The sequence below is a fragment of the Cheilinus undulatus genome, linkage group 12 (genome assembly GCF_018320785.1).
Source record: "Cheilinus undulatus linkage group 12, ASM1832078v1, whole genome shotgun sequence".
In the NCBI taxonomy this organism is placed as follows: Eukaryota; Metazoa; Chordata; class Actinopteri; order Labriformes; family Labridae; genus Cheilinus; species Cheilinus undulatus.
In genome coordinates, this window is record NC_054876.1 from 9,595,062 (window position 1) to 10,171,777 (window position 576,716).

General features: G+C 39.0%; 13 protein-coding genes across 16 annotated transcripts; 9 read left to right on the forward strand and 4 right to left on the reverse strand.

The window, feature by feature from the left end:
- Positions 1–6,447: 6,447 nt before the first annotated feature.
- Positions 6,448–31,182, reverse strand: dgat2 (diacylglycerol O-acyltransferase 2). Its single transcript, XM_041800554.1, has 8 exons — positions 30,933–31,182; positions 27,201–27,329; positions 26,856–26,963; positions 24,464–24,534; positions 16,451–16,655; positions 12,906–13,080; positions 9,075–9,277; positions 6,448–7,958 (listed from the first exon to the last, which is right to left on the reverse strand). The coding sequence occupies exons 1-8, from the start codon at positions 30,970–30,972 to the stop codon at positions 7,804–7,806; spliced, it is 1,086 nt and encodes a 361-aa protein (XP_041656488.1). The 5' UTR covers positions 30,973–31,182; the 3' UTR covers positions 6,448–7,803.
- A 19,464-nt stretch (positions 31,183–50,646) lies between these two features.
- On the reverse strand, positions 50,647–111,868 carry mogat2 (monoacylglycerol O-acyltransferase 2). Its single transcript, XM_041801879.1, has 6 exons — positions 111,739–111,868; positions 100,888–101,066; positions 83,480–83,684; positions 81,241–81,415; positions 80,792–80,991; positions 50,647–50,959 (listed from the first exon to the last, which is right to left on the reverse strand). The coding sequence occupies exons 1-6, from the start codon at positions 111,830–111,832 to the stop codon at positions 50,805–50,807; spliced, it is 1,008 nt and encodes a 335-aa protein (XP_041657813.1). The 5' UTR covers positions 111,833–111,868; the 3' UTR covers positions 50,647–50,804.
- Positions 111,869–119,691: 7,823 nt separating this feature from the next.
- Positions 119,692–166,930, forward strand: map6a (microtubule-associated protein 6a). The gene is made up of 5 exons (XM_041802157.1): positions 119,692–120,380; positions 155,948–156,161; positions 156,953–157,167; positions 162,876–162,986; positions 166,661–166,930. Exons 1-5 carry the CDS (start codon positions 119,692–119,694, stop codon positions 166,806–166,808), a joined length of 1,377 nt encoding a protein of 458 aa, XP_041658091.1. The 3' UTR covers positions 166,809–166,930.
- A 16,296-nt stretch (positions 166,931–183,226) lies between these two features.
- Positions 183,227–216,079, reverse strand: umodl1 (uromodulin-like 1). 3 transcript variants are annotated; one of them, XM_041800737.1, is made up of 17 exons: positions 216,040–216,079; positions 211,582–211,824; positions 211,151–211,309; positions 207,608–207,735; positions 201,453–201,636; positions 200,618–200,758; positions 197,992–198,243; positions 195,689–195,946; positions 194,181–194,293; positions 193,795–194,020; positions 193,027–193,164; positions 191,602–192,941; positions 191,321–191,481; positions 189,627–189,863; positions 188,923–189,079; positions 188,724–188,808; positions 183,227–184,943 (listed from the first exon to the last, which is right to left on the reverse strand). In XM_041800737.1, exons 2-17 carry the CDS (start codon positions 211,820–211,822, stop codon positions 184,756–184,758), a joined length of 4,008 nt encoding a protein of 1,335 aa, XP_041656671.1. In that variant the 5' UTR covers positions 211,823–211,824; positions 216,040–216,079; the 3' UTR covers positions 183,227–184,755. The 3 variants fall into 3 exon arrangements, with proteins under 3 accessions (XP_041656671.1, XP_041656670.1, XP_041656669.1); XM_041800736.1 differs by lacking the exon at positions 216,040–216,079 and adding an exon at positions 213,780–213,890; XM_041800735.1 differs by lacking the exon at positions 216,040–216,079 and adding an exon at positions 212,065–212,195.
- A 1,890-nt stretch (positions 216,080–217,969) lies between these two features.
- On the forward strand, positions 217,970–230,265 carry zbtb21 (zinc finger and BTB domain containing 21). Its single transcript, XM_041801649.1, has 2 exons — positions 217,970–218,068; positions 223,285–230,265. The coding sequence occupies exon 2, from the start codon at positions 223,287–223,289 to the stop codon at positions 226,347–226,349; it is 3,063 nt and encodes a 1,020-aa protein (XP_041657583.1). The 5' UTR covers positions 217,970–218,068; positions 223,285–223,286; the 3' UTR covers positions 226,350–230,265.
- A 1,810-nt stretch (positions 230,266–232,075) lies between these two features.
- Positions 232,076–236,731, reverse strand: atg101 (autophagy related 101). Its single transcript, XM_041800570.1, has 2 exons — positions 236,188–236,731; positions 232,076–234,352 (listed from the first exon to the last, which is right to left on the reverse strand). Exons 1-2 carry the CDS (start codon positions 236,437–236,439, stop codon positions 233,948–233,950), a joined length of 657 nt encoding a protein of 218 aa, XP_041656504.1. The 5' UTR covers positions 236,440–236,731; the 3' UTR covers positions 232,076–233,947.
- A 2,966-nt stretch (positions 236,732–239,697) lies between these two features.
- On the forward strand, positions 239,698–284,646 carry LOC121519060 (C2 domain-containing protein 2). The gene is made up of 13 exons (XM_041801838.1): positions 239,698–240,517; positions 247,161–247,256; positions 251,908–252,027; positions 261,300–261,401; positions 261,909–262,025; positions 264,443–264,551; positions 270,695–270,803; positions 270,889–270,953; positions 271,068–271,183; positions 274,876–275,044; positions 275,578–275,819; positions 278,761–279,028; positions 282,261–284,646. Exons 1-13 carry the CDS (start codon positions 240,236–240,238, stop codon positions 282,479–282,481), a joined length of 2,016 nt encoding a protein of 671 aa, XP_041657772.1. The 5' UTR covers positions 239,698–240,235; the 3' UTR covers positions 282,482–284,646.
- A 2,477-nt stretch (positions 284,647–287,123) lies between these two features.
- prdm15 (PR domain containing 15) lies at positions 287,124–321,348 on the forward strand. Its single transcript, XM_041802269.1, has 24 exons — positions 287,124–287,198; positions 288,184–288,223; positions 288,304–288,397; positions 292,668–292,821; positions 292,922–293,074; positions 295,020–295,128; positions 297,249–297,332; positions 297,524–297,718; positions 300,975–301,208; positions 301,682–301,776; positions 302,760–302,847; positions 302,944–303,111; positions 304,763–304,857; positions 305,199–305,330; positions 307,678–307,818; positions 308,018–308,181; positions 310,077–310,156; positions 311,026–311,145; positions 311,262–311,393; positions 311,537–311,620; positions 314,081–314,256; positions 314,366–314,446; positions 316,573–316,794; positions 320,352–321,348. The coding sequence occupies exons 2-24, from the start codon at positions 288,193–288,195 to the stop codon at positions 320,886–320,888; spliced, it is 3,369 nt and encodes a 1,122-aa protein (XP_041658203.1). The 5' UTR covers positions 287,124–287,198; positions 288,184–288,192; the 3' UTR covers positions 320,889–321,348.
- Positions 321,349–333,738: 12,390 nt separating this feature from the next.
- ripk4 (receptor-interacting serine-threonine kinase 4) lies at positions 333,739–355,282 on the forward strand. The gene is made up of 8 exons (XM_041800585.1): positions 333,739–334,025; positions 343,463–343,754; positions 346,355–346,503; positions 347,237–347,286; positions 351,255–351,413; positions 351,641–351,756; positions 353,258–353,498; positions 353,582–355,282. The coding sequence occupies exons 1-8, from the start codon at positions 333,844–333,846 to the stop codon at positions 354,823–354,825; spliced, it is 2,433 nt and encodes an 810-aa protein (XP_041656519.1). The 5' UTR covers positions 333,739–333,843; the 3' UTR covers positions 354,826–355,282.
- Positions 355,283–376,303: 21,021 nt separating this feature from the next.
- On the forward strand, positions 376,304–412,555 carry c12h21orf91 (chromosome 12 C21orf91 homolog). Of its 2 annotated transcripts, none has more exons than XM_041801259.1 (5): positions 376,304–376,389; positions 380,900–381,033; positions 400,975–401,478; positions 404,185–404,247; positions 408,072–412,555. In XM_041801259.1, the coding sequence occupies exons 2-5, from the start codon at positions 380,907–380,909 to the stop codon at positions 408,248–408,250; spliced, it is 873 nt and encodes a 290-aa protein (XP_041657193.1). In that variant the 5' UTR covers positions 376,304–376,389; positions 380,900–380,906; the 3' UTR covers positions 408,251–412,555. The 2 variants fall into 2 exon arrangements, with proteins under 2 accessions (XP_041657193.1, XP_041657194.1); XM_041801260.1 differs by having other exon boundaries at positions 376,306–376,395.
- A 5,934-nt stretch (positions 412,556–418,489) lies between these two features.
- Positions 418,490–425,372, forward strand: LOC121519003 (caspase recruitment domain-containing protein 8-like). Its single transcript, XM_041801742.1, has 7 exons — positions 418,490–418,798; positions 421,775–421,818; positions 422,112–422,326; positions 423,485–423,750; positions 423,889–424,005; positions 424,154–424,295; positions 424,533–425,372. Exons 1-7 carry the CDS (start codon positions 418,715–418,717, stop codon positions 424,892–424,894), a joined length of 1,230 nt encoding a protein of 409 aa, XP_041657676.1. The 5' UTR covers positions 418,490–418,714; the 3' UTR covers positions 424,895–425,372.
- Positions 425,373–435,753: 10,381 nt separating this feature from the next.
- Positions 435,754–440,794, forward strand: btg3 (B-cell translocation gene 3). Its single transcript, XM_041801433.1, has 5 exons — positions 435,754–435,840; positions 437,861–438,067; positions 438,156–438,293; positions 438,585–438,777; positions 439,914–440,794. The coding sequence occupies exons 2-5, from the start codon at positions 437,895–437,897 to the stop codon at positions 440,109–440,111; spliced, it is 702 nt and encodes a 233-aa protein (XP_041657367.1). The 5' UTR covers positions 435,754–435,840; positions 437,861–437,894; the 3' UTR covers positions 440,112–440,794.
- A 4,327-nt stretch (positions 440,795–445,121) lies between these two features.
- Positions 445,122–541,818, forward strand: cxadr (CXADR Ig-like cell adhesion molecule). The gene is made up of 7 exons (XM_041801150.1): positions 445,122–445,274; positions 499,128–499,297; positions 514,214–514,418; positions 527,244–527,399; positions 527,493–527,615; positions 531,242–531,380; positions 536,358–541,818. The coding sequence occupies exons 1-7, from the start codon at positions 445,223–445,225 to the stop codon at positions 536,638–536,640; spliced, it is 1,128 nt and encodes a 375-aa protein (XP_041657084.1). The 5' UTR covers positions 445,122–445,222; the 3' UTR covers positions 536,641–541,818.
- The last annotated feature ends 34,898 nt before the right edge of the window (positions 541,819–576,716 follow it).

The following is a 576,716-nucleotide window of genomic DNA, read 5'->3' on the forward strand; positions in this document are numbered from 1 at the left end:
CATAGCTATGTTAGGTTCAGCTAAAGCTAACAAAGCTAAAGAGAGCCACAGTTTGTGTAACTCCCTCTAAAAGGGGTCTAAACTAAATTTAATCCTGCATTAAAACTATGATTTTTTTCCGTTTTATTTATTAGATTTTAATTAGTCTGTAATGTTTGCAGTGTGGCCATTTCATAATGTAACAGCCAGACTTTGTATATGACTTTGCCTTGTAATTTTTTTTGTTGTTTTCCATGGATTCCCCCCAAAACATTTACATTATACTGAAAAGGTCTCTGCTTTGTTAACTCAAGTCGAGGAGGTAAATAGGTCTGAATCCAGAACAAACAACCAACCTTGTTTAAATGGCAATAAATTCACTTTAATCTCATTTATCAAAAAAATAAATAAAAACACACAAGATCCTGATATATCTGAACCAATTGTTGTTTGTCTTTTTATCCATTTTTAAAAAAAAAGACCAGAAAAGTCTCATTGAGATTATCAATGTTATCTACTGTGCCGGTAAAAAGTGTTTACCCCCATTGGATGTTTTACCCTTTTATTGATTTTATAAATCACTGTTTTGAAAACCTATTATGACAAGAATGACCTCTTTAATGTCAAAATGAAAAAAAAGTCTACAAAGTAATGTCAATTAAATAAAACAGCATACATTTTCAAGCTCTTCAAATCAGTATTTAGATGCATCTCCAGCTGCAATCTCAGCACTGAGTCTTTGTGGATAGGTATAACAATGACAACAAATCTCTTTACACCATTACACCATGAAGACAAAAGAACACTCCAAGCAACTCAGAAAAAAGGTTATTTAAAATATAAGTCAGCAGAAGGAAAAATTTAAAAAAAAATCCAAGGCACTGAACAACCCCCAGAGTTCAGCTGAATCCATCATCAAGCCATGGAAGACACATGTCAGATGTGCAGATCTGACTAGATCAGGTCGTCGTCACAAACTGAGTGAGCGTGCAAGAAGGAGACTAGTGAGAGAGGCCACCAAGACACCTATGACTACTCTGAAAGAAATACAAGCTTCAGCAACAGAGATGGGAGAGACTCTGCATACAACTGTTGACTGGGGTCTTCTCCAGTCAAAGCTTTATGGCAGAGACACTCTGACACTCTGAAGAAAACTCAGATTCAATCTGGACTAGAGTTCACCAGAAGGCATGTGGGAGACTCCATGGTCAAGTTGAAAGTTATTTGGTCTGATGAGGCCAAAATGGTGCTTTCTGGCCATCAGACAAGACATTGGCTAACACCAAACACTGCACATCACCCCAAACACACCATCCTCACTGAGAAGCACGGTGGTGGCAGCATCATGATGTGGGGATGCTTCTTGGCAGACGGTACTAGAAGACATGTAAAGGTAGAGGGTAAAATAAATGCAGCAAGATATAGGAAAATCCTGAATGACAATCTGCAAGAGGATGGGAGATTTATTTTCCAGCAATACAATGACCTGAAGTCAAAGCCAAAGCCCAGATGTGATGGCCAATAGAGAATTTGTGGCTGAACTTGAGAAGAGCTGTTCACACCTGATCCCCATGCAACCTGACAGAGCTTAAGCAGTTTTGCAAAGGAGAATGGAGTAAAACTGCAACTACTAAATACTTACTTGAAGCCGTTGAATATTTATGCAATCACTTCTCTCTGTTTAATTAAAATGTATTTCATATAAAATCTGTTTTCAGTTTGACATTGGTTTTTTTGTCATTTTTGTTTGTCAAAAAAGCCTACTTATATTGACCACGTTTGATTTATATAGTCAATAAAAGGGTAAAATGTGCAAGGGGTGATTATCTTTAATAGGTACTGTGCAAGACTCCCCTAGCCGAGGTAGACAGAAGCACCAGAAAGCCATCAGTCTAATGGATCATGATGGATTTCTTCCAATACCTGCAATCTACTTGTCAAAAGATTTAGAGAAACATGCTCCCCAAGACACAAATTTTGTCCTGCAGCAGATTCTAAGCTGCAGCAGAAGCTTCTCATATCCATTTCCAGACACACTCGGGAACAGTGTGTCTGGAAAATCATGACATTTATTGTATTGTGCGTTGAGAGTTTTATTTTATCCTCACAGCAGAGCACTAAAACTCCTGAGTAAATCTTAAAAACCACAGTGCACTCATCTTTTGGAAAACCTAAGGTCCAGATATCAAACTGTGCACCAATATTGCTGTTTTGAAATATAATATTTCAGTCACAATGTATGCATATTCACAAAGATTTAAATACACTATATTGCCAAAAGTATTCACTCGCCCATCCTAATAATTGAAATCAGGTGTTCCAATCACTTCCATGGCCACAGGTGTATAAAATCAAACACCTAGGCATGAAGACTGTTTCTACAAACATTTGTGAAAGAATGGGTCGCTCTCAGGAGCTCAGTGAATTCCAACCTGGTACTGTGATAGGACGCCATGTGTGCGACAAGTCCAGTTGTGAAATTTCCTCAGCCACGAAGTGGTAGGCCACGTAAAATGACGGGGTGTGAGCGGGGTCAGTGGATGCTGAGGTCATAATGCACAGAGGTTGCCAACGTTCTTTACTTTCAGAGTCAATCGCTACAGACCTCCAAACTTCATGTGGCCTTCAGATTAGCTCAAGAACAGTGCGGAGAGAGCTTCATGGAATGGGTTTCCATGGCCAAGGAGCTGCATCCAAGCCATACATCACCAAGTGCAACGCAAATTATCATATATATACAGTGGTGTAAAGCATGGCACCACTGGACTCTAGAGCAGTGGAGATGCCTTCTCTGGAGTGATGAATTGTGCTTCTCCATCTGGCAATCTGATGGACGAGTCTGGGTTTGGCAGTTGCCAGGAGAACAGTACTTGTCTGACTGCATTGTGCCAAGTGAAAAGTTTGGTGGAGGGGGGATTATGGTGTGGGTTTGTTTTTCAGGAGCTGTGCTTGGCCCCTTAGTTCCAGTGAAAGGAACTCTGAATACTTCAGCATACCAAGAGATTTTGGACAATTCCATGCTCCTAACTTTGTGGGAACAGTTTGGGGATGGCCCCTTCCTGTTCCAACATGACTGTGCACCAGTGCACAAAGCAAGGTCCATAAAGACATGGATGAGAGAGTTTGGTGTGGATGAACTTGACTGGCCTGCACAGAGTCCTGACCTCAACCCGATAGAACACCTTTGAGATGAATTAGAGCAGAGACTGAGAGCCAGGCCTTCTCATCCAACATCAGTGTGTGACCTCAAAAATGTGCTTCTGGAAGAATGGTCAAATATTCCTGTAAACACACTCTTAAACCTTGTGGAAAGCCTTCTCAGAAGAGTTGAAGCTGTTATAGCTGCAAAGGGTGGACCGATGTCATATTAAACCCTATGGATTAAGAATGGGATGTCACTTAAGTTCATATGCGAATCAAGGCAGGTGAGCGAATACTTTTGGCAATATAGTGTATTAGTATATTATGTGAGTAATGATTCTAGCGTTTGTAAACATTTGCATGAAACGGTTGCACTCAGTGCAGGAGTGCAGAGCTGTACTTAACTGTGCAATGACTTCTTGCTGCTGGCAGTTCAGTCTTAAACCAGTTGTTCTCAACTGGTGGGTCAGGACCCAAAAGTGGGTCGAGAAGCCATTTTTAGTGGGTCGCGGATGTGTGCCTGAAAATAAATATCTGGAAAAAAATCTATGACGGGCTCTTATTTTGAAGGATATGTCTCCATCCCCTTTTTCAATTATATCTTTTGGTTAAAAACATTTGGTTATGATTGCAAAATGAGGTCACGATTTGTTGTTAAGGAGATATTGGTGGGTCCTGGCATTAAACCACTGGTCTTAAACCATGTCTTATATTTTACACTTATTGTATGTTTTATAAATTTGATATGAATCTGGCAACAAAACTTGAATTCAAACAACTAAACACATGCTAAATAAATGCAGCTCAAGTTCAGCTGCAGACAGATCATGCTTCTCTTGGAAATGCATTCACTGTGAAAGAAAAAAAAACATGAATAAACCAACTTTTAATTTTAGTGACCAAACTTTCACTTAAATGCACTTGCTATAACAACTGGATATCATCTTTCCTCTACAAGCAGCAGCAGCCTCACTGAACCGTTGTATTTTAATTCCCCAGCATGCAGTATAAGAAGGAACCACCAGATGGCAGCACCATCCACACGCTGCAGTCCTCTCTCCTCAGGGTCATTGTACTTAACTAAACTATTGATCTCTCTCAGTACGTTGGAGTCGTCTGTCTTGTGTGTGAAACAGACCAAACTGTCCTAACATGTTTCATAGTGAACACCGTCTGTCCTTTATTGATCTGCTTCATGTACTTTTAGATTTTCAGAGCTCCTCCTCTCTGGCCACATTTCATCGAGCACTGTAGATTAATACAAACCTGAAGAGTATTGATCTGTAGGATATCATTACCATCATAGTATTTGCCGTAGTCCTATTTCAAGGTTTTTAGAAAAATGAAAAACCACATATTTTGGCAAACAGATAGGATTTTTTATTTATACTGTATTAAGTTCTACTAGATGTGTGAAAGTTTTTAAAAAGAAAAGCCACAAGAAGGACCTAATAACAACATGCAACATGCAAAGTGCATCAAATATGATTTAATTTATTATTATACTACAATTTTTCAGGCCACAGGTGGTGCAGGGGTTAGTGCTGTTGCCTCACAGTGACAAGGTCCCTGGTTCACTTCCTGGTCAGAGCGCTTCTGTGTGAAGTTGGCATGTTCTCCTCAGGCATGCATGGGTTCCCTGGCTTCCTCCCACCACTAAAAACATGCTCGTTAGGTTAATTGGTGATTATAAATTGGCTGTGAGAGTGTCTGGTTGTCTGTCTATATGTCAGCCTTGTAATTGACTGGCCATCAGTCCAGAGTGTACCCAAAAATGGATGAATAGACTTAATTTTTTCCTTTATCCATTCTTTTCAATGGCATCTGCAACAGTTAGGGCAGCACTCTGATTTCAGTATAGTGTGCTGGTGCTCTAACCTAACATGCCAGATAGATTTGTTTCACACATCCATCTGGGAAAGCTTCAATAGGAAACGTTTGAGAAAAGGCAGAGACTTTGAAAAAAACTTGGTGTGATTGGATGAATGTTCTGTCTGTCACATCTCTACGGGCCAATCAGAGCCGCAAAACACGTGACGTAGTCGCAATCGAGCTGCGCATGCACAGCTTCCAAGGAATAACGCAAAATGGCTGCTGTAGACATGTCAGTACTCGACTTTTGTCGTTTTTGAAAAGACAACTCACTGCTGTTCTTTTTTCTTCTTTTAACGAAGAAATATCGTCAAGTTCTGATAAAACTGGCACTATTGCAGCATCCACGCTAATCTCCTCCTCCATAACTGTGCTGGCCTCTTGTTCCTGCTTGTTTACGTCACAACTCTGCCGCGCCCGAAAGTACTGCCCCTCGACGCTGATTGGTCCTGTCACTTTCTAACCAGGCCCAAATGTTTCAGATGGGAGCTTAACAAGATGGATTCTCCAGTGAAAAACAAGGAAAGGCTTTGCAAGGTTATTGTGCTCTGCAATAACAATAAAAGCCTGAGCATCACACTAATGGGGACTGTATTGATCTTGTATTCAAATACATGTGCTTTAATATGGAGTTGCCCCCCTTTTAATGCTATAACAGCCTCCACTTGTCTTAGAAGGATTTCCATGGGATTTTGGAGTGTTTCTGTGGGAATTTGGGCCCGTTTATTCTGAAGAGCACTTATGAGGTCAGGCACTGATGTTGCAATCTCCTATCTAGTTTACCCCAAAGATGCTCTGTGGGGTTAAGGTCATGGCTCTGTGAAGGCCAGGCAAGTTCTTCCACACTGAACTCATCAAACCATGTCTATATAGTCCTTCCTTTGTGCAGAGGGGCACAGTCATGTTGGAACAGAAAACGGCTTTCGCCAAACTGTTGCCATACGGATAGAGCGGCAAGTCTTCTCATAGCTGAGTTGCTGTTACTCCTAAATGCTTCAACTTTCTAATAATATCACTTACAGTTGACTGAGGAATATCCAACATGGATGAGATTTCACAGGACCAAAAATGTTTGCAAAATGGAGACTCATTTTCTTGATTTTCACCAGAATTCAATAATTAACAGATGTGGCCAAATACCTTTTTTCCAAATAGTGCATTCTTAATTCAACACACTACATGCCAAATTTCAGTTAGTGTGATGTGATAATTGATAGCTAATAGATAATTGATAACTGATAGTTATTTTAAAAGGGATTACATGTGTGTATAATTCAACGCTGACAAAAAAGTAGCCCATGTAAATTCTGAGATGGTCCGGCAGAGCTCTAACAGCCATCAGACTGAAATACTGGATGCCTTGTGGAGTAAATTTTAGATGAAATGCAGCTTTAAAAACATGCCAGAGTGCAGGTTGAAATGTGTCGACAAACAAATCAGAGAAACACACACATGTCCTTCTGAAAAATACAAAAGTTTAATTTAAATATTGGCAGACAGATGATGCTACTCATCCCATAGACGGGTCTCGCTGTTTATTCCTTGCAAATTCATTATTGCACATGAATTACACTGCTCTTTATAAGAAGTCACAACAGTGAAATCAGAGGAAATCTCTCTTCAAATGACAGTCTTATAACTCACCATCCATCTACATGACCCAAACCTACTTACTTTGATGATTTCCAGGATATTTTCTGCACTCATATACTCTTATTTTACAAAAAGTACCAGTGACACCCTCCATTATCACATCATACCAGTTATACCACCAGTATAATTCCAATCTTTATCATTTACAGCCCATGGCATTCTTACACAGGGATTCACTGCACACTGGAATCATCAAACGTCAAGATTTTCACCCATAAATCTTCAGCTCAAAACCTCAAAAATGCTTGAACATTCAAGTCATTTTTGCAATTTTTCTTGCATAGACTAAACACACCCATCCAGACCTGCACACCTGTAGGACATAGGGAGAAAGTCAACCCAGGCAGCTCTATGGCCGTCTCTGCTAACTGTCTATCAAAGGCATTATTGTTCAGCAATACAAAAAGTGCATCAGAAATATTCATTGGAGGAAACGAGCTCTCAAATTGGCTTTTTCCTCTCTGCAGAATACAATTAATACTTTATGGCATTATACAATCACAGGCACACATGTATTGTGCATTCACAATATAAATCCACCCTGGAAATTCCTCCACTTTTGGCTTTAATACTGTGGAAATACATGCTATCTGTGGGGATACTGCAGGTCTTTGGCTCAATTAATCTTTGGGCTTCTGATCCCAACACTATAGTGGTAGCTTCAGTTTGCATTGGTTGTGCATTCAGCATACAATGGGATCCTAAAAGGAGAATTATATGGATGCATGAGAAAAGATTGTTGGCACTTCTTTTAGTCCTGTTTGTTACCCTCCAGCTCCATCTAGTGGACCTCACCCCGCTCTGCACTGATAAGACAGTTCAAAAGAAACTGGAAAGGCACATTTTCAGACTGGGATTTGGTGTAACTCTATCCAACCCGGACCGATGAACCCGATGACAGCGGCAGGAAGAGGTGAGTAGAGTTCAAACCCGCCGCTACCTGAGGAGGATCTATGACTACACATGTGGGCGGTATGATGCAGAGAGCAAAGGTTTCTTTAGCAAAATGTGCTCATGTATGAAGTCTGCAGTCTAGAGATGATCCAAACCGGGCATCAAGATTGGACGGGGGGGGGCAGGGCAGGGAAAGGGGGAGGCGGAGGGGGTCTGGAGGTGCTGACACAGTTCAGAGTCTTAACAGGAACCCCCCTTGTCCTCTCACTGGATGTGCAGGACGTCGCTCTCCTTCAGGCCGAACCGTGTCTTGTACTTGTCAAAAAGACACTGAAGGGACTTGATGTACATCGAGTGGTACAGATCCACCATCTCCTCAGAGGGGTCTTCGATTTTAGGCACTGTGATTGGCTCCCCAACTGTAAAGGAACAAGAGAGGGTTAAAACACATTAACTACTTGATTTTATCTAACAAATTTCACTCTAAAAATGCAGCTTTATTCAAAAGAAAGTATAGAGAACAAGTGCTCAACATTAACATAGACTAAATGAACGGAAAAATGGGACTAAATGCCACCACAAAAGCCAATGGGAAAAAGTTGAAGGAAAGCTTTCATTTATGAGTGATATCATTTTGGTTTGTTTTACAATCTCATTTTCGTGTGGGATAAGAATAGTTAGAACATAGAAAGCAAAACTGCAGAAATTAGAATCATTAAACAATAATAATTAATCCTAAAAGGACCCGTTGAAGTGGCCCAAAAAAAAAAGAATATAATTTTTTTCTAATTTTTCAAAAACGGTATGTTTCCTGTTTGACTTGGGTAATGGCTCCAAGTAGAGCTCATCAAGCCAAATATTCATACAAAACATAATATCAACCCCCATGTCTACATGTACCCCCCCGCCCGCCACACACACACACACACACACACCCCTACACACACACACACACAGCCGCCAAAAATCAACATAGATTGAAACTGTTTCACTGCTAAAACCCTAAAAAAAGCCTATGCATTTTTTTCTTACCAAAAGATCTTTGTATAAACTACTTAATGACTGCTTTATCATGGTGTAAGTCAATATTTGCAAATCTAATTTTAGCAGCCTCAGAGCAGACAAAGCTGCCCCCCCCCCCACTAGAACCTCCCATGCAACCAGTTTCCTCTGGTTTGCAACATTACTTTAATAGGCCAACCCCAGCAGCCTCCAAGTCCACACAAACTGAGCGAGTTTCACCAAGCGCACTTTTAATAAGATGTGTTTTCTGTAAAGTTTTATATGAATGATGCTTATCTGAATTTATTTTAATTTTAACAGAAGATGGTTAAGAGCAAGAAAGACTGGATTGTCTTGGTTCTGGTTAACAGCTAAGTTTAACTGAGCTGACGTATAAAGAAAAGCTTTAAAAATCTGCATCCCTCTGCTCATCCATTCACAGTTTATTAGTCACTGCCCTCTAATAAACTGTGCTGGAACAGCAGAGTACAGATAAGAGTTATTTTCACTGAACATGAGTAGAAAAAACCTACCTATCGTGGTGATGGGTTTCCCGTAAGGCACGATGCCCCAGGAGTTGCCGAAGAAGAGGCCACATCCGTGGAAAAGGCACGGGGCGAAGCCTAGGAACTTCTGGAACCTCTTCTGGAGAGTTCTCCAGTACGTCCCCTCCTCAAAGATGATCTGTTTGTAGGCGTCATTCTCACCAAAGGAATACACCGGAACCAGGTCGGATCTAAGAGCACACAAGGACATAAAAATATGTATGTTTCTATAAAAAAGCAGCACCTTTAAACAGATTCAAACATCCAAATCGGTAGGAAAACAGATGACTGAAACCTTGACATATATAATTTACAGAAAAACAAGTGTTCAGTGGCTGGAACTAAATCAATACCAAACAAGAAAAAACAACACTGTTCCCATGTTTGAGAATTAAACTTTGTCCTGTTGTTATGTAATTGTTTGTATAACCTGAATTAATAGTCTGGAAATTTTTATTGTTTTAGTGCCGTCGTATCTGAGGAGGAATGGCACATTTGTGATAAACGTACAGAGCTGAGAGATATGCCTCTACATGGATGCAGGGAAAGATCAGGTGGCAGAAACAACAGAAACTCAAAAAAGGCAGCATATATGTTCCATTATTGTCAATTATCATACATGTTTTAAAGTAACTGTTGAGCGAGCACACTGCTGTGGTTTCTCTGCACAAAACCAAATGAATTATTCATTTTACATAAACTTTCAGCTTCACTGCTGAGCAGCTGAGTTTTTTTAGTCTACAGTTATGAAAGAGTTTATGTAATCAGGAAACCGACTTTCCTTAAATCATCCAAAAGAGCCGAAAATTCATTACAGCTCAGTACGCTCCTTATTTTGGACTTTTATTTCTAAAAAGACATTAGCCTTTTATTTCCAAGAATTGCACAGACCTTATGATTGACTTATGCAAGGGTTTATAACTGTTCATTGTAAAAATAATATCAGTGTGCCAACAGATTCTGTGTTACAGCTTTATGGTCTAAGGCAGGGGTGTCAAACTCAATCACAGCAGGGGCCAGATTCTGAACTTGGGTCTACCCTGAGGGCCTAACAAGGTCAATATTTAACCATAAAATGTCAACCTTATTTTCACCAGAAATGAATTCTGGGGGTAAAAACCTTGGCACTGATGATAAATAATTTTGCGATTAAAAGGTGAACATGATAAGTTAAAAACTCAAAATCTGAGAAAATAAGTCTAACTTTTCAGTTTAAAAGGTAAAAACATGACATTTAAAGTCAAAACAATGTTTTTAAAAGGCAAAATATGAGATAGAATGTTGAAAGAATTTATTTTAAAGTCAAAAACTGAGATAAAATTCAAAACTATGATTTTTATCAGTCAAAATATGAGGTAAACATTGAAATCATGAGTTTCAAATATCAAAATTTGAATTGAAATTAAAAATACTGTGTTTTTAGGGTAAAAAAATGAGATTTAAAATTTAAAGTTAGGAGTTGAAAAAGGTAAAAAAAAACTGAGAAGACATTAAAAATCCTGCATTTTTTAAGGTAAAAATGAGATAAAGTTAAAGTTAGGAGTTAAAAAAGGTCAAAACACAAGATAAAAGTCAAAAACATGACTTTAAAAGGTCAAAATAGAATTTAAAATTATTAATCTAAAAAGGTAAAAACATGAGATAAAAAGTCAAAGTTATGAGATGTAAAGGTTAAGATATGAAATAAAAAGTCAAAACCATAACCTTTAGTCAAAACTGGGAAATGCAAAATTTAAAATATAGAGAAAACACTACTTTCTTCCCCACATTCTTGACCTTTTATCAAATTATTTTTATTGTTTACCTTTTCTAATTTTTGTGACTCAACAAGGATATTATAAATCATTAAGGTTAAGTTAGCATTTTTTTTTTTTTAAGCTTTATTTTTGGCCTTTTTGCCTTTATTAGATAGGACAGTGGATAAAGTGGGAAACAGGGAGGAGAGCTGGGGAGAGACATGCAGGAAATAAAGCCACGGGCCGGATTCAAACCCGGGTCGCTTGTGTATATGGTGCGCTCCTTGACCACGCGCCCCAAGTTTGCATTTTTATACTGGAGGAAATCTGCAGACCTCATACTGGTGGGCCAGTTATAATAAAAATATGATAGGGCCGGGTATAACTGCACCACGGGCCGGATTTGGCCCCCGGGCCTTGAGTTTGACACCCATGGTCTAAGTCCTTGGTTGTCAACCTGGGATCTGGGACCATGGGGGGACAAGAGGGCCTGTCTACTCTGAGGATGTTAAAATTAGGTTAAAATTATGATAAAATCCATAGAAATGGTACACACAAAGGTCTTTTGGTAATAAAGCTTGTGTTTTGGGCAAATTTGTTTGGCTATAAACAATGAAAACCGTTCAAATAGATGTTTATTTTTGACACAAGACACTTTTTTGTGTGGGTCCTAGGGGACCACAGATCTTCCTATATATGTAAAGGTAGGGCTCAGTGGATAAAAGAATGGGAGCCACTGCTCTAAGCCCTTTCAAGAGTTTTCCATCTGCATCAACTCCTTTATTCTTTATTTGGTCTGGATTTTTTCTCTAACATAGTTCTCTGATTTAATCCAAGTTTACTTCTCAAGCTGGAGTTAAATCTGTTTTATTTCAATCACATTTGGTTTGTTATCCACAAACTAGGGATGCGTAAAGCTGGATTTTTGACCCCATGGAAGAATATCCACAAACAGAAATGCCTGCCTCTAGTACTGCACATCCCTTCTATAAACCACATAGATGCAGCTATGGCATGAGAGACACTGGAAAACTTGAGACTATAACTGTTTAAGTTGCAATAACTACACATCCAGGGATGAGCACACCAAGGTCACTGCCTTCACCTGCTACCTGTTGTGCACTGAACAAAGCCCTCATGCCCATCCCTGCAGGATGGGTTCACACGGTGGCAGCTCCTTGCTACTTTTTCTGCTTGTTATGTTTTCGATGCTCTTGATTTTTAGGCAATGCAAAGCACTTTGAATTGCAGTTTATGAATGGTGTATCATATAAAAAAGGTCAGCTTGCCTTACACATACCTACGGTGTATGCTATAACATAAATTTCATGCAAATCAAACTTTAGTTGGGGCCTTCTCCTGGGACCAGTTAAGACCCTACTATTGTGGGCACTCGGTCTGAGGCTTTGTGCCCATAGCCAGATCACAGCAGCGCTAATATTCATTACAACATCACTCCCTCTCATGCAATATTGCATTAACATATTTTCTTTGGAACAGATGCATGCAGCCAAAGCCTCTCTTTCTATCTTTTCAAAAAAATGTTTATGAATGTTTCCCCTTGAATTTGCTTTATTTGAAAAAAGTCAGTTTTAGTGGACTCAAATCAAAAATGTAAACTTTAAGTGAGAGTAAACTAGTGACCTTAATACACAGCCTGAGCTGGAATGCTAACCTAGTTGTTGTGACTCCTTCTCTGCATAACTGCGTCTATGTTTCTAATCTTTAAGCTCCTTGACACGAGGCGAACACTGATCCAAAACAATCTCCAGGTAATCTACCTCCATTGGGTGAGAAAGAAAAACAGGTCTACTTTTCTTTATATCACATTTTGAGGTGTGGGAGCAGTTCAATGCCAGCTCAGACAGTCTGACCTGTATCAAAGGATGCCTGATCTCTGAACTATGATGCTGCAAAATTCTGAAAGGTTTCTGCTCTTGGAGAGGTGGTTTTAACCCTGTCTCCGAGTTATAACTCAAGGTTTATTCATTCAGCGATGGCCCCGACTGTGGTGTTAGTGTGTCAGAGCAGATTTCTGTGAAGGCCATGTTTAGTCGCACATGTCCTTGCTTTGTCTGCTCACCCTTTCTGCAGAGCGAGCTTCACGAAGCCTTTTCGGTTCTTCAGGGTGACAGAATTCATGCCGGGGGCGCACTGCAGAGACTCTGCAGCTCCTCCTACGACGATGACGACGGCATTTCCTGTCCCGTTACATGACAGCAGGTAGTCGATGGAGTTCTTGTTCACCGGACAGATACCTGAAGAACACAGACGAGGAGAAGGATTAAAAATGAAGAAATAAAATCAGTGCAAAGAGTTGAATGCATAGATCTGTCATGGCCAGATTCATCAAAAACGACTTAATATCTCACAGTTAGACCCAGTTTACTTGTAGATACTGTATTGCCCTAATTCAAGCTCCACTTTACTGTACTCGCAGCTCAATGAGGCAATGTTTAGCACCTCAGCAGGATTAACAAAACCATGCTAAGCATGTGTTAAACCTGATCTACTGACGCCACAGGCAGGAAGTAATCAAGTATGAATACTCTGCCCGATACAGCATTGAATTTACAGTGCTGTAGCCCTGATTTGCTCTTATTGCAATGCAAAACTATTCAAAATATTTAATCAAATTTATGTTTCTTTTAAAAATGATTTTTATTTCTTTTAGTATGATTTTAAAGACTCTATATTTTATCTATATTTTCATATTTTAATCAGCTATTTTGTTAGGCATGGTGTGTACCATTCCTCAATGTTTTTTGTTTGAGTGAAGTGCACTGATTTATATGTTTTGCATGAAATAAGCTTTATAAATAAAGTTACTTGCTGTTCTTAATACTTAAAGATACACATACTTTATTACTTCTGATGGTTTTTTTTGTCTGTAGCCGATAATCTAACACCAGGGTACATGCAATACGCCTTGATATAAAGATTAATGTATGGGCTTAAGTCTTCATTTAGAGGACAGTAGATGAAGTTAGCAATCAAACAGAGAGAGACTAAGGAAGGACTAGTGCTGCCCACTTGGAGGGCTAGTCCCCGTGTAAGGGGTGCAACCCAGCCACCAGGCCATCAGAACTGTTGTCTCAATTTTCAGGAGGTGAACATCGAATTCAACCTAACATCAGGGCTAACTGTTCCTAATGACATGAATTCCATGAATGTTTATAAAACCATTATTCCCAAAAAGTTGGGACTTTGTGTGTTCTATGCACTCTGCCAACCTGAAGTCCCTGCTTTCTATTGCTCAGAGGCAAAAAAGATACAGATGAAGTGTGTTTTTTGTGACAGATTTACCCACCATAGAGAAATATCATGGATTTTTAATGTCAGAAGAAAATTAAATTACATTTTAGTTTAGTTTCAATAACCTTGTTGAAAACTAAACTTACTTTTTTCAGTTTGAGTGGTCTTGGTCTAGTTTTCATCATGGAAAAAAAAGGTGTCAAACATTTTTAGTCATAGTTTTGGTCAACGAAATTAACGCTGTTCTACTGTGACGCCATGCTGTTATGATGGATGTGGTATGGGATTTAGCACAATCTTGCTGAAAGGCTTTCCCTGAAAGAGACGTTGTCTGGATAGGAGCTCTAAAACCTCTATCTACTTTTCAGCACTGATAGTTCCTTTCCAGATGTGTAAGCTGCCCATGCCATAAACATAAAGCAACCCCATACCATCAGAGATGCAGGCTTCTGAACTGTGTGCTGATAACAACCTGGATGGTCCTTCCTTTTTAGGCTGCAGGACATGGCATCTGTGGTTCCATAAAGAACCATGGATGCCAAGATTAATTTGACCACAGAACAGTTTTCCATGTTGCCTCAGTCTATTCTGAGTAAGCTTTGGCAGCCACTCTGGAGCATGTTCACCTATGGCATCTTCTTTGCATGACTCAGCTTTAACTTGCATTTGTGGACGGCATGGTGAACTGTGTTGACAGATAAATATATCTGGAAGTGTTCCTGAGCCCCTGCAGTGATTTCCAGCACATATATTTTACATAGCACCTTAACTTTTTAGGAATTGGGGTTGTAAAACCAAATATCCCCAAGGGGCCGTGTCTATCTGTAGAGCATCTGCACCCCAGTACAGAGAGTTGGTCATTCCTTCAACTGGAAGGTACTGAAGTTACATGGGCAAGACATTCAAGCCCACATTGTTCCCTCTGTTGGATCAGCGGTATGTTCATGTATATGGACAGGTTTGAAGAGGATTAGTTGATACTAGTCTGCTTTAAATGTGCCTGGACAGTAGAAGATTGGACAACCATAGCCCGGTCTGTCATGATTCATGTTTTTCTGCTGCAACATTTGAATGATTTGTAGGAATTTTGTGTAAACAACATGAACGCCTGCCACAAACAACAGTGGCACATTCATTCATTCACTTCAATTCCAATTTCTTGCCCAGTCGGATGTTTGGGGGACCCTTCCTTGTTGGAGGGGAAGTTAAAAACTCAGAGAGAAGAAAGAGTGGCCTGTCTCGGCTCAGTCGTCTGTCTTTGTGCCCTGGTAAGCTAACATCATTGATATGTTTGTATTACATTTCCTCAGAAAACTTGATCAAGTTCTTTCAGATGTTTCTTCTTCGTTGTGTTTGCTACTCTGGGTTGAACTGTTGGCTGCATTGCTCCACACTGCCCCCACGATTGATGGCGGTTTTGCAACATTTGATCCATTTCTGTAAGCTTAAAGAAAACGGTCAAAATTAACGGAGAGTACGGACTGAGAGATCTGTCTATCAATATGCGGTTCAAATGTAGACTGTAAATGAGCCTTATGTCTACATGCCAAAATGGTTGCCTCCATGTGATTGGATAATTAGATATTTGGGGCAATGAGCAGTTAAACAGACGTCCCTAATGAATTGGTCAGTAAGCAATATTGTAACGGCATTAAATAAAGTCTCAAAATGCAAAAAGCAAACAAAAAATGTGTCTGGCGTGAATGTTTTAATGTAAAGACTATCTTGAAATACCATGCTGAACCTCAAACTACTAATAAATTAATTATTAACTCATGTATACGATCTGCCTTCTCTGTGCTAGTGGCCGCATTGATTTTGTCTGTTTTCTGTTTTAAAACATCTTTACTTTGCTTTGTTTTACGCTGACCTGCTAGCAGAGATTTCTGGTATTAAGCATAGAGATATAGATCTTCAGTACTGTTTGTTTTTGCGGGTCGTACAAACACCTCAGTCTAAAATCAGCCCACAAGCGCACACTCTAAGAACTGTGTGCACTTTCATCACTCCTGACTTTTATTTTTAAATACAACTTTGTGTAAAAGCAGAGAAATTATTTTATTTTACAACCATGGTGTCACACAGATGTACTATGTGGTTGGAAATATCAATGAAAACGATTGAAACATGTTCAGTAAACTATAGTAACCTCAGAGAGTAAGTACAGTATCTATGGGCAAAGATGAAGCCTGAACAACAAACAGGCGTTCAGGACAGAACAGTTAGCACTCTATCAGCCCGTCAAATCAGCAGATCCAAGTAAACAGAAGCTTTTTCAGCTGTGCAATCTGTCCAAAGGTCCTCCCTCCTACAGACGCAGTCATCAGTGCTATCAGACATTCAAGAACTCAAACAAGACTGCCATCCCCTCACCTCCAGACATCAGGTAGTCTCTCAGCACCGGCAGGCGGAAGTTCCCGGCCAGCGTTGCCAGGGACGGTTTGATGCCTGGGAACTTTTTGGAGAAGCCGGTGGCCTCCGTGCCAAAGTTGCAGAAAGCGCCGAAGCAGAAGATGCCGTGTGGGTGGTAGCCGAAGATGTAGTTCCGGCTGGGCAGCAGGTTGTGGGTTTTAATGAGCTGGAGGACAAGAGGCACAAAGAGGAGCAGTGTGAGCTTCATTAATATACGAGGGGCCCGATGTTTGGAGCCACACAAACAGCTGAGGGGAAACACGCAGGGTTAGATAGTATGAGGGGTAAATGTTTGACAACAGAAGCAGAGATACAATCCTGTATCTAACACTGGTTATATTCTTTTAAAACTACTACACCAAGACACAAGTTTCACTAGATACTGCCTGGTTGATTTTATTTCTGGATCTGTTTGGATTTTGGTCAAAAAATTCATTTATAACCTTGAGTTTGAGATGTACAAAACAAACATTTATAGATTTAGGTTATACAAACCCCTTACATTTTAGACAAAACATTGATTCTTTTTGCCTGTATCTGGTGCAAATCTCACTTATGAGTTCTCTGCACCCTGCAAAACCTGGTATCCCCGTTTTCTAGAGCAGTGTTAATTTTGTCGACTAAAACTATGACTAAAAATGATTGGCGACAGCCTTTTTTCATGACAAAAACTAGACTAAGACTAACAAAAAAAGATCTGTGATGACTAAAACTGAAAAAAAAAAAAACAATGCATCTGTCGCTATTCTGCCTCTCAGCTGTAGAAAGCAGGGACCCCGGGACTGGCAGGGTGCAGAGAACACAGTAACATGATTTGGTATCAGATTTAGGTAAGAGAATGAATGCTTGGACTAAAAGTAAAGACTAAATGTGAGGACTTTTTATGGACTAAAACTAGACTAAAACGTTTGAGTTTTCATCAACTAAAACTATACTAAAACTAAAATGTGACTAAAACTAAGACATTTCATCGAAAGACGAAAACTAAAATTAAAAATAGCTGCCGAAATGAACACTGTTCTCCAGCTGCAGCGAAGAACAGCTACAGATTCAATCTACCTAACAGCTCATGCTCTTTCATATCATGAATTTTGAATGTCTGACAGAAATGAATGACGGTTAAGTCTCATTTAGTCTCCTTGATGAATATAAAACTTTTTTTCGCCAGCGTTTCTAACAGCAAAGATTAATTCTTAGTTAACCTTAGTCTAGTCTTCTTCATGGAAAAAAAGTTAGCCAACATTTTTAAACCATTATTTGAGTCGATAATCATTTACATAACTTCAAAATCACACAGAACTACAACCCCATTTTCTTAAAAGTTGGGACACTGTAACATATGAACAAAACCAGAATGCAAAAAACAGTAAATCATTGAAATCTTAACTTTTGTCGCACAAACTGTTATTGTCCTTTAAGCATTGCACTACTTTTCCAGCCTTTTGTTGCCTCTGTCCCAACTTTTTGGAAATGTGTTGTTGGCAAAAAAACTAAATGAGAGCATATTTTTTTCTAGTAAATATTTGTTTATCAGTTTTTGAGTTATTTTCTATCAAATATGAGGTTTCAATGTTTTGAAACTGATCAAATTCTGGTTAAATTACAATAAACAAAACATTATTATTATTATAATTAGAATATTATTAATAATATTCTAATTATAATTTTTAATATAATTAGAATATTATTAATAATGACATAATCATAATAATAACTATGATTATGATCATTATTATGGTTATGATCATTATTATTATGATGGTATAAAAATTCAGCATTATCATCATGTAATTTCTTTCATAATTATACAACCCTTGTTTAAAAGAGTGCACAGCATTATCAGTTAATATTCCTGGGCTTACATCCACATATTAATCTGCTCCTTATGTAGATATTATATGTTTTATAAAATTTATGACACAGATTATGTTTCAGTAGTGTAAGAACATCCTTATCAGCTTCAACTTGACATGACTGTCTAGTACAGTCATAAAACAATGACCCAATAAACACGTTTTCTTGCTCAGACCGGCAGCAAAACAGCACAGCTGGAAACTTTAAGCACCATCTTTAACTTTTTAAATGTAAACTTTTCAAATCTGATCTTTAATCTGACTCTGCAGAATCGTAGCCTATATGAAGCCATCACAGCGCTCTACTCTGTAGACTCAGATCCACCACTCCATGTACACAGAGCCGCCTTCATAGAAAGGCAAACACCAGCATTGCATAACTGCATTAGTCAGAAGAGATCACACTCAAGATTCTCACGGCACCGCAGGAGTCCACCTGGCCTGGATGGCAGCTGTACCGGGGTTACAACAGGCCAAAGGAGGACAAATAGAGTCTAAATAGTGACTGGAAACAGATGAAGGGAAGTAGACCACATCAAAGTCACTGGTTTACGGCAAAAGCATGAATATCACAGAAGGGTCTTTGTCTGAGGTGCTGATGCAGATATTGATATGACAGTCACACAGCACACTTCTTAAAGCACCGTCAGACTTTGTCCGGGGTGCCTCCAACTCATAAATAATTATCATGCGTTTGTCAGAGATAACCAGCACCTGCCCTACATTAGCTCTAGGATAGGGGTGTAAATACTGATCAGCACGGACTCACAGATTACGGCAATTATCAGCAATTTAGTACGAAAAGATATAAAACATATACACTTTTGAAGAAAGAAGCTGATGCAGCTTCTACAGTTGGTTTGAAGAGGACTGTTTCAAAGCCTCCAGTTTGGCATCATGGTTGTCACTATGCTTTTATCCTCACTTAGCCGTTCCTGAGAGCCCCTCCTACTCAATCAGCTTTAGTTTTCTCTACATTAATTTAGAGCAAAACCTTTAAAGGAAAATGCCTGTTGCGGTAAAATAATAATTATAATAATAATCTATGAAATATTATTGACCCTTTGCCCCCTTTTTTTTTTAATATGATTAACGGGGATATGTCTAAGAAGATGCCCAGGGTGGCCTGATAGCCCTGTCCCCCAACACATATGCTATCAAACTATTAACCAAAAATATGCCTACATTAAAATATTCAAGTGTCTAGACTGGTGTTGATTAGGGTTTTTTTTTACATCTTAAAAAGTCACAGAGCTAGTTAATTCTCTTGCTACTTATTTCTCTCACTGAAGAAAGATTTTGCATAATCCTACCATAAATGTCTTCCAGAGGATTTAGGCCCACAGTATGCTCCATCTGTGTTGGGCACAACCCTAAGCTGTCCTGGAAGCCCCCCATAGACGTGTTGTGTTGGTGAAATCCACTCACAGTCTTGATTAAAATGCCCAGAAGGTATTACAATAATTCACTGAAACTTAAAATTATTTATACTAAAATAAACGGTTTGTTTAAAAAACCCGTTCATGGCTTTCATTACATTTTAAAAGTTGGTTACTTTCAAATTTGATTTGGAAGATCTTTTTTTATGATTTATAATTTTTGAGTCCTTAAAGGAATAATACGTAATATTTAGTTCTCAACCTTTTTCCTGTCAAGGCACCTTTTAAAGTGTTGAAAAATCCATTTACATTTAACATTTTACATGTGAGTTATTTATGTAGTAATAACATTAACAATTAATGCCATGTATGAAATGCGCTGTGGTCTTATAGACCCTAAAAACACACTTTTATGCATTTCTCACTCGATGAACACCTGCTAAACTGAAATAAAACTGCATGACCCCTACACTGACATGTTTTCAGGAGCAAATGAGACCGTTTAGATGATTTATGCTGGGATAGCTGATTATCTGCACAGTCATGGAAATTCCTGGTTACATATCGTGCTGGCTGAATGGCTGATTTAGAGGAACAAACTTGGTAAAAATGGATCACCACATTATCAAGAAAAGCCCAAAACACACCAGCACTATTCAACGTTCATCCAAATCCCTGCCTCCTTTATTTTCCATGCATCAACCCCCACCAGCCACAGTGGCCGGGACGTTTCATGCCACTCCACTGCTGAGCTTCACTTATGTTTCTCAGTTACTTTTGGTCCCCAGCAGTTAGTTTTATTTAAGCTCCAACATTCCTTCTTTCTTGAAAAAAATCTGCTGCCAACCGAAATTTTGGAACAAGATATTGAAAGATAAAACTGATGGAGATGAAGAAAGTAGTCTTGGTAACACTCCTGACCATTAGAACCCCTAATGGGATCGCATATTTGATGAGCTGGAGTGACAGTGGTTTAATCTCTGGTGCTCACCAGAAACCAACTCCTGCTTACAGGATCATTTCTGGTGAGCAAAACTTTCTTGTGCACACCAGAAACCATCTCCTTTGCTTGCAAAACTACTTCATGAGCATGCAAAAGTTTTGCATACACACCAGAAATTATTCTTTTATGCCAGTGTTCCTTTAGACTAAAGTACTAAAGCCAACACATTTATCTGGTTCTAGTTTTTCTTTGTATTTAATGTATGATTCTTGAAACCGACTATGTCATGGTCTTTAAAAGTACTTCATATCTATTTGTTCAGTTAAATCTAATCAAACTGTATGTCTATACAAACGTATCCTGATAAAACTTGCACCAGCTTCCTTTGTATGGAGCTGTAAAGCATCTCTTCATGTGGGCTACTTGTAGTATTTTTTAAACTTTAGTTGCAGGAGATGACCATTTAATGTTATCTGTGTTTAATAAAAACTTACATTTCAACACTGACAGACTCAAACTTTGCTGAACAGTAAAATCTACTCCATCTGACTAAAGTCTAGCTGTAACTCTGTCTTAGACTGAGCTGGCATCAAGCGTCTGTTTAATGATCTCATCAACCTGCAGAGACCTCACAGTACACACAGTCCAGATCAATGTGATGGACAAAGTCCAGCTGCAGAGAGCTCCACTTCAATCCCGTCTGCTCTCTTTCTCTTTTCTCTGTACTGTAGATTAACTCAGAGGATTTCTGATCACACAGAGGGGATTTAATACGTTTAAACACCATCGTTGTTAAATGTTTTTTCTAATAATCACTGGAAACACTCAGGAGAGGACTGATCAAATCAAACTGGCTGTGTGGGAGCGAATGTGTCATTAGCAGTCTGAGGAGGGAGAAGCTTACAAAAAGACAAAGCTAACTCAGCAGGAAAGACACTTTTGATTTAACAAGGATTCAGTTAGTTTTTGTCCCCTAGAGAAATGTACTTTTGTGACAGCGAGAATAATTGTTAGAAACGTCATAAGAACATCATTATACACAGCAGCTGCAACACAGTCTAACAGCACTGACGCATAAATCAATAAAGCATTCAGTATCCTATCTCTTCAGTGTTATCATTAAAACATATATAATTATGATGATTAAGGCGGCATGCCTTAAGAATGGTTGGAATATGATGGCATTGTTGGCATTTTAGAAAGCTGTAAGATAAAATCTAATGTTGGCCAAGCTAAAAACCTCTCGTGGCTTCTTCACGTTTTTAAAACTGTATTAATAGTTCAACTTAAAATTTTAATCAGATCAGATCTGCCATTAAATGTGTGATTGGAAGCTAAGCTGGCATTTTGCCAACTCTGGTTGTACATTATTGTACCAACGATCCCTTACTGCTGCTCTAAGGAGTGTTTGCTGGTGCAGATGTATTACCTATACTCACCGGCAACTTTATTAGGTACACCTTGCTATTAAGGGATGTAGATATACATTCTGGAGGAGACCAGAAATCCATTTTTGCACGCCTTACAAAATCACTTTTTTCCCAAGATAACCTGGAACCTGGGTCAGTGTATTTATTATGAAACTGGGAATCTGAAATCCAGAAAAACCTGTTACACAATGACTGTTTAAACATAAGGAACAAAAATAGGGGAAAAAAGATTTTTTTTATTGTTCAGTTTTTATGTTTCTTGTTCTTTTTCCAACATAAGAAATGGTTAAAACATTTTTATGGTTGTATTAGGGCTGTCAAGATCAATTGAGTTAATTGCAATTAATTAAGATCCACAATTAGTGCAGTAATATTTTTAATTGTGATTAATCGTATGCTTTATAGTCCCTTTCAACACACTTTGTTGAAGGTGTGTCATCGTCTTCCTGCACCATTGCTCCTTAATGTCTTATTTCACTTAAAAACTCAGAGTGGACCAGTCAGAAGTCTTCTAAACCTTTTTAATGTTCTTTTATTTCACTTTCATTTGATAGCACGCTCCTTTTTCCATGGTTAAGTCTATCTTTACATCTTCGATCTACCTCTAAAAGTAGGTCTGTACTCAAACAGGAAGTCATTTACCCTTAGAGACAGTAAAAAAAATTAAATGACGAAACAGTTTAAAACGTAAAATATTAGAATTTTACAACTCAACAAAAGGGTGCGATTAATCTTGATTAATTACAGAAATACTGAGATTAATCATGATAAAAAAATTGTAGTCTTTGACTGCCCTAAGCTGTATAAAATAAGGAAAACTGAAAAATAGATCAATGAGACATTGAAACATTTTTTCCCTGTCTGACTTGTTAAAAGTGTTGTGACATAAGAATTATGTTACAGCTCCAATAATCAATATTTCAAAACAATATAAAAATGATAAAATGAATTTTTGAATGAATCTTTCCTTTTTTATTGAGTTATTATGAAAGATTTTTAAATTTTGGATTTGGGCTTCAGAACTATTTTGGATTTCTCATTTTAAAATAAAAAAAAAAACTATCAGCTTTAAAATAAACTGACCAACATGTATTTCTGGCTTAAAGCAGTGCCCCTTTGTATAGGACTAAGTGTTGGATAATTGCTAATGTTGGCACAATATCATGCTCACGCTGTTGAATTTCCATCAATCCTAAAAATGTATTTGTCAGGTTAAGAAAGATAAAACCACTTGGAGTTTGCAATAAACACCACATGAAAAGCCAAGCAGGCTTTCATTTATTTTGCACAGAAACTTCCATCTAGCAACTCTGCCATAAGCCCAGATCAGAGAAGGGCTGCAGTGATGGCTGTCCTTCTGAAACTTTGTCCCACCTCCACACAGGATCACAGTCAGAGCGACCGTCAGGTTCCTGATCACTTCTCTTACTAAGGCCCTTCTCAGTTTGTCAAGACACTCAGCTCTTGGAAGAGTCCTGGTTGTGACAGACTTCTTCCATTTGAGAATTATGGAGGCCAGTGTGCTCTTGGGAACTTTCAGTGCAACAAAATTTTTTGTAGTCAGCAAAGACCGAGAGAAATGGAAGTCTGCTGAGCTAAATGTCAAGTGTGTTTGCCAAGGGCCCGAATGCTTTTGTCAGTTTTTTAAAAAGAATAGTCTTGTTTTTTAAGGATATAAACCAGTGAAGGTGTTCCATATTTGCTTGGATAAATGAGTATGGGGTTGCCAGTTGTTCTGTAATGATTTATTGACTGATGTTTGCAGCTTTAGTCTGTAAAGTGATGATTTGGAGGGTTTTACTCTGACTGACTCATGCAGGGAGGGTGTCCACCCTCCCTTTAAACAGTCAGACTTTGACATTTAGCTACCTCCCTCATCGTTTTAGTCACCACCACTACTGTAACATCAGCAGCACCCCTCCACCCTCTTCCCCCGCTGCACGTACTGTGACCGTGCCAGTCTGTGATAAGACTCTCCTCCTCTCTGACCCAGGTCTGTCCTCTCATCTAAAGAAGCGCTGATCAAAACAAGCCTAGCACAGCTCCTTCATCTATCAGAGAGGACAAAGTCTGACACAGACGTCAGGCCCTCATCATTATGGTCCCGGGACAAGGAGCAGCCTGGAGCTGACAGCTGATACTCCACACAGCTCTGATAAGATCATCTATAAACCTGTGTACGCATGGAAATCAATTAACATGATAAATCAGACTGAACTAGGAGAGTTAAAGAGAGAAGCAGCTTAATGCATGTGTTTACAAAGTTTCTTGTCATGCTGGTAGAAATCCTGATATCTCCCTCTAAATCCTGCTCTCTTATGTTTTTAGTCTTAGGATTCAAAATGGCACAGTTCTGAATCTGTACTCACCCTGATGGGGAAGTAGTCTCTGAAATACGTCCACACCGTCCAGTTTCTCACCCACGAGGATCTCCTGCCACCTGGAGAGAACATGACGGATCAGAAATCACGTTATTACAACAAAACCATCCTAATGACTACCATATTTATGAGGAAAATAACCTCTTCTTGATTTTTTATAAAACGGGGAAAAATATACATTAATGGTATTATGAAATGAAGAAAAAAGCTATCCAGACCCCTTACAAAGTGTATTATTACTTGTATCACTTTAGTAAAAAGTACAAATTCTACACCTGAATACATTTAAAGCATTAAAAAATACTAGAGTGCTGCACAATTTGAAAAAAAGTGGAACAGAAATATTGTATTGTATATAATCACTTTGAATGAATGTAAAAAACACGTAAATGCCTTGTGTTGAGTTGTGCAAGCAGTGCATATAAACTGTTGGTGCAACCAAATAATGCACTAATCTTCACATTTGAGAGGCTGGATAGAAATTTGGTCTTTATTTCATGGTGTATATATCCTTATTTATTGAGTTGAATGTCACTCTAGTAAATGATGCAAAAACAAGCTATTGGTAGGCATCAGGATCTAGGTCGTTAATGTCAGGTCAGGAGGTCAAACGCGATGCGAGACAAATTCTGACATGCTAGTCTTTTTGAATCATGGTCGTGGGGCGTCTCATAGTCGGGCCTGGCATTTGACGATGAGCTGCGACATTGCAGTCAGGCTTCAGCAAAATCTGGCTGAAATCCTGTGGTCTGATCCGGCCTGAGTGATAATCAGACTGAGCTAGAAAAGAATTTTTGTGTTTATATATGTGCTGTGATTCTACTGCCGTACTTCATGGTGATGTCAAAGGAGTTGGTAAAGAGCAGGATCAAAAAGTCTTCTGTTACAAAATATTAATGTGATAAAGATGCAGAACAGTTTTGTGCAATACTTTTGAACATTTTTGGTCAGAGTTTTAGTCGATGAAACCAACACTCTTGTTGAGGCTGATTTATTTCGCAGTAAATTTAGAAATAAATCACTCTAAACTGAGTGACTATAAGAGCCATTGCTTCATCTCGTGTTTAGAACTTTGCAGAGCGGCCCTTTGCATGCACTTGCAAGTTTAAATGTGACTTGTGATCTTTGGTCTAAACTGGGCTTAATACTGACAATGCACATGTACTTTCAGTCCATCTTTGCTTGCTCACTTACTTACATACATGACGCCATTTACAAACAAACATACAGTGCTTTCAGAAAGTTTCCAGATCCCCTTCACTTTTTTAGTTTTATGTTTCAGCCTAATGCTACAGTTGAAATATAATAAATTTTATTCCCATTAATCTACACTCAGTATTCCCTCATGGCAAAGTGAAAACAGAATTTTAGATTTTTTTTTGCAAATTTATAACAAATAAAAAACTGAAATATCAGATTGACATAAATTATCAGGCCCTTTGCAAAATCTCTTGACTTTAAGCTCAGGTTCCTCTCATTTCTCTGGGTTGCTGCTGAGAAGGGCACCTCTCTATAGAAGGTCTCACAGCTGACAATGCATATCAGAGCAAAAACCAAGCCATGAGGTCAAAGGAAGTGCCTGCAGAGCTCAGAGACAGGATTATTGCAAGGCACAGATGTGGGTAAGGCCACAAAAAGGTTCTGCTGCACTGAAGGTTCCCAGGAGCACAGCTGCCTCCATAATTCTCTAACGGAAGATGTTTGGGACAACCAGGAGTCTTGCAAGACCTGGTCACCTGGCAAATTGAGCAATCTGGGGCGAAGGAAGGAGAAGGAGAACCATCACTGCAGCCCTCCATGGGCTTTATGGCAGAGTGGCTTGATGGAAGCCTCTTCTCAGTGGAAAAGACAGCGTATTGACTTTTTATGTGGAGTTTTGCAATGTCCAAGAAGAAAGGTCTTAATTCTGTTTTCAATTTTTCAAAGAGAATTGATAAAAGTGAAGGGGGTCTGAATACTTTCTGAATGCAACTAGCTGGATGTAAGGAAACCTTTCTATACTTATGAGATTTTTCTGTCTGTACCAAAATAAAACTCAACAACCCGACCGACTAATTCAGACATTTAGAATGTCACGTAGCTTTAATGACCGCTAAAAGCCTCCATCTTACTTCAAATCAGAAGATGTGATCTTTATGAAAGGAGGAATTTAAGATTTATAAAACATCCTGTTAACATAATCAGGTCTTTGTTGGCTCACTTTATTAAAACCAATAAACCAACACTTAGGTAACACAGAGGTCTCACAGCTTTCATTCATGTGATGTCAAACCTCTTTAAACCATTGATTTCTGATTAGCATGACATTTTAACCCTAAAAAGGCATCACCCGGCCTGTTTAGAGAAAAGAGATGTTCCATGGAGGTGTGAAACACCTTGCCTTGTTTGGGGGTGTTCCAGTCGACGATGAGCCAGGCGGTGTACATGGCAGCGATGATCCAGCAGTCTGTGCAGAACATGTAGATGAGCAGCACGGTGCAGGCGGCGCCTGGAGGCAGAGAGGACAATCAAGCATTTGAGAAGGCGTGTTACTGAAATACTGAAACCAATCCATTACTGTGAGCTACAGAACAGAGAAAATATTCACCTCACGGCTTGGAAAGAAATCAGGAGTGAGACATAAGTATGAGTGCAGCGCAGAGGTCTGACCTCCTTGTTATGAGACCATAATGAGACTACAGGTTCTCCGCTTTTCTTACAGCTTAAGTGACACAAAGAAACTCACCCAGGGCCAGGAAGGTGATGACCCACTGCAGCACGGAGATCACCTGCAGATGCCTCTCCATCTTGGACGTGCAGGGCCACAGCGAGATGGGCAGGTCCTGCAGGGCGGAGAGGATGCTGGAGCCGGTGCCTAGAAAGAAAAAGTGCAGAAGTGAGAAAAACAGGGTTAAAGAAGATAGCCACAAATGCCTTAAAAGATAGAAGACAGGTCTCTTCTCAACAAAGAAACTAAACACTTCCTGCAACGTGAGGTCAAACAAGTCAAGCACATCATTTCTAACTAAGCACAGCCTTAGTGGCTCTGTTTTGGCTACTCACCAGCTCTCCTCACTCAGCAGGCCATACGAGAAGCAGTGCGGCTACATGTGAGGAGGCTGTGTGCGAACGGAGAGCAGAAAGTAACGCGCAGCTAAGAGGCACTAAAGCTAGTCAAGCTCCTACGGCCGAGAGCCAATAAGAGAGAAGATCCCCCTCCTCCTCCAGGACAACTCTGTCCTCTAATCCCATCTGAACACACTGAAAATAACCCAGCACACTGCTCCTCCTTCTGCTGCTGCTGCTGCTGCTTTTACCTGTGCTACTCTTTTACCTATGACTCCTTAAAGGCTATCGATGCTTGAATCACAGCCAGACAGTGATGCAGGGAGACAGAGCTGGCAAGGATACAATGATGGCTTTATCTGTCCACTTAACAGTCCCTCTGTGAACCAGGAGACGGAAACACCAATACTCCTACATGACGCAACCATGTAGATCTAAAAGCAGCATGTTTCGGAGTTTTCTGCAGAGATGCATGACTTAAATGTCCAATTTCAAGTCCTTAAAGCACCCTTTTCTGTCAGCTAAAGACTCATCTAAAGCTGCAGGGAGCATTTAAAAGGCAATTTCACATATTTTTAAGTCCATCTAAAAACCCTGACATGCATATACAACTATTGAATAATGCACTGTCCAAACCAGGCTGTGAGACTTTCATTCATAAATAGATTACAGCCTAAGTGGTGCGGATAAATCCACACTCTTTGTTTAGGCTGAAATCAGCTCCTAAAGTTCAGCAGACGTTAATGAGGATTAAACTATCCAGAATTAGAGCGGAGTCAATGGCAGAGTTACCTTACAGAGGTGAAAAGGGATGAAATTTCAGAACAAAAGTCTATTTCTGCATCCAAACGGGGAAAAGACAGCAATGAGAGTGTGTTCTTTAAGATTAGCATAGCATGCAAAATTAACAGGATTAGGAGCAATTTCTGTCATGCACTTAATCACTTACAGTCAAAATATATGAGGCAGCACAGCAACAATGCACGGTCAGAAAGCTGAGTGAATACTCTATGGTTGTCATCCAGTAAAAACAAGTCGATACAGAGGCATAAAAAGTCAGAGAAGCAAATTCAAACACTTCAACAGGTGAAATCACAACTCCTACTCTTGTTTTCGTGAAAAAACTGATGTTAAACCTATAAAATCAAAGTATTTTGATACCAAAATCATGCTAGAAACACCAAGGGAAAGCTGCATGTTGTCAGTGTTGACAGATGAATTCCAGCATGATAACTAACAGCTACAGCAGTTCATTTATTTGATTATACATTTCAATTTGTGTATCCAAACTTCTGCAACAAAATGCAAGCGAAGATGCTGGGGAACCTTGCAACAAAGAAAGCAAACCTCTTCACAAGAAAAGCACTTCCAGTAAAAACTTTATATTCAAGTTTCCAGGAAGAAGACAAAGTAGGCGCAGAGGCATAACGAGGCATAAATGCCAAATCAAACACGGCATAAACTTTATCAGTGCTTACTTTATGAATTTAAAAGAGAACAAGATGAAAATGTTAAGACATAAATGTGTTTTGGTCACAGTGTCCCACTGCCAAAGTTAGAGGTTGCGACAATGACGCAGAAGCGTAAATGTCAAATCTGACACTCCAAAATGAAACTCTATTCACTTCCTGGGATTCAAAAAAGAAATGAAGGTAAAAATTATGAAATATTTGTGTTTTCATGCAAAATTCAGGCTGCCAAAGTTAGGGCCGAAGGTTGCAAAGTGGACGTAGAAGCAAATGAAGTGGCAAATGTCAAATCAAATACTACAAAAATAAAACCTACTCTCACTCCATGTAATTTGGAAAGGAAACTGAGGTGAAACTTATAAAATAAACGTGCCTTGGTGCCAAAATCCTCCTGCCAAGGTTGCAGAGTTGAAGGCTACAACATAGACGGACAGGCATGTGGAGTCACCACTGCAAATCAAATCATAATCCAACGATGCTTACTGTATTAAACTGGGAAATTAAACTAAGGTAAGAGTTGAAGATTGCAAACTGAATTCAGAGGCTTGTTAAAGTCTGGAGTGTCAAATCAGACATTGCCAAAAATCAACCCATGCTTACTTCACTGAATCTAAAACAAAAACTGAGGTAAAATTATAAAATAATAGTGCTTTGTGCCAAAATCCTTCTGTGTAAGTGGCAGAGTTGAATGCTTTAAAGTGGACGCAGAGGTAAATAGAGTCACATATGCCAAATTAAAATGACACCTTACTTCATAAAAATCAGAAGGGAGGGAAAACGTATCAAGTAAATGTGTTTTCATGCAAATATTACACTGCCAAAGTTGCAGAATTGAGGGCTGCAAAGTAGACCAGTGGCATCTGGAGGCACAAATTTTAAAAAATTAAACCTGTAAAGTTATTTAATAGAATTTAAAAAAAAAGAAACCGGGATAAACCTTTAAAAAAATGTGATTTGGTGCCAAAATTTTCCTGCCAAAGCTGGAGAGTTGAAGGTCACAACGTGGATGCAGTGGCATTTGGAGCCGTGAAAGCCAAATCAAACAACAAAAACAATCCAGCTACGCTGACTTTATTAACTTGAGACAGGAAACTAGGGAAAAACTAATACAATTATTGGGTTTTCATGCAAAATCATGCTGCAAAAGTTAGAGCTGAAGGCTGCAAAGTAGGTGCAGAAGCATGTGGAGTCACAAATGTCATATCAAGCACTTCAGAGAGTGATTTTACACCTACATTAGCTAAATTAAATATTATACCTAGCAAACCTTGTATGTCAAATGTGTTTTAGTGTCATAATAATAGTGGCAAAGTTTCAAAGTAAAAGGTTGCTTTTGCTTAATGCAAAAGAGGAGACATCCAGCAATGACAAATCATTCTGCAAAATAATCAAACTGTATAGAATCTGCTTTTTAAGGCTGTCTGCATAAATCAACATGTCATAAGTTGTGCAAATTTTGTTGCAACATAGTTTGGATCTCTAATCAAACATTACAATGAGTAAATCAATGCCTGAGTTTAAAAGCATTTTGGTGCACAAGCAGAGCCAAAAACGCAGCTTTAATAACTGCATCCACTCATTCCACAATAGGACACATTTAGCAATTACATGCCATTAGATAAATTATATTTTGCCTTTTTTTCTTATCATCATCAATTTCTGTGCAGCAGCTTGCAGGTTGGATTTCTTTGCAGCATTCTAGCACAAAGTTTTCAGAACAATTAACAGGAATTTGTGACATTTTTAAAGTTTGCATGCCACTTTTTCAACCAGATGTCCTAAAGTGCCTCTTATTGAGCAAAAACGATCATGACAGTTCAAAGTGGCGTGGACTGACTTTCTGACCCATTGAACAGATTTGTTTGACCACCCCTGCCCTGTTTGTTGGTTTGCCTGCTGCAGCCTTGATACACTTTCTGAACCCCACTAACAGTTGTTTTTACCTTTGAGGACACCGGAGTAAGCAGCAAGGATGGTCTTCATGGCTGGTTCTTCTTCTTTGGGGTGGATGTCAGAGAAGAAACTGTCGCTTGCTGACAGGATGATAAAAGTCCCACTCCACAGCTCCTCTCACACGGCCTGCCGTCAACTGCAGCTGAGCGCGGGGAGCAGCGGGCATTTAATCAGAGCGGGAGGAGGAGCTACAGACCGGAGAGAGAGAGAGAGAGAGGAGTCTGGTCAGTGCAGGTGGAGGAGTCAGGATCTGGATTGTCTCTGCTCAGCCTCTCTCTGCGTATTTATGGGCTCAGTCACATGGTCAGAGAAGGACAAACATCCAGCTTGTTTTGACCAGTAGCCCTGCCTTCACCTCTTCATACAGTGAGCATGAAGCTTTAGGTTAGAAGACACAAGAGCTCTATTTAGTAAGAAAGCTAAATATCAGTCTTTCTCTGTGATGGAGAGATGATCAAAAGTCTGTTTACCCTGATTTTATACAGATTTCATTTGTTTACAAAACTCTTGGATTTTTTTTACCCTTTTACTGATTTTATAAATCAATCATGGTCTATTTAATTTGGCTCTTTTGGGAAAAAAAGACAAAAGAAAATCCTCTTTAATGTGAAAGTGAATACAGATTTTTACAGAGTAATGCAATTAAATACAAATTAATTTAAAATATGTGACTCCATAAATATTCACCCCCTTTAAAGAGACAGGTCAAATTTAGCCAGTTGGTGCTAGTAGTCTCAGAATTAATGAAATGTGGATCACCTGAGTGCAGGGAATTTGTCTGAAGTGATTGTAGGTTAATCAGTATTCCTGGCTACCATTACACCATGAAGACAAAAGAACACTCCAAGCAATTCAGAGAAAAAGGTATTGCAAAGTATAAGTCAGGGGGTGCATACATAAACCATTCCATAAACCATGTGCGAATCTGCCTAGATCAGGTCGTCCTCACAATCTGAGTGACCATGCAAGAAGGAGACTAGTGAGAGAGGCCGCCAAGACACCTATGAAGGAGTTACAAGCTTCAGCAGCTGAGATGGGAGAGACTCTGCAGAGAACAACTGTTGCCCAGGTTCTTCAGCAGTCAAAGCTTTATGAGAGAGTGGCAAAGAGAAAGACACCGTTGAAGAAAACAGATTAAATCTTGACTAGAGTTCCCTAAAAGGCATGTGGGAGACTCCATGGTCAAGTGGAAGAAAGTTCTTTGGTCTGATGAGACCAGAATGATGCTTTTTGGTCATCAGACAAGACGCTTTTTGGGGGACACCAAACACACCATCCCCACTGTGAAGTATGGTGGTGGCAGCATCATGCTGTGGGGGTGCTTCTCAGCAGCCACCCCTGGAAGGCTTGAAAATGTAGAGGGTAAAATGAATGCAGCAAAACACAGGAAAATCCTGGGAAAAAAATCATATTAATCTGCAAGAGATTGATGGTTTGGGAGAAGATTTAATTTTCATACAGACGCAGCTACACAGACATGGGTTAAAGATAAGGAGAACGTGTGGCAGAGTCAAAGCCCAGACCTCAGTCCAATAGAGAATTTGTGTCTGGAGTTTAAAAGGGGCTGTTCATGCCGACCCCTGTGTAACCTGACAGATCTTGAACAGTTTTGCAAAGAAGAATGGAGCAAAATTACAGCATCCAGATGTAAAAGCCTGACTGAGACATATCCACACAGACTCAACGCTGTGATTGCAGCCAAAGATGCATCTACTAAATACTGACTTGAAGCAGTTGAATATTTATGTGGTCATTTTTTCATATTACATATTTTTATTTAATTTAATAACTTTGTAGAAATCTGTTTTTATGTTAACATTAAAGGGTGTTGGTAATTGTTTTGGGGTGGGGGGGTTAACAAAAAACACAAATTGTTGACCATTTATGATTTATAACATCAGTAAAGGATAAAACATCCAGGGGGTGAATTATTTTAGTAGGGACTATATTTCCACAAACAGCAAGCTACAAATGTACAGGACAAAACCAGTGAGGAGATAAGATGCACCATTTCATCCACAAGAGGAGCCACATACACAGAAACAGTTCCTTAAAGTGGCTTTAGACTTTAGTAAACTTTGCAGGCAAGATCATTCACATTCCCATACAGACAGTTCAGCTCTGTGAATCATCTCTCTGTTTTTCAGGTCTTCTTTAAAACAAACCGTTGATGGAGAAAATATAATACTCCTTTACATTCTTACTGTTTATTTTATTTCATTTTATTTGATTTCACGCTTGACTGTAGAAGTTAAGCTGATTTCATTGCAATCTTTTTATTATCTATTTTTGCAACAAAATATCAGGACAGATTTATGTGATCAAACCTACTAAGCAGCACAGCTGATCTTAAGTCTGATTCTTTGACATCTTTTTTCTTTAATTCTATGCAGGGATGGAAAAAGTACTAGACTATTGTACTCAAGTAAAAGTATAGTTACTTTGGATAACATATTCTTAAGTAGAAGTAAAAGTAATAATCTATAAATCTACTCAAGTAAAAAGTACAACATCTAAAATTTACTTAAAGCACTAAGTAGCTACTTTTTATTCTTGAGGAGGTTATACAATAAAATATTATCCTTCTTTAATATGAATTAACTAGAAGAGAATATTAGTATAAAATCAGGTTGTTTATTTCTAAGGGTAGACTTGACATAAAGTCAAATGCAACAGTTGTTTAGGATGAAATGAAGACTCATTCTCTTGCTTCTAGTGATGGGAATTCCAGCATTTTTATGATACAGATCATTTGGTTCAGTTCAGCAAGAAGAGCCGGCTCCTTCAGCTCCCAATCAGCTCTTCATTCAGTACCCATTTGGCTTTTAATAAGACAAATTAGGCATTTGTAACCCATGGGTCAAAAAAAAGATATATAGTAAAGTTCTATAACTTTATAATGTTTTTTTTATTTATTCATGTTATTTAAATTTATTTAACCAGGAAAAAACATCATTGAGATTAAGAATCTCATTTACAAGAATGTCCTGGCCAAGACTGGCAACAGCACAGTCAATAACATAGACAAAAAAAACAAGCAATTACAATCACATTAAAAACCAAATCCAGATTTATAGAGCAGCAAGTCATCATGTTATGTTATTACATTAAACAATAACACAGTGCAAGTAGTCTTCTGTGATTTCCATTAAACTATAACTAATAATAATAAAACATATTAAACTGCTTTGTCATAATATTATAAATAAATAAAACTCTAAATGGAGTATGAGGACAAAAAATAATCCATAAAAATCAAAGAATGACTACTTTTTACATAATACTTTGTGAAAAAAAAAGAAAAAGAAAAAAAAATCTATGTTACACCACCTGGCACATGTCCTCATTTAAAAGGAATTTATTGTTACTGGTTGCTGAAATTTACATAGCTACAGACTGAATGGAGCACTGAGCAACATCATCCTCCTCCAGTGTTTCTTTTATCCCATCTGATTGGTTGAAAGTCGTCTGACCACAGAACAGTTTTCCATTTTGCCTCAGTTATTTTTAAATTTGAGCTTTGGCCCAGAGAAGAAAGTTGGGTTTGGGTCTTGTTCACATATGGCTGCTTCGGTGCATGATACACCTTTAACTTGCATTTGTGGATGGCACTGAAATCTGTCAGTTATTTCATTAGTACCCCTTACTTTTCCAGCCTTTTGTTACCCTGTGTTGCAGCCATCATATTCAAAATGAGCTTACATTTTTCATGAAATGCTAAAATGCATCAGGTTCAACATCTGATACATTGTTTATTTTCTATTGTAAATAATTATGGGTTTATGAGATTTGCAAATCATTGCATTCTGTTTTCATTTAGATTTTATACAGTGTCCCGACTTTTTTGGAAATTGGGTTTTGAACGGACATGTATCTCTCAAACACTTTCTATTATACTCATATGAAGCTAAAGAGAAGCTTCATTAGTGTTCTCGGTATTGAACATCGTCTGCAGACCTCTGAGAGTGAGCAGTTGTTTGTTAGTGGTGTTATATAAGTCTGCAGAGGTTTCCATCTGTTCAGGCCTGCAGGTGAGTCCTGCTCTGTGTGTCTGAGGTCAGCTGATGTGTCAGCAAATATGCACCCACCATTATAAGGTGTGTTTATGTTCATAAATGTAGTGGAGAAGCAAAAGGCAGAAAATGTAAATAGTCAGGTAAATGAATAAAAACAATACTTAGGACTTATGTAACTATGTTTCCATCCCTGGGCTACCATCCTTTTAGTTTTGGATAATTGTGCCTCAGGTGAATTTCAGGTCTAAAATAAGTGGATAATTTCATACAGATTCCAAAGAAGTCAAATCCAATTTAACACCCAGACTTGTGAACAGAGGAGGTGTGACCACTGGGCAAAGGCCACAAGCACCTCAAGTTTTAGTAATATAAATCAGAATAGACATACTTAAACACTGAATTCATGGATTTCTATGAGGTGAAATGGCATGTAATGAAAAAGAATCTATGATTTGTGGCAGAATGCACTGAAAATGATATGGTTTATTCTTATAAGCCACACCTGGCCTAGACACATGTTAAAGTTTTAGTTATAATGCTCTTCTAAGTGACGATGAGCAAGTGCTGCTGGGTATTTGAGTATTTCCATTTCCTGTCCTGTTGTTCTCTGGCTTTATTACAAAAAAAGGCATGTATTTTATCCCCTGGCTACAAATGTGTTTAGCAAAACTTCATGCAGGTTCAAACAAAGTAAAAAAATAAAATAAAATAAAGACAAATTTCATCTGTTGAGCTACCTTTTTTGCAGCACTTTATCTCTTCACTTGGATCCTGGTGACTTTGTTTACATCCTCCAGCTATCTACAGGTGTTGGACGCCGTCTATCACACAGCTCTAACATTCATAACAGGCTGTAAATCTCCCCCTCATCTCTGCACTTTGTACTCTCAGGTCAACTGGTCATTACCAGTATAATGACTTCTGCATGGTGTGGCTACATTTACAAATACATTCTTGGACTACCCATGCATCCATTTTCTCTGCTCAGCTGGGGCTGGGTCGCAGTGGTAACAGGCTAAGCAAGTTTACCCAGACATCCCCAGTGAAGTTTCTGCAACTCCTGGGGATCACAAGGTGTTCCAAAGGCAGATGGGTTAGACAATCCCTCCAGAGAGATCTGGATCTTCCATGAGGTCTTCTCCCAGCTTGACATAACAGGAAGACCTCCACAGGGAGGCGTTCTGGTCACTGGTGGACTCAGGATGTTTGTGGGGCAGGGGCAAAAATAACTTAAGAGGAACCTGCTGCATTTGGAGGGGCACCAAAGCACAAAAGTTCTAATACAGTTGTGATAAAATCAACTTAATATTAACATAACACCAGGGAACTAACAGTACATTATTGCATTTTCTCCGGTATGATACAGGTTCCCAGAGGCCAATTTGTCAATTTTGTCCATGCAAAGGGCACTGAAGTGGGCATTTTGTGACATTTTGTCCATTTACAGGGCACCAAAGGAAACATTTGGCCTATTCCGTCCATTCGGGCAGCACCAGAGGGCATTTTGTCACATTTGTCCATTTCAAAGGTACCAAAGAGGGCACTTTGTCATATTTTGTCCATTTGGAGAGAACCAAAGGAGGCCCTTTGTCACATCTTATCCATTTACAGAGCACTAAATAGGGCACTTTGTCACATTTTGTCTAATAAGGGAGAGTACTTAAGAGGGCACTTTACCACATTTTGTCCATTTTAAAGGTGCCAAACAGGGCACATTGTCACATTTTGTCCATTTACAGAGCACCTAAGAGGGCACTTTGTCATATTTTGTCCATTTAGAGAACACTAAAGAGGGTACTTTGTCACATTTTGTTCATTATAGATTTGCCAAAAGGGCATGTTGTCAAATTTTGCTCATACTAAAAGTGCCGAAGACTTTGATGAATTATGTTCACTTTAAGAGTAAAAAGTGGGCACTTTGTCAATTTCTTCCACAAACATGACACTAAGGAGACAATAATCAGTTTTGTTCACATGAAGGTCACCAATGGGGGCACTTCATCATATTATGTCCATTTAGAAAGCCATGATGAGAGCATTCATCAGATTTTGTCCACTCAGAAGGCACTAAAAAGGTCACTATGTCAAATTTGTTCAGTTATGGGGCATTAAAAAGAGCACATTGTTAAATGTTGTCCCTCTTAGGGGCTCTAAAGAGGGCTCTGTCAGAATTAGATCATTTAAATGGTAATAAGGAGGGCACTTTGTCATATTTTGTCCATTTGAAAGGTACTCTGAATCCACCATTGAGATGCCAGAATCACTTCAGGTAGCTCCTTTCGATGCAAAGGAGCAGTTACTCTAGCTCCTTCACCCCCTCACCCCATCTCTAAGGCGGAGCCCAGACAGCCTCCTGGATCTTGAGGAAACTCGTCCACCCGTATCTTTCATTCTTCGATCTCATTATTTTGGCCATAACCCAAACCATCAGTGAAGGCTGGAACATGGACTGAAAGGTAAATCAGAAGGTTTTTTTCTTTTGGCTCAGCTCCATCTTTACCACCGTAGTCCCTACAATGTCTGCAAAAATGCGGACACTGCCCTGATCTGTCCCTTACCCTGGGATATTTGAACTTCTTTACTTGAAGCAGAGACTCCCCATCCAGAAGGGGCAATCTACCATATTCCAGCAGCTGTAAACTGAACCACATTATCTGCAAAAAGCCTATCATAGCTTATGATCCCAGCACTTTCTGAACTTCGCTGAGTTCTGCAAAAACACATTCTCCTATCTGAAGCTGTCCAAAATGATCCCACAAGAGAATTTTAAGTAACACCAGGGGAACTGGAGCAAGCATGTTTGGTTTAGGATTAGGATCCTCCATATAAATAAAGCTTCCTGATTACTAAAACCACCCCTCATAAATTCTGATACTTCACACATTACAGTCAAATGTTATCCAGTAAAAGCCCAAATTTAACCGCTGACTCTTAAACGTTAGGCGTGTAAATGAGTCTACAGAGGTCATCTTTGATTTTAGTCCAACTGCAGGTTTACATCTGAACTTTGCAATGTTTGTTGGATAGAAAAATGTCTCTGAACTTTGAATCTGATGCAATTCATCCTAAAAGCAGAACTGATATCAGATATCTAATGGGACCAGTACCAAGAGTTATAATTACTTTGGATGAAAAAATGATTCAGTCCTTGACATGAGGCTGCAGACAGTTGAGAAATGTCAACATCCAAAAGTCTGTGACACTGGTGATATAATCATGCAGTTCTCTAACCATCAGGATAATAATTTATGTTAGTTTGCTTCACCAGGCTGGCTATTATGTACATTTACAAACTGTATAAACAAATTTTAACATCATTTAACAAGTTTATATACCTTTTATGCAGCTTTTTCCTCATTTCTATGGCATGAAGCTACCTTTAGCCACTCTGCTGCAAACATGAGGAACTCTGAATCCAATTATCTTTATTGCACATAAACTTTAGACACATTTTCCAGTCTAAATCTTCATGATCTTGATCATGATCTTTCCATGGTTTATGCCCATTTTTGGCAATTTTGTCTACATTTCACTGTTTATCAATGCCCATTTTTGCGACTTTAAAATATATTTTTCCCCTTCTAACCCTTTTCACTAATTTTTCTGCATGTTTTTGCCACTTAAAACAATTTTTTGCCTCTTTACACCTATTATGCCACTTCTTCATCCCACTTCAACATACTTGTCGGCCCGTTTTTGCCACTTTTAACTTATTTTGGCACTACAGACCATTTGTGCCTCTATCAGTCCTATTTCTTTCCCACAAATTTTTGCCTCTTGAGAACCATTCATGTCACTTGTAACCCCCTTTCACCTCTTTTTTTGCCACAACCTGCTTATTGTTGCCTCTGTTAATCTACTATTGCCACTATTAACCTCTTTTTACCACATTTCTGCCCATTTTTGGCAATTTCAGCCACATTTTACTACTTTTTACAGCCCGCTTTTGCAACCTTAAAATCATTTTTCCCATTTTGAACTCCTTTTTACCACTTTTTAGTCTTGGTTTTTGCCACTTTAAACCCATTTTACTACTTTCTGCCAACTTTTTGCTTCTGTTGACCCATTTTTTCCCATTTTTAATTGTATTTTATTATGTTTCAGACAATTTTTGCCATTTTTAACCCCTTTAGTTCTGTTTCAAGAAAAGAGATTTACATTTTGTCGAGGGCCACATACTATGATATAAATAAAAAAAAAACAGTTTTTTGCTGCAATAAGAGTGGTTATCATTCATGTAAAACATGAAATAAATAAATTAAAACATGGTTATCAGAGCTTAATTTTACAATGCACCGTGACTCTGATTCATGGGCCCCCAGTTTGGCTGACCCCCCAGCCCCCCAAATGGGCAACCTTGCCCACCACAATGGTGTGATTTTAGCATTTTCATTAAATGCTGTGTTAGTTTTACTCTAGGTGTAACAGGATGCACACCAACCAGGAAGTTCAACTTTGGTCTCACCAGTCCACAGAATATTTTCCCACAATTCTTGGTAATCATCAGGATGATTTAGTTAAACGTGAGATGAGCCTTTGTGTTCTTTTTTGTCAGCAGTGGTTTAGGCCGTGGAACTCTCCCATGGATGCCATGTTTGCCCAGTCTCTTTCTTATTCTTGAGTCATGAACTCTGACCTTAACTGAGTCAAGCAAGGCCTGCAGATCTTTAGATGTTGTTCTGGGTTCTTTTGTAACCTCCTGGATGAGTTGTCAGTGCACTAGTTGAGTGATTTTGGTAGATTGGCCACTCCTGGGAAGGTATACCACTGTTCCAAGTTTTCTCCATTTGTGGGTAATAGCTCTCCCTGTGGTTCAGAGTCCCAAAGCCAGACTGATAGATGTCAGTGACTTTGTTTGTTATCTTTTCTTGAATTTCTTTAGATGGCGCCATGATGTTTTGCTTTTTAAGATCTTGTAGTCTACTTCACTTTGTCAGACAGGTTCCTATTTAAGAGATTTCTAGATTCAACAGGTCTGGCAGTAATCAGGCCTGTGTGAAAATGAATACTTTTTCATATTGGATTAGGTTGGATTGGATGGATTTTTCCCTTAATAAATGAAGCCATAATTTAAAAACCCAGGCTATCCTTGTCTAATATTAACCTTTGTTTGCAGTTCTGAACTATTTAAGTCAGACAAATAGGCAAAAAAAAAAAAAAAGATGTAGAAAGCGGGGAAATACTTTTATCACAGCACTGTATTTCCTATCCAGACTTCTTTGCATTTGATTGGACTGTTTGTGATAAAAATAGCACATTAATTGACTTTTCTATTGCTATTTTTATGCTATTGTCCTCACTAGTCTCTCTAATGCCGTCTTTCCTTATATAAATGACTTTAAACTCAGTCTGTTATAATCATGTGTAAATAAAGCCGTCTGCCTCAGTTTGCCTCGTGTGTAGTTCTTTATCTCATTGAATCTAATCACTTTATGCCTGTTATTACTGTTCCTACATGATCTTATATAAGACAAGATGCATGAGGACGACTGTATCTATGCAGGAGATACCAAATCATCTCAGACAGGACTCTGTTATCATGTAAGATTCATTTCTCTGTTTGTTTCTTTGACTTTAAGTGTCAATAAGCAGTGGTATCTTTCTCTTAAACGCTTTACATTTCTCTTAAAGTCAGGAGAAACATCAAACCACTCTCATTTAGCGTGTTTTTTCCTAGTGTTGTTTTGTTTAAAGGAAAGCAAAGATAAGATATGACCTGAAGGATTCACCCAGCACCTTGATTATTCTGAACTTTGACCACTGTCTTCAAAAATAAGTCAATAACGTTGTTACCCTGACCTCACAGATGCACAATAAATAACAGCAGGTTGTCCTCGCAGCAGAGCAGGGATACACCTCTCTACTCTATATATGTTCTGTATCTATGACAGTCTGTTAAACATTGATTTCTGATCAGTTTGTTGTGTTTTGATGGCTGCTCCACTGGAAAACCTAATAAAAAATACACTTACAGTCCACTTTATTGGGTACACCTGTTCAACTGCTCATAAAGCAAATGCCTAATCAGCCAATCTCTTGGCAGTAACCATCATTTAAGCATTCAGACACTGTCAAGATGATCTGATGTGGCTTTGACTGGCCATGGATGTTGGTGGTCGGGCAAGCTTTTACATTGCTTGTGCCAAACTCTGACCCTTAAGTCCAATGTCACATTCAAAGTCCAGACTCATCAGACCAGGCGATGTTCTCAATCTTCTATTGTCCATTTTTTGGTCATACAGTGTGATTGTAGCCTCAGTTTCCGTTTTGCAGCTGACTGAAGTGACAGCTGATGTGGTCTTCTGCTGCTGTAGCCCATCTGCTTCAATGTTATTGTGTTGTACGTTCAGAGATGCTCCTCTAGTGATGTTTGGGTGTGAAAATTGCCTAATCCAACAACCATAAGAGATTCAAATCCACTCAAATCACCTTTCTTAGAAAGAGTAGGTAAGGCAAAGTTAGGTCATCAGGTAACAACAGGTAAGATGACGCAGGTAAGGTAACTTTATTTATACCTGTAGGTAGACTTACAGTGAGTGAGTCTGCCTCTCACACAATCATTTGCAAAGGATAAAACATGAGATAGTAACCACAGTGCTCAATCCTAAAGACAGTAACCCTTATTCAGACTGCAGTTTTACTCCATTCTTTTTTGCAGGCTCTGTCAGAATGCACTGGGATCAGGCATGAACAGCACTTTTCAAGTCCAGCCACAAATTACCTGTTGGATTGAGGTCTTGGCTTTGACTCAGCCACTCCAGGACATTCAGCTTGTTGCCTTTAAACAATTTCCGTGCAGCTTTCGCTGTATGAATCGGATCAAAATAAATCTTCTCCCAAGCCATAGTTCTCTTGCAGACAGAATAAGACTGTCCTTTAGGGTTTTCCCATATTTTGCCGCATTCATTTCACAATCTAACTTTACAAGCCTTCCATGGTCAGCTGCCAATAAGGATCCCCACAGCATGATGCTGCCACAACCATACTTCACAGTGGGGATGGTGTGTTTGTGGTGATGTGTAGTATTTAGTGTCTGCCAAACATAGTGTCTTGTCTGATGGCCAAAAAGTTTCATTTTAGTCTAATCAGTCAACACGAATTAGTATTTCGTGCGCACGTTATAGCAATATTGTGGCCACAATTTTTTTTGACCATGCCATGTCTGGGGCTCCGTAGAAAGGACACTTGTGTGGCATTTTCTTTTTCTTAAGGTCTCCAGAGGGGATGATTACATCCCAGCCCCTCTCTGAGTCCACCAATGTTTTATACATTCAAAGTGCCCAGCCCTCAACAGGAGTTCAGAAATACACTTTCAGTTATCTAACAATTCAGTACACAAGTCAGAACAAAGATCAATCTAGTTCAAATCCAGAGATTTCTTTTGTACACAAACTGGCATTCAATGAAGAAAGACTGAATCTAATGTACCGTCACATTTAATGTAACTGTGTCATAATATGTAGTGTCAGACTCAGTTTTGCTGTGGCTAAAATTCTGTCACTTAAACTCAATCCTGAGATATTTTTGGTGCGTTTATGAGTTGATTTTCTCTGTTGACATGTTTGAAATAAAATGCAAAACTAACCTAAAACTGGGTAGTTAAAATGTCATTTCTATTTTCAGGTCATTTGTGGTTGGGATTGTCATTTTCATTCTCTGTATTTCATCATTTTAGAGGCTTTTTAAAATAAGCATTCCCCCAGTTAATTTTTCTTTTTGCATCCTAGTATTAATGCAAGTTTTTCCAAAGTCAGCACTTATTCAGCCTGACACCCTCACACACAGAGACACACTCTTCCCCAGAGAGTCCGGTCTGGTCCAGACTGTGATGAAAGAATCAGGGCATTGCCTAACCTGCCTGTTATTTCATTGGTAATATCAGATCTGTGCCATGTGGAATCAAAGTCTAGGCCAAAGTTCACAGACAATCTTATCATCCAAAGTGTGATCCAAACTGGGCATTCAACTTTAAATGTGGAGTTCAAACTAATAAAATCATAAATGTGACTTCAAATCTGATTTACTGGGGTATGATTAACTATGTGTGAGACAGTAGAGGGCCACCAAATAATGTCTGCCTGGCTTACGGGGCCATACAGCGCCTCGAGTCAGCTGCATCTTCTCTGTGTTGCTCTGCAGCAAAAGTGCCCGATGGCACAGTCTTGACAGAGAAGTCAGATATCAAGAAATAATGGTCTGGCTACTTTGAGGAGTTGTATCGGGCAGATCCTCCAAGAAATGAGCTCAGTGTGGTTGGTGAAATCTCCCTCCTGTAGTTGCATGCACTCATCTGCTCCATATGGAGAACAGGCATCTTTCCTACTGACTGGAAGAAGGGCATTGTTGTTCCAGTCTGGAAGGGAAAGTGTAATGTGTAAGAGTGTAACACCTACAGGGGTATTACACTTCTCTGTGTTGGGCAAGGTCCTTGCATTGATACTGCTGAACAAGATCCATGAGCCACTGCTACAACACCTGCATCCTGAACTGTCAGGCTTTACACCTAAGAGGTCTAAGAGACTGCATCCTGGGTCCTAACTGAGCACTTTTGGCAGTTCAGCAGTCTATGTTGACTTCTCGACTCAGTGAGTAGCGATGCCATCCTGAGGATTCTGGGGCTCATCCAGCTGGTGTGTGCCCCATATTCTGGTTCAGAGAGTGCTGTGAAGTGTGGTAGCTCCACTTCTGACAGTTGATTCTGGGGTGAGGCAGGGATGCTTCATAGCTCCTATACGCTCTTCAGTACCTGTATGGACTGGAGAATGGAGCGGGTAACAGCGGTAGTGAACTGTGAAGTCATTTGGTGATGAACAGGACTTTGCTGATGATGATGTGATCCTTGCAGAGACTGTAGATGTCCTTGTAGGGGCTGTTAACTTGCTGAGAGAGGAGGCTGAACTGTTGGAAATGCACGTCTCCTGGGTCACAACAAAGATCCAGGCATTTGGAGATGCAGTCATCGAATCTGTGTCTGTGAATGGTGAGAGTGTGGGTGTTGTAGAGCCGTTCACCTAATGTGGCAGTCTAACCCAGTGGTTCACAACCTTGGGGTCGGGAGACTGAGAGGGGGTCACCAGATACCTTAAAAAAACTAAGAATATTTTTTAGATTACTCTGTTGCCACTTTACACCAAATTTACGAGATTTTAACCCCTTTTAATCACTTTTTAACACCAATTTTGCCAATTTTAGCACATTTTTGCTACTTAAAACCCATTTGTGTGAATTTTATAACCTTTCCACCACTTTTTTCTGCCTGTTTTTGTCACTTCTGAACCAATTCTTGCCACTTTCTGCCTATTGTTGCCTCATTATTGCTACTATTAACCACTGCACCTTTTCCTGCCCATTTTAACCACAGTTATCCCATTTTTATAATAATTAATATAATAAGTTTTGCCGGTTTATATCCATTTTTTTTTATCTCAGTCCACTTGATTTCCTCCAATTTTTTGCACATTTAAGCCACTTTTTAACCCCCTTTAGTGCTTTTTTTTTTTTTGTAAGATTTATTTTTGGGCTTTTTCATGCCTTTATTTGACAGAGGAAGGACAGTGGATAGATTTGAAAACAGGGAAGAGAGTGGGGAGAGACATGTGGTAAAGGGCTACAGGCCGGATTCGATCCTGGGCCACCCGCATACATGGGTAGTGCCTTGAACCACTTGACCATCTGCGCTCCTCTTTTACTGCTTTTTGTTCTCGTTTTTGTAATTTAATCTATTTTTGATTATATTTTTTCACTATGATCTATTTTTTTGCCATTTTTAACCCATTTATGTGCTTTAAAAATACAATTTCAACACCTTTTCCACCATTTTTTGCCATTATTAACTAATTGAACCAGTTTTTCACCGTTTTTAAATACGTTTTTAACAAAAGTTATTTTCATTTTAAGAAGGCTATACTTTACAAATGAATAGATAGTGATATTTGTTGCTTTGATAAGAGCGGTTACTATTAAAGAGAACTCAAAAGATGAACTGGTGACATTTTGAAGGTCATAGTTCAGAGGTAAAGGTAAATGGCCCTCATGACCAGCCTCTTACTTGTGAAAGAAATATCTAAAGAACAGTTTTAGGGATTTTCATTCAATATGTGGTAATTTGGCCACATGTCCACAAATCATTATCATTTACAACCACCTCAGCTCTATATTTTTGACCCACTTCTTTTTCTTTACTGCTGGCTTATTATACACCTCACTGAAGCATATAACCACCAGGAGCTCTAGTTTAATCTCATTCATTCCGTTATTACCTTGGTAAACATATTACAGCAAAAATACACCTTTATTTTGATGACACTGTTGTTGACACACAACACGACCTCCATACTCAAAGCACAACAAAGTCTCCAGTTGACTTTTCATTCCCTACAAACTGCCTTGTGGAGTTTAAAGTGAGTTTTAATTGCTCAAAAACAAAGTCCATGGATTTACCCAAATCTCATTACAACAAGATGTAAAGACCAATAAGAAACATCATTGTATTTCAACAATGAAGCTAATCTATGGAACAGCCGTGGTGGAGAAATGAAAACATTTAAATGTTAAGTAGGTTTAAACAAATTATAAATGAACAACATTTAACAGGTTTAGAATAAAATAACAAAGGGTTTATTGACCAGTGGTATGTATAATATTGGATGAATAGGGGGAACAAGTGCACTATAATATGTTCCTAAACCAAAAGGCTTAGTGTTCCAGTTATTGAATATGATTTCTTACAAAACTTAAACAAATGCAAACAATGTAAATGAAAACAATAGCAAAATGGGCACAAAAGACAGTTCCAGACAATGATAAAGTATCATCTTCTTATGTTGTGTTGTCATTACTGCTGTTGATTAAAAAAATAATCAAGTTAATCACGTCACTATGCTGAGTAATCATGATAAATCACAGCATTTCTTTAGTTTTATTAATTTTTAGATTTTTAAACCTTCTTATCATCATCTATTTTTATTGGTATTATTATCTACAAATTAACATTTAAAATATTACCATTTACTTGTATTTTTGTCTGAGATAAATTAGTACAAGTATGGTGTTTAAATGAAGAAATATTAAACAAACTAGAGTTTTTAAACTTATTTATGGTTTGTAAATCAGAGTGTCTTAAATCACTGAGCTATAATATTATAAACTGTAAACGAGCCCAGAAGACAAACACATTAGGTAGAAAATAACTTCTGCTGTAAAGTAAATGATCAGGTGTGCTGTTACCCTGAGGTGAAGTTGCTGACTGATGTCCAGTGGTCCCTTGTCAGTGTAATAAATGTAGCTCAGGCCAGCCGCTCCACTTTAGTTGCCTTTTTAGCTGTCATACAGTTCACTCTTGTGATAGTAGTTCTTATAGGTGTTCTGTGGTACGTGTGATTCAAGGCGACCCGGATGATGTCTTGAAGCCCCTTGTCATCAACAGTGTTGATGGTCTGCAGTCTCTGGCGACCCATAAGCGATCGCTTTAGTTAGCTTAGATGTTGTCATTTTAGGGACAAATCCAGGTCTACTGGACTGTGCGGTGTAGCTTGACGCCTTGGCTTGATCCTGTGTTGTTGTCAGCGTATTTGCTAACATTTAGCAAAAATCATTTAACAAACTCACTTAGCAATTTTTAAGCCTTTTTAAGGCATTGATTTTCTTTAAACTTTCCATTAAAAACTGCCTCCCTGTGATTAGATTTTCCCTATGTGCTCAAAATGTCTGCTCTCTGTCAAATCTTAAAATTTCCCGCACTCAAGTTCAAACCAGTCTGCTTCTGCTTGTTTGTGAAACTGCCACGCAGATTTTTCTGTGTACGCATTTAAAACTTTCTCTGTGCACTTACAAAAATACACTATATTGCCAAAAGTAATCACTCACCCATCCAAATAATTGAAATCAGGTGTTCCAATCACTTCCATGGCCACAGGTGTATAAAATCAAGCACCTAGGCATGCAGACTGTTTCTACAAACATTTGTAAAAGAATAGGTCACTCTCAGGAGCTCAGTGAATTCCAGTGTGCTACTGTGATAGGATGCCACCTGTCCATCATGAAATTTCCTAACTCCTAAATATTCCACAGTCAACTGTCAGTGGTATTATAACAAGTGGAAGCCATTTGGAATGACAGCAACTCAGCCATGAAGTGGTAGGCCACGTAAAATGACAGGGTGGGATCAGCGGATGATAGTGCACAGAGGTCGCCATCTTTCTGCAGAGTCAATCACTATAGACCTTCCAACTTCATGTGGCCTTTAGATTAACTCAAGAACAGTGTGTAGAGAGCTTCATGGAATGGGTTTCCATGGCTGAGCAGCTGCATCCAAGCCATACATCACCAAGTGCAATGCAAAGCGTTGGATGCAGTGGCGTAAAGCATGCCGCCACTGGACTCTAGAGAAGTGGAGACGCGTTTTCTGGAGTGACGAATCACGTTTCTCCATCTGGCAATCTGATGGATGGGTCTGGGTTTGGCAGTTGCCAGGATAACGGTACTTGACTGACTGCATTGTGCCAAGTGAAAAGTTTGGTGGAGGGGGGATTATGGGGTGGGGTTGTTTTTCAGGAGCTGGGCTTGGCCCCTTAGTTCCAGTGAAAGGAACTCTGAATACTTCAGCATAACAAGAGATTTTGGACAATTCCATGCTCCCAATTTTGTGGGAACAGTTTGGGGATGGCCCCTTCCTGTTCCAACATGACTGTGCACCAGTGCACAAAGCAAGGTCCATGAAGACATGGATGAGAGAGTTTGGTGTGGATGAACTTGACTGGCCTGCACAGAGTCCTGACCTCAACCCAACAGAGCACCTTTGGGATGAATTGGAGGGACACTGAGAGCCAGGCCTTCTGGTCCAACATCAGTGTGTGACCTCACGAATGTGCTTCCGGAAGAATGGTTAAAAATTCCCATAAACACACTCCTAAACCTTGTGGAAAGCCTTCTCAGAAGAGCTGAAGCTATTATAGCTGCAAAGGCTGGACTGACGTCATATTAAACCCTATGGATTAAGAATGGGGTGTCCCTTAAATTCAGATGGGAGTAAAGGCAGGTGAGCAAATACTTTTGGCAATATAGCGTACATCTGATAGTCAACTAGCAATGATTAGACAATGGCATCTGACCCTATCCAAGCTAACATTACACTTTAACTGGGTTAAGGCCTGTGCACATAAAACATTTCTTTGCACTGGTTTCATCCTGAGCAATTTAGCATCCAGTGTGCAAAAACACCCTCAAATTCAGATGTTTGGTGCTGCATTTTTAAAAGGCACCCTGCATGATTATACAAATTCACCTCACTGGGTTATTGAACAAAAAAATCACTAGATATCTGCATTTTGAGTACATTTTGACTCATAAGGCACCAGGAGGCCACCATGTCTAAGTCTGCACTGGCAGTGAGACATCACACCAGAACGCTCCTTATTTTACTATACCTTAACTGGCTGTTCCATAGTGATGGCTGCACCGTCACATGGTAACATGAACTTATAATGCAAGGAGAATTATGAGAATTGAGGCATCGAAAAATTTTCCGTACACTGCGTGATTGGTCAAAATAGACAGGAAAATGATAAATAGAGAGCCATATTTACTTTTCTGTAGCAAATATGTCTATCCACACTGATAGAATATGTTTGTATTCTGTTTCTTGAGGACCCTGATAACATGAGCTAAAATCCGTCTGTTTAATAAATTTGTTCTCCAAACTTCTACTATTTATGAAGCTTTCTGTTTCCACATGGTACAAATGTTGCAGGTAAAGATAGACACAGAACAACAACATTTCCAGTTTGTATTTTTCAAAGTAAAAGCGTGGTTTAACATTTCTTTGGAGAAACTCACTTTGTTTGTGCATAATGCTTTAATTTTGAAAAGCTCCCGGCACACTTCCGCTATACACTGAATCAAGTCACCTGTAGGGAGGGAGAAATTCTGGCGTCATTTAACAAAAAAAAAAAAAAGTACACATTAACAAAAATAGCCAAAACATGGCAACCTCCTGGTGATTTTATAAGCTCAAATTTACTCAAAATGCAGGTATCTAGTGAGTTGACTTGTTCAATATACATATGAGATTGAAAAATCTATCCAATGAGATTAATTTTTCAAATCACTTCAAGTTCCTTTTAAGGCCTTTGCACACTGAGTCAGTTTATTAGCATGTTAGAAAAGGAAATAAATCTCACATAGTTCTAATCATGTTTGCTCTCTTTCTCAATCCAGTGCTAATTTTGACAGCTTTTGAATTTTTGTCCCAGTCTCAGTCTTTAGAATTAATGCTTTTCAGTTTTCGTCACATTTCAGTCATTTCTACCCTTTATGGTTTCAGTCCAGTTTTAGTCGACGAAAACTCAAGAAAACACTTTAGTATAGTTTTAGTCCATAAAAAGTCCTCACATTTTCAGAGGTGTCAAGTATAGAAGTACAAATACTTCGTTACCTTACCTAAGTAGAAATTCTGGGTATCTATACTTTACTGGAGTAATTATTTTTCAGCCTACTTTTTACTTCTACTCCTTACATTTTCACGCAATTATCTGTACTTTCTACTCCTTATATCTTAAAAATAGCCTCGTAACTTCTATTTCATTTCAGCTTGTTTTCATTCTGGCTTGTCATCATTCAAACACACACACACACACACACACACACAAACCTATCCAGATAAATCGCGCCATCCGGATAGAGTGAATTTGATTGTGGTTGGATGAGAAGTATAAACATAATACCACTCCGACACCCTACTGGTTTGTACGTGATCCTTCGCACCTGTGCACATGACAAAAATTATGTCACATACCAGCAAGGAAATAGCAGACGTATGTAGCCTAGTACAAAGATGTCTGTGGCAGAGACTCAAGAGAACTGGAGCGAAATGTCCCAACCAAGCACCAGTGAGGAAGTTAGTAGAACTAGTCATCATATCTTCTGCTCCATGAAACACATTAATGCTCAGTAGTACACATATATGGTTATTAAATGTATTTGCATTGTACTAAAATACGTTCATTTTCAATGGGCATAAATGCGGCTGAAAAAGGTGCGTTCCAAATTTTTCAACATTAACATTTTAATACAACATTATAGTCATTATGGCCTTTAGGAAAATTTTGGGAGGTGGGGTAGTGCACTATAGGCCCCTGTGGCGTGGCCTAAGCATTTGTCCTTAATGGCATTTTTACCCCTTACATTACTTTTACTTTTATACTTTATGTAGTTTTGAAACCAGTACTTTCACACTTTTACTTGAGTAAAAAGTTTGAGTTGATACTTAAACTTCTATAGAAGTATTTTTAAACCCTAGCATCTATACTTCTACCTGATTATGTGAATACTTTTGACACCTCTGGAGTGAGAGAGTCGAAGGCAAAACCATCTGCCACATTATATGAATTTTCAGTCAAGGCAAATAGAAACACATCAGACTCAGTGTGCAAGGTTCTAGTGTATAATAACGGGCCCGGTGTGCGAATTCCTTTAGTTGAAAACAGCTCAACAGCTCAAAATTCCAGAGCTTGTCTGTTGTTTGTTTTTTTACTTAAATCAATGGCCAAAAGGAATAAATATATATTTATTCTTTAGCATTGAATTATTGTTCAGATGTTCTCCCTAAGCAACAGTAGAAGAAAATAGCAGGTGTATGGTGAGATCTGTTATTTTCTCTAACACTGAAATGAATCCTTTAGACATGAACAGAGACAGCAGGATGTTGAGTTTATTCTCTTGAACAAACAGACTGTGTTGAGAGCAGACTGAGGCTTACAGAGCTAATCAGAAGGTAAATTACATGAGCCTGCAGCACCACAGCTTTACAAATAAATATGCATTGAATCCCCCCATCATGAGTCAGTCACGTCAGACAAAGTTCAGGTGCGTGTCTTTGTCCACGCCATAGTTCTCTTTGTGCTCATCAAACAGGTTGCTGAGTTCGTCCATGTAGAGCTGATGGAGGGCATCCAGTTCCTCTGCTGTTGGCTTCGGGTTCTTCTCCACCCTGATCGGCCGCCCAACTGCACAGAGGTGACAAGGTGAAGGAAAACACACTCGGTCAGTTTACCTTATGATTTGCAATAATGTCTGTTTGCTGCAAGTTTAGAGCTGTTTCTTCAAAGCATGATGGCATTAGGGCCGAGTGCCAGTCTGCTGTTTGTGCAACAGTGTACAGCAGACTGGGCTGCATCTCTGCAGGTTGACAAATCCTGCTCTTTGTCTGGCTGACACTGTGCACGTTCACTGAAACTCCCTTTGCCAACTTGGTGACATTGGATGCTCTCTGCCAAAATCAACAGCTGGTTAAGAAACACATGAGCAAAGGAACTGTAGCAAAGGTTTTATTTGCCTAATTTTGACTGTTTGAAATAGACAGTAAAGGATGCATGCTATTATTGGCGTGATATCAGTGCAGTGGATATTAGATCAAAAAGTTGGTTAACAGTATTGATAATTTACGACTGATTTATACAGTATGTATGAATAAGTTTAGAGTTTTTGGCTGGAACATCAGACCTACACTTCAGAAAGTACTGACATCCCCTTCACTTTTTCAACTTTGTTCAAGCCTGATGCTACAGTCAAAAAAAATATTTTTTCCTATTAATCTACTCTCAGTACCCCATCATTACAAAGTCAAAACAGAATTAGATTTTTTTTTTCTTTTGCATATTTATCAAAAAAAATAAAAGCAAAAATACCACATTGCCTCTGGAAATTGCAAATTTGGTCATTTTATTTCTGATATATGGACACTTTTGGAACTTTACAAGTACTTCTGTTTAAAAAATCTATACACTGTTCCAAATAAGGCACAGCAGCTGTTAGATAATGGGAGTAACCATGGCAACCTGAGGCAATCATATTCTGAGACGTGAAGCTGAAGTTCTCTGAGGACACAAAATAGCAAATTTAATACAAGGATGAGCTAATCCTCTTTTCATTTCATTCATTTGGTGAAGAATCACAGGAAAAATGAAGAGAGATGACTTATTTCCAGGCTCACCATAACACTGAGAGGTGAGTGTTGCAAAAAATATCTCCCACTTCCCTCCTCTTCTTGTTTAACTTTAAATAAACACATTTCAATAAAAGAAATATAAGTGTTCACTTGAGGGTGGCTGCAGGAACACCTGATCACCTGTTAAACAGCTGGTTTTTACACTAGAAATAAACTGGTTTACAGCCTGGTTAAAAAAAAAAAACAAACGTGTCTCATTAGCTAATGTCTTCATGTGCTCTCACTGTATGGGGGGTGGATTTTTTTTGTACCACAACAGTTTAGATTATATTTTGTGAACTGATTGGTGCGTCTCATTTGATTGACAGATAGCTCGACAGGCAGAGGCTACATTTCTGTCAACCAGAATGCTACTTATTTTTGTCACTCATCCTTTCAATAACTCTGCGGCAGTGTTGCCAGATTCGGCGTTTTTTTTCCCCCAGTTGAGCAGTTTTATGGCCACTTGTGCGGGTAAAAATGAGCGTGGGTTGGTTGATATAATTTGGGCTGGTGTTCCATAAAGCGATACTTCAACATTTTGGCAAATTCGCACATTGCCATAATCCCTATAGTCTTAGGAGTAGGTTCGTTACCTTTAGTTGTTGGTGCAAGCTGTTTTTAGATCGGTGGGGCTGAGATGTGAGCTGCTCAGCTAATGCTATGGTTTTTCCAGCTTTCCCTCATCAAACTCATCAAATACACAATCCGACAACTCCAAAACGCTCTTGCAGACAAGTTGTGACCTGCACATTCACCACGCTATCAAAGAGTAACGTATGATTATGTAACATTACGACACATGAAGCTGTTATGTTGTTGAGCTGTTGAGTAGTAAGATCTGCCGTTTTTTGAGGAATAGAGATGCAGGTGGTGGTCATGCACCTGAAATCAGTATGTTGTGATGGTTGACTGTTATTGCTTGTTGTTACAGGAGTTACTTTTGGTGTACTTCAGCTGTCAGTGGACTTTTTTGGAGTTTTGTACATTCGCCAAAAGAAAAAGCACTAAATATTGATTACTGGGCATTTTTTGTGCATTCTGGTGGTTTTTGAACAAGTTTTGGGCTGGAAACTATCATCTGTATCTGGCAACACTGCTCTGCAGCTGGACCAGCAGACACCACATGCATAGCTTTTACAGCCCACCCACCAAGTGAGAAACGCAAACTATTAGCGTACCAAACCATACCAAACCGTACCAAATCAAACCGGACCCCCTGATGGAAACACAGTTTAAGTGAGAGGATGTATCAGAGAGGTCTCTGAGCTGCACACTTAAGGGTGATGGTGTAGCTCCATGTTTTGACTTTCAATCAATCTGACTGGCTACATTAGTCAACCAAGTGATTTATCAATATACTTTGACAGATTGTTACACCCCTACTTGTGAGGCAGACTTGCCTCTAGCATTATGGCAGTGGGCTGACACATATGTCAGTGTCTTCAGCAATCATAATATCATCAGCCACAGAAATGTGAAGCTAAAATGTTATATATGATGTGGCTGGCTGCAGGATAGGCAAATGGAATTATCTCACTGTTAAAGGCTAAAAATGATACACACTTTGAAAGAACAAAATTACAAATCAATTGGGAATATGGTTATTAGACAAAAAAATTCACACTTTTCCATGTTTTTATTTTATTCTATTTTCTATTAAGGATTTCTGGAAGAGTATTAGGGCCACTGAAAAAAATTGAGACTATTTTTTTTAATGTGAAGTTAAAGTCAGAACTCTGAGATTAAATAGAATTTTGAGATTAAAGTCAGAACTCTGAGATTAAAGTCAGAACTCTGAGATTAAATAGAATTCTGAGATTAAAGCCAGAATTCTGAGTTTAAAGTTAGTATTCTGACTTTTTTCTCACAAGTGAAAAAAAAAATTTCCCATCAAATTTTTTTTTAGAATTCTGAATTTTGAGGGGAAAAAAGTCAGAATTCTGACTTTCATCTCAGAGTTCTGACTTTTTTCTCAGAATTCTGATTTTTTTCCTCAGTGTCTGACTTTAATCTCAGAATTCTTTTTTTTCCAGTTATGTTTATTCAGTATATCCTTTTATAACAATACAATTGCAGAACAAATAGGGTTTTTTAATAAGTCCAGTGACAATAATAACCAATAAATTAATAAAATAAAGGGAGAAAGGGAAGGGGATGTAAACCAGCAATCCAAAAATGATTTTAAGTGACAAGGAAAGAGATCTAAAGTATACATGGGTATTTAACAAAGAACCATAACAACATAAAGAGCAACATACAAAACTAAATAGACCCACTGAATGATAACGTTGATGTCTGTTGTTGTGTGTTTGAAGCTTCTGAGATGGCCCTAAATACATATAAAGAGTTCTTCTGTTCTAATTGTGATGGGCCACCACTCAATACAAAAGGGAGGCATACAAAGAAAGAAACAGAAAGAACAGCACGAATGTCAGTTTGCCCCCCACCCAACCAACCAAAAAAAAAAACAAAACAAAACAACAACAACAAAAAAAAACCTCCCACAACCAACCAGGCCTGGCTCGCTATAGCAGAAAAAGGAGAAAACACCTAAATGAGAAGGGGGACGGTGAACATTCCATAACTTGAATATTTAATTTTTTCAAATCTGAGAAAGAATATTGTATCTTTCAACCACTGAGAGATAGTGGGGGATTGGGAGATTTCCACTGAAGTAATATACAGTGTCTAGCTAATAAAGAAGTAAAATTTATAATGTCCTTTTGTCGAGAATTTAAAGGACATGATTTATCTGGGGTTACGAAAATGGCTATTAATGGGCAGGGTGTTAAGGGCAGCCCCATTATTGAGGACATCGCATCAAAATACCCACACCAGAAACTGTGTAATTGTGAACAGAGGAAAAACATATGACTCAAATGACAGTGTGAGCTTAAACACCTGTCACATTTGTCCTCTAAAGTGTTGTGCATTTCAGATAACCTTTATTTGGAGAAATGGACCCTATGCACAACCTTAAAATGAATAAGTGCAAGACGAGCACATGATGTTGCTGTATGTAACCCTTTAACAACTTCATCCCACCACCTCTCAGTAAGTTGGATTCCCAACTCCTCCTCCCAAGCAAGTCTTGACTTGGAGTCCGACTTATCACATTGATCAAGAATTTGATTGTAAATTGTTGAAACTATCTTTCCGTGGGATGCGCTGACAGTTAGCAAGGTCTCCCATAGATGTTGTGGAGGCAGAAGTGGAAAAGATGGAAAACACTGAGAAACAAAATGCCTAACCTGGAAATACCTAAAACTGGAATGGCCGTCTGAGGCGGCAGACCCACGCCTAAGCAGCACCACTGAGGAACTTACGCTCCCATTGATTACTATGGTGTTCAAAATTTCAAAGTCAGACAAAAAGTGAACAGGTGCGCGGATCATCACCAAAATCTAATTGATTCTTCCCTGTCACTATCCCAATATTCCCTGAAAGATTGGTGAAGATACGACTTTCTGTTCTCGAGTTATCTTGTACACAAACAAACGAACAAACAAATAAAGATACGGAACCCTTTACATAACCTCCTGCCGATTTCATCGGCGTGGGTAAGAATGCGTCCTGGGTAATTTATATTGTGACACCAGGTTATCAAAGCTGTTGAAGAAGCCATCTGAATACAGATCAAAATAACATTTTATACCTTGTTTTTTCCAGGATACAAAGGCAGAATCCAAGGATGAGGGAGGGAACAGATGGTTATTACATATTTGGCCCAGCACAGATGCAGTTGTAAATTTAAACCATTTCCTGAACTGGTACCAAATTTTGACAGTATTTTGAACAATTGGGTTCTTGGTGTACTCTGAGATCTTAGTTGGCAGGGAAGAATATACTAGTGCAGATAATAAGGATGAAGAACAGGAGCTACTTTCTAGCCTGCACCATGATAATGAGGGAGAATGAAGCCAATAACGTATTTTATGAATATTGGTTGCCCAGTAATATAATTGAAAATTTGGTAGTGCAAGGCCGCCACTAAATTTACATCTTTGGAGTAATGATCTGCGAACTCTAGGGGGCTTTGCATCCCAAATGAAGGAAGTAATTAATTTATTTAAGGACTCAAAAAAATGGCTTGGTAAGAATAACAGAAGTGATTGAAAAGGGAACAGAAACTTTGGAAGGACATTCATCTTGACAGCATTAATCCTGCCAATCAAGGACAAGGGGAGGTTTTTCCATCCTTGGAAGTCTAATTTCAATTTGTTTATAAGTGGTGTAAAGTTAGCTGCTAGAAGATCTGTGAATTTACATGTCACTGTGATTCCAAGATACTTAAACCCAGAAGGGGTTACCTTAAAGGATAAATTAATGCGCTCAAGTTTCAGAGCTAGTGCATTAACAGGATAGCACTCACTCTTTAATAAATTGATTTTGTAACCCGAAAAACAACTAAAGGTACGAAGTATTGACAATATGTCTTGAAGACAGGATCCAAGGTCAGTCACATAGAGCAGCAAATCATCAGCATATAATGACAAAGGATATTCAACACCATGACGGATTATTCCCTTAAAGAGGTAGTGAACACTTTAACATTTTTTTTCAACTGTACACTGAGGTATCTGACTGAACTATAATAAAACACATCAGTGTTGGCTTTATAGTTAAAATTTGCACCAAACTGATAAAAATCTGGATTTTACGGCTTTTAATGAGCTCAAATGGACATCTGCCTTGAAAAACCTTATAACCAAACTCTATATAAACTGTAGAGTGTTACCGCCTCTAACTGACTTTACCATTCAGAGACCACTCCTATCCTCTTCTGCCTGCACCTGCACTGTCTCGGCTCCAAGAGCTCTGGCTATTGTAACGCCACTGCTGGAGCCAATGGACCGAACAGGTCATGCTCAGAACCACCACGGTCCACCACGACACTATAGCCTTGTCAGGGGGACTCTAGAGAGGAAAACTCCTCCACTTTAAAAGATTACTATGAGGCAACAGTGCTGTGGGACTCTGTGTCTGTCTTTGACAAGGGGACATCACTGTCACTCCCACCTCATCTGGAAAGCCCCGTCCTTTTCCCCTCCCTCCTCTCAGAACCAAACTGCCCACTTTCTGTGCATTTTTCAAATTGCGGAGGTGGGCGGAGTTAGCTCTGAGCTGGGGGTTCACTTACACTTTAAAGGCAGGGGAAGACCTCAGTGAAATAGCAAGCGGCTCTATAGCCAGAGCAAAAAGGGACGGTGACAGGGGGCAGCCTTGACGTGTTCCATGCTCTAATGTAAAGAAGTCAGACCGAATACTGGTTGTTTGAATGCTCGCTTGTGGGGATGTATACAGCAACCTTATCCAACAAATAAATTTATCTCCGAAACCAAATTTTTTTAATACTGCAAATAAATAATTCCACTCAACTCTATCAAAGGCCTTTTCTGCATCTAGCGAAATAATTATCTCAGGGAACTTGTCAGAGTGTTTAGAGTGCATAATATCTAACAGAGAATGAGTATTGTGAAATAATTGCCGACCTTTAATAAAACCGTTCTGTTCCTCTGAGATAATAACTGGCAAAACCTTTTCCAAACGAAGAGCAATTATTTTTGCAAGAATTTTGACGTCAGGATTAAGCAGAGAAAGGGGTCTATAAGAGCTGCAGGTAGAAGGGTCTTTGTCTTTTTTTTAAGAGAAGGGCTATTGAAGCCTGTGTGAGTGGGGAAGGTAGACAACCATTCTCCAAAGATTTATTAAACATCTGCAAAAGTAAGGGGGCTATTTTGTCTATGAACTTCTTATAGAACTCGATTGGGAACCCGTCGGGCCGTCAGGGACTTATTAGACTACAGAGCATAACTCTTCGAGGGACAGTGGGGCATCTAATGCCTTTGCCATGTCAAGATGAATAGTGGGAGTTTCAGGTGTTGACAGGAACTGATTCAACTGACGAGCATCTGAAGGGAATTCTGATTTGTATAGAGAACAATAAAACGATTTAAAAATGGCATTTATCTCCACAGGGTCAGTAGCACTAGTATTGGAAATATTAAATTCATTAATAATACTTGAGGAATGCTGCCGTTTTAATTGATGTGCCAGTAGTCTTGTTGCTTTGTCGCCATGCTTGTAGTAGGTGCCTCGGGTATGAAATAGCATCTGTTCAGCACTTCTGGTGGAGATGAGATCATATTCAGCCTGGAGATTTGAACTTTTTTTTTCATTAAATCAGGAGAGGGACTAAATGTGTATTGTTGATCAAGATTACAAATGGAAGATGAAATCTCTGTGAGCTTAGCTTTGTACTTTTTAGAGGAAAAAGAGGCGTAAGATATAATATGGCCCCTGAGACAAGCTTTCAAAGACTCCCAAAGAATTGAGCTAGACCCTTTACATAGCCCCCTGCCGATTTCATCAGTGTGGGTAATAACAATAGTGAACACCAAATAGCTCCGCAAAGGGAGACAGTGTGGTCCCAGAAGGGAAAGTAATTGTTGCCTTAGGATCATGGCAACAATTCGGAGAATCAACTAAGCTAATCCTAAGAAATAAGAAGTTCTTTTCTTTCTTTCTTTCTTTTATATCCAGACTGTTGCTCTCGCTAAATCATTCATTTTTGAAGATATGTTTCCAGTTCTTTTAGTTACCCCCACCTTTTTTTCATGACTTTTAATGTTTTGCCATGGCGACAGATGTGTAAAATAAACAGATATAGATGCATAAAATAAAGAGGTACAGATGCATAGATGTTTGTTCCATTATTTTATTCAGTGCTTTTATATCTTATCTCATTTTGGCAATTTACCTTATATTCATGGATAAATAGACAGAAGTATACTTTGTAATGTGTTGTTTGCTGTTTGGACCCTGTCCTTAAACATGGTGCAATGCTGTGTATCATCAAAGGATGGCAGCAAAGCCTTAATTTCGGTTCCATTAAGAGAGGACAGAGTTTTGAACATTTCAACATGGAAATTGACAAAAATAGACTTGCTTTTGTTTTACAATTTGGGTCCAAGAGATCCTTATTAATATGAACTGCAGGGGCTGATTTTTTGAACTATTGTAGGGGGCGCCACTGACCCAAATAGCCACGCCCACCAACAATCATCCTATCAATCTTCTCATTTCCTAATTTGGTATTTTTCTGCCAAGTTTCATGGCTTCGTAAGTTTTCTAAGCCTAGGATAATTCTACTTCCTTTTAATGGGGAGGAAACATTCTCCATGACCACGCCCCTTTGAGTAATGAAAAATTTCTAATGAAATTTTCATCTTTGACATGTCTCCTTACAATATCCCTAACATGATGGTGTTTGGATGAATTCCTCATGAGGGATTTTGAAAATTGTGAAGGCTCCAATGTGCTGCTTTTTGACCACAAAAATCAAAATTGTGGACTTCCTGTTTGTTTTGCGACATGGGTCCAAGAGGCTTTTTTGTAGAACTTAAAATGATGTATAAGCTCAAGATTTTTCAAAATCCTTGGTTAAATCTGCTGCAGGGGCTGAATTTTCAAAAAATTGTAGGGGGAGCCAAAAAGCCACACCCACCAACATTTATATTATCAATCATCTCGTGTTGCTACTGAGTATTTTCCTGCCAAGTTTCATGGCTTTACAAGTTTTGTAAGCCCTAGATGATTCTACTTCCTGTTACATGGCAAAAGAAAAATTTTCACCGCCACACCATTTTAGGTGAGGACTCTTGATCTTCAAATTTCAATAATACCAACCTTGAGGGATGTCCCTGGGCTAATTTCAGCAGGATTTGGCCAATCTTGTAATAAATGGAAATTTTTTAATGAGCACCAGCCACTTTTATCACATGATGAGGCATTTAAATTTAAGGGGCCACCATGGCCACGCCTTTCGACTAATGAGAAAACCCGGAATAACTTTTGACCTAAGACATCTCTTCTTGCTCTCCACCAAAGATGAAGTAGTTTGGATGAATGCCCTAGGACAAGTTTGTTCAAATACGACCCCTAAATTATGCCTAGTTTTACCAAAAAAATCAAAATGGCCGACTTCCTGTTTGACTTGCAATATGGCTCCAAGAGGATTTTTTGTGCGTCCTGACATGACACATCTGCCCACACATGTTTTGAAATCCTAGGTCAAACCAGCTGAGGGGGCTGAATTTTTAAAATTTTCTAGGGGGTGCCATTAAGCCAATAGGCCACGCCCACCTCCAAACATCACATCAATTATCTCAGCATGCTCATGAGAATGTTTTTGCCAAGTTTTATTGCTCTACACATATCACAAGCCCCTGAGAATTCTACTTCCTGTTTCATCCAATGAGGCTAGTGGACTTCCTGTTGAGATTTCGGCATGGGACCAAATAGCTTTTTTGTAGGTCTGATGATGACCTATATGCACACCAAAATTCATAAGCCTGGGTTAAACCTGCTGGGGGGGCCGAATTTTAGAAAATTTGTAGGGGGCGCCATTGAGCCAATAGGCCACGCCCACCTACAAAATGAACATCAATCATTTTGGAATGCCAATGAGATTGTTTTAGCAAGTTTCTTTGCTCTAGGTGTCTAAGAACCATTTGAAAAATCTACTTCCTCTTTCATGGCGAATAAAAAATCGCCATGGCCACACCCTTTAACGTAGACGTTTGACCATTGTATATGTGTAAGGCCAACTCCTTGGGAACAGCCTGAGTGAATTTTCAGAATGTTCTGCCCAACCATGTAGGTTCTGCGACGTGGAATTCAGGAGTAGTGACTTTCTGTTGCCAGAGGGTGGTGCTGTACAATTTTTCAAAATTTCCAGCATGGATGTGTTCTGGCCTGGACTGTTATCAAGCACATGAAATCTGTCTCAGATATGACCATGTATACTAGAGTTATGACTGTTTAAACATTTTTGGCGTAACAAAATAGCGACTCTTGACTTTGTTGCTCTGCTGAAGCCACAACCTCTGACGAAAAGTCAATTTTATTTTTTACAAAGCTAAATCCACTTCTTTCGCCCATCCTGACACAAATTTTAAGTGGATATCTTGGATAGTTTTTAAACTGTAGCTTTCACCATAAACCTTGATATTTCATGTCACCACTAGGTGGCGCTTTGATCCGTAGAAAATCTGACCATATGAATGGGTGCAGGCTATCACTGCCAATATACCTGAGCAATTTGAGTCCAATCGGACAATGCAAGGCTGAGTAATGAACTACTTCCTGTTTACCATAATCTTATGCAAATTTGAGGGCGGCCCCTTAAATTGAGATGCTTCATCATGTGATAAAAGTGGTTGGTGCAAGATTGGCCAAATCCTGCTGAAATCAGCCCAGGCACATCCCTCAAGGTTGGTATTACTCAGATTTGAAGGTCAAGAGTCCTTACCTAAAATGGTGTGGCCATGAGAATTTTTCATTCGCCATGTAACAGGAAGTAGAATCATCTAGTGCTTATAAAATTAGTAAAGCCATAAATCTTTGCAGAAAAATACTTGATTGAAAAATACTCAATCATACGAGATGATTGATAGGATGAGTGTTGGGTGGGCGTGGCTTTTTGGCTCTGTGGTGCCCTCTTCATCTTTTTGAAAATTCAGCCCCTGCAGCAGGTTTAACCTAGGATTTTGAAAAATCTTGAGCTTATATATCATTTTAAGTTCTACAAAAAAGCCTTTTGGACCTATGCCGTAAAACAATGTTTTGCGTCCTGACATGACACATCTGCCCACTCCTGTTCAAAATCCTAGGTTAAACCTGCTGGGGGGGCTGATTTTTTGAAAGGTTTTAGGGGGCGCCATTGAGCCAATAGGCCACGCCCACCTGCAAAATGAATATCAATCATCTCAGAATGACACTGGGAATTTTTATGCCAATTTTCATTCCTCTAAAAGTGTCCTAAGAACTTGAAAATTCTACTTCCTGTTGCATGGCGAACAAAAAATTGGCATGGCTACGCCTTTTGACATAGATCTTTGACCTTCAATTATGTGTAAGGTCAACTCCTTGGAAACTGCCTGAGCAAATTTCAGCATGATTTGACCAACTATGTTGGTATCATAAAGCAAAATTCAGGAGTAGTGACTTTCTGTTGCCAGAGGGTGGCTCTGCCTAATTTTTCAAAATTTCAAATATGAATGTGTTCTGGGTGCGACTGTTATCAAGCACATGAAATTTGTCTCAGATACAAGAATGTATGCCAGAGTTATGGCTGTTTAAAAATTGATGGCGAGACAAAAAAGCAACTTTTTTGTATATCGCCCTGTAGAGGCTACGCCCTCGGATGAAAAGTCACAGATTTTTGTACAGACATAAATCCACTTCTCTAGGCTGTCCTGACACAAATTTCATGTAAATATCTTCAAAGGACTTTAATCAGCGGCTTCTGCTATTAGCCTTGATACTCCCTATCAGCACTAGGTGGCGCTATGGCAGAAAAAAAAATATAACCACATGAAGGTGTGCAGAAAGGGACGGTCCATAAATTCAAGAAGTTTGAGTCAGATCGGACAATGCATGGCTGAGTTATAAACAACTTCCTGTTTTTCAAAAAATATGCAAATTTGAGGGTTCGCCACGGCCCCAGCTTTCGACTAATGAGAAAACCCCAAATAACTTTTCATCATCCATGTCTCATCTACCTCTGTGCCAAAGTACAAGTCGATCGGATGAAATCCCTAAGCGGAGTTAATCCAGATATGACCCCTGGAAAAGGCCAAAAATACCCCAATTTTCTCTAATTTATTCAAAATGGTGGATTTCCTGTTGGAGATAGAGTGTGGGCCCAAGAGACTTTTTTGTAGATCTCCCAAAGCTGCACCTGCACACAAAATTTGATGAATCTTCGACAAAGTCAAAGGAGGAAGCTTCAACTTTGAAAACTGTTAGGGGGTGCTATTTTTGCAATTCTGAATTTTCATGTTGGAGACCCAAAAACTATCAAAATTTTCATGAGACCGGACATACTTGCAAAATTTCCTGCAAATGCAGATATGTTAAGGGCCTCAAAAGTCCACGCTATGACAGAAAATTACACGTCTCGAGCAAAAACAATTATGTCCTCGCACCACTCGTTGCTAAGGCCCTAATAAATTCATTAGAACTGTGTGGTACTGTACACCGCTTTCCACATTATTATGTAAATGACATTTTTCTCTTATTTTCCTAAATATTAATGCAAATGACAGAATATTTTTCAAGTCATCAGCTGTTAGAGTATAATTCAAATGTTTTTGAACAAACTTCAAAAGGATAACCATTTTTTTTTTTTAAATAAAACCTCAAAATGCACTGTTCCACATTATTAAGCAGGCCACAGGTTTCAGCAATATAGGAAAGAAAAAGGATCTCTCCTGCTGACAAGTGTCAAATAGTGTAATGCCTTTGACAAGGAATGAAAACATTAGATATTTCATGAAAACTTAAGCATGATTATCTTACTATGAAGAAATTTGTAACTGATTCAGAGCACAGACGGGTTTGTGCAGATAAAAGCATAATGAGGAACATTTCTGACAGACAAATTCATCAGATTAAGAGAGCAGCTGCTAAAATGCCATTACAAAGCAGCAAACAGGTATTTGAAGCTGCCGGTGCCTCTGGAGTCCCACCAACCTCAAGGTGTAGGATCCTCCAGAGGCTTGAAGTCGTGTCTAAAACTACTATTAAGCCACCCCTAACCAATGCTCACAAGCAGAAACGGTTGCAGTGTTTTAATTTTTTATAAAATAATTATCATTGTGAAGTTTGTTCAAAAACATCTGAATTATGCTCTAACGGCTGATGACTTGAAAAATACTCTGACTGTCATTTGCATTAATATTTAGGAAAATAAGGAAAAAATGACCAATTTTGCTTCCTTCTCTTTATTTGAATCTGTTAAGTTTTCATTCTCTGATTCAAGTTCAAGCACTCTTTCCATGGCACTGTTGGCCTGTTTTTGGACATTCTGAAGGTTCGTTTCCAATTGTTCTTTTGTTTTTCCTGCTGCAGTGAGTCTTTCTTTGAGTCTTTTAATGCCCCTCACCTGTGGGTTGAGGGTTTTCACCACTCCCTCCAAGTATTCCATCTTCACATTCATCTGCTCCTGTACCATTTCCTTCTTTCTTAACTCCTCTGTTTGAATTTCTATTGTTTCACTGGCTTTCTCTTTAAAGCTTCTCAGTGCTTTCACCTCTGACGTCAATGTTTCCGTATCTAGTGCCAAACTTCCAAGCTCCATCTGTTTTGCAGACACATAAGCCTCACGGTCCCTCATCTCCAGCCGTTCCTTCAGAAGCGTCTGCTCCACTTGCACCCTCAGCGTCTTCTCATGTTGCACTTGATCGTGCAATTTCCTGCATGTCTTTTGGAGATCAACAATTTTCTGTTCTGATGCGTCTTTTTGACATTTTAAGTCAATCTCCAGTTGTCTGACATAGAATTCCTTTTCCTTGAGCTTTTTCTCTGCCTTCTCCAGTGCTTGAGTTTTTTCGTTCAACTTCAACTCAAGTCCTTGAAACCCTCGGAGCTTGCAGAATATTTCCCCATTTTGTTCTATCAATTTGAGCACTTTTAATTTTTCAGTCTCTAGCAACTCTGTGAGTTGGCTCACATGAATGCAGCACCTTTTATTTTCCTCTTTGCTCATCGTGAACAGCAGCTGAAAAACATCACGTAATTGATAGTAAAATGTCTTGTGTGACACTTTAGAATTGTTGGTTCTTTACAACTATTGCCAGGTATATACTGGCTTGGGGTCATCACATTCCATTGGCTTCGATGTCACATCAAAGCCACATGAGCATATATGGTCAGCCAGTCAGTGGAGCTCAGTCAACTGACATCACAGCATGTGACCAATCAACAGTGGCCCAGAGCATCTCAAACTTCCTGTTTTCTCCAGAACTTAAATTTTTTTTTTTTTTTTTTTTTTTGTCACTTTCAGTTTCAATTTACTTTATTGGCATTAACAAATGAGTTACTACGGAGCCCCTTAAAGGACATGGAGAAAGAAAAAAAACATAAGGGAGAAAAACATTTTTTTAAGGGACATGAAAAAAAAGTTGGGAGGAAAAAAAAAACTTTAAACAGTTTTCGAGATCTCGCAATACTTTCGCGAGATCTCGCAAAAGATTCCATCATTCATTTCGTATTGATTCTGGCTAATCTGGAAGTCATGGAGGAGGATTTGAAACAGTTTCTACGTTCAAGAGAGGTCCCAGAGGAGGACATTATTCACATGCAAACAGAAAAGGTGGGCAGGAAAGTAAAACAACTGAGCTTATAAGATATGTAGCAGCATAGACTATGTAAAGTGAACAAAATGAAGTAAGCGATGTTACGCTAGCTGTTGCTACTAAGCACTGAGCCTCTTGGTGCTATAGTATTTACAAAAGTTGTTCCGATTCCGATACCAGTATTGGAAATACGTCAGATACTGCTAAAAATGCAGTTATAGGGGTCAGCGAGTACAGGAGTTTATGCACCAACCCAATACCTTTTGGCTTTACTTTATATGTTTTTGCTTCATTTAGCCATGCTAAATCTTAGCGCTATAAACTCTCCTGAGTAGCACAGGCCACGTCAGCACAGAGCAGCACGCTCCTTTGCGTTTTTAAAAGTTTTTAATGTGTCTTTTAATGTGCTAAAGGCACTTTATTTTTCAAACCGATCTTAACTTCTTTTAAGTGTTTTTACAAGATTTGAAACTGCTTGTGGACTCAGAACCTTTCTGACACAGTGACTGCTCCCTATCGGGAGTTTTAATTGTCAGCTAAAAATATTTTTAAATCATGACCCCGCTTACCTCACCCTCCGACTGCGCAAAATGAGGGCAACAATGCCAGGAGATTAAGGAACTCCACAAGAGGATCTCTGTTTTGCACCAGATCCAAGAAGCGGAGGTTCACATGGGCTCCTTGGTGACAGTTAGCCCAGTGCCAACAACCGCTGACAGCGCTGGAACCCTGGATGCCACCATTCCCTGCCACAGTGTTGCACAAACGCAGACGGACAATCCCTGGTCCCATCTAGCTGCGAGGCCTAAGGTGTCTCTCAGCTCCTCTTTACTGCCGGCAGCGCCTCAGCAGGGAACAAAGAAAAGGCTCCTTTTTGCTCCACTCCATCTGCGAGCCAGCCTTGGATCACTGTAGGCAAGGGCATCCAGCGCCGGTCTCATCCCCTGCCAACCAGCTACCCTTTGCTGGCAAACCGATTCAGCGCTTTGGATGAAGTGGAGTTTCCCCCGCTGGTCAAGAAGCTTCAACATCCACCAGCGGCACCACACACCAGCGCGCCCTGTTCTTCTTCACAGGAGGCTTCCAAGACGGAGGCACGGGCAGTGCGCATTTGGTCGCCGGCTAACTTCACTCCCAGACCAGCGCACAACAGGTGCTTGGAGACTACTCGGAGGTACCCGGAGGCCAAACGGGGAGCTAAGAGGAGCATGGAGTCTCCCCGAACATCCACCTCGTCCTGTCTCATTGTGGGATCATCCATGGTTCAGAATATTAAGGTGCCGAAAGCCACAACCTTTTGTTACCCCGGTTCTCAGGTAAGCGACATTAACTCAACACTACCTGACCTGCTGGAAGAGCACCCCGCTGCCTCTTCAGTTGTGATTCACGTCGGATCAAATGACATAAAATCTCAGTGATCGGAAACACTCAAGCATGACTTTATTGAATTTAATGACACCATGTTGGACAGCAGTAGGCAGTGCGTTGTCTCTGGCCCCATACCGTCACCGTGTTTTGGAGACGTAAACTTTAGCCATCTTCGACAGCTACATGTGTGGCTGAAAGGCTATTGTTTTAACCATGGCGTTCCGTTAGTTGAAATTCCTGATGTAGATAGAGCTTTTAACTATTTATCAAATACATTTCTTTCAATAGTTGATAAACATGCACCACTCAAAAAGCTCAGAATCAAAGATAGATCAAACCCTTGGTTCACTCCTGAGCTCTCTAATCTTTTTAAATTAAGAAATAGAGCTTGGTCTCTGGCTAGACGCTCGGGGGACTCATCTGATTGGCTCACCTTCAGGCAACTTCGCAATAAATGCACTACATATGTGAGGAATGCTAAATCAAATTTTTACTTAGAATTAATACAGCGTTCTCAGTCAGATCCAGCAAAATTCTGGAGAACTGTAAATTCTTTAAAAAATAAAACTACAAATTCTTTACCCCCAAACCTAAAATATAACAATAGTGTTTAATCAGACCAAAGAGATATCTGTGTGGCTTTTAATAATCACTTTGCTGCTGCTGGTCATTTATTTAATTTTAATGATAATGATACAGGTCCAATACCCATGGAAAATACTCAAACATGCACCAGCAGCCTTATTCCTCAGTTCACATTACAGCCCTTTTCTTCATATGAAGTAGCTACTGCATTACAATCCATCAATCCCAAGAAATAAGCAGATAATCTGGATCCATTTTTCTTAAAACTTTCATCCCCACTCATATACGAGCAAATTACTCACATATTCAACTTGTCAGTATGTTCTGGTGTCTTCCCATCTGTTTGGAAATCTGCTCTGATGACCCCCGTTATAAAAAGGTGGAGAAACAAGTGATCCTAATAATTATCACCCACTATCCAAACTACCCTGTCTGTCAAAAATCCTGAGTCTCTGGTCAACAAACAACTCAAAATATTTCTAATAACTCTGTTTTAAGCCCCCATCAGTCTGGTTTTAGAGCAAAGCAAAGCACCATCTCTGCAGCCACTGTGGTTATTGATAGTATCATTTCTAATATGGATAAGAGGAGGTGCTGTGCTGCTGTTTGTATTGATTTATCGAAAGCATTTGACACAGTGGATCATGGTCTTTTAATCCAGACACTTAATATCATTGGGTTTGATTCAATTGCTTCTACCTGGTTTTAAGATTATCTTTTTAACAGATCACAGTGTGTAAAGGCTGGAAACATCCAGAGTTTTTATCTTTAACAAAAAGTGTCCCACAAGGATCAGTTTTGGGCCCTGTTTTATTTACTATTTATATTAATAATGTTGTTTCCTCTTTAACAGACTGTGATTTTCACCTTTATGCAGACGACATTATTTTATATTGTTCTGATGTTTCTTCACAGTTGGCTGTAGTAAAACTTCAACTTGCTTTTAACATTCTTCAACATGCTTTTATTGCTCTTAAAATTGTTCTTAATGAAAGCAAAACCAAATTTATGATATTTTCTAAAGCTAGAGATGTTAATTTTAACAGTCTTAAACTATTAACACTTACTGGAAACAGTATTGAAGCGTATCTGTGTATAAGTATCTTGGTATTTGGATTGATGAATCTTTCACATTTAAACAGCATATTGAACGTCGCATTGGCAAACTTCGTCAGAAACTTGGGTTTCTGTATAGAAATAAAACTAACTTTCCTCCTAATTGTTGGAAAAGTTTAGCTGAGGCGATTTTTATGTCTGTATTAGATTACAGTGATATTGTCTATAGACATGCTGCTGCTTCCACACTCTAACCTTTAGATTCTGTTAATCATTCTGCTTTTCGATTCATAACTGGGGATCCTTACAACTCTCATCATTGTATTCTGTATAACAAAGTTGGTCCTCTCTGGCACAGAGGCGTGATAACCACTTGTACTCTTTCATTTATAAATCCCTGATTGGACGCACACCTTCGTATATAACATCCATGCTGAACTGAACCACTGGACATTACAATACTCGATCTACTGACTGTTTAATGCTGCAGGTCCCAAGAGTTTACTCTGAATTGGGTAAATCTGCTTTTAGCTTTTATGCTCCTAAAATGAGGAACAAATTACAGGAAACTCTCAAGATTGGCATCTTAGTTTCTCTTGGGCAATTTCATGAAATGCTCTCAAATCATTTCGCTTCATTATGCGATTGTTTTAACTGAGTATTATTCTTCTTTTTCTTTGTTTTTTTTTTGTTTTTTTTGTCTGATTGTATCTCGACATCATTGTAAATGAGGAAAACCTCAATGATTTTCGAGACTTAAATAAAGATTAAATGAAATGAAAACGGAAGTCAATTCCTCTCCGCTGCCAGAAAACACTGCATGTTACTCCTTTTAGAGCAGCGAAGAAGAACAAAAGTCCACACTACAGGAGTAAAGAATGGTGGCTGTGTGAGTTTTTCTCTGAATGTAATTGTTAAATTGCCTTCAAGACCACCTGGCGCTGTCGTACAAAACAAGAAGTGATACAGTTTATCAAAAGCTAACTTTTGAACCGTAACTTGTTGCCTCTCACTTGTTTTTCCACTTTAAGCTAGCTGTCGTCCCTTCTAGTTGACACTATTCATCACCTGGAACTTGTGTGACTTTTGGAGACTTGAATGATTAAATCCACACCAGTACCTGATATTGAACGCTTTTTTATACATTCTAGTCCAATTGCAATCATTTATTAAAGCTAGCTTGAATTCTAACAGTTATATGGTTTACTCTTTGTGAGGGTGTCAGCCAGTTGCAGGCTGTTCCGTAATCACGACATGCTGCCTGGATAGAGTGTAATGGAGAAAGAGTGAGAGAGAGCTTGTGATGCAGCCCCCTGTTTTATAGTTATTTAATATTAAGCAGTAAAACTCAATAATCAGCAGGAAAACAAATTTAGGGTCACAGAAATGCTGTATGTTATGATTCTATTTGTTGAGCCATGTTCTGAGTCAGACATAGGTCTAAATAAATGTGCTAGTCAGTCATTTCAGAAAGCTCACACCGGTATTGGATTGGCTTGTACCCAACACTTTGGAATCGGTATCTGTATTGGGAAGGAAAAAATTGTATCAGAAAATCTCTGTTATTATTGTCTCTCTTCAATAAATTATTGGCTTTGTGCTATATGACCTCACACTATACGAGATGGCACGTATTTCTGGGTAAAGATGGTTAAATAGGTGGGCTTGGATCTCACTCATCCAAGAGATGGCTAACAAAATAAACTTGGTACAAAACAAATTTTAACTAAGCTATCGACTGCTCAATGGAGGTGCTAATGAGCAAACACACTTATTACACCATATCTTTTTGATCAATTATTGTATTATGACCCAGGGGGTTGGAGGATCAAACAAAAAATAAGAGAGGCTATAATGGAGAGCATTTAATAAACCAACATATCCCTATGGCTTCTGTGTGTGGCTGCTCCATTAATATTAAAGCCTCAATTTTCATTAAATGAGTTTGCTACTATTTGCAGACTATTAAAATTGAATCAACATTTAACAATGCAGAAAGAAATCATGAGTGGTATTCTCTTGAAAAGCCTTAAAAACCTTATCTTTTTTGGTATGCAAGGTCAGGTTTTGTATTTGGCTACTCATTGCAATATTGATGCAGTGGTATTTTGTTTGGTTACTACATTAGCAGAAAGTTGTTGAACAGTTATGTTGCAGGGCTTTAAGTTGGATGTATTTTAACAGGTCATGGCATTGGCTCTTTAAACATGTTTCATTGACTCTTTCCTTATTTCCTGTTTACAGATTGACAAGGCAGTGCTGTCCATCATGGCAGATGAACAGATGGCCAGGTACATTACTTTATATGGTGAGAGAGTTGCTGTTCAGTCATTCTGTCAACAAGCACAGTGCAGCACTGATAAAGAGACTCTTCTACAGACATTACAAGAGAAAATAGGTGCACGAAAGATGAAATCAAAGTCAAAAGGAATACATTGCACTTCTGGATTGTTCCAAAGGCAAGGTGAAAGTATGGCAAGACAGAGAAATAATGCAGCAGAACAGACATCCAGAAAAAAATGAAATTGGACGGCTTCATTTTAGTGGCAATGAATACATCAGGTGAGGACCAAAAATGGTGGAGGAACAAGACATGCAACAGTCGAAAAAACAACAACTGTTGCTCAGATCTTAGACATTGGAAAGAAGCTTTTTCCCCCCAATGGACACTCACCAAAAGGGCTCGCTAAAGACTTTACCTTTGATGTTTGCGATTTTAAAAGAAACAAGATACCTCTTGCAGACACAGTTGCCAAACTCTATGATCAAACCAAACTGAAGCTGCTTAGAGTTTAAATCTGCACAAAAGAAGAAACATCTTCAGATCTTTCCTCATCTCAAGAGGATGAATGCAGTGAAGACCGCTTATCTGAAGATTCATCTGTCAACATCATGGGTACAGCACAACTGGCTGAATGTGGATCTTACATGGACACAGATTGTTTGACTACAGATATCACAGAGCATAGACATTCATCTGATAGTGACAGTAGCAACCAGGTATGTGGCCATCAGTGAAATGTTTGTAATATTTAGACCATGATTATGTCAGGAATAGATATGAAGAGTGGTCTCACTGTGTGTAAATATTGTGTCTTACAGACTTTTAATCTAAATATACAGTGCTTAACAAATTTATTAGACCACCCTAACCCTAACCAAAGTAAGGTTTATGCCACAGCTGCCCTAACTTAACAGCACTGGTAGTTACCAAAATCATTTTTTTTAAGTTTCTGCAATGGTTAATACACCAATATGTAGAAGCTCTTTAACCAAAATTATATTTTTAATGATTCAATATAATTACTATTGTTATCTATGAATTTTCAAATTTACTGATTTACAAAAAAACTGAAAAAAAAAATAAGGCACATTATTATTTCTTGATTAATATGTCAAATTCTAGTTATTTACCGTCATTCCTGAACAGAAAAATTACTTTTAGTGGTTGAATGTTATGCTTGATTAATTTCTGACTTCTCAGAGAAGCCCAGTGAGCCGGCTCAAATTTGGGTGAATTAAGTTTGAAATCCCTCATTCCTGTTCAAAATGGTAAAACATGGAGAGCTCACTGGAAATGAAAGAGTCTGCATTAAAGCACTTCATGATGCTGGATGGTCTTTGAGATAAATATGACAGGTGGTCTAATAAATTTGTTAAGCACTGTACCATATCTTTTTGAAGATGCAGTTTTCCTGAAAATTGATGTCTGGTCTGAAATGTTTTTGTTGCACTGTCATTACAACCATATTCTGAAGGCCTTCTGGCTTTGAATGTATAAATAAATAAGCTGGATATCGTGAACATTTATTTTTATTATTTATTTTTATCAAATTTCAGAAGCATACCCTGTTACCCGTGTGTGGAATGTAGGTGTTAAAAAAATAAGTGTTAACTTAAAGATACATTTAAGATCTTTACTAACAAAGTATTAAACCATGCAAGAGCCCTCAAACAGGCATGCAATCATCAGAACGTTTGTGCATGCTCCTGACTATTTGGTGGTTGGTGTTTGAGACCTGTTGTGATGCTGGTGATCCTTACATATTCCTCCAATTTCTTTGGCAGTTTACATGTTTGCTGCCCATATGTCATACTAGTGTTTTTCCCCTTTTAAAGTTATGCTTCTGTTATTTATATATATTTTTGGTTAACCATCTAGTTAAATGAGGAACATACTGTAATTTTTAGCTATTATCATTAGAAATAGCTGTCAATACCAACATTGACATGTTTTTTGTTATTTTTGTCAGAGTCTGTCATTCCAGAGGCAAGCAAGACCCACAAAGCTTAGAACGGGGATTGCAGGAAAATTGGATCTATTTCATTCAACCCCAACCAAGATGAAGAACACTTACACTGGCCAGCGGCAGGACACCAGTGAAAGGGATGATGGTGATGGCAATTATGGTGGCACAATTTCAGCTTCAGCCTTCAGATGATGATCCCATTTCCTTCCTCAACATTGTTGATCTGACCAGTGCAACTCCTGATGATGCTTCACAAAGGAACTTTGAGCACACCAGTCAAGAAACTTTTTATGGTGTTCAAGTACAAGAGGAGGCAGATACAGTTGAATGGGATCCAGAAGATGGTGTCAGTGGAGTAAATGAAGATGATACAGTTGTGGTAACCTTGAATTATGCCATCACTGAAGAGCTTACATAGGTAAGCTGTAAGATGTGGAACACTTTTCTGTACTGATGATGTAGTGATCAAAAATTTTGAAATAAACAACGTAAATATGTTTGCTTCTACTTACACATAACTCAACAAAGTAAAAGTGTCATTAGTTTAAAGCCAGTGACTTTAATTTATGGATTACAAAAACAGGCTTGTATTGATACTTAGAAAAAATATTTGTGCATGATTTTTCACACAAATCAAGCAACCAGCTGTACTGGTGTTACAAACTTATTATGTGCTTGCTGGAGTCTTTGCCAGTTGCTTGATTTTTCTTAAATGTTTCTGTTTCTGATATTGCAGTGTTTCTGATTTAAACTGATGTACATATTTAAAGAAAAAAGGAAAAGATTTAATTACACAGTATGCAGTCATATCAAGGACTTGTATAATCATAATGTCTGCTTTGAATTGATATTGTACATTTAATTCATCATTTAGAGCACTCAACTGGATCTAGTACCTATCCAGGGCGTAGAACTCCCATTATCTTCAGCCATTGGCCTTCTTGCATCTGTCCAGTCCATGAGGAAGCATTGCAAGATGCTCAGGTAAATGCAACAGCACAAATAACCACTTATGTGTCTATTGAACTACTGTATGAATTAACATTACTGTACATGTGTTTTAAAGAGGAACTCTTTAGCGTTCTACATAAAGGATGCATTGTAGCTAGTCTTTCTGGATGTTAAAATAATATTTTCAGTTGTCAAAAATCCTCAAGGCCATCATCAAAAAGTTTCATTATTTTTTATTAATAAACTGTTTACAAGCTTTTACTTAACCTTGCAACTTTTGGTTACTGTAATTATTCAAACTTGTGGTGACACAACTTGTTTGTAAGCCAAACATACAGAAGGGCAAACAAAATCTTATTCTGTGAAAAAATATTTAATAAAGTGGCTCGTGAGTAATAAGTCTGTGTGCTGGACGTTTTGAGTGTGTCTTTTTTAACATGAAATATCATTGAGTTCATTGAGGGAATCATAGAATATAATACTGTTTTGAACTTAGCCCCTGTGTCATATACTGACTGCTTGTTCCTTTGTGTGTTTCTACTCTATTTTAGGCCGGTGGACTCATTGTTGTTGATCAGGGTTGCCCTTACATTCCAGCAGCCAAGATTCTGCGCTGACCTCACTGCCCAGTTCAGGAAATCAAGAAAGCCAACGCCGTGTGTCTGTTCGCAGGGTAAAGGTTGTTGACGATCTGATTGCTGTATTCATGGATGATAGCATAATGAATGTGACTCTTAAAATGGACATTGTCAATGAAAAAGCTGTAGATGATGCTGGAGTATCTAGGGATACACAGCATTTTGGGTTATTTCTTGAACAGGCTGAGGGCGAAACAGAGAGAGTTCCACGACTAAGGCCAGATTTCAAAAAGGCTGACTGGCAGGCAGTTGGTCAGATCTGGGTGAAGGGCTTACTTGACCATGGTGTCATGCCAGTAAGACTATCAAAGGCCTTCATTGTAGCCTGCATTCACAGAATCGACTCAGTTGATAACATTCTGATGTCATCTTTTTTAAACTACATCCCCGCCATTGAAAGATCAGCTGTTGAGAGGGCTCTCCAGGGCACAATGGAGGAAGGTAATAAGGAAGACTTGCTTGATCTTTTTGCAAGGATGGGTTCCCATGTCCTCCCAAATGAGGAGAACTTTGAGCCCATCATTGAAACAGTGGCTCATAAAGCCATTCTGCAAGAGCCAAAATATATCATAGATTGCTTGACCTCTCCCATGACACATGTAAAGTTAAATCTGCCGGACAAGAAAGGTGTGTTGTCTTTGTATGAGTCAAAGAAAGCCACAGGCAAAAGAGTGTTGCCACTTCTTGAACCAACAAAGGCGTGCTATCTCAGAAAGAACAGAACACCTTCACCTACCTCCAGCTTTATGTGAAAAGTGCTGACCAAGCCAAAGCAGAAAAAATACTGCTTGTGCACAGGCTCTCTGTCATCTGTGTTGACAAAATTATGGTGTCATCCAATACTGAAACAGGACTCAGCAGAAGGCCTGTTGCACATACTTGTGGAGCTAACTTGGAAGTACCGTGCACCTACATTTTCTTACCCAGATTTTCGCTCAGAGTTTGACTGCATTCTGTCCAGCAACTACTTTGAAATGGACATAGTTTAAACCAGTGGTTCCCAACCTTTTTCCTTAGCCCCCCAACTCGGGTCTGTGTCCCACATACACTCGTTCCTGCCAAAACTAATGTATAAACGATCCATTATAATGACTGTATTGTGGCCACTCTTAAAAACAACAATAAAGAGGATTTGTTTATTTTAAGAAAAATCTGGAAACCCCCAAGTTTAAAAAGTCAGTAATTTGGAAGAAAAAAAGTTGAAATATTTCACTTTTAAATTTGTAAATGTAAGTGAACCAAAACAAAGTGTTTTTGAGATTATCAAGTCAAAAATCCAACCACTATTTTCAGTTTGGTTTCTTGTAAATTTGTGGCCTAACAAAATTGTAAATATGGGATTTTTAAATTTTGACATTTTTGAGTTTCTGTTGTCAAAATTCAAGACTTTATAAACTCAGAAATCACAAGTTTTTCTTGTAAATATCCTACGCTTCAAACTCTGAAATTCTGAGTTTTTTCTTGTAAATAACAACTTCATAATCTTATTTTTTCCCCCTAAAAATGGTGACTTGTTTTTTGCTTAGAAATTAACAGATTCTCTTCATTTAAAAAAAATATGTAAGGTGGGCCTTAATACATTGTGTTGTTTATCATGATTCAATAAAAAATATATTTTTGTACATCTAATTTTGACAACCTCAGAGCAGACAGGGTCCCACGCCCCCCTTGAAATTTTTGGCACCCCCTCTAGGGATGCCCAGACCCCAGGTTGGGATCCAATGGTTTAAACACTACTTCACTATTGATTTGTCACAAATAATGTATATGTTATGTTGTTTAAAATGTTTGGAAGAGGATTAAGACCACCGGAAAAAGAAATATTTTAAAATACATTTTTCCAACGGTGAGATTTAAGTCAGAGTTCTGAGAATAATGTCAGAATTCTGACTTAGATCAGAATTGGAATAAAACAATTCATCCTAATTATTTTCAGTCGCCCTGATTCTATTCCAAAGAAATGAATTAAAGCTCAATTGACTTCTCAAAGATAGCTTTATGGCCGAGTTTACACTGTGTTACATAAAAGAGTTGTTCATACCTGATTTATGTTTTTGTTAAATATATTTCTGTGAGATCCTGCTAACATTTTTAGGGATGAACACTTTTTCAGGGTTTATGCAAAATATTTCTGTGAGATCCTGTTAACATTTTACTTGGGGATTAACTCTGTTCCATTGGAAAATAATTCAGTCAATAAATTTTCACACTGTAAAATGATCAAAGTTGGGTTGTTACCCCCCACCCCCAAGCATTACTGTATGTTTACTTACAGTAAGAATGGTATACTTGTTGTATTGGTTGTATTTTATCACAATACTTAATAAATTCTTATTGTGATTCTCAACTATTTTTATTTAATGAGTACTGAAATTTGATAGTCTCAATCAATGCCATTTCATATTGCCATTTTCATATCCTTTGTAACAGAACTAGATGTTGAGACAATACCAAGGGCAAAATAAAAAAAAAAAAGAGAGAAGTCTTTCAGTTGTCTTTCACAGTTATTTCAGCTGCAGCGTGCTGCACAGAAAAGTGAAAATATAAAGTGTCAATTTCCTGCTTGCAGCTCAGTTTTGTTGTTGGAAATGCTTAGTTGTGGCATCTGCTTTACTTTGACTATAGGCTATTTGGTTTCTGGAAATAATCATTTTTTAAACTGTTACACAAATCCTAGTGCATAGGTAAAAATAGTTTTCAGGTGCCATCAAGTGCTTTCAAAACTGAGGAATGACAGAGAGGAAGTTAGCTTTGAGTGATCTTGAAACTATATATATTTTGGTGACAACAAACAAAAGGAATACAGCAGAACTTAGGAAAAACACAAAATAGTAAAATAATTGTGACAACAGCCTCCCTGGCTTCACAGCTTAAAGCACTGACTTTGATGTGACACAGTCAACTTCCACCCCTAGGCATGGAAACTAACTAATTTACTCAAATGACTGTTATCAATAGATTTTTTTGTTCTTGTCCTTTTCTGAGTACATTTTGAAATCAGTACTTAAACTTGAGTACATTTTGGGTGAAGTATTATACTTAATGACAATTTTTAAAACATCAATTTCAGAGTAGAAAAACAAGTAAAAGTCAAAAGTAGGCAGTAATGGCTTTGTGTCAACAACAATAAACTGCCTAGTTGAACTTGAGAACACAACAGCCAGCAACACTTAGCAACGGTTCTCATACATACATATATATCCCAAAACTGCTGTTGCATTTTACTTTATTATGAAGGTGTGACTTTACCTTAACAACCTGCCTGGAGATTCATACTCTCTTGTTATTGCAAATTAAGAAAATATAATATTTACCATAAAACTTCCTTGAGTATCAAAATAAGCTACTCATTACATACAGTCCCCTCCAAAAGTATTGGAACGGTGGGCCCAATTCCTTTATTTTTGCTGTGGACTAAAAACATTTGGGTTTGACATCAACAGATGAATATGAGTCAAAAGATCAACATTTCAGCTTTTATTTCCGGGTGTTTACATCTGGATCTGATACACAACTTAGAATTCACACAATAGTGCTGAATGTCTACACTCAGTTTCAGATTTGGGTTTTGCCTGTGCAGACTGCTTTTATAGTTATAAGGTGTAAACAACATGACCATCAGAAAGCTGTCTATGGGTTAAAAACATGCGATTGTGAAGCTGAGAGAAGATGGGAAATCGATCAGAGCCACTGCAAAAACATTGGCCATAGCGCATATAATCATTAGGAAAAGTCCTGAAGCAGAAAAAAACACTGGTGTACTCAGTAACAGTTGTGAATGAGTAAACTAGGGAAAACAGCAGCCATTGATGACAGAAACATTGTGAAAACTGTAAAGAAAGAGACCCTAAAACAACTGTTAGTGGCATCAGAAACAACCTCTAGAGGACAGGAGTGAAGGTATCACATCTACTGTTCACAGAAGACTTCATGAGCTAAAATACAGAGGCTACACCAGAAGATGCAAACAACTCAATAGCAAAAAGAACAGGAGGGCCAGGATGGAATTTACCAAGAAGTACACAGACTACTCTCAAACACTGGGACAACGTTTAATGGACTGATGAGACAAAGATGAACCTTTATCGAAGTGATGGAAAGGCTGAAGTTTGGAGCATGAAAGAATCTGCTCATGATCCCAAACATACAAGCTCATCTGTGAAACACAGAGGAGATAATGTCATGGCCGGGGCTTGCATGGCTTCTTCTGGGACAGGTTCGTTAATCTACATTGATTATGTAACACATGATGGCAGCAGATAAATGAACTCAGAAGTCTACAGAAACATTTTGTCTGCCAAATTAAAGAAAGATGCAACCAAACTGATAATAATTACCCAAACACACTGCCAAAACAACACAGGAGTTCACCAGGGGCAAGAAGTGGAAGGTTTTAGACTGGCCACTCTCCAGACTTAAACCCTACAGAGCATTTTAGCTGCTAAAGGGGAGACTGAAGGGACAACAAGAACAGCCAGTGTTAAATTTGGCAGCTATTTTTAATTTTACTTTTAGTCCTTAAATGAAATACATTTTAGTATTTTAGTATCCCATCTCCCTTTTTAGTTTTAGTCTAGTTTTACTTGACGAAAGCTCAAAACATTTTAGTCAAGTTTTAGTCCATAAAAGTCCTCACATTTTAGTATTTACTTTTAGTCCAAGCATTTGTTCTATTGCCCAAATCTGGTACCAAATTATGGTAGTGTGTTCTCTGCACCCTGCTAAACGTGGGGTCCCTGCTTTCTACAGCTGAGAGGCAGAATAGCTACAGATGCGTTGCATTTTGACAGATTTACCCACAGTGAAGAAATAGAACAGATTTTGAATGTCCGGCGAAAACTGCATTACATTTTAGTCTAGTTTTAGTCACCTTGATGAAAATTAAGCTTAGTTTTTGTCCATTTTAGTCATCACAGATCGATTTTGGTTAGTCTTAATCTATTTTTTTTTAATGGAAAAAAGGCTGTTGACAAACAGTTTTAGTCATAGTTTTAGTCGACTAAATTAACACTGACAACAACTGAATGAGACTGTGGTAAATCCTGGAAAAGCATCACAAAAGAAGAATGCAAAAGTTTTGGTGATGTCAGTGGGTCACAGGCTTGATGAAGATACTGCAAAAAAAACAGATTTGTAACTAAATATTAAGTCTTATTCACTTTAATCTATTTTAAATCTATCTGTTATAGATATTTTTGCTCACATGAAAGCTGAAACTTTGATCTCTTGTTTCATATTCATCTGTTGATGTCAAACCCAAATGTCTTTGGTCTACAGCATAAATAAAGGAATTGGGTCCAGTGCTCCAATAGTTTTGGAGGGGACTATAGTATTTTTACGTGAACTCTGGTAGAAAAAGTGCACAACTACTGTAATCAAGTAAAAGTACAGTACGCAATACTTTTGCGAGATCTCGCAAAAGTTTTGCAAGATCTCACAATCTGTTTAAAAAAAATAAAAAATTCTCCCATTTTTTTTTTCCATGTCCCTTAATTTTTTTTTTTCTCTTAAATTTTATTTTTCTCCTATGTCCCTTCAGAGGCTCCATAAGTTAGTGCCGAAGCAGTGTAAAAAACGAAAATGCATTAAATATTCACACATAAATTTGCATCTTAAATAATTCCACAAATGATCAATGTATAATTGAATAAATCTGAATTATCAGATTAAACAATAAGACTAAAAAAAAATTTTTTAAAAAGAATCCATAGATTAATAATAAAAAAAATTAAACTAGAAAAAAAACCCCAGAAAATTCATTGTGTTTGTTGGGAACAGACTGATTTTTTTTTTTTTGTCTCTCTTGGATCTAAATAAATTGCCCTAAAATCATAACTAACCATGACAAGATGATGCAACTTACACATTATCAAGGTGAATAGAAGTCCCAAATCTCATGACAGCTTTTGTTTTTGTATGATTTCTACCAATTAATGAAATTTTGCTGTGAAAAATGGAGGAGTCATATTTGGACTGTGCCCATTTGAAGGTGTTAAAGGTGCAGCGTGTAATATTTAGCCCAGTAGCATTTAGCAAAACAAGCTTGGTTAAAATGAAACATAACATTAACAAGTAGATTGACCTAAATTAGTGTTGACATCTGATAACACATTTTTTAAATTTATTTTTTAAAATAACTCAGAATAAGCCTTTTATTCATACAGAGGGAGGGTCCCTTCCAAGGACGCCGCCATCTTGGATTTTTGCATTGTGCATGTTTCTATGGCACCACAGAAGGAACCAAATAACAGATACACATATTGGTTGCAAAAGTTATTACATTATCACAAGAATTGACCATTAGATGTTGATATCTCCAATTCTACACAATGCAGCTTTTATTAATGTCCATTTTAAGACGTATGGCCAACTCATCTAGAAAGCCATACTGAGAGTATTTTCTCAACAATAACGGTCAGGCATACACCATCGGATTTTCATATGATTCAGCCACTAATTATGAGTCACCTGAGGCGTCATTTTTTGTGCTGTATAACGGGAGGTACAATGGCTGACCGCAGCCTGACTACAGCCCAACGAGCTGCTCCCGACTGGTTGGATGGATTTCTGATGTTTGAAAATTTTGGTTGTACGACTCCAGACACTCCCACAGTCAGAGCAGAAACACGAGCAGAATACACAACTTTGGGGGATATTTTCCTTTGTAAACTGCCAGACAACGTTCTAAATCACCATGACAACAGCTTATAAATAAAAATAACTGCAGTGGATTGTGGGATATGCAGTTCTTAAATCCTCATAAAGAAAAATGAATCCCTGTGCCTTTTTCTATTTAACATAAACTAAAGAGACTGAACTTTTCTGTGATGAACTGTCAATGAGCATAATGTTTACTGACCTACTGTGTGGATAGGTTTCCGGTAGGGCATCAAACCAAATGTGTACTGGAACACACCACGTGCATGGAAGAGAGGTAGCGAAATACCCATGACGCTTTGCAGCCTCTCCTGTGTCCATCTCAGCCAGGTGCCTCGTGGGTTTTCAACCTGATCAAACACTTCATTCTCCCCAAAGGAAAAGACCGGCACCAGATGAGCCCTGAAACAGATTTGAGAAGAAGATTTTAACCTATATTTGCACCAGAATTAAATCTAAGGTTGTTCTCAAGGGTCTTTGAGTTTCACAGGAGCCTCTTGTGTGAGAGATTTGAATGAGCCTCTCTGTGTGTAGAAAGCACACTCAATCCTTAAATGAACAGACCGACACAGTCCTGTCAAACCGCATCAGGCCTCTAAGAACACCCAACACTCAACTGGAACCTTCCCTCCAGGCGATCTTTGTTCTTACCCGTGCTCCATGGCCATTTTGATGAAGCCTTTCTTCTGGGCCAGGAGGACATTGAAGGTACCGGGATGAGCATCCAGAGCCTCAGGGGCTCCTCCAACAGCTATGACGACAGCGTTTCCTCCTTTGCTTTTAGACAGTGGATAAATGGCACTGTCTTTATCTGAAGGAATCAGACCTACAGGGTAGTAAAACATGTGTACAATTGATTAGAAAGACATGAAATGACTGAAACAGGTTAATTATTACCATAAACATATTAGAATAAGCCAGCGTCACAGTTATTTTAGTTTAGTAAAATGATAAAGTGATGAGATCCAATCTTGGATTTCTGACAGGTGAATTAATGACTGTTTTCTCTACAAATCTGGGATGGTTGCTGCATTTTTACCACTTAAAACCTGATGTCAGTATTAAAGACTTATTTGTGCCTTTGCACCAGTAATGAAGGGTTCAGTTGTTTTTATCTTAAAGAGTTCGCTCAAGTGAACTGAACGAAACACGTTTCCAAGGCCTAAATGTGCTCAAAAACTCATGCTGCATTCACATATTATCAGTATGGATGATTCTAATTCCCCCTGACATTAGAATATTTCATTTATACATCTGTGGCATATATAACTCTTTAATGATGTTATCATGATTCCTTAAATTCAGATTACAATATAGTTAATATTCTTTATTGTTGCTTTTTAATTCTAATCAAACACCGCCATATTTACGCTGCACAGCAAGTCCAGAGTTGATATCGTGCTCAGCAGGAGATTTGAGCGACTCGTACATTCATGTCCAGAATGATGAATGCCGATCTGTGCAAAGAAATGACCGTGCAGCAGAGGTTCTGTCCTACGTATGTCTGATAAAAGAGGGCCAGTTCTAGGATCTGCTAACAGAAGAAAAAGGAGAGTAGGCTCTCATGTTTTGTTTAGTTCAAAACACAGGCCAGCATGCATCTATCCTTGTTGTGATTGTGTTTAATCATAATTCTGAGTGTCTATAGGGGAGATGCTTTACCCGTATTTTATGCTTCTATCAGTTTAAAAAGTCAATTTAATTTGGATTTGACAAACAAAATTTTAAAGCCTCTTTAACATTAAAGTGAAAACAGATTTCTACACAAAGTACTGTCAATTAAATAACATCTAATGTAAAATAAGGTGGTGATGTGCAGTGTTTGGTGTCTGATGGCCATAAAGCTCCATACTGATCACATCAGACTGAAGAACTTTTGACGAAAAATACATAATTCCATTTCATTTTGAAAAAGTTTTCCGTAAATACGTGACCTTTTCAGGAAATATCCACGGAAATGCACCAAAAGAGAGAAGATCACAGAAAACTGCCCCAAATTTTCTTCTAGTTGCCCTCCTGGTTGCTCTCAGCGTTGGATTTAAGTAAGTCTGGTGTGTGCTGTTCGCGGTGGCGGTAAAGGAGCATCAGATTTTGCTGTAAAAGTCATAATAAGCTCAGTAGCTTCTGCAGCACGAACACATGCCATTGTTGTTTTGGTTCGATATGCCCATGCGGAGTAAGTGGCCTACGCTATGTGTGTCATAATCGTTTCAAGAAAGATGCAGTTGGCTGTCCGCACGGAGACGAAACCGTATTTATACACTTATTTTACATTGCATATTTTCTATTTTCTTGACATTACTTTGTAGAAAAAGGGGTTAAACAACTAAGGGTTTGAAACTTGTTTTTTGTTGTTGTTGTTGTTGTTTGGCACCTGCAGCATGTTTTGGGTCAGGATTTGCAGGATTTCTGCAATTCTGTCTAAATTTCAGCTGCAAGTTGTCTGCTCTCCTTTGCCACTGCAGAAACAGATGAATAAAAATAATGAATGTGCAAATTCAATGCCTTTGTTTTTTTGTGTGTGTGTGTGTGGGGGGGGGGGGGGTTAGAAGTTTCTGCGTATGTTGATTTGGGTGGACAAAGCAGAACAATTTATGCTGATTTTGCTTGTAACTTATGTAAAGACTTTTCTGAGTCTAATATTCAGCTCACAGTGTATCTATGGTGTTATTTGAAAAGGCTGTTTATCATTTCATCTGACATCTGTCCCCCTGCAGAGGTGAAAGACACATGAAATAGCTTTATACATTAATCACTGTTCTTCTTGATGGTCTTGTTTGTTTTTATAGGGCCTATAGACACATCGGTATCTCTTTATATCTTCTTCCTCACATGAGCTTTAAGAGATAGTTGAGTGGGCTTTTGGTCAAATATGACTCAGACAGCTCACCTGCACACATGATGTAGTCTCTGAAGAAGGGGGCTCTGAACCAGAGGGGCAGCATGAGCAGGTAGGTGGTGAGTCCAGGGAACAGCTGTCTGACACCCGTGGCATACGTGCAGAAGTTGGTGAAAGCACCTGCCACCAAAACACCATGAGGATGGAAACCCAGGACGTAGTTGTGCTTAGGGTCCAGGTCAGCAGTTTTTATCATCTACAGGCAGAAATGAAAGGAGGACTGTGATATAACACCCTATACTTATGATTATTTATCCAGAATCAATATGTTTTTATGTATAGATTGCACCAAATCTGTGATATTTTCCCTGGAAAGCTGAAATTGCAGCATTGTGTTGATCCAACTGGCTGCAACAGTAGCTGGGTTTCCATTATACTTGGAAATGCACAAAATCTAAATAGTCCAATAAACAAATGGTTATGAAAACACTTGAATTTTGAAAAACCTCTCAAATATCACAAAAACTTTTTACGCTCTCCTGATGAGGTTTTTCAGGCTTCTCAAAATATAAATATATATCGTAAAAGTGTAATGGAAACACTTTTTCTGCATTTACAAGTCACAGGACGTGACATACAGGGTCACATGACCAGTCACTCCGAGACAACATTTCGCGGTATGAGTGGACAGAAGAGGAGACAAGACTTTTCTAATCATCATACTTATACCCTTATTCATGGCTTTTGCCATACATACAGACTTTACCTCTGAACTGTCATCTGTTCCCTTCTTCTTATTCAAAATTATCAACCGCCGTAGTTGTAACCACAACCATACCAACACGCAACAGGTTTTGAGCGTCAAGCTTCCCTGCAGCTGATTCACGCAAGATTAGATTTTACGAGAATTGCCCAAAACTCCCTTTAATGGAAACGCATTCAAAGCGCAATTGTACTTACTCGAATTTTAAAAATAATTGCTTTTATTTTGTAGAAAAACTGTAATGGAAACCCAGCTAGAGTTAATTCTGTCGACTAAAACCTATGCCTTAAAATGTTTGTTGACAGCTTTTCTTCCATGAAAAAACTAGACTAAAACTAACAAAAATAGATCTGTGATGACTAAAACTGACAAAACCAAGTTTAGATTTTGTCAAAATGACTAAAACTAGTCTAAAATGTAATTTAGTTTCTGTCGGTCATCCAAAATCTGTGATATTTCTCCACTGTGAGTAAATCTGTCAAAATGCAATGCATCTGTAGCTCTTCTGCCTCTCAGCTGTGGACCACCATGACTTGGTACCAGATTTAGGAAAGAAAATAAATGCTTGGACTAAAAGTTAAGACTAAATGTGAGGATTTTTGACTGAATAAAATAAGACTAAAATGTTTTGAGTTTTCATCAACTAAAACTAGACTAAAACTGAAAAGGGTAGAAATTACAAAAATGGGACTAAAACTAAAATGCATTTCATTTAAAAACTAAAATTAAAAATTGCTGCCAAAATTAAAGCTTGGGCTGCAACCCAAACATGTGCCTTGATATCCTAGTCTAAACTCCATTTTTTTCCTCTGTGCACTCTCTCATCCCTCTATTAGGTCGTGGCTTTTGCAGACTGAAAAGCTCCATAACCAGCCAAGTGTACGAAACATGTCCTCTCAACACTACAAACCAAGCTTAAAGCGTTGATATTTTAAGCTAACTTACAAATGTTATACTTCTAAAGTGACTGCATTTTAAATTTCTTATCCTTCATGGTGGAATCTCTCAGCAATGGATCGATCCTGCACTGGTGACTCTGCTGTTACTGTGAAAAACAAACACATGAAAATAGAAGTCTGTGTATGCAGACTGATAGCTGTGCACCTTTGAGCCGTCATCAGCTCTGCTCCTCGTGAGATTCTTTATTGACACTGCAGTATTCCTCAACTCAAGGTTAACTATTTTTGAACTAATTTATTGAACAAGCACAATTTTCAAAATGTATATAGTTATTTAGTCTAAATAACATTGTTTTTATTTGTTTTTATAAATCATATTTATATCATTTTATAAATTATAAACTTTCATTCCCTGAAAAGTGGTTATTTTGGAAAGCTTTGGCCCAACACCAGCGTTATGAAAGTTCTGCCTGGCCTAAAGATTTTATAAGATATTAGAATGAGCTGAGTTTGAGCTCTGAGATGCTTTTCAAAGAAATAGATTAATTATGGTTGGCTATTTGGGTATTTATATCTCACATTGGGGCATTTACTGGAGTTCTGACTTTATTAAGATAAACGAGATGCTCTCTCATTTTTTTCCACTCATTATTAATCCTTTAGTAAAAAGGGGAGGGGCCTCATATTGGTCTTTGCCCAAGCAGCAATCTCCGGTCCTAAAAAATTAAGCCAATGCGGAAGTGCAAAAAATTGCTATACCCCGAGTGTCCACTTGAGGCTGGCTGCAGGAAAACCGGAAGTTCCGTCTGCACGCATGTTAAACAGCCAGTTTCGACACACAAAATAAACTGGTTTACAGCCTGGTTCAAAACACCAAACATGTCTCATTAGCTAGTGTCTTATTGTGCTCCCACTGTACGGGGGGTGAAATCTTTTGTACCACGATCGTTTGGATTATATTTAGGATAAACCTCACTTCACTGTGATTGGCGCGTCTCATTTGATTGACAGATAGCTCAGCAGGCAGAGGCTCCGTTCTGTCAACCGGAATGCTAGCTAGCAGGCTGACAGGAAGTCGCGCTTAGTGGGCGGGCCGTTAGGTAGCAATTTTTTGCACTTCCGCATTGGCTTCATTTTTTAGGACCGGAGGTTGCTGCTTGGTAGTAACAGAAACGAGAGAGGAAAATAATAAAATTAATAATGAATAGAAAAGCTCAGAGTCGTGCTTGCCCAATTCGGCAAGTCCTTACAAGTTTTGCTTGCCCGTTGCCTTTTGAAGTTGCCCCAGGCAGTCGGGCAATGTCGAACCCTGCATGCTCATGAGTTAACAGGTTTGGCGCATGGGGCAGCGCTTGACAATTCTAATTCAGGTGTTAGTGATGGATCGTAATCCTTGTCATGTTCAATTCTATTGTGAATGGCTGCACTTTCTCCATTCTTGTGCACCCACATATAATTGCCTCAATCTCATCGTGTTTTACATGAACGAGCTTCTGTAGGGCCAGTACTGCCGCGGTCTTGGGCGGTCGAAATGAGGAGCTGTCATTGGACCTTGCTGCAGCTGCAGGCAGTGGGGACAGCCCATCAGGAGGCACATACATTGCATATATCAAGCTTTTTATCTGAAGCACAACTTGTACACACTTATCTATGTTATTCAGCACACTAACCTACTTACTCTGACTGCATGCAATCTGGGATATCCCATTTTGTTCACCTTTGAGGTTTGATACAGCCGCACTAAGGTTACCAAGGGTGCTCTCGACACCAAACAGTTCAGCACTGGTTGTCTTGACTTCCATATGCAGCTCACCTATCCTCTGTAAAATCCTATCAAGCAGATTTGTGGTTTGGTGATCAAACTTAGATCGAACGGATCCACCATCAGCCCACTGCACGGCTGAGTTCTCTCCTGGTTAGTGGTCCGGGGTTTTGGGATTGTACTTTGGATCTGAATGTTCCTCTACGCATGGAACCGGTGTTTCACATTGAGCTGACAGGTTCCATGCATTACTGTGCAGAAGTTCTAGGCATGTAGAGCGCTATCGGTTCTTCACAGGTCCTGATGTTCCACAACCCCAGGGCCGAAGAGAGGAGGGCAGCCAGAGTCAGGGTTGACACATTTGACATGTGCGTGTGTCGTTCAGCAGCCAAGGTCGAGCTTAACAGCATTTCTTTTGTCCGGGCCTTTGCACCCTTGGTAATACGCCCAGCAACCACCAACAGTTTTCAGGTCCTTAGAACATACACACAACAACCAGGGGGTTGTGGCAACCCTCCTACCTGCCCTAACAGTACCCTAGGCCAGGGGTTTTTGAAGTGTCGGAGAGTGAGCCTCCCCCAAGAAGAAATTATTCATTCAGTGGACCCCACCCACATAAAGATAAACACTGAAAAAAAAGAAAAACAACCACAATTTTTAAACATTTATGTCTAATCTTTAAACATTTTTAACATTAATATATTTTTGATATTTTAGTCTGCAAATGTCCTTAAACATCTGCCTTTTCCTCTTATTTAGTAGGAACTATAAATTTTCATTTGTATGGTTAATGCAGGATAGCATAATAGCAGACCATCCTTGCTTTTGATCAGTCCCGGTGCACTGAGCAGTGCCCGAACTTCCTTTCACTTCCTGTTTAAAATTCCCCTGGTTCCGGTCACTAGACTTTTTGCTCAGTTTTAAGATGACTCCAAGGTTTACACAGCCTTATGCTGTCATTTGCTTGTACATCTTTGCAAATTAAATACTGTGACTTGAGCATCATTGGGACCAATGCAGGAAAATCCTAACTTGAATAGTTGACACTATAGCATAGTCCCTATAGCATAGGTTCTCAAAGTGCGGCCCGCGAGCCAATGGCAGCCCGCATAAACATTTCTGGCGGCCCGCAATGGTTAAGACAGGAATCAAGGCACACTGAGACTGACTGGTTGTTCTAAATAATTTTTTACATATATTCTGAAATTGACTGCACACAGGACTGTTACATCCCAAATTTGACTGTAGAGGGCAGAAAACCCCAGGGATTTTGTGTGCATTACAACGTTTCTCAAGGTTTTCTCAAGTTTTGCCGGGTTTAGCCTCATTTATTAATTAAAATGTGTTTATTGCACGTTACTGGATGCAGACCAATAAATGTAAACTGTAGAGATGCAACCTGGTCATTAAAATGATTACAAATGGAATTTTTTTCTGTTTTTTTTTTTTCCTTTGGCGGTCCTCAGTCCAGTGTTGGGTTCCTAAACTGGCACTCAACCATCAAAAAGAACACCTGCCCTATAGTGACTATAAGTCTATCCATTTTGCTCCATGCAGAGCAGAAGTTAGCAAAGCAAATCACCTTTTTCTGGTTTATGGTTCCGCGCCTCCCCTGAAGTTCTGTGGCGCCCCCCAGTGGAGGCCTGCCTCACACTTTGAAAACCACTGCCCTAGGCTATGTTTAAGCGCTACATCTACCCATAACCCCACCCTAAAGCTGTGGTTTTTGTTTTGTTTTCATCACATTATTTTCCCATGCCCTTAGTAATGTACAAAGACATCCAGAGCATGACCTGGGTTTTGTCAGTCCTCCTTCACGCCTGATGGGGCCCTCAGGTGGGCGTACTTGCCATTACAAACCTTACTTCAGCCTCAAATTTCGGCCCAAACATGCCTAAAACTTCTGCACAGTACTGTAAATCTAGACTCAAATCTGTGCACAGTGGGAGGATCTGCCTCTGGCTGTTGGTACCGGGATCTTGGGGCGTAGATCTCAGTGGGTTCACTTCAGGGATCGTCACTATGATGAGTTCGTAAAAAAGAGGGCAGGTGTTTCCTGGTCATGATTTTCAGGTCGGGAACATTGTTTTAATTCCTCTATTTACTCCCTAAGCGCTTCACCTAGCTCATGAGGAGAAGTTTTGGGTGATTCGTCCTTCCTCTCATCTCCAAAATGGCAAACCTGTCAATAGACATTACAGTATGTTTCTGAAATACATGCTGTTGAGTTCGAGGACAGCTGACGTCAAAGGGAAGGATGGAGGAAAGAGACTACTGATTGCACAAAAAAAACTCTCAAATCTTAAAAAGTGTCTTTGTGCAACTCAGCCAAAAATATCTCATCACTGATTTTAATCACAGCCACCTGAAAGTGCAGTCTCATTTCAATATTAGAAAGCAAAAAATTCGGCATAAATTGCATCTGTCAAGGAAAATATTCACATTATCAAGTAAATGTAAAATATCATGTGTGCTAAATGATATGGTAGGATTTGGGATTTCTTGATGAAGCACTGTTTTACTTGTTTTTATACTTTTTATTACTTTTAGATGAAAATATCCTGATGCCAGCTGGATGTAAATCTGCCAGTGTGGTACAGTTTATACTGTACTAAGATAATGTTTCTTTTTTTCTCCTGTTTTCTTTGCGTTTTTCATCACTCCTTAGAAACAGGATGGTTTTTCTCTGCAGAGTCAGAAATAATGAGCAGATAAGATACTGTATCTCACCTGTGCGGCGTTGTTTGTGTGCCCTTGTTGGCTCGGAGCAGAGAGACGAGGAGATAGTGGGAGGCACTAAAGGTCACTGTCAGCTCTGAGGCCTGGGTTGTTTTGCAGCACTCTGCAGCCATTGTGACCTCCTGTATAAAATAACAAATCCTCTCTGCCAGCTCTTTGAATCTGTGACTTAGATCAGAGTTTCATGGCCCCACCGCACTATTGTCAGAGTAAAATTCACACCCACATAATCAAGGAGCCATGCTAACCTCTCACAGACAGAGTTGGTTTTATTCTAACTTCTTTTTCCTGCACTCATCTTTTCTGTTGTCTAAAAAGCAGAATATCCCCCCATTCTCCTGCAGTGTGTGCATTAGTTGAAGGTTTTCTTGCAGAAATCTTTACTTAAAACAATCAGACTGACTTTTATTCAGTTAGAAAGTGGACATTGTTGACCTTCACTGTTTGGTTTTGTTGTTTTTTTGTCCACTTGTTTGTGTAGTCTAGTGGTCCGAGCCTCACAGAGTTAATCATTGTCTTGATTTCCTCTTATGGAGGCCCTGGGGGTTTATAAACATAACAAACTGTCCTCTAGTGACCAATCAGAGTCCTCCTGACAGGTTGGCACCACAACATCATCTGTATTGTTGTTTTTAACCCTGAGGACTTTGGTCAAAGTCAGTGAAATTCCCCACAAAAAGGCTTTAAGAGTACAAATTAAACAAAGATGCAGCACGAATACCCCAGTTTAAGGAACAATCTGTGAAATTTCCATTCTGAAATACCCGCATCAACTAAAAAATATTACTATATATTTAGAAATTTATAGTTGAGTTATTTCATCACCTCAAATAATTTCAACATATTTCAAAGTCAGAGAAATTCTTTATTTTTATAGTTGTGACAGGAAATGTCTTGTCATGTTTACCTGTGCCATTTAACCACCAAATATTATGCAAGGTCCCACATAAGGGGGATTAAGGGAAGAGCTTTCTGGGACCCATGTAAGTCAGAAAAATCATGGTCCATCATCTCAAAGTAAAGCTGTGATAAAAATATTTTATTTTTTTACCTGAATAATAACCACAGTTCTGAAAGCAACAAATACTTACTTATTTATGCCCTAGTATATAACTTTCTTAAAAATATAAAAAAAAATTTTTTTAAACAGAATTAAAATGTGGTTAAAAGTCGCATAAATGGCGAGAAAAGGTTTTTTTGTTTGTTTGTTTGTTTGTATGTTTTTTTTTAATAAGAAGCAGAAATGGGAAACAAATCCCAAAATGTGTTCAGAGTGGCAAAAATGGGTGAAAAAGGAATAGAATTTGCAAAATGGGTTTAAAATGGAAAATAATGGGTATAGCATACAGTGAAATGAGGGTTTAAATGGGCAAAAAAGTGATGAAAAAAGGTTCATAGTAGCAAAAATGGATTAACAGAGGTAACTTTAGGCAGAAAGCGCCAAAAACGTGCAGAAAAAAAATGGTGAAAAGGGTTTAAAAGTGGCAAAAAATGGTTTGAAGTGGTTGAATGGGATGAAAAGGTGGAAAAATGTGATTTTAAATCTGGGTAAAAAATTGTGAAAATGTGTTTAAATTGGCAAATATGGATGGAAAGTAATAATAAGAGGTTAACATGTGACAAAATTGGTTTAAGTTGCAAAATGGGTAAAATATATAAAAAATGGCTAACAGTGGTGAAAGGCCAGAAAGATGGTGAGATAGGATTTCGACTATGGGTAATAAATGGCAAAAATGTGTTTAAAGTGACAAAAATGGGAGAAAAGGGGGTTGCGAAGTGGCAAAATTGGTTCTTCAGAGACAACTAAGGGGGAAATCGACAAAACCATGCAGAAATGCATCAAAAGAGAGAAGAAGATTACAGAAAACTGCCCAAAGCTTTCTCCCGGTTGCCCTTCTGGTTGTTTTCTGCAGTGGATTTAAGAACATCTGGTGTATGCTGTTCTCCATGACCATTTGTTGTTCCTGGTAGTGGTAAAGGAGCGTCAGATTTGGTTGTAAAAGCCATAGTAAGCTCAGTAGTTTCAGCAGCATGAACACAACCCTGTAATCTGCCATGGTTGTTTTGGCTTGACCAGTGCGTGCGGCTTAAGTTTGCTATGCTATGTATGTTGTGATCGTTTCAAGATTGGCGTATTTGGCTGTCCACACGGAGACAAAACAGTAAGCATTTCTGTCTTTATTAGATCCCCATTAGCACTAGCAAAAGCATTGGCTATTCTCCCTGGGTTCCAACACACATAAGGTCATACACATCAACACACGAGAAAACATAAACAAACAAACATGGTCAAAAACAAAAAACAAAAACAAAAACAGCTCCTCTAAAAGTATAAAAACACTGTAAGAGTTTACAGATTTGTTCACTCAGGGACCCAGTTTTAAAAAGTAGCGTTTATGGCCTCCCATGACACTGTTTCCGTGTGGATGAAACACCGATATGGCAAAAAAACATTTGCATATACTCCTGAATTCATCTCCGTGTGGACGGGGCCTAAGTTTAACAACGTCAGAGTTGCCCCCCCCCCCCCCCCCACCCCACCCCACCCCCCCCCCCAGGATCTTTGCTGCCCCCTTGGGATCCTCGAACCCCAGGTTGGGAACTATTGAATTACTGCCTTAGCTTATCCTGTGTGAATGCACCAAAATAAACACTGATGTCAGGCAGTAATTCATACATTTTTAGAGGTCCCTTGGCAATACTAATCTAGTTCTTTGTTTCCCTATGGAAAAAAGGGTAGACAGATTTCAGTCACTGCACACAGCATGTAGGAATATGAAGCCATGGTGAGAGAGCCACATAAATGTGTACTTTTTATCTGCACAAGGTGAACTCCAATACAAGGTGATCTCTACAGACCTACTGTTAATGCATGGTGTGGCTCTTCATACAATGTGCAGATGGACACCTGATAAGATTCGAGTGTTTGCAGTGGTGCAGCACTAAAAAGAAGTCCATGGCTCTGGCTCTCCTTAACGTTTTGTAATTTGTTCTTGTGTGGTAAAGACAAATATTCAGCCTGAGTGTATGAATGTACTTATTTTGGTCTTTTTTAGTTATGTATGAAAGTGCAGCTTCATCTTGTCTAAATCCATCGTGTTCTTCTGTGAACAAACACGCGAGGACACGTCAGCTGGCGACTTTTTAGTCTGAGCTGACGGTGGTGAGATTAGGAACGGTGGGAGCAGATACACCAATGAAACTGAAGATTCTCTGTGAAGGACACTGTTCCTCTTTACTCTCACATTGACTCTTTGTTTCACGGTTAATGAGACACACAGTCAGATGATCCTGGAGATGACTCACTTTGAGAGCAGGAGAAACACTAAAACTTTGAGAGGATTCTTATTCTTAGAAATAAGTCTGTTTTATTGTAGTGTTAACATTATGTTCTGATGTCTTTCTGTCTGACATATATTCACAGAATATCTGCTGATATGAGACTGACACCATTTCTAACTCCTCGAACTCTGACCTAATATCTAGTGCTCCTTATTTACAGTATCATAAACAGTAGAGACTCAGCCTGTTTCTACAGATTTTATTTGCTTTTTTTCTACTGCTATCTGTAAGAAAGTTTTAAACCATAAAGGAAAAGGTTAAAAAATCAGAGTTTGCCTCTGGATGTCTGGTTTCAGTTTTGGAGGGTCAGTTGCATCATTTCTGACTGGGATTTGGAGGGGGTGTATGCACATTTGAAGCAGTTCAAATGAAGCTGAACAGTGTTGATTTTATAGTATTTACCAGTGTTTTTCTCTGTTTTAGTCATAGCTTATATAATTTGTTGACTTTTATCAGTATGGGCAAGAAATACATACTATGGAAAAGTTTTGCCTTAGCTGTTTATAATTAAATTCAGGTGTTTCAATCAGATCTGTTGCCACAGGTGTATAAAATCAAGAAACTACACCTCGAACATTTGTGATACAAAATGGGTCATTCTGAAGATCTCAGTGCTTCAAGCGTGGTACTGTGAGGGATGCCACCTTTACAATAAAACTGACATTTCAACCCTGCTTGATTTCCCACAGTCAACTGTGAGTGATATTATAAGAAAGTGGAAGCATCTAGGAAAAACAGCAACTCAGCCATGAAGCATAAGACCATGTAAAAATCACAGAGCAGGGTCAGCGTGCATCAAAGTCACCAACACTCTGCTGATTCTGTTGCTGAAGAGCTCTGAACTTCCACTGGCATTAATGAAAGCACAAAAACTGAGGCAGGAGCTTCATGAATGAGTCTCGAAGTCTCACATTACCAAGTACAGTGCCATGTGTCGAATGGAGTGGTGTAAAGCACTCCGATACTGGACTGTGGAGCAGAGGAAATGAGGATGGAGTGACGAATCACGCTTCTCTTTTTGGCAATCAGAAAGGGAAGTCTGGGTTTGGCAGATGCAGGGAGAACGTTACCTGCCTACTTGTGAAGGTTGGTGGAGGAGAGATAACGGTTTGGGGCTAGTTTTCAGGGTTTATCTCCAGTAATAGCCAATCTTAAAGGTTACAAATTTTACACCTTTAAGTCAATTTTATGTTGTTCTCAGAGGTCCCCAAAACATGCCTGTGAAGTTTGTTGCTGAAAAAGAACCCCAGTATTGGATTTTGTGCATGTCTAAGGGTGCTTCCATATTAGGCCCAGTTGTTTAGAACCGCGCCGCAGTGCAATTCCTCCCCGTCTCCCTTCCCCCCTGGCTTGCTTTCACATTAGCAACATCGAACCAAGCCTAGGCCCACTTGCTTATTCACTCGGTCTTAAACAGCAGGTGGCGGTATGCACATAGCTGGTTTACAACCCCACCAAGGAGCAGAGAGGAGAAGAAGCTACCATGGTAACCACTGGGGTCATGACCTGAACGAATACTGTTTTTGTTCTGAGCCGGCAAAAAGTCCATCCTACAGCCATGGATGATTAAAATCACTTTTAAAGATGCCAGCAACTTCGCTCTTCACACCTGCACATCTGTGTGCAGCTCAGAGGATTAAATGGGCCTTTGCACCTCCTCTCACTGACTCCAGTTGTGTTCATCTGTAAGGTGAGTCACAACAGACCAATTATTGACTGGATTCTGATGATTTCCACCCTTTATTGAGGAAAAATGTGAACAAACTGCCACACTGTTGAAAGAAGTTTAGCTTTTATGATGACGTCATAAAGCTGACACGGCACTCTGTCCCGTATCCAAGCGTGGTTGCATTCACATCTCATCTGAACCGTGCCAGGGTCCACTTGAATTGCGCCCTAGAACATCTCCCCAAGTGGTTCGTTTGCATTCACACTAACAAAATGAACCAGACTTTGGGCTCAAGTGCACTCAGATCCGGGACCAGGCCCCTAGTGTGAAAGCACCCTAAAAACCCTTTTTCAGCCCTGCTGAGAACAAGCTGTTTCTGTATCTGTAGCTTTAAATGTTAATGGGCTGTCTGACTCTGCCCATCCGAGGAAATAGATGTGGCTCTCCTGATCCTCCTCTCAGCTACCAGGGCAGAACTTTCTTCAAAGCGGAGAGGGCCAACCAAACCTGGGGCGGAGCTTACTCCCCAAATGAAATCATGAGGGGAATTCTGAGAACAGCTTGTTTTAGCACACATTTTCTGAGGGGGAGGGAATGGATTTTTCTGATTCTGGGGGTATTGTGGACATGCCAGGGGCACATAGTTTTGCTAGAAAAGCCTAAAAAAAAAGTGTATTTTGCACAGTATGTGACCTTTAATGCTTCAGCATGACAAGACATGTTGGACAATGCTATGCTTCCAACTTTGTGGCAACAGTTCCCACAGAAACACTCTAAACTCTTGTGGAAAGTACATGCATTTGAATACAATGTCATTGCTGCTGTTCCTAAATGCTTCCACTTTCTAATAATAACTTAGAGTCGATAAGTTAAGGCGTGTTTGATGACCGTTTGTAGAAATGGCAGGGCCTTTTTCTCCTTAGGCTTAAGGAGCTGTAGCAAATGTTAAGAGTGTCATCTTTATCACCTTATCTTGTTCCTCCTTGGCATTTCAACACAAAGAAATGATGTAATGTTAGTGTTTTCACATCTCTCCAATACACAACTTCATTATTTCATGGGTTACATTTTAGAGCAGCATGTGTCACAGTAGGAATTCAGCAGCTCCTGAGAAAAAGTTTGAGAAAGTCTAAAAGTTCCCCATCAGTCAGAGTTTTGACCAAAACAAACTGGAGGTTTGACATTGATTTAAAAATAATAACTAGAAAAGCACTCGGAGAGCACAGACCTCCGCCATTAGCCCTATCTCCCAATAGTAAAGAATCCTTTAAAAATATTCTGGATCCAGACGGTGATCCGTATCACTCCCAAAATCTAATCAGTTCTTCCTTATGCCATTTCTGACATTTCCTGAAAATTTCATCAAAATCCGTCCATAACTTTTTGAGTTATGTTGCTAACAAACAAACTAACTAACAAACCCTGCCGATCACATAACCTCCTTGGTGGAGGTAACAATGATAAGAAAACAATTTAAAAACACATGTGATTTAATCGGATGTCTTTCATCAAGAGTCAATAGTAATAGCAGAATAAGCTGTGTGGCATTGACAGAGAAGATTTGCATAACTGTCATGGGTGCAACCAACATACTCAGCTCTGCTGCTCATCCCACAGATGCATGCTCCCAACAAATGTGGCACCATTTAAAAGAGGAATAAACAGGCTTTCCAAAGGTTAAAGATTTACTGGCAAGAAGCATTGTTACAACAAAGAAATACACAAATTTCCTTACTTGTTGTGCTCAGTTTAATACTGTACTGTTATTAATTTCACTGGAGTAAAAACTATTGTTTAATCCCGTTTTTAATCTCTTCAGTTCCTATGGTCTCCTGACTATAGATTTTTAAAATTAACGATACAGTTTATCATACCTGTTATCTTTTTGTGTCCTTATCTTTATGGCTCCAATGTTTATCCTCTGGTTCCTCTTTACCTACATATATATTTTATAAGGCTGTAAAACAACTTATACAATGTAAACAAATGAAGAATGATAATTATTGCATTTCTGTCTCATAAACAGATGTAATCTGCTGTAAGAGGAGTGCAGTTTACTAGATGAAGTGAAACAGACAGATTTAGGTTACTGTGTTATGTTCTTTGCTATAAATATGAGTAGAATGAATATGTTGTGTCTTGTTTTTTTATACTTAAAGACACAAATAAGTCTGAAAATTTCATGGAGCTTCTTGTTTAGTACATCCTGACCTGATCTACATTTCATGCCCCGTTCCTCATTCATAAAGAAAAAGAGAGGAATTATGTTTAAGACTTGGATCACCATGAATATCAATCTAACACAAGGTACATAAAAGTTCAAATTTATACAGTAAATAAAACATAAGTGGAGCATTTTTTGTACAATATATGTTTAAACAGAGTCGTAATATTGATAATGAAGCAAAGATTGTTTAAATTGAACAGAAGGTAAGGTTTGTTCTCCAATGCACATCCATAGACTAATGCAGTGGTTCCCAACCTGGGGTCCAAGGAAGTCCACTGTCCTCCTGTGCTTTTTACACTTCGTTTTTAACTTTTGTTTGTTTTTAAATAGGGATGCATGGTTTCAGCTGCGTGATATGGACATTTAGAGGTGACTGAGGCAGAGACTGGGCTCACACAACTTGTGTAGGTGATCAGGCACTCACAGGGGAGGTCAGGCGAATGCACATTGGTGTGAACTCCAAGAAGGCTGCTGGTCCCGACGGTATCCCAGGGAGACTACTGAGGGACTGTGCCAACCTGCTATCGGAGGTATTTACCTAAAGGGATATTTCAGTATCTTTTATCAAGTCACATGAGATATGTAGCAGTAGAAACTGCATTAGCTTCCAGGGATTTCATCGAGCATTTCTCCTTTAAGAAGGACTCACTGGTTGTACCGGCCAGGAAGCCAGGCTATACAGTGTAACAGGGTACAGTTTCTCTCCATAGTTTAGTGAGTTTTGGGTAAAAGTGGGCCACAAACAATGTTGGCTCAAACGTACACACTATCAAACATTTTTGAAGCATTTTATTTTTTACCCAGAAAGCCTCTGTGTTTTGTCACTATTTTGTGAAGTAAGAGCACACAGCTGGAAGCCAAAGCCTGTATTTAGCTTAAAAAGTGAATTTTTGTATCAGCAGGCAGTATTAAGAACCGATATTTGGCTTGCACTTATAAGGAATGATGAGAATTGTGTTTTAACCTCCTTAGACCCAAACTTTCATCTGTTATGTTTTTGTTTATTTTCCAGTGAGGAGAGGTTTTCTTCTAGCCCCTCTGCCATAAAGCCCCGGTCAGGGATGAGTGTCCTTCTGGAACTTTGTCCCATTTCCACACAGGATCTCTGGAACTCAGTCAGAGTCACCATCAGGTTCTCGGTCACCTCTCCTACTAAGGTCCTTCTCCCTGGATTTCTGAGTTTGGCTGGACGACCAGCTCTTGGAAGAGTCCTGGTTATGCCAGACTTCTTCCATTTTAGAATTATGGAGGCCGCTGTGCTCTTGGGAACTTTCAGTGCAGCAGAACGTTTTGTGGCCTTTCCCAGACCTGTGCCTGTCAAAAATCCTGTCTCTGAGCTCTGCAGGCAGTTCCTTTGACCTCATGGGTTGGTTTTTCTCTGATATGCATTGTCAGCTGTGAGGCCTTCTATAGAAGTGTGAATACTTGGGTCAATGTGATATTTCAGTTTGTATTTTTGATAAACTCGCGAAAAAATGTTTCCATTTTGTCATTATGGGATACTGAGTGTAGATTATTGACAATAAAAATGATTTTAATCAGTAATGTCAGGCTGCAACATATCATTGAATAAAGTGAGGGGGGTCTGAATACTGTCTGAGGTAAAGGTTTGCTTGATTCTGTCGTGTTGTGGAAGATTGTTTTTTTCTTGCCCCTGCCTTTGCATATTAGTCAGAGTCAACGTCACACTTCAAATACACAAGACACAACTGTCACTGATTATCTAAAAGTAAGGGTTTGCAGTGAAAATGTCCTGAGGTCATCCATGTGCACTAATATGACCACTAGAGGGAGACAGAAAGCTGAGAGTCAGTGCTCAACTGGTATAAACTTCTGATTTCACTGCATCTTAAATATATTTGATAGCATTGTCTCTTTGTTTCAGGAAAAAAATTCACCTGGGTAGTTATGATTATTGTTATTGTTATTGATTTTGTTAATATTGATATGTTTTTAAGAACCTTTTGTGATATTGATTGAATAATAATCAGCTGTATGTATCAGCTCCCTTGTGTCCTGAGATAACATGTGGTTATGTAACTGGTGGTAGCACGCTCTGGCAAAAATTCATGTTTACTAAATTATCTGATTCATCCTCTCTCTGAGGCAGGAACGAGTGGGTTGTGGTGTGGTATTGATACAATACACTTCACTGGCCCCTTAGAGAGATATGTTCTGGATTAAGGATTTAAATTTGTGCTTGGTTCATGGTTCACAGATGTGGCTGTCCAGATGAACAACTCTGCTTTGTATTTGTAACCAAAATCTCCCTGAAAATTTGTTTTTCTCTGGTTTTAAGAGGAATCCTGATGTTGTCAGCAGAAACGTGACAAGATCGCATAATTAAAGGAAGAGTTTGAGGCTATTTTTGCATTTCCAATATTATTCTTTCTATTTGCTTTCATTTATTAAAACATGAAATACACACTAGAATTATTCCAAGAATATAAATCCGGAGAGAAATCGCACATGGATTCAAAGCAGGTCTGACTTAAGGTGACAAAAATTAGTTCCTTTATTTTAGTGGGCTCTAATTAGCTCGGAAATTTATATTAGCGAGTCCCATCCAAATTCAGGGCTCTAAAAACAATGACCTCTTTCTTACTCTTGATGAGCTTTAGAAAATTAAAATCCATCCTGGCCTTAATGTCTCTAAAATAGTCCAGAGGTGGGCCCAAGGGTTTAGAAGCTCTGATTTTGAGTGGTAAATACAGTTGTGTATCATCAGCATAGAAATGAAATATCATATTTTGTCAAAATGGACCCCAGGGGTAGCACATTAAGAGGAAAAAGATTTCGGCCAAGTATGGAGGCCTGGGGGACTCCACATGGAAGAGGGGTTGAGGAGGAGGTGGCATACAAGGCCGGCAGAGAAACTCCTGTCAGCCAGGTAAGACCTGATCCCCTCCAATGCACTAACTTCTACCCCCACCCAGTGCTCCAGTTTGATGGTTAGGGTAAAATATCACCTAATTACCAGAAAATTCCCACAATACAGTATTACGAGGAATTATTCATCATATTTAATATTTCTCCTAAATATTAAAAAGTTATTACTTGGTTAAATGTCAACTTTTACTAGGTAATTACAGCCTTATTCTTGATAAAAGCTGTCAAATTACTTGGTATTTAGAGCACATTAAAATAAAGTGCTACCATTAAATCTACCCGTACTGATCTGAACAGTTTACTGATCAATATGTCGTTTAGAAAGGTTACGCTACTTCTTTCTTTCAGTTAACTGTAATAGTTGCTGGTTTCTTCCCTATCACTATTAAAATCTAAATTATAATTTCAAGAGTTTACATAATGATGCAGAAGTCATAATGTTCATGGCCTAAAGCCTGTTGGGTCTACATTGAGGTAAATGAACAATTAAGCTTTTGTGTAATTGAAACTTTCTAACAGTCTAACACTTATTCTTCGATCTGCTGACACTTTTTCTGTTATTAATCTCATTAAAACACATTTTTACATAAATGTCCTCCTGTCTTAAAACAACCCTGCTTGTTTCCATATTAAAGCTGTTGTGCAATCACCTGATTTTGATCAGTCTCTTGAAACTGTAAAGTAGGTACAAAGAAGTAAGGTACAAAAAAATTTGATGGACTGCTGAGGTAACACTTGGTAAAGTAAGTGCGGCTTAACCAAGAAAAGGCTGAATAGGTAGCTGGTTAACGAGGGGTTAATAGCAGTCTATCTGCTAGTTGTTTTGTGTTTTGACCTTCATGGTGATTATATTTAATATTATTCAATTATGCATTCAAGTTTTCTAAGATGTTAATGAATTTGTTTGACTCTTTTAAAATGTGGTTATATTTTCCATACTGTTCTGTTTTGACCTTCAAGGTCACCGTACTACAGGTTCATCCATCAGTGATCGATTTGCTGCAGAGCAGACAGCTGCTGTTTTGTATTTAGAGATCAGAGATTAAATTAATTGTCTGATTGAGTCGTCCCATTGTCTGACCAGCGGAGGTGAACTCAGTTCTCCCTGACATGGTTCTGACGTCCAGATCAGATCAGATCAGATCCCCATCCTGATCTCTATCACTCACCTTGATGGGGAAGTAATCCCGCATGTAGTCCCAGAGTTTGAGACCACACAGGTAGGGTACCCTGCGGCCTCCTCGTGCTGGAGTGTCATAGTCGATGTACCACCAGACCACGTAGAGCACGCTGATGAGCCAGAAACGAGTGAAGAGCAGGTAGAAGAAGAGCACGATGCAGGTGGGTGCTGAGGAGAGAAAACGGCAAGAAATAAAAGACTTACCCGGTTTATTATGCACACTAATGTTTATATGTACAGTCATGGACAAAAGTGTTTCCGGAAAAAACACAATTTCTCCCAGAAATTGTTGCAGTTGCAAATGTTTTTGGTATACACATGTTTAATTCCTTTATGTGCTGAAACAACACAACAAAAACATAAGAAAAAAGACAAAACTGACATAATTTTACACAAAACTCAAAAATGGGCTGGGCAAAGTTATCGCCATCCTTTCAAAACTGTGGGTAAACCATTTTATTTCAAGCATGTGATGCTCATTTAAACTCAGCTGTGGCAGTAACAGGTGCTGGCAATATAGAAATCACACCTGAAGCCAGTTAGAGTGTATAAAAGTTGACTCAACCTTTGTTTTGTGTGCTTGTGTGTGTCCCACCAAGCATGGAGATTGACTGTAGCTCCACCAAAAGTTTAGGCAGGAAATCTTTAATCAGCCTGCTGGTTTCAGCGTTCATTCTCCCCTACTCTTTTTCACTTGAATAGCAGCTATTCACATCACCTGGTATCACCAATCTGATTACAGTGCTCCACTCCCTCAGTTTTAACCAATTAAATGGCTGTTATGTGGCTTTCTCCCACTCCAGTTCATTCATGCCATCGTAACATTCAGCCCTCCACTTCTCCATCAGTTCCATCACTGTCTTCATCCCTAAAGTCTCGGACAGCATCATTAGTCATCTTCTGGCCTACCCCAGTCTTTGCAGCATGGTCAGCCCATCCCACCTGCCTCAGATGACATCAGCATCTCTCCCAGTTTCCAGACTGTGGTTTAAAGCACAACCCGTGTACATGGGCGGCCATGTACAGAACATGTGAGTTTTTATCATGAATGTACTGATAAATATGTGTTTAACATGAACTATTAATGCTACTAACAGCTGAAAGGGGAATCTCTGAAAAATTGATGAATTATAAAGTCATTCCTGATCAGTCTGTTTCATTTGTTTTTAGAGTTGGCGGGGCTAACAGTTGATGATCACTGCTATAAAGATAGATGTTGAAAATCTGTCAGTTTTGTTCTGGCTGATTTAAAAAAGCAGAGACTCATTTTTGTGCTTTTAAAAGTTACATTTCATAGTTTGGGCTGGAGATGAGTGTTAAAGTGTAAAAACTAGCATTACTCATTTATAAGGTCAAGAAAAGCAGTGACAAGGTTTAAATTTATCTCTCAAGGCCAACTCCTTAATCTTTTTGTTCTGGTTTACTTAAGGAGCATGTTTTACACTGTAGTGTGGGTTTTTAGCATGTAGAAAATTTGGTTTGATTTGGTCTATTTTTTCACAAAAAGAAGTTTTGTTCATTTATAAAATATCTAATGATTTGCTGGAGTCCAGTAAGGAAGAGATTTTCTAAAGATGGCAATGGGTTGTCATTTTATTAATAACCTGAAAGATTTTGTGCTTTAGTGGAAACAATCAGGCCTCCAAAGCCTGAACAAACACTACAGGGCATGAAGAAGTTTTTTTTCAGTCAGCACTAAAGGCTGATCAGATCCCAGCAGAGGAGGTCAATCTTAACCGTGATGCTGGACCCAACCAATCAAACAGGCATGATTCAATATTATTTAACTACATCTGCAAAGGTCCAGTCACTCATCCTCTCAAGGTTTCAGCCATTTCCCAGAACCGTGAAGTTCTTTGAAAGCTTCAGTCAAATAAATCTCATTAATAGTTTCCAGGAAACTATTTTTTGATATCACACCCACAGCCGTGAACATTATCTTAAACACTTTCCATCCTGATCTGGCATAACAGCAGTCGAACTCATGACATGAATGGTTACTACAGCATCATGTGTCTGGATAACTTTAGCTCTTTTATGAATGGAGGGTGTCTGCTCTGTATCAGTAACCATCAGTCCTGCTGTGATGACATCAGAGAGGGTTAATGTGGTTGCTGACAGCAGAGTCATGCTGTGGGAGGATACGCTGCTTTGATGACAGTAAATTCAAATATCTTATGACGCAGATCTTTAGCTGTAGGTCTAATTGATTTGGTTTGAACATAATTATCAGTATGTGGCTGCCAAATGTCATCTAACTCATTTGTTTGTTTCCATCCTTCTCGCTTTTCTGTCCACTTATATCTAAAACAGCCTCAGCAGAGGGTTCAACATGAGTCTAGTTCTACTCCAGGTTTCTGCCTGGTATAAGAAAGGTTTCCCTGCACCTGTAACCAAGGCTGCCCATAAGAGGGGGAAAGTGGAGAGCTTCCAGGGGCTTAGCCAAACTGGGAGCCCATGGAGGTCAGTAAAATCATGGTCCATTATAAAACTAATCTGTGATACTCTGTTTTATTTTCAACCTGAATTATAACCACTCTTATTAAAGAAGCAACAAATCAATTGTATTTACTTATGCTGTAGTACAATATAGCATTTTCAAAATGTAAATCCATTTAGTGAAAACAAAATTACCTTTTTTGGGTAAAGCTAACAATGTAGACAGGCACATTCAACTAAACCATTAGGACACTTACGTCAGACTTCATTGCTAAGCTATGATGTGCTCAAATGTCAGAATACCAGAGGATAAAGTAGGAGGAACTGAAATAACCGTAAGGGGAAAATGATTAAACCAAACCTGGGGGCAGTGCTAACTCCACACATGACATCATGCAGGGACAATCTAGGAACGGCTTGTTTCAGCACACATTTTCTGCAAGGTGGAGAAAGATAGGGTAGGAAGGAATGGATTTTTCTGGTACTTGAGGGGATTGTGGACAGGCCAGGGGCACATATCTTAGTGAGAAAAGCCTGAAAATAGATTTTGTATAATATGTCCCATTTAAAAGTAGCAATAATGGGCTAAGAGTGGCATAAATTGGCTCAAAGTGGCCAAAAAGGGCAGTATAAACAGTGAAAAGCAGTTAAAAAGTGGCAAAAAAAAAATTGTTTGAAGTGGCAAAAATTTGCAGAGATAAGGATTTTTTAGCGTCTTTAGAAACAGAGAGAGCAGATTAAACCTGCCGCCTTTGTAAAGTGTCTTTAGATATCATTGCTTATGAACTGGTGCCATATGAATGTAAGGTATATACTGAAAATACCAAGGTTCATCAAAACGCACATTAAAGGGATACGTCAACATTTTGGCAAATTCGCCCATTGCCATAATTCCTATAGTCTTAGTAATAGGTTCGTTACCTTCAGTTGTCGGTGAAAGCTATTTTTAGATCGGCGCTGCCGAGTTTGGGCCTGCTGTGCCAACTCAATGTAAGCAGACAGTATTCCGGTTTTCCCTCATCAAACTCATCAAATACACAATCCAACAACTCCAAACAACAACTCTTGTGGACAAGTTGTGACCTCTACATTAAAATACTCGGAACTATTTCTTGAGTAAACCACTGGGCGGAGAGACACAGTGCAGCAGCCATGTCTGGAGTGTAGTTCCAGCTTTGCATTTAGCTTTAAAACATCTCTGTCTCGTAATGTTCCATGATTAATTCATAGCGTGGTGAATGTACAGGTCACAACTTGTCCATGAGAGCGTTTTGGAGTTGTTGGATTGTGTATTTGATGAGTTTGATGAGGGAAAGTCGGAATACCATCTGCTTACATTGAGTTGGCACAGCAGGTCGGACCTCTAAAAATAGCTTGCACCAACAACTGAAGGTAACGAACCTATTACTAAGACTATAGGAATTATGGCAATGGGCAAATTTGCCAAAATGTTGAAGTATCCCCTTAATGCTGATACAAATTATTCATCAGCTAATAACTTTAAATCAGATTTAAAATCAGTCTAGAATTACATATTTTTAAACCTATTTGATAGGTTGAAAAGATGATACTCTAATTTTGTCACATTTTTCACTGTTTAGATTAGAGGGGTCCAAACTATGGCCCTAGGGCCAACTGCAGACGGTGGCCTATTTTAAAATCACCAACAGCAAATTCTAAAATCCTCAGAATTGACTTTGTAACCCTTCCCACCTTGAAAAAAATAGTTCTACCAAAAACCTGGACTTTAAGTGATTAAAATACATGTAAATTTTCCATGTATTTTCATTACATTACCTCAAGGTAAAATATGACATTAAAGTAATGCTTAAAACCTTGTTGAGAGAGCTTGAAATAATTGAATAACTTGGGTCATATTTCATTGAATTAGAGTTATGCAAGCTTGAGCAAAAAGTTGAAGTATTAAATAAGTTACTAAATGTAAACTTCAGGTGATCTTTCACATAAACTTTATTTGTTAATTTAAATACACATTAAGAAAGTTTTATCTTCCTAAACAAGATGCAAATCCACAACCTTTGTGTTGAGAGGCATCAGAACTAACCATTACACCACTGTGTGACCTGTATGGTGACAGTCATCTGTGACAATATTATCAGTGTGTGCTGCTGCTTATCTTGGCCAAGACACTCCTGAAAAGAGATTTTTCATCTCAATTAATTTTTCTCCTGGTTAAATAAAGGTTGAAAAAAAAGTAAAATAAATGTATTTGACTTTATGGACCTGCTGCTGACCGGCACCTGACAACCTGGGTTGTGCACAGGGATCTCGGTGTAATGTGTTCTCTCATAATAATCTCAAGCAAAACTTCCAAATGAGTACTAAAACTTTATTGTCCTTTCCAATCAAACGTGAACACTGACTTTAAAACTTGATACAAGAGTGGTTTCACTCCATTGAATTGCATCAGCCCAGTCGTGACGTTACCTTTGCTTTCGCACATGTGCCCCGCCCCCTTTCAGAGAAAGTTACAGCAAATCCATCTGATCATGTAGAGTTTACCCAAACTGCTTTAAGTGTGTTTATGCGAAGTACATTTATGTTGGGTTTAGTTATTATTGTTAAATAACATTTAATTTGATGTAATTTAGTTACACTTTACTCAAAAATCTGTTAAGATTACTCAGTTTTTTAGTTTATCTGAAGCATATTTTCATATTGTTTAGCTATAATGATTAAATAACATGTGATATGATATAATTTCACCCCAAAATAAAGCTTTACTGTTACTAAGCCTAGAATCTTTTCTTTTTTCAGTGCAGACTGTTAGATGCCAATGACTATGTTCCTCATCTCTTCTTGAATTTCTCTAGATGGCGCTGTGATGTGTTGCCTTTAGAGATATTTTAGCCTGAGGCCTTTTAGCCTTCACTTTGTCCGACAGATTCTATTTAAGAGATATCTAGATTCAACAGGTCTGACAGCAATCAGGCCTGGGTGTAGTTATTGAAATTGGGCTCAGCTTTAAACAAAAAAAAAAAAAAAAGAAAGAAAGAGTTTATTACATGATTTAACAAAGGAGGACTATTATTGTTTCATGTAGGACCAGGCAGGTTTGGATGGCTTTCTCCCCTTCATGAATTAAAGGTGCAGATTGAAAAATTTGATATCAGCGACATCTAACAGTCAATTCTAGATTGCAAGGCTCATTTCTCAGGTGGTAACCATGGCAACCAGTGGAATTTAAATAAAATGTTTATCTGTTATTTGGTTCCTTCTATGTTACCACAGAAACATGACACACAAGATGGCGGCAATCGATGAAGGGGCCATCCCTATATATGAATAAAAGGCTTAATCTGAGTTAATTGAAAAAAATATATATATTTTTTTCTTTCATATTTAGGTGATTAAATACTAATCTAGTATTTATGGTTTGTTCTGCTAAATGCTACCAGGCTAAATACTGCACACTGCATCATTTAAAAACTGCATTTTGTAGTTACTCAGGTTATCTTTGTCTATTATCACAATTTGTTTAATGGTTTGAAACAAGGAATAAAAAAGAGAAAAATAAGAACTCAGGAAGAAATCATTTTACATTGATTGGACATTTGCTCTGCATGCCAAAAAACAACAAAGTCTGTTTTTCACTAACATATTCCGTTTTTTAACATGTCTTATCCTACACTGAAGTGTTTTTTTCTAATTTTGACACGCTAAAAGTGAGCTATATCAAAGTGGCTGTATCATTCTGATGTTTTTATGTCTGTGGACCTCAGAGAAAACAGTGCGGGCATCCCTGGTTTAGGTGAACTACTGTCATCCACTACTCACTCTAATACAGCAGAGGGCAGCATGCTCATTCATAAATCATGCACTAGGATGTGTCCACAAGTATCCTCGGCTGAGAAAGGTTTTAAATTTCTGTCTAATTCAGACAACTTTATTCATCCCAAAGGTAAAATTCAGGTTTAGCAGTGTACCCACGCGTGCCTTTACAGACCAACATTAGACAGGAATGTCAGAGACAATAAATAAACAGTACATTAAAAAAGATGCTCCCTGGCACTGCGACTCCCTCATGTGGCCCCTTAAGTAAGTCTAGCAAATGTGAAATCACTGTTTCATTTGATGAATCTACACCTGCCTTTTAGCCATCATGAATCATATATGTGCATACAATATAATGACAACTGTCCCAAAATAGGGTGGACAGAAAAGCAGGATATCTGCCCACAGGTTAAAATTACATTTTTATGCATGCATTTATTTAACATTTCCAGCCATCAGCTGCAGGCTTGAATCCATGACACTGAATTTTCTGCATGTGTATGTGCTGAAAACTTAAAATAATTTCTCTTTTAATGAACTAAATTTAGCTTGACTTGGGAGGCTGATGATACAAGTTAAAGCCTGCAGAATGAGGTTTCTGGTTTGACTTTTTATTATCTAAAACAGGAGAAACTCTCAACAGCTTAAGATGCTATAAAGACTGGTTAAAAAAATCTAAAATGTACCGTGCATTATGCACCTGAGACTTCCTGCAATGACCAAACCAACCAAAACCTCTCCTTTCTACCTATGATCCCTGAAGCAGGTTTACACTCCCATTTCCTGCTTAATTCTGTTAGTTCAAGGCTCCTGATACTACCATCACAACCGGGCCTTAAGTCATTCCTCTCCTCCACCCTGTCGTGTCCCTGTTGGTAGAATGAATAACCCAGCGCCAGTCGATCTGGTGAGCCCCTTTCTAACTTTGATAAGAAAAAGCTGAAGACCCAACTCTTCTGGGAACTCCTATATACACCAACATCGACTCTTCTCTGCTGTTAGTCACCTGGTACAATGAGATAGCCAAATACATTTGATCTGCTGAGTCCTTTTCTTTCTTCTTATGAAGTTTTAGTCCTAGCACTTTGTGAACAACTCTCCACTTTAAAGTTAAATCCTTTAAGACCCTGTTAAGTGAAATCCTAAACTTTGTGCCTTAGCACTCGGTTGGAATGAGGCTGCCGTAAACGTGAAAACACTGAGCTCTATGTGTGACTAAATTCCAGTTTTAGTCCAGTTTTAGCTGATGCCACTACCTTCACTGGAAGTTAACAGGCAGTTACATGTTGTGTTTTTGCTCATTGTGAGGTAAATTTCCTAAATCTATCGGCCACAGTGGACTCATTCATTAAAGTATCATATTGGAGAGATTTTTGCCAGAAAACAGTAAATATAAGTCCCAACTCCTGCCTCTGCTCTGGCACAAAGCCAGACTGCTGACCTCTGATCAGAAGCATTGTTTTTTAAATCTGAGAAGATAGTATTATAAGTGGGCGGGGCTTCAGCTTATTCAACAGACTCACCCACACATCCTTGAGTAGATTTTACTAGCTCATTTTTCATGATTTTAAAGCAAAACTCTATAAACTTAGAGATGATTTTTATGACTGAAATTGACCTTGTGGTTCTTAGTACAGTTGCCTGTCATACAAAAAACCTTAAAGTAAATATTTTTATCACTGTACAGGGACTTTAAAATTAAGTGACTTAGATTATGAATATGATGATCCTGAGATTGTTCGATTGATTGATTTGGTAATGATATAAACAGCAGTTTGTTTCACTTACTGATGTTTTACTTTTCTGTCTAGGTCAGATGATCGTCATTTTAGTTGAAAGCATCTGCTAAATGAAAGTCTAACACTTCACTCACTCTGTTGTTTCATTCCTTGCTGCAGAAAACTCAGTGCTGTTTCTTCTTGTTGAAGAGTTCCTTTTTTGAATGTCGTCTGTTATTGTTTTTAGTCTATCTTTGTAGATTTGTGGCTTTTTGGTTGTTCAAGGTGAATTTCAGGTCACATGTGACTCACAGTTCTGTAATTGAATCTGATTTTTCCACATTTATTATAAAGCAACACTAAGGCACAACAATTTTTACACAAAGTCAAACTTGAATTAAAGGGCATTGTGAGAGAAATAATGTAAAAGAGATTTTTTTCTTTGTATTTTATTACATTATGTGGATCTGTTCCTGCAAAGATAATACTTCACAAACATCAGAATGGGTCATGTCAGGTTAATGTTTACTTCATTTATGGCCGTCACAATAATCTAACAACCCTGACGCACTGACGTCACATGACACACCTCCATCTAACTACACAGCTGTTAGAAATGAACACAACCTGCTGCTGTGCAGCGATGATAAAAACAAGTTTAGCGGTCAGAGGTGTAAAAATGGCTGCTGCTATTAATGTGCTTTTATAACCTTTAAAACCTTTAGATGAATTTTAGCTCAGTCCTTTGTAAATATATTTTAATTTTATATGGTCTATTATATTCTTATAAACTTTTATTCTCAACCTGTTCTTGTTTTGTTTTGTTTTGTTTTGCTTTGTTTTTTTACCTACATGTTCTATTCACTTTTAGTTCTTGTGTTTTATTATATATGCTGGGATTTTGGTCTGTCTTTGTTCTGATTTTCCTACCCACCTTAGTTGTACAGCCCTGTGTTGATATAAATCTGCTTTATACAACCCTTAACCAAACATTTGGGGCATTGTATAAAATGTAAACAAAAACAGAATGCAAAGCTTTGCAATCTCTCAAAATTGATGGCAGCAAAACATCTCAAAAAAGTATGAACGGGGCAACAAAAGGCTGGAAAAACAAAGGGCACTAATGAACAGCTGAAGGAGCATTTTGGAGCTAGTAAGGTTAACTGGCAACAGGTTAGTAACATGACTGGGCATAAAAGGCGTATTTTAGAGAGGCAGAGTCTTTCTGAAGTAAAGATAGGCAGAGGTTCACTGATCTGTGAAAAACTACATCAGAGAAAATTCCCTCAACACAAAACTTCAAAGACTTTAAATACCCCGCCATTCAAAGTGCATAGTCATCAAAAGATTTGGAGAATCTGGAGAAGTCTCTGCGTGCAAGGGACAAGGTCAAAGGTCAATATCGGTTGCTTGTGATCTTTGGGCCTTCATGCTGCACTGCTTTACAAATAGACATGATTCTATACTGGAAATCCCTGCAGCTCAGGAACATTTCCAGAAATCATTGTCTGTCAACACAGTTCACCGTTCCATCCACAAAGGCAAGTTAAAGCTGAAACATGCAGAGAAGAAGTCACATGTGGACACAATATGTCGACTCTGGGCCAAAGCTAATTTAAAATGGACTGAAGCAAAATGGAAAACTGTTCTGTGGTCAGATGAATTAAAATTTGAAATTCTCTTTGGAAACTACATATGCTGTAGTCCAAAGACCTCTTTCTCTGATGGTATGGTGTTGCTTTAGTGCCTATGGAGTGGGCAGCTTGCACATCAGGAGAGGCACTATCAATGCTGAAAAATACATAGAGGCTTTAGAGCAACATATGCTTCTATCCAGACAATGCCTCTTTCAGGGAAGGCCTTCACTATTTAGTCAATGCAAAACTACATACCACATCCTTCACAACAACGTGGCTTCACAGTAGAAGAGTCCAGGTGCTAAACTGACCTTCCTGCAGTCAAGACCTTTCATCAACACAAAACATTTGGTGCATCATATAAAAAAAAATCTGACAAATAAAGCCCAAGTAGATAGAATCCAACATTAGACAAGAATGGGACAACATTCCTTTCCAAAAAGTCCAGAAACTGGTCTCCTCATTTACCAGACATTCTTAAAAGAAGAGGGGGTGCTAGATAAAGGACAGCATAGCCCTGTCCCTACTTTTTTGAGATGTGTTGCTGCCATCAAATTCAAAATGCTTTAAACTTTTAACGAAATGATAAAATGTCTCAGTTTCAACACTTGATCTTTGTTTTGTTTTATTGTGAATAAAATATGGATTTGCAAATCATTGTAATCTGACTGTATTTAGATTTTAACCAGCAGCCCAGTTTTTTGGAAGCGGCGTTTTAAGTAGATCTTACAAAAGTTGACTTGATTAGTAGGTTTTCCATAAAAAGAAATTACATGGAATTACATTTTATCCTCAAGAAAAGTGTAATTTAGTCTCAAACTATCCACCAACCCAATAAACAATGAAAGAAAACAGAGGCCTGATGCTCATGCTGTAAAGTTTGGGAACTTTAAAGTCTGTCCTGTCAAACAAAAAAGATATTTTGGTTAAATATCAGCAGCAGCTTTTTTTGAAGCAGTTACATCTAAAGTACTCAGAGGGCAAACATTATGTAAAGGGTTAGATTGTACTCTGCTCAGGTGAGATCTGTTTGGCGCCCTCTTCTGACCGTTCAACACTTCATGTCAGTTCTTTAAACCATTTTCTGTATTTTTAATGTCACTCTTTAGTGAAAAGCAGCAACAATAACATGTTTGAATGTCTTCAGTAAAAAGCAAAGAATAACTGCAGGTATGGCCTAAGTTACCTTCAGTCTTTCACAGACTCAGAGCTCATTGTGAGATATTTACACCTGTAATCCTGCAGACTCACCCAGGGCCAGGAAGGAGTAGACCCACTGCAGCACCGCGGCTGTCTGCAGCCTCCTGTGGAGCGGGGTATCCAGAGGGGCAAAATCAATCTTCATGTTTCCAGAGAGAAGAGAGACGAACCGAGGTGCTGCAGCCGGAGGAGAAGAAGAAGAAGAAAGAGCGAGAGAGGGAGAGAGAGAGTGAGGTAAAGTGGGTCCAAAGTCTGTGTTTCTCACCTCTCTCACCTCTATCACCTCCTGTTGACTTTGTTATCTCAGAGACCCAATCAAAGGTTTGATTAGTCAATCCATATCTGAGACATCTGACCATTGACCCCACAGGCAAGCAGCTGCAGAAACACAGGAACACATGAGAGCAGAACATAGAGGGCCTAAATATGACAGGGGAGAGAAAGGAAATGTGAGTTTAAAAGATATTTCACAATAAAGTTTTTATATATATCACATTTATAACAACCATAGATGCTAAAAGGGCTTTATGAGCTTGAAACACTGTAGATATATAAGTTAAAAGAGCACTAAAATAGAGTGGAGAAGAATATAGTTTCATAATCATAGCCAGTTTTACTGTTAGGAAAAGATAAACAAATGTCTGAGGCCTTGTGTACTAAGGGGCCTCAAGATGTGAAACAAATGTGGGGTTTATTTCAAAAATTTTGTCAGTTATTAAGATGAGTACTTTTGACATAAAAAAGGGTCCAGAAAGAATGAAATAGCATCAAAATAGAGCTTGAAAGTCCAAAACATTTAATGGGAAGGACTCAAAGCCTCCCAGTGAGTTCAAGCTCCCAAAAAGGCCCAAAATATCTTCATATCATGCAAAGCAACATGGATCCATATAGAAACGTCAAATCAGTAAAATAACGGATCACTGCTTTTTGATAACTGCAATAGTTGACAAAAAACTATGCTGAGGTGGGCTCAACTTAAATACAGTGTATTTGACAAGTATCCCCCATTTGTGTGTTTTACTACGGTGGCCCTGAAGGCCAACAGGATTAATATTTCAAAAGTGCAAAATACATTTCACGAACATAAATACATTTCACAAAACACAACACATTTCACAAAAACAAATACATTTCACGAAACATAAATACATTTCACAAAACACAACAAATTTCACAAAAACAAATACATTTCACGAAACATAAATACAATTCACAAAACACAAATGTGACATTTGTGAAATGTACTTGTGTTTTGTGAAAGTTTTTTGTGTTTAGTGAAATGTATTCATGTTTTTGTGAAATGTATTTTGCACGTTTGAAATATTAATCCTGTTGGCCTTCAGGGCCACCGTATTTTACACTTTCTTTGATTTTCTAAACTAATCATGGTCAATATTATTCAACTTTTTTTACCAAAAAAATACAAAAGAATAACTCTTTAAAATCAAAGTGAAAACAGGTTTCTGCAGTGTAATGTCAATTAATTAAAAATATGTAATGTAAAATAAGTGTAAAATATTCACCCTTTCAAAGTGACTGGCCTAATTCAACAGAGGTCCAGCCACTTGGTGCTAGTAGTCTCACAATTAGTGAAATTAGGGATCACCTGAGTGCAGTGAAGGTGTTTCAAGGGATTATAGTATAAAGACGCATTTGTCTGGAAGGTCCAGTCACATCATGCTGTGGGGGCACTTCTTAGAAGCCGGCCCTTAAACGCTTTTAAAGGTAGGGAGTAAAATAAATTCAGTAATATATATAGGAAAATCAAGGAGGACAATCTTATTCAGTCTGAAGAGAACTACAGCTCGGGAGAAGATTTATTTTTACAGAGACACTGACCCAGCTTCACAAATGTGCACACCTGATTGAGACCTATCCACAGACTCAGTGCTGTGATTGCAGCCAAAGGTGCATCTACTAAAAACTGATTTGAAGGGGGTGAATATAGACAGTAAGTTTTTTATGTTACATGTTTTTTGAAAAAAAAAAAGGCATTACTTTGTAGAAATCTGTTTCCTGTTTGCCACGAAAAAGTGTTGTTGTTTTTTTTTTTAAATTATTATCTATCAAATAGAGCCAAATAATATTGTCCATGAATATAACCACTGTATCTGCTACAAAGTCCCAATACCAGCAGTTGGCAGTAAACTCACCTGGTTCAAGCTGCAACGGCTCAGTTCACAGAGATGTAAACGTACCCTGCAATGTTTTAAAATGGTCGTATCATTGGTCTGAACTTGCTTTAACATGAGATGAGCGACTACTTTTTGCACAAATTTGGAGATGTCCTGCTGTCGTGTACCTCTGCATTTTCCTTCTTCTGTTAAACAATAGAAGAAGGCCTCATCATCAATAAGTCAATTGGCATGTTTTCAGGTGTCAAAAATGGCCTATTTTGTTTTGACTTTGAGTCTTAATGTCAACAAATCCCTCAAGTCCATGAAGTCCCCCTGCTTGGCTTCGACAGTAGTGTAATTCTTCCCATACTATGTCTACCTTTATTTCCTGTCTCTCCTCAGCTGTCCTATCAAAATAAAAGTAAAGAGGCAATCTTTAAAAGACTTGGATGATCTTTTAAAATGCTGATCAGTCACCCGTGGCCCACTCAACACACAACACTGAGACAATAGAGGAACCAAACCCTTTATCTTCTTTATATTTATCTGTAATCTGTTCCCCTCATTAACTTTTATTAGATTGACATTTGCCGTGGCCATGACAGCCACTGCATTCTGTTTTGATTACATCTTCATGAATATTTGATTCATTCAGGGCTTATCTGCCATAATCACCTCATTAACACAATGGATACTCCATCAGACTGTCTGTTTATGTTTACCTGCAGATTCTGACTAAAATACTTTTATGCAGTTTAACAAATTATAGTAGAAATACAACACACACTTTGACACATCCCTTACGGCAGCAGAGTGATAGTGTCTTGTTAAAATGAGCTGTCAGCCTTCATTATAAAAAAAGCTCATTCAGATAATGTGCTTGTCTTTTGATGTCTTAAAATGGGGGTTCAATCTGAAACAGGCCCTAGGGCTGTGCAATGAGTCGGCATTATTCATGGATTCTACTATTTGCTGGCACAGTCTGCCTAACATGGAGAATACTTTGTGACAAAGGCCGTTTTTTCATGAATCAGGGGTTTACACTTCAAAGTGGAGCCTTTGATAACATCAGCAAGCTGTATTTTAGTAGTAATGCTAATCTTATTTAAATTCAATACTATAAGAACATCATTATTCTTTAAATTTATTCACTGATCTTACCATAAAGCTGCTCATCCTCTACAGCAGGGGTTCTCAACCTTTTCAGCCCCTGACCCCCAAAATAAAGGTGCCAGAGACCGTGGACCCCCACTGTACCTGAAGGTGGTTGAACAGCCATGCTCAATCAAGAATAGTTAAGTGCAGACAAGGCCATCCAAAATGGGGGATAAATGGGAGATCTTTCTGGAGCCCAGCCAAACTGGGGGACCATGGAGGTCACAAAACCATGGTCCAAGTTAAGCTGTGATATCCATATTCTATATTTAACCTGAATAATAACCACTCTTATCAAAGAAACAAATATCTTTATTTATTAATGTGTGTAGTAAAAAGCCTTCTTGAAAATGTTAATCAAAAAAAAGAACGAAAATGTTTAAAAATTGCTATAATGGGTTAATAATGGCAATAACGGTGAAAAAGGTGATGAAGTTGGATTTTAAAAGCAGCAAAAATAGGTTAAAGTGGCAAAAGTTAGCATAAATAGTGGTAAAAGGGAGTTAAAATGTAGCTTTTAATTGGCAAAAACTGGGTGGAAATTTGGTAAAATGGGATGGAAAATTGATATAAACTGGCAAAGAAGGGTCAACTGAGAAAGAAAAAAAAGGGGCAATATTGGCAGAAATTGGTTAAACTACCAAAACTGGGCATATTAAATGGTGAAATGTGGTTAAAATGGGACAAACAGGGTGGGAAAAGGGTTTAATAGTGGCAGTAATGGGTCAACACAGGCAACGTTAAGCGTAAGTGGCAAGAATTGGTTTAGAAGTGGCAAAAACAGGAAGAAAAAGGTGGTGGAAAGAGATTAAAACTGACCAAAATAGATGCTAGATGGCAAAAATGTATTAAAATTGGTGAGGAAATGATGGAAAGGGGTATTTCATATCAAAAGCATCTGACTCCAGCCTGTTCCTAGCAGGCAGAGCTTTTTTATGTAGCCGGCCTAAATTTTGTAGCTTTCAGAACAAAACTGTTTGTTTAAATTTCAAAATACTCATATTGTTTTTTATTTTTACCTGATATAATTGATATAATTGGGATTACTGTTGTTCTGTGTTGAATGTGTTGCTGATGTATGTGTTTTTACTTTGGAATTCAAGGCTTCTGATTGGAAGATTCATAAATTTTCGGTAAACAAAGGTAAAAAAGGGACATTTTAGAGCCCTGGACCCAAAGTGGCATCATCAAGAGCAAATGCTTTAGGTGATGTCACTCTTCAGAAAGCTTACATGACAGCATCAAAGCTAGATTTATATCAAACTACTGAACAGTTTAGAGTCAGTCTGAGACAGTCAGTGATCAGAAAATTCTTTATTGGATTTCCAGGATATTTTATAGCAAAAAGAAAGGAGAAAATGTCTGAGAACATAGAGAACACAGACTGTTTCCATGACCTGTGGAGAAATTGTTGACATGAAGAGTGAGGAGATGGTGGACTCAAAGCCAGGGACCAGCAACGCTGAGGAGATCCAGCAGAGATCTCAGCAGTGCCACAGTCTGACGTTCCCCCTGAGAATGTGGAAGGATATCCCAGGCAGGATCAGTATCCCAACTGGGGACCCTATCATCCACCATAGCAGGGACAACCACCATTCCTGTACCGTGATCAGCTATTCCCTGGACAGCCTTGTTCGCCGTACTACGGACCACCACAACCGCTACCTCATATAGTGAACTTTGAGATTTGTCCCTCCAGCTGGAAGAGGAGAGAGCGATGAGAATCGAGGCAGAACACAAGAACAACGTCTAAGGAGACAATTAATGATCTTCAAACTGAAAATAATAGACGCCACAGAGAGATGGACATCAGGAGGAGGCAAGATATGACCTTCAAGAAAGATGCCAACCTCACCAGGGAGATCGTGGCTTTAAGAAAACAGCTGAAGGAGCGGATCACCAAACTGACAGCTCAGGAAGAGGCCATGAAGAATATGGAGAAGAAGATAGAAAATCTCCAAAAACAGCTGGAGGGTTGCAAGAAGAAAACTCCTGAGGTCCAAGAACAACCAAAGCACCCGAGAGCAGAAGGGATAAATATCACAGAAATCCAGGAGCTCTTGGATATAGTTTCATCTCAGAATGATCGACTGCAGGCAGAAATGTCCAAGTCCGACTCCCTGCAGAGACAGGTAGCAGAGGTCCGACAGAAGCTGACGACTGAGGTGGACTCCCTTAAACAGCAGATAAGGGTCCTCCAGAATGAAGCCTCCAGAAAAGATACAGCTCCCACCCTGGAGAAGGAGGACTTGATAAACCAGCTGCAGGCACAGATCAGCTGCAGTCATGAGATCAACAACAACCTGCTGACCCAGATGGACACCATCCAGGCCCTGCAACAGGCGACTGACGATGCAAGAGAGGTCATGGCATGTTAGGAACACCGTCTGCAGGCTGAAACACTGAGGGCTGACACTCTGGAAGAACTACAGCGTGTCAGGCTTCAGTTTTCAGAGGCAGAGGGCAGGGACCTGAATGGGCAGCAGAATGTGAGTGAGGAGGCCTACAGGATAGACGTGTCAGACCCCCAGCAGCTGGAGAGCGATCAAATCCAGCTCCAAGAGACCATGGAGAGCTGCATTACCCTGGAGGAGGAGGAGGATGTGTTCAAAGGACAGGCAGAGGAAAATGTCTCTTGGTGGAGGAAGATTAAAAAGGCTCTGACTTCATCGTGGCACCACCAGTTCAAACAGCAGAAGAGGCAGCAGGACCAGCAGAGAGTCTCCTCACTCAGTCCTCTCCCACCTCTGGACTCAGACAGGCTGTAACAGGTCTGCAGCACAGTGGGTCACATGAAGTCCTGATAGAGAGGAGTAGCTTTTTGTCTGTCAGGATGTCACATGATCCACTTTCTCCGGGAGCTCTGGTTCGCCCCTAAAAAAATACAAAAAAAAAATTGTCCACAGTGTCAAAAAAAACATGGTTATAGAATCAAAACACTCTCGGATCAGACAGGTGAATTAGTGATGTCCATTATTTTTATGTCATTTGCATTTAGAGTGCATTGAAATCTTAACGTTTCAAAGAATAATGCATGAAAATCAAAGTTGTTGCTCATTATTATTATTCAATGAAACCTAACTGTATATAAGACAGAGGTGGGCAACTGGTGGCCCAGGGGCCACATGCGGCCCTCCTTCCCATTAAATGTGGCCCCCCGAGTAAATGTGGAATACAAATATATTGTAAATATGAAAGAAACATGGCAAAAATCTACAACAAAAACATGTGGAAAAGAAATATTCTCCTCACAATCATTGATTCCTGATATGTATTAAGAGCCCTAAAAAACAGTAGTGGACATCGGCTGCAATTGTTTCTGTAAATGCTTTCTATATTTTTCACTGAATACATTTTTGAATGAAATACATATGCAAGAAAAATGTTCTAAAATAACCAGAAAATACCTGTAAAATACCTATGTTCCCTGTGCTAAAAAAGTAGCTTAAATGTTGTTTTTTATAATTCTTTGTTAAGCTCATTAAAATACCCGTATTTGTACCTAAGATCAAAAATAAAAATATCTGCAGAAAAATGATCGAGAAGAGTACCTTATTTTCAGTCTTTGAAAATGTTACGTTTTTTGCCCGTTTGTTTGAAGTTCTATCATCTCTGTTTTTACTCGGAATAAAACTTTCGTGTAATGACAAATACATAACGTTAAAACAAATACATAGTGTTAAATCTGTTTTATCAAATCTTTAAATGATGGATGGACCAGACATCCCTCCTCTCTCAGGCTACCTTTACGCACTGTGCGTAATAACACACCATTGTGACTGACATCAATTTCCCCCAGTTTTAAAGACACAAGCAACGGAACTATGTCCGAATTTCAAAATAAAAGCAGCTGATTTTCTTGTATGGTACTATCCTAATTTATTATCTGTTTACTACTCTCCTTTTACATTGACATTCCAATGATAAAATTATGGTTTCTAGAATGTATTTTTATCTCATCACCATGATGTCTGTCTCATTTTATTTTCTGAACACTAAAATTGGCTTTGTTGAATTTTATGTTTGTCTTTTATTACTGCTTTAATATAGTTTTATTGTTGTTCATGTCCATTTTTCTGTATTAATTGAGAACTTAATAGCTTTGTATTATATTTGTAGTCTGGTATCATGATAATCCAAATATCACTGGGTTCACATTTGTGTACAGCTTATTCAACAATTTTTGTTCCACTCACGCTGTTTAAGCAACTTCAATTGAATATGGGATATATATTAATACATTTTAAGTGAATTATGTTATTTTTCTTTTAAAGTTTATTTTTTTAATGTCTATCTTCCTGTGCGTCACGTGAGTTTTATACTGAAGGTGTAACCGGAAGTGCTCTTACATTGAGTCTGGCTTGTTGTTTTCCTCCTCGGTGGCTCCACTGTGGTGTCTCCGGGATGCTGAGCAGGAGGGCGGGGCTGTGATTCTTGCAGTGCCGTGGAGTGATGTAGCAGGACGGAGCGGACACAGAGGAGGGCATAGTAAACGTCGGTACGGTTGCTCCATCGTAGTAAACTCGGTTAAATCGGTGTGTTTTTGGATGCATTATGGATTTACTCGGTAGTAACTCGATTTAGCAAATCTTAGAGCCTCATTGTTGGAGGTTTTCGTGCAGCCTGACACACGGACATCTTGTTTCTCTCACATCAGGAGTGTAGAGACATATTTGCCTTCACCTTGGACCCCGTGCAGGCTGCGTGGTAGTGGAGCTCGGTTTAGTCCAGCATGGCGTGGCCCTGTATCAGCAGGGCGTGCTGCATGGCCCGCTTCTGGAACCAGCTGGATAAGGCTGACATTGCGGTGCCTTTGGTCTTCTCCAAGTACACGGACGTCTCTGAGATGCAGCACATCCAGCTGCAGCCGCCGCTCCACCCTCCCCAGGCCCGGGTCGCCATAGAAACGCAGCCGTCTCGCGCACATTCCCGCAACCCGGTAGCGGGCCGCGCGCCTCGGAGGTGCGTCTCCGAGGAGCGCGTGTGCAGCTCGGTGATGCGCGAGGACTTTAAGCACTGGAGAGTGCGACCAGAACCGAGCTGTAAACCCAAGAACGAGTACCACGAACCGGAAACACCGTTCAACAGCGAGACCCAGTACCAGAAGGACTTCAAGCCCTGGCCCATCCCGAAGAGGTACGACCACCCCTGGATACCCAAACCTGGTACCGAAGACCGGTCCAGGCACGCGAAGCAGCAGGCGGCGCTGGACGCGGAGAGCGGCGTAGAGAAGAGTGCGATAGCTGATAAAGTCCAGGAGAAAGACCTGCTCCAAGGCCAGGAGAGGAAAAAGAAGTCCAGTAAACAGGAGGGGGTGAAGAAGGTGGTCCTGAAGGTGGAGGGAGAGGGCAGAGGGAGGGCGGCGGCGGACGCTGTGAACCGACAGATCAAAGAGGAGATCACAGCCGGCAGCTCCTACAAGTGAGTTCAAACACAGACCGCCATTAAGGTCAACACTGAACAGGTGCACAGACAGCAGACGGGGTCAGAAGCTGCAGATAGCTCTCTGAGTTTTTTAAATCATTTTATCAAAGGCTATTTGCTTCTCTACACCAGTCTTTCCCAAAGACAAGTATGCCAGGCGCATTTTAAAACTTCAAACACTTATGGGGGACCTCCAAAGCCCTTATACAACCATTACATGAGATGCCATTAACTCCTGTTTTTTTATTTTTCAGCTAGTTTTCAAGCATTATTGTTTTCAGAGGGTCGTGGTCCACACTTTGTGAAGCACAACAATTTCCCATTAACAAGGCCGCTAATGGGGGGGGGGGGTTTCTGGGGCCCAGCCAAATTGGGGGGGCCATTGTTTAAAAAAAAAAAAAAAAGACAACAAGACAAAAAAACAAAAAACTTTTTAACCTGAATTACAACCACTCTTCTCAAAGCAACGGATATGTTTTTTTATTCATTTGCGCATTACTTTATAGCCATCTTAAAAGTTTTACACCTTTTTTGAAAAACAGGATTTAAAATTGGTTAAAAATGGCAAAAATTGGCGAAAAGGTGGTGAACTTGGATTTTAAAGTGGCAGAAATGGGTTTGAAATGGCAAAAAAAATAGGTAAAAGAGGCAAATTTAGGTGAAAAGTGGTAATAATTGGTTAAAATGGGATAAATAGGTTATAAGTGGGTTTAACAGTGGCAATACTTGCTTAATAGTAGCAAAAATTGGCAGAAAAGGTGGTTAAATGGGGTTAAAATATGGAAAAATTGGTCTAAAGTGGCAAAAAATGGTTAACTGATGCAGAAAAATAGGCTAAAAATAGCATAAAAAGGTATAAAGATCGTGAAATGTGGTTAAGAATGACAAAAATTCTGGGTCAACAGAGAAAGTAACAAGAATTGCTTTAGAAGTGGCAAGATGAGGAGAAGAAGTGGTAGAAAGGGTTTTCGATGAAGGAAAATGCTCAAAAGTGGAACATATGGGCAAAAAAGGCAGAGAAACTACATTTAAACGTGGCAGAAATGGGTGTAAAGTAGAAAAATAGGCATACAAAATCGTGAAATGCAGTTAATATTGACAAACATTGGCACATGAAGTGATGAAAAGAGGTAAACAGTGGTAATAATGTGTCAACAGAGCCAAAAATGCAGAAAGAACTGATTTCAAAGTGGCAAAATTGGGCAGAAAACATGGTAGAAAGCATTGAAAAGGTAGCAAAATGGGTAATCAGAGACACAGTTGGGCTCAAACTGTGCAAACTTGGTGAAAATTGTCAAGAAATAATGGCAAATTGGGTGGGGAGAGTCGTTAAAAAGAGGTACAAATAATTTCATCATCAGAACCCAATCGCAGTTTGACACATTTTCATCTCCGAAATTAAGTAACTGTTAGCCAGTATGCTAGCGCCAATGCTAGGGATAAAACACACATACACTGATAGCATCAATTAATCACAACTGGGGAGGGTCCATACTCTGGGTTTGTCAGGGGTCCAGCCCTATCTGTGGCGCCCTGCCCATTAATACAATACACAAAAAATTCTCCTGCTGTCAAGTTAAAATATTTGGTAGCTGTGGGAGAGTTACAGTCCTGAGGATAGAAGGTGAGCGTTGTTTTTACCTCTGTTTTTTTTTCTTAAAGAAAAGGCTCTCTCCTGGATTGTCTTTATTGTTAGTATGGAAGCCCTAAGAGGACACATCCACAGATTTATTTTGGCAATCACATAAGAAAGTAACTCAGTTATTAAAACTATCTAGCCAAAAGTGGTACCCTTTTGTTGCGTTATAGCTCTTTGTTTCTATGGCGACGGTGTGTTTTGATGCCGAAAAGGAACGCTTTAAAAAAAGGTTTCAGAGTGCAACTTGTGAAAACAGCATTTTCGCCATCGTTAAGGAAACTGGCGGTTCCACTGATCACTTTGTAGTTGCCCCAACTTGAGCCTGATCATGTGTCGTTTGTTGTGCAGTATTAAGGGGGACGGGACCCCCAGTTGACCGGTCAAATGGCATGTTTCATGTTTTTGTCAAAGAACCACAAACTAAATCCCAAATTTTGGGGCATTTTTTTCCTTCATAAACGGTTGGATGAAGTCTGAAATCACCAACAGCAGGAATGGCTTTTAGATGTACAAGCAGGACACAGGTCTACCTGCAGACACGGGAATATTTGTTGTTATTCAGCTGCTGGTTGTGTTTGCCTGAGATGCTTTTTATGTTTGGGAGGAGACAAGAGTAGTTTATGTAGCTGTTTAAAGTGTGAAAAACAAAACTAAAGATCTGACTTCAACCTCTGTGGGGGAGACTTTTCAAAGTCATTTGTCACAGTCCGTCCTGACCTCACTTGTACAGTGTGAGCACTCAGGTCATGCACCGCCACCATACACCATACACCATACAAATTGTACAGCATGGTCATGTGTCTAAAAAGACCCAGTCTCATAGTTTGAGCTAACATTACACCACGACTGTTACAGAGTCACCTTGAAATCTCACAGTGCATGCCCGGCTTCACACTTCCTGCCAGTGGCAGTGCATCGCTCAGTGGACTACAACACTGGCAGTCTTCTTAGTTCTGTTTACGCCCCTTACTTCCAGTCAAGATTTCCTTTTTTAAATTCACTTGTTTTGTAGCAACCTCATGTTATGCACGGCCTAGAGCAGTGGTTCCCAACCTGGGGTCCGGGACCCCCTGGGGGGGCACCAAAGATCTCGGGGGGGTGCAAGGCTTTGTCTGCTCTGAGGTTGTCAAAGTTAGATTTGCAAATATTAAGTAAAATCATGATAAAGCAATTAATAAACAGTTTATACAATGTTTTTTTGGTAAGAAAAACATGTGAAGAGCCACTACATTAGTGTTTTATCAAAAAACATTGAAATGGATGTTGATTTTTGGCAACCCCCTTGGGGGGGCTCAGCTTGTTTTTTGAAACAAGTCGGGGGGCTCCAAGGAAAAATGGTCGGGAACCACTGGCCTAGAGGGTACCAGGCGTAACATAAAAGTGACCTCTCCTTCCCATTCCCAAGATGACCAAGCACAAAAGGAACAGCAATCGAGCTTGCAGTCCATAAAACAAAATGTATAGATTTTTTAAAACACTCTTGCAAACTAAATACCTTACCTGTCTAGAAATAAGGAAAATATTATACAACTAAACTGACTCCCTAAAGAAGAACTGGAGAAAACGATTATTGCCAAAGCTACTCTCACCTATTTACCGGTACTGTTACTGTTTTAATTTATCATAAATTTTTATGTTTAACAAAATACCAAATTCACAATACTCAAACACACGATTACATGCTGCTCTGTGGCGACGCTTGTGACAAGGTAGGAGGGTCGACATCTCTGTTTGCACAGTCTCTTTTAAAGGTCACGTATTGTGCAAAATACACTTTTTTCAGGCTTATCTAACAAAAATATGTGCCCTTGGCCTATCCACAATCCCCGAAGGATCAGAAAAATCCATTCACTGCCCCCCTTCTTCTTCCAGCTTTCAGAAAATGTGTGCTAAAACAAGCTGTTCTCAGATTTTCCCGTCATAATGTCATATGGGGAGTTAGCACCACCCCCAGGTTGGGTTGTGCCCTCCGCATTTGGAAGAAAGCTTCACCCTCCTCTCCTTATCCTCCTCCTAGCTGGCAGCTGAGAGGAGGGCCCAATCCCAGTGTCCACATTCACACACTCACTGACTTTGAGGCGCGCTCCCGCTAAGTCCGTGAGGGCTTAGGGCTGTCCCACTGTCAAATCATAAAGTGTGTGAGGGATCTCTCGCTGACTTTTTGAGCCCTTCATGCACCCTCTCTGTGAGTGGGTTTTTTAGACATACAAAAACCCAATAGTGGAGTGTTTTTTTCAGCAACAGACTCCACAGGCATGTTTTGGGGACCTCTGAGAACAATATAAACTTGTCTGTAAGGTGTAAAATATGTGACCTTTAAAAGGTCAGGTATCGGCCCACTCCCAGCCAATCAACAGCTGTCACGCCACAGCTCTCGTCCAGTCAGCGGTTCCCTCCAATCAGAACGCACCACACCTGCAGCACAGCAGAAGGTAGAGGCCACACACAGACAGAGAGGGAGGAGGGAAATAAACAACACCACTCCTCTGCAACAGAGACAATAAAATAAATAATAAAATTAATTATGACTCACAGTCATAACACTCACCTCATCATCCATTCAAATGTTGTTATCCTGAGATAACAAGTGAATAACAAGAAAATAATAAAAATTCAATGCCAGGAGAAAATATTAAAGGTTATGAATGCCAGTCCTCTTCAGGCTTCAGTACTTTAGGACCTATTCTTTATTAAAACTTAAATAATTAATATTGCACTTATTTATTGGAGCTAATTATAATCAGCAGGAAGTAACAGAATACTGTGAAGCATATAACATTCATTCATAAACAACACACAAGGAATGTTAGCTAGTTTTAATGCAATGTGTATAGTTATTATTTTTAGAGCCAACAAAATATAGAATACAAATAATTGGGAGGGATTTTTCCAAACTTCCTGTTAAGAATGTCCTGTTTTCCTGTTTGTAAAAGCTGTGTTATAAATCTTGGGCTGTATTATTCAACTGAAGTTCTTCCTCTGTAAGATACAGAACCAACCGTAAAAAAATCTGCTCTTCTGCCAAAATTAAATAAATCACTCCCTTCTCCCTCCCTGAATACATTTACTCTCAAATATCTTTATAAAGTTTGTTATTAATTGTAGGTCCTTGGACAAACTATTTAATAATACTGTCGGCCTTGGCTTGAAGTTAAACCTGAAATAAATTGAGGCTATTAAAAGAAAATTATGCTTTAAAAGTTGTTTCTCTCACGACCTACAGGATGTGAAATTTTCCACCGTACACATCGTTAATTAAGGGTGACTAATTCACTTAATCTGAGGAAAACAGCTGTTTCACAGCTAATTGCAGGTTTATGTTTTTAAACAGGAGCGGCTCAAAAGTCCACAGAGCAGAGCAGTTTATTTTTATTTTCTCTACAGCAGGTACCATGTCATTTAATGAAAGGTCAAGGTGGATTTGTAGCCAAACACTGTTGATGTTTGGGTCTACGGGGCTAATCTCTGTGGGATTATGCAACGTTCCCGAGGATGATGGGAACTGGTGGATGGATGAGCATCAAGTCACGCACGTCACAGTAACTGTACGCATGAGTCCCCAGGCTGTAGTTTGATATTATCAGTCGCATTCATGCTCTGGGGAAATTGTGAGAAAATGCTATAGTCTGGCTCCATGGTTTAACCCTATAGGGTCACATTTATGCATTTATATTAGAATTATATTTAATTCACTGTGTTTGCATTACAGGATATAAATCATAATTTTTGGGCTCAGTTTGGAGACAGACTCTAGATTTGGGATCTGTGATTGGCTCTCTGTGAGTGGGTCTTACAGCTGTTAGGATCCCTGCGGTCCTGTCTGGGTCGTTGAGCAGTCAGCAGGGTACAGCCGGGGTGCAGCCGTGGGCACTCTCCCCCCACATGGCAGGAAATGGCTGCGTCGTGACAAGCAGCAGCCCTGTGAAGTCTCGTCTTCATCTGCAGGCAGAGACTCAAAGCAGGTCAGCTGTGGGTTAATAGCAGGGATGGTGTGGACACAGCAACACAGCACAGACACATGTACTGTAGACACGTCCATATCCCAATTTTCTCTTCGGGATGCCACATCTGATGCAGAATTCCAATCTCATTCCTATGATATCAATTACAGGAATTTACCGATTACTTGTGATGCACCTATGTTATGGTTGAACATCAGACCATCTGCAGATAACATGGCATGCACAGATGTCAGCAGCAGATGTGTTTCTTCTGGGTCACATCTGTAGAAGTTTGTTAGTATACCTAAATGCTGACTCAGAGAGGTTTTTCTAGAGTTACAGACGCTGTTGGACAAACTCTGATCTGTTTTCATGGTAAAATGCCAAAGAAATGTGGGAAGGATGGCAGTCATAAAGCCCATTTTAACTTCCTTTACATATAAAAATAAGGGATGTTCAATATTGGATTTTTGCTGACATGGCAAATTTCCAAACTCAAGTTAGCTGATAGCAATATCAGTACTTAATGTAAACTAGGGCTTGGTGATACGGCCTAAAATTATAGCACTATATTTTACTTCTTCACTTTTAATTCTTTGTAAATACACATGTAGTGTTAAGTTTCATTACAGTCCTGCTGACGAGTGTCATTTATCTTATATTGGGGCCCATATATCCCATATATTGGAGCCTTTTACTCTAAATGAAGTTATTTACAGGAAAGGGTGATATGGCCTAAAATTTTCATCATAGTGTTGTTTTCTTGCCCGTGGCAGTAATGGTATTATATCACAGTATTACAAAATTAAACCAGCTAACACATTTTAATGCATATTTACGTGTTGCAAGACTTTTTTGTCGTTCATTAAAATGACAGGGAGTCTTCAAGTATTTTGTCCATTTAGATTATTTACTGGGCATTTGCTTTGGTTAGCAATGTGAGACCAATCAGCTGCATTTAACAACCATAAAAACATAAACATTGTGATACAGCTTCAAGTCTGTGTAACAGGACTAGAGACAGTTCATTTCTGAACCTGACCGAGACTGTGGATACCAAGTCGACAGTCAATTAGAGTAAATGCTATAAATGTTATTACAGCCTGTTTATTTATACACATAACTCATGACCAGACCTTGAAAATTAATGTGGGAAGACATTCTTTTTATTTCATTTCTTCACATTAGCACCACTAGCTCTGAGTTAGCCCATTAGCACATTAGCTGCTACCATAACTTAGCAGTTTACAGCAGCCAAATACCATCCTCTGAAATTGTCCCAACATATAACTAACCAGTGCTCCATTAACTATACACCACCCTAAAACTCTGTGTTATAGATGAAACTTTAGTTTTACCGTTAGTTGTCCCATATAAGTCCTCATAAGCTGATGATCTCAATTGTAACCTCCACTGCAAAAACAGTCAAATCCAACCATTGCGGTTTCTTTGGAGTAGTACTGTAGAAAGACAGAAGTTTCTACAGTGGATAGTTCTGTCCAGTCCTCCTCTCATTGATGGCTCTTCTCACACTGCTTCTGATTAGCCAGGATGGCCCAAGCATGAATGCCCACCTATGGGGAAGTAAGATGGTGCCATCGTCCGTTAAGATCCATGCCTTTCTGCATGACATGATTCTGTGTTGAATCCTGTTCCATTTCATCTGAGAACGGGTCATAGGGAGATTTACACACTCAACAAAGTCCACTGCAACTATCTGCTTGGCCCAGGCCCGTCCATGTCCCGACTGTTGCATAGGTGTTTATACCACTCAGCTTTCTGCAGCTCCTTTTGTTGCGACTCCTTTGTTACCTGCAGCGATGACTGACTCAAAGTCCTGCCACTGATTTTCCTGCATAGTTTTTCAGTAGCTCTAAACTTTCCTGGAGTTAGGCTTTGTTTGACATCATGCATGTTGATCATGAATGTTCATGCCCTACATTAGCCATGTGCTGTCTTTAATAAACAACCTCAGCACCACACAGGAAGGAAGTTGTAGTAAAATGACTTCGTAACAAATTATATGATGTGCAGTTTTTCCCCATTCACTTACTAAGCAAATTGCCGCAGTGCTGGGTTCAAGACAAACCAAGTAGATCCATTGCAGCTCACAGCTTGTGTTGACACCCTTGAGAAAATCATACTTTGGAAAAAAAAAACTTTTAATTGTCAGTTGGTGTGATTTTTATGCACACAAGTGTTTTGACAAACAGTTCAAATAGCAGACTGTTGATTTAATAAAAATAACTGATTTATGTTAGCTCTCCTTTCTTGTTTTGCAGGCAGCTGTAAAGCCGTCTAGCATAAATTATAGATATCAGTTGATCTTAGCTGCTTGAATCTTCCTTTGTAGCTGGCAAGGTTATCATATCATTATTTTCAGCATGAAATCTTTAAGAAGGATTTCAGGATTCAGAGCTGTGAAGACGTCTGTCCTGTCAGAGTGAGAAAGTTCACTTATTTCAGACAGCTTCAGAAACTTTGGAGTTTGAGTCTGTTTGATCAAAATACTGTCAGTCACGACTTATCAGCAGGCTGTCATAGCTGCCATGACTGTATATAATGCAGATGTTATTAATGCATTTTTGCTGCCTCTCAGTGTCACAGTGTCTTCAAGTATGAGAAACACACCATGATATAATTTTAATAAATCTAAATAGATTTGTTGTTCACTCTAGATGAGTAGTTACTAGTGGGGAAAATAAACAAAACAACTGTTTTATTTGCTTCTATGTATCAAATCTGTGTTTAATAATGGCCCAGGCAGTTACATAAAACCTTTTTTAGTTTGGTAATCTCACTGAAATCACATCATTTTCAGAAAGTCAGACCTGAGTAGAGGGAAAAGCAGAAACAGACAATAATAACCAGACAAGCAGAAGCATGTCTGACCTCATTTAGACGATGCTTTAACATGGATTAACTTCTATTTTGGGCAGTGAGAGACCAAGTTATAATCCTTCATACTAGGTGTGGATGTACCTCAATAGGTACAGAAGAAACCTTGGTATCTTACAGCTCGGACTACATACAGAAGTGGACTGGGATGCCTTCATCTGGACTGGTTTGGTAGTGTAGATGCTTAGTATGCCGGCAGTCCGCCTTTAAACAAAATGAGTGGCTTTATTTACGTCCATTAGCCTCACTTCTTCTGCTAGGAATTATGGTTCTTTTAGAGATCCTGGTCTTTTGGTTCAGTTCAATAATTAGAGCCAGCCTTTCAGTTCCCAAACATCTCTTCATCTAGTACAACTTTGGCTTTATAGTCTTTAAAAAAACAAAAATGGGGAACAAAAGAAAAGTATCTCTCAAATGAGTTCATGAGTCCTGTAAATACATGAAATGATTAAATAGTATGCTGCCATTTTCTTTCAAAGCATATGTATGACAGAATGAGGGAGAAAAGCGGTTAAAGTGGCACCACTAGCCTCTTAGCTCTCTTCTTATTATAAACCACAATAAGCTCAAGAGTTGCAGAGATGATGATAGTGCCTATAAGAAGTAATCACCCCCTTGGATGTTTTACCTTTTATTTGATTTTTTTAAATCATTCTTGGTCAGTTTAATTTGTTTTGATAAGTCTCAGTCAGGCTTGCACATTTGAACACTTATATTTTACACCATTCTTCTTTGCAAAGCTGCTCAAGCTCTGTCAGGTTGCACTGGGATCAGAACAGCCAATTTCAAGTCCAGCCAAGAATTTTCTGTTGGATTGAGGTCTTGGTTTTGACTCTGCACACTCTAGAACATTCACCTTGTTGTCCGCAAACCATTTCTATGTAGCCTTTGCTGTATGGAAAATAAATCTTCCCCCAAGCCGTAGTTCTCTTGTAGACTGAATAAGGTTGTCCTAAAGGATTTTTTCCGTATTTTGCCGCATTCATTTTACCTTCTACCTTTACGAGCCTTCCAGGGCTGGCTGCTGAGAAGCATCCCCACAGCATGATACTGCCACCACTATGATTCACAGTGGGAGGGGTGTGTTTGTGGTGATGTGCAATGTTTGATGCCCGCCATACATGGTGTCTTGACTGATGTCTTAAAAGCACCGTTTTGGTCATCAGACCATCAGAACTTTCTTCCACTTGACCATGGACTCTCCCACATGTCTTTTAGGGAACTCTAGTCAAGATTTAATGAGTTTTCTTCAACAGTGGCTTTGTCTTTGTCACTCACCCATAAAGCCCTGACTGGTGAAGAACCCGGGAAACAGTTGTTGTAAGCAGAGTCTCTCTCATCTCAGCTGGTAACTCCTTCAGAGTAGTCATTGGTGGCCTCTCTCACTAGTCTTCTTCTTGCACGGTCACTCAGTTTGTGAGGACGGCTTGATCTAGGCAGATTTACATATGTGCCATATTCCTTCCATTTCTTGATGATGGATTTAACTGAACTGTGGAGGATGTTCAGTGCCTTGGAAATATTTTTTATAATCCCCCGGCTTAAACTTTTCAATAACCTTTTGTCTGAGTTGCTTGGAGTGTTATTTTGTCTTTATAGTGTAATGGTAGCCAGGAATACCAGTGACTGGACCTTCCAGATGCAGGTGTTATCACTTGAGACACATTCACTGCACTCAGGTGATCTCCATTTCATTGTGAGACTACTAGCACCAATTGGCTGGACCTCTGTTGAATCAGGTCAGTCACTTTAAAAAGGGGTGAATATTCATGCAATCACTTATTTTACATCACATATTTTTATATTACATTACTTGACATTACTTTGTGTAAATCTATTCTACTTTGACATTAAAGAGTTTTTTTTGTCAAAAAGCCAAAATATATTGACCATGATTCATTTATAAAACCATTAAAGGGTAAAACATTGAAGGGGGTGAATACTTTATGGCACTTCTATTAGAGCAAGAGGTAAGTGAGATCCTGACTGAAGGTCATCACTGAACATGTACTATTAATGCATAGTGAGGATGTATGTAGTAAGTGCAGTCAACTTGGTATCAGAATTCCCAAAATAGATGTTTAATTCAAGGCTTATAAGACCCCTAAGACAAGTGAGGCATCACAGAGTCTGAGAAAGAAAGTTTAAAATCAACCTGATGGATCTTCCATCCAATTTGTAAAATTATTTTCTCAGTCCATATTTGAGATTCAAAGTGGGAGGCAGTCTTCCCACATTCATTTTTTACCTGAGGGGAATCTAAGACCTGCAATCTTCCTCTGTGGTTTTCAATGAGAGGAGATGTGATGATCATGTGAAAAGGAGAGTTTAAAATCTACGTCATCATAATTTCAGCAGGATGAGGATGATACTCTTTACATAAAGAAATGATAAAAGTGGTATTAAATCCCATTTTTCTTGTGTCTATTCATGAAACATTGAAACTAGGCTACACAGTTATGCTGTATAAAAACATAAAAGGCAGACTGGAATCTTGATGATTGATTAAAGAGACAAAAGGCACGTACAAAAGAGTGTCATCTGCATAAAACAAAAGTGGAAACATCAGTATTGGCGTGGTTATGTTGATAAAGTATAATATAAATAGTAAAAGTGAAGGATCCAGTATAGAGCCCTGTGGAACCCCCAGTCATGTGTCACAAGGAAGGTAGTTTAATGTCTGTTGGACAAATAAAAAATAAAAAAAACGAGCTCTGAAAAATGTAAACAGAAAAATAAAATTCAGACTAAGTCAGTGTAGTCTGATTAGTAAAATGCAGTGTTCAAAGAAATGGTGACAGCCAAGTTCAGGGCTTCTTTTTTCAATTCCAGTGAATGTCTCATATTCTAAAGAACAATGTAGATAGAGGCAGTGATTGTACCATAAAACTGGAGATACTGTGCACACAGTGTGTCTCTCCTAGGTGCCAGCTGGTGCATTAAACCATGGTAAACAAGAGAATGTATTTTTAGCTGAGATTAAGATTGTAGGATTTACACTGTTTTATTCATTTGTCAACTCACAGAGGAAAATATAAAGAACAACGCTATTTGCAAGTTGCTTTATTAGGACTGGACAGCATGGACATAACTTAAAATAACTGCATTCTAGCTTGTATTTGGAGCTTCTTATATTTTAATGTCATCTGTCCTCCAGTTAAAGATACAGTGTGAAAGATTCAGTAGCATTTAGCCGAACAAACTTGGTCAAAGTTAACTTAGTGATTATAAGAATCTAAACTACTGTTTAATCACCTATGTGAAGATCTTTTCATTTTTATCAACTTCCTTTGACTCCATCATGTTGCTCCACCATGTTTCTGCAGTACAGAAAGGACCAGATGACAGCAAGCTGCTTTCTCAAATTTCACTGGTTGCAACTTTTACCACCAGAAGTAAGCAACCCAATCGAGAATAGGACTTTATGATGTTGTTAATATTACCAATTTAACACCCTTTACCTCTAAACTGGCATCTTTTCTGGCCACTTGGTGTTTAGATTTTACTTTAACTTAAAAGTAGACCCGTTAAAGCCTGAATCCTACTGCTGGACAACTTGATGTCATATTGGGATGACATAAAGTCATGGATTTCTAAAATATTTCCAAATTAGCTAATTTTTGATGAGGAAATTTAAGTTGTTTTTAAATGTAACATCATATTGATTATTTTAAAAATGCTTAGAGAATCTTCACTGGAATATAAGTAAAAACATTGCAAAAATATATTTCCTGAAGGACTTGATCCCTTGTTGGGTTCTGTGTTGTTGAAAGCATGTGTGTCATGGTATCGAAAAGCCTTTTTACTTCAAATGAAAATCAGTGGGCAGCATGCCAAACTTTAAAACCCCGACTAACAGAGGGGAAAAAAATCAATTCAGCAATGCACAACCAAATCAATACTGAGGCATCACTAAAATGCATGCAACCAGCTGAATGAAAAAAAAATCCATTTTAACATGTTCCTACTAAACTCTAAGCTTCTCTGGAGTGCCGGGGGAAAGCTCTGACAGGAAGCTAGAGCGGCCTCTACTGGCAGGAGGTTCATTACTGTCAAAAAAATTTCAAGAGGATTTCCACACCTTGTTTATTAAAACCTATTGGTAATTAGTTTAACTGACTTGCATCGGCTAATTTGGTGAACAAATTTGATTGTTTAAATGGGACATATTATGCTAAAATCACTTTTTCAGGCTTTTCTAACAAAAATACATGGCCCTGGCTTGTCCACAATCCCCTCAAATTCCAGAACCCCCTCCCTCCACCTTTCAGAAAATGTGTGCTTAAACAAGCCTTTCTCAGATTTCCCCTGATGCTGTCATGTGGGGAGTTAGCCCCGCCCCCAGGTTCATTTGGCCCTCCTCACTTGTAAGAAAGTTCTGCCCCCCTCTCCCAATCCTCCACTCAGCTGGCACCTGAGAGGAGGATCAGGAGAGGCACATCCATTAAGCCGCATCAATTTTCTTAGCAGGGCGGAGTCAGGGGCGGAGTCAGAGAGCTACGTAACATTTGAGGCCACAGGCACAGAAACAGCTCGTTCTGAGCAGGGCTGAAACAGAGGGGTTTTTAGACATGCAAAAATCCAATATTGGAGTGTTTTTTCAGAAAAAAAACTTCACAGGCATGTTTTGGTAACCTCTGGGACCAAAATAAACTTTTCTTAAAGGGGTAAAATACGTCCCCTTTAACCACATGCATCAATTTTGACTGCTTTAGTCTAGTTTTTGTGACTGTCTATGTTTATTTCCTCAACTTCTCAGTTCTTAATCGCCCTGACTGCCTCTGGTGAGACTGTGTTTTTCAACCCATGTAGAAGTAAGTCATAGATAAGGGAATTGTTAGGATTAAATGTAAATGATGCTGATGGATTGAACCAATTGGAACCTGTTCCCAACTTGAACTTGGTCGTGATTCCCATCCCTACGACAACTTCTACAACCTTAAAAGGGTCTGTCTTTTTTCATCTTTTTCCCTGTCTTCTTTCTAATTCTCCCTGAATCGCTCCATATTAACGTGTTTCTGTCAGCAGACTGCTCTCTGCCTACTCCAGAGTATTTCCTGGTTGACGGGCCATCGTAGTCTTACACAGGAATTGATTGGTTGAGTAGCGTCCCATGTGATGAGTGCCGTGCCATTCCAAATGCACCGAAAGCAGCCCGGCTTGGAAGGGAAAGAGGTTATTATATGAGTATTTACAGTAGGTTGAAGTGGCAGGGGGAAAAATACAAGCAGCGTCCATCTGCATCAATTATGAGCTGCATCTGCATTGATGCAGAATGGTCCACATATGCATCCTGATGCATTGTGGAAAAGATTGTTTGCAACTCCACTAGTAAGCACCATGAGAGAAACACTGGTAAAAAGGCTGGAATCCAACACTGAGGTACATTGAACTGGCACAGACAGGAGGGATTGGAAAGACTAAATACTCTAGGAGAGGAGACACATCTGGAATCACACAGGACATACTCAGGGAGGGGTAAAAGGCTCTGAGATGAGAAACAAGGGGGATTACCAAAATAAAACAGGAAGCAGATGACATGAAACATGAGGATAGAAATAAGGGAATCCTGGTAAGGTGACATTTCCATGAGATTTCAACATTTCGTACTACCACAGAAACACTACTGCCAATTTTAGACCTCATGGAGTCATTTAACCGCCTGGTGGTAGCTCTAATTCTTGCAATTCTAGAAACTAAACTGAGTAAAAATAGACTCTTCTGCATGATGCAACTTCAGCCAGGGAGTTGTTCTCACCCTTCATTCAAAGCCATTCGTCTTACACTGAGCTTGCTCATAGGCCCTGCTTCCTCAGCTCCATTTTTCCTCCTTCAATAAACTTTATAAACTTGTATTTTCCCACAGAGAGCTTTTTGAACACAAGGACTGTTTTCTTCAGAGCACCTGGGAAATGCTACAGGCAGCTAGAGCCCTTTCATGTGAACCTCTGCATAAATTTCCAGTCAACATCCTCCCAGTCACAAGTCTCATGCAACCCTCATTTCAGCACCAACTCCCTGCTTTATGTTCAAAATGGCATTTTTTTGCATGACAATAAGTAAGAGACAGTAGCTGCTGGTGTCTTTGTTTGTGGTTTTTTTCTTGCTACCAGCTCTGCTGTAAGACACAAAGGCCATTCTTCATCTTGTCAGCTTTGTTTGTTCGTTAATGTGTACATGTCGGCTAATAAAACGGAGGAGAAACTATCAAGCAGATGACCGAGAAAGACGGATGAGAGCGGAGTTTGAGGCAGGTTCACTGAGTTCAGGAGAGGAAGGAGATTGAGGAGGCGTGAATTTTTAATTTGTGTCACGTATTACAGCTCGACATTATTCACTACAACCTCAGGAGCTTCTCCTGTTAGATTTTCTCCTCTTTCCTGCTTTTCATGTTGGCGTAAAACCCTCCCTTTTCTCCCTAACAAAGATGCCCCTTCGGCTCAAATGCAGCTTGTCTTTTAGGGCACGTTTTTTACTCTTGTGGTAGCAGACAGTAGACTGTAAAGAGGCCAGTGGATTCTGGTGGATTTAGAAATTATCCTCTTAGAGAGCCAGAAAAGCCTCGTGTTCATACTGACGAATGTTGAATACAGGAACACAGACACACAAAAAAAGAAGCGGCGGGTTCTTATCCTTCATGTCTGAGGCTCTCTCATCTGCGTTTGATTTGATTCCTCTGTTCCCTGAAAACAAACCCTCCCTGGTTTGGTGCTGAGATGTATTGTTGAGTGAAATTATGATCCGCAGATCTGTGCTGATATTCAGGACTCATTTGTTGCATCAATTCAGATCTCTGCCAGCTACAGCTCCCTGTCTTATGTAACTGATCTAATCTGCTTTAATCATATCTGGTTACAGTTAATTTAATTCAAGGAAATGTCTCATTAGGATATGAATGAGTTATATAACAAACCCACGGCTGATATTAAACTTTAAATGAATGTAAAGTACCACAAACCTACACTTTGGTACCAAGTGAAAGCATCTTTGTTAAAAAGGACACAACAAACGGCAGCAGTCTTCTGCTAGGAGACGTTAAACGGTTGCTCAGGGTTTCCAAATAGAAATGTTGGCATGTGAGGGGGACATATCTTATAAAGAGGCTCACACATACTGAAGGAGGCCCTCTATTGGGGCCTAAATGAAGCCAGTTAAAGGGCGGGTTGATAAGGCCTAAAGTTTAGTTAAAAGAGCTAACACATGAAAAGTCAAAAGCGCTTCAACAGAATAAACAATGCAGACTTTTATTGTAAAGAATTTGTTGGAAAATGTGTGTTTATCATTGTTTTTTGCTTAGCTTTAGCAGCAGTGCAGGTGAGTGTACAGAGCAATCATGTTTGCAGCTGGTTCTCTGACCTTCTTTAACTCCACGGCCCACTTTAATGACTCAACATGGACTTAAAGCAAGCAAGTCATGACTTCAAACACTCCTTAAAACAATTGTTTAAAGCGTTACAGTACAAATTGCTGCAGCGCTGTGCTCAAGGTGAAGTGAATTGATCCATTGCAGCACACAGCTTGTATTTAAGCCCCATATAGCCAACAGAAACATTTTGCAAAACGAGCACACTCGCTGTGTGTTACTGTTATTACAGACATCAGTCTCTGAGAGGAAAGAACACAGATTATACCTCACTGCTGTGCTTCATGTTAATTACACTGACACAAATGGGTGATGTTTGTCTTGTTAGCTGGCTGCTCTTTAGTATCAGAGCGATACTGATGATGACTGGACTAAGTCTCGCCTTACACCAGAAGACTTTGCTAAAACTTTTAAAAGACTTTGAAAAGACTAAAACCTGAGACCCTCTCACATCTAAAGACAATTTGTCAGCAAGTTACTGAGTTTTTAGTCACAGACTAAGATTTTGCAAAGACTGGGAAAGACTAACTACAAGATTGGAAAATGATTCCTTTTGAGATTATTTCCCATCATGCATCTGGTGGAAATTCACAATAACAATTTTTGGGCAGTGAACAAGATGTAGAAGGCGATGGAGATCGCATTTGAGTTAATCTCTTACAGCTGATGTTTTTAAATCATTTACACCGAGTGGGAACAAAAGGAAAGTTAAACACCAAAGCAACTTTGCATGTTACTGCAACAACCCAAGAACTATCCTGGAAAGACTTTGGAATAAAAGTACCGTATGCAAATGCAAGTAGTCTCACCACAGAAAAAAAGTGATTGAGCTTTTACTTTGAAAATCCCAGTGGAGGTTTATGGTACCCGTCATGTCAGCTGGAATTAATTGATTAATTAATCGCCTTTAGTTGTTGTCAGTAACGTATCATATTTGCTATGCTAACGGTAGCATCAGTTATGCCTCTTGCACTCCAACACAACACAACCTCTCAACTCAAAAGTAAAATTAGGGTTTGTGTGGTTACAGTTTCACCCATGTATGATAAAATAATGGCTGTACAACTGAGTTTCCTATATTAATGTGCACCGCTCTGATGTTTGATCCATTCTGTAAAGTAAGGTACCAGATTTCTGGTTAATAGCGTATTTCATGTTTTGATCAGGTTTTATCCTAAAGTGGCTCATGCTGAGTTCCTACCGGTCTCACAGTGCATTGTTGTTAATGAAAAGTTTATTTTGGGATACACAGTAACGACTGACTGAGGGGGAAAGAGGAGAAGAAAGCAGGAGAGAGAGAGGGGAGGGAGATTAGTGCAGAGATAATACCTGGATTCATTTGGTGTTATTTTGCACCACTTTCAGTGCCTGTTGTTGGCCTTCGTGGATTAAGTACTATTTGTTATTAGGCTAATTGGTATTTGCTGAATTTTCAATGTTCCTTCCCCTTCTCCTCATTTAAATTCATGTAAATGGGACATGTAGCTGTTTGCTCCATTGAGAAGTTTGAGTGCATTTTGTGTGCAGTTAGCATGGATTTTCCCTTTATGTGTGTCCTGTGGATTTGTTGCAATCTTTTTTTTCTGTTTTTGGAGCTAAATAAGGTACAAAAAGATGAGCTAATCTTTGGTGGACCTACCCCATTGAGCACTGTGGAAACCCTGACGTGTGGTTGCGTGCTCCTGGTTAGCTTCACCTCTAACTATGACACACCAAATCCAAACTATTGCAGTATGTACCCAGTCCAGTACAGCTTATGGCGGTTTGCACATGGTTGGTTTGTAAATCCACCAAGAAGAAGAAGGAAGAAGAGAGAACAATTGCAACCACTTGAGTTGACAACTATTTATGTTTTGTGTGGACTTTAGCATCTATCCTGCTAATATGGATGTTTTTATTATTTCTAAGAACAACAGCGACCCTCTTCTTACTTCCACATGGATTGTGCAGGTTAGGGGATTATATCAGACCCTGATGTGCTGTTTTTGAAGAGACAGGAGATGTCTAGAATGAACTGACAGATATCCTGTACTCAGGAATGGAGGTGTTCAAATCGCGCCCGGGACCTCCTATTCAGGCTGTCAGTACATTTGTGTTTGAAGCCTGAGTGTTTTCTTTGCTTTAGACTAGTTGCTTTAATGTAACTTGAGAATATCCCTAATGTAGAACAATGAAAAAATCTTTTAAGTTAAATATATAACAGACCAAATCAAGACAAATTATAGAAATAAAAGAATCACCAATATATAAAGTAAAGTTTAAAGCCATCATCATCTCAGCTGTAAAAACTGCTCTTTGAAATTTTGATTAATGAGCTGCCATTGCCAAAAATCTTTTAAAATACAGATTCTAACAGTGAGGATGCCTGTGACATGTTAACATGCTTGTACAGCTCACTCTGTGGCTGTTTCCACTGAGGGGCTGCAGGAGGCTGTTAGAGATAGAGATGAGGCCAGCAGATCTCAGAGGACGGACGGAGTATTGACCAGCAGCCAGGCCCTGACACACCACCGAGCATTGTGAAAGGAAGTGAAGAGTGTGCAGCAGCGTGCGCGTGGGTCGATTGATTCCCAGGAAAACTGTGAGAGAAGCAGGCCAGCCGTTTATCTCCAAACAGCACGAGTGTAGAAACGAAGCCAGAATGAGCGAGAGCTGCAGAAGTTTCTGCACAGATGTTATTTATGGCTCACAGAGTTTCAAAGTGTCTCTAATGCAGAGGCAAAGATGGATTCCATTTTTATACTGAAGCCAAAAATAAACCGACTGGTTAGGATGTTATAACGAAGGAGGCTCCACTACTAGGCTTGATGGTTGGGTCCTAAGAGTCCTACTTATTCAAACAAAAACAACCCAAAGCTCAGCTGTATTTAGCTTTAAGAATAAAGCTAAAGAAGCCTGTGTTTGGGAAAACAGTATTTACTATATTCGCCCATTTCAAGGTTAATTTATTCATTAATTTAAAACACAGTCTAATAAACCTATTTTTTTAGTTTGAAGGGTGGCTTTTATAAAGCTTATTTACTTGATATGTCCTAGTGAGGATTTTTCTATTGATGGCAACTGTTTGAAAGATTTTTAACTCTGGTTTGAATGTGACCTCACCATTTCTGAGATGTTTGTGCCTCTAGATTTTGCATCCATTCATAAACAGTGATTTTAAAGGATGCATCTTATATTTAGAGGCTCTAAAATGATTGCACGAGTGAGTAGACCACCACAGCCTCCAGTATAAAAGGTAATGGAGAAATCATCCTGCTTTTGATGTCCTGATTGCCTGCTTCCAAGTCTGATGCATTCCACCATCAGCTGCCAACATTTCAGCGATTCTAAGCTGTTGTCAGGTGTCCAATAACCGTGTCAGCACCCAGGGGTCTTTTTGTCATGGTAGTCAGAGCTGTACAGCATGAAGTCAATTCTCCTTCTCCTGTGCAGGATTTTTGTAACTGCTGGCTGCACATTGCTTCTAAACTTTCATTTTGATGAAATAAAATGGAATGGAAATAAAACTTGTAGGGGTGCAGTGTATCGCATTTGGCTGATGTCCCATATGGTGATATTTCTACACACATTTTAGCGAATACCAACATATACACTGTTTTTATTGTTAAAAAAAATCGTCTACAGAAGGTAATACTGTATCTTGGGTAGAATTTCCTCTTGACTTTTTTGTCTCTGGCCAAAATTACCGGCAGTCCTCAAGACTTTCAGCCATTTAGAATAACTACTGAACATTTACTTTAGATAGTCATATGTGACCACAAACTTGCATTTAGCAGCAATAAATGTATAAAAACAGAAACACTGTTTATGCATACTGCAGATGACCGGATTTCTGGAAAGGACTTCATAAAGACATGCTTTTATTTATCTTTAAGTACTTCAAACAAGCATAATGAAAGTTGTGAGCTATTCCCTTCACACATGCAGTCATTTGCACAAAGTACACCTACGTTTAACACATAAACAACAACAGCACTTAGCCTCACATTAGCTCCGATAGCTCCAAGTCAGCCTAGTAGCACATTAGCTGCTACCATCAGTTGTCCCATTTACTGATGATCTCAACTATAACCTCCACTACATCAGGGAAATCCAGCCATCATGGAGTCATCCTTAAAAAAGACAAAAGTGTCCGATGTTGATAGTTCAGTAAAGTCCTCCTCTCATTGATTGGCTCTTCCCAAACTGCTGCTGCTGATTAGCCAGGATGCCCCAAGTAAGCGCACCCAGCTACTGAGAAGTGAGAGGGCGCTCTCACCATCAGCCGTAATGACCCACACCTCCCTGTATGGCATGATTCTATGTTAAATACAGTTCCACTTCCAGGTAGATTAACCCACTCATCTACACCTCTCTCCACAGCCCAGGCCCATCCTCGTTCCCGTGGCTGCATATCTGCAGTTCCGCTTTGGCTCCTTTAATACCTGCAGTGATGACCAACTCAAAAACCTTTCATACTGACGTCATACTGCTTTGCTTGACATCATGAGTTGATCACATGAATGTTTATCTTGCTGACTTGCATTGAGAAACAACCCAAGCACCACACAAGAAGGTCTTGGTAAAACTACTTAGTTTATATGAAGGGATTCTTGCAATATATCTTCTAGGTAACATAATATATAATTATTAAAGCTTGTTAGGTTCTAGTTCCTTTAATAGAAAATTTAATGCTTAAATAAATGCTGGATATATTTAGAAACTGTGTCAAACCATAGTTTGTCATATAGATGAGTGGTTCCCAACCTGGGGTCTGGGCCCCCTTGGGAGAACAAAAGGTCTCGGGGGGGGGGGGGGCTGAGGCCCTGTCTACTCAGAGGTTATTAACATTAAATTTGCACATATGATCTAAACTAATGATAAGACACTTCATGGATGATTTACTGAAAGGGTCTGCAGACACATCTGTATGCCTCTAAAAGCATCAGGCTACCAAGTCAACCACTTTAATTCAGGTTATGAGTAAATAATGAGACAAAAATATGCTTTATTTAACAACATAATGTTGATTTAGTGATCAGAAATCAAGAAAGCCATTTGTACATGGCATTTTATTTTGAAATTGACTTGATTCTCTTTGCATTTCTGTGTTTTTTTCTGTTTAGGTCGATTTGCTCCTTGCAGATGACTTTGGTGGAAGTGACTCCACTAAAAATAGACTCGGCACACATCTGAGTGGAGCACAGCGTTGTTGCTTTTTTATGATGTTTTGTTGAGTAGAATGTGTTTTCCTTTTTGTCCCAAAGCTTTTTAGCATCAAACATTTCAGAGGAGGTCTGCTTGCACTAAAAGGATTTCTCTGTGTTATAGATTTGTGGTTTTAACACCTTTTATTTAATCATTTCAGAGAAAATCATTAACTGTAGCATAACTGATTTGACTTTTTCCCTCTCCTCTGTGGCGGTTTTCCATGACCTGCCAATAACCTGCCATCAGCTTTGATTATGTGTCTGGACACATCGTGCACAGCCTGACCCCAGAGTGCAGAGTCTTGATTACATTTCTGCTATGACTGTGACTCGTCCTGGGTTGAGAGGTCCAGATTGTGCTGTGTGAGAGCAGGGCTGCGTGGAGCTCAGCGGTGCTGTACTCTGGCGTTCATCCACTCTGTCAGTGCCAGTGTTTGGTCGTAACGATGAGGCCTTTCTCCGCACATCCCCTCCACCACAGCGGGGTCAGCCCTCCAAAGCAGATTTAGTCACACAGCGAGAAATCTCTGCAATGCCCAAGACCTCTGTGACTCATGGAAGAAAATGTCGTCCTAAATAATAAAGAAGAGAAATGGTAATAATAAGAGAAGCAGCCCTGGAGGGAATTTAAAATGTATGCAGAATACTTTTCTTTAGTTTTCCTGTACTATTTCCTCCTGATATTTTAGAATAATTTAGCTGAAATAATAGCTTCATTTATTAATCATTTAGCAACACAAGCTCAACTAAATGAGGGAATCCTGTCTCTATTCTCCTCCCAGCCTATTCTACATTCATATCTTTGCTTTAGGGGTGTCTGTTGGACCAAAAATATATAACTTTACATATAGAATTGTGGCTGTTCAATGGTCTCATTTTTACTCTTATTTTTTTTGTTGTTGTTTTAAGCTTAAGGTAATGCATATTTATGGTTTAAAGCCGTATTTATATTTCTGCATTAAATCTATGAATGCATATGCTGTATTTAGGTAGTCCTGAACCTATACAGAAGCTTATGCATGAAAGCTGCCATGCACCTGCAAAAAAAAAAAATAACCCCCAGACTGTAGCATTGTGATTGGTCTCCAGGGTAGAATCAGATTACTGCCAGTCTCTAGGTAATGTCTACAGGCTGTTGTATGTACGTTGGTAGGAGATAAATAGCTGCAGATAATGAAACATTTAGTCAAATTTACTTACCATCCAAAAACATCATATCTGCATTTCCTAATCCATGCCACTCCATGGAATAAGTGCAGAAAATTCCCTGTCTACTGCCTCAGCTAATTCAGTGTGCTTTCCCTCTACTCATTTCTTTTCTTCTTTGTAAAAACTTTAGTTTAATCAACAGGTGCTCAGTATTTTCCAGCTACTGTTCCAACATAATCCACTTGGCTTCAGATGCTATAGGTTTCAGTACACAAACAAGCAGGAAATGTGGAAGTAGGGCCAGGAGTTGGCACAAAAATTGTGCTGTGGACTTGCATTCAAGACTCATTTCTGTTCCCTTTTAGTACTATAATAGATCCATTTGTTCCAAACAACACAACGTCACTGCATACCTACTTGTTCTTGACTATTATATCAGGCTGGCTTCAGCTCTTTCTTGGTTTCAGTCTGTGTCCCTAAGCGTAGGTGAGCTAACACCTTATGGTTGTACTTTCTAACAGTTACAATACTGGCGATATTTCCTCAGAGAGTTTGAGTAAAGTTTAGCCATTTGCTAAATGATTATTCTTTGTTGCATTTTGCTCCTCTGGCTTGAACTGTTGGCTACGTTTCGCTCCATTTGCTTACGGAAGCCTGCAGAAATACAGATGAACTGAACGTAAAGCAATGACATAGATATGGCAAGTATTTAGTGTAGAAGTATAAATCAGGCTTGACTCAGGGAGTACCACAGTCATTTTGTCATATTATTGTGATGCAGGAGTAAAATGACAATAAGCTTTCTATTCCTCATATTTATTCCCATAGGAAAAAATGATTAAGAAAAGATTAACTTTTATTTGCTCATCTCCTTGATGCCTTGTTGATAAAAGCCAACATTTTATGCTGAACTGCAGTATAATGAAATATAGTGCATTGATGCATTAATCATAATACAATTAAAACAGTGATAAAGATCCATAATTAGTGCATTAATCACATGCCTTTCAGCACACTTTGGTTAAAACACTATAGCATCTTCTTCTAGCCACAGAGATGTAAAATAAATCCACCACTGCTACTTAATGTCTCATTTCACTTGCAGACAGCTCAGTGGAGAAGTAAAAGTTATCTGTACCTTTTTTATCAAACTTTTTGATTTTGAAATTTTTAAATTCCCTTATTTTCCTTTTCAGTCCATAACAAGTTCTTTTTTCTGAGGTTAAGTTAGTTTTTCACAGCTAGTAAAACACTCACTCTCATTCTCTTAACCAAATCATTAGTGGCATAAACACTTTATTAATCAACCTCCATTTGGTTAAACCTAAAACAACTTTATCTGGTTCTGCACAGTTTGCAGAACTAGTCTGCTCTTTTGTGCAGAACTCTGCAATCTTGCTCTAAAACTAATTTTGCACTGTGATTTTTTTTTTTGTTATGCATAAGGGTAGCCACTGGTGAGAGAAGTTAAACAAAAATAGTCTTTGCAATTGTGAAAAACACAGGACTGTATTCAAACTAGAATCATTTACCCCTAGATGAAGATGAAACAAAAGTCCTAAACAATTTAAAAAAAAGCAGTTTAAATGCAACATACTGGAATTTTAAAGTGCAACATGGAAGGAGATTCATTACAAAGAATTATTGAAATTAATTGGAATAAACTGTGTGGCAGTTCTAATGAGAACTAAACTTGTAGCCTACAGAAAATCAGCGTGGGAAGAATGTTTAATCTTTTCACCTTAGCTAGGTGTGTTTTTAAAGATCATTTTGGCCAATGGTAAGAGAGGTGTCTGAAGCTGTTGTCTCTCAAGTGAGCAGTTTGGGTTCAAATCAGGCTTCTTTACTGCATGTCATTCACTATCTCTGTCCCCAGTTTCCCATTATATCCCCTGTACTGTCCCTCTGATAAGACATAAAACCCAATCACTACTCTTAAAAGATATTTGGGGTTTAATCAGTGTATTGGGATAGTTTCTTTGTCCTGGTCCACACATTTATCCTACCCTTTCATATCATGTTGTGAGCAACCAGGACTACACAATTGTGGCCAAAATGATCAAGATGACCACTTTAATCCATGTTGAGATCATAATTACTTATGTTTTTTAAATTTTAGAGCATTTGTGAATGTCTGTGAGCAGAAGAGAACTGGGAAGTAAGTGGAACAAATTTAAGTTGTTTAAGAAAACAAAAATGGATAGATGAGAGTAAATAAGAAGTTAACATCATGTAAATAGGCTAATGTATTTCTGGACATATTTTCAATAGAGGATGACTTGGGGCTTAGTATGGATGGAACAAACATAATGAAAATAATTGTTTTTAACCATGATTTTTGACTGTTGGAAGACTAATGTCTTGATTGCAATTAAAAGTCAATTAACTGTGCAGCTCCAGTCTCCACCCCTATTTCTAAAAGACAGAGAAATGCTTAAACTGAATTAGATCCCACATAATATTGCATTAAAGAAAGCAATGCTGTTTTACAAAGTGTGAAAGTAACATTAATTCAGCAGTCAAAACTTCTTCTCTGTGGTGTGATGATTTCATTGGGCTCCAGTGCTATTCTATTACTCTTTTTGATTTAATAGACGCAGTTGAAGCCTTTGTTTTTGAGTTTGTGCTAATTAGTTTGTGTCATGTGTTATTTCTGTTTTACTTTAGATGTGACATTTGTTTTGTAATGTTCGGGTATTGAAATATGAATTTGCTAATCGTGTTTGTCACACTATAAAGCTTGGCCAGCAGGAAGTTTTGACTCTCTCCTGAAGCTAATGAGGATCCAAACAAACAAACAAATGAACCAGAGGATTTATTTTTGCCTCCTGTCACGGTCACACAAAATAAAAAGGTTTAACCTGAATGTTCAGTGTCTTTGAGAGGATCTCCTCAGAGCTGAACAGCCTAACATGAATGTCACTCTTTTGTTGTCTCTCAGCTACAGCAGCTCGATGCATCTCTGTGACATGACGAGCTGTGGACCAGGAGACACTGATTTTTAAAAGAGCTCAGAGACACACAAGCTTTATTGTTACGCAGTCATACGTCCATGAATAGCAGCAATGTTACAGTACAGCCCGGTGTTTCACACTGTGAACCCTGCCTGCACTCACAATCTGTCTCTTTCTCTGCGTATTTACACACATACACAAACCCTGTGGTGTCATACGAGCGCTCTATACCCTCGGCCTTGGACGTTGTTGTGTAACCTGTCTTTGCATTGTGGCTTCTTGGCCCACTTGAGCATTGAAAGTGAACTTCAGACCCGTTATGTAAGAGGTTCTTTGTGTTATTTCACCTCTTTACGCGGCCCTGCTGCAGGGAATACTGTATTCAAAGGCCATGCCACTACTCCAGCTCCTCTGTCGTTTTTGGTACGGTGACATTTAACGCCAAACTTTTGATGCATACCAGAGTAGCTGAAATGTCAGCGTCTGACAGCTTATTTAAGTTTAGATTGATGGGTGCTAATTACATAATTATGAAGACAAGACGTCAACGAGTGAAGCGTGGAAATATGTCACGTTATTTGTAAATGTCAGTTTCATTAACTTTAAAAAAGATTTAAAGAAAAACTTTCAAAGTACTTAATGGATTATGCTCCCATCAGCCTTAGTGGTACTTTTTATTACTAATAATCATGTTAGCATGCCAGCAAGATTGACTAGATGGACAACACAACAAATACTATACTCTTTAGGCATCAAATGAGCATTTCCCTTGTTCCTTGGTCAGTATGCTGTCTTTTGCATTAAGTCTAAAGCACTAAAGGACCATACTTTTGCATTACAGCACACTAAAACATCCCTGTTCTGCAAAATTGAAATGCAAAGTCGGCAAATTAAACGTATATGTTCACCATGTCATTAGTCATTTAATTACAAAACCCATTACAGACAATCTCTGCAGGCAGCGTCTGAATTCAGCCCTGATTTGTCTTTGTCGATCAGTCAGCGTGTTTGGGCTGTTTGTGATCTATGAGTCATAGGACACATTATACAATATGACAGTTTGCTAACAGCTGGTCGTCACAGAGGAAAAGAAAGTCTGTCTTTTCTAAATAGCTGGAGGAACAGAGCTGGTTCAGCTCAATCAGCAGAGCAGGTGCCACAGACAGAGACAACAGTCCTCGAAGCATCACCTGCAGGTCTGACTGCCAGCCTGGACCCTGTGACAAATGTTTACCCCCGCTCTCTTGTCCCAACGTTTCCTGTCTCTTTTGGGCTGTCTGATCAAATAAAGACAAAAGTTGCTCAAGTTAGAAAAGTTTGTGAAGTGCCTGTCCTGATGAAATAAAGTTTTGATACTGTTTCCATTAGCTGAACTATTGTACAGACTTGTAGATTATGTAGATAGTCTTTTAAGACAATACTGTTACACCTCGATGAGGCATAACAGTGTTGAGGGGGGCGTGTTCCACTGCTGAACCATCATCTGATGTTACAAACAGGATTGCACAGATCTGGTCCTAGCACTGGATAATGAACTGATCCTGACTCAGAACAGCTAGGTCAGGCCAGATCCTTGAGGCTGGTCAATCCATTTCCATGCTACTCTGTGCACATACATTTACTGCATCACTATCACCAATTCTCCGGTCAAACTGTGCGTTATGGCTGGGTATTTCCCGCAGCTTCACGATACGATTCATAGGATAATATATGTTGATTTGGGATAATGAGCAAGTCGTAATAATTAAGTCCTACACTGAATTCACTACAGCAGCTGTTCTTTATTGTAGATGACATATACATACATATACATTTTTTTAATCAACGCGCATTAATTTTATTTGTAGAATAATTTGTCACATTAGGTTTCTAATTTTTCTGTCCCAGGATTCCCACCTCATGGTGTTGCAAATTATCCCCATTTATTCAAGTCCTCTTATCCCTGTGCTGCTCTCCTCCGCTGTCTCAGTGCACACATTTCAACACCTGTGTCCATGTTCTTGTTTAGCATGTTAGCCAGATACAAAATTTTTCTTTCTACACAAAACAAAAGGACAAGAAGCAGATGCAGAGAACAAGAAGTTCAACTATGAATAGATTGAGAAGTATGCTTTTATATCTGTTTGTGCAGGAGCTGTGCTCACTCTGCAATATGTGCATACTTGTGTGCAAGAAATAAGATTTCAAAAGTCTGAAACTTTGATACAGCATTATTTTACTTAGATTTGCTGTGAGAAGATTCTAGGGTAGCCTTATATTATAAGCAAATATGTTGCATCTATACAGGCATGTGCAGAGTGAGAAAGCACTAAACTAGCATCACTGGCAGTGGCATGGGTTTTAGACAAAAGAAGTAGCCATTTATACATGCAGAGACTGTGGAAGCGTGCTTGCCTCAAATGAAGAGCAGAAAATCCAAATTACTTTTTCTTAAAAATTACAAGGCATATGTTGAACATCTCCCTGGCCCTTCCTCAGGAGCCGTTCTTAGGTACTGGCCCTCATTTCAAACTAATGGAATAGCCCTGCTATAAGCCCACATGCTTTTGCAAGAATGTATTTTTGTTCTCCTTCTGCATAAAACAGACCCACAGTTTTTAAATGAACCAACAATTGAGGATTATTTCTTTTATAACACTCCCCAATCAGCTGTTTGAAGCCTTTGTCATCAGCACTGTTGTTCAGCTTACGTCGTTACAAATAAAGCATAAAGATCAGTTTATATTTTTTTGATTCTGTTCAGAAGTTGAGGGAATTTTTGACTCTACAGTGTCATTTAATGTCATTTGGGATGGCACAGATTAGTCCGGATTAGCCTGATGTGTTGATTGAAGATTGGTGTTGCTGCAGTGTTTTACCTTGTTTATTGCAAAGCTTGCCTGACTCATGTCCAACCCCTGACTTTCTATTGTTTGAAGAAGGCTGAAATAATCTAGTATCTTTCCTTTAGTCCTGCTGGAGGTAGATGGACTCTTTGATCCGTGTTACCGGTGTGAGTACCACCTCTAACGTGTTTTGGAGTAAGGCGTATGCTGTATCACGCACACTGCGTCTGCTGCCATCTGTTGCCTTTTTATTAACTGAACCATGGGGGATTTATATTTTAAAACTGCTTTCACAGTATTTACAGCCGTATTGATGGTGCAACATCTGTATCGGTGCATGTGATGATATATGGCCATATTGCTTTTTAACACAGGCCGACTGTGCAAAGCATGGAGGAAAGTCATAAAGTCAATGGATATAAAGGCTACAAGTTTCAGGAGTTATGAAGTCTTTACACTGAAAACTTTCACAAATTACATACCAGCAACTCAATTTCAGCTGAGCCCACTGACCTGTGTCTGCTGTCCCTGAGCACACGGAGGGACAGCAACATTGCGCAGCAATATCATGCTTTTATGAGAATCAAATTTAAAGTACAAGGGAGTTTCAGCAGAATCTCAAATCTGCATCTGTCATACCAGCCTCCTCATGCAAAAACCATGAAGCCAGTGAAAACCAACATTTGTCCTGTTACTCGTGGTCTGTGTTTGTGCATCTTTTCACTCCCACATGCTCCTCCATGAGAACCCAGCATGAGAACATTTGAGGTCAGAACAGATTTCACACTGTGGTACAAAGTCGGATAAATGAGCTCCAGTCTGTAAGCGTGCTCTCAGTGTAATACATTAGAACATGTTAAATCAATGTGCTGTCTCTGCCTCAGACATTACATTAAACACCATCACACAGCCTCACACTGTAGAGCTGCCAGTTATTGATTTGATCTCCTTCTTTCTTTAAGACTGGGGCTACAAATTGTCCTAACGAGTCTCCAGTCTCGTAGCCAGGCCTCGTCTCCTCAGTCCTCTTCTGTCTGAGCCTTGTTTCCTTATTTAGAGCTTCTCTGCACTTACACAGAGAACACAAAGTTTTCACTGAGCCCGCCCGCATTTGCGTGCCTCTCTCGGTGATGGCACTGATTTGTGCTGCAGTTTACTTGTTTGTGACTGAACTGGAGCCACAGGGGACACCCGATGGGTGTCATCTTACTGGCCCAAACCAGAGAGCTGTCTGTTCTCCGTCTGTAATCGGCTACAGCATCACAGCATATTACTGCAGGAGAGGGGCGACAGTCAACAAAGTTTTACTGCACAAATCCTTTAGTTTAATTTTACTGCTAGAAAAGTAAGATTCTTGGTTGTCATTGCACATTAAATACAAAGTGTGTACAGTGCCTTTAGAAGGTTTTTACCTTCTTGGTTGTTTTAATCTTGAATTGATTTTATAAATCAATCATGGTCAATATAATTTGGCTTTTGACAAAAAAATACTTTAAATATCCCCTCTTTAATGGCAAACTGAAAAAGGTTTCTACAAAGAAATGTCAATTTAACAAAAATATTTAATATATAATAAGTGCAGAAAAATTCACCCCCTTTAAGTCAGTTTTTAGTAGATGCACCTTTAGCTGCAATCACAGCACTGAGTCTGTGTGGATAGGTCACAATCAGGCTTGGAGTTTTGCCCCATTATTGCTGTGCCAGCTCTGTTAGGTTTCACAGAGATTGAGCATGAACAGCTCTTTTCAAGTCCAGCCACAAATTCTCTATTTGATTGAGGTCTGGGCTTTGACTCGGCCACTCCAGAACATTCACCTTGTTGTCTTAAACCCATTTCTGTGTAGCTTTCGTTGTATGCTTTAGCTCATTTTGCTGCTGGAAAATAAATCTTCCAAAGCCGTAGACTGAATAAGACTGAAGACTCATTATTTTCCTTTTGCTCTCTACCTTCATAAGCCTTCAGAAGCATCCCCACAGCATGATGCTGCCACCGCCGCGCTTCACAGTGGGGATGGTGTGTTTGTGGTGATGTGCAGTGTTTGGTGTCTGCCATACATAGCATCTTGTCTGATGGCCTAAAAGCTCAATTTTTGTCTCATCAGACCAAAAAACTTTCTTCCACTTGACCATGGAGTCCCCCACGTGCCTTTTGGAGATCTCTAGTCCAGAATTCACGAGTTTTCTTCAACAGTGGCTTTCTCTTTGCCACTCTGCCATAAAGCTTTGACTGGAGAAGAACCTGAGCAACAGTTGTTAAATGCAGTCATAGGTGTCTTGGTGGCCTCTCTCACTAGTCTCCTTCTTGCACAGTCACTCAGTTTGTGAGGACGGCCTGATCTAGGCAGATTTACACATGTGCCTTATTCTTTCCATTTGTTCATGATGGATTTAACTGAACTGTGGGGGATGTCCAATACTTTGGATTTTTTTGAACCTTTAAGTTGCTTGGCGTATTCTTTTGTCCTCATGGTGTAATGGTAGCCAGAAATACTGATGAACAGTGACTGGACCTTCCAGACACAGTTGTCTTTTTTATAGTTTTTTTTTTTTTTTGTCAAAAAAGCCAAATGAATTTGACCATGATTTACAAAATAAAAAGGTGAAGCATTCAAAGTGGTAAATACTTTTTATAGGCACTGTATGCATATTTACATATACATACTGTAGGTAAATACAAAATAAAAGCAAACCTTATAGAAATAACTATCCTAACTATTTAAATCTTTAAGCTTCAGACATACTTTTAGAATAAGAACAAGTAGCTAAAATATGTTAAATGGTAATAAATAAGCAAAAAATATAAGTACATTCAAGTAGCATGCTGTTTAAGTGTTGTCTTCTTACTTATAAATAAAGATTGACAAGCCTAAACATCAACTTTCAAAATAAAGGCTTCTTTTAAGACCTCTATCCTCCTATATATGATTTTTTCTACAAGGGAATGGCTCAAACTGACATTTTAACTGCAATAATCCTCTAATTAAGCAACAATGCCAAATATATTCCACTTCTGGTTTTCCATTAGGAGGTTTTAATGATTTTCTTTGTGTAATTTTATCCAAAAATCTCAACATTTTCTGTCAAAAATGTTTGAAAAATAATAAATGCCTTGAATAGAGTATTTTTTCTGGTGTTATTGGTTTTATGGGACAAACAAAGCATCAAATAGTTGAGAAAGTACCAACACATTAAAAAATAATGAGTATATTTGTATTTTTCTGTGTTCCCACGGCAGAAATATTGACGATAAGCTTGTTTTCTGTTTCTGTGACATCTGGCTGTTTGCTGCAAGTTAATAAATGATCCATGCTGAGGGATTTCAGTGCACTGCATAGGAAAAAATGAAGTATAAAGGAGACACAGAGCAGTGTGATTTATTAAGATAAATGACTTTAGCATAAAGCTGCTGTGCTGTAGTCATGTGTAATGTTTAAGCGTGAGCAGACTGATACAGAGCTGCTGCTGCAGCCTCAGCCGTACTGCTGACCTTCTTCAGAAATGCTGCGTGAGGACTTCAGAGTTTCACACACCATCGGACCGTGGTGCAGACCTCCTCCCACCTACATCTCCCCTGACATACTGTACTTTACTGTACAAATGCACCAAGTCTTTTTATGCCTTACAGTGCTGTGAAAAGTATAAGCCTCCTTCCTGAGTTCATATTTTTTGCATGTATGTCACACTAAAATGTTTCAGATCATGGAACAAATCTTACTTCTAGACAGTGAGTAAATGCATAATGCAGTTTTTAAATGGTTATTTCATTTGTTATGGTAAAAAATACATCAAAACCAACCTGGCCCTATGTGAAAAAGCAATTGACCCCTAAATCTGATAACTGCTTGTGCCACTCTTGGTTGAGTTTGTGATAACTAGCAGTGAGTCCTTCACATCACTGTTTTCCCACTCTTCTTTGCAGAATTTTTTTAAATTCAGCCACATTGGAGAGTTTTCTACCTGGTCATGCCACAGCATCTCAGTCAGATTTAACTCCAGATTTTGACTAGTCCATTCCAAAATCTTCAACTCAGTCAGCCCCACTTTGTCAAAAAATGCATATGATTTGCAGTTTTAATCATTTTATTCTTTATTAGCAGTTATTAATTTGCACTTATTGCTGTTATTTATATTTAGTGGTGTGGCTGTTTTGGGATCCCCCTACAGTTCCATGAGCCTACGTGGAGAGCATCAAGCAAGAACAGCACACATTCCTGCCTTTCCTGTGCCTACAAGGAGGCAGGGAGAGAAGCAGTAAAAAACCCGTAGCAGGGCAGACATCACTGAAAACAGATTGACATAGATTAAGTCAGAAACAGAATAAAGGATGCGCTAGGGTGGAGGACAGTTGCAAAAAAGCAGCTTGCTGAGGGAGCAGCAGCATAGTCAGGTATGAGTGTGATTAGCCTATAACGTGCCAAGAGCGAATCAGCTGACTGTAAGCTGATGCGGGCTCACACGAGATCAGCTGATCTCAATTATAAGGCAGTGCTTGACTCCTTGGTTTGCTTAAACGAATGCTATATGCCCAATTTGTTTTTATTTGAAGTCAATCAGAGGTGGATGTGCTGGTGTGTTTTGGGTCTTTGTCCTGCTGCATAACCCAAGTGCACTTGAGCTTGAGGTCATGAACTGATTGGCTGGACATTCTCCTTTAGGACTTTCTGTTAGAGTGCAGAGTTCATGGTACCATCAAGTCGTGCTGGTCCTGAATCTGCAAAGCAGCGCCAGACTATCACACTACCACCACCATGTTTGACCCTTGGTATGATGTTCTTTTGATGAAATGCTATGTTAGTTTTACTCCAGCTATAACAGGACACACAACTTCCAAAAAGTTCAACTTTCCTAAGACAATCCACAGAACATTATTCCAAAAGTCTTGGGGAATCATCAGGATGTTTTTTGTCGAATGTGGGACGAGCCTTTGTGTTCATTTTGGTCAGCAGTGGTTTTGGCCTTGGAACTCTGCCATGGATGCCATTTTTGCCCAGTCTTGTTGGATCATGAACTCTGACCTAAACTGATCCAAGTGAGACCTGCAGTTCTTTAGATGTTGTTCTTGGTTCTTTTGGGACCTCCTGGATGAGTCGTTGATGCACTCTTGGAGTATGTTTGGTAGGCGGAAAATTCCCGGAAAGGTCCAACACTGTTCAAAGTTTTCTCCATTTGTGGATAATGGCTTTCACCTTGGTCAGCCGGAGTACCAGGGCCTTAAAAATGGCTTTGTAGCCCTTTCCAGACTGATAGATGTCAATGAATTTGTTTCTCATCTGTTCTTGAATTTCTTTTGATGGCACCATGATGTTTGGCTTTTTGAGATCTTTCAGCCGATTTTTTTAAGGGATTTCTGGATTCAACAGGTCTGGCAGTAATCAAGCATGGGAGTGCTCAGCTTTCCAAAAAAATGTGGTTAATCACAGCCAATTCATGATTTATCAAGGGGGAGGAATTACTTTTTCACATAGGGCCAGGTTGGTTTGGATGGCTTTTTTTGCAATAAATTAAGAAAACAGAAGGGGCAAAATACTTTTTCACAGCACTGTACATCTAGATAGGGAGTACAAAACTAAAAGGTAACATATATTTGTTTGGATATACGTCAAACATGTTACAACAAAAAGTTTTTCATTGAAAGGTCGCCAACAAATTACAGAAATAACAGCAGCAAAGAAACTGCTGACCTCATTGGCTTCACTTTTTCAACACTGGAGTTCTTATGGGTTCAGATGGTCCTGTTTTCCTTTTTCACTGCACTGTGGACAGACTTTCTCATAAAACTGTAAAGAAAACACTGACTGACTTGAATGAGCTCAAATTAAGATTACATAATCTGTGTTACAGGAAGCAAAAGGCTAAACAAAAGGTCTGGGCAGATTCTCTAAGGGCAAAAAGGGGCAAGAAAACCAAAGCCAAATAACATTCATTCTCAGAGGGGGATGTCAGGCAGGAGCAGCTCCTTAGATGGTTCAAATAGAAAAGGACATGATCTTACAGACTCATGTTGATAAATGCTTAAAAGGAGGATATCTACAGTAGCTCACAGGGACATTTCATGATTATTGTGGGTTCTCTCTGGGTACTCCAACCTCCTCCCACTGACCAAAGGCATGCTTGTTAGGGTAATAGGTGACTCTAAATTGACTGTAGGTGTGGTGTGCCTGGCTGTTTTTATCTTTATGTCAGGCCTGCAATTGACTGGTGGTTCGCCCAGGGTGTACCCAGCCTTTCGCCCAGTGACAGCCAGGATTGGCTCCAGCCCCCTACAAAATATTTAGACAAAAAATAGTTTTTGAAAATGTTGAAAAACTCAGAGAAACGGCAGTGGGCAGGATTCAAAAAAGGCTCTGTCTAAAGTCTGGATTAGTGGTGTCTCACAATTGTTTCCACAAGGTGGGTTGGTTTGGGTCAGTACAGATTTGCCATAGTTTAGCACATTAAACTCTGATCTTACCCGTGTCTTCAGCTGATGTCCATCTCACCAAGCTCCAGTCTCACTTGTGTTGAGAAATCCCTCTCTTTTAAGAGATCCAGATCATTTGGCTCAGTTCAGTTAATCTGGTTATTTGGCTCCCACACAGCTCTTATTTGGTACCAGTTTGGCTTAATAATTGTGGGTTAAAAAATGACAAATGATGGAGGAAAGGAAACTGGCACTCAAACGAAAGCTAGCTATGGTGGCTCTCATAAAAGAGCCGTTTGGTAGCACAGGCTTGTTTGTGAACGGGACATCTCTACTTGGTCTCTTACCCTACAAAATATATTCAGTTGAAGGTATATCACTGTTTCAATTGACAGCATGTTACTGACGAAACAAGGATTTTTAAAAATGTGTTAAAGGGGCTCAGCTAGCCTCTTAGTTCAGAACAAGACTGTTCTGGACTCTTGTTTCCCTTCAACTGGATAGATGATGCTAGATGCTAGGAGGTCTGGAGGACTGAGTATGTATGATATTGATTGCATCCTCCAATCGCATTCATTCCTCATAGCTATCCCCCACTTCCTGACCCTCAACACACGCGATTGCAAACAACACGCTGCTGATACCAAGAAAATACCTCCTTTACATTCGCGACACCCATTCAGCGTCTGCCTGAAGCATCATGCTGGTGTATCTGTGATGGCAGCAGCATCACCAGTAGCATTTACAGTTCTCTGACTGCTTATGGTGATTTCAGACAGAATTTTAATATTAGTCATAGTAGCAAGGAAATTAGGGGTTTTGGTTTTCATCAAACACAAAAATGGCAGCATGACATGCTTCAGGTCATGAAATTAACATCGCACATCCAGCAACGTGACCAATGTGGATGCACACATCTTTTTTGTGGTTGTGTATGGTTCAGCCCTAGAATAAAAATCAGTGTTTGAAGGCATAATGACTATGTAGCTTTGAGTTCACAATGAATATTGCTTACTCAAGGGTGCCAGTGTAGCCCAGTTGGTAGAGCAGAGTGCAGTCCTCAATCTGTTGCTGCAAGTTTGACTACTGGCTAATAAAGCTTTGTGTTAGTTCTCTGAGTTGAAGGAATATTTCAACATAAAAGAACAGGCCTATTTGCTTTTTTAACATTTTCTCATGGTCTTTGCTGTCCTTCTTTCCACACAGAACTGAATACAAGGCTTACAGGGATGTGAAGCCGGTGAAGATGATCCGAGCCAAGTCCCAGTACCTGCCACCAGACGAGAAGACCCGTCTAGAGACTAGCTACAGCGCCACCTTCAAGGGACAGGCACCTCTACAGTCTGCAGACAACAAGGCCCAGGAGAGGAGGAGGATACGCAGTCTGTACAGCGAACCTTATATAGACCCCACCAAACAGGTAAGAAACACCTGTGCAGAGATGATTACCATCATGAGGTACCTGCACACGCTCATCTCATTGTACATCACAGTTTAAAAACTACAACCCCGATTCCAAAATAAGTTGGGGAGCTGTGCAAATTGTAAATCAAAACAGGATATAATGAATTGCAAAACTTGAAAAAACTATGTTTTATTCAGAGTAGAACACAAAGAACATATCAGATGTTGAAGCTGTTTTACCACCTTTATGGAAAATATTAGTTAATTTTGAATCTCAGGGCAGATAGCATTATGTATTTCCAGTTCTGCGTTTTATTCTTATTTATTTATAAACAAAGTCTGGCAGTTACCAGTTACATTCATTAAATAAACACATTACAGATAAGCCAGTGTAGCCAAGTTAGAGTCAGCGACATGAGCTTTAACAAATGTAGCTAAAGCTAAAGTAGCTATGAGAAAAGCAAATCTGCACAGCTAACATAGTTGCTTTGTGAGCTCAGCTTTAGCTATGTTAGCTGTAGAGCTCTGTTATCTATGCTGCGTTTTTGCAGGTCAGGTTTTTAATTTTTAACTTTTAGTATCCTAACCTTCACTCTAACCCAAAACAGAAGTTTAATTGGATTTTATTTTTAAAGTATTAATATGTCCGTTCTGAAATATACCGCGTCTCAGGTGAACTGACTGTGTGAGTGGCCGCCAAAAATGAATGGTCTGCAGCCAGACTCTCTTGGCTTTTTTTGGAATTGGGGTTGTAGATGTAATGGTGTAAAGCTCAGGAATCTCATGTCCATTATCCGGCATCCTTAGGTTGACAGGTATAGTGTCCCTCGCTCTAAACCCAAAAAGTCTGGAGCCACCGCGGCAGGCCAGGGCAAACCAGCGAAGAAAGCCAAAGATAAGCAGAGCGCCGCGCTGAGGGGCTCCAAGAAGATGACCTCGGAGAACCAGACCGAGAACCGGCCGGCGGTGGGGGACAAGGAGAAAAGTAAAGAGATGAACAACAAACTGGCTGAGGCAAAAGAGTAAAAACCATTTAGCACTATTTTTCCTTTCATTTCTTCTTATTTTTGGGGTAAAAACAAACACAGAGGCTGCAAAATTATTTAAGGATCTCATCTTTTCTTCTCATCTGTCCCTCTGCTTCGCCTCCTTTTTCTTCTCGTTCAGTCTTCATTCTTCCTCTGTCCTCTCTCACTACCTCTCTGCTACGTTTGTACTATATTAATTATTATTAAATGTTGGGGTTTACACATGACATGCTCCTTCCACTTCATGCTATATTATATCTGTATGGTAAAGAGTAGGCGGGAGCATCCTCTTCCCTCCTCAGCCATTTGATGCCGCCCACCACCCCCCACTCTGCTCTGCTCTGCTCGCCTCCATCTCCAGGTTGCCATGGCTACTGCCTTGTTAGCCAATGGATGGCTCTCGTTGCATGGGCCCACAAGCCGAAAAGCAACGCTCTAATGTTGGCTTTGATCAGCTGAGCAGATTGCTTTGTTGACTTTATCAAGGATTCTTCTCTTCTTTTTGTTTTTTGGAGAAAAGATGATCAGATTGGCTCTTTGGATATGTTTCTTCATGTGCAAAATTAAACAAGCAAATCTGAAAATCTTTGATAAAAGTCCCGCTTGGTTCGTCCATGGCTTGTTTTGTACCTGCTTTTTCATCTCTGCTACTGTTCTCTGTTCATGGAAGAGCTCACAGCGCTCAGAGTCTGTGTTTTGCAATGTCATTATGCTTTGTGATTTTGTTTCTCATTTTTGAACTTTGTTGTAAGCTGCAAAAATCTGTTGTCAGTTCATCTGAAGGACAAAAACCCACCCTGCTCTCCCATCCATTCATGTGAAACCCATTCATACAGCGGTGTTTTAAGCTATTTTGTAACACAAAATTTGCTGCCAGCTCCCCATCTGGGTCACACTTAACTGATTATGCATAAACACCAGTCATTTGCAAAGCAGATGAGCGGAGACAACGCTGCTGTGCAGTCGTAGTGACATTAAAACATTAGGGTAACAACATTTCTCAGAATCAGAGAGCGATGAGTTCAGTGGAGCTGGAAATGTTGAGTGGTTCAGGTTGTATCCTGTCAATCTGAGCAGCCATAATTCAAAGTAACCACCCCCAACGTAGAGATAATTAACAACACTAAGCCCCCTGCAAAGCCTCACAGCATGTTATGCAATAGCAGCGGTTTGCACTCAAACACAGTCGAGCTCTCCTTTTGGCTCATTTCTAATGCACTCTGCCGAGGGTGACCGTAACCAACGTGATTAGACTGCAATGGGACGATAGCAGACAGCTCAAATTGTGCTTAATGCCACTCTTTGCATTAACTAAAGAAGGATTTGTGTGGCTAAAGCTCACATCCAAAGAAATGATGAACAATTCTCTGCCATTTACTTTGAGTGACGAAGAGTTTGTATGTAGTCTTTGTTGAGTTAGAGTTTTATCCGTCTAGACAGCCCTGTCTGCTAGGAGTCATGCTGAGCCATGTCATGACGTGTCATATTTATATACTAATGTTAATTCTGATCAGCTTCAAAGGCTACCTTACAAAACATTATCCATCTGTACTGACCAAACCTTTCAACACATTTTTACTACTATGTTTAAAACAGACAGGCCAGCACTTAAACAACCCAAACTACCTTCTTCCTCATCTTACATTAGCCAGAATGGTTGTGTTGCATTTACTAAATCATAAGATTAAATGGAGTCTGGACCCTGGAGGGATATTAATCAAACAAACAACATAAACACAGTGTTTAATTCACTCCTAAATGTTGTCTGATAAATGCCAATTAGGATAAAACCTTTATCCATCATGGCTGATGACAACTATTGATTACAGAGCTTGCTGTTGTTACACCACTGTAATTAAACCCCACTGGTCTGCAACCCCCTATTTTTCTTTCTTTTACTCAGTTCAGCACTTAGCTTAAAGACCCTGTAAAGTGAAATCCAAAATTTGTGTCTTAACACTCTAGATATGTAGGTATAAGGTTGCTGTAAACGTGAAAACACTGAGATCTACATGTGACTGAATTTTGGATTTAGACTAATAGAAAGTTTTTCACCTCTTTCCTGGCTGGGTTTAATGTGGGCGGGGCAAATATGTGGGGAATAACCCCGCCCCCCTAATGCTACAATGATATAAACCTACGAGCAGTTCATCTCAGTACAGTCTGTTATTAGCTGATGTTACTGCCTTCACTGAAAGCTAAAAGTCAGTTAAATGCTGTTTTTTTGTTCATTACAAAGTAAATTTGCCAAATCTATCAGCGACAGTGGTCTAGGATCATTAAAGCATCATAACAGAGATCTGAGCCAGAAAACGGACAGAGCCTGCACTCTGATCATAAAGCCAACGTAAGATCAAGGGACATGCCCACACCATCCTGGAGCAGATTATTGCCTCATTTTTCTTGATTTTGACGTTTAATTTTATAAACTTGAAGATGTTTTATCTGACTGAAATTTGACCTGGGGGTTCATAACACAGTGGCCTATCCCACAACAAACCTAAACACAGATTTATTATCACTTTACAGGGTCTTTTACTCACACTTTAGCAGCATCTGGTTCAGTAGGGTTTGATACCATGCAACAAGGTTCCGAACTTTTCATGCAACAGTGGTAATATTGGACCATGTTTTGTAGCTTTTTTCCCCTCACTTTGTTTTAAACATGCTTTTAAAGGGAATGCTACTTAGCAAATAATCCTTGTGAGATAATTTTTAGATTGAAATGATGACTAAAATCAAGATGACAAGTTATAAGCCATGACGCATCGTTCGCAAACAAGCTTGTTGTGGGAGTTGGCTACTTTATGTAAATGTCAGCTCCCATTTGAGAGCCAGTTCCCTTTTTTTGTTGTGCCCTGGCTGTAAAAAAGACAGAATAGTGTAAATGAAGAGTGATTTGGGAGCTGAAAGGCTGGCTATTATTTCTGCACTGTGCCAAATGATCTGGATCTCTAAAGCCCAGTTCAGACTGCACATGTTGCATCTTGGCCGTGACACAGCTTGATTTTCAGATGGTTTGCCTGTTATCATGTAAGGTCTATAGACTGCCTGTGTGAGCACTTCCCCTCAGCGAATCTATTTTTCTGTGTGCCGCACATGGTTCTTGGCCAAAACAGACAGAAAATGATAAATAAATCCATATTTACCTTGCAGATATGTATGTCCACATCAGATCAGTCAAAGGGAATAAACATCAATGCAGCTCATGTAATGGGGAGAGACACTGCATCCTCACTTCACACAATGCCAAAAAAAAAAACCCAAGATTTTTCTCCCCATCGTCCTGTTGCTGTTTCCCTCTCTTTTTGGAGGGAGATGACAAGGAACCAGGACTGTCAGACAGGAATATTTCCTTGATTTACTTTAACTTTCCTCAATCAATAGAGCTTGTTAGCCTGCTTTAAAAACTGAAGATGATTGTACAGCATCAATGACAACTGAATAACAGTGATGAAGTCAGATACAGATTAAAAGAGGAGCTGGGGTGGAGGAGGGTTGCAAAAAAGCAGCTTGCAGAAGGAGCAGTAAAGCGTAGCCAGGCTAGAGCAGTTTAAGTATGGCAGAATGAGTGTGATTAGCCAATAGCGTGTCTAGAGTGAGTCAGCTGACTGTCAGCTGATGCGGTCTTGCATGGGATTGGCAGATCTCAGTCTGATCTGCTGATCTCAAATTCTCAACACAATAAATCAACGTTTAATGGCTGCAGTGTGGACAATAAGTTTAGGAGGTTTTGAAATGCAATGCAGTGTCCGACACTTGCATGCTATTCGGACACTGTGTAAGGGATAACAGGCAGGCACAGAGCTGCAGGCTGGACAAGGGTCACCTCTCCCGGGTTTACCCTCCGTACATGGGACACACTAGAAACATTTATCTTCAAACCCAACCACAAATCTATGTCAAATGGTAACAGAGCTGGTTGCAGCCATGTGGTTCATAGGCGGTTTAGCTGATAGAGAGGGCTGTAGTAGCCCACAGACTGAAGTAGCATCTCCCACTGTTCAAACTTCTTTTCAGACATGTTCATGGATTGAGTTTATTATATTTACTATGTGTTATTAAGGAGAAGTTAAGCTTATTTCACTTGTAGAAAAACATTAGAGCAGCCAACTTTACACAAGTCTTTCTACCCTCTCTCAATCTACCGTCTCATTGGACCCTGCTCTGTTGTGGTATTTTTGGTTCAGCATTTAGTTTTGTTGTTTCATGTTGTTCTGAGACTCCAGTGCAAACATTTCGTCCATTGAGAGGTCTACTCTGGCTTTCACCGTCTCCAAAACCTTTATAAATATACCCATAACAGTCATTATGTCACCACAAAATAACCAGTTAAGTAGTTTACCACACCATTTCTAGGATACAGGGTTGATTAAATGTTGGTATTTTATTCATACACCTCAATATATGCACAGTTATGTAATGAAAAGTTTACCTACTTTGTCTTGGACTCCACCTTTTATCACTCTCTGTCTCTGAAGCCATGTTGTTCTACTTGTTTCCAAAAAAAATCTTGGGTAAAAGTGAGAAAAGTATGTTGGTTTGATGTGCTGAAGAAAAGGGAACATAAGTAAGTTGTATTGTGCGTGTTTAAACCAATTATAAGCTCCCTTGTATATAAATGTAGCTTGTATCTGTCTATATGTTAAAACAGGGCTACATCCACTTACTTTCTTTGAGTCTTAGCATATACATGTAGAGAGAGACACCATCTTCTCCTGCCTTTGTTTTAGAAGAGCACTGTACTGTCTTGTCATCTTTGTGCTCCTGTAACATTTGACTGTTTTCATTAGCTCTGCTTCTCAGCATCCTTCCCTACATTATGAATGGATGCTTAAACCCTCTCTGTGGTGTCTGAGACAGCGACCATCTCCACAACCATGTCTATCCAAGCTGAGCCCCATCAGGGATGACTCATTAGCATTTTGCAGCCTTTGGTTGGGGGCCTCTTTGTTATTTTACACAAGGGAGGAGGGGGCTCGTAGGTGCAGTAAATGTAAAAGGTGCTTAGCACACCTCACACCCTGTGCTATCTTTGTGATTAATAGGTAAATAAGGATAGAAGTATGGTGAAGAAAGTTATGTCTTGGGTTAAAAAAATTATTGACTGTGACGTGCTTGTGTTTCTATCTGCTTGCTCATATTTAATGAACAAATAAATGCAAAAAGCAGAAAAAGTGTCTTCTTGCTTTTTTATTTTTTTGAGATTAGAGGTTGCAGGTATCTGTCAGCATTTCTCCTTCCTGTCCCAGTCTTTGTCTTGTGAGACAAACATTTAAGTAAATCCACATGGAAGAGAATTTGCTAACACAACTTGTTCCTATGCTTATCTTAGACTGCGCCTTATTCTGGCATGAGCTCTGGCATCCTGTCTCAACCCTGCATGTTGTGCAAACTGAAGAATATATTATTTTGCATCTTGTCTTCAATATATTCCAAGAAGTTGTTTATTTAAAGAGCAACATGCATGTTAAAGGATGTCCAGACACTTATTCCAGAATCATATGTCTTGTGCTTCTTCAGCTTCTAGATTAAGTACAAACATTTTGCACAAAAACACCCACAAATGTGTGATATGACATTTGCTGAGATCACATTGTTCTTTCACATGCTGGTTTTAGAGTATTTGAGGATGTCACATTTGGATGATGCTGTGTCCGATTTGTCGTGTGCTAATGAGTGACATTCTGATTCATTTGAAGGGTTGTGCTAAAACAGTACCACTACATACAACTCTGCCAGCCAATCCGAGATATTGGCTGGGTGCAGACTCTAAAGCAACACCTGTGGGGCTGTGCACTACCCAATCCCAGGTAATCAATCACCAGAGCAACGAAAAGAAACAGAGCCACAAATGCCACTCATTCCCATTCATACATGCTCATGGAGTCGTGGTTTACTTTTGTTTTCTATTACAGTGGCACAGTTTTTGTTTTTCTGGTGAACCACCACATTATCTCTGGTCTACTCTTCAGGTCATAGCACCTCCGTTTTCTCTTCCATATGGACACTAGAGTAGGGGGGGTTGGATGGGGCTGTTTGACTGCCTGCTGTACCATCCCTCATGCAAGGTTCCTTGAGGTGCCTTTCTCTTAAGGAGGCCTCGGGTGAAGTCCAGTCATCTCCAACCATCCTTGAACCTCCGCTGTAATGCACCCACCCCTCATGGTTGAGACAATCTGCATGGGTTTGAATGGCACACGGGATTAGAGGGGATTTTCCACTCACTTTTGAGACAGGTCACTGATGTATCTCTGGAGATGTTCCGATACCTTTTATTCCTCTCGTTACAGATACTGGAGTTCATTCAGGCTGTTAGCAAGTACCAATCTGATACTAGTGCCATGATCTTAAAGATAACAGTATATTCAACAACCTATAACCTTTGTAAGACACAGGGAATGCATGCAAAGGATGAGCGCTATCTTTTGAGCAATCAGTGCTAACTCAGAGAGCTTACCAAGATATGAGTGTTTCCTTGCCATCTGGCTTACAATGTACACAACTTAAAACCCCAACTGATGGTGATGGTTCCCCTCTGCCCACAATTTTTAGGCTTGGCTTTGCCTGGAGAGGTGGCTCACTGCCACTACCACCAACAAATACTAGCCAGCCAACATCCCTCCTGGCTAATCTCAAATACAAGTGGATTGACAGGAATTGGTCCAAGCCATTCAACAGTGAATCAGCTCTCTCTTTCAGCCTAGGGATGTTTGGAAAGACACAACTGGATCCCCAAGCAGTTCTGTTGGGTACTGCAGAAATATGGGGTAACAGGACAAGGGCTATGAGCCATTTGGTCCCTGAATAAGCAAAGTAAGAGCACTGTATGCATTCTTTGCAGAGTCAAACATGTTCTGGTGTCAACTGTTGGACCTTCCTGGGTTGTCATGGGCCATTCAACGCAGGTCAGCCCTCTTGATAGGTAGGGTCTTGGGTAGGGCCAACATGGTTTAACAGTTGGGGCCAGTGGTTTCAGTGTTGTCAATATCTGGAGCTTGCATGAACAGAGCCTGGGTTTGCTGAAGCCAAGAAGTTTCTGACAGTGAAATAAATAAAAGACATTCATGCTCTGCTGAATGAGAAGAGCGTAAATATGCATTAATTATGTTGTATCCATAGGGTATTTTTTGCCTTTCCATTTTTGCCATAGTTGAATTGTATCTCCTCTTTTTGCAGATGATGTGGCTCTTTTAGACTATGACCTTCAGTGTAGACCTTTTAGTCTCAGGCCATGGTTCTTGCCCGGAAACAGACTTACCAAGACAGGGAGTTCAATAGAGTGGATTCTTGTTAAGGAGAGAGGGCGAAATTGACTGCGAGATTGACAGATAGGCTTGTGCAGTCTCAGCAGTTGTAATTAACTTTCAAAGTTAGTTAGGCTGTCTAGAGGGAAACCTTTCAACTTACCAGTTAATCAATATATCTACCCTCACTCCTGGACATGACCTTTTGGTTTTGACGAAGAAGGAGTTTCTCTTACTGGATGTCAGGCTCAGCCTTAAGGGCAGCTCAGACTACACCATTTTTGGGGTCTTTCACAACGGCACCATGTCAGACTATGCAACTGATAAGTTGACCCGTCTTGGCCGACAGACAAGCCACACTACAAGATGACTGCCTATCATGTCTCCACGACTTTGTGTGAGTTCACAGGTCATCTGGGGGGGAAGAGTCAGTCACTCACTACATAATCACTCTATGGTCTTTTGCTCATAAAGGAAGAAAACAAACAGGAAACAGGATTATGGTTAACAGTTAATGATGTAGCAAGAGTAGGACAATATAGGCTGGCTCCACTACAGGTAGAACTTAAGGTATGAATCTGATAACATATATAGATGGATAAAATTTACACATTAGTTCCACGGAGGGAGAAAAAGTAGGGACTCTGGTGAATGATGATGCAAAGATTGGAAGCAAACACTTTACTGCTGGTAGGTGTCAGGATTGGTGTTGACGTTGAGTCAGGATGTCAAACTAGACAACAATGCAAGAAGAATTCAGACATGCTAGTCTTGTCAAGTTTTGGTTGTCCTGAAGGCGTCCCAACATGCTAAACTGGCTTGAGGTTTGACAGTGAGGTCCAATGTTTCAATCTTGACAAAATCTGGCTGAATTTGTGTAGCCTGAGCTGGCCTTTAAAGATAAAAGTTTGAAACTTGGGCTTAAGTTTGGAGGCTTCCTAGGAGCTTTACGTTGGAGATCCATTGGGGCACTGTCAACTGCAGATTCCAGGGTAGACCAGAGCTCACTTAAGGTATTACTTATCCAATTTGGTCCGGGGACACCTTGGGAAACCCCACAAAGACCTGTAAAACTTCTGGAACTTCAGACTGATTTGAAAGACTACTTCCTGCTTTAAGGTTGCCCAAACTTGAGTAAGGCTTTTATTAGTTCATCTTTGTTGTTTACGTTTGTCTAAAACTGAATGACCTGGACTCAAGTCTTCTTTGTCATTCTTTGTTGGTTGTACTGCAACAACTTAGCATGCTGGGGGCATGCAAGGAGTTGATTTCCATGTGACAGGTCAAGTTTTTGTAGTTTATGAAATATGCTATTGGATCCATGCATATACTATCAAACACACCAATCCACAACCAGAGACTTACGCTCTTAAATTAAGACTTCTGCCGCGTAAAAAACACCAACATTAGTATCGGAACATCTCTAGAAATCACAATTTACAGACCTAGGCACTCTGCATCTTAGTTCACTGGGTGAAAGTTTTCTATTATGTTTTAATTTTCATTCAAACGTCACCAAAGCATGCTGCCACTGTTTTTTGTTGGACCTGCAATCTGATGTTTAGACTCTGCACCAAACCTAGATTATGTGAGTGTTAGCTTGGCTGTAAAATGAGAGGTAAGTATGAATGGAATGAGAGAAGCGGATCTGCTTTGGAAAGAGACTTGTCAGAGGAAATTGTAAGTGCATGTTAACAACTTTTACTTTTGTTCAAAAGCTAATTTTAAATGTTAATTTTTATTTTTTTACCTTAGCGCATTTTGAAGATTTTATTTCTCAGAGCACCCCGAGACCATCATTGTACCGTCCGCATCCTGTCACTGGTAATGACTTTGGGATTAGCTGAATCAGTCAAAGTATTGGTTTGAAACCAGTGGCCTGTACTGATCTGAACGCACAGCTGTCCAATGCAATGTTAAGTAACTTTAAATTTGTACTCCCTCTACATAATGGGTTTTATAGTCTTGTCAAGTTTTTAGAGTTTATTATCCCTTGATTCACTGGACTCTTGATTCTCCCTTGAAGCCTTTTTTGTGATATTTCTGATAATCAACCAGACAAAGACGCCTCGCAGTCATGTCAAAGCATTGTTGATTAATATCTTCATCTAAAATGAGCGGTCACAGGGTGCTCAGCTCAACTCAACCCCATGACTTACTGTTCTCCGCCTGAGAGAAATGCCTCATTGTGTCTCTTTCTGTCTCTTTCTCTGGTATCTTAACCATGTGCTGCCTCCTAGAGATGCTAAAGACGAGCCTCTCAGATTCGGTCATCATCATTCCCCGGGTGCTTCTGGAGGAGAACCACAGCCACTGCTGGAGAGATCTGAGCCCCGGAGGAGCGGAGGAGTCGTACGCTTTGCCCTAGACGGGAACCAGACTGACTAGTTCTGCCTGTGGGGACGGAGGCAGAGACACCTCATACACAGACTGCTGCTCTGTGCTGTAAATATCTAGTATTTGAAACGAAGCTGAGTGAGGAGAAGAGGGGAATCCCACAAAATATGAAAGAAAGCACATACATTTGAAACGCATGTTTGGAACAGCCTCTGGTTGTTTGACCCACTGCATTAATGCAAAGGTGCTACATCATTTTTTCTGATTTCATGCAATTTTCTTTATGATATGTCAATATAATTAGGAATACCACACCATTAAGTGCTTAAACAACATTTACAAAACACTGTACTGTACATTGATGGGTTTTAGTGTAAATAAATAATCATAAATTACAGATTGCAATATTTCACTGTAGTGTTTCTGTTGTTTTGTCAGTCATTTTTCATAGAGGGGTCTGTGTGGTGCGAATGATGGAACGTGTAGAGTGTGAACGGCTGATGGATAAGGATGCCATATTGGATGGGAACATTAAAAATGAATGTACCAGTTAGGTTAAAACTGAAAGGGTTTGACACCCTAACCAGTCCCTATCCCTAACCGCAAAGACCCTGTTTCCATTCAAAAGGATGTGTGAGTTTTAAACTGATGGGGCCTGGGTTGCTAATAGCCAAGTGGTTTTGTCTGTGCATTTATAGATAATGTTACTTGGTTTAAATCCAGTCTGTGGCTCCTTTCCTGCATGCCATTTACAGTCTCCCTCTGTCTCTCCACTTTCTGACTCCATCAGCTGTCCCTTCTAGATAATAAGCCTTGACATCCTAATCCCAACCTAACCCAATCCCTGCCCCGACCCAATTTTTACTTAACTTATCCTACCCTAACTGACCTAACCTAACCTGTCCTAACAAGCCCAAACTGAACAAACCTAACCTGAGCTATCCTACTCTAACTGACCTAATGTAACCTGACTTGATTTAACAAGCTCAAAATGAACAAACCTAACCCAGCCTAATCAAACTGGCATAACCTAATACAGCCAAACCAATCGTAACCTAACATGCCCAAACTGAACAAACCTAAACTAACCTACCCTGACTGAACAAACCTTACCTAACCTACCCTAACTGAATAAACCTTACATAACCTGCCCTAACTCAACTCAAACTGATGTAACCACCCTCCCCAAACTGACCTCTCCTAGCCTAACCTAACACAGCCTAAATGACTTGACCTAGCCTAACTAAACCTAACCTTGTCTAGTCTTACCTAACCTTGTCTTACCTTACCTTCTCTTGGGGACCAACTCTTTAAGCCTTTTGATTAAAACATTTTTATATCTATGACCTTAACTGGATTTTAAAAATTGCTTGAGCCATTATTTTAGCTCAACCTTTGACTGAGGGCTTTTTATCAATTTGACTAGCCTCCAGAGCCCACATCCTGCTTTCTTTTGTTAGAGCACTGTGCTTTACCTAAACCAAAACAAAGCCTCACCATAAACCTTACCCTAGTTCTAAATGCAAAAGAGTACAGAGACATTAAAAAGGTGTGTATGTGATTTTAAAACTGATTTGTGCCTGATGTTTTATCATTTTTTTCGATACAAATCTCTACAATATTATTCTTAAGTTGAGTTTTTAGTTTTATTTAACAGTTTTATTCTGAAGTACAAAAACAAATACATTTTTTTCACCTGTATATTTAGGCGTGCAAAATTACTTTAGACTGACAACACTGTTAGATGACTTAAGGCTGATTTCTGTACCCCAATTTTAGGCTTGTCTCAGTTATTCAGATAATCATCCTGAGCTCAGTACAATTATTTTCATGCTTTCATAGAGTTTGAGTCTGCACAAATTCATACTGTAAACATCAAATGTTTTTGTTGTTTATAATTCCTGATCAGGCTGCCTCAAACATTTAACCCGCCATAGCAAAGGACAGTAAGCAGACTGGGAATCACCACCAACAGGATGTCACTTACTTTTACTTACTTACAAAGCAGTAAACATAAACACAACTGTGCTCTGAGCCCAGTTTAATATAAAGAAGGAAAACCTACTTATGGTATTACAACAAGTTTTCTTTTTCTCTTTTTTTGCTGCAAAACAGAACACATACCAGGACAACCAGCTGACAATGTTCTTCATCTTCCATGTTTGTTTTCATCTGTTTGATCATGTGAGTTTCTCTGGAATTTCCACTGTAAAATAATAACTACAGTCAGCAGGTGTATGGTCTCACAGTCTGGCCAAATTGTCTAGTGTGTGCATTTGGAGGATTATAATTATAAATATTAATTGAGAACCACATCTTTTTAATTGGTTAAGAATTGTGTGTAGCAAGCCTAGGACACCAACATGCAACACATAAGTGATTTTGCAACTCTGAGTGCACATGCTATGGTCCCCTATATGAATAGATTTTTTTACATTAGTTTTTAAACTTTTCAACTTAGTTTGATTGGACATCTGAAGAGAGAAAAGATATATGTATGGAGAAGTGGGAATAGACATGCACCAAGCAGCACCAGAATCAGGAATCGATTCTGCGACCAGTGCGATGAGGACTACAGCTTATACAGGAGCCTGCTCTACTAACTGAGACAAACAGACATGCAATGTATTAAATAATCAACTATTCACCTAAGGCAGAGCCATTCTATGTCTTTAAGGCATTTAGACCAATAATCTCAACTCTGGTTTGGCCAGTGCACTAGTGGTCTGCGAGGCCATGGTGACCACTGTGAGTAAAGGAGGTGTAGGAGAAAATCAGCTTGTCGTCTGTGGCCTACTTGCTGTTTGAACAGCACTTATGATTCATGAGGTTACTTGATCAGGAAAGTGCCGAGGGGCTACCTTCTCTGTAAAACCAATGTAACGGTAGAGACTGTCGTCTCCTCCACATGCTCTAAGGATCGGTCCGTGTAATCAGGTCAGGAGACAAATTCTGTCCTTATTCCACTCCAAAGATTTCAGAAATTAGAGTCTGTACTGGGTAACACCATGCAATAAAAAAATCTGTGTACATTTATTGTTGCTCTACACCAAGATTATAATGGCTGCAGATTTTCAAGCTGCATTTATTTGAATTCAATTTGGACTTTTTTTTCAGTTTCAGTTCAGTTTTGACACATTTTGATGCCGGTGTTAGAACAGCTTAGTTTAATAAATTAAAAAAGCTTTGATTTGCTTGGTTTAATCAGTTTGTTAGTTTAGTAACAGTTTTATGGGCCATTTATTGTGCAATACAATCTCTAAAAAATCGTCAGAACCACAGACACTCATTAAAGACAACCCAAGAAGAAGAAGACTGAGATATCAAGTGACCAGTTGGAGGTTTGGTTCTTGCTACAATGGCACTAAGGCAGCACCAGTAAAATGTCATCTCCACCAATCACAGTCTCTGCAGACTGAATGTCTGCCACCCAAGCGTACGTACAGAAAAAAAGAGTCATTTTCTATATCATTGTTTCATTTTAGGAAGTTAACACACATGGCAGTCAGGGGCCCCAGGCAAACACCAACATGAGGTCCTTTCCCAGTTACTTAGAAGCAATAGTAATGAGAGAACAGAATATTTTGAAGCATCTTTTCAGCTAATGAAGTCTGAGATCTACAGGACATACACAAATATGAAACATAAATATTCTCATACCAAACAGTGCTTACTCATCAGCTCTTAGAAGATTATCATAACTCACCACATGTCTAACATGTCTCTTGGCCATTCCTCTAAAAATAGTTGTTTTTTATTTCTTTCATGCTATTTCACCAGAAAGTGGTCCAGAACTATTTTAGTATTTCTCATGAGATTTATCATAATTGTAGCTTATTAAGAAGACATTTGGAGCTTTCTGACATGCTTGAACATGCTGTTAGGACCAGGGGCCCTCTTCAGTGACTTCTTTGGTTAATTAAATGAGCGCTGATGGCATATCATTCACTCCTGGCCCCTTTGACATTCAAAATTCATGTCTTGAACCTTGCAAGTAATCTGATGCACACCTGTAATGATAACACAGTGCATTTAGAAAGTATTTACACCCCCTTTTACTTTTTTCTATTTGTTTTGTTGCAGCCTGATGCTACAGTTGATTAAATTCATTTTTATTCTCATTAAGCAACACTCAGTACCCCAGTACTGAGTACTCAGTATCACGGCAAAGAGAAAACTTTTTTTTTTTTTTTAGTTTTATTTTTTCTTTTTTTTCAAATTTATGAAAATAAAAAATCTGAAATATCACATTAACGCAAGCATTCAGACCCTTTGAATTAACACTTGAAATTAAGCTCAGGTTCCTCCCATTTCATTGCCATTGCTGAGATGTTTCTACACTTTGACTGGAGTCCACATGTGGTAAAACAAGACCAGGTTAAAAACTAGTGAATGGCTGACCACACCTATCTAGGGTGACTGTTGAAATGCCGGACAAGGGAGAGGCAACCTGACACACCAGATTGACTGTTTTGGATGTATTTCACATTCATCTGGAAAAGTCCTCATAGTGTTTGGAAAGGGCAGAACTTTTTAAAAAATCCTCTGATGGGGACTGGAAAAAGGTTTGTCTGTCACAATCATGATGGCCCAGAGAGCGACAAGACCAAATGGCATTTTACACATGCGTTTCTCTGAAGCTGGCAGGTTGTAGCTGTGGTTGATTGTTAACGGCAGAGCTTCTCTGTAAATAAAATTGATGCCATGGCCGGTTAGGAAACGAGCAAAAATGTCTTCTCTGTCAGGAAAAGCCTTTTGGTTTGGCTCTTTGTCCTTGTTTTAAAAAAGAAATGTTCTGATTGAACTGCCACTTTCCGACAGCTACATCTCAGCTAACAGCTACTGCAACAGCAGCCATTGGATACACCTGCAAACCCCACCCTTAACTATCACAAACTCATGCCAAAGCAGGGCATCAGAAGAGCAAAAACAATTGTCCCATCATGAAAGCTTTTAGAGTTGTTTTTATGCTTTATTTCATGTAGAAATGCATTCAAGTTCTGGTAAAAAACTACACTATATCTGACCTAATCATCTCACTGGAGAAAGCCATAGCAAACAGCTCTGAGTACAACTAAACCCCACCCATAGCTACTGCCTCGCTCTCAGCAATCAACTCTGATTGGTCCAAACAGCATTCCCAACGCTTAATGAACTGCCATTAGATGTCACTACTCCTCCACTGACACAACTCTGTGAGGCTCTGAAAGTATAGTTGCTCACTCAGTTACCCAGTCAGACAGTCAGTCACATACAGACTCATGTGTAGGGCTGACCCCAGCAGTCAGCCAATACATTGATAAGACATGATTTGGAAAGGCACACACCTCTGCATAGAAGTCCTGAAAATGCATATCAGAGCAACAACAGCCGTGAGGTCAAAGGACCTGCTTGCAGGACTCAGAGACAAAAAAAAAATCTGCTGGACTGAAGGTTCCCAAGAGCACAGTGGTCTCCATAATTCTCAAATGGAAGAAGTTTGGCACAACCAGGACTCTTCCAAGAGCTGGTCAGCCAGCCAAACTGAGCAATCAGGGGAGAAGGGCCTTAGCAAGAGAGATTACCAAGAACCTGATGGTGACTCTGGCTGAGCTCCAGGGATCATGTGTGGAGATGGGACAGGATCTCTGGGCTTTATGGTAGAATAACTAGACGGAAGCCTCTCCTCTGTGCAAAACACGACAGCCATCTTGCTTTTCATGTGTAGCATCCCTAGCATTTAAATATTTCTGTTGGTAACATGAGAAGAAAAGAAGAAACAATGATGGCAATATCATCACTATGTTGCACTAATTTGGATGGGTTTAGTTTAAAACTGACAACTAGGAGTCCTACACTGCAACTAGGATAAGCTACTTTGTTGATGTACATGTTTCAGGCATGTGGGAGAGGACTTTTACACAATATCAACATGCATGGAGGCTGAAAATCAGGACATCTGCACGGCAAAAATAGACAAAAGCTCAAGGTTTCCTTTAACATATAAATCAGAAACTATCTGATCAAAAATTAAAATGAGATTTAATTAAAAATCTGACCAGACATTTAGGATAAGCTTTTAGCTCTTGAAAGATTATGGCACTTTTGTGTATGGCATTAATACTCTATAAAAAAAGTTTTTAAAAAACATATAATATAGTTTGACCATTTTCTGAACAAACACAAGAGCTGAATCTGTTTAGCTGTCATTAGTCCAAGTTGGCAAGAAAGTGAGAGTGATGAATTGCCTCTATTCCTAGAAAAGCACAAAAGGCACTTTCAGATGCAATTTTTGGCCACTTTTATTGGGGGGCTCCATTAATGCAGGCTCTCATTTTTTATTTATGTCTAATATCTCAGTGCATGCAGAAAGGAGAACTCAGCACCCCATACAAGAACAAATCGAGCAGCTGGTTAGAGGGTTTCATGTGGTGAAGTGGTTTCCTCATCCAAGTTTCTTCTTGCGTTTCCTCTCTGTTATTGAGTGTTTGAGCCGACTGCTTCAGATATCTAGTCAAGATTTCAGTGATTCATATTTCTGTGCAGACTGTTGTCTTTAACGAGGAGTGGGGGGGCGGGGCATAACACTCAGTCAGTCAGTCTTAATCATCTAGTCAGACGTCTTCATGAAAAACCCACAAATTGTTTAAAAACCCACACAGTAAAGAGCCAGGGGAGTGGATCAACATCATACCAGCTTTACTATAACATGTTTACACGATCAAAGCTGGCCTCATTCACCAATATCTTCCTAAGATTGTTCTTAAATTTGTTCTTAAAAACAGAAACCTACATGGGATTCATGATGAGTCCTTAAACTGCTGAACTGTTCACACCTGTGTTCTTAAGTTGATGAATTTCAGGTGCTCATAACCTGGAAGCATGTGCATGTTTCTCCTAATTAGCATGGAGAAATGCCCCTTTTATGCCCATTTAAGGAGATGAGACTGCAGGGCAGTGTGCAAACACAGAAGGCACACAGGAGTAACAGGAGAAGCAAGATATCAGTAATGTCCACTGCTCCACTGGAGTTGGAATATGTCAGCCCTTTTAAAACAGCTTTTCTCTCTTGATACGTGAAATTCATCCACAAAAATTAAATGCTGATTTACTAAATTGTACCTAAACCTTAAGGCATTCGGTTTTACTGAAAAGACTATTAAAAAAAGGCAAGTAAGCAGCAGATGTGGGTGGAGCACAATGCTCCATAGGATTGCTACTTGGACGAATTCAATGGGGATCATACTGTTAAAGGGGCAATGCTCACTGAAATTTCTGGAGGCTAATGCCATTATGATAGGGCTTGGGAACCTGTGTCACGTAGCGTTGCATTGTTGGGCACAGCAGCCATGTTGGGGGCTGCTATAGTAAATAAACACATAGAGAGCACTTGAAAGAGACTGATGCAGCTTTGTCAGCCAGAAGGAGAGGCAGCTTTTTGTTGTTATGCTCCCTGCCTGTGGAACAAGCTGAGGTCTGATGTAACTGTGGGCTCATAAATTTAGGGCTAAGACATTTCTGTTTATTAGGCCTTTAGAAAAATGAACAGGTGAAGTCAGATTTATTCACTCATCTTGCCTTTTTTTGTTTTGATGTAATAATTTTATTACAAATTTGTTTAAACATGAATTTGCTGGGCATGCAGATGGCCTAGCAGTCCAAGACGCTACCCATGCACGCAGCGGGTTGGGTTCGCATCCAGCCTGAGGCCCTTTGCCCCATGTCTCTCCCCACTCTCTCCCCCATTTCTGAGTCTATCATTGTCCTTCCCTATCAATTAAAGGCATGAAAAGCCCAAAAATAAATCCAAAAAAAAAACAAAACATGAATTTGCCTTTATTTGGATATGACAGCTGAAAGAGGGACATAAAAAATGAGGAGAGAAAATGGGGGAAGACGCACCAAAAAGCACAGAGACCAGAAATCAATCACCAAGCGGGTGCGTTGAGGACTACAACCTCTGTTTATGGGCGCCAACTCTACCCACTGAGCTAAACCAGCACCCTTGTCACCTTTTATCAATTTTTTTTACTTCAGTTTCTTTTAAATGCAATTTCCATTAACACACAATATCTATCAAACATAATGTAAAGGCTATAAATGGATACCTATCAATGCGAGCATGTTTAACATTTTACTGACAAATAAAGACAATCAAATAAATATTCATTCATTTTCTCTCTCAGATCATGAAGGAACCCTCCTCTACAGCATAAGTGGAAAGAAAACAGTAACTGTCTAATTTTTCTGTCCTTATGGTCATGTAAATGCCTCACCCTTAGTGTGAATTTAAAACACAAGAAAGAATGATAATAAATTGGTTTCAGTTTTACTCCAAAATTGCTGATTTCCTAAGCTCTTACTGTTTCTTCTCCTTTTGTTCTTTTTGTTCCACTGTGTACTTCACTCAGATGTAATCAGATTAAATAAATCAGATTAACTGGTATGCATGCACAGAATAAAACGGATTATTGGGCAGAAAGGTACATGTGCTTATCTGATAACGGTCTCATCTGATAAAGCATACCAAGTCATGTTGTTTACAAGAAAAATTCAGTAATCAGATAACTTCAGGTGTCAGGTAATGATTAATTTAACAATGTGCATGTAAACACACTCACAGTTTATATTATAAAGAAAAATGTTTATTCCAAAAGCTCATATTTCTATTTCTGTTATTTTATTACAAAACTCTTAAAACCACAGGTGACAAACTGCAGCCCACAAGATGATCTCATATTTCTGTTAAAACTGGCCCATCAGTATGAGGTCTGCAGATTTCCTTAAGTACAAAAATGTGAACTTATCCTTGATGATTTAAGATATTCTTGTTAAGTCACAAAATCTGATAAAGGAGTAAAAATAGTTGGAGGAGAAGTCAGGAATGTTGGAAAAAAAATTAATTTGTGTTTTAATTTCATATTTTAAATTTTGCATCTCACAATTAGGCTCAAACTTAGGACACTGACTTTTTATTTCATACTTTGAGCATAATAATTTGATCTTTAAGATTCATAATTCAAACTTTTTAGTGATATTTTGACCTTTTTAACCAATTATTTTGTATTTTACCTCATATTTTCAACTACAAACGTTGACTTCATAATCCCATAGTTAACCGTTTAGACTCACAATTTAAAATTTTGAATCATATTCTGACTTAATTTCATCATCAACTTTTTAAATGTCAGAATCTTTTATCATCAGTGCTAAGTTGTTGTTGTTTTTTCATATTTTATTACCAGTGAAACAAGGTTGACAGTTTATGGTTAAAAAGGTGACCCTGTTAGGCCCTCAGGTTAGTCCTGTATCCAGAATCCAGCCCCTACTGTGATTGAGTTTGACACCCCAGCTTTAAACAGTTTTAGATTTAAGAAGGGAGGAATCCCTGGAAGCAACATCAGACCTCTCCAGCGTCAGCAGAAATACTGTGCCGTGAAAAAGTATCTGTCACACATGCTTCAGGTCATCAAACTAATTTTGATATTAGACAAAGATAACCTGAATAAATTCCCTGGCCCTATGTGAAAAGTTATCTTTGTCCACTATTAAAATTTGTTTGATGATCTGAAACATTTTAATGTGACAAAAATGCAACATAAAAAAAAGAAATCTGGAAGGGGCAAATATTTTTGCACAGCACTGTACAGAAGTGGAAGAAATGTGTCTGTTTTGGCTTTTTTTACACATGCAAACTGTGTTTTAATTTACTGAAAATACACCTTTGAAAAAAAAAAAAAAAACATGGAAAATTTCAGCTGCCAAATAACAAGTCAAACAAAAACCTCATTCCAAGGTGTTAAAATTCAATAAATGCACTTTAGCAACAGATATGAATGAATTTCAGTAACTGACTGCAAAAGTAAGATGAAGAGTGCGTGAGAATTTATAACCCTCCAGAGACGCTGTATACAGATTGGATGTCATGAGGTCTCTTCATAAAAACACAATCAGGGTATTTAAATAGTAATGACCAGTGTTAGTGAGGGCACACATAAATGATGATGAATGAGCGTTTCTCTGCACCACCTGACCTGGATGAGCACAGAGATGGAGGAGGAGGAGGAGGAGGAGGAGAGAGGAAGGAGAAAGATCATATTGCAGACATTAGGAGGAAGTGTCTGTGCTGCTTTCTGGGATAAAGACATTGAGTGGAAAAGTCATTTCTCCTCCTGTGCACCCCTCCTAATCCTCCTCTGTCTGATTTATGAATGCAGGAATCACCCCCCTGCTTGTTTCATGTGTTTAACAATGAGATTACAGCTAGTTATGGCCCCTCTGTCAGCATGAGGAGGCTATAAATAATGAAACAACCTGCTTATTACTGTTTTTTTCCAACCTATTGTGATGGGATGGCTGCACAATGAGACCAAAAGAATCCTGAAACCTGGGGAACCTGCAAATAAAACCAAATGTTTGAAATTGTTATTACATACACATTTCAGCCAATTTCATGCTTTAAACTTTAATTATTCCCCGCTCTTTCACTCCTCTTTGATCCTGGTTGCTCACCCTCCCTCACTCCATCCCTGCACCGTGCTGTTGCCATAGTGACGGGTTGCCAGGCCTCAGCCGGTGAGGCCGAATGGGTTAATGAGGAGGCGGGGCATCTGCAGCCCCTCCAGATGGTTGTAAGCCGTCCTTCGCCGCAGGTCTCCGGGGAGCACCTCTCAAAGAGAGAAAAGCCTCTCCTGTTTAGTATTCAGAGCCTCGCCATCGGACCTGGTGCTGCTTTTATGACCCTACTGTCAACAGTGTGGGATTGTGGGTGAAGTGTGCTGGGAAACCTCTTGTTTAGGTCTGCTCGGCTGAGAAGGGCAGCTCTTTCCTTAACTCTAATTAAATCTAGGCTGCATGCCCACCCACGTCCTTCCAGCCTGTCAAAATGAGGCGAAAAACGCGGCTGTTCATCACTACTTCTCCTTTTATCATCACCTCAACTTTTCATTCCTCTGTAAACACTGTAAACATCTCTGTGAAGGTGGAAGCCATCTTACCTTATTTGTAAATGGAAAAAATGTGCAAGCAGCACCCCCATGTGTCCAAACTGAACATTTATTTACTGTCACAACACTAACCACACAGAAGTTTGTTCAAATAAGAACAGGAGATATATTCAACACATGCAACACAGATTACAAATACATAAAAAAAGGATAAATCTTAGAAAAATAGCAGCTAAAAGAAAATAAAGTGATCACTGTGCTTCAACAGTACTGCAGATTGTCTATTTCACGACCATATTTCACCATAAAAACATCACCATTTATGCAGAAATATGCAAAACAAGCTGGTTTAGTGCAAACTCATTCTATTACATATTCTGTTACCAAACATGTAGAGAAACATTCTTTAAAGTCAGTGGGTATTTATGTGTATTTCCTACAATCTGAGGTCAGTTTGGTGCATTTTCTTTCCAGTGTTTTCATCTTTTAATGCTTCTATAAAGATCTTTGTCTCAGTTTTAAGAAGTAAGTCTTTCTATGAAAGCCACATCTACAGTGCTTTATGTTTCAGTGTTGTTGGTAAGTAAAGTCTGATGTGTTTACGTTAAACCACTGCAAGGTCCATTATCTACTCTACTTATCCTGTTCAGGGTCGCAGTGTACTAGAGCCAATCCCAGCTGTCAATAGGTGAGAGGTTGGGCTTCACCCTGGACTGGTTGTCTGTAAATCAGAGGGCTGACATAAAGAGCCAAACACTCTAACTCCCTAACTGACATCTATGGGCAATTTAGCATCACCAATGAGAGCATGTTTCTGGACTCTGGGAGGAAGCCAGGGAACCTGGAGAAAACCCATCCATTAATTTTCTACACCGTTTATCCTGGTCAGGGTCGAGAGGGGGCTGGAGTCTATCCCAGCTGTCACTGAGCGAGAAGCGGGGTTCACCCTGGACTGGTCGCAAGTCAACCACAGGGCTGACACACAGAGACAAACCAGCAGGCACTGTCATACCTATGGCCAAAAAACCTAACCCACCTGTGCGCAGGGAAAACATGCAAACTCTGCAAAGAAGGGCCCTGTCTGACCGAAATTCAAACCAGAACATTCTTGCTGTATGGCAACAGTGCTACCCACTCATCTACCATGCAGCCCTAATTATTACAGGGTGCAAGAGCAAAACCCGGAAAAGCATATGTTGCCTAAATTCTAGGATTAGAAAGACTACTTATGATTTTATAGTGGACTGAAATTCCTAAAAACACAACAAGTCTTTGTTTAAAGGAACCCTACATGATCAGATAAATTCCCCTTATTGCATAGATATTTGCCTCATATATATATATATATATATATAACTAAAAACTTGATTGAATTGAAATTTGAACTCAACAGGAGGCTGCCATATCTTAGTCGACACTATCTCTGGGTAGTGTGAGGTCATCTGCCCACAGTAATCCTCTTCCCATACTATTTCTATGCATTTGTCACCCATCAAATCTAAATATCACCAACATGATCACACTGGTAGTGAAGACAAAATCATGAAGATGCGACACTCTGTGGTAGGGGTATAAAGGTACCTGTATTCGTACAGCATCCGTTCGATACACGTCTGTTGAACGAAGCTCATACACAGATTAAAAACCAGAAAACAACTCACTGTCACACTGTCCTGGCAACCACACAACCACAGCAACCGACAGCAACCGCCTAAATATTCCCAGATAAAGGTGTACTGTTTAGGAACACTTTGTTTCCCAGTAAAATACAATAGTGGACAAAGGCAGAGACAGTGGACAGAGACAACAACGGCAGTGCTGGCATTACTCAGCAGGTGTCTCTCAGCAGAAGACATGAAACAGGTTCAGAAACAGAAACAATATCTCTGTATTATGTCAATCTCACCACCCAGAAATATTCTCTCCAAGGATTTATCTTGTGAGTTTTCTTTACATATGCAGAGTTCAACACTTTGTGCTTTTCACTTTTTAGTGCATCCATAAGTTGGCTCACATGTGAGCAACACCTTTTATTTTCTTCTATACTCATTGTGAACAGCTGTTGAAAATGGTCACGTAAATGATAGTAAAATTTCTTCGGCCATTGCTCTTACACTCAAGAATTGTGGGTAGTCTACAACTACGCTAAACAGCAGCACTGCCAGGTATATACTGACTAGCGGCCTTGGATGATGTAAAACAGAAGCTCACAAGCTCAAGGGGGCGTGGCTTCTTGGTTACCTCCTGGAGGTCTGTAAAGGGTCGTTTCAAGGCGGCCACCTCCAGTCCTGAAAAAGCTCCATCTGTTTTGCAGTCACATAAGCCTCACGCCTCCTTGAGTTTTCCCTCTGCCTTCTCCAGCTCTTGAGTTGTTTTTGTTCAACTTCAAATCAAGTCCTTGAAACCCTTGGAGCCTGCTGAATAATTTGGCATTTTTTTTTCCTATGAATTTGAGCACATTGCGCATTTCACTTTCTAGTGCATCCATAAGTTGGCTCACACGTGAGCAACACCTTTTGTTTTACTCTATATTCATCGTGAATGGCTGTTGAAAAAGGTCACATAATTGAAAGTAAAAGGTCTTCTGCCATTGCTCTTACACTCTAGAATTGTGGGTAGTCTACAACTATGCTAAACAGCAGCACTGCCAGGTATATACTGCCAAGTGGCCTTGGATGATGTAAAATAGAAGCTCACAAGCTCAAGGGGGCGTGGCTTCTTGGTTACCTCCTGGAAGTCTGTAAAGGGTCGTTTCAAGGCGGCCACCTCCGGTCCTGAAAAAGCTCCATCTGTTTTGCAGTCACATATGCCTCACGCTCCCTCATCTCCATCCGTTCCTTCAGAAGCATTTGCTCCGCTTGCACCCTCAGCGTCGTCTCATGTTGCACTTCATCCTGCAATTTCCTGCATGTCTTTTGGAGATCTACAATTTTCTGCTCTGACGGTTCTTTTGACATTTTAAGTTCATCTCCAGTTGTCTGATGTAGAATTCCTTGTCCTTGAGTTTTCCTTCTGCCTTCTCCAGCTCTTGAGATTTTTCATTCAACCTCAACTCAAGTCCTTTAAACCCTCGGAGCTTGCTGAATAATTCGGCATTTTTTCCTATTAATTTGAGCTAGGGCTGTCGCGGTATACCGGTATTGAAGATAACAGTGGCATTAAAAAACAAAATTTCAATATCATGTTACAAATGTGCATGATAATATCGTGTAAATGATCCAGTGCTATTCCAGCACCGTCACGAGCCCTGAACATTTTTAATAAGTCCATCAATGTAATAGATCATCAACTCCTGCACTTCTCTAACTTTTGCACCCCTCGTTCATGAAACCGTCCAGACTCACTTCACTGCTCTCTCTCTCCATGCGCACCCGCGGCAGACGCACACTGGGAGCCCAGCAAGATGTTTAGAGAAAAACAAGTTTTCTCTTTCCTCGTTCACACAGTGCTTAACAGACAGGATGTAGAGATAGAGCCCTGCGTCGGACAGCTAACACCCTACCTGCCCATTCCCCCTGATTTCCTGATCATGAACACCTGCTGGTGCGTGTGTCATCCCTCCCTCCCACTTGCACCCACAACATGCGCATCCAATTCCTCCTAAAGTCTGACCATTCACGTCAAACACGGAATGACAGAAGCTGCATTTAGGTTAAGAAATTATAATATTGCGTTCAATAGTGCGCATTTAAAGAAATTAGACTGGACCTTGTTTACGATCTTAAACAATTTTAGTACAGGCAAAAATTAAATTCAGACCTGATCCCAACGCATCCATCTAACTTGGTTCTATTATTAGAGCTAACAGGAAAACTCTCATTAAAAAACTGCTGCAGCTGCTCTTAAAATATGTCTGTAATTAATTATTTCCTAATGTGTTTATAACCCTACATTTCTGACACTGTTTTGGCATTATGATATGTAAATCCTGTGTGGTGGATAAGTTTATAAGTCAGAGGTGGAGCCATGGGGTGGCTTGTGGGGTCTATGCCCCTGATGTTTTCTCAAAAGCCCAGAATCTTTAACTCTGGTGAAAGTACATTATTTCTGATAACTGATAAATGTAAAAAGACCTATCTTGCATTTTGATAAACAGATTGACCCTGCTGATCACAACATGGAAATTTCATTCTTGTTGCCAAACTGAAATAAACCCCAAATCAGATGTTTTTTTTTACTTTAAAAAGCTTAAAAGCACATGATACAGAATAAATAAAAACCTTATTATTGATGTTTCTGCATTTTTTTAAGAAATATGACCCTCCGTAATGACACAGCAGCTGCAGTACCTCCTTAGACAGGTATTTTGAGTGTAATTCATCTACCAAAAGAGAGAACACAACATAAATAAAGTTAGAGATAAATTTGATTAATTGTCCCATTATTATTTAAAATTTTTATTGATATCATGATAATATCGTTATTGTGACATTTCTTGCCCATGATAATCATAAAGTGAAAATCTGATACCGTGACAGCCCTAATGCAGACTCAAGAGATAAATACTTGCTTTTAATATCCCCGGATGGCGTGAATCACACAAGTCTGTCTTTTTTAAAGCTACGTGCTTAACTCCATGCTTTACAAGGTATACATAAAAAGAAAAAAAAAAAAAAAAGATCATGTTTGCATGTAGCCATTAAGTGTTCAGGTGATCACAGAGACATTGGGATATAATGAGGATCAGACCAGGCATAAATATCAGGACCTAGACTTCAATGGGTGTCAACAGCCAGGACAGCTCATCCAAGTTGCTCTCTTGCTCTCTCCATGACACTAACATAGACACTGATATCAGCTCCACTCTTGTTTTTTGCCTCTATGACTACATTTACTTTGATTTACATTGAGCGTCACATCATGATTTTCCTCTTCCATAACAGTGCGATCATGTTCAGAAAATAAAGATCTGATGAGCAACTAAAGCGTAGAAGTATGGGCAGAGGACTGCTGTGGCCAGATGCAAGCAGGACACGAATAAGATGGACATGACATATGAGATTTGCAAGAAGTGCAACATGAAAATAGTACAGTGGAAATATGACAAGCATGATCGCAAGAATAATGCTAAATATGGCTGAACAATTTGTAAAAATAATCTACCTGCAATATTTTTTTCTGCGCAAAATTGCAATTTAATATGCGATTATTTAGGTTCCTCATTTTATGTTGTTTAACAAACATAAGCAAGAAATTATTCTATATGATAACAAGCACAATATTAGATAAGTTAAACAAGAGATAAAAAAATTAGAAAAAGATATCTTACTGTGATTTTGGCTCATATAGCCAATTGCTATATTAAAGGGGGTGATATTTTCTCATATTAATCGCATTTTGATGAAATAAAATATGTAAGGAAGAAAAGTAGGATTTTTGTCAAAAAATAAAAGACACTTGAATGTTTGAATAATGTGTAAAGCATAAAAAAGAAAAAAGATTGTATCAAATTGGTTATTTTGACTCTTTTCAGGTTAAAGAAATATTGCACTATCTGCGATTTGAAAATTGCAGAATGTCAAATTGCGATTTAATCTAATTTGCGATTAATTGCCCAGCCCTAATGCCAAATCAGCCAAACAGTTGAAAAAATGGTATAGATTGCAATATAACGCAACATAAAGTATCGCAATACTAACTGTATTTTAAAATGTTTAATATCGCAATAATATCAAATTGTGACCCAAGTATTGTGATAATATCGTATTGTGGGTCCACTAATGATTCCCAACCCTAGTAACTTATAAGGTGGCTGGTGAGTGTTTATCAAATAAGGGGAATTTGTCTGATCATGAAGAGTTCCTTTCAAACCCGTTAAAGTAATGAAAATAAGATCAGTGATTTAGTTCAACCATCGACTGTGTAAACTGGTGACTTTAAGCCGAGTGTGTCCATTTCTGTATAATATCAAATTCACATTATGAGACATTCGTGAGCACTTCTGTTTTTATCAGCTGCTGTAACAGAATCTACGAAAGCAGTTGGCTAAAAGTCACCAATTACCATGGTCACTAATTAAACCAATACACCTAGAGAGTTAAATCTGCACTTATTAAAACATTGTAGACTCAATGCGCGGACGGTTTTGTTCTGACCACAGGTCATCAGTCTTGATGTTACTAATGATTCTTGATTATAGGTACAGAACACTTGTAACCCAGCTAGACGCAAACACAAGGAGAAACAACAGGTTCGTCTCTGGACTCACACCTCTGGGAACAAAGGTGGGCTTTTAACTTTCTAAGGTCTGTATGAACAAATCAAATAGATACCTCCTAATATTAAATATTATCATCATGATAATCACTTATGAGATATCACTCCATCATACTTTACTTACCACTAATAATAAAACATCATATTGGATCCTTCATTTTTATGGATGCATCAATCTGAACTTAACTTTACTTGCACTGCACACAATAACATGATACCTTTTAAGACTTCATGCTTTAACTAGTACAATATAAGTTCTTTCTAGTGCTGATGTTTGCTGAGGTAAATCATGAGAAGTCATAAGTACCAAGAGAAAGTCTCAAGTTTATAACCAGTTAGGAGTTTTTCATAAGACGATCTGTTAGATATATAACTATGTGTTATAACTAACATCTATAAAACTTCACATCTGTAGTTTAAGTTCACAGAGAGCATAATGCATGTTTGAGTATCATCATTAAACTTTAAGAATGCTTTAAATACCCTGTAAATGCCCCCATAATACACTGTAGATATTGTATGATCTTTATAGAGTGTTTCTAGATAGAAAAAATAAAAACTTTGATATCTAAATCTGTCACATTTATTAATGTTTGCTCTTCACCATTTAGGAAATGTCACAGACTCTTTATTTGTATCCTTGTGTTTGCTGATCTATCACTGAAGTATCATAAATATACTGCATGTGGAGGGGAAGGTTCAGTATAAATATAATCTGTGCTTTATTATCTGTTTAATGTGCAAAGATGTGCATGTTCTGTAAAGAGAAATATGTGAATAATGCAACAGCGCCCCCCAGTGGCTCAATGTGTCTGCTGCTGCCAGAACCTCCTCAGTGTCTGTGTGTTACAGCACCTCTAGGTGTTGAAGACCAGGTAGGTGAAATTCTCCTGCTTGGGTTTGACGCTGAAATTGTAGTGTCCGATTCGGTTCCTCTGGTAGTAAAAGAGGCAGACGAAACCGATGATGAAGAAGAGCGAGACGCCAATTCCAAGACAGGCCAGTCCGACAATGTGAAGAGTGTTAAACTCCTCCTCAAAGGAATCTGCAAGAACAAAATCAGGGTAAAGGCAGAGGACAAAAACACAGGTATGGGGTTTGATGTGTCTAGAGCAATGGTTTGAAGCAAATAGAGTGTGAAAGATCTGTTCATGCAGAGTTAAACTTAGAAGAATGTCCAGTGTTTTTTTAAGTGGCATTTGTTTTACTTAAGTTAGTTTGCTTTTATTGTTTGACTATCATTGCATGTTCCCTTTGTGTACTACATTAGATCATGGCCATGAATCACTAAAAAACATGAGACATCAGGAGAACTGAGGATGAAGCACATAATAAAGAAATGAGTAGCTAAAGCATCTTAAATAGTTATGCATTATCGCTCTTCTTTTGGGTCTGATAGCTGAAATATGTAGACTCCTAAAACAAGCATATGCATAATAGAGATTAGGGATCTTTTCACTCATTATTTATCCATTAATCAGGGTATTAATCAGCAGTATCTTGTCTTTAGTTCAATTGAGTCTTTCTCTGACTTCAATTCCTTTGTATTGACATTTCACACAACCCTCCACCTCCCCATCACAGTGACGTCTCACAGAATCATCCGCCATCAACTCATCTTCTATCTGAACTCAGTAAATCTAGTGTCACCACTCATGTCTAGGGCTGGGTAATTAATCACAAATTAGATTAAATCCCAATATTGTCATGATCCAGGTTTTGATTTATTATGTTTCTGAGTTTTCCTATGGTCATCCTTTGTGAATTCTGTGATTTCTAGTTTGATCTTGTATTAGGTTTGGACTTTATTAGGAGTTTTCTTTAGCCCTCGTGTTTCTGGTGTAGTATTTTCCTGTTTCTAGTATTTAGTTACTTCTTGTGTTTTATGTTTTATCACTCCTTGTATTTCATGTCTAGTTATTCTCTGTGCTTCATGTTTAGGTTATTCCCTGTGTTTTATGTTTAGTTACTCCTTGTATTTTATGTCTAGTTATTCCTTGTTTCATGTCTAGTTTTACTCCTCGTGTTTCATGTTTAGTAATTCCCTGCTTCATGTTAGTTTTACATTCCCTGTGTTTCATGTTTGGTTAATTCCTATGTCTCATGTTTAGTTTTACTCCCTGTGTTTGAGTTTCACTCCTTGGTTCTTTGTATCCTCCTGTGTTTTCAGTGTTTCTGTACTTTTGCTTCTTGTGTTCAGTTTTGAGTCCTTGTGTGCTTCTTGTGTTAGGTCCCATGTTTCCTGTTTTATTTTGTAGTTGCCTTCCCTTGTGTGTTATTCCAGTTTTGCTTCCTGCCTGAGTTTCCCTCCACTTTGATTATCCTTCACCAGTTTCACCTGTGTCTGATTGTCCACACCTGTCTGCCATTGTTAATCACTCCCTGTGTATATAAGCTCTGTGTCTCCCTGTGTCTGTGTCGGTTTATTGCATATGTCTTCCCCGTGCTTGTTACTCCTCGTGCTTCCTCATGCTCCCAGTGGATTTTGTTTTGTTTTGTTTTGTTTTATGGACTTTTGAGTTTTGATTCCTAGGGTTTAGCTGTAAGTAGTTCTTTTGTTTGTTTGTTAATTAAATCCTTTTGTTTTATCTGCATTTGGGCCCTCCATTTTGAGTTTTTCCTGAAACCCCTGACAAATATGGCCTGCTGCAATTTTCAAATCTCATAAGGTCAATATTTCTTAAAGCTGAAATTTGTGCCAAAATACCAGTTGACACCTCTTTTTTTTGCAGCAGAGATGGTTGACATTACACATCCTGCAATCATTTATGAAAAAAAAAAACTACTTTTTTCATTTTTGTACATTTTTCTTGTATCTGATTTGTGGTACGAGTCAAGATCAGCACAATAAGTTATATGTTGGCGGTAACATAAGATGAGGAACTTCAGAAATAACTGCATATCAAATCACAATATGTGGGTATAAAAATTGCAATTAGAATGTTCCAAAAATCATTCAGCCCTCTTCGTGTCTGGACTCACTGGGTCATTTTCTCTGCAAAATGTATCCATCCTAAATCAGTTAGCCCATAGAAGTGTTAATTTTGGCAGCTATTTATAATATTAGTCTTAGTTTTTTGATTGAATGCCTTTTTTTTTTTAGTCACGTTTTAATCATTTCTACCCTTTTTAGTTTTAGTCCAGTTTTAATGGACAAAAACTCCAAAAGATTTTAGTCTAGTTTTATTCCATATAAAGTCCTCACATTTTAGTCTTTACTTTTAGTCCAAGCATTTATTTTCTTGCCTAAATCTGGTACCAAATCATGGTGGTGTGTTTTATGCACTCTGCCAAACCTGGAGTCCCTGCTTTCTACAGCTAAAAGACAAAAGAGTTACAGGATGCATTGTTTTTTGAATGATTTATCCACAGTGGGGAAGTATCATGGCTTTTTAATGTCTGACAAAAACAACATTAAATTTTAGTCTAGTTTTAGTCACCTCGGTGAAAACTCAACTTTTTTTTTTGTTACTTTTAGTCATCAAGGAACTATCTTTGGTTAGTCTTGGTCTAGTTTTTGTCATGGAGAAAAGGCTGTCGACGAACATTTTTAGTCATATTTTTAGTTGACGAAAATTAACACTCCCCATAGAGTGCCAACAACCTTCTGTAAAGACACATCTCCAAGTCTTCTGTTGTAATAAACTATTTGTTTTTCGTATCAATATGTTTCTCCTGATTGAGCTGTATCCCTGCTGTTGAAATAACTTTCCATCAAAGCTACTCAACTGTTCCCCACCACCAGGCTGATATAACAGGGCTGCCGTAACACAGCAGATAGATGGCCTGCTCGAATTTTGAAACATGCTCAAGTTTATAATGGAAGCTAAAAACGTAGCAGCTGTTCCTCTCTGGTGGGCTTGTCAGCAGAGAGTAGGAACTTAAGTGTCATTGTTACTATAGCTGAATATATCACTTTTTTTGGAGCTGAGAGGCATGCAGCTCGAACATTTTCATCTTCTAATGGAGATCTTTATCAGACTGTATACAGTTTACCACTGCAGATACACTTTATGGACAAAAGTATTCAGCTGCCTGGCCATTACACCAACAGGGACTGTAATCCAATTCACTTTGTTAATATAGAAAATTTTTCAAAACATTACGTTTACCTTTGGCCTAGCCCAAGGCCTGAAAAGCAGCCCCATACTATTATCCCTCCTCCACCAAACTTCCCAGTTGGTGGATGTGTTCAGGGCAGTCACTGTCCTGAACACATTTCCATTGCTCCACAGTCCAGTGTCATTGTGCTTTACACCACTCCATCCAATGCTTGGCATTGGACTTGGTGATTCGAGGCTTGCATGCAGCTGCTCGGCCATGGAAACCCATTGCATGTTGCTCCTCCTGCACAGTTTGGTGCTTACATTAATGCCAGTGAAAGTTCAGAACTCTTCAGATATAGAATCAGCAGAGGGTTGGTAAATTTTACTCACTATGCCCCTTAGCAGTCTTTGACCCTGCTCTGTGATTTTATATGATCTTCTGCCTCATGGCTAGGTTGCTGTTGATCCTAAACGCTGTCACTTTCTAATAATATCACTTACAGCCACCTGTGGAATATCCAGCAGGGATGAAATTTACAAACCGTGTTAGTGCAAAGGTAGCATCCATCAAGGAACCACGCTCTTCAGAATGACCCATTGTGAATCAAAAATGTTTATAAATCAAGATCGCATGGCTAGGAGCTTGATTTTATACACCAGTGGCAACGGATCTGATTGAAACACCTGAGTTCAATAATTAATAAGTGTGGCCAAATACTTTTGTCCATATAGTGTATAACTGCCAGGCTGTAGTTCTACTTCTGTGTAAAAGTACTCACCTTCATCTGACCTCAGCACAGGCCCAGAGGTCCCCAAAGCTGTTCCTATCATGTTAAAGGACCGAGCTGTTCTTTGTAGGCAGTCCTGATGAAAACACGAGCAAACATAAAAGAGAGATGAGTTAAAGACCTGTCATTTAAGATCCGTTCTAAAGAAGCCGAAAAGTTGCATCTAATTATTAAGATATTTTGTACTAACAGGCACACAGGTGTCTGATCCGATCTGCACACAGATCTGGACCTGGCAGTGCAGATAGATGATTTTCAGGTCAACCACAGAGAAAATCCTGACAGACACTCGCGATATGCTGGAGTTCCCGTTCATCAGCACTTTGGTGTAAGAGTTCAGAGAGCAGCTGAGGAGACAGAGAATGAGGAAGTGAGAAACTGACGCAGCATGTTCTATTTTCAGTGTTTGTTTAGATCTAATATGGCTGAACACTGTGATGAAACTGACAGCTAAATGAAAATCCCCCAAAATATCCAAAATAATGTAATAATTAAGAAACAACTGTCTGACTCAGCTGCTGTTTGGACTACTTCTGTCTGCAATAAGAAACCATGGATGGATGGAACTGCCTGGTATTCATGGTTGTCTTTTTTATTGCTTTAAATTTAGGTTATCAGAAACTACTGCTGTATCTTTCAGATTCAGAACTGGGACCATGGAACAACTTCAGAAAGTGTCCATGAATTACACTACTTTCTCTTTATCAGAACAAGTCTGTGCAGACTGACAACAGAAAATGACAGCAAGCTGCAGAAACAGGGGCACCAAAGCTGAGGTAACCAAAAGATCCTCACAAGCTTTGGAATCTAACAAATACAACTGCAAATCGTGGCCCCACGGTTGAAACACTAGCAGTAACAGAAATAGTGACAGAGCCACAGGTAGAGGCAGACCTGTTCTCCAGGAAGGTGTGGCTGAAGGTGTCTCCTGGATTAGGGGTGGGTGTGGCCCAGCATTTGCTGATGACCACTTTAATCTGCTCTGATGAGGTGTTCAGGCTGACCTCCACCACCAAATCCTCCTCAGACGACATGCTGTAGTTGTGTGGGAGAGGCACTGTGCCGTTCATCAGCTGCACTGTCACCTGGAACGACCCCGAGCCCATGATGATATCTTTGATCATGTCATACCTGGAGAAAGGTGAGAGGAAAAACTTGAGTCACAAACTGATGAAAAGCCTAAAAATAAGTCAGCTCAGTAATTAACAAGTATATCTTGTTAATATGGTCTGAGAACAATCCCAGTGTGTTTTACATGGGGTGTTATGGCCTAGTTCTAGGGGGAAACCAGATCCCAGGCAACAAACGGAGACTTAGATAAGTAACAGGTTACTTAATGAGTTTAAACACACAGTGTTAGACTTTTAAGGTCAAAGGTCAATGTTGTGCGGTTGCAGTGACATTGTAGCCTCTGTGAGACTATACCGTCTTTATGCATGCAGCAAATACAAGCAATTTCAGCCTATATTGCTCTAGGCTCAGGACCCAAAAGTGGGTTGCAGAGCCATTTTCAGTGCATCAAGGGAATAAGAAAAGTTGGAGCTACAGTCTAAAGTTTTAAGTTATTTATAGAGAGGAATAGGGAGGTGGTAGGTAGCTAACGCAGGCTCAGCAATTTAAAACAAAAGAAGACGTGTAAAGTTTGATATTATGCTTGCATCTTCGCAGAGTGTGACAAAAATATGCCAGAAAATACATGAAACATGGGTTCTCTTTTAGGGAACACAGGACTAAGGTGCGTTGTGAAGCCACCAAGAAGACCAGGTCCAAAATGCATTATTGTTTATTGAACTGGTTGAATTAAGAAAAATCTGGGTCACAATTTCTCATCAAAGAGGTGGGGATGGGCCCTGAGTCTAGACCAGCTGAGAACCACTGCTCTAGACAAGGATCTCTCAAATTTTTGAGCACACGGCCCCCAAAATAAAGGTGCAAGAGACCTGGGACCCCACTGTACCTGAAGGTGGTCGAAGCATAGTTGAATACAAACATGCACATTCAAGAGTAGCTGTGTGCAGACCTACATTAAAGGTTTCTTAAACAGCATAAATCTTACCAAATTGCCATGCTTCTATTTTACATGTAACTAATTTTTAACCCCATGTGTAGGGCTGACCAAAAATTAAAAGTAGCAAATTATCGGTTATCTTTATCGGTTCTAAAAAATACTTATCGTGCATCACTAGTTTAAACTACCAAACTAAGGCAGCAAAGTGTTTTTTTCAAACTTATTGATAGAGGTGAAGTTACAACTTTTTAGATATGTCCCAGTCTATATTCTTAGCTAAAGAGTAACCTGCCTACTACATATCAAACATTAAAAAGATGAGGGCTAACATAGTCTCATACTAAAAGGATCCCTAAAAATGTTAAGAACTTTCTACAACTGAGAATTTCAGAGACAGTGTTCAAAGTAGAGGTGGTTTTATCTGCAGAGTAGTTACATTTTTAATAACTACTGCTTAAATTATGTAACATTGCAAAAGTTCAGTATCAGTCTATCATATTTTTTAAGTGTGCTTCAACTGCTCTGAGGCTATCCTGATAAATGCTAAAGCTCAGTTAACCTGACATCATGTGAGTCATACCCCATTGAGCCAAAGTCAGCTGAGATAAGCATGCTCTTCATGTAGGTACACATTATGGGAACTTCCAGTCGTATTTTGGGAACCTCCACTTCTCCGCTAGATGACGTGTATGGGTCCATGGAGTTGAACAGAGTCACAGATGCAGTGTAGAAGGTTTCATTCTAAAAAAAAATAGCGTAAACAGCGTGGGTTAGACTGAGAGGTATTGAAACATTTCTGTGAAATAATTCTGGAAATAATAGTGTCTATGACACAGAGTTAGCAAAAGTCTACCAACTCACATGCACAAGCCTGGTGAGACACTCATCCCAAGCAATAGTCAGCTCTGCGTGGGTTTCATTGCCTCCATTGACGCCACATTCAGGTGAGCCCAAGTACAGAGCAACCGCCTCGATGTTTGTGCTCTTGAGGAATTCTCTGGAAACAGTCACAGTGATGGCAGCAACTCTACACTGCACCGAGATAGCGCCACGTGTAGAGGCAATAGTGGTAGTACTAAGGGTAGAAGTGTTGGTTATAGCAGTGGTAGTGGAGCTGGTTGTAGATGTGAAAGTCTTGGATGCCTTTGGCTGAGTGGTAGTTTTAGGCTTGGTTGTGGTGGTTTTAGGTGGAGAAGTGGTTGTTTTAGGGGCAGTAGTGGTGGTTTTGGCGGCAGTAGTGGTAATTTTAGGAACTTCAGTGGTGGTTTCTTGGATCTTTTTTGTCACTGTCACAATAGGGGTGGTGGTTAAAGGTGTAATGGTGGTTTCTTGTGCCTCAGTAGTGGCTGATGGGGTAGCAGTAGTGGTTGCAGGAATAGCGGTTGTTATAGAAGCACCTGTGGTAGTTGTCAATTTGAGGGTTGTGGCTGGGGCAATCATGGTGGTTTTCAGGGTTGTTTTTGATGCAGGAATGGTGGTTGCTGTTGCAGAGGTGGTGGACATAGGTGCAGGAAATGTAGTTGCAGGGAAAGAAACTGTGGCTGCTGCAGCATGAGTAGGGGTTTTAGGTGCAGGAGTCGTGGCTGAAGGCACAGACATGGTGGTTGCAGGTGCAGGAGTTGTGGTTGTAGGTGCAGGAGTTGTGGTTGAAGGCACAGAAGTGATGGTTGTAGATGTGGGAGTGCTGGTCGTAGGTGCAGGAGTGGTGGTTGAAGGCACAGAAGTGGTGGTTGTCGATACAGGAGTTGTGGTTGTAGGCACAGTAGTGGTGGTTGTGGGTGCAGAGGTGGTTGTTCTAGGAACAAGAGTCGTGCTTTCACGTGTGGGAGATACTGTTATAGGTGCAGGAGTTGTGAATTTAGGGGTTGTTGTTGGGGGAGTAGTGGTTGGAGAAATAGAAGTGGGCATTGTTTGGGCAGCAGTCGTGGTTTTAGGGGTAGCTTGAGTTGTTGCAGGAGCAGAGGTGGTGGTCTGTACAGGGATTACTACTTGGACAGCTGTTGGCGTGACTGAAGCCATGGTTGAGCCAAGTGTGCTCAATGTGACTGCTTCACTTGTTGATGTAATGGTACTTGCTGTTGCTGCAGTAGTGGTTGCAGTGGTAGCTGGTTTAGATGTAGATAGAGAGACAGAAGTGGTGCTGATTGTAGAGAATATTGTAGGCGTCACAGGTGTTGTTGTCATCTGTGTTGTAGCGATTACTGCACAAGACAAAACACTCATTTATTCAGGGAGAATAACTTAAGTAATATCAGAATTTTCCACCACTACATTGTGAGACAGTACCTTCACAGGCTCGTCCAGGCCTTTCCTGGTTCTTGTCTATGAATCCACTCAGGCACACACATGTGTAGGAGGCCCAGGTGTTTGTGCATACAGCCCACTGGGAACAGTCATTGTCCCCTGAATCACACTCATCAGAATCTATAAAAAGAAAATGTGTGGAAGTATGACAGTTTAATTGTTTTTGTAAGTACTATGTTGTTGGCTTCTGACTTGCACATATTTACTCTGATGCAAAACAGTGTTAAGCCTCTTCTTAGGTTTCAGTTGACCTGATGCATGTTCATGTTTTAAATACTGCTCATGTTTAGCCAATCTCAATAATGATGTTGCACCACTGTGAAATTTGGGATATCACAAATGTTTCATCAAATTTGTTCCATATCAGTTCAGAAATTGATAAATAACTTGTCTTATAGGCACCACTACTGGTCATTGGTTCCCAACCTTGTGTCTGGGACCCCTTAGGGGTTGCCAATGATCTCAGGGAGGTACATGACTTTGTCTTTTCCAAGGTTGTCAAAACTTGGAACCTTGATTTGCATAAATGTCCTTAGAACTCTATTTAGTGGCATCAACTTTTCCACAAACCTCTAAGCCTTTCAAACTCCCAGCCCCAGAGGACATGATTCAAGTGTTTCACAAGCCAGGAGGTACCAATCATAAGAAACAAATTGGGAAAAGTCTTTTAGTTGATATCAAATCACAAGTGTAGCCCTGGTTTCATTAATCTGTTTAAAGACAGGATAGAGAAGAAAAAGGGAGACGTACCACTGATCCCTGTGCTGTTTGTGTCCACTGTGTATTTGGTGCTGTTTATCAAGGAGTCAAGCACAGCTCTGGGCATATTAATATTACTGATGTTCTGGCTCTGACTCAGGGTGTAGATGACGGTGAAGTTGACCACCACACTCCCTGGAGAGAAACCTCTGATCTCGATTCTCACCTGGCCCGAATCCACCATGGCCCTCAGCTCATCAGAGAGTAACTGGTAGATCTGTCGGTGACAAATGACAGCCACATGTTAGAATAATGAGAGGTAAGATGTTTGACATGTGACCCTTGAGTATTTGGCTTTATTCACACTTAGACATCCTACAGTATCAGGTTTATCACTGGATAATTATTCTAACATATAATCACAGTAATAAACATACTTCATCTGTTAAACTCTCAGTGAGGTTTCTGTAGGCCTGGCTGCTGGCGTCCTGCAGGTCAGCAGTATATTCGATGTTGGTGAGTCGTGCCGTGGCGTCAAGCGTCTGAGCATCTACACAGGAAAAAAATGAGATATTCAGTACAATAAACATACTTTTCACATTTAATTGCCAGTGCCGGGCAAACATTACAATAACCCAAATAACTGTAATTGAGTAGTTTTTGGGGGTTGCTTGTGCTCTTCTGAGTACATTTTAAAATCATTACTGTTACTGTAAAATATTTAAAACAGGAAATTTCCCATTTTACTGTACAACCCCTAAGTATCTACTCAGTACTTAAAGTAAACTTTGAATTAACTATTTTTTTTACCTTTACTTGAGTAGATTTTTTGACTAGTGCTTTTACTTTTACTTACCTACATTTTAACTAGAGTAACAATGGTCATGATTTTTTTCTACCTCTGACTATTAGTAATAACATTCAGTGGTTACAAAATCCCGGCTAGTCTTCTGACTTCGTTTCACTAGAAAAAAACAATTTTAATAGCTCTTTGTTTGTCTTAACCTTAAAAGTAAAGTATGTCTTTGTGTTTGTATTGTACACTGTTATGTTGGACAGAATGTGTTGATGCTATGTGAACTTTAATTTTAATTCTGTCAGTAGTAGAGGAAGTGATCAAAGTTGCAGGCAAACTTAAGAACAAGATATTTCCAACTTGTTTGTGCAATCTAGGCAAGTGGTTCCCAACCATTTTTCTTTGGAGCGCCTCCTACTCATATTTAAGGCAAAGCTGAGCCCTTCCAAAACATACAAAAAAAATTCTCAACATATCGTCTCCAAAAATCAACATCCATTGAAGTGTTTCACTGATAAAAAACCCTAACAAAAGACCATTGCATAAACTGTTTAAGTGTTTTATCATGATTTTACTTAATATATGCAAATCTAATTATGACAACCTCAGAGCAGAGCAAGCCTCATGCCTCCATGATGTCTTTGGTGCCCCCATAAGGGGTCTCGGACCCCAGGTTGGGAACCACTGATCTACACAGTCTGTAGGCGCAGCAGTTTTAGATAACTAAAAACAAGGATTTGCCCAATATTGGGTACCAGGCATTTTTAACTTTGTAGCCATTACATTTATCCAGGAATCATTATCATTTGATTTTCCAGAAAAATCATCAGAGTTTAAAGTTCTGGTATCATAATAGCCCTATGTAGGAAATAAGTATTTCTGCCATAATGTAATTTTAAATGATAAAAATATTCAGTTTGAGCATAAGGCAGAAGCAACAGATTGTTTATCATTAACAGTAATGATTTATGTAGAAATGCATACCATGTTGACACCAATCAAAGTACAAATCTATTTCATTAGCCATGATTACCAGACAAATGTTTAAAACTTTAACTGCTGACAGACTTGTATGATTGTCTGAAAAATATGTATACAAAGGACAGAAGAGCTCTTTTGTTATACACAGAATCCTAACATATGTTTTACCAGTCTTGACAGAAACAGTAGATGCTCCCCCTTGGCTTCCACAGGCACATGGCGTCACAGTGACGCTGTAGAGCACCCCAGGCTGGAGTCCCTGCACCTTCATCATGGTGTCACTGGTCCCGAGAAAATAAATGACCTCTGACCCCTTTTTCACAACAACCTGGTAGGTCTGGTAGATCTGAGACTGGCTGGACCAGTGGACGGAGAAAGAGGTTCCAGTAACATCAGCCGACCATAAGCTGGTGATGCTGGGAGGAGCTGGAAGGGGATGATGGGTAATGAGGGAAAAGCAGGAACAGAAAATATGGTTGTTACTGATTTACTGTGCAGTGATATACTAAATAAATTAGTTGTGTACCAAAGGTAACATTACTAAATAAAGCAGCCCCACAAGGAATTTAAACAAACACACTAAGCTTTAAGTATTTTTTCTAGTAAAAAAAGGGGTCTATGAAACAAAAATTATTTTAAAATACCTGGGACAAACCATATAACTTCTGTTGGTTGAGGTTTGTTTTAAAGTGAGGAATGAGTTTATTTCAAAGTGAAAGTTGAGCTGCCATAATTTACCGTAAAAGTTAGATGATAGAACAATTCACAACCATTCCAACAGAATGGGATTTATTTTTGTAGTGTGGGCTGACCTGAACTACTTAAGACAAAAAAAAACTAGGTCTTGTGGAAAATAGCCAACCTGTGAGTGAAAAATCTATCCCACCTACAGTGATCATGATCGACCAAAACAAACTATTTTTATACCAGGCTGTAAACATCTTGAAATCCACTGTAATGTTTGAAGTTTTAACTTGGGGCCTGATGAGGCCTGACACACTTTAAGTTAGAGAGTTTAAAAATGTATTTTAAAAATCAAACACAAACAGGACAGTGAAACATAATCATCACTTCTTCTAAACCAGTGGTCCTCAACCTTTTCAGCCTGCAACCCCCAAAATAAAGGTGCCAGAGACCGGGGACCCCCACTGTACCTGAAGGTGGCTGAACAAAGCCATGCACATTCAAGAATAGTCATGTGCAGACAAGGCCGCCCATGAGGGGAGGAAATGGGAGAGCTTTCTGGGGCCCCGCCACATTTGGGGCCGGCAAAATCATGGTCCAATGTAAAGTTAAACTGTTTATTTTATATTTAACCTGAATAATAACCACCAAAGAAACACATTTTAATTTATTTGTGTAGTAAGTAGCCCTCTTAAAAAATGTTCATTCTTTTGTTAAAAACAGAATTAAAATATGTTAAAAATAGCTAAAATGGATTAATTATGGCAAAAAAATGTGGGGAAGGAGGTGAAATTAGATTTTAAAAGAAGATGATTTTAAAATAACTAAAATATGGGAAAATGAATACAACTGGTGAAAATGGGTAAATTAAGTGGTAAAAGGGGAGTCAAAAGTGGCTGAAATGACAATAAAGTGGCAAAAATAGGTGGAAATTTAGTGAAAAGGGATGAAAATTGGTATAAACTGGCAAAAAAGGGTTAGCTGTGGCAGAAATAGTCAGAAACTGGCAAAAATGGGCATATCAAATTGTGAAATGTGGTTTAAAAGGTGGTAAAAGGGGTTAATAGTTGTAATAATGTGTCAACAGAGGCAACAATAGGCAGAGTTGCAAGATTTGGTTTATAAGTGGCAAAAACAGGCAGAAAAAGGTGATGGTTAGGGTTTAAAATGGACAAAACCGGTTTACGTTGCAAAAATGTGTTAAAATTGGCTAAATTGGTGGGAAAAAGTGATGAAAATGGGTAAAATTCTGCAAAACTGGGGTAAAGTGGCAACAGTGTAATTCAAAAATGTGCTTTGTTTCTTTAAGGCCTCTGGAGACCCCCTCTCAAAGTCTATCAACCCCCAACGTTGAGAAACCCTGTTCTAAACAACACTTTCTAAGGTAACAAGATATGAAGTAACAAATACTGCTCTGTTTAGCAGGTATTTTTGAGGCAACTTCTCCATTAAAATACAGGCAGCAGCCACTTCACTGGAGCTGTTTAGTGAAATCTTATCTAGGAAGGTTTCATCTGCCTTTAAGGACATCATGCTCCTGAACAAGATCTAAAAGAGAACTAAAAGATAACTCCCAAATTGTCCAAATATTTATGACTTTGATTTTTGTATAGATCAAAGGAGTAAGAATTCATGTATTAATTTGTGATGTGGTGATGTGTGATGTGACAGTGGATGACCTTTTTTGCTGAAACTGCTTTTTAACAAATCTCTGAACACCACTGCTTTGTCTTTTTTAATCTTCTGCAGGGATTAAAAGCTTCATACAAAATGAACATATCTCTCACTGCATGTAGTTGTCGGAGGCACTGACTCCTTGGTTGATCTCATGGTGGTGTGAGGTACAGGACTTGTCCACTGCGGAGTTTGTGATGAATGAGAAGAGACATAGCTTGTTGTACTCGGAGCTGTAGTCACGCTGATGTTTGTAGAGTAAACCAAACCCACAGTGGTGGTGATGGAGGCTGGTTTGTAGGTTGTGTTCATGGGAGGAAGGTAGGTTTGTGGAGGCTCTGTGGTGGTTGGGTCGCTTACATCAGCTTGGGAGAAAAAAATAGAAAACAATGTTGAAATTAAAGCCAAATCTTTTGTAAGAGCTGGTGTATCAGTTCAGGTAGGTTGTTTTAGCTTACCAACCAAGCCTCTCATGACAGTGGAATATAGGAAATAAACCCTCATCAAGAATAATAGAATGATTGACATGCAAAAGAAGTCATCACACAGCTTAATAACAACTCTAGTCCCAATGCTGTGTCCCTTCAAACACATCATGACTTAATCGTCTGCAAACTGGGGGATTTAGAGTTCTGAATAGAAACTTCTGCAGGGATTCAAAGTGTACAAAATAGGTGAAAAGACACAACCCTGCGGTGACGAAGCCTTGTGTTTCCACACAAACAACATAGTTTAAAATCCATCCTACGATGCTGGAACACAGGGTTAAATAAGGTCAGATTACATCTACGGTTTAGCAGAGAACACAGTGTATGATTTACTGATGCACACACTAATTACAAGAACCTGCACACACTGGAAAGGAAACTGCAGGTATGACACATGAGCTATTTATAGACTCTACAGGCTGAAGTTAAACACAGGCACATAAGGTGAACAAAAAGTGACAAATCTAGAAGCTTCCCCCAGCCTTCATTTGAGGCCTGTGGTGTTGATGGCATATTATTAGATTTAACCAAAAAGCTCTAGTTCAAGCACCAGAGGCTAATTTTAGGGTATACTTTGCATTAATCACATCCTGTGCACCATCTTTGAAATGATTCAGTGTTTTAGTCCTTTTTCCCTGAAAGTGTTGTTTACACAGCATTAAACTGTTTCACTTAGTTTCATTTTTTCCTTCCCCTTGTTGTGTTTTTTACTTTCTTTGTCCCCCTTCCCACTTTGCAAAACATCTTTAAAGCAATTATTGAAAATGTTCATGATATTTCCATCCTACGACATCTGTTTTTAATAATACAGGACAGGGGTCATCAGTTAAAATTCTTAAAGATCCAGTTTGACAAAAATTCCATAAGTGAAGGTCCGGAATATAATTTCGTCTATCCTGTAATAAAATTCAGTACAGTTCATAAAAACTGAAAACATAATTTCATGACCTCAGGGTACACTGAGTCCACTAAATCCACTTTCTCAAAATATTAGAATATTCTACAAAGTCAAATTTCTTGTCAGTTATTTTCACTTTGGTTCAGCACACACAACCACAATCATGGAGAAGACTGCTGACATAACATTTCTCTGGAAGACAACCACTGACACCCTCCACAAAGAGGGTAAGCTGCAGAATGCCACTGCTGACAGTGGAGGCTGTTCTCAGAGGATAAGTTTTATGGAAATACTGCTTCCTTTTCTAACAGTACTTGGCATCTATCCACAGTGAAACCAAAACTACCAGAAACTGGTTTGCTGACCATTGTACTACTGTGTTTGATTGGCCAGCCAACTGGTCTGACCTGGACCCCGTAGAGAATCTCTGGGGAAATGTAAAGAAGAAGATGAGAGACACCAAACTCAATACAGACAATCTGAAGGCTGCTACCAGAGCAACCTGGTGTCATGTCTACAGGTTTTATTTAGTATCTTATTTTAGAATTCATTCATCCTCGTGTTTGTCTCGTGCTTCCTGTTTTATTTTGTGATACTTACCTTATGTCTCTTTTCAGATTGCCACTTCCTACCCATCCCTACCTGTCTCCTGCGTCTGTGATTACCTTGTGTTTCACCTGTGTGTAATTGTCTCCCTTCCCCCATAGTATTTAGTCTTCCCCAGTCCTTTCCTTCCCTGCCAGTTTGTCCTTTCCTCAGTGTAAACTTACTCGCATTTCCAAGTTAGATCCTGACCCAGTCTGTGTTTCCTGACCTAGTCTTCAGCCTGCTGGTTTGGATACCTCTGCCTGGTCTTCTGGATTTTTGTCTGCTGGCCTTGCCTGATTAAACAGACTTTGAATTTGTCTCTTTTCTCCAAGTCTTGCATTTGTTTGGTTCAGTGTAACACCTGGGCTTCATAACCCCTCAGCGGGGCCACAGACTGATCGCCTCCATGTTATGTTGCATGGATGCAGTAATTTGTGCTAAAGCAGCATCAACTAATTACTGAGCACATAGGTGAGCATTATTTTCCAGGAGGTTAAACATTTCTGTATTATAAATCCTTTTTTGCTTGGTGTTTAGTGATTTCCTAATATTTTGAGATAGTGGTCCATTACAGCGTATGACCATTCATAGTGTACACAGGTGATCGTTCGTGATGTGTCATTACTTGATTTCTGTATATTAAAGCACATCATAATTTCAGGGATACCACTGTAGTTTGTCTCACTACCATCCTTAACCACGTGTAAAGCAACAGTAAAATAATAATCACTTCTTCATATTTTTATCACATGCACACAGTCTGACCTCTGCAGTGGGCTCCAGGGTTGCTAGGGTCCACATCAGTGTATCCTTGGAGGCAGGTACAACGATAAGAGCCCACTGTGTTTGTACAGTTTGCTCGAAGGGAGCAGCGGCGCAGAGGAGGCTGAGTGCACTCATTTACATCTGCAAATACATAAACACACAAACATGAAGAGGTAACAGGCAGAGGAATGAGGGCAGTGAGTGCACAGGCAAATATATTACAAGAATTTATGTGAAAGCTAACGGTAAAAACTGAAGATAAGGATTATCTTAAATACATGCCAGCGAAAAGGCTTTAAGATTAAAAATCACAGACATGACTCACTTTTCTAGGTTCAGATCACATTACAACAAGTTTTTAAAATTTGAAAAACCATCAGCCACAGGTATCAACAGGATTTCTGTACCCCATAAAAGGTCACCTCCACTACCGCCTCAGTCAATCCTGCTAAACTTGTAAGCACACCCCTGCACACTGTGTTTCAGTGTGTGCAGAAGCTAAGCGGTTGTTTTGTCTTTCATGCAAATGCAGCAAGTATGGCAGATTCGTGATTAATCTACATGTGTGTGGGGTTGTTGGTGTTGATGCACGTGTGAATGTTTGCACACGCTCTCATGTTTTTTTCCGCTATTACAGGAAACATCCCACAGATGACTGTCACTCAAATAGAAGTGGTGGGAGAGGGAAACTGTGGTGCGGCTGAGTCATTTTTTCCTGAACAACGTGTTCTCTGCAACGTGAATCACTCTCAAAACTCTACAAGTATGTCATTCCTCTAAAGACGAAAGAGTTTCACTGACAGACGAGCTGTACAGAATAAACAGCTCTCTTCACCTTCCACTGTTACAGACGACACTTCCTGTATGTGAGCCAAGAGAAGATGCAGCTTTGTTGTGACATTGTGCAGAGAAAGGCTGTTGTTGCATTCAATCAGCAGAGAGGTGGCTGTTCTGTAGGGATGAACAGGCCGCGAGCCGAGGAGGTAAATGGAAACATCAGCCTGCAGAGCTCCAGTAACCTTTACATGAAGACATAAGAAGTCATAGTTAAAAAAGGCAAGATTAAATAGCTGACAAGTAGATTCTATGCATACCCTTGTTTGATTTCATTTAAAATGCACATGAAAAGAATACACTGCAAAAACAGCCCTTCTGAAAATAAGCCAAATATTCTTAAATTTGGTAAAATTTTCTTGTTTTGAGCAAAAAAAATCTGCAAATGGGGAAAGAAAATTTTGCTTAGCTAGAATTCTTAAAACTAGCTTATAAATCTAGACCTTTTAAGATCATAATGTGTCTTGAAACTAGATAAAAATGGGCCTGATTTTGTCAAAGTTTGCTCATTACAAGCATAGAAAAGTTACTTTTTAAGAAAAGTTCACTTAAATTTTGTGTTCTGCTGTTTGGTTAAGCTGATTTCAAGAATGTTTTTACCTAATTTAAAAATTTTCAAAATTTTCACTTAGTAAAAAAATCTTACAATTTGACAGATTTTCTTAAAACAAGACATTTTCTTTCTTGATTGGGCTGGTTTTAAGGAATTACTCCACAACTCCAAGAAACATAGTTAGAAAAAATAGCTTAGAATAAGAAACAGTTTCTTAAGAAAAAAAAAACACACAAAAATACAAGTGACTTTGTCTCAAATTAAGGCACCAGGAGCATTCCTTTTTGCTTGCCTTTTTTATTAAAGCATACGAAACAGCTGACAAACAGTTCCAACAGCATAATGCTCAACTCAGCAGTCACTCTCAGAAAGTACATTTTTGTGCTATTGACATATTGTACTGTAAAATATTGCAGCTGCTTTACTATAGCAGAGTCATGCAACATCAGCAAAAGGGCACATTCCAACAGTTAAATGTTTAAATACATTTGACTTACTTTCTTCTGTAAAAGACTTCATCAGACAAGCAAACGGAAGAAAAAGACTAACATACCCAGAGAAGAAGATTTACCCAGCGAATGACTTTTGCTCAACCAGGGCTTTTTTGTAGGATAAGGTCATGGTTGGAATCTTGAAGGATTTTGGTTTACAGAACTAACAGCAGTGTGGAAATACACTTTGGGTAGGTGAGGTGGAGGGCATAATAGTATGCCATGAGATAGAGCAGTCCCTCATACAGGTTCTCCCTGTTGAGTGTGGTCACTGAGTGCTTCCTATGGCAATCATGCAGTTGTCTTCTGAGAGGAGCCAAAATGGACAGAACGGAGGCTGCTGGCGCAGGAAACGGTTTGGTTCTTCAGTCTACAGGACAAAAGATAGTGAAGATTAGAAAAACCCCTGGCTACATTACTCCATCTAAATGAAAGGAAAATGACTGTTTATTGAAAATGTGCACCACAGCAAGCTAGAATTTGTGAAAGTGGGTGGAACTCATTGCAATTCACTGCTTCACTACAGTGATTCTATAAACAGTATTTCCTGACCATTTAAAAGCTTTTAAAAACTTAGAAACATAGTAGCAGCTCCACCAAAATGCGCGTGTTCTAACCTGCAATCTTTCGAAAAGTGAGCTTAACATCCTGCTCAAATACTGATGGCCATAAAACATCCCATATAAATAGAAGAAAACAAAGATCAGTGTCCCTGCATAAGCACAGACTTCCTTTGGATTAAGCTACATTAAGATTGTACAGGAGATAGTGATCTAAATTGGTTTTCATTAGTATCTTATTCATTTCACTTCTGATAACTGTGCACAGTAGGCTATGTTTAATTTTGGTTCATTCAGTGACTCATTCTGATGTGCAGGTTAGTAATAAAGAAAGATCTTAAACCAGTTTTGGTTCCCAAAAGGTCATTTTTGTTACAGTGGTATTGAATCAGGTATAGAACATAGTTTATTTATACTTATATCATACCCAATTTAAATTTAGGTATCGTGAAAACTATAACTCAGCATAAAAATACTGCAGCTTTACCATCAGGACATGGAAAAGAGCCTCACTGTTGGTGCCCAGCTTCTTAGAGGGTACAGTGCTGGATGGGAAGAGCAGTTGCAGACCTTTGAACACAGCTGTGGCATGCTCCACTGGTTTGACAGAAAAGGAACAAGACAATGTATCAGAATAAATAACTGATTCTTATGTAATCTGAAAAACACACTAAACAGATCAAGATACAGTGACCATACCGCCATTCAAAGTTCTTGGAGGCTTCATGGCATTCTTCATGGCAGCATAAATCTGCACCTATAGGTAGAAGGTTTCCCATCTGTTCTTCATCTTAGAGATGTAATCGACATTGGTTGGTTGAACAATTCTCCGCAGCTCATCCAAAACCTACAAATACATAGAAATACAGAAAGAGAGTTGAACAATTTCTTTAACTAGTCTTGGATGGGGGACAGCCATTAAACAAGAGTACTAAAGTCTACAAAATTTGACCAAGAGCCACAGTTGGCCCATGGACTATTGTTTGGACACCCCTAATATATTAAATGATAATCAGTAAAAGGAAAATATTTCCAACATTATTAGAATTTCATTTAAAACTGTTAGTATTTGGTCCCTATTGTACCATCACACTGGGTCCTAATGTTTATAAAGTTAGTCAAAACAAACAGATCCCTCTTTTCCTCTAACACAGTGTAAAGATTACATTACCAACATTGGAGTCAAATGGTGAATAAAACAAACAAAAAAATCCATTACCAAACAATACACTTAAAGTTTATGCTGTACTGATGTACTCTGCTGTCTGTCTGCGTCATATCAGACCTGTATGCTACATTCCTGTGAACCACACAACAGCAGCTACAATGTCTTGAAGAACAGAGAAGCAAGCCAGCTGATACTCATTTTAACATAGTCTAGCCTACGAACCTTACTAAAAATAAACTTTGGATTAAAGCACCTCTTACACATGACGACCACCTGTATTAAGCCTGCCCTGTCTGTGTGAGCGGCTGCAGGTCACTCTCACCATCATATCACTGCGGAGCGCTCTCCAGAGGCGGAGGATTACGCATGAGGAGAGGAAATAACATTCTGCTTTAATTTAAAATGTTCCACAAATATAAAATAAAAGGACTGGGCATGAATTTCAAATCTCAAATCACAGTCGAGTTCGACGGTTGTGTGGCCACGATTTAAACCTAAATCCGCAGCCCTGACATGCACACCCCTCCCACTTTGTCATGCATCTATGCAGAAAACCTCGTAGCGCCCACCAGTTTTCGTGTAGCAGTGTACAAAAGTATATATGCAATATGCGATTTCTCAGTATGTCTTGCGCACGTTTTATTCGCATGCGAGATAATGAGAAATCAAGTACCAAATACTAATACAACGCATATGCGAGATAATAAAACACACTAACAAGATACTAAATCGCACGTGTCTATTATAAAAAAAAAAAAAAAAAAAAAAAAAAAACCTCCACCTCACCTCCCGGGCTCCATACCTGACAGATCGGTGGCTGCACGAAATTTCGTGGTAGCTATCACTACCAATATGCAGGCTAACCCTGGGTTACAGTGGCTTTAAAAAAACTGTCTGTTTTGCCAACTATGGCAAAATTGATGTCCCATTAGGTTAATGCTGCTTCTATGCTAATATGTCTGTCCAACTTTTTACTTCATGAAAACCCACTATTAACAGTGGTGGTATATGTCGGTTCACCAATATACAGTACAAGTATCCATAGTCGTTAACACCTACTTGCCGAGTTGGGTTAGCTAAACTTGCAGATATGCTATTAGAGTGAAAAAAGATAGCAACATACCTTTGAGGGTAGTAGTTGTAACGTCATCCAGTTTATCCATAGCTCGATTTCACCTTTATCTACAAACAGGAATGTACACTACCGAGAAAGCAGTAGCAGTTTGTAACTGCATGAATTTCTAACGCAACGGCTCTTCTCTTTTTTTTCTTTCCAACGGTCCGCTCCTCTCTCTGCGCGCGCAGCACACTGGATCATACCATCTCTCCCGGAAGGCGGGGGTAGGGGTTAAACTTTGCATTTCCCAAAAAACACATTACAATAATTAAGACGGATAAATTACATGAATAATTGATATTAATCAACTTATATGTAGTCTGTTGTACATAATTATGTATCAGTGCTGTTGTAAGGTATTGGATTATGATGAGTAGTTTGACAAAGCCCCTAATGGACTAAACTATGTTATCCTGGGTTCAAGTGGGAAAATCGCGGTTAGGGGGGTAAAAAAACAGGAATCTTAAATATGGCAAGAAAAACCCAAAACATATATGATTTGGCGCTGTGTTATCTGCTTTGTCTTTGTGGGTTTGACCCTGCAATCGGAGTCACATTAATACTACACATAGGTAGTCCACATTTTCATGATTATGTAATAAGACAAAATCAAATGTATGAATGTTGTCAGAATCAAGGTTGTTATAGTTAACTAAAACTAACTAAACAACTAAAACTAAAATTCAAAAATCATTTTAGAAACTAAATTAAAACTTGGCTTTACCAAAAATTAAAAAAACAAAAACTAACTAAAACTGTATAGTGTGCTTACAAAACTAAATAAAATAAAATATAAACGGAGACAACATATCCTTAGTTTTAGTCTTCGACACAACCAGACTGACTGGCACTGACATCCAAGTCTGGAGAGTGTAAAATTGCCTGATCTGATTGGTTAAGACTTCACGTAGTGGTAGTTTTATGTGTGGAGTTGTATTCAAACATCAACATAAACAAATAAAGAAATAATAAGTGAAGAGTTGCCTGTTTTAATTTTTTTTTTAAATGTATGATGCTCTCTCAGCCCCAAAATCTATCCGTAAAAAAAACTAAAACACTAAAACTGATAAAAACGAAACTAAAACTAAGCATTTTTGCAAAATAAAACTAAACTAAGCTCACAAACTAGCAGTAAAAAACTAAAACTAAACTGAAATCGAAACACAGAAAGTGGAAACAAAACAGAGATTAAAAACTAACTCCAAAACTACTATAACCTTGGTCAGAATGTAAGTAGTTTTGAACACCCCTTTTTTCTAATGAGTGTACTTTGGGACCAACAACATGTCTTATGTCAAAGAAAAGATGACATTCTTTGGGAATGATTAAGTAAACCACACAATATCTGTTAAATGGGTAAATCTAAATGGCTATAAATACATGCGAGAGAAGTAATTAATTCTTAGTGCTGTCAATTTTCATAATTTACCTGAAGTTGGACTTGTAAGAAGTACCTATGTAATAAATTCATCACTGTATTGTTTTGAATTTCACCCACACAGCACTATTTGCCATGACACAGATTACATGGCTTACAAAATAGAGATTCCAAACATGGCACAAGCAACAGAACTGCTATCTTCTGATAACCTTGTTGATTTCTCTCCATTTCACAGTTTTACTCACAAGGACATGACATATGTCACAGCAAAATATTACCTGGGTGATGTTATTGGACTACACAAAGCCTCACTGGGTTCATTATAAAAGGTGCACAATGCTGTGTCACATTTGTTTTCATCGGCTGTCTTAAAGTGTATTTTCAAATCAGATGTCCATGAGCAATTCATGATTTGTCCAACATTGTGTTGTATTGGTGTTGTGAAGATTTTTCTTAATGGTTCTGTAAATAATGCTCATATGATAAAGTATGAATTCTATTTTAATTTGTGTAATTTTATAGACTTCTTATATTGAGAAATTGTGTAACTGGTCTTAATCTTAAAATAAGTAAAATAATCTTGTTCTTCTGCTGGGATTTCATTTAAACCATTGTTGTAGCTTGTTACCAGTAACTCTTTTCTTAATATTAGCAGTAATATCTTAACAAGATTTCGTAAGAGATATTTTCTTAAAATAAGACTATTCTTCTAATGCAAATCTTGCATGTCGAGATATTTTTTCTTTTTAGGTAAAAAATAAGAACAATTTTCCAGAAGCAAGTTTTTTTCTTTCTTAGAAATCCTTTTTTGCAGTGTAACTCATTATATAAGCAGCCAAGTGTTAAAAGCTGTAGTAAAGCAGTATTAGCGTTAGCAGTTGATTACCATAGCCTGTAGTAATCTTAAGTGATTCAGATGTCCTCCGTCTCTTGACATCAGTTGCTGGTAATCTGCCTTCACTGTGACAGTGGCGTTAAATCGGCATCCTCCGTTCTTAGCGTAATTAGCTGAGCCTGAAAATTAAAGGACAAAAGTTATAAAAACAGGATTTTATAGCTTATACAAAGTGTGATTTAGAGTGATGCATGAGAAAACATCTAAGCAGCAATTAAGGAGCTAGCTCAATAACAGCGATCCAATCTCATCATTCATTCACCCATCCATACCTGCCGATTTTAAGGCTTTAAAATACAGGAGGTTTTAAAGAGGACCAAAGGGATGCCAAGAGATGTGCTTCAATGCCACACTTGTTCCAGTTAATATGTTAGACACACAAGTGTAGGTTCAGCTTCAAGTTTAGTGGGGAGGCTCACTTCTCTGAGAGGGGGCGCCTGGGGTCCTCCCCCATAAAATCTGAGGCTTAACACTTAATTTCCGGTGTTCAGGTGTATTTTTACATACTGTGTCATACAATTATGTTTCCTTTGGGAAGAAAAGGAATAAAATTGGGTCTATTTCATTTGTCAGTGTTTATTTTGCTGGCTATGATTAGAAATTAGGACTGACTAGCCAGTTTCACCTTTAGGTTATTATTACCATTCCAATCTTTGCTAGAATCCAGCATACAAACCCCATAATTTAAACAGAATAACAAAAAAGTGCTAAGATGTATCAAGAGTTTTACATCCTGTTTCATTTTGCCAGGATTTTAATATGACATATAACTGTAAATCATTTCCTGAAATCTATATTTCACAAAGAACTATGCATCCCTGATATTTCATCTATTCTATTATTTAAGTTTTTTACTAAAGACAGTCACTTTTACAAACAAAATGAACCACACAAAGGCAGCAGATTTTTGCAGAGGAAAATAATTTATAATTAGGATGAGGAACAGTTCAAGGAACATAACCTGGCCCTAAAAAGATATCAGAGCCACCTCTTAAGTGTTCAAAATTACCACATTTCTTTCTCTTTTTCACTCCTTTCTATCAGTTTCTTTTTAGTCCCTGTGAATGCATGTTTTGGTATTTCCTCTGGTTTTAGGATTAAAGAACGGAAAATTATGTTCCACTTTGTCAACCACAAACCTTCTCTCTAAAGTTTTCTGAGGACATATTCCTCCAGTAAAATAAATGTTCCACTGAAGTTTGTGGGTGACATTTAATAATAGGGATGCAGATCTTAAGAGATTTCAGCTGTTACATAATGTGATCTTAAAAAAATGTATTAGGCATTTCTCATATCACAAATATTTGATTTAACAGATCCAGGGGTTTTTCCAAGTAGTCTTACTTGGGCTAGTTGTAAACTTATAAAGGTTGTTAGCTGTGAGGTGGTTTATAAAGAGCACTGCTTTTTAAATCACATTTTCATTGTCAACACAAAAATGCCTCAAAAATGCATGCTACATTATGATACCATAAAACATGATAGAACACCATATGACACTAAAGGGCAGGGTAGGATAAGATACAGCACGATAGGATATGATACGATTCAGTAAAATCAATATGATAAGGTGTGGTAGGGTAAGATACAATAGGATATGATACCATATGATATGATACCACATGGTAGGATAGGAAAGGATAAGATATGATAAAACATGATATGAAATGATAGGATACAATACAATAAAATAAGATAGGATAGGATATGGCATGACCTGACAAAATAAAACATGATACAATATGATACGAAACAAAAAGATGCATAAAGATACACTACAATATGACACGAAACAATACAGCACAAACTAACACAATAAAAATTTTCCATCTCATTACACTTCATCCTTTAACTTCTTTTCACAGCTTTTAGTCATTAACCTACTGTCAACCTTTGCTCTGACCAATCACCTTCTATACATATTACCTTCATTCCTGTCATAGCTGCCAGCTTAGGAGTCACAAAGCAAGACGAGAAAAACTAGCAAGAAACTGTCTAGAGTGCAGCAGAACTGAACAATTTGGGAAAATAATCTAATTCTGATTATTTTGACTCATACTGCAAAGTTGATATGAACTGTAGAGAATAATTTATGATTTGCATTTTAGATAAGAACATCTACAAAGTTAAGGAGAGTAGGATTTTTGCTAACTATTCAGAAGCAAACAGACATTTCAATGTTTGCACAACATGTAGAGAATAATCTCTGCTGCAAAAAAAATATTGTAACAAAGTGGTATTTTGACACACATTTCAGGTTAAAGAAATGTTGCATATTCTGTAATTTCAAAATCGCAGTAGGGCATATTGATATTTAATCAAAATTTCGATTGATTGCCCAGCCTTAGAGTTATCAAATATTAGTACTCAGCACTCACAATTTGATAACTGTATCACACAAGGATGATGATATACTGCTATATGGGTATTTGTCATTTTTCTTGCCCTTTTAGCTGCATCTGTAAAGACAAACTGAAAAAACAGAATAAACAACAGTATTTATCTGCTTTACTGTGAGGTTTGTGTCTTAAGTCTGAAGTAGAAATAGCCCTAATACAAGGAGATTTGAAATAGCAAAATAACCAGTGAGTGAAGAGACCAACCTCTATGAGCTACTGATAACTTATATAACCTACAACATGGCCCTCAGCTGGCAAAGCATTACTGTGTTCAACAGACCCAGACTCCATACATGCATTCTCCTGGTAGTAATGACACTAATCCTACCTACCCTACAATTACGTAGACTGATAGGCAGCAAAAGTCAGGATATTACTGGGGTGGTGTAGTAAGTTTTTTAATGATAGTGGTAAAGAGTAAACTGACTGGAGCTTGTACCGCAATTTTCTAATCGTCTGACTATTTAATGAGCTTTTTAAGTAAAGGTCAAATACAATGTTCACAACTCTTATACATAAGAAATATGCAGGAGTGCATGTACAAAATGGCTCACTTGTGTCCAACAATCCTCAGTCAATGCCAAAGCATTTACACTATTAAGTTTAATTCCTTTCTCTTGTAAGTAGACTTGAGCTTGTACAGACTTGACAGCTAACAGCACTTTTTACACTGCCAGCCACACTTACCTGTTCACTCCATTTTCACTCACTGCTGATGCTAGGTAAAGCATCCATCAGTGTGAGCTAATCACATTCATACACATTCTCGCGCCAATGTTGCAGCAGTGGGAGCAAATTGAGGTTAAGTGTCTTGCCCAAAGAGACACAGATATGTGACTGCAAGGACTAGGGATCAAACACTCAGCCTTCTGGTTGAGAGACAACTGACTCTACCACTAAGCCGCAGCCGCCCACGATTACTCCCACAACACCTCAGAGAGGCCAGACAGTGAGCTCCAGCATCCCAGAGCAACCTCCTTCCCTACATATCCACATGGAAACCTCCTTCATCTTGCCTACTCTACCATACGGCCATCACAACCCAAATACTATCGCGCCCTTCAACAGACCCAGGCTCTTTTCCGAGAAAACAATATTAGTCAACAAAAACAAAGGAACAAAAACGCATACTTACTCGCAGGATTGGTGCAGAGATAACTGCCCAATCTGTGGCAGCATTTCTGCCAGCCTGGACAGTCCATGTCCCACTCACAGGCCTCATATCCAGCATCCAGTCCATCTGCAGTTGGACAGATTCCTGGCTTGGCTGTAAACTCCCCGCTCCTGTTTACAGCTTTGTTTGAAAGAAATAACATGTTACAGGTCATATTTTAGCAGAGAGATGTTTGCAGCAGGGCGGTTACTGTGCTTCCATCTGGTGTCTCGCACACGGCATAACACGCTGAAGGTCAGATGGATTACTTGTCTGTCAGAGTGTGATGCCCTATCATCACATTTTCATAAACACTTGGAGAAAGACACTTGGAATTTGACAAAAAACAGAAATGTGACAATGTGTGATCATTTTTGATATAAAAATAGGTAAATAAAATGCAGTGGACTCACGCAGGGCACAGTAATGTCCAACTTGTTCATATCCATTGCAGCATCTGGTCACCTCCTCGGTCACTGTCCTGTACTCGGTCTGATGGACTATCTTGTAAAGTGTGACTGTACATGTCTTAAATAGAAGCCAGTCTCCACACGGCTTTGTCACAGTGTAGGGGACCTTGTGAATCGCCAGGACACTCACAATCCTTGTCACATTGTGATTACACAGATGGTAGCCGGACGCAGACAAGCTCATGCCTGGAAAAAAAGAAAATACATCCAGTAAATATTCCTGTTGGCTAAGTTTCCTTGATAGTTAGTCCCTGGCTGCATCCAAACATCAGATTTTGCACTCTGAATTAGTCATTAGCACATAAAAAATGTTACATAACAGGCAGCATTCAAATCAGGACATGTAATTCCTCATAAAAACCTTTTTTTCTGCTCTGAAAATGCATCAATTTTCGAGCTAATCCATCATCATGCACAGAGGCCTACCTTCAAGCACAGTGCTTTCTCCCATACACAGAGCAAGCAGGGCCGCGGCCACCCACATGGAGAGCATCCAACTCATTTTTCACAGATCAAAATCCACCACATTGTAGGTGCATGTCTCTCTTTGAAATGATGCTAACTCACTGTTGAGTGTGTGCTCTCAAAGACCAAATCCTCTGTGGCTGTCTTTCTCCTCCCCTCGTAGCAACATCAGTCCCTCATGGACCAAAAAATAATGGCAGCCAGATGGCAGGTTTTTAGTTTAATCCATTTGATATGTGTGATCAGATCTGTGAGCGTGCTGAAGGAGCAATTATTCCTCAAAAATATATTGAATTTCTTGTGTTTTGATGACGTATGGAAGCGTGACAAGCTGATGAGTCAGAGTATTATAAAAAGACAAAAAAAAAAAACTTTATTTAACATGACTTACAGTAACAAAACTCAGGCATTGATTTTATCTCTGTGAAACAAAAATTTGCATTTTAGTCAGACTGTCAGGGTCGGTAAACATGTTTGTGATGCCAGGGCAGAGAGACGTGGGATAGGAGGAGTCCGTGTCCCTAATGACTCGGTTTCCACACAGGTAACCATAGCAGTGCTCACTATGCTGCCGGCTTTAACAGCCTGTGTCAGCCATTAGTGTCAAAAAAAGGAGGAGTGAGAACTTCCCTGCCATTTTCCCACATGTCTTCATTCTCATTATAAGAAAGAACAGCAGGGGAGCGCTTAGGCTGTCACAGCTTTGCTCTAAAAAAAGACTATATCAAGAGTCTGTCACCACTTTGACATTCTAAATGTGAAAATAAATTTATGCCTGATAAGCAAATCCTACACTTTTCTGTGTACTTTTAAATCTTTTCATGCATATTTTGCATACTTAAGTATGGTGATTCATGTAATGATGTCCCTTTATCGTAATGAGGTGTGAAAATGTGCCTGATTACACTTCATTCAGTCATTTAGTGATAATGGATGGTTGCATGCTGACACGCTGGAGCATGCAGATGCAGGGAGGTGCAGGGCAACAGGCTGAGTCAACTAAGGTCATGTTCATACAGCTACACCATTAAGTTTATTCCTATTCAGTCTTTCATGTTTATGGTTGCACTTTCACAACCAGTGCCACACCTCAGTTTTGACACTGATAAGGAGGAAGAAGCTTGCAGGCAAATAAGCACAGCAACAAGTCCCTATGGACACCAGTAATGACACAAACCTACTGCAACCTGACTGGTACTCAGTCTCCAAACTAATTAGTTTCATTGGGGCTAAGGGAGGCATGCAGTTACAGGTGCATCTCAGTAAATTAGAACATCATGCAAAAGTTAATTATTTCAGTGCTTCAATAAGAAAAGAGAAACTCATTTATCATAAGGATTTATCACATAGAGTGAGCATTTAAAGTATGTTTCTCTTGATTTTAATAATCATGGCTTAAAGGCAATGAAAACCCAAATTTCAGTATCTAAAAAAAAATCATATTACATTAGACCAATAAAGAAAAGATGTTTTTTGCATACATGATAGCATCAATGCGGTTGGTCATGGAGGCAATCAGTCTGTGGCACTGCTGGGTGTTATCTAGTCTTTATTGTAATAAAAATGGCTTACAGCCAACCAACCAAAATTCATGATCTCAAAAAATTAGAATATTGTAAAAAAGTTCAATATTGTACACTAATGGTGTCAAACTCTAATCAGCTAACTTGAAATACCTGAAACGGTTTCCTGAGGCTTAAAATGGTCAGTCTGGTTCACTGGGCTACACAGTCGTAGGGAAGATTGCTGACTTGACAGTTGTCCCGAAGACCATCGCTGACAACCTCCACAAGAATGACTGCCTGTTCACAGAGTGCTGTATTGAAGCACATTAATAGAAAGTTGAGTGAAAGGAAAAAGAATGGTAGGAAAAAAATAGACAAGCAACAAGGATAATTGCAGACTTGAGAGGATTGCCAAGCAAAACCCATTCAAGAATTTGTGGGAGCTTCACAGGGAGTGGACTGAGGCTGGAGTCAGTTCATCAAGAGCCACCACACACAGATAGATGTATCAGGGAATTTAGCTACAACTGTTGTATTCCTATGTCCAGCCTCTCCTGCACCAGAGATGTCAGAAGCATCTTACCTTGGCCAAGGAGAAAAAGAACTGGACCACTGCCCAGTGGTCCAAAGCTCTCTTTTCAGATGAAAGCAAATTTTGCATTTCATTTGGAATCAAGGTCCCAGAGTCTGGTGTAGGCACAGGATCCAACATACTTCAATTCCAGTGTTTTCAGTTTCCAGTCAGTGATGGTTTGGGGTGCTTTGTCATTTGCTGGTTTTGGTCCACTTTGTTTTCTGAGGTTTAAAGTCAATGACGCCATTTACCAGGAAGTTTTAGAGCACTTCATGCTTCCTTCTGCTGACAAGCTTTATGGAGATCCTGATTTCATATTCCAGCAGGACTTGGTACCACAATGTCCACAATGCCAAAAGTACCAAAAGCTAGTCAAATGACCATGACATTGCTGTGCTTGATTGGCCAGCATACTTGCCAGACCTGAACTGTAGTTCAGTGTTTCCAGAGGTACTGCAGGTGGGCAGCAAGAGGTCATTTACAATATCTCCATCAATAGAAATATTCAAAGAAATTAAATCATACTTTAAATGTTCATAAAATACAAGTCAAATCAGTAAATAAGCATGGCCAGAAGTTTTAACTCATATATCTTTATATCATTAACTTTGTAATATAAACAGCAGTGGCTCATTACATGAAATTTGTGACCCCACAAACACTATAAGTAATGCTGATGTCTCTGAAAACCAAGTGTTTGCATCTTATTTTTCTGTTTATGAAATATAAATATAAAGGAAAATACTTTGAGTCTCGTATCATGGTTGTACAAGGGTTTTGGTGGGCCCCTGAGGATTTTCTGGGGCGCAGTGTACTGAATTTTTGAAAAGGCTGCCATAGAGAATCTGCGGGGTATTGTCAACTGGAAGATGAGAGACACCAGACCCAAAAACGAAGATATGCTGAAGGCTGCTTGCAACCTGGGCTTCAATAGCGCCTCAGCAGTGCCACGGGTTGATCGCCTCCAAGCCACAACACATGGATGCAGTAATTCATGCAAGAGGAACCACAACAAAGTATTGAGTGCATATAAATGAACATACGTTCAGAAGGCCCACATTTCTGTATTAAAATCCCTCTTTTATAATTGATCTTATGTAATGTTCTAATGTTTTGAGATTCTGAATTTTTGGTCTTCATAACTGTAAGCTACAATCATCAAAATCAAAAGAAATAAAGACTTGTTCACTATGAGTGTAATGAATCTACAGTACATGATATATGAGTGTCACTTTTGAATTGAGGAAATTAATCAACTTTCCCACAATTTTCTAATTTGTTGGCATGCACCTGTACATGCAATTTACAATTGAAACCTGCCAAAACAATCTCTTCTTGGAGTTTCAATACATAAATAGGTATGAAAATAATTAATAATTATGGTTTTGTTTTTCAAGTCAAAAAGTAAGTTCTGGAAATTTGCTTGTTATGTTAGTTAAATTTCTTTCCTTGTCTGGAACAACGGGATGACAAATGTAGCAGTTAGCCTATGTACTATCTTTTGTATTGTCAAACCAGGCACAAAGTTTCATTTTTGCATTGGATACCAACAGAAGCAAACTAAGTCTCTCACAGCAACTGTTGTAGCAGTAAGCTCCAAAATGGTGCAAAATGAATATTTACAAATATTTCAAAATTTTGCTATGTAGCCACACAATGGAGACCAACGGAGGAGTAACAGTTTTAGCTAGCAAAGCACAACACACTAAATTACTTAATAACAAAGTAATGTTGCCGGAGAAATGTTTATATTAATTTTTAAAGGTTCTCACAAACACATGAAAAGGATATAATAGAACGTTAAGAAGTAAAAACAGACTTTCGAGTATTTAGCGAACATATTAGGAATCAACTTACCATTGGTTCAGTACACTCTGGAAGCAATATGTGGGGCGCACCACTCAAATTTGCAGGGGCCCAGCAGAGGGCGCTCTTCTTGTACAAAGTACCAGACTGAATGAAAACAAATAAAAGGACATTTTAAACATTATTCACACAAAGGTAGCCCAGAAAAATAAGTGCAAACGATAGAAAATTATGGCAAGTGAAATAAAAAGACATTTATGCCCTGACTTTGCCTTGTTCTGATAGTGACATAGTTTTGAAAAATACACAACCATACCACAACCAAAATATCTGCATTAAAATGTTACACTGCTATGAAAACTATCACAAAGTTTAAGTGATTTCATTACAGTCTTAATTATAGATGATACTGACCGAGAAGCCTAATAGTTTTTTAGAGAGCAAATGTATTTCTTTTTTTTTCAGTTTGATCAATAGACTTTTGAATAAACTATTCAGTAAGTATGTTGTCATTATTTAAGTTAACATGCAAAAATTATTTTGACAAATTTAGAGCATCCCACACACCTTACAAAGAATTAAAGAACTGACCATTAATCCCTCTGAGCTGGATAACAAACATACAACACTTTATGTAATTTATATTAGAATTAATTGACCAGAACAGAAAAAAAGACTCAACTTATGTTAACTGTGGACCATTACAAATAAGTTGGTACAGAACAAGTCTGCTATACAAGCTGGTTAAGAGAGAATGAGCCTAAAGAAAACTCTAAATTACTCTTCTTGTATTTTTTTTCTCTTAACACTAATCATGACAAAATTGACCCTTTTAATGTTATTTACATTTATCTATAAATGTCTGGTCTCATTTTGTAAATTGTTCCAGTCACTCTCTGTCTCTCTTGAGCTCAGTCAGTGGCCATCAGGGTCCTGGTCACCTCTTTTACCAAGGCCCTTCCTCCCCAAATGCTCTCTTTGGCCAGGTGACCAGCTCTTTGAAGAGTCCTGGTCATGCCAAACTTCTTTAATTTTAGAATTACAGAGGCCACTGTCCTCATGAGAACTTTTAGTGCAACTTAATGTTTTTGTAGTATTCCTCTGATCTGTGCTCTGCAACAATTCTGTCTCTGAGCTCTGCAGGCAGTTCCTTTGACCTCATGGCTTGGTTTTTGCTCTGATTTGCATTGTCAGCTGTGAGGCCTTCTATGGAGAGGTGTGTAACTTTCCAAAACATGTCTAATCAGTTTAATCTATCACAGGTGGACTCCAATCACAGCATAGAAACATTTCAGCAAATATCAAGAGGAATAGGAGATAACTGAGATAAATTTAATGTTTTTTTTCAAAGGGTCTGAATTCTTATGTAAATGTGATAATTCAGTTTTTCTTTTTTAAGAAATGTGTAAAATGTCTAAAACTCTGTTTTCACTTTGTCATTATGGAGTACTGATTGTATATTATTGAGGGAAAAGGGTTTTTACTGTAGCATGAGGCTGCAACATAGCAAAGCTGAAAAAAGTGAAAGGGGTCTGAAAACTTTCTGAATGCACTGTTGGTCCCTTAGAGTACAAGGTTCTAGTGAAATGCCTTGCTTTAACCAGTGGTTAAACTGCTAATATAATCTTTGGGTGAACACATAATCAATAAGTCAAAATCAGCTGATTTTGATTACATTATAAAAACAGAACTTGTACTAAGTTAAGAGCTTGTTGTTAGCCAAATAAACTGACCTCAAAGTTATAGTCAAAGAAGAATAGGGAGGAATTTGACTTTAATTATGGCCACATTTAAAAAAGTCAAGTCAAAGCTCCAGATATATTCACGGCTGAACGAAAATAAGACCTATCTCTTTAAATTAGCCTCAGTGTCATTTCTCAGTTGGATCCGCCTCCTGGTCCTTTATTAGCCTATCAGTGCGCCGTGCACGTGACGAGCGTTCTTTGCGATGACCTCATCCCTGGTGTGGGATGACGTCAAATTCAAGATGGATGGAATCACGACCAGCGCGCAGAAATCTACACAACAGTGAATAAAGTCCCGGCTGTGAGGAGGAAAGAGCATACTGACGACGGGCAGGGTAAGTGTAGACAGAATACCAAAGTTAGTGTTAAAAATAATTAGCAGGGAGGGTTAAATACAGTTGGTAGAGTGCTGTTGAGGAGACGCTTTTTCCTTTTCCTCCCTGACGTAACTCGAAAGGGGGGATTGTGCTGCTGTAAAACCTGACCAGATACAACCTGTTTAGCAGCCACAAAGCGAGCCGTGTCAGGCCAGGTTGAGACGTTAAAGGAAGGAAAAAACAAAACACCTCATCCACCGGGGGTAACGGCGGGGTAATTCACTCCCCCACACTCCTACAGCCTCTGTGTCTGGACCGACTGTGTTTTCATTCCGGGATTACCGCGGGGGAGTCCATTGAAAGGCGCTCAACTTTTCCTCACTGTATTTTCTTTAACCGTTGGACGTTGTAAACGGGTAACGGTCGTAGCCTCGACTCTTACCGCCACACAAAGAGAAACTGGTTGACTTGTATGTAAACCGAAAGCGTCATTTAGCCTTAGTAAGTTATCCGTCTTGTGAAAATTGAGCCACGTCTTACGGATGATCTTATACTTAAAGCTTCACTCGACTTCCTCCTTTGAAAAAAGACACGACTGGGTATTTATTGTCTCTCTATGAATGTTGTCTTAAAGTTTATACAGAGACGTAACCAGGCAGTTGTTAGTTTTTGATGAATGAATGAAGCATCTAGCCAGTTACCGATAGTAACAAGTGTCAATAACGTCAACACGCCAACCTCTGTTCCGGTAAAATTTTCAAAATAAAGGCCCGAAGAAGAACGTTGGGCGAAAATCCTAATCATGACAATTTTTGGTTGATGCTGAGATCGCCATTATCAAACACAATTACTCGTAGATATTTCAACATCAGCATCATATGCGTTTAAAACATCCAGAACTAAGAAATAAAGGGAAATAAATAAGAAAAAATACAAATATTTGCATAAAGAAGTATTACATCAGACCCTTTGGGCTACAGACAAAAACAAATCCCCTGCCAAAACCTACTCTGAACCATTAAAAAAAATAAAAACAACAACCAAAAAGGAAGTAGTACAGTCCATACCACAGATTACAAAATAGATGAATATGACAAGCACCACATGGCAGCTGTACAGTAATCAATTAATCTCAACTTTATCTTGTTTTTCTGATCATGGGAAGCGACATTTGTGAGTGAAATTAAACCTCATTTAAATGCTTTGCATGATAAAGAACTGTCTGTTTTCTCCACTAGGATTTAGGAGCAGAAATGGGAAGACATATCAGGAGATGAATCATAATGAATGAATACAATAAAGTTATGTGCAGAAGAATGCTGATGTCCCAAACATTGCTGTTAAGCAGTTTTAATTCTTAAAACTAATAATGTTAACTTTATTTTTTACTAATGCTCTTCTACAGAGAGACATAATATTCACATACATACACTTGGAAGCTTAAAGTACACACACAAGCCTTTGGGCATGCACTAATAGAGTTAGGGGTCTGCATTTCAAGCAAAGTTGCATTAAATTTGCTGTCTTCAAATAAAATTCAAGGAACCAGACATAAACAATTGCTTACCCTTACAGGATGAGCCACTGCTGTCCCAGAATAACCTGCATATTCATTACTCAGTCTCTTTATTAAAATGCAGCTCTGAAGTGTTGAGAATGTATGCACAAAAAAACAGAAATACAATTTTTAAGAACTAAATGGCTTCTACATGATAAAGCCAATATTAACTCTGCTCTCAGCACATCTTGAACTCCGGGGACACCATCTTTCTTTACTATTAAAATCAGGCTGTTTTGATTCTTTCCCCATTCAGGTGATCCCAAACTGACACTGTGATTTTCATTTGGCATAGGATGATCAAAACTTTCAATACTTAGTGATACCATTTGTCTGAAGCAATGTCATTTCCAGTATTTATGACAGTGATAGTATTATAAAATGTCAGAGCTTAAACCTATTTTATCGGACAAGTGCATAGAAGAAGAATGACTCCATCCAAAATTAATTCTAACTCCAGAGCACTGTTTACATTCCAGTACCAAAAATGTTTCTTACATATAATTACAACTTTAACAATACACAGGAGTTTTTCTGAAATGCTAAAGGGGAGTCAGAATGAGGGGGCTGCATGAAGTAAGCGTCCCAAGCATAATTAAGAAAGACTGTTATCAATATTGGGTGCCTGGGAACCTCTGTTATGGTTGCCTTACTATGGAAAATGGTTTAAACCTAATTTGACTTTAGCTAGAATTAAATCAAATCTTAAATATTTGTTATTCTGACCACACTACTGTGGGAACCAGTCCATGTCTGTCAGGGTTTTATCTGTTTTCTCTCCAAATATGACTCCACTGTATTATCAGTGTGCTTGGGATCTTTATGATTCTTAAAACTACACAGATCCCTATTAGCGCTGCCCAGAAGGAATGGCTTGATAAAAGAAAATTATATTGTTAAAATAACAATCTCATGCTGGCTTCGGGCTCATGCATTTGTACTGTAACTTGCGAGTAAATAATAGCAGCCTTTTATAGTATACTGTAACCTTGTTTTTACATAGTAATTGCTACTTTCAGTCATTGAAATATTATAGAGGCCTGCCATATCATAACAGATAATAGAGGCCTCTCATGTCATACCTGTAATACCTGTTTTCACACAGTAATTGCTACTTCCAATAGAGTTATTGACATGCTAAGTATAAGAACAATGTAAACAAATTAAATGGGAAAGAGTCCAATTACTTAACCTGATACTTTACCTCATCTCATTACAATAAAACTTTAGTTATTTTTATTTGAAAGACAGCAAACTTCCAGTCATGAGGATGCAATGCAAAGTCATTTTTACAAAACATGATCCAAGCATGCAGTAACATGGATATTAAAGAAGTTTTGAAAGGAATGAACTTTTTAATCATTATTTCTTTATTGCTGGGTTGCTTAGAATGCACATGCACCTAGAAATAGAATTGGAAATCACTTGGGAAAGTTTTTTCCTCAGGAAATTGTTTGGGGTTTGTGGTGTAACTTCTACTCCTGACATGTTCAGTTTGACAGAATGAGCAGATCCACCTAAAATAGGGACACATTTATTAAATTTTCAGAGTGAACTAGAGTTTTCTTTCTCTGAAGCTAATATATCATCAGAGGAGTTTCTTAAACCTTTTAAGTAGAACTTAAATTCCCTCTACCCAGTGTCTATACTGTGGTGAATAATCTTAATTTTAAAGTCAAGCTTCTCAACTTCCTGCTTCAGTCTGTGCAACTGAAGGTGGCTTGACAGAGCTGCATTTTTAGAACTTAGGACTAACATGATGTAATGCTCCTGATATTTAATGTGCCTGTAAAGATGTAAGTTCACAGCAAAAATTAAGCCCATTAAACATCATCTTCAGACACGCCCTGTCCAAATAAAACTCTGGGAAACAGGAATTTATGCCAGGAGCATAGTTTGCTTATTAAAATAACTTTATTCAATTCCTGATATTTTATCATTATGATTTTTTAAGAACAGTCAGGGCCCAAGAACAGTGATTGATTGATTTATTATGTTATCAATCTATCGTTTGGTTTTTGTTGACAATAAATGTTGTTTGAATAATTTATCAAAGTAGGTCTGGCTAATGAATCAAGGCTTAAATTTGTAGTTCTGAGTCACAGAAATTAGGGAATTTCGTAAAATTTATGTTTGCTCAATATAGAGGACACAAAGTTCACTCTGTGCCGAAGCTAAATGAGGAAAACACAAAACACTAAAGAAATCCATCCAACATAAGCTCGTAGTGGCTTCTATTTATCAGGCATGCACTATATTTTCTGCATGATATCAGTGCTTCACCCTTGAGGACGACGGCATTGATTTTGTTGCATTGATTTTGTAGAATTGTAAGCAGAACCAACATACCCCACCTCACCTGAATTTTAATCTTTTTCATGCTCATTCCTAATACTTAAAAGTTTGTCCAAAGACTGATGCTCATCTAGTTTTAATTTGGGGATCCCGATACTATTCGCACAATATTGATATGGACAGATATGAACATTTCTGATAGTATTTATAACATACGTTTTGCCTATAAAAATCTGCATGTTTTGGATTTTAATAGAACATTTTTTTGTGTGCATGTTATTTCAAGCATACTGTCAGGGTTGTGACCAGAAACCACTCTGCAAACCGGTAGTTTTATTAGGGAAATTAATTTCATTTTGTAAGTATAAGCTCCATTTAAACATGTCACATTTTAATTCCATGCACAGGGTTTTACACTACTGTTTTTAGCCTGCAGAAAGACAGATGAAGAAGTTTTCTGTTAAAAATACTTTTTGCAAAAAATGCACAAAGAAATAACCTTCACAGCCTTTTATGCGAAATCTCTTTATTTGAAAAAAAAAAAATTAATCTATCATCACTGTGTAATCAAATGCTTTTGATGGTTTTTATGTCTTTTCTTTCTAAAACAAATAGACTGTCAAAATAAGAGTAAGAGGTCAATTATAGTAGGGGACGGATATGATGTTCTTTAGAAATACATGTTTTTTTAAACAAGTATAGTATTAAATAAGTTTGTAGATATAGGCATATTGTTTATTGCCAAAGCCCAGTATCATGCACCCCTACTATTTTCAAACAAGATCAAAATTGTAAACCATTGCTTAAATGTCCAAGCACACTTACATTTTTTTCATAATTTCAAAAAATATATTTTGAACAAGGTATAGAGGGTCGGGCTATTACATTTTTTGTAAAAGTTTCTGTGAATTGCTAAAACATACATACAGAACTGCACTACATTTAAGGTGTTTGTGGTGTGAATGTTTTAGAACTCAGCACTATTTTGTATTTTTTCTATGTTTTGATTTTCTTTTTGTGCTTTTTGATGTGTTTTTAACAAGTAGTTCCCTTTTGCTCATTTTAGCAAAAGACAGAGATTAATTCTAGTGTGGTTAACTTAAAAACAGAACTACATTATCATTATATAACAAATGATAATGAAACTTCCCACGAGTGTGGTTCCTCTTATACTGATGGTGTTTTGGTGAAAGGGATGGACTAACAGACACCAGTGTACTTTAAAAGAAAAGCATGGAATAGAAAGAAAATATGTCTGCCTGTACATGCATATGTCAGTGAAGGAGTAATTCAATGCCTATGTAATGACCACTTTAAATTAACATTCATTTTGTGTTTACATGCCTGCATTAAAATATGATTCTCTTCTCTTGTCTTTCAGTCATGGAGAGCCTTGTGCATTACAGCAACCCCTCCCACTCCCTCTCAGTCTTAGGGGTTCTGAATGAGCAGCGTCTGCGTGGTCAGATGTGCGATGTAGTCCTGGTTGTGGCTGACCAGAGGTACCAGGCTCATAAGAGTGTCCTGGCTGCCAGCAGTGAGTATTTCCAGTCCCTCTTCACCCGGATGGACACAGAAACCCTAAAAGTAGTAAATCTGGACTTCTGTGAGCCTGATGCCTTTGAGATTGTTTTGAATTACATCTACTCCTCCTCACTTTTTGTGGACAAAGGCAGCCTGGCAGCTATTCAAGAGCTGGGCTACAGTCTTGGAATCCCTTTCCTCACAAACATAGTGTCAACAAGGCCACATGCATCCTACTGTGTGTCCAGAAAAAGGCTGTCGTTCTCTGAAGGGGAAGAGAATGATGTCCAGACAAGAAGCGTCATTGTGTGTCGGGTCAGGAATGAGACGGCCCATCCCGCTCGCTCAAATTATCCAAGGAAGACATCAGAGAGAGCGTCGCCTCCACACTCAACACAAGATTCAACTCAGTCTCCTTCAGAACACATCTCATTTGAGTCTGTCAGAAACAATGAACCCACCAGCAGGAAATCATCAGAACAGGGCGAAGCTGCTGACAGGAAGTCCACCTATCCATACACCTCTATATTAAAAGGGAATTCATCACACATCGCAGCTGTTAGGCCCCAGTTGACTTCCTCAGTGTCTTTCAGTGATGCAGACGTGCAGCACATCCGGCTGCAGTCTGCCATCGACCAGGACACTAAGGAGGAAGAAGAGGAGCAGGAGCACCACTATCATACCAAAGTGTCCTTTCAAGGCCAGGCTAATGAGCCAAGCCCGACCATTGACCGGAGCGGGCCACTCATAAAAAGCCTCCTCAGAAGATCTTTATCCATGGACAGCCCTGTTCCAGTCTTCTCGCCCACATTGGAGCTCAAGGATTTGCAAAACCGTGAACAGTCGGTTGTTAAAATGGCATCCAAAGCATGTGGGCCGGAAACATCTGCTCACAACGGCAACTCAAAAAGAGCATCTCCCCTGGTTCTCAGGTCCAAGTACCCCAGCAGGTATGACGAAGAAACTCAGGTAGAAAGAGAGCTCAGTGTGAAAGCTGAGCCCAGCAGTCCACTCGCAGACCCTATGGACATTGTTCGAATCACAGTAGGAGATGCGCTGCCTGTTAATCTCAAAGACTTACAAGCAAATTATGAGCAAGGTTTAAGGCCAGATTTCAATTCTTTTGGGAAAAGAAGGGACCGTCCAGATAACAGAAGGTACCCATTCAAGAAGAGCAAAATATTCAAAGAACATCCCCTGACTCTTGATGAGAACTTGGCAGCACCTCAGAGTGACAGCGGCGACTTGAACGAGAACAATGTAGAGCCTCCTCAGAACAAAATCTTCAAATGCTGGAACTGTTTAAAGGTTTTCAGGTCCAGTGCTGGCTTACATCGGCATGTAAATATGTATCACAACCCTGAAAAGCCGTATGCTTGCGACATCTGCCACAAGCGCTTCCATACCAACTTTAAAGTGTGGACTCACTGCCAAACTCAGCATGGTGTGGTACAAAACCCAGCCTCATCCTCCAGCTCCTCTGTACTGGATGAGAAATTTCAAAAGAAGCTGATAGATATTGTAAGAGAGAGGGAAATAAAGAAAGCTTTGCTCTGGAAGTTAAAGAGGAATAAACAGGGTTTGCAGTCTCCCGCACTCGCCAAGAAGAGATCGAGGCCCAACTATATCTGTCCTTACTGTGGGAAAGTATTTGTGTTCCAGTCTCAGTACAGACAGCATTTAAGGACACATCCAGCTGAAAAAGCTGAACAGGACACGGCAAACGAGAGCATCCTCTACCAGGAGCAGAATGAGATTAGTCAACAGAAGAACACAGATGCTGGCAGTTACTCCTGTAGACTTTGTAACATGAAGCTGTCTTCACTCTTTGAGCAGGGCGACCATGAGAGGGGCTGTCGACATGCAACGGTATGTCCCTACTGTGGCCTCCGCTTCTCCAGTCCAACGGTCAAGAAGGACCACGAGACACATTGTAAGTACAAGAAACTGACATGCCTGGAGTGTATGCGGACCTTCAAGTCATCCTTCAGTATATGGCGTCACCAGGTAGAGGTCCACAACCAAAATATGATGACTGTTAAAGACCAGATTCACCTGCAGCAACAAGAGAACAACGAAGAGTCGCCTGAAATGCTCAGAGAGGATCCCTACCAAGACGAGCCTCTAGCGGCCAGGAGTTCAAGAGAGACAATCGGCTACAGCGACTCCTCAGGTCCGCCCATATATGACTCTGAAGATTCGTCATCTTATGTGCCTGAGGATCTAAGCATGGGCCACCACGGCAAGCTGGTTGTGAAGGAAGAACCGCTAGAAGAGGCTGTGAGTGAGAGGGAGAATACAGAGGCTGCAAAACAGGGGCCTGAAGAGCCCGGTGTGTGGCCATGCGAGAAATGCGGGAATCTTTTTAGCTCTCGCAAAGACCTGGAACGACACCAGGAGCTGCTCTGCCACATCAAACCTTTCATCTGTCACATCTGCAACAAAGCCTTCAGGACCAACTTCCGCCTTTGGAGCCACTTTCAGTCCCACATGTCGACTGCTAGCGAACCTGGAGCCAAAGAGATCGACAGACATCCCTCACCTCTGTCTCCATCCCCTCCCACGACCCCTCAGAACCCTGAACGCCGCTCCCCACAGGCCTCTGTGCTCAAATCCACCCAGACAGTGCCACCGGCTGCAGCAGTGGCTGAAGAATCCAACAGCCCAGAGCCCTGTAGCTCATCAGTAAACACGACGGTGAGGCCTGAACTCGAACGCCAACCCAGCAGCCACAGTCCCCTGTCAAGGTCAAACAGCATGGAGAATCCAGGAGGCCCTCAGGAATCAGACACACTCTTTTACCATGCTCCATCTCTCTCTGCCCTGACGTTCAAGAGGCAGTACATGTGCAAACTCTGCCACAGGACCTTCAAGACGGCCTTCAGTCTTTGGAGCCACGAGCAGAGTCACAGCCACATGTAAGCATCAGACAAGTAGTAGTTTCTCTGAAGAGACAATGTTATAGTAAACACACCTCAGCCTACAAAAGGAAGACTTTGAATGTATAGCTTATTTGCTTGCCTCCAATGTCATATATTAAAGTGGCCATGTTCATTAGAGGTGTAAATGTGAATGTGCAATCAAGTGCTAGATTCCTCTGTGAGATGAGATGACTATAAATTGTTGAACTTTCCAAACAAGATATAATCAGTGCTCTATTTTCAATCTCTGCTAGTCGTCTAATTTTACTTATATATGTTGATAACATGAGAAAACAAGGTGTAGAGTTGTGTCCTTAATTTTTTTAGCTGTTCTACTCTGAACAAAAGTTGTTACAGTACTGATACCAAAGGTTAGGGTTAGGCTTAGCTGTAGAGTTTGGCCTGAATTGGTGAGGTCTTTATGGGCACAGTCTGTATGAGGCTGATTTTTTTTTTTTTTTTTTTTTTAATAAGAAGTTGTCTGTTGGCTTTAAGAAGGAAACAGGTTATGCGTTATTAAGGTCATGGCTGACATAGACAAGTTGTTGCTGTTTGTAAGGACACTTCGGTCCCACCTCATCCCCACCTTAATGTCTAAATGTTAAGTCAGTTTGAGACAGCGTTATTAGAATAGCAACCATCTTGAATTTGCTTCAAAAGATGGCTTCTGAAATCAATTAAAGGTGACATCACTCAGACTTTGTCCAATCCTTTGTTTCATTACTTTCAAGGTATAAATAATAAAAACATTTAAGTTCAGGAGCCTGTGCCTGATAGGTAAATTAGTACTGGAACATCTTTGTGTTTGAAATAAAGGTTAAAGAAACTCGACACAACTTTATTCATTGTCTTCTCAGAGTGTAGGTAAAGTGCTTTAAATTTTTGAGAGGTCGGTGGTGAAGTAACAAGTAGTGCTTTTGCTTTTGTATCAAATCTATCTCTTGATGTGAGTGACACCCCTTAAAGATAATATTGGTGGCCTCAACCATGTATTCAATATGCACTTTGTGTAACAGTTTGATTCTGTTATAAGGGGACAAATTACAAAATGTTGGCCTCCAGATGTAGAAATTTTAAACCAGCCCAACATTTCCTCTTTGAATAAGCATTCTTTTGCATTTTTCTCTCATATTTGCCTTTTGTCATTTTGTTTAATTGTTAGGTCTGTTAAGATCTTCAGGATGATTATTACAAACTTAAATCGCACATTGTTATCAAACATCTCAGACACCTGTTGTTTCAGGTATTGTATTTTATTTTTTAGCCTTGTTAATTTGCTTCATGCAGAACTTATTATTTTATTTGCTTATTACTAAGCCAATTATTCATCTTGTTTGTACATATAAATCAATGAGGCAGTGCAATGATTGGCCATGAGATACGAAGAAGTTGTTTCGTTGACAGTTAAAGAAAAATGTGTTCAAGGTGCACTCACCAGATAAGGAGTGATATTTGGGAAATTGACTCTTTGTCAAGCTCAGCCCTTCTAGGTTATTGTTTCTAGGTTAGACAAAGTATCATCACTGGACTCCTCCCTTTGAAACAACTGCAAACAACCCACAATTTGGCTAAATTCAGTTTATTTTTGATTGATTTGATTCTTCTATAAAGAAAGTTCCTTAGTCTATTTTTGATTTAAGCTCCTGTTTTCATTGTCAACTTTCCACTTCAGGCTCTTTTAGTGCAATTTTCCAGCCTGAGAATGAAAAATTTAAAAAGTTTTTCACCAATCACAGCAGCATATTAGCATCAGACTTGGTGAACTCAGACAAAATATCCCAATCACCTCCTTGTGGCTGGCTGCAGTATAGGTGATAGGGACTGATTTCAGTGCTAAAACTATTAGATGCATACATTTTTAAAGAAATAAAAATATCTAATAATACGTTAATTAGTCCAAAATATTTGTTCCATTTACTTTACTAGAAAACCTGACCCCTAGTATCTACAAAGAATTTAGGCTGTATGAGAATAATATGAAATCTTTGAAAAATTGTTAATGGTTTAAAATATTTCTGGTGTCTAATGCTACTGATGTTGACTAACATTTGTAGTCCTCCCACAGCACATCAACAAAATGCTTTTTTTGCAAACAAAAAAAGAAATAAATGCAATTCATGTAACACTCTGATCATGCTTACAAGTTCAGCTTTAACATGAAGTTGGAAATGAATATTAATGCTGGTTAGCTAATGCTACAGAATAGTAACATCAGCATTACATTATGCTATCATTACTAACAATATAGCATTAATAACTTTGCTAAAAAGTAACATTTTAGGTACTTAATCATTACCGTAACACATTGTCAGTATTAAAGATGTTTCCTCTTACCTTCCTGCATACAGTATGTATGTTCTTTGTGATTATCTGTTGTCAGTATGGTCAACCACAGAGTTAAATCCAAACTATGATGAAGTAACCAAATTAAAGTCTCACTTTCATCATGATTCATTGTTGAGCAGGCATCATCAACTATTTTGGGTTCAGCTTTTCCTTGACAGACACTTTCTTTGGGAGACAGATTTTCAATTAATTTTGGTCTAAGTAACATATTTTTGTTTAAATAATTTAATTTCCTTTCAAATATACATTTTTTTTATCCTTTACCAGTGAGATCAGTCCTAACTGACAGTACTACAGCCAGCTACTAGGTGCCAATTGCGATAGCTTGTACTAACATGTTTTCCATCACTTGATTTGATGCAAGTATACTAAATTCTAAATAGTGAAGAACACAAACAGGAAACGCCTTTTTTTAGTGATCCTGAATGGCCCCTGGGCTGCCAGTTGATGATCACTTCTGTAAAGAGTTCATGTAGATGCAAGTTTAACTGGAAGTAGCCCAACAGCAACAGCTGCTCTGAGAGGGGTCTCTCTGATTTGTTGGGTTAGCAGGGTGATAAAAAGAGCCAACAAAGGGTCAGTTTCAGCTAGAAATATAACTGGCTTGATCTGATATCAACCTGAATAAAATATTTGACTTTTTACTGCAGATTAATAACAAATTTTCACAGCAGAGGAAGTTTTTTAAGCACACTGCAGCAAAGTTTTTGCTATAATCTATGGTAAAATTAGAACAACCATTATGCAAAAATTAAAATAATTTGTGCAAATTTAAAGTTAGTATGCCAGCCAACCCAGTGCAGCACCAGTGTTATGTACTCTCATATATATTCTGATAGATTTGTGCAGTTAAACACATAGTAATGTACCAAGCTTTACAATGCTTTGATGGCCTTATGCAACATGAAATATACTTTGTCTCTCTGATTTCACATAAAGCACAATAAAGTTTCAGATGACTCAGGCTAATCAAAGACGAAGTAAAGAGAGAGAGGAGGCGTGAGGGAGCAAACCTTTTATTCTACAAATGAACAGTGTGTCCCTGCTTCCTGAATTAATATAAAGAATGTGTTTTGATTGTATCCCAGCTGTTTCACAATTGTATTCTTGTACAAATATTTACTTCTGCTTTGGCTAGATGGATTAGAACTTGTCATAAATTATTACGATTGTGATGTATTTTGGAGATGCTGCATTCAAAGAGTGCTCCACACAAACTTTGGGAATTTGTTTTTCCTCTCGACGAGCGACGTGAGCTGCATTGTGACGTTTAATTCATTGGAGAACTTCTGTATTGATGATAGTGCTCTTAATTTCTTGTGATAACAACTTGCTGAAAGTTTCACAGAAACGATTAGAATTGTGTATATGGAAGTGTTTGTATCTTCAATTTTGTACCAATTTTGTTAGAAAACAAGAGTTTATCTTTTTAGTATTCTGTGCTCTCACTGCAATAATGAATATTTGTATCTGCATCGGTTGCTTTATTGTTGCTTTTGGAGACTTGCAGCTGTTTTGTGTTTAGGTTTTTCTACAGTTTTTGTGCTTAATTTCTGTAATAAAGAGTAACAATGGAGTATATATACAACCCTTTGTGGTATCTGACTTTTTAATCACTACAATAAACCATAGCTGATTAACATCTTAATTAAACAACATTTAGCTTCTTTTACATGATTTCTACTCAGTGTCAGCTTGTTTGGAGCCACTTATTGAGCCAATGCATTGGTGCTCCCGATTTACCTTTAGCTCAGTTGTTCTATTACTTAAAAGAAAGTCAGTTTCTCAATTTGTGTCCTTTAATTAAGCAAAAATCAAGGCTCTCACACATCCTAGAAAAACTGGAAAACCAATTTTCTCGTCATTAAAAATCCATGAAATGAGAGCAAAAGCAGCATGACCTTGGAAAACGTGTGCTGTCCTTTAAATTATATAAACATTCTCCAAATTTCATATCAGAATTCCCGAAAACAGACAACAGTGTTACCTAAAAGGGCTAAATTATGTCAAAAATCATGTTAAATAGATGGTGATGTTAGTTCTTGTAGTAGTTTTATGAAAAGGTCACATGCTAGCAGGAGCTCTGGACCTGAAAAACTGCAACTTCTAAAAACAGTCTGAAGTATGAGACAAATTCTGTGAAAAATGTGTTTTTAACATAGATATTATTTTAACTAAGAGGAAAAATTTGTCCATTTTATAGATAGGACACAAATGCAAACACATCTATACAACAAGCATCAAGGTGTGAGGCTTATGCCAAAAAGTATCAGATCTACTTACAGATGTGTAGTTAAGAATTCCAAGTCAGTTTATGTCATATTATACTATATGATAGAAGACATAGAGAAAATATTGGTCCAGGTGGCTTCAAAATGAGTGTCATGTAAGCACAACCTTGTGAAATCAACACTCGCCAAGTTGACTTTCAAATCTGTCACCTCTGATGTAGAATACATCTGTATCAGACAGGCCACCAGTTCTCACAACTGGTAGGGTAGTGTTTATATTCTACATAATGTCCATACTTATAGCGGCTCAGTCCATTTCAATTTGACATGTTGTTTGAAACAGTGTATTATTTTGAAATGCAGGGCAGTTTTGCATGTGGGAAGAGAGAGAGAGGCTGGACCGAGGGGTGCAGAGGTTAGAGTATAAAGCTCAGGAGTTGACAACCTGTTACATTGTTGTGTGATTAGATAAGTCTAGCAGCACTACTTCATTGTAGACTACAGGACAGTGGATGGAGTCATGAGTTAATCTAGGTTAAGATTTAGAAATGGTATACCCCATACTGCTCAGTCAGATTGAACCTGGGCAGCTTGCTTCGAGGCTGTCTATCCAAAAAAGCATTTGTCATTAAAATATCATGGTTCTGCTTTGTTCTGTTTTGATAGGACTATCTCAATTTTAAGGAGCCTTAGTTCCCTTACTATGATGATTGACGAAAAAGTGAAATTGATTCAAGACAGTCTGGCTGCAGACCTCAGATCTTAGACACCCCTCTTGCAGACTACTACAGTGAGATGCCACAGAAATAAAAGCTAAAAGTTAAAAAAATAAAAATCGGATTAAATTTCCACTAAGGGTTAGGATGAGGGCTGAGTTAAGGTTTAGGCTACTGAAAATTAAAAGTCAAAAACCTGACCTGCCAAACAAAACGTTTAATGAAGCTGAATAAACAGAATAAAGCATTTCCTCCTTGAAAACACTGTAATGCACCTAACAGAAAAGTCTAATGCTAACAGAACTGTGTTAGTTACATGGGTAACATACAGTCCTCTCCAAAAGTATAGGAACGCTGGGCCCAATGCATTATTTTCACTGTGGACTAAAAACATTTGGGTTTGACACCAAAAGATGAATATGAGACAAGAGATCAACATTTCAACTTTTATTTCCGGGTGTTTACATCTTGATATGATACACCACTTAGGAGATAGCTTTATTTGTACAGAAAACCACATTTTCAGGTGAGTAAAAGAACTGGAACAGAAAGACTTAAAATAGATTAAAGTGAATAACAGTTCATATTTAGTTGGAAATCCTTTTGTTGCAGTAACTGTAGTTAAATATAAAGCTCATCAAGCTATGTTAGCTACAAAGGTAACATAGCTACATAGCATAACCTAAAGCTAATTGAGCTACATTAGCTACGTAGGAAACATAGCTATGTAGCTCAATCTAAAGCTAAGAAACCTACATTAGCTATGTAAGTAATACAGCTAAAGCTAATGAAGCAACATTAGCTATGTAGGTAACAGCTATGTAGCTAAATCTAAAGCTAACTAAATTATGTTAACTGTATAAGTAACATTGCTACATTAATAAATATAAAGTTAACAAAGCTACATTAACTACCTGGTTAACCTGGCTACATAGCCAAATCTAAAGCTAAAAAAGCTACATTAACAATGTAGGCAACATAGCTATGTAGCTTAACCTAAAGCTAATGTAGGTACATTAGCTATACAGGTAACATAGCTAAAAAGTCAAACCTAAAGCTAATGGAGCCAAGTTAGCTATGCAGATAATTTGTAGCTACATCTAAAGCTAATGATGCTACATTAGTTTATGCTATGTTTGCTAAAGCTCAAGATCAGTTTTATAAGTACATAAACGAACAGTGGCTTGTTTTAGCTTTAGCTATAGCTAACATAGCTGCAGTGGCTTATGTCTTACTAAATGGCGTTAACTATGTAGCCAGTAAAGCTATATCAGCTTTAGCGAAAGCTAAAGTAAGCGTTTGTGTATCTTCTTCTAAAACAGTCCTAAACATAATTAAATCCAAGATGAGAACACTCATCTTTTTGTTTTATTCATGAAATGTTGCTTAGTCTGTAATGCTAGTAAAGTGGTTATTTCATTTTGTGTTTTAATTTAGCTGGTTTCTCTGAAGTTGTCTTCCCTCAATTTAAACATTATTCTGTTACAAAACCATTGAATAATTGTTCCTAAACACTGCTATCAATGTGAATCTTGTGTCAAATTGTAAAGCTTGTTGGTATGTGGAATGTGAAAACGGACACACAAGTCATCCGGTTGGCACACTACGCTGAGCCGGGGGGGATGTTTTTTTTCACACTGAGGGCTGCTGTAACAAATTCTGACTGGAAACTCAGGAGTGAACTTGGGAGGCTTTAATTTGGAAAACTGGCAAACTGGAAATCCTGTCCTGCTCATGTGTAAGGTCAAACACTCCACAAATGTGTGTGCAAAGAGGAAGTTGAGGATTTAAAAACACATCCACAGCTTTTGCATGAACAGAAATGTGATTTATTAGTCTTACATGGTGTTCTGTACTGAATACCTCTGTTTTACTCATCTTAGATGCTACAACAATGTCAGTATTTAATTTGGCTGTCAAAACCTTACTACCATCCAATATGATGAACATTTATTGCCAAAGATTAACAATAAATTACACATTTTTGACATCAGCAACACAATTTTTTAAAGAACTGATATAAACTCTTATTTTCTTCCCTGTCATGGTTGAATTCCTAGATGGAAGAGGGAAGAGACAAAGAGAATACTGCAAAAACAAAAAGCATTTAAAATCAACATCACATAATAATTTTAAGGTACAAGCGATAACCAAACCACAGCAGAGATATCACAGAAGCCACAGATGAGTTGCCTTCGCTGACACTGCCAGGTTTTTCACATGTTTTTAGAATAAAAAGAGACCGCATGTCTATGTATGTGGTAATGAATCATCCAGATCTTTTTCCTCTCTGTCCTCGAGCGTCCTCACAGAGCCAGAGTGTCCTTAATCAGCCTCCTCATTGTTGTGCTCACAGAGGTGCCCAGAGAGTCCGTGATCTGAAATGTGATTTTGTAAAGATAGGGCTGCACATCTTTGAGGCTGGTGTCGAACACATTGTCCACTTCAGACTGGGTGGGCATCTTTGGCAGGTATTCGTGTCTGTTTATGACCTCAACCACGTTGATGACTTTCTCGCCCAGCTTCTCGCCCACCTTCTCCCTGCAGATCTGTCTCTCCTGCTCATTGGCCAGGTTCACCACGTTGACTTTGATGCTCCAAACTTCCCAGGGGATGCACTCATCAGAAAAGGGCCAGCGGGACTTCTTCTTCTGGTAGAACTCCAGGGAGATTTGCCCCATGCCGTCACTGCCAGAGTTGTTCAAAGCATCCTACAAGCACAGAAGAGAGTGATTTAAACTTTATAATAGATTAACAGGGATGCAACAATAGACTAAGCTAATGATATACATCAAAATACTGGATTCACAATAGGACTATCATGATTTTCCATAACTTTATAATCTTTCATAAAAAATGGGAAAAGGCAAGGATGCACAGATCCCTGTGCCTATACCAAGTCTTTGTATGCCTACTTCTAAAACACTGCCAGTATCAGTGTTTCCCTTACACAGATGAACCTCAGGTTGGCCTCAGGCACACTGATGGACACCCAAGTTTATTTACAGAACATACTTCTTTTTTAACACTTGTGCAGTGCCTGTGACACTATTTCCCGCATGTCTCTCTCCTACTCTCTCATCCTTATTTCCGATTCTGCCCACTGTCCTCCTCTATCAAAAAAGGTATAAAAATCCCAAAAATACAGTGCTTAACAAATCTATTAGACCACCTGTCATATTTTTCTCAAAGACCATCCAGCATCATGAAGTGCTTTAATGCGGACTCTTTCATTTTCAGTGAGCTCTCCACGTTTTACCATTTTGAACAGGAATGAGGGATTTCAAACTGAATTCACCCAAATTTGAGCCAGCTCACTAGGCTTCTGTGAGAAGTCAGAAATTAATCAAGCATAACATTCAACCACTAAAACTGATTTTTTTTCTGTTCAGGAATGCAAGTAAATAACTATAATACCTAGCAGCTGACTCAGAAGAGATTTACAAATGTCTTATTGGGCTGTAGAAGAAGTGACCTGTTGTTTTCTTTAAAAACCAGAGTTACAAGGGGCTTCACAGGAAATAAATACAACCCAGCCCTTGAAAACAAGCAGAAAGTAAACATCCAGATGAATAATAGAAAACAAATGTAAAGTGAATAAAAGTATTGCAACAGTTAAAAGATGAAAAAGTAGTATTGGTACATCCCTAGTTATAAAAAGGTTTTTTTAATTTACCTGACCAAAAAGGACAAGAAAATAAAAGAATGTATGACTATTTATATTTTTTCTCATTTATTTAAATGGGCCATTATTTTAGGGATGCACAGATGCAGTAGTTTAAAGTCAACCTTTTTTTTTTTCTTTTAAAGATTACTTTTTGGGGCTTGTTTGCCTTTTTTTCAGATATGACAGCTGAAGGGAGACAGGAAATACGGGGAGAAAGAGTGGGGGAAGATATGCACCAAACATGCACTGAGACCAGGATGAGTTTCTCATTTATTAAACTGACTTTTAAGTGTCTGGATGATCTCGCTCTTCAGCCAGAGTTATTCAAAAATACTTGAGTGAAGAAACCACTACAAGAGGAGCAGTTAGCAGAGACTGTAGACCAGCAAAGTGTAAAACAAAATCTAGTCAGACCCCTTTTTCAGTTAAGGATCCACAGATCTGACGCACTCTACCATCAGAAATAAAACAGTACAGAATATATATTTCATTGTCCTCCAGTCAATGCAGCAATGCCTATGTACTGTCCCTGACAAATAAACTGATAAATAAAATTTGCTAGAAATAGAATCTTACAAAATCACTAAGAGCTGGATGCCATTTAATACACTTTATTATTGATAATAACAAAGGTGATTTCATTTTAAAATCCTTCAAACCGACATATATTCTAATACAATCCTTAATACAGTTTATAAGATATTGGCTTTTGCAACCTCAAAGATTTCACCAGTGCAACACCATCTCATTTAAGTATTGTTTTCAAAACATCAGTATAAGCAAGGTGAAGTCTCAGTAAGCGTTCATATAACACAACCATCAAATTACAGGCCTTAAAACGCCTTACAGTCAACAATCACAGCTGAAACCACCAATTACCTTGAATTCAGACACAGCTTTCCTGATCACCCTGTCCAGTTCCTCTGATGAAACCCTGACGAAGGTAAAATCGATGAAGTCGCAGTCGATGTCCAGGGTCCCCACGGTCCCGATGGAGTAGGTGCCCTCCTTCTTGTAGTGAAACTTGCCCGTGCTCCGGTGCAGTAAAATGGTGTGAAGCAGAGCTAACATCGACTCCTCCACCTGCCTGGCCTCCACTGTGACCTCCAGCACCTCAGAGCGGCAATTCATGGCGAAACAATGGTTATTTACATTTACAGGCGACGACAACAGCAGGGAGATGACGGCTACTGTACGCCAGCTCGATCCCGTTTAATGACGAATTTATCGTTTGTTTACCTCTACGAGGGGGCGGAGCCTTAGTCGAACTGTGTTCGTATATTTAAAAACACAGAATATAAATATTTTTAAGACTTCTCTACCTCCAAAATAAGAACGTAAGGAATGAGTAAAGACACATTGTTTCAAAGCTAGCCTGCCTGCTAGCAACCTCAGTGTTTGCTACAAATAGGACAGGAAGATGTGGTAATGATGACGCCGTACAGTCTACGGCAAGCAGTGTAGTTCAAAACAACCTTTTAGGAGTGTTTTGTTTCGCATTTACGTCTTTTTCCGGTCGATTTTGTTTTACAATAAAGTATGCAACCACACACTTTGTTGTAGAGCAGTCTCGAAGCACAATACTCTAGCCTTTACGCCGAAAAACATCAATCTTGAACATCAACAACAATCGATCGCATTTTCGAGGTGCATTCTGGGATATGTAGTTATGGTTTCTGCCGGTTTCTACAAGGTTTCTAGTAACGGTTATCTACAGTAAACTTGCGTTTACGTGCTACATGGATGCTCGGAATTTCCAGTTTCAGATGTGTTTCTCTGAAATCAACAACTTTGATATTTAAGATCGTTCTGAGAAAAATATGAAGGGCTTGAGAAACAAAAATCAAATGATAGAGGTGGAGGGGATAAAACCTCATGTGAGTTGAATAATGAAGTGATAAAAATGCAAATGATTCAAAAAAAATTAACTTGTTGCAAGTTGATGATAACAGCGGCAAATTATTTATTCAGCATTTCTCATAAAAGTGCAAAAAATCCATTTATCATTTAAATAAAGATGCTTCAAGGGTGTAAGTAAAGAAAATGATGATAAAATTAAGATTATGAAAATGTGATTTGATTTATTACACATCAAAAATGTGTTACAAATGCGTTAAATGTTTGAATTAAAAACAAATGATGAAAAAGTTTAATTACCACTGTAACAACAACAATAATGATGATAATATTGCTAATAATAACAACATTTTATCTGATTTTTTAAAGAGTTTCTTGCCATCTCATTTTGTCAAATTTTAGTCTGCTTATTCATATCATACCAATACAAACACTGACACAGATGGTAGCTGAAAAGATTGTTACAAAGAGTACATAGATACATTTAAATCTTTAGACAAGAAAAATTAGAAACAACATTGAGAGACAAAACATGGATGAGTCAAGAAATACTACAAAAAGACACAGTAGGATACTTTTTGCTGATACTGAGTGTTTTAACTGCCTTTTTGTTGTCTGCATGAGATATGTTCTGAATAATTTGTCCCATTTCCTTCATCAGCAAAACAAAAAAAAGAAAGAGAAAAGAAAGAGATCTGTTAATTTCGAAGCAAAAATTGGATAGTTTTTCAGATTTTTTGTGGAGGTTTAAAAAGTAAAACATTTACAAGAAAATGATCACAATATTCCAATGTTAAACGTCAGATATTTTAAGTTTCTAAACCTTGAAGATTTCAAGTGTACAAAGTCATATTGTGACTGGCATTACAAAGGCATAAAAGTTGGAGAACCAACCAGGAATAGAGTCTGGATAGCCTCAACTCTATAGAAACGTGTAATTTACGATGATAATGGTAATGTGATGATTTGGGGCTAAAATCACAAGTATTTCCTTATTGCTCCTGCCCAACAGATAGTTTTATTTGATTATAGGCCCTCTTCATTTGTAGGCTAATCGTGGGCTCTACAGTCTCTAAAACTCTATGTTTTGGTTATCGTAAATATATGAAATTTTGAAATTGAATATTGTTGTTTCTTTTGAAAAATAACAGGTCCCCAATTTTATTGTTATTGCTATTGTTTTAATGCTGTCAAAATGTTTGAAAATTTTTGTTAATCAATCACAGAAAGGGAAATTGTGACTTAAACATGTATGCTGATAAGTGAGAAACATGGAAACGGGCGTATCCTTCTGCTTTGCAAGGTTAGTATGCTGACGAGTCAAACTCTAATGCCATCACACAGTCAGCTAAAGTAGTTTTGTTATGTCAATTGGAACACATGTAAAAATTCTCTGTGCGATTAATGTTGATGAGATTATCAATAATCTAGATTGATTAGTAAGTGGGCAATCCGTCCCCTGTCTCCACTTCTTCTGTTTTGAAAGCTAATAAAAGTTTTGGTGCCATTCTGATACATGTCTATTCTGATTGTATTGTTATTATTATTATTATTAGTAAATCTACCATGAATGCAATCTTTCCCAAATTATCAGAACATGTTGTTGCAATTGATGTATTACAAAGCCTGTGATTGAAGCTTTAGGATTTTTAAATTATTTTTAAAAATTTATATTCTTTTACATCTTTATTTACTTTTAGTAGCCCTAATATGTCACTGTATTTATCTGTGAATAAGACGCTTGACAAAAAACTAATTCTAAACGGGAATGTGAAAATGAGCTTTACAATTAAAAATAGGGCAGACACATATTGCTGTTGAAAGAGGGAAGAAATATTTCAAGTTTTAATTTGATAATTTATAACTGTTTAAACAGGACCTCTTTATTATTATTATTACTATTAATAATACTATTAATACTACTACTACTACTACTACTACTACTACTAGTAGTAGTACTACTACAAATAACAACAACAACAACAACAACAATAATAATAATAATAATTACAATAATGATAAATATTTTAAAAATAATTTGGCCATGATATGCCACAGTATTTATCTGTGTATTTATCGTATTGTATTTTGTTATAAAGTGTCATCATCTTTACTGCTATAATCAAGTCAGACCGATATAATGCTCTAGTAATTGTCTTTCTATTTGCGCCCTTGACTTAAGGGGGCGTTAACGTGGACTCTCCCATGAGATGATCAGTTTTCCGATTTTCTGAAATTCACGGAACGCATCGTGAGTGAAACGAGCTATGCTACGGCAAATCGCGGAGCTCAAAAATAGTCCTTTTAATTTTTTTTTTTTTTTTTTGCGTAACGGTGGGTAAAGAAATGTCGCCCCGTTTCTGTTGTTTTTCAGGACTACACTCCTAACTTTACAAACTCTCACTTTATTGTATTTTACCGTCAGTTCAGAAGTATCTTAATATTTACGTGGATACCAACCAGCGAGCGGTGTCGTCGCGGTGCATTCTGGGAGATACAGTCTGTGCCACATATCCGTTTCCAGAACAACTTTGTACAGTCAGACTGAGCCGCAAGCCAAGTCCAGCGGCAAGGACCGGACTCCTCTCTCTAGGATGCTTACCAGGGAGTCTTATTCACCAGACTGGACATCTCTGGAAGGATTTGAACCACAGACTTTGGACATATTTAATCTTTAAGGAACTTCGGCGGCTGTTTAGCTAATGAAGAATAGCTAGTTAAGCGAACCGTGGCGAAGATTAGCTAACTGAGCTAACAGGCATATTGAATGAGGGGAAGACTGTGTTCTTTTTCTGCAGGTTATTTTGAAACAGGAGAATACTTTCATTTGTTTGGTTTAGGTCTCTCTAACCAACTTTGGTAATATGACACGTCTCTACGGCGTTTAAAGGCTGCTATGGAGTGCTGCAGCATGGATAACAATAAGCATAATTTGCATTGGGGGTTGAGATCTGTGCAAATGTCAGCTGCAGGAAATTGCTTTCATTGATCGAGCCGTTCCCTGAACAAATATCTACTATGAGGTAGCCAGATTGTTTCTCACAGGAGGAGTGATCACCATCTGCAAAGGATGTCTGACTTGGAAAGTTCCAGCTCCTATTTTGGCTTGGACGACCCGCAGTGGCTGTGCATGGTCACACTTTTCCTTGCATCCCTCGTCACTCTGCTGCTGTATTTTGTACAGTACTTCCAGCAAAGCCGTGTAGGAATCAAACCGAGAACAGCAGAGGACAATGCGGCGCAGGAGGAAGCCGCCTCTCTGCTGGGATGGGCGCTGTCACTGAAGAGCTGGAAGAGTCAGTGGAGAGGAGCCTGGTGCAGGGCATTGAACGAGGAGTCGAGGAAGCGTGGGGTAGGTCTCATGATCACAGTGAACAATGCTCTGTGGCAGGCAGGTGACTCCAATAAAGACGGAGCACCTTGTCATAAAGTGTCATCACCTTGTGTGCTGTCCCATAGATTTCACTTTCTGTGCACCTGATCACTTCAGTGAATCTGTGTTTCATGCTTAAACACAAGTCACATTTTTTGGCTCTTGACATAATAAAATAATAACCTTTATATGTATATAACTTTTTAAAGCACAGAGTTACAAAGTGCCTCACATTAGGGCTGGGCAATTCACAGAAAATTAGACTAAATCGCAATATGGCCTGCTGCAATTTTCAAATCGCAGAAGGTGCAATATTTCTTTGACCTGAAACTTGTGTTAAAATACCAGATTAAAACTTTTTTTGGCAGCAGAGATGTTATGCATGAAATATGCAGTCATTCAAGTGCCATTTTTCAGTATAATCTACAAAAAATCCTACTTTCTTAATTTTGTACTTTTTTTCTTATTTGCCTCCTGAGACCTGAGCTTTTGTTTGGAAAGCATTTTGACTTTTTCCTGATTATCTGGGATAAGGAGGGACTGATCAGTAAAAACATCAGGCTGGTTTTTGAACAGGATTTTCTTGGAAAAATTATCCTCCCCAAACACCCCCCCTTAAAAAAATCCTTTAGATAATCGTCAAATCCTTTAGTGAAGCTTTATCATTCTTCCCAAAATTCAATGTAAATTCATGCCCATTTTTAAGCAACTTATCAAAGAACATTTACCCTAAAATTTTGTTGCAAATCCTGAAAAAAATGACCAATGCATTGTCCAAAATTCCATGAAAATGATGAAATCATTCAAACCTCAGAAAAAATTACCTAAAATTTCTATTAAAATTACTGCAAAAGTAAAAAGAACAACCCCTGCCACCAAATTCCTGATTCCCAAAAATTGACAAATAAATGTCCCATGAAAATGCCTCAAAACAACCAAGAAAATTTGCCCAAGTTCTTCCAATGAAACTCTCCAAAATTTACCAACATAAATAATAAAGTTGAATAAAGTTCTTGTATTGTATTGTATTGTATTCAAATTTTCATAAACTCTTGCTAATTTACAAGCAAATTCCTCAAAATATCCAGATAGCAATGTATCCCAGCATTTCAGGCAAATTACTTACACTTAAATGGATATTTTAGATATAAATCTAAAGAAATTTTAATAGCAGAAATTATTACTTTGTTGTAGGGAAGCCAATATGTAATGTCCTCGTATGTGCCTGCTGGGTTAAATATCAGAATGACAAAAACCCTTCAGTGCAGTACTTCTTATCCAATCTGGTTCAAAATCATCAGAATGCAATATTTTTAAAGATTTGCTTCGCCCTTGTTTAGAGATAAAGAAAGTTAAGGAATAATTGTGTATCAAATCGCAATTGCAATATTGGGGGAAAAATATTGCTATTAGATTATTTTCCAAATTATTCAGCCCTACCTCACATGCAGGAGAGAAAGAGTGAAAGGGAAAGATAAAAAACACTGAGTACAGAAAGGCAGGAGTAAAAAGTGAGGTAAATCAGAATATAAAAGTTATACAAACACCAAATTCATACAGACATCCAAACAGTGAACATATTTTTTAGGGCTGGCAAAAGATTATAATTTTTGATCTTGATCAGTCACAGAATTTTAAGTTAATCGCGATTAAACACATTTTAAAATTCAATTTTTTTCTTTCTGTGTCGTTTTGGATTTCTCTACTTAATTTAGGGAAAATTGACTCCCAGTATGAATACAGATCTGTTTTTATTTATAGAGCAAATATTTCAACACAAACGTAACCATGGAAAAAGGAACTTTTTTGGATTTAAAATAAAATAAGACAACATTTAAAAGGTTCAGATGACTCCTGACGTGACTACAGAGCTGTCTATAAAATTAAAAAAACAAATAAAGAAATAAAGCCAAACTAAACTAAACAACATGAGCTATTATGGAGCAGTGATGGACTTGTTTTACATCACTGACTGCAAGGAGATGCTGACGTGCCTTAACCAAAGTGTGTTGAAAGGCACAATAAAATATGCAATAATTCATGATTAAAAAATGTATGTACTTATTTTGGATTTTGATTAGTTGTGATTAACTTGATTAATTTTGACAGCCCTGATTAATACAAATACAAAACCTCCAATGAGCTTGCATTCACAACACAGACACAGACTGAGTTTTTAAAATACGGATTTTTAAAAATGAGCTTTGAGCAGCCGTTTGAAAGAAACAACAGAATCTGCAGACCTGATTTTTTGGGACTATTCTACAGTTTAGTGGATGCTTCTGCAAACGCACAATGAACAAAGAAATTTTTAAAGGTCCTGGTCGGATGATCAGAGAGTGCGACTACTTGAATATGGACTCAGTAAGTCAGTTATTTATGTAGGTGCAAGGCCATGAAGGGCCTTGAGGTGATACAATTTTAAACTGCATTCTGTATTGTACTGGAAGCCAATGGCAAGACACAGATTGATATGGGAGTGACGACCAGCATTGGACAGTAACGTAGCAGCAGTTTTACAGTGATTTTAGACGTGCTGATGAGGACTGAGTTATACCAAAGAAGATGGAGTTACAGAAGTCTAACCAATGAGAAAAGGGTTTGTAGGCATGGGTTTGATCTTGGCTATGTTTTTTTTTTTTTTTTTTTTTTGCTGAAAAGCAGGTTTGAATTAGTTTGCTAATATGGGACTCAAAGTTCATCAAACAGGATGCCATGATCTTGGAAGTGGTCTTTATGTTGATGGCAAGGGGACCGGTATACGGGGTGACTTCCTTGCTAGTAAGATTGGGGCCGATAACGAGGATTTCTGTTGTGTGGAGGTTGAGGTAAAGAAAGTTTTGGGATATCCAGTTAGAAACTAGGGCTAAACAGTCATGAAGGGTGCTAGATTGTTGAGATTGTTTGTTTTGGAGGAAAAATACAGCTGGGTATCATCAGCATAACATTGGTACAATATATTCACAGACTGAAGTAGATTACCCAGAGGTGTACAAAGAGGAAAGTATTGGGCCAAGTACAGACCCTTGTGGAACCCCACATAACAAGGGGAGCAGAGGAAGACTCATTATTATTGAAGTGAACATTAAAATGTCAGAGTGGTAGCGGTTGAACCATGTAAGTGCAGTGCCAGAGATGCCAGCCCAGTAAAAGGATGATTAGGATGTATGATCTGTGGTATCTGACTGTCTGACATGTTCAGACTGGCAAAGTCTTAATTCTTTTTTAAATTTGTATGTTTTAGAATGGCACCCTCTTCTTATTTTAAGAGTCAACAGTATCAGAAAGAACTGAAACTCTAAAAAACATCTACATATTTCACAAGACAGGTGTGTAGGAGAGGAATGCAGCCTAAACTCCCACACAGCATCTAAGTTGCACAAAACATTGGCAGTGTTTTGGTACCCAACGTGTGCAGGAATCTTTCTGCAGTTGTTTGGAATTGAAAACAAGAACTCAAGCTGTGCTTAACATGCAAAAGCAAACAAAATCACACATACATGATATTTTCTGATTGCAAGCAAGGCAGTTATGTAAACTGAACCAGACTAGGCACACGTTAAGTGCTGAAAGTTAAATACAAGGTTCCTGCAAATCCTTAAAAAGTCTTAAATTGGACCTTTTACTGGTGAGTGGTCTACAATTTGACTTAGACATGCCTTTGTCATGTCTTTTTTTCCTAACTACATTTATTTGATTTTATTTGTTCTTCTTTGAGTATATCCTTGTTATGTTCGTCAAAATAAATATCATCATACCATATATTGACAGGGAAGAGTCATTAAATGTGCCAAAACTCATCAAATTTGGTTATTTATGACCAAGATATCTCTTTTTTTTTCTTATATTATTTGACGTTTCAAATAGCATCACATTACACTTGATAATTCTACTCTATCAGGTATACTGAGAAATTTCACATACCTCTCATTTTTTGAACGTTTGCCTCACAAAAAATGGTATCAGTTTTTCTCTGCCCGGGTTCTAAAAACATCTTAAATTTGATAGCGTGCAGGAGCCCTGCAAATAAAGGCTTGTCTGTCTAGGATCCTTAAAGATCATCCAGTATTAATGCCTAAAGAACCTCTATTTTTGCTGTTTAACAAACCAGATACTGTTGAATTTTTTACAAGTATCATAACAAAGTTAGAAACTACAGTTTCATGACAACTCCTGCACACTCACCAGCAAAAATTCTTTCACCATCTCTGAGCCATCTGCTTTATATCTTCTTTTCCCTGGAATTTTCAAGTCAAAACATCTGCACTGATGTTATCAATGTGGTAGATCATTACTCATTTGTTTACAGCTACTTCTTTTCATTTTCCTGACCTGTGGTTTGTGTAATATAGGATTATCCTGATACAGGTTTTAATCTTTGATATGATATTAGTAACAGCGTAGATGACCGTGGCCATTTTTCATTTCTGTCTTTAAAGAATTGTAAGCAGACTCCTATACATTGTCTTCTGAAAGGTTGCTGACATATTTGTAAAATTTAGACAATGTGCAGGAGTTTGCCTGCAATTTTGATGGGTTTATTTCTCTCCTAAGTACATGTTTGGTGAAATAGATGCATTTTTAACAACATTTTGACAACCTTAGTGTTATATTTAAACTTTTGTCACATTTTGATTGTTGATATGAGAGTTTTCTGTCAGTTACCTCTCTATATGTTCAGACTTTTGTCTTCATTCAACTTGTCAAGTCACAACATCTGCACGAGTATGCCAAAGTGGTCTATCATTGCTTATTCATCTGAAACTGCTTAAATGTTCCTGTTAAATCAGTTTGTGTAATATAGGTTATCATGGAAGTAGAGTTTTAAAACTTAAATATGACAATAGTAGAAATATTAACACTTTTTGGTACCACATCAACAAAAATAGAAGTCTTTGGCACCCATTGAAGGTTTTTTACAGATGACTTCACGCAGCATCAGAGAACTCCCCTTGGGGCCAAGTCATGATTTCTACATAGAAAAAAGCTTATGAAAGACCATGTTTTGAGCTGTTTACAACTATGCCAAGCTATTTAAGTGCAAGTAAAAACAGCTTCTTTTAGAGATCCAGACTATTTGGCTCTGCTCTGGTTGGCTCTGGCTGTTTGGTTCTCAAACGGCTCTTAATTTTGTGACAGTTTGGCTTTTTAAATGTGGATGAGATAATGACAAAAGATGGGGGAAAGGAAACTGGCACTCAAACAGGAGCTAGCTACTTTGGCTTACATTAAAGAGCTATTTAGTAAATGGGCTTATAGCATATCACCATTTCAATTAAAAGTATGTTTATGACAAAATTAGGATTTTTTAATATGTTAAAGGTGCTCAGCTTGTGTCTTAGCTCAGTCCAAGATGCCTCAAGACTCTGTGACTCCACGCCATGCAGGTAAATCGACTAAACTGTGGAAAGAAAGAACTTTTTTTGTAAAGTGTAGGCATCATACTCAATATATGTAGAAATTTTCTGCTGATAATTGCAATGCACAGGTCTATTTAGAGCTGTAAAGTTCTGACTTTCCTCATTTCATTCCTAATGGCTGTGACTGCAAAAAACCTATTAGATAATTTCTAGTTTTCAGTCAAAAACAAAGCAAGCCAACCCCTTGACAGTGTCTGAACTGCACAAATACGTTGCTATCTTTAAAGTGATGTATGTATACAGCTTCAGTTCTTTTCAACAGTGCCAATCATTAAAGTAAAAGATTGTATCATTTAAACATACTGGTTAAAGACGTATGAGCCTCAGTGTTGTCTTTGTACTTTTGTCTAATTTTGACAGTTGTCATGCACAGGACCAAACCCATGTGCACAGTCAGCATTTCAATTTTTATCTGTATTAGTGTTTTGAAGTCACAGCATCAGCACTGATGTTGACAAAATGGTTGATCACTTATTGGTAACTACATATATTTACCTAGTCTTTAAAATGTGTTATAAAAGCATATTTTAAATCTTTTATATGACACTAGGGAAATTGAATTACATTGATACCAGTTATGATACTATTGCAACAAAAAATGGAAGTCTTTGGTACCAGTCCTTTTCTTTTGCTCATAAAAAATGACAAGCAAACTCCTTCAAACACTTTATATGCATATTTCTTTTTCATATTTTTAACCAGGGACAAATAAGAAATGTTTGTTGATGATAAAAATCTCTTTTCAAGAGTGTTTGGACTAAGACAGCAGTGAACAAAATTTCAGACAAACAAAGAGTAGTTAAACACAGCAAACATTACACTAGATACATATATTGACACCCTACGTTTGGTGTACTTTTTATAGATTCAGTCATTGAAATGACAGAGAGATTTAGGACCATTTAGAACAGTGGTTTTGACAGTGTCAAACATTCATTACACCAGCCCCATTTCTAAACCTTAGTCACTTTTTGGCAGTTGAGGTGTACTTGTGCTCTCACAACAAACTGTTTTTTTTGCACCATCTGCATCAAAGTTTTATCTTCACTGGAATTTTCAAGTCAGGACGTCTTCATTGACGTTGCCGGTGTGATAGATCATTTCTCATTCCTTTGAAGCCACTTAATTTCCCAGCTCTGTGAGTTTTGTAATAGGTTTTACTTAGTTTTGTTTAATTTATTGTAAGTTTTCTTCCTCTTCAGGGCCCTGTTTTGCTGACATTTGAAGATGATGATGTTGAGGCGTCAGAGCTCATGGTGAGCCAAGTGTCCAGCTTTCAGAAGTCTGCCGGGAACAAGGTACATCGAACATAAATTTTTGACTCATGAAGTTTAAGAGCTTTTCCTTTACACCATAATAGCTGTTCTAGCATCCCCCAGAAATAGATAAATATTGTAGTGTAAATGTTAGCTTTAGCTTACAGATCCTTTGTCATTCTGCTGCTTTATGCAGTGCCTGTCTTTGTATCGTTGGCTCCTCTGGATTGCAAAATAAATTGCAATAGCCAAAGTGTTTTCTCACCACAGAGTTTCAACAACATTTTAGCTCATCCCTCCTTCTCATCTATTATGCCAGCCTGACTTGCAGCCACCATAAGATTGAAAGTAAAAACTTAGGGTAGCTTGTCTTATTCTAAATAGTGGAATATGTGCGTGATCAGTCTGATAGATGTAGATTTTCCTGTGCATTTTATATTGTTTGTCAGTACCTCTTTGTGCTGTATGTTTGGGGTTGTTTTGCTTCCTGGTTTTCTAACAATCACTGATTATTTTTCAGGGAGATGTCAGTATCAGTTGCGCTCCTGTTGAGCTCAGGCACTGTGTCTGCCTCTTCCCAAAATCATAAATTTAGTTTCCTCTGACAGCTACAGCATTCATCTCGATTTTAGCAAGAGACACTTATAGATTTCTAATTTCCTTGTTTATGCTCTTTATCGACAAACTCTTCCCCACAAATCAATCTACCCTCCCCTAAATCAGTGCAGGAGAAACCACTCTAAAACCACTGCTGCGTTTAGTCTGCAGCGTACTCTCACTGACTCATCAGCTCACTATCTTTGGTACAAACAGTTCCCCCATTTAATTAGATTTACCAAATTAATCTACTTGGCATCCTTTAGGCGTTCACATGCAGAATACAAACACCACATCTGTAAAAACGGACACAATCCACACAGATGATGCTTCTTTTCTCAGCCGTGCAAGTGACGTGCCACTCTGCTGCAGACTTTGTGAAACAAATTGGCATCCCAGGGCTTTTATTTTTTTGCGTTGGAGAGGTCAGATAGGGGCGGATTGTTTTCTGGGTTGCTGTTGTCGGCTTTGCAGTGCTCCCATTGCAAACTCAGCCCTTTCTTTGTGATCATCACGATATGGACCAAAATACCAGGTGCTCTGTTGTCGAGTGCAGGGAGTTTAATGAACGGAGGCTTATTTTTACCCTCACACAGCGAAAGTGTGTGTGTTTGATGTGTGTGTACTTTAAGAGGCTTACATAGCTGTCAGGCTCAGCGCTGAGAAGAAGCAGGCAGACAGGAATGCACCAGCAGCACCTACGTTTATGTTAAGGTTTCCCCTCACCGCTATCTATTACCCCGCTAGAAACAAACAGGCACACTGATACGGCTCCAGTAAATGCAGGGAATAGGTATGTTTCTGCTCAGAGACACTCCAGCATTGTGTGCTAATTTTCTCCCTTACAGACACATTCCTGTGCACTGAAGGTGATTTATTGTACTCGCTGATAAAGCTGGTGCACATGTTTCTCACTTTTCACAGTTTGAGCTGCTCCTGGGGCACATATTTTGCTTTTCAGAGTTGTAAGCACACCACACTTGTTTTAAATTAGTCTGTTGTGCCAAGCGTGCATTGGTTAAGACTCTAAACACGCAGTAACGTCAGTTTAATCAGCTAATTCACTCATGGATAGACAAACTGATGGCTGCTATACAAAGCAGCCCTCACCATCATCTTGTGTGCGTGTGAAGTGAATGGGGAGGTGTGACCTGGAGTGTAAAAACGCTGTGAGTAGTCAGGACTAGAAATGTGCTTAAAAAGCTAAAGTCCATTTACACACAGCACTTCACAGATTAGTACAGGTGCTGGTTTTGCCGCCTAATTGATTTGCTTTCATATTAGGTTGTAATTCTAGTTGTGGAGTCTGAACAATATTGGTAAAAAACTAACATCTGGACCTCTTTCCTTTCTCTGACATGTAGGGGAAAAATCTAAATAAATGTAGTGAGTTTCTATAGACTTAAAGACGCTGTATAACCAACATAAAGTCTTTTTTTGTTTTTGGAATCACACATGACAAACAATGATACAGTGATTGGCAAAAAGACTTCCAGCATGGTCACTCTTTTAATTTTTTTAACATAATTTCCAACCATATCTTAAAGATATGAGATACATAAAATAATAGAGATAAAAAAAGGAACAATATAAGAAAAAAGGAAAAAACAACCCAAAATTACCCTTTACAACATTAGAACATGGGGTGTCTCTTATCTAATAAAACAGAAAAACTCTTTTCATACAGGTGTCCGTAAAATAAATGTGAGTTTAAACAAAAAAAGGGCGTTTAGGGAGGATATAGATTTTCCATTTTTCCCACAGTTCTTGAAGTTTGTTCTTCTGAAGCTGCAATTAAAGTCTATTTTTATCTAATGTGATGCACCATATTTCTTGATACTGTTTTAATAATATGAAGTGTGATAAATAAACGTAAACTCTTTGGGCTTTGGCTTCCATGAAAAAATAAACATATCCAGTGCATTCAGAAAGTATTCAGACCCCCTTCACTTTTTTACATTTTGTTGTGATGCAGCCTGATCCTACAGTTAATAACATTCATTTTTATTCTCCTTATTCTACACTCAAGACCCCATAATGACACAGTGTAAACAGAATTAAAGAAATGTTTGAAAATGTATGAAATATCACATTGACATAAGTATTCTGACCCTTTGCAACAACCCTCAGGTTCTTCCTATTTCTGTTGATCATTGCTGGGATGCTTCTAGGCCTTGACTGGAGTCCACCTGTGGTAAACCAAATACGTTGGACATGATTTTGATTTTTTGCCAACTCCTAGCAGGCTTTCGTGTGTTTTGCACTGAGGAAAGGCTTCCATCTACTCCACTCCTCTATAAAGTCCTATTGTAGTGATGGCTGTCCTTTTGAAACTTTTTTCCCATCTCCACACAGGATTTCTGGAACTCGGTCAGAGTGACCATCAGGTTCTCGGTCATCTCTCTTACCAAGGCCCTTCTCCCCCGTTTGCTCAGTTTGGGGTGACCAGCTCTTTGAAGAGTCCTGGTTGTGCCAGACTTATTCCATTTGAGAATTATGGAGGCCACTGTGCTCTTGGGAACCTTCAATGCAGCAGAATTTTTGTAGCCTTCCCCAGATCTGTGCCTTGCAAGAATCCTGTCTCTAAACTCTGTAGGCAGTTCCTTTGACCCCATGGCTTGTTTTTTTCTCTACTATGGATTGTCAGCTTTATAGAGAGGTGTGCGTCTTTTCGAAATTATGGCCAGTCAATTGAATTTGCCACAGATGGTCTCCAGTATTGCATGTCAAGGAGTAGAAACATCTCAGCAACGATCAAGAGGAAATGGGAGGAACCTGAGCTATTCAAGTAGTGTTACAAAGGGTCTGAAGGCTTATGTCAGTAGGAATTTTCAGGTTTTTATTTTCATAGATATGCAAACATTTCTAAAATTCTAGAAAAGCCTCTGAACACCTTTACAAGGTCAGATAACTCTGTCAAACTGGTGCACAATCCACATTTAGATTGTCAGAATTTGGATACTTGAATATTTTTCAGTGCCATGTGTTTAAGAACTAGGGGTGGGAGAAAAAAATCGATACAGCGTAGTATTGCAATATTTTCTTTGGTGATATATCGTATCATCCCGTCCACCAAGTATCAATTTTTCTCAAATTAATTGCTAATATGAACTGAAGTCTATGATAATGAAAAAGAAATCAACTATTTGGACAACTGTTTGTCCAGTTAGGTCGACAGAGGTGACGGTCCTAGAGCAGGAGAAAGTTAAAACAACAAATATGGCAGCACCAGGGAAATGCATTATCAGCTAAACAGTTGAAAAGATGGTATAGATTGCAATATATGATATCGCGATACTCAGTGTATTGCAAAATATTTAAAATCGCAGTAATATCGAATCGTGACCCAAGTATAATGATAATATCATATCGTGGGGCTACTAGTGATTCCCACCCCTATTTAGAACTATAGATTCTTTGTTATTTAAATGATCTTTGATATAAAAAAAACCAAAGATTTAAAATGATTTCAGATCTTCATATTTTAGTGAAAAGCTACCACAAGCAAAAGAGAAAGGGCTGTTCAAATTGCACACACACATTGCCAGTGTTCCAGTGCCTAAATGATGCAAATGTATCAATGCAATTTAGAAAGAGTGCAGGGGTTCTCCTGCATGTTTTGCTAGTTAAACACGAAATGAACAAATGTTGCATGCTCATGGCTTCTGTTTTTGTTGCTTCTGTATTAAAGCAGGTATTTTACTTTTAGATTTCATATTGAAGTTAATCAAAGCTGGCATTATAGTGAGGTTGATGCCCAGTATTGCTCTACAGTTGATTGGATCGGGGGTGCAGATGGCCTCGTGGTTGGACCCCATGTGAGCGAGGCGCCTGGGTTCGGGTCCGGCCTTCAGTTCCTTTCCCACTTGCCTCTTCCCCATTCTCTTAACCCTGTTTCCAACTCTATCCACTATCCTCCTCTCTAAAAATGGCATAAAAAGCCCCAAACTATATCTTAAAAAAAGAATTGCCTAGATTGGCTTCCAAGTCTTTATCCTTTAAGTGTTTTCTTGCTAAAATCAGTGTTTGTATCCATCTCTGAAGTCCCATATCGATCAGGCTGGAACACTAATGCCTCGCTTTGTCTTCCTGACAGGCCGCTTCCTGCAGCGTGGTCGGGGACCAGCTTCAGTTCTCAGTCAGCGCTGCACCGACATCCACGTCTTCCGCAGATCCTCATAAATACACAGTGTGTATATCTCCACTAGAGCTGCAGGTAAATGCTCTACAGGTGGTTTTTCAGTGGGCATCTGTCAAAGTTCATGACAATGAAACAGTACTCATTTGATCTCCTGTGAATATCTCTTTAACACCAAGGCGTCTGGAAGCTGCGCTACATCTTTGTAAGACGCTGCGGTTCAGTTTAATGAGAAATTTTATTGAACATGATGTGCTGCCCAGAATTGGATCAGTGCTGGCAGGAGGCTTAGATTAAATGGTTGGGATATCTTTCTTTGCTTGGCAAATGTCCCGAAGACCTTATTAAAATCACTGTCAGGCCCTTTTCCAGTATGCCTGGCATGCTTTCACTACATCCAATTTGGTCAGGAGGGTGTACATGATTGATGTTAAGACAGGAATGACTAACAGCTACTTGTTCCTCACTAGAAGTTATGCTCTTTTAATTTATTTATAATTTTTGAATCTGACAGAGCGAATTTTTCATAATGATATTTCGAAGTCTGCTTTTTATCAAATAGAGCAGCGAAAGTAGAGCCATAGGTGATTTGTTTGTATGCAGGAGTAGTGTGCATTAAGCCGTGCTAATCTTTCACTCTGTTCTTAGGTCAGTGTTAATTCTTCACTAGTGTGTGGATAACAGCAGCTATACAGGCTAACCCAATTGTATTAAGGGCTATTTTTAAACCAATAAGGTGCTTGTCATCCTTCGTGAGCTCATTGTGCCATAAATACGACCCACAGCCAGAGTGTGTGGGGCTAAAGTCAGGATTAGGATGGGGGCGGTTTTGTTTTGGTTGTGGATCAGCTGTTGTTGCAGGAACATAAAGGAAGCCTCTCGTCTCCTTTTCACTCGGATTGTTGCAGCTTTAGTCTGGAATGGCTTTTTTAAAAACGTCTCCATCTATCCGTCCACTGGAGCATTTGTTGGCTCTTTGACAGATATCCACGCTGGAATAGTCCAGGCTAATGATGGTATGACGTTATGAGAGGGGACAGAAGCTCTGGGCATTTACTGTATGTGGACACAATGATAAACCTCTACACTTGGAGTGCAGAGCTGCAGGGAGTGCTTTGACTTTTAACACAGGGCTGCACCACATGGCCTGTTGCATGTCATAATGGACACCATGTGACTATGCAGTTTTATCTCTGAAATGCAAAGCCTCATTTAGATTCATTTATCAACATGTTTTATATTTCAGTACTCTTCAGTATCACATGTTTAAAACAAAGCAGTCTTAGTTAATTTAGTGATGGAAAGGAATGGATGGAAATCCCATCAAAAAGTGCAGGTAAACTCCAGCACACTATCTAAATTGTGCAAATATGTTGTTACCAAGTCATTCAACCTTTATTTAATCTCAGGATGCCATTGAGAGTGTGCTTTCTTTTGATGTTTTGAGTACATTAAAACAATAAATCCAAGACAAGGAGTGAACAAAGAAAAAAACATGTAACAAAACATTAGGAATAAAAAATTAGTAATTAGGGATGCACAATATTATTGGCCTGATATTGGTATTGGCAGATATCAACATTCTTCCAATATTTGCTTACGATATTTTGGCCATGGATATCAGCATATATTAACTATAAAATTTGTATATATATATATATATATATATATATATCAATAAATTAGTGGAGTTTTAGGCTGGACCAACAGACCAGTGTGAGTTGAGATCTTTTTCTGTATTAATCTTCAGTCTTTAAACTTAAAAGTTCTAAACTCTGCGAGCATCATACCCTCGGTACTGCAAATAAAAGTGTTAAACTTCCTGCTGCAGAGTCCAGACTTAAAGGCAGAAGGCATATTGAAGAATTAGTATTTGTCTTCTGCTGCACTAAAGTTTCCCCTAACTTTGGGACTTACCTCCATCACTTTAATTCATCAGCAAAAAGCAGATTAACAGTCCATAGACTGCAGACTCAGGGAAGTTTACTATTTCTCCTATCCTGGCCGTGACAGCTAAGTAACACACACACACTTGGACCCCTCTTTATAAAGTGTAAAAAAGGTGTGTACACATTTGTATCAATATAGTCATCAATTTGAATGAGTCTGGAAAAACAGGCATATCAGATTTTGGGAAAAGACAAATATTGTGTATCATTTGTGTTGAGCACTGTGTCTGAAATCATACCCTATTCATTACATGGTACACTATATACTGTATAGTATTCACTACATAGAGAATACAGCATGCTATAGTGCTGTCCAAATTCTAAGTGAGCATTGTTATACCCTGTATAAGGCCTCATTGTAACTCAGTACATTGTGAAAAGTAGTGTGCAATTGATGGTCGCTTTCTATACCATCATGCAAGTTTTACTGCTTTTATACATGATAAGCATAGGAGGGAAACCAGCATGAATACAGAACATGAAAAGTGAATATATGGAGGCATTCTTATCAAAATCTTGAAGCTGTTTTATTAAAGGGATATTTCAGTATTTTTTTCAGCTGGGCCATGTGCGGTACCTAGCAGTAGAAGTTGCATTCGCCTCTAGTGATTTCAGTAAGCATTGCTCCCCTTCAGAAGGACTCACTGGTTGTATCGGCCAAAAATTATTTTGAAGCGTTTTAATTTTTACCCAGAAAGTCTTTATGTTTTTGTCACTGTTTTTCAATGCAGGAGCACGCAACTGTCAACCAAAGCCTGTTTTACAAAATAGTGACAAAACCACAGAGGCTTTCTTGGTATAAAAAAACACTTCAGAAATTTTCAGTAGTGCGTACATTTCAGCCAACATTGTTTTGTTGCCCATTTTTACCAAAAACGAAATTCCAATGAAACTGTACCCATATATGACAATGTATAGCCTAGCACCCTGGCCGATACAAGCAGCGAGTCCTTCTTAAAGGAGCAATGCTCAAAAATCACTGGAAGCTAATGCCACCTCTACTGCTACATACCTCATATCACCCAATTTCAAAAATACTGGGTGCGCCGGTAGTCAAGTGGTTAAGGCGTGCGCCATGTATGCACCAGGCGACCCTGGTTCGAATCCAGCCCATGGCACTATTTCCTGCATGTCTCTTCCCTGTTTCCGACTCTATCCACTGTCCTATCTAATAAAGGCAAAAAGGCCAAAAATAAATCTTAAAAAAAAAATACTGAAATATCATTTTAAATAGTAAAGGATTCACAACAGAAAAAAAGCCCCTGCATTTTTCCATATAATGATGTGACAAACATTGTGAAATCAAAGTCCATATTTAGGCAGAGGAGCTTATTGAAATTTGCATTAAGTTGTAATATGGCCTTGGGTGAAAGAAGGTGCAATATTTATTTAAACTCAAATGTGTGTCAAAATACCAGTCTAATTCCTTTGCATCAGAGACGTTATCAAGCAAACATTCATTCATTCATGCATTCAATTTGACATAAAAATGATCATTCACTTCCTTTGTCCTTGTCAGTATGCACAACTTAATGAGATGTGGCACAAAATATGTGTCAAAACTCTGAACTTTCTTATTCATTGTTCCATGTTTGTGTTGAAATAATACACTGCCTGGCCAAAAAAGTCGCCACCATAAAAAGGTCACACACTCTAATATTTTGTTGGACCACCTTTAGCTTTGATTACAGCACGCATTCGCTGTGGCATTGTTTCGATAAGCTTCTGCAGTGTCACAAGATTTATTTCCATCCAGTGTTGCATTAATTTTTCACCAAGATCTTGTATTGATGATGTCTGACCACTGCGCAAAGCCTTCTCCAGCACATCCCAAAGATTCTCAATGGGGTTAAGGTCTGGACTCTGTGGTGGCCAATCCATGTGTGAAAATGATGTCTCATGCTCCCTGAACCACTCTTTCACAATTTGAGCCCGATGAATCCTGGTGTTGTCATCTTGGAATATGCCCGTGCCATTAGGGAAGAAAAAATCCATTGATGGAATAACCTGGTCATTCAGTATATTCAGGTAGTCAGCTGACCTCATTCTTTGGGCACATAATGTTGCTGAACCTAGAGCTGAGCAACTGCAGCAACCCCAGATCATAGCTCTGCCCCCACAGGCTTTTACAGTAGGCACTAGGCATGATGGGTGCATCACTTCACCTGCCTCTCTTCTTACCCTGATGCGCCCATCACTCTGGAACAGGGTAAATCTAGACTCATCAGACCACATGACCTTCTTCCATTCCTCCAGAGTCCAATCTTTATGCTCCCTAGCAAACTGAAGCCTTTTTTGCATGCCAATGATTTGACCCTTCTTAAACAGACTAACATCTTTTCCACAACCACAGGATGTGTCTTTCGACATGGTTATTTAAGAAATAAGAAGTTACTCATTGCATCAGCTGGGGTTAAATAACTTGTTGTCAGCTGAAAGCTAATCGCCCATGCAGTAATTATCCAATAGGAGGCTCGTACCTATTTGCTTAGTTCAATCCAGATGGCGACTTTTTTTTTTGGCCAGGCAGTGTACTTCAAGTGAAATGCAAGTTTTGAGTGCAATTCTCCCGTTTTTTATTACTGACCCATGGCTGTTGTTGCTGCATATTAACTATGCTGCAATGGTGCCATTGTCAGCTGCCAGAGCAGTCTCCTAACCCTCCCACTCCTCCACCATGTTACTGTCCTGAAACAGTGTGTGTGATGTACCAAAACTTTGAATGAAAAATATATAAGTCCAAAGTGAAAAAACGTAAACATTGTCAGCGCATTATAAATTTTTCTACAGTGTGCTGGATTTTGCCTGCAGTTTTTCATCTATTTGTCTCCTTCGCACCTTTCTTATGAAACAGATATTTTTCTCTTTTCTCTTTAAGTTACAGTTTTTTTCAGAACCACGAATTCCTTCAGTAATGGAGGTTGTATCCTTTTAAATCACAGGCTGTCAGAGTATTTAAAATGTACAACCTTAGATCATAGTCCTCTTGTTTACCTGTATGTTGCATGTCATTGTTTCACAACCATTAATAACCAGTATTTCCAGTAGTTTAAAACATGTCTGACAGAGAGTACCTCCTCCTTTGTTACATGAGTCAGAGGGAAATGTTTGCTAGGACATTCTCAGGAGTTCATATGTGAAAACTGCTTTATAGAGAGGAGTGAAAAGATCTTTAAATTCTATATATACTGTTCATTAGTGTAGAGGTTGGGTGTTTTTTTGCTGTAGCTGTAGACTGGCCTGATGTGACTGAGGGCTTGAAGCTGGGTTTGGTTCACACCCCTACATTCAGACCCAGCCTGGGCCAGGTTTAGAAGACATCCTGTCAAACATGGCAGCAGAACTGTATTTTACCCTGTATTTTTGAGTTTCATCTATTTGTAATAAGTTCAGAACAACCTCCTTCAGTGTAGACAAATATGACCAGAGACGTACTGCAGAGCCCTGATCGCATTTCTTGAATTAACAAATCTTATCAATAAAAACTACACTCTAGGCGCTGGTTTAGCTCAGTGGGTAGAGCAGGCACCCATATACAGAGGGCGACCAGCTGGTCATGGGATTGAATCCCGGTCTTTTTGATGCAGGTCTTTCACCCCGCTCTCCTTCCCTATGTTTAAAAAACCCTACTCTCTGAGCAGTTTACTCAAACAATATTTCACTCTTTTCCTAAGATTTTTTTTGACATAATGAGGATAAAAGTTGTTAAATGGCCCTGCTTACTCTCCCCTGTGCAAACACACGCTGAAATTGTGCTGTCGGGAACAAGTGAGAAAGAGAGAAAACCTTGTGTGTTTATACACAATTGGAGAAAAAAGAGCAAATACTTACATTGATTTATTTTCTAGTGTAACTCAGTTTATTGATGAAGTGAGTGAAGAGCAGTGCAGACTGTAGGTTTAACTGTTTATCAATGAAAAAGACTTGTATACCAGTTTTCATTTTCATTTTCATGTTTATATCAGTCTGTCACACTTCCTGTAAAATGATGATGCAGGTTGCTGCTCTTGCACGTACATAGTTGTTTTTAGGGAGTTACATTTTCAAAATCAAGTATTCCAATATAAATATGCAGAGTTAGTATACAGCTTATATTAAATGTACTACCAAAGCCTGCGCTCTATGTGACAAATATTAGATATGCAATCATTCTGTGTTGCAACAATGATGTCAGCGATGAAGTCCAATAAATGCACAAATACTAAAGAGTCAATATGAGCTGAAGCTTACAGTTTCCAATGTTTCTTACACATGTATCCTTGTATAATCCATGCACAAGAGAGATGTCTACTTATACATAAATGCACCATTTGAATTTCATGTTAACCTCTGCTTATTTTTTAAACATTTTTCTGCTGCTATCATCCTGTACTTCTGCACTCTATGATGATGGTTGCAACACACTACCTCATCAACAATAAGCATTTATAAAAGCAGCTCACAGGCTATGATTATAGAATATCAAATCAAACAATTCAGATGGAAAGTAATGATATTTGAGTTCCTTTATACAACATACTGCTGATGAATACTGTCAAAAAAGCAGAAAAAAACACAAAAATACCTACAAAATTAGGCAGGATGGGATGACCCTTTCTGCTACCCCTCTGCCTAAGTGTAGTATCATTCTGGGAGACACTGTTTTCTGTCTCTCTGCCGTTCTTCGGTTTTACGAAATACTTGTATGAGCAGCTATCCCCTTCTCAGTCCAAAATAAATATTTACCTTTTTAATACCACCAGTACTTCTACAGGCACTGAGTGGTTAGCTTGAGTTTTATGCAACTGCATCAGTTAGGCTGGAGCATCAATATCATACCCCTCCCTCTGTCATATATTAGTTTTTTGTCAGTGTCTTGATAGATCATATATCTTCCAGGGTTGCCATGATCAGTTCATTAATATGTGCTTTAACCCAGTCATTCTTAGTGAGATCATGTGAAAAAATTTGTTGATAGAGTTTGATGATATGCTTAATACCCCTCCAGTGTATGCTGTCTGTACTGCATAGTGATATTGTTCTGTTTGATCCACTCCAGCGTCGTGTTGCTCTCTGATGAGCCCTTTGTTTGGCATCACAGAGGCGGCTGTTCAGCGTAACTCTGGATTCCAGGCATGCTGGGACAGGATGGCCCGCTCAGTGTTCTGCCTTTCTCCTGTTTCCTGTCACTCTCTCTCTCAGCTGAGCGAGGTGTTGACGTACACCTTTGTGACCTTTTCTACTTAACCCTTGTCCTGTTTGTCAGGCTGAGCAGAGCCATTGCATAAGTCGGTTATGGGTTTGAAGTATGGTATTAAAGGTCATGGCACAGGTGTTCTATTTTTAAGATTGAAAAAGTAATTCTAACACACTGAGGAAGTATATTTGGTATTATTTGTGAAAAGGAATTGTTTCAAATCTAGCACAGTTTTACACAACCAATGAAAAATAGATTCCACAGGTGTGTGGTCACCTGCCGAAATACTTCAATCACTACAGCCGTTATCACATCAGTTTTTATTGTAGGGATGCACTATAAAATGGCTTTGTAGCTAGTATCACATCTTTAAAGATTTAAATTGAATTTCAAATTGCCCATAGTAAACACTTTTTTATGACAGCCTTGACTCTTCCACTTCAAACTTGCTGGAATTTTCAGGGTGAGCCGCATGTTTTTGAGCTCAAACTGCCAACATTTTCCCTGAAAGCCTTTTTGTAAACTTTCTGAGTGAAGGCGAGGTGGGCTAATGTGAGATTGCAGGAGGAAATATTCAGGAAAATTCAATGCAAGCGAATGGGAGGGGGTGATGATGTTGATATCCTGTGACCTGCACATGACAATAGATGCACGCCACCGATGTGGGCTCTATGCACGCAATTAAACTGCTGCATTATGGTTTCTGCTTCCCAAAATGTTCTCCTGCTATTTTGTTGATATTTTGATTGTGTTGAATGACAGGTAGCATTCTTTTAAAGGCAATGTTCTCTGAATATTGTCTGACAGTGAACTCCTTTACCTCCTCTTTATCATGGCGAGCCTCCTGAGATAAGGAGGTAGTTATTATAACATTCACTTATTACACAGCGCTGTCTTCATGACTGTAATCAAAGCAATAGAGTGGCTGTTTTAAACCAGGATATGGTAATACCATATTACTACTAGGGCTGGGTATGGTTAAAAAATTGAATCTTTGATTTTTTTTCCACCACAAACACAATTTACAATTTTAAGCCATTTTTTCTTTTTCAAATAAAAGAGAAACTTCTCAAACAGGTTTCTATAATTTTTATAACAACATGTAAAAAATATTGAACAGAGTTTTCCTTTACAGGTTAAAGTGTGAGCTGCAAACCTGTCTTTATAGGGGGCGTATTATGCAAAAATCCCTTTTTCAGGCTTTTCTTACAAAAATATATGATCCTGGTCTGTCCACAATCCCCTCAAATACCAGAAAAATCCATTCCCTCTCCCCCTCTCTTTCTCCACATTTCAGAAAATGTGTCTTAAAACAAGCTGTTCGCTGATTTTACCCTCATGATGTCACATGAGGAGTAACCCGCCCCCAGGTTTTGTCTGGGAGATTGATGGTTCAAATCCCAGTCGCCCGTAACATTGTAACATCAGGAGTGCCACATCCATTCCCTGAGAGGGATGTGGTCAGGGGCGGAGTCAGACAGTTCATTAACATTTAAAGCCACAGACACAAAAACAGTTTGTTCTGAGCAGGGTTGAAACAGAGGTGTTTTTAGACATGCAAAAATCTAATACTAGAGTGTTTTTTCAGCAACAAACTTCACAGGCATGTTTTCGGGACTGCTGAGAACAATATAAACTTGTCTTGAAAGGGTAAAATATATCCCCTTTAAAATTGCACTATAGGACTAAATTGACTGCAGGACTATAGCCTCTCTGGCTCCCATGAACCTTTTTGATAAGGGAGTCTTTTCCAAGGGGGAGGCAGTGACAACATTTTCCTGACCCTTTTATGACTATGTGTCACAAGAATTATTCCCATCCCGTGTTGTGTTTTAATTTGCTCATATTGTCCTTTTAAAATGACGATATGAGCACTGGAATGACTGGAAGCTGCCTTTCTGTTGTTGTATCTCATTCATGTTTTCTGCTGCTTACTTCTGATAAACCACATTAATTCTCTGCCATCTGTTACCAGTTCAGTCACCCAAGCTCACCCCTGTAGCACTATATTTTTGCTCTCTAGTTTGCTTGCTTGCTTTTGGAAAAAAATATTGGTAAACTCAGAGCTCCTCAGTGGACTTGTTTTGCTTGAGAACACCACATGCCCACTCTGCATCAGTGGGCCATCAACTATCTTTCCTTTAAACTGGATTTTCATTTAGATTTTTCAGATAGCTGCAACTGTGTCCTTTGTGTAATGACTTTCTCCTCTCTGTGCTCCTCAGCTTGATGTGCAGATGCAAGACACTGAAGATGAGGTGAAGGTGAGGTGGGGAGTGTCACACCTGGAGACAGGAGAGCTGCAAGTCATGCCAAGTTTCACACAGGTAAATTTGAAACCTCAGTTAATCATTATTGAAACAGTCAGAAAAATAAGGATATCTGAATTTATGGAGAAGAACCAACCTTTCCTTCAGTGTTAAACTTCAATGTTTCATGTAAACCACAAACTAACTAATCCTTGGTGTGTCACCCAGGTATATTTTCTGGCCCATTTTAGCAGTTTGCCATATTCTCTCCCTTTAACTCCATCCCCCTCGTGAAGCTTTCATAAGCAGGGTATCTGGAAAGATAGAGATGCGGGGAGTGAGCAGCGATGGAGAATGATGTAGAATCAAATAAGTTGAATACAGTATATCCAGACAAAACACTGTATTGTTTTCTTGTTTTGTCAATGATGTATGTTATTTTGTATGCAGAGCTATACCCTGTCACTAAAAGGTAGCTGTTAGATAACAAATACTCTGACATAGTCATGCTTCAAATTTCTACAAATGTGGTTTAAATTGTTCTTTTTTTTACATAATTTTGATAAAATTTTCTCTCTCCGTCAGGAAAACGGAAACACTGTCAGTGTTGCAGCCATAAGGGATCAGTTGAAGCAGCTGTTATGTGCGACGCGTCCCTCTGTGCTGCTGAGCTGCAGGCCTGCTCAGCCCTCAGACGTCCAGGTGAGTGGAGGACTCATTTCTCATGCACAAAATCTTTACAAATGTTGCACAAGAACGCCACACAGACAAGTGCATGCACGCCTGTCATACTGGGTCACTCTCTAGTGTAATGGAATGACAGACTGACCATGAAGTATTCATTGTGTCATTGCTTATTGACTTATTGGGTTTTAAAAAATGAATTTGGTATTTTCAAGACTCTGATGAGGCTTGATAGGCATTAAAATGAACACATGTCTGAATTTGTAATTCAAAGGCTACATCCCCCATAAAATCAGTGGTATCAAATGACAGCATGAATGAATGTGAATGTAGATGGTGCTTTCAAAGTGAGTGAATCTCTGGAGAGTAGTGACCCTGTAGAGTTATAGAAGAGGGGAAAAAACATGCACTGCAAGTTCCTTTTTTTTATTTTCTTACATATGATATTAGTTAGTATGGTTGTTTAAAGGCATTTTCTTTAATCATTAATGTTTTATATTAGCATTATTAATCACCACAAGCATATTAAAAAATATGGCACGTGTTGGCTTTAGTCCACCCATGGGAAGAATTGATATATACCAGTTGGTCCATTTTTGATTCAAAAGACTGTCACCTTTCCTTATAGCAAAACACAGCATCTCTACTCTTCCCTAACTCACTTTCTCCACTGTGTTTCTGAGATTTCCCAGACTTCTATGTGTGTTTCTGCAGCTGTAAGCTGCTCGCACACCTGGCATCTTCACTCAGTCCTCGTCTGAGTGAAGCTTCTGATAGGCTGAGTAGTCTGATGTGTCGCTATTGTTTACATGAGAGAAGCTGTGCAGGTTAAAATAGATCACCTTGCGCAGGTAGGAGTGCTTGCCAGAATGATTTAACAGGTATGCATGGGTCCACATAGAATAGCACCTGTGTCCAGATCCAGACCGCAGTCCACTGATAAGTGACCTTAGTTCTTGGTTTCATAACATAACTGCTTTGAAACAATCAGAAAATAGCAGAATCCATATCGCTGCTTTGGACATCACCCATTTACTCCTCAACTATCAGACCGATCCTTTAGATGGTTTTTGATGGTTTCTTAACTGATTATTACAGCAGCTTCAATAGTTAACAATATATCCATGCAGAATTCCAAACTATTTTTTCCCACTGCCCCTAGTGGCCAGTAAATCAGTTATTGCAGGCTTAATTTCTTCCTTCACATCTTATTCTTAGAAGGACTTTTATGGGTAATTTCTTCTTTCTTCTTACATTTGATTTTCTAGTCCAGTGTGTTGGTGTGATAATGTGACAGATCGATAACTGGAGCGTGTAATCCTGCTCACCGCATGGCCAATTAAAATCTAACTGATGTATAAAGGGGTTTATTATGCTGATTTGCTTCCACAGAAATGTTTAAACTGGTGTGCCCTTTGCTCAGACGTCATGTCATGTCATGTGATGTTTATGTGATCATGTGCTTATGTTTTAGTGAAGTGTTGTTTGAATCCTTGGAGTCAACTCTGCTGAGAAAACATCAGAGTTATTAGTTTAAAAACAATCACTCTTGTAATGTTTACCAGACATCTGGGCACCACCTGTCCTCTTTCTGAGATACAACCAGGTCTCATGTTACCACTAATTATTTTCTGTTGTAAATTATTGATTGTTTCCTGAGTTGTCAGCCCTTTTGTCTGATAAATATTCTCGATATTGAAAAATGTTTATTTCCAGGTCTCAGAGTGTTCTCTTAAATGTCCTACTTCCTAAATGAGTTGTGTTTACTCTCATCAGAAAATGTTTGATTTAATAGTTTTACTTATCAGCTAAATGTTACATCACAAGGTCAGGTTACCCCACTGACACCTGAATCCCTGTAATTAAACGGTTTAAAATAATCAGCCGAGCAGTCTTAAGGTTTACTACCAGTGAAGTCAGAATCTGTGAGCCTGTCAGGACTATTAATATCAGTAAGCCTTCAGCTTAAACCAGGCTTCTTATTACCAGCGAGTAAATCAGTGCATCATATTTGCTCTCTCTAACACAAGCACAGCAACTCTGATGCAAATTCACCACAGTGATAATGGAAATCATGTGCAAATCATGGGTGGGGTTGACCTTCGACCAGCAGGATGGCTTTCCATATAAATCTCTTTCATGTGCTGACTATTCTTAAAATGTCTGGACACAAAGAATATCATAGATGCACACTGTTATCCTCTGTAATGTTTAAAATTCCTCTTTTTAAAGTTTTTGTTCTGCACTAGCAGAATTCCTGTTTGTATAATGCAAATCCAGAGTTTACTTTTCATTTTATGTGTTGTACAACAGTGGAGATATACCAGAAAGAGAGCTCAACATATCAAGGCTTTCTTTGCTGTTAATATTGCAACAAGCAGATCCGTTTTATTAATTTATTTTCCATCTGCGGTGTATTTCTTTATCTCTAATAGGCAGTGCGCAATAACATGGTTTCGCCCCCCAAGCCCCCCCGCGCCCACGACTGGAAGCTGCTTGTGAAGAACATCAGAGTGACACTGAATCAAGAGGACGATGCTGCAGGTTTGAAACTTTAAAAAGTAGAGTCATTTCAGTTTAAAAGAAACCACTATCATGCATTTGCATTTAAGCCAACATCAGTCATGAGTTGCCAGCTCTCATCGACATCGCAGACATTCCTTTGACTTTTTTTGATAAGCTATAAGAAATGTAAACACTTAACAGCCGTGCAAAAGATGCCATTAGACGTGCTCTTTTTTTAAATACTTCTTTTACCAGCAGCTCATCTTGCACAGACATCAATCTGCAACTTTTAATTTGAAAGATAAGGCCTCGGTTCTGTTATTGAAGCAAAGCCAGATCAAACTGGAAGAGGCTGTCCACAAAATAACAATCCAACTTTTTAAATTACATTTATCATCCAACTTCAACAAATCAAATCTCCTGAGCTAGAGATGCACTGATAGTGATCATTAGGGCTTATCCTGATACCAGGATATCAGGATTTTTTTTCACCACTTTCTACACAATTAAAAAATTGTTGGTGCATCCCTAACCTGGGGTCCTGCATTATCTTCTGAGATGATTCTAAGTAAAGGTTCTTTGCAGTCACCTGATTCTGATGGCACACAAACATCCATTTGGGTTCAGAAAGTGGGGGTCAGCCATCAGGAATACATAAGAACAGAGGAAAATTAGTACTATAGAGCTCTAAATGGACCTCTACGCTGTTATTATCATAAAAAAAGTTGTACATATATTGAGTACGATCCCTACACTTTACAAAAAAGTGATTTTTACCATTGACTGATTTACCTGGTGTGGAGGCGCTCAATATGACAATTTACTCAGTCCTGCAAACCTTCCAGTGTCTAATGTCGTCTGGCCAGATAAAGGGAGACAAGAGTCTGGAGTATTCTAGTGCTGAGCTACTATGCTATCTCAGCACCTTTAACATATAAAAAAATACAAATTTTGTCACAAACGTACGTACTTCTAACTGAAACTTTGATGAACTATAAGCTGAACAAACCTTGTGGAGCAATTGACAGAGGAATGATGAGCTGTTATGAACAAGCCTGTTCTATGACACGGCTCTTTAATGTGAGCCACAGTTGCAAGCTCCTGTTTGAGTGCCAGTTTCCTTTCCCCCATTGTCGTCATTTAATCCACATTTTAAAAGCCAGACTGTTACACAATTAAGAGTGGTTTGGGATCAAAATAACCAGCTCTACTGAGCTGAGCCAAATGATCTGGATTTCTAAAAAGAAACTGATTTCCCATCATAACTAGAGAGGCTGAGGAAATGCGGGTAAGATCACAGTTTAAAGTGCTAAGCCCTGGCAAACAGACCACTTTGTGGAAAAGGACATTAGATGAGTGTTGTGTGACACTGCTTGTCCAGTCTTTAGACAGAGGCTTCTTATAGTCCTGCCTGTTGCCATTCTTTTGTTTTACATTTTTTCTTATTTTTGCCTGAATATTTCACCACTTTGAGGACACAAAGGTAGCTTAAGAACTAAGAATGTTTTTATTTTTCCACTTTGAAAGCTTGGCATAGTCATAAACAGCTCACAACACAGCCTATTTGGTAGCATTTATCTATGCGGAAATCACTTCTTGCCCCCCAAGGGAAGTTCTCTGCTGCAGTGTGATGTCATTGCCAATTAACCTATGCCAATATGCTCCCAACTAGAGTGCTTCATACTGCCACTTTTATTTCGTTTGATGCAAACCAAAACAGCAAGTTTTTTTATTTTTACAGTAAAAGTCTGTATGACATTCCCTATCAGCAGGCAGAGAAGTGAGTACTGTGCATGCAAAGTCAGTGTGTCTCCTGTATGTAAACACATACCGGCTACAGGCGACACTGCTGCCGTCACAGATATACCGGCATAATGCTAGAAGCAGAGGGGTCATAGGAGAGTGCCTTGCTGCTGTCAGCTGTACCTTGTCCTGGTGCATGTTAATACATTATATGTTTTGTATACAGTTCATTAAAGGCACAGGCTTACCACTGATGTTTACATTACAGCTGTAGGTGTGCACTGTAAGTAATAGCACAACCAACATGGTGAGCTTTTAGCTGATTAGAAATGGCACTCGTGGGGCTCCTCATGTTGACTACATGTAACTTTGAGCATTGTTGATGACGATTAAGTAACACAGTAACATGCAGTAAGTTTATTTGCAAAGTTTATGAAAACACTGGCTGCTCTGTTTGTTCTATCTCCACCTCTTACTACTAGACCCAAACCAAAAAAATATTTGACTTACTGAAAATGTCATTAACGTACATAATAAGACACTGCATTTATCTGTTTTAGTTTCATTTTTTAATTCAAAAAATTGCCGCAGTTGTTTTGAAAGAAAACCCCAATGTAAGTTTTATCTTTACTGGTCAGCACTCCTCCCTATTTATAAATGGTAAGAGTTTTTATCAGTGGATTAATATAACCATGCACATTTCCTTATGCATATGAAAAGATAATGTGTGGGAAATGTTTTATCTATTAAGCCTTTTCTCTGAGCTAATCAAAGAACCCATTATTGATTTATCAGTTGGACTACGTGAAAAATATAACATATTTGTATCAAAACCTTTAAAACACATGTTTATACAGTTTAATGATCAATTCAGGAAGTTAAAAGGGGGTTTTACAGAAGTAAACAAAACCTGCTGCTTGGCTAAATCAGCGAAATTGTGTGCTGGTTCTGTTTTTAATCATAGACAAGTGTCCACTAGTGTGTATTCCCCAGCTTAGTTTGTTCTCATTTCCCTCTCTCGGTGTATTTTTACTGTTTTAGAGACTGCCTCTGCCTTGTCTTTGTTTACTCTGTCCAGAGACTCTGCCGATACTTGGCTGTTAAAGGTGGTAATCTGTTGGTCAGAGCTGAACAATGCTGGCAGTACATTTATACAACACCCACAGGAGTCTCACTTCAGCCTGGGTGGTGGCAAACAATGAGAGTCCCTTATGCTCAGAGTGAAAACAAATCACCAGGACAGTGTTAGACGTGGAAAAGAAGACTATATGTTTTTACATCTGTGAGGCCGTCCAGCGATGAAGTCTACGACCTTTCAAAACTTCTTTGTTTTGATAATGAGAGTGTTGAGTCATTCTCTAATTGTGACTCAGCTGTTCCAGACATCCTTGTTAGTATTCTGCAGAAGACTCCATAATCTCCTGCAGAGACATGACACAGCATTTAGCACTGTAATATCTGTTTTCCTCCCTTATAGTGGACAGCAGTTGTACTTGGCAGAGATGGAGAGATGCTTGCTGTGTGAACTACACATGGGTGAAAAACTCCATTAGAAGAGGCTGACAAACACCTGTTCCCGTCAAAAGAGCTTTTAATGAACCATCTTATGTGCCACATTGATTTTAGTTCATGTGTGGAAATCTAATATTGACAACCTCAGAAATCTTTGATTGTTAACCCAGAGAAGCCCCAGACCCCGGGTTGGGAACCAGTGATCTAGAGGTGTCCTCCACATAGGTTGCACACAGGCAAGTATATTTACAAAAGCTGGGCACATACAGGAATGCAAGCTGAAACAGAAAGTATATCTCTGGCCAGACACTTCCTGTGAGGGTTTAAAGACAGATCCAGAGCTGCTGCAGGGGGTTTCATCATCCCTCCTGCTTGCTTGTGGTGAAGTTTCCTGTATATTTTATTCACACATCAGCTCACCTTCAGTTCCTGCAAAAATTTTACAAGGGGGTTGGCAGGCAACATTACAGATACAGCCAGGGTTTAAAAAAAAGTGTCCAATCCATATGTATTTACATATTTATTCAGCTTCAGCTTACACTGACATTTTTGAAAAATTTCTAGTGTTTGAACAGCAAACTGCAATTTTTATGACGACCCATGTGTGCTTTGTTGTCATACTCTGCTACATGTGCTATAGACAGTACTACGAGTTCTATTTTAACCTCCTAAGACCATGCATGTACATATGAGGACATTACATTTTGGCTTTTCTACAACATACTGCTAATTTTTGCTTTAAGAGTTTTTGAGAGAAGTGTCCAGAATGTCCATTGAAGTTGAAGTAATTTGCTTGAAATGGTCAGAGAACTTGCTATGAAATTTTGACAAATTTTTATTTGAAATTTGATTGAATATATTTGGATATTATGAGGAATTTGCTAGGAAATTTTCAAGCATTTTAATGGAAATTTGGGGGATTTATTTATTCTGGGGGGTATCATTGGAGGGGGAAATTGTCTTGATTTTTTTTTTTTTTTTCATGGGAATTTGGGAAATTTATTTGAATGTTAAGGAGGATTTATTTGGAAATTTTCAGGCAAGTAGAGTTAGGAAATGTATTGAATTTTGGGAAATATTTAAAAAAAAATTTGGGGGGGGTGAAATTTTTAGGCATTGACATGGTCATTTGTGAAGTTTATTTGAAATTTTTGGGACTTTGGAGATCTTTTGAGAATTTTCATGGAAATTTCAGGAAATTTGCTCTAATGTGTAGGGGAAATTTGCATGAAATTTGAGGGAATTTATTTTCAATTTTGGGTAAAATAAGAAATTTTAGGGGGGAATTGCTTGGAAATTTCATGAATTTACATGTAACTTTTGGGGGAAATTTTTGTAGGAATGTTCAGGGTTTATTAAAGAAATGGGTGCTTTTTATTATATACTTTTAAAAATGCGTTCAGGATTTTTCACAGAAAGTTTAGGGAATTTGTTAAGATACTTTCCAAGATATCCTAAACTTTAAGTAGAAAATCTGGACATTCTTGAGCTCAACAAATCCTTGTGGTCCCTCTGTGGACATTTGTGGACATAATTTTTCCTGAAATCTGAGTCCTGTTCAAAGAAAAGACTGGGCTTTAAACCCATCAGCTCCTTCTGATGTAATGTAACAATGATGTTAATGTCCATTAAATCTGTTAATTCTGCTCGTAAGTCACATAAATCAACATTAACCTCCTTAGATCCTGTTGAGAATATAAGGACCCTAAATTTAGGCTTTCCTACAGCATAGTAATAGTGTCTGCTGTAAGGATTGTTTAGATAATTGTTGAGAATGCCAGTTCAACTCTTAGTAATTTGGTTGAAATAAGAATTAACTATGCATTTTTCAGGAATTTTCATGGACCTTTCAGGGAATTTTTTTTGACAATTCAAGCATTTTAATGAATATTTGGGGATATATATTTGTATATTTTGGAAAGTTTTGTTAGAGGTTTTGGGTTCAGACTTTCTTGGCATTTTCATGAGAATTTGTTTTGATGTTTGGAGAAATTTGTTCTGAAATTTTCTGGTATTTTCATGGAAATATATGGAATGTGTTTTTAATATTTGGAAAATTTCTTTGTTTTTTGGGAGGGAGTTTTTTGTGTTTTCATGGGAAGTTGCAAATTTATCTGTAATTTTTGGGGGGTTGTGTCCTTTGAAATATTCAGGAGTTTAATGAAAATTGAATTGGTTTGGATGTGTTAGGCAATTTTTCATCATTTTTATTCAATTTGGGGAAATCCATTTGTTCATTTTGGGACTTAAGGTAAGAAATTTTAGGGGGAATTTGCTTAGAAATTTAAGTTTAAACAGATCCTTAAAAACCAAAAGAAAAAAAAACACAAAACCAAACCAGTGCTGTAGTTTCTGTAGAAACCCAAATAAGTAGGAAAACTAAAAATGCATGCCAAACAAAAGCTCCGGTCTCAGGTTAATGAAACGGCTTTAATATGATATAACATAATTTCTGAATAAACATTGTTTTCTGCATTGTTTTTTCTTCAAAAGGGAGCATCGTATTGATGCACGTAACATAATTTAGTATCCAATACCATTCAACCGTTCAATCTGCGGTAGGACTGCATAAATGAACTTATCCGCTGAATGATGTATGGCTCTGTCTTTAGTCTTTACTTTTCCTGCTGATGTAGTAATCATTTAAACGAGGTGCTGTTACAGCATTGGAGTCTGGCTCGTGGCTCCATGAAACAGGATTTATCTCTATTGCTGAGGAAGAGCTCTCAGCCGTAACTTTAAGAGTGTCCTCTAACCTCTGCATAATTTATCATTTCTACAACGTAAGCTGACCTTCTCTTTGCCCACTAAAGTGAAGCAGTTGAAGTGACTAAGCCTAATTTAGCCTTACAGCAGCACATTAAGATTTTGTTTGAATTTGAGTCGGATGTTTGTATCTCTGACAGTTTTTCCTGCTGTGTCTGCAGGCAGCACGAATCCTCTGTGTGTGCTGAAGTTAGATGATCCTCCACAGAAGTTTAACACCTCTGTACTAAAGAACACAACCAATCCTGCCTGGGACCAGCCCTTTATCTTGTAAGTTTGACCACAGAACAAAGCAACAATATTTGTTTCTGTTTATTATTTTCTTGAATATTCCTTTATTTTTCTGTCTCACCAGTGAATTAAATGGACATTCAAAGGAGCTCAATATTCAGCTGATGAATGACGGACAACCTCCAGAGAGTAAGGAGACGCCCGGCAGCCATGATGGCTAATTACTTTGGTCATGAGCTGTGACATTCACATGATACCATTTGACTTAATCATGTGTGCTTTCATGGGTTTTCTCCTTTTCAGATTCCTTACTGGGTCAGGTGTCAGTGCCTTTTGATCTCGTAAAGAAGCAGCCCAAAGGACAGCAAACATTTGCACTCATGACCAAAGACACAGCGACCGGATCACTAACTACTGACGTAAGGATGTGATACACATAGCTTTAAAAACAGATACAGTCTTATTCCTGTCACGTAATAATTTATGGAAAATGCAGTTATTACTATTACAAACAAAATACTGTGGAAAAGTTAAGATTTTTCAATAATTTATCTCAAGAAGTGAGACTTTTATATTGATCTTGATGATTAACACTTAACAATAGCAAACCAAGGACCCTCATACTGACTGAACAGTAGCTCCTTATAACACGATTCCTGTAACCTGGCACGCCAGGTTAGCGGCTACATCACGCTTCAATAGGAAACATTTGAGAAAAGGCAGAGGCTTTGAAAAAAACTTGGAGTGTGATTGGATGAACGTTCTGTCTGTCACATCTCTACGGGCCAATCAGGGCAACAAAACACATGACGTAGCCGCCATCGAGCTGCGCGTGAGCAGCTACCGAGGAATAACGCAAAACATGGCGACTACAGACATGTAAGTACTCGACTTTTGTTGTTTTTGAAAAGAAAACAACTCACTGCTGTTCATTGTTCTTCTTTTAACAAAGAAATGTCATCAAATTCTGATAAAAATGGCGCTTTAGCAGCATCCACGCTAAGCTCTTTAGCCAATCGCACCGACCTCTTGCTGCTGCCTGTTTACGTCACGACTCTGCCTCGCTTGAAAGTACTGCCCCTCGTCACTGATTGGTCCAGTCACTTTCTAACTGGGCCCAAAGGGTTCAGATGGGAGCTTTGCAAGATAGATTTGCCAGTGAGAAACAAGGAAACGGGCGTATCCGTCTGTTTTGCAAGGTTACAGTTCCTGTGGATCCTTAAAAAATCTTGAATTGGACATTTGAAATTTTGGCTTTAAAAAGTCTTAAAATGTGTGATTTTTACCTTTGAAATATCTTAAATTTTAGAAGACACATTGATTAGGAGGTGTCTTTATCAGTCAGATATATTAAAATACGATATTAAATCTTAAAATGATTAAAGCAGTGTTTCTCAAGTGGTTGGTTGGGACCCAAAAGTGGGTAGTAAAGCTGTGTACAGTGGGTGGCGACTGTGGGACAGGAAAAAAAAATGTGTCAGAAAGTCAATAATGTGCAAAAGCCCTAATTGGACAAACAATATATACATTTTTTTAGGTTTTCCAGTAATGACAAGTAATTTTTTATCTTTTCCCTCAAGATTTTAACTGATTTTCCTGGACAATAACACTGGTTCTACCTCAATAATTAGAAAATCCCTTGAGAAATTGCCTAATTTTCCAAGCTGTCTTGGGAAAATGTCATAAAATAAAATGTATGGTTGCATGTCCTTCTGTAATCATTTGCTTTTAAACATCAGTCAACATTCAGTCAAGTTTGTTCATTTCTGGGTCCCAACTGTAACATTTTTCATGTAACATTTTTCAAATTTGAGTTGTTAATCATTTTTGAAATATTTGGGTCATGATTTCTCTTGAGGAAATGGTGGTGAGTCCTGATGCCAGACCAGTTGAGAACCACTGAATTAAAGGAAAGAGGAATAAATGAATTCAGCCACAAAGAGAGGACTCCTTGTTAAAGGCTGACCAAGAAAACAGCAGAAAACTGTGGCAGTAACGTGATGGCACAGTGAGCATTAATAAAATTCCCGGTCCATGTGTTTGTAGTCGCTCACTCATATCCCCTCCCCTCTCTGTAGGTGAGGCGAGATATTTGTTTGAAGCTGGTATTTAGACCATGACTCGTTACGTGTTAGAAAAAGCAGCGATCCTTTTATTTGTATTATTGTTTATCATTTTTATTATTGTTTAAAAATTCCAACATATCCCTTGACGCATCATCCCACGCGTTTTTAATTGATTAATGAACACAGTATATGGATAATTGAATGGCAAAAAGAAGACCAGTCAGCTGAAAATCTGTAGAGCTAGTCACTGATGCAGAAAGAGAGAGTGAGACAGGAAGAGTAAGCATGCAACAGTCAGAGTAACAAAGTTTAGATAGTGTTTGTTTTTTAGGCTTGAAAGTGGTATTGTGTGATTTGGATACTCACTTTTAAAACCACCATGTTAAAAATAATGAATTCAAGCTAACTTCAGCATAAGCTCTATAGAAGAAATGATTTTCTTTTTTGATTGACTATAAATAATTTTGTTTTTCTAACTGGATTTCCACCACAAATTGTTGCATTTATATTCTAAAGAAATCAGGGAATTCAGTCTTAGATGCTCGGATTTTCCCCTCCAGACCCCCTTCTTATTTTATAATACTTGTTATGATTAAATAACCCCTGTACTGTTGTAAAACACTCGTCCAGTTCTCTAACCTCTGGGTTATCGAGTTGCCCACTTAAAATTCATGCAGCCCATCCTTATTTTAACAGGTCTTCCCTGACAAAAAAGTTATTCTGCTTTTTAATAATTTAACTGTTTTGAATCAGCTCAGCACACCTGATAAAAAAATTTAATGATAAATATTACCAAATGGGATATTGCTAGAATAGAGGCATTAAATAGAAAGGTTAAATTTGGGTATTTGTGGCCCAAAAAATTATTTGCTTTAAACTATTTGACATTTCATAAACAGTAGATTAAATTAGAAAATTCAGCCCTAGTAAATCTCACATTCCCTTAATTTTTGATGGTTTGCTATGCAAAAAGTCGTATTAATTTCTCTCAGTCCAGGTCTTCAAAATGTCTTAAAAATTCTTAAAAGTGTGTATGAATCCTGCTGATAATGACTTTTCTTCCAAATAAAATTCTATAGATAGATTAGAAATCTCAGTTTTTCTGCAGTTGTTGGGCATTGTAAACATGCTTTTTAAAAAGGTGGAGAATAAAATTCCTGGGGCCCCCGCACTGTAGCTGACATCGTGCTCAGTTTTTTTTGTCCTTCAGGCCTCTGCACTGGTCATGTGTTTGACAGCTATAATCTTGACATTACTGCACAGATTTTCAGTGGATTTGGGTCATGTCAGGTTTCTGGTCCATCAGAATCAGAATCATTTTATTGTCATTGTAGAACATACAGCGAAATTGTTTGCAGTTTCATTCAGTGCTTGAGCAGTTTTTCATTTAATACTGAAACTGCTCTGGGATATGTGCTGTTTTTCAGTCTGTTATTTTTGGTTCATATTGTCCTGAACCGTCTTCCTGAGGGTAGCAGTTGGAACGGGTGATGTGCTGGGTGGGATGAGTCCTTCAGGATGTCCAGGGCCTTCCTGTGGCAGCTCCTCTAAGAAGAGCACATCACACATAGTAATACTATGAACCAGTAACTAGTAATCTAGACTTCACTGTGAGCAGGTGAGAAGTTCTGGTGGAAAAGGAAATCGCTATATCCTTAAAGCTCTTCAATAGGCAGGAGCATGAAGTGCTCTGAAAATTGCTGCATTAAACTTTATAAAACACAGTAGACCAACACCTGAGAAGTACCCCAGGCTGATTGCTGCACTGATGCAGTGATTTATGCAAGGAGCCCCAACCAAGTACTAAGAGAATAAATGAACATACTTTTCTAAGGGTAGACATGGCTATATTGTAAATAATTTCTTTTCAGTCTTATGTAAAATCCTGATATTTTGATGTGCCGGAGTTTGAAATATTAGAATCTTAAGTATATGAAAGTCTCCTTTTTGGGCAGAATTATGTTTAAAAAAAAGGTCTTTTTCATGATTTTCTTATTATTAAGATGCACCTGTAATTGTAATATTACCTGAATTTTGTCCTTCAGTTTACCTACCTGGAGCCCAGTGAGGTGAGGTCCTGGCATCCCCCCACCCCTGCCTCCAATAAAAGGGTGGAGATGGACCGTACAGTCATGCCTTGTGGCACCGTGGTCACCACCATCACTGCTGTGAAGAGCAAGCCTGGTCGACCACTTCCTCCTGGATTAACCATAGGTACAACAACTCAGAATGTTAATGCTCAGCACTGACAAGGATGGCAGAGTATTGTTAATAATAACTTTATTTATATAGCGCTTTTTAAAAACAAAATTATTATTTTTTAATTATTAAAGAAGAAACACATCTTTTAATAGATCTACCAACCACATGAGAGCATAGTTAACCAAAAATTTAACAAAGATCTTAATTTCCACAACACATCATCTGTTAATTATGCGCTAAATTAACAGAAGTTGATATTAATATTTAAACCTAATGAAAGTCAGACAGTCAGCCCTTTAGCTGTCGGAGTGGTTTCTCCTCATTATCATGATTATTTGCAAAACTGCTGTGTTTAAGTATAACTCGTACCATACATTGCTAAAAAGTTATGACTGTTGTGATTCATCTTAACACTGAAAGATCCAACCAAGCCACAATCCACACATCCTTCAGACCACAGTGAACAAAATAATCTTATCATTTTAGGTTTTGAACTTCCTTTTTCTCCAAAAATCAGTTGTCTATGTTGATTTTGTGCTCTCCAGATCCTGCCATTAAACCGGTGTCCAGCAAGCCAAAGCTGTCTGGGCGTCGTGTGTCGGAGCAGCCGTCTATGTTGGGTCCCACAGTCAGTAAAGCTCTGTCCTCCTCTGACACCGAGCTGCTCATGCTCAACGGCACAGACCCCGTGGCCGAGGCCGCCATCAGACAGCTGCACCAGTCTGCCAAACAGAAGCTCAAATCACCAGTGAAGAAGAGCACCATCATCATCTCTGGCATCGCAAAAGTAAGGAAATTACACTAGAGGGATCTGACCAAGTTATTTTAATGGATTTTCTTCTTTAACAAGGAAAGACAAGTTTTAAGTGTGAAATGCAGTGAAGCAGAGGATTGTCAGAAACTCTTTGTTTTTATATATTCCACTAATATTTTGTAATAATTATGTTTTAATATTACATTATGTATAATTATTATATTAATATTTTTATTGCCATGAGGGAAATGAGCAAGAATGTGGATAAAACAGACAAAAATCAAGAGCCAACAAAATTAAATTGACAGATCCCACAGCTGTAAAAGTACCACATAAATGAACACATTTTCCAACCTTTACTTCCACTTCCTTTTGAAGTTAGTTTATTGGTTGTAAAAGGTTAAGGTGTTGTTTAGTATAATAAGCAATGCTTTGCCCATCTGCTCAAATAAAGAGTGCAGAAACACATGCTGTAAAATCATACCAAGTACAGTATTTTTATCAGTGTATCCTTACAATAGGGCTATTTTCCTGATGCCATACTTTCCGTAGCCTGAAGAGTCTGCCTCTTTTTGTTCACTTTGATTTTATGTAATAATCATCACAATGCCTGTACAAATCTTATCACATTAACAGGGATTTTTTATCCAATTTGGGCATTCAGTTACCAAGTGGTAACCTTAGCTCTTTGGGTGGACACACCTCAGTGCATACTGAAAGTAGTTTGATATCTAATACCTCAGACTGCACACAGAGGTTGTCTTATGAAGACTTTATCTTTATTAGATTGGCTGTGTAAACCAGTGGTTTCCAAATGATGATCTACTGCACAGCTGTGTGCCTTCAGAAAGTTCTAGGTGGACCACTGGAATTTGTACAACAATACATTGTTACTTCACAACAACTAAAGTTACCTTAATACATGTCAATGAGACTGTATTGCATTGATATGGATATGGTGTGCTTTGAGATTTTTGGCTTTATCCTTAATGTACTCTGTCTCTCACTGGTGTGAAGAAGAGTACAGACAGGTGTTAAAGGCCACCCTGTCAACAGACGTGATAAGCTATTGAACAAAAACCAAGGCTTTGTTTATGTCCATCCATCCTTGCCTCAGAGTGATGGGCATTGCAGCTCCTATTAAGTCCACATCATTTGACTCAGCTCAGTAATAAGAGATGGTCTTAGACTCTTCTGGCTCCCAAACAGCTCTTCATTTGCTACTATTTTGCCTTTTCTATGTCTTTGAAAGACACTCAGTTTAGTAACCACGGATTTTATACCATCATTTTAAATATGACTGTGTTAAAGTGCATGTGTGGATAATCTACAGCTTTGCAGCTTTGAGCTGCTGTTTCATGTTTCATAAATTTCTCTGTGATGTTTTATAACTGATGTTTTAATTGTGAGTTGCAAAGGGATCGCAGATGTAAATTTCCTTTAAGCTAACTCTGGTACAAGGCATCAAATGGCAACATTCACATTTATTGTTGTACATGGTCCCTTTACAAATAAACAAATAGATAAATAAATAAAAGAAAAATGTAAATAAACAGGAAATGCCCCCATCTAGGGATTTTTCCAATCCAATAAGATAACAAGTACAAATATGAAAACTTAATTATACCATGAGATTATTTTGTTTTGTTTTCATTGGATGGTACTTATCCTTCCTCACGACAAATTATTAGAACATAGTTGTTCTCCTTTACTTTTTTTCATCCTCATTTATGTTTAAGTATCAACAAGCTGGAGACATGGCTCCAACTTTGACAACATGCTAACATGAGAGCAGTGATAATTTTGACAGCTATCTTTAATTTCAGTCTCTGTCTTAGTCTTTAAATTAAATGTCTTTTCGTTTTAGTCAGATTTTAGTAATTTCTACCCTTTATAGTTGTAGTTGACAAAAATCCAAAACATTGTCTTGAAGTTTTAGTCCATAAAAAGTCCTTAAATTTTAGTCTTTATTTTTAGTCCCAGCATTTTTTCTCTTGTCTGAATCTGACACCAAATCATGGTAGTGTGTTCTCCACACCCTGCCAAACCTGGGGTCCCTGCTTTCTACAGCTAAGAGGCAGAAGAGCCACAGATGCATTGTTTTTTGACAGATTTATCTACAGCGGTGAAATGTCAGGGATTTTTGAATGTCCAGTGAAAACTGAATTACATTTTACATTTTCCTTACTTTAAGTCCGTTTTAATCATCATAGATCTAGTTTTTTTTTTTTCTCATGGAAAAGAGGCTGAGGGACATTTTTAGTTATAATTTTAGTTAACAAAATTACCACTACAGGAGAGACTAACATCATGCTTTAGAATGATACCCAGCAAAGTGTCTTCAGTGTTTTATAAGTACAAATACTTAGTCTTGGTAACTCTGCATCCCTGCTTCAATCAATCAAAAAAGGAGTCAGCTCTTTGAACCAACTTGTCCGCAAACACCACCTCACTACTCCTTCATAACTTGTTGTCTTCCACTGAGTTCTCGTCTCAGTCCAACCAGTACCCATTGCTTTTTAACTGCTCAGTAGACTTTATATCGCCTTGTCTTTGAGGCATGTTTATGAAAACATAAAGGAGAAAAGCTGTTAAAGAGTTACTGCTAGTTGCTTAGCTGGTGCCCCCATTCATTTGCCCCCTTTCATACTAGCAGCTTCACTGCACACAGCATGCAGAGCTTCAAATCCATGGTTGGGGAGGCAACAAAAATGATGTATGGGCTTTTGTTTGCATTACAGGCAGGCAAGTGAATTTTGATATCTGGTTGTCACTGAAGACATATTGGTTAATGTGTGCAGTCAGTTGGTAAGCTTCTGCCTGAAATGATTCACTGATAGAAGATGTAAAAGGGTCAGAGATTCAGAGAGATTTATGATACAGTCAGAGTATGTTTGCTTTTACAAATGCAAGTTCTGTATCAGAAACCATCCTATACAAGGATGCTTAACACAGTAATTTCTTCATTTCCCAGACGCCGTTGTCTCAGGATGATGAGCTGGCTCTGATGGCGGGTTACGCTGCAGCGATGGATGCCTCAATGTCAGAGGGCAGCTCTACTCAGGATGTGACCACGGCCATCGCTACAGGGACCAGCAGCCCTCCTGAAGAGTCAGAGCCCCAGGAGGGCCCCAGTGGAATCGGCCGGCCTCCAGACGACTGGGAGAGCCAGACGGGAGAGGAACTCGACCACACCTCGCTGTCTATGTGTGTGTCTGAGGCCAACTGTAAGAAGAGCAGAGGTGAGACAACACAGAGTACAGTCACTGGCTACCTGGAGCCACAAGTAACTGTGTATAACAACATCTTATTCCTTAAAAGTTTACTTTAAGTCCTACTAAATCATACTGCCTTTGGCTGTTTTGATGGAAACCTGTTGCTCCTCTGTGATGTGGTCTCTTTTCTTTTCTCTCTTATAACTTTTTCTTTTTGAACTGTTGTCACTGCCGTCTTAGAGGAAAGCAGTGACAAGCTCTCATTATGTCCAGAAGAGTAAGTTATTCATGAGTTACTTGTAGTAGCCCTGTTCTGTTCTGTACTGTATGTGTAGTTTCTGCTAGTTATGAGTAGAGTAGATGATAACCATGTCAAATCATTTAGATCTAGCAGATCGTAATGGCGATATATTAGAGCACATTTACATATCTTTTGGGGCTTTATAACGCACACTGTACTGGGATTATTTTGATTTCACCACTTGAAATATTATGCACTGCATGAAAGGACCTTTCTTTGCTTTCTGTCAGCAAGGAACCCCATTGATCTACTGCTGTAGGCAAAGGTCATTCTCGCTTCTAAAAGGTTGTGTTTACATTATTAATCAATTTTGTTAGGATTATTTCTTGAATTTGCCTAATTGACAGGACAGCTTAAGGCTAATTTATGCTCTACGCACATATGAAAATAGATCCATGCATTTTAAAGGTCACATATTATGCAAAATACACTTTTTTATGCTTTTCTATCAAAATTTGTGTCCCTGGCCTGTCCAAGTCCCCTCAAGGATTAGAAAAATCCATACCCTCTACCCCTCTCCTTCTCCACCTTTCAGAAAATGTGTGCTGAAACAAGCCGTTCTTAGATTTTCCCCTCATGATGTCATGTGGGGAGTTAGCACCACCCCCAGGTTCAGTTGGCCCTCCCTGCTTGGACAAAAGTTCCGCCCTCCTCTCATGACCCTTATCTCAGCTGCCAGTTGAGAGAAAGATGGGGAGAGCCACATCCATTTCCTGAGAGGGGCGGAGTCGGACAGCTCATCAACATTTAAAACTAAAGACAGAAACAGCTCGTTCTGAGCAGGGCTGAAACAGAGTTTTTAGACATGCAAACATCCAATACTGGAGTATTTTTTCTGCAACAAACTTCACAGGCATGTTTTGGGGACATCTCAGACCAATATAAACTGGTCTTAAAGGGGTCAAACATGTGACCTTTAAACTTTGCAAACATCATTGCATTTATACTGATGTGCATCTGCTATGTTAAAGTGGAAATTGAATAACTAATCTACCAGGGGCCACTGCAGCGTTTGATCTGTATCTGCAAGCTTCAAGAGAACAAACAAAAAACACAGAACACAGGGTACGAACGGAAAGGTCAATCTGTATGCAGTTCAAACGTAGATCATAAATGAGCCTTAAGAAGAGAGCTAGGGGGGCGCAGGTGGCCGAGTGGTTTAGGCACGCGCCCCATGTACGCGGACGGCCCGGGCTCGAATCTGGCCCTTTACTGCACATCTCTCCCCCGCTCTCATCCCTGTTTCCGACTCTATCCACCATCCTTCTCTATCAAATAAAGGCACAAAAATGCCCAAAATAAACCTCAAAAAAAAAAAAAAAAAAAAAAAAAGAAAAGAAGAGAGATAGGAATCTCTGGGGAGAGAAAACAAGGGAAAACATGCGCCAAACAGCACCAGAAATTGGATTTAAGACTTTGACCAGTGTATCAAAGACTGTAGCCTTTTTGTATGTTGGCGCCTGCTCTATTAAGGCCTTACACACACTTAAGATATTAAAAAAAGGTTTTAAGTGGCTTTAATTAAATTTTAAGTGAAACTTAACAGATGTCAGATAATAACAAGATCAGTTGTTTTGTTCTGACCGACATATCACACCACGCTCTAACACATTAAATTAACAACTACCAGAGTCTTCACTCTCACAACTTCAAATCTCCTGTGGTCAACTTTAAATAAGATAAATGTGGTGAGTTGTTGGCTACCTGTTACATCCTTTGCAGTAACAGTTTTGGCCCAACTTCTCTCCATGTCGGTTTGATGGTATGACTTTTTACTGGATACATTGTATAAATACTGGTGTTGTTGCCACAAATTAGCAAGTTGCTCCTCTACTTCTGTCGTCCATCTAACTTTATACTTCATGTTAATCTATTCCATGGCTGTGTTTGTCGTGCTTCCTCCGTCGGAAGGAAGACTTGGTGAGAGACTTGGTGTTTTATTACAATAAATAAAAAGGTTTGTATTTATTTGTACTGGCTAAAAATGAGTTTGGAAATACTGGCATATTGGATATCAGCAAAATTCCAATATCATGCGTCCCTTCTCTCTGCATTTCATCGTGGGCAGAGCCTTGCAGGATTAACAGTGTTTCCGGCTGTAAGTTTTAGAAGCTTGCTCTTTGAAATGACACTTAACATATAATTTAAGTTTTAACAGGAGCCAGATTGTCCTGATAAGTCTGTTCCTAATAAAAATCTGACAAAATAAGTTTTACCAGTGTGAAAAAATATGCAAAAGGAAATTTTAAACAAAAAATGCTACTTTTTATCTTTGATTGTTTTTTAAGCACTTAGAGAGAACCTCTGACACAAGGGAAGATCAAGCAAACGCTGCAGAAAGGTCCTGTCCAATTGGGATTCAAACTCAGACCGTTCTTACTGTGAGGCAGCAGTGCTAACAACATCAGTTCCCTGATGACAAAGAAAATAATTAACTTAAAATATTTATGATTAAAAGCATTGCCTGGAAGATTTATTGTTCATCTAATTTCCTTAGAAATCAATAATGATTTAGAAGTTTCTAGTGTTGTTGTTCTTTTGAATACCATTAGTTTTAAAATGTTTACTCCAGTTTTACCTCATCCAGAGTTATAAGAAAATACCCCAAACTCCTAATGTGCTTGAATGGAACAATGATACTAAAAGTGAGGGCTGATCTCTATGGATAAAGTTTTGTTTGTATTGGTTGGTGATTAAACATTATGATTCTCTGAGTTAATACACCTGTTGCAAAGGAAAAACAAACGGTCTAATGTTGGATAGGCTTCCTCTGTTTCCTTTCCATGCCAGCTTTTTGCATAAACAGTAACCACTAATTTAAAATTATTAACACTAATTCTGCACCATAGCTGCTTCAGCTGTTCTTAAATTCCTGCTACTTCACATACTTTTAGGAGGGGACTTTGCATCCTTTTCTTAGTCATCACACTAACTGTCTACTGTGTATTTCCCTCACAGGAAGCTTCCTACAGAAGAGTGCCAAACTCTTCTTCCGGCGACGTCACCAGCGCAAGGAGCCAGGGATGAGCCAGTCCCACAACGACCTGGTGTACCTGGAGTCTCCGGCAGCGGTGGAGCGAGCCAGCCGAACGGCCACGATTAGCCGAATGCTCAGCCGAAAGAGCAAGAACAAGAGCAAAGCTAACGGCTCTACCTCCATGGGGGAACCACACGTGTGAGACCCTCTCTGCTCTCCCATCAGTCTCTCCTACAGCAGCTACCACCTCCACCTCAAACATGCACTGGCAAACCTCCCAGCTCACCTACGCCCCCTACTGCCCGGCCTGCATACTGCAGCTCCTGCATTGTGAATGGGAAAGCTGTGCAGATGGAAAATTATCCTCTTTTTATGGCCATTTCCTTCCACCAAAAGGAAGTGTGTGCATGTGTGGAAGAAGGTCTCCGGTCTTGGATTAATGGCTTTCAGAGGATATTACATAGCATGTTTCTTTTATTTGATTTTATGCAACATTTTGAACTTTTTTAATCGCTTTTGTGGCCTTGTTTCCGACAGAAGAGACTGTTGGTGTGGGCTGTAACTCTTTACCTCATCGACTCTGAGTGTGAAGAGCAAACTCTCCCTGCTGTAAACCGTATGTTTCTTTACGGTGGACCAGCAGGACCAAAGATGAAGAGAAGAGTGGTGTTGTATGATTTGCACATTTGTAGTACCCTTAATTTGAAGTGCAATGACAGAAGCTACTCTCGTGATAGAGATTAAATAACATTCACAAAGGGAGATGATCTTTTCACTGCAAGTGGGAGATAGTAACACGACTACTTTTTTGACACTAATACTATGAAATATAGTATTTATATCAATTCATTTGAAATGCTTCTAATCATATACCTAATTAAATCAGAACCAAGCAGCAGCTGTAAGAAATGTGCTTAAAATAGCTGTAAAATGAATAAAAATGTCAGCCATACCCTGCTTTTAACAGAAGGTAACACCATACAAAAAAAGAGGAAAAGAATTTGTGACACTGTGGCTAAAATTTCAGCTATATGTGAGCGTTTTATGTTTACTTCCCTCTGCAGTGTTCTCAAAAGATATGCAACTTTCTTCTTTGTCTTCCTTCCTGTACACTACTGTTATCAGCAGGGTTGTTAATGTGTCAAAAGGGAACTGAATAAACTTTTTTTTTTTTTTTTTAACCCAGGGACTGTGACATTACACTTGGCCATACTTGTTAATGAATTTCTTCTGTACGGCCATGTCAGCCCTGCAAATCTTCAGTCTTTTATGTTTGTGAAAAAAGATGTAGCTTGCAACTCATGAACAAGAGGAACATGTGAACACATTTGGGAGCTGTAACAGTTTTGGCTGCTTTTTTTTAACCAGCTTATGATTGTATTTTCTTTTTTATAAGCAGCTTGTTGCAGACATGTCTGTACATCATTTTAACTACTGTTTCCTCAATGAGAGAATCGATGCTTTACAGTGACAGATTGCCTTACATTCATTCTGAGGACGTCACCAGCGCTCTTGATCCTTCACTTGACATGACTTCTAGCTCCTAAAGGCTCCTAAAAGACGGCCACTGTGCGCCTGCAACATTAGCAATGTCTGTAACCTAGAAGCCTATGCACATATCTGTTAACGGAGTGTTTACATTAAAAGACTATCAGAAATAGAAACACTCACATGCTGTTCATGGCCATGCTCTCTCACACCATCAGTGTCTGTTTCAAGGAAATACTCAACTAAGGACGAAAAAAGACAGAATCACCTTTAACTCTGGAGAGGAAAACGGGTCATTTAATCATGCTCAGCTTTAGACTCCTTTACTTATCATGGTAGCCTGCAGGCATCAGCTACTGTAATGCATTCAGAGAGCAGTAGGGCTGTATGTGATTAATGAACTGCTTCCTGATGTGTTTGTATTGGCATCTGCTCTGTGCGCAGAAAACTGACTGAACATTTGTTGCAGAAAGTCATTTCTCTGCAGGGATTGTAACTAATATACATATCAACTTATTTCATTTTCGGCAATAAAATATTGATTGAATAACAGAGAATGTGGTGCCGCTTTAAATGTCCATGCTGCTCAGTGCTCCTGTAACTCCATATGCTGTTTTATTTCCTGTCTTTGATCAGAAGTTTATTCATGGAGGGTTTACATCATCCTGCTGAGCTGATTTAAGACCAGATGTCCTAATATAACAAAGTTTATTTGCTCCTTTACTGCACTGTGATAATTAAGAATTTAATGCTTTGTTACTACTTTACCATAAAACTTTAATTAATAGCCCAGGCTTTTATTTACTTTAATTTATTGAGTGATCCTGCCTTTATTTGGTATGCATATTCAAGTCTAGCTTTTAGTTATTTTCAAAGCTTGTGCACAGCAAAAATGGGAATGACCAAAAAATTGTAAATTTGTACCTGAATGTACCTTGTACATGTGGAAAAAAGTTAAGACCTTAATACACAATTTAATTTGTTAACCTCTAACTTGATCTTGTTTTCTACAAAAGCCCATGAATGCTGACCTGCTGAGCAGCCAGTACTCATACCGACATTTTTCTTTCTGTTTTGGACAGTGTTGACATTCATATTATTGTTATCTTGCTGCTTTTTCACCTCATTTGATCTACACACTGTTTCAACTCTAAATTTATAGGGGCTTACTGAGATCTTCCTAATACTTGTCAAAATGTGCAGCAACTCAAGGCTAGTAAAGGAGACTGTGCTTTAAGTTGTGAAGGATGCACCAATACCACATTTTTCCAGCTTAAGTTCTTACATACTTACATATGAGGACAAATTTATTAGCACCCTATGATTTTTTTTTTTTTTAAATATTTCCCAGGTGTTGTTAAACAGAGCAAGCAACTAGCAACATCCTAGTTTTACTTTGGTTGCTTACATTGTTTCACTTTGCACACAGAGACCAAATTATTTCATAAAAAAACAAAAACTACCAGGGTCTAAATTATTAGCCCCTTGATGCTGGTAGTCAGTTGTGTCTCGTTTTTGCTGGATAACAGCCTGCCTGTTGTAGTTTTCATCAAGTCTCACACATGTCTCCTTGGGAAGCCCAGTCCAGTCTTCTTTGGTGAATCTCTCAAGCTCCTCCATATCTGATGGTTTTCTGGCATGGAGTGTTAATTTCATCGACTAAAACTGTTCGACAGACTTTTTTTCCATGACGAAAACTAGACTAAGACTAGCCAAAGATAGATCTGTGATGACTAAAACTGATAATTTAGTTTTTCTCAGATATTAAATCCCATGATGTTTCTCCACTGTAGGTAAATCAGTCAAAACAATGCATCTGTATCTTTTTTGCCTCTCAGCGGTAGAAAGCAAGGACCTCAGGTTTGGCAGGGGGCATAGAACACACTACCATGACTCGGTACCAGATTTAGGCAAGAAAATAAATACTTTGACTAAAAGTAAGGGCTAAGATGTGAGGACTTTTTATGGACTAAAACTAAAAAAGGTTGGAAATGACTAAAATTGACTACAACTAAAAGATATGTAATCAAAAGACCAAGACTAAAATTAGAAATAGCTGCCAAAATTAACACTGCTGACATGGACCTTGGTCTTCAGTTCAGCCCAGCTCTATTCAGGCCAATCAGTAATGTTCACTTTGGTCTTGTGGAGGAAGTCCTTCACCAGGAGTCTTTTTCTTCACGATTCCTTCCACCTTTGTGAGATTCCTGGTTCTAGAGACACTGAAGCATCCCTACAGCATAATACTCACACTGCCACGTTTCACTGTGGGGACAATGTTACTTGGATTATACACCTCTCCCTTTTCTCTCCAAAATAAGCAACGTCTCTGTGGCCAAAGAGCTCTAGTTTAATCTCAACTCACCAAAGGACATGCTTCCAGCATACATAATCTTTCTCCAGGTTGTCCTTAGCATACTTCCATCTGGCATGAGGGTGTCTCTTCAGCAGAAGTGGAGTTTTTCTTGGTCCTTTCTGGTGCAGGGCTCTAGTGATTGTCTTCTTCAAGACTATAATTCCTGACTATAATTCCTGACTTGGCGAGGTCATTCATTAGTATCTTGGCGGTTCTGGGCTCTTTAGACACATGAGTGAAAACGTGCAAATGCTGACCTCTATCTTTTCTAGCTTGTGAGGTGTCAAACCAGTTTTGTAGGATTCTGAATCCATTGCAAGCTTTTTTTTTTGCAAAGCATATCCAAGACCACAATGTGGTAGAAGAACAGCCACTTTTTAGGTTTCTGTTTCAGGTAAAAACAACTAAGGCTGGGTGAATGTAAATTCAAAAAGTATGTTCATGGCTTTATTTATTATTTTTTCTATGTTATCTACTTATTGTGTACTGGTAAGTATTATCATTGGCTGGCAGTTGTATACAGTTAGTGAGTTGACCTTCATGAAGGCAGTGGTAAGGAAATGACTTGTTAAAGAATGTGTTCCTAGATTTTCATAATATTGCCTTGCATAAACAATAAAACATGCAATTTGGCAGCTTTATTAGATACATAAATAGCCAACATCTTGTAACTATTTCAATTTTTTTTGCTACTTTTACAAAGGTAAAGGCTGTGAATATTTGTTTAGCTGCTATGTAGTGCAATTAGCCTATATATTTAGGAAAGTAAGAAGACTGAGAACAGACAAAACACTACATTCTAGCTAACAAAACATTGGAAATACTATTTATGTGTTGTAAAAGGTGAAAAAAATAAAGGAGAATGCTATTTTATATAAATTTTTGTTAATAGATATACAGTTTAGTGTTCAGTATCCTAATTACGGCTTGATAAAGTCATATTTGATCGATGCAGACGACGCCTACAGTTCCCAGAATGCACTTTGCGCTCCTCGTTTCCGGTCCTGCGCCGTTTCTGGAGCGGATTGGAACCCGGAGTCAGGATTCGATAAATGAAGGGTCTTTTGCAGAAAAGGTAACGTGTTTTCTCTTTTTAATACATCATTGTAACACAAAATGGCGACGCAGTTTTGTAGTGAAGGTGCAGACGGTTGGTCAGAGTCGCTCCGGGGTTTCCTGAGCCTCCTCTCGGGTTCTCCCTCAGCCGTTGAAGAGCATCGACTCCGGTTTGTTGGTTAGCGTCTCCGGTCCATCCGCCATGCCGACTGTTCTTTGTTACATTTACTGAAGAGGAGCCGCTCAGATCGGAGTTAAAACCCGGCTGGAGTTTGGGAACGACTCAAATCCCGGATCCCTCTCCTACCCGGGCTGCATACGTTAATGTGCACGGCCATACTGTATCGTTATTACCAGAAACCAGTTAGGGTTGTGATAATAGCCGTTGATTCTGGAGGTCTGATGTGCTCTGGGCAGCTGGAGTGTCCCGGGTTAACTGTGTGTTCAGGCTCTGAAGTTCAGTCACACTCAAACAAGTAGTTCTTTTATAAAGATGCTCTTTATTGATGTACTTCTTATCTTATAATACTCTGTTTTTATCAGTGACTGTGTTATACAATCCTTTAGGGCTTCTCTACTCTAACTAAAGGCATAAACACATTTATTATGGTTGATACTGAGATTATAATTACTACATATACTGTCTATGCATAAAAATATGATAACTGAATTTATCATGTTGCCTTGATGGGCTGCCAAACAACCATGAAAGCTATTCTGTAAGTGAATTAGCATTATATCATGTCTAAATCTTCCTGTCATCTTCTTTAGCCCTGTCTCTTTTCAAACGAACCCCTCTGCTCCTCACTTGAATTGAAGTGAGAGCTGTGAAACAGGCCAAGCACAAACCAGTCTCTAAAAGAAAGTAGATCCTAAAAACCCAGTTTCCCTTGTACTAGGACGCCACGTGGCACAGAAATTATTGTTTCAATCGTCTTGTTTTCATAATTAGTGAAAGCCAAAATTAAAACGTTCATTACTATTTTACCCTCTTTCTCTTTTAGGTTGTCATAATGGCTGAGCAGGCACCAGATGAGCTGATCTGTGAGTATGAATCCAGCTCTTAGACTAAGCTTCAGACATACTAAGAGTCTGGGCTGTATAATAATGGGCGTGTGTTTCAGGGTGTGAGGACTGTGGACAGTACCATGACTCTGAGTGTCCTGAACTGGGACCTCTGGTGACTGTCCAGGACTCCTTCGTCCTCAGCAGGGCCAGGTGAGTGACAGGTTGGGGCATGGAAACTTCACTGACTTAAGTCATTTCATACTGATCTACTGTTTTGATAATATGGGTCGTTATGCCCCAATGAGAAACTTTATTTACAACAGAACATACAGAAAGCATTGCTTTGAATGTAATATGGTGATGCTAGGTAGTGTCGTATTTCACCATGAAAATAAAACCAGTGCATCTTCACTGATATCATAATTCAAATATATTAGATTAGATCCATTCAGTTAGATTTGATATGTTGAAGCATCATCCACATGATAGCATCCCCAGTTTTCTAAATTTGCTGTGTTATCAGCAGCAAGATAAATGTGACCTATTTTCTTATTATTTAGGAAGTACTTTAGAAATCAATATCCACACAAATGCTCTTTGGTAATAACCAAAAAAAATCTTGTCGGCCTAGCTTCAACCAAAAATATACAAGCAACATCTGTATACGTCATTGATTGTGATTTGCATCAGTGCAAATCATCCATCTACTGTGCCTATAATAAGTATTCACACCCTTGAAAGTTTTACCCTTTTATTATTTTATTAAACCAATCATGGTCAATGTAATTTGGCTTTTTGACAAAAATAAATACAAAAAACCCTCTATAATGTTAAAGTGAAAACAGATTTCTACAAAGTAGTGTCAAATAGAACATGTCATGTAAAAAGCGTGATTGCATAAAAATTCAGCCCCTTCAAGTCGGTATTTAGTAGATGCACCTTTGGCTGCAACCACAGCACTGAGTCTGTGTGGATAGGTCTTAGCAAGGCTTGCACAAGTGGACACTGCAATTGTACTCCGTTCTTCTTTGCAAAACTGCTGGGGATCAGGCGTAAACCACCCTTTTTAAGTCCAGCCACGAATTCCCTATTGGATTGAAGTCTGGGTTTTGACAAAGCCACTCCAGAACATTCCACTTGTTGTCTTTAAGCCATGTTTGTGTAGCTTTGATGTGTCCTTCATGTCATGGTCTTGCTCGAAATTAAATCTTCTCCGTAGCCGTAGTTCCCTTGCAGACCGAGTAAGATTGTCCTCCAGGATTTTGTAACATTCTCTCTACCCTCTACCTTTACAAGTCTTCCAGGGCCAGCTGCCAAGAAGCATCCCCACAGCATGATGCTGCCACCACCATGCTTCACAGTGGAAATGATTTGTTGTGACGATGTGCTGTGTTTTGTGTCTGCTAAAACATAGCTGTTAATGACCCAAAAGCACCATATTTGTCTCATCAGACCAAAGACTTTTCTTCCACTTGACCATGGAGTCTCCCACATGCCTTTGGTGAACTTTAGTCCAGATTTAATGAGTTTCCTTCAACAGTAGCTTTTTCTTTTTGTTTACCCTAGTAATTTGTATTTAATTGACATTACTTTGTAGAAATCTGATTTCACTTAAACATTAAAGACTTTTTTGGTAAAAAAGTCAAATTATACTGACCACGATTCATGTATAAAATCATTAAAAGGGTGAAACATCCAAAGGGGTGAATACTTCTTATAGGCACTGTATGCACTGTGATGCATAAGTGATAAATTGTAATGTCCCTACATAAAACAAAAACTTTTTACCATTTTCAGAATCAAATGCTCTGTCACCTCTTAGCTCCCATGATGCTTAGCATGAATTCTGGGTGTATCTTCCTGTGCCTTCTGCCAAACCAGTGTTTTCCATAGCAACAGGATGCTAATCCTGATTATCAAGGCATTCAGAGATTAAAATTTGTAAACGTCATCCGTTATAACTCTAATGGGATGATGTGATTATTCCTCTGCTTTCTTTTATCAAGGGATGAGAGGACAATAGGAAGAGATGGCCTCAGATAACATACGCAGGCATATTAAGCTAACTCTACTAGCTCTATATCAGTATTTGCATAGCAATAAGGGTGGTGTGTTTTGTTAAAAGAAGTGGGGTATGATTTTTATACATTTAAGCAGATGTGAAGGCCACTCAGAGCTGTAACATCTCACATCACCATGCCTTGGTTTTAGTTTCAGTGTCGTTTGGCGTATTGTTAACGCTAACAATCTATTGCACTGGAAATGTATATTAGCAGCCTGCACAAAAGAAAAAAAAACGTGCCAAGTAGATGGTTTGGCCGGATTTCTCAGTTTTTCTAGAACCTGTTTGTAAAAGTGTTGATTTACCATTGACCCTTCTGGAGCCCACTCCGAGAAAATTAAACCCTAAATCAACAGGGCTTTGAGTTTAGACTTGTGTTGTCATGCTTTCTTCATGCTTGGTGACGGCTGTATTTACCAATGCATTGACTGCTGTTTTGTCTCAGGATCGTATTGGAGGATACAAGTTTCATAGCATGTAATCACTCCTTCCAAAATTTTGGATTTCCTTCAATTTGTTTCAAAATCTCGCTACAAATTTGCATGCATTTTTTCTTTTGATCAGGAGTCAGAAGTTTTGGGACATCTTTGTTGCACACTTTTTTCATGTTCAGGTTGTCTCATCACATTTACTGAACTGTCTCGTTATCAGTGGAGACCCATTCCTGCTTTCATTCTTATACTGAGTTGTTGATCATTTCAAATGATATTTTCAGTTTGTTGAATGTTTTCAGAAGTTTTTGATGTGCACAGATGTCCTGAACGTTCATCGTCTTGGACCTCTTCTCTGCCCTTCACTAAATCTTTTGTGCCATTCAAACACAGGTGCACATGACATGCAGTGTTCCCCGTACAGCTAAATTAATGCACCAAAAGATTTGGCTGCTGTTTTGTTCAATTTCACCAAAAGTTTAAAGTTAATGCATTGCTCAACTTTTAAGCTAATCATTTTCCAACACCTTAGAAAAAGCACATGCACTTCAATCACTAGTTAGCAGTGAACTAAAGACATCACTTATTGGAAACTTACAGCAGTTGTGTGTGAATACCCAACCTTAAATACAAAACATTCAGTGTGACTGTGAACCACATGGTTTTATCATCATAAGCGCAGTCTGATTATTTAATAGCCATACCATTTACCATGTTGTGGATATGTAGAACACTCTGGCATGTCAGGTTAGCACAACACACAAGAAGCTATCATGTCTCTTTGGAATAAAAAAAGCCTGTTTAAAGTTCAGCATAAATATGAACATGGATACTTCGACCTGTATCATCACAAATTTTCGTTTGTGGCTTTTCTGAAATTCTAATTATTTCACAAACTAGTCCCTCTTTTGAAGTGTGTTTTTGTTAAATCCACGAGTCAGCTGGGTCGCCTTTCCAGGTCAGTGAATCTTAAATTCCCTATTAATTTATGATGAATCACACTCCTGATGTAATCAGACAGGGAACAGCACTTTAAAAAAAACACAAAGAGACAAATATAGCTTTGACTGGTTATTAGTACAACCAAGAGGAGAGCAACAGACACCAGAGCTTGGACATATCCAAAAATATAACTCATAACTTACAACTTGAAATAAAATTCAGGTAGATGTCCATCTTTTTTTGTTTAAAATGAAGCAGTATTTTGTAAATGGAAGGTGTATTTCCTTTTAAAAAAAGATCTTGGTAATTAGCCTTTATAAACTAGGAGAAAAAACTTTCTCTGCCTCTGCTGTTTCCACCTGTAATCATAACACAGTAATGTACAGTAGAGACTCCAGGAATCAGACTGACATAGTCCCTCTCTAGCACTAGAAGACGCAACTTTACAGACAAAAAAAGAAATTTACTGACCTTTTTGCAAATCAATATATACAAAGTTAGGACACAATCCACCTACAAATGTCTGTGGGTTCTCTTGCTCAAAAAGTTACCACTCCTGCTATAAATAAATGGTAGTCTGTGATTTTTTTCTCCCCTTTTAAACTGCCACAAGTCTCACAAATCTCATATCATCAGGTTCTACTTCATGTTAACAGAGCTGAAGGAAATTTTATAAGGTTTAAACTGAGTCAAGCATGGTGTAGGATGCTGTATACATTATGCATCCTGCAGGACTTTGCAAAGGAGGCAGTTGTGCATCCTTAATCATCACTCTCCTGAGAAACCTCTTTTCTTAAGATGGGTTTAAAAAATCCAGACATCCTTCAAGATAATATGCAGGTATCTATTTCCAGCAAGAGAAAGAAGAAGATCGAGAGAGGAGGCTCTAAAATTAATAAAAAACAGAGGCCTATTTCAGTATTCAGACAATCTCACACTTTATTCTTAAATGCCCCTGAAAATATAGCAGATGTATTATATTCACATAAGACTCAGTAAGATTTTATAATCTTAATAGTAAAACCTTGTCCTTGTTCTGGATCAGGTCGTCTTTACCAAACAGCCTGGAGATCAGACAGGTGGCTGATGGGAAGGAAGGCGTGTTTGTCCTGCGCCGGCTGGTCAAGAGGACCCGGTTTGGGCCCTTTGAGGCCAAGAGGGTCTCTCAGGTGGAGAAAGAGGGAGCGTTTCCTTTGAAGGTACAGACCTATTAATCCAAAAAAATGCTGTTGAAACTCTGTTTTATTACTAATAAATGGATGTGAATGTTTCCTCTTCTTGTTTTCTGTGAATCATCAGATCTTTCAGAAGGATGGCGTGGTGGTGTGTTTTGACTCCAGCAGTGAGGAGGACTGTAACTGGATGATGCTAGTACGACCAGCCACAGACCACAAACACCAGAATCTGACTGCCTACCAGCAGGACGATGACGTGTACTTCAACACCTCACAGGTACATGAAACCATCCAGACTCTGAGGCTCTCACAGCTGCTGCTGCTGGTGGTCTAAAAGCTTAGGGGTGCTTTTTTCTTTTTTGAAGAAGAAGAAGATAGTTAATTTAATTTGAATTATTTAAAATAGTATCACAAGGGCCACAGGGAGAAAAGGATTGAGGCTTTCCTCATAAATTTAATTTGAATTATTAAGAAACAAGCATACACAGCTTTCTTCTTTGATGCAGAGGTTGCAGGAAAAAATATTTCACAGAGGCAGAAATTTGCTTGGTGAATTGGTGATTGTGAGGAGAGATAGAGTGAATGTCTGGTGATATTTTTAGGACTGTTCTAGCATGTGATAAGGGCATAGCTGCCTTTTTTTTGCACTGGAGGTGCCTACAACCTCAGTTTATGAGTGCTTTTCACCAGCACTTATCATTGCTACGTTATGAAAGTTACCATCTGATTCCCTCTATGCAATATGCATGATGCTGTTTTCAAATAGCGCTTAAAATGTCATTTTTTAATTAAATGTCGTGACCACCACAGAACAATAGAACAAAATTCTGTCCAGGCATCAGCAGCTGTAGGCCTGAAAACTTAATCCACAGAAAAAAAAGTCAGATCCATTGGTTTTCTTCCGTCATTGTTGCATGCAAAATAGAAACTGAGGTTTTATTTTGAAGGCTTATGTTATTTTACTTTGCTTACATAAACACATTTATTTCACAAAAGCTACCTTTATAATTTGCCTTTTTGTTAGCCACTCTTGTTAAATGATGAGCTTTAACTTTGTGATGCTCAAAGCTTGTAAAATCAAGTTAAAATGAGGGTTATCTTTCAATTTACAGACAGTATAAAAGCTTCAGTAAAGGTTTACGGTGACACTGGAAAAAGCATCATGGAAAAAAAAAACAATCAGCTTAGACTGGAGAAAAATTTTCAGATCCTGGTAGTTTTTGTGAAATAATTATGTTTCTGTGTGTAAAGTAAAATAATGTTATCTTGCAAAATAAAACTAGGATGTTTGGACAAGCTGAGCTGAAAATTCCTTGCCCTGTTCAACAGCACTTGGATTATACTTTAAAAAAATGAGATTTTCATATGACAGCTAATACTTTTTTCCTCATCTTTAAGGATTTTCTGAGAGAGATGTGGATGAGAAAAACAAAAAGATTCTTACATTCACCTGCGCATGCAAGTCCATCAATACTGGTTATAAAAAGTGGAGAAAAATGTTGGGAAATTTGTTACTTGGAGGGCTTTCTTCAGTGTTTTCAGACATTTGGATGTTTATTGCACCTTACAAGGATTAACTTACACATTGAAATGTTAAGCATCATGAGTTTATTGCACTTTAAATGCCATTGTAAACATTATTGCACATGATTTGCTTCTGCAGTAAATTAATTTTGCACATCAATTGCAGGATGAGCATTTTTGTACATTAAGTGTTGCTGCATCATAAAATACTACACAGTAAATGCAGAGTATTATTGCATGTTAAGTGTCAATGCATCATGAATGATATTGCTCATTAAATGTAATGAACCATGAATATAATGTCAGCTGTAAGTCCTGCAGTGTTTTGCTGTTTCTGTGAGGGGGGGGGGGGGGTTAGAGCTGAGGGCAATGTTCTGTCACGTTAAGTTCAGTGATGGCTCTGGGCTAAAAAAAAAAAACGCTTTTGTAAGCATTATCATTCTTATTTTAGCTGTATAAGTGTCACCCATCTGTCTAGTATCATATCTGACAGGAGTGTATGCTTATTAATATATCATTAATATGTTAAGGATTTCTGTAACACACATATTCATAAAATGTGGCTGTGATTGTGTTTAACAGCTACAAACACCCTTCTAATGTCTGTTTTTAAAGATTGTGATAAAAAGCAGCTTTGTTTTTGTAAAGAAATATTCTCTGTTTTTGCCCATTCTGTTTTTTTTTTTAAATTTTTTTAGGATGTGCTGCCAGGAACTGAGCTGAGGGTTTGGTATGGAGCTTTCTACGCAAAGAAGATGGAGAAGCCCATGCTAAAGCCTCCAGTTCAACCTCCACCACCTCCAGCAGGTAGATACCATCACAGCACAGATGTTTCTGTACAGCTGCATGAACTTACTAGTATGGAGGTCATGTTCTTCTGAGGGTTGAGGTCATAGACTGTAGAAAGAATTGGACAAACCCTGTGTGACGTCAGCCGTCTGCTTACAATAGGCGGACTACAACGGCTCTTGAAGCCAATCTGTGGTGGCTTCCATATTGAAATCGTGGTCTCAACCGAACTTTGGATCAACCTAACGACCTGCCCACTAAGCACAACTTCCTGTCAGCCTGCTAGCGAGCATTCTGGTTAACAGAAATGGAGCCTCTGCCTGCCGAGCTATCTGTCAATCAAATGAGACGTGCCAATCAGCTTTCATCCTAAATATAAGCCAAACGATCGTGGTACAAAAAAAATCCACCCCCCTAACATTGAGAGCACAATAAGACACTAGCTAATGAGACACGTTTGGTGTTTTGAACGAGGCTGTAAACCAGTTTATTTCTAGTGTCAAAACGGGCTGTTTAACATGTGTCCAGACAGGACTGCTGGTGTTCCTGCAGCCAGACACAAGTGGAAACTTGCGGTATAGCAATTTTTTGCACTTCCACATTGGCTTCATTTTTCAGGACCTGAGGTTGCCGCTTGGTTGAGGTGTGAAGCTGAAATACTGTTAATCTCACTGATGTAGCTGATGTTATAAAGGTTCTTTGCAGATGACATCACGCAGCAGCAAACTTCCCTTGGACTCTGTCACGTAACCCATTGCTGCAGTTTTGCAAGCTGTTTGAATGTAAGGACAAATAGTTATCATTTCAGCACTTTTCTATGGTGGCCATGATGGTAAACCACAAAAACGTCTCACTGAATCCATAAAATACTCCACAAAATGCCCCAAACCACGCAATAAAACAAACAAAAACATTCTATGAGTACTCAGTGATGAAATCTAAATGTAACATGTGTTTTAGCTACAAAATCATAAGCATTTCATCAAACAAAAAATAATATGACCAGGTAATGTAACAACAAAACAGTTCACAAAACTCAAAAATGTTTTACAAAATTTAAAACCATTTCATGAAATGTAAAACACTGCACTTAATGCAAAATATCTGATAAAAGCAAACTATTTTATTAAACCACTGAAAAATATTACAACACAGAAAACCAGTTCAAAATATTATTTAATGAAACCAAGAACATTTTATGTCACACTAAAAAAATTGATAAAACACATAGGTATTTCATGAAAATTAGAATTTAACTTAGTGGAAAATTATTTGGTGAAAAGCTGATATTTGGTAGAATCAAAACTATTTTTCAAAAGACCCTATAAAATTCAATAAAATGCTAAAAATTGTCACAAATCCCCTTTAAAATTTTAGACACATAAAACTTCATAGATTCCTAAAGTGTTAAATACAATCAAAAATGTTTCTGTCAGAGCAAAAAAAAAAATGAAATCAAAATTATATAATACAAACATTTCTTTAAACATAAAACATATTTACAAAATGCAAAAATATATCACAATTAAAAAATATCACTAAATGTAAATATATTTTGTTAAATGCAACAGTGCATGGACTACTGAATTCACTGTCCTTAAACTGTTTAATATTAAATGTCTATTTCCCATTTTGTGAAATGCATTTTTCCTTTCTGGGGATTTTTGCAGTTAAATTTTTTGTGCCAGTGATGTATTTTTGCATTTAATATTTTTTTCTCTGATTTAATTGAATGTTTTGCAGTTTACCCTGAGGGCCAGCATACTTTTATTAAACAAAAAAATGGAGTACGAAGTACCTGCGTCTTACATTGCACTTTTCTCCTTGTACCATAAAACAGTATTAGACTTTATTGTAAGCTTACCTTAGTTGTTGTTTAACAGTGTCTAACAAGGCACAACATGACATGAATTTTTGTACCCATCATATTTTTATTTCTTACTCACTCAGAGGCAATGGTATAACATTTTGTCAGCTTTTGTGCTTGTACAGTTTGTAAAAGCAGACTACACCAAAACACCAGTCCAGCTTTCAAGCTTCACACCCTGAGCTTGCTCTCAGAGGAAAATGTCTGTGGTGTTACAGCACTTAATTGCCGTAGAATCTGTTGCAACACAGTGTTTTTTTCTCTTAATCAGATGTGAAGTCTTCGTCTGCTAAAACAGAGAGCACAGAGAAAACTGGAGCCTGCATGCCTTCAGTAGACGAGGAAAATAATGGAGGTAAGATCTTTAAACCCAATCTACTCCCCTCTGAGCTTATGATTATATATAATAATATGGAGGTCATATTAATTATATCCGATTGTAAATGAAGCTGTTAGCAGTCACCCCTTTAAAGCATGTCTGAGCAGAGATAATGCTGCGTCATGGTTACACGCTCTGATTCCTCCTCTTCCCTCTGCTGATCACAGGTAGCATGCTGAGTCATCTCCATGAGGTAAAGACAGTAACAATGCCTCCAGTCGAGGAGAGCCTTATGAGTCCTGTTGAGGAGGAGGGAGAGCCCCCTCCTGCAGCTCCTGCGGGCCCCAGGAGAGGGCAGGGCCGAGGGAGGAGAGTGAAGGGACGCAAGCTTGGAGCTGCAGCTGCTGCGAGCAAAAACAAAGGTGAGAGGGACCAAGCAGAGAAATTTTCAGTTTAAAAGTAGGGTTGTGATGCTTTTTCTTTCCAGTGCAAAATTCAGTAGGCAACATAGACAAAGAAGCCGTAACATGTTAACCAACAGAGATGTGTCCAGCGGAGGATTTACAGTACACTGTTGAATCTGATAGGTCACATTGCCATTCGGTGCTATAAGCATGGACTATCTCTTCCACCGTGTCCTGACTATATGCAATGCAAGCGATCGTCATAGACAAAAGCTACTTCCACACTGCCTCTCTTTTCCGTGTCTATTGCGCCTCGTTCCTCAACGCCCTTCTATATGAAAGTGACCGTTCCGCAATGGGGGGTTGATCTCGCCTCACCTCTGATCCGGATCGAGAGGTAGTATCAGAGCCGTAACAGACTTCTCCGCAACGAGTGTGAAAGGACGCCACGGCATTCCACAACCGCGAGTGTGCGCTGCTGTCTCCATAAATGGGAGATTTAAAAACCAGCGCAGTTTAATCATGCGGCATTTCATCGGAGAAAACAACAGCGTGATAAAACAAAGAATAATGTGGATTAACTGGAGAGACTGCAAGGTTAGAGAGCTGATCCCCCTCTGTACAGGAGAGGAGAGAGCAGACACATTTCTGCTCACAGCAGCGTCTGAAAAGTTCCATGATGTGTTCAAAAGAGCTCGGTACTCTGAAGTTTCCGACCTCTGACGTAAATACGTGCGCTGTGACACTGCTTAAAGTCGGACCTCCAACTCAGAAACATGGAGGAAAAAAAGTCTGTTGGATCTAATTGATCAAAATGAATGTTCGTGTTATTTTCCTCGTATTTTATTTAGAAAATACAAAGTTTTGAACTGAGAAATCCAGAGTTTCAAGTTTCATTGAGAGCAGCAGCTCGGGCAGCGGCTGCCACCTGATTATGGGATGCCGGGGTGTGTGTGTAAGCTCGGGCGTGCACGGCTCTGTTACACCTTTGTGTGAATTGCTCATTGCGGAACAGAGACAGGCATTCCTTTTCACTTTTATTGTGGAATCTCTGTGTAAAAACGGCTAAAATCTGCTTAATTCCTTTAGTAGTTTACAGACAACCTGCAAGCAATGTGATCAGCACGGCGTGATCAACGTTTTTCTTTAATCGCCCTGTTCCTATTTTTCTCTCCTGTTGCTTGCATTGAAATGGGCATGGAACAAGGAATTAGGAAAATGACCAGGCATCTGGAGTGCCAGACATGAAGATTTACGGTCATGGTTCTGTTTCACCATATTCCAAATAAAAGTGCCGCATGTCACATTTTTTACAAGGGGAGCCTGAAATTTAGAGAGTGTAGAATACATTTTTTAACTGATGCATTGCAGACATTGAGCATATGATGCAGATGGATGTCTGACTCTCACATGCTGTTAGGACATGGTGTCACTTTGCAAAGGAGAGCACAAATTATTTGCAGAATTTTATTTTAAATGATTAAAACAATGATATTTATAACATGGTGGGCTAGGAATTGTAGTTTATCCAGAGAAAATATTCAAATCCATGTAAAATTAGTATGACATTTGCAGGGATTTATTGTTTGTGGGAATGTAAAAATCTCTCTTTAAGAACTGTAATTATTTCCGACAAATGTAATACAAACATGAAAACTAAATGTGGCTATTCTGTAGCCTTTTTACAACTACCAGTGGGTTTAAGTCAGATCAAGCTCAAGTTACAACGAAAAACGTCCAGATTTTTTGTATGCTATAAAACAGACGGTAATCTAAGCAGAGTGGATAAGAATTTGTCAAAACAGCACTCTGAGGAAGTTATAATGTTCAGAAACATTCTTCACCCGTTAAGTTTTATAGTTTTATAATAACTCAAAATTTTTGTCCACCGAAAATGTGTTTTTAGTCTCAGGAAGTTTGGACCCTGTATGTTTAGGACATTACTTCCATAACATTACATATTGGATCAGAAGAACCCCCTCTGCGGGCTTAATTCCAGAAGAACCCCTTGGATTTTGCTGAATGTTTCAAAATAGATATCAGTCGTCTTCTTTTCTCATGAACAGATTTTGTGCTAAGATTCATACCTTGTCCTGTTTAAAGACAGTGGAAAAAACTTACTGTATCCTGTTCACCTAGCAAAAATCGCCATGACTTAATTTTGGACTTGAGCCAAACTTGAACCCACTGGTTGTTGTAAAAAGACAACAACAAACAATGACCATAACTTTCATGTTTCATGTTCATGTTTAATAGTTACTATGCTTGTAGTAGGCCACTCCTTTTGAATCTGTGGGATATTTATTACGCTTGTGGGATTATTACATTAATAGCTGCAGGTCTGTATTACATTTGTGGGGAGTTATTACGTTTGGTAGGCATTACAGGGTCACCCCTAATGACCACCAGTACGATCTAATGCATGCCAGTAAAACCACTCTACCATAGATTTTACTTCTACTTCTATAGATTCTACTGAAGCTGTAGTTAATGGTGGTGGTGTCTATTCAACTGCTTTATATTTGAACCTAAAAGATACTTTCAAAACTTTTTAATTTAAAGCGTACACCACCATCTCTCACTATGATTATGATGAAGATATAATGTAGAATTACCACCTTTCTGACCATGTCTACAAGAGATTTAAGATGTCAAAGCTTCCAAAATCTGTAAGATTTATGGTAGAACTGCTTTGTTAGATGGCATTTGATAAGACCAGTGGTTATAATGAAATCCCCTGACTTGTGTATATAACTATTACGACTAAATTAATGATTAACTGAGTTTATAGCCTCCATCTACATGGCAGCAAACATTACAGATACTGTATTAAAGTCAGATCCTCGGCTTTCACGTGTTGCTGAACTCTTTACAGCAACACGGCAATTTTTTACACAGCACATAAAAGCATCATGACAAATGGGGAACAAAAACAAGACGGAGCATTTCTTAATTATTCAAATATGCCATTAAAGGCTGGAATTGAATAAAAAGTGTGTATAAAAGAATTTAAGGCAAGAATACAAAAATATTGAAAGCAATGTTTGGGTCAAGTGTCATATATTTAATGTAGTTGTTAAATTGTATTCATATTTTCATGCAGTGATTTGTGTTAGTTGGTAAATGCAAACATGCCGATTAGAAGCAGAATAATATCAAGATTTGTGCAGTGATTGGACTTATGTTTCAAACTTCTTGTATCAAATGGAATCGTTTTACCACAGTTTCTGCCAGACCAGATCTTCCTCTAACTTTTAATTCCCGATGTGTTCAGATGTGAAACCTCAGGTGCAGGGCTCAGAGCCAACAGCGTCACAGTCGGTAGCAGCGGCACCAGCTGCAGCAGCAGCAGCAGCAGAGAGCAGCAGCAGCCTGCCTAATGCTACAGACAGCACAGCCGCCCTGAAGAGACACAAAGTCAGAGATCACAAGAGGATCTACCGCTGCACCCTCTGCAGCAAGGTTTTCCAGAACAGCAGCAACCTGAACAGACACATCAGATCTCATGGTACGTGCATCCTCTTAAGTGTTTATTTATATTTGCCATCTTTTACTCATGCAACTTACATGTTTAAACTTGCTCCTTCCAGTGACAGATAGATAGTGGCAGTGGAGGTCGGTGACCTGATGATAATAATAAATGTGCGAAAAAATATAAAAGACAAGTATTTTGATTTTATTGTTTAACCTACGGTAGAACCGGAATAGAATTAAGTCAGATCAGATGTAAAGTATATTTATGATTTTAAAGAGTTTTAACCTGTATAAAAATATTTATCTCTTTGCTGATTCTTACTGGAATGCTATCAGCCTGTTTCAAAAACAATTAGATCCTGTAACTGGATAAAAACACCTTTACCTATTAGTCACATAGGCTGTACATATGATCAAATTAAGGGACAAGTTTAAACACCAGAACTCTCCTTTAAATGTAGAATTCTGCGGCATTACTCCGACCATCTTTTGTTTTTTTTCTTCCAGGTGATAAGCTGTTCAAATGTGATGAATGTGACAAGCTGTTCAGCCGCAAGGAGAGTCTAAAGCAGCACATCTCTTACAAGCACAGCAAGAACATGGTTAGTAATGGCTGGTTTAGATTGGGTGCATGATGACTTGAAGTCAGGGCTTTCACGCCGCCATCATGAATGCCGGGTCTCACATGCCAAGGCCCTTCAGAAAAGAAGGCTTGCCCATTTTGGCCACAGGCCATTCATGTTTCTCAGCCACAATAGACAAGAAAATGATAAACAGAGAGCCAGAGCTACCTTGTTTTAGCAGAAAATTGTCCACATTGGTAGATTATTTCACAGGCAAGATAACCCTTAGAGACTCCTGAGGCTATTTTGCAGCTTTTTGCTCATTTTAAATTATTTTGGCGTTGTTAATGCTATAAACATAGATTTTGTAGGGCAAGTTTTTTTCATCAAAGTTTGAGATTTTACAATCAGAAACTGTAAGGGTTCAGTTAAAAGCTCTATATATTTTTTGTATACACTGAGTACCCTCGTGACCAAAAATGCCCCATTAGAACCCATTAAAACCACAATTTTTAACCCCCAGCCATCAAAGTAAAAAACATGCATTTTATGATATTAGGCTTTCATTCTGGAGTCATTGCTTCAAATTTGTAGTTTTCCCTGTTTGTCACCGAATACCGGCCATTTCATCATAATTAGCATAAAGGGAAATTGCATGTTTTTTTCCTGGTTTCCAGTTGCCCAATAATGAGAGATTGATAGTTTTCATGGATGTCTCTGTGTATTGTGTGAAAAATGTGTGTCTGTAACACTTTTTACAGTATTTGAGGGTTTAACAGGACAGTAGCATTTCAGGTGTGATACCTGGTGTTTTATGTTTTTCAAAGTAAAAGCCCAGTTTGGCATTTATGTGGAGAAACTCACATCACTTGAAAGCTTTTATTCTGAGATGTTTCTGGCTCAGTTATACAATGAGTCAAGTCTCTTATAGGGAGATTTGTTGAGGCAAAATGTATGAAGAAGGACAGGACTGTGAGCTGTGCTGTGTGTTTTTATCAACATCTTTGTCTATCTCCTAACAGCCTGACCTGGAGTACAAATACAAATGCAACACATGTGACAAATCCTTCCGCCTGGAAAATGCCTTAAAGTTCCACAACTGCCGTACAGGTATGATTATCTTTTTTTTTTTCCCTTTTGGAAATAACATTACACTGAGGTCTCATCTTTTCTGGCTTCATTAATTTCCACTTCTTTTCTTTGCAGATGACAAGACGTTCCAGTGTGATATTTGCTCACGGTTCTTCTCCACCAATAGTAACCTCTCTAAGCACAAGAAGAAGCACGGCGAAAAGCTCTACTCGTGTGAGATCTGCAACAAGATGTTCTACCGCAAAGACGTCATGCAGGAGCACCAGAGGAGGCACGGAGTGGGTGAGTGTCACAGGAGAGAAGAGCAGCGCTGTGTTTTGGCTTTTGTTTGGGTTCATTGTAATCTGCAAAGGAGTGATCTGGCACTTAGTGAGAAATATTTGTTTCAAGATGTCACTTTATCCCTCTGTGCCAGTGATAGCTAAGACTGGAAGCACTATGTTTTCGGTTGTCTGCCTGCTTGGGCCATTCTTGTGTATGTGATATCTCAAGGATGCTTTCTGCAAGTTTTGCACCAATGTCTACTCTAACTACTCAATTTTTAAGGTACAAAGTCAAGATCAAAAATCTCCCTAACCTTTCCTCTTGACCCACCACTGTACTTCCACTGTCTGCCAGGTGCATACTTTGCAAATTAATGCATATAACTACCTGGTTTGGTGGGTAAATTTAAGCAAAGTTATGAAAAGAAAGACACAGGCAATTCCTCCAATGTAGTTGGATTAAGAAATTATCTTTTTGAGGTTACACTAACTGAAAATTCTCAGTCATTGACAGATTCTTTTAAAGGATGATGGAAAGGCACAGACATTTTGTAATTTTGCACACATGGCCTATCAAGGAGGCTGTCAAATCTATTAGAAAAGGATTCCTCTCAAGATCACCCTGGTTGGCGAGATGAGATCACACAGCAAACTTTCCAGAGGTCTGGCTTAATTAATCAGCCTAAGTGAAGTCTGTTATATTACTTTTTCATTACTAATGTAAATACAGGAGTTAAATAAGCCAGAGGCTGTCAGCTGCCCCACATGTTTGCAGACACAGCCTTTACTATGGTGAGGAGAACGCTATCATAATTCATTAAATTGAATGCAGTGTTTGGAAGTCTTAACATTGGAGTTGAATGACCCATGCAATGCAGTCATCTTTTGACCCACATGTTGCTTAAATGTACAATAGGCTGTAATGATCCAAAATCCTGCATGTGAAGCAGAAAAAAACACGCAGGGCTCCACATGCAGCCTTTCAGCAACTTGTGAATCAGCTATGGTCTTTAAACTACTCAAAAGTATACTTTAAACAGTAAATTAAATGTTAAACGGTATACCTGCTTGCTTGAGGACAGAGATTGTGCTCCATTGTCGCTGCGTAAAAAAATTATTTAGAAAAAAGACATGAAAAGTAAATGCTGTGAAGCTGTGTGCATCTTTTCCTCCATGTCATTAAAAGTGCATATCCTCAAAATCATTGTATGAAATACAAGCTGGGAAAGTGGTGCTTTATAAATTGAATGCTGGATTGGAATGGATTTTTTTACTTCACAAGGTTAATTGAAAGACATCTTTTCTGAAGTTCAAATGAGCATAGTTAGTCAATTTGTTACTTAATGCTGTTTTAATGGTAAGCAAACAGCATTTAGATATACTGCTTCCACTGTCTGGTGATATTACTGCATTACAACCAAGCCCCCATACGTAATGGAAAATATAGGCTTATAAGTGATAATAGTTGTGTAAAACCTTCACGTTTTTTCATGCCCTATCCCTGCCACTAGACATTAGCAATAGAGACAACCATAAAAACCATGAGAATTGGTCCAGTTTTTAAATAAAAAACCCACAACTTGCAACTGTATTTGCACTGGGCTATATTGCATTTATTCTTTGAGGCAGTTATGCTTTTGCTGGACTAAAACTACATTTTGTCTGTCCAGGATCAAAGCACATGAAGAGAGAGGAGCTGGAGGCCAATGGAGAAGAAGGGACCAAGTACAGGAAGGAGCCCTCGCCCTGTCCCATCTGTGGCAAGGTGAGCAACCAACAACTCAGCAGTGGGACAGACAGTATGTAAATCCTAGAAGACTGCATGGATTCAGTGGTGCTGCACTTAAAATCCCTATTTGATCTTTGTTGTAGTGTGAATTTTCACAATAAACACATTTGATAAGTGTGATTTAATATGCATGTGAACAAGAATCCTCTCAGTGCGTTTTAGTGGTTGGATGGAGGTCTGTGTAAAGGACCAGCTGTTTACACTTATCAATGCAGTCATATGAAGTTCTAGCTGACTATCATGTACCCTTACAGTGTGCAGGCTTAGTGTTCAGTTGTATTTACCCTCTGACATGGTGTTTGTCTGTGTTTGTGCAGGTGTTCTCCTGCAGGAGTAACATGAACAAGCACCTGTTGACTCACGGTGATAAGAAGTACACCTGTGAGATCTGCGCTCGTAAGTTCTTCCGCGTGGACGTCCTCAGAGATCACATTCATGTACACTTTAAGGTGAGATGGAGCAGAGACAACATTTCTGTATCACCCATAAGCATGACCCCTTATAGTTTTCCTCCCAGATGTCATAAAAAAACTAATAAGGAAATAAATAAAATGGAAAATCACACTCAGGAATAATAGTTCTGTAAAGCCTCTGTCACTGTAGCCTACAAAGACAACAGATTATCTTTTATTTAATGCTCAAAATTTCAAAGCAACAGACCTGATGGTTGGCTGAATTTGCCAGCAAAATAACAATGATAAAACACACTTAGTATGCAGACTAGTTGATATCCCAGCTGTCTAGACAAACAACCCTGTCATGCTAATTCATTTGCCAGCTGGAATATTGCATTAAGAAATTTTCTGCACTTTCTTCTGTCACTTAACCATGGTGCACACCCAGGCCTATATTTGAAAACATCTCTCATCACTTCAGTGCTTTGGGCTAATATAACACTTGTGTTTTTTTTTCTATGTATGGGCAGATCATAAGACAACTGTCTCCATTTTGTTAAGCTCAGAAGCTCTATTGAAGGATCAAAGGAAAAAACATTCCTTCCTGATGCCTTGTCATTTTTTCCTGTTTGTCACCCATCTCTACATGAGCAACAGAGAGAAAAGTAGGATCAGGGCAAAACATGAGAAAAAGTTGCATGGAGTTGTGCTGCTAGCAGGCTGTCAGGATACTCCAATAGCAATCAGTGTAATCATTATAATTTGTCTCTGAATCTTTCTTGTGTAGCGTGTTTTTAGGACATGCTGTTTTGCAATAGTTTAATGCAAGGTTACACTTTTACCTGGGTTGTCAAAAGATTACAATTTGTCATTGCGATCAATCCCAGGATTTCTGTTGTTAAACACAATTAATCACACCCTTTTTTATTTTTTATTGCAATTTAAAATTCTATTATGACATTTTTTTCTACCATGAAAAAAGGAACTTATTGAAAATGAAATAAGAGAACATTAAAAAGGTGCAGATGACTTCTGACTTGTCCACTGAGCTGTCTTTAAGTTTTTTAAAACAAGATGAGGCATTCAGGGGAGGTGGTGGACTTATTTTACATCACTATGACTGCAGGAAGACGCTGATGTGCCTTAGTCAAAGTTTGCTCAAGAGAAAAATTAAGCGTGCGATTAATCTCGATTTTTAAAAGTTAGTGCACTTATCGTGGAACATGATTAACTGCTGTTAATTCGATTAATCGTGACACCCCTAATTTTCACTTTCCATTCCAAACTGATGAAAAACCTTAGCTTCCTTTCTTTTCTCTGTAGTATATATCCTCTATCTCCTTTCTGCATTTCTTTTTTCTTTGCCCGTTTATGGTGGTAGAAAATTGCTATTAAAATCACACCTGCGGGGCTGGACAATGTGGACCAAAAAAATCATATCCTGATCATTTTTTAATGGATGGCAATACAGGATTTATATATTTATGTCCTGTATTGCCATCTCACATGCACTTTTATTAACAGCCTGTTGCACAGACTGTGTTGGTGAGTCTAGCTGGTGTAATTACACAGCCAGAGTGCATGCGTGGGTTCTCTCCGGGTACTTCTGCTTCCTCCCACCGCCAAAAACATGCTCATTAGGTTAATTGGTGACTCTAAAATTGGCCGTAGGTGTGAATGTGAGCATGCCTGGTTGTCTGTCTCTCTTTGTCAGCCTTGTGATTGACTGGCAACCAGTCCAGGGTGTACCCCATCTCTTGCCCAATGACAGCTGGGATAGGCTCCACACACACGACCCCCAATGGGATAAGCAGTATAGAAAATGGATGAATGGAAACCTTAAGTGCACTTAACAGCTCCATACAGTTCTTACTTTTGGCACACTTGCATTGCATGCATTATCTCCAGTGTATGGTAATATCCAAAGGCAGATGGCGACAACACTCCTGCTATGCTTAGCATTTCTGCTGTGTGACTTCCCCGCGGAAACCATGGAGCATTTGGAGAACAGCTAGTCCAGTTGGGTTTGATTGAGGTGTAGACATGCATGAAAATTAAATCTCTGACCTAATTGACTTTTATTTGGTACAATTTCAGTCAGTCTAACATGTTTATATATATACTCAAAATAAACTACCTGTCTAAAAAAGTATGCTTCTTAAATGAATAGATAATATGATAAGATATGATTCAGATAGATTACCTAGTGGATAATGAGCCTAGTGTTAGTATTTCTTACTGTAAACAGTCTTTTACTGAGAATCTTCTTTCATTTTCTACATACACTGTATTTTTATGAACAATTATACCTTGTTCTGTATCTTGTTTTCCAGCTCTAGTGCCTGTTATTTTTCATGTTTTTCTGCTTTTAATACAGATTGTGTATCTCACTTAATTTCAGGACATCGCTTTGATGAATGAGCAGGAGAGAGAGGGCTTCATTAAAAAGATCGGCATATCAGCAGGAGACAGTGATGAAACCGATGAGGATGAAGAGGAAGACGACCCTGAACACCATAAATACAACTGCAAGAAATGTCAGGTAAGATTTGTTCTTAAAGCAGTATAAACTTTATGCTTATTCATTTCTGACAATATCCAAACATATTTAAAAGTCTGTCCTGGATAATTTGCATATTACACCACAGATTATTTATTTTTACATAGCTATCATATGCAGTGAGCATGTTTGCACAAGGCTTCCATGAACCCAAGCTGACTCCTCCTTGTTGTATCTTCAGCTGTCATTTGCAAAGGGCAAAGAGTATCTGAAGCACATCATGGAGCAGCACAAGGAGAGAGGCTACGGCTGTGGCATCTGTAACAGACGCTTTGCTCTGAAGGCCACCTACAACGCTCACCTGGTCATCCACAGAGAGCAGCTGCCAGACCCCGCAGTGCAGAAGTAAGACCACATGGGGGCAGCACAGAAACATGTTCTAATACTTTATTTCCTGTGGTTTGGTGAAGTGGTTGTCATGGGACACTATTGAGACAATAGATTAACAGGGAACTATTTCTGTTTTGGGCATTTGGATACCAAGGAGTGATACTTGGTGTTTTATTTGGACACACCTCAATGCATGCCTAAAACGATTTGATGCCCTATAGCTGGGGCTGCATTTGGGGCTGGTCTGGGATGCCTTCATTAAGATTGGCTTGGTTGTATAGATGCAGCATTGGCATGTATTAAAGGCCACCTTGTCAGCTGATGTGATCTGCTGTATTCTGCCAGAAAATACAAAGCAGGGCTGGATTTATGTCCATCCAAGCCTTGCTGGAAGTGACCAGAATTGCATATTTCAAGAGATCTAAAAAATGTTGCTTAGCTAAGTAGTAAGAGCCAATCTTTTAGTTCCCAAACTGCTTTTCACATGGTACCATTTTGTCTTTTGTATATATTAAAAAAACAAAAAGGAAACTGTTTTTCAAACAGGAGCTGGCTGATGTTGCTCACAAAGGAACACATCATGACTCCCTCGTTACTTATTGTCTTGAATTAAGTCATCATTTCAATCTAACCAGTCCAGACTAAGATTTTTTTGCTAAATAATCTATCTCCTTGTCCTTTAAAATATGTTATGACATAATGAAAAAGAAAAATGAAGCACTACTGACAACTTAGCTGGCGGCTAATGCCCCCCATTCATTCTTATACATTGTGCACAACATGTAGGGATACTAAGCCACAGTAAAAGAGACAAGAAAATGATTTTTGGGCTGGTGTTTGTGACTAGTCATCAGCAAAGGCCTACTGCTGATGCTAGTATGGATCTACATCAAAGTGTAGTCACTTTGTAACTGAATGGCCAAAACAGATCATCTATGCAAAATTTAAACAAGGCTTTAGGTCACTTTGCCCAGTAAAATTAGATCAGGAACATGATGGAGTTGGATGTCTGCCAGGGTTTTATTTATACTGATTTGACATGGATTAAAGATAATAGTTTGAGGTAACCTGACACACCAGATGGATTTGTTTCACACATCCATCTGGTACATCTCTCATATACAGCGTTTGGGAAAGGGCAGAGCCTTTGAAAAAAACTCAAAGGGTGATTGGATGAACATTTTGTATGTCTCGTCCTTCCGGGCCAATCAGAGCAACGAAACACATTACGTAGCCGCTATTAAGGGCTTCTCGACCAGAGGAGTAAACTCCATAGAGAGCAGCATAACGCGAACCATGGCGACTGTAGACATGTCAGTACACGACTTTTGTCATTTTTGAAAAGGAAACAACTCACTGCTGTTCTTTTTTATTCTTTTAACAAAGAAATGCTGTCAGGCTCTGGTGAAACAGGTGCTTTAGCAGCATCCACGCTAATGTCTTCCGCCATAATTGCACTGGCCTCTTGTTGCTGCTTGCTTATGTCACAGCTTCGCCACGCACGAAAGTGCTGTCCCTCGTCACTGATTGGTCCTGTCACTTTCTAACTGAGCCCAAACTGTTCAGACAGGAGCTTTGCAAGATGGATTCGCCAGTGAGAAACAAGGAAACAGGTGTATCCATCTGCTCTGCAAGTTTAAGTTTTAGGGGGATCATGTAAAAGCAATGAACTGTTTTTATCCCCCAAATGTGGATGATACTCTACATTTTCATTGAAATGTTTGCTGTTTCAGACTACTATACTATTCTGAGGAAGAGCAGGTTAGCTGGAAATGTTACTTGTAAATACAGTAAATGCTTGATAAGGGGTCCTCCTGGTGTGCAGACCTCTTTGTTTTTTAGTCTGCTTTTCCTTTGGAATCCAGTGTCCACTTACCTATGTGCATGTCTTATTTTGTTTTTTCCTGCAGGTACATCCATCCATGTGAAATCTGTGGGCGAATCTTCAACAGCATCGGCAACCTGGAACGGCACAAGATCATCCACACAGGTGAGCATCAGCTGGGGGTATCTTTATGAAATGTTTTCCTCTCATTTACAATCTTGAATGAGTTCATTTTTAAGTGTCCAGATGTTGATCTTTGTACAAGGAAACCAGGAGGTGACATTTTCTTTCTCATTAGAACCTCATAAAGTAGCTGCTGAAAATTCCCCAAGATCAATTCCCTGCAACCTAGTTCTTAATACAATTTAACTGTAATACATTTGTTTGGCATTTGAGTTTTCCATGCAAAGCAAGTGTCTATGTATGACTCCAGAGTTACAGAAGAGGGTGTTATGGGTCATTTTTAAAGTTTATTTTGGAATAAAGGGGATAGAGTGTTGATAGCACAAACCATAAAACTTCAAAAAAGTATTGCGTTATTACTTATTTTAGTCTTTTCTAAAGTCTAAATTTGTAACCAGAGTTCCCATAATGATTTGGGGTGTGGATATAAGCACAAAATATAATTTTTCCCATGGAGATATTACATTAACTTTGGGCTATATTTTCAGGTCTGTTTTTATATACTTTGTTTATATTGTGAAAGGAGGTGCTACATTAGCTGTTAGGTCCTTAGAATTCTACTTATCCCTTGTATAAGTAGAATTAAAAGGTTTGTTCTCTATATATTTTGGCCATTCGCCAACCTCTGTCCTGCTTTTCTTTTTGCATATTCTTTTAAAATATGAAGACAATGTATGTCTTCATTATGAGAGGGGGCAAGATGCAAAGAATAGTTATTTTGATATTGTCTCATATTGAGCACAGCATCATACTATAGTGTGCAAGTTTGATGCAAAGAAACAAGCTGAGCGCTTCCTTTTTCATGCATACTGTGTTTTAGTGACTTTCTCTGTCTTTGTGGGTTCACTCAGGGGTGAAGAGCCACAGCTGTGATAAATGCAACAAATCATTCGCCAGGAAGGACATGCTGAAGGAGCACCTCAGGGTCCACGATGACATCAGAGACTTCCTGTGTGCAGAGTGTGGAAAAGGTCAGGATCTCACTGCTGCACCATTCACCTTACGACTCTCTATGTCCCTTCACCTCAAGCAGACAAAATCTGATGTTTGCATCGTCTTTATATCTAATAAATGTTGTCATGTGCAGGCATGAAGACCAAGCACGCTCTGAGGCATCACATGAAGCTTCACAAAGGTATCAAAGAGTATGAGTGTAAGGAGTGTAACCGCAAGTTTGCCCAGAAAGTCAACATGCTCAAACACTACAAGAGACACACAGGTGAGAAACAATGTGACACTTAAGCAGTAAATGGAAATGTTATAATAAACTCCTCACATTGTTTCCTTCAAGCAAAGAGAAAGTAAATGTGTTTCATGTCTGTTTTTCATGTTGTGTTTGTTCTCCTGACCTTCTGCCTGCAGGTATAAAGGACTTCATGTGTGAGCTGTGTGGAAAGACGTTCAGTGAGAGGACGACGCTTGAAACGCACAAACTCATCCACACAGGCAAGTCTCAAGTAGTGACAGGTGTTCAATTGATATTGATACCGTCACCTGTAAAATTTCTGCCACAGAATGAATTTTTGCAACACCATCATCACAGGTTTAAATGCATATGTTGTGTTGTAGTGCGAGGTAAAACTGCTGCCACCGCTGGGGTAGCAAAGTGGTATGTGTGACAGACAACAGCTCAGTCTGAGTCCTGGCATCAGCATGTTTTGCTCTACCATTACTAGCAGCTGGGTAACCGAACGCCATCCATTCATGCAAACAGATAAAATGTGTGTCCTCTCCAAGTTTGATGTCTGTAATCACAGCAACATACGCGAGCGTTTTTACTTTGCAGTGTCTCTGTTGGCCCGTCTGGGGGCGTTAATATAAGCCCCTGAAGTGAAAAAAAGAGCTTTTGTTGAGAACCAGGAGAAAGGACCTGTTCATCGCTATAGATATTAATTCTACAGTGTGATTTCTGTAGCTAGATTAAGAGAGAGCCTCTTAGAATTTAAACTGTCTCATATAAACAGTCAGACACTTAAACTTTGTGGGTTAAAGGTTGGCAGACAGAAATGCACATCTTTCTAGGTGTGAAATTAAATCATTTTCTCACCAAACTCTTTGCAAGAAAAAGGTACAAGCATACTAATCAAAAGCAATCCCCTGTAGAAGAATCTTTTGTATTTCTTAATAAACTGTATTCCATCTATCTTGTTCTGCTTACCTGGGACCAAGTCACAGTGGTAGCAGGCTGAGCAAGTCAGCCCAGACATCCTCATTCCCAGCGACACTTTCCAACTCCTTCTGGGAGATCCCAAAGCATCCCCAGACCAGACAGGATATATAATCGCTCCAGCGCATCCTGGGTCTTTCCCAAGGTCTCCTCCCAGCCAGACATGTCGAGAATACTTCCACAGGCAGCCCCCGGGGGCATCCTGATCAGATGCTCAAACCACCTCAACTAATCACAGCGACTCTACTCTTAGTTCCCCCCAGATGTCTGAACTCTTCACCCTATCTCTAATGCTGAGCCAGGACACCCTCTGGAGAAAACTCATTTCAGCCGCTTGTATCCCTGATGTTATCCTTTCAGTCATTACCCAGAGTAAATGTCCACAGGTGAGGGTTGGGAGGTAGATTGACTGGTAAATGGAGAGCTTTGCATGTTGGCTCAGCTCTCTCTTCACCACCATGGCCCAGCACAGCACCCGCAGTACTGCTGACACTGCACCAATCGGCCTGTCAATCTTGCACTCCCTTTTACTCTCACTTATGGACAAGACCCCAAGATACTTGAACTCCTTTACCTGGGGCAGAGACTCACTCCCTACCCGGAGGGAGCAATCCTCTGCTTTCCAACAGAGAACCTTGTCCTCTGACCTAGAGGTACTGATCCCTTATCTTGACCGCTTCGCACTCAGCTGCAAACCGTCCCAGTGCCTGCTGGAGGAGCCTCTACAGCAAGGGTGTCAAACTCAAGGCCCGGGGTCAAATCCGGCCCGTAGTTCAGTTATACCAGGCCCGCAAGATGAAATCATATTCAATCAATCAATCAATCAATCAATCAATCAATCAATCCATCAATCCTTTATGATTATATATTATTATATTCTTATTATAACTGGCCCTAAAATATGAGGCCTGCAGATTTTCTACAGTTTGAAAATGTAAACGTAACCTTGATGATATCAGATATCCTTAAGTCATAAAAATGTTCAAAGAAAACAGAGAGAGTAAAAATAATTAGATATAAAGAAATGTGGAAAATTCATTTGTGTTTTCATTCCATATTTTAAATTTTGCATAGCACAATTATGACTTCTGTCTATTATTTGGACTTTTATCTTATGTTTTGACCTTTTACATTTATTTTTTTTACTTTTAGCTAATATTTAGGCTTTTTAAATGTTTTATTTTGCTTTTTTAACTCAGATTTTGACTTTGTCACTTTATTATTTTGACTTTTGTCCAAGATTTTGGCTTTCTCTAATTACAATTGACTTTTTATCTCATATTTTGACCTTTTAGGTTCACAATTTTAAATTTCAAGTCATATTTTGGCCTTAAAACATGATTGTGACTTTCTTTTTTGTATATTTGCCTTTTAAAACAATATCTTAACATCTAATTTTGTGTTTTGACCTCTTGCACTAATAATCTTGACTTTTTATCTCAGATTTTGAGCCTTTTAACTTATCATTTTAACTTTTTAAATCTCAGTAATTTATCATAAGTGCTTATTTTTTCCTCATAATGTTTTACCGGCAAAAATGCGGTTGACAGTTTGGTTTAATGTTGACCCTGTTAGGTCCTCAGGTCAGACCTTAATTTACCCTCTGTGATTGAGTTTGACACCCCTGCTCTACAGTTTTATGAGTGAAAGTAAAAGACTGTCTTATGGCAAAGATGACTATAAATGTAGTAAACTCTTATCATGATAACCTGACCTGGTGTCTCTCTCTCTGACTGCAGTGGGCAAGACTTGGACGTGTGCCACATGTGATAAGAAGTACCTGACGGAGTACATGCTGCAGAAGCATGTCCACCTGACCCATGAGAAGGTGGAGGCTCAGTCCTGTCACCTCTGTGGGACCAAAGTGTCAACGAGAGCCTCCATGAACCGACACCTGAGACGCAAACACCCCGAGGTCAGTCTGGATGGACATGTTTGGAGAAAGTCCTTATGTTTGAACAACTTTCTACGGAATATAAACAGTCAGTGTGTTGAAAAGTAAGTGTTGACCTACGTGTTCACAGGTGGTGTCCGTCAGGATCGATGAATTTGATGATCTTCAGGAACCTTCGACAATCAATGATTCTTCCATTAGCATTGTGCAGGTACGGCTTTTTATAATGTTAGATGTTGGGATTTATTAATGTAAAATATTGTTAGGAATGTGAAGATGGTTCTCTTCCTTCCGGGGTTATGAGCCATGCTGACTTAAACAAAGAAAACATTATCTCAGCTTGTGCTTACAACTTGTATCATCTTAAAACAGATGCACACAATCTTTTACTTGTTCAAGGTTTATTACAATATATTTACATTTATTAAATAAATATAAATATATATATGGCTTGGCAGTATGGTTTGACAACCTCTCTGTGCAGCTCAGGTCCAAAATAGATTACCTGGTTAAAGCATCTATGAAAGTAATCGGGAGGAAACAGCACCCGCCTCTGAAACCCATCTATAAAAAACTGTGGTACGACAAGCCCAAAAGATCCTCAATAACTCCTCACACTTTTTATTTCAGGGTTTATGAACGACTCCCCTTAGGCAGGGACTATAGGACCTGTAATATAGAAGCAGCCATTTCAAACTTCCTTACATCCTTCCTCAATCAAACAAAAAATAGACTGCAGTCCCACCATGTCCCTTTATTATTATGTTTTTTTGTTTTTTTTTGTAGAGATGTCAGTGCAGTATTTACCTGCTTGTATGTGTATATAACAGCTTTTTCTTCTCATGTAGTTATAAACACAGTGATATAATTTTAAGCCTATAAATCTTGTAGGTTTGATTGAAATGACAAGTTCAAGACAAGTAACAAGGAAGTTTCAATGTGCTGTTCATGGATGAGTTGGTTCAAAAAGCTGGTTCTCTTTGTGGGCGAGCCAGCTCCTGTTTTAGACTTTCCTGTTTATTTCAGTTTTTGTTGTTTTAAAAATATTTTTAAAAGGCTAAATAGTACCAAAGGAAGAGCCATTTGAGTGCCCAAACACGCTCTATTTCTACTGAGCTGACACAAAAAGTACTGATCTCTAAAAAGAGCTGTAATTCCCATTACTTCAAGTGAGACTGGACAGATATAAACAATGTAGGGATGCACAGATGTATCAGTTTAACACTGATATTGGCTTTTGTGTCAATCATTAGCCAACAGTAAGCAATGTGGGCATGAAGTGATGTCAGTAGCAGATGTTTATATGTTGTGTTGTTTAAATTTAATGCTGGCATTTAGCACATGTAAGGCTGGTTCAGAGAAGAGATTTATCATTGCACTGAAGATTTGGCCAGTTGGTCAAGCATGAGAGAAAATGTTGGCACTGTGGGAGTCTTACAACAAAAGAAGCAATAAAAAGAATATCGGTTCAAATGATTGAAACATCGGCCCAGACTTTTACGATCAGTGCATCTTTAACATAGAGACATACTTTTTGTTTTGTAGTTGAATACAGATCACGTTTTTGATGCGTGTCAGTTCTTGTTGTGTCTGTATGATAGCATCCCAGATCACCTCCTTATGCCTTCTGTGCTATCTAATATTGAACCACACAGAGCATTATGCCCAAAACAGGTATAAATCCCTGTTAATGCGCTGGATAAATAGGGTGTAGCTTGAGAGTAAATACTCTTCATATTTCTTTGCTTTCAAAGTTTGCTCAAGTTAATAAAGCATGCCTTTCTTCTGACAGCGCTCGTATGTATGTGGTTGCTTTATGTTATATGAGATATGCCATTTTATATGAACTTGTTCGAAAGGCAAGCTTGCCTTGAAGCCTTGAGTTGATAACCAGCATCATGCGACCGTTAAATGCCTTTCTTTGGCTTAAAGAAGTCAGATAATCTGAAATACTCTGGGTTTGTTGGATTTGTTTGTTGAAATTGCTTTCTATCATCCTGATCTTTAATTGTTTTTTATGTCTTGATTTAGACAAAGAAACTGATGCTCAAAGGACATGTACACCTAGCATTACCAGCACATCCTTTTCCTTCATTCTCAAAAGCCGGTTAGGTTAACAGTGAACAGAGTAAACAGATAAAATCCAAATGTTAATACTTCCTGTCCATTCACACAACAAGTCTGGATCAGCTGGACCCTCACTGTGAGACTCTTTTTGCATATGGTGCGACATGCATCCTCGATAAAATCTGTGCAGAAATGCAAATTAAATGAAGATTTCAAATATGTTCCACTACTGCCTTTATATTCTGAAAAAGCCTTCCTCTTCCTCCTCAGCCCTCTCTGACTCTCGAAAAAGACAGCCTGGCTCAGGAGAGGCCCAGCAGACCCACGCGACACCCGAAGAAAAAGCAGCGAGTTCAGGTGGAGCCGGAGCTTTCTGAGTCTGACGAGTATGTGGATTTCACCGAGCCGAGGCAAGAATCCATGACTGAATTCAACGCTGTTATTGTCGGAGACGAGACAGAAACCAGCTCTGCTGTGCAGAGTATCCAACAGGTACACAGCAAGATTTTCCCTCAGATATCATCAAATAATGTTGATGCTATGTATGATCTTGTTTTTCTTAAAGGGCAGAAAATATGAGCAGACGCTTGGCTGGCTGAGTTGCCCCATGCCCTGAGACAGCAGCTTACCACAACCTGCTGAGAATTTAAAAACACTCTGTGCTTCTGTGTCTGAGAGGACTAATATTGTTTTTCTTTAGTTGTACATTATAGTAAAGAACTAATTATCCAGTTATCCTAAGTTATCAAATGATATGAAATGTCATCTTAAAACAGAAACAATCCAGTAAAAGTGAAATGGTTTCAAAATAAAATCTATCAGTGCAGATAAAGTGTCATAGTTTAACAGCAGGTGTAATATAGATACCTACAAGTACAGTGATGATACAGATTTAACAGTAAATGATGGCATGCTATTTTATTCAAAACAGAAGATGTTCATAAAAATAGGTTATTGCAAAAAAAGAATGATTGAAACAAAAACAGAAACATTTTGTCTTGATGAGCAAAATAACAAACCTTTTTCTTATATCACTGTTCCAAACCTTTTCCCCCAAAGCCCCCTGCTTGTATCTAGGGGAAGCTCATCCTCCCAAAGAACTACATGAAAAGGCGTCACATTGTTGTCGCAAAAAAACTCAACTTTAATAATTTTGAATGATAAGATCCTTACAGAGGGAATGAGCGGTAGAACATAAAAATGTATTCTGGGATATTAAAAAATAGTTGAGCTGTTGCTTTAATTACTGTTTGGAAGATGGTGCTATGTAGTGAGTGCACTTCTATAATAAATGCATTGAGAGTATATGATTATTGCCAGCAACAGCACCACTGTCTGTGTTTGAAAATGCTTTGAAATTGATGATAGAACTCCTGTTAATGATATTTGGCTAATTTGGCAAATGATAAACGCCCTCACATCAGGGTGGGAAATTAGCACTCTCCACCAGCCCAATGTGGGGTATTTTTGAGCAGTGTCTGGTAAATTTGCTCAACCTACCAGCCACCAGAGCAGGTAAATTAACACAACAGACTGATTTTTGTAAACAGCATAAATTAAGTCCTGGTTTAATCACTAATTGACCAAAGAACCCTGCTTCCTCTTCCCCGTGTAAGAGCTGCTTTCAAAAGTTTACAGTCGTCTCTGTGCTGGGATGGTTTCACTCTGTTTCCTTTGAGTAGCGCTGCAAATGTTCTACCCGTTACAGCTTCTCTTAAGTCCAACATAGATAAGCAAGGCCTAAATTCTTGAGTGACATTGCAGAAATTGTGTGCAAAAAAATAAATAATTGCAATTCCGACCCTCACAATGCACTGAAATGTGGCATGAATTTCCTGTGCCCCCATATGCCATGCAGCAAACATTTGCACAATCAAGTGAGGGAGATTTAATGGAAACCGTGGTTTAAAATGAGAGAGAACACATTCACACTTTCCAGCATAACCTTAATGATCGTGATTACTCTCCTAATATGAGCTCATAACAAACAGGTTATCTTGCCTCTCTTTTTAGCCTCATTTGCAGTTAAATCTGAATTTCTATGACCTGGCTGCAATGGAGACTTAAAATGAAATGAACAAAATAGGGCACATGCCAGTGAATACTATCATTATTGATTTTTACACTACACCTCATTTCATTATGCTGCTTGTTAAAATAAAGTGGCTGGTAAAAATGTGTCTGGTAGATTTTTGAATCCACCGGCCAAAGAGACAAGGAGGTGAATAAGTTTATTTCCAGCCTTGGCTCATATATACCAGTGCATTTATACTTATGCGCCATGGCACCATGATATGGTTGAAGCCAGCCACTGATGAACCTGCAACAGTGGCTGTAATGCCTACTCTAAAGACAATGCGAGTTTAAAAACACAGTGATGAGAAATGATTAAGGTTATCAGTAACCCTGTGTGCTGTGTTTAAACTTATCTGTATGCCTTTTTATGTGAAATGTAGATTAAGTTTATTGGTGGTTATTTTAGGCACTTAAGTAGTCTGTAATGTTTTTATAAGCTTCCTGTGACGTAAAACAGCGGCTGGATGTAGCTCGCCACTGAAGCACAACAGAATAGATAACAGTAACGGCCTTTCTTCATGTGTTCAAAGCACATGGAACATTACCTCACATCCCCAGATCCTATATGATAATAGCTGATTATCATTTCTCATACTAAATCAGGGAGGAGGGGAGGGAAGAGAGAGGAAAAGAGTTCATGTCTGTACTAGACAGTGAGAAAAAGAAGAGGAACTTCTGTTGCTCCTCTGTCCTGATAAGTAGGGGTGGACTGGCAATCTGGCATTTTCCCAGTTGGCCGATGCAAATGGGGCCAGTATGAGCTATTATTTTAATTTATTTGCCAAGCGCTGGCCTATAGAGCAGAGGCAGCAGCCCATGGTTGTTTTCTTTATAATGACAGTTTGCTGGCCCAATCATGTCTCCTAAAGATCCGTTTAGCCCCCTCCCCTCCCCACTCTGTCCCAGCTTACAAAGTGAAACTAAAGTGTCTGGTGGAAACGAAACTTAAGCTCAAAAATAATTGATTGGATATGTAAATAAATGTTAAAATTTAAAAAAAAATCGGCTGGTCAAGATGTGGAAACTTGTAAAGACCCTACAGTCCATACGGTAGAAACTCTGCTTCGGCTACATGTGAAGGAGAGGCAGGTGTGTGTCAGGTAGATTATAAGCATAAGAATGAAGTACAGGGTGATTGGATGACTTTCAAAGCATGGAAGTTTATTAGAATGTGCATCATTTATTTGCAAAATCACGTTGCTCCTGATGTGCATGGAAAGGCGCAACAAAAGTCGCCTCTGGCACTGACCTCTAAACTAAACTATGTAATAGTTTGGTGACTTTTTAGTAGCTCTATGTAATCAGGGGGGACAAAGGAATGTGTGTAACATTATGTGTTATTTTGACCCGCTGTGAGGGGCTGGTCCAAGCAAAATATCCCAGGGTGGAATTTTCTCCCCAGTCCAGCCCTGCTGATGAAGCTCATTTTACTTGGCTATCAAAACAACTCTTCAACTATAAATCACTTCCACCGATCCTGTAAACCTCACCTCTTAAATGTTATTTTTAGACTCAAAGCATTTTTATAAGCATTTAATGAAATGCTGGTGGAGACACATGCTTTGCTAACTGTGCTTGTGCACACATGCCGACAGGTGCCTGTAAATTGTGTTTTTTTTAACACCTGCTGGTAATACCATACACCCTGGTAAAATTTGGGCAGGATATGGTGGTATTAAAAAATAAATACCACCCAATCCTACATTACAGAAAAGGCCCAGACACCCTCACAAGACCCTTCTTTAAACAAATGTTATGATTTTTGTCATTATGTGCCAATCTAATTTTGACAAGACCTCATACAGTGACTGCCCAGCCTTACTCTTCCCCCACATTTCCTCTCTTTAATCAGCTGTCCCGTCCAAATTAAAGCAAAAGGACAACAAAAAAACTTCAAAGGGAAAAAACATCAGAATTTTCAAGATTAGTCATTTTTCTGTTTTAAAACTCAATAGTATTGTTTTTATTTTCAGGTGGTGGTCCTGGCCGACCCCAGCGCTCCATCATCCTCCTCCCCTAACAGCTCTGTGAGTCTCACCAACATCACCGTCACTCCCATCACAAGCCATGCCCCGGCACAGTTCACCAGCTTGCAGCCTGTCGCTGTAGGTCACCTGACCGCCAGCGACCGCCCCCTCACTCTGGACAACTCCATCCTCACCGTCACCTTCGACACAGTCAGCGGCTCGGCCATGCTCCACAACCGACCCGCCGAGCTCATCCCAGAGACAGTGGGACCGGGCGGAGCGGCCACGCAGCAGTCTGTCGCCCACTTCATCAACGTCACCACGCTGGTGAACCCTATGAGCCATCAGCTGGAGGCGCCCACGCTGGCCTGGAGGCCCGTTCCCACTGCTGAGGGGAGCCAAGTGACCCCTGTCCTGGAGGCTGCTCATGTGGAGGGTCAGGAGGGCCAGAGTCAGGGGCCAGAGCCAGGCCGGTCTGTCCAGAGCCAACCACCCGCCGCGCAGCAGCAGAGTGGGTCAGCCCAGCAGATGTTCAGCTACTGACGCAGAGAGCAGAGGTGCAGGTCACCTCAAACAAAGACACTGTAACATAGTAGAGTAGATTTTTTACTGTAAAACTCCACCATCACACAGATGCCTCTTAAGTCCATGAAGAGAATGAAACTGACTTTTCCTTTTTATACGGAAAAAAAACAAAAGTGGCTGTCATGAAATTAAAAAATCTGCCTAAACCTTCTCCTCTGGAAGATTTCCATTTGAAACCAAAGCTACATGACGAACATTAAAATGCCTTATCAGCCTTTTCAACCTGCATGTTTTCAACATAAATCTGCTGCTTCAAACATGAAATATGAAAACCTGAAAAATCAAGTGAAGAAACATTGGACTATTCCTTTAAAGTGTCTCGCCTATGAAATGTTATTTTTAAATGCTGTAATTATTGTTGTTCAACTGTCTGGAAATACTGGAAACTTTTTTACTGTTATTTTTAAACAAGTACCTTTTTAAATCGCCTCGTGTTTTCATTTATCTCTGTCTAGTGTGGTCAAACAGAGCTGAGTGTTCTCCAAAGGGTTAAAATGTTTCAGGTATGTGGCATTTAAATCATTATTTCCCACCCTAAGACAGCTTTATCTTCAAGATAGAACAACATGACTTTTTCATTACATGAAATCTGCTTCAGTTAGATATCATTATAATTCTCTGATCTCAGTCTTTTTTCTCTCCAAAACTTTAAATATTTATATGCAATGTTTACTATTTCCACTGCTATAGAGTTTTATATTTTGTTTTTGAGTGCCTTCAAGCAGGGTTCACTTACAGAGCAACTCTAAAAGCTGCTAGCACTGTAAACATTTACACCAAACTTCACAGCTTTATTCTTATAATCCTCATCTAGTTTTGGGTACATTTAATCCTAAATCCTTAGTTTGCTTCTTTAAGCCCCACACTAAAGAGACCAATGGACAAAAATACCAAACAATAGCTACAGTAAGACCTGAATAAACTGAAGCAGATTAAAGTCATGGAGACAAATGCAAAATGATAAGTATTTTTTCCTGTTGTAGCATTACAAAGAAGCCTAGAAAGTGTTATAAACAGTAAGACTGGAGGATTTACATATCTTGTTAAAGTAGCACAATGTTTATTTTTATCTTAAAAAAAATCTGCAGCACTTTAAAGTGTTAAAAAGAAAAACCGTTGAATTAGGACCTCATAATTTCCATGATTGGTGCCCTGGGGAGTTCAAGCACAGCTGTAAATCAGGCACAGTAACCCAGCCATGACCTTAATATGGACCCAAATATATTCAGTAGTTCCTAACCGACTGGTAATACACAGTAAAGTTATTTTTTTTTGTTTGTTTGTTTGTTTTTTTAGAAGAAGTCACATAGTCCTCACGATACCAGAATTATAAACTTTGATATGGTTCTTCTTAGGGCTGGGCTTTTAATTGCAAATTACATTAAATTGCAATATGGTCTGCTGTTATTTTCAAATCACAGAGGGTGCAATATTTCTTTCACCTGAAATTTGTGTTGAAATACCAGTTTAAAACTTTTTTTGCAGCACAGATGTTATATATTACATATCATGCAATCATTCTAGTGACATATTTTTTGAAATAGTGCACAAAAAAAATCCTATTTTCTTCTTCTTCTTCTTCTTCTTTTTTAGGTTTTCTTGTTAAATATGAGAATTATAATAAAAAAAAATTACCATTACCATTAATACAACAGTTCATATCCAATTTGCAAAATGAGCCAGATCATCACAATTAGGTAGATAATTTTTTCAAAATTGTCCAGCCCTTGTTTAATCTAATATTGTGTTGGTTATAGTTTAGAACTTTTGTTTGTTTTTATAGAAAATAAATGAGATTACAAACTTAAGGAATAATTGCATATTAAATAGCGATATTGGGTAAAAAAAAAAAATCACAATTATATTATTTTCCCAAATTGTTCAGCCCCAGTTCTTGTAAATATCAAACACTATTGAAAACTGTAGAAAGAAAGTGAGTGAGTGTTACATGGGGTCAAAGGTATCCAAAACTATATCGCCAGGATCAGGTGCTCTTCAGGATAAGAAGACGAAGATATAATTTAGAAAAGGGAGTGATGACTTGCCCGTAGTGTTGTATGGCAGTCAGAACTGAGAACCCGAGGCACTCTGATGTAATGAAAATCCTTTATTAAACAGGGATACCTACGAGTTTCGACTCCAGCAAGTCTTCATCAGGACATCATGAGCAGATAAAAAACATGTTTAAGTACAAAAGAAGCATCATGTAACACAATCACATGACAGAAGTTCACCACAACATATTTAAAAACAAAAAAAATCACTGACAGCAGACGTCATAAAACAGAACTCACATTCCTATGGTACTATAAATGGCTCATAATAAACAGCATTAAAGGGCTAGTGAGAAAGGATGCCACAAAAACATCAAAATACATCAAATATGGGCTCTAAAACATGACAACAAGGTCACTTCAGTGCTGGAGTTAAGCACACTACTATATATTATAAAACTGCTAGACTTACCACGACACAGCAAAGATCAAACTCCTAGATGCACAGAATAGCTGTTTTTAACTATGACCAATTTCAGGCAAACAGCACGTAGAGATGAGGACAAAATTTTAAGACCTCTTTTAAAAATTTCAGGTTTTTTCCAGTTGCTGTTAAACAGAGCAAATGATTTTCAACACAGCTTTGCCAAACATCCTAGTTTTATCTTGGACACCCACATTTTTTTTACTTTGCACACAGAAAAAAATATTTAACAAATACTACCAGGGTCTAAATTATTAGCCTCCTTTAGAACTGAGCTCCTTGAGCCACAGCATAAACCACTGTTGTACAATGATGAGCTTTAACTTTGCTCAAAGCTGCAAAATCAAATAAAACTGAGTGTTATCTTCACATTTACACACAGTCTAAAAGCTTCAGCAAGGGTCTGAGCTGTCACTGAGAAACATACCAAAAACAAACACATTTAGTTTAGACTTTAGAGTTTAGAAAAACAATTGTCGATGCTCACAAAGCAGGAGAAGGATATACAAAGTTAACAGGGTTTCCAAGTGTCAAGAACTAGAGAGAGGTATTGAGAAATTCAATGAGAGCCGCATAATCCAGAACAAAGCTGGCAGAGAAAACTAGTGAGAGGTGTAGCAAGAAAAGCTCCACTTCTGAAGAAGAGACACCTTCAAGCAACACTGGAGTCTGCTAAGGACAACCTGGAGAAAGAGTCTGTATACTGACAGCATGTTCTTTTTAAAGGGGAGGCTATTAACTCTGTCCTCATCTGTATGTTTTCACAGAGCTGAATTCTGTACAATTAAACCACCAGCAGATGGCGATAAAGACTAAAAATCCTGCACACAGAGCACAATGCTTCAGTAGTTTGAACTATTTTGAACATACAAAATAAGATTAAAGAAATACTTCTGAGAAAAAATACTTCCAGTGTGAGATAAATACACCTATTCCCCCCCTTTAGCAGAAAAAAGCCCTGAGCATTTTGAGGATCACAGTTGCAGCAGTACATCAAAGCAGTGATACAAATAACTGCTTCAGCTATCAGTCATCTCATTCTGCTGCTGCACTCTTATGTTCATGTGTGCCCACACACATTCTACAAAGAAATCCCAGAGGAAAGAGGTTAGTGGGAAGATCAAAATACCCTGGAAATATGTCACAATAAACACGTCAGCATTCCTATGCTGCCATCAGATGCAAAGTTGCTTCTAAACATGTTCACACATGTGACAAGCTGCCATTCTGACTCTAATACTGCTTGATAATAAATGACAAGTTGAGTTTTGTTGATTTGTTTTTTAGTTTTGATGTTTCAGTGTAGAAGAGCCCAAATCCAAATGTTAGCAGGTGTTTTTGAAAACCATTTTGACCTTTCTTACACATGTACATGGAGGTTTTGAGTCAGTGAGCATGCATCTTTTGGAAAACTCCTTCCAAGGTGAAAATTCCCTTTGCAGTGTTTATGTGGAAAACTCAGTTTTGGACCTGAAACATCGCACTATGTTGTTTCTTCTGTTTGATGTCACTGGTTTGCACTTTCCTTTACATGGCGACAGAAGACGCCGCCATACTTGTGCTGGAGTTAACTTTGCCAACTGGACTTTTTGCATGCTTACACATAGAGGCACAGTTGCTCTCCCACTATGTTGATGAACAGAGATGCCTGAATGGACTTCAGAGGTCACTGCTGCTTTATAAGACACTGTGAAGATGCAAACCCCACCACCAACATTGTTGGTTTTGCAGAAGGCCCAGTTTGGGTTGGTGGGACAAGTTTTAAAATTCTAATAGCAGAGAAACGATGAAAAAAAATCCCTTCAAGGGCCTGATCGCTGTCGCTGATCTGTTCTGCTCATACAATGAACCATTTGGCAGGGTTTTTTCAGCATTTTCATGTGGACAAAGATGTTTTTGAGAATACACAGGATTATTGTTAAAAAGAGGAAACACTGTTATCAATACCTGCCAGTATGTGGACAAGACCTTGTTTAGAAAGGTTGGAGTTACCAGGGGATAGGTAAATAAAGATTGGCAGATTGTGCAAATCAAAGCAGATTCTGATACCAAGTCTTCGGCTAAATAATATTACATGATTACACCAGCAGGGAATGTACCTTGATATAGAGTCTATCCCCTTTTGCAGCTATAATAGCCCCCACTCTTCATGGAAGGCTTTCCACAAGATTGTGGAGCATTTTGTGGGAATTGTGCCCATTCATTCTGTAGATTATTTATGAGGTCAGGCATTGACGTTGGACAAGAAGGCCTGGCTTGCCATCTCCATTCCAGTTCATCCCAAAGGTGCTTGATAGGGTTGAGGTCAGGGCTCTGTGCAGACCAGTAGAGCTCTTCCACACCAAACTCATCAAATCTTTATTGTCCTGGGGCACAGTCGTGTTGGAATAGAAAAGAGCCTTCCCCAAACTGTTGCCATGAAGTTGGAAGCATAGCATTGTCCAAAATGCCTTGGTATGCTGAAGCATTAAGATTGATTTCACTGGTGATAAGGGGCCGAGGCCAAACCTTGAACAACAGCCCCCATAATGTTATCCCTCCTCCACCAAACTTCACACTTGGCACAATGCAGTCAGGCATGTAATAGGAACAGAGTAGCGTGATTGGTCTCTCCACAGAAGACGATTCCACTTCTCCACAGTCCAGTGTCAGTGTGCTTTACACCACTCCATCCAACACTCGGCACTGGATTTGGTGACATGAGGCTTGCATGCAGCTGCTCAGCCATGGAAACCCATTCCATGAAGCTCTCGCTGCACAGTTTTTATTCTTACTTTAATGTCAGCGAAGTTCAGAACTCTTCAACAGAATCAGCAGAGCGTTGGAGACTTTGACACACCATGCACCTCAACAATTGTTGACACATCTCTGTGATTTTACATGGTTTTCCAATGGCTGAATTGCTGTTGTTCCTAAACACTTCCACTTTCGAATAATATCACTCACAGTCAAGGCCACCCATAAGGGGGGAAAAGGGGGAGAGCTGTCTAGGGCCCAGCCAAATGGGGGACCCATGGAAGTCAGGGAAATCATGGTCCATTGTACAACTAATCTGTGATAACCGTTTTTATTTTTAACCTGAATAGTAACTACTATTATAAAAGCAAAAAAATATATACATCATTGTTGCTGTAGTACAATATAATTAAAATGTAAATGCCTTTTCTTACACGGAAATTGCCTTTCTTGCTAACGTTGGCAATGTGCACGGGGAATTGAAAATAACTGGAATGAAAGGATTAAATTGGTCAAAAGATACAAAAAAGGGTCAAGACGGGCAAAAAAGGGACATGGTGAAAAATGGTTAAAAAAGTGGCAAAAATGGTTTAAGAAAGGCATAAAGGGGTCAACAATGGTGAAAAGCAGTTAAAAAGGGGCAAACATGGGTCAACAGAGCCAAAAAGGGGCAAGCATGTATGGGACAGTGGTGAAAAGCTGTTGGAATGACTACAATGGGACAAATTTGGACGAAAAAGGGAAATAATGGGCAGAAACTATGATGAAACGGGGTTAGAGAGTGGCAGGAATAAGTTTTCCCAACATCAGAACCCAATGACAGCTTGACATTTTTCAGCTCCAAAATGAAATCACTGTTAGCCAGGATGCTAGCTGATCCAAGACACATGCATCGATATATCAACAGACCCCAGCTGGGGAGGGTCCATTCACTGGGTTTGTCAGGGGCTCAGACACTTCTGTGGGCAGGCCTGCTTACAAGTGACTGTGAAATATCCAGCAGGGATGAAACTTCACATACCATTTGATTGCAAACGTGTCAACCATCAAAGTACCACGCTTGAAGTCGCTAGGTTCGACTCATATAGTATCACAAATAAGGCAAGATCCTGCACATGAAGCTGTATCAGACTCCCCGTTTAGACAATGCATCAAGGATTTATATCTAATTACACTCGCTGGTGGTCTGGGATGTCTTCATCTTGCCTGGATTGGTTGTGTAGACACAACACTTCCTGGTATGATCCGTTGCATTCTGCTGGCAAAACAGCAAACACATGCCTTTATTTATGTCTGTCTGGCCTTGATTAAAGTGATGGGCCAGCAGCTTCACAGCAGGTAGGGATACCAGGCCATGATAAATCCTGAATACCCAAAACACCATTTATGCAAGCTGTTCACCAAGTCAGAGCCATTCTTAACATTTCCTTTGGTTTCAGTATCAGAACAGCTATAGTGATATTACGGATCTGACCTCTAACTCATTCTCACTGATGCTTTCAAACCAGTAAAACTCAAACAAAAGACGCCATTTTTTCACACTGTGAGGAAAAGTGGACGATCCTGATTTATTTTCCTGCATATGAAAAGAGCTGGATTGATTAACACACCAATGACAGGCGCTCTTTGTAATGATCAAGAGGTGTGATGACGCCCCAGAGAACACATTTACACTTTAAACGAGGGCTGGACTCGACATTAAAAAACTCCTTTCACCTTCTAACTGCTGCTTGTGTTAACGCAGAGCTGAAGCCTCGAGGGACAACCAACCAGCAGAATCACCACACACCAGTAAGATCTGCTTTCTGTACGAACAGCATCCCTGATGACTAGTGTGCACAAACTATTAATACTGCGTCTGATCTCAGGGAGGAGAGGAGGGGTGATACCATGAATAAAAGCCCACTCTGCCTTACCCCTACAGTTTGGGGTGTCCCAGCTCTTGTTGGAATGAAGGGGTTAGATGGAGTACGAGGGCTACATGAACTTTCAAAGGATGATTTTCCAGAGGAACACTCTAAACCAAGAGTTTTGGAAAAGATGGTAGCTGAAGCTTCATAAGAGGTGAACAAATTTATGTTATTTTTAATAAATAAGATTTGAGATTTTCAACCTTCAACAATGCCTATAAAAAGATTCAACCCCATTGGATGTTTTAGTCTTACAGTGTTTTTATAAAGCTCTGACTGATGAAGAACCCCACCAACAGTTGTCTCAGCTTGTGAAGCTTGTCACTCCTTCAGGGTAATCATAGGTGTCTTGGCTGCCTCTCTCACTAGTCTCCTTCTTGCACGGTCACTCAGTTTGTGAGGACGGCCTGATCTAGGCAGATTTACACATGTGCCACATTACTTCAATTTCTTGATGATGGATTTAACTGAACTCGGGGGAATATTCAGTGCCTTGGATTTTTTTGTGTCCTTTTTCAATAACCTTTTCTATAAATTGCTAAGAGTGTTCTTTTGTTTTCATGGTGTAATGGTGGCCAGGAAAACTGTAAATCGAATGCTGTTTCAATGCATTATGGTTCTTTTACTTCCACAAAGCATTAAAAGATTGCAAGTTGTTGAAATGTCTGATAATGTTGCCTCATTTCCTGAAGGGGACAATTCACCACTCCTCCTTGTAATTTTGTTTTTAGAGGTGACGAGGCTCTTGAAAATGAGGAGTAGGTGTAAAAGTTAGAAATGGGGCTGAACACTGAATACAGTGTTCCTTACTTAAGCAAGAATATATTGGCATACAGACTAAAAACGGAAACTTGAGAATTAAAATGGGTTGTAAATAGAAAATAAGTAGAGAAGGTGGCGAAATGGGATTTTGAAAGTAGCATGAATGGGTTAACCTGGCATGCCAGATGGATTTGCTTTACATATCCATCTGTAAAACCACTCGTAGACAGCGACTGGGGAAGGGCAGAGATGAACATTCTGTCTGCCACATCTTTACAGGCCAATCAGACCAACAAGAAAAGATAAGATAAATTCAATGTCATTGCACATAATACACAACAAAATTTTGTTTGCCGCAACCATAGACTGTAGAAAGAATTGGACAAGCCCTGTGTGATGTCAGCCGTCTGCTTACAATAGGCGGACTCTTGAAACCAATCCACGGAGGCTTCCATATTGAAATTGCAGTCTCAATCAAACTTTGGATCAACCTAACGACCCGCCCACCAAGTGTGACTTCCTGTCTTGAGGTTTATCCTAAATATTATCCAAATGATTGTGGTACAAACCCCCCCCCCCCCCCAGTGAGAGCACAGTAAGACATAAACTAATGAGACACGTTAGGTATTTTGAACCAGGCTGTAAACTAGTTTAGTTCTACTGTAAAAAATGGCTGTTTAAGAGGTGATCAGACGGGACTTGCGGTGTTCCTGCAGCCAGCCTCAAGTCGACACTAGCTGTATAGCAATTTTTTGCACTTCCACATTGGCTTAATTTTTCAGGACAGCAACACAAGAAAAAAAAAAACAGCATAAGACAGAAAATGTAATACTGTAACTCGTGACGTAGCCACTCCTGTGCTGAAAAGAAAACAACTCACTGCTGTTCTTTGTTCTTCTTTTAAAGAAGAAATGGCATCAAGATCTGATAAAACTGGCGCTTTAGCAGCATACACGCTATTGTCTTCCGCCATAATGGGCTCTATGCATGAACTGCCTCCGCATTTGGCGTTAGACTGCTCCACACTTCCAGTCGGGAGAAGAGAAAGGCGTATGATGGCATATTCGTTGCAGTTTACTCGCTGTTTGCATGAGTTATCTGAGCTGACTGTTGATGACGAGTTAAATTTAGCTGAAGATGTACATTGCAGCATGCGGCAAGGATGTCCAGAAGTGCTTTTAACCTGTTTTTGAAACATCATTTTAGCATGTTTGGATGGCAAGCGATGATGATAGAGTAAACACAAACAACAATTGAAACAAAAAAACCCAACGAAACTGACAAATTAAAGCAGTATAGGAGGGTCTAGATTCAGTTTTAGCTTAGCACATATCGTTGGGCGGAAGTTGTGAAACGGTATTATTTTCCACCTGAAATATGCCACCCCCTGCCGTGCATGGAGCCCATTGCACCGGCCTCTTGTTGCTGCTTGTGTACGTCACGACTCCACCGCGCCCGAAAGTGCTGCCCCTCGCCGCTGATTGGTCCTGTCACTTTCTAACCGGGCCCAAATGGTTCAGGAGAGAGCTTTGCAAGATGGATTCAGAAACATGGTAAGGTGTATCCATCTGCTTTGCAAGGTTAGGAATGGGTTAGAAGTGGCAAAAATTAGATAAAAGTGGACAAAAAATAGGCAAAAATGGGTTAGAATGGCAAAACAGGCATACGAAATGGTAAAGGGGATTATTAAGTGGTGGAAATCGGTTTAAACTGGCAAAAATGGGTTAATTGAGGCAGAAACCTAGGCAGAAATTGATGGAAAGGGGTTAACCTAGCAAAATGGGCATGATAAGTAGTGAAATGGTGTTAAAATGGGCAAAAGTGGCCATTAAAAAGTGGTTAATAGTGGCAATAATGGGTCAACAGAAGCAACAATAGGTGGAAAATGGCAAGAATTGGTTTAGAAGTGGCAAAAACAGGAAGAAGAAAGTGATGGAAAGTGTTTAGAATTGACAAAATGGGTTTTAGGTGGCAAAAATTGGTTAGACTTGGCAAAAATGGTGTGGAGTGTCAGATGTGTAAGGCATGTGTAAAAGGTAAGGCATTTTTTTGTGATGGGGTGTGGATGGGAGGAGGTGTAAGCCAAGTTTTTAGCAAGTTTGTTTGTTGTTTTTCCTGCTAGCTTGCTTAGCTAGCCTCGGATAAATGCTAATAAGCTAACTAGGATGAGTATGCTCATAAACCTAGCTTCATCGGCCAGTGGAAGATGTTTCTCAGATATTAGCATTACTTTGGGATTCATTTATCAAGTTTAGTGTGTATTTTATAGGTATGTAATCAGAAGTGTGCTTCTGCTATATACTAGTTAGTTATTAAGCGACTAGTGAATGATATTAGGTCTGTTGTTGACTATTTTGGACTATTGCGACAGTGGATTATTGCTAACTCAGCTGAGTTAGTTGAAGTCTCCATCTATTAGAGTATTTATTGTGACATACAGTGTGCTAATTTGAACAATCCTGTCTCCATTTTTAGCTTAGCTAAGTTTTGATATAGTACTTTGTTGTATTATAAAAAAACACAATTTCACAAACTGAAGTAAGTGTATTGTAAACTGTGCTGTACAATATATGACTGTTAGCTCTGCCCACAGAAAAAAACAAAGGTTAAGACCATAAATCATTTAATATGGGAGATTATCATGACTGCAGCCCGTTTGACCTGTGAAGTGTAATAGATTGTTGCATGTTCATGGATCATCTACTGGATTAGGAATCTCTCCATTGTAGTTTGGCAAACTAAGGGCCCCCAAACAGCATCTTGCATAGGGCCCCTACAAAGCTAGACAAAGCCCCGGTTGCGCAGCCCCATGTACATAGGCGACCCAGGTCCCGATCCAGCCTGTGGATCTCCTTCATCCCAATTTCTGACTCTATCCACTGTCCGCCTCTATAAATAAGTACAAAAAAGTCAAAAATATATCTTAAAGAAGTACACGTAAGTGAAAGTAAAACTACAGGTTAAAAAAAATCACTAAAAAATATACAAAACAACCGCTCAGTTATTACGCATATGTCTTTAGTGACTTTTTCAACCCAGGCCCACTGATTCTAAACTTTGACCTTTAACCTTCAAAATCTAACCAACTTATCGTTGAGTAAGAGTAGAGGTTTAAAGAAAAACCTTTAAAGCAGTGATACTCAACATGTGGCTCTTTTGTGATTATTTGTGGCCCTTTTATGTCTTAATTTTAAATATTATTCCCCCAGAAAACCTTGAAAAGGAGAAACTTTTTGCCATTTTTGCCACTTTGCCACTATCTTTTGCCGTTAAACACCCCATTTTTCCTATTTTTTTGGCCATTTTGCAACTTCTTTCTGCCACCTTTTCCCAATTTTGGACCTTTTTCACAATTTTAAGCTACCATTGCCATTAAATTCCCCTTTTGTTCTATTTTTTGCCCATTTTTGCAACTTCTTTTTGACAATTTTTTCCCATTTTTTCCCCCTTTTTTTTTTTTTTTTACCTTTTTTGCCACTTTTTGTCCAAATAAGCTACCTATTGCCATTAAGTACCACTTGTTTCCCTTTTTCCAAAATTTTTGCCTCTTCTTTTTGACACTGTTTTGCCCATTTTTGCCCCCTTTTTCACAATTTTTTGCCACATTTTGCCCATTGAAGCTACCTTTTGCCATTACATACCACTTGTTTACTATTTTTTCCCCCAATTTTTGCCAGTCTTGACTGCTTTTTGCCCATTTTAGTCACTTTTCACTAGTTTCTTTTGCCACGTTTTTGCCACTTTTGGACCATTTTTTGCCAAATGTAACTCATTTTTTTGTCACTTCTCACCCATTTTCGCTACTTTCTGACCATTTTTCTTCCCATTTCACCCCTTTTTGCTGCATTTTGACCATTTTTGACACCCTTACCTAATTTTATTGCTACTTCAAGCCATTTTAGTCACTTTTCACCACTTAGATTGTGGCTCTTGCACAGGTATTTTTCAACAATTTGGCTCTTTGATTGAGCAGGGTTAAGTAAAACTGCTTTAAAGTAGCCTATTCAGGAGATATCACATTCACAAACAAGGGATAAACTTAAGGCCCAATATCCTTGACCTTTGACCTCCAAAATCTATCCAGCTCCAACTGAGTCAGGGCAAAGCTTGAAGAAAATTCATCACCGTGTTCTTGAGATGCCACACTTACATGAATGGAAAACCCAAAAACATAACGCCTCCTGTCTCAGCTGTGGCCAGCACAGAGGAATGAAATTTAATCAGTTATGGGTATTTAATTAATTTAATTAGAGTTACGGGTAACCAGTAAAGGTCATTTAGAATTAAAGTGATGTGCTTCTTTCTTACTGAGAAGGATATAAGCAGTTAAACTATTGCAGCAACAAAAATCATCATCATTATCATCATCATGCATGATTAAACACCTGCAGGAGACACTATTAAAGAACACCTGTTCTACCTGATCTTTTCATTACACAATGATGCATAGCTCTACTCAAACACAGACATTAGTTTGAGTAACAGATTTCACATAGTGACAGCCCAGAGCTACATAAGAGAACATTATGATCCTCTCTACTGGACATATTTGTACTGAGAGGATGAGTCCACACATTCCCAACCCTGCTGTTCAATATCACATAACCCCTCCTATTGTGACAAATGTTCCTCTCCTTACCTCAGGTGTTTTTAAGCTCTACAGGTGGACAAAGGTGTGTTTATGAAACGACACATTCCTCTGGATCAGGACACTGGTAATTGTCTCCTCTTCTCTGCAGAAATGTGAGAAAGTTTGTCACTGTAGGGCAAACTGCTGCAGCATGGCTCCTTCACTAAACTTTTCCACTGCTTCCCTCTGTTTCAAAACCAGGAAGTGATGTCACAGCAGCAGACAGGCCACACCTCTCCTTTTCACCTGAGGAGAGGGAGGGACCTCACTGAGAGCTTGTCAAGGGGAAAAACAAGGAAGAGCTCACATTCAGGCAGGTCGGTGTGAGTGTTCACTTGCCCAGATTGAGACAGACAGAGAAGGATTTCACCCAGTCGCTGGGTTTCCCAACACGGATATGGACGTCCCGGATTCTCCTCATGGGAAAATGGGGCTGTTGAGGACCTTTGATTGCTCTGAGTTTGGCTGCTGGGAGAAAATAGGCTCAGGTGGATTTGGACAAGTATACAAAGTCCGGCACGTACAGTGGAAAACATGGCTGGCTATCAAGTGCCCTCCCTGCCTTCATGTGGATGACAAGTAAGTCAGAGAAACATGGGTTATCTTTGGATTTATGTAACTGTGTGAAGGAATTTCTCTTATCTGCCTCATGTGGAAGCTCTGAACACTTCAGATAGTCCCTTTTCATCTGTTTGTTGACTTTCAGGTGTCTTTTTCAAGGCTTTTCTCGGATATTTATCAGTATTTGGACCAAAAGTTTACGGACAGCAAATGACTGGGGGAAGTAAAACTCAAATGATATGGTAATCTGTTTGATGCCACAGCAACAACAATAGAGGTCCTAGACAGCCAACACTGGGAATTTCATTGCTCTTAATGATGAAATACAGCACTCAAACTCCCACACAGTGTCTAAAGTGAACAAAAACATTGTCAGCATTTATGTACATAAAGGTCATGTGGTTCAAACTGATAAATCTCCATTGCATAATAATTAATTGTATCATAAAGTACAGAAAAAAAATAATGTTAGTACAAAGAGTGGTGTTTAAAAAGCACAGTCACATTGGCAACATTTCATAAAGTGGATGGAAATTGTAAGAAATGCTTGTTCCTTGCCATTTCTATTCACTTAACTAAATGTTGCCAATGTATTTGTGCAGTTTAGACACAACCATGTTGGTTGAACTGAAGAAAAGCAAGGATTTTCCTCACTCCTTGTCAGTATTTCCAAATGTTGCCAACATATTTGTGCAATTAAGACACAACCACGTGGGCCACTTTTTGAAAAGTTGGTGGAACTGACAAGGAGTGAAGAATCATTGCTTCTCATCAGTTTGTTAACTTTTTAAAATGTTGCCAACATTTTTGTGTCTGAACTGCACTTTTATGATGTTAAGCAGTTTGAAAAAATGGTCAAACTAATGAAGTATTCACTTTAATGAGAAGCCTTGTTTTTTCCTTATCAGTATTTCCAAATGCTGACAACATATTTATGCAATTTTGACTCAAATACTCAAGCAACATTTGGAACAATGGGTGGAACTGATTAGAAGCCAAGGTATTTCTCCCGCCTTGTCAGTTATTCCATTTTTTGCAATTGTTGCCAACATATTTGTGCAATTTAGACAGAAATATGCTGGCAACTTTTGGAAAGGCGTAGGTTTCCCTCAAACTTTGTCTGTATCTTCCATTCTCCAAATATTGTCAACATACATCTGCAATTGAAGCAAAATAGGTTAGCAATATTTGGAAAAGTTGATGGAATTGACTAAGGGTTAGGGTCCTCTTCACTCTTAATTAGTTAATTCCACTTTTCCAAATATGGCCAACATTATTGTGCTATTTGGACACAAATACATTGGCAACATTTGAGGAGTTTTTGGAACTGTTGAGGAGCGAGGTCTTCCCCCACTCATTGTCAGTTACATCCACTTTCCAAATGTTGCCAATGTATTTGTGCAGTTAAGACATATATATATATACGTTGGCAACATTTGGATCTGTTGGTGGAACTGATGTAAAGTGAAGACCTTACTTTTTTAACTGTTGTCAACATAATGTGCAGTCTTTGACATAAATATGTTGGCAATATTTTGCAAAGTTTGTGGAAATGGCAAGGAATTAAAGTATCCCTTAACCCTTGTAAGTTCCACCAACTTTTTTTTTTCACTGTTGCAAACATATTTGTGCAATTTTGACAAAAATACATTAGCAAAGTTTGGAAAAGTTGTTTGAACTGACGAGGAGCAAAGGTTTTCCTAACTCTCAGTCAGTTTATCCCACTTTTTTAAGTGTTGCCAACATTTTTGTGCAATTTATACACAAACATGTTGGCAGGATTTGGGAAAGTTGGTGGAAATGGAGATTTTCTCTGTCACACATCATTAGTGCCACCAACTTTTCCAAATGTTTCCAAAATATTTGTACAATTTAGACAATGTGCAGGAGTTTTTCCTGCAATTTTTTATAATTAAAAAAACTATTGCCCAACATTGATTGTCTTGGACTTCTGTTTTTGTTGTGGTATTGACCAGTATCAGTATCATTCTGTTTTTTTTTAACATAACATGAAAATGCTCCTTGATTAAACAATGATTTGCTTATTTAACCACAACATGCCATTTAGATTATCTTGTAACCAATAAGCATATTACTCTCAGTTTTTTTCCTATAAAACTTGTTTTGGCTGAGCAGTAGGCCTGCCATCTATTTTTTGTTTCAGAATCAGCATCAGCCTAAACTCCATCAATATAACCAGTATTTTTTTTTTAACCAATATCTCGTCTGAAAGTTAATTGCTATGTTTTTTAAAAACGTGGTACACGTCCCAGGCCTAGGTGGAACTGAAGGAATTTATCTTATCATGCTCTTGTTGAAGCTCTAAAACACTTTCAGATCACTCCTTTTCTACTGTTTTTGACTTCTAAGTGTATTAATCTGTCTTTCCAAGCCCTTCTCCCCTCCTTTTTATTACTTTTATAACCAAAAGTCAGTCAGACAGCAGCTTAAGTCATGACTGATCGGGGCCAAAAGTCACTGGAAGGTTGAACTGTGTATGAGTCATTCCCTCTCTGCCAGTCTGGAGCCATAAAGGTTTCTCAGCAGCAAACAGGAGGCCAGGTTGAAGATCTTTAAACGCAGATATACATGGTGTTAGAGCGAGCACTGATATGCTGACTCCTCCTGAGGGGTAAAGTGAGTCCACATTGCTAAGGGCTGCAGCTGTTTACATATTCAGACCTAAACATGAAAGGTGATTTTACCCCGATCTAGTGTCGTTCTCATGTGTCCGCCTCGGGGAGGGGCTGATTTAAACAGATGTACATTTTAATGAGGGAGTAAGGTGGTCTTTGGGTTCTCTTTTCCCCTCGGGCTTTCTACTGGGAATTGCACAATCCATGTAAGGTTCTGCAGGAATCTTATTTGTGCTCTGCATGGAGCTGCAAAAAAAAGAGGGAAAATAGCTGTTTTATACCGTTTTTGTAGCCAGTCTTAACTTTTTTTTTAGCATTTGCACAAAGTGCACCCTATTAGAAAGGCAGAAGTGGAAGGTTCCACACTTTTTAGCAGTTATGTAATCTTTAAAAGTGTTGAGAGATTAAGCTCTAGTTGTCCCTTACTGACTTCGTGTTTGTGTGACTGATTGCTCTCTGGGTTGTCTGATATCTGATTCTGATTGCTCATTCAGTCACAACATGGCTTTAAAGAAGAGATAACCAGCAAATAGGAAGTGGTGATTTCAACATTTCCTAAAAAACAAAGGGCCTTACATCCTCTGTAAACCTGTACTGCAACTTTTAAAGCATCTGCTGACCCTGAAAAAATAGAGATGATCATCAAACATTCTGCTCTATTATGAAAACAGCCTGGAAAGCATAAAAACAACAAGGCAAAGGATGATTTTAACCTCCTCCTAAAACCAACAAGGCCTTGCATCCTTTCTGGGAGCTTAAAGCTTCTTCTGACCCTGAAAATGTGTCATCGACCAGAAAGATCTCCAGCATGTTTCTAAATCATATGACCACCAAACATTTCTAAAAAAAGAGCATCGGCCTGTCATCCTTTCTAAAACCTGCCGTGCAGCTTAAAGCATCCGCTGACCCTGAACTGAAGATGTTATCATCCTCAAACATCTGCAGAGTACATAAACAGCCATTAGACTGAAGCCTTCATTGACCCGCGCATAACTTCCAGCAGCAGGGACTCAAAGCGGCCTTTGTGTGTCCGTGCTGCAGGCTGCAGGCTGAAGGTTGTCGCTGTGTGGCACAGACAATGAGAGAGAGGCTGTCAGACCGGTCTGACCGGGCCTCGCTCTTAGAGCTGGGACATTGTTGTTTGGTTCTGAGGAGCTGCTCAGGAGCACGCTGGATTAGACGGAGGGTTTAGCAAACAAGCGCTCACCCAGTCTCTTAATCAGGCTCCTTTACTGCTGCCAGGGAGTAGGGCTGGGAAACATGTCAGGTTTTTAAGATGCAGTGATGTGTTTTCATATGAGATATAGGGCAAAGACTGTCACATTAATGGCTGCAAATAAGGACAGATTTAACCGTTTTAATCTTATAGTGTGTGGTGTGTAATGACATGACCAACACAGCACACCACACACTAACAGACTCCCTCACCAACAACCAGTCTCCACTCTCAAAACTTAAAATCTTGTGCTGTCAAATGCAACTAAACAAGCTAATTGTGGCTAGCTGTAAAGCCCAAAATACACCAACGCCATCCGATCCAAATGATCACCCCAATTATTTTTCATGCACCAAACCACACTGGCAGCAGAAGCCAGGATGTAATGTGACGTGCAATTTCCACCATTGCTCTATTACGATTACAGCTGGTGTTCTGACGATTTCTGCTGCTTTGTTTAAAATTGCATCTTCACTGTGAAGTCTGACCCTAATGTGCAAACTAGCACATTTCAGTTGGTAGCAGGAATCAATAGACGTGTTTCCTGAGAGAGCAGCTGTTTTCTACATCTTGGCTGCTGGAGTTGCAGCTCTGTTTGAGATCCCAGAAGAAATGTGCCATCTTCTGTCCCCAGTGTGTTTATGTTGTATAAACACTCTTGTTGTTGCCTGAAATCCACAAGTTGGTCCTCCACTTCTCACATCCATCTAACTTTCTGCTAAACGTTTGTTTTCATCACATGGCTGTGTTTGTTGTGCTTCCTTCTTCCGTCAGCTGGCTCCTTAGTTGGCTATTATTCCATTCAACAAAACAAGGGCATCCAAATCAGAGTGGCCCCAATCATCTTCAAGCAGGTCAGAGAGGGAAAGATAACTTTAAACACCCTACAGAAAAATTTAAGATAATCTATCTGTAGAGCCAGATAATTGGGCCTTTGCTGACTTTGGTGAAAAGGAGGGAACTGGGCCCAAAGTCAGGCCAGTTATCTTGGACTGTGTACTCCACTATCAGTGGTTTATATGGATAAAGTTTATGTTGATGTTGATAGGGAAAATAGCAATGATAATGAGGCCAATACTCAGGAAAAGATTGTTTCCAGTAAGCACCATTAATGATATGGAATTACCATTTTAATTATTTTTTTGATTTTAGGAGCATTCATATTAGCAGTAAAAATCAAAGGGTATTGATACCTATTTAATACTGCAGCAACAACAGAAGTCCTAAAACACCCAATATATATGTAACTAGCAATCCCTCCTCACCACCTTCCACCCACTTTTCTAAATGTTGCTGATGCATTTGTGCAATTTATTCTCTTTTAGTTAAAATATGACTAAGGATCATTAAATGTCTTAATTTTTTGATACCAACAAAGATTAAATACAAAATAAATGGTATGAAGGGCACAGGAAATTTGACAGCCCCAATATAGGGAAATGTTGCTAATGTTTTTGCACAATTTACATGGTGTACAGAAGTTTTCCTGCAATAAATCGCTTGATATCAGGTGTCTATAACTTCCATTTGTGTTGCTGTGGTATCAAACAGGTATAAATATGGCTTTGTTTTTAATAATAATATAAATCCTCCTTAATATTTAAAACTTTTGGATACTGTAAATCAATAAAATCCTTGCTCTCTGAAAGATCAGTCGTATCAAACAATGTCAAAGCTTTAGTAAGTGACTTCTGTTTTTAGACATGGTTGTTGGAGGGGAATAAATTGATTGCTTGCATTCTCTTGCACATTGTTTAAATTGCACAAATACATCAGCAACATTTTGGTGCACCAAAATATTTGTGCAATTTTGAGTTTGCTCACAATCTTTGGTACTGAAAATATATTTCCTTACATTGAGTACTTATGACTCTATTTTTGTTCCTGTGGTACCAACACAGTTATCAAAATTGTTTGATTTTAGTTACATATGGAAGTTTAAAACTTCTGGTATCCTGTCACCTGTTCCTGGAGGACTGCGCTTCTTTCTAATGCACAACTCTAAAGGACAACACGGCTACCCCCATTGAACACAGCACTAAAGAAACCTGATCTGCTCTGCAGTAAAGAGCTGCAGGAGTATTTGCTGTGCGAGTGATTTCATCTTATTAACGGTAGAAAAACAGAGATTTTGGTCTCTTTGAAGCACGTTTTATCTCTTTCATGTGCCCTCATTAAGAGCGTGCATGTTTAACGCTGCAGATATGTGCTCTGAGGTCATGAATGACCTGCACGCCTCTGTTTGAGATATGTCAGCAGACCCGAAGCACTGATAAAGAGAGAGAGCTGTGCAAAGGTTGAGCAACAGAGAACAAGAGCTCTTTTTAACGCTCTCCTCATGCATGCCAGGCCAGCCTGGAATGTCCTGAAGGCCTTAAAAAAACCCTCTGGACAGTTAAAGAAAAGCACAATACACATAGTTTGCATGAGCGCTGTTAAATTAACGATAGAAATCTGACCAGGAGGTCTCATTTACGGCTGCTTTGCATAGCTGGGAGCTCAGTTAGGATGACATGGAATGAGCTGGAATTTGGGTCAGGACAAAAGTCAGAACAAATATTTTAGCTCAGCGGGCAAAGCATGACTCCAGTCATTTGGTTAATGTTTGATGAGATAAATATCTGTGAGCCAGTGGAGGAGTAAAGGACTTTTTAAAAACATAGGCTCTGTTTAGCAAGCCTCATGCGTGTCTGTAGCTTCTGTTTGAACTTTCAGGCTTGTATATATGTAGAAACCCTCACAGTCACAGGTAGTTTTACCATCAGGCAATGGTAAACAAATGCCTGAGGCCTCTTGCATCTTAGCTGTGCATTAAAATAACTAAATAAGGTCCAAAATTTCTCATAAAGGGACAAAAAAGGAGCAGAAGTTCTTGGGGAGGACCACAGACCCCGATAGTGAGGTTCAAGGCCAAAATGTCTTCATATGAAACAAATTAGAATTAGATCGATCTTTATAGACCAGGAGTTTCCAAACTTTGTCCCACTAAGGGCCACATACGAAAAAAATACAAAGATAAGTGGGCCACTTTGATATATCCCACTTTTAGTGTATTATGGCTATAAAATAAGACATAAATCAAATTTAGGTTAAGAGAAGGTGTTTTGAATCAAGATGGCGTTACTAATTCAATTGGCACTATATAAACCATTTACACTGTCATCTTGATTCAATCTTAAAAATAGCCTAATTGTTCTTGTCAAAATGTTTGTTTACAGAATTAACACAGCAGCAGTCAGAGCCATAAAGTACACTGACACACAGCACATATATGTTCTAGTTTATTTGATTTTAGAATTTGCTGTTGTCCGGTCAAATTGGCAAAATAAGATTGGCCACTTTTAAACCACTTTTAAAACAGCATCTTTATCAGAAAGCTTTCTTGTTTTAGCCATCATCCCTCCCTAAAATAACTGTTTTGTTTAACCACTGATGGAGTGTTTTAATATTTTATCCAGTTTTCATTCCTTTTTTAAATTTCTCTACAGTTATTTTAAATTTGCTTCTATTGCTCTTTGTATCTTGTACTTTTTAAATCCATTGTTATTTTTCCCTTTATTGCAATATTACTGCTGCTTTTTTTGTGAAGCACTTTGTAACATTGGTTTTGATAATTGCGATACAAATAAACATCGTTATTAGTACTATTATTAAAATTAACATGGGCCACAGTTGGCATGCAAGCCAAATCCTTGGCTCTCTACTGCTCTCACAACCTACCCAAAAGTGGGTAGTGAAACTATTTTCAGTGGGTCACAGACGTGCCTGGAAAAAATATGTGGCAAAAAGTCTCTGATGTGCTTTTATTTTGATGGATGTGTCTACATCTCTTTGGTTTGCTGCTTCTTTTACTACATTTCTAGTCAAGACTACACAGTGTTTTGATTGAAAACATTAAGACATTTGGGTCCCAGTTTGTCTGCAAAGAGGTGTTGGTGGGTCCTGACTGTACATCCACTGAGAAGCACAGCTCTAGACACACTGAAATAGTGAACCGGTGGATTTCTGTTTAGTAAAATAGCAAGCAGTAAATGAAAATACCTGAATTGTGGAAGAAGAGCAGATAAAGCTCAAATAGTGAGCATATTTTCTATTTGCACAAGTTACACCTTGCATAGAGTCATGTTAAAAAACTTAGATGTGGTGAATTTGACTTATGATGTTTTTCTCTGGATATTTTGTGTGTTTCTGCTTCAGATAAGTGTATGCCCTAAAGTTCTACAGCTTTACCTGGTAAAAGAAGCTTCTGAATATTTGTTCATGTTGCTTTTAGCTAAACTATGAAGGGCCTCATGTTTGCCTTTGTCTCGCTAAAACAGACCTACTCTCAATAAGTGAGTGTACGGTTCAGCTTCCCTCTTAATAAATAGAGTAAATAGAGTACAAAACATTAGTAGAGTTTTGCATTTGGCCGTCTTCTTGTTTTTTTTGTTTTGTTTTGTTTTGTTTTGTTTTGTTTTGTTTTTAACCAGGAGTGATTGTATTTGGATGGCAGAATTCTTACACAGCTCAATCGTGATCTTGCAGCTTTTTAACCTGCAGGTAGCGTATCCTAAAGTCCTCTTTGCTGTCTATTTGGAACTCTAAAGTGGGACATAATTTTAAAAAATTGTTCTGTATTGGAGAAGACTTAAGACTTGCTATGAAGACCTTAAATTAATTAGAAAAATAACTGAGGTGGAAGTAGACTGTTTTTGTCATTATCTATCATGCATCCTGACTTATTTTTGCAGTCAGTAAAAACAGAAGTTTAAAGTAAATCTGCTTCATCACTTAAACTAAAGCCATTTTTGCACATGAAATGGCATGTTTTTTGTGTAAAGTAATTTTTATTTTTCATTCTTTTTAATGTATGTTTTTACATCTTCCTGCCCAGGGACACAGATGCACATTAGCTTTGCTGCTGTTGTGGCTCAACAGTTGCTTTGTGCCCAACGCGGTCAACTAAATGAAAGAAAAAGATGTTTCTACATAATTTCAGACAGCCTGCTCCTGGAAGTTTCCTGAGCTGCCCATTCACACATGTCCTTTAGAGTGTAAACATTTTTACTATCAGATGAGAGGGGTTGGTCTAAGGTAACAAGATGTGCCAGGCATGAAGTTGTAGCCACTTTTAAACGGCTTTTCTCTCTTACAATGTGAAACTCAACCATGAAATGGAAATGGTGTTTTACTGATAAGTAATAAATCTATCTCAATCTATCTCTGTCTCTTTACTGCCTTTGTATCAGTGCTACATGAAATGAAACACCTAAAAGTATCAACAAACTAGAGAAAAGACATACTAAACACCAAAAAAGAGGAAAAAGCTGCTTCATTACCTGCAAAAATAGCACCAGATGCTTGCAATCTCAGGGTATAAACATCATTAAGCCCTGCTTACTCAATTTAATTTCATATTTTCCAGGAGTTTTATGCAGGTGTGAAAAGAGCTCGAGTCAGTGCGCACCTCTTAAACTCTTCAGTTTAAAAACATGCTTCCCTGAATACCTTTAAAGGAGTGGTCTGTTTGCATGTCTTAAATTCCTCTGTAACTGCAGCAAAAGTGTCTGCACATTAAACTGTAAAATAAAAGTCATGTTGCATTTACTTCTATCTTCCAGGGAGCGCTCCGAGCTGCTAGAGGAAGCTAAGAAGATGGAGGCCGCGAAGTTCAGATACATCCTGCCTGTGTATGGGATCTGTGAGGACCCTCAGGGCCTGGTCATGGAGTACATGGAGACCGGCTCTCTGGAGACTCTGCTGGCCACAGAGCCGCTGCCCTGGGAGCTTCGCTTCCGCATCATCCATGAGACCGCCGTAGGGATGAACTTCCTACACTGCATGAACCCTCCGCTGCTCCACCTGGACCTGAAGCCGGCCAACATCCTGCTGGACGCTCACTACCACGTCAAGGTACAGAAAATGGCTTGATAACTAAAGGAAGAACTGATCCTCCTGTGTTTTTTGTAATATATTTTTTATTGTGGGTTGCAGTTATCTATATAACATCTTAACAATCTGTTTTTTTGCAAAAATGGTATCTATTGAATACTTCAAATGTGTTGTGAATGTTTTCACTCTTTTGTGACTGTATTTGAGGGCTGCATATAAGTGCTCTTATAGTATTGGTTTATTGCATGCTCAGGTTCCACTCCAAGTGACAAGTCAGTGTTGACAACCTGTAAGGAGGACAAAATTTAACTTCTGAACGTCATGTCTCTCCTAATTGACTCTGATAAAGTGTTAAACCTTTGCATGGTGAATTGCCTTTGAGAAGGAGTCAACTGAATCATCTTTTCATAGTCTTTACTTCTTTTCTGAGAGCACTGAATCCACCTGTGGATGGGAAGTGCAAAAGACTTCAGTTTTGTTAAAAAAAAAAAAATAGGGAAATTGAGAGCATAAAATAGATATGTATTAAGCAAAAGCAAGATATTCAAATCAAATCAATTTGAAATACATATTACCTGGGATTGTTCTTCTCTGTTTTATAATGTGCAAATAAATGAACAAAATAAACTAAACTTAACTAAGGAAATGAAAATACAAAATACATTAAATTCATGATGAAAACAGAAGAAAGGGAGACAATAAGACAAATATAACAGTAAGATATTAAATATATCAAAGTAAAAGGCTGAAAAGGAAAGGTTTCGCATTATACTTGGAGTAGAAAAGTATAAATAAAAAATGTATTGTCTTTAAATGGCATATGAAAAAGTTAGTAGTACTCAATAAATGATGAGTTAAGTGTAAATGTTTTAGTAATGCTTGATAGTCTTTAGTTAGTGTAGAGTGATATAGAAGATTTTTATTATAAGAAATAAAGATAAATTTTAACCTGTTTGTTTATTACAAGAACATGTAAATAAGAGTAGTCAAAAGATAGTAATTTTTAATTTTAATTAATCTCAGGATATCCATAGTTTATTGTGATTAATTAAACCTTTTTTATCCATTTCACTGTTGTACTGTCATTTTGGATTTTTCTTCTTTCTTAAACTAAAGATAACGGATTTCTAGTTTGGATACGGACCTGCTTTTACAGGTAGATCAAAGATTATAGCCTGAACTTAACTATGGAAAAAGAAAGTTTTGACTGAGCTGTCTATGAGTTTTTTTTAAAGTAAAATGAAACATTAAGGAGCAGTGGTGGATTTATTTTTTCATCACTGTGGCGGCAGAGAGAAATTGATTAACTAAAGTGTCCTTAAAGGGGCAATAAAGCATGCGATTAATGAAATATTCAAATTCAGATTGAAAAATAACCTTGAATAATGTGATAAACGCTTGTAAACCCTAATGTAAATAATGATAAAAAACAAAATGAAGGTACAGTTTCAGAGAGAAGTAGACAAAATAAGTAAGAGAAAAAAATTTAAAGAGTGGATGTAAGTGAAAACATTTATCCAAGCCTTTCTCCATAAATTAGAAAATATTTTTATTACCCTTCCACTTAATATCAAGCCATTTAAAAATAATTTTTGAACATTATTACAAATTAGTTAACTTGATTCTGCTTAACTCTGTATTGCAAAAATATAAGAACTATTCACAAAATACATCTCTTAATCAGAATAAACATTTCTATATGAACGTTGTAATAAAAATAGTTTCCTTTGTATTAATCTGTATAGAAAATAATAAGTGATTGGTTTATCTTTATCAGCATTGCTTTAGCAGTGATTTGTTCTATTACATCAAATGTTCAAAAATTAATAAAAATCTATGATTACTTATAGTGTGTGTAAGTCAATTTATATTCAGCATATATTGAGATATCATTGTGTGGCATACTTTTTTTAACAAATTCATACATGCTTAAACACCCAAAAGACAATGTCTTCAAAAATTTAAGCTGGCAATTACAGCAATAAAAAAAACGACAACAACTTAAAAGAAAAAGTAGAAAAACTTGATAAGAAGTGAATGACAGCAGGAGTTATAAAAATGTTTTAAGGAGTCTTGGTGTGTTGAATTAACTTGTGGCTGTTAAAACTTCTTTGTCTTTAAAGACAGCTGAAGCGTTTTATTGTTTCAGAGGAATTTCAGGTGTGATGAGTCGTATTTGATGATTCTCTCTGACATTTAAAGCTGACAGTCGTGCTCTGGCTTTGGGCAGACAGCTGTCGACCTCTCAGCAGCTCGTCTGTACTCAGAACGAGGGGTGGGAACGTTCATCTGTGGAGTTTAATACCTGGATGTAAACACCTCACCTGGGCCTGTCCAGGCAGGACTCATTCAGCTCCTGTTAAATACTCCTCCTGTCACTCTGAGTGTGCTTGTGTGGGTGTGTGCCCTCTTTAACACAAACGTGAAGGCCTCTCCTCTGCTGCAGGCTCAGACTTGGCTGCGTTGCCCTCATCATCATCATCATCATCACAGCAGCAGCGCTCATAATGGGAGCTTAGCAGCGTGTCACACTCACAGGGCAGACTTAGTCATCAGTGTCATGAGAAAAGAGGCTCTGTTTGATATATTTGACACTCTTATCTGATCTCCTTCTGTCTCAGATTTCTGATTTCGGCCTGGCCCGCTGGAACGGTCTGTCACGGGCTGATGACATTAGCAGAGACGGCTTCTGTGGCACCATCGCCTACCTGCCACCTGAGAGCATCATCGAGAAGGACCGAGTGTCAGACACCAAGCATGATGTCTACAGGTGAGGGGGTTTCTGATGGGTTTATGCAACATTTTTAAGATGAATGGAGATTCTGTTGGGTGATGGAGGTTTGTTTTACCTGCCAAGGTATCATCAATCACCATGTGACTCATCAGTCAACGTCATTGATCACATGTGGATGATGAGTTTGGAAATCTGTTTCTCCATTTTTGACCTTTGATAGGTTCAAGGTTTTCTCTTTTATTCATGTAAAGGGCACTTTGCTTTGCAGTCAGGAGTAAAACAAAACATTTGTCAAACATATCTATCTCAGAATCTCAATTAATCATCAAGAGAAAACTTCAAGGAACTCTAATAGATCGACAAGAATCCCTTTATTTTCACAGCATCGTGATGTAGACATGGGAAAATGAATACACTTGTCACTTGCCAGTGACAATACACTGACTCATCCTGTGCCACATTAAACCAACTCTTTATAAGTCCATGAAGGGCCTCTTTCAACAGATTTTGATAGGTTTTCTTTTAATTCATTATCTTAAAAAGAGTGAACAAAAAAGTGTTTGAAACCATACCTCCATTATAATCACTACAATGAATAATAGAACCATTAATGAAATAATAATGCTTTACATAATAAGAGTGTGTTTTGGGACAATTTGAGCCCATTGGGATTTCCACTCGCAGTAGACAGGGTGCTTCTAAGAGTATAATGTCTGATATTATAAATTCTCACTGACACCTTGCAACTTCATTTTTGCTTCTTTAACAGTTTCTCCATTGTCATCTGGGGCATCCTGACGCAGAAGAAACCATACCAAGGTGAGTATTGCAACACGATAAATGCATAAGAGATAAAGCTGACAAAAAAACTATTCTTGATTAGATCGATTGCTTCAAGAAAAGTAATGAAAATATCAAGACAATGGATCTTAATAATGTGGCTAATCTACTGTAGATTAGGGATGCACCTGACAAGTAAAGCTCAGCGTTATTTCATGCAGGACATAGTAGTCATACACCATGCCATGATCAGCTAACGGCCGGCTGATGCTTGTTATCGCCACCCAGATCCCACAGCCAATCGCAGCTCTTTCTCAAAACACAGCGGTCCATTTAAATGCTGCTGCTTGCAAAGCTTAACTTCCTTCACCCCAGCCTCCTCCTTTATAGCATATAGCATGTTGTACCCTCATATTTGGATTCATGCTACTATGGATTAACTGCTTTTGAACAAAATGTATTCTTTTCAGTATGAATTGTCATAAATGTATCCATCCATATGGGAGTTTTAGCCTGTCTGCTTAGCTGACAGCAAGCAGAAAAGTTAAATCCAGGTTAATAATAAACATTATTATTGGTTATTTGCAGGCGATGTAATGCAGCAGCAGAGAGCTTCCCTTGAGGAGCAGGTAGTGATTTCTACACGGAAGCTACCAAAAACCCTGTTTCAAGCTGTTTACAACTATGCCAAGTGTTCAAAGTGCAAAAATTAGAAAAATTCTTAATTTTTAAGCTATGTTTGTATCATGAAAGGAGTGAGATATTCAAATGAAGAAAGAGCAGCTGGCAGGAATTAAACAGCCTCCATTTAAAGCCTGAAAGAGCGGTGTCATGTAACGCTTGTGTATGGTTTGTTTCCACCAAGCGGTCTGGTGTGCTTCAGTACAGTTTTGTCACGGTTGAGCTCATTAAACCCTGATATTTCCCTATTTTATCAGTTGATGTCTGTCTCACAAACTTCCAGCCTCGCTTGTTTTGACAGGAAATCTGTCTCTTTTAAAAGATTCAAATCATTTGGCTGTTGTAAGAAGTAATGTCAATTTTTGTTTATGGTTGCTGTTATATTTGTCATTATTTCAAGATACAGCGCTAGTTTGCCTGCAATAACGTCGATTTTAGCAAAATTTTGAGAAGTCGATTGATATTTAAGTCATCATCATGGGAAAACCAGTATTGTTATCCAAAGATAACCAGGTAAATAAGTCATGATCTCAAGAAAATGTGCAAAATTTACTCATTATCACAAAGAAACCAAGTTGGATAAGATGTATGAATGCATGTCCTCTTCAGGCTTCTGTACTAAACATTAGCTCCCAGACTATTTAAGTCAATTCTGTTGTGATATTTATACTGTCCAGTTGGTATTCTTGAATACGATCTATCAGTTTGTTTTTGTATTTATTCCTCTGATACTTAATCTATTTTTAGTAATTTCCCTGGAAGGGAAGAGCTTTTGTATTTCCAGTAAGGACATATCCTTAGGTGAACAATCCAAGGAGTGTGTTTTTGTGTGTTTAGTGTATGTGGTTGTTCAGGTGCTGTAGTGTATTTGTTTACTCTGTGAATTCCTGAGCGTGCCTCTGAACAGGGCCAGACTGGCAAACAGAGCCGATTTTTCCCAGGCGTATCAGATAGCAGTTCACTTCAGGGTACTTGGCTCTTTTTTGAAGGACCATGTCTGGATGAGGGTTCTCCAGGCTGGCACTGACACCGCCCATGTTGATCCAGACATAATTAAAAAGTGAGGAATGACCTGCTAACCATCCCTTTTCCATCCTCCACCTGCGGAGGGTATTAAGCCTACAATAGGAGGTGAAGTAGCTGTGATTAAGGCCTCTGCCTGTTTGTTCTGAATCATTGACGGGCTGATCCCACATGCAGATACAAAGAGGTCACAGCAGGAACTGTTGGAGCTTTTACCTGCTGCTCCCATGGGAAACAACAGCACCCACTCCCTTATCTGAATGCACGGGGAGATGGTGATAAATTGTGCATAGCTGACGATCTGTACCGGCATTGGCACCTCCAAGCACCATAGATTATGCTGTCAGGAAATAAATTATGCCACATTATGACTAATATTTCTGTTGTTTGTGCTTGTCTTCAGAACATGTGCCTAGTTGAAGATAAGAGTTAAAATCAGAATTAAGAGCCTCACAAACAAGAAACAACTTGTGGTATTTTTGTGCTATTGTTGTATGTGATGCCTGGCCGGCAAACCTCAAGATTGCTAACCAGAGGATTGCCTGTACAAGTCCCAGTCAGACCAAGTCTGGAAATTGGTCTGGGAGCTGGGGAGGTGTCAGCTCACTTCCTTATTGCTGCAAAGGTGTCCAAGCAAGGAATCAAACCTCCAAAACACTTGGGCACTCCTTTGTGAGCAGCATTACATCACTTTGACTTCTCATTAGTGCATGTCCACAGGATCCTGTTGGATCATGTGCATGGGAACAAACAGGCCATGTTCGACAATAGATTGGGGGAACCACATTTTTCCTTTAGGGACTAATAAATGAGCAACTGGTGCGCTTTCCTGGGCCTGATCCAGTTCACCACATACAGGTACTCAGAACCCAGTCAGCTGGATCGGACTTCAGGGCTGCTGCATGCATCGTGGAAGGGTCAGCTAGAGTAGTGGTTCTCAACTGGTGGGTCAGGACCCAAAAGTTGGTTGTGGGGCTGAAAAGTCAAGAAGAAAAGAAAAGTCAAAATATCTAGAAGTCTTAGGCTGATATGTGTCCCTATACTTTATTTGACTGTTTTACTTGACAGGAGTTCATTTTTGTTGATCTCTTGAGATCTTGACTTAAGTATCCTGCTATCTTGGATGGAAATATCTTCAAAAAAGTTAGTTTTCCTGTAATAGTGTGTTTATTTTTTGAGGATTTAAAAAATTCACCACCATTTACATTATAAAAGCAACACTGAATCAAAGATGTGTTTGAATGCCTGCCCCCCTTAAGTTTTGGCCAGTCTCTTTGTTCAGTCATACGTTTTTCTTCTTCTAAGGTCCATACTGTAACATCTTTTATTATGTCATTTAAAAATCGAAACAAATTTTGGTCGCAGTTCACTTAACAGAAGTGGTGGCGGGTCCTATGGGTGGACCAGTTAAGAACCGCTGAGCGAGACAGCTGGAGAGATGAGGCATGGGCCGAGGCCTGGACAATGGCCATCAGGAGGCCAGAGCAGTACAGGACCAAGGTTGACCAAGACCAAACCGGCATATGACCCCATACCTGACCTGGCCTGATTAATACAGTATATCTTCTTATTCATATCAAAAATAAACTTAAAAAATGTCCACAATGTACAGTTGAGGTGTCATACTATAGCTGAACTTGTGGTGATTGTTGTGAGACAGACTCACAGTTTTCTGCCTGTCTCTTGTTGTCCTAGGAGTGTTTTCAGTCAAACCAACACTCCATACAGTGTATTTACATGACAGTATACTACCTGTTTTCTGTAAATACACCTACAAAGGGAGAAAAGCGGTTGAAAGTGGCGCCAGCCTATGCTGGTTTGGTCTGTGCTGTTATGTATTTCAGCATGTTATGAGCAGCGAAGCGGCTGCTTGCTGTACAGAATTAATGGGGCTGAACTTGCAGTCACATTAGGTCACATGGAGTGTGTGACTGTGGCAGCTGAAGTCACTTGCAGTAATGATGTCTCAGCACTTTATACTGGCATATATGTCGCTACTGTAAATAAGCTGCAGGCAAGTTTTTGGTTGAAAAATTTGGTACTTAAAGTGCAGCGTATGTACTGGATTTTACAGAAGTTGGTGATAGGGATGCACATTATTTGATTTTTGCTGAAACTGATACCAATATGTAATTGTAGTTCAGACTTAAGACTGCAGTCCTTAAAACACACTTTAAAGTTCAAGGAATGATGATAAATAAAAAAACTTCAGCTGGTGTAGGTGAATTCTACAAGTTCTAACATCCAAAAATACACCATTTACAGAATAATGTCACTAATCAATGTGCCTTTGTTTCCTGCAGGAGAGAATAACATCCTCCAGATCATGGTGAAGGTGGTGAAGGGGGTCCGTCCAGATCTAGGAGCAGTGCCTCGTTCTCGACCCTCAGCCTGTGCCGGTTTTCTGAGCCTCATGCAGCGCTGCTGGGCCACCAAACCTGAAGCCAGACCCAGCTTCCAGGGTAAATAATGCCTCTGCATTACAACAAATGCCCACCTTTTTCTCTCATGATAAGGATCTTTTAAACAAGAAACCTAATCCTTTACACCGACTGAGAATCTAAGCGCGGGGGTCTGTTTAATTAGGGTTTTTGTCTCCTGCTTTAAGTGCTGCTTTTCCTCTCTTTTGTTTTCCATAATCCTCTCCCTATTGGTCTTGTAACCTGACCTAGAGCTTTTGTTCTTATAGAAATCACATCTGAAGCTGAGGAACTCTGCTCTAAACCTCAAGAAGAGCCCAAGACACCGACTTTATCCACGTCTGAGCCGGAGCCGACGTCTCCTAAAGAACTCACAAGTGACCAGGTACGACAAAGAGCTGTGTTTTTACGATCTTAGCTTTTCTGGAAGACTTAACCTTGTGTTTATCAAAGTTTAAGAACATTTTTAAAGTAAATTGATCAATGTGAGCCTTCTTTACGAGGAATGACGAAGCAAACATGTTCTTAGTTTCTTGCGTAACCACAGTAGTAACCCAATGATATGTTGCTTTACTTGACAGTCATTCTTCTCCATTGCATTAAAACTGACTTGTGCTCTTTCAATTAATGTGTAACTAAACACCCAGACAAAATGGAGGCTTATCTCTAAGTGCTCCAGACATGATAATGAGTTTTGAAGTCATATGTTTTGTAAATATTTGATCCTGAGGAGCAGTTGCCTCACAAAAGAGGAATGTTGACCGTTGGGATTGTTTAACCTTCCTACTCCTGTCATTTCCGTCTTTCGTGTTGTGTACGTGACTAGAAACAAACATACTGCTCGTCACAGGTGACAGGTGTTTTTGAATAAGATGTGTTGAAATTAGGTATGTGTTGAAATGATTTTTTTCATTATGGTTATTGGTTAGAGTTACATGCTGAACATGATTTGGCTAGCAGGTTACAGAACTGGTGTAACGTCTTACTGCTGTGTTATGTTACAAATATAGGAAATTTGACAACTTTATAGTCAAAATCTGGATGAGTTTGAAAGAAAAATCACCAAAATGTTTTAGTATTTAAGAACAGCTAATTTAAAACAGCTATTGTTAGCACTGAAACAGTTTCCAACACTGTATGTAAGCTGATACTTGCTGTAGAGCTAAACCTCATGCCTAGCCAACTTAACTGAAATCAGTGCTAACATCATCACAGTAACATCACAGTACAGTTAGCTATACTTACTAGTATATGGCTGTTGTAACCCATCATCTAGTACATTTAACCATAATGATAGCATAGAGGCTAATTTAGGCAAATTGACTCAGTTCATTTTTATTTTTTCCTAATCAATTTTTAGTTTTCATTTAAAATGGTTGTTATATTTTAGATTTCTGTACTGCCTTAAGCTAAGGCTAACTGACTTCCTGATGGATACAGATGTGGTTTTATTTTTAAAGAAAATAACGAGATTCAGGTATCTCCAAGATTAAGACATGAATTTTACCGGGGAAAATGAACTTGTTATGGATTGAAAAGGAACAATGGCTTAACCAAACTGTACTGAAAGGGCCAATAAAGCATGCAACTAATCCCAGTGGAAAAAAAAATACTTGCACTTCTTATGGTCCTTAATTAGTTGCAATTAGTGCATTAATGCTGATAGCCCTAACAAAAAAAGAGTCTTTTCAAAATGAGACAAATGTTTATGATTTTAATGTACCCTACTTTACTTTCTAAAGCAAAAGTAAAATGATTTGAGCCTTCCTCGCTGAGTGATATCAGAAGAACATGGACATGGTCTGAATACTGTGAATACCTGAGCAAAGATGTAATTGAATGTGTGGTGCCAGAGTATGCTAATCATCTGGCTGTTTGTTTTACAGGTTAAAGACAACAAGCCTGTGCGTCCAAAGTCAGCCATGCTGCCAGAAAAAGACTACAGCCTGTCTGAGCTGCTGAGCCAGGTGGATTCTGGGATTTCTAGGAGTTTTGATCGGGTGAAAGAGGAAAGCTGCCACAGCAAAGAAAACACCTGCAAGAGACTGTCGGGTATCTCTTCAGCTGATTCAGCGTTCTCCTCCCAAGACTCCATCACGCTGTCATTTGAGAAAGAAAACACATATGGTAAGAGCCGATCAAAAACCCACACCTTGAACTACATCTGTTAAAAGTACCATTGTCTCAAACTAGTTTTTTAAATTTCCTAGATTCTGCTGAAGTCCAGAAGCGGAAACTGTGTGAGGCGATCCGGACCAAAGACACAGCCAAGCTGATGAAGATCCTCCAACCTCAAGATGTCGATCTTCTCCTGGAGGGTGGAGGAAGCCTGCTCCACCACGCCATCACTTTGTCAAATGAAGAGGCTGTCAAGTTCCTCCTCCTGAACAACGCTAATCCCAACCTTCCCAACACCCGTGGCTCCACCCCACTGCACCTGGCCACGGAGCGACACCTGAAGCCCCTGGTTGAACTCCTGCTAAGCCGCCGCAGCACAAATGTCAACGCCAAAGACGAGGACCAGTACACGGCTCTGCACTGGGCTGCTCAGAACGGAGATGAGGCCATCACTCGTCTGCTGCTGGACCGAGGTGCAGCCATCAATGAGGCAGATGGTCAGGGTCGCACGCCTGCTCATGTGGCCTGTCAGCACGGTCAGGAGAATGTGATCCGAGTGCTGCTGAGTCGTGGTGCTGACGTGCGTGTCAAGGGTAAGGACAACTGGACGGCGCTCCATTTGGCAGCCTGGCAGGGGCATCTGGGCATCGTGAAGCTGCTGATCAAGCAGGCTGGTGCTGACATTGATGGACAGACAACAGACGGGCGCACACCGCTACACTTAGCATCCCAGAGGGGGCAGTACAGAGTGGCGAGAATCCTGATCGAACTAGGAGCAAATATTCACACAATGTCCGCTGGGTCAAACACACCTCTACATGTGGCTGCAGAGACCGGTCACACAAGCACCTCTCGCCTTCTGATCAAACACCAGGCAGACATCCATGCACAAAACGTCAACGGCCTCACTCCTCTTCACCTGGCTTCCCAACGAGGACACCTCGCCACGGTTAAGATGCTGCTAGAAGAAGGCGCAGACCCACAGAGATCCAACCCAGCTCTTCGCACCCCTTGCCACCTGGCAGCAGAAAATGGACACTGTGAAGTCCTGAAAGAGCTGCTCCTCCACTGCCCAGACGGTGGCGCCCTGTCAGACGAGCAGGGGCTGAGTCCGTTACACCTGGCCGTGCAGGGCGGATACTCAAACATCATCACTATGTTGCTGCCTCAGGCCTGCAAGGACTTAGTTACTGACAGCTCAGAGGCACCAGCGGAAGCTGAACAGCTGGCACAGTCGGAGACGAAGCCGCTGCAGAGAAAAGTCGTCATCCTTAAGCTGACAGAGCACGACTCTCCACAACAGAGTGGATCACAGTGTGCTTCAGCACCCTGCTAACAGAGACTTTGCCAGAACTGTACAGAACTTTATTAGTGCCTTTTTATACTCTTCTTAGGGTTATTCTGAAACTAGGCAACTTTTTTGGACTTAAATGCCCTTTCCTGATAGTCGATAAAGCTTTTGATGTAAATATGTACACTGTAAATAGAAAGTATAAATACTCTGTTGTGTTTGAATTTAGACTGTTTACTTTTTTTACCTAACAAGCACATTTTTTTACTTAACAAGCACAGCATTAAGATAAGGAAACCAGTGACCTGTGGGGACTTTTCAGTAGACTAAACTGCTGCTGGTTTTCTTTTTAAATTATAGTTGATAGAGCACAGACTTTGGTCATGGACAATTCAACCATCAGAGCCACTGCCTTTATAAAGTTTGACCTTTAGTGTTCTGTACCTGTTACATATCAGTGCTTCATCAACCATTAAACCATCTTAAACCATCTTAAACCTTATTTTGTTTGACCTTGTAATTTTTTTTAAAGCTGAGATGATAGAAAAGACAGGGTAGAATATGTTGTTGTCTTTTATATTATATGAATGCTTTTAAACTCAGTTGGAACACATGTAAGGCTAATGAATGTGACAAAATAAATAGATAATTGTTTAATGTAAAATGACCTTGCAAGAGTTCTGGGTGTGACTTCACTTCCTGGGCTCCTTGTTATTGCATACTGATTCAGCATTTACAAAGTAATGTGATAATCCTGGTTATAAGAGCAGTTCACATTTCAGACAGGAGCATGTGATTATTTTGCTGCCTTTTCCTAACAAGTAACACAAAGACAACATAAAGAACTGGATCAAAGATCATGTATACAAATATAGTTGGCTAGCTTCAGTTGTGTTTTGATAAAGAAAGCAGGACAGAGGGTCTTATCCTTTAACTCAGACTTAGATCCCTGACAAGGCTTCAAGATCTCACTATGAATCCAGGGTTTAGTTTCAGTGTTGTTAGCTGTGCTTTTAGCTGATAGCTAATGGCATATTATAATTTGAAATACCCGAAACCCTGCACAAAAACACAAATAGCCAATATGGCTTCCCAATGTCTATGTAGAAACAAGCTCAGTTCTAATTCAGCATAGAGTGTTGCAGTTATGATTCCTAAAACCAGGTAGAGTGTCAGCATTTTAGCATGTTTTAAAGTTTTGATTTAAAGTGCCTGCAATAGGGTATGTGATGAACACAAGATTTAGTCAATGACAGGCATATTTATGGCAAAGATGACTGGCTGCAGACCCCAGATCTCAGTTACCCCCGTCCACACCTCCTACAGACCACTACAGTGAGGAGACTAAGCACCTGCCAGAACAGCAATATACACTAAAACTTTCAAAATAAATTAGGATTATATTAGGGGGTTGAGTTTAGGGTTAGGAAACCTGAAGTTAAAAGCAAAATACCTGACCTGCAAAAACGAATCACAAAATAAAGTTGACTAAAGAGTAAAAGCTTGTCTTCCACGAAAACACTCTAATGCAGGTTGCATAGCTTGGGCTAAAGCAAATGATGCCATGTTAGCTACGTAGATAATATAGCTAACAGACAAATCTAAATCGAATGAAGCAACATTAGCTATAAAAGCAACATAGCTTGCATAGCTATGTAGCTAAATCTAAAGCTGACAGAGCTATGCAACCTATGTAGCTTTGTAACTAATGTAGCTTGCTCAGCTAAGGCTGAAACTAATGATGCTATGTTAGCTATGGAGATGATGTAGCTAACAGTTAAATCTAAAGTGAATGAAGCTACATTAGCTACAAAGCTACATAGGTTGCATAGCTATGTATCTAAATCTAAAGCTGACAGAGATGCAACCTATGTAGCTTTGCAGCTTATGTAACTAACAGATAAATCTAAAGCGAACAAAGCTACATGGGTTGCACAGTTTTGTAGCAAAATATAAAGCTAACAGAGCTACATTAGCTACATTAGCTTATGCTAAATTTCCTAAAGCTAGACCCTTTTCTAAAGGAGTGCAAATGGTCACTTTAGCTTCCTTAGCTAACATAGCTACATTTGCTTACTTAACTACGCAGCTAGTGAAACTATGCAATGTTTAGCTAAAGCTACCAAGCTAAAGCAAGCCACCCTTCTTATAACTACTACATGCATAATTACATTATACATTATATTTAATCCGGCCTGGTCAGTGAAAAGTAAGAATATAAACTTTATCAAAATCTGACTTTTTCTAATGCTAAGAATAAAGGGCATTTACACTCTTTATGACAACAAAGTAAGCTAACTTTAAATCTTTTCTTTTTTTAATCCTGTAGTAATATTGCATGTCTTTGTGTTCCCACTGGCTTTTTAGAGAAAGTGTTTCTTTTAGAGTTTGTTGCACCACCTGCATGTACACATGATTTCCCAGCCTTGATCTTGGACAGAGGGAGCATGTCTGCATCTGCAGCCTCACCTGAAGTACTATTATTATGATTATCATTATGTCTCTGCTCCAGACCCCACAGAGCATGCTCAGGTTGGCACAGGCCATGGGAACTGCCCCTGAGGGGGATCACAGGCTGCAGGATGATGGATGGGGGAGAAGGGGTAGCTGATGATCTACCTGTAAACCCCAGCCTGTTGGCTAATTCCTTCAAGACCACTTTAACTTTTCATCACTCACAAAAATCAACATGCCATCGCCGACGCCTCAAGGGCTTGGCTTTTTGTAATCGGAGAGGCTGAGCGTGTGTGATTGTAATTGTCCTGTTTTTATAGTGCGTGTTTGCAGAGAGCCAGCAGATGACTGGTGAGGTGTGTATAATCTCAGCGCTGTGTTGTGTGTATGGTGCTCCATGCTCTGTGTTGCCTAGTGATGTGTCTCAGCAAAGGCTATGGGGAAGATAATAGATGTACTGTTAGCCAATCTCAGTGTAGATCTGCTGTCAGGACTGCTGTTATGTTTGATGGACTGGTAGGTTTGGTTTGTGTTTTATGGCAACAATAGACAGGACTGTGCTTTCTTATTCTTTTATCTGAAGACAAAGCAGCAATCTTATTTCCAGTGTGATCTGAATCACACCATGAAATATGTGGTTTGACTTTAACAGATTATTAATAGCTTGACAAAACCAGGTAAATATACCACTACATACAGAACATTCAATCCAGGCTTTCTTTCCAGCAACAGCAGCATAAAAATCATTCTCTCTACTAAATACTTTCACGTTTTTGTCCACAGAGATGCAACATATATATCTATATATATATATATGAAGACGTTCGCTCTTTCTTGTCATATATGTGGGCTTATCCTGGATTGGCACTGTACTGCTCTGGCCTCCTGATGGCCCAGGCTTGTGCCAGGCCCATGCCCCATTTCTCCAGGTATCCTCCAAGTCCCCCCCTTAATGACAGATTGACCAGGTGTAGGGGACATCTGGTCCAAGCCACCCAGTATAGGGTGAGCTGGGTAAGGCCAAGAAAGCACGCCAGGTGCCCGGAGAACCAGCTGACCCTTCCCATCCCCACTTTCCTGAAGACGTTAGCATTAGACACACGGTTTTTCAAACAATACCCCAAAATATGCTGAAGGGAAGTCAACACAAAGGAGTCCAGTTGGTGCCTTTGGCCACCAGTCAGCATCCAGGCCTCACAAGAGAATAGTAAGACCCGGAGGATCAGGGACTGAAAGACTTTCATCTGCATACTCAGATACCATAACCTGACATGCCAGATGGATGTGTTTCACACATCCATCTGGGAACCTCCCATAGACAGTGTTTGGGAAAGGGCAGAGCCTTTGAAAAAAACTTGGAGGGTGATTGGATGAATGGTCTGTCTGTCACATCTTTACAGGCCAATCAGAGCAACAAAACACGTGAAGTTGTTCATATATAAATTTAGCAACACTCCACACCTGCAAGAAGAGCTCTGACATAGATGCTTTTGGCATGCCTGTGCTAAAAATGTCAGCTTTTGGCAGATTTAGAGTCTAAAACCGGTTGGCCAACCATCTTTCAAGTCTTTTCCTTTTTTGACCTATTTTGACCTTTTATGTTTACAATTTCAAATTTTAACTCAGATTTGGATCTTTTAAACTCATGATTTCAGATTTTATCTCATATTTTACCCTTTATAATTTATGAATTTGAATTTTTATTTCATATTTTGATCTTTTAGGTACACAATTTCAAATTTTAATTCAGATTTTGACCCTTTAAACTCGTCATTATGAATTTTAACTCATGTCCCGCCCTTTTCAACTCCTAACTTTGATTTAAAATTTCTTATTTTAACAATTTAGACTCACAATTTTAAATTTTGACTCATATTTTGACCTTTAAAGTCTAAATTTCAAATTTTATCTGATACTTTTCAATTTATAGTTTTGAATTTTTATCTCATATTTTGACCTTTAAGATTCACAATTTCAAAATTGTAGCTCATAGTTTCACCTTTAAAAATCATGATTTCAAATTTTAGTCCATATTTTGCCCTTTTTAATTTATGATTCTGACTTTTATATCCAATTTGACATTTTAGGTTCACAATTTCAAATTCTAACTCATTTTTGAGCTTTTAAACTCACTTTTTAATTTTATCCAATATATTGGCTGATTTTTTTATTCCATATCTTTGGCTTTTGAATCCTTTTTTTTAACATTCAATTTTATGTTTTGACCTTTTGAACTATTAAGTTTGACTTTTATCTCAGATTTTGAGTCTTTAATCTTTTAATTTGACTCTTCGTTTTCTCAAAAATCATCGTTGCTACGTTCTTTTTTCTGTGTTGGAATTAGGTTGACAGTTTCTAGTTTAATATTGACTCTTAGGCTCTCAGGTTAGACCTAAAATCAGAATCCGGCCCCTGCTGTGATTGAGTTTGACGCCTGTGCTTTAAGTTTTTTTTTCAAACTTCATTTAAATGTCCATTTTGGCAGAAGGATGAACTTACTGAACTTTGTCAAGGTCATTGCTCATCCAATGCTTGTGAGCACGATATCATGACAAGCTAGGAGAAATGCCAACATGCAAACATGTCATCAGCATGTTGGCATTTTTAAAGATTATTAATTATTTGTTATAAAGTCCTTAAAGTCCCTGACACGAGTCTTTGTTATGTGTCGACAATCAGACTAGGTTTTGTTTGTTCCTTTGGCTTCTTTGACAGATATCATCATGGGCCAAAGGGTAAATGTATTTTTTGGTTTAACCATTTACAACATGATTCACTTCCTATACTGACTGCTCATTTCTTTTCAGTTCACAGTTTATCGTGTGTATTCCACTGTGAGGACAGATGGATGCAGTCTAACACATGAGTCACCTCGCCTCCAGTGAATTAAAGCAGCCGGAGGCAAAAACTCCAGACGATTCAGAGGAACAGCATCAGGTGTTTTCTATGACCTAAAAGTGTGCTTTATTATTTATAGGAAGTGGTGTAGTCTGCAGCGTGGGAATGTAAAAATTAGACTCTTGTGTGAATGCTGAATTTTTTTGTTTTTGGTCTAAAGCTCATCCTCTAATTTTCAAATAAATCACACTGGAGTTGATCAAGTGCCACAAAAAAAAAAAAAAAAAGAAAAGAAAAAGAAAAAGAAAAAGAAAAAGGAGAAAACTTATTTTTACTTACTTTACAATTCATTCTTTATAAATGGTTCATTTGATCGGTTATGTTTGTATGTTTTAGGTCTTTGGATGTTTTCTTTTTGGTCACTAACCTTCCTCCTTTCAGGAAGGCCTGAAACCCCACCAGGCCTGGCTCTCATAATCTTCACTGTGACTTTAGGCCCTGGTAGAACCAAAAACAACAGCAAGCCACCAGAACCAGTTAGTCCCTGAAGAGAAATTCCTGGAAGTTAAAGTTCTTGGTACTTTTGGTCATAGAGCACCTTATGTTCGTCCAGTGATTGACTGGCAACCAGTTCAGGGGGGATCAGCTCCCACCCCTGCAACCTCGAATGGTAACTTGACACACCAGATAGACTGTTTCACATATCCATGGCATGAGATTTTTCACATAAACACCCAATAGGTGGTGTTTGAAAGGGCAAAAAATCCCAGTGGATGGTTGGAAAAATAGTTCCATCCTTCCCATTCATTCAGAGCAGCAAAATATATGGCAAAGTAGATGTGCACCAGCACCTTCTAAGGGAATAGCATGAGCTCTTTACACAGCCATCATCATGGTTCACTATCAGTGGAGCCAGTTCGTGAATCAAACTCTTGCGGAAACTGGTTAGGAGAAGAGAATTTTCCCTAAGAAAAGCTTTCATTATGGTTCTTTGCTCTTCTTTTAGTAAAGAATTGTAGTCCAGCTCTGATAAAGCTTTATTTCTCTTCACTGGTTGCTGTTCTTGTCAGGCTTGAAGTAGAGCTAAATCACATCCACGACTGCCTCTGTCTCCTCTGATGATGCTGGTTGGTCTTGTCATTCTCTGACCAGGAATAAATATTTCAGGCTGAAGCTTTGCCTGATTAAAATTGACACAATCCATGGATATTCCACAGTCAACTGTGAGTCATGTTATTAGAAAGTGGAAGCGTTCAGGAACAACAGCATCTCAGCCATGAAGAGGAAGACCGTGACTGCTAAGGCACATGGTGTGCACACTCTGCTGATTCCATCGCTGAAGAGTTCTGAACTTCCACTGGCATTAACGTAAACACAAAAATGGTGCAGCTGGAGCTCTGTGGAATGGGTTTCCATGGCAGCAGCATGCAAGTCTCACATCACAAGTTCAATGCCAAGCATCGGATGGAGTGGTGTAAAGCTCACCGACACTGGACTGTGGAAGCGTGTTCTGTGGAGTGACAATCACTTCTCTGTCTGGATGCCTGCTTGACTGCTTTGTGCCAACTGTGAGGTTTGGTGACGGAGGGATAATGGTATGGGGCTGGTTTTTCCGGGTTTGGACTTGGCCCCTTATCTCCACTGAAGGGCTATCTTAGGCCTTGTCCACATGGAGATGGAAAGAACATATATCCGTTTTGTTTCAAAAATGTTCTCCATAAACACAGACATTGTGTCAAGGAATGTCCGCGTAAGCTTTGTCTTAAAACGCCATAATATATGTCAGGCATGTAAGTGGCGCTGTAACGCTACAGAAACGCACCAGAGACAAAGAAGAAGATTATATAGCAAGTGCACATACACTTTTCTCTCACCAAAAACTTTCTCCTGGCAGCTGTTCTCCATTTTGGATCTAATAACAATGCAGCGAATGCTGGTAGTAGAGGAGGAGAGGCCACGATGAGCTCAGTAACCTCTGCACAAACACAATCATGTAATCTGCCATTACTATTGTTGTTGGCTGGGCTTGGGTTAAGTGGGCATGATGTTATCGTTTCAGGAATGTTGCGCTTGAATGTACACACAGAGATGACAAAGGCAAAGTATACAGATTTGTTAACTCCGAGACTTGGTTTAAAAAAGTTGCCTTTTCAGGCTCCCAAAACACCAGTATGATAAAATACTTTTGCAGAAACTCATAAACTCGTCTCCGTGTGCACGGCCCCTCAATGGTTCAGCATACCAAGATGTTTTGGAAAATGCTATGCTTCCAACTTTGTGGCAACAGTTTGAGGAAGGCCCTTTTCTGTGCCTGCATGAGCACAGAGCAAGGACTATACAGACATGGTCTGATGAGTTCAGTGTGGGAAAACTTGACCCTCCCACACAGAACCCTGACCTCAACCCCATCGAGCACCTTTGGGATGAACTGGAATAAACTAAAATCAATACTTTGGAAAATTAACATATTCTTTTAAAACTGTTTTCTTCCGGTGCACCAGTAGTTGGGTTTGATGCTAATAAGCTGTGTTGTGATTAGTCAAATACACAGGCAGGAAACAGATCTTTTGTGTAGATTCTCAGAAAGGAAAATTGCACTCTCAAAGAGCCTTAAAAATACTGCTTTGATTAAGACAGGAATGCTTTTTTTTTTCTTTTAACCAGACCAAGTTAAAGGTTTTATTTTAACTTTAAGAAATAAAGGTAAACAACAGCATGCCATATTTTTTCCTTCTCAAATTTTCTGAATTTAATCATCCTCGAGTGGCCGGATGGGAAGCCATTGGGGGCCTGATGTGGCCCCAGGGTCTCCTGTTGATGATCACTGCTCTGCAGCAAGAATGGTCACAAATTCCCACAAAAACACTACAAAATCTTGTGACTAGGCTTCCAAGGACAGCGGAGGCTATTACAGCTGCAAAAGGGGGACCAACTTCATTAAAAAGTAAATGTATTTGAATACAAAGGTCTATATAGTGTATCTGCATGGGCGAGTCAAACACAAATGTCTACTTTTGTTGTGTTGTGGTATAACTTAAATTTATTAATTAGAGGGTTTCCTTTGAGTTATGTAAAATGTGTCATACATACTAGACTTTAACCTGCACTGCACTGATTGGTTTAATCCCTTTGTGTACTTTATTTGTAATTGAATATTCTGTGTATCTGTGAGGATCAGTGCTGATTGAATACAACCCAGCTTATCAGATGCAACGTAACGTATACTGTATCTGCTCCCTACAAAACATGGCTGCTAGATTTATTGCAGGGAGAATAACAGTTGCCAGCAAAGTTTATCATAGGTTATCTCAAAGTGTCTCGTGGATTGCAAGACTTCCTCCTCCTCAGACGATGTGTTTGGTTACTCCTTTGTTTGACTGATCAGGACTTTGGCTGAGTCATACCTCACAGCTCTGATGGACCAACAACTACAAGCCCAGTTACCGTACAACATGTACTGATGTGATGCAAGACTCTTATCAAACAGGATTGAGATACAATCTCTATAAGCTGAAGTGTCTGATAAGCATGATTCTATTCTTTTCCTTATTTAAGTTGATTATGAAAACAAAGGAAGCTAAAAGACACATCTGTTGAGAGCTGTGTGACTGGTTGCTGGGTGAATCAAGCTCAAACAGAGTGCTGTTGGCTGTTTTTTTCCTCAGCTCTTATTTTAACCTCACAGAACTCGCTGAACGAGATCTGATGCTCATAAAGGCCAGGCAAGCTGCAACGTGTGGCTGCAGAGTCAGAGTGAAAACATGGACGTGGGCGCACTCAGCAGCGATAAATAAGAAGATTTATGACAAACTAAGTAAGGGGTGAAAGCACTTTAAATGACACAAAAAGTAAATCAGTGACAAACAGAGTCATGTTGTCTGAGTGCATTAGGGAGAAGGAAAGAATTTAATGTGGTACTTACTGGGAAGCATAACTTTCCAGTTCAACTCTAATGTGATGTGAAAAGAATAACGTAGGAAGTGTCTCTGAGAAATTATTGCATAAAGTGCCAGCTTGTGATTACTTCCAGAGCACTTTGACTCAAGAATGAATTGATTTTAGAGGTCAACAGGTCAAGGCCATTGGGGTTCATGTTATTCAAGATTTCAACCATTCTCACTGCCTCAAAACCACCCCAGCCCGACTAAAACTAGAATGTAAGAATCATTTTAGTTAGCTAAACTAAATACAAATTAAGTTTTACATAAAAACGAAAACTAATTAAAAACCTTAATTATGTGCTTAAAAAATGAAATTTTTGACAAAATATCCTTAGATTTAGTCTTTGACAGTGGCAGACTACCTGAAATGAATGACCTAGCCTGGGGAGTTTAAAATTGCCTCATTTGGGGGCTCATATGGTCCAGTGCAGGGGTGTCTCACTCAAGGCCCAGGGGCCAAATCTGGCCCAGGGTTCAATGACATCCTGCCTGTAAGATCATATCATATTTCTGCTTTAACTGGCCCACCAGTATAAAACCAGTGTAAAAACGTAAACTTAATCCTGAGGATTTAAAATATCCTTGTTTCGTCATAAAATTCTGAAAAAAGGGTCAAAATAATTAGACAAAAAGTCAGGAAGGTGGGAAACAAAATTAGTTTGTGTTTTCATTTCATATTTTAAATTTTGCATCTCCAAACTTATGATTTTTACTTTTATTTCATACTTATACTTTTTTAACTCATTATTTTAAACTTCTGATGTCATATTTTGACCCCCCATAGACTCACAATTTAAAATATTAACTCTAATCTTGTCTTTTAAAACTCATGATTTTGACTTTTTCCTATATATTTGCCTTTTAAAAACATTATCTTGACTTTTAATTTCCTGTTTCACCCTTTAAAACTAGATTTTGAGCCTTAAAACTTAGCACTTTGACTTTTTAAATTTCAAAATGATTTATCATGAGTGTTATAATTTTTCCCCGTTTTATTTCTGATGAAAATGGATTGCCAGTTTATGGTTAAATGTTGCCCCTGTTAGGCCCACAGGTTAGCCCCCAATCCAGAATCTGGCCCCTGTTGTGACTGAGTTGGCCCCTGAGTTGGCCTAGTGGTTATGATGTGCCACATATACATCGGCAGCCTTGGTTCAAGTCCGGCCTGCAGCTCCTTTCCAGCATGTCTCCCCCACTCTCTCATTCCTGTTTCTAACTCTATCCACTGTCCTCCTCCCTGAAGGCATAAAAAGCTCAGAAATGTATTTTAAAAATGGCCTGATTAGATTGTAGAAGACTTCACACAACTGGATATGTTAGGTCTTGAGTTGTTCAAACACCAGATTTGATGAAACAAAATGTAAAGTAAAATGTAGCCTGTTTGTATTTTAAATATATATGATCTTTACTTTTTCTAACCCTTTTGGTTCTCACCCCTGATATGAATCCTTTACAATAAACAATAAAAACAATAAAAACAATAACAACATAAAAGTAATAAAAACTTTAAACAGAGCATTTCTTGCTAAATTAAGACCTAACTAAAATGTTAAACAAAAGGTACAAACTGAATAAACTGAAAAATAACGATAAAAAAAAACTATCTAAGCTGATATAACCTTGCTTTTCAGTGTATCATTGTAGGTCAACCAGAGTCTTAGTGAATCAGCATCCTATAAAAATATTTTATGGTTGGCTAACAGCATTGTTTGACCTTGAGCACGCTCAGAACAGCATAAACAATAACCATCTAACTTGAAAAACAGACGTTCACGTTCATGTTCTACTAAGATCAGATGGCAGTAGTGATTATTTCATACATCACTCAATCATAAAATTGAATATGGATTGAAATCCCAGATAAAACTTTTCTGGAAGAGCCTCAAAATATTTGTTTGGTGATTAAAAAGCTGTTTCCTATATTTGTTTGTTTATTTATTATATTTATATGGAAAATGTCTTCTGTTATTGCTGATTTCTTCTGGTTGTATAATTATGAAGAACTTGATTCTGACTTTTGAGGAAGGGCATTTTTGTAGCTGATTTTATCTGCAAAGTCTGGGAGAAAAGGCAGAAAAGGGTGTGTACAGAATAATTTTCAGATATAAAGAAAACATGAAACATTGTGATAACTTGTAATGGTTTAAGACCACACCAACTGTATTTTGGTGTCTTATAACCCGATGAGGGTTGGGCATTTTAAATGCATGACTTACAGAAAATATAATCAATCAAAGTTCAATACCTAACTATATATGAATGAGAGTTAGTGTTTTGTAGGTTACCCTACAGTCTAGTTAACTTACAAGTTTGATGACATGTAAATCATCCTCTAAAATGATGGTAGATACTGTAGAGATTTCTGACACATATTTTAAAGAAACAATGTAGGAATGTATGCTATGTGATTTGATGCCACATTTCACCCATTTTTGCCACTTTCCTTTTCACTGCTTTTTACAACTTTGTTGCCACTCTTAACCAAGTTTGGACACATTTGTCCCCTTGTAAACAAATTTTGCCCCTTTTCACCCAATTTTTGATACTTTTTATGCTTTTTCAACCCTCTTTTCGCTCATTTTTACCCCTTCAACCCATTTTTACTACTTTGACTGAACACTTTTGCAGCATATTTGCCACTTTTAACCAAATTTTGATACTTTTTGCCACTTTGGCCACCTTTTACCCATTTAGCCTCATTTGCCTAAGTTTGACACTTTTTAGAACCTCTTGCCACCAAGTTTGGATACATTTTGCCCTCTTTAAACCATTTTTGACACTATTCTTTATTTTTTAATACTTTTTTCTTTGCCTTTTAGGCTCTTTGAACTCATTTTTCACCCATTTTTGCTTCTTTGTAACCTCTTTCCTCTACTTTGACCAAACACGTCTGCAACATCTCCCCTGCATTACCCAATTTTGATACTATTTTATACCAATTTTTCCTACTTTTTAAAACCTCTTTTCCCTCCTCTTAACTCAAATTTATAACTTTTGTCACTTTTGACCAATTTGCCCATTTTCAACCCCTTTCCATTACTTCATCTGGTCACTTTAGCCACATTTGCATGCTTAACCCAATGCTGATACCTTTTGCCCCTTTTTTGCCACTCTTTTAACCCCTTTTCACTTCTTTGTTCAGCACTTTTTTGCAACACTTCTGCCACTTTTACCCAGTTTTGATATATTTTTGCACCTTTCAATGTTACAATGTCATTTAGCAGAAGCTTATGTCCAAAGTGATGTATACATTCAGCCTTTCAGCCTCTTTTAATCCATTTTTGCTATCCCTTTAACCCTGTTCACCACTATCTCTGTCAGTTATTGTCTCTTCTAACCCATTTAGACAACTTTTAAACCCTTTTTGCAATTATTTTTGCATCCTTCTTTATTTGCTGGCAGCTTTACGTTTGTGCACATGATGGCTTAGCTATGAAGCCTGACATGACTTTGTAATGTGCCCATGACATTGTTAACATTTCCAAAAAAAGAGTTAATTCTGTTGTAGGAAAAGGGTTTTCAATTTGAAAACAGCTATATTTTACTACAGCATGAATTAATGTAATTTATTTTTGTTGCTTTGATAAGAGTGGTTATTATTCAGGTTGAAACTAGAATATGTTATTACAGCATAACTTTTCAGTGGGCCATGCCTTTGCAGACCCCCATGGGCCCCCAGTTTGGTTGGACCCCAGAGAGCTTCCCCCTTTTTCTCCCACCTTGCATAGAGTGTTATAAATAATACCTGCAGGGATGAACACTGTCGTTGGATTGTTGTTTTTTGCTCAGTCCCTCTCCCTTTTTCTCTTCCTTGCATCCATTATTGTCCTCATCTCTCCGAGCCTCAGCTATTAAACCAAAAAGTATCGAAACAAACTGGCTTCTTTTTAGCTGAAGGCTGGCGTCTGAACTAGAGCCATACGCACGTTTCATGAGATAGACATACCCACTTCCAAAGTTACATTGTGCTGAAAGCAGGAGACCAGGGCTCTCTGTGGAAAAGAGAAAGACGTCATTCTCCTGTTAAAAGTTATTGCACTGATAGCTCAACTGTGTCACTGCTATTTTAAGATGAAAGGCTGCATATTGTCGCTTTATTCCGTGACGAATTATTTTCTGCTTTTTCGCTGGATTGTCAGGGGCTTTTTTTGCCAGCTTGCTTAAAATATTTACCAAGGATGCGAAAGAGGTTTCCTGGAAAGGCTGAGTCCACTACTTCCTTAATAAACATGAACAGGTTAAAGTCCAGAGAGGGGGCAGCGCATGTGTGAAACCTTAAATGTGTGACCATATCACAGAGTAAACAGCGCTCCACCTCTGTGTCAACATGCGTCCAGCCTGTCCCCTTGTGTGTTAATGGAGCAGCTCGACAACATGTCAGGATCTGCACACATGACATCAATCTTGGCACCAGTGATTCCAGCATTGCAGAAATACATGTGTTCATGATTACAAATCAAGTCTGACCTGTAGAAGCACTATCATGATGCATCATGCTGTCTGCCTCTTTAGATGGGGGTAGGACGCACAGTCATGTTCTGGGATTTTAGATCTGTTTCAAGAGAAATAAAGACTTTAACAGCGTTTCAGCCTTCACAAATTTATCTCGTCTTCCTTTGCATGTTTATTTGGGCTAGTGGGTATTTGTTTGATAACAGCTTCACTCTGTCACCATGCAAACACACGGCCTCTGTGTAACTGTATGATTTAGACACACAGTGACGTTGGCTGGACAGCTGACAGTGCTGCGGCTGCCAGATGGGCCAGAGGGCCGGACACACTAAACCTCAACTAAACACATGCAGAACAATGTGAACATGCAGCCTGTGTATTAGATTTTTCTGCCCCGTGCTTCAGGACATAAAGTGAGCAGGTATCTAAGAAGATTTATAGAGTAACCCGGGGCAATGTGTCACTAATGTTCTTCATAAATTATAGCGTGGCTTATATAAAGCCAAGATGGAGGCAATACATGGAGAAAGACCTGTTTGCTATCTCTTGGGACAGGGTAGCTTTGCTGAGGTTTGTGTAGTTGGTCATTGCACTTTAAGGGATCCAGGAGGGAAGTTTTGCTCTGGTTGTAATGCTGCTTTTCAGCCAGGAGATGGCGCAAACTCTTTGAAAGAGCTTCAGAGGAGCTTCACAGTTCAAAGTTTTATGATTACTCCCTTTAATTTCATACTTTGAATCAAGAGTAAGAAGTTTCCTTTAGCACTATAGATGCAGAGTGGCCTGATTTGACATAACCATCTGCTGGAGTCCCAAAGAACAACAGCACACAGAGCACACAATGTTCTGAGTAAAGAAACTGCAGCCTGAATGAAATGACACTGGTGTAGCATGCACTGCTCAAACTTACATACCAGAGCCTATGGCTTTACAATGGCTAGGCCTTGATACCAGTGCACTACATTAATTTATGTGCACATTTTCTCACAAATAATGTCTATTTTCCACAGCTTCCTCACCTTCGTATGTGGCCACAGCTCTAACAAAAACTAAAAAGGCTCATCACATGACTCCAGTCCTCATACCCTTTCTCTGTCTGCTTAACTCCTCAGTTCTCTTATTTGTCCATTGATCACGAGTGTTAGAGGTTAAGGTTATGACCTGTTAGACCTCCTGACCCAGTATGAACCTCTCAAACCTCTTAGGTTGGCTGACTGTGGACTATTGGCTGTTCCCCGAGTAAAAAGTAAACACGGGGAAGCTGCCTTTGCCTCTTTGCCTCTCAACTGTGGAATAAATTGCCTTAGGAGCAGAGACTGAAAACAGTGCTAACTATTTTTTAATCCAGGTTAAAGCCCTACTTGTTTATAAAATATTCTTTTACATTACAGTTTTATTTGAAACTATGTGTTTTTTTTCTTCATAAATGTCTAATTTTGGTTCTTCGTAATAAATTCTCCTTTGCCTTTGGTAAATTTTTGTGCAGAACACAAAACACTAGCTTAAAAAACAATGAATAAACCAGTCAGCATGATTACAAAAAAGAAATCTCCCTTGATTGACGACACCACACCCGCTTGGCCTTCATATGCAGTTTTTGTAAATTCTAACAAACTCCCCTATCAGTGGAGGGCTGCAGTGATGGCTGTCCTTCTAGCATAGGAATGTCAAACTCAAGGCCTAATCCAGCCTGTATCCAGCCCACAAGATCATGACATTTCTATTATAACTGGCACACTGGTCTGCAGATTTCCTCCAGCATAAAAGTGTTGACTTAACTGTGATGATTTAAAATATCATTGTTACATTATTAAAGTCTAAACAGAAAATAATAAAAATATTGGATAAAAAGGAAAGTGGGACAGATATTAACCAATGTTTTTAATTCATATTTTCAAATTGCATCTCACAATTCTGACTTAAAACTAGGATTTTGACTTTTTTCATGTTTTGACCTCTAACAGAGACAATTTAAAATTTCAAGTTCTATTTTTACCTTTTAAACCCATGATTTTTACTTTCTATCTCATATATTTGCCTTTTAAAAACATTGTTTTTGCCTTTAAATTTGACCTACTAAGTTTGAATTTTATCTTAGATTTGAGCCTTTAAACTTATAATTTTGACTTTTAAATCAAAAAATGTCTTGTTAACAGTGCTAAGTTTTTTTCTTATTTTATAACTGGCGAAAATGAGGTTGACAGTTTATGGTTAAATCTTGACCTTGTTAGGCCTAAATTCACAGTACAGCCCTTGCTGCGACTGTCTTTGACACTCCTGGCCTAACAAGTCCCGCCCTCTGAACATCTCATTGGAGCAAATCTGGCCCCCAACTCAATATGAGTTTGACACCCCTGTTCTAGAACTTTGTCCCATCTCCTCACAGGATCTCTGGAGCTCAGTCAGTGACCATCAGGTTCCTGGTTACCTCTCTTACTAAAGCCCTTCTCCACGCATTGTTCGGTTCTGATGTGCATCCAGCTCTTGGAAGTGTCCTGGTTGTGCCAAACTTCTTCTATTTGAGAATCACGGAGGCCACTGTGCTCTTAGGAACTTTCGATGCAGCAGAAACTTTTTGTAGCCTTCCCCAGATCTGTGCCTGCCAACAGTCCTGTCTCTGAGCTCTGCAGGCAGTTCTTTTGACCTCATGGATTGGCTTTTCCTCTGATATGCATGGTTAGCTGTGAGGCCTTAAAAAGCTACCTATAAAGAGGTGTGTGTCTTTCCAAACTATCTTGAATCAATTCAATTTACCACAGGTGGACTCCAATCAAGGTGTAGAAACATCTCAGCAAAGATCCAGAGAAATGGGAGAAAAGGGTCAAAACACTTATGTCACTGTGACATTTCAGGGTTTTAAAAATTTTTGTAGAAATAAAAAAAAATCTAAAATTCTGTTTTCAGTTTGTCATTATTGTTTACTGAGTGTAGATTAATGAGAAAAAATATATTTAAATGACTGTAGCATTAGGCTGCAACACAACAAAATTGAAATAAGTGAAGAGGGTCTGAATACCTTCTGAATGCACCGCTGATGCTGCACTGTTGTGGTCATGAATGCTGGTTTTCCTGACAGTAATGTTAAAACTTTTGATCAGCAGTGCTGCTTGTCAACAAGCAAAAAAAGGTAACTGCTTGGGGCCAGAAGCAAGAAGGGATCCACAACGGGTTAAACATTTAACAGCAGTAGCTAAAAATGTGCAAATTTTGCAATGACAGTAGGAATTCCCCCCAAATAGGCCCCACCTGACATGCTCACTCTTTAGTGCTGCATATGCACTTTTCTGTGTGAGAATCTAAGTTTGTCTCTTGACCATTTTTATGTTTGTATAAAATGATGATGTGATTTATGGGCAGAGGTCAGAGAGAGAGAGAGTTAACCTGATAGACTATTTCTGGGAAAAATCCCAGGTAGCCACTGCCTTCCAGGTGAAGCTAAGAGCAAAAGAACACACCATTGAGAATTTGGAAAGGGCATACCTTTCCCAAAAATTCTCAGAGGTTGATTAGGCAAACATTTTGTCTGCCCCATTTATTACAGGCCGAAACTTAAGTGAGATAGTACATGATCTCAGCAGGCAGGCAGTGTTATAGTTTACTTTCAGCGAAGCTTGTGTGTGGATAAAACTCATGCCGAAGCTGGCCAAAAAGTGCAAAACATCCCCCTGCCAAGTAAAGCATTCAGAACTGTTCTTTGCACTTTATTTAATAAAAAAATTGTCATCCAGTTCTGATAAAACTCCCGGTCTTCTACAGCTACATCTCTGCTAATCGCTTCACCAGTGGCAGCCATTGCTATCGGCTTCCAGTACAACTAAATCCCCATCTTTAGCTACCGCCTTGTTCTCCATAAATGGCGCTGATTGGTCAGGTTTGTTTTTAGACCTGGCACAGCTGTCTCATATTCAAGCTTTGCAAGATGGATCTGCCTGATGACAGACATGAAATCTGGCCAATCCATCTGTTTTGCAAAGTTAGCAGATTGCAGTAACTTGCAGAATAACACAAAGTTCTGAAAGGTTATGGACATACCTTGACAAGCTAACCCTTAATAATGAGCCAAGGTGAGCTGTGCTCACTTCCAGCTCAGTGGGTCAATAATCCAGCCTGAAGGCCAGAGTTATAGTAACTGGACATTTTTGTGAATACTGTAGAGAAACCCATTTTCTCTATCAAAGAAAAAGTAACAGCACATATCTCTCAGCCCAACCAATTTTGTTCTTCTTGTTCATGCTTAAGAAATTGCTGACTGAGATTCGTCAGCTGGTTTTCCTGTGCCTAGGCATTGGCATAAAACAGAGGATATGTGCTATCATGAAAACGTCAAACAGCTACATACTGAAGGCCAACTGCACTTGTTGACCTTGGTTAGAGTTATTTTTTAATGCTGCCTTTCCCAAACTTCAGTATGCTACAGTTGTGGAAATCCCACCAAAACCCCTGTGACATGACTCAAAAACTGACTTTTTATGTATCATATTTTTGTTTTATATACAGGAAATTTAATGCAAAAGCTTTGCTTTCTGATACATTAAAATTGCTTACAAAGTGTTTGTGAGATCACAAAGTACAATGTGAGCCACTGCCATTTATCATGTTTTTATATGTCACTTAAAATTTCATTTCTAATGTTTATCTCCATAAATGTACTTTGTGACCCAACAAAGTCTTCCTAATCAGCATTAATGTCCCTGAAGACTGATAAAGTCTTTAAATCCAGAAAAGAGTTGCATTGTAGAGTGTCAGAGTGTCACCAGCTAATCTAACGCCAGTTAAACTGTGACACCGGTTGTATATATCAGATTTAACAAATGATAAAAGGTGACATATGTTGAGCTATTTATTGTTAAGTCTAAGTCTTACAACAATAACATAACCAAGTATTCTATGATAATTCAAAACATTACTTCTTTTTTTTTATTTTTGTAAATGACCCATCTACAGTACCTCTAGGCCCTGCCAGTCCACACTTAGGAATCCACAGGTTTGAAGTACAGTGTGTCAGGACTACTGCTACATGTGCATTTTAGTTCACTGCATCTTAAATAAGAATATTCTGTAGAGATGAAGATCATGCTTTAATGTTCTGACATCTAGCAGCACAATAACACCTTTTTCTCATCACACTGCAGGGATCGTGCTTGCTTTACCATGTTTCACTTTCAATGTTTATATGCTACCACAAGGCAACTGCTGTGAGATAACTGTTTTGTCTACTCCAAATTGGTCTATTACAGTCACCGGAGGACAATGAAGAGGATTATCTGTCTGGAAGGGAGAAAGAGTAAGACGAAAGCAAGACATGCAGAATGAGCGTTTAGAAGAGGTTGATGATTACTGGTTTCATGGAGTGTTTTTTCCCAAGAAAAACATATTATTTTTAAGATAAATAAAGTCTTAGAAGCTATTTACATACAAAGTGCTGTGATCTGAATCACACCGGCAAGTCCACCTCTGAATGGCTTAAAAAACACAATCAAGGTTCTGGAGTGGTCTAATCAAAGTCTGGACTTTAGTCTGATTGAGATGCTGTGGCATGACCTTAAACAAGCTGTTCATGATTAAAAACCCTACAGTGTAGCTGAATTAAAACAATTCCACAAAGAAGAGCTGGTGAACATTGCCTCACAGCAGTGTACTTGAGCTTGAGGTCATGAACTGACGGCCGGATATTCTCCTCTAGTATTTTCTGGTAGAAAGCTGAATTCATGGTTCCATCACTTACGACGAATCGCCCAGGACCTGAAGCAGCAACGCAGCCCCAGACCATCACACTACCACCACCATGTTTGACTGTTGGTATGATGTTCTCATTATGAAATGCTGTGTTAGTTTTACTCCAGATATAATTGGACACACACCTTCCAAAAAGTTCAACGTTTGCCTCATCAGCTCACAGAATATTATCACAAAAGTCTTAGGGGTCATCAAGATGTTTTTGGCAAATGTGAGACAAGCTTTTGTGTTCTTTTTGGTCAGTGGTTTTGACCTTGGGACTCTTCCATGGATGTCATGCTTTTCTCAGTCTCTTTCCTTTTGCTGAATCATGAACACTGACCTTAACTAAGTCAAGTGAGGCCTGCAGGTCTTTAGATGTTGTAGTGGGTTCATTTTTGACCTCTTGGATGAATCAAAGATGCAGTTTTGGCAGTCACTGGTATGCTGGCCACTCCTGGTAAGGTCTAAGTTTTCTCCATTTGTGGAGAATGGTTCCAATGGCTGTCACCATGGTAGGCTGGAGTCCCAAAGCCTTAAAATTGGCTTTGTAATCATTTTACAGACTTTGTATCTTATCTGTTCTTTAATTTCTTTTAGTGGTAGCATGACATGTTGCTTTTTTACATTGCTTAGCCTACTTAACTATGTCAGACAGGTTCTATTGAAGTGATTTCTCAATTTAACAGGTCTGGTAGTAATCGGGCCAAGGTGTGACAAGTGAAATTGGGCCCAGCTACTTTAAAATCTAGTTGATCACAGTTAATTTGTAATTTAACAAGGGAGGAGCAATTATTTTTTTCACATTGGTAGGTTTGGATGGCCTTTTTCCCTTATGAAATCATTATTTACTACATTTTGTATTTACTCTAGCTATCTTTGTCCAATACTAAAATTTGGTTGATGATCTGATTCACGTGTAACAAATATGAAAAAAAAAGGAGGGGCCAAATACCTTTCATAGCACTGTATTACAATCATAAAATGTGAAGACTGGCTCTTTATCTGTACAGCATAATTTTCAGTTTTCTTTTGCTTAAAGGAAATTATTTAGAATATTGTCTTGGTTTTATTTTCTTTATATTCTTGCCTTTTTCTTTCTTTATATTTCAAAAGATAGCCTACTGGTGTAGATTTTGGTTCAGAAGTTACATTTTTGCATGTTTTTGTTAGTGTTAGATTATTTATAACACAGTGGTGACAAACCATGGGAGGGGGCTGTCAATGAACTTTTGACAATGGCCCCCAAAGTCTCTTGCATCGCCACTGCTTTTGATAATCAGTCTAAAATTACTCGTCCATTCCTTTGGAAATATTCTTTAGTATTTAAAAGAAGTCATTTAGAGCAAAGCCTTAATGGCCCAGGCAATTAAAAAAGTTAAAAGAAGTCCATAATCAGTGTGTAAATATGTTGATGATTCGGTTTTCGTGTTTAATTTGTCCGTGTGAATTAAATACCATGTTATTGTTTTTGAGAGGTGAGAGGCAGGTCACGCTTACGACTCGCCCATTTAAATACAACTCAACTACTATAAAAAGTGAACTAAATCGAACTAATAAAACGTATATGGGTTTCTGTCTAATGAGTAAATCCGACAGAACAAAGGTAACAATTACTGGTAAAGCCATTGCTGGCTTCCTCACGATTTGGTGCGGGAATTCCCCACGTGCCACTTCATGTGAGGAATGGAAACAAAAAGTAAAAAGCTGGACAAGGTAGAATTTAACTATTCAACATATCCAGCTTCAATGTATGCTCCAAACACTGCTAAAATTGTTAATATACCCTTCATTTTTTCGCCTTGAAGAGTTTAGTTAAAACCCCCCACACAATGTTATGGAAATGTTTTGATGACGTTAGGAATACCTAACTTTATATAATCGTAGGGGTGTATTCGTGACTACTCCTGCGGTAACCAGCGCTGAAAATTAGAATGGTCTATTTTGATCAAGGAAATTCAGCTTTCTTGTTTTACAGAAGAATTCAAGCTGTTTCTTTGTCCGACATAACATTCAGTATATCTTAATCAAATCAATGACAATTGTTGCCACCCCTCATATAAACTAGTGGTACGTCCCGATGCGAGGGGGGAAAGAAGCTCCTGTAGCTTCTGTGGATTTGCCGTGACGCGCCGATGTTTGTGCTCACTGAGGCGAAGGAGAACTGAGGGGTCCACGCCAGAGGAATAGCTGTGTGAAGATATTCTTTGAGGTAAAGGTCAGTTTCTTGAAGTATTGTCTGTAAAAACACTGCGGCACGCTATTTTGTTTGGGCTACCTCGCTGTTGGACAACGGCACATAACGGTCACGAATCAGCCTGTGCAGTTAACGTTACTCGGAGGATGCCAGTGGGAGCTAGCTTAACTTCTCGTTAGCAGGCGTTTGTTTAACGGTATCTACTCAGACACTAAAGTGAAAGAGAATTGACCGGAGTCAGACTAACATTCAACAGGCATTAAATGGTTTAAACAGTTGTTGAGGGACAGAAAACTAAACGGTAACGGTTAACTTGTCTATGTAAGTGTAACGGTGAAAAGTTCAAATGCCAGCTGACCTTCGTTGTTGCCATCAATGGCTATTCTTCCTACTTACTCTTTGTCTTTACACTCATAAAATAGATAAAACGATATGTTTGAACGTGATTTTCTTAGACTTGATAAATTTTGGTCTTTCAAGGGCAGATAGTTTACCCTTAAGCTCCGATAAAGAACTCTAAAATGTTAACTCTGTTCCCTCAGACCTTCAGGGGGGTTTGTGGCCAAACACAGCAGGAAGCAGAGCTCTCACTAGGACCATAAAACAGCATGTTAATGACCTGCAGCACTCTCAGCAACCTGTTTAATGTTACAAAAAGGTTGATTAAATGTTCATTGGTAATTCAGATTTATGTTAAAGAATGTGTGGTGTTGTTGAATGATATTTCTGTTTCCTCGTTGCTTGTAGTTTATTAAATTGCTAAGCCCTTTCCTTCACCGTTGTCTTTATGATGTTTGAACTCACAATGCCACATGAAAGAAAATACATTTTTAAATGCATGCTCAAAATAGCGAAGTCTCTCTTTCTATCAAGTGATAATAGTGGTGACTGTCTGATATGGACTTGATATGTGGTCTCAGTTTCTTGGTCAGTATGTTCCTTTCACTGATGTATCAGTATTAGTCTAATGTTTTCAGATATGCACTATATTTAAAGTTTCTTTGCAGATCATATGATGAAGGAAATACTGCTTGGAGATATTTTTAAAAGCTGCCATCACATTAGTAAATCAGAGGGCTTTTTCCAACTCCATACTTGAGAATATGCCCCAGCACTGTCTGCTGCAAACATCGCTGAGCATCTACTGCCTGCACTATTATTGGTCAACATTGTGAAATAGCATTTAACTTAGTATTAATAAGTTGTTTTTGTGTGTTAATATCTTTTTCATGGTCATATTGGTGCTGAATTTGACCAAATCCCCCCCCCCAAAGATATATGTAATCATTAAGGATGCACAATTTTATATTTTTGTCAATATATTATATGTAAATGTATTCTTAAACTTATCGAAGCAACATTAGTACTGACACATTTGGTATAGGCAGATATTAGATTAAAACGTTCATTATTTACTGTGTATTAGTTCGAGTCCATTTATCGTCTATAAATATTGGCTGTATGTATGAGTAACGTTTTGGAGTTTAGGCAGAGCCATCTGGCCTACGTTAGCTGAAGTCTTTTTCTTTGTTCATCCTTAAACTTGATGTGTTTTAAGGATTAAAACTTAAGGTCTGATCTACATTTATTGGTTAGGGTTCAGCAGGGTTCACACTTAAAAACAAAGGAATTTGTTTTTAAGTGTGTATTTTTAAGTTTGAACACACAAATATTAATTAAATCCCTGCTGATATTTACAGTTATGGTTGTACATATCAGCAGTATTAAGCATACATCAACATTAAATACCGTAAAAATGTACAACTTTGTTATAGTAGATAGGTGGTTGCCTATTAAAGAGGTTTGGGACCCAAAGGTGGGTGGCGGAACAGTTTTTAGTGGGTTGTGAAGGTGTACCTGGGAGAAACTGCCGTGAAGTCCATGATGTATGCAATTTCTAAGCAGTATGTTTATTTTATTTTACTCTTTTTATCCATTAGTATATTTTGTTTTCTCAGGATCTAAACTTATTTAACTCCTTTTCTGGGGGTAGAAAAACTAATTTTCTCATTTTAGTGTGTCAATTTATAAAATATCAAGAAAACAGCAAAAAAATGTATGCCTTACCATGGGGTATGGAATGAAATAATGTATTCATGCATATCTTTTTAGGGTTTCTGTTATGAAATGCTCGTCCTGTCTCTTTGGTTGGTAATGTTTTGCTCCATATATGGCACAAACTTCAGTATTCTTTGTTAAATAAGTTGTTGAACATTTTTAGAAGTTTGGGTCAAGATTGCTCATTCAGGAAGTTCTGGTGGGTCCTGTGGGTAGACCAGTTGAGAACCGCTGGCCTATCGTTTCCACCAAGCAGTCCAGTTCACTTTGGTACGGCCCAGCGCAGATTTGTTTGCGTTTCCATTATTGAAAATTCGAAAGGGTCCCAAACAACTGAACTACACCATTCCACCTTTTTTGGCCCGCTTCTGTTGTGTTGCCAAGCTTACCTGGAGCCACACATGAAAGACACACTGCAGTTCGCTGATTGGTTGAAAAAATTGGCACTTTCTGCATGACAGCAGTAATAAACACAAACACAGAATTGTTTAATATCCTGTGGATTTTGAAAGAAAAATATTACCAGGACAATATTTTAAATCAGTGAAGTAATTACTACCCAATACCACACAATAGACAACCTCCTTGTCACTGGCAGTTTTCAGTGACAAGAAAGTGCAGAGGGAATTGGACAGTGCTGTGAGGAATGAGAAAGTGTTCTAGCTAGTAGCATCGCCTTGCATCCTGCCTTACAACATCACCCACCAAGTGAGGGTATGGGAGTCTCTGGAAACGCAAACTATTTTGGGGTTTAATATACATTAACCACACCTAACGTATTCAATCAAACCAGGCCACCTGGTGGAAATGCAGCTTTAGGCACCATGCACTCAAGGGGGTCCTGTGAGCCCTGAGGTTTTTGAATGAAGCCCCAAGTGTAAAACAATTGACAGACAATCTACTTCCCTGCTCCTTTCTTAGCTCCGCTTGACTCAGCCACTTGGTGCTTTTTTTCTGTAAGTGGTTTAATTGTTATTGGCAAAATTATGATATTGTACATTTTCTGTACATATCGGCAGAAAATGTAGAAATCTTCTGATACGATCGTTACATTTTTAAACTTTATCTGGCTGTACTAATAGTATGCTGCCAAAACTGCTTAGTTCATTTCGGTGCAAAATGTTACTACATATTGCCACTTTGCTCACTTCTTTCTCTTCTATTATCAATAAAAGTATTTGCCTCAGAAACCATATTGGTCAGACTGGTGGACTTAGTAATGGCAGGGATAATTAATGATGACACATGAATGGACAATAAATGACACAGCTACCACATTGTGGTCTCTTGTGATAGGATTTCAACACTTACACCATCATTGCTAAATATGTTGTGGAGACACACCAAGCAGATGTTTATCTTAGCCTTAGTCTCTGAACAGTTCTGCTATCTGACAGTTGAGAGTTTATGGATGCTACACAGCTGAACAAACGTGCTCACCACAGCTTGTTAAACATATGCCAGTCTAAGTGTTTGCACTCAAATGACTTTAAATGCAAGAAAGTTCTTTGGCATGTAGTATCCAAGAGTAAGCTATGCACAGAAGCAATCTGTTAACTTCTCTGAAGTTTGAGGTTAACCCTTTTTTAAGTTACAGTTGTATATACTTTTTCCTTATGTCTGTTTGGGATGTTGTTTCTGTGTAGCTGACTTCAGATATGGATCTAAAAACGACAGCTGTCAAACTTGTGATGTGCTTCATTAATTACCATCGAGCAGTGGGTTTTTAAACTTTTTTTTTTTTGCCCAAGGCACCTGAGTTCAAGCCAACATTTCAAGGCCCACCAAATTCATGTCAATACAAAATAACCCCTTAAACGTGTTAATAATGATGTGTGTTTGTACAAATTCACATAGCACACCTAGACTTGCCTTACAACACCATGTGAGAACTACAGACATAGATGTACCCATGGTGAAAATCAAGGACAATAATGATCTTTGAAATAACAGTTTAACTGATTGCCAGTGTTTTTTGATCACCTCTTTTGGCCTAACAATCCCACATTGCTAACATTTTCTCTCCTTTCTGACTATGGAAAACCGATCAGTTTCTCTAAAAGGTCACCTCTTCTGCCCAAAAAGCCCTTCTTGTCTATATCTTCTTCTTGTGTATTTGATGCAAATATTATATGAAACGACAGATAACCATCTGCTAGTGACACTAGTTCACGCCACTTTATTTTCCAATGGGTTGTGTCTGTCAGCCGGGCTGATATTGGCTAATCTCGATGTGAAACCCATTCATCTGTGCATCCCCATTACTCACACAACAGATAAAAAACATTTAAAAAATACACTGCAACTGTTACTGTATTACGAGCCAAAAATATTTCCCCCACTTACACTATCCAAACATGCATTTTTAATAAGTTTATATCGAAGTGTGACCTAATTAGCAAAATTGAGCATGTTTTTTGCATTAATTTTTACCCATGTGCTCTCTTAAACTGCTTTTCTCTCCCAGGGGCAGCATGGATGAAGAGGAGCAGTTTGTGAACATCGATCTGAACGATGACAATATCTGCAGTGTCTGCAAGCTTGAGACAGAAACAGGGACCTTATCTTTTTGTCATGTCTGCTTTGAACTAAGCATCGAAGGTAAGAAACTCAAGTGGGAGGGTGCCTATTTGCTCAACAGTGTGAAGAGCAAACAAAAGAGAAAAAAAAGAGCTCTTCACATAGAGCGTATATATTTGTATTAGCGAAGGTTTCAAAGCAACCTACAGCTTACAGTATGGAGACTGGCCTTTTAATGATGTTTTCCTACCCAGAGTGTGACCTCTCTGTGGCTTTTAACTACCAAACATGCACACACATGCTCACTTTTTTCTGTCTAAAGAGATTCAAAACAGAAATTCACCTTTATATCAAGCCTTTTCAAGGTCTAGCCTCATATAGAAGCAGTCTTATGTGGATAGATGAGCTGCCAGGCATCTCCAGCATTTAGATCACATAATAAATGACTTCTGCAGAAACACGGGATTAACTTTTTGATCATCCGAGCTGTAATACAGCCTCAAAACCTTTCATATTTGTTGAAGTCTCCAATGATTGCCCACCACACACTCCTTTTATCCTCTCCAGGAACATCGTATGAGATGTATGTGTGGGGTAATGGGCCTGTTGGACCAAAGCCCTCTCTAAAGCAGGCCACTGTGATTCTCCCGTTTGATGTGCCACTCCAACTCAAGAGCATGTGTTTGAAGTTTTTTCATCTCTTAATTAACGAGTGGCCTATTTGAAGAAGAATGGGAAATCAGACGGGGATTAGATATGCCTCTCATTCAGCACTCGTCTCACAGATCCCACAAAGGCTCTTTAATGCAATGGAGAATTGTGTGTGTGTGTTTATTTGTGCACAGCACGATTGTGTATGGCTTGTACAACAGCATCATAAAGCTGACTAAGAGCTTGGAGAGTGGTATATCATTCTGTTGACAGGAGGAGGAAATGCATATGCATAAAAGATTTATAGGTCTATTCTGTGCTGCTATGAGAGATCTGAATGTGGGGGTTTTGATTGATCACTCTGTTCTTTGTGTGCAGTAAAAAAGTCTTACATCTTCAGTCTCAGACAAGCACAGACGGAATATAACTTAAGTTAAAGTTGTGTTTTTAGTGCCTTCGAGCTCATTAATCTTCATTTAGCATGAAGTGATTTAAATACGGTGGAATGAGGAAGCATCTACATCCATCTAGTCCAAATATAACTGGTATCAAAATACTAGTACTTTTTTTTAACAAACAGACATTTAAAGGTGCAGTGTGTAAAATTGGGACCATCAACATCTAACAGTCAGTTCTGGAGTGTGATGATCATTTCTCTGGTGATAACTGTGGGAACCAGTGAAGTTTAAAAATCAATACATGCTTAACTGTTATTTGGTTTCTTCTATGGTGCCATAGACACAGGCAAAATGCAAAAATCCAAGATGGCAGCGTCCTTAGAGGGGACCCTCCCTATGTATGAATAAAAGGCTTATTCTGAGTTAATTTAAAACATAAATTTAAAAAATGTGTTATCAGATGTCAACACTAATTTAGATCAATCTACTTATAAATGTTATGTTTCATTTTAACCAAGCTTGTTTTGCTAAATGCTAATAGGTTAAATATTACACACTGCACCTTTAAGTATGGACAAGTCTCTAACTCCCATTGTTGTACAGAAGTAAAGTCAAAATACTCCAGCAACAGTCCCGGACATAATACAGAGGTGGAGCTGGAGTCTGTTCAGTAGAGATCTAGCTGGTTGATTCATGTTGTGGACATCTAACCTGTCCAGTACACTCACCAAAACACACATATAACTTGCTGATAAAATAGCAAAGGTCCCTTTGCTGTGAGTAGATTTGTGTGGTTTGATGCAGACATTCAGTGATAGAAAAAAGGGATTATTTTTGTGTTTGTGTTTAGTTTTTTCACTGCTCTTCCTCTACTAGTTGGATGCAATAAGTACTGCAAAAGCCAAATTTGTTGACATTTTTGTCAATCAAGAAGCGATACTCCTTTATATAACATCAAATAACTAATGAAAACCAAAACTTTTCTCTTGTTCTGCATCCAACTCTCTTTTTTCTGCACCCCCCTCTTTTCTCTGTACATTTTCCTCTAGCCTTTTACAACCACAACACAGCTTTGGCAGGAGGCTGCTCAACATGTGTTTGGTTCTGCTTGAGGTTTCTGCCTGGTAAAGGCATTTTTTCCTTGTCACTGAAACTTTGCTGAATGTTGCTTTGTGCTGGGCTTACACTTGATTAATGTTTGGTCTGTCTATGTAAAAAATACAGCAAAGAGTACGATCTAGAGCTGACCTCTTAGTGCAGTCTCTTGAGATAACTATTGTTATAATTGGTGCTTAGAAAAATCATCTCACAACCATAAATCGACATATGTAAAGAGCAAACGTAGATGTTTGAGAAAATTTAATTTCATCATTTTTTTCCCCTAATTTACCCCATCTGTTAATATGGAGGAGGCAGGCTTTTATGCCTGTTTGTTTTGTATCTCTCCATCAAATTTAACCATGGGAACATTTGTGTTTCTGCTTGTTTGTTGTACATGACCCGCATTATCACTGTTCCAGTTGTTTTGAATAGAGGCCTAATCAATCATGTTTCATGCATTCTCAGGATGCCAGGAGGATTTCAATCCTGATGTGCCATGACAACAGCATGCCAGTAATGAACCTGTGCAGATAAATGAAATGACGAGATTTTGGTCAGCCAACAAGGATTTGTGTGTTATTTATGTCCAGCCATGCAGTACTTGAGCTCCTCTTTTGGTCTAAACAGTCCTTATATAACTGATTATCTGTATAACATGTAGAGTGTAGTGCCTCAGACTGAAACTTGTTTACTCATTTCTCCCCCAGCGGTGGGATGCTGTATGTGCTGTTGCATTTAAAAAAATCTGAATACACTTTTCAGGGTCACCTCCAAAAATTGCCTTTTTTGCTCACCCGCATTGTATTTGGATGCCTGGATAACTTTATGCATTAGAAAAAATATGATTATTATCTGTTCACATACTATAAACCAGGGATTACTTTTCTGAATAATTTAGGGTGCCCTTGATTGTTCCATTTAGTGATACAGCCAGGATAAAAAGTGTCATCCTTGGTGCTTATTGTAACAGTCAGGATCCCTAAAGGCATCAAAGGCATTGTGAATTTCTGGGGGTTCAGGGTTTTTTTGTTGTTGTTGATGGAGGCTGCGTGTGGCTGTGAAGTGGCGGTTATGTAACTGTAGGGTCTGGGGGGAGAATTGGAGCGTTTGCAGACGTGCACGTGTTTCTGATGCAGCTGAGCGAATCATGGTGGGAGGAGAGCTTGCCAAGTTGAATGTGGTCACTTTAGGCACAGCTGATTAAAAACTAGAGCTGAGCCGTGTGCCCGCTGACTGCTCATGGAGACATACAAGCGACCGTCATCATTCATCCTGTGGCATTATTCATTAAAGGAGAAGCAAACAAATATCAAATTCTACACAGGCAGCCAGTGAACAAAATTAAGAAAGAGAAGGAATGCATACAAAAACCAACCTCCAAGATTTCCTCTGTCCTAAACCATATCATGCTATCTCAAGGGTGGATTGTTGTTGAATATTCATTGCCGTCGTGCTCTATGCTGCTGGTTTTTGAATATTTATAAGAAGCAGCTGATGCAGAATTGCTTTTTGTGTTTTTGGAGAACCAGGAGGGTGTATTGCACCACACGAATCGCATTTGTGTCACAGATTGAAGCCCTCTGTATCTATTGCTTTCTACACTAAGTATAAACAGATTTAAAAGTATTTTTATATGGATTGTTAAGGGAAATATCTTCTCTCTGAAGAATATCCACAGTATTTGCTCTGAACTGACTAGTATTTGAGAAGGCAGTGCTTTATAGAGGCACCACATGTTTGGATTTATAGCCCGCTGGAAATCCTCCTTATACATAACATACTTACACATACTCAGTTATTAGGATGGATGGAAAGCTGGTCAATTCTGTAGCTGATATTACGCTCTTCAGGTCTGTAGAACAGCGATACCATACTGGTGCTGCAAAATACAATGCTGTACGCTGAAATTGATACAGTTTTGCTCACCTGTATTAGTTATGCTGGGTATGTTAGTCATGATATTATTATCCAAAAACGTTAGTGGAATAAAAGACTGCTGGGAAAGGAAGATTGTAGAAATAGGCTGCCTTTTTTCAGAGCCCTTTTCAGCAGCTTTTATTGACTAGGCTTCAATATTTGACTTCTCCTTCCCTCCATAGTATCTGCAAGGTCTGTCTTGAGTTTTAATAGCTGTGGATGTTTGATATTTTCTCATATTAAAGGAAATATCCCAGAGAAAACATGAAAACAACATAAAGGAATCCTTCCCTTGCATTAATAGCAGGTTCAGACCTGGAAACTACACCTTTGAAAATACATTTTAGATCAGTTTCTCCTTCACCATTGTTGCCAACGAAGCTGATACCACTACTGCCTTATAAACACAGGCCTTAAAGCACTTTACCCAGTAACTTGAAATAAGCCAGGTATGTTTGGCACTGCTGATAATACGGAGAGCTCAACCACCCAGCATATTTGATTGTCTCTTGTTCTGAATTAAATCAGACTAATGCTTTATGTTTCAAGAGATTAAATGTTTTACATATTACCCCTCTGTAAGTCTTTGAGATTCACCAAAGACAGATTTAAAAGGGATGGTGAAAATCAAAGCAGTAGTTGCCAAAATACCCCGATTCAAATCCTCCTAAAGCCTCTTAAATGGCCTCTCCTTCTAAACTGTGCACCACTACTTCGAAAAGATTTTCCATTATACATTATATTCTGAAAAGTGGAGAAACAATAAAAGAGGAACACAGTGAAATTTATATAGACAACTATTACAAGCATTGAACATTTTTGTTTGATATGGATGAATAAAATGGACTTCACGTTGTAGAAATAGCCACGGCTGTCTGTTAGTCTGCAGTGTTTTGCTGTCAGTGAAAAAGTAGATGTCTTCTATAATAGAGAAGAAATGAGTTCAACCTGTGGGCATAAAAGCAATCCCCAAAGTGAACTTCTGTTACTCTCAAAAGAAGAGGAAATTGTTGACAAAAAATTGCAATATTGTGTCAATTATGTGGATGTCAGTAGCAGCTTGACTAGACCTCTACTGATTACACATCCGGTGTCTGCCAGAGTCTCAGAAGGACACTGATTAGTAGAGGATAGGGCAGTGGATAGATAAGGAAACTGGAATGAGAGAGTGAGGAATGACATATTGATCCCTGGCTGCTCACTTTGAGGACTATAGCCTCTGTACATTGGAGGCCTAACATGACTGCTAGACCGATTTTTTTCTAAGAGGTTATTGCTTCATTTAATGGTTCTAATAACTTTGTTAGTTTGTGTTAAAGAGGGGTTTAACTCTGTTGATAATTCAGATCCAGCTGATGATGTTGAACAGTAATCTAAACCTTAAACAAGCCAAGTTTCTGGCAAAATCAGAGCTAATGTTAGCTGCAGTTTTGTTCATAACCCTTCCTGATATCTTGTGGCTGTAAATAAGCATCAAACAGACACTGGTTTTGACTTAAAAATGCTGCGTGAAGGATAAAGCTGGAATCCAAACTTAAAACAGGCTAAGCTCTAAATCAAATGAAGCTTATGATAGCATTCAGTCTGACTTAGTAAGGCACCTCCTGACTTCATATTCAGGATGTTTTTCATAATGGCAGCTTTATCAAATTATACTTCATGATAAGTAATGGTAGTTTTTAGTGTTAAAAAAATGATACTGTTCATTTTCGCTCTGGTCTTAAGGCAACCTCTATTATCATAGCTGTTTTCTTCCCGAAGCTTTGCTTCCTACAGAGTTCCAAACAACATTATAAAGCTGTTTTCACGGATTAAATAGTACCCCTCATGCTGATTCAATTAAACTCCATGTTTAAAAGCAGTGGAGTGTCCCTTTTAATGTGTGAAATAACATTTTATTGAAACAACAAATTGCTGTTGTGATGTTGCTCAGCTCTGCAGCTATGTAGTTTTTTCACAGCAGAGATCAGAGCCATTATGAGTTAACTGCTTATGCTTAAGTATTCATTTCCACCCACCACCTCCCGGAGCTCTGCTCAGAGGTTTGCATGTAAACGGGATGTTCAGACTTGTCTCTGTCAACGTCAGCTGCTGACACACACACAGGACTCACAGAGGAAGGTAAATAGAGCTCTAAGTCAAATTGCGCACAAGCTATGTATATTAAAAGAAACCTATTTGACATCAGATTTCAATAAGAGCTTAGAACAAGGAAATTATATTGACAGGGTGCAGAATTGTTTCCTATAAAGGATTCAGCACACAGAGGCACCAGGTGCAAAAGAAAAAGTGAAGAAAAATCGTTGAGAGCAGTTAAAGGCAGGATGAATGTTCAGGAAACGCAGCCTTTGTTGTACCTCCAAGTGGTTGTTTCCTGAGGAAACTGCTTTGGCCTGTATGCTGGTTTTATCAGAAAGTACCCATCAGAAGTTATGTCTATTTATATAATTCTCAATCTCTTCAGAAGTAGGGCATTTATACTTTCAGTCCTTTCTTTTCCTTGTTGTTGTTGGACTATCTGTGCTTTGTACCACACATGGTTACACAGCCTTGAGCGTCAACACAATATAGCAGAGAACAACAGAGCTGCAGTTAACACACCAAAGCACCAAGAGCCTGCTCAGCTAGTCTCCTGTTGTTGTACTTCTGTAGTGGAAAGGATGAAGAGTGGTCAGAGTGAACAAATGAGTTTGACAAACTTAATGATTGTGTAACTTTACATTGAACTCGACCTATACATTTCATGTGAAAGTAAAGATTTCAAGGTAGTATGCTGAAATGATCAGACCTCTCATCATGTCACCTGGTATTAACCTGCATCCTGGCTGATGTGAGCAGAAATGGGTAGCTTAAAGTTCATCAGTACACTTGACATAAACATCAGCTCCCATTACCACTTGTTACAGGATATCACATCCCTGCCATCTATGCAGATAAACACGTACGTCACTGTCATTATAAATGCCATCAATAAATCAAAAGGTGTGATGTAGACTCACTGCAGGGAAAAACGAAGCATGTGAATATGGACAGAAGTATTGATATGATAAAAACAGCTTTGGTAAAGCCTGAGTTTTAACTCTTTTGAAGAATATTTTATACTGAACAAAGAGCTTGTATCTTCCTGTAGCTGGCAAGATTTTATTCTCTGATAAACTGAACATGTAAATTACTCTCTCACTAATTAATGAGATTATTCCTGTCTTCTGACTGCTGAAAGACAGTTTTTTTATAGGCTTTTTTGAAACGTGGATTTATTCTTATGTGAGTAATGTTTGATCATTTTATATAATGGCATTTGTTGCATTAGGATAAAATGAAAACCGGCAATAGACTGGGTCATTTTCTCATATATACATGGCTGTTTAAGTACACATTGTATCTGTGGAATAGACACACCGATGCATTGTTCAAGTTTAGATAAACAAAGTTCCTATCACAGCAGTGAGGCAGGAATCCTTTGAACACATGGGAGACAAACAAAACAACACAACTAGTTCCATGTGTTGATTATTTGGAGTTATCGCTGGCGTCATATCTCCATTTTTTGTGATTTGATTTTTTTTCATCAGTCAGTTCTATAGGTCAGTCTTTACATATGTCAGTGGGTTTTATACATTTTGAACCAGTAAGACGTGTCAAAAAGATAATGACTATCACCATTTAGTGTTGAAATTACTTTTAAAAAGTGGTGATTTTCAAGATGGGAGTTTTTGGCCAGACAGCAGTGGTATTCTTTTTGGGTGCAAAAAGTAAACAGGAAGGACTTGCTGCAGCTGTCATCTTAACAAAGTGCTCCAGGATGCTTTCACTTCAGGTAATTTACACAACTTACAGAGCACCACATTGCACAGCCTCTTTCTAAAATGTTTACATGTGAATTACATGAGAAATGCCAAAATCAAGAGTTTCAAGAACAAGGAAGGGAAGTATTTATCACTCAAGTCATGTACGTCTTCATGACTCTGGTTTTGTTGACTAGCCAGTACTTAAATGTTTGTTTACACACTGCTGTTAGAATGTGGCCATATGCAACAATCGCCATCCTCAAATGTGGTGTAAGCATTAGACTCTAAATGTGTCTCTGCACTCCAGCTGTGATTCACATCTGACTTACTCCAGTGGCAGCCTCCAGTGTGAAAAAAATGAAGCCACTACATATCAGAGGTTGCATGCATACTAATAAACCAATATATTTGTTTACAAACTGGTCTAAAACAAATATAGTCTGAATAGCTCAGGTCTTAAGTGGTACACACTATAACTGTGACTCATTTGTTTTGATTTTATGAAGGATAATAGTGATTCATAATAAGGTGTGCACCTGACTGATGGGTTTGGTGATGTGCTGCTGTTTGTCAGGAAGCTTAGGGCCCAGCTCAGTTCCTGCTCTTTGGTGGTTACATGCAAGAAGCGCCACTCCTCTCTTTTCTGCCTATAATATGAGTGGAGTCTATTTTCAGTGAACCCTGCTCACAGCACGTGTCAATCCAGAGAGCAGACCATCTGTAGAGCACATCAACGCAGGCAGGAAGACATGGGAAAATACAGAGCATCCGGTCAATTTCAATTAAAACACCATGTAAAAACTGCCAATCCTTTATCCCATCTCTACATCAACATTACATCAAAAGAGGACGTAAATGAACATCAAATCAACTTCTTACAGGCAAATTAACTAGCTGTTTGTATGCTTTTTTATCCCCATGTGTACTTATGATCTCCCATCTGCTATGTACTCTGCTTCACTGGGTGAGGGTGTGCTCCGTTGGTTGGAGCAAAATTGTGCCACTGACTTTGACTATGTTAAATTTGTAGATAAATCTAACCAGTTCTAATTTTTTCAACTTACTGGCTTTACTGGATGTGACAAGCTAGGCTTTGTTAGAATCAGAGAGATCTGACACTAGTATGTCAGTTCTTTACCGTCTCAACCTTCAGCCATTCACACAGACTGTTTCCTTTAAAGGTCTCCTGGTCTTCTCTGACACCTTGTCAGATCAGACGTCTGTTAAGCTGCCAAGTTAAGCTAACTACCAGCAGCATTCCTTCATCTTCTTACATAATACAGGCAGAGTTCTGCTGAGGTCTGGCCCTTTAACCGGCTGAAAAAACAGAAAATTCCTACAGCAGGAGCCAGGAATGATTCACTCAGAGCTGATTCTGGTTGCTGCTCGACAGAGACTATTGTAGCCTGCTCCTATAAACAGCTCATTCATTGAGGCTGAACTCTTCACCCCAGGGTGCAGAGAGGCCTAATTATGTTGACTGTGGTAGCTGTATAGTTGAACACAGTAGGGATCCAGGGATTTTTATACCCTTATGGATGGTCTGCTTTTCTAATCTCTGTAATTCACCACTGTGGCACTTTTTGTGTAATTGGTTCCTTTTTGTGTAAGCCTATAATTTGCATGAATAAAAAGACCAATTTCTAAACCTTTAAGTCGAAATTAGCTGCTCGAATCTTCATAATTATGTGAATTTTCTTTCTTCTACAACAATACCAATCACCCTCTTCTTTGGTAGAAGCACTTATCTTCTACCAAATCTTATCTTCCTCCTTTGAATGATGTTCACTGAAGGTGCTAATATCAGATGGCAGCCATAGTTACGGTAACTGTGTCTCAGTTACACTATCTATTAACTTTTAATTATATTCTCTGCTGTTGGTGTCAATATGCTTTTTCAACCACCATATTAGAACAACAAAGCTGATGATGTGTGTGCACATTTGTGCCAAGAGTCTTGTTTTCAAGTTTCAGTTGTAGTTTTTCTTAGGTAGATTGACAGAAGCAGATGGTTTAGCTATCAGGATCATTAATTGTGCATGTTAAGTCTGTCTCAGTATGTAAATGAAACATGTGTTCAGTATAATTTTTGTACTTTTTTTTTCTCTTTTTTTGCAGTTGTCTGTTTGTTGTGTTGCCTTGAGTTTACTTGTGGTTGAGTTCACTGTTTTCATGAGCTCAATGTTTGTGTCCGAGTTGGCCCATGCAGCTGCTGCTGACAACACATTCCTCCAGGCTGTGCCATGCAGCTCTGTTTGACACCTTACCACTGATGACCCCTACCCCAGTTGTCCCAGCACCGGCTCCTCTGAAGTGGGTCATGGATCCTGTGTCCTTGCTCAGCTTTCACACTTTTACTGTTCAGATTGTACAGCACAGCAAGAAAAAAAGCACAGTGTCTGTATTACTCTGTATCAAAACTCTTTTACCATGCTGTCTTTCACAAAGCCAGCAGAGTTCAAGTCTAAATTAAAAAAGGCAAACACTGGATGCTAAACAGGGACAGCAGGACTATATCAAAGAAGGAGTCATCTCTCTACTGCCTGAAGATTTTAATGATGTTGTGTTTGAGTGCTCCCTTGGTTACTTTGTCATAGAGAAATAACCATCCACCAGGCATGATTTTTTCTTAAGGCTTAAGTGATGCTCCACTAATTGCTAAACTTTCCTTTGCCCAAATTTTAACAAAGTCTACAGACATTTTTTTTGGCTTTTAATACCCTGTAAATTATTTTTGTTCATCTAAAATTAAATGCCATGCTTAAGTTGTTATACAAGTTCAACTTACAGTTGTTGTATGACCAAGTAAACTGAAGAAAAAATAATCTTGAAATTGAAATAATTTTCCCTTTCTGTGATTCTTTTTTCTTTTTTTGGAAAGGAAATTAAACTGAGTCAATGTGGTAAGTTTTTTTAGATATGGGGAAGTAGAGCTACAGGCTTCCTTGTAAACTTTACAGATCAACTTGTTTCTTCCAATTGCAATGTGTAATAATGTTCAAATTTACATGTAGTCTGCACAAAATTATAACCTGTAATTCAACAGAGGCTAACCATGAGCTGCTTGTGACTCACATAAGTCTTCCCAAGATAGCTGCAGGTGTACCCTCTGAAATAAACAGTCAGTGGCACATCCAGTCTGTGTATGTAGCTGGTGTATCTGTGATGGCAGTAGCCTCACATGTAGCCATAGACTTTGCATACACTGTGATCAGTTCTCTGATTACTGATGGTAATATCAGACTGACTGTTAATGCAGATTAAAGGAAATGAGAAAATTGATGGTTTTGGTTTGCATCAGGCAACTGACAGCATGACATGCTTTAGGTCACAAGACTGATGTTGCACATCCTGGAATGTGAGTATCACACAGCAGCTGTGATGGTAAACAAGTCATTATTCAGCCCTTGTACAATGTGCAATCTTTAGGAGTGTATTTTGGACAAAAAAAAAAATATATATAATATGAAGATTTTCCAATCCTCCATGCCGCCTTGAAATGTTACAACCTTAAGGTTTACCATCTGTTCAGCAAGCTGAATGTTGTGAATGTAATATAAAAGAAAAATATGTAAAGAAACTTCTAAACTTCTAAAGGGTGCAATTTTGAAACAGAATCAAAGATAACTAGATCAGAGTTTGGTCAAAGTGGCTATTGCCTCTGTGTAACTATCTCAGCAATCCCTGTAAGCTTTACGTTAGGAATACATAGCTATTGGCATGCTATCTGTATTGGCGGATAATGGCTTAAAAAGTGAATTATCGGTATTGGTAGATAGACATTTATAGCAAAATATAAGCTGTAAATACCGGCAAAAGTTCTTCTGTCCATATCAGCTGTAATTATTGGCCCAACAAACAAATAAGTTGGTGGAGTTTTTGGCTTGAATAATAGACCTACATCAGCTGAAGTCTTTTTCTTTATTCCTCATCATTCCCTACACTTTAAAGCCTGTTTTGAGGACTGAGTTTTGTTAATCTGCCCATCCTCAAACCTTAATGTGTGTATTTTAAGGATTGATTTTATGTCTTAACTACATTTAATATCAGCACTGATATTGGTATCGCCTAAAATGAATATGTAAATTTTGGTAAATTGAATACTGGCAAAAATCCAATATCGTACTTCCCCATTCTACATACACACTATCAGCAGTCTGTCTCTGGACAATCTCTCCATGTATTCCTTGTCAACATGTTTGTTTTGCAGTCATGAGAAGAGTTAACTGCCAGTTAAATGGCCTGATAGAGAGAGAGAGAAATTTCATCAGATTTTAGGTCTGTCTTGGATTGTATTGCAACCTCCTCTGTCTAATATAGTTCTATATATCATTTCTTTTGGGCCATAACCTCCAGTCCCCAAAATCATCACTTTTCAAAGAATGACATGAAAATGCAGAATGATTTGAATTATTTAACACTTAAAGGTCATAGACAGCATCTTTCTTTTTTATTCACTTGATATTTTGTTTAAAAAAAATGTAAAAATCCACTAATAGATGTAAAGAAGGTTGAAAGCAGTAATTTATGAAAAATAAAAAGTTAGATCGTGAAAAAGGAGATTGGAGTTCATGGTCTGATGCCTATATGTCTGTCCTGACACCTGTTTTCTATCTGAGTTATAGTTAAGGGTTTTGTTCAAAACAAATTGAGATGTGATAAAAAAATTTTACAAAACATACCAAGGCTAAAGTCTTTTTAAAGATTTTTGAAATCTTAACCATTTTTTATGCGAGAGACCCCACACAATGACAAACAATGCCAGATTTAAGATCTTTTACTGTGTGGTGTGCCATGAGATGACCAGCAGAGCACATATACTAGCAGATTTATTCACCAACAACCTTGAAAGCTCGTGCAGTCAAATGTGACTTTAGAGTTTCAGTCAGGAACACTCTGGTCATATATTTTACCATATTATTGCAAAATGGATATATCGTTTAACTAAATTTACGCCTCAAATTTATCATTGCCATGGCTGTGTTTGTTGTGCTCTCTCCTTTGGTCAGCTGGCTTCCTGATTGGCTATAATTCTGTTCCATGTAACACTCCTGCTCACATGTGCTTGTCTATCATTGGTCTCCCACTCAACAGGATTATTGATCATGAATATTAAACATGTTTGATATTTACGATCTCACATCACAGGAAACTATCAAGATAATCTTTAGAACCAGCAGATAATCCAGTCTTTGTTAACTTTGGTCAGATAGGGGCCGTCTGACTCTAAATCCACACAGCGATTTTGTAGTTATGCCCTGTTTAAGCCAAAGAAGAACTATTCCATCAAAGCTGCACCTTTGACTGGTACATCAAATCAAACAACCAAAACCATTTATTTTACGTCAAGTCTTTTTAACATAGTATATACTCGATCATTAATGAAAATGGTCAAATATTGCAGCCCTATGTGAAGAAAAAAAACCCCAAAAAATACTGCTTAGTTTCTAAATTTTGCATGCAGTTTTTACTCCTTTCTGAGTCTTGTTTCGGTAATCCAGGGCCACTTTATTTCCATTTGATTGAAGCTCCCCAGATTCTAATGGGGTTTTATCATTTGTACTTGATCTCAGGAACCACTGCCACTGTGGAATGTACCGGGTGTTTATACCTTACTTTTTTTCCATCGGATCTAAGGGTCTTTGTTTTTGTTGGTTTTCATCAAATGACAGATTAACCTTGACTCTGTCCTCACAAAAGAGCAGGAAAAAACAAGCCTCTTGCTCATCAATGTTGTTTTGTCCAGTGTCTCTTGCTGTCACGGCTGAACAATGTTAATTCACCTCCAGTGAATAGCCTGTGTGTACGTGTGTGCTCTTCTGTGTGAAGCCATGAAAGACAGTAGTGCTAAGCTGCTTAGCTGGAGTGAGGTCTTTGGCTGGTGGTGCACTGGCCTGGTTGTTGGCCAATGATTTCTCTGCTCTGCAAAGTGGTAGTCAGTGTGTTTTTGTGGTAGTCCAACGACTGGGACTGATCGGATTATTCCACTGCTGTTTGATAGACAGAAAGCTTCTGCGGCTACTAGTGAAGACATTTATTGGCTGTTCAGTAGGCATTAGTCCCACATACACAACTCACATAGCTTACATACACACTGTGGTTCCTCCATAAATCTAAATCTAATCCACGTGAAGTCTTTCTCTGGTGCTTGGGTCAATATGCAGAAGCTAAGAATAGCTCACTGCGAACACAGTTGTGTAATGAGCTAAAAACCTTCCTATGCAAAGAGGCATATAAGATGAATTAAAGCCGGCTGTCCCACATTTGACTGAAAGGACTGCTTTCTTAGATCCTGCAGGCATAAGGCAAGCTTTCAAAAGACAAGCAAGGTAAAGACAAGAGATTGAAATTTTACTGGGAATTAATTCAGACAAAAATTGTCTCAGAGGAAGGAAAGTTGAATCCTTGAAGAGAGTCATTCCGGTCATCAATGTTACCTATGACCTTCAGACATCTTAAAAAAGTGGAAGTGAAGCCAAATGCACTTATGTTCTCTCAACAATACACAGTGAGAAACCTTCAATCCTTACATTCAATCTGAAATTAGGTTTTTCATCTGAATAGCCTAAGTGTTTTTATTTGTCACGGTATATAAAGAATTGTGATGCTGTCAGTTAAGTGTCCTTAAGCTTGAAATTGTTCACAAGCTGAAATAAAAGAAAACGTTAATTCACAATCACGCTTTTTTAAAGATTTATTTGGGGCTTTTGTGCCTTCATTTCTATAAGCCAGTAGATGGAATCAATAAAATGACATGGAAAAGGGGCCAAATGTTGGATTTCAAATCCAGGATGCCAGTTTTTAGGAAAACAGTCTGTGCTTGGGGCATACAGACACCTCTATCACACTTTTTTGAGCACAACCATGAAAAACCACAGTTCTGCCTGCATCTTCTTATAACTTAAGGCCTTCATCATCAAAACTATTTAGTGTAAAACTACCAAGATGTAAAACAGAAATATGGCTAATGACTTATGGTTGTAGGTGTTCAGACGGTTTGGTCTGTTTGACCAAGAGCAGTGTGAATGCAAACCAAACCGTATTCCAAAATGGACCAAGTCCCCCGGACTATTAGGTGTGAAAACGACCTTAGAAATTAAAATCAATTGAACATCTTTCGCATTCTTTACATACATGTTTCAAAAATGTTTAAAAATGAATTAAAAAGAACACCCCTGGTTACCTCCATTTTTGATTGTATTGTTTTTATTTGAATGCAACTTTAAAGAAAAAATCTTTCCTGGTTGGTTTAAGTAAATAACTTTAACGCTGCATGCAATCCTTGAACTGCAGCAAAGAAACTCACTTCAGCCACAGGATGTCCGTTACTAACTTTATCAGAGTTGGCTGTAGCAGCATAAAGGAAACCACACCAGGAATGTACTTGCGTGTCTCTGTGTGAATGCCTTTCAAACCACACTTCACATCAGAACTTAGCAGTTGTGATGGTGTATAGATGTTCAAATGTACTGTGGTCATGTGGGAGTAAAGACCTGTTGCTTACTATGCTCATCTGTCTGCTGAGAGAGGCCTGCTTGGTAACAGTACCAAAGTGAGCTCTTCAATCTATACAGACAAATAGTGACTAATCCTCTCACCTCTAGCTCTAACATGTTCGACTGTCTGCTGAGAAATGTAGGCCGTGAGAAGAAGGCCATCACATAAACAAACACCTGTGAGCACTCTCTCACTCAAATCTAATCTGCTATCTTTTGCACATACATAGTTTTCATTCTATCACCCTCAGTTTTACTTTGTTTATAAAGCCGTGGCCCATTTTCTGCAGAGGTTATTTTAATTTGGGACCACTTGCTGCTTGTTAATTTCCTCTGTGCAGGCTAAAAAAGTATCTGAGTGACCTGCTTTTAACTGGATCCAGGATACATTATTTTCCTAACTTTATAGAGGAAATTCCAAGCAGCTAAGTTTTAAATATAGAGCATGAGTGCATATTCTTGTTTTGCCTTCTTTAGGCTAGATGGTGGTGAAAATATGATTACCATCACTATCATTATTTTTAATTAAATAAGAAGACATTTCACTTGTACATAGCTGTGATAAGCAGCGTTAAAGTGCTACTTACCGCACTATCATTCATTTTAAGGAATGCTTTTTCTGTAACAAACCACAATTAAAAGAGAATAAAGTAGTTTTATATCAAAGTCTCTGACACTCAGATGCTTGTATAAGTTTTTGGGTTCAAGATGAACTGTTTTTTTTTTGTGGGATTTGTTGTTCCTCGGTATTCCTCATTCAGAAGACTTTAAAATAGGTATTTCTGCAGACGTCTCCACCTCTCTAAACAAAATGTTCAGTGAGAGAAATGAGCTTCAGATCACCCTGTTAAGATTTTAATCCGGGCTGAAAGTGTGTCAAGCTTCCTCTTCTGTCAGTAAAAGGATTTCTACATTGTCCCAAACCAAAAAGAACTTTAAAGCAACATTGTTTGGACGTTGTCGGTCAGCAATTTAATATGCCAGGATTCTGATGGATTGATCATAGGGGGTTCAGTGAAGTATCTTCATGTATCCTCAGAACAAATGTTAGTCAGGAGGGAATAGTGTGCTTTTTCTTGAATTAATGTTGGGCTGCAGTTAATGCTGACAATACATCTATTTCTACTAGATCCACTGATTATGACAATTAGGGGCATTACCAATAAAGATGTTTAGAATAATAATTCAGCCAGTTCTACTATCTATTTTGTATTTTTTATTGCTTCTTTTGTGTAAGACTCCTACTATACCAACATTTTCTCTCATGTTTGAAAACAGATCAGAGTTTGTCTAACTAGTCACCACTTCTCTGTGATTTTTTTACACAATTAATCAGCTGCATAAACTGGATACAAGCATTGACTTGACACAACAAATGTTAAACTGATGCATAGATGCATCCCCACTATGTGTCTCCCATTGTGTTTCTAAGACGTACCTGTCTGTTCATGCACAAACTAAGTCCCAGGGTGATGCTGACTGGGGAGCATCACGTGATGGTTGCCACTAGGGCTGCATGATATCGGTGTGATACTGGTATGATATTGCTACCACAGATATTATTATATTAAAAAGTGAATTACCAGTTATGTCATTATTCATCATCACTCCTTGCACTTTAGAGTGGGTTTTAAGGACTGGGGTTTAAGGTTTGAACAATATTTAAAAATAGGTATCTATATCAGTATTGGCTGAAATAATTTTGTAAATATTGAATCCAGTATGATGCATCCCTAATTGCTACCAAAAAGAGATGTAAAGCCACTTTGTTAATTGCTATCTCAACTGCATAATAGACTGCCACTGAAAAGCATCACAAGCTTCACTGCTAAAATAGAAACTAGTCAGTTTTGAGGATTCATAGTAGATCCAGCTGTGATTGGGATACCTACAAGAAACCTCAGGAGGTTATGACTGATGACGTTTAGTGTATGCATTAATGCAGAATCATCCGTGTCTGCATGATAATGCACAATAGAAATGATTGCTTTGAACAACCTCCCGATTCAGGTTAATATGTAGTTTGTTTTTTCCTACAATCATTAAGTTTCTATTTCTGTTATTATGGAAGGAAGAGATACTAATTTGTGTGAAAATCAGAGCTCATACCCATGTATAAACTAACAATTTAGCCAATTATTGATACCGAGACCAGTTATTTTGGCATAGCATCCCCATTGTGCCAACATTTCAGTTGTTGAGAAAACAATTCATTTTGTCAGACAGGTCAATCCTTCTGCCCTGTAGCATCATGTGATAATGTCGCATTTTCTAAGCCATTAAGTGGTTACGGTTAGGGCAAGGTAGTAGGGTAGGGCATACCTTGGAGCCCAAGCTAAATCCGATGGTTAGGGTTATTACAGAATGCGGCGTTATTACATAATGTGGCTTTACATGCCCTGTTAAAAAGTCTAATTTAGTTCAGTAGTTACGAGTGTTTGATGCCAGTAGTACATTGATCAAACACAGATAAACACTGGCTTTTGATTTCTGCCACATAATTATGCCTATGGCCGATGTTTGTCTGAAGTGCCAATATCTATCAATATGGATGTCAAACTGATGATTCAATGCACCCCTAGTGAAAACCTTAATCCTCACAGGGGTTTGCAAGCGAGGCTGCCATTTCCATCCATGTAATTAACATTGTAGTACCTTAAAAGGTTAACAGTTTCCACAAAACTGTAGTTTTACTTGAGTTTTTTTTCTCTGTGGCTTCCCCGCTGCTTTGTTCAGTTTGTATTTCTTGTCCGTAACAAAGCACTTACATGCACCCCTTTGACTGGCAGCTCAAACATTTTTCGCTTGATGACCGGGTATTTTGCATGAAAGCACTTGAGACTGTCTGTAGTAGCTGTTGTATCTGCTGTGAGAGGCCGTCTGATTTTTGATGTCCAGTAAAACTGTCCAAAGTTTATGTTTGTTATCAGCAGGAATTTTATTGTCATCCCTCTCAGGTCCTTTATTGCCTTGCCCTACTTTCGCTCTCTTTAATGAGAAGGTGAGATTGTTTGACATCAGGGATTGAGGTTCAACCACTGTGATGTCTTGATTATTTTTTCACACAAAGTAATTAATCAGACCATGTGGACCTTTCATTCTGCTTCTCCCTCCGTGTTTGACATGGACAGATAGATGGATAGTACACTAATATTCATGAAGTTCTGCTCCATAAAGACAGAGAAATCTGTGCGCCTTCTAAAATTTTTAAAATATGCTTTTTGTGTATGCATAGAGACAGGGTTAATCTATTATCCCTGCTATCTGAACGCTCCACTGGCTAATCCACTGCCCAGTAAGCAGCTTTTCCTCAGAGATCACAGCAGGTCAATCTGCCAGTTTAAGCTCGCTTTCATACTCATTTACTTTTAGTTGCTGTGGCAAGTTCAATGGGTCAGCGGTGTAGTTCTCATTAACTGATGAGTTACTTGCTTTATTTCTTATCAGCTATTTTATTTACTTATTATATGGCTTAACAACTCTGAGATCGGGTTCAAGGTAATAGATAATCAAGGCCAACCAGCAAAACATGCTTTCTTTTTTTCTCCTCTACTTTCTTTCTTCTTCTAGTGTATTTTTCTAATCATTTATTTCCCCTTTGTCTTATTTAATTTGTTTAATGCATTTCTAGATTGTAATATTATTTTACAGCTGTTTTGTTTTGTATTTTGTTTTGTACTGTCCTGCACAATTGTTTTGGTAGATGGAAAAGGATTGAAAAAACAGACTAAAAGTTGCACAGCTGAAAAAAAAAAATAGAAGAGCATGCGGATGTGGTCTACAAAGGTAGAAAGGGGGCAACAAACACAGGAGTTTGACCTGTTAGTAAATATAAACCGCATGCTTTCTGGTATTTGCTTGTAAATTACACTGCAGGCTAGAACAAGAGGGTCCTGTAATTGCAGCACAATTAGTTTGTCTTTTTTCATACCCCAAAAACCAATTGATTGATTGGTGCATAAGCATAATTTCAGTTGACAAAGTTTTTCTTTGGTTGACTGAAGGTCTAATGATGTATTTCTTGTGACCTTATAAGATAAAGCCTTTTATGAATTTAGAAAAATGTTTAATCAGTTAAGTCTATATCCTTTCTACAAAAAGGGATTCTATGTATTCAAATGGCAGTCGATAAAGTTCTCTTACCAACTGGTATAAGCACTCAAGCACACGTCGATGTCCTTAATAGTATATCTTAATTATCATGAGCATGGTTTTAAAGTCGTAAAAGTATGAATAATGCAGCTATATTCTCCAGTCAGTTTGTCATGAATACAGGATCTTTATTTTAAAGCTACACTGAAGTGTATGTTGCCATAGGTGTTAATTGTTTCGTGTGTTTTAAAATGCCCAATGCACCTGCTGCCTTGATATCAATTTCTTATTTCCTGCATTATAGTAACTGAATTCATTTAAAGAGAGACAGTTTTTTGACTAAAAGTAATGACTAGGTGCTTTCTAATTTGACTAAACTGGGCTGAAATGCTTTGAGGTTTTATAGACTAAGACTTGAACAAAGCCAGAAAGGATAAAATGGCTAAAATGTGACTAAAGTCTTGTCTGAAGAATGAGATTAAGATTGAATGTAAAACAGCAGCCAAAGTCATTACTAGTCTGTATCTTTCAGTCGCATTTCACTTGTTGACTCATGTCTCTCTGTCTGTGTGAATGTAGGCGTCTCCTCTGCCACCTTGTTGCACTCAAAGTCCCTGCGAGGCCACAGAGACTGCTTTGAGAAATGCCACCTCATCGCCAACCAGAAGCTGTCACGTTCCAAGGTCTCCAGAAGTGCCTACGAGGGCATGAAGCTGGCCCTCAGCCAGAAACTGAACCGCATCATCCAGTATGCACAGAACAAAGACCCCGTCTCCTCCAACGGCACCAGCAGACGGGGGGCCAAGCTGCTCTGTCTCAGCCAGCAGAGCGACTGCAAGCTGCTGCCCCAGTCAGACGCACAGGTACCACGGTACGCCCCCCGCTGGGACACGTGCAAAGCTGCGGGGCTGCCTGATTACGCCATGGGGATGTTGGAGTGCCACACTGCGGAGGAGCTGGGGCTGCTGCAGGAGTCACAGTCTGATGTTTGGTCTAAAGATGGCAGGAAAGGTCTGCACAGCCGGAAACCATCATCAGGAGGACAGACACAGCACAGATACCAGGGACACAGCAGAGATGAATGTGAGAACCAGTTCTTTAACCTTAGTTAATTGGTAGATGTCTGTGTTAAACTGAAGCCATAGTTGAAGTTTCATTTCTTCTTATGTTGGAAGAACAATGTAGACAACATGATGGCGGCTTTCTCCTCTGTCTAGACATGTTCAGGGCAATATCTGATTTCTCGGAGAATTCAAAAACCTCTCAGCATTTATCTTTTAAAAGGCAGCAGACAAAACACAAGATGCATTCCTACCCAGTCTTCTTCTGTTGATATCTGCAGAGAAAAGCACACTTTCTTATAACCCTGAGCTGAGAAACAGAATGGTCTTCTTGTGTATCACCAGTACTAAAGCTTATTATGAGTGCAGTCTTCCCTAAAAGTCCCTTCTTCAGGTTCTTGAGTTTTAAATGAGATGATAGGCGTTTCACTGATACAGGTCTTAGATTAATTTGTATTCACATCTGTTCTAAAGCTCAAACACTTAATGTTCTGAGCACTTTAAACCTGCATATTTACAGGAAACTAATACAGTTTACAAGCTAAGGTATTAAAGGAATATGACAAGGATTCTGTATTTTAATTGGTAGGTACACAACTTGTTATTAATATCAGCTGTTGTTACAGTAATCAGAGCTATGCTATAGGGACTCAGTTAATTAACATTAATATTGAGGCTGATATGATGACTGATACCGTTTTTTTTTTTCAGGAACCATATGCATTTATTATGATGTGCAAAATGCAGCAAAAGCAAAATTGCATGACAGAAATTATGGAAAATAAACATATTAGCTCTAGCATGAATGAATGAGCTTCATTGTCATTATACAAATGGTACAATGAAATTCAGAATCAGCATATGAAATGGCACCAAGCAATACAGTAGCAGAAGGAAAACAGGAACTGATTCCATATACTCACTGTGTCAGTGGCACCCAAGCCTGAGTTTTGATTGGCTGCTACTCATATGACACCTAGCCAATCAGATTGGGTTGTATACAGGACATTATGTGAAAATAAAGCCAGAGGGGAAGACTCGCCTTGCAGTGTAGCCAGAGTAGTTCATTTTTGATTAATCAATTTCCTCCATAACCGGCCATTATGCCAAATATCTGCCTCAGTAATCGGCCAGGCAGATAATTGGTCTACCCCTGATTAAAATTGCTCATCACTTGGTTGCACCAGCTATGTAACTAAGTTCAAACACAACCTAGTTTGAAACAAAGTTTACAGTTTTAAGGTGTTGCACCTCTGAGATGGTTGAATGTAGGCTTGACTTACAGTTTTTAATTTTACACCTACCTACTAGTAGGTGTAAAGTCCTTCATATGATGTAATGGTCATGGGATATCATTTTGAAAGGGATAATTTAGAGAATCTCGAGGTACAGAGGGTTTTAGTTGGTGTTAGCTGTGTAGTGTCGTGATAAATAACATAATTTAAATAAATAATGAAACATTTTTGCTTCCAGTGAGTGAAGTTTATTTTAAAATCAATCCACCAAAAGCATACCATTAAATTACTTTGTTATTTCGGTTTCACAGCCTGGATTGACTTGTTAGTTTTACACAGCAGCAAATAAAGGGTGAAGGCTTTAATTGTCAACAGTTGAATGTTTTGTCACATTTTGCGTATACTTCTGTTTGTGGATCAGTGGCTTTCAGCGCAGGTTGCTTCAGCTGTTTCAAAGAAAATTAGACATGAGATACTTCAACATAACAAAAACTCCATCAAAAAACTGCTTTTTACTGATTGGTCAAATGAACTGAAAACATAATTTTATAACAATATTTTGGTTAGTTTGAATACCACGCAGGATGCACCTTTGTTGTTAATGTATCATTGGACTAAAGTCCTGTTTTGTCGTAAACAGCTCCAGCTGTGGACATAGCGCATTTCGGTTCACATGGGCTGTCTGCTGCCTGTCTCCCTCGTTTACCAGGCTACATAATATCAGATTAAACACTAATAGAACTCGTCACTGGCCAGAGACAAAAATTCACAAGAAGAAAAGAGGGGAAGGTTTTGCTCCTCTGCCTCACAACTCTTCCACCATCAGCAACGACAAGTGTTTTGATTGGTCAGATTTGTGCTCATTAGAGCGACACTTTGAAAAAATGGAACCAGTTAAAAAAAATATCAGCCACTGTTGTTGTGAAAACTTGCACTGATTTGTCACATGCTTGGAAAAATATATTTCATGCTAACTATTGGCATGTTTAGTGTGCAAGAGCTTTCTTTAACTGTGTGCTTTTACATGTACTGCTGCAGTTTTGCTGAGCAGATTGCATCATTAGGCTTTTAATTAAACTGTGGGTGGAAAGAAGTGTATGAATTGCTGCATCATGTAGATAAAATTAAGTTTATTTGTATAAGCTTTAACACATCAAACATGGGTCAACTGTCATAGCTTTCAAGGTAAAATACTTGAATATCGATATAATGCTTGAAAAGTGCTTCATTTCCATAATCTAGTGTAAAAATGACATCTAGAACTATGTAGCAACAATTAAAACCTTCATTTCCTTTCAGCCGAACCGTAAGTCATAAATCTGCCTGATCTCCTGTGTATACTCACAAAACATCAAAACATCTGTACTCTAAGTGGGGAAAGCTGAAGAGCAGATGTTTTTACAACGGACACAGAGACCATGACGGAGCTGTGGCTGAGCCAGATGCTGTTTATGCTTAATGTGATTAATTAAAACCTGTTTCTTTTCTTCCAGTGTCTAAAATGAGTGTGGATGAACTCCATCAGCTGAACACCCAGCTACTGATGCAGCTACAGAGTAAGTCCATTATTCTCTGTCTTTATTCAGTTGTGCATTGCAGTAACAGAACCCAAACTTTGACATAAAAGTTTGTATCATCAAGATTTTAAGCTGAACGTTGTTTGTTACCCCCAATCTGTAATGCTCCTGTCTAATAGATGCCCTTTATAGATTCATGTTGCCTCCAGGAGAAAGCAGAATTAGTACACTGTGTTTACACTTTTTATTACAAATTCAGAACAGAGGATATAAAAAAGCAGAGCTCATAAACACTCGAGGGCTTCTCTAGTCAACATCGTCTCCTCTCATGTGACAAGCTGCGTTGAATCAAGCTCTGTCTAGCGTTCACTGATGCATACCCCGCCTGTCTGTTCACTTCATTCTTCAACACTTAGACTCATTGTTTTCTACTCACAGCGACAGATACACAACACGCATCTTCTCTTTTATTTTTTACATCTGTACATCAAGTATCCTGTAGATCCTGAGCAAGGCCATTAAAAGGACCCAATCATCATGTCATCATGTTATTAGTTTAGGTTTCAGTGAGAGGTCAAATTAAACAAACTGTCACTTTGGCTAAATAACACCAGCTACTTCAAGTTCTCTTACCAGCTGAAGTCTTAGTCATCCTTCATGAGCTGTCAGTTCCACTAATAATCAGTGTTTTACATGGGACACATTAGGAAAATGTTGAAATGTCATACTTAGTTATAAAGGAAAAACACACATGACCAAGACATCTGTAATGTACAGTAGTGATTAATGGTTGCATGGAATTAGAAAGGGCTGCACAGTGTGGAGTTTGCATGTTCTCCCTTATACATGTCTATCTCCCACAGTGCAGGGACACTCATACTAATGCTAATTGGTGACCGTAAATTGTCTGTAAATGTGAGCGTGAGCAATTTTTATATTCTGTTTTCAAACTATAATGAAGTAAATTCAAACTGTAGCTCATTTCAATATCTAAGGGTGCTTTCATACTTTAAGTGTTATGCTCAGTTGAAATGAGTGAAGTTCGCCTCGTTTGTGTGGTTTGTTTGCAAGGCAAGACAAGTTTATTTGTATAGCACATTTCAGCAACAAGACAATTCAAAGTGTTTCACACAGGAAATTGAATACAATGACAACGGAAAAAAGAAACAAAAAAGAAACATTTTAAAAGAAAAATGTAAAAATCGATAAAAGCAGCAAATAAAACCCACAAAAGATAAAAACAAAGATATTAAAGTAAAAGTTATAGTTGGAGTGAAAACAGAAAATTTTAAAGGTGATGAAGTGTTTTAGTCAAAGGCAGCATTGAACAGGTGTGTCTTCAGCCTTGATTTAAGAGAGCTCAGACTTTCAGCAGACCTGATGTTTTCTGGGATTTTGTTCCAGATATACAGAGCATAGAAACTGAACGCTGATTCTCCATGTTTAGTTCTGTCTCTGGGGACACAGAGCAGGCCTGCACCAGACAACCTGAGTGGTCTGGAAAGTTCATACTGGACTAGAAGGTCTCTGATGTATTTTGGTCTAAACCATTCAGAGCTTTATTAGCTAACAGGAGTATTTTTTTTTTTTTAAGTCTATTCTTTGAGAGACATGGAGCCAGAACAGGACTGATATGGTCCACTCTCTTGGTCTTAGGGAGGACTTGAGCAGCAGCGTTTTGAATCAGCTGCAGCTGTCTGGTTGACTTTTTAGGCAGACCAGTAAAGATACTGTTGCAGTAGTCAACCCGACTAAAGATAAATGCATGGACAAATCTTCAAGGTCCTGCTGCAACATAGTCCTTTAATCCTAGACATATTCTTGAGGTGATAATAAGATAACTTTGTAATTGTTGTTATGTGGTTTTTAAAATTCAGGTCTGAATCCATGACAACACCCAGATTTCTAGCCTGGTCTGAGGTTTTTAACTGTAGTGACTAGAGTTGCATGATGACTTTTAAACATTCCTCCTTGGGTCCAAAAACAACTATCTTAGGTTTTTTCTCTGTTTAACTGAAGAAAATTATGGCACATCCACTCGGTAATTTGTTCCATGCCTTTACCCAGTGCTTTTATGGGGCCATAGTCACCTAGAGACATTGAAATGTAGAGCCCTGTGTCATCTGCATAGTTATAGTAGTTTATTTTGGTGTTTTCTATGATCAGAGAAAGTGGAAGCATGTAGATGTTAAACAGAAGAGGCCCCAGGATGGAGCCTTAGGGAACCCCACATTTAGTTTTGGTCTGCTCAGATTTAAAGTTAGCTATTGACACAAAATAATCCCTGCCCTTTAAGTAGGATGCAGACCAATCAAAAACTGTGCCAGACAGTCCCACCCAGTTTTCCAGTCGGTCAAGTAATATATAGTGGTCAGCTGTGTCCAATACAACACTGAGATCCAATAACGCTAAAACTGAAGTTCTGCCATGATCAGTGTTTAAGCAAATGTCATTAAACACTTTGACCAAAGTGGTCTTGGTGCTGTGATGTGGTCTAAAACCTGACTGGAAGACAGGGCTGGACTGGCAGTCTGGCATACTGGGCATTTTCCTGGTGGGCTGACCTACTGTGGGGCCAGTATAATCTATTTCTTTTCATTTTTTGCTAAGCACTTGCCCATAGGGCAGGGGCAGTGGCCCATTGGCTGTTTACTTTATAATGACAGTTTACTGGCCCAATCATGTGTCCTAAAGGTCCATTTATCGCCCCCCCTTCCCACTCTGCTCCAGCTTAGAAAGTGAAACTAAAGTGTCTGGAGGAAAACAAAACTATTCGCAAGAACAGTTAGATTGCGATTGGATACAGAAATAGTTGTCAAATTAGAACAAAAAACTGCTGAGATGCACAAAACTTGTGCAGACTTTTTCATGATATTCCCCATTTTGTAACTAAAATACTGTGTTTTAAACTTTCAAACACACCATGTATTAAAATTATTAATTGACGGAAGAATACTTCTTGCTGCTGAGATTTCAGTCTGGATTTGGTAGCCTTTTATATTTTGTTAAATCACTCTGAGTATCTGAAAAATGATGACTTGCAGACAGCAGACTTATTCATGTGAATAGCTGTTCATGTGCTGCTGACTTCCCCTTTTACTGTATGTCAATATGCTGATAAAACTGTGGGTTGATTTATTCGGTGTATAACCAGCTTTATGTGACCACTCAGAGTGATCTCCTTTGTCAGGGTTGGTGAAGAAACCCTAGGAAGCTTGAACTCACTTGCTAACCCCCAGGAGTGTGTACGTCATGGGTAGAGGGATGTTAAAGGCTTGACATCATTGATTAGCTCAACCTGGCGGCCTAGCAGTATCTCTGAGGTCTGACGGGGGCCTCCTGGCTGCCAGCCTCAGTAGAAAGATACTTACCTTCTGGGTCCTACAGCCTTTCCTGGGGGAGCGTGAACACAGACTCCAAACTTTTTAGAAGATTACAAGGTCCAATAAACAGCCTGGCTCTGAAAGTTTAGCTTATGCTTACTGTGTAAGGGTCCAAATGAAAGGTAAACTCAGACTGATTGGTCTTACTGAAGTAAGATTTTTATTATTAGTAGTGTTACTGGTTTGAAAGTTCAACAGCCTCTGATCTAGAGCAGAAAAATGACATTGATGAATGTGTCTTGGAGTCTTTTTCCCGAGTTCCACATCACTTAAATCCTTGATTGTAATTAGATTTTTCCTTATCTTACACAGATGCACTTTCTGTCATGTTGTCTTTGCCCTCTGCTCCTTCATTAATCTATAGTATTGATTCTCCTAATCTTGTTTGTCTCTGTAGTTTGTATGCCTTTTTATAAGTTGACCTTGTGACTGAATAAAACCGCAAATTCTCAATGTCTCTCTCCCTCTTTCTCTACATAGAGGTCTTTGAGGACCTGACCGTGGCCGTGCAGGAAAAAGACTCATTGGCGTCGGAGCTACATGTGCGTCACATCGCCATCGAGCAGCTCTTCAAGAACTGTGCCAAACTGCCGTGGCTTCAGATCAGCAGGGCCGGAGTCAAAGCTAGCAGCAGTGGCAGCAGCGGCCCCGTGGAGTGACGACCAAGAGTGAGGCGGAAGCTGACGAACACTTTAAGCTGTCTGAGGAGCCTTTATGTACACTGAGTGACTTTTACAGCACTACGGCGGTGTAAGATCTACATTAGAGAAGCATTAAAGGCTGAGTGGACTTGGCCTCTGCTCTCCTGGTTGCAGTGATGATGCAAGGATTAACAGTGGTTTGCTGTTAAAACAAACTGCTCATATGGCCTGAATTACACCCAACTCATGGACTCAGAATAGATTTTGATAGTGGAGTTGGGCCCCAGTACAAGACGAGGATGTCTTTTCTTCATGAAAGATTTACCTTCACATAGACTGAAAACTGTGTCTGCAAAATTCTCATCAATAATATTTGTCTGGTTTTATTTTTTACTTTGGTTTAACTTTTGTCAAACGTTTCAGTCAAACAGTTTTCATTTTTAGATACTTTTGAGTTTCTTGTCATGTTAGACATGACTTTTTAATCCTGGGTTTTAGCATTGCTGAATACTTCTCTGTATGTCATCTGATGGTGTGTTACAGTATTGTATAACATAGCTTTGATGCAGATTATAGGGGCAATGGTAGTATGAGCATTTCAAGTGCATTTGTAACTAAAAATAGAAGCACATGTGCGTAAAGCCTTTGATAAGCTGCCCAATCTACCCACCTACCTATCAGACACTGCTGAAAGTAGAGTTTGATTTGTCTTTTAATGTTAAAACATTAACAAGGTTTTATTTTGTTTATCTAAGCTGCTCAAAGTGGCGTAATGAATTCAAAATTAGTTTCAGCCTTACTCTCAGATGCTCTAATTGGACAAGACAGTTTGAGCAGATATTCCTACAAATACTCAACATTTTACATTCTTAGGGCCTGTGTCCATAGCTGCAGATTTTTGCACTGAAGGCACCCACAATCTCTCACAGATGCTTATTGTTGCTAGGTAACAAAAGTTGACTTCTGCTGTTCTCTAAAGGATCTGTAAGGTCTGTGTCAAACAGCGCCTTGTGCTTAGTAGTTGCCTTTGTTCAAGGAAATATCAAAACAGTTGTCAAGGTATCCTGTCCTGGTATTGGAAGCTGATCTTGGTTTGGAATTCGTGCCCGAGTCAGATCTAATGGTCTCTCCTCTGCCATTGCTTTTGACAAAGCTAATATCAGAAATCCTGCCCATCTTTAATAAGATTGGTCAGTGAGGGAGAAGTGACAATAGCAAGCACAGAATTGTTCAAAAAATGTAACTTTTCTCAGCTGAGACTACCATGAGCATCGTTGTTAGGTAGTGTTATTTTTTAAACATTACAACCCTTGTTGCCCTCATACTTGCGTGCATCTGTCATGTTGGAGTGGACAACTAACCCACTAGTTGTCGCCATCTTTCATGGAGCTACTTTGTTGCTGCTCCGTCCATCCCATAGACTGAAGAAAGAACCATCTGTCCTCTGCTCAGCTGTGCTTTTGTAGTTGTCCCTGTGCCCAGTTGAGCGAATATCATTGATATTTTTAGAAACTCACTCAATATATGGAGGTATTTTTTTAAACTCAGTTAAGTTCCACCTTTTTTCAAAACGATTCTTCTTTGTCGTCTTCTGCTCTAGGGTCAGGTTTGCCGATGGTATTGCTAGGTTTGGTCCGTATCATTAAGCTTTGCGAGAATATACAAAAAAGGATGAAATGAACGCTGAGTATGAACAGAAAGGTCTATGTGTATCCGTCTCAAATGTAGAATATCAATGAACTTTTATATTATCAAAAATGTAAACCCAAGTTAGTTGCAAAAACAGCACACAGCTGACAGTAGACTTTTCTCTGCCTTCAAATATGTCGCCCCCCACGTCATTACAAAACCTTGTCTAAGGCTAGAATCTGCAACTGTGCAGCCTGATAACATAAAACAGCCATTGTAACTTTCACTCCTCTGGTATGCTCACAATCAGGAAAAGAACAGGGCAGACATACAGTATTATGCACAGGCTGTGCGTAATACTGCATGTCTAATGCAGACAATACAGCATGAGCTTGTACTTATGTTTCGTGTTGATATTGTTGTCCCTTTTGTTTAAAAATTCAACATAATTGGGATAGTTCAGTTAAATACTGTCCTTTCTGCTATCTCACAAGCTCAATCATGCTCCGATAAAGCTGCGTCTAGGAACTACTACAGAGCACACACTTCGGTATTTTCTTTTTTATTCGTCTTTTTTTTGTGACAAAAGATGAAGGGCCATAGGGCAGTTTTCTTCCAGTAAGAGATACTTTTATGAAAAAAGAACTAATAATGGATTACTTGAACTGCAAAACCAACACATTATGTGGCTAGTTAAAACAAAGAAGCAATCCAAGTACTCTCACCAGTTACTTTGTTACCCAAACACTGTTGAGTGCAGTGACAACAAACAGCTGACACTGAGGCTGTTGCAGAGGCTACTGCAGTACATTGGTTTTGAATTGAAAATGGGAGCTAACAGCACAAAAATGGCTATGGACACAAGCCAAGTTATCAAGTTAATAAACCTGTAGCTAGATAAATCTAAACATGATTAATTATACGGATAAATCTAGGTTTCTTAAAATGACAAAACATGTTGTACTAAAGAATTTTGACTCAAAAAGAGGCATTCAAGGCTCAAACTTTTGGGACTCAAGCTAGATTTGAGTAACACGCAGGTGTTAGAATGCTGAACCAGCTTGCTGTGTCACTGATGGTGTAGAGCTTATCTTCTTTTTTGTTAGCTTGTTAACATGTAAAATGTTGAGGGAGGGGGTCAGATAATTTTGTTCAGGTCCTGCCCGTTGGATACCATGGGAATTTCAGCTCGTATAACAAAAAAATGCTCCTTAAATTAATTGCTGGCCCTTAATTTAAATTGGAAAGTCAGCACCCATCAGTGATCTTTAGAATCACTGCCAGTAAGATAAATGGAGGTTGGAAAGTTGGATAGTTTTAAGGCTCAACCAGCCGTGCCGGTTTTTGTTTATGGGGGTGATGACTATTTTGGGAGTGTCTATGATTTCGCACAATCAAACAGCAGTTTATCAAGCAGTCGGTGGATATATCAGCAAACGAAGCTTCTTATATTAACACGCCTGCTTAAAGGGAAAAGTGTTGTTCAGTTGAGCTTTGGCTTTATTGTAGCTTTTATTACTGGTGACTTTTACTTGACATTAAGTGTGAAATGTTTGTTTTTTTGTTGTTTAGCTTTCAAGCACAAGTCAAACATATGGCTGTAAACTAAGAGTGCTATGAAAAGAAAGTTGCATCTATAGAGAGAATCCAGCTGCCAAACCAAAGTGTGTATTTTCAGTTTGTGTATGATCTTAAAGCATTTACCGTGGATTAAATTAAGAGAGGATGTTGCAATACCAAACAGATTTCAAATACGTGGCTTAATAAAGTACGGGTTACTTTTGTTGGAAATGATTCATTTTAAGTACATATGTTTAATTGGCTTGTTTAGTGTTTTCTGTCGTATGCTGTGTCATATTTAATCGTTGCTTTCAAGTATTGGCTGGAGAGCTACGTTAAAGTTGCAGCAATACAAGCACGATGGATTTTAGTCTACTGTGCCTCTGGAGGTCCCTGATTTTTAAACAGAAGGAGACAAAGAAAGGTTGTATTAATAGTCATTGTTGCAGAAGTCTGCAGTTTTATTATTCAGGAACCCTATGCAAGAAAGAGAGAAATCAATCAGAAGCCTTATTGAGTAGATCTCAGAGTATTTGTCCATCTGAGTTCTCCTCAGAGGAGTCACAGAGCGAGTCGAGTATTAAATGCTGCTGAAGGACGAGGTCAAAACCAGAAAGATGTTTAGAAAATCTCAGCTTTGTTGGTGTATCTCTCTTGTGCTCTCTTTGTAAGAGATTCAATGTATTTGACCCCTGGTAGGGTTACAAGTTAAAGGTTTTAGCTCCATTTTACACTTTTTTCTTGTTTTTATCTGTCTTCAGTGTGCTTGAATATGAGAAAATATTCACATCACCGGTCTTTCAAACCGCTCATTCATTTGATGTGTGTTTTTTATGTGTGTTTTATGAATGCTGTGTTTTTGTGTACTGTGGAAACACGCCTGGGCTTGTTGCTCAGGCTGCCTAGCTTTGGTTTTTCTTTCTTTATCATTTACAGGAGATGTAAGCAAACCTGTTACACTTTCACCTCCTTCCTTTTAGACTTGATTCTTTGTTCATTTGTTTTCTGATGTTGAACAAAGCTGAATTTGTGTTGTGTGATTCATTTCTATTTATTCTGTGTGTTCATGGACCTAAAACAGGCTGTGTGATTTGTGCTTAAGTGACAGTTTGTATCATTTTGTAAAGTATTTCAATAAAATGAAAATATTTTTACTATATTTTGTTTTATCTTCTCCATTATACCTGCTGTATAAGAGGCCCTGGTACAGCCATGTGATCATTAGGGAGGAAGATTCATAAATGTGCAGTTGTTGTATAGAATATGACCATGAAAGTGGAATTTCTTGCCCACACAGTACACAAAGAATTCCTAAACAATTCAACAGGGCAGAATGATTGGAAAAGCTTTTATTAAAAAAAAAAAAAAAGTTACAAATAAATAATCTTCCTATATTTCAACATGTCGTCATGACAAACCTTAATACTCTTTAATAGTTAGCCCTTTCTCAGTAAAAGTATCACTGGATCAGTAGTGTTCGCCTCCATTCAATCTATTCTGACCCCAATTTCAAAAAAGTTGGGACGCTGTGTACAATGTAAATAAAAACAATGCGATAATTATCAAATCTCATAACCCCTTTTTTTAATTCACAAACGAACATAAACAGCATATCAGATGTTGAAACAGACATTTGTCATTTCATGAAAAGTATTAGCTCATTTTGAATTTGATTGCAGCACAGCTCAAAAAGTTGGGACAGGGCCATGTTTACCGTTGTGTTGCATCCTCTCTTATTTCAACAGACTGTAAATGTCAGGAGAGTGAGAAGACCAGTGGAGGTTTGGGAGAGGAATGTTGTCCCATTCTTGTCTGATGTAGGATTCTAGCTGCTCAACAGTCATGGGTCTGGATTTTTTATTTTATGCCAAATATTTTCTATCTGTGAAAGTTCTGGACTGCAGCACATGGACTCTTTTACAAAGCCATGCTATACTGATGGATGCAGTATGTGGTTTAGCATTTTATTAGCGTATTTGATTAATACCGCTATCTACTTTTCAGCATTGATGGTTCCTCTCCAGATGTGAAAGCTACCCACACCACAAGCACTAATGCAACCCCATACCATCAGAGATGCAGACTTTGGAACTGTGAGCTGAAAACAAGCTGGATGGTCCCTCTTATTATGTCTGCAAATTTCCAAAAAGAATTTTAACTTTTGAGTCATCTGACCACAGAACAGTTTTTCATTTTGCTTTAATCCAATTTAAATGAGCTTTGGCCCTGAGAGGACGGCAATGTTTCTGGATCATGTTCACATATGGCCTCTTCTTTGCACGATACAGCTTTAACGTGCATGTGTGGACGGCACAGTGAACTGTGTCCACAGACAATGGTTTCTGAAAGTGTGTTGGAGCCCATGCAGTGATTTCCAGCACAAAGTTATGTTTTGAATGCAGTGACGCCTGGGGACAAAGATCACGAGCATTCAATACTGACCTTTGGCCTTGTCCCTTGCACACAAAGATTTCTCCAGATTCTCTGAATCTCTTGATGATAATATGTTAAAATGGTAAATCTTCACAATTTTAGACACTTTTTTTTCATTGAACCTCTGCCCACATTTACTTCTGAGAGACTCTGCCTCTCTAAAATGCTCCTTTTATACCAAGTAATGTTACTGAGCTGTTGTCAATTAACCGATTTTGTTGCAAAATGCTCCTACAGCTGTTTTTCATTAGTACCACTTACTTTTCCAGCCTTTTGTTGCCCTGTCCTTACTATTTTGAAATATGTTGCTGCCATCAAATGCAAAATGAGCTAATACTCTCATGAAATGGTAAAATGTCTCAGTTTCAACATCTGGTTTGTTGTTTATGTCCTATTGTGAATAAAACATGAATTTATGAGATTCGACAATCATTGAAATTCTGCTTTTGTTTTCTTTTTAAACAGCGTCCCAAGTACTAGTTTATTAGTACTACCAGAGGTACTAATACTAATAGTAACACTATCCATCTGTTTTCTGTTATCTGCACTGCTAGCAGTTCTTTTAGAAAAGTAATACTGTGAGTGTTTTTGGCTGCTACTAGAACTAACTGTTGTACCTGTATCACTATTTCTGGCTCTACTAGTACTAGTAAGAGCCAAAAGATTCCCTAGTATTACTGATATTAGTTCTATTAGCTCTGTGATACTAGTACTGTGACTCTTATTAAGTCATATTTTTAGTACTAGTGCTAAGAATTAAATCATCTATGTTTAAAGCCACAAACATTTCTTCTCCCATTTTGATGCTCTGGTTCAGCTTCAGCACACTGTCTTCACCATGTCTGCATGTCTAAATGCATCGTCTGCTGCCATGTGATCGGCTGATATTTAAGTAAGTAAACAGTTTAACAGGTATACCTAATAAATTGATCATTGAGGGTACTTGGGTACCCAAGAGTAACAACTTTCCATTGCCTTATCTTCTAAGAGTGGACTGATTTGGTTTGAAGAACATTTTTTAGTCTTAAAGAGCATACAAAGTCCGAGGTTGTTGCAGTGTGGAGCAGATGGAGGTTGGATGCCCCCTTGTGGACAAAATATGATAAAACTGCCTACAGGTTTAACTACGGATGGTCCTGGTGCTGCTTAGAAAAATAAAGGGGATTTATTTCTAGGAAACATGCCCATATATATACACTTTATTTGTTCATCCTTATACTTTAAACTGTGTATTTTAAGGACTGAAGTTTTAGGTCTGAACTTTAACTTAATTTTAACAAACTTAAATATCAGCATGGGTTTCGCAATCACTTGTAAATATCAACATATTGGCAATCAAATATACATCCCAGGTCAAGGCATTTATTTATGTTCTTTGTAATAATTTAATCAGTCAATTGTAAAATTAATATGAAGGTAAAACACTCATTATAATGCATTATCAGTACTTAAAATAATTTATTGATTCACACTTAAAAAACAATGATATACCTAACATGCACAATGTAAAAATATCATGGATTTTTAAAGTCTGACAGCTGAGCACCAACAATTTAGTCTAGTTTAAGTCTCTGTAACAAAAACCTAAACTTACTGTTAGTCAGAGTTTTGAACTACCAAATGTCTATTTTTAGCTCGTTTTAGTCTAGTCAGTGGTTCTTAAATGATGCGGCATTGCCCACTGGTGTATCTTGGTACACGTTTAGGGGTGCCGTAGGAATTTGTACAACCATACGTAGTTACTACAGCCACACAAGTAAAGGAACTGTAACACCTACTATAGAAGCTCTTTTTGTTTAGATATGACCGTGGTGTGCCTTTGAGATTTTGGCTTTAACTTGGATCTGGACAAATAAGGTAAAAACCACTGCTCTAATTGACAATCATTTTAATAGTTTTAGTCAACAAAATTAACCATTTGAAGCCTGATACCTAAAATAACAGCCAGAAATTCTCATGTTTTGGAACTGAGATGTTTAATTAACCTTCTAGCTGCACTGTGTCACTCCGCCCAGTGGTTTACTCAAGAAATAGTTCCTAGTATTTGCCTCATGTGTTGTAATGTTACAACACACAACTTGCCCACGAGAGCATTTTGGAGTTGTTGGATTGTGTATTTGATGAGTTTGATGAGGGAAAGCCGGAAATACCATAAGACACCATAGCATTGACAGAGCAGCTCCCATCTCAGCACCGACAATCTAAAAATAGCTTGCACCGACAACTACAGGTTATGAACCTGTTAGTAAGACTAAAGGAATTATGGCAAAGGGCAAATATGCCAAAATGTTGAAGTATCCCTTTAAGTGTTTCTACATTACTGGAGTCAGTAAAGTTGGACTAAATCAGCCTAAAGCAAAAACTAGCCATCTTCTAAAGTGTAAAATCCAAATCTTAGGGGACGTTCATCATTGCCAATATTTTAAAGAGTGAATAAGGTAGTGTTTCCTACCTGATTTAACCTCTCCAGTCTACAGTCAGCTCACACTTCAGCAGAAACACAGTAAAGAGTCGACCCAGGCTAACTCATGAGTCGAAGTTTAATCTCCCCTCTTTTAGATCATCTTTCATTCTACACAGGGATGTGCACAGATATTGTGGGGGGCAGGGGCTTAAGTGAGAAAAAACGCACTTCTCGCCATAAAAAATCTTTTAAAATAATGAAAATATTAGCCCACTGACTTAACCAACCACCAATTTATTTTAATACCCTCACATTCACATTAAGTTGATGAATACTCAGCATATTTGTATAAAAATAATCTGATCACACAAAGACAATGTCTTCTTCGGTTTTCACTGGGTTTATCACAACAGTAAGCATGAACAAAATAAGCTGTCACCATGTGTTTGTTTTCTATGCTGCTAGTCTCTACTAAATATTTAGAATAACTGACTGTAGCTGCGAGGGAGAGGGAAGAGTTTTCAAGAAAAGAAAAAAATGCACTAATAATCTGTTTATTTTTGCACAAGACAATTAATTCTTTGAATTCTTTTGCTGTAATTGAAAAAAAAGTACTTCAAAATAAACATTATTTTCCCACTAAACTGAAAAAGACAGTTTTATACATAAATAAGCATATACTTCCAAACTGCTATTAGACCAACAATAAGGCTTAGAGCATCTGCACTCCTCTACCTTTTACTTTGTTCATTTTGCTTGGGAAAAAAAAGAAGAAATACTGAAAATCACCATAAAAATATATAAAATGGAAAAAAATGGAAATAGCATTGTGCTGCAGACATGATTAAAATGTAAATTATTTGAGTTTCTATAGCCAAGCAACAGAATACAGAATTGCCTCATATTAATGATCCATTATTCCTATTATTATTATTATTATTTCTATTGTTATTATTATCATTTCTATTGTTATTCTTATTTCTATTATCATTATTATGCCCTCTCCAAACAAGCGCATACCAACTGATGGTGACATGATCTTAGTTTCAGTGAACCTTTCACATTTAAAGGTCTGACTGTCTGTCAGGTATTAAATATTACATATCTAGTAGAATGAATAGTTTTAGATGAGGAGCTTACAGTCAAAATGATGCAGTAGCTCAGTGTTACTCAACCCTACTCAACCAAAGAGCCAAATTGTTAAAAACACCTTTGCAAGAGCCACAATCTAAGTGGTGAAAAGTGGTGAAAATGGGTTGAAGTGGCAATGACAATAAGTTAAAGCGGTGAAATGGTCAAAAAGTGGCAAAACAGTGGCAAAAAATGAGTGAAAGTTGGCAAAAAATGGGGAAAAAATGGCAAAAGTGACTAAAAATAAGTTACAGGTGGCAAAAATGGTCAAAAACAGTAAAATGTGGCAAAATATGAATAACTAAAATGGGCAAAAGGCAGCTTAAATGTACAAGAATGAGCAAAAAATGGCAAAAAGGGGGAAAATTTTAAAAAGCAAAATAAAAAGGGGAAAAAACTGGTGAAAAATGGCAAAAATTGATAACAAAAACTGAGTTACATGTGGCAAAATGTGGCAAAAAATGAGTGAAAAGAGATTAAAATGGACAAAAGTGGCAAAAATGGGAAAAAAGTGGCATTTAATGAAAAAAGGCCGCTTAAATGGTGAGAAGGGGCAAAAACGTGGGCTTAAAAAGCTGTAAAATTGATTAAAACTGGCAAATAAAGGGGAAAATTGCAAATAAGGGCAATGGAAATATACAGATAAATAAAGGTTTAAGCCAACTGTACAAGAGTGGGAAACAAACTCTATCAATGTAACCTGTATTGGATAATTTCTGAAGTCATGGTTTCTCTTTTTTAAGGTTTTCTGGGGGGGATAATATTTCAAATAAAGACATAAAAGAGCCACAAATCCTCACTGAAGAGCCACAGGCTGGGTATCACTGCAGCAGCTGTTTCAGACAGGACTACAGGTTAAAACATTGTGTTTTCATGTTCTGGTCAATTTAGAGATTTTGGTTTATTTTGCATCCATGACTTCTTTCACTCTAAAAGAAAGAAAACCTTTCTCGTGGTCGCAGCAGGTGATCTCAAGGTGTACTGCTGAAGATCCACCCTAGATTCAGCCCTCCGTGGGCAGTCTGTGGGCTGGCAGCAGGTCGGCACAGAGAGGAGGAGGGGCGCTGTGTCTGAGAGAAGCGGAACGAGAGGAGGCGAGACCGAACGTGAAAAATCGAGATTTAAGATGGTGGCGCCGAACTTCTGATCAAATCAGAACGAAAGAACTTTAAAAGTAAAAAACAAGATACAAAAAAGGACATTCTGATTCTAAATTCATCCAAAGCCCTGCTCCAATCACCAACCCGGAACAATACACCCGTACAGTGGAGGAATTAACTGAAGTCGAGGCTTTTATCAACCATTACTACAACTGGCAGATCACCATGGACACGGACCAGACCAACCCCAACAAACGCAAAAAAACGGACTCTTCAACAGACACCGACCTTCAAACCACCGAAAAAGAGGTTAGTGTACCGGCAAGCATCCGGTCCTAAAAAATGAAGCCAATGCGGAAGTGCAAAAAAAAATGCAATACCGCGAGTGTCCACTAGAGGCCGGCTGCAGGAACGTCCCGTCTGGACTCTTGTTAAACGGCCGGTTTTAACACACAAAATAAACTGGTTTACAGCCTGGTTCAAAAAACCAGACATGTCTCATTAGCTAATGTCTTCATGTGCTCTCACTGATTTTTTTGTAACATGATGGTTTAGATTATATTTAGGAAAAACATCAGCACTGTCAGCCCACAGATTTTAAATTCTGATAAACTAGTATATGCTAACCGCTAAAATGTATACATTGATTCCTTACAGCCAATTATCAGAGATAGATACATTAAAAATTACTCTAAAAGGATCTGATTCTTGTCCGTATCTTATTAAAGAGTGGACGAATAATCCTACTCAGTGGCCTGATGTTTCATTCCCTGATATCTTCTGCTACCTGGTTGAATCACCCGGTAAGAGGCAAGATCACGTTTACTGATGAATTAAACCTCACATAATTTCCCCAGATCAACTACCTGTTCTCCATGCTCCCCATAGCTCCCACTGACAAATGGTTGCAGACCCTCAGTTCACCAACCACCAAATTTTACTGGAAAAACAAACGACCTAGAATCTCACTTTCAATGTTACAGAATGCAAAATCACGAGGCAGTCTAGAAGTACCAAAATTTCTGCACTACTTCCTGTCAAATCAGTTACAGTATCTATACAAATGGAGCCAACAACACCACCTCAATAAACCATGGCTAGAAATAGAAAAAAACCTATGTAAAACCACCTCAATTACTGACCTCCCCTTTCTACCACAATCAATAAAGAAGCTGGACTTCTACAAGAACATCACCATTTCTACAACTCTGACAGCCTGGTGGAAAAACACTTAAAATCACCAAAGCACCACTAACAGCATGTAGATACACTCCGATATGGCACAACCCCGACTTCCAGCTCCACAACACTCCAGTCCACTTCCCATCATGGCAACAAAAGTGCATCACTCACCTCCATCACCTGTTCCAAAGCAACCAGTTCATCTCATTCAATACACTTATCCAGGAGTACAGGATTGGGAGGGAGCAGTTTTTCCATTATCAACAATTAAAATCCATGATTAAATCCAAAATCAACGTGATCAATAAAACCCTTCAACCATCTGAGATAATCAGTGGAATAATGTCATTCACAAGCTCAAAAATCTACAAACTCATATCCTCATCAGACACATCAGTAACGCTCCCAACCATAAAATGGGAAGATGACCTATCACTCCCTCCCAATCCTGACTTCTGGATACAAATAACTTAAAACATCTTCTCAATAACCAGTAACACCAATTTACAACTTGTACAACACAAAACGATCCACAGAGCACACATCACCCAAAGGGAAATGTTTAAAATGGGACTTACTAATTCAGACACCTACCCACAATGCACTTTGGGTAGCACAGACAACTATTTTCACGGCACTTGGGCCTGTCAACCAGTGCACTCACACTGGTTATCAGTCACGGAAAAACTCTCCTCTAACTTGGGCTGCAGAATCCCAGCATCCCCATCGCTCTGCTTACTGGGAGACTTATCACAGACCACCATCCCACCCAAACACAGAAACCCACTACTCATCTCTCTGTCACCAAGAAAATAATCTTTCAAAACTGAAAATCCAAACAATCCTGCAATATCAAACACTGGACCACCTTACTAACAGAATACATCTAAATAGAGAGGATGACAGCACACAAAAAACAATATATCAGCTTTTAATGAAACTTGGAACACATTCATTACCCACTTACTATCCATCTAAAGTTTACTAAAACTAAAACTAAGCCCTGTACATGTCCACAATCCAACCTGAACCACCTTAACTCTGTAGCTTCATTGTCCATCCACTTCCTTCATTTTTGAATTTTATTTGTATTATTTTTTTATTTTATATATTTTTTCTTCCTCTGTATCTTTGCCCCACCATTTTCTTTTCTTTTTAAAAAAATCCCTCTTTTTATTTTTATAAATTTTTTTATTATTATATGTCTTCTATCAATATCGTCATAATATTATAATAATTATTTTTATCAGTATTATTAATGATATTGTTATTATTTCAATTTCTGATTTGTCAGTCTAGTTAGTTCACCCCCCAATTTCTTTCTTTTTTTTTTTTTTTTTTTTTTTTTTAAGGACAACTATACTTTCTTCATAGCCATCTCCTTTTCCCCATAATTTACAAGACTGGAGTAATATATAGCTACTGTATAAGCCAGGACACTTTACCACACCACGGATTATCCAACACCAAAGCCATAATAATGTTTGTTTCTTTGTGTGGGTGTATGTTTGTTGTGTTTTCTTATTACTGTTTTGTGTATGTATTTTTTTTTTTTACTTTATCACCAATTTAAAAAAAAAAAAAAGAGCAGACACCTACAGACATCTGAGTCCCTCCACCCAGCAGAGATTTTAAGGGTACATGAGCGGAAAGTTCTCCTTACAGTTTAAAGGGAGCGTAGTGACTCACTGATCATTGAGACCGTCAGACACATTTTCTATCCATGCCCCCCTCAAAAATTGGTAAATTGTCCCTTTAATGGACATTGCTGGGTGATATTAAAGAGACTGAATCACTCAAGAACCAACAGAACCGTCACTGTGTGACAGTCTAATGTTCTAGGGAAGCTTTTAGGCTGGTTCTCATTTTGGATGGGAGAATTTCCATCCATGGTTTCAGTCCTGATGTGATCATTAAACAGTTAAAAAGCATCCTAACAGGATGTAGAAAAATGCCCTCATCAGAAGTGTACTGCTAGGTCTACAGTGTTACAGTTTGAGTTTAGTATTCTAGCACTCAGAAATTAATCAATCAGATGAACTCTAATCAAACAAATAAGAAGTGGTGTCTAACTAAATAACATCGATCTTCTCTTATTTCCAGGCTCCATCATCCTTCTCACCTAAAAAGACTGGCTCTACATACAGGTAATCTTATAAAAGGCTTTGTGTCTGTTAAACATCAAAAATTCACGAACTGATGACTTGGTGAGTTTGAAGCAAAGCTCTGCCCTGTATAAAACTGTCAGCCGGTTAGTGCTACTGTGACACAAATATGATATGAAATTAAATCAAATGCAGATTTGAAAGTTATCAGGTCATGTGACCAGCAGGTCATTACATATAGTTGAAGAACTTGTATATTTGAAGAATTCAAACGTTCCTCCGTCTGATGTGTCTGTGTGAAAGGGTTGCATAAATCCAGACTGTTGGTGTTACAGGTTCATGTGTCCTGGTCAGGGTGTGTTCCAGTGTGCTTCCACTGGGCTGGTGTTTACTATGGAAAAGGAGGCGGAGCTTCAGTACAAGACTGTCAAATGGGATGAGGCTCTCCTCCAGTCAGCTGGCAAGGTGGCCGCAGGGCCGCTGTTTGACATCCAGTGTCCTGAAGAAGCTGTGTGTCAGGTCCGCCTCCCACACGGCGAATCAAAGGAAGGTAGAGTAAAGGCTGTCTTTAATGATATATCACTGAAAATGCTAAATTAACATGTTTGAATTATCCTGCAGTGATCTGTTGGCCGAGTCTCTCTGCTGTCAAAGCCCTCTCATTTTCATTTTAAGTCAGCTAACCTCAACTGATTTGATTCAGTGCATAGTGGAATCATGCCGGGAGCTTTTCAGAGTAAAAGCATTCTGTACAAACAATGAGAGTTTCTCCAAAGAAATGCTAAACCAGACTTTTACCTCTAAAATCACGAACCAGAAGTGTCCTCGTACCCTGTTTATCATTCCTGTGACATGTTGTTAACCTGCAAACAAACTGAAAGTAAAGACATGTCACGGCCAAGACGTGTATCTCACATGTCCAGTCTGAGATGGGCGTAAGAACGCCACCCCCCAGCAGTCTCAGCCTAAAGCAGCACAACAATGTTCTGGTCCAAGTCTGACCCAACCCTAACTCTACATTTTAACATTAGGAAAGTTTTAAACCTACTCTTAAAGGTAGAGAGGGTTTTTTAAAGGGCAGATGAATCCAAAGGAGAGGGTCCTGATAACTGAAGACCCTACCTCCTATACTACTTAGAGACTGAACTGACAACAATAAGACCATCATATTGGGAGCATAGTGTTTGAGAGGGGAAATATGTGGCACTATGAGCTCTATGGGGACATTTAGATCATTGAGATTCATTTGTCTGGTTGTTTGTATCCACATGAGTCACTACTGAAATAGGAGCTACTCTTCCTGGGGTCCAGACAAACACTAAAAATCCACATGGATTACATTTAAACAGTCCCAATGAAAATAAAAGGTAATAAGCAAAACAAATGTTTGAAATAACTATTAAATACCAGCACAGTAACATTTACAACTGACACTATTACAACCAAGTTCAATCCACTGGATTTCCAATAAGGTAATCTCTCATGTTCTCAAATCCAAATTCAGTTTGAATAAAAACCAACTTGAATTGTATGTTTCCTTATAAAACAGTGAGTACGGTACCTACACAATGACACAGCGCTGCAGAACAAAGATAACCAGGAGATTGTACAGTGATGATCATGTGGATTGTCCAGAGCTGACATCAGGAGATAAATTCTGACTCTCAGTGGTAACATACTCTAATCAAACCGCTCTGTTCTGTCCCAGGACTGCTTGTTGATGGAGGCTTGTCTGTTGTCAACATCACTGATGATGGGATGAGCTTCTTGGAGCCGTTGGAGATCACAGACACTCATGTGGTTGTGAAAGTCTCTCACCCATCCGCCTTTGGCCTGGTCTGGGATTTTTTTAAAAGGTTTCTGGGAAATTCCCTGCCAATAAACGGAGCAGTCCTGCTGTTCGTCCGACCTCTCACCATCAGGAAAAAAGTGCTCTATGTGTTTCTGGAGCCAGAAAACGTCGATAATGACAAGGTAAAACTTAGTGTCATATCTGTGGATTTCTCTAAATCAGATCATAAGCTTTGTATTGGGGTTCGGAAGAACCTCATGCCCCTTATTAATACATTTCCTCTGACACCTTTTTTCGAACGTTTGTTTTCTTCTCTGAAGCTCACTTATCAGCAGGATGGAGCAGCTAAAGTCAAGGCCTCTTCTAAATGTCTTCTCAGCTTTGGTCAGAATTACAGCGTCCACTGTGAAGCGGAGGACTTCCAAATTCAGCCAGAGGTGAGATAATCTCATTCACTTCTAATGGTTAGAAACAGATTCACCATGAATATAATTTGGGCTCATATTATTAACAAACTCATTAATTGTCAGGCTTAAAGATTTCTTTAAGAAATTGGACAATAACAATTTGCTTTTATCTTTCCAGCATGAACAATTCCACATAAGCTATGGACCAAATTATTTCCCATCATTTGAAGTTTTCCTCCCAACAAACCAAGAGGAAGTGACACTGACAGTCCAGGACCAAGACAGGAGAGAAGTCTGGAGATGTGATGTGTTTCTTGAAGGTAATGTGGCTCCATCCATCTCTCTTTGGGCCCTATAGTACACCTTGTACAACGAGTCTCGGTCTGCAGCATAGATAGGCATGACTCAGTATGAAATATCTCTAATGAGAGCCCAACAGAAGGGATCTCAAGTGCACAAAGATTACCTGATGTAATATTATTTATTTAGTGATAAAATTCTGTAATACTGAAGAAATCAAGTGTGAAACAAAGGTCTTTTCTGTCTTTTCTTTCCAGGTTCAAGAAGAGAAACTCTGCCGAATATTGTTCCAGCAGAGGACAGGCTTCCTATAGGGGACCAGGCTCCAGCAGAGGACAGAGTCCCTATAGGGGACAGAGTCTCTGCAGAAGAGAGGCTTTTTTCAGCTAGGACAGAGTTCATCAAAAGAGTGTCAGATCCTGTTCTGGACCATCTCATAGACGGACTCCTGCAGGACGGTGTTATAAATGATGAACAGAGGCAGTCCTTCCGCACCAAAGCCAGAGCAGACAAAGCTGCGGATGTGATTGATTCAGTGCGAGGAAAGGGGGCTGAAGCCCTGATCGCCTCTCTTTCTGAGGCGGATCCATGGCTTTGCAGAGCGCTGAACTTAAAATAAAAACAAAGAAAGATTTGAGGGGTGTGATGATGTAAACAGCTGGCTGCTTTACAATGAACCCTTTCAGTGTTGGAACCTTGAAATGAGATGGATAATATGAGGATGAAATACTCCCTCCACTGCAGGGTGCTGAATTATTTGGCTAAGGGGCAACATAAAGATAAAGAATTCACTTGGGCCTAAAACTAAACTTTGTGGTAAACCACAGGTAATAGTAGAGGTAAAGGAGTGATGACCTGTGGTGACCACAAAAGTTCACTCTAAAAGATGAGAATAAAACCAGATAAGTGTAGTGTCCCTGATGCTCACCCAGTTTCTAAGAGGTTCAACTAAAACAGCAGGAACAACAGTATCAAAGCAAGCAGCAACCTCCAGTCCTAAAACATGAAGCCAATGCAGAAGTGCAAAAAATTGCTATACCGCGAGTGTCCACTAGAGGCTGGCTGCTGGAACACCGGAAGTTCCATCTCCACACATGTTAAACAGCCGGTTTTGACACACAAAATAAACTGATTTACAGCCTGGTTCAAAACACCAAACATGTCTCATTAGCTAGTGTCTTATTGTGCTCCCACTTTACGGGGAGTGAATTTTTTTGTACCACGATCGTTTGGATTATATTTAGGATGAAAGCTGATTGGCGCATCTCATTTGATTGACAGATAGCTCAGCAGGCAGAGGCTCCGTTTCTGTCAACCGGAATGCTAGCTAGCAGGCTGACAGGAAGTCGCGCTTAGTGGGCGGGCCATTAGGTTGATCCAAAGTTCAGTTGAGGCTGCGATTTCGATATGGAAGTGTCCACGAATGGGCTTCAAGAAGCGAGTCTGCCTGTTGTAAGCAGACGACTGACGTCACACGGGGTTTGTCCAATTCTTTCTACAGTCTGTGTATCAAAGGCTGCACTGAGATCTCAAAGAATTAAAACCCTCCCCTCCCTTCTATCTGTAGCTAAAAACAAATCATTGGTCACCTTGAGGAGGGCCGTCTCAGCGCTGTGACCAGCACTATAACCAGACTGGAGTTTCTCAAAGAGGTTGACATAAGAGATTAAAGCTGTGTTAAAACCACCTTTTCTAGAACTCTGGATACAAATGAAAGGTTTAAAATTGATTAAAAATGTTTAAAATCAGAGGGGTCAAGGTTAGTTTTCTTTAAAAGAGGTTGGACCACAGTGTGTTAACAGAGAGAATTTCTCCTTAAGTCAAAGAACTGTTGATTATTAATAAAATACAGGGACCCACAGTTTGTCCAAATTTACTTTTACATTTAATCTGTTATGTCTCACAACTTGATTATCAATCTGGCTGATTGAGTGATTTGATATGTTTTTCAATAAAACATTTTTTAAAACCATATCGTAGCCTCTGGTTGGACTTTGTCACTAGAACCGTTAAAATACTTCAAATGTTCCCATTTCTTGTTGGATGGGGGGGGGGTCTTCTGACCAATCAAGGCCCCTTTTGGTGAGTCAAGATTCAAAGGGGGTTGATTAGAGTAGTAGAAGTACACTATATTGCCAAAAGTATTCGCTCACCTGCCTTGACTCGTGAACTTAAGTGACATCCCATTCTTAATCCATAGGGTTTAATAAAAAACGTCGGTCCACTCTTTGCAGCTATAACAGCTTCAACTCTTCTGGGAAGGCATTCCACAAGGTTTAGGAGTGTGTCTAGGGGAATATTTGACCATTCTTCCAGAAGCACATTTGTGAGGTCACACACTGATGTTAGACAAGAAGGCCTGGCTCTCAGTCTCAGTAAGGTTGTGGTCAGGACTCTGTGCAGGCCAGTCAAGTTCATCCACACCAGACTCTCTCATCCATGTCTTTATGGACCTTGCTTTGTGCACTGGTGCACAGTCATGTTGGAACAGGAAGGGGCCATCCCCAAACTGTTCCCACAAAGTTGGGAGCATGGAATTGTCCTAAATCTCTTGGTATGCTGAAGCATTCAGAGTTCCTTTCACTGGAACTAAGGGACCAAGCCCACCTCCTGAAAAAAAACCCCACACCATAATCCCCCCTCCACCAAACTTTACACTTGGCACAATGCAGTCAGACAAGCACCGTTCTCCTGGCAACTCCCAAACCCAGACTCATCCATCAGATTGCCAGATGGAGAAGATTCGCCACTCCAGAGAACGTGTCTCCACTGCTCTAGAGTCCAGTGGCGGCGTGCTTTACACCACTGCATCCGACGCTTTGCATTGCACTTGGTGATGTATGGCTTGGATGCAGCTGCTCGGCCATGGAAACCCATTCCATGAAATTCTCTAGGCACTGTTCTTTAGCTAATCTGAAGACCACATGAAGCTTGGAGGTCTGTAGTGGTTGACTCTGCAGAAAGTTGGCGACCTCTGTGCACTATATGCCTCAGCATCCGCTGACCCCGCTCCTTCATTTTACATGGCCTATCACTTTGTGGCTGAGTTGCTGTCGTTCCCAATCACTTCCACTTTGTTTTAATACCACTGACAGTTGACTGTGGAATATTTAGGAGTTAGGAAATTTCATGATGGACAGGTTGCACAGGTGGCATCCTATCACAATACCACGCTGGAATTCACTGAGCTCCTGAGAGCGAGCAATTCTTTCACTAATGTTTGTAGAAACAGTCTGCATGCCTAGGTGCTTGATTTTATACACCCGTGGCCATGGAAGTGATTGGAACACCTGATTTCAATTATTTGGATGGTATAGTGTATGTTCAGCTCTGAGCATTTCTACAACATGTACGAGTGAGTAAGGAGCTGCAGGTTAGAGTCGGACAGGATTAAAACAGTCCTCGTAACTTTTCAATACTCAGTATTTTGTCCTGGAGCTCGTATCACAGTGTATATGATCATTAATAACAGACAACTCTTTAAATCGATAATAGGTTTGATAAAACAAAGCGGCATCAAATATTATTCCCAAACATGTACATGTGACAAATATGCAAAATAAAAAGAAATCAGGGAGGAGGCTAATACTTCTCACAACTCTGTAACTTGAAATAAACTGATAAAAATAACAAAGATAATCCAGATTAATGGCCATTACAGCACTCAAAGGATTAGATGTTTTTTGAACTATGACTTTGGTATGAAAACATTAAGTAAAAAGCCTTGTTTACTGTAGACTTTGTTTCTCCACAATGTGAAAGTCTTCCAGTAATATCTCCTTAAAAAATAAACTTGGTTGATTGTCAGGTTTTACGGTGATCTTACATCACCACAAGCAACCACTGTAACAAAAAAAAAAAAAAAAACACATTCTTGACGCCATGAGTCATAACTTTTTTTTTTTAAGAACTTTATTTCAAGATGTACATGTACAAACAGTGCATGAATACATACGAATACAATTTTCAAAAATAATTGTGGCACAGACAGTAAAGGACAAAGAAAAACAAGGAGTAATGAATAATAAAAATAAATAAAAAACCAGGAGGAAAATATATCAACACAAATATTTAAAAGTAAAGAAAATAAGTTAAATTCATCAATGACAAAAACTTTAAATTGGGAGCACATGTTTACAGTTCTTCTAGCTTTCTTGATTTTGGATGAAGAAATAGTTCTAATTTATAACTCAGTTTCTTTCTGAAAGGCTGCAAAGTGGGGTTTTAATTTTGAATACTTACATTTGTGAATATGGAACTTTGCAAGTAATATTATGAGATTTATCACAAAATATTCATTAGCATGGGACTTTTGATCGTTCAAGTGGCCAAAAAGAACATTTTCCAGAAAAAATTCAAAGTCACAGGTAATATTATCTAATATGAATCTACAAATATCTTGCCAGTGTTATGTACATTTCCAAAACAGATGAGTAACAGTCTCTGCATGAGATTCACAAAAGGTACAACTTACATCAAGATCTTTTTTAAACTTGAAAAAGAGGGATTTAGTTGGATAACAGCGATGTATGATTTTAAAGGAGACTTCTTTAACTTTGTTGACCAAAAGAAAAATTCTGTGGAAGGATCCATATTTTTTTCCCAGCATACATTTTTTACATGCCTAGTCCAATATGCAGTATGGGGAAGAAACAAGTTCAGATTGGAAAAGGGCTCTGATTTTATGGTTATTTCTTACTGTGTGAGAATTAAAGCAGAGTTTTCCAAGCGATGAGTCGGTCACATTTACAGAAAAAGAAGCTGGCACTGTAGTTACAGAACACCTCTAAATAGCATACATACACCAGATTGGATGGCATTGAAGACAACAGCAAATTGTTTGTTGTTTGGGGTTACAGGTATCTGATAATGCTGCAGAAATTCTTGATAATTGTAGAGTGTACCATTCAATTTAAATAATTGATTTACATAGATAATATTATTATCAAACCAATCTTGAATAAAAGAGATTTGTTTTTATGAAGTGTGCCACAGTTATTCCAGATAGTTAGACCAGCACTTTCCATGGAGGACTGAGTCTTCAAGGGATGGAGGTTGGGCCTCTGTTGACCTTAGGAGGCTCTGGAGGGTGCAGGTTGCTTTCACGCAGGCGTCTACATGTGGAGATGTTTCTCCATCACCTGCCAGAACATCCAAAACCTGGAAACAAGGATCCCAAATGTGCACTCTACCCCCATCAGAACCCAAGAGACATGAATTTTATATTCATATATATAAAATACATGTATGGGGTAACCTGCCATGTGATTCTGGGAGCCACAATGGCAAGAACAGCATCAAACTGTTCCTGGGACAGCCTTAAAAAGTTCCTGAACAAATTCAGCCAGCTCCTGGTGCCGGTGCAACAGTGTTCTCATCAAACAGGAAGAAACTCTCTTCTGGCTCCGCCTCTGACAAAACCGCTAATGGAGAACTTCAGAGAAAAGTAGAGAACATATGAAGTCTAAAGAGGTGCAAATACTGTATGGTAACTGTGTTAGTCAAAGAAGCACTAGATTTGAAGGTCAGGTACCTTAGCTAAGCATAGACATATATCTAAACTATTTACCTGCAAAGATCCATGGGAAAGTCGTGTTCAGCAACTCTGACTGTCTTGAAATGAACACTGCATTAGAGTCTGGATTTAGACTCCAGCTCAGCACAGTGGTTAAAGTGCCTAAAGATCTACAGTTACCTGCAGACAGAGCTCTTTTCTCTCAGCTTGTTTCATTACATCTTAGTGCTACTTTCAAACACTGACCGTTTTATCTGATTACACAGACTGCAACAATAAGTTGACAGTGCAGGAGCTGCTTAAAATCATTTCCATCTGATCCATCTCAGTTAGCAGAAGTTCATGATGAGGTCTCTACACGCATCAAAGTTAGCAATGGACTTCTATAAGGCTTTGTGCTTGGACAGATTCTTTTCCCTGTGTATATATAATTATGTATATATGTGTATATACACGTAGGTGTACATATAAATGTCTCCCCTATCCAATCTGTAATATATTCAACATGTACATAACAGCTGAAAATAGTATTTTTATTTTTTTATTTGTAAGTTACATTTCTATATTTCCTATTTTTTATTTATTCATTGTACTACTTGAATGCTCTTTTTACTCTCATGTGCTTTGTTTACTCCATTCTTCCTGCTGTAAATTTGGAATTTCCCCTTGCGGGACAAAAAAAGGAATATCTTATCTTATATGCTTTTCCTTCTCCAGCTAAGACTTGGATCAGCCCTAGTTATTCTGCTATAGGCTCAGGCCAGACACACACTAGGGGGTTAGGGTTAGGGTTAGGGTTAGGGTTTTTCAAATCTGAAATGATTTTAAAAACAAGGGTGACCACAGACATCCAGACAATTTCAATCCTCTGAACGCACACAGCCAGACTGTCAGATCACTGGAGACCAGACACCTGCCGACCTGCCAGCGACCTCAGTGATCACGTGACTTCGGAAAAAAACAAACGAACATGGATGTCTGTCGATACCCTCTTGCTGTCCCTCCACAACAAAATGCCTTGGCATGCCTTAAAGGTGCAGCAAAAATCCTAAAACAAAGGAAAGACTGAGGATGAAATCCTGGCTGAATGAAGCTACGGTTGTTTTTATGGTCGTGAGCGGTGAAAGTACCTATGATCCAGCTGGTGACGCTACCCTGGCTGCTCACTCTCACTGGTTGTTGTGGGTGCTTCGTCAGAAGCACTGCAACTTAGAATCATAAATACCAATCGTGTTTGATATTTATGACTCTTGGTCTGGGAGGCTCCAACGCAGTTTGGAGCAGTAAAACAATCATGCTGACATCACACACAAAACGATTATTCAGACAAATAGTGGTTTGTGACTAGGCTGTTGTTATATGTTTTATGTTTTTTAAACTAAATGTATTCTATTTCCTAATTATTGAACTAGACAATCATTATCCCCGCTGCCACCCCACCGCCACCCCCCCCTCATTGGAGGACAAATAACTTTATTCTAGTGAAAAAATACAATAATATAGGATTTTTAAGTTAAAAACTACTTTTATTTTATTGTTTTTAAATTGTTTAACTAAACAATTAGTCTGTTTTGTCATCTAAACCCGCCACCTCCTTCCTCATCGAGGACAAATAACTTTTTTCTAGTGAAAAAATCGAGTAATAAATGTTTTATTTTTTTTTTAACTATTTTGATTCTATTTTCTAATTATTAAACTAGACAATCATTATCTTTTATAATCTAAACCCGCCACCACCACCCTCATTTGAGGACAAATAACTTTATTTGAGTGAGAAAATATAATGATATACATTTTTTAATTTTCAAAACTATTACAAACTATTGTATTCTATTTTTTTCATTATTAAACCAGACAATCATGTCTTTTATAATCTAACCCCGCCGACACCACCCCCTCATCAGAGGACAAATAACCTTATTTTAGTGAAAAAAATACATGTGTATGTGTTTTCATTTTTTAAAAACTACTTTTATTCTATTTTTAACTATTGAACTAGACAATCATTATCCTTTATAATCTAAACCTGCCACTACCACCCTCATTAGAAGACAAACAACTTTATTTTAGAGAAAAAAGTACATGAATAGCCTATATGCGTTTTTATTTTTAAAACTACTTTTACTCTAAAATTATTTACTTTTAAAAAATGTTTTAAACTACTTTTATTCTATTGTTTTTTTACATCTAGACAATCATTATCTTTTTTAATCCTAAAGATAATGAGAATCCTGTCCTCACCTCTGCCTTTCCCTCTGCTTCTGTATCACCCTTGCCTCTCTTTCCCTCTTCTGTTGTAACACTCTCCCTGCTCTTTCTCTTTGCTTCTGCTCCTCTTAGGGCTGGACAATTAATTGCAAATTAGATTGAATCACAATATGGCCTGCTGCAATTTTCAAATCACAAAAGGTGCAATATTTCTTTAACCTGAAATTTGTGTCAAAATATCAATTTAAGACTTTTTTTGCAGCAGAGACGTTATGCATTACATATCATCCAATCATTTGCGGTGCATTTTTAGAATAGTGTACAAAAAAAAAAATCCTATTTTCTTCATTTTTGTATTGTTTTCTTATTAAATATGAGAATTATATAATAATACAAAAGTTCATATCCAGTTTGAAAAATGAGTTGAAATCATCACAATTAGACATTTGATATTAAAGTGTTCAACCCTAGTTTATTAATTAATATTGTGTTGGTTATAGTATGGAATGAATTATTGCTTGTTTTTTTGGAAAATACATGAGCTGAGAAACTTAAGAAATAATCATATATCAAATCGCAATATTGGGTTAAGAAATCTTAATTTTATTATTTTCCAGAAATCGTTCAGCCCTAGCTCCTCTCTCCTCCTACACCCAACTCACTATATCTTCCTGTAATATTTTATCCATATGCTCCACTGTCCAATGCCATGTCAATTTTTTTTCTGCTGTTGCTCCCTCTTCTTTCCATCCATCAGTATTGACTTAGTAGTCGCCCACTCTGTCTGCTTCTTGCTGTCCCTCTTCATCTGCTCCTGTATCTCCCCCTCTATTCACCTCAGCAGCCCCATTTCCTGTCTCACCTTCAACCACTCTGACTTCTTCATCCACTCACTTATTTCCTGTCCCTTTCTTTCCCTCTCCTCTTTCTTCTGAACAAAGTCTACTCCCTCTTCATTTTTCTTCCAAAGTCCCCTCTTTCTGATCTTTTCTTCTAAAGCTCCCCACAGCTTTGATGATGTTGTCTCTGCTGTGTTCCATGTACCAGAGCTTCAGTCTGGAAATGATGACCTGTCTCCCTCTCTCCTCTCTTTCCCTCTGCTCGTGTTTCTCCTCCTTCTCCCAACCCATGTCTTCCTGTAACCCTCCATCTATAACCTCCTCTTTTCCCATCTCCTCCTTGCTCTCACTCTTTTCCATCTCCTGGCTCTCCCTTTCTGCCTGCTCCTGGCTCTACCTCTTTTCTTGCTCCTTTCTGTCCCATTTTTCCTGCATCTGTCTATCCCTCTCTATCTGCTCCTATGTCTGCTCCTCTATCCACCTTTCCTGTGTCTCCTTTATCCACTCAATCAACTCCTCCCTCTCTCTCCCTGCTCCTGTCTCTCCTTCTGTCCCATACTATCCTGTTCCCAAATCCTTCTCCTGTCCACCCTCTCCTTGCTCTCCTCTCTTTCCCTCTGCTCCTGTTTCTCCTCCTGCTCCCAACCCTCTGTGTCTTCCTGTAACCCTCCATCTATATCCTCTTCTCTTCCCATCTCCTCCTTGCTCTCCCTCTCTGCCTGCTCCTGGCTCTCCCTCTTTTCTTGCTCCTTTCTGTCCCATTTTTCCTGCATCGGTCTGTCCCTCTCTATCTGCTCCTATGTCTGCCTCTCTAGTAACCTCTGCAGCCACCTTCCCTGTCTCCTTTATCCACTCAGTTATATCCTGTCCCTCTCTCTCTCTTCCATGGTCTTGTCTCTCCTCCTGCATCTGTCCCATATTATCCTGTTCACTCCTTTTCCTGTACATCCTTTCCTCTCTTTCCCTCTCCTTTTTGTCCCATTCTTCCCAAATCCTTCTATCCCTCTATCAGCAACTGTATGTCTCCCTCCATCCACCTTAGCAGCCCCATTTTCTGTCACCTTCAACCACTCTGACAGCTCATCCATCTTCTTCATCCACTCAATTATTTCTTGTCTCTTTCTGCTCCTGTCCTTCACTGTCCTCCTGCTCCTGTCTCTCCTTCTTCTCCCTCCTATGCCTCTCCTCTGACTCCTGTCTTAGTCCCTTCTCCTTCCTGATCTATTCTTTTAAAGCTTCCTGTTCCCTCTCCTCCCTCCTGCTCCTTCGCCTCTCTCTGTCATCTCCTGTCCTTTCATTCCTCTCTCTCTCTCTCTCTCTCTCTCTCAGTTACTTTCTATCAAGCTTCCTCAGCTTCACTCTCTCCTGCGTTTGTGTTAGTTCTCCATCCTGTAGTTCCAACTCTGTTCAGTAGGTGATTTCTCAGGCTTTATTGTTCTGAAAGATAATTTCCCAATGATGTATCAGTAAAACTGCAAAACTATTTTAACAAAAACATATTTTCATAGCATATTTGCAATCATTAGCTGAGCATGGCATACAGTTCAAGAAGGAAGATTTCAGAGACAAGAGTTCAGAGGACATTTTCAATGAAGCTACATTGAATGAAGCACGAAGGATATCAAAGAAATTAACAGTATAAAAATATTACTAATCCTATCAAACAGAAAACGCAAAGACCCAAACGATCACAACAAACAACATCGTGTGGCCGGGAAGCTTCGAGGACCCAGAGAGAGAAAATAGCGGGTCCCATACAAGAACTTTATACTCCTACTGTCCCTTTTTCATTCCCTTCTGTTGGTCATCAGGCGAATTTATTTTATTGCTCCCGAGTTGTTAAATGTTATTTTAAGACGTATGTCGGACTACATACGATTTATTGTTGTTCAAACATGAAATAGTCTTGTTTATTTCAGTTTCACGGTGCTCCATGATGTAAAAATTCTTCTGTGAAGACTTTGTTGTGGGCATCAGAGTGAACCGTGGACTCTTTAATGACCAGCAGGTACCGTATGTATACTCTTATCCAAACACACACTGACAAATATTATAGCTCTCGCCCCATCTTGTGGACTTAAATGGAACTACAGGAAAGGTGTGGATGATTGCAACAGCTATTCTCAGCAAATAAACAGGTGCATCTCAAAAAATTAGAATATCATGAAAAAGTTCAATATTTTTTGTCACTCTTTTCTGAAAGTGAAACCCATGTATTGTATCTTGTTACATAAAGAGTGAAATATTTCAAGCCTGTATTTCTTGAAATGTTGATGATTATGGCTTAAAGATAAGAAAACCCAAAAGTCAGTGTCTCAAAAAATTTGAATATGACATAAGATCAATTAAAAATGATCTTTTAAACAGAAATGTCAGGCTTCTAATAAGTATTTTCATTTCTTTGCCTTCAGTACTCAGTTGGGCCTCCTTTTGCATGAATTACATCCATGCGGTGTGGCATGGAGGCGGTCAGCCTGTGGCACTGCTCAGGTGTAATGGAAGCCCAGGTTGCTTTGATAGCGGCCTTCAGATCATCTGCATTGTTGGGTCTGGTGTCTCTCATCTTCCTCTTGACAATACCCCATACATTCTCTATGGGGATCAGGTCAGGCCAGGTGCTGGCCAATCAAGCACAGTAACACCATGGTCACTGAACAAGCTTTTGGTACCTTTGGCAGGCATAGTCATGCCTACAGTCTCAGTTTTAATGTGATTATTTAAGAGCTGAGTTGCAATCAGAATAAGGAGCGGTGAAATCGAGCAGCCCTGCTGTGAGTCATGAGGTCATGACAATAACCAGAATGACTCACTCTCTGACGAGCACATGCTCGACCAATAACCACGCTTCTGACGTGTTTTCAACCAATGAGAACAGTGGTGGGTTGGACATGTGTTGTACAGGGCGGGCCTTCTAACTGTATCTCAAGGCTTCTTATGTTGGCTAACTTCCCCTCACCATTCATTTTACTCACATGCGGGAGGAGGAGAACAACAACTGAAAAGGTTGGTCAACACTGTTTCTTTGTACACCAAAATAATCTAGAATGTTCATGCTCCTAATGTATGAATCTGACACAGTGCTTTCTACCTTTGCCTCTCAATTTATAGGATACTTCATGTGTTTGTTGGCCACATGTGGCTGTTGGCGCATTAGCCACCGAGCTAGTGCTAATGAGGTTATGTTAAATTCGAGAAACACGCTAAATGCATTTTAAAGCGGTAAGAGGGAAACTTGAAATGCATACACGGCGACCGAAGTAACTTGCATTGATGTGTCATTGGAGCACAATTAGTTCGCCCATGTTGAAGCCTTGTTAGCATTAGCATTTATAGCCTCCTAGCAGCCCGTGTTATTTTGGTGTTGCATGGATAACCGGAAATTGTGCGTCACAGCCCGCCTTTCTAGAACTGACCGTTAACTGAAGGCAACAGATCATAAACAAAGCGACATAATACATGAATACAACGGCGTTTTTCATTATTTATTCATATTTTCAGCCAAGAATCATTTCTGAAATGACAAATGTTTATAAGTTTTGCTTATACTGCTTATTTGGACCTGCAACGATGCTTGATAACTCAATAACAAAAGATTCCCGCTAAGATTTTTCTGCTCTTTTAGTTCAGTTGGTTCGTATTTCAACGGTCAAGTTAAGTATTTGGATATACTGAATGCAATAAAAAGTGGTTTCAGGTGACTTTAAATCGTGTAAAACTAGAGCCAGGGACCAATGATTTCACAGAATGTGAGTAAAACGTGTAGAAGGACAGCAGAAGATGAGAAATGAAGCTTTATTTGCGAGGATAACAAGATTTCATCAAGTCCTTCAAGGCTGAGTTTACTCCTAGGATTTATTGAATGTTTTGAAAATATCCGTGTATTAATTTCTTAATATAATCCTCCTTAAATGATGGAACTATATTTAAATATTTCTTAATATTACCATTACTGATAGCAAAACTGTCTAGGATGGAAATTCTGACTTCCATCTTGATTAGGTCTGAATGGGAAATGGTCTTATTGCATTATTTCAATGTTGCAGTTTAATTATGCTACACTTAAGTTCTTTATCTTCTGTTTTTTTCATCTAGCCAGAGCTATTTATCTGTATTATCTGCATGACATCAGCATTGGCAGATGTGAAAATGTCTGCCATTAACTGATATTATTAATATTTTGAGTCATTTCAATTTTTTTTATTATTGCATTAAAAGCAAAGATTATGTTTATACATGTCTCATTTAAAATGGGATTTTTATCAGGCAACTTTTCAACAAATGATTATTTAATAGTTGCACAATTTCTAGAACATAACTTTTCTAAAGCAAAAAAATATATATATTTTGAGCTGGTATCTTGATCTTTTTTTTTTTTTTATGAATCTAGAGGTAAATTTTACACTTCTTCGTCTTAACAGATTCATTGTGACCCAGTATGAATTGGCCACAGATTGTATACATTGATCTCAGCTCCTTGATAAAAATATAAGCCATATGTGTTGTACATGTAAAGTGAGTTTCAGAACATAAGCATAATTAGTTTGGTATTTACATCATGATTATTAAACCCAGTCACTCTTTGATTTTACAACCTCTGCATCACTTGGATTTCTTGAATTTAAACAATAGCTCCTGAAAACAAACTAAAAAATGAAAAAGATGTAGCTATATTAAGAGATGACCTGTGCTAACAAAAAGGATTACTTTCATAACTGAATTAAAATAACAAACCCTGAAACATTTACCACATGACAACTACAGGCAAACAAAAAGTTTAACGTGGCAGATGGCACACTGTAAATGCTTCATCAGTTTTTGTGTTTTCTTGATCGTGGGAAACAAAAAATGTGATTGAAATTTAAACTCAATTTATTGCCTGGCACTACTTTGTTAGCCGTATCCCTCCTGATACGACAAAAAGCTCCTTCTCTCAGATACGCTGATGAATTTCTTTCCAATGTCAAAAATGTGATAAAATGTGATTGAACTGCTGCTCATCCCATGAATTTCCACCTTCTTACAGAGGCTGTCTGGAAGTAATGAAACATATGTGAAATATGAGGAGAGAAATAGCAGCTGTGGTGTTTTTCCTGAAGAGGCTTGTGAAAAGAGGGGAGAAGTTGGAGTCAGAGAAGGTGGAGCTGTTTGTTGAGAGGCTGGCTGTCGCTCTGCAGGAGAAGTTCAAGGGTCATTGGTACCCTGAAAACCCAAGCAAAGGACAGGCATATAGGTACTGGACACCCCGCATTTTATGTCTTTTCACTGATGTGTACAGGTGCGGGGCCATTTACCTCAACTTGTTTCTGTGTGTTCTACAGGTGTATCCGTGTGAACCGGTTTCACAGGCAGGATCCAGAGCTTCTTCGGGCCTGCCATGAGAGCGGTGTTCAGTACAGGGACCTCGGACTGCCTCGTGAACTCACATTGTGGGTGGACCCTGGGGAGGTCTGCTGCAGGTGAGATTTCATCGCCATGTATTCTGTTGTTGTAGCAGTTAAGATGTTGTAGATTGCAGCTCTAGGATATTATAGATAACAGCATGACAGAGTTTACATTGCATAAAAAAAATCACCAAACAAAAGAGGCAGTTTTGCTGGGAAGTCTACAATGTCTTCACTGGAATTACAGAAAAAATGAGCACCTAAGATAATGATTGATGCTGGTTTCCAAAATTTGGTATTAATTTTGTATTGTAGACCTTTAACAATGTTGGACATTTCTCACTGTTTTGGACTCTCTTTCTGTAGATATGGAGAACAGAACCCTTGCTTCTCAGTGGCCAGTTTCTCTAATGATGAGGAGGAGGACAAAGATGTTGCAAAGAAGGTGACGAGCGCTTTGGAGAGGGTGACGTCAGACTATCACTCAGGTTCTTCATCTGATGAGGAGGGCATGCGCACCTCCCCCCTCACTGTTCCCAACAGCCGCTGTACTAAACAGGTACTTTTAAATACACTTCAGTGTTACAGAAGCTTCTAGGCAGGTTAATAAAAGAATGGCTCGCATGGGTCTCTTATGAACTTTAATGCATCGATGCTATGGTCTGTTTTTGACACTGTGTTTGCTTTTATCCCCTATATATTCTTTATATCCTTGGAATAATTGGGAGTAATATCCAAAGTACAGAGTAGAACAGTGATACTCAGCTGGTGGGTCAAGACCCAAAAGTGGGTTGCAGAACTGTATTCTTTGGGTTGCAGATGCATGCTTGAATGGGAAAAGTAACCATTTATTGCAAGAAGAGATGAATTAGTTGAAAAATTGATCAAACATTTAAATTTACTGAATTTCACAGTATAACAGGGTAAAATAAAAGGTATCAATGCATGCCCAATTAGGACTTCAGGACTTTTGTCGCCATGTTTTTTTCAGACACCTAGGTGCGACCCACTTTTGGGTCCTGACCCACCAGTTGAGAACCACTGCATTAGGAGATGCACAAGCATATCAGCTCAATATTAATATAAGCTGGGGATTCACAATATAACTGGAATGATGTTGGTATCGGCAGATGTGAACATTTCTGCTAATATTAACAGCTGATATTTTAGTTTTAAAGATCTCCCTTGAAATGCGTTAAGTGAGCCTCACACTACACGATAATTGTGCCAGTGGTTCTTAGAGATGCCTCACAGCAAGAAGGTTTCTTGTTGTACCACTCAGGGCCTTTCTGTGCAGTTTTCATGTTCTCCCCATGCGCGGGTGGGTTCTCTCCGGGTACTCCAGCTTCCTCCCACCACCAAATAAATGCTTGTTAGTATATTTGGTGACTCTAAATTGGCTGAGTGTGCCTGGTTGTCTTTCTCTTTATGCCAGCCCTGCTGTTGACTGGTGACCAGCCCAGGGTGAACCCCGCCTCTCACCCAGTGACAGCTGGGATAGGCTCTAGCCCCCTGTGACCCCAAACGACATAAGCAGTGTAGAAAATGGATTGATGGACATTTTAGAGGTTCAAATTTTTCAAGAATCTGGTTCTGTTGAGGTTGTGTTGGTGGATCCTGACTGGTCTAGAACAAGCATTTCCTATGATGCAGTTAATGATAGCCTTTTATTAATTCTTTTATTTTTGTTTTTAGACAATGAATCCTGCAGCTCCTACATGGCATCCGAAGAAGATGGTTCCAGGGAAAGGTCACATGGTTCCCCGGCCTCAGTACACATTCAGGCCTCGCAGCAGAGCTCCTCACACTTTAAGGCACACCCTGTGGGTCCCTCCAGGCCACCATGGAGGATACTGGGACACAAACCCACATCTGGCACACTGTTACAGTTAGAAATTATTGTGCTGGCTGATCACAATGGACTGAAGACAAGTTTAAGATGACTGACCAATGTTTTTAAACTGGAATTTTTATAGCTTAAATAATGTTTTTGACAGAAGTCATTTTTTTGCACTTTAGACCATTTGTTAGAGTTGAAATCTATCACTTGTATGGATTAGATATTGAAATTTTAATACTACACATGTAGACTCGATGTACTGTATTTTTCTTACCATGGGAGCAATGATGCAAGCCACCTAGTGTCCTTTGTGATGAAATGTTTTATTTATTCATAGTGTAGGATTGTCAGATGTATAGGCTTAAATTAATGGAGTTTTATTAAACACAGTTTCCAAGCATCATCATGCTTTATTTATTCTCATGGTGTTTTCTGTAACTTAACAACTGTTAATTGTAATGCTGGGGTTATGTTGTTCTTGCAGTAGTTTTATTTTTAACTACACGTTGACATTGTTGAAGAGAAATGAGTAAAACATGCACCAATATTTGAAATATTTTGACACTGTTTTGATGTAAAATGTATATTTGACTAAGAAATGTTTGTAGCACTACTCAAATGGTTTAATATGCATATTGTGATATTATTTAGCATAAATGTTCTGCTCACTAGAATATTTTTTAAGTTTATTCCTTGAATACTTTAAGAACTACAAATAAACTTTATTACACAGTGACTGTTTTGCGTGGCTCTAGAAATCATGTCAAATCAAACTTTTGAACTATATTCATAGTTTACATAATGGGATTTTATGTAGAATAGGGAAGAGATTGACTGATGGAGATAGTTCTAGTAACATCTATTTCTTCGACTGCTATTCCTTTATTTGGGTTTATGCTGCAGCCAAATCTAGCTTGATCTGTCATTACATTAAGTTTCCTAAAACAGATTTTATTTTGCTCAAAATTTGTTAACACAGCGGTTCCCAAACTTCTTCTGTCAAGACCCCTTCTTTGGCAGATTAGAATATCTTGTACCCCCACCGCTCACATACACATCAACACAAATATCAGCGTACAGCAATGGTTCTCAAGTGGTGGGTCGGGACCCAAAAGCAAATAAGTGCTTAGAGAAAAAGAATGTGGCAAAAAAGTCCGTAAAGAACAGTAGACCCAGGTGAACATACAACCATACTTATTTTTTTCAATTTTCCTGGTATCAGAAGTACAGTTCAACAGTTTTATCAGGATTTCAAACTATAAATCTCCTTTTCTCATGATGATAAAGCTAGGCTTCCCACGATAACGAGGTAATTCTTTGAAAAATTATCAGACTTTACATGCTATCTTGGTTAGTGTTAATTTTGGCAGCTATTTTTTTATTTTAGTCATTACATGAAATGCATTTTAGTTTTAGTCTAGTTTCAGTCCACGAAAACTGAAAACATTTCAGTCTAGTGTTAGTCCATAAAAAGTCCTCACATTTTAGTCATTACTTTTTGTCCAAGCATTTATTTTCTTGCCTAAATCTGGTTCTAAGTCATGGTAGTGTGTTCTATACACGCTGAGGTCCCTGCTTTCTACAGCTGAGAGGCAGAATAGCTACAGCTGCGTTGTTTTTGACAGATTTACCCACAGTGGAGAAATATGGAGTTTGAAACTACATTACATCTTAGTCTAGTTTTAGTCATCTTGATGAAATCTACACTTAGTTTTTGTCAATTTTAGTCATCACAGATCCATTTTTGTTAGTCTTAGTCTAGTTTTTGTCATGGATAAAAAGGCTGTCAATGAACATTTTTAGTCATAGTTTTAGTCGACGAAATTAACACTGACTTGGGAAATAAAAATAAGACATACATGCATGCCTTTCTTTAACCATGCGTTTTCAAACATGTTTTTGTCCCATCTCTTTGTTTAGTAATGTTTTGCTCCATCTTTGGTCCGGATTGCAACATTTTTCATGAAATCAACTTGAGTGGTTTAGTTGTTTTCTTAAAATTCGGTTACGATTTCTCATGAGGAGGTGGCTGTAGGTCCAGATGCCCAACCGTTTGAGAATTACTGATTTACAAAGAAAACCTTCATGCAGGGAGCATGTGAAAGGAAGATGTTTGGCTCTAACTGTACCGATAATTCTAAGGGAGAGAAACGAGGTATGGCTATTAAATAATGAAACTGTGCTTATGAGGATAAAACCAGGGGGTTCACAGTCACACTGAGTGTTATATATTAAAGGTTGGGTATTCATGCACAACTGCTATAAGCTGAGTGACGTCTTTAGTTCACTGCTAGCTACTGACCGGTGTCTACATGCTTTTGCTAAGGTGTTGGAAAAATTATGAGCTTAAAAGTCGAGTAATGCATTAACTTGAAATTTGAACAAAACAACCGATGAATCGTTTTGTACATTAACTGAGGGGTATGCAAGGCTGCCCATAAGGGGGGAGCCAGGGGAGAGTTTTCTGGGGCCCAGCCAAACTGGGGGCCCATGGAGGTCAGCAAAATCATGGTCCACTGTAAAGTGAAGCTGTGATCATATTTGTTATTTAACCTGAATGATGACCACTCTTATCAAAGCAACAAAAAAGGAATGCTGTTGTACAATATAGCCTTTTTTTCCCCAATGTAAACCCCTTTTCCTACAACAGAAATACCTTTTCATTTATGATCTTAGAAATGTGGATGGCCACACTGAACTAAATGATTAGAACAGTAATGCCAGACTTCATAGCAAGGCCATAATGTGCACAAATGTCAGAATGCATAAAAGAGCAGAAACTGAGAAAACTTTGAGAGAAAATAATAGGGTAATTGAGAAAATAGTAAAAAAAATGGCATGAGGTGGGATTAAAGGGCAAAAAGTGGCAAAAATGGGTAAAAAGTGGCAAAAAGAAGTTGCAGAAATGTGCAAAAACGAAGTGACTAAAAGTGGCTTAAATAGGTTAAAAGGAGCAGAAAAGTTGCAAAAATGGGCAATAAGTGGCGAAAAGCAAGGCGAAAACAGGCATGAAGCAGCAATGAGTGGCATAAAAAGATTCAATAGCAAGAAAAATGGGAGAAATGGCAAAATGTGTCTAAAATAGACAAAGAGTTGCAAAAAATGTTGCAGAAATGGGCAAAGGGTGGCAAAAAGGGGCAAACTGGGCAAAAAAAAGGCAAATGTGGGCAAAAAGTGGTTAAGAAAAGATAGCAAAAATGGATATAAAAGAGCAAAAGTGGGATGAAAGTGACAAAAAGGTTCAGAGAAAGTGGCAAAAAAATGAGTGGGAAGTTGCAGAATTGGGTTGAATGTGGTGAAGAGGGCCATTAAAAGATGTGGAAAAAAATGTTAAGAGACGTTATAAAGTTGCATGTATAAATGACTCCAACTACAGAAACCAGTAATTGTTTTACACACTTTTCAGCTCCGACATGAGAGAACTGTTAGCCAGGATGCTAGCTTCAATGCTACTGATGCAGCACACATGGACTGACATTATCATTAAAGCACAAGCACGGAGGGCCCAGTCATCGGGGTTTTCAGGGGCCCAGCCCATTCTGGGTGTATGGGGAAAACTGCATGTCACGAGCATGTGTGTTTGAATGGTACAAAAGATGTTTTTAAAGGCAGAAAGGATGTCCAAGATGGTGTACGTTCTGGGCACCCATCAACATCAAAACTTCATAAAACATTCAACATATTGAACAAATCATTCAAAAAGACTCAGTATAAGAATGACAGCAGAAATTATCTTTAGTGATAAAGAGACAGTTCGGCAAATTTTGCATGAAAAATTGAACAAGACAAAAGTGTGTGCCAAAGTTGTCCCAAAAATTCTGACTCCTGATCAAAAGAAAAAATGTAAGCAAAATGACTAGAACAGACCTACACATGTCACAAGTAGAAGAAACAGAGGAGAAAAGCCTGATTGATTTAGTATTGGAGTAATGTAGCTGGTGAACGACTTTAAACAGGATGAGTTGAAATTTAGCATTAATAGAACAGGATTTGATCCCTGCTAAACCTTTCACCCACAGCTCATCAGAGATCTCCACAACAGTTAACTCAAGCTTCTTTAATATGGAGAGATGTGGCTGCCAAAGAAAAAAGACCAACAAGATGTGATATTGTTTTTAGAATGAAAGTTTAGTCTTTATGTCATTTAACTTATGTTGTTGAGGTAGCGAATCAAATCAATCAAAGAGAAAGCCTGAAAAAGTTCCTGATTTGATGATAATGGAAACAAAATCACCTGAGGGAAGATGTCATTTTGACTAGTTGTACAAAAACACAAAGTGATTGTTGATATAGAGACCATTAACAGGGAAGAAGCCCCTGTCTGACCATCATATGAAAACAATATCCATCATATCTGGCCTAAACGAGGGGCTCGGACATATATGAGCTTAAGTTGGTAGTTCCAGGAGACCCAGCGCACCCTTTACCTGCTCAAGAATCTTACCTGTCATTTTTTCTTACCTTTGTCTTAACTCTTAATAAAGTGTACAATATGAGACAGAATCAAAAAATGTGAGTTTAAAAGGCCAAAATATGAGGGGGAAAAATATAAATCATGACTTAAAAGGTTACAATATGAGACAAAAGGCCAAAATTATGCATTGAAAAGGCCAAAATATGAAATAAAAATTCTAAATCCTGAGTTTAAGTTGCAATTGTAGGATGCAAAATTGAAATTTGGAAATGATAACACAAACTAATTTTATCTAATTGTTTTCACTGGTGACTCTAAATTTGATGACTTAAGGATAAGGTTTAGTTTACATTTGTATACTGGAGGAAATCTGCAGACCTCATACCGGTGGGCCAGTTATAGTTAAAATGTGATATGATCTTGCGGGCCAGATTTGGCACCCGGGCCTTAAGTTTGACACCCCTGACCTAGAGGCTCTAAGGATAAAGGTTAGGACCTACTGACACAGAGCACTGTGGAGGCTGTGGCTGCTTCTTCCCACCGCCAGAGGACGACAAGGGTCTTGCTTTAGTAAACAGCGTGTCACGTGACAGCCTGCGGCGCGCTCCGCTGTGCACCTGCAGAGAGGAGGAGGAGGAGGAGTGGAGTTTGGATGCTTCGGTGGAGCTGGGCTGCCGCTTCTCACTTGAATTCAGCACAAGTTATCGAAGCAAGTTTCAGAGAAGAGTAGGTGGAATATCTGGACCAGGAATGGAGCTGTGGATAGCGCGGGTCTGCTGTGTTTTTGTCAGCCTGTTTTCAGGTAAGTTTAATTGAACCAACGGCCGCTGTGTTACTTTGCTTGTCATGATTTTACACTGAAACTGCAGCGAGTAACGTTCAGTCTGTGTGGTCAGCCGAGCACAATAATGTTAGCCACTGGCACTGGCGTGGAAACTCGCTTTTTTCGACAAGTTTGAGATGTTGTTAACTGCTTTTAACGTTTTCATTACTTCAAATTAGTCTTGTTAACCCGTTCAACGCCCAACTTAATCTCATGTAAAACACTTACAGAAAATTCCCACTGGGGTGAAACTCGAACACAAGGTCAGTTGAACAGTTAGTTAGCTAGCACACCAAAACAACCGTCCGCCTGAAACCATACTAAATTTATCCAGTTACCGACTACTACAATCCCAAAGAGACCTACTGTACACTGGGATTGCTTTAAGGACAGATAAAGAAATATAAAGACGGAATAATAAACTTCAAGTGTAAGTGTTATGTTTTTTTTTATTGCAAGTATTTGTGATATTTTCTCTAAGCTTTAATTTTTCGTAATTAAGACCTAACTATGTTAATATAATAAGATGAATTTACTTCATTAAATGGTTATAAATGTGTTGGGTGATTATACCCCCAATTAGTAATTGAATGGTGGTCGATTTTGACGACTTTTCCCTGAAGAGTGTTATGGTTTAACGAGTGACCGTGTTAATTGGCGACTTCAGCCGAAAGCGTGCGTGCTTGACGTAATTGCAACACACGTTAGAGAGTTTATCCTTCCAACAGATATATCTGATAATTATTTTTGACAGCATAATCAGAATTTGAATAAGGATTTTTGTTACAACACTACACGTCTTCGGTATCTGCTTTAACCAGACGAGTCTACATTGAACATGGTCACTCTTTTAACCGTAACACCAGTATTTTTCTTCGTGTGAAGTCTGTCGCTTTATTGCCTGGTGGATAACACAATAGCTTGATCCGCTTTTTAAACCTGTAGCTGCGGGACTTCAAAGTGCTGCCCTGTTTTGTCTGCCATCTGCTGACCCCCTACCTCCCCCCCTTAAATCTCATGCAATCACATCTAACTTAACCACATGTTGACAGCTTTGTTTTGGTTAATTGCCGTATTCAAAGGTTTTAGAGTCAACAGCATTATTTGATGCAAGTTTTGACCCTGATTTTAGAAGGGGGTTTGTTGTTTGTTCATGCTGCAGGTGGGTAGATTAAAGCGTGGGTAGAGAAACCTTTGATCAGAATAGTTATTTTTAAACCATCCTTGCTTGCGCTCATTTATAGGCAGGGATTTAAAGGTGAAATTGAGGTACTCTTATGTCTTATAACTTGGGTTATGGCAAGTCATATTTCTTTTTTTTTGTTCTTGCTTTGGGAAAGATAGGAATCAGGAATTATGCTGCTGACAAGTCTTGATTTTGTGATGTGGAAAAGGACAGGGCTGGTAAAATATTCCAGTTTTTCTTTTTATTTGATTTTGAAACTTGTGGTTGATTTGATCCTGTGTCATCAGGGCATTGATCAAAACATTTCCTCTGTCAATTTATTTAAAATTTCCTTAAGTTCAAGTCAGTGAGGATGATGCTGTTGGCAATTATGAGTCTTCATTTTCCACTCTTTTGTTGATTGCATTAACTCTAATTGTAAGCACATGGGTGTGGCTGTTTAGTGTCCTGGAATCTACACTGAAACCAGCCGATCACTCCTCCACCCACTCAAAACAATAATGTGAAACTTTTTTCGAAAGGATCATCCTTTGGCTTCAGTCTGTGGCTGACATATTGAAATATTTTCTGTGGTTTTAATGGGAAGCCACAGAGGCATGGTCAGGGAAATGACATTCCAGGATACTGATTAGTGAGAAACCGCATGTAATGAAGTGGCTCTTTGTTAGGGATCATCCAGCACATCTCCTCATGCAAAAAGCTGGGGCACTGTGGCTAATATAAGGTTTACATAGTGTTTGTGTTGTTTAGCTGTCTTTTGTCCCATGATTCACATCGTTGTGTCCACTCGTTTGGGCTCATTACCATCTTAATAGCATCATGGCCTCGTCATTTGGGCGCTGTTCCACTTCAGCAGACAAAAACAGTGTCTGCCAGACTGGAAGCATTTTTTTACATGGCGGAGAAGCACACAACAATGTGCCAACCTCTCTTAAATGGAAAAATAACAGGGAGGATCTTTCTGCTCTATTTTCTTTGCTCTCTTTGACCATGCTGCGTGGAATATCATATCCAAAGATTTGAAGTAGACAGATAACTGTATTCCTTAATGTTAGAGTCGGTGTAGTAAGCTCAGGCCTCATATTATTAAAGTCATTTTGGTCTTTTCTCATTGTCATTATAGGTGGAGATGTTCCAATACAATTTTTTTCTTCCTGATACTGATACCAGAGCATTGAGTATCAGCTACTAAGTACCAATCCAGTACCAGCGTAAACTTTGTGGACTGGCTGTGCTGTGAAAAACTGGCTCATCGTTATTTTAGTCCTATAGTAAACTCATTACATGGCTCAACACAGTCATATTGTACAGCCTCTCTGTGACACTTAAAGTGTTTTTTTTCTGTGGCAAATTATTGTGAGTTCTACCGGTAAAGACCAAAACAACAATGATACAGATGGCCACATAACAGCCTCTCTGTTTATCTTTCTCTCTTTCTCCCTATCGTGAGCTCTTCAAGACATTGAATATTGGACCTACCCATGTAGGTTTAATCATTAAAGTCTCCCAAAAGTCCCCCAAGTTCCAGGCTCTTCAGAAAAGCTTCCATAAGGGCTGCAAAGGCATAGATAGTGTCATTGGAACTTTGCAACAGTTAGCATCAAGAGAACTAAAAGTAATGAGTCATAATTTATTGTTAAGACGTTTTTTAACGTTTATTAACTAAAACTGTGTCTAATTGGTGCATAAACAAGATGCATGTTGCATTTGAAACCTGGGTTCTCTTAAACCATATATCCACTTACAGCCTTTAAAACATATTAGCATATATCTTTGACCCCATCTGCTTTCACATCCAGAGGCTTTTTGAAAAAAGAGCAGAGAAGTTGAGGTGAGGGATGAGAAGCTGACTTGTCTCATAGCTCCTCCGTGTCCTCTTGCTCATTGTTATATTATGCAACTTTTCTGCTTTGTGTGTTTTGTCATGTCTGCTTCTTCATTTGTTGTACTAATACTTAGCAAACAGTTAGTAGCATTACCTCCACCTGGATTGGGGTGTGGATATTATGTTGAGGCCTTGTGTGTTTACCTTTTTTCTCCATTCAGGCATATCTGTTCCGTGACTGAACAGTGATTCACAAACTGTGACGTTCAGGAGGAACACAAATACAGTTGCACCCCTGGTATTAGGAAAAATGAGAAAAATATTTCTCATCATTACATATATAATTTCTATCCTGCATAATCTTTAGGTTTTGAAATATCTCCTTTTTTATAAGAAGAGTGCAAAAGCCCTTTGGTAGTTTCTGTTGAAATACAGTGTTTACCAGAGGTTGACCAATTATCATTGTGGCTGACTATTGGGACCAATTTTCAGCATATGGCTGATTATCTAAATCTTCATATTATTGCATAGATCATCAGTATTAAAATGTGCACAACTCTGGCTCCATTGTGAGGCGCATCTTCCCCTATGGCTCGGTTTTCTCTCTTCACGGTCTTACCTAATTTACAGCCCACAACACTATCCGACTGGCTAAACATCATATGTGTAATATCCAATCAACATGGAAGACTGAGTACTACTGACACATACTGGTTCCAAATATTGGTTATTGGTTTTATGACATAATGGTAATTGGTAGCAGCTCTAAAAAAGTCTTTATCAGCTGACCTTTAGTGCTAGCATTTTAAGTTTTGCTTATTGTGATGATGTTTACTTCATAATGACGCTAAAATCTGTCAACCCTTAAGCTCATGTGAGTTTTGTAAAGCTATGCTTTAGCCATTATGGTTTTTACCTTATATTCATTTAAACAGGATTGTGCAAACTATCTGCAGGAGCCAGTTTTTGGCTCCTGTTTGTTTTCATTCCTTTGTTAAACAGCATGAAAGAACATGCTGTGAGGTTATCAATGAACCTAAAACATGCTGACCTAAAGGTCTGAAGTCTGAGCTTTTTGCGTCCAAAGCATGAAGACTTTGTCGACTGAATTCCTTCTTGTAAGAAAACTTTGTGAATGTTTTAAACACAGTGTTGTTTTGAAAATATTTTACTTACAGGACTCCCTTTTTAATTCCCCTGTTGGGGATTTTAAAAGGAGATAAAGAGAAAAACTGTTAATGTGGGTTTGGCGCTTACTTTCATCATTGGGATCAGATGCTGTTACTCACACCGCTTCATTCAAAGGCGGACACATGACAGTACTTCTACTTTCAGTATCGTTAAGAAGTTTACTTCAACGGAAAACACTTCACACATCAAAAATGCGCTGAAATTTACTCGCCGCTCCAGGGTTTCTGCTGAAAACTTTCTGTTTCTTCTGCCTGCCATCAAAGAGCTTTTCCAGGAAACACTGAGTCTGTCGGTTAGTTTGTCCTGCCTGGTCTGTCTGTCCCCTCCTTCTCTCTATTAGTGGATATCGCTCAATGTTCTTTTGGCAGGGAGTCTATATTGTGTTGTAAGATCCTTTTCTACAGTGCTGTTTGACCTGCCCTAGTGCTCTCTGTACCCTCCTCCTCTCTGGCTGTGTGGGTCATCAGTAAGGCCTCTGACCTCAGGGAAACAGAAACCTGGTGAATCTCTGAGCAGGCGCACAGCACAGTTACCTGATAAGGCGACAACCAGAGGAGCTGGTTGCTTGGTTACCTTTTGAAAACAGATCCAGGGAGTGTACTTCTCTGTGTATGTGTGGCTTCCTCTGAAAATTTACCCTCCCCCTTGCCTGTATTCAGTTATCTTTTTTTATTTTGCACAATGGCTGCTGCAGATGTATTGGGTATCTGACTACTAAAGTGGTTTTCATGAGTAAATGCTTTGCAAGGAATGACTATTACAGCTTTGTGTGTTCCGATAAAGGACCTGTGGAGAGAGTTACAACCAGAGAGAGAGGGGTAGAGACATGGACTAAGCCATTGTCATTGGCCCCATGCAGACAGCAATGACTTCAGGTCACAGTCACTTGTCATGACCCAGCAGTCAAACCCCTTTACCTCCCGGTGTCTGAAACATGCTGCAGCCACAGATTCACCCCCAACCAAGCAGCCACCCACTCCGCCTGCAGCCGCTTGTCCTTGGAAATTAAAGAGGAACATGTAGAATTGGATCACACTCTGGGGACACTGCTTTTGTCCTCCACAATTTCACGACAGGGACGAGCCAGCATGAATATTCACAGCCGTAGACATTAATATTTTAGCATGCCAGTCCTGTGCCAACTCCTGTTCACCTACGCAGGAGTGTGAAACGCTGATCCCGCCGTTACCGCGCCACATTACCAACACCTTCTTCCCTCATTTCCCCCCTCCATTTCATTTTTGAATTACTGAATGAACAAATTGCAGCCTGTGGGAGAATTGCTGAAAATGATTAATAGTGGTGCTTGTTTCTGAGTCCTTTTAATGGCCGTTCAGCCACTCGGTATTCAGAGCTCATTCTCTTTTCACAGGTAGGAGGTAAAAATGCATGCTGGTTTGCTGCCAATGCATTCTTGTGGAGAGATAAATTGGAAAGATTATACCTGAATCCTGTCAGCCATAAAGTCAATGTTACATTGACAGATTTTTATATGCCTTCTAACTTCTATGACACTTGAGCTCCATTATTGACCCAGTCATAGAAGCAGGGGACCTCAGGCATGCAGATTATATGCAGTGATATCCAATAAGCTTTTCTCTGGAGGGATTTGTTTAAGTGACACCAATTAGTGGTTGATCAGTTCTGAAAGGTCATTCTGTAGTGTGTATGTGCGACCTAGGGGACCATGACTTATTGCTTCAGTCTGCTGCTTGGTCAATTTGCTGTTTTTTTTTTTTTTCCAAACAACCAACCATGACTCAGAAAACAAGGAAAGTGGGAAAAAACGCTCTCTGTAAGAAGCTAAAACCACCAAGTTTCTGTGACTTTTCTTAATACCAGATTTAGGGTTCAAGGTCTATTTGTTGGGCTTTTTTATTACTCGGAGTTGTACAGTAAAAAAGAAAGCTGCAGCTCCCTTAAATGAAACAAAAACATAGAAACATTTTCATAATGTAATGCAGAGGATGAATCAAGGACGGATGATAAGCAGGGTGAAAAAAGTTGCATAAGTGGGCTTTGTCATTGACTACATTTAAACTTCTACATGCTGTCTTAAAAATGTACAACTTGTACTTCTCATAGAGCCACTGAACTTTATCATGTGCTTAAAATGAGTTCAATATTGCAGTTGTCTCATTCATTACCTAATGATGGTGTAATCCATTAATTACAAATTATATGTTGAAGGCTAGATATTAACCTCCTGGTGGTCCGATATGTTTTCTCTCATGTGCAGTTAATCAGTATTGCATCCTAGCCAGTTGAAATGATGGGAGTGCTTTTGTACTGGGTAATTAAAGTCATTTCTTACCTGTAAATGCGCCTCTGATAAGAATGTTAGAGTGGAAAGACTTCTGGTGTGCTTTTAAAAATTAAAACGGATCTGTTTTTACCATGATAAGACTCTATGTGTTTTCAAACAGTGTTTTTCTTTGCAATTATTTGCCCCCCCAGCTCTTCTATGCAAGCAAATTTTTGACAAAATGAAAGATTATAAATATAACTAATGTGTTACTTTTTTGGTCTCTGAACCTAGTGGATGGACCTAGAACAATGTAAAATAACTTGCAGAATTTTTTACACAAATGAAAACTTAATTATTCAAAATATATGCCCTCATGTATAGATACTGGAAAAATGTAGTTGGTAATCCTGATTAATTATCATCTAAATATCAATCAAAATAGTCACAATTATAACCTCTTTTTAACTTGTTTTGGACTCTTTGGTTACGGTTCGTATTAACCATCTCTTAAGTTTGCTATCAATTTCCCTCTTGCAGCCACGTTCAGGGAGGTTGGCTACCTTAAATTCCTGAATAATATTTTCAACTGTAGTCACAGGAACATCAGGCAGCTTGGAGGTAGTCTTATAACCTTTACCTTTAACATGCTGGTCTATAATTTTCTTTCTAATCTCCTGGGACAACTGTCTCCTTAGCTTTCTGTGATCCATGTTTAGTGTGGTTCATACCATGATACCAAACAAAGATGATTCTGTTGAACCATAACTCAAAAGCAATGTCTGATTTTCATTAGTTGTCCACTTGTGTATGTCAGCTGTGAATATCTGCTTTGTACTCAATAAGTTAGTAGAGTTTTAGGCAGGAACAACTGATCTACACAAACTTTAAAGTATGTTTTAAGACCTTAATTTTTTTTGTCCATCTGCAAACTTTAAACAGTGTTTTAAGGTTTGAATCTGTGGGTCCTAACTACTTTTGTATACTGGTACTGGCTAAATTGTAAATATTGGCATGTCAGATATTGACAAATCCAATATTTTGTATCCCAAACAATGTTATTTTCTTTAATCAAGCTGCTCTTAAACATGTGACTGTTGACTCTGTGGACAGGAGTCTGTAGTGCCAGTAGTTTGTGGACACTTTACTAAAGCAGACCTCACTTCTGATGTACTTTTCTCACAAACCCCATGTGGAGGCTATTTGATAATGCTGTTTCATAACAATCATCCTTAACTATTGCCAGCTATAGCAGCATGCAGCTGCAGAAAATTATTCAGTTTTAACACGAGACAACCCAACTCAATTGGCATATAGTAGGAATATACCAGCTGACTTCTTGCTATTTCTCTCTCTTCTGCTCTGTCTCTCGCATATGCTCATGAAGATGATCATGTCATCACCACAAAACATCTCTACAGTTACTCTTCAGCTGTACTTCATTTACTCGGGTGGCTTGCTGGAGTGTAGACTATGTGGGAAAAACTGTCCCCAGCTTTCAGTTCTTCAAGTGACCCAGATCTCATTAAGTGGGCTGATTAGAGTTAGACAAAAGATAAAAGAGAAAGATTGTCCAGCCCTAGTATCTTCAGTATGACTGTTGAAACACTCAGAGTTTGTGTTAAACAATGACTGTGCTGAGGCAGAGACATTTCCTCTGTATCCATGTTACCTATCAGTTAAAACAAGGTCACTGCAGCTCTGGTTCTCTCCGCCCTCCTGAGTCCATCGGTCATCATCACGGCGCCACACTGTTCGACGATAAACAGCCTCAAAGCACATTCATCACTTAGCCACTTGATGCCCAGCTCTGCAGCTCCCACAATGCCCTCTGCTCCTAATGAGGAATAATGGGCTCTGTGACAAATAAGCTGTTCACTGTGATGATAATAATGGTTTTTACATACCTCATATCTCAAGTGAACATCGCCAGAATACCATTTTTCTGCAGATAAACGGCCCAGGAGCAGAGAAGGTGCAGCACAGCAGGAAGTGAAGGAGATTTGAAGGAGTTTCTTACAAAATAAGGTTCAATTATATGGAAAAATGATACTGGAATTCATTAAAAAGCTGAAAAGAAGTGTGCTTTACGCTAAAAGAGAGAGCTATTTATCCTCAGGCTTTGAAGTTTGCTATAAAAAAAGTGTTTAATAATGTGTTAATGTTTTCACACTTTATTTTCACAGGTTTCAAATAGTAGATAGGTCTCCAGTTGGATTTAATGTCTTTGTAGATGTTACAGCATAAATCAAGTTTAGTTCTTGAACTCAGGAATGGGAAAATAATCCAAATACTTGTTGTGGCTTGTTTCAGCATATAGAGTAAAAGTTTTATATCAGGTATGAATGTAAACGTAAATATATATAGTAAATACTAACATTTAAGCTAGTCACAGTAAATTGTCTTCTATTCATGATTTTTTTTTGTGAATCAGTCAATCAAAAATAATAAATCTAAGCTGATATATTTCAGTGCTTCAGTCAGACATTACTTGATCTAATGTGACAGGCAGAATGACGACCAGCAGGCTTAAAATAATGATTTAAAGCAATTTGACCTAGTAAATATAATGAATTTACATGTCAAGTCATGTACAGTCAATCTAAGGTTAGCGAAAACAGCCAACTGATTCTATTAACAAGCAGAATAACCATGAAATTTGTTGTATAACATTCACTTTTAATACTTAATATTACTTATTTTAAATGTTGTGGCCCACTGCCATTGAAGCTAGTGCAGGGATGTGGACCAGAATGGCTCCCTCATCGTGTCAAAATCCTGCATTTAAAGAAAACAGAGAGTAGTCCGCTAGGTAAATAAACCCTTTGGAACTCAGAAAACTCCTCAATTAGAGAACTATTTCCTTATTTAGCTAAAAATTATTTAAACAGTGTTTAACCGACTAGTCCAAAATGGAGAAAATGCTCAGAAAACAGTCAAATTCATAACAGGACCATTGTGTCAGTGGGTATAAAATGTGATGCTTTTGAGTTAGCAGCTACTCCTGCCAGCTTTCATTCCTCTTTGCCGATGAATAACATGCTTAATGTGGTTTACATATCGCTTTGGTTGAGTAGCTATACATGAGTATAACCCTCAACATCCAACATGCAACTTTATTTCCATTTTCTAGTTCAAAATACTGGCATGCTGCACTATTCCTACAACATGCTTAACACTTAGCTACTTATGTTTACGTCCAATGAAGTGCCGGGAGAAAATTCTGTCAGGAAGGCAGTGGCCAATAACTAAAGCTACATCGAATACTAGTTGGGGAAGACTTCATGACTGTTTTGAAAGAGCATTTGAATAAGATTTCAGGCCTGTGTTTGTAAGAAATTATAGATGATTAATTTAACCAACTAGTAAATCTTGTGCTGGTAGTTTGATACTGCACACATCCCTAATTGCGAGATCTCCCATATTTTCAGAATTGGTTAAGTTTTAAAAATATTTTTGCATGTGTCAGGCTTTAGCAGTGTGATTTATGTCCTGGATTTTATGATTGATTATACCATTGTGGGGCCACCAAGGCAATAAAATAAGACAACCCCATGAAAAAAATGTAGCCTGGTAATATGCTTTTTACCTAAGTGGAACGTGGCATCATTTTTAGATCTCTTTATAATATTGAGCTTCAGTGCAAGCTGCTAACTATGAGACTTACAGAAATACATGAGGTTAGCCCAGAACTGAGTGCTTTAAAGAACCAGCAAAGCCAAGCTGTTATTATCGGCTTGAGAAAAGTAGCTGTTAAGGATTCAGATGCAGCCATCACTGTCATTTGATTCAGATCTGTGTCCTCTGTCCAACAGACAGGGACTGAGAATGGTGTACGTTTTAAAAGTAAAGTGCCTGTATCCATGACAACACCAGTTTGCAAACCATCTGCTCCTTTTTGTCATAATTTCCTCTGACTATTTAAATATGGAAATGACTTAAAGTGCCTGTCTCTTGCGTGAACTAAATTAGCAAATATTCCACATTTAATATTCATCTCTCTCATGCATTACTTGACCTCTGGTGCCTGCTTGAACTTTTGTTTATTTCCACTCTTTTGGACAGTGTTTTGCATAATATTCTCACGGCATATGAGCTACTCATCTCTGTGGGAAGATATACAGTGTGGCAGGCAGGTCCCCAGGGTGCTGCATCTGCAGGTGCCGGTGTGCAGACTGCTGCTGCTTACCTGCTAGGTAGGTGTCAGCTCAGCTCTACACATGCCTGAGCCCCTGGTAGATTATCCTTGTGCAATTTTAAAGCACTGGGCTAAGAAGTAGGATGCACAGGAGGAAAAAAAACACTTTATCATGTACAAAACAGACCTGGCAATTTATTCTGACAGCACATCTTTTCTTGCCATTTGTGACTTCCATTGACAGCGTCATTCTGGAGATAAGCATTGTGTCCTGCATTGTGTATGTCGCATTATTATCAGCTAATGTCCAAGCATTGTCTTACACAGAGCCGAGTTGTGGAAAGATGATTATATTTTGTCCTCCAGCAGTAAGCCCCCACTCTTGCCGCTAAGAACATTAGAGTTAATTGTGTGTCTAATCTTGAAAAATATTACGGCTCAGAAAATAAGCGACAGAAGCAGAAGGTGGAGTGAATTTTGGGAGGAGGAGGAGGGGGTTAAGCAGCTGTTGAAGGAGCCATTTATAGCACCTCTATCTCATTGAAAAACATTACACATTGTCGACTGCGGTGAAAGAGGAAAATAAGTGTTGTGTGTGGAAAGCCTCTTCCTTGATTCAGTCCCACTCGATTTGGCTCCCTGCAGGGTTGACATTCAAGTCAGTCTTTGTCTCTGTCTGATGTTTAATCATCATGTCAAGTTATATAGTTATGCTAATAACTCCTGTCCATAGAAAAAAGGGATTTGGGATGTAAAAAGCCTGTTGCCATGCACAAAATCACAAAATCCCAGCCTTAACAGTTGACTGCAGCTCAATGATTGCTTGTATTATAGATTGTAGAATTATATTAAAGCGGTTGTGTAGGGAAATTTTATGATGCGGGCTGAATCTTGTTAGGAGCGTTAAGGGAGTATTGATACTAAGCGACACAGAATTAGACCAAGAAAATCCAATTTCTTGTGACATTTGTTGCCTTGTAATCAAGCTGTTACAAAACTAAAGCCAAAGACTGCAAATCCTGACAATTTGAATCTGTAAGGAGGTCAAATAGTGGATGTAGGTTCTAACGATAACCCAGACAGACTCTACAGCAGTATATCTGTTACAGCATCTGTGCATTGTTTGTAAAGCAGCAGGGGAACTAGTTCTGCACAGTTAATCCTCATGTTATCTAAAGTAGCAACAAGGCCAAGAGCAATATCCAAATCACAGCTGTCATATTTATAATAGGAGTTAAATATATCATAGAACATTTAAATGATTAAGATCTGTGTTTCTGCAGATATCCTAACTCCCTGACTGAAGATTTTTTTGTTACTAAGACAATATCAAATGTGAGATGTAATATTGTCAAAATAAAATTCTCAGCACATTTTTTTGATACTACTTGTTTCAAAATGATACAGTCTCTATATGTAAATTAACAGCATTGAAAGGAACATTGAAACACCATCTATTTCAAAAGATAGTCATGTAGGAGAGGAGTGAGAACATCACTGAACTGCATGAAAACATTGGCAGCATTTTGGTACAAAGGTCACGTTAATTGAATATTCTCCGTAATTTTGACTGACTGGAATGATGAGGATGGGGCTGCATTTCAGCACACACACACAGACAGATGCATAGACCTTTTCCATTTTGTATACTTTGACTATCAAGGAGGTTATTTAATCTACTGAAAAATCTTGAAGCCGGTGGGCTGTCTCACTGATCTCGACGCTGTAGATTAGTGAAAGTGCATCGGTCTCAATGCTGACAGCGCACTGAGCGCTACTGCAGGTGTCTCAGTCACAGAGGGATACAGATCAGCATTCAGAGTGTTGAGGCCTTTGCACAATGAGTCCATTTCATGTTGTCCTAATCATGTCTACACATTGACACCGAATTGGTTGCTTTTTGTCGTTCCATTTTTTCGGAACAGGTTTGATTTTATGTGAAATTTCGTATCAGTCCAAGTCATTTAAATGTGTGGTTGATGATTCAAAACAGTTCCACCTTGCTTGCTCACCACCGCCCTCCCCTCCCCTCTCTCTCTCTCTCTCTCTCTCACACACACACACACACTGAAACCTTACTTTAAACACCAAAGTTTGCTATTTCATAGGTTCTTGCTTGAAGACAGAGATTGTTGCTTCACCGTCAATGCGTAAAAATAACAAGTAATAAACGCTGTGCTGCTGTGTTCATTTTTCTCTCAGTGTCATTAAAAATGCATAACCTCAAAGATTTTCTTTAAATATAAGTTGGGAAAGGGTGCTTCATCAATTAAACTCTACTAATAAAGTCATATTGAATTATATTATATTACAGATATTGTAGAGAAAATGAAATGACGGATTGTAAAATGAAATGACGGAATTTTTACGACCCTTTCTACCAAAATGACGGACAACAAAAAGTCCAGCGCAGCCTCTGCTTTGGTACCGATTTGTTGCCAGTATTCTTCTGCAATCTAGATGGTGTTCAGGACATTTCCTACAGCTTTTGATTATTAAACAATTTAGAGCTGATAATAACATTTTTGTCCTTTTTCCTACAAAACCCAATGCAGTGTTATAGGTGATGTTTTTGTTTTTAAGACGTGACTGGCAAACTTCAGTGCAATTATACAAATGCATGCTGGAAGGCAACCAGGAGTATTTTAGACGTCAAAAACATTGGCAACAACCTAGATTACTGTATGATGTGAATGCAGATGTGCCAGCCAAGCTGGAGTTGATAAGGGGCGTGTTTGAAGAGGAGAATGGAGATGATTTTAATTTGACTGATTGCTGAGTTTAAAGGATGTCAAACTTTAATGCAAAGGCAATTATTAACAGTTAAACCTGAGGGTCTAAGCTTCCAAATATGTTTATTTTATGTCTTTATCTGCAATTGAGGCTGAGAAATAAAGATTTTGATAAATGTTGAAATTCTGAGTAAGTTTTCAAAAGCAAAACTAAAGCAAAACTCACTTTATCAATGATCTAAATGCATTAAACTGTACAATGTTTTAAGAATCTGTTGATATTTTTGCAACAGGAAGAAATTAAGAAAGGGACACTATTACAAGAGCATGCAGTAGCATTTTGCCAAAATGTCCCTAATCTCTTTTGGAAATTTAAATTCAAGGAAACACTTTGTTTGATGCCAGAGCATTACATGAGATTAGATTTGATGAAACTTTCCCCAAAGGGGAAAATGGGGTCATTGCAGTAACAGAAAACAGAAATTACTGAAATGAAGTTCATAACTACAGCGTAGGCTCTAAGCGTTATCTAACATGTGAAATGGTGCATTATGAATATTGGTGCCTGATTTTCATTTACCTATGAGAGAGTATTTGTTGAAGGGAGGGTTTTTTTAAGATGTTGGCCTGGGTTTTCAATCTGACTTTCACCCTTTGCTTGAAAATAAAGCCTATATATGTGTTACATAATGACCATATTGAGCGTGTCATTGAATGGCATAGCTAAAATGGCCTTGATTCCTTACTGAAGGCCAAATCTGAGTGCTCATTCTCTAACAGGTCATTCAGGAGGTCCACATAAATTAGGGCTGCAAACAATCTTCTGTATCCACTGTAGCCATGTGCCTGATACTGAATCATTCCCAAGTTAAAAATCATTTGCAGACTTTAAGGTTTTTTTTTTATTTTAAATGCATATGTGTATTTCTTTGCTCTGATGTAAAAAAAAAACATTCCTATGATGCAGAGATTTTAAAGGTACAGTTGAAAAATACAAAACAGATCCTTAAATTCTGATAGCATTAAATACAGAGCTTCATTCCTCAGATTTTATGCACTGGGGGTTGAGTTCTTCATACTGTGATATACCACAGTGATCTCTAAATATCACAGTAAACTCTATCATAACTGCTTTATTGTGACCCATGTCTTACCACCACATTCTTGGCAGTACACAGCCCTATAGTAAGACCTCTGGCATGCTTTTTTCATTTTTTGGCCAGTAGGAAGGGGTCGGGGTGGGGAGTGCAGTTTTCTTTATTGCAGAATGAATTTGAACGACTTCCATTTCATCACTTTAGTTTAACAACCAGGTGTTCAAAAGGAGAGTGGCGATCTGCCACATCCCTCTCCTCCATTAACATTCATTAAAATGCTCTTTCTCTCATCCTCTGCCTCTGAAGTTATGACTCCTGGGTCCGGGGTGGATCTTTAGGTATGATGACCGGGACATCTGCCACAGTAGAGTCCCGAAAAAACTCAGCGCATGAACCACAGCAAGGTCAGCAAGCCACAACAGACATTTAATTACCGTAGTGCATCTCGCTGCCATGAGAGGAAATCGGCAGCTGGCTGAGCCGCACTCCCCGGAGATGAGATTGAACTGAAAATAGCTTTGGACCGGCTAGTTTATGATGGTCAAACTGAACATTACCACACAACCTTAATGACGAGTGCTGCTGTTTTAATCAGCAGGCTCGCAGGCTGCAGTTGTTGCTGCTCAGTTCCTCAGGAACCAGCTGTTAAGTGTCTTAATGGAACTCATGAATTATTCATGAGCACACACAGAGCTGCATAGCTGGCCAGCCTTCTCAGAGCAACTGATAATTGGAAGAAGAGGACAACTCATACAACAACTCCTTATCGCAATGTGTAGGAGGACACTCTTCTACATTTAATCTCTCTGTGACAAGACATCTATCTCATGAGTCTGAGGTATTGAGCTGTATCTACACTAAAGTTTGAGTTGAAGATTCATGATGTCTAGAGTTTTAAAAGAGTCTGTGACTGACTGTGGCTCATATCATCAGCTAAAGCGTCTTTTGGGCCTGTGTCAATTGATGGCTTTTTTACTGGCAGCAGTCTAAGCTTAAGTTTCAGAGTGCTTATTATGGTATTTACAGCTCCTAGGTTATGAAAGTTTTCTTTTGCCTACCTTTGTAGTTACTGTTAAGGCCCGTTTTAAAAAGAGTTGTATGCTAAACAGGGATGCAGTGCTGATATCAGCCCTGCTAACAAGCATAAGCCATTGGCAAATAAGGCATAAAACAGTTATTGAAGTCCAGTGTTTCTGTTGTGTTCAATCAATTTCATGCTTTCAAAGTATGTTTAACAGCTGAATCAAGGGATTGATGAAGGGCAGATGAAGTCACCTGATAAACAAACTCTGATCTGTTTTTATAGCCAAAGATGAGAGGAAATACTTGCACTTGTGGAGTCTCACACCGAAATAAGAAACGTAACAAACATCAATATCAGTGTTGGCTTTGGTTGCTATCAGAAGTCCTGCCTCTTCTTTATTTTGATTTGTTGTTGAGGGAAAAGTGACACTAGTATAGCAATGTTCTCAAAGCTAATTTTTTTTTTTTTTTTTTACAAAAATTCTCTGATACAGATGCTGTTTCTGTGCTGGGGATGCTGAGTGTTAAAACACTACAATGCTTCCAGTAAAAAGGGTATCATCAAAATGATGAATTCAGATTTATTTATTTTTTTTTGTTAGAATGACCAGGAACTGTTTATCCCACACTATGTTTTTCAAGCAGATTGTCTACATAGACAGGACTAAACAAAAAATTAAACACACATAACCTGAAAATCATATTTCTTTAATAATCAGGGGCTAAGAATAGAGCTACCACTGACTTTTTCAGGTTGTCCCTCTCATCATTTCCTACACTCCTACAAAGTATGTCCTGTTATGCATGAAAAGGCTTTTGCTAAAATAATTTTGATAAAGGTCTTTTTACACCTCTAATATCCTAGTCCTGCTCTGGACACATAAAAAGAACCTCTAAAGTCACCTTACATTTAAACCAATGAAAGATCTTCTACCTCTTAGTTTTATTAATCAGCCACTAAAAAGAAGGCTAATTCTGCGACATCTTAAAAGCTTTGACACATTTTAAAAAGAATGTGAGTTTAGTGTGAACCAGAAATGCCTTTAATAATCCCTCAGATGTAAGAAAAAAATGTTGGCCAGCCTTGGATATAAGTAAACGGATAGAAATGTAAAATCCTGTGGGTGCTGGTCCAGAAGATTAGAAATCTTAAACTACAGTCAGTACAACTAACTCCACGGCACAAATATTGTGTAAGCTAGTGTTTTATCTATCATAGGTCAACTTAATTGACCCTAATAATCTTGAAATATGTGCTTTGTATGTATTCTACAATGCAAGTTTCAACATTTACCATTGAACTGCTCCTCAGTCTCTTTCCCTGTGCTCTTGTTCTCATCAGTCCAGTTCAGGACATCCTATGCCGAGTTTTTGGCTGCCTGTCTAGACCGCTCAGAGGTCAGACGTTTTTAGATGTCAGGAGGGCCACCAGGGAGTCAGCTCATATGGCAGGTTTCAGGCAGAAACATGTCATTACAGCCATTAAACAGCCAGATGTCCTTGAATAATCTTATAAAGGAGTCAGGTTTTTGTAAATGCCAGATATTTACTTTTTTCATTAGTTTTGACTTTAATGAGGTGTGATTTGTAGGGTTGACAAAAAATCTAGTACTTTAATACTTTTTGATGCCACTTGTGCAGTGTAGTGTTTTCACGTTTTATCCTTTTACTCTTCAAAGTTCAGTCTTGACTGTTTAAGTGGAATAAAAAGATAAAGTTGACTTTAATTGACTTGACTTAGAGTGCCTTAAAATGATACAGATATCCATTATCTTTATGTTTAGTAACACTTAAAAGTATGAAAGTTCTGAAAGGAGAAACAGAAACAAGGTTGGATTTTCAACCTAAAGCTTCTGCAGGTACTAGAGAGAGTGAGCGCAGAGATTGTTGATCAACATGAAGATTAGGTAGTGGTGTGTGTCCCTGGGGACAAACAAAGCTGTAATATGCATAAAAAGATTCTATTTTCTTGATGTTTCACAGCAATTTCGCTCTAAAGTGCTTCTTGACATGTTGACAGCTCTGCACAAACATGCAGCAAGGGGCAGGATTTTGATGGAATGCTTGGTTTTACATTAAAAATCATCTAACTAGGTAGTTGTCTGACAATTAAACAATTTCCAGCACACTGCAGTCTCCGCTGCCATAGTGGGAGCCATCCAAGATGGCAGCGTCTGCAAATTGGTAGACAGTATTGACCAGTTTTGTGTCCAAGAGATTTGTTGTTGCTGTGCTGTCGGAATAGGAGGAGTTGATGTTTGATTGTAACATTTTTAAATTCAGTATTCTGACATCATGACAGCTTAAGTGTTGAGAATGTCGCATGAATAAAAAGTATATTAGTCATGCAAGAATAAGCATAGGTGTTCCTCAAAGCATTTGTCACATTGACTGACGTAATGTTTTCACTGGCAACATGGTTTAACTTGATTTTCTTGTTAGCCTAGAAAAACACCATTTACTTTTTCTTTTCATTTAATGTGATGGCTGTTTGAACAGTCACAAAGCAACAATTACTAACTCAAGACAATAATCCTATTCAGTGTATGTAGGTTAATGGGACCTTATTTGTTTGACTGAGAAGGAAGTATTTCACATTTGCCGTTGTCTCTTAACTTCCTATCTGCAGCAAAAGTGGAACTGTATCTGATTTCACTGATTGACATTTGCTGCTCATTGTCATTGTGTCTCATTCTGAACAAGTTTCTGACAAATCTTCACTTGCTACTTAGAAATTGAATTTAATAGACTTTCTTTTACAGCAGTGTGAAAAACTGCAAATGCTGTTTCCTTGGTGACACTAATTAGATCATCTCTCCCACACAGTTCAGAGGTCAGCTGGTCGTGTAACTGATATAGTCATGGAAACTAGTCAGAGCGTGTTTGTACTTTTATTTAAATATGTGTTAACAAGAGAATTATATACCAGAAGCCACAGGGGAGAATTGCTTAATTAGGGACACAACAGTAAACAGTTTTTAATAAGGTTTAATTATTGTTCATCCTGATTTGTTATTCAAATTTTAGTGACAGTGGCAAATACATTTGTTATATTAAAATATTTGTTTTTGTACATATGGATGAATCAGATTAAGGCTGATAAGTGATTATTTTAAACAGTAACTTTATGACCTTAGAGCCCATGTTATCTCTGGGGTTTGGGAAGTGTAGATCTTTTTATTGCAAGTAATAAACCAGAGAGGTTCTACAGGAAATGGAGGCTGAGCTGTGCTTTGAAAAGGAAAGGTTTCTTAAATTTGTCATCTAATCTGAATGAGATGTTGTAGGTAGAATGTTCTATCTCATATGAACCTGATTTACCATAATAGCTACCAATCTTTTTTTTTGTGGTCACTGTTCGGCCCGTGCCTCAGTTTTGGGGTCACGGTTTGGTACAGGTTTGATCATTAAGAAAAAAAGGAACATAAAGTCCAAGATTGTGAATTCTTGGTTTCCTTTCAGCTGACAGTTGTGTAGTTTGCAAACACAGTGCAGAGAAGTTGAGGAGAGGGAGAGGAAGCTAGCAGGTCATTTTTCTCTGCTGCTCTTGCTACTGAATCTAAACCTGGGGACATACTAGGCTACTTTTACAGTCCTTACAGATTTTGAAAAGACTAGGAGTACACACTGACAGACTGGGTTCAGCAGATTTTGGTATGATGACTGAAAGACTGGGGATCACACGCTTAGCAACTGCGTCTGACAAAGGATCACACGCTACATAATTTGTCAAACCAACTAAAGCCGCTATAATGCCACTCTCTCTTTCTTGATGTTTGCCATTGTTGTTTTGATATTCCCGCTTCTTCCCATTGTCTTCTGACGTCGTCACCTGCTCTTTTTCATAGGCTTTATTATTATTTTACTTTTCATTATTTATATTCATTTAAATACACCCAGAAAGCTCAGTCACATGTAATGCCAAATAACCTTGCAATACAGATGGATTGGCCAGACTCCATGTTTTTCATCAGGCAGATCAATCTTGCGAGGCTCAATCAAATGAGGAGAATAAGGCAGTAGTTATGGCAGAGTTGTGTTGGACTGAAAGCCAGTAACAATAGCTGCCACCAGTGTAGCAACTGGCACAGATGTAGCTATGGTATAGTGGCAGTTCTATCAGAGCTGGACCAAATTTCTTTATGAAAAGAAGAGCAAAGAATGGTATTTAAAGCTTATTGTACTGCAAAGGGGGTTTTCACTCTTTTCTAGGAGTTTGCAATAGTTACAGGCATGCTTTAGTTTTACTGTAGGCTGGTATATACAGTGGCTGCTGATGTAGTGATAGCCTTAGATGTAGCTACTGTGGTAGATTTTTTTTTTATCAGGTCTAGATGGCATTTCTTAACTGAAAGAGGAGCAAAGAGCCACACTTAAACACTATCCTGGTGGAGAATAGGATTTGCACTTTCTCAAGTCCTGACCAGCCACAGCAAGAGTTTTATCCACCTACTAGCTCCACCGTTAAAGCAGCCTGTTTTGAGTGCTGCTGCATCCAATGCAGATACTTTTTGGAAATTTCTGTCCTTCCCAAATGCTTTGCAAGGGAGCTTTCCCAGATGAAAGTGGAATATATCCCATTCAGTGAATACATGAAATGGTCTTTCTGGCATGTCAGGTTGACACTAAATCAGTTAAAATGTTTTCACCTAAAACAGCATGTGTGCATTACGGGATTAACGAGACATTACTCAACTAATGATGGACACAACAGGCACATGGGTACTCAAATACTTGGACCAATCCCTAATGATGTTGTTTTATATTTCTGAACTGTAGTCTTTTCATTGAATTCATGAGAATGATCCAAAAAGCAAAGAAGTGATGCCTTGGACTTTTATTTTTGTCACAGTAGTGTAGAAGTATGTATTTTTATCATTTGATTTTTACTGGAATCATATTGAAAACTTAAAATCTAGTATCCTGAAAACCCTGATAAACACATAAAACAAAGAGCTAAGACTGGTGTTTCTTATAGATGGTTGTTTTTTTCACTCTCATGCTGGATTTAGATTGTTTAAGTAAGCATGAGGAGTTCACAGGAGAGCGATGCAGCGTGTAATTCCACTCAGTTTTATCTCATTGATTTCAGACTCCCTGTTTGCTGTTGGAGAAGGTTTAGTGTCAAACAGCAATAACTGCCAGTATTACCATATCTCTATAAGATTTTTCAGTTTGTAACTTACTATTTATTACTTTACTCTCAAGACAGATTATTAGAAGTATACATCATTTGTTTGACATGTGGATGTTTTTGTGGTTGCAGTGTTGTTTTAATAACTGAAATGGATCAGGGAAGATGTTGTCAATGCCATTGCTTTTAGCTTGGTTGGTCAGGCCCTTCATTGCATCCTTGTTATCAGCTCTACACTGCTGTTTATTACATACAGCATATAACACAGCAGCTGCTCTTAGATTCAAAAGCAATTTCATGCTCTGGAGTTCTATTTGATGTGCTGGTAACGTATATGTCGATGTAGACTGGGCTTTAAGCTTTCTTAAGCTGTTTGTGTCCACTTTTCAGTAATCAACTCTCCAACGTTTCTTTTTTTAACAGATGCTTGGGTTGCTTAGAAGCGTATAATTAGCCTACGAAGACTATCAGGGTCAAAATAACAAACCGTTAACTGGCTGCAGCTCACAGTGGGTTTTGAATCCAAGTAGTGTGTCTTTAATGGGCTTATGCATTTATTTCTACAGCCAAGACTCTCCACCCTTCTCCTCCTCGAGTCTGACAAGCCTCATCTCATGCACGGTTTAAGAACACCACTACATGGAGAAAAGACACCGTCATGACCAAAATAGTAGGATTGTGTCTTTCTGCAGGGAAGCTAAACTAGTGCAGAGGAGTTATTTTTAACCTTCCCAATCGCATCTTGTCATTTAATGTGGTATGTAGAGTAGAGTGGTTGTTTTGCTCCTCATGTCGAGGTTGAGAGTGCGAGCTGGAGGCATGAATAAACCCAGCGGTCTTGCTTAAGCTATAACAACAACTGACAGTCTTTGCCTGCAGCTTCCTACAGGGCTCAACACTCAGGTGCATTTACTACACCTGCCTTCAAGAGTCCTCCGAGTGGAGAGGAGACTCCAGCCTGGGAACATCAGGACTGTTTTAGTGCCTGAGCAGAGGAAAAGAAAGAAAAGAAGAGGGATTATCCATCTTGTGATCTTTTAACAGCAGCAGCCTTATCTTGATGTCCTGCTGGAGTGTCTCCCCCACACACAGAGGACAGGAAGAGACTGTCTGTGTTGTTACACTCTCACAAAGACCTCATTCTGCCGTGTCGGGAGTGCTCTGGACAGGATGAGAGGCTTTAGAGAGCAGGGATGTTATAAATGCATTTGAAAAGGAATTGATGTTCAAGCAGTTATTACTAAGTACTCTGTCAGTGCGCTGTTTTTATGCCTGAGTCCTCGGGGTGCTTTCAGCTGCAGTCAGATAGCTTTTTAATAAAACAGGCTGTGTTGCTCCCGTAGCCTTTGACGGCACACTTTGGGCGTAAAAACCACATTTAGGACTCGGTATTTTTGAACTAATGTCCAAAAGACCAACATCATGAAGTAACCTTCAGGCTGGGGACCTAATTTTAGAGCAGAAGCTGCAGGGAAAAGTGTGAGCAAGGCAGACTCATTGACTTCCTCCTGGCCAATCTAGCTGACAGCCATACATGCATCTGCACTGCATGGAAAATAGGTTACAGTATAAATCCACCACAGGCTGAGGTGATATCTCAATCCACAGGAAAATGGGGGAAAATCAGCATAGCTAAGGCAACAGAATCACTTCATAGCAACAGTAAGAGATTCAAAGGATTTGTGGAAGATCAAATAAGTTACTTTTATGTTGTGTGTTTTTCATCTTGAAAGCAGGTGGTGAGAAACTTTCTTTGACACAGATTTTGACAGATTGCTTTTACAAAAGTTGCTTTTCTGGTTTAAGGCCATCAAAATTTCAGATACTTAAATACTTCAAATATACTGCATGTTTTTAAGCAACACATTCTCCGTTATTTTAATGATCAATAGTATTGAAATGTGCAAAAGTAAAAAAAAAACAAAACATCTGATTAATGAAACGGGTGTGTAGGAGAGAATTGAATCCCTTGAAAGAGTAGACAAATGGTCTAAATTGCAAAATTGCACAGATATGTTGCCACTATTTCCATACCAAAATAAAAATAAAAATGCAAACAAGAAGTTTCTAATACTGAAAGCCTTTGACTTTTCTTTTTGTTGCCATGATACCAAGCACATATATCATTTGATTTCTGAGTTTAAATTCTGTTTTTCTGAAAACCCTAGTCTGGTGTCATTAAGACCTTAATGGATAGCTATTACATTTTCAGGTGGACGGAAAAGATCAGATCTGCTTAATACTTTTGTTTAATGCAGCTGTTTGCAGGATGGGTAGCAATAAGTTGATGTACTTGTTTTTGACTGTGTAAGATTTTTTTTTTCAGTACTTTGATGATGGTGAAACTTTTAGAGATGTTCTGATACTATTTTTTCCTTCCCGATACAATTCTGATACCAAGCTGTTGGGTATCAGCCGATACCAAATACTGATCCGATACCAGTGTGAAATTTCTGCACTGACTGTGCAGACTAGCAAATTAAGGCATCAATAGCGTCAACAGGAAAACACAACAGCTAGCTCCAAGAGGAAAAACAAGTGAGAGGCAACGAATTACAGCTCAAAAGTTATTTGACTTTTGATCAACTGTCACTTCTTGTCATGTATGACAGCGCCGGTCTGGAATGCATTTTAAAGATCACATTCAGAGAAAAACTGTCATGTAGCCACCATTCTTTGCTCCAGCAGCGGGTCCCTTGGTTCTTCTTTGCTGCACTAAAAACAGTAGCCCATGCATGCAGTGCTTTCTGGTAGCGAAAAAGAATTGACTTCTGGTTTTTAGCGCATATCTACCAATAAACTTGTGTACTCACCGATACCAATACCTGCATTTAAAGCAGTAACGATATATTTCTGATACTGGTATGGGAATTGGAACAACCCTAGAAACTTTGTAAACCTTAATTTAGTGCAAGTTAGGACTGGATGATAAAAAATATGAAAAATGCTTGAAGGCTACCTGGTTTATCTTACTTGTATATGACTTGTATAACCTCTACAATGTTCACATACCAACCCTGTCTGATAAGACATAGGCCAAGGATTCACCTATGTTGGAGATAGACTGCCAGTATAGGAGGGCTTTGAATTAGATCTCTGCATTTAATCACTCTTTCATTTTCCGGCATGAGATACTGCAGTGAATACATTGCACACATGCACACATCTTTGTGTTTTTGCACTTGTATTTCTTCAAGAATTTCTTTTACATTACTGATGTTTTTTTCTAATGTAAACTGTTATGGATGATGCCTTTTCATGGTTACAACGTGAGTGAAGAGCCCAGGCCATTTCTCACTCTATGGGGGTTACGCCCCATCCTAAGCTGGAGCAAACAACGAACAACAGTTTGACCTCAATAAATTCACATGAATACTTCTTAAAAGTCATAAAAACAAGAGATTTATTAATTACAGACATAAACTTGAATCACAGTGATCAACAAATGACCAAATCAACAAAACAAGGTAAGATGAGGGACAACATGCACCAGTCTTCACTCCAAAAACTCTTGGCGTCATTGACAAGTTGAGGCTTTACTTGGGCAGAGCAGAAGACAATAGCAAGGGAGAAGGGACAGCCTTAACAATGGGACAGTAAAGGAAATCTTGACATCTGAATTAATGGCAGTAAAAACAAAAATTAAACAAAACCGTGCTTTCTCACGTTTCAGTGGACATTATACCTTTCAGATGGATGTCTGTGTGTAGTGGCCATGCCTTCACACTGCTCTGTTGCAAATGAAGCTCAAATTAGCAATGAGCTAATCTCAGATTAATTGACGGTTTTGAAACGGTTTGATGGATCTATTTTGGAGGATGGATATGTTCCAAACACGTGTTTTGTATGCAGTAAAAAACGTGAAGAGCAGTTGACAGACAAAAGAACTGGGAGTTATAGCTCAAATGCACCCTGCAGTATTTGTTTATCACACTGCATATCTTTATTGTAATGTTTATCAGTGTTATCGCACATGACATATTTTTCTCAGAGTGTGCAGGCTGACTCTGAATCCATTCATCGTCTCTCCATCTGTTGACTGAAAGAGCTTTTCTGGTGTATTCTCTCCTTTCGATCACTGTCCAGTTTTTTTTCTTCTTTAGGCTTTTCTTTGCTCTTTATCTCTTGCGGATCCGCTCGTGCCTTCTGTTTGTGCGTGTAGTATCCTGAGGAAGAAAACGTCCTGCTTCATGTTGATTACAAAACATACTATTCGCTGTGATTCTTTGCCCAGGAAAATGTAAACAACCACTCTTAGATTTATGCTCCATGAATTGCTTCCTCATGTTGAAGACTGTCATCCAAGATAACTATATGGTATGGCTGCTCTTTGTGCTAGTGGTCTGGTTTGGATCTTCTGGTCAAATCAGGACATCAGTGTGAAACTGTGACTGTTTCATAGCAGTTTAAGGCTACCTACTGTAGGCTTTTGTTTAACATTTTGGGGATTAAGATATTTTTTAACAATGTTTAGAGTTCAGAAAGAAAGCTGCACTTTATCAAAAAGATCAGAGAAGGAGAGCAGGAATTCTTTGGGAGACATTTGGTTTTAAATTCTTTATTTGACTTGCCTCTGGAGTCAAGCCTCCCACCTTAATCCCTATAGGGGTTTGGCAGTCAGCCATATAAGCCTTTACCTCTGCGTAGGTGTTTACTTTACATGCATTTTGTGTGTATCTGACTGGATTTACTGCCTTTGCACTTTTTTATGTGAAAATGAAGCCCTCTGTTGACTGAACCAACATACCAGAGGTGTTACTGTCCGTGATTTGTTTCAGATGGTATGAGGAAGTACTTGTCTTATCAGCGAGTGAGGTGAAACTGGCTCAGCTTGCCCTGTTCATTCTCTCAGTCCACATTTAGTCAAGTGAGCACGGTGCTGCGAAACTTTCAGACCACCTGGCACTGAGCTCATGAAATCGCTGAGCTAGGGAAATTCCAGAAATTTTGAAATTGTTTCCCTTCCTGAGGAGTTTGTGAGTTTTCAGCAAATTCCATGTCTAATGGTGTTGAAACCCTTGGCTTGTTAGGAGCTCATGAAAGGTTTTTAATCCTTAATTCTGCCCTGTGTTTCACTGGGAACGTTCTAGTTTAATATTCACGCTCTGCTGCTCTAATCCCACTGTGTGCGCTCACCTCTCTGACATAATTAAGCACAGTGGTGGGAAACCTTTGTTTGCTTCTGTACACTCAAACATTTTTCTTGCTACTGTGAGTTTTTGTCTCTAGAAACCATGCTACCTACATGTCTTTAGCACGTCTTTTCCTACATTTCAAACCTTTACGTGAGAGTCTATCAATGAATGAAATAGGTGGACTCTGCTGCACTTGTGTCTCCATGTTTGATCAGCGATGCTGTCTCCTGATCACAGTTGGCATTGTGCCCCGGGGCCTGGACAAAGGCTTGGGCTGGGGCGCCAGCAGGGGTCTGGTCTGTATCAGACACTTTATTTGTGTTGGGGGATGGGGGTTAGGATAGGCAGTAGTGTGGCTGCCTCCCTCCTGAGTGCAGAGAAACTTCTGTGTCAGGAGAGAGAGAGCGAGACGCCCTGTGAGTACACCCCGCTGAGACATTTGGCTTTCATTTTTGAGATACACAGTAAACTGCTGGAAGCTTACAGCACAAATACTTTCCTTTGATACACATGATTACTTTCCACAGCCTTACCCAACCCTCATCTGGTTTGTATCTTTCAAAATAAAAGAGAAAAATGAAAGTTACTTCTGACAGACTTTTACAGACATTCTCAGTGATGTTTTTTAGGAATGCCACAAAGACAAAATTTTCCAACCAGTTGATAAAATGGAGACAACACCAGTTTTACTGATTAATCCAGACATTTTTCAAGACCGCCCATGATGCCCAATATCCTGGAGCTGTTCCTGCATTCAGATGGTGTCAGACAGCAACCAGAAATCATTCTGGTGAAGGAGAGTTTGAAGGCAAAGCGCTAAAATAAAGCATTTAAAGGAAGAATCTGTGCTTATTCAATGCTTTTAGGGCCAGGGTTCATCAGGGGCACTGCTCCTGAGCTGCTTCTGGTTTATTTCTATTTGCTTAGCGTGACTTTGAATCAATTTCCCTTCATTAATCATCTTTATTTGAGGTGTTTAATGTGAGGCTTTATTTGCAGTTTTGTCCAGTGGTTTCATTAGTTGTTGTAAATAGACAAGCGGTCTCATGAAAGTTTTAGCATCAGACACGTTTGATACTATTTTACTTTTCAATACTTGTTTTAAAATGGCAATCCATTGACAAGTCCTTATTCTTTAAAGAAACATCTACGGATCATTGGATGATACTTCTAACCCAGGGAGACAAAACATATCTAAATTAAACAACTGGAAGTCCAGTCATTCCTATGGGAATCTCAGTGTTAATTTCGTCGACTAAAACTGTGGCTAAAAATCTTTGACAGATGTTTTTTTCCATGACAAAAACTAGACTAAGACTAGCCAAAGACAGATCTGTGATGGATAAAACTGGCAAAAAGTCAGTCTAGTTTTTGTCAAGATGACAAAAACTAAATTAAGTACTGAGGGACACTCCATATTGTTCTCCAGTTACTGTATGCTGGTTTACATTTGGGTAGTAGAGCCAGAGAAGATAGCCCATCAGCTAAGCTACACTCACTGTAGAGCTCCAGCTTCGACTAATGACAAGTGTCTGTGTTACAATTTCAACACATTAGAGCAGCATTGTGGGCCAACATGAATTAGTTACTGGCTTGTTATAGTGGTGCAGATTAGCAAGCTTGATGTTACTTTGCCATTTTGTTTGCTAGGCGTACACATCCTGATAATGTAGCTGGTTCAAGGCCCTTTATCAATTATAGCAAAGTCTAAAAAAACATTTTGTCAGTGAAAGCATTTGGGAAGTTTTTAACTGGAACCTGAACCACACAGCTAAGTTATATCCTCATGCAGCTAGGAGCTTGGTGTGGCTCTAAACTCATAAAAAAAAGCATGAGTAGTCAAAGCTTTGCTAGAACAGCCAAATCTAATTGGACTGTAAAATTGTGAGTTGGGTTCAGTCCTAAATGTTACATAATCGCCACACACGGAGAAAACACCAGTGATTGAACAAAAAAGTGAAAAATTTGCTGTCCTGCCAATTTCTTCCATCCGTTTATTTATTTATCCCGTTATGTCCAGAAGGTGTTTTCTGCCTTCCGTCTGTTGTCTGCCTGAATCAGTGTGAATGCAGCATGACTTTTATCTGTAATGTCAGATCATCCGCCATCCTCTTGATGGTCAGCTTCCTCTTTCCATGGCTCTGAGTCAACTCTCCTCACTGTCTTCACGTGATAAGTGAAATCAGACTCCTGCTGCTCAGTGCTGTGACTCCCCTGCTGCCGTAGGGAGCACACACACATTCGGTTTATAATTGTGCCGTCTGTCGTCCGACTTTGAAATGATAACATTCGCTAAAGGAAAAGGCATTACGTCATTGGAGAGAGATGAGCAGATAATGTAATTGGTGTATTTCTGAGCACTCACTGACTACCGCTGCAAACCTAATCCTGTTAAACCAGATGAAATTTTCTAAAAATTAAAAAAAGCCACGGTACTCAGGGCACATGTCTTTGGCTTTTATTTTTCCAAACCACCTGGGATGTGATCAGAAATGCATTTCATCACATCTCCAACATGTGACTGCAGCCTGCCTCTGATCCTCTGTCCAGATTATGTGAATAAAAGCTTTTTGTGAGCACCGTCAACCAGGATTTACTAACAAGTCAGCTGCAATGACATCAGGTCTGACGTCTATATGAAAAACAGGTTAAAGTTGAACGTCACATTTAAATATTATGTATGTATTATGTAAATATTATATCAGGGATGTTCTTTGTTCATCAAACAAATACCTGACTTCTTTTTCACTCCTCTGTTTTCACTTCAGCTTACACTTTCACCAACAATGTCTGGGTAATGATTGATTGAAAGAGCAACTTAATGCTCAGGCCACTTCTTTCAGCTGAAAACTTAGTATTTAGTGGACATTTGAGTATAAAGTGTTTAACTCCTACATTTGGTGTTTTGAAAACAGCAAAGTGACTACCCTTTACAGGTTGAGACTACTGCAGTTGAAGTTTTCTGTTTGCCGATGTGGAGGCAGGTGACATATCGTACTAGCTGGTATACCGCTAAAAAAGAAATGGGTTTAAACTATCCTCATGCCTCATGATTTCCATGTTGCTCAAGTCCATAATATTTAGTTTCTTTGCAGCCATGTTGGTTTTTTAATACCACCCTGTCTTGTTGTGTGGAGTTTGCACATCTACTAGCCCTCAGCCTGAGATGAATGTCATGATATAGACCTACAGCCCACAAGTTACTCTGCCTACCTCCTCCTAAGACTGGTTCTGGGGATAATTTCAGTGAAACCAACACATCACAACACCCTTTTTTGATGTGACTTGAGCTTTGGCTGACTTGAACCCAGTGGCAACTGTAAAAAGTTACAACGATGACTCAGAAACATCTAGTTTTCATAATAATAAATCTGTGAGAAATAATTTCAATTTTTGAAAAGCTGTACACTTTTACCTTCCGACAAACATAATAAATCCAAAGTGTAAAATTACATTTGTGGGAATTTTGTTATTATTATGTTAAAAACTGCTATTACACTTGTGGAAAATGTAATAAGTTTGTGGCATTGTTGTGGTAAAAGCTGCTGATCTGTATTATATTTGTCAGGGCTCAACGGTGCGAGCGTTTATCTCGCATTTGCGCCTAGAAATAGGCGTGTGCGAACTGTAAAAAATATTTAGGGGCACATGTGCGCATAAAAAAATCAACCGAAGGAGAGATCCATGGAGGAGAGGAGGAAGAGGGAGCAGGAGGGACAAGAGTGTAATGTTATACGTGATTTAATACACTCAAATACATGTCGGTACCTCGCTTGGCATCTGTGTAGCCATGGCAACACGTCGTCCGTGCTTGTTTATTCATCTGATGTTAAAAAAGACATGTTGGACAGCTCACCATCTCGCTGGCTGCTCATAATGCCCCAATGCAAGAGCAGAAACCCCAAGACAGCGTAATTCAGTGTTTTTTCATTGTTTATGTGGAAAAAGACTGGCAGAAGGAGCTGGATTTCCCCGTTTTGTCTTCTTCTATGCCGACTTTTCTTCTTGGTCACCGTTTGTTTGTGATGACAGCGCCCCTAATGGGCAGAGGTTGTAGGTGTTCAGTCTAGGTCCGTTTGGCCAAGAGCAATGTGAATGCAAACCAAACCAAAGAAAAGTGCAACAATGTTGCACTTTTTGTTCCAAAACGGACCGAGTCCCCCGGACTATCAGGTGTGAAAACGACCTTAGATAACAAAACATGCAAAAATGAAACCTATTAGTCACTTCTTTAGAAGACCAACTCCGACTGAAGTTGCCAAATTTAAAGTAGATTTAACGTACCAAAATTAATAACATTTCAGACAAAATTGAATTGCAATACTTTTTCAAAACTTGATGATTTTTACCTTTCTGTACATTTTGTACACGAATTCATTAAATAATTTTCTTGTAAATGTCTATTTGCATCATGTTTATTACAGAAAACACATTATTTGATCAATTTTCATTGTGCCCCTACATTTCTTTATGTGCTCCTAACTCTTTCAACTTAGGAGCACATGTTCTCCTTGGGAAAAAAGTTAGTGTCAAGCCCTGTGTGTGGTTTATTACATTTGTAGGTGTACCAGTGTGTCATCCTTCACCCTTCTAGTCCTCTCCGGGACTTTTTAAAGGCGTTTTTTGTAAATCCATCTCGACTGAAACTGAAGGGTTTAGTTACTCTTTAAACCTCGACCTGACTCTCCAGCCGTCCTTCTCCTGTAACGAGAATTTAGAGATGGTAAAAACACAAGTGAAAGCCAGTGTGTGGCATTTTACTTATTGCATCATTCTTTGCACCATTCATCAAGTCACGCAAACCGCCTTCACATGTTTGCTAATTGCTTTCAGGGAGCTGCTTCTTCTTTGTCAATGTTTTTTCAATCATAATGTGGAGGGCATGATTTTGTAATTACTCTTCTGGCATCTCTGCATGCAGAAAAAAACTCAAGCTGTTACATGTTTAATTCTCATCTGTGTCACATCGCCAGACAGGCATTTTAATAAACAAGGCACACTGGAGTATCTCAGAAACACCTCATATATGGCACTCATGTTCCCCTGCCTCTGTTCTGGTTTAATTTCCTGCTCATATTGGCACATTTTCTGTTGTTTCTCATGAGGCTGTAATCAGTGGACTATCTCTGTACTGCTCCTTGGACTGGCGTCTGGCCTATCAGGTTTACAGCACAGCCAGTCCCCCACATTGTCACCGTCTCGCTGTCCCGAGGCTTCAACAAATCTTTAAGGACACAGGGCTGTTGTTTGGATTGTGTTTGTGTCTCGACAGGTCACAGGGGTTCTTATCTGACTCTTCAGGGTTCTTTAGATAAATTTGCCTCCTCTCTCATGGGGGGATGGGGAGCAGAGGGAGGAAGTGAAGTCCTGGAAGGCTTTTAGTGGTTAGTCATGGTAGCAAAGAGTGTAGACAAAAAACACCTGCTTTAATTCACTACCCTTCCTGTTTTCAGACATTATAATGTTCTCTAAAGGAGCAGCATACATTTTAAATTATAGAGTCCCTGTGAAGAGCACCCAGCCTTCAGATTTGCAAACCACTGTCGTTCTGACTAGAACATTTGCTTAGTGTGCCTTTTATTTCTTTTTAAAGCCTCCTGGACCCCTTGGTGGACAAACATTATAGTTTGTTAGCTTGATGCTAACATATTAGGGAAATAATCATTAACGGGCTAAAAGACTTCAGATTACCAGTATTGGTTCAAGCCTTTTGGTTTACCTGCTCTTTTTGGCATTTCTCAGATTAGATTTGGAGCTGACTGAGGAAAAAAAAAAGGTTTGTCACAAAGCTTTCCTCATGGTCAAATGAGCGAGCCAGCTCCCTCTTTTTCTTTCTTTTAGCATTTTGACTGTTCTGAAGCTCTTGGCATGGCAGTACACAATCCAAAATTACTGGCCAAACAGTGAAGTTAATGACCAGCCTCCAATGCTAATGTCACATAAAAAAGTCTAATGTCATTTTATGTTTATGGATGTTATTTTTTGAAGATTTTTACTAAAGGAGCTAAATAAAATGAGCATTTTAGGTCCTCTAATAAATAACACATTTTTAGGTTGCAAATGAAATGTAGTTGTCACTGCTTGGGAGTAGTAGTAATACTATTCATCCTTTTCCATTGATTGTAGAAAAAACAAAATGATAAGCAGAGAAAAGTTGAAAAGGTCATGATTCTGTCTGTTAAATCTATTTTTCATTGGGGAAACTACAAACTCCTCATTTTCACAACTTGAGTTATTTTTTTTTTTTCTATCAAAACTGCCTTTTTCTTGTTCTTGATGCGATATTTGAGTGCATCGTGACATTTAATTTATATTTGCTTAATAGATGTTTCTACTGAGCTGACCTGAAAGCATCCTAATATAAGCCTCGGTCCACTCGTAAGTGCACTAATTTCTGTCCTCTTTATTCTGCTGATTTGACCTCAGATTTATATTTTGAACTTAACTTGTCTCCAGTTTGTGAACACTTTTCAGATGGGGAAGAAAATTGTCATACAGTAGCTAGAGACAGTGCTACAACTACATGCTAATCCAAGCGCATTTGTTTTTTTTTTTTTTTATTTCTTAAAGCAGATGGTTAGAGTTGCTGCATTTTTAATTTAATTTGATGTGTGATGCTGATGTGCTTTCAGCATATGTTCCCACTGCAAGAACTGATGTATGTTTTTGCATTAGTGGTAAGATAATGTTACATTACAGAGCCCTTGAGACTTTATAGCAGTATTGATACACTAAAATGTTTTTGATTTCTGGGTTTGAAAAATACAGTACTTTTTTTTGTTTTACCCAGATTTCACTCTCCATCCTATCCTCCTCATGGTTGGCCTTGGTCATTGGTTAAAGTTGGAGGCCTGTGTGATGTCTCTGGTGGGATCTGACAGGTGCAAAACCTAAACATTATCCTTACATGAATACGTTTTTGAGACAAAAAAGTGTGATTACAGCATACGTTTTGATGCTTCATTTTGGTACCCTGCGATCCCAAACGCAACCCCCTGCCACTTCAACTGAAAGGCACGAACAACGTTTTTGTGCACTCATTTTATTTCAGCAGAGCATGAATGTCTTTTATCATTTTGCTGTCTTGAACAATGCCTGTGCTCTGCCCTGTTTTCCTACCAAGGACACGCTGACTGACTAGATGGTTTTATTGTTTGTCTCTAATGCAATGCCAGTATATGAGTTTTTTTTTTAGCCTCTTACATAAAGAAGTAGCACCTATTTCCTTTTCTTATCCCATGTTCTTTTGGAATCTTTTAAATAATTCTTTAAATCATTTACAATACCAAGACAGCTTTTATCCACCCACTGACTGTTAGCACACTTATTGATTAGGTCACCATTTAGGCACTGCCACCATTTGAAAAGCACTGATTTAGCACCAGTATTGGAAAAAACCCAAACAATACCCTACCTTAGTACTCATGAAATTTCAGATATAGCAACTCTTCTAAAACACTATTGATTAGTTGTTTTTCTTAACATTGCAGTTCCTCCAATTAGTGCATTCAGCACTTCTTCCTCAAAAGGGAGAAATATTCTGTGAAACTATCACCTAATAATGAACAAAAAATGCACAGAATATTTGTGCCAAAGAAGGACTATTTACAGCCTTCCTAAAGTTTTCCCAAGCCATTTCCTTACATGTACACTTTTACTTTGCATGAACAATTTGACAGCCTCAGTGATTACTGTCAAAAAGTAGCTCAGTAGCTCATTGCCATTGCTGAAATGTGTCATTATTAAAACACAATAAACAAGTTTCAGCCATAGAATATAACTGAGTTTCATGCTCATCCACTATTGTCTCAGAATTAGGTCTAAAATCCTCTCCTGTCATTTTGTCTTCCCTAAAACTGTTCTGAGACCTCAGTTTGAGCCAGCCTAATTGTGAATAACAAATCTAATTTCGATGTATATAAATTAACATTGTCCTCCCAGCATCTGCAGGGATTCATTTATATAGAGAACTAAAGGGATTACTGGTAAGCCCTGGCTTTCATATAAAAAGTAATTAAATCAGAATTATTGTCACTGTCAGTGTCGATAGAAATGGATGTGTTCAGAAATTGGTCGCTGTAGACATCCATTGCAATAGCATCAGCCACATCCCCCACAGGCTCGTCTAAAAGCTGTCAAAAGCTCAGGCAGCCGGCTAAAGTGCCTGTCATTCGTCACCCCTTCATCATTTAATGTTCAATTATGTCAAAACAGCCTTTAGGTCATCGGGCTGGGAATTGATGGCAGCTCTGTGTGGCGAGTGGAGCTTTCAGGCTGCATTACAACACAATCACTACGACTCGACAGCCCCAGCCCCCTGCAACACTAAATAAACCACGGCCCAGCTTGCTGGCTCCCAGGGCGCCCACATTGCCTCAAATTGAATGGTTCCAGCGGGGGCACTGGGGCGAGCATTCACTGCCTTCTTTTTGAGCAGCGACCAAGTTATGAAGTTATCCTCTGCTGTGCCTGAAATAATTGATGTTCCTCGACACGGTCGCAGGGGATTGGCCTGACTGTTTGTGATGAACAAAATGTCTGTGCCGTTTAATTTTCCCTTCCCAGAGCCCCCAGACTGTAATTTTACCATAATGAATCGCTAATATTCATCCCCCCCATCATTGCCAATCAAGGAAAAACTTACCACGCTCTTCAAATGCTCTGTCACAGCTGATTTATTCTGTGTGTGGGGTTTTGTTCTTATGGGTGGGATGCTTTCTTTTCACTTGGTTGGAAATTTTTATTTTGAAGACTCTTTATGTAAATGTGTGGGTGTTTTCAGGGAGCATGGAAGGAACAAATATTCCCCTGTGATAGTTTTTAGGAGACAGCGATTTAAATCCATGTGCGTTGCCAAGCAATTCACTATGGCCATCTAAAAATGTTATCTATGGAATTATGTATATAAAAGTAAGCCTTTAAATGTTAGCTTCTATCCAAATGAATGACCATTTAAGCAAAGTTTATAGTATTTATTAGGAATGTGATAACTTTATTGCATAAAGCCATCGTTCGGGTTATCATCTAGCAGCTATAAGGCACATTTGCATGATATTAAATAAAAGTTTTTTCCTGTCCTTGTCTGACTAAAAATGTACTTTTAGATGAAATCATTTGGGGTTGATCAACTCTGGCATGAGCACACCTCAAACAGCCCCAAACTGGCCTAGGCGTTCAGAGTATGCTCCACAGCTCCTCGCAGGGCTTTGATCCAGAGGTCAAACAAAATGAATTTGTAAAAGAAAGTTAAGAAGAAAACAAAACTAAGTTATCAGCGTGGAGATCTAGAGAGAACCACAAAGTGTTGGACAGACTGGAAGAGCGAGGAGACATCAGAGGGACGGAAAGTGCAGCTGCTGAATCAGCTAAAGTAGAGGAAGGGAAAATGTTCCACACTTGTTTGGCCACTAAGAGAGTCATGGATGATGTGCCATAATTTTGGATGCTGGCAAGTAGATTTGACTAGTTATATCTCTGGAGCATTTGTTGTGAACTGGTGGGTTAAGGTCTCTAAAAGTGGGTTGCAGAGCTGTTTTTTAGTGGGCTGCAAAGATGCGTCTGGAAAAAAGCCATGTATTTTATTTTACTCATGTGTTACAGTTTACATTGTCCCATGAGAAGGAGTAAATTGAGGTTGTCTGTCGAGGCTGGTTGTTTGTTGTTTCCTACTCATCTCCTTTACTTGGGTGATTAAGCTATTTTTCCCTAGATAACAAGGTCATTCTTGAAAAAAATATCCAAAATCTTCCCGCTCTCATAGGAAAATGGAGTAAAGTTAAATGCTTGCATTGTCCTCCCAGGGCGTCTGTATACACTTTTGAAACACATTTGTTTTTCCTTAACCTGATGAACCAGATAGACAATTTCATATATTCACTGCATTGATATATTTCACATCCGTTTGGTAAACTTCCCATACAAAGAGTTTGGGAAGGGCAAGACTTTCAAGAAAAATTTCAGTGTAATAAGATGAACGTTTTGTCTGTCAGTCACATTTGCAGCTCGTATTGGAGTAAGTTTATGGATCAAACTCATGCTGTGGTCAGTCAGAAGAAGAACAAAACATCTTCTCTACATAGAAAAGGTTTCAGTGCAGTTCTTTGCTCCTCTTTCAATTGAGAAATACTGCCCAGGTCTGATAAAAACTGCTGCTTAAGCTACATCCTAACTAAACACTACACCAGCAGCAGCCATTGCTACCTGCTCCAGTACAAAAAAAAAACCCACCCATGGCCACTCGTTCTCTTAAAGTAACACTGATTGGTCCAGTGCTTTCTCAGACTGGGCACAATGGTTTGAGATTGAAGCTTTGCAAGTTGGAACAACCTGATGATGGACATGGAATCTGGCCAATCATGTGCAAAGTTTTTTTTCCTTTCTCTTTGGTTCAATCATATGTTTTGTTCCACAGAAGGTTTAAACTGCAAAATCTTTGATTAATGATTTAAAATGGTTATGATATTTTCATAACGAAGGTAGTGTGGGTCCTGAGGCACAACCAGTTGAGAACCGCTGCTCTAGACTACACACAAGACACACGAGTCTAGCATACACCCAGTGCTAATTTCTGTGTTCTCCTTGTTTTAAGCCTTTTGTTGTTGTTGTTGTTGTTGTTTAGTAGTCTATAACACTTGTATACTAAGGTATGGACAGTAGTCAAGTTGATAAGCCTAAGCAAGTTATAACTGTAGCTTCACTTAATTGTGCATGCACATGTACTTACTGTTGACCTGGAGTGTCTCCTTTTGGCTGTGTTTGAGTGCTCAGAGTTGGCCTGTGATCAGTCTTGTCAGTGGAGGAAGTCTGTTTCTGTAACAACACAGTACAGTCCAAGGATTTGGTGCTGGCATTTGGCATTGAATTCATAGCTTTCAACCAAAGAGGAGTGTAGTACTTGGCTTTAACATGCATGCTTACATTTAACAATGAAATGAATAGCAAAGCATTTTCTGTCCACTATTGAGTAACCAATTGAATTGATCATTTACAGACCTAGCTCATTTCCTCCTCTCATTCTGACTCAGATGAAGCAAACATATGTAAGGCTGCTGTACACTAACAGACATCTAAGCGACTGCTCTATTTAGGGAGTTTTTAAGCAAATATCACCTACCAGTTCTAATGAGTCTAAGAGGTGGTTTTATACAGTAAAACCTGCTCTCTCTCTTTTAGTTTGTTTCCAGTAGTGGCTTTTATGGATGCTTAATGAGACTCCTAGCTTTGAAATCATGCATTTTCTACTCTTTAAAGGCAAATATTCAGATGATTTGATTCTTTGATCCATTTCCCCACCACTCACACATAAATCAGGATATTCTTAGTTCATGGCTCTTTGGCTTACATGCTAAATCAGTGCTGTTGGAGCTGCTAAGTCTAACATCAGGCCAAACAGACGAGTATGTGTTTTAAGAATAGCAAACCTAAGAGAAAGTAAACAAAGGTAAATCCTGTCTCGCCTTCACTGACCTCTCTCACTCAGCCAGGCTTTTTTCCCTGTCGCTGTTGTTGTGTTGGGTGCCTGAAATAGCTGTCACCTTTATCTCCCCATGGTAAGACTTGGCTTTTCAGTCTTTACTCCCAAGGATGCTCTTTAAGGTCAGAGGCTGGAGAAAGAGGCTTATGAGCCACCGTGGTCCTTGCCAAGACTCTGAGGGTCTTTAGCTTGGTCAGACCATGGGTCAGGAGAGGTTAGCCTGTCAAACTGTCTCCTGGTTTCAGGGTTTATTGTCGTCTGCTGAAGCTGCTCCTGACAGCGCACAGCTTAACCTCATGCCTGCCTCAAAGACCTCTGACAACACACTTCTGAGTAAATGGTGTCCATGCTCTGGAATCCATGTACATGTCACTGAGAAGCTAATCTCTTGTGGCTGCAAACAAGAGCTACAATAGGCTCATGGAATGGCTTGGCTCTTTTAGCTCATTGTAGATATATTTGTAGCAGTGTAAATGTCAGGTGATAAGTAACATGGACTCACAGTAAAGAAATGCCAGCCCAAGTTTAGGTGATACAGTAACATTGTCACCATATACCAGAGAACAAGGAAAGCTGAAGTTTCTACTCTTTATGTTGCAGTATAACTTCCTAGTATAAGAAAGTGCTGTAAGATAAGTAACATTAGATATGTTGGAGGGATCAAACAGCATATAACGCAGCAGACAGCCAGTGAGTCTGCAGTTTTAAGTGGGAAGAACATGCAGGGCTACATAGACACTTTATACCTAACACCTCTGTAGTACTGAGAAATAGAAGAGACATAAAACAGGGGCATACAGTTGTGACAAAAGTGAGCTCTCATACTCCTTTGAACGTGAAGTTGTTGTCAAAAAAAGAAAAGCAACATAACATCAATGAGGACTTGCATAGCAGCTTGACTGGCAGTCTTTTCACTAAACAGTTGATATTTAACCTGAAATTCCTTCATGTAAGATTTTTAAGAAGCAGATGATTCTGCTCCGGGTAGCAGCTTCATAACCTAAAAACAAGCAGTGCTCACTGAGGACATGCACTTTGTTTAGCTGCCCCATGCCATGCTGATTGTTCCCCCTCACATTCCCCTATGGGCCTACACTCACATTGCCCCTGTCTTATTTTGGCATGAGTGCAGTTACCTTTTACACATACATCATTATGCCATTACATAACAAAACAGAGGACACAGAAATACCATAAAATCTAGAATGTTGCCCCTGATATGTTAGACACCGCATGCTTTTTCGAATTTCCACATAGAAAAAATTGTTTTAACCTGTCCTGAACGTTAAGTTTCTGTACAGCTCTTTAAGTACCGTCTGTTTTCACTGTGCGAGGTTTGTGCATCTACTAGCGATAATATAGTAGTTGAGCTTGCACTCTGCAGTGATTGTTGTGAGTCAGACTATCAGCCTACAAGTTACCCTCCTTTGCCTGACATTTGTCCTTTACTGAATAGTGCTTTCAGCCAAACCAGCATTCTACAAAATGTATTTACTTGACATTATACTCCTAACAAGGGAGAAAAGGGGTTAAAAGTGTTGCTAGCTCCTGTCAGTCTGGCCTGTGCCAGAAGTATTCCAGCTGCTTTGAAAACACAGTGAATGGGGTGAATACGGCTGTGTGTCTCAGCACTTTATACTGGTGACTTTATTTATAGGATGCAGACAACTTAAGATGAAAAAATTGCTGACTCTAAAAATTTGTGTCTGTCTGAATTACGAATAGGCATTCAACCTGTGCATCAGACCAATTTGAACCCCTTGCTGACATTGTCTAAAATGATTGTCCATAGGAACGATTATATCGACTATGCATCATGTCCATGTTGTCCAAGGAAGTGTCGCGGTGTGGAGCACACTAAACAAACTGGCCATTGGGAGGGTCAAACATGCTTGGGCCCTGCATTAGTGCACCCTAAGCTGTTGCTCATGGCAACTTACTTTGCAGCCAGCCTTTTCTTATGTGTTAGCTGCAGAATGTTAAAGGTATGCTGACTGCTCATTCAGTCCTGTAAATTATTAAAACAATCCTTCTATTGAAAAATATAACACCCTTTTCAATGTGTGATAAAAACTTAATTGCTTGTTATTAAAAACATACTACAGTTTGATTTATGAAATGTCTGCTTAATTGAGCCATCCATCTGTCTTTTTGAACATGGTCTTTAAACTACCATCATTATCTTGTTAATGAATATTTAATGTTGCCCTTTCCCAATAATGGTCCCTTCTCTTTCATAGACAGAACTAAGGGATCAGCAACAGGATAAAACACTTAAGCAGGATGGCATACACTGAAAACTGGTTTTCTCCAATTCTTCAGCATTATAGATTGTTAAATGCCTATGGATAATCTTACTTGGGTTGCAATCCGACTGGAACTGGACTTTGAAAATACATGTGTATATGTTGTCAGACTTCTGAGCTCAGACTAACAAAGCTTAGATAGTATGCTGGGGGCAATTTACTTTCATATATATAAACCTCAAGCAGCTCCAAATGGGTCTGAGAATGCTCCCTGTTCCTGTAGCAGGGTTTGACCCAGAAATGGAACTGCATTAATGTGCAAAGGAAATTTGGAAAGACAAGAATATGAAAGTGTTGAGAAGGAGAGTGCTAAATTTTTATTTATATATTTATTTAGCCTTCATTTTGCCAGGTTTGACTCATTGAGATCAGAGATCTCTTTTTCAAGGGAGACATTGTTAAGAATGGTGGCAGTGTGCCGTTTCGACAACAAAAAATGCTATAACTCATACAATACATGTTAAATGACAATAGCAATGATAAATCATCAATTACAGTGCATACAGTAAGTTTGGCTTCGGGATGTTTCACCAAGGATTTGAAAACATTCAGAATCACTTTGTTTTGCATTAGAAGATTAAAAGAGAGGAAAGGTAGGCCAGAATGGCTTCATGAAGTACAATGATCGTTAAGAAATCCAAAGTTTGTGATAAATCTCAGTGCACTGTCCAGTGTATAAAGACTTGAGCAAAGGTATAGTTCAGTGCATCACCATAATCAAGAACAGGTAAAAGAAGATTTAAAAAGCCTCTTTTTGACCTAGAAGTTAAAGCAAAACTTCTCTTCTGTAGTAAAACCAGAGCTGAGAGAGGAGCTTGGAAGTGGACATTGTAGTAGTTGTTTACATTTAAGACTTTATTCAAGATGTTCAGAGCCTGCTTGAGTCTGTGGTCCCCAGGCCAACCACCTATAACGTATGCAGTTCATTTTGCCAGTATTTATGGGTGATAGACGATACTGCTGATGTGTACAGTTGATATATCGGCTGCAGATTTCAACAGAAATGTTCATTCACCAATATGACCGAAATGTTGTGCATCATTAGCAACTGCAGCTGAAGAAGCTGATCCTTGACTAAACCAAATGCATACCTAAAATAGTTTTAAGATCAGTTATGGCATTTTTAAAAACTCGTATTTGTACTCGGTATCAGTGTGTACCCAAATGTACTTACTCTAATGTGTCCTTGGTCTGGACAAATATGTTATTAGTACATCCATGATATTAATGGAAAGGAAATGCAAACACCAATCATTGATTGTGTGGTATGAGACAAAATGAGTCAGCCTGAAGAAGGTCTAATAGCAACAAATTGAAAAAGGGCAAATCAGCGCCTACTGTAGTGGAGTCAAACGTACTTCTGTCAATAAATCCATTCTGCCCTTGTATACTACGACAAGGGCAGAAGAGCTAACTGTGCTTATAAAGTCACTGGCTCTTTCTTAGTATACATGAATGAAAATAGAATTGCCAACATCTTATAGCTGCCACTGATGAATATTCTTTTGACTGACTCAACCCTCAATCAGCTGCTCATTTCTGTCAGAAACAACATAGTTAGCTTTCTGAAACATTCTGGGTACATCTAAAGATGCTGCACTCTGACAGGACTGAGTTGCCATTTTTTGACTTCCACAGAGCTTTATTTGAACGTCAAGGTAACGTTAACTTTCCTTTTCATTACTCTCTCTTCTGTCCTCACCTACTTAACCTCTCTCTCTTTCTCTCTCCTCCACTCTCGCTGTCTCTTAAGCACCACGGCAACCTTCTCTGAGGGATTGGTTGCCAGGAGACAGGATTCGCTCCCCATTGTATGCCGACAAAGGTGGAGAGGGGGTGGGTGGCGGGGGTTACAATCAGCAGGACGGGGGAGAACTGGAAGTCTGGAGGGACTGGCAGCACACAATCAGGGGTGTGTTGGTGAAGACGAGGACAGGCAGGGAGGGATGAAGAGGAGGAGGGGGAGTGAATGGGAGTGGGGGTTCTGGGTGGAGCACGCTGACACCCTAAATTCCTGGTGTTCATTCCCGGTCACCCAGTAACCACGCTGGGATGTGCTGTGTCAGACAGTGTGGTGGAGGAAACAGACGCTCACAGAGACACGGGCAGCCATGAATAGTTATTAAGACAGAGTTTTTAATTAGCCAGCAGGCTCTTCCCCCCACGCTGCTTAGCTCCCCTACCAAGCGGACTCACACAGATGAAACAGTGTATGTGGTGCCCATGCATGGTTACATTTACCTACAGTCTATTTATCTTGCTTCCCTTGGACTGTAATGATGGTCTCAGTTATCATCCGATTATTACCTTCAAGGAAGAAGGCCAGTTTACTTTAGCCCTGCTGTCATTACTCTAAATAAAGACTGACGCTCACACTGTATAAGCCTGTCATTATGTGGAGCGCTGTCTCACCAAAGCAGACATTGAGCTCAGTGAAATCATTGCTGCTCTGAGTCACGTGCACCAGAGTTCACACACTGTGAGGACAGAGTTTGATGAAGGCTGAAAGTTACTGATTAACCCTGTGGCCTGTGTTTTTTGAAGCAGGCTCACAGAGTTGTTTGTGTTGTTCCTCTATGAGTAGCTTGGAGTTATTTGTAAAACCTCCATTAATTACAGCATCTGTTCTTACCAGCAGCCATCCAAGCAGTTATTTCTTTGGTTAGTTTGTGAAGGGTCGTTATTTGTTGTAATCTTTAATGCTCTGAAAAACATTTTTTTAACCTTGGGGCCTACTATGATACAAAACATTGTGGCAAAAGTGGGCTGTGTGAGTTTGGGTAAAAATATTATGCCTTTGATGGGAAAACATTAGCTTTGCTTAAAAAGCAGAAAAAGTTCAACTGATCTTGTTCATATTTACTTAAAAAAAAACGATACACCACCTCTGTCCCAGACAGAAGAGAAGCAGATTGCATTACATTAACACTGCTCTGTTTAACGTATGTTATCTGATATCATGGATCACAGGTGCAGATTTATGTAGCAGCCAACAGGTTTATTTAGAGCTACCTGCCTGGTCTCAGTGTGTCTGGTCTGTTTCATTTTGATGGTTTGTATGTTATGTTACAGCCTGTCATGCTGTTGCTGCTTCATTGCCTTTGTGTACAACAGTACAATTCAAATAACGAAGCTCCTTCAACAGCAGCATCACCATCTGTCCCCGTGTTTTACTCTGGACATCTTCATATATCAGTTTGGTTCATTTCCCCCTGCTGTTACTATAGTGCTCATTATATTGTTCCATAAATTGTGAAATTAAACAACACTCAAACAGTCTTGTGAAACAGAAAAGCTGTATTTTCATTTTTTAAATTTTTAAACATTAATGCCTATGGATCATTTTGTAAGCTTTAACTCTGATGGTTAAACCCTGAGTAAGAAAGATGTCATGTTTCAGAAATTTGCCACATTTTACAAGGACCTTGTATTAAATTTCCAGAGTGTTTGCATGGATCAGTCAGTTTTCCATCCTTTAATTTTGGTATTTATTCCTGATATCACATTGTTGTTTAGATGTGACTGTGCTCAGCTGGACGTATAATCTTTATCTCCTGTCTTCCTGCTGTGTTTACAGCGCTCGTTCATTTGACTTTTCATTAAAATGATTAAAATGATGGCTCCTATCTCCATTACAGTGATTTGCATTTTGTGGAAAGGAAGGCCATCTGGATGCTTTAACACCAAGTGTAAAATGTTGTGCGTTTTTTCTACTTGCCAAGGTTTCATAGCCGCGCATGATGTTCATCCATAAAATTTTAACTCATAGACATGTATCTGACGATCCAAATGAGTGCTTTTTTGAAGGTTTCATGTTTGATTTTTAAAGCCCCTAAAAGCATGGAACCAGTTTTCTATATATCTAATAATCATGACTGAGTGAGCGACCTGAGTCAGAGCTGCCACATTAAGGCTGCTTGACCACGTTTAGTTGAGAGCATTGAAACTTAAGTGAGACAAACACAGCTCTCATCACATTTTAAGTTAGTTGACGCTCAAAAAGAACAAATGATGTTTTCCTTAATCTTGATGAGTCCCACCCACTGAAAACCTGTGAAAAGGTGAAGAAAAACATGACAGAAAGCTGTCCGCACTTGGACAGAAAACATGTTTAAGCAGAGCTCAGCCACCTAAAATAAGATCCAGTTTTCAAAGCCTGTAAATTTTCTTACCTACCTCCTTTCATTGCAGATAATCCGTGTCTTTTAACAAACCAACAAATTAGTTTTCTCTGTGATTCTTGGAAAGAATCATGTAGTTTATGATGTGATTTTGAGGTTACTAGGGTTGCAGCAAAACCAACATTTAAGATACAGTAACTTATAAACTACTTTAAAAAACAATACTGATAACTGTTTCTGCAAATTTTGGGCAGTTTGTTGCCATCAGTTATCAAAACAGCATCAACTTCGCTGTGCAATTTAGGCGTAGTCCCAGTACACCCCTTGCCCTACTCCTGCGTTTTGCATATTCAAGTCTAAAGATAGTGTGTCCCAACTTTTGTTCAAACAGAGGGTTTGGGTGAAGTGCCAGAGGTGCATGGCCCTTCAAACAGAGATCTTACAGAGGTATACTATAAACCAAGTTTTATGGGGAATCTCTCAGAATGCTTTGTGAGATATCGGTTAAAAGGCTGCACAAGCAAGGAAAAAACTGTACAAATGTACAACTGTACAAACTTTAATTTCAAACTAGCATTTTAAAAAATGGTTGTAGTAGAAATGTCTGGTAAAAGGCATCAACGACTGCTGATGACGTTTCAGGAAATTAAAGAGTTTTTCCATTTCATGGGTGGCAGATAGCACCACTACCCCTTGTTGCTGTGTTTCAAGGGGAAAAGGAGCACTTAAAACTAAGTGGCAGGGTTAAACATAGTAATGGGAGTGAACTGTAGACTGTGCTCTCTCTTTCTTTCACAGCAGCTCTGGGTTAGAAATATGAGTGAAGATCTGACGTTTTGTTTAAGCTTATTTGGTACTCTTTAAAACTTATTAGTGCTGCACAATTAATCTAAATGCAATCACGATGTCAGACTGCAATTACATAATCGCATTAAAAGCTGCAATTTTTGTATTAAGTAGTACTTGAAGGGTTTGCAACAATGCCTGCAGAAAAGCCTTAGGGTTTACATATGAGCCTCTTTTGCACTTTAAAGATGTGCAAATTCAGGTTTTTTATATTTTTTATGCTACTTAATATTTGTATGTTTTGAGTTAAGACACACACTCTTCAAAACATCTCTGCATTGTCCTTGCTTACCAAATAAGTAGACTCATGATACCTCCTTTTTTTGGTCTTAAACAGAGATCCCTGTCAGCAGCCTAGGTTTTCAGGATCCAGGTGGTTGCAGGGTCAAAGTAAACAAAGGAGAGAAATAGCTGGAGGGGAAAGTTGCACTTCACATCAATGTAGACCATCAGAAGAGTGCTAAGCCCATGCTCAAAAATCAGTCAAAAGTTTCAAGATGAAAAGATCACAATGCCCAGTAGAGTAGGAGACATCCTGAGGAGACTAGCCCAGAGAGAAATGTTTTGGATCCATACTCTTAATACAATGACTCCAAATGGACTTAATGATGACTTCAGCTTAAAATGCTTCCTGAAGTAATATGATGTACAAGATATGTGTTTGGTAAATGATCACAGCATTGATTGAATTTGTTTCTGTTGTTGTGTTGTAGAAGTTAACTTGGTAGAGAAGTGTTATCAGCTCCTGCAGATTTAGCAGTGACAAAGAGGTGATTGGTTCTTGTCTAATTAGACACAGCCTCCAGCCGTGTAGTGACTCTGTTCTTGTGAGTTGTTTATAAAGGGAATCTGTAGATTCAGTCTAACAAATGCTCTGATGAAGGCCTTGTGCTGAAATGCGTAAGCGTTTGTTTGTGATGTGAGCCTATTAAACCAGTAAAAATAGTTTTGTCCTCCGTAATTGGATTCCGAGACGTGCTGCTTTTTTGAAACTTCTGACTGAAAGGGGAGAAATAATCTGCAGCACACTTTTATGCCTTAATTGATAGAGAAGGACAGTGGATAGAATCAGAAACAGGAATGAGGAAGTGGGGAATAAACATGCCGGAAAGGTGCCACAAGCTGGACTTGAACCCAGGCCGCCTGTGTACATGGGACACATCCTAACCACTCGGCTATCTGCGCCCCATGAATCACAACAGGGCTGTAAAACGTGGCATCAAAAAGCATTAATTAATCAAAACTTTTCACAGCCATAGAGGTTCAGTTCAATATTTTCAAATACTGTAATCAGAGCAAGATATTAAACTTTTCAATACCTGTTTAAGGAAAACCGTCAATTTGAACAACATGCAACTGCATACATAAAATCTGATAAAAGATATTTTTTCCGAAATAGCAGGATTAAAATAATCTACAACAGGATTTGCAAATGTCTGATGGTCTCTAACAATTAAAACATTATAATGCTGCATTTTTTATCTGAGCAGATTAACTACCATTTGTCGAAAAATCTTCTCAGTTGAACTTTTAAGGAATCATCTAATAATAGTTTTACAATATCTAAATAATGCTCACTTTAATTAAGGAGCAGACATTGCTCTCACAAAGTAAAGACAAATGATTTTGGTCCCAGTACTTTTTAGACAAACAAAGTTGCAGTACTATAATTTGTGTGTGCATTCTTAAATCTGTATTTTATGTGTGTAGTGTCTTGAAGCAAGTAGGGTTGTCATAATGTTTGAGACTGCAACATTTTTTTTCTATCAAATACACTAAAATGTTTTTTTCTTTACTATTTTAATGATCAGTAGTATCAAAAAGTGCCATAAGCTTTAAGGAAAAACATCATCCGTTTTATTGGATGGATGCGTAAAGGAGAAGTCCATCAAAATTTGCTATCAAATTCCTGCTCACTGTCATAAGTTTTTTAAAAACGTAGTGTTTCTGTCAACACTTTTTGTGCAGTTTAGACATTGAGCAGAGTTTTACTTTTGGTAATAAAAAACAAGAACTTTCCCAGTACTAGGCACCAAAGATTTGTATTTATTTGCAGTGGTATCAGTGTAGGTATCAGTATCATGTTGAAATGACCTTAAAAGTACTCTCATTGTGTCTGTGTTCTCTGTCTCAGCTCTGCTGTCACCTGATCCTCCAGACAGGCAGGTTTGTGAGTAAACCAGGGGAAGAGATGACATCCTGAAATTGATTTTTTTTCTCTGTTTGTGCACTGCTGAACAGAACAGGCCTGTGGCTAAGCTGTAATTTAAACAAATGCTGCCTTAAGCCTCAGAGGTCCGTCATTTATTTAACAGGTACATCAGACAGTCAGAGAAACCCGTCACTGAGACAAACAGTTCCAGCTGAGTACTTTCTTTCTCTCCCAGTATGCAATTTTCCTCCCCTCTCTTTCCAAACAACTTTGAGAAATGGCCCGCCTTCTTGAAGTGCTTGATGAATTGACACAGCTTTTCGTCATGCAGATGCCAAGCTGTGTATACCGTTCTGACAGTGATGGACATGTATCTCAGTTCTCTCTATATTTTCTTCCCGTCTCCTGTGCCTCTGCTGGAGGCGACTGATCGCTTCCATCAAGGGCGTCTGTCAGAATCCGTGGGCTGAAACGACCAGCTGCAGCAGCGGAAGCCTGGGAATAAAACTATGCTTTTACTTTGCAACGGTATCAAATGCTTACAGGCTGTGAGCTTCAACAATACCGGGTGTGACTGAGGTTGTCACTCCTATGTGTGGTGCCTCTTCACTCAGTTACCTACCACACCCCAGAGGGGAGTCGGGTTTTAAAGATGAAACAAAGATGATAGATGTGAAGTGAGACCTCAACCTGTAGATCACACCACCTTCACCCTCAGGACCAGGATCTAGAAAGTTCTCTCACACAGTCAGCAACTTTGTCTTAGTTAGAACTTTCAAATCACATCAAGAGGATACTTAAGCCCCGTAGCTGCATACCTAATTTTCTTGCTGTTGCCTCTACCTTGATCTTTTGTTTTGCAGATTTTTTTAGAATTATTTGCGGCCTTTATTTTGAGAAGACAGGACATTGGATAAGGTGATAAATCAATGAAAGATAGAACAGGAAATGAAATGCAGTAAAGGAGCCCTGTCAGACTAAAGCAAGGTCACCTTGTGGAGGACCAACTCCCATCTTCCACCACCCCTATAAATTATAATAAGGAGCTTTAAAAGTGACTTGGCATTTGATGATGTTTTTCTAAATACCATCTCTCATATCTGCTGAAAACAGTCCATGCAAATTATGCTTGCCATGTCTGCAATTTAAAATCAACAAAGCCTAAGAAGAAACATCAGGATGGTTTAGACCAGGGGTATCAAACTCAAGGCCCGGGGGCCAAATCTGGCCCGCGGTACAATTATACCCGGCCCGCAAGATCATATAACATTTTAACTATAACTGGCCCACTGCAATGAGGTCTGCAGATTTCCTCCAGTATAAAAATGTAAACTAAACCCTGACGATTAAAAATATCCTTAAGTCATCAAATTTAGAGTCAAAAGTAAAAACAATTAGATAAAAATAAATTGTGTTTTCATTTACAATTTTTAATTTTCCATCTCATAATTACAACTTAAACTTAGGATTTCACATTTTATTTCATATTTTGACCTTTGTAATGAATAATTTTGGCCTTTTTACATTTCAAATTCACATATTAATTTTACCTCATTTTTGTCCTTTAAAACTCATGATTTTGAATTTTAGCTCATATTTTGTCCCTTAAAACTCACGATTTTGAATTTTATCTCACATTTTCAGCTTTAAAACACATTTTTGAATTGTATCTCATATTTTGGCCTTCTAAACTCACAACTTTTCATACTCTCATATTTCACCTTTAAAATTTCCAGTGAATTTTGTCTCATATGTTGATCTTTTTTCATTCATGATTTTGACCTTCAGTCTCATATTTCTGCCTTATATATATTATTTTTTTCTACTCTATTTTTCTTTTGATTTTGTGTTTTGACCTTTTGAACTAATAAGTTTGCCCTTTTACTTCAGATTTTGAGCCTTTAAACTTAGCATTTTGACTTTTTTATGTTGATGTTTACGGAGTTTATCATCAGAGCTAAGTTGTTTTTTATGTCCCATAATTCATCGCTTGTGAAAATTAGGTTGACAGTTTTTGGTTAAATGTTGACCCTGTCTGGCCCTCAGATTAGACCTAAATCCAGATTCTGGCCCCGGCTTGGATTGAGTTTGACACCCCTGGTTTAGACTCTGAGCATGGTTTTACTAAATGTGTGTTGCATTTACAGTGCCAAACCTTGCACAAGATTGCAAAATGGACATGGATTACTTATAGAAAAATCCGAACTATTTAAGTTTTCATCGCTATTAACGACTAGGTACGGGTATCGTTCGTTTTTTTCCCGATACTCGTGCTAAATTGATACTTTCTAAATGGTGCCAGTGTTTAAACAGTGCCTGAATCTACACTTTTAAGAGAGAAAAAAAGAATTTTAAAAGTTAGCAGCTAAATAAGAGCTGCCTCTTTAGCATAGATGATTCAGTAATGAGATGCCAATGTAACATATAAGTGAAGAAAACAGGTGTAACTTCCTCTCATAATGTATTTCGTGCATTTCCCTTGGAGTGACGGGGATCAGGTTGGTGTGGCGAGGTACGGAAATGAAGCATCAAAATCTCTCTTGTTATTCAGTACAACAGGTTTCAGATGTGTTAGTACCAGTTCAGTACTCATCTCTATTAACAACATGTTTAATTTTAGTTTGTAGTCAGTGGCCCTCTCTAATGTGCAGACTGGAATCAAAAACAGCAGCAGTTTTGGGTGCAAGAGGGATTTTTGTTGTTTTATTAAAGCAGGTATTGATATGGTGTAATTTTTAATAGCATATCGAAATTCAGAATTCTGTTACAGGGACAACTCTAAGGCTGATATGCATACTTGACACACACTTGTTTATTGATGGCAATTAATATCACCATTGTCATACTGGACAATGCTTTTACACATTGCAGATTTTACTTATATCATGAAGGCCTACTCCTCTGGTTCCCTCTTATCTAGCTAGCTGGCCTGTTATTCAGGCAAGAATCATTATTTGAGCTCTTTTAAGTCAACAAACTGAGGGGTGGAAAGTTCATATTGTGTATTTATTGCTTTATTGTTTGCTTGATGATGCAGCCTTACCAGTTTTATTATACTGAAAGGAGCAGGACATGCCAAACTGGAAAGAACAAGTGCTTGCTAGAAGAATTTCCACAAAGGTTTAAGAGAAATTTAGCTATCCCTTTGCTTTTTAGACTTCCCAAACATGCACTCTGCACAGTCTGACATTGGCATAGAGAAATAAGGATCAGAAAATAGTAATTCAGCATTGAATGATGCATTTTCACAGAGCTGTTTATGCATGCATAAGTGTTGGAATTGAAAGAAGATTAAAGTCCAACAAAAATGCAAATAGTAGCTTTATATGCAGGTATCCCCGGAGTGAGAAAAACATAAAAGACTCCTGTTGGCAAAAGATAATATGAGAGAGAGATGTGTGTTCTGGATGATGGCGTCCTTTCCCAGAAAGCTGATGAGGCTTGGAGAGAATTGAGTCTGATGGCAACAGGAGGAGGAAAGCTTTTTGCAAACCTTTCTACTGTCATGTTGGATGTCCTTGTAATTTTTGTTTTTTTGCTGGGAAGTAGCGTCCAGCTTTAGTGGCCAGATTAAAGCTAGGTATTGTGCCATCCTAAACTCACATATGTCCTAGATGTATTATGGGATTTTTCGCTTTTTCTCCACACTTGTGAGGAAATGGTTCTACCTGGTAGTGTCCAGGTGGGCTGGAAGACAGACAGCTACTCCTGAGTCATACAGAGTTTTAAAGGTGATTATAGAAGCTCATATAAAACAGCTGCGTGGAGGTAAAACACATAAAGCACCACTAAAAGTAGCTGAAATCTTCTGTTTGCATGGATGCACATCCTCTATTTGTCGTTTATGGAAACCTGCAATAAAAAAGCAACCTTTTCCAGGAAGAGAAAGAGGTTAAGTGTTTACAGTCGCCACGTTTGGCTCCTGTTTCAACAATTATCTTAGCACATTAGAGTCAGCTCCATCTGTCAGTGAAGCGCAGGTAAATGGGATGCAGATGTAGCTGAGAACAATTCCCTCTCATTATGAGAAGAAATTTTTACTTGCATGTGTTTGGTGCCATTTGTGCGACGTGATAAGTGTAACACATTTGCAGTGCCTTTTAGCAGCAACATATTGTGGTGATTTCTCTCCTTTTTTTTTAAAGCCGTTCTCCCCCCGCTTGCTGAGTGGAAGGTGGCAGGCTGTCAGAAGGATTTTAATGTGTCGAGGCAGCATGTGACAACTCCATTCTCTATGGACTGTGTTCCTCGCCGCGGCTTAAATCTCTCTCTGAATGGAGAATCTTAACCCAGTTGATGTCACCAGGAATTTATGTTTATTCGTTTCTAAGAATAAATGCTTAAGAATCTGCTCTAGTTCGGTGATGGGCTGCATTTTCTCTTTATCATTACCCTCCCTTCAGTCACACAGCCTTATGCTCTTTTTGTTTCTCTTCTCCTCTGTATGATGATTTACATCATACATATTTAAAGGAGAGTTACTTATCAGACAAGATGTAGCCATATTTATTTCATGAGTGACACACATCCTGAATCAAAACATTTGACAGCTGTTCCTGTAAAGTGAGTTGCTACAGCAATTTGCAATTTGTGGTCTTTTGTCAGACATTTTGTAAAATGTTAAAAAATGAACATTGTCACCTAAAAAAAATGTAGTAAACCTGCTGTTAAGCAATTATTCATCACAGAGCTCCTCTCACACGGGTTGTTGTCTCCGTTGTGTTTGTTTTAGTGCAGGTCCTTCCTCTCCTTATGGAGCTCACTGCGGTTCGGCTTATTCGTTTCCAGGTTGACCAAACAAACAATTATGGTGAAGAAAAACCTTTAAAAACGGTAACAGTAGTGGTTTATCTTACTACCAAGGCTAAGAAGGGAAACAAGATCAAACTGCATGAAGAGCACTTTGAAATATGGATGAAAAATAGTTGCCTGGTAAGAGCTCTAAGGTTGAAATGTTTTACTTATGCATTACTGCTAATTTACAATGTGAAGATGTTTTTGTTCAGATTAAAGCTTCCATTCATATGTCACTGCTTGTAACATAACTTTAATATTAATTGTCAAAATAAAACATAAGCTGTACTGACTAGACATTGTCTGCCCCCTCATCATTTCTGAATCAGAACATGTTTTAATGGTTGCTCACTAAATCAAAAATCCTTATCCTCCAGTGGAAACCCTTGAGTCTGTGTCATCTGAGGTGGCCTCAGGTGCTTAAGCCCACAGCTGCTTGGTTGGACTCATACGTGAAATGTCCTCCAAAAGAGCTTCCTGGTATCTGCATGTAAAGCACTGGTTTCATGCTAAAGTTTATTGTTCGTCAAATTCTCGAAATCATCTTTGCTTGCCTTTAATCACTGAGCAATTACATAAACTGTCCATTATTTCCTGCCACTTACTCAGGTCCTAAAAACACGTATTTATGACCATTTATACAGGTACTCTTTACTTAATTCTTATCAGAATGTGTTTCCATTATTCTTTGACTACTGTGACCCGGACCACCTAGAATATAGGCTGAGCCCGTATGATAGAAACGTCTTCCTGCATGATCATCATGTCTTTCTGTGAGATCATTTCATTATATTCAGTGAAGTCCATAGCGTGCAGTTTCTCTACAGTTTTCTTGCTGTTTTAGAAGCAGTGCTTTTCAGTATTGATGCACGGATTGTGACATTAGGGCTAATGTGGTTGCCAGTGTTCAGTATAACATTTCAGTTGATGCTGATGTCAGCACTAATGTTTTTATTATTACTTCTTGTAACAACATTTTCGCTCATGTTTAACCATGAAAATGTATCACAGGTTGTCTCGTTGGTCACTTCCTCTTCCCTGTAAAACCTCATTTGATTACCAGATCCCAGCATTAAATTGATTTGACACAGCAGATAAACATTGGTATCTGTTTATTCCGTATTATTGGGCAGTAAACAGAGCCAATATCAGCTGTTACCAATGTTAAACCAATCCATCTGTGCATCCCTAGTTTTCACCAAGTGCAGTTAGTATTCCTACTAGCTAACTGAATTTTCCTGGGCAGTAAAAGAGTTTCTATTTCAGTCATGATTTGGTTTCCGACAATCATGAAAAGATAATTGAGAGATATCCTCAGCCACTCCCGCTATAAAAGCCCTCACTTTAATTTAAGTGAGGAGCAGAGGTAGCCACAGCATATTTGCCATGTTAGTGAGAAAGGAGGCGAGCCAAAGCCTCACAGCAAGAGGGCTCCTGGTTTGTCCAACAGGGCCTTTCTGTGGAGTTTGCATGTTCTCCTTGTGTATGCATGGGTTCTCTCAGGGTACTCTGGTTTCTTCTCTCAGACAGAAGACATGCTTGATTGGGCAATTGGTGACTCTATGTTGACTGTATGTGTGAGTGTGAGCTGCTTGTTTGTGTCTGTATGCCGGCCCTGTGGCTAACTGATGACCAGTACAGAGTGTACTCCATCTCTTACCCAGTGGCAGATGGGTTTGGCTCCAGGTCCCACAAGCTGAATAGGACAAGTGGGGTAGAAGATGAATGGATGGACCTAAGTCATATGGAGCTACTTTGGTGGTTAGGAGTCAGATCTTTGACAAGGCAAAAACCTTGTAGAGCTTGTGGCATGATTCGGGCCGCACCTCAAGGCAGCACAATTGGAAATTCATGCATGAAGTGTTATATTCTAATTTGGGGTTTGTAAAATCAGTCAAAATAATTGGTATTATAATTGTTGCCATTATTAAGTAGCCCAAATGAATGGTAATTGAGCTCTTACCCGGCAATAAAATCGATATTTTTTAGTAAAAACCTAAAGCCTGTGTGTCTTGCTGCTTACATGCATACTGATGATCAATGAGGGAGAAAAGCTGTTAAAAAGTGCTGCCTGTAGTCCAGTATGCACTATTACATGCTCCAGCATTATTTCAGCTCCAAAGCACCTCAGAAAATTACAATGGGAGGGAATTTTTCAATTGCCTAAAGTCATGTGCAATGTATGATGGTGGCTGCTGCACTTGTAGTCATGATGGCTCATGTCTCAGCATTTTACGCTAGAGACTATTTTAAAGAAATCAGGGTTTAAAAGTGCCTTATACACAGGGTTTTACAGTGCACCTTAGATATATTTTCACTCTAATGTGCACACTTCAGATAGTCATTGCTTTGCTTTGAGAATCGTGGACTCAGGTCATGTTATATTTATTATTGAACATTGACACTGTCTTCCTCTTGATGTTTCTCTGTGCAGGTCTGGCCTGTGGTCTGGAGATCGTATCTACAGGACAGACTCCAATTGAGAAGGCAAGTGGTCAGAGCGTGAAGTTGGACTGTCAGTTCACTCTGGCTGCTGAAGACGCAGGACCACTGGATATTGAATGGAGCTTATTATCATCCGACAACCAGAAAGAGGACAAAGTGGTAAGTCTAAATGTTCTTCATGAAAGATTTAATAAACTGTTTTATGTCAGAGATAGCATATAATAGTACAGTTGACTGTTGTGTGATCTCTGACTTACTTTTATGTAGCACATTCATTTAATCATGCAAAGAAGTCAAGCTTTGTTCTTGTCTTTAGTTAGAAGTTGATTGAACAGTTTCCCACTTGATCGTCCATTTGTAGCTTCAGATATGCTCTTACTGCATGACAGTATGTCAAAAAAATGAATTTAAGCTGGAAGACTTTGAATATCCTTAATTAGTTTCCAGAGTGTGTGTGGCTTTTCACTAATCTGTTCTGTTGTGATGGTTTCTTTGAGGCATGGCATGCTGTGCAAGAGAAAGCTTGCAATAAAAGGATCACAATAAGGGATTGCAGGAACATTTTTGTAACTAAAGAGAAGAAACTCTAGACACCAGGGATGGGATTTTACTGTACTTTCAGTTCTCAAGTAAAAATCACACACAGGTCTGTGGGTGGCTGCTATATTATTTTATCCTCTTCTGCCCATCAGTACTTCAGATCCCACTTTTGAATGAAGTAACACAAGATGATAATGTAACTGAGAGCTTTTAACGGTATGAATATATAGAAAAACATGAACAGGGAGACAGTCCAAACGTTACTCAGCCATTGCAGCTGAGCCCTCCTCAGACCAAAACACACTACTTTGAGAGAAAATCTGTCCATCAGTCTGTTGTACCTGTCACTTCAACAGCACACTGGTCTCATGCATCTTTTCTGCTCTTGTAGCTTTTGATAGCCATGATGGTTGCTTTTTCTCACGCTCAGCAAATGCCATCGGCTCGCTAAAGTTTTGTGTTTCTTATTTTGTTTTTTGCTAATCTCCTTAACTCTGGTGTCATTACAAATGGCATATGCTAACAAGCACTAATGGCTAATGTTTTGATTTTGCCTTTTGACTTGCATGTCCCTTGAGAGTTACCATAGCTGCTGTAAAGCAGTTGTTGATGCTGTAAACCATTTCACTGTGCTAATAAATCGAGAGTCAAAGCTGGAAAGAATTTACCTCTGTTTTTTGTTCATGATTTCTGATGTTCTATAATTTCTGACCAAGTATATTCGGTTCTCGAATACTCAGTATGCATCCCTACTACACACTTATACTCCATAGATCAAAAATACTACAAAGCCAGCCACAGTTCAGTTTTATTTTTTCTTGCATGTCAGACATTAGAGTATCACCAACATTAACCCAACTTCTATGCTGATCTGAAAATTTAGGTTAATTCATGAGCAGCAGCTCAGCTTACAGCCCCATTTTACATCCTATCAAGCCTTCAAAGAAACTCAGATTTTTTTTTTTTACATGAAACTAGTAAGGGTTAGTACATGTGCATTCTTGCAAATTTGTGCAAAATTTGGGGACAGAGAGCCCCCATCCTACCTGCCAGATGCAAAGGGGGTCGGGGTCTCGTAACGCAATCCATGATGTAAAATAGATGCAGCAAAAATCCAAGATGATAGATGGTCAGGGTCATATATCAGGGTATGTCCATGCTTAGTGCTACTGGATGTATGAACAGTATTAAAGAATGAGCAGACCATGCATATAAGCTGATAAGAGAAGGAAGCAGTATCATTTTGAGCACGAAGATCACACTTCTCACACAGTGTTGCCCACCTGTCCCTTGATATAAATGTCATCAACCTGCCTGTTCATTCACAGAGCTTTCCATAAGCTCCACAAGCTGTCAGCCACACACCTGACTTGTCACCAAATTACAGCCAGCTCCTCTTTTACTCTTGTTGATTTAATAAAATAGTATGACTAAAAAGTTGGAAACCATTTTTCTTATAAATTTTAGATTTGTTTTGTGAATGCATGAACTTAAAATAAAGCTGTTTCAGATTACAAATGTTTCTTAGCTATTTAAACATAAAACTATGCTGATTTGAGGGAATAACATGTTTTATATTTTGTGTAGCTGTTAGGTTTGTGACATAAGCTTTAAACTCTGATAGTCTTAATTTATTAAAGTGTTTAAAGCAGCAATTCTCTTATGAGATAATAATCTAAGCTTCATGCATGAAGTAGCTAGATCTGCTCATTATCACTTTATTAACTTTATAAACTCACATTTTTCTGTGACGCAAATTCAGTTATGCTTTTCTGTGGCATAACTGAATACCCTTCACAAATTGCTCTTTTCCTCAGATTGCAAAAATGAATTGTTGGATACTTGAAATAGTTAATGGAGAACCCCCAGACACCATCTTAATATTTGTGCCTCACTTTGTCCAAGGAAACTTGGACAAAGTGAAGAAACCAAGGAAAAAGCTAGGGGGGGTCCAAAAGCTTGGACCCCCCCAGCTGGCCACTTTTCCCCACAAGCTGACGACTCCATATGTCTGTGGAAAGCCCTGAACTTGCCAAGAATATTCCTGAATCTTTCCTGTGGTGTTCACACATCAACTAACCCTGACTCCACATGGACTATTGGCAGAAAAAAGTCCTATAAAGTCAGGGTGAAGAATTTGTCTGTTGGCCGAGAAACCCAAAAGTGTCTGGAAATGCCCTGTGTTTTGCATGTGGGAAACCAGGTTTCTTTATTTGGGAGAGCAGTAGACCTCTTCTGATATCTTGGCTCCTGTTGCAAACACTTACGACATCCTGAATTAAAAACTTAACTTACTTAGATTGTTTATGCTGTTTGCAACTTGATTGCATATCAAAAAAACTATAACCAGTTAAACTGGTGAAACTAGTTATCAGGATACTTCCAAATCTTGCAGAATTATCCCATTGTATATGGTGATAAAGGAGGAACAACCACCCTGGATTGTTTACCATATTGTTCACAGAGCACTATTTCAGAGAGTTAAATTGTTGTACAGCCTCTGTTCTAGGTGTGTGTATTCATGAGCAGTTTCAGTGTAACACAGGAAGTATAGAGTAAAAAAGACAAATGTAATTAGAGCCACAAGCGCCTCTATTGAGCATTTGTTCCCTGCATCGCTCTCACAGTTACACAGAGGGAGGGATGGGTGCTCTCTGTATCGTAGCCAGAGTTTTTCCTTTCCAGCATGGCCTTCAGCCATGAAAAAGGAGGACTGCACAACTAGACAGGATCTCCTCATTCCCTCTGGCAGTTCACAGCCTCAGAGACAGATTCATACTACAGATAATTCCAGTGGTGTGGTCCACCCCCATGGTTTTCCACTCCCTTCACCTCCCACCTGTCACAAAGCCTTCCCATCCTTCTCCTTCACTCACTGAATCCTGTGGCTTAAGTCTTTTTGTGGCCAAGTGTTAGAAATAGGTCATGGACTCATCATTAGTTTCTGTCTCTGTCATCCACCCACTGTCCTTTCTGACCACAGAGCCAACCAGCCGCCCTCTCACCCAGGTCAACCTACATCGATTACCTCCATCGTTTTCTATCTCCTACTGCTTTGTTTTGACTCTGTGAGCCTGAGGAAGAGGGAGATGTTAAAGAATTATTTGGCGTTTATATAGCATTGTTTAGTTTGGTAAATCCATTAAAGTTCTTTCAGAAATGAAAGTAGTCTTGTAGTACTGAAGTTAGGAGTCAGATAAAATATAGATCCAATAATATGTCGTCATGCTGACATAGATATTGATACTTAAGTTTTTAAAATAGGCGATGCGCTTAACAGCAAACTGCAAGTGTTGAACAGCATTTAAAAGGACATGAAGGATGTCAAGAGTTAAAATTGGGATGAAATCGCAGTAACCAATTATGTTAACCCTGCTTTTTACCTTGCTTGAGGGATTTTGCTTTATCCAGCTTGGAGCAAACCTTGCTAAGTGGATGGATTGGCCAGATTCCTTTTCTATCATCAGGCAAATCTATCTTGCAAAGCTCCAATCTACAGCATTTTTGTCTGTCAGTGTTATTTGAGGAGTACAAGACAGTGGCTACGGGCGAGGTTCAGTTGTACCAGAAGCTGATAGCAAGTGTTGGGTTGAAGAGCAAGTTGGTATGTACAATGGCTGCTGGTTTAGCGATTAGCTTGGATGTAGCCACAGTAGCAGTTTTACCAGAACTGGACAACATTTTTTTATTTAAACAAGAGTAAAGAGCCACACCGAAAGCTTTTCATGACAAAAAAGATTTTTTTTGTTCTTCTCTCAACCTTCTTCAACATGAGTTTGTGATCGTTCGGATGGGGTTAAACTGTAACCTAAGCCCATCTATAGCATGGCTGCTACTGATGTAGCTGTAAAAAAATAAAACGACAGGTTAATCAGACCTCAACCACATGTCCTTATTAAAATGAGCAAACACTGAAAGCTACTTTTGGCAGTGAAGATATTTTTGCACATTTCCTTGATTAGCTAAGTCATTCATTTCAGCCAACAACAAGCTCAGCTGTTACACTACGGCAGCACAAGCCTGAATAGCTCAGGTCATTAATGGAGCTGCATGGGTCTACTATCTCATTTTGTCTCTTTCGGATGAATGTGAAATATAGGGATAGGGCCGATCCGATCCAGTATTGGTATCGGGTATTTCTGGTTAGCCAGGTTATGTCTGATTTTTTGCTCTCTGCAGTATCTTATTGTATTCCAAAATTAAAAGATATAGCACAATCAGGTGCTACAACCCTTCTTCTCCTCCTAAAACAAGCCTGTGATGGCATACTCAACTCAAGCCTGTGCATAACATCAACTGATTTTAGAAGTCTCTGTGGGTTTGCACCATGTTTAAGTTTCATTTATGCTGAAGTGTGTCTGGCTGTGGATCCTGCTGTGGGTGTTTACCATTAAAGTACTTGAGAAAAATATCAACAGTGGACTTTTATATCTGAAGAAATACTGTGTTATCATTGATTTAACTCAGCTTTTGTTGAGGTGCCAGTGAGTGTGCAGAACTACAGTGCTTACAGCTGCTTCCTAGAGCTCTTTTACTGCAACATCCCACTTCAAGCCTTGATAGCATGAATTGCTGCAGCAGCATTGGGCTTAAAAACAGTGTTGATCCATTACAGCTCACAGCCTGTGATGAACAGGCTGACAGAGACGCTCTCCAAAGTGAACAGACTCACTCTATGTTGCTGTTATTACAAACAGAAACTCAGAGGAGAGAGCGCACATTTAACGTGAATATGACACTGCACATATCACACATATCACTCTGCTATGCTACTTTAATTTACTCAACATTGTAACTGGCATTTGAAGCTAGCAATTTCAGCAGTTTTACCTGCTTTCCCATCCTGTCCTCGTATCCATTACATGGCAGACATTATACTGGTGATGTTATTGATACAGGTTTATCGACATCCACTACTTCAGCTATTGCAAGATCTAGGCATGTATCATATGATTGTCTTGTAGTGTATTCTTAATCACAGACTAACTATGTTGTTATCACAGGCCACACATTGTCAGGGTTCCCATGTGTCCTGGATAAAGACAGATTTTGAGTATAGGACTGTTTTCTTCAGCAGTGTTTTTCTTATTCCTCACACTTGCAGAGACTCTTGAAATATAATCAACAAATCTTTGATTATTCTATTGTCCATTTATAAATGATGCTACAAGGATTAACAGCATTCAGTGTGGGTGTTTCCTCAGAGGAGCCTCTCCTTTCTCTTGTCTGAATGCAGCTGTAGAAATAGATCAGATGTTCCTGATTATATCTGGTTGCATAGTTTATTGTCTTTATTACATGCCATTTAGCTGAAGTCTAACTACACACCCATGAATGTTGCCAAACCTTTGTGGGAATTTAAGCAGGCCAGACATCTCTCTCTGAGCGTATTTGTTCTCCTTGACCTGCTCCATTTATTCTCTATATACACACTCTCACATTGGTATAGCCTTTAACCAGAATGAAGTCATGCTCTGAGTAAGTTCTTTGTAATTAGCTGCATTTTAATTCAAAGGAGCTGCTTTGATATATGTGACAGTGTTAAATGGGATTAGGCCGATCTGTGAGGACCAGAGCTACGAGGTCAGCCAAGGAAATGAGAATGAGGGCTAAACATTATAGCCGGAGGCTTCAAAATGCTCAGAAAGCATGGAAGACCTCTGCTCACATGGCCTAAGAGGAGAAAATCCTGGCTGCTAAAAGAACAACTAAGATCAGATAAAACTTTTAAGAGGAGAACTCGTCTGTGGGATCAGTCAGAGGGGTCATGTAACGGGGAACTCGAAGCTCTGTTTGTGCAAGCAGTGAGCTGGGCTGTGTGGTGTGCACGCCATGCTGAAGTTGCCAAAAAAGTACATCTAGACATCTCCGATATGAAACATTGATTCTTCAGCAAGCAGCAACAACAGCAACTGGGTTTCTGAATAGAAAGAAACATTCACTTTGCTCTCTCATTCATGCTTGCAGCGCTTTGCATTAAAATTCAAGAGATATACAGAAGATAAGTCTGCAAATAGTGCTGCAAAAAGATATCACTTATAGGATATATTCCTGTGTATGGATAACATTTTCCTTTAATGTTGTGTAAATTTAGATTTAAACAAAATGCAATGGTTTGCAAATTACTGAAACCACAAATTTAATTGAAAATATCACAATGACAGCATGCCAAATGTTGAAACTGGAATGTTCCATTGTTTTGGGAAACTTGCATACCCAAGTTGAAAAAGTTGTTTATGAAGCTGTGACCTAAATTCATATTTACAGCTGCATAAAGATAAGTGCAGTAAACACGGATACGATGTACATTCCATGGTGTAATTACAGAGACAGAAAAAAATGCTTATAAGACATGAATTCCTGAAATTTCAAGAAAGTTTCGAGACATCCTAGTGAGGAAATGGCTCACAGTTGCTCTGTGATCCGTCAGATTATCTCCTATGCTTCAGACCCTATTTGATTTGCGGGATTACATAGGGTCTCTGTGAAAAGAAGTCAAATGTTTTTTTGTTGTCATAAAGTACTGAAATTTCCTAATGAATGGGTACTCCTTGTTAAACACAGCTTTGTCATTTCTCCATTTTACTCACTATGTCTGTGATCATCATGTAAGAATCAGCCAGTGGTTTTCTTATGTATATATATTTTTTTAACTTTTAAGGTATCACAACAGAGTGATAACATATCGTTTAAGTCCTCTTAGCTTTATTTTTTTGGCTCATTGTTAAAGAGGTGGCATATCACAACCATCAAGGTCGGAAGGAGGTTGGAAGTTGCAAAGAGTTTTGAAAAAACTGCTTAATTTTTTTTTAGCTTGAGATTCATTTAAAGGGGGGTCTACTAGTGGATATCTCTCTTATGCATGAAGATGGTGATTATATTAATTTTAAGAAATCATAGCAAATATAGCTGGGTGGCCTACCCACCCTTTCTGTGGGAAACTCTGCAAAAGCAAATGTGAAATGCAAAGAGAGCTACAAGCAGCCTGAGAAAGTAATTTAAGTCAAAGATTGCCATTGGCAAAGCACACAGCCAGTCATAATTTAGAATTTTGAGTTGACCAGAAGGGTGGCATCTTTTAGAAACTCTGTGTTGCATTTCATTCTTTTTTTTTTGTCTGTAGCTGTGAACACAGCTAAACAAACTCAGGTACAGAGCGCTGTGTTTGCTCCAGAATCTGGAGATAAGGTCCCTAAACGTACGTTCTCTTTGTTTTGTCTGACTCACGCAGCACTACATGTTCAACATTGACAAACATTTTTAAAAATTACAGAACAAAGATTCCCATTTTTTGTTTATGAATTTTATGTTCCTGATGGAGTGAAAAAATACTGTTAGTGTAATAATGTATATATTTATAGTGCAGTCTGTGGTCCTCATTTTTAGAAATACTTCATAAAGAGAAGAGAGAGTTCACCTTTATCTAACTGCTAATATTGTTGGATAAGTAACACTGTGCATATGGTCATTTTTCTAACCAAGGTTATGATACACTGTTGACAGTGATGGAAATGCATTTGAATTTAACCTAACACACCAGAAAGACTGTTTTATATATCCACTGTAAGGAATATATTTCCCAATCATCTCCCATTGAAAGTGTTTTGGAAGGGCAGGAGTGGTCAAAAAGTTCTCTGAGGGTGGTTGGATTAACATTTTGTCTGTCGTTTATGACAAGCCAATCAGAGTGACAAGACAAAATGAGATAGTAGGCGCATGCAGCTCCAGTGGTAACCTAAGCTCAGCAGGCAGGTGCTGTCGTAATTTACAAACCTTAGAGCTTGTTAAGTGACAAAACTCGCGCCAAGTCCAGTTGGAAGAAGAGCAAAACCATATTTTTGTTATGAAAACATTTCAGTGCTGGCCTTTGCTTTTTGTTTTGTAAAGAAATGTGGTCTACTTCTGATAAAACCACCACTATACTATAGCTACATCTGAGCTAATGGCTACACAGTCGGTAATGGCTATACAGTCGGCTATGGGCACCAACTGGTCGGGTCCAATTTCAAACCAGGCACAATCTTTTTCAGATTGGAGCTTTGTAAGATGGATTTGCTTTGGATTAGCTGAGGAGTAGGAAATTTAAAACATAATTGTCATTCAAAAAAAAAAAAAAAAATAGATAAATAAATAAATATGTGGCAAAAATCTGTGATCTGTTCCTAACTGTGGGATTTAAGATATGACCACAACAGCACCCTGTCCTTACCTTTTCCCGAGGGATTCCCTCCCATCCCTTACAGCAAGAGATTTCCCCTGTCAAACAGGAGGGTAGGAGTTTAGTGTGTTATAACATAGCCAAGATGGCGAATGCACAAAGAGTCTGGTGCCATGAAGCTTTTAATCCGGCTTCATATAATTGGATGTACTCACAGTGTAAATGGACTTGAGCTTGTAAAGTGCTTTTCTAGCTGTCTGACAAGATAAAGCGCTTTTGCATTACAGGTTTTGTTTACCCATGCACACCCATTCATTTCACGTTCACACACTGATGGTGCAGGCTGCTATGTAGAGTGCCATCAGTGTTAACTAAACCCATTCATACACATGTGCTTGGACTCGCATGCCTGTGAAGCATGATGGGAGCAGTTCAGTGTCTTGCCCAAGGACACATTGACACATGACTGCAGGAGCTGAGGATTAAACCCCTGACCTTCCAATTAAGAGGTGACCAAGCCACAGTTGCTCCTGAAAGGTGAAAGACTGGAAAAAATATACAAGTGGGCAGAAAAACCATGAAGTAGCTTAATCATGTGTGCAAAAATCAACTCAGTCCCAGGTCAGCCACACCCACTCGCTCATGGTAAATTTTCTTGAACGTTTCCTGCTTTTTCAAAAATTGGCTCCCAGAAATTGAACTATGGGGCATAGAAGCAATAACACAAAACAAAAAAGGGCTGCAGTAAAGAAGTAGTGCTGAAAATTTAGTACATAGAATAAAAGCCCAACATTATTCCACAACAACCAGTAATGACAATAATAGTAAATTAAACCTTGACAACTTATGAAGTCAAAACTTGTTCTAAATCATTCGTCCATAACATCATAAAACTATCAAACGTAACCTTCACTTTTACTTTTTAATTAATGCTTACGAGCCATATATTATATCTGCGTTTCCTTTGCATTGATGCAATCAGGTGTAACGCCACAGGGACGCCAATAATCTATTATTCAGTCTTGTGTCTGTTATCTGGGAATATGTCCTCCTTCATCTGACACATATCCAGGACACATCAACAGGGCCTGTTTGAGGGTGGTGAAGCATAGCTAATACATGTTGCTTTGTTGGTGTTGAATGAGAGATGCCAGTCATGCCTGCAGTAACAGTCATTTGCATTTTGCTCTCACTGCTCGGCTATAGAGGAGCTGAATGGAGGGTGTGCCCTGAGTGTTTAACACCACGGTGAGAACAACTAGGAAAGCAATTATAAAACTAAACCTGAATGGAGTGAAAAAAAGGAAAAACACATAGCTTTATCCCATATGATGCAAAGTGTTTCTTTTGTCCTTGAATGCAGCAGCAGAGCCTTTTGTTTACTGGAGATAATGCTGCAGGAATGTGTGCATGTGGGCAAAGTATTGGAGGATTTCAGAGGTAAAGCCACAATGTTGTTTTGTGAAATTGCAATGTTTGTTTTCATATCAGTGGCGATCATGGATGCTTATCACTACATATTGGTACATTCTCTTGTTTTGAAGGGCACTTGATCCAGAATCTGGTGGTAATTCCTCTTTAACCTTGCAAACAGAGCTGTGGCTCACAAACTGCTTCTATTGAATACATGGCTCTGCAGTTTTACAAACCAGGAAGTCAAGAATGTTTGAGAATAGCAGTACTGTTAAAGAGACTTGTGTGCCCCATGACTTAATGCTTTTTCTCCATTTGAGTTGCGTCATTTAAATAAAATCATCGGTGTTCAAACACATCCTTTGTTTGATAAAGTTATTCAGTAAAGTAGAATTGCAAACTAGCAGGTTTGAAACTAAACAAAGAAGAATTGTCTCAAAGTCAGAAGAAGTCCGTAGTACTGCTGCACAGTCTATTTGCAATTATAATCGCTAAGTCGCTGTGAAATTACTGAACTGCAGTAAAGTATTTATTTATTTTTGTGTTAAGTAGTGCTTGAAAGGTTTACAAAAAGGTTTGCAGAAGAGTGTCATTGCATTTTTACTTTATAGAAAAGAAAACTTGAGATTTATTATTTTGTAAGCATCACAGTAAAAAATTAAGGTTTGGGGGGTTTATGCTATCTACTGTTATTATTCTCTGCATTTCCCTTGATATCAACCAAGAAAGTAGACTCATGATACCATTGTAATCTCAAACCACAGTATTGTCTGGTATAAATGCAGTTGCACTCTATTTCCTAATTGTGCAGAAGTTGTCTGACGTTTGGCTACATTTTACCCGAAGCAAAAGATCAGGAGGAGGTGAAATGCAGTCTTTGTTGCAAAGTAATTTCTGACAAGAGGGGGAACACAAGCTGCATGATCAAGCACCTTGTGCATCAGATTGAATAAGATGCTGAGCCTTTACCTGTCATCAGAGAACGTAAAAGAATAAAACCCAGCTCCATTCAAAGCAGCTGTGCTAAGCTTCTACTGAACCCCAAATGCTTTAAGTAAATACTTTTTATTTCCTAATCAGTATATTTTATTACCTCATCTTTCCATCAAGTAATAGATTGGACCCAAACATACAACAATCATACCTGTGGACAATTGAGTGTCACCAGCTAACCTAACAAACATGTTTTTAACTGTGGGGGGAAGCCAGAGTACCTGTAGTCTATCCCTCATCTCAACCATATTGGAACACATCAGTATTATTACCTGACAGTTGATATATAGGCCTCTGGGAATGGATTTGACTTTTTCTGTAATCCTAGGGAGTGAAGTATTAAAGCGCTTCCAGGCAAGACTTCCTTCTCCATGTGATGTTTATGTCATGTCTTGGTCCATAACATCTCTTAGAAGTACCTGCTCATCCACGGAGTCTCAGTTAAACGGTAGAATATAAGCTACAGCAGCTTCACCCTGACTCACTTCAGCAGAATGAGCCCAAAGTGAAACCAATTTTCTAGAGATTTAATTGCAATTAACAGGGATTTGGTTTTGTGAAATAACATCATCATTATGCAGATTTGTAAAAGCAAACATGCAAATCTGATCAGCTCTGTCCTAAAGAGGAGATGAAAACAAATTTAAAATGCTTGTTTGTTGATTGAAGTTTGGATCCATCATTTCTGGTATGTTTCAGGTAGTGAGGGAAGTGAAATGTGACACAGCATCAAGCAGTTTTACTGTTTTCAATGGACTGCTAGCTACTCTTTTATGCAGATAAATGTTTAATATAGAGACGAATAAATCATTATTAGAATACTGCCAATGTGAGGTAGTAAGCCTTCAGTGTGGATCATGTTTACCTGTTGCCATTTTACAACAAACAGAATCCAGCTCTTCCAGCACTAAAAATCCTGACCCCTGTACAGAGATTCAACATTTTCATGTTGAATCTGAATGTTAAGAGCGGTAATAATATCATATACAAATTATATATCACAGATACACAAATTGATTATTCTTACAGAAGTTGGAGTTTGGTTGACTTCAACAACACTGTTAACCACAGCAGCAGTTTCCCTTCATATGCAGTCTTTCTGGTTCACGTTAATGTCACTTTTCAGGCAAAATTTGTAATTTTCCTTTACTTCTCTGACATGGAGACTGATTGCATAATGAAGGGACTGCAATTCTTGGTTTTATTGTGTACCCCTTGAGGGTAAGGCCAGGGTGTATTAGTTAGATGACAAAGGCTTTCAACTGCTGCATTTATCAACACCCTCTCAGTCGTATGCTGTTATTTATAGGTACATTTCATAATTCACAACATGGACCTTGTCATAAAGTGATTTCTACACCCAAAACTGCGCTGGATTCTATTCAAGTTTGATGAGGGCAATTGTGATTTTATTTAACTTTATTAGTTGCATTTTGGCTTTTGGCCTTTATCAGGGTCATCAAGAAACACATTTTAAACAAATCTGCTAAAACATGCTCCCCATGTATCATTTTCTTTTCTGTTTTGGCTGGGAGACGTGTGGCTCACGGAAAAAATATCAGACAGATGACACACAGCATTTGCTCTGGCAGTCTGAAAGCCCTGGCTTGCTCACCTGTAAGCTGAAATAAAAATTTTGCCATGATGCAGAGGCACACACCCCAGTATGAAATGATCATATCAGCTGATTTCATGCAGACAGGTGACTTGTTGGGCAAACCCTGATCTGTTTTTGTGGTCAAAGATGAGAGGAAATGATTGCATTTTGGGAGTTTCACAGCAAAAGAAGTAACTAATAAATATTTGTATCAGAAATTGGCTGAAATATTATATCAAACATACGTATTGGCCCTGATTTTTACAATGTGTGCATCATTACAATCATATGAGTGAAAAAAAATGATTCCCTGTCTTCTTGCGGTACAGAGCTTTTCTGTGACTGTATACTGCTGTTGTTCATGTTAAAAGTCTCTGTGGCAGCAGAGTATTGTGTCTGCTCCCAGAGCCCTGCAGGTTGTTTAGAGTATACAGGTATCGGCGCTCTGCTTTGCATGCCAAATAATCTGCGTCTCTTCCTTCTCCCTGAGCAACAGCATCACATGGCAATGACCTCATCTGTACATGTGTCTGCTTATTTAACCTCCAGAGCACCATCCATCGACAGGGAAACAGCCTGGCCAGGTGGTGATTGTATCATTGAACGTCCTACCTGTTATGAAACGCAGACAGCGGCGCTGCTCGTCTGTCCTTTCCAGCCCCATTCGGCTTGTCTAGTCATTTGCCCTTTTCATTTCCACTCCCCCGGCTCTTTATGGGATTTTTTTTTTCGTTGGATCATGAATCTCAAGGTTATTGTGCAGTTTAGTTTTTTTTTTTTTTTTTTTTTTTGGCTAGAGGTGTGCATGTGTTGTAAGCACTCCCATCTGTGCTCCTGTGAAGTGGTTGAGCCCTAGTGAGAGTTTTTGTCTGGCTGAGCTTGAGGCAATTTAATTTCCTCTCCTGCATGGTCTGATCTCACAGACGGCTGTTATTACTGCTGATGCTCTGATCCCCCCGTTGGAGTTAGAAGTTTTCCCTCCCCAGAGAAAGGCGAGGAATTTAACCGCGTTACCTGTTTATGTGGCTAATATGTACAACATGAACACAGCATCCATTACAGCACACTCCAGGAAATAATCTTTAAGCTGAAAGTGGGGCAGAAAGGCAACTTGCTGAACTGTTTCCCTTTGTTTCGCTCCTCTCATGCTGCTTGTGAGTGCTGTGCCTCCTCTGATGGGTTCATTATTCTCCCTCTCCCCCTGCCATGTTCACTCTTTCCCCCTCTCCTCCTCCTCTCCACCCTGGGGTATTGCTGCACGTACGCCTGGTGTTGACGGTGGCACAGAAAAGCCTGTTGATGAAAGTCTCAGAGGAGATGTGGAAGAATACGCCAGTGTTTCTGAAAGAGAATGAGAACTCTTTTCATTGTTGTTTGCTTTTCTTTCACCGTCCTTGTGCGTTTTCTTTGTGTTTTTTGTTTTTCCCCTCCTCCATCACTCAAACTACTAGCACTGAGGTTTCTTTTTAGCTCCACCTGGCCTTTGTTTCCAGGCATTTCCACATAACTTTGAAGAGGGCTGGGCAATATGGGCCAAAAATTAAATCTGAAGAAATGACTGGTTTGACAAACTGATCTGATTTTATGGGCAACATGAGGGAAATGTTAGAATAATAGGAGTGTTACACCAAAAGAAGTAATCAAAGAAATAAACATTAGTAACGGGATTGGCTTAATTGTTGTTAAACATTGGCATCAGTGTCAGCCCTCATTTTTCTAATCGGTGCATCTTAATTGGCAAGAGGGAAATTGCGTCAATTTGTCTGCAGTTTTTTATACCTGAAAATGAAAAGTCGCCCAGTAGTGGATGTCTAGGACTTTTGTTTTTATTGCTCTGGTGTTAACCACTTTTTAATTTTGTAGAGCCCTACCAATGTTTATTATCTTTGTATTATGGCAACGGTTTATTTCTTTATAGAGAATATCAAGATATCTATCATGCATCACCATCCAGCTGAAACTACAGAGCTGTGATTTTTGGTCTGTATGGCCCAGCCTTTTCCAGCCTATGTGTGTCTATGTGGGGCAGTGGTCAGGCAGAGTTGGGGGCTCTTTGTTGACACAGCAGGTGTTGATTTTGCTCCACAGTGGATGCTTTGTTTGTTCCACCTTCTTTCTTCTTAAGCACAGAAAGGGCAGAAACAGCACCGGCTGCCAGGCTGAAGGGCACTGCAGAGATAAAAGAGACAGGGCTCTCTCTCTCCGTATATTATGGCTGGTTCAGTGAGCACGGCCTTTGCTTTCAGAAAGCTCACAACTGTCATTTCAAGGCCTTTTTGTTTTTATATATTTTCCAGACGCACTTTAATCTATAAGCAGATATGTCATCCTAAGTAGGTTTAACTCCCTCCCTTCACCTCTTCTTCATTTCCAGGTGATATTTTACTCAGGTGACAGAGCGTATGTAGACCACTACCCCCCCATGAAGGGTCGAGTCCACTTCAACTCACCTGACCCCAAGAACGGTGACGCCTCCATCAACCTGACGGGGTTGAAGTCGTCAGACTCGGGTACCTACCAGTGCAAGGTGAAGAAGGCTCCGGGTATCAAAAGCAGGAAGATGCTGCTCATCGTCATGGGTGAGTGAAACAAACCACTGAACTGGCTCCGGTGTTCAGCCACTGCTCTTTTTTCTCTCTCGCAGGCTAAATTCTCTCTGTGGACACAGTGAAAATGCAACAAATTACACGGCCTTTGCCCTCCTTGGCTGTTTTGATGTAATCCCTTCTAAAACGGAGCGTGTAACCTTCCTAGAGGCTGTGCAGCAAAGCCCCCCCCGTTGTGATACAATTCCGCTCTCACCCTAGATGCTCTGTGATTGTTGAAAACAATAATACAGTTTTTCCCCACACAGTAGCTATTGTGTTCATTCTTTCTATTATTTAAAGCATTAGTCTGATTTTAACCTTACAAAATGCATATACTAAGAAATAGGGTTAGTATGAAGTCAATTTTTTGAGTATTTACACATGCCTTATAAGATTGAACCTGTGCTGGAAGGTTTATCGTTCAGGAAAACAGTTATTTCTTTTTTAATAAGCATGGCCAAAGATATATAATGTTTATTTCTAAACACTCAGTAAGTTCTAAAGAACAAGGAGTGGACAAAACGCTGACCCTGATCAAAAACCTGATTTGGGTGCAGTATATCAGCTGTTTTGAAATATATATTTGACCATTTAAAATGAAGACATTTTAATTCTACACAAATTTTACAGTGTGTCTTAGGTTGTTTTTGATAAACAGTTGCAATTTGTATATTTGGAAACCCCTTCACAAAATGAATTAAGGCTAATAACTCCAATAGTAATGTAAACTTGAATAAAACAACAACAAAACATGATTAATAGAGACCAGCGCTTCTTAAATTAAGGATTGCGTTCAAAGAAATGGCTCTCCATATGGTGTTTTTGATACCATTTTGGTTTCATGGGTGAATTTCACATGATGAGGGAGAAAAGCTGTTGAAAGTGCCCTCCTGGTTAGCGTTGTGAGCTACTTTGAAAGCTCACACACTGCTCACAGAGTGGAGCAGGAAGGACACTTTTAACAGCTTTTCTCCATTATTGAGAGAAATTCATCCTGAAGCCAACTTTTTTGTTTACTGTTTTGTTTATGATTGGTTTAAAATAAGCAGAGTCCTCAATTCAACACAAGAGGAAAGCCATGGAGGTAGGCGCACCGAGCAGTGGTCCTGGTCTCTACACCACATCACTTTAAGCTATAAGTCATAATCATTGAGATTAAAACTAAAACCCTTTGTAATACTTGACTTTGTGTGTGATGATTCTAGAGTATATGGCAGTTTCTCTTGTTGAATTATGGGACAAAAATCACCTTTTTCATGGTATTCTAATTCTTTGAGGTGTACTTGTATTTATCAGTACAGAGCACTGTGAATTAATTTGTAAAGTAATGGGAACTTGACTGAAACTCAACTCAGATTTGAGGATCAGTGATTTGACTACAGCACTGCTTTGTGTTTTAATGATATTTTGAGCTGAGTTCAGACGAAAGATTTGCAACAAAACAAGTTAAAACTTACTCCAGGTTGCATCAGGCTGCTCTGCGTTTTTCTTAACACCCTGGAAGTTCATACTGCTCTGACTCAAGGAGACGTTGATCATTTTCAGCAACTGTTACAGTCACTCAATTTGAGTTATTTCTTAAGTTACTGTGTAACAAACCTGCCTCCACAAGAGGGACAGTATTGCTTATTCACTGCTTTTTTCTGTATCTTAATCATCTCATGTTGATAATGATAATGATTATGTGTTAAAAATGTCTGCTCATCACTATCATTGTCATCAACATCCTATCGTGGTGGCAGTGAAAATTTGTGGCATAGAACAAACACTTAAATGCTTTGCTAGCCCAGTCTTGTTATCACTGTGTTACTTGCTGAAAGTAATCAATTTTCCTCTGTCAAATTTGGCAGCTACAGCCTTCAGTTTCTCATGTATTAGCTCTTATAGCACAGTGCATCCTACCTATATATACAGCTTATGGGGGGGTAGGAGTGATTATCAGGCTGAAGTACTATGGGGAAAGTGAAAAAGACAAAAAAAGAAAGATGTGATCATTTCCAAAATTCACAGCATGATTTATCTAATTGAATACTGTTTTTGAACAAACTTTTATTCACATTTATAGCCTCTAAGATAAGATTTCTGTTTACCATTTCCCTTTTATCTGTTTGTAATAATACAAACAACCAGCTGTCTTTGACTATGCTGAACTGAATAGGAGTTAACTTCATCAGAAGGTTTGATTCAAAACACCAGCAATCATTGCCAGCGATGTATTAACACAGTCTTGTCGCATTGCTAATCTTTGGTTTTAACTGGGCTTAAGGCTTTACCTTCTATAGTGTTTGTTTTAGGACATTTTTACCGGGATTAGCCCATTTGCATGTAAGGGATGTATCTAAATGTTAACTAGGGTTGTGAATCTTTTAGTTCCCTTGATTTGATTTCTGATTCTGGGGGCAGAGTTTGATTTAGTACCTCTAATGTTAACTGTTACTTACATGAATGATTAATTAATGTGAATAGATCTGTTTATTTGGAAAATTTAATTCAATTAATTCTCACATGCTGTTCTCCTGCAAGATAAATAAGCAGTTTTGTAAATGCCAAGATCATCAAACAGATGATTTCGAATGTTGAAATAGTTTTCATAGAGCATAAGTTGTCCTGTCTCTTTAAAATGTAAACCACCATAGTTATGGGGTCAATACTCTCAGCTGACTTTTTATTACACAGGGTGAGACACGTCAGAATTGTAAAAGTCACATGATTCCCTCCCTGGGCAAACACACGCTCTGACATAAACTCACTTTGGCCTCACTGATCGGTCAACTGGCTAAATGCTGTCGAAAGTGAATCGCCTCCCGAAACCCAGCTGATATTTGCATACGGGGAAAACAACCCCCATGTGCTACACCAGTCAATGCTGTGGGATAAGCTGCATATTACACTGGTATTGCAGCGGTCTTATCTCCTCTCTAAAGATAGGGCAGGCTTCAGAAAATGGCTGCTGTGCTTGTTGACATGATATCATGTGTGTAAAAGTGGCTGCGGTGCACCAACCAGCTCAACCAGAAACACACAGCACACGAATGGAAAACAAACAAGTCTCTCAGTGGTTGTGACTATAGCTATGAAGCAGCTCTCTGATTAAATATATATAAATGAAGACAGATAATCTCATCATCAACTGTGGCTACAGCTGACCTAAGAACCTCTAGTAATCCCTGTAAGAGGCTCATTTACATAAAAATTGATCTGACCATGAGCAACAGGAAACAGTGAATCACATCACTGACTCATATGCTTGAGCGTGTGCAGTGTCAGCCGTACTGGCTTGCAACATCTCCACATTCTTTACATGTAAGGAAACACGGCAAACCTGCTCATTTCTTGGTCATTTCATGCCTGCTGCTCAGGTTCCCATGAAATCTGCTATTGTTCAATGTCTTCCTTGTAACGCATTCACAAACAGATGACTTTATTGGTGTTCTCAAGTACTCTTTAAACATTTTTTGGAAAATCTTTAAATCTTGATGACTAAGCCAGTGAATTTGGCTTCATGCTTTTGCATAGTTTTATGTCTCTCTACAGCATGATCTATGAATTAGTTCACAGCTGTTGGCTATCACTCTGTTTCTGTGTTTGATTGCTTTCCATATTAGTGCTTATGGCCACACTGAACAACAATCGACTTCCAGGACAAGTCCCACACTATCTCCCTGTTTCATACAGCAAAAGTGTAAGAATACAATAGATATCTAAGGTAGCTAGGAGAACGATTCTGGATTGATTAGAAATAAGGGAAGTATGACTACAACTATTCAGAGCTTGATTTTCTTGGATTGGTTCTTGCAATGCTCCACAGCCACAGTGTGTTTGTGAAGATGTGTAAGCTAATGGCAGCATAAGGCTGAGTAAACTACAGCGACATGTTAATACGGAGCATACAAGTTTGGTGACCGAGCCACAGTAGTTTTTTTACAGGAAGCTTACGAAATTGCTATTACAGAAGAAAGCAACTTAGACATTTAGCTCTGTAAATATCAGGGCAGCAGAGGCTCAATCTCACAGACTTTGAAAACCCACCGATAAAAGAAACAGAGGCCACAATAAAATTATTTTAGAATACAGGTTCTCTGCCAAAATGTATACACTATAAGACAATCATATATTGATATGTCACTTTATCTGATTAACCAGTGAATATAAAATGCCCCTAAATGGTAAAGTGCAGGATTTAAGTACAAATTCACTAAAGTTTGGAATTGGTTTCACTTCTTATCATCCTGCATATTTAACTTCTTTTCATCACTGTCCTAACCTTGCAAAGCAGATGGATATGCTCGTTTCCTTGTCTCTCACTGGCGAAGCCATCTTACAAAGCTCCCGTCTGAACTGTTTGGGCCCGGTTAGAAAGTGACAGGACCAATCAGCGACTAGGGGCAGTACTTTCAGTCGCGGTGGAGTCGTGATGTAAGCAAGCAGCAACAAGAGGCTGGTGCTGTTATGGCGGAAGACATAAGCGTGGATGCTGCTAAAGTGCCAGTTTTATCAAAACTTGACGACATTTCTTCGTTAAAAGAAGAACAGAGAACAGCGGTGAACAGCTCACTTCTATTCAAATACGACAAAAGTCGTGTACTGACATGTCTACAGTTGCCATGGTTTGCGTTATGCATTTCTATATAGAGTTTATTTCTCGGTAGCTGCACACGTGCACCTCTGTAGCAGCAACGACGTCATGTTTTTGTTGCTCTGATTGGCCCTTAAAGATGTGACAGACAGAACGTTCATCCAATCATCCTCCAAGTTTTTTTCAAAGGCTCTGCGCTTTCCTAAACGCCATCTATGGAAAGTTTTCCAGATGGATGTGTAAAACAAATCCATCTGTCGTGTCAGGTTATCACCGTCCAACACTGCCCCACTTTTTCTGACCAGTTAATCTCCACTGTCATTTTACTTATTCTTGACAGAAGCACCACTGTGAGGAGACATGAAGTAATGATTTAAAGTCAAACTGGTAGAACATGGTTTCATTTGATCAGAATATCAGTTCTTGGCACTCAGTGATTCCATGATGGTATAAGTGATTGATCGATGGTAATGAGCCGAGACAACTCTACGTTGCTGCGCTGATGTTTTTCCTGCCCTTTATTCTGCAGATACAAGCAGATACCAGTTATAATCAACATATAATTTCTCATTAATTTGTTTTTTATTGCAGATTCCTGCTGTACAAGTTGCTTTTGTTCAGTGTGTATCTCTCTCTGAGGAAAATATTTAAAATGCATGTCTTAAATATGATTATTTTAGGATATTGCTTACTGCTGCAAAATATGTTGAGGGAAGTTATTAGTTTGTAATGTTCCTGGGAATTCTCATTTAGATGTTTTTGTTTTAATGATTTGATTAAAATTATTGACTTCATCCTGCATTAGATGCTTGCATCAGCAAAGTGACAAAAACGCTGTGTGCTGATGAATTTAGCCACAGCGTAGCGTGTGAGAGAGGGAGAGACATAGCTGGAGGCTACAGGAGCTGACAGTCTGCTAGCGATTGACCCCAGGGGCAGCGGTGTTCTTAGCAAAGAAATGTTGACAAGGAGAGGCGAGGACATGTTGCCTGCTCTGCATTTTACCTTCAGGTTGATCTTGTCACAAGGTGGATGGTCTCCTCAACAGGGAGAGACGTGCATGCATGTCTGTGCACAGAAATAAACACACCTGAATTTATACACGAGTGTTTCTAAGGCTTGTCACAAACACAGCCTCATGCAGGTACTCACACTTGCTGACCCCTGCAGTGTACGTGTTGTCCGGGTGCTGTAGCATCTCTTGTTGTGTATTCTCCTCTTGTTGCTTCAGGACGTTGAAGTTAACAGAAGGAGAGTATCTACCTGCAGTAACGCTCTACACGTCAGTTTCTCTCATAACTGTTTCTGACCATATCCCTCCTGTACAACTGTCCGAATGGATTAATGTAGTCGAAGTACTAATTCAGTTAAAATGAAGTTATTACTTGATATGATTGTCTCAATCTGCTTGATCTTGTACCAAACTTCTGCAGGTCAGTTTTGTTTTGTTTTGTTTTTTTTTGGAGAAAATACTCCTGACATTTTGGTAAAACAAATCAGAACAATATTAAGGAAGTTCTTAATGAGTGGTTTATTTAGTTTATTGAACAGACACACTTTTGGTTAAACCAATTAGTCTAATAGTATTAACACTCAGAAACAATCAAAAATTGAGCACAATTTGCAAAAAATCCTCTGCTAGTAAACAGTATAATTCTATTTGCCTCATGTTGCTGCTTTTAGAAGTGTCATTCCACATTCTTGTTCTAAATGTGATTATGCATTTTTACTAGGTTAGCGCAATATTGGGGTGTTTGCAGATATCTGATATGCTGATATTTACAAATTTTTTTTTTTTTGATACGGATAGCGATTCCGATGTGTATATGTAGTCCAGACCTAAAAATTCAGTCATTAAAATACACAATTTAAATCTAAAAATAACAAATTTCAGTCCTTTAAACAGCTTTAAAAGCTCAAGGAGTGGTGATATAGGCAGGTTTTTGATGCCAAAATATCAGTAGTGAGTACTGGCAGAAATTTTCATGTCTGCTGATATGGTAATTCACTTTTTCAGCTAATAACCTGTGGATATCAATATCATGTGACAACATTTTACATTCCTAATTTCTACCATTAATATTCTTATTTCTCTTGACACACCTAGAGCACACTTTATTTGAATTTTCTAGATCAACCTAGTGCCAAACTTTGCAGCTCTAACCAGATGCTGTCTGTTTACCATGCTTGTTTACATCCAGGGTCCAAAACTAACTTTTTCACTTACCAGCCAGGCTGGCTGGTGAGTGAAATTTTTTACCAGCCAGGCAGATATTTTACCAGCCAACCAAATAAAAATTGCTTTTAAGTGTTGTAATTTGCTATCAGTATTATTTAACATGTCATTTGGGTCTTGTATGTGATTCTCAATCAATATTTTAATAGTATGCACTAATACTAGCAATAATGTATGCTAAAAGAGACAAAAAGTGAGTAAACAGACCCTTATTATGTGTAGAACAACAAATGAACTTGCTTCTGTCGATTCTTGTTTTTATAACTTCACAATTCCAACCCTCCTTTATCTGGGCTAGGCAAAATGACTCAAGAGATACTCTGGCAGAGTCACTTTAAATTTTATTTTTGGTTTATCATTTATTTATTATTCTATTTTTCTCAGAAGTTTAGTTTTCTTACATTTGATTTAGTTTTAAACCTTATGGCCCACTTAAGAGCCTACAACAAATCAATTTATTTTTTTTTGTATACAGTCTTCATTAACGATCTAAATGGACCAAAAAGAGACATTAGAAAAAACTGTCTAGGCACCTTCACAGTCAGAATGATCGTGTTCTGCAAATCTTCGCTGTGAATAAATAATAAACACTTCAGACTCACTGTGCAAAGTTTGAGTCGAAGACTTTTTTGGGTTGATAAATCTAAACATGCACTGACTCCATGTGCAGACACCTTAAGGCACAGCAGTGTCCTTATTTTACGTCACTGTGGCTGCAGGGAGATGTTGCAGTAGTCTAACCAAAGTGTGGTGAAAGGGATGCATTAATTTAAAAAATGAATGCTCTAATCGTGGACCTGAATTGCTTTGCAATTAATGAATCAATGCTGACAGCTCTACTTATAACCCAACTGTTGTGTACAGCTCGCTCTCTTTTGTGCGTGTACATGCAAATACCTGAGCAGTCTTAAATATTCGTGGGCAGCCTGCCTGAGTTTTCTTTATGTGTGAGAAAATTGTACCTATTTAAGCTTTTCTATAGCAGCTTTGAAGGAAGTCTTCCATCTCAGTGTTTTATCTCTCTTACTATGGAGCCCTTAGTTGTACAGTTCTGTGATGGGGAAAGTTTTAGAGTACTTTAGGCTGTTTCAATTAATGCCATAACATCTCCCTGTATGCAGACGACTCTGCTTTATCTCTAATCCAGTCCAACCTCCTCAGCCCCATAATATTAAGCGCTTCTGAGCAATTAAGGAAACTTGCTGATTTCAAACTCAACCTGCAGAAACATGAATATGTTCCTATAAAGTCTCCTCACTTAGACATTTCCTCAGGCTCTCCTTCCTTTTAGAAGAGACATAAAAGGATTCACATACCAATGAATCTTCATAAGAAATAACTTCATGAATACTTGAACCAATTGGCTGGTCATTTCAAACTTTTAAGAGCCATTTTCCTCAGTTATACCCTCTGTAATTACTCAACAGCCCATCATTTAGTTCTGCTCCTGCCTGAGACCTAATCCCATTCAGGATCTCACTGCACAGCTCAGCAGAAATCTCTTTAATTCTGTCCTCCTGGCTTTAATGCCGCCAGTCGCTTATTTTTCACTTCGCTGTTCAACACTCAGTCGTCAGTCTTTGAAGTTTTGGCCTCATGACTGTAATGAATCCTGCAATATAGCAATCCCTCTCTGCTTATCTCGTCCATACGACAGCCTTGTGCAACTCATAAATCAGAATTCATTGTTCGTTTAACAGATCCAGGTCGGCTTCATCGCTCTGCCCTTTATCTCTCTGTGCTCCCGCAGCCTCCGTCACCTTCCTCTTTGACCTCATCTCTCAAACAAATAAATCCGCTCATCGGACAGCCGTCCTGAAATGACGAGCCGTGTGTAACAGCGTGGCGTTGACTTTCACCTTTAAAAGATGCCTTCAAAATGTCATAGCTCGCTGACATTTACAGGATGCTGTGTGGATGTGTGTTTTGGTGCAGGAGCAGTGAGTTAGGAGCCACACAGCCTTGGCCACCATCACTTTACCATCTGTCCATCAGCACTTGCTTAATTTTTGCCCTCCTGCTCTCTGTGTTGCCCCATCCATCCTGACCCCACGTGTGTTTATTAGATTAAGAGCAGCACTCTGCTCTGGCTGTCTACTGTTAATCCTAAATCCTTCCTGCCTCCTGCCTGACACCTGGTTTAGATCTGCAGGGCCCCACTCTGGTGTTTTTGTTTCTAGAGCCCATTGTTACCACACCATGATGTAAGCTCCGTGTCAGTGACCTGCATGCATGTAGAATCTCAACCCTTTCAAGCACAATCAAGTTATAGACCTCTGTTTTTTTCAGGACAGCCTGGACTATCAGAACATGTGTGCTGCAATGATCTCAGATGATACAGACACTACTCCAAAAAAGTTGGGACACTGAGTAAAATGTAAATAAAAACAGAATGCAATGATTTGCAAATCTCATAAACTCATATTTTATCCATAATAGAAAATAACATTAGATGATGAAAGTAAGATATTTTGCCATTTCATGAAAAACATTTGCTCATTTTGAATTTAATGGCAGCAGCACATCTCAAAAGTAGGGACAGGTTTTGGAAGATGTTGGTTCATTCTTGTCTAATGTAGGATTCTGGCTGTTTAAGAGTCCTGGGACATCTTTGCCCAGGGTTATTTTATGTGTTTTATGATGCTCCAAATATTTTCTATTGGTGAAAGGTCAGGAAGGCCAGCTCAAAACCTGAACTCTTCTATTGTGAAGCCATGATGTTGTGATGGAAGGCCTTACCTGAAAGAGATGTCTGGATGGGAGCATATGTTACTCTAAAACCTCCATCCATCTTTCAGCATTGATAGTGCCTTTCCAGATGTGTAAGCTGCCCATGCCATAGGCACTAAAGCAACCCCATACCATCAGAGAAGCAGGCTTTTGGACTATGCTCTGATAGTAAGCTGGATGGTACTTCTTATTTTTAGCTTGCAGGACAGATTTTGATCATCTGACCACAAAACAGTTTTCCATTTTGTCTCACTCCATTTTAAAAGGAACCCTGCCTGATCAGAAAAGTTCATCTTGTTGGATAGATGTTTGTATCTCTAGTATGTATATTGAATTAAAAAACTCACCAGATATCTGCATTTTGAGTAATTTGGGTTCATAAACTCACCAGAAGGCTGCCATGTTTTGGTCTGCTCTGGTGGTGTGACGTCACTGTTCCGCAGTGCTCCTCACTGTTCCTATGCAGTAACTGCTGTTTCAGACTGGCAGCCAGTGTTATGGCTGCATCTCAGAAACACAGCACGTCTTACGTACGTAGAATTTTAAAATTTGTGGTGTCTTCTATTTTTTTATTTGCACCAGGAGCGATTATCTGTCCATCTAGATGGGAAAATGATAAATACAGAGCCATATTTACCCTGTTGTAGCAAATAGTTAAATCCACATTAGTAGAATATGTTTGAAATCAGTTTCTTGATGAACCAGATGAAGGCCATGAGCTATAATGCGTCTGTTTAATAAAGTTGTTCACCAAACTTCTACTCTTTATGAAGCTTTCTGTTCCCACACGGTTAAGGTAAAGATAAATACAGTACGAAAGCACTTCCGGTTTGCGCTTTTCAAAGTAAAAGTCCACTTAAGCATTTCTTTGGAGAAACTACGTTTGTATGTACATACAGCTTTTTATTTTGAAAAGCTCCCGGCACGCTTCCAATATACACTGAATCCAGTCACTTGTAGGGAGATTTATTGAAGTAAAACATAGGAGGAATGACAGGGCTTTGACAGCAGGGAGACAAAACCAGCATGCAGCAAGCTTATGTCAGCAACAGCTGCAAGCAGCAAAACCATCTGAATAACGGTTACTGCTGGCAACAGTGAGGAGCTCTTAGGGAGCGCTGCGGAAATGTGACGTCACCAAAACATGGCAGCCTTCTGGTGAGTTTATGAGCTCAAATTTACTCAAAATGCAGATATGTGGGGTATTTAGGGAGATTTTTAGTTCGGTATACATTTGAGGGATCCAAATATCTATCCAAAAAGATGAACTTGTCTGATCTTGCAGGGTTCCTTTTAAATGAGCTTTGGCTCAGAGAATACTGCTGCATTTCTGAATTATGTTCATGTATGGCTTCTTCTTTGCATGACACATCTTTAACTTTAACTTTGTGGCTGTCTCCGGGAATGGTGTTAACAGGCAATAATTTCTGGAAGTGTTCCTGAGCCCATGCAGTGGTTTCCAGTACAGAGTCATGTCTGTCTTTAATGCAGTGACCCCTGAGGGCCCATAGATCATCCAATATTGACCTTCAGCCTTGCCCCCTTGTAAACATAGATTTCTTCAGATTCTCTAAATCTTTTGATGATACTATGAACTATAGATGGCGGGATATTCAAAGTCTTCACAATTTTACTTTGAGGAACATTTTTCTGAAATTGTATCGTAATTTTCAGTTGCAGTTTTTTGCAGATTGGTAAACCTCTGCCCATGTTTTACTTTCAAGAGACTCTTCCTCTCTAAAATGTTTCTTTTATACCCAGTTATGTTACTGACTTGTTGCTAGTTAACCTAATAAGTTGCAAAATGCTCCTACAGCTGTTTTTTATTAGTACCACTTAGTTTTCTACCATTTAGTTGCAACATCTGATATATTGTCTATGTGTTATTGTGAATAAAATGCAGGTTTAGGCTATACAATGTGCAAACTGTGGCTTGTTTTTTTTTTAAACAGCACACCAACATTTTAAAAATTGGGTTAAAGTTTTATGACCAAAAACACAAAGTGAAAGAAAAAGTAAATTAAATCTCATAAAACTTCATACAAATCCCACCTAGATCAACAATGACCAAGACGTTTTCACATCTGCATTTGATTCCTTCAGGCCTTTTCTATCAGGGGAAAACACAACATGCCAGTAGACAACAGAAACTATCACTATCAGTTATCTGCATGAAACCATTGCATATTTTGTGCACTTTTGATAATCCAGTGTAAAATATGTGTGCATCTGCACAAACATCCTCTTTATATTATGTGGGCCATGGAGGACTATCGTGACAGTGTTGTTGATCTTTGGCTGCCCCTGATTGGCTGCTAATGCCAAGAAAACAACAGATCACAACACTGTTTTTACATTGTGAAAATGTAATAGTTACATTATCATGATTAAGCCCTTTTTAGAACAGCAAAAATGTACACCACCTATCACAATTTACTCCAAAGAGATCCATCATGTGATCCCTGAGATATTTTTAACAATGCAAGCGCTATTGCTTGTGATTGCTGGCAATCCAGTGGAGTTCAGAGGTTTTTAAACTCCACACTAGATTTCTGTCCATTCTAAAATCACCCTCTTTGTCTCCATATCCTTTCTCTCTCTCTGTCTCTCTCTCTCCTTGTCCTCCTCGCTTTGCTGAGACTGTGTCTGGGTTTCACTTGTCGCAGTCTGCTTTTAATTTGGAGCTCTGTTTGTTTTCGAACCCCCCTCCTCCATCTCATCTCCTGCCAGCCCTCTGACCGACCGATGAGTGTTTGCACACGCTCGGCTTTGAGATTGAGTTTTGCCTCCTTCCTTTAACCCTGGACGTGCACATGCCTGTTTGTTTGTCCAATAAGCACACGGCACACATCTTCCTTCACAATTATCCTGAGTGACAGCTCCTGTAATGACAGCAGCTGTATCAATTACTCTGATTACTGCTCTCATTACGCTGATGACTGCTGCTTTGAGCAGGGGAGGGAAGTCGACTTTAGGGAATACACAAAACACACAAACTTGCCCTCAACTTGAAAGAATGAGATTGTTGGTGGTGATAAATTATTGAAAAATAACAGCAGGATGCGTCTGATGCTCTGAGCTGAAGCAACCGCCTGGTTTTGTTTTCTGTTTTTCACTCTTGTCAATCAATTGTCAACTTTATCCTTCTCCTTTTGAAATATGAACTGTTTGCTTTGCTTTGAAAATCGCTAGTGAAATTTTTATTTACTTATTTAGTCCTTTACTGACGTGTTTGAAGTAAGGATCTCAAGGTTGTGTCTTTTTCTGTTCACAGTGAAACCGTCCAAGCCCAGGTGCCACGCTGAAGGCCCCACGCAAGAAGGCAAAGATATTGTGTTGAGGTGCTTATCCAACGAGGGCACCAGCCCCCTGCAGTACAGCTGGGAGAAGACCAGTCACAACAAGCTGCTCCCTGCCTCCGCTGTGCTGGGTAATGGACCCTTTTACAAGCTCTCCCAAAGTGTTTACAAGTCCAACATAAGGGTCTTCCTTCTGTTTAACACTTTCTTTTGCCTCACTACAGATCCTTTGGCAGGAACTGTTAACGTGAGGAACGCATCTGCCAGCGCATCTGGTACCTACCGCTGCACCGTCACCAACCGTGTGGGCACTGAGGACTGTATACTGCATCTGAACGTGACACCTCGTGAGTATCTACGTGACTTTAAGTTTCTGTCTATTGACTGTACCATTAACAATGTGTCTACATCTGTTCTTATAATACAAATTGAAGCCAAGCAATCACTAAAAACTGACATTTAACTGGCAAATGAAGAGTCAGAGATCCTTTAGGCCCTTATAGGCCACAGCAGAACAGATACTAGTGTGAGTTTGAAACAGACACTTCTATAGAAAGTTCAATGACTGTGTGACTCTTACTCTCGGTGTTCCTTCTGTACTCTGTTAATCTGGTGCATACAGAATTGCAGGAACTGCAGCATCAGCATACACTATATGAACAAAAGTATTTGGCCACACCTGTTAATTATTGAATGCAGGTGTTTCAATCAAACCAGTTGCCACAGGTGTGTTAAATCAAGCACCTAGCCATGCAGTCTACATTTGCAAACATTTGTGATACTAAATGGGTCATTCTGAGGGCTCATTGACTTCAAGAGTGGTACCGGAATGAATGCCACTTTTGCGAAAAGCCACAGAAGACCACGGAACAACCACAACTCAGCCATGAAGTGGAAGACCATGTAAAATCACAGAGTGGGGTCAATGGCCACACTGTACATAAAAGTTGCCAGCGCTCTACTGATTCTGTTGCTGAAGAGTTCTGGATTTCCACTGGCACTGATGTAAGCACAAAAACTGTGCTGAGGGAGCTTTGTGGAATGGGTTTACATGGCCGAGCAGCTCCATGCAAGCCTCACATCACCAAATCCAATGCCATGTGTTGGATGTAGTGGTGTAAAGCACAATGACACTGGACTGTGCTTTAATTTAGTTATTTAGCAGCAATTATACTTGGCAACAGAAAGAAAGGTTGAAGCAAAGACCTGATCCTGAATATGAAACAAACAAAGCAACTGTTTCCACAGTCTGCTTTGTTAGCCCTGGCAGTGCCTACAGCCCTAATTTCAGAGTGCTTTGCACCAGCGTTCTTTGTTCCTACTTTACAAAAAATGGCTCCACTTTCCTCGGTAGAATCCGTGACGTGGTTGTTAGATAGCCATGTGCTTTATATTTACATATTTCTAGAAAGAAATCACACAGAAAACACAAAGGCAGTGAAAGAAATCCGATCCTGATATTGACATCAACTGTAGATCTGCAAACTTAACCAGTTAAATTTGTTTCCCTTCTGCCACTGTTAGAAATCCTGCCCCTTCTGGATTTTGTTTGGCCAGTGAGAGAAAAGTGACATTGACAAGTGCAGCGTTGTTCCAAAAGTTGAATGGTTTTCAACTGAGAGCACTTAAAGCGCGGCTATATAAACAGCTGAAGCCGAAGGGTTTTTCTGCCCAGGACGCTGAGGGCTAGGACTGTTGAACTACATTGGTTTGAACTGAAAATAAGCACTGACTGAGGAAAAAGACCCAGACACACAGACCACAGACCCTTTTTTTTGTTTGTTTGTTTTTTTTGCAATCTCAGGAAAAAGAGCTACACTTCCTACAACCCTAGTGCAGTGGTTCTCAACTGGTCCAGCCTCAGGACCCACAAGTCTGTCTTATGACAAATCGTGACCCGGGTTTCAAAAAATGCATGATATGAACAAGAAAAAGGACAGAACTGACAAGTTTTTACCCTCTTTCACCATCACTCTGTGTAATTTTTGGCCAATTTTCCATAAAACTTGAAAAATTACTTAAAAAGTAGCCTTTTCATTGCAAGAAAAGAAGATAGATTAGTTGAAATTTCGATCAAACATTTAAATTTACCCAATTTCACAGTAAAACAGGGTAAAATAAAGGGTATCAATGCATGTCCAATACGGACTTCAGGATTTGTTTCCACTGTTTTTTTTTTTTTTTTTTACAGACACCTAGTTGTGACCCACTGAAAACTGCTCTGCAACCCAATTTTGGGTCCCGACCCACCAGTTGAGAACCACTGCCCTAGAATGTCATAGCAACGTCTCTGATTGATGGAGCCCACTGTCACTGTGGAAATGTTTACTGTCGCCACAAACTTTCAATATTGGCACTACCACTGAAGTTACCAGATGTTACTGGTTCCCATTGAAAACAGAGCCGGAAAATAGGCGATGGTCATGATTGTGCCCTGTGGTCACAAAAGCTGGCACCACAAAAGTCACCATGTTAACCAGTAGAAAAATTCAATTGCAGTAGCATGCTTTTAACTTTTAAAGGGCAGTCATTAAGGATATTTCTAACACAATATATATAAGACGTAAATACTTCATTCTCAAATGTCAGATTTGGACATTTGAACTGATTGACATCACCAATAAATACACATAATAAAAATACGCAATAAAAGGTTTTCATCTTAAAATAGTCTGGGAGGATTAGTTACTTCTTCAGTGTTACATTTTATTTTGTAATACAGGAAATTATCTATGTTCTATGATCATTTCTGTAATAGCCCTTTAACAGACGGATCATAATCGTCATTCATTTAGCCAGCAAAGCTTCTGTATGTGCTATTTTAGTAACTGTGCCTCACCTTAGGCGAAACAACAGCATTTTTTTGACCTTCTGAACTAGTGTAAGTCAAAAGAAATATTTTATGGATCACTAGGTTATTGCTCATTTATGAAAATTTCACTGAATTTTGTGAATTTTGAAAAGTATACTAGTTCAAAGATATGTTTTTTTCTTGTAAACATAAAGCTTAAGCTGAGTTCTTGTTGGTATTTCCTGAGTAATAAATGAGCTGAAGCTGTGAGGCTGAAGTGTTAGCAGCATGCTGTGACAGCGCTGTCATCTCAGAGCAAAGCAGCATGGGGCAGCTGGAGCATGATGCTGCTTTAATACAACAACATTGACACTTCAGTGTTGTTTTCAGTAACTTTTGGTAAGCCTGTCATTGTTTGGTCTTATTACTGAGTTTTGATTCAGTACGCTCAGGACCAGCATCTTGTTAGTGAGTTTATAATCTGCAGAAAGTGTCAGAGAAGTACTCACGCTTGCTCGACTCCTTGACACTCTGCTTTGATCCAGCTTCTTTCCAAACCCATAATTAAAGACCAGATATCATTTCAAACCCAATGTTTTTCTTTCTGGACTAGTTTTTAAGTCTGAACACAAATATGTAGTCAGCAGATGATAAAATTTGGATCACAGATCGTACAAACTCTCTCAGATATTGCACTTAAAATATTAAACCTTGCTTTCCTTTCATGTATGCTTTGCAATTCTCTTTCATTACCTTTAGGGGAAGTGTTTCCGTTATGTTCCAAGCCTTTTGCATATTTTCTACATTATATAGAAATTAAATAATATAAAACACAAAAAAAGGCTTATAAAACAGAAAAGCAAACAAAACAGAACAGGAGGGATTTGGGATTAGGCCAGAGAGGTATGAGCATTGCAGAAGATTTAGGGTCAATGAATATAAGATGTGTTTAGCTTTTTTTTTGTTGTTTTGAGCTGACTAAAGTGATTGATGCTGAATGGTTACTCTTTTTTTTGCACAATACACACCCAAGATCAGGATTTAAGCCTTTTCCTCCCCATTTTTCCTGTCTTTTCTTTGATAAATGTCCAACACTACACGTAAAAGGACCTAATGATGTTGGTGTCATTGGTGCCAGACATTTACCAAACCTTATAATCTTTTCTTCCCTGTTTTGTCCAGCTCCCAACACTGCAGGGATCATTGCAGGAGCCATAATTACAGTTCTGCTGATCCTCCTCATTATTGCCATCATCCTCTTCTGCTGCTGCCGTGCCCGTCACAGGAAGAAGTACGAGAAAGAGATCTGCAACGAGATCAGGTACACTCTCTAAAACATCAATGAGACTCGGCTCATGAGCTCACCAAAAAGCTCTCTTTGATGGAGGAATATTTGGTCTCTTTGCTCTGTAATGAGAAATGTGTCTCAGCTTTAAAGCCCTGGATTATATGTGACCATTAAAAATGCTTACTTTCTTACAACACTCATCATCACTAGGACTTTGCAATATGGACCAGAATTTATTTCTCAATGCCTTTTATGTATCTTGATATTTTTGACTGTAAAGAAATAACAAATGATTGTCACCATATAACAATTAGAATCTTTGATTCTGGAGAAGGTGAATATTTACTTTTAAACCTGCCTGATACCACAGCAGGGAAAGTAAAGTCTGTACATGCACATTAGTGATTCTAAAAAGTAGTAACTTAAAGATTCTTGGTTTTATTTTATAACTAAAAGAGAGAGAGAAAAGTGGGTGAAACTGATGAGGAGCAATGATTACCCTAACTTTACGCTTTTTCACCCACTTTCTAAAATGTTGCCTATGTATTTGTTCACTTTAGACATGACTTTGGCTGTAATTTCTGATAATAAGAAACTATACATAACTCTGTCAGCCCTGTGACTGACTGGCAACCAGTCCAGTGACAGCTGGGGTAGGCTCCAGCCCCCATGAATAGGCAGTGAAGTAAACGGGATGGACATTACCCAATATTAGATTTGTAGGAATGAAGCTTAGCGTTAGTTCATGCAGGACATAAAATTCACACGCCCAGCCGTGATCAGCTGATGGCCAGCTAATCCAAATTATCACCTCCCAGCTCTTACGGCCAATCACAGCTCTTTCTCTCAACACAGCAGTCTTTTTAGATATGACGTCCTTCTCACTAATCCCTGCTTAATCAATGCTGCTGCTGGCAAAGCTTTACCTCCTACACCCCAGCCTCCTCCTTTATAGCACAGGCTTGTTGCACCCTCATTTTCAGATTCATGCAATTTTGATACATTGCTTGTGGACTAATTTGATCGTATTTAATATGCTTTGTCATAAATTGTCTGTCCATATGGAGGTTTCTAGCCTTGCACTCTCTGGAAAGTAAAAGCATGCTGCTTGACTAATATAAGGAGCATCTTTTGAACAGAGGCTTCTCTGCCAAGTAAAACTGCAATAAATTTATTTTGCAATAAATGTTTCAATGTATGATGATGTGTTCCCTGGAACTGGAAGATTCCCTATTAGACATGGCAGCAAAATTATGTTTTACCCTAGATTTTTGACTTTTTGTCTGTTAATCTTAAAAGAACTGGGAGCAGTTTCACTACACAAATCAGAAGACCTGCTTCCAAGTCTTTTAAAACTACACTCTAACGCTTTATATTTAACTTCTTGTTATATTGCTGTTTATTTAAAATGTATGCTTAAAACAGAATCAGGGGGAGAAGCTGTCAAAAAGTGGTGCTGAAACCTGCTCCACTCTGCAAGCACATGGTGAAATAGTGCAGTGGGGGGCTGGTGAAATAGGTAGAAGTCAATACTTGTACTTTAGTGTTCTAATATGACTCAGTTTATCAGTAAAGCTGTGTGTTTATAGACTGGTGATCTCCAAAAAATGAAATGTGTTCAGTACACAGTGATTTCTGCATGTCTGCTCCTCATCCTCAGAGCTCTTTTTATCGTAAACAATACATAGGCTACCTTTGCAATGCATGCTTTGGTGCTGTGCTCCTCACAATATCATTAAGACCACTCAGATCTTATAAAATGTATGTCAAAGCACTTGGTTTACCTGTAAGTGGCACTTAATGTAAACAATCTTTATGCTTAGCATTAGGCAACCACATAATTATATATTTTCTGATATAATCTTTATATTCTTACCCTATATCTAATTTGAAAATATGTCCATATATCTTAAAAACTTCATGTATTGCCCATCCCTAATGTGATCCTATAGACGTGTGGTCATCTCAGTCACACACCCGTAAAAACACACAAAACCGCGTCTCCAACAGCCGTGAAATGGTTTTTCTCCATCAGCGTTTCTCTTTTTTTACCCCTCCTCAAATAAACAGCTGTGGTAATCAGTTTGAAAGCTTTGTTTGCTCTGTGGATCCTGTGTCATGTCGGCTGCTGGCTGCCACCCCCCCCCCCCCCCCCACATCCCACCCTCTCCATCCCATCTACCCCCCAAGCTCTCCATCCGGCCCGCGGGCTCTGTACAACCGGCGGGCTTACTATCACTCTGCTGCGGGCTGAATCTGTCTGAGACCACAATGTGACACTGCTCTCGCTGTAGGACAAAGAGGATTAGACCACTGGTGCTGTGTCGTACACACAGACTCACACACTCTCTGAAACACCACAACACCAAGCTGTGGACTAAACAAGCTGCGGCCCCTCAGGCTGTCTTTGATTGAGCATTTAACTGGATTATTGCTGCTTATTAGTTGTTAATGTGGTGGCAGAGGGAGCGCAGGGCATATAGCTGCATTTGGTTGCTCAGCTCAGTTGCTACAGGCTATTAGACAGTCTGTGTGGTGCAGCCACGACCAATCAGACAGGCTGACTCCAATTATCTGTCCCTCTTTATTGAGTCCAATCATGTTTCGCTCTTGAAATGACTCTTGCAGGCTCCTTGAGTATTCATTGTTTTCCTCAGCGTGTGCAGCAAGTGCTCTGCTCTGCAGACTTTTATACCCGAGTGACATTCTTCTTTATTATGGTTAAAGACACCTGAGAGAGCCATTTTCTGCAGTCATTTCCCAAGCATTATGTTCATGAATAAGCATATAAAAGAAGTGGAAACAGTCGCCCTGATGTCAGCTGTTAGATTTTCGACAATTTGGCCTGTTGGCTTTACAGAGCCTTGTTTTTAGGAGTCAGTGGTAAGCATATTTGGACTTGAGAGGGGTTGACTGTTTATAGGCTTATGTTCTGGTTGATACCTAATATTGTAACAGTTTGTCTTTTGGGAAAAATCCAAGGTCCAGTAATTGATTATGTCAGCGTAACTATAAACCCTTTGACTTTCCCACATTTTCATATTAAAACTTGCAATTCAAACAGATCAAGGCTCCTGCAGATCCAAAAAAGTCAAACTAGGCAACCTGTACCATGCCCAACCATGCTTGAGCTCCAATGTCAGATTTGTTTGACAGGTGAAAATGTTTCACACTATGCTAAAGCACTTTACCTGGTCCTGGCATGGATTGAAGATGGCTGATTGCTTGTGCATGTGACTTAAAATCAACACAACTTTTCCTCTTGACAATCATTTTAAACAAAGGTGGGGTGTTAACAACTCAAAATAAGCCACCTGTGAGTCAAGTCGCTGTTATTTTGTCTGTTTTTCTCCATTTTGCTGACTCTGTCGGACTGTAAACTGCTTGTGTCGTATTCTGACGAGATGATATATCTGTGTTGCATGGGCTCCCTTCAGCACAGTATGGGGCACTTGGACCTAGTGTGGGTGTGCCCTTAAATTAGATGTTCAAAATCAAAGGTCTTAAGATGCTTAAAAAGTCTTAATTGCACGTGTAAGAGGTCATAAATTAGATTAGATTTTGCTTTTGCAGAGACATATCAGAAAAAGAAGGTGGGTAAATGTAAGTTCAGGGGAAACTGGATTCCAGATGAATTCTTCAGAACTTGGAAGCTGGGCCAAAAGATTTTAAACAACAACAATGGAAATCAAAGTCGATTAAATCCGGAGAGTTCCAAAAACAATGACACTACATGATCATAGATTGAGTGACTTGACCCTCTGGTTACTGAAGCTGTATTTTAAAACCAATCTGTGTTCAATCACAGTGTCTCAAACTTTCTGACAACCTTGTAAGAGACAAAGAGGTGGAGCTGAGGCCAGCCTTCCTTGTAACAGTGTGCTGGCTTGTTATCAAATTAGCCACGCCTCTATTTATGCATAACCTTTAACCTTCTTAAAACCAAAATGGACGAGCTCAGAAAAAAACTCACTTCCCAACAGTGTGTTTCCATGAAAACAAAAACTATACACAAACAAAAACTACCAACCGAAATCATTTTTTGAACAAAGCTGTGAAGTGTTTACTTCCACTGTTTTAACATGAGCCCATTCACAGTGCTGTTTAAAGCTATGACATTTATGCCCCTGTGACTTTTCACCTTCACAGTACCATTACAGTGGCATAAACAGGGGACAAAGCAATCCCCCTCTGTGCTGTCTTCATAAGTTGTAATGGAAGTGAAAACAGGATCAGCAGAGCCAGCAGGGAGTACAGCACTGTGTATGTGCGCATTACGAGGCGTATTGACTGCAAAGCTTAATTGCTACAGCTGAAATGCGCTGTGAGTACACTTATGGGGTGTGTATGTCATTTCTAGTGCTTCTGCAGCCAGCCTCCAGTGGACACTCAAGGAACGGCAGCTTATAGCACTTTCACATTGATGTCATTTTTCCGGAGGCTGCCACTTTTACATGACGCCATAGTCATTTTTCTTTGTTTTGGTCTTAAAAAAGTCTAGAAGTTGATTTTTAATGGTCAAAACACATTTTTTCAGGCTTTTTAAAACAAAAATATGTGCCCCTGGCTTGTCCACAATCCCCCCAAGAATCAGAACCTCCCCCCTCTTTCTCCACCTTTCAGAAAATGTGTGCTGAAACAAGCCGAACAGATTTTCCCCTCATGATGTCGTGTGGGGAGTTAGCCCCACCCCCAGATTTGGTTGGCCCTCCCGGCTTGGAAGAAAGTTCCACCCTCCTCTCCAGTGAGGAGGATTTGGAGTGCCACACCCATTTCCTGAGAGGAGCGGAGTCAGACAGCTCATTAACATTTAAAGCTACAGACACAGAAATGGCTCGTCCTGAGCAGGGCTGGAACAGAGGGGTTTTTAGACATGCAAAAAAAACAAAAAACAAAAAAAACACACAGAAGTAGGCTAAAAGTCTCATGTGTTTATGCAGTATCATAATTGTAAGCTAATGAAAGTGAGTTTTGATCGCTAAATATTGTTCTGTCACTGTTTCTCCTCAGAGAGGACGTCCCTCCACCAAAGAGTCGTGTATCCACGGCACGCAGCTTCACCGTGGGCAGCCAGCGCTCCTCCCTAGGCTCCATGTCGCCTTCCAACCTGCACGAGTACGCCCTCAAACCTCAGTACGACAAGATCCCCTCATCGGAGGAGTACGAGCGGCCTCCTAGCCACGCTCCTCTCCCGCCGCCCACCGCTGCCAAAATGGCCGGCCCTAACCTCAGCCGCATGGGGGCCATCCCCGTCATGATCCCTGCACAGAACAGGGACGGCTCCATCGTCTAGCCTGAGGGGAGGGTGAAGCGAGAGGAGGGATCGGAGGAAGAAAGAGGGACTTAAAAAAATGAAGATGGGCTGCCTCGGCTGACTTTTAGCTCTTCATTATTTACACAATGAGAGTTTTCTCCTCTTATGAAGACCGGCTCTGCTGTGGTGCAGAAGAGATGAAGAGTTTTACTGGAATCACAACAGAGCACATTAACTTTTTATCAAATACAAATACAAAAAAAAAAACCTTTTATGAATTTTACTTCCTGGACTTTGTCACAGAAAAATGAATTAGTGTGGATATAAAGACGAATGGTCAATATACAAATTCTATTGTACATAAGTGAATGCATGTTTTTCTTTTTTTTCATATAGATGGCCCTCGCTGTAGAGATACTGTATGTTTAAAACAGATCCAGGACCCTTGCTGGCCAGCAGTGCAGCTGTATGCATGCCTGTTTGTATAGACCTGCAGCTGTATGTGAGTGTGAATGTGAACGGGAGTTTGGGAAATGTATAGCTCATTATTCTCTTTTAACGCCTACTTGACAATTTGATCATATTCAGGCTTGTCCGTCTCCACCTGTTCCAGACGGACTTTTATTCCCACAAATGTCACAGAAAATTGGATGTTATTCAGAGAAAGAATCATAGATTTCAGAGTTGAAATATTTAGGTCAGCCGTTTTCTGTTGAACCGTTTGAATCATCCAGTCTGGGTGCACTTTGGGGGTAAAGCTGTCAGGATTGGCTGCTGGCACGGGGGAGGTTCAGGCCACTTCATGTTCTGATTGGCTGGATTATTGCTTCTTGACCGAGCTTAAAAAACAATAAAAGCCCCCCCAATCCCTCCCCTGCAGATCTTAGAGGAGGTAGTATATGTGGGAACACAGGGGGCAGCTGGACAGCAAGGTTCACCGAGCAATCCGCTTTGATTAAGTTTGACTGTCAACAGGCCCCTAAACCCCCTGACCAGCAGAACCCGCCGCTCTCCCACACGCCATATTAGGAAGACAACACCAAGTCTTAATCATCATCTGGAGTATCAGTGGCCCCTGTTAGATCTGCAGCGTGTGTAATCCTCCTTATTAGCATTACAAGGAGCCAATATCTTGATTAACCTTCTCTCTGTGGTCAATAGGAAACCTCGCATGGCTCTCACAGTGTTAATTGGACTTTTAAATGAAGGATGTAGGGCCGGCTTTCATGAAGAAAAAGCCCACGCAGAGGAACAAATGTGAAAAGCCTGTGAAAGCTGAAGGCTACTGCTCTGAAACCACTTTACAACCGCTGTGGCTGGGCTTCGTTTTGCTCTGGACAACAGCAGAGATGTTCTCATACCGTATTTTCTTTCAGATATCAGAACCTGGATTTACTGGTAAGGAGATTTATTGTATACTGCAGAAAACGTCAGATCTTAGGACATGTATTTACCTAATTTCTAGTAAATCTCATAAAGGGCACCACTGACTTGGTATTGTGTCCGCATGGGTGGGAGTTGCCCTCCTTAAGATGGGTGGCTCTGACCAGGTCTGGCCTATGGCTTCTTACTTTATCATTCCCACTCTGTGGCATCCAGCTCTCTCTGCTGTCCTACCCCTCCTATAGTGGCATAAAAACCCCCAAAATACATCTTTAAAAATACAGATATCTCTCATATGCTTTCTATAAGCTCAATTTGCTTGACAAACTTCTCACTTCAAGACAATACAAGCAAAAACTAAAGGCCTGATTTATACATCCTGAGTAAAATGATCTGCCAAGAATGCAGCAAGAACATTTTATTGTTTATCTTGCATTTAGAGGCGTTTGATAATGCCTTACTTTGCTTTTTATATCTTGAATTAAGATCTTTATCTAGATTTGCCAAATGAATTTGGCTTATATGCACAGCTTTTTACAACATGATTTAAAGCTAACAGATACTGCATACCATTCCACTTTAGTTTTTCTTTCATGTTTATTTGCATAGGAACAAGTCATTTAGTTTGCTGATCTGATCCTTTTTCAATGCCATGTCTCTAAAAATGATACAATCTCTGCCATTTTAATGATATCAAAAAGTGACAAAATCTAAAAAATAAAAAAATAAAACACTTTAAATTCACAAGATAGAAAAATGAAACTTAAAAAATTGCATGCAAGCTCTTGTATGCTGCATCTCACAAAAATATTAGCTATATGAAATTAAGACAGTGTGCAGGGGATTGCATGGTAATTAAAAACAAGAATTTATCCAACACTGGTTGTCAAAGACTTCTTGTATTATTTTTGTTATATCTACACAACAGCAGCCAGTATAAAAATATTAGTTTTTAACAAGTATCAATGTGAAGTTAAAATGTTTGGTATTATGGCAAGTATGAGGTAAACTGATGTCACACTACAGCATTAAAAGCCTTGGCTCTTTAGCAGTGCCTGTCCTCAGATGGTTTTTGAAAACATGTGATATCAGATTTTTAAACCAGTTTGACAGTCACTATTGCGAAAGAATCAGGAAATTATTCAAAGGACAAATACAGTTTTTCTATTTGGGGCATTGTTCAGACAAGTCTCTTCACAATGTTTGCACAGGAGCATCACTTGACACTACTTTTTCAGTGTTTTTTTTTACCCCAAATATATTTCTAGAGTGTTTCATTTCTTTTTAAAACTTCTTAAATAATCAACGCAGGATGACTCATAACCTAAAAAAACTGAGTAATGTAAGCGACAGCTAAAGCGCCTTCGACAGCTGAAGCATCAGAGAAACACTCATATTTAACTTTTAACATCCAGAGTAATTCTGATGAACACTTCAATCCTCTGGAGCTCTGCAGTGCTGTTGTTTGCCATCAATTAATGATAGAACACCTCAGCCAGTTCTTGTTTGGTGGTGCAGAAACATTGGTAGTGTTATCTGTGAGAAACTAGCAGTAGAATTGCAACCATTGACTGTAAAGATATTGGATAAAGTCTGAATGATGTCCCTCATTCAGTTATTGCAGCTGTCTTTTGAGACCAAACCGTGATGTTTGCTGTTGTTTCAGCCTAATTACGTAAAATTTGTATCCTCTTTTTTTAAGATTTATTGGGGTTTTTTCATGCCTTTAGCAGAAAGGAGGAAAGTGGATAGAGCTGAAAGAAGGGCTGAGTGAGTCAGGAATGACATACAGAAAAGGAGCAACTGGTCGGTCTTGATCCCCAGCTGCCTGCTTAAATGGAGCCTGACCTTAACACGAGGACATCTGCACCCCTTTTAGTACCCTTTTAAAACTCAAACGGACAAACTGCAAAAACGCTGGCTTCCATACAGCATTTGCCCATAAAACATTCACCATTCTAACTGCAATGGTTTACTCTGCCTGGCAGCAAACATGCTTACTTCTATTATAAAAATGGGAATGGTGAGGTATGTATGTGACTTCTACTGCCTCAAATAGACATCTGAGGAACTACAGGGTTGTTTTTCTTCTGCTTTGGCTTCATTTTCCAACACCCGAGGTCATCCCTTGATTCTAACCCTCCTTGTTGCGTTCAAAAGGCTTTTCATGACAAGTGAAGGCACTGGATCAGTGCATTGACTTGCATATTGCTCACAAAGAATCCCACATCCATCTGTATAAGGCATTTCTGGGCTGCATGGTGGTGCAGTGGTTAGCGCCTCATAGCCCAGGTTCCTGATTTTGAGTCCTGATTGGACAGAGCCTTTGTAGGTGGAGTTTGCATGTTCTTCTTTTGCATGCAGGGGTTCTCTGCAGGTACTCCAGCATCCTTCCACAGCCAAATATGCTTTTTAGCTAAATTGCCCGTAGTTGTGAGTGAGAATGGTTGTTTTTCTCCTCATGTTAACCCTGTGATTGACTGGTGACCAGTCCAGGGTGTACCCCATGTTATGCCCCATGACAGCTGGGATTGGCTTCATGGTCAGTGTGATTTACAGATTTACCCCCTCTGCAGCACCCAAAAACAGGACAAATGGTACAGATAATGGATGGATCGAGGCAATCCTGATAACTTAGTGGTACAGGAACAACTGTTTTATTTTATAAATGTTTTGTCAGTCTGTCAGTGTTCTTTACTATTTGACAGTCCTCTAAATTTGTGGGTTATTCCACTCTCAAACATCCCATCATCCATTGTTTGTTGAAGTAATTTGCCTCTTATCTGCAACAAAAACAGTACGACTACTTTGAGTGTTTCTTTTTCTCTGAAGCCTTATTCTACTCCTTATTTCTTCGCCTTACTCACGCCTCCCCTCAGTGCACCTCTGTACAGCCCTCACAGCTGGACTTTTACTGACTCTATTGTGCCTTGTTGCCCCGGTTGAATAGTTTCATAGCGTCCCGCAGGAGCTATGTGCCGTAGCATCATCCTGAGCGGCCGTCACAGCCACTAGAACAACATATTTATCAGTACACAGTGAGAATATTGATTGTTTTCTGTTGGATTTCCCACACACGATCACCTCAAACCAATCCTCTCATCGCTTCAAACACATCCATCACTGTCTTAAAGCTTTTGTTTTTGTATTCCAAACATGACTTCATGTTTTTTTTTTATTTAAAGGAAGTAAATCTGTGTTTTTTTTATGGTTCTGGCTGTTTGTATAATATCCTGTTGAAGTAACCCTATCTAATCAACACACAGTGGAATGATAAAAGATGATGTTTGTATGTAAATGTGATGCTCTGCCGTGCTGTGCTTGGCAAATTATATCTAAAACAGAAGAGGAGGGGCGGTGTGGGTCTCCTGAGTGAGTCTGTGTGAGGCGTTTGTGTGCGGTTTGTTGGATGTAAGAGGAGGTGACATTCGTAGAAACATCTCTGCCTCTGTTCTTCCTGGTAGATTGGACGTACGTGTTTTCTAACACAGAGGAAAGTGAGACGGAGGCAGAGAAATTACATCTGTCACTTCGTCTCGCCATGTCTGTAAGTGTGAGAGCGAGTGTATCGTCCATGGCGGGAGTGTGTGTTCAGGAAGCGCCCCTGTAGGATTCTAGTTAGACTCTCACCTGCTGATGAACTGTACAGAGCTGAGAGGGAGAGCGTGTCCCTCTGTGTGCTCACATTAATTACTAACAATATTAACTGTAGCTTTGAAATCAGCGTACTAATACTGTATGAAGATCTCCTTTGAGGTTTGCACTCTGTGCGGAAACCGTTTTTTCTTTTTTTGTGTGTATTTTTGTGCTGTATTTTTGAATAATAAAAGTCCATGAAATGTAAAACCACAGCGGCCGTGTTTGTTTACTTGTTTGGCGTTAGCAGCTGTGGACTCAAGCATGAATAAAACTCTATTCCTCTCCTCTTCCAGCAGCGCAGGCTCCCCGGGGACTCGGCCTCCTGCAGCTTTTTGACTGTGATTAATTTTAATCAGGCGGGAAATTCCTCCCCCTAACACCAGGTGAGGTGACTTTCTAACCACCTAATGACCGTAATTAATCAATGGCACAACCGCCTCCACTGCACGTCAGTCAGCTGTAGGATAAACCTGAGAAAGTTTGTGACCTGGATCAACTTAAACAACCGTTTGACCTCCTACTTTCATTCCGTCTTTTATTCATAGCTCATGATTACACTAGTAATAATCATCATACTCAGCATGTGGTTCAAGACTGACATGTGGCTCTTTTGTGTGGCTTTTAAGTCTTACTTGGAAAAATAATTCCCCCAGGAAACCTTAAAAAACGGGACATTTGGAACTCAGAATTGGGCAATTGCAAGTCACATCAATCAAGTCCGTTTGTCTAATAAGAGGGCAACCAGTTACAAATTGTGCCACTAAATGTACACTCCTCTCCAAAGTACTGGAACAGTGAGGCCATTTCCTTTATTTTTGGTGTAGACTAAAAACCAACTGAAAAATCAAAAGATGAATTTAAGAGATCAACATTGCAGCTTTTATTTCCAGGTATTTACATATGAATCTGATACAACACTTTGAAGATAGCACTCTGTTTGAAACCACCCATTTTTCATGTTGCCCAGGTGTGTCCTATTACACTGATTATTCAAACAATAAATAGCGCTGAACATCTACACTCAGTTTTAGATTTGGTTTTTGCCTGTGCAAACTACATTTATAGTTAGAGATGTAAACAATATAAAAACCAGAGAGCTGTCTGTAGGTGAAAAACAAGTAATTGTGAAGCTGAGGGAAGATGGAAAATCCATCAGAGCCATTTCACAAACATCGGCCATAGCCAGTAGAAGAAACCACTGGTGTACTCAGTAACAGACATTGAGCAGGTAGACCATGAAAAACAGCAGCAGTTGACAACAGAAACATTGTGAGAGCTGTAAAGAAAGACCCTAAAACAACTGTTAGTGACATCAGCAACAACCTCCAGAGGGCAGGAGTGAAGGTATCACATCTACTGTTCACAGAAGACTTCATGAACAAAAGTACAGAGGCTACACCAGAAGATACAAACCACTCATTAGCAAAAAGAATAGGAAGGCCAGGCTGGAATTTGGCAAAAATTACAGAGATGAGCCTCAAACATTCTGGGACAAAGTTTTATAGACTGATGAGACAAAAATGAACCTTTACTGGAGCGATGGTAAGGGTGAAGTTTGGAGAAAGACAGGATCTGTTCATGATCCCAAACATACAAGCTCATCTGTGAAACACAGTGGAGGTAATATCCTGGCTTGGGCTTGCATGGCCTCTTCTGGGACAGGGTCATTACTCTTCATTGATGATGTAACACATGATGGCAGCAGATAAATGAACTCAGAAGTCTACAGAAACATTTTGACTACTAATTTAAAGAAAGATACAACCAAACTGATTGGGAGATCCTTCATCATGCAGCAAGATAATGACCAAAAACACACTGGCAAAACAACAAAGGAGTTCATCAGGGGCAAGAAGTGAACGTTTTAGTCTGGCAAATTCCTTTATTTTAGGCTGTAGACTGAAAACACTTGGATTTGACATCAAAAGATGAATATGAGACAACAATTTCAGCTTTTATGTTGAGGTATTTTACATCTGAATCTGATACATAACTTTTAAGATATCATTTTTTGTAATGGAATACTTAATTCTTAGGTGAGCAAAATGATTAAAACTGGTAGATTTGTCTTTCTGCATGATGAAGGATCTCCCAATCAGTTTGGTTGCATCTTTCTTTAAATTGGCAGACAAAACGTTTCTGTAGACTCCTGAGTTTATTTCTGCTACCATCATGTGTTACATCATCAATGAAGTTTAATGAGCCTGTCCCAGAAGATCATGGGCAGATCCTTTCTTTCCCCAATTTTTAGCCTTTCCATTACTTTGGCAAAGGTTCATCTTTGTCTCATCAGTCCATAAAACTTTGTCCCAGAATGTTTGAGGCTCATCTCTGTACACCTTTCAGTCACATGTTCCAATATCCAATTAACTGGTGGATTTAAACAACAGATGCTATCTTCTATGTTGTGTATTAGATCTAGATGTTAACGCATGAAAATAAAAGTTGAGATGTTCATCTCGTGTCTCATATTCATTCAAGAGTTTTCAGTCTTCAGCAAAAATAAAGGAATTGACCATATGTCCAATACTTTTTTAAGGGAGTGTATAAATGGTTTCTTCAGCTCAACACATGTTTACGTTTTATAACGTTTAGTTTTCAGAGAGGACAAAACAAGACTAAGAACTCATTATATATTCAAACTGAAGTCCACACAGTTGTGCAAATGAGAGAAAAAATCAAGTATTGATGAAACTCTACTAAAGTAGAAGTGAAAAGGCTCTGATAAACACTATATGACAGATTATTACTGCCACATTAAAGAATAAAAACTACTATTTTTAGACCAGGGCAGAGGCAGACTCCTTTCATGACCTGGTGGCTCCTCAGGGACTCTGACTTGAGCAGGGATGGCATGAAGTTTGTTGCACATGCAGTAGCTTCAAACATTTATTTTACATTTCTATGTGCGGTCAGACAACTGTTAGTGACGATATAGGAGAACAATTTAAAAGTGCTGTGTCCAATATGACACCCTGTCCCCTTTATAGCACACTATACAGTGACGACAACATTTTATTTTATAGTGGTCAGATTTCTGAGTTAGCACTGCTATACACAATATAGTGGACTTTTTATATCCCACAATGCATTGTGAAAAGAAGTGAACATCTGATGGTCACTATTCCAGCAATATTTACCATCATGCATTGCAGCCTGAAGCTGTGATGAGCAGAAAGGTCTCCTTTCAGGACTCCTCTCAGGCTGATAAAAGGAGTTTGGTAGTGTGAATGCAGAGCACTGGAGCATAGAAAATTAAATTTTCAGAGGCATTTTAACCCAAATCTATAACCACTTCATTAAAGTTCTAAGAATTTACTGTGGAGTAATATATTTATTCTGATGATACCAGACATGAAAACATCATCTTTATGCACAAACAAATGAGATTAGGCATGAAAATGTGTATCAAAGTTTGTTACAAAGCAACAAAGTCAAAATGGTTGATTTTAACACATATTCTGCCTATGACAAGGCACATAGCTAATAAAAGTGAAGGATATTTGGTTAATACAGTGTGACTAAACCCTGCTCAACCAAAGAGCCAAATTATTGAAAAATACCTTTGCAAGAGCCACAATCTAAGTGGTGAAAAGTGGCAAAAACAGCTTGAATAAGCAATATAAATAAGTTAAAGATAGCAAAAATGGTCAAAAAGCAGCAAAAATGGGTGAAAATGAGGAGAAAAGTGGAAAAGGGTCAGAAAGTAGCAAAAATGGCAGTCAAGAGTGGCAAAACTGGGCAAAAAATAGGAAACAAGTGGTGTTTAGAGGCAAAAGGCAGCTTAAATGGGCAAAAAGTGGTGAACAAGAGCAATAAGTGGGACAAAAGTGGCAAAAAGAAGTTGCAAAAATGGGCAAAAAAAGCGAAAAAGTGGTTTTTAATAGTAAAGGTAGCTTAAATGGGACAAAAGTGGCAAAAATGGAAAAAAGTGGCTAAAAGAAGTGGCTAAAATTTGCAAAAGAAAAAAAAGGAAAAAGGGGTATTTAATGGCAAAAGGTAGCTTAAAATGGATGAAAAGTGTAGTATCACTGGGTTAACAGATAAAAGGCTAACCACTGGATCTGCCCTTGTTTTAAATAAAGTTTTACTTTTTAAAGGAATAAAGTTTTCAAAACCAGGATAGAACAGTATTTCTCCCATCAGAGGACATGCCAGTTTGCTCTGAATAAGAGTGGGTCTTTCTTGGGATAAGACTTGTTTCCTGCAGTCTTCTCAGAGTCATGTTACTGTTGACTGTAACTGTGGAGTTGGTGTGCCAGAAGATTTAGTTCACAGTTATCTGTGAAACCTTCACAAGCTGCTCCATGTTCAACATTTCAGCACAGACTGCTCTTATGATTCTACACTGAAAGTTACATAAGAGAGAAGAAGATAAACCATATTAATCCCTGTGTTTAAATCAGTTTGTTCTGTTACTGGACATGCTGTAGGGCTATGGACATCCACTGATGAAGAGGTGTCAGTGAGAGGCTGTACATAAATGAACAAAGGAGCACAGACACTCCTGTGCCTTGCACTAGGATACTCTGTCAGAGCTGAAACCTCTCTGGCAACAAATTCCCAGTCTATACATTATTCTGTGCCAGGACTTGGACCAGCAACCCCTTATTTCCCAATCCAGGTCTTTACTAACTTAGCTGTGCTTCCCATGTTGTCTAAATTATGGCTTTATTGTCATACTACATCTAGATCAGGAGTGTCAAACTCAATCACAGCAGGGGCCGAAATCTAAATTTAGGTTTAACCTGAGGGCCTGACAGGGTAAAGCTTTAACTGAAAACTGTCAACCATGTTTTCACAGGTTATGAATTTTAGGAGAAATTAAACAGCGATGATAAATGATTAAGATTTCTAAAAAAAAAAGAAAAAAAAAAGGTCAAAATGATTAAATATCACAGCATTAATTTTACTGTGTCCATGTCAAATAAATGCTTAATAAATAAATAAATGGGTTTAAAGGCTCAAAATCTGAAATAAAAAGTCAACTTTATAAGTCCTAAAGGTCAAAAGACAAAATTAAAAGTCAAAACAAGGTTTTTAAAAAGTAAATATATGACATAAATTACAAAACCAACAGTTTAAAATTCAAATTGTGACTCTAAAAGGTCAAAATATGAGATAAAATTCTCAATCAGGTGTTAAAAAAGTGAAAAGATGGGATTCAGAGTCAAAGTTAGGAGTTAAAAAGGTCAAGATATGGTTTAAAATGAAAATTTGTGAATCTAAAAGGTCACAATATGAGGAAAAAAAGGTCAAAATTATGACCTTAAAAGGTCAAAGTATGAAATAAAAAGTCCAAATCCTAAGTTTCAGTCATAATCTTGGGATGCAAAATGAAAATACGAAATGAAAACACAAGTTAATGTCTTTCCCTCATTCCTGACTTTTTATCTAATTATTTCAACTCTCTATTCTTTTAGATTTGTATAACTTAACAAGGATTTTTTTTAACTTCAAGGTTAAATTTACATTTTTATACTGGAGGAAATCTACAGACCTTATAGCAGCCAATTCTAATTAAGATATGACCTTGCAGGCCGGGTAAAACTGCACCGCAGGCCGCATTTGGCCCCCGTGCCTTGAGTTTGACACCTGTGATCTAGATGCTTCGGATTTGATCTTACCACTTTATTCTTGAAATGTCAGATTATTTTCTCTTTAAAGTTGCCCTAATATTATGTTGTAGAAATACGTATACAGAAAAAAGTGGAAGTAACTCTAAAGGACATGTATTTCAGCTGTTTGTGTACATTACCCTTGATATAATGAATGATAACAATAATCAGCTGAGTGTGGAGAATCTCTCTGCTCTGAATCTCTGATATCATCTGCCACTTTGGCTGGTTCACTCTAAATCTCTCCTGTTTATCACATTCTCCTGATGCTTCTTCTCTGTTGCTAAAGTTACCTTTATGGTCCATTTATCTTGATAGTTATTTACATCGTTTACATCTAATTATATCTACACACATGATAAAGGTATGATCTGTTCTACTCACTGTTTATCATCCATTAAGGCTGAGATTGGCCTTGAAGCAGAAAAGGTGAATCTCAATGATAAAGAAGTGGGTCACAGAGCAGTTTTAGTGGGACATGAAAGCATGCCTGGAAGAAAAATGGTGGTAAAAAGTCAGTGATGTATGGAAGCCCAGAGGCTGGCAACACATTAGCCAGACATTTTTCAAATCTTAACCTTTGGGAGACCACAGACAGAGAGACTAGGGATGTACAGATGACATCACTAGTACCAGGTATTGGTGTTGATAGCCTAAGTACTCATCAAACATTACATATCCTCTACTCTATTTTTAGGCATGATGATAGCCCATCATTATTTGAGCATGTAGTCCAACTTGGAGCCATGTCTGAAGTTTGGTGATTTTTTTTTTTTATGTAAGGATGGCAAAAGTAGAAGAGAAGGAAAACTATGCACTAGTAAAATGTCAAGAGGCGGGATGAAGAACATAGGTGAAAATAAAACACATTTTCAGAATAATTTTTAACAACAGTTCTGGTTTTATAAAGGACTCATATTTGTACTTGGCGTGGTAAATAAAAATGTAAGTACTCGTACTTGGTCTGCAAAAATGTGGTATCAGGGCATACCTAGTAAAGACAGTTTCATATGACTTTCCATAATAAAAATCCTTTGAATGCACACACTAGATGACTCGGTCAGACTGTCAGACCACAAATCTGCCATCTGTAGTTACAGTTTCACAGTGAAGATCCCGAAGACACAAGATCTCACAGAAACTAACATGATCAAACGTGACTTCAGAAGAGAAACAAATATCAAGGACGATCTAAGGTTGCTTCCAGGCCCAGTTGTTTCGAATCGCGGCATGGCATGATTCGCAACACGATTCCTCCCCCTCCACCTTCCCCCCGCTGGCTTGCTTTCACACTTGCAACATCGTGCTCGGACCCGCTTGTGAAAGTAATCAGTCTGAAACAGGAGATGGCGGTATTTATGTAGCTGGTTTACAAACTCGCCAAGGAGGAGAAAGAAGAGGAAGCTACCATGGCAACCACTTGGGTCATGATCTGAGCAAAGATTGTGTTTTAATCTGGCTTTAAAGTCCATCCTGCTGCCACGGATACTTTAAAATCACTTTTTAAGATGCCAGCAACATCGCCCTTCATATCTACACATCTAAGTGCAGCTCAGAGGTTTAAATGGGCTTGCACTGTGCTGATACAGCAGTTATTAAGGTGACAGGAGACTTTTATTGCCTTTGCATGTCACCTCACTGACTGATAACCTGTAAGGTGAGTCATAACAGACCGTTCATCGACTGGATTCAGAGGATTTTCTCCTTTTATTGAGGTAAAATATGAATAAACTGCTGTGCTGTGGAAAGTTTTTACAATGACGTCACAGTGCTGATACGACACTGTCTCTTATCCAGGCACGGTTGCATTCACATCTCACCCAAACTGTACCAGAGTCCAACTGAATCGCAACTGAGACCACCTCCCCAAGACAAGGGGGGCTGGGCCTGGTACCTGGGCGCGGTTCAAACGAACCAGACTTTGGGTTCTAGTGCACTTGGAGAAAGCCACCTAAATTCCTTGGCTGGCTGTTCTGGTGTGGGTAAAGTTGCAGGAAAAAAAAAAAAAAACAGGAAATAAGTGAAATCCAGGCTGGGATGGTAAAATTATGTTTATGTTTGGCAGCCATACAGTATGCATCATGGTATTCTGTCAGAGCCAGTCCAACCTTGAACCATAAACATATGAATTGTTTGATATTTACAATTTGAGGTCAGAGAGATTAAAATGTGGCAGGGGGCAATGAAATAGATCATGTAGACACCTGACACTGGTAACCTTGCAGAAGTCTGTACGAAAGCCCTAAGTGGACATAGAGTAAATTCAAACACTTAATTTATTTTCTAGATTTTCACATCATGACAAGAACATTTCAGTTTTTGTCTTTTGAGTTCTTATCTATCTCATTTTCTTTTGAATATAGTGCTAATTTTCCCTAACCTTGCAAAGCAGATGGATAGAAACATTCCATGCTTCTCAGTGGCGAATCCATCTTGCAAAGCTCCCGTCTGAACTGTTTTGCCCGGTTAGAAAGTGACAGGACCAATCAGCTTGGAGGGGCAGTGCTTTTGGGAGTCGTGACGAAAGCAAGCAGCGACAAGAGGCCGGTGCAATCATGGCAGAAGAGCTTAGCGTGGATGCTGTTAAAGCGCCAGTTTTATCAGAACTTGATGACATTTCTTCGTTAAAAGAAGAACAAAGAATGGTACTGACTTTTTTTCTTTTCAAAAACGGCAAAAGTCGTGTACTGACATGTCTATAGTCACCATGGTTCGCGTTATTCCTCGGTAGCTGTGCATGCGCACCCCTGTTGTGGCTACGTCACATGTTTTGTTGCTCTGATTAGCTGCTAAAGATGTGACAGACAGAACCTTCATCCAATCGCACTCCGAGTTTTTTTCAAAGCCTCTGCCCTTTCCCAAATGTTTAGTATTGAAGGTTTTCTGGTGTGTCAGGTTAGGACACTGGAGGATTATTTGAACAAATAATTGATTGTGACAAACTTCCCCTGATCATCAGAGGGGGCCAGTCTGGTCTGAAGGCTGGCTTAATATCATGAGGTGTGTCCCAGTTTACTGAACATGCTTCCATCTATATTATTTACTCTGTATTGCTATAAAATATACACATTTTTGTTGTTTCCTCAAGTTCTCAACTCATTCATCTCAATGTCTTGGAATACTAAAGTCATTTTCCACCAGGATTCATGTGCATCTCTTTCTGCAAATACTGTATCTCAAGAATGCTTTCACAGATTTTCTTCAAACTTGGCACACATGGCCACTCTCACTTAAGGGTGAATTGATTATATTTTAGAGGTCAAAGGTCAAGGTCATTGGGCCTCATGTTCACCCTTGCTCAGTACCTCAAGAACACTTTCATGGATCTGTCTCACACTTTGCACGCCTACTGATACAAGGATGAGCTAACTTTTCACACATATTCACTCACGCTTATGGATGAACTGATCAGATTTTGGAGGTCAGAAGTGAAATATGAAGGTCATTAGGTGTCATTCTTGACCCACCAGTGTACTTTCACTGTCTGGCAACCAATGCATTTAACCAACAGATGGTAGTTCTAATATACTATGTCTATTTTGGCCTGTATTTTGGTTAGTTATGTCATGTTATGTTCTATTAAAGGTCCAAACTACAAGATTAAATAGGTTTTAATGACTGGGATTTTTACAGAAATGTGTGCCATGATCTCTCTGAAAGATGTGGTGGTGGATCCTGAGGTTGGACCAGTGAAGAAGTACTGCTTGAGCGTAAAACAGCTGAAGTAAGAACCTTCTTGATATTATCGCCCGTTAAAAAGTTAACACACATCTTGTTTTTAAACTGCTTATGATTAAAACATGATCACCATGGTTGTGATGCTAGCTCATAACACACCCAGATGCAGAGATGATCTGAAGATTGTTCATCTCAGCGTCATGGTCATTTGTCTCAGCACTTCTTCTGCTTTTATTCAATTACATCCTCCCCCCTGTAGCTAATGTGTTGTGTAATTACTTTCATTGCGAGCCAGCACTAATCAAAGATGTTCAAAATTAGCTCTCTCGTTAACACACTGAATGATGGGAAAAGCCGTGCCGATGACTGAGGGACAAGTTGCGCACATGTTGTAAAATCTCTCTTTGCTGACCACCGTCGCCCTCATCGCACTTTTTATACACTCAACAACATGCTGCTGATCTGACATGCAGATGGATCGATGGCTGATTATTAGCCAATAGCTGGGCTGTGTGCAGGCTGCTGACAGGTAGTCAATAAAAAGACTAAAGCACTTAGAAGCAGTGCTAAGCGGACGTCCATTGCTATAATTGGATGTCAGTAATAGATAGGGCCCTGGAGCATTGATCCGTGGCTCGTCGAAGTCACTCACGGATCCTAATGGCTCCCCGGCAGCTCTGCATGTCAGGGCCTTCTCCGGCACGCCAGGTTTATTCAGCAGCAGTGATATCTGCACCATCACAGCCGTCCTACAAATGGATGTGTCGGGATGTAATGGCACTTTTATGGCTGTGCATTCCAAACATTCATTAAAAGGACATTAGTGATGTGTGCTGCAGATTAGATTTATGGACTAAACGCTGTTCTCTCATTGAATTAATGTACAGTGACTCATACATCATCCCTGTGCAATATCCATTTGTGACATTTTTTTACCTCTAACACAGCCGAGCAGAGAGACGAGCTCTGCTAAGCACCTGGGGATTTGTGCCTCCCTCCCTCCCTTCCTCCCTGGTGGCTGGGTGAGGTATTAATTGTTTGCACAGATCAAGGAGACTGCTATAGCAAAAAAAATCTCATTGGTTCCTCAGCAGGGTTTCCTTGGCAACCTTATCTAGTTGTACACAGTCTAAGCCGGCTGCTGGCGGGATGATTTATCTTGTAAAGCGTGATTCGCTCCCTGCTAACAAAGGGGGCCTCTAAAAGCCTGGGTCTCCTCTGCTGTGACGTCTGCTGTCACAGGGACTAAGCTCTCTGCCGTTTTTAGACAGCCAGGTTGGGAGAGGGTTTCAGGGGGACTTCTGTTCTGGGTAGGATGGAGGAGTATGCATATGCATGAAGAGCGAGCTCCATCAGCTCCATTGGCACAGCAGTGCATTAACATTTTGGCTCGGCGCTCCCAGCACTTTGGATGTAAAATGACACAGATTATGATGTGAACGTACAGTCGGCTTTTACGGAGTCGTCGGATGAATGAACGAGGAGCTGCTTTTTTGGATTGGGTCCCTGTTGTGTTCTGTCGCAGCTCTATTTAGACGGTGAACTCAGATTATATTTTAAGAGCAGAATCTGGGTTCTACTTAAAAACACAAACCTTAAACTCCTACATGTTGGTGACATATTCCTTTCTCTTTAATACAACATCCTCTCTTAATCATCTCTATATAAAAATTTAAAAACCTCAACTTACAACAGCGTCCTAATGAAATTTATCCTGCACGAGAAAGAAGGAAGTATTAAAAGCACATATAAATGTAAATTTGTAGTATTGACTGTGTCTCTCCACTTTATCTTCATCCTTGTAACTTCACCTCTTTGCTACACTGTCTGAATATTAAGTGAGAAATTTTACATCCTATGTAATGGCTTGTGTCCCACAATGCATCGTAAAGAGCGGTGCACAACCACTGTTCATTAACCCGCTGCTTTTTATTGTCATGAACTGAGCTAAAAGAATAAAAAGTCAGCAGCAGCACCATAACAGCACAGAGAAGTTAGTGTCCACAAGAATTTCTCATTTTGTGTTTGTGGCATTTATTGCCGTGGATGCTGAATTACATCTCTAATGAGTAGTGAATGAGGCCACGTCTGCATAAATTGTCTACATAGATTGTCTGCTGTACACAGAATGGCACTGAAAGGTAAAGAATAATAGAGTTTTTGCAGTGAAATGTCATCTCAGCTATTTCCAACATTTTTCAAAGTTAAATAAACCCATTAACACCCAGTGCCTATAAAAATAGTCACCCTTCTTATAAACCAATCATGGTCCATGCAAAAGTATTCACCTCCTTTAAAGTAGAAGACTCAATTCAACTGAAGTCCAGCCAAATGAATCCAGTATTCTCACAATTAGTGAAAAGGCATTCACCAGAGTTCAGTGAAAGAGTCTGAAATCATTTTAGTATAAAGACACCTGTGTCTGGAAGGTCCGGTCACTGGTTAATCAGTATTCCTGGCTACCCTTACACCATGAAGGCAAAAGAACACTGCAAGCAATTCAGAGAAAATGTTATTGAAAAGTGTAAGTCAGGAGGTGGATACAAAAACATTTCCAAAGCACTGAACATCTCCTGGAGTTCAGTTAAATCCATCATGAAGAAACAAAGGAATACGGCACGGGTGTAAATCTGCCAGGTCGTCCTCACAAACTGAGTGGGCGTGCAAGAAGGAGACAAGTGAGAGAGGCCACCAAGACACCTGTGACTACTCTGAAGGAGTTAGAAGCTTCAGCAGCTGTTGCCTGGGCTCCAGTCAAAGCTTTACAGGAGAGTGGAAGAATTGGTCAGAACTGTCAGAAATGTTTCAGACTGAAGCTTTGCAAGATGGATCTGCCTGATGAGAGATGTGGAATCTGGCCATCTTTCTTGCAATGTTTAAATTATTTTTGATATCTTATTGTTCTAAATAATCATAATCATGTCAAAATTAAACATTTTCACTCTTACCTACTCAAAAAAAGAGAAATATTTTAACAGTTACATAACATTGTTTGGGAAGAAAACTGATGCACCAATGAAACCAGGTATAGATATTTCTGTACAGGCTAAGTCTACGATGTTTAGGGCTATGATAAGGCTACTTTCATCTGTAAATAAGCTTTTGAACTGTTACAAATGGTTTGATATTGTCTATTAGGATACAAAATGAAGCTTCAATGCTTGTGTGAAAGACCAGAAATAGCAGCTGTTTGTCTTCATCCAAAGATTTTCCTGCTACAACAATCAGCAGCAACATACAGCTGATCTGTTTCCAGATATGAGTTTTGTGTCATTGTTGTGAATTTCTGACCGCCATCTAATTTCATGGTTATCTGAATAATGAGTGCCTCTGATCTAGAATTTGATTGGTTACTGGATGATGGGTCATGGTCATAGACTGTATAAAGAACTGGACAAACTCTGTGTGACGTCAGCTTTCTGCTTACAATAGGTGGACTCAAACAGCTCTTGAAGCCAATCGGCGGCGGCTTCCATATTGAAATCGCGGTCTCAGTCGGATTTTGGGTCAACCTGACAGCCCGCCCACTAAGCTCGACTTCCTGTCAGCTAGCTAGCTAGCATTCTGGTTGACAGAAATGTAGCTTCTGCCTGTCAAGCTATCTGTCAATCAACTGAGATGCACAAATCAGTCCGCAGTGAGGTTTTTCCTAAATATAATCTAAACCATTGTGGTACAAAAATATTCACCCCCCGTACAGTGAGAGTACATGAAGACGTTAGCTAAAGAGACACGTTTGGATTGGGTTTGGATTTTTAACCAGGCTGTAAACTGGGTTATTTCTAGTGTAAAACCTGGCTGTTTAACAAGTCCAGACGGGACTTGCGATGTTCCTGCAGCCAGCCTCAAGTGGACACTTGGGGTATTGCAATTTTTAGCACTTCTGCATTGGCTTCATTTTTCAGGTTGCTGCTTGGTCATGGTCCGTCTATTTGTAGGTTGTCTACATAAGCAGTGCATAAAGTGTACGGCTGCATGGATAGATTTGGTCACTGTTCAAATCAATTAAGATATTTTGGTGCAAAAAATTTACACTTAATATTTTTTAATGACTTTAACAGAATCAGTGACAGTACAAAGCAGTGGTTCTCTACTCTACCACCTCCTTTAGAGAATTCTGGCCCCAACTTTTGAAAATGTTCACCCACTCAAATATATTCAATGAAAAAGGTTGCAGTTTAGACCCTGAATGTAAAAACACGTACTGAACGTGCCAAGCAAATTGGTAGCATCAAAATCTAGCTCTCTCTTTTTTTGTACAATTTTTTATCATAATACAGTGCTATTGTTCACTCTTTACATCTGTTTGTGAGCTCTGACCAATTTTGAAGTAATACAAAATGTCAAGAAGATGCTGAATATGAACATTCAAAAAAATTACAGTGGTTCATTTCATGCCCTGAAAAGTAGTGACTTTAGAGATTTAAGGTTTTGGCCCAATGCCAGCGATATTTAAAAAGCACAGTACTACACAGTGCTCTGCCACAGTGCTCTGATATTATGCATTAGAGCCAGAGAGATATCAACCCAAACATGTTGGGACATAACCATGTTAAAAAGGGATTTTTACAGCAAAATGATCTGTTTCTAAAGGTCAAAGCTAAAGCTAACTTTGATATTGTCCATGTGTTAACCCTTCAGGACCCTTGCACATTTTACGCACTTTTCATTTTTCGATAATTTTTGCTGAGTTCATGCATATGGCAGGAATTTTGGTAAGATTGTGTTTTCTGTTTTTGTTAATATGCCCTCCTCATATTGTTGCTATTAAAAATAATATACATTTATGTTTCATTTTACTCTCATGGAGCTCATTTTTTCAGCTACATCTGACCTAATTATTGATTTCAAATAATTAGAATTTTTTATGATTTTAACCCTTCAAATGCAAGATTTTTGTCCTGATGGCACCATGTTTTCAGATGGAAAAACAGAAAATATAAAGGGGTGTTGCACATGTGGATAGATGTGTGTGTGTGTGTGGGTGTGTAGGGGTGGGGGTGTGTGTGTGTGTGTGTACATTTATAACTTTGATGTTGAATTTGAAATTGAACTTTGAACTTCTGTGCTAAAACAACCTGAAACAGAATGAATGAAAAACAGTGGGACCTGAAGACCTTTACTCACAACGTCAAACAACCCCCCCCCCAACACACACACACACCTACACACCCACACACACCCACACACGACTTAGAGGTGAGGAAGGGGCTCAAAGGGACAGTGCCATCTAGTACGAATAGCATGTTTTTTCTCCATATGCCAAATATGGTCAAAATGATGCCATTGGGTGGAGAGTACTAAAGATGATCAGTTTCAAGGTCAAAGGCCAGACTGACACCCAGATATAATAAGATGTATGTATTATGCTTTCATGGCAGGGAGATAAAAAATTACGGTAAAAATGGGTTTCAATGGCGCCGTTTATGCGCTAAAGGTCCTAAGTGGGAGTATTTGTCACTGCATAAAATATAATAATGTATGAAAATCAATGTTGCTGCTAAACATTGACATATCCCAGGCTGTAATAATCCAAAACAAAAAAATCTGAAAATACTTCATATTTTCCCTTTTTTCCATCTGAAACATGGTGCCATCATGACAATAATTTGGCATTTAAAGGGTCAAATCTTTAAAAATGCAAGAATATTCTATATCAATATTTAGGTCAGATGTAGCTGAATAAAATGAGCTCCATGAAAGCAGAATAAAATATAAATGAATAATGTTTTTAATAGCGACAGTATGAGGAGTGTGTATTGTGCACTAAAGGTCCTAAGTGTAACAAATATTTGAACCGTCCCAGAGGGTTAACTGAAGTTCTGTCCCGTTAATATCACACATGTGGGAAGGCAGGTAAGCAGCACCAGTAGTTATTATCACATCCAAACCAGTCTGTCTGAGACTGTACTCAAATTAGAGCTGACAGTCTGAACTTTAAATGCACAGTCATTGTGCCATGTCAAATGAAAAGCAATCGGAAAAGCAGGCACAACATCAATGTGTCAGCATGCAAACACTCACTGCACTCAACCGTACGTCGCCTTGAACAACCCGTGTGTTGTGACTGCAGGGAGGGAGTTCAATCCCAACCTGAGCCAATCATCCAACCGTCTGCTCCACCTGCACGCCGCCCACATTTCCCATGAGGCTCCCACAGCTGCTGTGCTCTCATTTGTCAGCCCTCCTCTTCTCCCAGTCTGAGAAGAGCAGAGCACTGGTGCACCAGTATCCCTTCCCATCTCTCCTACCCCCCCCTCCCTGCTCTGGTCGATATGGAGTCATCTGTTAAGGGTCGACCTCTACGCCCGCTGCATCTTAGCATCCTATTGGGTCACCATCTTGACCCCTCTCCGCTCACATTTCGATGACTAATATGTGACTTTTGATGGATGACCTTCCCCTCTGTGCTCTGGGGAGAAGAGCGGAGCAGCAGAGGATGCACGCCGAGATTATGCTCAGTCCAAGAACATCCTGTTCATGTTTCATTATCTGCAGATCCTGCTCTCTCTCTCTCTCCCTCCCTCCCTCTCTCTCTTTCTCTCTCTCTCTCTCTCTTGGGAGACTTTGTCTGCTGAGCTTCATGGATCAGTGAGGTGGCACTCATCAAAAGATGTGACATTTCATTCACTGACAGGAGCGTTGCGTGTGGCATGAGTGAAGGAATGAGCTGCACTTAGACCTCAGCTCAGGAGACGGCTGGTATATGGGCAAATACATGCCAGCGGAAGTGGCCCATGTCATGCTTCTATAAAAGGCTGGAGGAGAAAAGAAAGGGGACAGAAGGCTCAGATCCAGCGACAATGGCTCATAAGATTGATGTTCATTAAATATCAGGATTAGATTTATAAGTGAAGATGCCTTTAACATGCATCTTTTGCAGGTTAAACGTCAGTGGATGCAAAGCCAAGTCAAACTGCAGCTAGTCCCCAAGAAACTGACTCTACCTCTCTGTTGGTTCATTTCCTCAGTAAACATCCTCTTAATGAGATAATGAAACAGATTAATGCCAAAGTGAAAACAGATTTCTACAAATTAATGTCAAGGAAATAAACATATGTTATGTAAAATAAGTGACCGCATAAATATTCTCCCTCGTCAGGTCAGTGTTTAGTATACGCACCTTTGGCTGTAATCACAGCACTGAGTCCGTCTCAGTCAGGTTTGCACATCTGGACACTGCAATTTTCTCAGTTCCTCTTTGCAAACCTGCTCAAGCTCTGTCAGGTTGAACAGGGATCAGGAGGAACAGCCCTTCTCAAGTCCAGCCACAAATTCTCTTTTAGATAGTGGGTTTTGACCACCCACTATTTTGGCCACTCCAGAACATTCATCTAGTCATCTTGCCATTTCTGTGTATGCTTCAGGTCATTGTCTTGCTATATCTTCTCCCAACCCATGATTCTCTTGCAGACTGAATATGATTGTCTTTTACAAGCCTTCCAGGGCCGGCTGCTGAGAAGCATCCCCACAGCATGATGCTGCCACCACTGTGCTTACAGTAATGTGCAGTATTTGGTGTCCGCCAAGCATAGCGTCTTGTCTGACGGCCAATGAGCTCCATTTTGGTCCCATCAGACCAAAGAACTTTATTCCACTTGACCATGGAGTCTCCCACATGCCTTTTGGTGAACTCTAGTCCAGATTTAATAGATGAGTTTTCTTCTGCTGTGGTTTTCTCTTTACCTCTCTCCCATACAGCTTTGACTGGTGAAGAACCCAGGCAACAGTTGTATTCAGAGCTCTCGCATCTCACCTGTTGAAGCTTGTAACCTCCTTCAGAGTAGTCACAGGTGTCTTGGTGGCCACAAGTCTCCTTCTTGCATGGTCACTGAGTTTGTGAGAACAGCCGGATTGAGGCAGATTTACACATGTGCCATATTCCTTCAATTTCTTGATGATGGATTTAACTGAACTCTGGGGATGTTCAGTGACTTGGATTTTTTTGTTTCCATCTCCTGACTTATATTATTCAATAACTTTTTCTCTAAGTTGCTTGGAGTGTTCTTTTGTCTTTATGGTGTAACGGTAGCCAGGAATACTGATTAACCAGTGACTGGACCTAATCAGTGTCTACAATCACTTGAGACATATTGACTGCTGTCAGGTATCCTCATTTCACTATTTGTGAGACTATTAGCATCAGCTAGACCTCTGTTGAATTAGGTCTGTCACTTCAAAGGGGGTGAATATTTATATTCACTTATTTTACCTTATATACTTTTATTTAATTGACATTACTTTGTAGAAATCTGTTTTCACTTTGACATACAATTTTGTTTTTCAAAAAGCCAAATTATATTGACCAGGATTGATTTACGAAATCAGTAAAAAGGACAAAACATCCAAATACTTCTACTTCAGGTAGGCATCTCAAGCTGCACTGATTTCACATAGACTTTCATCATTCTCAGAGTCACCTGACCACATATCTTCCCACCTGCCGTTCTATTTAAGCAGCAAGATTTCCAGTCTCTTCCTACGGCTCTGTCACTGCTCTGAATCAGAAATGAGCTCTTACTTTCAACCCCAGCCCCCCAGCATCCAGCTATATTCTTAAACTTGAGTCTTTACGTCATCACTCTTAATATTTTTCCATGTGAAATACTTCCACAAGGAGGGATAAAGTGGGAGCCAAGACTCCAAACACAAATGATGTTCTGGTTCTGCTATAAACATTTCAATATTACAAAAGAGAGTTGTCTGACTTAAGTATATTTGTCAAATAAGGTACATAAGATTCCTAAAAGACATTAAAAACACAAACAGTACCCTGGAGACTAATTTAAATGACTGAATTAGCTAAGATAACATCATGTAAGCAGCCATGTTGGTAGTAACATGTAACAATCTATTAGAGTAACCAGATCACCCTGTCGTAATGGTATTGTAAACAATTAGTTTGAAATGAAATTTAACTGTTATTGGTTACTTATCAAAAGTTAAAGTAATCCACTAAAAAAGAAAACTGCCTCTGTTCCTTTTACCCTTCGTCCCTATCTGCATCTGCACTGTTTCTGTTTCTCTCCAACCTGTCAGCAGAAGGTTAACACAACTATATGGAGTCATTATAGCAAAACTCAAGAGCATATTTTAACGTTTTGAGGGCATGACTTTCTCAGACTTTTTCCATCCAAACATGCCTTTGTGCTCAAAACTGCCTCCTTGTGCACTGATTTTCTCTGTTTGTACTCAAAATGCCTGATCTCAGATCTTCAGTTACTTGCTTAGACTTTTCTGGGCTCATGCTCAGACCATCCTCCTAATTTTCAAATTACTTCTGCTTGCTTGTAAACAGGCCATGCTCTGATTTTTCTCGCTGAGCGTGTCTGAAACCTTGTGTGTACACATACACATTTTTTCTCTGTATATGTTTCAAACTTTCTCCTTAAGTTTGTACATTTTTGCTATTTTTAATCTAACTTTAAAGGTTAAAAATGTTTATTGTTGACAACAGAATAGGCCTGCATGCACTTGTCCCTGCCAGAAGACATTTGTGTAAGTGTGTCATCAGGTTTTCATTCATATATACACATTTAATTTTGATAACTTCTGAGCAGAAAAAGTCTTGACAGAGCCCCTCTTAGGAGGGGATTTTGAAATCTTTAGCCCCCAAGGAGGCCTGGACTCCAGGTTAAAAACCAGCGAGTCAGAGGAATTTGCCTATGTGTTTACCTGTGAATCAAATCAGCCACATCCGTTACTATACCTAATAATGAGAAACCATTAGCATTAACACAAAGTTCACCTCCATACAGTTTATATTCGTAAAGAAATGAGCTGATCAGAGGCTTTATTCTCAACACGTTTATTTCTGCTGTAAAAAGGGAGATTTTATAAAAGCTTTTGGGAAGAACAGGGCCTCTTAAAAAAAACTCTCAGATGATGATTGGACAAACATTCTGTCACATGCATTACAGACCAGTCAGAACAACATGATTAAATGAGAGCTGCCTTAGTTTTTGAATGATCAAGCTTACTGTTGGATAAAACTCATGCTGAAGCTGGTTGGGAGAAGTGCAAAAACATCCTCTTTCAGTGTGGCTTTTAGCTCTTGTTAGATAAAGAAATGTGTCCCAGTTCTGATAAAACTGCCGCTATATTATGGCTTCATCCAAGCGAATCACTACACTGGTGGCAGCCATTGTATACGCCGACTTACAGTACAATAAAACCCTGCCAGTGACGATCAGAGAAAGTGAAAGCATCTTCTCCATCGTTAATAACTGCCGCTTTACTACAGTTAGGTCTGAACTAAATGCTACACCAATGGCAGCTATTGGCTTACCATACAATTAAACCCTGTCTGTAGCTACTGCCTTGTTCTCCTAAAATGTTACCCATTGGTCCGTTTTTTTTTTGGACCTTGCACGATCGTTCTGATCGGAGCTTTGCAAGATAGATCTGCCTGATGACAGACATGGAATCTGGTCAATCTGTCAAGGGTTAGATGGGAACGCCTGTTTTTGCACCAGCCCTAAGAAGACGCTCAAGAAAAGTGCAGCGTTTTTGGACTTTGTAAGCCCCAAAAGCTGACCTAGTGTGTCTAACTACATGTTTACACATAAGCTGTCTCCATTCAGGCGCTGTGTCTTTCTGAAGGGAATGTTTAAAAACTGAGTATGCCACATTGGCCCTTTGAAATCCGTCCCATCTTGAGGGCTCCTTTAAATGCAGCCAACAAACGTGTACTTTTATCCCCAATCCTAAGGATCCTTCTAGTCTATCATCTGCAGCCTAGTACATCTTTACACTCTCCGTACGCTAATGCAAATGAATGAAAAAGCTAGTGATACAATGTTAAAAAGGGGGGCTTATATTTCTAGATTATCTTTAAATATTTGGTGAAGTAACATTATGTTGTAGTAGCTAGGTGTAGCTGTTGACAGCAGAAGTGAGGCTCAGACATTAAAGGGTACGGGCAGGGACAGCTGGTGACACAAACAGGAAATCCTCCATAGACCAGGCGGTCTCAGTTCAGTTGGACCTGAGCAGCCAACAAAGGCTGAGCTTTTCTAAAGATCACGTTTGTCTCTAAAAACAAGACGACTACAGTGTAAGAGGCAAACTCTGGGCTCCAAACAGCGGTCCATAAACCAGTGGGTGACGTAGCGGTGTCTATGTTGACTTATTTGTTGGATCACAGTCAGGACACCTGGTTTAATATCTCTTTTTGTGTTGAACTGTAGCTTTCTTTGATCAGGGGTGCATCTATTGTGGTCTGTTATGTCTCTGTTATCTTCTTCCAGCCGAGCTGAGAGATTGGATCCTGGAGAGCACTGTAGTTTACACCAAACAGTCCAAGATGGAGGTTACACAGAGCCCCTCAGCTCAGTCGTTTACTATGTGATTTGTACTTTTAATCTGCACCCTGGCTGGACTCTATTATAGGTGATCAACCTCCAATGCCATGTCATCAGGAGGCCACAATGGAGGCCGGCAATAAAACGCAGCCTTGGCAAGTGACTCGGCTCAGTTTCCCTTTTTCCTCCCTCTGATGATTGGGGTCATCTCTATTATTGCCTCCGTCATGTCAGTGATGTATGGTGTGTGGGTCTCTCCACATGTATGTGTTCATATAAGAGCTGGCCATGTGCAGAGGTATCAGCCTGAGTGGCCACACTGAGGTCAAAGGTCAGGGTGCTGATTTAACAGGATGGGGTAATCCCTTTTCGCTCCACACAGGCAGAGTCACCACACCCCCACCTACACCACCCAGCTCAGGCTATTTCCAGCAAAGCAATTAGACGATGTCTTCTCTCCATGCAGGACACGTAGCTCGACCACCTTCACAGACTGAATCCTCCCTCCACGCTGCAGCCGGCTGTCACAGGTGCTAAATGAGACTGAGGATCTGGGCTGGGTTTGTTTGGAAGGATTTGGTGGGATTACAGAGAGAAAATTAGAACAAAATCAAAACAGAAAATGAAAAGCTAGGAAGAAAATGAAGAAGTGTAAGTTACTAACCTTTGAAGAAATTCTGTCAAATATATTTCATTTTTGCACATCCAAGGAGAGCAGGGGGATGCTTTTTGCTTACTTTGTCATCTGCGTGTATCAAAGTAGACACATGATAAGTACAAATGTGAGAGATTTTCAAGGATATGCCTTTCAGACCCACCATGGGCTTCACAGTGGGCTCTGTAGCAGGCTGGATTTTCAAAATAAACCTCCAGTATGGTTACTGCAGCTTACTGGGGATGCTGAGAAGAGTAAAAACATATATGGAATTTATGAAGTTAAAGCCATATGAAGTTGCAGGGCTTTGACGCCTCAAATACAGTTTAGCTCTTTGCCATTTATGGCAAATCATCAAAAATATGTCATGCATCCATAGTGAAATAGCTGGACATCCTGGTCAGGATTAAATGTTTTTATTATGATCACACCCACAAACAGTTGATAATTATGAGAAAGTCAACCCAGATTTTCTGTTAGCTGGCATTTACCAGTCTTCGTCCAGTTTCATAGGGGGGATGTCTGGCAGAAAAAAAATTGCCAAAATGTCAGTACTCTATGAAAGATAACAGTTCTTTGTAAAATGAGATCTCACACTTAAAGGCACTTTGTAAAACTGTAATAAAAAACACAGAATATAGCCGTCCCTATACATTAAAATAGTATTTTCACTGTAACCAAACTGTAACACATCCTTACATTATGCTCTGTATAGCTAACTTATTATCTGCATTCATCTAACACCAAAGTCAAAATAGTCCGCTAGCTTGATGCTAACACACTGTGGAAAATCCCTTTCAAGCTAACAAAAATTAGTGTTGCGATTGCAGTTATTTTTTAACAAAAAACAACAAAAAAAAAAAGAAACTTAAATGACACATTCTCAACACACAACATCATAAGTAGTTTAACCATACTTACAGGCATATGTCTCCATGATTCTTAAAGCGAACTTAAGATTGCTTACATTAGCTGATATCAGCTGGCTCACTTTGCGTCTTTCTGGACTGAACTGCGGTAAATGTGAAAGGCCAAAAAAGTAACTAAACTAAGTAAATACTGTTACGATAATGTTAAATTCCCTTAAAGGCAGCACAGTCAGACTGATGAATATGAGTTTCCCAAACTTTGTTTCTGGTGGTCCACTTCTTACAAGGTTCAAACCATCACGACCTGAAAACTTTGTTTTCCACTGATAGCAAGGGTTAGTTTTGGTATCATTAATTCCAGACTCAATCTGGTCCTGACCAGGTGCTTTCTGTTTTGAAGGCCTAGAAGAAGCCACTTTACCTCTGTTGTATAGGCTTTCTTCAAATACTTGACCCACTGGCTCAGTAGTTGTCTGTTAGGTAGCAAAGCATTTTTTTCTATTACCAAAGCATCAATAACTTTGATTTTAGCTCTTTTGCCATCTGGTTGCTAGAAAAGCTTTGTTTATTGTTTTATTCAAGTGGCAACCTCCGGTCCTGAAAAATGAAGCCAATACAGAAGTACAGAAGTTGCAATAACCCGAGTGTCCACTTGAGACTGGCTGCAGGAACACTGGAAGTCCCGTCTGGACATCTGTTAAAAAGTCAGTTTTTACCCCAGAAATAAACTGGTTTACAGCCTGGTTCAAAAATCCAAATGTGTCTCATTAGCTAATGTCTTCATGTGCTCTCACTGTATGGGAGATGAATTTTCTTTGTACCACAATCATTTTGATTATATTGATGAAAAACCTCACTGTGGACTGATTGGCGCATCTCATTTGATTGACAGATAGCTTGACAGGCAGAGGCTACGTTTCCGTCAACCAGAATGCTAGCTAGTTAGCTGACAGGAAGTCGAGCTTAGTGGGCGGGCTGTCAGGTTGATCAAAAGTTCGTTTCAGACCGCAATTTCAATATGGAAACCGCTGCAGATTGGCTTCAAGAGCTGCTTGAGTCTGCCTGTTGTAAGCAGACGGCTGACATCATGCAGGGTTTGTCCAATTCTTTCAACAGTCTATGGTTTTATTATGGTGGAAAGAGTTGGTGTTATAGGGTGGAGCCCCCCATATGGCTGGTATGTAGTAGTTTTACCACAGCATACTTCCTGTCTGGTGCTAGGGTTGTTTTTCTACGTAACACAGCAGATGGGAAATTCAAGAGGGGAATAATGATGTTATCAATGTGGATGACGTCAAACAATGCTTATCTCTGGGGAAGTTTAGGGTTACTGAAAGCTAAGCAGAAAATCTGGCTGTAAGGAAAGAGTATGAATTAGTCATGGCTGCAGGTAATAAAGGAGCTGAAACTAAGGGAACTGCAGACAGCTGAGCAGCATAAACACTGATGCAGTGGTTGGGACAAGGACGTGTCTGGACCAAGTAAAGAGTTGACTTTGATGAGTGGGTAAAAATGCCTGTGACCAATTCTCAGATGGAGTGGAACTTTATTCAATACAGAACCATGCCACACAGAAAGGCATGGATCATTTTGGTGAGAGGAGAACTGTCCTGAACTATCAACAGTGGACACTTTTGTCTATCTTCAGGACTGCTTCAAAGAAACCACAATGGTTTACTGATTTGCTGTTTTAGTGGAGGTTACACTTGAGATCACCAGTTTCCAGGACTAATATAGGGCAACTGATTGAAAGACTCAGTTTTAATTTTTAATGCATGAGTTTCAACGTGGTGTCTACTTAACCGAGCACTGGTTGGTTGTTTGTTGGGACAATTTGTTCATGTTTTCAGCGGAGGATATTTGGTTGTTGGAAACTGGTAAATTATGGTATAGCTGCTAATGTGCTAACTGAGAGCTAACAGTGCTAATGTTAAGCTAAGTGCTGCTTTTGTATTTGTTCCATGTAGATTGTGCAGCTGACTCCATGTGTGTAAGAAACAGCTCACAGCTTTCACTATGCTTGAAAAATGTACACAAAGACAAATAAAAGAATGTCTTTCCACACTCACTTCCAATGTCTGTTCATAAGTATCATGCATCAAACAGGCTGTATTAACGACAGTTCAGGCTTGGTTTTTACTGTGTGGACTTGGATCAGGTGGACTTGTTTCCTCAGTCTTGCTTTAGCGCAGACATAAAGCCGTATCACAGTTTTCAGTTTTTGTATGTTTTATTGCTGTTAGATACAGATTATTGGTCACATGACTACCTAAAGAATATAGTTGCTCCAAATGTTCTAAATTCTTGAAGACTGACAGTCTTTTGGCCAGAGACAGAAAGAAGTCTAGCAGAAACTCTGATTCAACCTTTTATTTGACAAAGACACACAAAAGATGATAAACTTCATACTTAAAAGCTTATTGAATTTTTCCGCTTCTGTACATGTATCCTAGAGTAAACTTTATGAGGTTTTAACCACTAAGTGGTCACCCAAGAGGGCACTTTGTTAAATTACATCCACTTACAGGGCAACCTAGAAGGCCTTTAGTCAAGTTTTGCCCACTAAGAGGGCACACCGTCAAATTTTGTCCACTTGCAGGGTATCAAAGTGGGTGCCTTGTACCATTAGGGTCTTTCAAGGCATTTTTACAGATACTAGGGCAAACCCAGATCCACCAGGGCCAAAGGCATTATGTTTTCAGGTTATCCTTCCATCTAGGCCATTTTGATGAAAGCAATATTACAAAGCACTTTAGGGGATTTTCTTCAGACGCTGTGCCAATGTCCACTCTGACCCAAGGATGAACTGAATGCATTCTGAAGGTAAAAGATCAAGAACAAAAACCACCCCAGCCCTCTTTGACCTGTCACTGTACTTTCATTGTCTGATAGTTAGTAAGTTACCTTCAAAGATAAGCACCAGGTGGTTGTTCTAATTATTTAATGCATCAAGGGATATGTCAAAACTTGTTTTCACTGGGATAGCCCAGTTTGAGAAATGGCCAAGACTTCTGCAGAGATTGCCTGAAGTATGGGAGAATCTAAAGCATGGTTACCCTTCCTGTCTTACAATAGCTACTTTGAGTAAAACTGTTATAAATTTAAGTTCCATACAGATGTTTTTCACTGTCATTTATTTATTTATTTTGTTTAGAAGTAAAACAACAAATTTGTAAAATAAAAATGCACTTAAGGAAATTCTTTATGGGCCACAAAAGAAGATGAACGTCACAATTCAAAGCAAGAAATTCGCCATGTTTAAATGCAAAGAAAGCTGCTAGCAGACTGGTTCAAAAGAAAATAAAACAACAGAAATAAGAACCTAGGAGCCCACTGACTTGACAAATCCATCTCAGTTGCTAGCGTCCATATCTGGTTGATATCTGATTTTGACTCTTTTAGCTGTAGAAAACTATGTGCCGTGCCACATTTCCAACATATCCTTGTTGCACTAAAAAACGGCAGCCAGGCTCCACTGGTCAGCAGGGAGGTATCTTTGTGCGTCTTCTGTCTTCAAAGAAAAGTTATGACACTGACTGACTGAACTAAATGGAAGCAGTTATAGAGCATAAAAGGGACACAAAATTGAACCCTGCAGTACACCACAGGTGATACCAGAAGTAGAGGAGGAGTGATGACCCATGGTGATGGCAAAGGTTCTGTTTCATCTAAGTGCAGTACCCCTGACACCAACCGAGGTCTCAAGACCTCAAATCCTTAATAATGGGTGTGATGACTGAAAGCTTTTATCCATGAATGGTAATTGTCTGCAGTCTAAACACCAAAAGATACTCCCTTTGTTACCTACAAGGATACTGATCACTTTTAAAGCTAGGGAGAGTCTTGCCCTGAATCACACTAAATGCTGACCTCATATGAGCCATCTTGCAACCTCAGATTCTCTGATAGGCGCTTATGGGCACTCTAAAATCAATACCAGAAATGTAGTTAGGCTTGTGAGTCTGCATTCAAGAAAGGAGCTCTGTTATACAATCCTGATTCCAAAAAAGATGGGGCATTGTGTAAATATAAATAAAAACAGAATGCAATGATGTGCAAATTTCATATACATGTAGTTATTTACAATAGAACATAAACAACATATCCGATGTTAAAACTGAGACGTTTTACTCTGAATGAAAAATATAAGCTCAACTTGAACTTGACACCAGCAACACATCTCAAAGGTTAAGGTAGGGGTAAGAAAAGGCAACCTATAAGGTTAACTGGCAGCAGGTCAGCAACACAACTGGGTCTTGAAGGAGCATTTTAGAGCAGCAGAGTTGCTCTGAAGTAAAAATGGGCAGAGGTTCACAAATCTGCAAAGATCTGGAGAAATCTCTGTGCACAAGGGACAAAGCCAAAGGTCAGTCTGGATGGTTGTGATCTCATTGAATGCAGGCATGATTCTATACTGTAACTCACTGCATGGGCTCAGAAAAATTTCCAGAAATCATTTTTTGCCAACACAGTTCACTGTGCCATCCACAAATGTAAGTTAAAGCTGTATCATACAAAAAAGAAGCCATGTGTGGACAGGATCCAGAGATGCCACTGTCTCTGGGCTGAAACTCATTTGAAATGGACCAAGGCAAAATGGAAAACTGTTCTGTGGTCAGTTGAATCAGAATGTGACACTTTTTTTTTTTTTTAAACATGGATGCCATGTCCTGTGGACTAGAGAGGAAGAGGACCAGTATGTTATCAGCGCACGGTTCAAAAGCCTGCATCTCTGACGGCAGCTTACACACATGGAAACAAATAAATACTGAAAAGAAGATACATATTTCAGAACAGCATAGGCTCCCATCCAGTCCACGTCTTTTTCAGGAAAGGCCTTGTCTCTTTCAGTGAGACAATGCTTAACCGTACTGATCACAACACCATGGCTTCACAGTAGAAGAGTCCGGGTGCTGAGCTGGCCTCCCTGCAGTCCAGACCGTTTGTCAATTGAAAACAATGAGAGCATGAACAGAAAATATGGCAAAGAAGATCCAGGACTGGTGAGCAGCTGAAATCCTACATCAGACAAGACTGGGACAACATCCCTCCAACAAAAACCCAGCATTTCTCACTTTTCAGAGATGAACAAACTGTCGTTAAAAGAAAAAGAGATACTTCACAATCATAAACATGACCCTGTCCCTACTTTTTTGAGATGTGTTGCTGCCATCAAATTCAAAATGAGCTAATATTTTTCATGAAATAGTAAAATTTCTCAGTTTCAACATTTGATATATTGTTTATTTTACACTGTGAATGAAAGATGGGTTTATGAAATTTGCAAATCATTGCATTTTGCTTTTATTTACGTTTCACACAGTGTTCCTGTCCCAACTTTTTGGGAAATGGGGTTGTATTCCTCACATGTGCAGTCAGGGATTTCACAGGAATTCTTTATTCTAAACAGATGTTGTTTTTGCATGCTGTGTTGGCTTTAAGTTAACCTCACCATTACTGCACTGACACAAAAGTAAAAAAAAAAAATATGGATGAACAGGAACAATAATATCACAGTAGTATTTGAAACATGAGACCACAATGCACCATTCTCAGAAATCACTTCACTGGATCTGCATGCTCAGCAGGCAGAATTCGTCCTGAAGTCAGTTTTATTCTAATAGAGTTAATAAAATAAATTGAATTTCTGGGACCACACTTAATAAATTTCCTTCTCTTTTTATATTGGCCCCAGAGATTTTATAACTGATGTTTCTTAGAGCCTGGGATGGTTTTATATGTAGGCACAAGCTGTGGAAAAATTACAAGGCCTCAACTAAATGTAGTGAAGGCTTATTTAATAAAACGACAACACAGATTGTGCCAATATAGTGGCCCATTATTAAGTCAAAATATGAGTCATTGTTTCATAATTTATTCACTGGGCTACTTTATCCTGTAAATTCAGACACAAAAAGATTTTAAAGACCTCTGAGAGAAGCTCAGGAGAGATTTATGTTGTTATTGGTCATCTTTAAACTCTCTCTTTCTGTTTTATCACAATACACTGCTCAGATGGATTTTATTGGACAAAAGTCCTTCACTAAAAACACGTCTGACTGCCACTGTTAAAACCACACACTGTGATTTATCTTTAGCCATGCAGCAGCTGCAGCTCTAGATATGAATTTGAAGACTAAATTTGAGATTGAGTAGGAGGTGAGACAGGAGAAAAGAGAATCACAAGCCTCATCATCTGCCAAATAAAGCAGACTAGTTGTCAGACAGACTGTCTACATGGACCCAGTGGTCTAACAGCAAAGATACTCTTGTCCCACATAGAACAAATACACTTAAAACATATGATAAAGCTTGATTAATCCTACAGGAATCTGGTGCCAAGTTTCTCCAACATTACATTTGAAAATAACACAAAAGAGCATCAAATATATGAAAACAAACCACACCCCTAACACATTAAAATATACCCCCTACAAACAAAACAAAACAAAACAAAGTTTATTAAAGAGTACAAAGTAGATAAGAATTAAATTCAAAGAAACTGCAATGAAAATCTAAGTAACACTTCCTAATATCACTAACCTGACATGCTCAGAAGGCTGTTTCACATTTCCATTATATTTCTCAGTCTGTGTCTGAGAAGAGAGAGTGATGGACAAAACATTCAGCCTCCTTCATTCAGAGCGATGAAACACATGACATAGTAGGCATGTGCAGCTCCAAAGAGAATACAACACAGTAGCTGCAATGGTTACTAATAGTACTTTCCACCTGATCTCAGTAGTTGTAATTTCCAAGTTGGAAGCCCTAAAGCCCAAAAGTCAGAGCTCTGACTTGAAAACTTGGAAGAACTCTAGCAACCCTGTGTTCAAAATCCAACATGGCAGTGCCACGCATCAACAGTGAGTAAAATCTTATAAACGTAGGATAAAAGTAAGGACATTGTGTTTGGTAGATTATTTCTTTGCTGTAACAATGCTTCTTGGTTATAAATCTTATACTGTTGGAAAGCCTGTTTATTTCCCTTTTAAATGGTACCATATTTGTAAGGATCATGCATTTGCTGGATGTGCAGCAGAGCTGAGTATGTGGGTTGTGCACATGGAAAATTTGCCAGATCTTCTCTGCCAGTGCCAAACAGCTTATTTTGCTGTTGCTATTGACTCTTGTTTAAAGCCTCTGGTAGCCCCAGGTGCTGACAATCAGGTCAGTGAGTGGCACCTGATTGTCAGCACCTGTGAGCATGGGCTCTGCTGCAGCAGTCAGTTGGTGTCTGCTCCAGAAACAGCATGCAACAATCACTGATCTGGACAGGGCCTGTGTGATAGGGAAACTTCATGCTGGTGTTCGACAAAACCAAGTTGCAGCATTATTTGGAGTGAGCCGTAGTACCATCTCTAAACTAAAGGCCAAGTTTCATGTAGCAGGTTGATTGCACCCATGCAGTAACATCTTTTGGTGGAGGTGGTGTGGGATCTTGATCACTGTAAAAAACATGTCTTGTTTTCATTGGAGAAAAATCAATGGTTGAACACACACATCAGGGGATAGGGTGCTGGATCCAAAATGTAATAGAAGGAAAGGAGAAATGCACATAGCTCCCATATGAGGCGTCTATCAGCAACCAAGTGACATTTCGAGCCAGCATGCCCTTCTTCATACTCCTTCAGACTTCTTCATATGAAGAAGAGCACGCTGGGTCAAACACTACTTGGTTACCAAAAAAAACCTGATATGGAAACTCCTTGGTGTGCAGACCTGTTCTCCTTGCCTTGCCATCATTGGAGGCAATCTCAGTGCAGAGACATTGAGATGAGAGTCTACAATCAGTGACAGTCCCTTATCTCCACAGTCTGGGACCAAACTCCTAGATGATAGCACTGGCCTCCGCATCGTAGGGTTTATCAGAGACAACTGTGGAGTGGAGAGGATGGGATGGCCCGCCAGCAGTCCTGACCTCAACCCCACTGAACACTGTGGCTGTGTGTCGTTTTTCCACACGCTACTGAGGCTCCAGTTTGTTAAATGAATGAAATGTTAAATTGAAAATTTGTTTTGTTTCTTCAGTCATCCAATCCACCAATCACCAAACAAGGGTCAACAGCAGAATAAGCTGTTAAGCCACATACTCAGCTCTGCTGCTCATCCCACAAATGCATGTTCCTTACAAATGTGGCCCTATTTAAAAGTGAAATAAACAGGCTTCCTAATGGTACAAGATTATTGCCAAAAAGCAGTGTTTAAAAAAATAAATAATCTACCAAACACAAATGTCCTTACTTTTTTTGACCAAGTTTATTTGAGCATTTGTTTGCATTTCTTGTTGTTGCATGATTAAACCAGTCTCACTGATAGTACAGCGCAAGATTTTCTACAAAATTGTCACATAGTGAATTGTGGGTGGTGGTTAGCATTGTTGCACTGTTGCAGAGTGTTGCATGCCTACAAGCAACCAAAACATTTTATTATAATTCAACAGGCAGATAAATAAAGAACCGTTCTGTTCTCTTCTTTCCTTGTCTTTAATATTTCAGATGTGTGTCATGTATTCATTCTCCGGCTGCTTGTATTCAGAAATAACACATGCAGCAGGATTTCTCCAGTATGGATCCATGTTTTTTTTTCATCTAGTAATTAAGTTGTAACAGGAATGCTGCCATCTCAGATGTGAGGTCATTCCTCGCTCTAGCTTACTGTAGCTAAGCTTTTAGTGGGGTCAGAAATCAAACTGGGGTCAGGAGGAAAGCAAAAACATCTTTTTGACCATGAAAAACTTTCAGCACTGTTTCTTTAGCCTTCCTAAATAGTGTCAGAATCAATCTAGTCACTCTGTGGTTTTTCTGTTTGTCTAGTCATGCTTACTATAACTAAGAATAAAAGTTTAAACTGCTGCTATGGCTCATTTCAGCTCATGCTAACAGTTAGCATGTATGCCTGTGTTAGCTGCAGCCATATTGTGAGGTAAATTCACACCTGCAGTCTTTGCTGCTGTATTGTTCTGAATTTTCTTTGTTAGTGCTTGTAAATGCTGACAGGCTGACTTGGTTGTTGTTTGTAAAGCTTTCCTCTATAGGTGAAATGAATCAGTGTTGCCTGCTATCTTCTGCTGTGATGCTAGGCTGTTGGCTGTGAAACATTAGCTTCTGATTGAGTTAATGTTGGGCAGGTTCATTGTTGTGCTTCATTAATCTGAAAAATGTACTAGTTCAGATATAAAAGTATAAAATAAATAATAGGCTAATAAATGTCTGTCATTGGTGGCCTTTTATGGTTTTGTGCAGATCCAGTGTAAACTGTGCAGGCATTATGTAGACTATAGGAGACTCCTGAGCATTTTTACTGTTACCATGAGAAGCATATGTGTGTGCTAATGTATAGTCTTTATGTTATCTTATTTTGGTGAGCCATTTCCAGTACTATTACACTGAGGCTCACTCAGATGATTTACTGTTGCACTTAAAGAAAGAAGCAATTATTCATATTATGAGTTATGTGTATGTTAGCCCCACTTCAGGGGATATTGTTGCTTTTAGAAGATTAAAAATGTCTGCTGGTCATTATTTAGTTGTAAAATTGACTTAAAGTGAGAAATGATATTGCTCACAATGTAAGCAAACCTGTGTGTCCAAATAGTTCCCCCTTGTTCCTCTTCTTGTTCCTATTCCTCCCAATGTTAAGCATGTTAATTGTTAAAATCCTGTTCTTTTCAATAAAGGATTTGAAATGTGTTATTGTAAGCAAAAAAAAGAGCAAGGTTTCCCCCTTTAAAAAAGTCTTATTTTTTTATTCTGGTTTGTTTTATTGTACATTTATTAATTTTGACTTAAACAAAGTACTGAATTTGAATGTGTAATCATAATCTGCCTGCTGTGTTAGGAAAATAAAGCAAAACTTTAAAATATATTCAGTGTTCATTTCACAGCAGAGAGAGCCAAGTTTTTGCAGATTAGAGGCAAATATGATGTTAAATTTTCACATTTGTGGGTTTAAAAATTGGCATATAATCATCAAAACAGACTTTCCTGTCCATCAGCAGGCAGATTAATTAACCACTAGTTTAAGTTGAGTTGCTGGTTCGTTCCTGTGCCTGGAATTTAACTGGTTGTTGGTGAGGTACCAGTTCACATCCTGAGCGCTGGTTTGTGTTCAGGACGTGTTTTGAAGGCCTGAAAACAACACTTTTTGAAACCGGGTCCAAGACTGAATAAATCTGTATACAGCAGCCAAAAGCGTATCTTTCCTGAAGTTCTGGGTGTGCTTGCTTCATTTATATCTTCTACATTTCTGGTGCATTTCCACGGCAGCGTTACAGCGATACTTACATACCTGGTATATGTACTACGGCGCTTTCAATTGTTTTGAATAGTGTGTGCTTATGCGAACATTTCTTGAAATGATCCTGTGTTTATGGAAACTTTTGTAAAATAAAAGAGAAATAGATTAAAACAATCTATCTCTCCTCATTTGGACAAGGCTCTCTTGGATCTGTGGATGTGCCAGCATGTCTAAATCTCATGACCAGTTTAACATGACAAAGCAGCAAGACACAGCTTCACCAAGTCTCTGTTTTAACTTGAGTCAAAAGTGCAGATTTCAAACTGTATACCAGTTTTTAAATTGTGCTGATAGGCCAAGTAAAACAAGACGTATGATAAATGATTTACACCATGAAATGTTGTATATAACTAAGAGTAAGATAAGCCAAATTAATGTTTGTATTTCCATTCTAAATTATTTAAAGGGTTCACTAAACATGTTTGTGATTTTCACATTAAAAATCAATTGTTTCCTACTCAGATTTGCCGTTTTAGTATATGATTTTAAGTCAAATGTATTAATACAGTATGTCAAAATGAGAAAATGATGGTAAAATCACACATAAAATTGTGCTTAAAATGATACCAAACAAGGCAAGACAAACAATTTTTAGGGTGAAATATAAAGGTAAAATCACAAGTAGCTAAAAAATTATACCCTTGACCACAGAGGGTTAAAGTGTTTATTTCAGCCTATATGTGGCTGGTCTCAACAACAGAGCGTTACTTCAAATTTCCACATACTCCACCTGTGCTGTGATCCATTCACAAAGCACACTGCATTGCAAATTGCTCCCTTTCTAGGCAGTCTTTGCAGTTCATCTCCAGCACATCCCAGAGGCGCCCCTCCACTCTGCTTTACTCAAGATACAGGCCAGGTCTATTTTCAGTGCAAGCCGCTGCCAAATTAAGTCAATCCATTTTGAGCAGATCAATCCAAACTGCTGGACAAACGTGCAGATCATCCAGTCAACTTCAAAATACAACACGATGTGCAGAGTCCTGAATGTAAATCCTCACTTTATCAACATGACACTCCAGCCTGTGGCACAAGCAACAGGTCTCTGGTTCATCAGTGGTCACAGAGCTACCATTGATGAAGTCAAGTTAATTTTAAAGGTGGTAAACTGCAGAATTTCACATCCTTTGTGGAAAGAAAAGAAAAAAAAAACATATTAGTGTTTCAACCTCCTAATGTACTCACCCATGATCGTGACAAAAATATCACAGAATCATGTCAAAATTAATAGCAGAAAGTCAAAACATCCTTTGTTTACATACTGTTATTATGTGAACTCTTAGTTTGACCATGATCTTTAGTCTTGAGCTGCCCAGGGTTGTGCAGCACTCTAGAAACACTTCAGTAGTGCATGCTGCTTGCCATTGGTTGGAGCACAGCGTTGTGCACTTATGTGGATTTCCATTTTTTTCCATGTGGAAACACATTATCATGGCTGATGTGGAGCTCTGAATCCAAGGTCTTTTTAAGGGGTTGAATCACTCCCTCTCTTTCCACAGTGCTGGACCTGTTAGTGCCTGCTTCCTAGAAATGAGAAGGTCAGAGCTTAGACACCAAATATCGACTGTGTATTCACTCTGCATTCACATAATACAGCTCGCCACACGTGACTTGGCTGACTGAGGCTTTGTGGTGCAGGAAAAACAGCTCCTGCAATAATTAAAGTTCATCTGTCAGCGCTGGTGGGGCTCAGTCTCACGGCTAATGAGGCCCTGCTGCTGTAGGTGTGCGTCTCTGTGTGTGAAGGTCGTCCTGAAGCGTCCTGAGGAAATGAAATAAAGACAAACAATGGGATTAGGCTGCATTGTTTTCACGGTCAGATCATATCTGGGTCAGCATCATGATCCTTGACTATCTTGCTTGAGAAGAAAGAAAAAATAACGAGTTGAGTACAAAAATGCAACATGTCTGAAGGACTCCGCAGTGCCTTCTGGGTAGGAAGGCTGTTGCCTTAATTAGTTGTGATAAACAAGTTATCCTCTGCTTACTTCTGTCATATTGAAGCTGTGTGTTTGTCTGTGAAGGTCATGTGTGAGAAGAACAGTCTTGTTTTTATTCCTGCCTGGAGAAAAGAACCGTTCGAGTGCTTTTACAAGCTATTTGTTGAAAGCATGTTGACACGCAGCATCTTCATTTCCATCCAAGAGCACAGTCAGTGTCATAGATGGCTGCAATGATCTGCAGATATGGAGCTGCTGCAGACATATCTTATAAGCATAATGCTTCCGATAGGGCGCTAATGTGAAAGCATCTTTTACAGATCATAATGCAGAAAACATGGCCTAGGGGGATGTAGAAACAGTCACTTCAGTAGTTTTTCTAGTAGAGCCTGTATGACACAGTAGTCTGAGGCCTGTTACATGAGGCAGCACTGGTTTGACAAATGTTGATTCATCAGTGGCCTGTTGCACAAGTTCTCTGTCAGTTTGGTCTTAGATAAGAGAATACAGTCCACATTAAATCCCACATATAAACTGGTTATTTTGAACTGTAAGTTTAGTCAGTGTTTAATTGCACCACAGAGACCTATGTTGGTGAGGCTTTTGCCTTTCTTCAGATAGGACCTCATTCCAAAACAAGAAGTAGCATTGAGAAGAAGGCCTCAGGTGGGTGCGGCTGAGCAATTATAGTCTCAGATTGCTGTAAATGCTGGGATATTTCCTTATTACAGAGA

Bases quoted from the DNA above. Each gene is read 5' to 3' on its own strand.
- dgat2 (XM_041800554.1), bottom strand. From the start codon at position 30,972: ATGAAGACCATCCTTGCTGCTTACTCCGGTGTCCTCAAAG. The intron at 9,278-12,905 runs GTGAGCAGACAA...GTGTGCTCTTAG, and splicing joins AAGCTCGCTCTGCAGAAAGG to ATCCGACCTGGTTCCGGTGT. The intron at 7,959-9,074 runs GTAGGTTTTTTC...GTTCCTTTACAG, and splicing joins GAAACCCATCACCACGATAG to TTGGGGAGCCAATCACAGTG.
- atg101 (XM_041800570.1), bottom strand. From the start codon at position 236,439: ATGAATTGCCGCTCTGAGGTGCTGGAGGTCACAGTGGAGGCCAGGCAG. The intron at 234,353-236,187 runs GTAATTGGTGGT...CTGTGCTTGTAG, and splicing joins AAGCTGTGTCTGAATTCAAG to GATGCTTTGAACAACTCTGG.
- map6a (XM_041802157.1), top strand. From the start codon at position 119,692: ATGGCGTGGCCCTGTATCAGCAGGGCGTGCTGCATGGCCCGCTTCTGG. The intron at 156,162-156,952 runs GTAAGAAACACC...CGGCATCCTTAG, and splicing joins ATATAGACCCCACCAAACAG to GTTGACAGGTATAGTGTCCC. The intron at 162,987-166,660 runs GTAATCAATCAC...GCTGCCTCCTAG, and splicing joins TGTGCACTACCCAATCCCAG to AGATGCTAAAGACGAGCCTC.
- prdm15 (XM_041802269.1), top strand. From the start codon at position 288,193: ATGGCTGAGCAGGCACCAGATGAGCTGATCT. The intron at 307,819-308,017 runs GTAAGATTTGTT...TTGTATCTTCAG, and splicing joins ACAACTGCAAGAAATGTCAG to CTGTCATTTGCAAAGGGCAA. The intron at 310,157-311,025 runs GTGAGCATCAGC...GGGTTCACTCAG, and splicing joins GCACAAGATCATCCACACAG to GGGTGAAGAGCCACAGCTGT.
- c12h21orf91 (XM_041801259.1), top strand. From the start codon at position 380,907: ATGGATGAAGAGGAGCAGTTTGTGAACATCGATCTGAACGATGACAAT. The intron at 381,034-400,974 runs GTAAGAAACTCA...GTGTGAATGTAG, and splicing joins CTTTGAACTAAGCATCGAAG to GCGTCTCCTCTGCCACCTTG. The intron at 401,479-404,184 runs GTGAGAACCAGT...CTTTTCTTCCAG, and splicing joins GGGACACAGCAGAGATGAAT to TGTCTAAAATGAGTGTGGAT.
- zbtb21 (XM_041801649.1), top strand. From the start codon at position 223,287: ATGGAGAGCCTTGTGCATTACAGCAACCCCTCCCACTCCCTCTCAGTC.
- LOC121519003 (XM_041801742.1), top strand. From the start codon at position 418,715: ATGGACACGGACCAGACCAACCCCAACAAACGCAAAAAAACGGACTCT. The intron at 418,799-421,774 runs GTTAGTGTACCG...TCTTATTTCCAG, and splicing joins TTCAAACCACCGAAAAAGAG to GCTCCATCATCCTTCTCACC. The intron at 424,006-424,153 runs GTGAGATAATCT...TTATCTTTCCAG, and splicing joins ACTTCCAAATTCAGCCAGAG to CATGAACAATTCCACATAAG.
- LOC121519060 (XM_041801838.1), top strand. From the start codon at position 240,236: ATGTCTGACTTGGAAAGTTCCAGCTCCTATTTTGGCTTGGACGACCCG. The intron at 247,257-251,907 runs GTACATCGAACA...TCTTCCTGACAG, and splicing joins AGAAGTCTGCCGGGAACAAG to GCCGCTTCCTGCAGCGTGGT. The intron at 275,820-278,760 runs GTAAGGAAATTA...TTCATTTCCCAG, and splicing joins TCATCTCTGGCATCGCAAAA to ACGCCGTTGTCTCAGGATGA.
- umodl1 (XM_041800735.1), bottom strand. From the start codon at position 212,140: ATGAGTTGGATGCTCTCCATGTGGGTGGCCGCGGCCCTGCTTGCTCTG. The intron at 200,759-201,452 runs GTGAAGAGAGCT...ATGTATTTGCAG, and splicing joins GTCGTCTGTAACAGTGGAAG to ATGTAAATGAGTGCACTCAG. The intron at 194,294-195,688 runs GTAAAACATATG...TTTCCTGTGTAG, and splicing joins TACTGTTTCTGTCAAGACTG to ATGCTCAGACGCTTGACGCC.
- cxadr (XM_041801150.1), top strand. From the start codon at position 445,223: ATGGAGCTGTGGATAGCGCGGGTCTGCTGTGTTTTTGTCAGCCTGTTT. The intron at 445,275-499,127 runs GTAAGTTTAATT...TTCTCTGTGCAG, and splicing joins TTTTGTCAGCCTGTTTTCAG to GTCTGGCCTGTGGTCTGGAG. The intron at 514,419-527,243 runs GTGAGTGAAACA...TTCTGTTCACAG, and splicing joins GATGCTGCTCATCGTCATGG to TGAAACCGTCCAAGCCCAGG.
- ripk4 (XM_041800585.1), top strand. From the start codon at position 333,844: ATGGACGTCCCGGATTCTCCTCATGGGAAAATGGGGCTGTTGAGGACC. The intron at 343,755-346,354 runs GTACAGAAAATG...CTTCTGTCTCAG, and splicing joins ACGCTCACTACCACGTCAAG to ATTTCTGATTTCGGCCTGGC. The intron at 353,499-353,581 runs GTAAGAGCCGAT...TAAATTTCCTAG, and splicing joins TGAGAAAGAAAACACATATG to ATTCTGCTGAAGTCCAGAAG.
- mogat2 (XM_041801879.1), bottom strand. From the start codon at position 111,832: ATGAAGATTGATTTTGCCCCTCTGGATACCCCGCTCCACAGGAGGCTG. The intron at 101,067-111,738 runs GTGAGTCTGCAG...TTCTCTCCTCAG, and splicing joins CTACTCCTTCCTGGCCCTGG to CACCCACCTGCATCGTGCTC. The intron at 80,992-81,240 runs GTAAGAACAAAG...AATCTGTTTCAG, and splicing joins AAAATGGCCATGGAGCACGG to GGCTCATCTGGTGCCGGTCT.
- btg3 (XM_041801433.1), top strand. From the start codon at position 437,895: ATGAGGAGAGAAATAGCAGCTGTGGTGTTTTTCCTGAAGAGGCTTGTG. The intron at 438,294-438,584 runs GTGAGATTTCAT...CTCTTTCTGTAG, and splicing joins CCTGGGGAGGTCTGCTGCAG to ATATGGAGAACAGAACCCTT. The intron at 438,778-439,913 runs GTACTTTTAAAT...TTTTGTTTTTAG, and splicing joins ACAGCCGCTGTACTAAACAG to ACAATGAATCCTGCAGCTCC.